We start from the raw sequence: 572,138 nt of genomic DNA on the forward strand, positions 1-572,138 counted from the left end.
AGAGTAAGTATATTGAAAGTAGATGGGTAGCGAGAGAAACAGCTGGCAGAGTGTGGTTAATAAACAAGTCCAAAAGTAACAAAATGAAAAGAAACAATAAACCACTCATTTTAATAACTAAAGAACAACAACAACTTATTAAGTAGCAAAAAATATGAATGATGCTGATTAAAAAACAACAATAGTATAACTATTAACTAATATGACTGTTAATACTGCTATTGGAGTATGAAACAGAATTAACTCAGATTAACATAAACTAGGCAATAACTGAAAATACACGACAGCAACAATAAATAAATAATTATAAGATAATAACCAAGAAACTATACCAAAATATAACTATAAAATAATATAAAGAGCTAACAATATAGTAAGGGGGAAGAAGACTCATTAATTCATAATGGGTCAGCAGCAAAACGCTTGACGAATCGCAGGTTGGAAGAGGAATCTTTTTGAGGAATTTCTTGGTTTGAGCTGTCCTGCCGACTATATTCTTCTTGCTTCTCCTTTACGCACATGCTGCAATGAAAAATAACTACTGATTGCCAAAACTAATGATTAATAGATACTGATTTGATCGCTCGTGTAAGGAGCGCTGCTAAGACCTCACAATCGACCAATCCATATTATATTAACTATCTAAGTATGTCCTGCAAAATAACGGCTATTTCAATCTGCTATCTATTGGCTGAGCTTTGACCTATTTTTCTTCTAAATTCTCTTTTTCCCTCAAACTCAATACCCATAATGATTTCCGTTTCTATTTTCTTAACTCATGGTCCTATCGATTCCCGGTGATGAGAAGGTGACTTGTTCCTTGAGTGATTGATCTTCAACACATGATCTGAGGGAATCACTACCTTTCCTTCATATCAAAATCTCCTCCTTTTTCCCCTCTAATTTCCATTTTTTCCTTTGGGTTTGCTTCAAGAGAAGGATTTACCCATTACTGTTTTAGCAAATACAGCGGTAATTATAAGTTCCCACCAGTGGTATAACTAAGTATCAATAAAAATTAATTAATGTAACCTGGAAACATCGTACTTTTTACACACATGAATAAAATTCTTTATCGCTTATTTTGAAATTCAAGCTTATTAAATCATAGCACTTAACTAACGGACACAATAACTTCCTCATTTTTATCCCATTGATCCAATTCTGATTATTGATGAAGTTGACCAAAACTTTGTAACTCTTGATTTTTTGTTGGAGTTTAGGCAAAAGTTTATTTTGTGTGAGATAGACAATTATTTATATGTAGATCATTCTAACTTCCGGGTTTTCTGCCGCCTTGATTATCAGAGGTTGACGACAGTTTCGCAGGGATTCAACCAGGCGTCTTCAGGTCGAAGTGCCGATATCGACATTTTGGCTGCGTTTGCGTAGGCCTCGTCAAGGTATGAAGTGATACTACTTTGCGCTTTTCCACAGAAAACTGCATTTCAACGGAGTTGACACGTTTTAACATCGCTGCAGCATTATCAAGACTTCTTATTAAGAGTGATTATGAAACATGTCGACTCTATTGAAATGAAGTTTTACGTGGAAAAGTGCAAAGTACTATTACATCATATCTTATGGCGGATCTCCCTAAAGTTTATGCCACTTCAATTCAATTTATAGGCCTCGTCATATTGCTGCTGCGCTGTGAAAACTGGTTTCCGGAACACGGTGGTGTCCGTCTTCCATGTAGAAGTTTCTTGGCTTTCTGGCGATGCCAATTGAGTCCCTTACTTGCATGGGATAATACCTTCTTTCCTTGGCGATGATTTTGGCTTCGTTAAATTTTTAGTGTTCGTCGTGTCCGGGATCCCTCCAGAACACGACATAAAATTTGAACTACGGAAAATGACCAGATCCACGGAACATGAAAATATATTTTTTGTTGGAGTGGCGTTTATTTGAATTATTTTAAATCTGCTGTTTTTTTTTCAAAAAAGGTGATTTGTTTTGTGTATTTTGAAAAAGAATAGATTTAAAATATTCTAACCACATTTTATTACTTACGTTTGCTTCAATTGAGGCATCTATATATTTATAATTTTCTACGGTTTATCTATACTAGAAGTGGTAACTCTGAAATTATATCAGTGTCTGCCTTCTCCCTTTACCCTGCGTTAAAAAGTATACCCTTGCCAAAACGAAATTAGACATTGTGTAGTAAATGATGTTTTTTGTGGGACCAAAGATATACAACAGTGGCGTAACTATGGAGGGGTAGGGGGATAGATCCCCCCCAAGCCTCAGAGAAATAAAAAAAAGTAAACCATTGCCCAGTTTGGACATATAATAATAGCATCTGCTTAAAGTTAAATTTTTAGTGCCAAAACGATGTAAAATGTATTCCCAGGCATGTCATATATTTTAATTTTCCGTTGTCTGGGGGGGTCACAAGCTGAGGCCATCTTATCCCCCCAAAGCATATTCCTAAATATGCCACTGGTATACAATGTACCCAGTCATGTAGTTACTATTTCTAAGTCTGTGAAAACTTTTAGGAAAATGCACGTTCTTAGCCTCTCATCAAAGAGAGCGCAGAGACAATATTTATTTATTTATTTATTTCCATCGCCCCGAAAACAGCTCACAAGGCCTTTAACATCGGAGGGTATAACATGAAACAATAACTATCACACACAACCATGCCCTGGATAGGGGCAACCTACCCAGGCGGGACTCGAACCCGCAACCTTCGGTTTGGCAGGCGAGGACTTTACCCCGCCGCCAACGAGGCCGGCAATATGTTGTAAAAAATATATTTAAATTAGTTATAAATAATCTGTTGGTAAGTAGCTTCAAGGTACGCACTATACAAGCTTACGCTTTAAAGACATAGTCATGTATCACTACACGAGCTATATGTAGCCAGTAAAAGCATAATGAATTATTATTATTTTAATGGTAGCATTAAACAGATTCTCCTTCAAGGCTACCTAAAATTTCATTATATTTGTTATAGAAATTTAATTTGTTGTATGGAGTAATAAAACTTATTATATTAATGTCTTATTATAGATCTTATACGGAAGACGGAGAGATCCTAAGAAACCAGAGGGCCACGTACAGCGACGAGTCATAAGAAAATTATTTATTCTAAACCTGACTAATAATCAACCAGAAAAACTCTGATTGCAGCCAAAATATATCAATTCGCATTGACGCAGTGAAGCAAACTGCACCCTTGCGATTTGAAACTCGCGCCTCTGGTCAATCACGTCGCCATTTCGTGCGAAACACGGTGAAGCATGCAACGCCTCCGCCGCTGAACTTCTCCCTGTGCTCGAGCGCTCGAGGCGGCCTTTGGCTGAACTACGTTCTCTCGTGACTCTGTCACGGTTGGGCGCGAAGCCTTTTCACGACTGATTCAAACGCTCTAAAGCTTTACAGTTACGGACAGAAACTGTTTGCCTTATCTGCCGAAAACAATGACATTATTCCTTATTTACTACAAAATGATTGAATAAAGGTTCAAATAGTACTTGCAACAGATTTCTAAAAACCTGACTCAAAATGCATATCCAATACGAACTGAAAATAAATACATACTTTCTTACAATCACGATTGAATAGTTTCGACGGAATAAACATATTCTGGTGATAAAATTATCTATTATTATCAAGCGTATGGAATTTTATTAAGAGTCCTCAAAAATCAATTTTCATCGTAATCTAAAAATTAGATTTTGATGATTTTATATTATGTTTCATACTTGTTTGTCTTCATATTGCTTGCGATAACGATTTCTATGGTCAACTATTTGCAGAAAGATTGCTGGCTACTACCCTAAGCATTTTCAATATTGCCCTGAACATCTTCTGTGCTTTTTGACCAACGTTTCCGTGGAGGGAATAGAAATTTAAATAAATGAGCTTCGGACTTCTGATCGAAAGAACATGGCTTCATATCTTGATGAACCTTTTCCATGTACAGAACGAAGCATTCTTATTATATACGTTCTTGTTAGCCGAAGTTTATATTGAATCACATGAAATCTTGAAAAGGGAATTTTCAAAACTCTTCCTTCGGTCATTCTATTTCCTGACAGCTGAAATTCCCTCCAAAGAATCGGAAATGTGCTGTAGATTGGGAAGGATGTTGGCTTCTCCGGGTAGAAATTAATGCCTCAAAAGAAGTTTTAAAGTTTTTAGTTTAGTTTAAATAAATATATTTTGGCAAAAGCTTTTCTATTTAATAGATTTTGACAAATAATCCTCAATCTTTTCATAATCTGAGATTTTTTTGATTTTACAATATAACCATATTATTTTCTCCACATTGTTTGTGATGGCGATTGCTGCGAACGACTACTTGCAAAATACTTAAAGTAAATGTCTAAGGTGCACGACATAATAGACATACGTGCGTTTTGGAGCGCGTATACCAGAATACTTCGTCCGTTGGACGAACGTTAAGCTTACTCCCATGGGAGCCCACAGCTAAGAGCATGCAGCTTATGCAGAAGTCGCGTTTTCTTACTTATCTCCTTCCTTTGCCTTCTCTTATATAGCAAATTACCCTAATTCAAAATAATACGCCGTAAATCACCTAAATAGGTATGGCGGGCTGTGTTGGTTTAACAGCTGTTAACATGCACAAGAATACAAAAATATTTAGGAGCGCTCAATGCTAAACTAAAGGTGCGTTTACACTGTGTAACATGTTATATAAACAAGTTGCATATAACATGTTTTACGAAAAAGTTACAAATCCGTGTAACAAGTTACATGTAAAATTTTGTTACAAAACAAAAATTCGTGTCACGTAACAAGTTTTTGGTTTTACTCACGAAGTGAGAAAATGCGTAACATGTTACAGAGAAGAGGTGAGGCGCATGGTGGGGATAGGCAGTAGACGGGTGAATCTGTAACATGTCATTTGCATATTTTTGTATCCGCTAGACTCTTGTTATACAACAAATGCTATATGAAACAAATTTTACGTGTAACTTGTTGCATATAACATGTTACACAGTGTAAACGCACCTTTAGACTGCCTGCATTCGACCAAGCATTAATTTTAAGTCTTCATTGTTCGAGAGAAAAACGAATACCACACCCATCCGTCCGGCAAAATACCTCTTTTAAATTTACCGCTTCTATCAAGCATGGAGATTTAGTGTGGTTCTAAGATGGTGTTCTTCATGCTGCTCTTAAATATATCCGTACTTAATTGCTCAAACAATCTGAACCTATCGAGTAGCTTTCGAGCCTTTAGGGAGCGCAACTTACTTCGTGCAAAAGCCGTGTAAAGCTTTGTGTTAATTCGTAGCATTGTTTTACTTATCGCGACGTATTACTTTCTCTTTATTTAGTTCACGGTGTAAATATTTCTGCGACGGATCGCTTGTATCTGCCGCGTGTTCGAGGTATGGCCTGAGAAGTACAAAGTTGCACCAGCATTTCTTTTTTCATCCGAGAACCTTACCGCAACAAGATTTACAAATCTGAGCTTCAGTTAAGCCGCATTATTTACTCTGTCGATCCATTTATTCTTCGCCATGCTTCGGTTGCACCACATTTCGAATGCTTCTACTCTTGAATTATCTGCTCCTTCCAGCGTCCAAGCCTTGCTACCATAAAGGGGCATACTACATATTCAACATCTGATGAATAATTTCCCCACATTTGTGCTAGTATTTTCAGCTATAAGTAGATTCTTCTATTTATAGAATGTCCTTTCCACCTGTGCCCATAGAGCGACTGTTGTTTTTTTTTGTCCTTCGATCATCGCCGTTCAGTCGACTTCCAAAGTAGCAAAGCTCTTTCAACTCTTCAAGAACTTGTTTTCTCCGTGGAATATTAGGTCAAGTCTTCTCTCTATTGGTGCACACAAATATCTTAGTTTTATGGGCGATTTTTAGATGATATCTCCCCATTGTCCTTTCCATATTTATCACAGTCTTCTTCAAATCATTCTCTATTACTACTATGACTGCTATATCGTCAGAAAATCACAGTATACGAATTCTTTCTTCGTAGATGTTGACACCTGAAGCCATCTCATTGACTTCAATGACAACTTTATTCATGGAAGCATTAAAATTCGATTTAACGATTCGAAAGTCAAATATCAGCATTTGCTGTGAGAGGCATTAAATCATACAGTCGCACTCCGCCACGCGAATATAGAGGGGCCTATGTGTGGGGGTGTATGCAGATATAATTAAGTACGAGAAAATACTTCCATAGCACCACACTGCACAGTGGTCCCAGATCAAAAAAATCGTTGACTAGTGGTTAACGTTTCGACTTTCTACTCTGAGGTCTAACATGTACATTCGTATTCAATATATATTATATTCAATATGTTGGATCCTATTAGCAACTTTGAACCTTCTCAATGTAGCATCTAGCCAGGGTTAGTGCACGATGCATATCCTAAGAAGCAAATTTGAACCTTCTTATCGCACGATCGGGCCATAGGTAATGCAAATGAATAACCAAAGAACATCCTTTGCACTACTGAAGGAGAATGTTCTTTGAACTCGGATAGTGCGCCATTTGTTGATTCTTTGGACGTTCATGAAGAACATTCACTAAAGTTGCTTCGCTTGAGAATATTCTTTGCATATCTTTTGAACAAACTTTCACCACTGGGATGGGTGTTAGCGTTGTAGCTAATCGATTTTCAACATAGAAGTTAATTACTACTGAATAAGAGACATACTTAATTCGCCATCACTTTTATTTCCCGTCCATTTAAATAATTCTTTGAACGATTCATAATTTCGGGTCTAAGTCAACGACCCCATTTGGGAAGTAGGGGTTGAAGTCCCAGTCAAAGTAATTTATGTCCACTGAGAATTGGCGCACATGTTTTGAAGACTCCACCATTGCTTGAATTATCTTGCAGACCATTTTGGATCAATAATAGCCGTTGACATCCTGCAGAAAAGTAATCAAGTTTAGGTAATGTGTAGGATTTTTAAAAACGATTTGCATTTACTGCTATATAATATTGCGGAAAAGAAGAAAGCATGCAAAGTAAAAAACAAAAGATTTTTTTTATAAACATTCAATATGAAGACATAAAATTGACTAGAGATTCCTCCAACAAAAAAGTGTCTAGCAGAGGTTATGGATGCGTGATAAAAACTATCAATGTTAATCTCCACAGTTAAATTTAAAAAACTCAACTACCGACCATGGTTGCAATATTTTACATCGTTTTCAAGGTTATTTTACATAATTTTCAATAATATGTTGACACCATGGTCAGTTAGCTGAGTTTTGAATTAAAGTGTGGAAAGTTACCATTTATAGTTTTTGTCATGGTTAAATCGAACTTCCACCAATTCAAGTCTGAAACGATTTTAGAGATAATGTGGTTTACATGCTTGAAAGTTTCTGGGACGGCCCACGGCGAAAAACCATCCAGGTACCACAGTTCCAGTGAGCGCGCTTTCGAATGTGGCTGCCACGGTGCCCTCAAGGAAAGACTTCCAGAAAGTTTTGACTTGTACGATAACTACAGCGGTCGCTTGGCGCTAAAATAAGTTCGTCATCTCACTATCGAGTTTTGGCTTGGCCCTAGCTGAGCAACTTCTGCTCGGGCTGTCCGCGGTAGCAATACATCCGTCGTGAAGGGCGTTGGTTCGTTTTTCTAATCCATGATATTACTTCGTGCAGTGCTCTCTACGCGTGCAGTCCGGATTCGACTCGCCTCACTTAAAGTGCAGGTAATTACCCTTAAAACGTCCGAGTAACTGAGAATACTACCGTATTATCTCTGCCACATATGCTCTAGGAGGACACTCCTGGTCTAGTCTTCATATTACTTGTTTGTGAAACATTCTCCTATTTTTTCATAATTTGTTCTTTTCCATAAAAGTATGTTTACGATCAGTCAGAATAATTTTTAAAAATCCTACTCTTCTTCTAAACTCGATTACTTTTCAGCAGGGTATCAGAGGATATCATTCATCCAAAAAGGTCTACAAGATAATTCAAGCTATGGTGAAGTCTTCTAATCTAGTGAGACTGGCGTGGAGGAAGATTGAAGTAACTGGTACACGGTGTAAATAAATCTGTTGGAGAGAGAAAACTTCTTAAAACTGTGAGTATATATTCCCTTATTCGTAATTGGCAGCAAATTTTCCGATGGACTGTATTGGATTGCAATTAAATCCAGAGAAAGTAGTACTTTATATTGCTCGGCCGGTCCTGGTTCTTGTATTAATCTTCGTTTACACTTAAGCTTTCCTCTTTAAATTTTCGGTGAGTTAAAAGGAGACCTACGTTAACATTTGCGTGTCTGTTAAATATGAAAATTTTCCCTCAGTGTTTTGGGGATAGAACTTTATTCTGTGAGAAACATAGAAGTTTTGACAGTGTCTAATGCATGTAGCATTTGGATTTCAAGACGATAGCCCAAGTTTTAAGCAATTAATACGCTACGAAAAAAGACAAAATACAACTTTTCTTGAGGGAATTATACGTCTTCTTAATCTCAAGTCGCTAAAGTGCATGCTTGGGAAGTATATTTCGACTTAATGTGGTATTTAGGTAGCATGTTGAGTTGGTTAGGGTTTTTTAGAAGGGGAAAGCAACTATCTTTGAAATACCCAATCCTAACTGCAATTTATATTCAGGGAAAGAAACTCATCGAATCTAGCATGACAGATGTCCTGTTCCTCTGTATCTTTGTGCTATTTCGCACTTGCGAAATCAAGAAACTATGTAAGACATGGCTGGTTCAGAAACGCAACACCAAATTCAAATATCCATTTTTCTCTTTTGATTCCTCCTTCTCGCTCGAAGTCACTCGAGTTTATCTCCTCTATCTTGGCCCCATTGTGAGTGAGACATACAAACATTCAAACTGCGAGTTTAGTGATCACAGTCGAGGCCTGCCGATGCGTGTACGTACGATTAGATCTATAGCAATCGAAGTGTAGCACGCAGGCTCAAAATCTCTCGCTGCTCTGAGCCTATATCCCGTTTAACATGGGATATGTATGTACTTGCACAATCTGACGTGCGAACGAACCGCATTTCAAACCGTGTCGTGCAAAGCGGTGAATTGCTAGAACGCATGTTATAATGCGTGAACGGCACTTGACAAAAAAGCCCTTGATCTAATTTCGTTCATGCATTCGCGCAATTACGCGCCAGATTGAGAAAACTTGCAGTTCTGAATTCTGCCATTTCATATCAAACAGTCATAATTCATGTAAAAATCTTTGTAACCCTCTTTGTTCGCTCGTAGCAGTTTTTAAGGAATCGGGCAGCTTTTCCTTTCATCTTACTTATTCCTCAAATAAAATATTTCTATCTCTCAGATAAAAATTTTCTTCCAACCATATAATGGAATTCTACAAAGTAAAGGCCTCAACAATTCAGTGCACAAAATATTTCTGCCCTAATAATCTGCGTCCACATAACGCCCTGCAAGCCACCACTATCGTGTTCGGCAGGGAGTGTCTAATGAAGAGCATATCGCAGGTATCCCACAATCACGCTTTATGGCAAAAAAAATAATTAATGTAACACGTATTCATATATGCTGGTGGTTTTAGCTACGTCACGTATGAATTTCTCCAAGCCACAGAATAATATAGCAAAGTGTTAAGTAGTAGTTATAAAAATGCAGGAAGGACAAACTTATGTAATTTAAAAAAAAGGTGCGGTACGTCGCCCTGGCTAGCGAATGTCGCGATTAATTACATGAATGTGGCACTGGTGTAATCCATTTCAGTACGAGGAAAGAATAACATCTTAAATCTCAGAGTAAGTATCAGAGTAAGTCGGCAAGAGTAGGATATTTTTCGCATCACATGTGTGTAATCCTTTCCGTATTGGCTAAAAAGGTTCACCCGAATTGGCTTTACGCTCCTTTAAGATTTCCTCCCTATTGCCTCTAATAGATTTTAAATAATAATAATTTCTATTATTTTCGTGGGCACTGAGGCTCATGAGAAAATAAATGTACAACTTTTTACATTTTCAGCATTGGTAGATAAATAGGAAAAAAGAAGTAAATTAATAGAATTAAAGTCAAATACAACCAGTGCAGATCGCCAAGAGCATAAACAATTCAGAAAAACAATTTTTTCAGCAAAAGAAAAAAAATCGCACTTAGATATAACAGAATAATTACAAGAAACTAAGGTCATTCGTCATGACAGTAGTATCAAACAAGCAATGTTTTTTTTCAAAAAGAAACCAAAACACTATGATTTAGCACAATTATAAACTTAGTTAACCATTGATTCACACGTCTATCATCAAATATAACAATAATTATAATAAATATAATTAGGCTAAACATGAATACAAACAAGAGGAATTCAACTTGAAGTTAAGAAGGCATTTCTCAGAAACCCATATATGCTATGTTTAAATTTATTTTTAAATAATGAAACGTTTATCATCAAAATTTATCACGATTCTGACCAATCCGCGCTCTTCTGTACAAATGAAACTTTTATTGGTTCCTCTTTATTAGAGTCCCACATACCAGCTCCATTCTCAACGTGTGGCCCTACCTGAGTCAGCTAGGTCCTCTTTTTAAAGTTTCAATTTTATTCGCCAAGAATACGCTTCACAAAAATTTGGCTTACGGTTCATAGTACCATATGCCTCAGTGAAAAAATTGAAATCCGTGGTCTGGAGGAGAAGAGACAAGTGGTGCATTTTATGACGCCCTGTGTCCCACAATGAGAGGGGAGCGAAATGTGGTTTCATTTACCGCACCCCATTGCGTCCAGCCACGCTACGTGAGCGGGACGGTAATGACCGTTCAATGCCCATGTGCTGTTTGCGGGATCTGATGCATCAGACCCTGATGTCTAGTCCAATCCCAATATTTATCCCACCCGGGAAACTCTGCGCGAGCGAGTCAAAATGTCGGGTCGTTGGCGGGACGTCAGTCACACTAAGAGCGTGATTACTGTATGGTCCACTCTCATTGAGCTGCTTTGAATGAGAGATGGGTGAGAGTGTCAAATGATGACGCTTTCGGAAAAGGGATGCATGAATTGATTTTCTTGAGGACTCGGCAGTATGCCCATTACAACGAGTACTGCAGTAGACCTCATTGTCAGACTGCGTAGAGGAGGCATAATTCCATCCCTTAGAAGGCTGATTTCTGTTACCACTTCGGTCGCATTTTAATCGGTTTTCAAAAATGTCCCCGGCGCGGTGATGAGTGCAATGCGATCCAAGTTTTTCCAATATTTTCCATTATAAAGATTGTAATTGCGAGGAACAGCTTTGAAAAGTTATGAATTTGATAAATCACATTATCATGAATCTAAATTTCGTTATACACCCCTAAATATACCTTTCGTATTTCCCCGTGAAACTCGGATCATTTTGCTCGTGAGCAACGCGAGTGGAGAGTTTTAGAGGCCGAGTTCAGGATCCTCTTTCATAATATTCGTAGTCAGAGAATTTCGTTTGGAATTCATTACTAGTTGTGTGATAGTTTCTTTCCCAGAGGCGTAGGTAATATTGTGGGAGAGAGAGGTAAGGAAATATTTGCATCGGCGACTGAAATGCTGATGAACGTAACAACATGAAACTCAGTATAACTATTCTAAAATGCTTCTACTTTAGGTACAGAAAGGTAATTTTCATATCTCAGTAAATCGTGTTCCTACGAGGCCGCAAATGCGATGCGTCCATGAGCTTTCCAGAAAAATATGCTGAAAATCCATTTTTCAACTAACAAATAAATTATTATTAAAATTAATATTGATTAAAATATCAACATTATTGTAATATTTATTGAATTGATAACTTGATAAAATTTTATTGAAAGATTGTGTGCTATAGTTAAATGAAGGAACTAACGAGCTGTAAAGGCTGGATAACCAAGAAATACCGTTTCCATGGTAACTGCAAAGAGTAACCAAAATATATTAACGTTGCCACAGCTCACGTGACTAAGGTGTTGCGACCCCATGTTTATGGAAATAAATCCTTAAAATTGTCTCCCCTTCCACCTCCTGGAGCATTGCAGATTGAAGAATGGTCAGTAGTATTTACAATTGGATCCGCCATCTAATTTTCCACGGTGACGACGAAACCCCTTTTCAAGGATTTTTACAACTTTCCTTCGCCTGCATCATAGTGTTCACTGAATTCTCTGTTTTATTAAACTTGATTGCTATTAGCGGCGAATATGCTATTGTAGGTGTGCCTGAAATATTTTTTATATAAAGCAGTGTTCTAAGCAGACATTTAATCTAGGAGAATATCCTTTTCATCACCGCGCTGCCCTTAAATGTTTGCGTATCACGAGGACCCTGCGCCATTTTGTCGTTTTTGTTCATTTCACGTTCAAAAAACTTACGCTAAATTTTTTCACTACTTTTTGATTACCTAAAATCTTATTCCAAATACTTACGTCGCAACGAGGAACGTGATTTTCTTACTTCCGTCAAAATGTATCGAAGAGACATGTTAGACAGTATTTTATAATATTTAATTTTTCATTACTCGCTTAGTTTTCTCGGTTATTGTTGGAAAAAACTTACCCCAAGCTCTGATACTTTTTCTTACAAGTTAAAATTTAATGTGGTCACTTTTATTCATGAGAAACCCAAATTTTATCTTCTATGTCGAAAACCTCGACCGCGCAATCGTTGACATGGGAAGAAACGCTCGGGGCATGACAAGACCCAACCAATATCCAGAACGTCCGGAAGAGTGTTCACTGTAAACACGTACGGACGTCGCGGATATCGTTCGAGCCCAAGCCTTTTCCGAAGGGTTTTGAAGGATACCCAGCCTTATATTTACCCATTCAAGATGTCCTCGGAGCGAAGGGAGACCATCTCACAGTGTCCCAATACCCACCTCGTCACTCGGAAAAAAAAAAGATTTTCGAAAAAAAATTCATCTGTCATCAACCTCCCTGTAGCCAAGAGATGACCGCCTAACCGCTACAACTCATTTTCTTTTTTTTTCAACTGCCTCACTGCTCAACTCCTTTCCCCGATGCCCCAGAGCGGCAAAGCCGTTCCGAAAAAAGGAGGTTTTCAAAGGCTTTTTAGCGCCCGCGCTCCGAGATGCATTATTAGACTGCAGAACAATACGATGCACACACCACCACGGCTTGGAGTATGACGTTTTCAAGTGTGAGCGCATGGAAGTCCATTCTCCGCTGTGAGAGCAAGTGTGGAGAGAGATATGTGTGCGAGGAGGAGAGATGGGGTGGAAGAATAAGGAGGGGTGCAGGGGCCCTTGTGCCGGGGCCGGCCACTCGATCCAGCCCGTGCCGCCCCCGCCAGCACGCAGCTTACTGATGCGAGACCCTTGCAGCTCCCTGGCACATCAATCCACGGGGGGAGATTTGGAAGGGGAGGGCGAAAAGCATTTCTTTGTCCATAACCCATCTCACATCAGGGCTAGTTTAAACTTGAATCCCGCGTTCATTTTTCACGTGCACGTCCAGTGATCATTTCAGATATGATTTTAAATTTTAGAACGAGCTGCGACTGATGATAATGATATGAAAAGCGTAACGGCAACATCGGATTGAATATATGTATAGAATACCGTGGGACGTTTTAATACTTTATAATTAGAGATAACTGAAACATGATACTGTAGTAACCTTGAGCATATTTGACTGCTAAATAAAACCAAAGTAGAGTAGAATAACGTTCAGTGTAGTGGCGCAGCGAGGGGGCGGGGTTGGGGGACCAAACCCCCCCCCCCCCTCTCCCTCAGGGCTCGGAGAAATTTTCAAGTTAAATCCATTTTACTTAACTGGATTAATATTACTTGTAGAATATTGTAAGCATTAACAAAACATCCCTCAGAAAGCCGTAAAACTCACTATTTTGAACCATTTATCTTGAAAATTTCTAGGGGAGGGCGCCTGCACCTACCTCTTACCCTGGCGGGTATTCCAAACCTCCTAGACACCCCAGTATTAGTTGCGCTTAAAACACCTCTTACCCTTAATTCATAGCTGCGCCCCTGGTTCAGTGAACCATACGACCTTAAATGGAAAACTGGGGGAACAAAGATAAAACTAAATACTTATAAATAGATTTTATTAAAATTCTATTCACCCATTTCGCCCAGAAAACTTTCTGATCGCCAATGTGAAGATATTTAGCTACGTTGCTACGTCTTCAGTAATGCGGTGAAATATTTTGGCGATTCATCAACTTGTTTCCTCAGAATAACCCGTAGCAATATCGCTACAAAGTTTGCTAAGGAGGCCAGAATCTAATGATGGATGAAAGCTCCTCAGGTTTCCAACCGGGTCAGGGTCTGAGTGGTGTAGGCCAACGTTTACTTGAGAGACTATTCCAACATCCTTAGGGCTGATGATGATTTTAGAGACTTTCCCAACATCTTCAGTATCCAACCGGGAAAAGCTCAGATTCTTCATAACCTAATGATGTTCGATTTATACGTGACACCTTGATGGAAAGGATGACTCCTCTGGGAAAGCATATGTATTGGGTGTAAAAAGTTAAAATAATCTGTACAATTCCATTTCCGACGCCGGATTTCTCTCCACACTTCCTTCCTTACCCTGCCCTCATGGCGCAAATGACCACAGCTGTCGGTCGCCTCCTAAAAGTAACGAGGGATAGATAAAATTTTCAATCGAAATAACAACTATGAAAACAAATTCAATAATTACTATTCAGACTCAATAGGCGTTTGTCGTTGGCTACACGTACTATCGTTTCGATTAATATGTAGACACCCACGAGCCCCACTTTACTGATGTGGTCGGGTCGGCAAAAACTTGAAACGTTGGCACATGAGGTAGCCTGCATCCCTCAACCTTACGCCACCAAGAGCCGACGAGGATACTATAGGCCAGGGGTCTCCTAAATGCGGCCCGCGGGCCGGATTCGGCCCGCAGAGAGCTTTTATCCGGCCTGCGCACTCGTTTCAAGTAGAGCGCGATTCTCGCTCGTTTAACTCTGTGAGACGCCGCCAGGAGCATTGCAGCGATGTACTGCACGTCAAAGTCGCCTTCAACTGTACGTAAAGAAGAAATACGCCACCGGATATTTCAGTCGACGTTGGTATCGAATACTTCAGTCATCGGAAGATTTGCTATCCGGCCCGCGGGGCGATTCGGAACTTGGAATGTGGCCCTCGTGGCCTAGTAAATTGGAGACCCCTGCGCTATGCGAAAAAGCACAAGTGGATGAAATGCACTGAAGGAACCTCTCGTTCACGCACAGCTTGGGCCTTCTGAATGTTTTCTATCGGGCTCCGTGGCGAGATTTTCCTCTCTTTAGACTCATATTTGGGCTCAACGTTTAGGATGTGTGAGGATGTGACTAAATAGTTAAGTAGGTTTGTTACATGCGCATTTATTGCGCTGAAGTTACGGGAGGAGGGGTATACAAAACACTCAGACGGCCCAAGCTGTGCGTGAACGGGAGGTTCCTTGGTGCTTTCCATCCACTTGGGCTTTTTCGCCTAGAGTTTGACTCCTGTCTCGCTATCCCGATCGCCCCCGCGTCCGTTTTCGTCGGCTCTTGGTATCCTTCAGTTGAGGGATGCAGGCTTCCTTATGTGCCAATCTTTCAAGTTTATACCAACCCGACCATATCAGTAAAGTGGGGCTCGTGGGTGTCTACATATTAATGGAGACGATAGTGCGTATCAAGTGATGAGAATCGCGACGGCTACTTATGATGGATATAGGGACAGTAATCCCTATCATTGCTCCCATCCCTAATAATGATGACGTCCGATAATCATCATTTCAGCTGTCATTACCGCCATCCATAAACTATTTCTGGCTACATCACGTGTATCGAACAACGCAGAGAGAGAGAAAAATGGCCGAAATATTCAAGATATGTACTAATAGCCTGTTTTATGATACAAACTTCCGTTCGTCAACAACCTTAAGTGGGAATATATGAAAGTTAAGTAAATCATAGTTGTTCAGCATACTGTTTCGCTGAACGTGAGACTTTAAGTGTTACGCATCGTTTACTCTGACTTTCATGCTCCGATGAAACATAACTAGTCATTGAAAAATGCTCGCAGGCTTTCCTGGCGTATAGAATCGTGGAAGGTTACTCGGGAATTCCAACGGGTCAGGTTCTCCAACTTCATCTCGGTCGACGTTTCGACGATGAACAAGAGACTTTGTCATTCGTCTAAACTGGGATTTCTTAAACCAAATAATTTGTATATTATGAATACACTAATGGTGGGTAACGAATCGCAATCAATGCCTTTCGTTTTCTTTGATGAAGGAAACTACTTACCCTATTCTCTTATCAGCTAATCTTTTCACACCTACGTATTTCTTCTCATTCCTATCTTTCTTCCAAATATTTTCTTTGAGTTCTTCCTTTACGAGAAAGAGTGCTTACAATATCTTTTTTCTTCACCGAAACATCTTCATTCGTGTACATATATTCATTCGAAATCCGAGTGCTTCACCCAGGATCTGAACCCGAAACTCTTCGAATAACACCTAAATGCTCTACCCACTAAGGCTAACCTACTCCCTAAAAGTGTTTATTAACCGTAAAGTGCTTATCGTCATCATCTCTAGTCATCAATCCTGAGATTGGTTTGACCCAGCTCTCCACTAAATATCTCGCCTGCATGCTACACCTGCGCGCCAAACCCCTTCAATCTTAATCCGTAAATGGTACTTTGGTCCCCGCTGCAGTTATGTTTTGTTTGTTTGAATGATTGTGAAATATATTTAAGTTTGATCGATATTGTTTTTTCACTGTAAAATTTTCGTTCGAGATTACGCCACACACACTTTACGATGCTTCTTTGCACGTCTTTTTGAAACACTTCATTTTACTTTTTGTATTTATATTATAATGCTCCTGGGTAAACAACACTTGCCAACTAATGTTTTCACACGTACGTCTAGATTTTATTAACTATAAAGCGCTCACCATCATCACCACTGGTATCTTGCATGATAAAATTAGTGGTTTGAGGCGTTACTTTGTGAAAGCGATTCATTTTGAAAAATGAAAAAGAAGAAACTTTGTGCTTTCACATGAATATTTATTCACACATTTACACGACCATGGTTTCAACATAAGACGTCATCATCTTGTATGATGTTAGGAACGATGTGGTGGATTTCCACTTAGTTTTAGTTTGACGCTACGCGTTTCGTTGCTACAAGCAACATTATCAAGTATTATTAACACGCTGTGTTAAACATATTTAATGGGTAGCCAACCTCTCATCCCTGGAGTGTGTCAGCAATTTCTTTGCCAATATAGTAAAAAATAGAATACCGCATTTACGCAACATGTCCACTAATGCTATTCTCTCCTCCCTCTTCATCCCTAATCTCACTACCCATAGGCTCACAGCTGATTTAAAACTTATTTATAAGATTCTCAATTCCACCATCGACTGCCCTGCATTGCTCTCTTTTATCAATTTTAAAGTTCCACCCCGCCCTACCCTTTCTCATCCCCTAATCCACATGCCCATTCCGAGGCTTTCACTCACTAAACGTTCATTTTTCTACCGCATTACTTCTGTGTTGAACTCACTCCCTCCACACATCGACCCCTTTGCACACCCATTGAAATCCTTCATAAGCCTTTCCCTATCCTATCTGTCACCGAAGTAGTCTGTCACTGCAGTTTCTTGTTGTCCTTTTGTTTTTGTAAATGTAATTATTGTTTTCTACATGTTATATTGCGTCTTCGTCCTCTAATTTATGTATTGTTACCTGGCCACTATAAAATGGCAAGTATATGCTGTATGTGGTTATATTTCTTTAAAATAAAAAATAAAAATAAAAAAATAAAATAGTGTTAAAATAAAACTCAGTGGAAATATTGCTATTTTCAATTTTACTTATATCAACATTGGTCATCAATCTTAAGGTTAATGTGACTCAGTTCTCCACAAAAATCTCTAGTCAACTAATCTTTTCACACTTGCGCATTATTTTTCTCTCTCATTCTTTATCTGTTCCATACATTTTATTTGGGGTCTTTCTTCTGCGTTCTTACCATCCACGTCTCTCCCGACGATGGTCTTCATTAAATCACTCAGTAGCATGAAATTCACGGGTTAAAATTTCTTCTCTGACTCGGAAAAAAACCAACCCCCTTAACGCCGAGCTCATTTGCGGTCAGCTGTTCCCCTTATGCCTTTCCCACCAAGTCTACGCGAGTTGTGCATCGCTCCAGCATGCATCACGACGCTCAGGGCAGGATACCGAGCGTGTAGAAGGGAATGAGGAGATCATCCTTTCCCGAGCAAAGCTCATGAGCAGTCGGAAGGCGAAACATCTGACGATCTACAAGGCGAAATTAAAGGTGTACGAGTTTCGCTGCGAATCTGTGAAGAGCTTCTCAGCCTTCGGGGGCGAGTTGAGCTTATATTCCGGCTCTCCCTCCCTTCCGTCGGGAACAAAGAGCTTTGGCGTAAATGGTTTCGCGGGGGAAGTTTATAATTTTTTTCTCTTCTGCATGCCCCACGCTTCGGCGGGGGGCCGGCTGTTTGAAGCGAGGGGTATTCCGCGAAGGGCTGGCGGAACGGATGGTTAACGTATTCGAGGAGATTGAAGGACACAGAGGGAGTATGGAGAGATAGCATCAAGCTTCGGCAGGGGGTAGAAGGGTGAATGGAAGAGTTATGGGAGTAAGGGTCAGTCGGATTCCTTTATTGCGTTGCATGTGCCATGGGCGAGGGGTAACGTGTGGACTGGATGTGGACTGTACGGAGCTCAGCGGGGAAAATTGACCACTGCAGAAGCTGGCCATCGAGTCGAAAATTAAGCATGCAATGATTTCAATATTTTCGGGCGTAACCTAGTGGGAGATAAATCTTCTATATTATTTCTACTGTATAGATACCTTTTTCTCAACTTATACGCAACTAAACTCTACAAATGAGGTACCAAAATCCCCAGAATTTATCAGAGAACATTCGACGGCATATCTTACTTCCTAAATATTGCTATTGTTTCCTAAAATTGGTTTTCAAATAATTTAAAAAAACCGGTAAATATGCCTGACGTTAACGGCAAACAAACTGATACATTTGTTCATTTGCAACAATATCTCGAATTATTTAAATAACTTATATTAAAATGCGGCTGATTCCACATTCAAGTCTCCTGTTGATACGTAATTATGAGTCATCATGCGCGTTTAACAGAGGATAGTGTAATTACTTTAAATTTTGTGCTTAAAGAGGTCCTCTGACCTCAATTTGTACATGAACATTCCAATTAAATTTGTACATAAGACCCTGCCTTTTTTTTCTACATTTTAAAATTAGAAACGCGCCTATCCCTCTGTTGACCTGCATTGAAAAGAGGGGGGGAAGCCCGCTGGGAGCGGGCGCATCACGCTCGTCAATATTTATTGTAACAACATAAGGGAGTCATATTTTTTACCCACCATAAGTAGGCTACAACGTACGAGTGGCTGAAACTGAACAAGTAAATTATGTTGCTCAGGGATGCGAAATCGGTTAAGTAACTGTCGATTACAGGCGATTAACGATTGCAAAGAAAGTAACGATTCCTCTTTCACCATTAGGAGAAAATTACAAATAAAAATTACGCTTCGTAAAAAATAATCGTCTCAAGTAAAAGTCACCGCAAACGTAATCGTTACAAACATTCAGATTACTTTTACTCGATTACGTGCTAACTCTGATTTTAATTTACAAAGTATTCTTTTCTACAACTAATGTTGACTACTGCTTCGTCATCACGTACGAATGAAAAAAAAAATGGCTCCTCATTACTGGTCGCGCCGAAAGCGCCTACAGATCCTGTATCGGTAAACCAATGCTCACACAAATAGTCAGTTTACAATAAAATAATAACTCTCCGCATTTGTCAGCGTTAAGCTTGCAGTGTGTTGTTCGCGTTAGCCGAAGCTTAAATTAAACAAATTTTATTTAGAACATTTCCCTTTTTAAAACATTGGATACAGAATATTATTCCGCTGTTAAGTCATTTATTATTTTTATTAATTTTTAATCATTTACTATGTTACAACGTTTTATTATACTCGCTTTCTTGTTTTTCCTTCCGGGGAAAATCTTGCAACTCAAATTTCGACCACTTCCTGATTACCTAGGGCGCTGAAATTTTCGGGATAGCTTAGAAATGGAAGACAATTCAATGTCCTTATACTTTTTCCCGAGATCAGAGCAGTATCTCAAGTAAAATTCAGAAATAAAAATTAAATATGGAGTTCCTAATGTGGCAACTACAATCCAATGGAGGCGCTGTAGTCACTAAGGCTGTTTTAAATGAGGCACGGAATTGCGCAGGTTAGAACTGAATTAATTTAAAAAATGGCGTCAAATTGCGCGAATGTATGAACGAAATTAGAACAGGTGCTATTTTGCCATCTCACGTCCAGGCATTCTCGCTTGTGCTCTAGCTATTCACCGCTTTACACGACGAAATTTTGACTACACCTTCGTACGCACGTCAGAATGTGCAAATACATGTACCGTGTAATAAAGCTTTAATAGGTGCAATAAAATATCTGCTTGTAATGCGTAAAATATCTGTGTATTTTGTTTTTGCTGTTAATCTTCAAAAGAGGACGGTGATTCACCATTCCTTTTATGACTTACCCTGAAAATTGCATATACGTAGAATTTTCGACTTCGCAAATAACTTCTGCCGTCTTCCATTCAACAATTGAATTGACAAAATTTGCCATAAAACTATTTCAAGCTGAAGGAAAAAGTTAAACAAATTGAATTTAGAGGTGGAAAGATAATAAAGAAAAGAGAAAGTGAAGAACGACATAATACACCTACTTACATCAATAGGGTAGTTTCCTTCATCAAAGAAAACGAAAGGCATTGATTATGATTCGTAACCCACCATTAGTGTATTCATAATATACAAATTATTTGGTTTTATAAATCCCAGTTTAGACGAATGGCAATGGTCAATTTTAACTGCATTTGAAAAAGGTCAGATTGGCGCTCATGCGATGCCACTCCACGTGACGTCACAGGGACCTAGTTTCTACACGAGAGGATAGGAGTTATGCATCGTCTGAGGTTACCAATGCATGCATGAGGCACAGAGCTCAGGGAAACATGTCTTAATAATCACCTATTAAAACTGGCTAAGGTCGGAAAGTTTTCTTCGTTTGATAAGGTATTAATAAACCTTTTTTAAGCCAAGCGCTACCAGCCAGCAAGGTACTCAGCTACCCGCTAGCATCCAGCGTCCTATCAGCGCTCAGAGCCTCGATCAAGGTCACCTCACAAGGCGGGAGGGGGAATCAGAAATGCGTCGCACGGACTTTTTCCCATCATTCCTACTTACGCGTCGCGTTTTCGCGCGCTTGAAATTTTTCACTTTTCATTTAATCGCGAAAAATAGGTATTGTCATTTAAAAATCTAAAAGCGTGAAATACGTACTCCAGGAGTTTCTTCTTTCGATTCAGGCAATAAAAAAAATAACAGGAAACCACCCTATTGCAGAATATCAACAAGGTAGGATGGCAAGATACACAGTTAAATAAGAATCTATTACAAAACTATTGACGGCTCTTGATGACACTTTTGCAATATTTTTTTTGGCCTCTTTTCGATTTAGAATAATGGAAATTTAAAAAAATGCTGTTAATTTTAGAGTGAAGGAAGGAGTAGGCAAAATAATTGCAGTTACAGAAAAGATGTGAAACGAAAGAAAGTAAAGAGGAAGTGAGGAACTGAATAATATTTCAGTGTGATAAGACATTAATGTCAGGACATAAGGAAAAGATGGGTTGTCTAGATGAACACTTAGATTTGAATATCTTAAGAGATTGGCGCACTTTGGTTAAATTGTTTAGTTAATTTTAACTCAATAAATAAAGTGCATTAAGAGTTTTCAGATAATATCCATCTATCCATCACGATACTCTGGACAGCTCTTAATAAAACTGTGGTATTAGTTAATGTAATGTGCAATGTAGTAATCTTGTCGGTTTTAAATAATAAAAATTATAAAATATAATGTCAATTTTATATCCCACTGTCCCTCTCATTGGGATTTTTCTTCCTCATAGAAAAATCTCCCCGGGATGGTGGTAGAGAAATTGCGTATGCGAGTTGCGTATTGCGGTTTCGCTAGGTAGGGCCTCCTTCACTTCTATAGCGCTGGAGTGTTTCATCCCTATTTCCCTCCCTTCCATTCCTTTCCTTTCCCTGGAGGCGTCGGCGGGCTCCGATCGCGACGGCGCCTCTTTCCCTTTTTCCTTCCTCTCCAACCCCTCCCCGGGTGTCCTGGCGTATAAGCCTCGGGCTTGGTTCCGGGCCCCGGTGCGTTGTACCCCTAGCAGGGTTCACCTTGAACCCTGAGAATTCTTGTCAATTTTTTAATCAGATAAATAGTGAAAGGAAGTGAGTGGGAATCCATCTATTTTTGTAGCTGATGAAAGCAAATGTTCTTTCACTTGATTCAAAATGCAAAGTACATCGAAAAAATTTGATTATAATAATTATCCTACTTGATACAAAGTACTTTTATCATTTATTTAATATTTACTTAATATTATTCTGTAATGCCAACCAAGAAAGCTCTGGCATTTTTTAAATAGATTTTCTTATAGCTTGAAATTTTAATAATCACTATCGCTGAAAGTTAGAAGTTGGGTATAAAAGGCCCTTCTTGATTATACTTAAAATTTAAATCGATTGAAAAATTCCTCTCTTACAAAACTAAAAAAAGTGTTAAATAATATAAAAGTATAAAAATAGGGGTTTTATAGGAAAAACAGGTTTTACTAAAAAGAAGAAAACGACGGCTTTTCTTTCGCTGAGAGACAAGTCTGATATGCATTGACCTTAAATATATAATCTTACTGTAAACTATAGTATTTATTTCGTGTAAATATATTTATCTTCCTTTAAAGGCTATTTTTTACCTAAGAGTAGTCATTTCTAAATTTTCTCATGGAAGATCGCCAAAAATTTGTTTGATAAAACTTTCTTCTTTTTCTTTCGCTCGTGGCGAATAAATAATCTCGATCTGTGAGCAGATCGTTATATACCTTGTCGATATAATGCAGATGTAATATAGATACCTTCAGTTTCGAATTCCTGTAGTATTCAGTCCTTTGAAGTGGGATGGAATTGCTGATCTAACGAAAAAAATCTAACCTTCGGGCTAAAAAAATAAGCCTGGTTCTACCGGACCATAAGCAGGATGTACAAATAGGGCAGGATGGCAAAGCGATGGAGGATTAGCATACCGGTTTTGCTTTCAGCTTTCATGGGATAAGACTAAATGTCTCGCATTTAAGATGCATTTATCAGGTTTGGTACGATGATGAGTCGACTGTGTGTCTCGAGGAAAGTCTCGCGGTAAGTCAACTTGGGCCGCAAGAACCACTTGCGATGACCACTGAGATTTGCTGTTCCTTGAAAAAGTGACCCGCCCTACACCGCCAAAATATTTAGTTAGAAGTATCAAATTCTGATGAAATTTATCAAACTTGCTGGTTCTTATGGAACATTGAATACATGGGTAAAAGTAATTTTGAAAAATTCTAATTATCCTACGTATTCTAGTATTCAGTGTCTCTGATGCTTCAACTTGCGGATAACATTGCAAATTAAAACAGAAATAAACAGATAATGAACGTTAACAAAATTAAAACGTTCTCGCCCTTACAAATAATAAAAATAAAATCATTTCTACCAAGCTATCTTTTAAGTCAGATCTGTTGAGCATTCTTTCATGTGCAATTGTGTGATGATTTAAACAAAACAGGAATGACAGTCCTTCTGTAGATTGCGCAAAACGGTTAGTAAATTCGTCTACTACGTCTAGGCTACCCGATAAGCTACAAAACAATAACTGGGCCATTACCTCATATTTACGAGAAAATAAGATTTGATAAAAAATACCAAACTGGTGTAATAGGGAGTAGTTTTGTTGAACATACTAAAACTTTGATACACATAATTAAGCATTTGATTTATTTTATCAAACATTCTTGTTAAACATTATCGAACATTTCGGCATTTGGCACTTGGTAAATGTAACTGCATGCTAAAGATTTAAGCTACAAGGAAGAATGCTTTGGCTGTCTTAGGAGCTGTATTTCTATGTAATTATCTAAAACCAAGTTTATTACTTCCTGTTTTAAGCTCCCTGTGTAGGCAGATCTCGAACAACGAGTGAGTTATTTGAGTTCCACATTGACCCAAGCGTCGAAAATCATGACCAGGGACCCTCGAATGTTGCAAGCCTCACAGTGAGGCAATAAAAAGCTGATGATTTCTTCTTGGTAGACCATTTTAGCGAATATTTTGTGGATTGAATAACATCAATGCGTGATTCATATTGAATCTTAGCGACGAATATACTGCATTGCTCGTTAACGTACAACATTGTTACTAGCTGAACTGCTATTTAGGCCTTCTTTCAAATTAGTCCTTTTTATTTTTCCTCAAAAACACGTTATCCACATATTTAAAGTAACTATATTCCGAGAACTAAATATATATATTATAATACATTCCGAGAATTAAATTTTTCTCTATTTTAATAAATTGATCCGCGGAAAAATTAATGACTATGGGAAAATAGGCAGCCAGTTCCCATTCTTTTGCTTATAAACTTTGATTTCTATTTTTTATGAAACAATGATCACTAGCCTCACTAATACCGTTGATAGTTGTTAATTCATGGAGTTTTTAAAGAATGATATTTTACACATGCTTACATTGAAAACAATTGTTAGCGAATATGTTGTAGGCCAAGCAAAATTAGTTAAACCCCCTAAGCTACGGCAGGATGGAATCATGATTGATAATATTGTTAAATGTACGTAAATGGTTGCCTGCAGCATTTGCAATTTTCGGAAACAACAGTGAGAATCATAAAAAGAACGCAGAATATGAATTCATATTTCTTTTGAAGGCATAGATCTTAATTTTTAATTTTTTTCCATATGTTTTGGCTGAGGAAAATTACCATTTTCAAAGTGTGTAGGTTATTTTGTAAGTTTTTTTCTTTTATTTTATTGTTATTAAATTTTATGCAATGTCACACTTTCGCAGCGACAACTAGTAATTCACCTCACCACAGGAATGCTATACACGGAAGAAGAAAATCAAAAACATCCAGAATGCTTGAATTTTGTTTGCACACTTTTTCTTCCGTGTCGTGGCGGCTCCTGACGGCCGAAGCGAGAACCAGCAGGCCAGACACTCGATCAACGTTCACACACACCATGCCTCGATCTATAGCGACAGCTGAGTGTCACTGTCTGGCATCGCTATAATGCCCTTCAGCCTCTCCCTCCCCTACGATTCCTTTTTAGACTTCAGTTCCTCGCTTGCAACGCCCAAGAACGGGTGTGCATCAACGAAAGGACTTTGATCTCATTCATGGATCGAGGTTGCTATCTAGATTGTTGCATTGGGAAGATAGTGAGTTCGTTTCATTGTCAAGGTTATTGATGAATGTTTTGTAAAAGACATGGCTCAGTCATTGGACATGATAGCCTGGGCGGAGTTTTGGGGGACCAGGAGGAACCCACCCCCTAACTAAAATGGTAATTTGTCTGAAAAAAGTACGAAAATGTGCATTCAAGCACCATGAAAACAAAAACATGAAAAGTTTAAATATATTTTATCCTTAAATAGTACTTGAACATCTGTCTTCCCCTATCTTATCCTAATCCCCTCAGCCTTTGGGCATCCTCTGTCCTCCTCCTCAATATCTCCTTGTCTCCTTCCCGACGAAGACCCTAAGAGGTCGAAAATTTGAAAGAAACTAACGTGTGAGTTCTCTTTTATGTGTGTGTATGTTTTTGTGGCCTATCATGGCATTTATTTATATTCATATCACCTGTGGTGTCTTTCATAAGTAACATATAAAAAGAACCATAATACCTTACTAAAATTTTTAAGTTGTGAAATTATCACTTCTCACAGTATTATTTATTGCGAAATCGCTATTTCTTAATCAACTTTTATCTAGCTTTTAAGCGTGAGAATAGCGTCAAAATCCATTTCCGGGCATGCAATTTAGTAAATTTTCCAGGGGAGGACCCCTGAATCCATCTTGAACCTCAGCCGAGGGCCCTCAATCGCCCCTGACCGCCCCAGTGTTTATTTAACTCTTTGCGGCTACGAAATACCCTCATTTTGACTGAAATGTGTTCCATAGCTCCTAAAACCCCAGCAGGATTACTGCCCCTCCCCTCAACGTAAAAATCAAAACTTAACCTATGCACGTTAGCTACCATGAGGGGCTAACTATGAGCCACTTATAGTCTGTATACCGTAGGGTGGCGCACGGGCCCGCCTGGCCCCGCGAGCTGCGAGCGTCGGGGGAGTAAAGAACCGATGATAAAAACAACATGGGACCGACTCAAGTAGCTGGCGGGACCGTGAGGGTCCGCAAGCGCCGGGGGAGGGGGGGAAAGACCGACCATAAAAACTGTTTGGGACCGACTCAGGTAGCTGGCGCACGGACCCGACACCTACCTGATTCGGTCCGCGAACGGCGAGCCCCCTCAAAAATTCATTATGGGTGTGAAGAAAAAATGTGTCAGGCTTGTCGATTTTCCCCGGAGTGTCCAGATATCGAGATTCGAGTTATCAGGGTTCTAATGTTGATCATACGACTCTTCTAAAATGCTTAAAAAACTTAAAACTCATAACTTATAAAATTTCCCGGGGCATGAGCCCCGATTTGGCCCCCCTCAATATTTTTTGTAAGTTGGCATCCCTGGTTCGTTTTGTATTACGAGGTATCCTTGTGCCCCCCCAGAACAAAATCTTGGATACGGCCTTGCTTGTGACCCTCCCAGAAAGAAATCCTGGATCCGCCCCTGGACTGTAGTATATGTGATTCAGAATTCTACTGTACGTAACCGAGTGGTAGCTAAACTACTGTTAACCTAAGTAGTTTCTACCTTGTGCGTTTCGAGAAAGTTTTCACTCTCTCATTCGCTTTACTGTTTGTTCCCTGGTTGGCCATGTAGGTACATAATTACGTGTAACGTGGGCAATAATCTGGAGTCAAATTTACACAAAGTGCTGTGCCGAGTTATGCTGGCCTGAGGTTAAGATGAAATGACTGCCTGACCATAAGGTAAAAGGAAATTGTAATTATAATACCTCAATAGTTGAGTACTAGGAGTCATTGATCCCTAAAAGCTTCTCCATCTCCAGCCCTAAGAGGAACCTTTGCTCACTAAGCGAGGATTCTTAAGTATAGATCACATGTTAAAATATTTAGCTGGTTAACTTTTGAGGTCAGGATATTGGTACACGCTTTATGGTAGCAAAGAAGGAAAACTTGCTCTCAGAAGAGGCAGCGGGGGTCCACTCTCTTCCCCGAAATATAAAAACCACAATACTTTGCTTCGTAAAAGAATACTAAATATTGAAAAATCAAGAATTTACGGAAGATTTCTTGGAAAAATGAATATATTTGAGGGATTGCACGCCATTTTTCTGTTAACCCGGGGACATACAACTCATTTTAAGAGGCATAAAATCAGGAAATTATGCTTATTTTTTCATCGCAAGGCCATTCGTGTGGTCATAGAAAAACTGAGAAACAGAAGTAAAATGATAATTCCCGCACAAAGAATTCAATCGTGAGAACGATCAAATTCTAAAGCTATGATGTAAATACTTTCAATAAACGAATGCAGTTTTTAGACTCGATATAATAAGCCAAATGAGTTAGCAAAATCAAATCAAATTAGCAATAAAACTAAGAAGTGATAGATTCATAGGACCATTGGGAATAAGCATTGTGTGACGATGAAGTTCGTATTTGCATTTAATAAAATTGTTTTTTAACTGAATCTAGGTGAACTTCTCCTGATACTACACGAACACAGTTTTCAAACCAGAATTAAAGTAAGTAATAAAACGAAATCAAATTAAATGAGCAATAAAACTAAAACGTGATTGATAGACCCAAAGGACCATTGGAAAGTCTCAATGTGTTACTAAGAAGATCGTATTAACAATAAAAAATCGTTTTATAACTCAACCTTGGTTGGACTTCCCAATTCAAACACGAATACAGTCAGTGGCGTAGCCAGGAGGAAGGTCCGGGAGGTCCAGACCTCCCCGAAATTAAAACATAGTTACTTTGCTTTGGAAAATATAACAAAATATTGAAAATTCATGAGTTTACAAAATATTTCTTTGATTTTTCTTTGAATAAGTTTTTCGATTATGAAAAGTGTTGAAATTAGTTTTAAACCCTGTATTTAGTACCCTGTTTTTCAAAAATGTCCCCTCTTGGTTTTGGACACCCCCTCAACAAAATTTCCGGCTACCCCACTGGTCCTCCATATCTCCTATGGCCATCATTCAGGAATAATTGGATTCCTGAATTCCCGAGGTCGATGGACGAGTTGCACATCGAAACGTCGGAAGAAGATTTAAAGGATCTTACCCGATGTGACTTCCGAGATATCTTCTGTGCCATTGTAAGCCGGGAAAAAACAAACATTGCTCTCAGATTTCTGAACGCTTAAACTAGTTCCGCTTCTCAGCCAGTTAGAAACAGAATAAAGATTTGGTACACTTTTTGTTACATCGCAGTCACCTGTCTTCCAAGAATGCAAAGGACAGGCACGTCTGTTGCTTTCATATGCCCATCGAGGGAATAGTCATTCCTCCCACGACTCTGATTCCCCCTCCACTTGCCACCAACGTCGACAACGCCCTACATTGGCGACTGTAGTAACTACATAGGTACGAAGCCGAGCATTATCCTCGGTATTTCTGAATTGGAGCTGTCACATCGCGTCGTATACTCGCACTACGATGGGGGTGTGAGGCCCATGGCACGTGAGTTTGGGGCACGATTTAGATTCTGAGGGCTCCTAGGTTCAACCTTTGATAAGGGTACAAGGCTGTAGAGAACGCGGGAGGGGTCAAGGTTGTGGCGTATTGAAGTTGTTTTTTGGGGACGGGGTAAAAGGATAGGTGCATTAATTTCCGCAGCGCCTCGGTGGTGTAATTTACCTTTCAGCGACGATACATTTGACGTCTGTTATGCTTAGGTCGGTTAACCGGCTTTTATATATCCATCAATTATTATTATTCAGGTGTTCTACCGATTAAGGTAGGTTTACATGGAGTACTTAAAAAGCGTTCTGGTAGCCTCCCAATCCTTCATGCACTTCCCTCTTCACTTCATAGCTAGGCATACTCAGGGATGCCGACTTACAAAAAATATTGGGGGGGCCCAAACCGGGGATCTTGCCCCGGGAAATTTTATAAGTAGTTAGTTTAAGTTTTTACGCATTTTATATGAGTCATATGACCAAAATTAATACCCTGATAACTCGAATCTCGATATCTGGACACTCCGAGGAAAATCAACAAGCCTGACACATTTTTCCTCACACCCATAATGAATTATTGAGGGGGCTCGGGCCCCCTCAGGCCCCATTGAGTCGGCGCCTGGGCATACTCCCTTTTATTCTAAAAATCCTATTGTCTTTCTTCCTCTCCCTCCTTTACACAATATTCTACTCTTTAAAGCTGTTTTCAACATCCCCTCCCCGCTCAGTATTCGCTCCATCCACACCTTCTGTCTCTTTCGTATCTCACCTAGAAGCTCTCTTCACTCACCATGTCCAGCACTTAGTCTCTACTCCTTCTCTCCGTCCACTTGACCTACACCATTCTTCTCCACACCCACATTTCGAACCCCTCCGAGTGGTATAAGGTACCTCTCGTCCTACTTCCTTTGTGTCCACGTTTCCGCACCGTAAAGAGCTGACATAGCTGGCCGATGACATAGCTGTTATGGCAGAAACAGAGAATGAATTGAAAAATATTCTGGTTTAATATGGGTGGGGTAATGGGTAAATATCAACTGAAAATAAGCACGAAGAAAACCAAGATATTAGTATGCAGCAGAAGAGAAGAAGTCAACACTAACATTAAAATAGGGAAGCAAAAACTGATAGAGGTGGATGAATTCGGGAAGCAAGATAACTAGTAACGGGAGAAGTAAGAAAGAAATTAACAGCATAATAGCTCAGGCGAAGAGAGCATTCCACCAAAAGAGAGACCTGCTTACAGCGGGAAACTTAAATATTGAAGTAAAGAAACAGCTTATAAGAACCTACATCTGGAGTATGCTCCTATACGGAAGTGAGGCATGGACAATGACGGAAGCGGAGAAAGAAAGGATAGAGGCCTTCGAAATGTGGTGCTACGGAAGAATGATGAAGATCAAATGGATCGACCGAGTTAGTAACGAGGAAGTTCTGAAAAGTGTAGGAGAGAAGAAAAGCCTAGCTGGTGAAAGCGTAGTGAAAAGATTAGCTGATAGGAGAACTGAGTGGAGAGCTGCGTCAAACCAATCCTAGGATTGTTGAGCAGTGATGATGATGATACTTATTCGCCGCGTTAGATAGCTATATTAAAATTATATAATACATGGGGCGATAATCGTCTGTTTCGTTACATCATCTCGCATTCAGATTCGCACGGAATGGCCGCGCCGAAGGCACGAATGATCTCTCTCTATCGGTGAGCCTCGGATCACCTCAACCAGCCAGTTAACAATAATGCATTTAAAAAATAGCGCATTCATACTGTTGTTGGGGTAAAGTGGTGTTTGTGAGAAATAAAAACTTAAATCTAAAATTTAATACAGAGTACCAAAGCGATTCTTCAATAAGAATCCAATACAATAGATAATTGACGTATGATTTTATTATTTTTTTCTTGTCTTTAATTGGATAACTTTCATTTTAATTTTTTTGGTGATAACATTCTGGTTACTTTCTTTATTTTTTCAATTACATGAGAACTTTCGGAGCAAATATCACTAATTTGTATTTATTTTTTTTATTCGTCATGCTCGCACTATCTGTAGTGTATGCGGAACTGTAGAGAAGATAAATACCGTAAGGAGGGGAAGAATTGAAAGAAAAAATTGAGTGCGATTTTTTGAAAGCTTAGACCTTAAATATCTATAATTAGTTATTTTTATTTTTATTAAAATGGATCGTTTTCTAACGTTAAAGTTATTACAATTAATAAGTTTCAAATTATTAACGTAAATCTTTTTGAAAACGACATTTCATTGCAATTAATAAAATCGGGAAAAATCCTTACGCGAAATAAGTCTTCCAAAATTTACGTCAAAGAAGTATTTTCCATCGGTCAGTCCTAAAGTTTTCACTTCACCAGCTTACAAAAAAATATTTTTTGGTAAGCTGGTGAAGTAAAAAATTTCGTTGGAAAGCCAAGTGATCTTAGCCATTTACCATGAATTATGAAATTTCCAATCCGCCCAAATATTCAGCACCAAACAAATTTCCTTTGCTGTAGTGGCTAGTTACATCGATATGCAAAGCCTTACCTCTGCTTATTTCTTCCTCTAGTTCCTAGTTGTCCTTGACACCTTGCAGCAACTGTATACTCACTAACTGATATGCTGCCAACACTTATGTTCAAATAAAAAAAGTCGTTTATGATGCTTGACACTTCGCACTTTGAATTTTTATACAATCCGCTTAATGCTGCACATGGTTGCAGCTGGGAATTAAGGCTATGGGTTTTTTAGGCACAACTAATCCTGGAGAGTCTGGGAGTTATGGAGTGAGGGTAAGCGGGAGGTGCGAGGGCCCTCCCAAAAAAAAGTTTTAAGATAAATGGTTACAAATGGTGAGTTTCTGAGGAATATCATTTTAATCCTTACACTATTCCATAAGTAATATTAATCTAATTAAGTTCAATGGATGAAACTTAAAATTTTCTCTAAGCTGTTGGGGGGGTTCTATCTCCCAAAAATCCCCCCTTTCGCGGCGCCACTGATGCTGCAACAACTGACTCCCCACCAATCTGTCAATCGGTAAGGTATTAGGAAGAGACGACCGACTGCTTTGGTCATTTGCGCTATGCATGAGGGTAGTCCCCCTTCCAACGCCATCTAAAGTAAGTTGGTAGATTATTAGAATTTTTTACTTCGGGTAGCATTGCCCCTTCCCCCAAAGGTTTGGGAATTAAAGTACCTATTAATTATGGTATGGTATCTGGTGGAGGTGAACGAAAAGTAAGGTCATTTCCATCATAAGGAGAGGGTAAGGACGGAAGGGTGGAGAGAAACTCGGCGTCATAATTTGCCTGATCTTAAAGAAAGGCGCCAAGGGGACCACGGCTTAACGTCCCTTCCGACGGGCGATGTGTTGCGCTTGAATTGCCCTCCGCCAGCAGGGATGTATAATAATATGACAATTCGAATTCATTAGGCGAGATTGGAACTAGAAGCTCCCATTTTCCATCTAACCCCTCGTCATACATTAAATATTTGCAGTTTAATTTAAATTGCAGTGCAGTTTCCAGTTATTCTTGAAATTACATGCAGTCAATTAGGGAAAAAGAGGCATAGAAGCATGCTTTTAGAATATTTAAAAAAACAAAATTCAGAGTGAAAAAGTTACATTTGCCAAGTGTAAAAATATGCGAATAAACGTGAGAAAAACCTAAGGATATTGACTTCCGTCCTTATTGGAAAAAAAAAACATTGCAGGAAAACACCTACACATGAAGGGGAGCGTGAAAAACCTGCGAAGACCTACCGAGAAAGACCCAATGTAAACATGGATGGACATAAATATAAGAAATCACAAGAAAATATCACCCAGGAATCGGGCAGCCTCTGAAAAATCTCAGCCACTCGCCGGGATTTGAACCCGGTTGGACTAAGTGAGAAGCCACCACACCCACCCGATCCCCCGGTATTGATTTTTATCGCTCAAATGAATTTCCATCCCCAAATGTACCCCCTCTCAAATTCAAAGTCAAAATCTCTACAACGCCGAAAATTTATTCTCCCAAGGCATTGATTTCTAGGTCTCAACAAAGCCAATGCCTCATTCAGGCTATGGCCGTAAAAAAATATTTGATAGACGTAAAATTAGTAGAAATGCTACGCAGATTTACCGTGAAAATAAATTTATAGTGAAGGGAAAGAATATTTTTTGATGGCACCCAAACTTATAATGGTATCGTACGTTTTTGAAAATTATATCGAACGCAGAATTGAAGATTTCTTCAAGGTCAACAACTGTATTCCTCCTCATTTCTCCTGTATTCAAACTGGTAAGCCCATTTTCTACGGGTCGTAAAATTTAATCCACCATGTTTGCCTGTCATAAAAATGCTGATTTCAACGAAAACACAGCAATGCAGTCGTAACCGGTTTGAAATATGCAATTTCGGCGTCAAAATCCTTTTTTATATTTTCTCTCTCAAGATTAATAGCGTTTTGCTTTCCAATGCGTTCCCATGCAAGCTGAGATTTTAAAAAACCGTGAATTATTTATCCCTTCCGCTAGTTGCTGGCCGGAAATAATTTACTCACCATAATGGATAATGACTACAGCTTCCTTGTATTAAATTACCAGTCTCCGCTCAATTACTCCCTCAGTGCATGTGCAGTTCGACGACAGTGTTGCAGTGTTGAGCGAATTAATTAGGGGGTATTGACTAGCTCACGTTTCAGATGCGCTCAAATATTAACTAGCCTCAGGGACCATCGGTAATGAGAGGCTAACACGCAAGGTTCTCAGCCAGAGCTTCGAAAGAACCTTTTAGATAAATTCAAGAGCAGTGTCTTTTCCGACGAAGTTAACCATATCTTGCGGACGCCAACATGCTACGGAAGATCAGATCATATAAATAAAATAAGAGAGATAGATTGTAGAACAGACAGATTCCGAATGTCATTTTTTCCACGATCAATAAGAGATTATAACGGCAGCAATAGAACTCGTAAATAGATTGCATGACTTGTAGTGTAGCCTACTAACCTATGTAAAAATTAATGCATGCTTCTTAATTCAATTATTATTTCTAACAGCATATAGTAGTATAGTTTGTAGTTATACGGGACGTTTTTTGGACGGTGTGGTGTGCATGTGGGAGTCCAAATGCATGCTGCATGCTGGTGATTGATCACCCCCTGCCAAACACCCTAGAGGTGGCTCGCAGGGTATTATGTAGATGTAGATGTGGAGGGCTGTTCTGCCCCTTAACGGTTCTTATGTGCTGCAAGTATACATTGAAATGTGGAAGGAGAATTGATGTATAGGTGAAGAAAACTGTTTTCAACGCGAGGATGAGCAGGGATTTCAGATTCTTAAACCAATCCAGTGGAGTAGCGAAGGCGAAAAAACCCACTGCAGGAAAACGCCCACACAAGAAGAGGGGCGTGGAAAACCTGCGAAAACCTACTGAGTGAAAGCTAAAGTCGTGTTATTTGCAGTGGCGCCGACTCCATGGGGCTTGAGGGGGCCCGAGCCCCCTCAAAAATTCGTTATGGGTGCGAGGAAAAAATTTGTCAGGCTTGTTGATTTTCCCCGGAGTGTCCAGATATCGAGATTCGTATTATCAGGGTTCTAATGTTGATCATATAACTCTTCTAAAATGCTTAAAAAACTTAAAACTCACTACCTATAAAATTTCCCGGGCCAAGATCCCCGGTTGGGCCCCCCCAATATTTTTCGTAAGTCGGCGTCCCTGGTTATTTGTAAAATACAACATAGTCAATGAGGTACAAAGTGTACAAAAATATTACACATGCAATTAAAATATAAAATATAACATATATATACAAACATTCAGTGATACATATCACTTTGTCGTAGACGCTGCTCAGTGTCATGTATATTTACCAGCTAATAGTTGTGAAGTGAAAAGTGCTTTTTGTAGCCTCCCCTTAAAAGATGCCAATGATGATGAGTTCCTAGTTACAAGGCTAAGATTATTCCATTCCCTACATGCAGTAACGGTAAATGATATGTTGTAAATAACAGTTCGGTGATGAGGTATAACAAGATTGTGATTCGCTCTTGTGTTTGTCATATGGACAATGCCAAGACTCCTGAATTCGCATGATGGGTAAGGAGGTGTTTTTGTGTTTAGAATTTGATATAGGAGAGAGAGAGAGAGAGAGAGTATGCAGCCGGCGTCGAGAGTCGAGTTTCAGCCATGACAGTTTATTAATATAATCGGTTATATGGTCCGATAATTGTAAGTTAAATATGAATCTCGGTTTTTTTGTGTGAAGGATGTGCTGTCAACTACGATATCAGAGAGTATTGGAAATAGATTAACCTGTTATTGTTCATCGTCTGCAGCCATGTTGGTTTAGTTAATAGAGTGCTTAAATGTGAATTGTGAGAATTTTAGCTGTTGTTTTCCAATTCCGGAACATTTTGTAGCGATGGTAAGTCATATTAAATTGTTAAAATTATTGTAAAACTGGTATGTGTTTGAAGTACGTCTACTTATCGTTAGTTTCGTATAATAGGGTAGTTTCCTTCATCAAAGGAAACGAGAGGCATTGATTGTGATTCGTTACCCAACATTAGTGTATTCATAATATACAAATTATTTGGTTTTAGAACAATGGTCAATTAGATGGTCAATTTTAACCTCATTAGAAAAAGGCCAGATTGGCGCCCATGCAATGCCACTACACGTGACGTCACAAGGACCTAGATGCTATACGAGTAGTCAGGAGTTTTACATCGCCTGAGATTACCAATGAATGCATGTGACACATAGCTCAGGGAATTGGCACTTATAAAGGCCTGGTTACACGGTGCATTAACCCGGACGGGTTAATGTCTAAATGTATGAACGCGAGAATGAACGGAAAAATTCACTGTGTAACCACCCCAAAATGTACAAATGCATGAACGCGTGAATGGAAAAGAGAAACTGTTCTAATTTCGTTCATGCATTCGCACAAGTTGATAACAAAGCCACCTCGTGGGAAACGACACATTTAGTTGTCATTTGCAGGGCTATTCCACGGCCGTCTTGGCTATTCAGTAACTCTTTACGCGTATTTGTTCATTTGTACTGTATCGTATACGATATAGTACAAATGAACAAATACGCGTAAAGTGTGGTAGGATTCAAGCACTTATAAGTGCTTGAATCCTACCACAAACTCACCATTTGCATCTACACTAATATTCGTATAGATTATCCCTGTATGTAAGCCGGACATACCAAGTTTCTGCCTATGGTATCTTATTGGCTGTATTATGCCGGAACAAAACAATCGATGAGGTTGTCACAGAGTTTTCAACACGACATTTGTGAAATACAACGGCTATCATGCGACTTATAGAACACATTTAAACATAATTTATATCATACGAATTAACGACAATTCTACCTTTTATACGTCCGAGGTGGGAATGCGCTGGCCCACCACAAAAATACGACTCACATTACGCAAGTTCATAAATCGACAAGACCTCTAAACCAACATCTTTTCCATCAACAGAAAATATCTTCTTAACTTTATAACCGACCCGGACAAAAGTAGAACAAAGTATTAAAAATATCTACTCTCGTACATCATCTACACTCAGTGAAACAGATGACAGAAAAATGTCTAGTAAACACGGCTTAAAAACAAGATGCGTCTACAAATTTTCAGCCTAAGTATTAACTTTGATAACGGTTTGAAATAAATAGAGTACTATTGAGATATAGCATTAAGCGAGCGATAACGATAAATGTTAAATATAAATAAATATTACTGGCACGAAATGAAACAACTTCGGCAACTACAATGAAAACCACTGTTTACACGGCAGCGCAAATATATTACCAGTATGTGAAATTTCCTGGTCCTACAGGAAACAACGAAAAGGGAATTATTTTCTGGTAGGTATCGTCTGCTTCGTACCTAATGATACTGTTTTCACATTTAAATTTTGCGCACTGTAAAGGGAATAAACAAAAACTAAACGCCTCGCGTTACGAGAAAATGTGTGAAAACTTGGGCGAACGCATTTACCGTGTAACCGCTCATTCATGCTCCTCGTTCACGCAAACGTCCATGAATTCAGACATGCAAACAGACACGCATTCATACATTAACCCGTACGGGTTAATGCACCGTGTAACCAGGCCTTAAGACACATTATGGTAGGATTTTATGGAATTAATACCTGAATCTCATATTCACAGTGTGCACTGTATCAACTCTATTTGTATAACATCGTTTCGGGCTTTCGTTGGTGGAATATATCCATGATAAAAAAACACAAATGGTAAACATATTGTGTGTTGTGAGGAATACTTCAAACGCAACTTGGAAAATTACACAATGTGTTGAAACCATAGTCGGTTGTTGGGTTTTGAATTAAAAGCGTGGAAATTACCATTTGTGTTCTGCTATCATGGAAACTCTATTTGTCTTTAGCAATGTGGATGCTCGGAAGTATTAACAATTTCACCAAATCATATGAGTGAAGGAGGTTGTAAATATTTTGAGGCACTGTATTCGAGTTTTAAGCGTGGTCATAATTCCGCCGTCTTGGTTTGACAATTTTCGGACTTATTCTCAAACAGTGCACTTATATAACCAAGTATTCTATTCCTTTTATCGCCTCAGATATAAAAAATGAAAATGTGACAATATCGTTCGTCATACTACTGTGCATATGAAACTGTCCATATAATCATATCGTGGTGATAATATATCGTCGTGAACAGACTTTCGTACTATTATTGCGACCGGTCCGGTATCGCAAGATTTCAATTGGCTGTAATCTTATTAATTACCAGTAGAAGTGCAGGGGAATGGATATTTTACACTTGTAAAATGTTATTTTCGGCTAAGCTAGTTGCACATCGGAACGGTGGTGATTGACAATAATAATTTTTCCTTGGGAAAAGATGTTCAAGGCATATTTTCACGAAGTCTTCCCATAATGATAGAAAATAGGTTTACTGTTTTCGTTTGCAATAGTTTATATTAACGTAACAGCGATCATGACCGAATATTTCACCAAATTGTTAGCATTGACTCTTATAGGATTATCAATGTTTTGGTCAAAGAAGGGGTGGCTATCCTACCCAAGCACCCCTATTCCTGCCACACTGCGCTAAACGCTCGGAACCAGTAGTGCCCCCTCCAGTATTTTAACAACCTCCTTGATATGAGTAGAAACTTATAGGCCATAGCATATGAAATATAAGACAAGATTTAATAGATGTTAAACTTGATTCGAGGGAATGCTAATGATGAGCGGTGTGGTTACTAGGAGCGAAGCTAACGTTAGTTGTCTTCTGGGAGATGAGTGTATCGATGAGCCATCAGAGAAAAACCTGTATTGTAGTTGGGCCGGTACGGGGTACCCCGTAAAATCCAAACTCTTTATAAGCGTACCGGTTAAAATACCTTCGCGGCTGGATGTATAATACATGTTCAGTTGTTGGAAATTTTAGGGAGTTCCGCCTAATTTTTTTTCCAAGTACAGCACTGAGAAAAACTAACTTCTCGGTCAAGTGTCGAGCACAAGACAGTAGACACGTAATAATAACTAGACTCCACAATAGGGAAGTGCACTAATTTTTTTTTATTGCTGAATTTGAAAGTTTAGCCTAAAAAAGAAACATTAGTATAGTCACTTTTATTTTCTGCATCTGGGGTATGCACTTTTAAACGTTTTGAAAGTCGGAAAATTTCATGTTACGCTGAAACACAGTGCCTCCATCTTGATTGAGATGTGACGTCACAAGGCAGTAGTCACCAGTGGAGTATCGCTGAATTCCGTCGCCTTCTTTAGCGCGGCGAGAGTTTCCGGGAATCGGTGGAGTTTGCTTCCTAAAAATGTCGTCTAGTACCGAAAACATGAATGCAAAATAGAATTATAAATGATTTTTTGTTCCAAATTTCATCTCGACGTCGAAACAAAAGCCTGGAGAAGATATTCATTCCCGTGCCTTAAGCACAAGCTATACGGAATAAATGGTTCAAGGCTGCTCCTGACTCTTACCTATCGATGATATTCTGTTTTGAAGATCATTTGAAGGTATTGTAAGATCAAATTGATATTTATATTATAATAATTTACTTAATAGGTACCTCAGTCACATCAGAAAGTGTGTTGAGTCAAAATATAGCATCTTCCGCGTAGACCTACGTAATTTATAAACTGAAAGTAGTTTGGTTAAAGAATTATGGCAAAATGCGTACTTTGCCCATGATATGTGCATATATGATAACAAACGATTTTTGTTAAAGTTAATCTTTATTTGTTGAAATTAGTACATTTATAGGTGATACAGATATAAAGGTACACGGCAGGTCGCGCGGCGTAATTTGTACTCCACTGGTGACGGGTTCATCTTGCTGATCCAAAACATTAGCTACAATACCTCGAACTTTGAAAACTCGCAATATAGGCAGTCTAAGTACATTGTAAGAATACACGAGACCATTATAGCCCAGAATGTACGTACAATGTCGAAATCCTTGGTTTTCAAAGATTGACGTATTTTATACGCCAGCGCGCCCGGTCCAGGGTTATCAACTTTTATTTCATCCTATTTGTTAGTTGAAATTATATTTCAGAATGGTTCTTTTAGCACTGCTACTGAGGTAAACTGGTAGGTACTGAGGTATGTACTGAGTAAGTAAACTCCCTTTGGAGTAATGTGAATTACAAGTGTTCGAGATATATGGCATTTTATATTCGCTTTGTGTTCTTATTAATTATGTCTGTACGCATATTATTGCTTGCCGCGAGCCTTTAATGGTATGTGCTCTTGAAAGAGTGGTTTTCATTTTTAATGTGGAAGTTGGTCAGTATAAGCAAAGAAAAAATTAACATTTTAGCGCACACCAATCCTTGTAGTCATCGTATCTCTGCGTTTGTAATGACACTGCTAAAATACCTAAACGCCATAATGATGATAAAAAAATTGTTTCCTGTCAATGATTGCTGCAATTATAATTAATGATAAACTTGATGCCGTATGATCACAATGAAGACAACAAAAAAGAATGCCATGACGCAGTCTTGAACCACGGTCCTTCGGGTGAGATATATTCTTTGAATCGCGCACGCTACCACTACCCCAACCGACCTATTACGATATGTAGATCATTTTGTATTTATATATATAACTTGTAAAAAGTAACGCATGAAAATTAATTAATTACAGCCTAACTAACGCCCTAATTGAAAAAGATGCAGCAAGGTACGCGGTCTCCCCTTGTTAGCCTTAACGTCTCGCTTTTCTATGGAGCGTTGAACCTGTCCTCCTCATTCAAAAATTCAGTAACCATAGCTACATCAAAGTTTGGTATACCAATTATAAATCGTTGGAATTTTCCTTCTCCCAACCAAGATTATCTTTTCTTGAACCCATCCTGGACAGCGAACCATTGCAACAACCAGCCAGCTCGGAAATAAGGCTAACATCCCATGATTCTAGTTGCGAAGGGCGAACGTTCCGGCCGGCGTGAATACATACGCAACGAATAAGTCTTGCAGCAAACGTCTGAAATAGGTTTATTAGTTTGACTCAGTTCTTACAAAAAACGTTTTGGCATGATAAACGGCATTGTGTCAAAATATACCCAGCGAAAAATAAATGCCATCATGCATTTATTAAAGATTCAATGTGCTATTCGTACTACTCTTTCCAAACTTGAAGTTGACACGTAAATGAATATTAATATATTACGCAATGATGAAGTCGTTTACTCAAAAGAGAAGCATCCACATATATATTCTGAAGATATTTTATGACAGCAAAAAACGGATACCCTCAAATTCTGTAATTTTTCTATGCAATAATAGTGGTATAACTAAACGGTGTAGAAGCTGCCTTCTGCTACTGCCTTGTGACGTCACGGCCAATATTCAACATGGACACCCGTTTTCGCGGCCTTTGAATTTTTCCATATTTCAGACGGTCATCTCGAATAAAGTATTCACTATTAGGATTTAAACTGTGGTTTTACGACATTATGTTATTCTGAACTCTAATTTAAAAAATGTGTTTGGTGCATTTGAAACACTAGTGCACTTCCCTATTCTAATAATTGAATGCTGAACGAATATAATACAGTAACACTCGTTTATAACGATCGTGCGTGTAACGAAATCCCGAGGTGAGTTCCTTGGACTTTCCTAGGATCGCCAATGTTAATTTCCCCGCCTGTAACTAGTTCGGATAATACGAAATCCCCGCAATTACGAACTATTCTGTGGTCCCTCGGGGAATTACTTCATCTTTGAAACTACGGCTGTTGCTCTTAAAATCCTTCCTTTTACAGTCGTTTGATGGAATGGGTGGGAAGTTGGTAAAATGTTACGGATCTGTTGCTTAAATAAAGACGATTTACGGAATATTAGCCGGAAATCCTGTGATGTATAGATCAAAAACATTTAAAATGGATATTAGGAAATCCCGTTTATAACAAAATTGAACGGTGGTCGCCTGTAATTCGTTATAAGCGAGTGTTATTATAGTTCCAACTGAGCAGCCACTTCCGCAACTCTTCGAACTCTTCCTCTGAGCTATCATTGCCATGTGTTGTTATCTTCCTTTCTCTAGTAGCTTCCAAGCATTCTCACTGGACTCCTTGCTTCCCGTTCCCGATGAGAGTCACACCATGTGGACGATGCTGCATCGGATTTATAGGACGGCAACCTTTTCAGAACGAGATACCTTCGATGGCTTTCCACATTTTTGCATTCCTCCCATCGACTACAAAATGTTCACGCCGACCATTTGCCCTTCCTTCCTCAAATTTGAATCTAAATTGATGCACTCTTGCTATCCGAGCGGAGGGGTTAAAAATACTTGGATGACCGTAAAAAAAATAATAATAAAAAAAATTCTCCCCTTCCTCTCTTCGGCCCCAGCTTGTGTTTACCGTACAAATGTACGTATTATTGGAGTGTTTTTCCCTTCGCATGTTATATCGGTGGATGTTCTTTTTTTTCCCTCAACCCTCTTACTCTAAAGGGGTAATGGGAGATGAGACGATATGTTCGGACGTCCGTGTGTACAAGCGTGATTCCCCCTTCACTCTACGCCGGGGAAGAATTTTTACAGCTTCCCGCGCAATAAGGACGTATCAAACTTTTCACTGAAATCGGTTACGATAGTGCAATTCTTTGTTGCCCTTCCCTCAATCACGCAAGTCGAGTTGAGACTTTGTGGAAAACCACTCGATCTCAAGGCCAAGTGTAAAGTTTCATGGTATTATTGCATCTCAACCTCTCGGCTCTATCTTATGGAGAGTCGTAAAAAAACTGCAATTTTGCTTATATTATTACAAAGTGTCTCCAGCCAACTTGAAAGGAGAGCGTTCATTGGAATTCCAAGCCTATCTAAACTGTTCAAATGACGTCCCTGTTGGTAACTCTTGAGGCAGTAAAAGTAATAGTACCAGGTCGATATTGGTTGATGACCTTGTTGGGATAGTTTCTTTGAATGCATCCTTGAGATAAAGCAGGTTATTTTTATTTTTTCTAAATATTTTTTCCTGCATAGGGAATCGAAACTTAAGAAAATGTTTCAAACTCAATATATTTCTTTCTGTGAGCGTGTTCGATTTGAATGACATTTTCTCCATATCTGCGTGCTTGAGGTTGAGATCTAATGTTAAATTTCTCATCGCTTCTCATTTCCTAGTCTTTCCGAGTTTATTGCGTAATATTTCATGTTTCTGTATTTCTACGAGAAGCTGATCCTCAAGCAACGCCACCGTCCAGAATAGAAATAAAGTAACCACGATTTATAAGCGTCATAGATAACCTACAGAAACATTTACAGAGGGGTGCAGACTTATAAAAAATATTGGGGGATCCATGCTGGGGGTCTTGCCCCGGGGAATTTTATAAATAGTGAGTTTTAAAGTTTTTTTTTAGCATTTTAGAAGGTTCATATGATCAACATTAGAAACCTGAAAACTCGACTCTCGATAACTCGATACTCGGAGGGAAATCGACGAGCCTGACACTTCTTTTCCTCCCCCCGTAACGAAATTTTGAGGGGGCTCGGGCCACATCAGGCCCCATTGAGTCGGCGCTACTGAATTCACATAGATAACAGTCAAACCAAAAGTTGGCGCATTTCACTATGTGATAATACCAATAAGTAACAACAGGGTAATTTCCTTCACACTTTTAGATTTTTACGCATTTCACACTTTTAGATTTTTAAAAGACGATATAAATTTTTCTCGAGTAAATGTAAAGTGAACATTTTCAAGCACGCGAAAACGCGACGGCTAAGTATGAATGCTGGGAAAAGCCCGTGTGACGTCATTCTGGTTCCCGCTGCCGCAAAGTGAGGTGACCTTGGGGCGAGGACATGGTCGCCGTTGCGATGCAGCGTTTGGCTTAAATAAGGATATACCTTATCAAACTAAGGAAACTTTCCGACCATAGGCAGTTTTAAAAGGTGATAATTAAGATATGTTTCCCTGAGCTCTGTGCCTCATGTATGCATTAGGAATCTCAGACGAAGTAAAACTCCTATCTACTCGTATAGAAACTAGGTACATGTGACGTCACGTGGAGTGGCATCGCATGGGCGCCAATCTGGCCTTTTACAAATGCAGTTAAAATTGAACATTGCCATTCGTCTAAACTGGGATTTCTAAAACAAAATAATTTGTATATTATGAATACACTAATGGTGGGTTACGAATCATAATCCATACCTTTCGTTTTCTTTGATGAAGGAAACTACCCTATTATCTTTAAACCAATTATTCATTCCTTAGTAACTGTAACGTCTAGAAAAAAATACATTTTAATTCAGCTAATGTCGTATTTTTCTTAAACTTCTAATTATTTTTTTGTTAATCTTCAGTTTTCTAAATCTTAACCTTCATTGTTCTCGTCTGGAATTCGTTGGAGGCGACCTATCTGATAAGAATAAATTACGCCTCGAGGGATTGAAGAGTAAAACGCTGGAATCAGCCTGGAAAGACACCAAGGGCAGTGACGGATCCATGAAAAGGGGGGGGCCTATGGATACGATTTTATCTAGAGTAAATTGAATACCCAAAAGCCCTTCTTTGGATCTACCACTGGATTGTAACGAACCAAAAGCGTGTAAAATTTAGAACCGGAAGTTTAGAACTAATTTATGTTTCAATTCGTTAAAGAGCGCTAATATGTAGGAAAATACAACTAAACACTTTTGTACATACAAAGTGGTAACCCCCAAATACCAGGGATGGCAATGAAACGTAAATGTTTCGTTTCGACCTGGAGGGAAACGAAAATACGAGGCATAGGTTAAGTTACGTTCCCAAAAGTTGAGTGGAGGGGCATTAGAGGGAATAGTTTCTACCCATTACGTTTGACATACGTGTAGAGAGGTTCAAACCTTGAGCTTAAAAATCGAGTGGCCAGTTTGCGTTCACCGTTCTCCTGTTAGTGGTAAAAATATGAGTGCTCCATGAATGTAATAGCGAAAGACCGAACCACTACTTTATTCAACCATACTTCCTACTCGGTGTGTGGGTTGAAACTAAACTTTTCGTGAAGCACGTGGTCCCTGCGGTGCGAAACATTATCTGCGTTTCGTTTCGTCCCAGAGTTTTAGTTTAGTTTCGACCCGAAGTAGTTTTGACTCCGATTTCGTTTCGACCCTGAGTTAAGCTCCCCGGGTTTAAATCCATTTCGTTTCGTTTCTACATTTCGCTATCTGGAACGAAACTATTGAAATTTTACTGGTTCTGACTTTCGTTTAGTTACGATTGCCATCCCTGACAAATACTTTGATTTTACCTGGTGTGTATATCGACCCAATGGAGGAGCTTTAGTCCCCTTAGCCCCCTGCCCCATATAGATCCGCCACAGACCAGGGGGACCGCGTCTTATCGTCCCATTCGACGGATGAAGATAGCAGAAGTTGCGCTTGAAGTCCTCCACACAGCACACAAATTAGGATCGGATGACCTCTGAAAATTCTCTTCCTCCCCCGCGATTTGAACCCGGGCCCACGGGGTGTGAAGCCAACGCTTCAGTTACCATACCCACCCCTCCTTATTCCTGCGTAAGTAATGACATAATTAACTTCTATAATACACTGAATATGAGTACACTGTGTCATAATGCTGGGTTATACAATATGCCTACCTATTTAAGTATAATAGATATAATTCTACATATTCCAGATGATTTTATAATAATGCGACGCTGCTTTTGTATCCACAATTATCATCTAATACGTGTAAATATTACCCAAATCTTATGTTCTGTTTAGGATATGTTATATTTCAATCATACCGAATTAATGGTGGTAATATTCTCAGGATTTGCTACAGGTAAAATTCCCCTGGACCGGGCATCAAACCACTGATCTTAAGCAGTGGTGTAGCCAGGGGAGAGTTCCGGGAGGTCCGTATTATTCTTAATTTTTTTAATCCTCTACTTAGTACCCTGTTTTTCAAAAATTTTTCCCTTTAGTTTCGACCCCCCCCCCCCCCCCCCCCCCGAACGAAATTCTTGACTTCCCGATTGATCTTAGACTTCCCGGGCCATTGCGCTGTCCTGTGCACAACCAAGGTTACTGATTTCCTTTGGCAATTGCACCGAGGATCATGGCAATAGATGTCAGGCCCTTGCGGTACAAGAACCACTGGAAACTCCTCAATTGCTGAGGGTAAAATATACACTGACAGAATCTCCTATTTACCTAACTCCTCTTCTTTACTGGGCTCCGCTGAATATCATTTAGAACGCTACTGGAGTAGTGAGCTTAATGCGACAGGCTTCCTTGGTTATCTACGAGGAATTTCATGGAAACGTGGTAGAAATGTGAGCTGCCGTGACTTCTGGAGGGTCGCATGTGCGTGCACCGTGCATCGTGCCGAGCCCTGCATGCGAATTACGTCATATCCGCGGTCGTCGACGCGCGCGGTTCGAGATCAATTTGGCATGCAAGTCTTTTGGAAGTTCATCAGCTCCCATCGCGACCACAGGGAAGGAATTCTTGCGGGGACGATATTTCCACTAGCCTGGCAAGCGGACAATGTACCTTTCACCCCGTAGACGATGTGTAGAGGGCATGATCCGAAGCAACGCCACTCCTACGCTTCCACCGTAATTGAATTCAAGTCGTCAGAAGGAAGGTTCCCTACTGTGCGAACGGAAACATTTTTTCTAGCATAGGAGTTACGCTAGAATATTTATGAATGGAAAAATTGATGGAAAATCCTTCAGAGGATTACCAATGGAAGTACCTTGGATAGATCTTGATCAGCGGTCTCCAACCGGTGGTACCCGACGAACTTGTCGGGGATACGCCGAAAACAATCGGTAATGGCGGACGCTGCGTTCCCTGATAGTAGCCTGGGGACCAAGGCAAGTCTATTGATAGGAACTATTTATACATATTATATGCGTTATTAAAAACAAGGTATCTATTTATACAATTATTTATAGGAAAAAGTGCCACTTACCCGTAGTGAAATTATGTATAGTAAAATGTGCTCGTCACATTTTTTTGTTATATGGTATCGATCAATCCGTTGTAAATCATCAATAGTGGCAATCCCAAGTACGGGTAGCATCAAATCAACCGAGTTGATACATTTTATTGGTGCAGGAAGTGCAAAGAGTGGTGGAAATTGAAAGTGGTGTGTAAAGGACAGAAAAGCGAAAATCTGATTGAAAAGAGACCGCTGAAGGACCGTGGGATTTAGAGAATGTTAGGTCGAGGAGTTACTATAAACGCTATCGCTGGTGCTAACATACAGACGATCGGAAAAATGATGGTGTGATTCAGGCTTCAGATGGGCGAAGGGATGGCTCAAAAATGGCTGAACATGTACTCACGTAGTACTTGAAAATTCCCTTTGAGAGCCATTTTAGACGAACGTAGCGCCTTTTTTCTGTAATTATCGCATTTTGCCTGTAATTTACGCATTAATTTGCTAATATCTAAAAATATAGTGCGTGTAATACTTTAAAATTCCCTTACAGAGCTGTTTTAGCCAAACGTAGGCCCAATTTTTCTATTACCATCGCGTATTGTATGTGATTCATGTATTAATTTGCTAATATCTAAAAAAGAATTGCGTGTAATACTTGAAAATTCCCTTACAGAGCTATTTTAGCCGAACGTAGGCCCATTTTTTCTATAACCATCGCGTTTCACCTGTGATTCATTTGCTAACATCTAAAAAGGTTGTGCGTGTTGTACTTGCAAATAGGGTGGTTTCCTATTATTTTTTTATTGCCTTAATCGAAAGATTATTACTCCTGGAGTACGTACTTCATACTTTTAGATTTTTAAATGACAATATCTATTTTTCGCGATTAAATGAAAAGTGAAAATTTTCAAGCGCGCGAAAACGCGACGCTCAAGTATGAATGCCGGGAAATATCTCCGTACGTCGTATTTCTGGTTCCCCCTCCCGCCCGGTGAGGTGACCTTGAGGCGAGGCTTAGCGCTGATACGTCGCAGGCTGCCAGCGGGTAGCTGAGTACCTTGCTGAATGGTAGCGCTTGGCTTAAAAAAGGTTTATTAATACCTTATCAAACGAAGAAAACTTTCCGACCTTAGCCAGTTTTAGTAGGTGATTATTAAGACATGTTTCCCTGAGCTCTGTGCCTCATGCATGCATTGGTAACCTCAGACGATGTATAACTCCTATCCTCTCGTGTAGAAACTAGGTCCCTGTGACGTCACGTGGAGTGGAATCGCATGGGCGCCAATCTGGCCTTTTTCAAATGAGGATAAAATTTGACCCTTGCCATTCGTCTAAACCGGTATTTCAAAAACCAAATAATTTGTGTATTATGAATACACTAATGGTGGGTAAAGAATCGCAATCAATGCCTTTCGTTTTCTTTGATGAAGGAAACTACTCTATTCTTTTACAGCGCCATTTTAGTCAAACAGCGAATTTTTCATATAACCATCGCGTTTTGACTGTGAGTCATGTATTAATTAGCTTGTATCTCAAAAGTTAGTGCGGTGATGTACCCACGTTTTATCGTGATTATCGCGGTATGGAGAATTAATATTATATTTTCGTCAGAATGGCTTTATACTTTCCAATAATTATCCACATTTTTCCTATTCTTAAAGCACTGCCCTTAACGACTGTGTTAAAATGCAAACTTTTAAATGCAGTTTCAACAAATATCGCGGGAAGTATAACATTTTTTAGAAAACGAATCTATGAAGTACCAGTCTAAGAAATAACTTTTCTTGATTCTAATCAAAATGACTAAGAAACTTGTTATGAAATAAAATGAAATTGGCGCCTCACCGAAAAGAAATAACAGCGTTTCCAATGTATGAAAAACATTCTATTAGTTTTTCAATTTTATATAACTCCCTTTGCTTCGGCCAACAAGATTAACCAATAGATGGCACTGGGTCAGCTCTTCACTCACCAGCAGAAGAAATGGACGAGGACACAAGAATGAAGGGAAAGATACACACTCACACGATAGCAGGAAAGAGACAGGAACAAGCGTTCCGGGGCACGCAGAGCCCAAGTGAAATAAGCCAATATGGCTGATACACTACTTCATTCATTGACACGGCACATTAAGTGCAAACATACAAATAAATTGACAGGTAAAGAAAGAAAGGGGTAGGAACATATATGGAAAAAGGATGAGGACAACGGTACTGTGGTAGATGGAAAAAAGCCAGAAATCAGAGGATAAAAATGCGGACTGACTGGGACAGGACGGGACAATTTTAGTGATATTTAGCAACTCCGTACAGAAAGACTTAAATGATGATAAACATGTATCCTCTGTCAGTTCAAGTATTTGCGATTTACTATAATATCATGATTTCTAATACCATATCCCCAGGGAAGGCTATTAATTTCCTAAGAACATTACCGGCTTAGTAGAGAGTCACTATGACTAACGGGATAAAAATTTACTAACCATTTCGCATGCCCACGCATCTGCAGCCGAGCGAGAGTATCGGTATATCTTTCGGTATCTCTGACAACACATATGCCCCTTAGTATGAATACGAGGAAGATTACAGAAACCATTTGGTATCCAAGTTTATATTTTTTTATTTGTATGAAATGTTAGTTTTATTCATTTTCGCGATTTTCTAACCACCCATGATCCAAATCAAGTTCAACTTTTTACGTATTTTATATTTTGATGGAGGAAATAAAGGCTTTTAATCATACGGAATCGTGAAAAGTTAACGTTTGCATTTGTAAGAATTCATTAATTCCGTCTGTCAAGCACTCCCAATGTTATAAATGGAATATTTCGAAGCCTGCCACGTGCGCGGCGGTGAAATATACTTGAATGCCTAGATAAAAAATTCAACTCGACCGGGAATAGAGTCACGAACCATTGGCTTTTAGGGCCACTAAGCAAACTACTTCACTATTCAGGTTTCCGAATTCCTAAGACAATAGGGTATTTCCTTCATCAAGGAAAACGAAAGGCATTGATTGCGATCCGTTACCCAACTTTATTCACATTCATTATATACAAATTATTTGGTTTTAGAAATCCCAGTTAAGACGAATGTTAATGGTCAATTTTAACCTCATTTGAAAAAGGCCAAATTGGCGCCCATGCGATACCACTCAACGTGACGTCACAAGGACCTAGATGCTATACTAGTAGTCAGGAGTTTTACGTCGCCTGAGATTACCAATGAATACATGTGACACAGAGCTAAGGGAAACATCTATTAGTAATGCCTATGATCGGAAGGTTTCCTTGCTTTCATAAGGTATTAATAATCCTTATTTAAGCCAAACGCTACCTGCTAGCAGGGTACTCTGCTACCTGCTAGCAGCCTGAATCGTATCGGCGATCATAGCCTCGCCCCAAGGTGGCCTCTCACGGCGGCAGCCGGAACCAGAATGAGGTCACACGGGCTTTTCCCGGCATTCACACTTAGCCGTCGCGTTTTCGCGCGCTTGAAAATTTTCGCTTTTTATTTAATCGCAAAAAATAAATATCGTCTAACTAAAAGTGTGAAATACGTACTCCAGAAGGAATAATCTTTCGATTCAGGCAATAAAAAAATAGGAAACCACCCTATTGTACTCCGACGATTTTTAAATTCACATGTATTTCACACGGCAGGATCGAAATATTACACATTACCTCGCCAAGTTATCGTTTGAGAGTCTCAACCGGTTCTGGTTTCCCTGAATTCTTTTCTCCCTCGCGTTGCCATCCTCGATGGACCGAGAGGACCTAGAATCTGGTACAATGAGACTTGTTACAATAGGGTAGTTTCCTTCATCATAGAAAACGAAAGTCATTGATTGCGATTCGTTACCCACCATTACTGTATTCATATTAAACAAATTATTTCGTTTTAGAAATACCAGTTTAGACGAATGGCAATGGTCCATTTTTATCCTCATTTGAAAAGGGCCAGATTGGCGCCCATGCGATGCCACTCCACCTGACGTCACAGGGACCTAGTTTCTATACGAGTAGATAGGAGTTATACATCGTCTGAGATTACAAATGCATGCATGAGGCGCAGAGCTCAGGGAAACATGTCTTAATAATCACTTATTAAAACCAGGGATGTGATCCGGTACGAAACTTTACGTTTAGTGCCCGGTCCGAAAAGGCACGAAACGATTTCGTGCCTTTTCGGACCGGGCACTAAACGATCCGATTCATTTCGGACCAGGCTGGCACGAAACTTTTCACTTTTAAAATTTTAGGATCCCATACACTTTATTTTCCGCCTCGTATAGTTTCGTGCCGGGTGGCACGAAATTATCCGAAAAAGTGGTTAAAGTGCCAGACCGCGTATATGTGCCGCGCGGGGTTTAAGGAAGGGACCGATGCGGACACAAAAGACCAGCTTAGTGGATGTCCTTCTCGCCCAGGCCCATCCTCGAACTGAACGACCCTTTTCTATCCCCTCTGCGCGGTCATCCACTGCTATTTGCGTTGTTTGTTCCAAAAATATATTCGTAGCTTACCTTATATTTCTGAAGTTAGAAATGAATTCTTCATTTTTCGCTCATCACATGGAAATTTCAATCGGAGTTCTAGCGTTAATTTCAACGGAGTTCATTTCAGTTGCAAATCGTCCTATATGGAATAGAAATATTCTAAATCCGTCAATATGATCGTTAGAACTTCGCTTAAAATTTCTTCACGCTCAGAAAAACCCAGGGAATTCATCTTACATTAAATAATCGATGGGAACAGCAAATACATGATTCTATAAAACACGACTATTTCAGTCAGTTGACCTTGGACTAGCACTGTGAAGCAGTCTTTTAATCCTTCGAGGGTCTGGGACTGGGGCAGAGGAGAAGGATCGGCGCGGCGCCCCGCTGAGTTGCGTCCCTGTCTTAGGGCAGTTGAGAAGCTTTGCTTTCCTTCGACGCGAGAGTGCTCGTTACAGAGGAGTACAAAAGATTTTCAAGGAACTCATAATGCCGGAACCTCCATGGGGCTCCGGCGCGAAAGTGTTAACAAATAATCCCAAATTTTAATTTGTTCTGAAAACATTATTATAATAAATATCAATATAATTTAATCTTCTTTTATAATATACATGCTATATTTCAACCATGGATGTCTACTACCGTGTGAGACGATTCAGTCCATTAATTTTTTTTATTTAAAGAAAATAAAAAATGCTTTTATCGCAGATAGAATCCATAAACGTTAATTTTTTCCCGTTAATTTACCCGATTTCCGAGCTAATTTTCTATGAGCGCTCACTATGTCACTAAGGCACTGTAATATCAGGATTGATTTTTCATTATGTAAACTATTAATTAGTGCTCTGTCAAACGGTTAGAAGAACTTTCATTAAAGGTGTCAACAATAATGACATCACGCTTTTTGATAGTTCACGATCCGCTTTCGTACGACACAACAGCATCCCAGTTTAAGTTTTCGTCACCTCATAATATTTAACTGGGAAAGCAAAATAATAACTTTTTGCATATAATTTTTTGATGTAACTATTATGAGAGATGACATCAAGAACGGGATACTTTCTTCAAGAAAGGGTGAAAGAGAAGAGTTATTTTTCGTCATCAATTTGTTGGCAACTTGTCTACAACAATAAAACTGTTTGCAATTTCCACAGTATTTATTTACCATACAATGCATTTCAACTCCGAGAACAACTCTCGGAAATTTACTGTACAAAAATACAGACATATTCCCACCTTCTCCGATGGGGTATTTACTAAGTGAAATGCTCAAATTTATGATCTACTTAGGACAGGTAAGAAGAAAGGTCGCCACCTGAATAAAATAATTAGAGTAGGTATAACAGCTGCTGGCAATCACAAAATGATTCATTTCTCCCTGCGAAATACCTGATAAACTCGTAGCATACATGTGAATTTGCAAAGGAGTGCAATGCAAAGTCACATTCAGAGTTTGCATTAGAGGTAATTCAAAAATTGTCCATTTTCAATTCTCATACTTGGTTTATTTTTCGCCTTCTCCTATCTGTAGCCGCTCACTTCTCGCGTTGGAAACCCCAACCCCTTTCCACCTTATTTTATCCTTCCCTTGCGCTTCTCGTCTCCCCTTGGATATTCCGTCTCATTATCCCCAGACGCCACAGAACCCTGACCACTTCAATTACCTCTTTAACTATGTCTTCACCCGATGCCCAAACCTTCTCAAACAATGCAAAATGCAAAAAAAATGCCAAACCTTCTAAAACAACTCCTTGAACCTTTCTTTATGAGTGGACAACCCCAGCATATGCCGTATAATCCCTCAATAGAGTCCCGAAAACGGACGTTCTCCCGCCCCGTCCCTTTTTCTCCCGCGGGGAATTCCCCAGATTGCCACCTCATTTGAGTGGCCAATGACCTTTCCTTCTCTTTCCCTCCATTCCGTCTTTCCTAAAATTTTTATAGGCAAATGTTCTTCCTCTCCAGCCCCTCTCCGCCTTTGAGTGAGTGAGATGTAAGATCCGAAACTATATTGCACTATATGGCACGAAACTATGGTGCCTTTTCGGATCGGCACTTTTTTCCGTAAAGTGCCATTTCGGACTTGAGGAGGTTTCGTGCCATCGCATTTCGTGCAATTTCGGTTTAGTGCCTTTTCGGTTTCGTGCCTTTTCGGTTTAGTGCCTTAAAGTGGCAGCGGTCCGAAACTATTGAAATTTCGTGCTTTAAAGTGCTTTTTCGTATCGGATCACATCCCTGAATTTAAAACTGGCTAACGTCGGAAAGTTTTCTTCATTTGATAAGGTATTAATAATCCTTATTTAAGCCAAGCGCTACCAGCCAGCAGGGTGCTCAGCTACCCGCTAGCAGCCTGCGTCGTATCAGCGCTCAACTCGCCTCAAGGTCGCCTCACAAGGCGGCAGCGGGAACCAGAAATACGTCACTCGGAGAGATTTCCCGAAATTCATACTTACGCGTCGTGTTTTCGCGCGCTTGAAAATTTTCACTTTTCATTTAATCGCGAAAAATAGATATCGTCATTTAAAAATCTAAAAGCGTGAAATACGTAGGTACTCCAGGAGTAATTATCTTTCGATTTAGGCAATAAAAAAATAATAGGAAACCACCCCATTGGCATTGTAAATCACAGGCGTAATGATTAGCGCGGTGGAGAGAAGCCAAGGGTCCATCTTTCACTGCCAGGACCATTATAATTTTTCTAATGGCAGTTAATGTTAAAAGGAGGAGCACTAAAAATACAAGGCGAACAAAATATGCAAAGTAAATTGATAGCGCTGTGGTCTTCACAGTGGTCCGGAAAACAAAGAGTCCGTGGTTCGATTCCCGCTTCAGTGGACTTTTCTTATCATACCAATTTATGCATGAAATGAGGCTACATCTATGATAATATTTCAGGCTTAAAACCACATACCTATTTCAACTGCATCATAATGAAATTAATTTCGAATTAACTGTAGTCAAAAAAATTTTCTATTCCCAAATGAAGTTTCTTCCAGGCAAAACTTAGACGCAAGTTGACAGTTTAGTTCATCTGCTATTTAATAGTCACTCTCCACATCCGGGCTGGTGTAGAAGTAAGTAAACCGATAAAAATGCCGTTGAAAGGCGAGATATCGATTTGAATTTCATGAGCAACTTAAACCAGTCTTACTTCTTCTTGGTATAAGTCCAACCAGCTTCCGATTTTTATATTACCGTCTGAAAAGTTATCTTTAGTGAAATCAAATTCATTATGGAGCGAGTAGTAAGGAAATGAAGAAATTACGTAAGTTATGAAGCCGACGTCTAATTTTTCGTTTTGCTGGCCAACTGTAGTTTCATCTCGGTCAATATGTTAGAAAGGCACTTCATAATGAAATATCAAACGAACATCAATCTTTCCATTTTATTCATCCGCAGCTAGAGTGCAAATTTTTAGGTTTTTATATTTTCCTATGTCTTCTCTCTTGGCTGGATCTAATATATTCTTCAGCGGTCTCTTAACTGTCGCATCTGAAATTACCAATATGGTGAAAGATTGATGTAAGATTCACGAAAGTCCACATGTTTGCCATTGATTTTCAAATGTACTATGGAGGAGCTGACGAAATTTTTCTCTATATTAATCCTTGATCATATACGTCAGCAAAAATACCCCTGGCACATTCTGTCAGACGTTTTTCCTTTTTGCATTTGTTTCCAAAACACCAACCCCCTAAGACCTCGTTCTATTCAAACTTTATCTCCTCTGCATCTCTTTCAAAAGCTTCCTCTTGAAAAGAAATGTAGTTGTTATTCCAATTTGTATTATCCCCCACGTTGTGGATAAACATGTAACACGAAAATCTATTTATTTTTTCTTGGAAAGAAATCACGATTCCGATATCTTCTTTTACCTTATATTTTAATTACTCTGCCCCAGCTTGCTGGTCTGAAAAGAAAATACATGAAACATTGCAGTTTTAGAGATACGTTTGCAATTTACTTGACAAAATGAAATATTCAATTTACAGACAATTTCAATAATGAAAATAATTCCTTTTACCCTTAGGTCATGATCAACTGTATATTCTAATTTAGAGTCAATTTTGGTATATGAATAATTATTCCTTCTTTTAAGTATATTGTCAAATAATTTGCCACACTTCATCACCTAAACTTTTCACAAACTCCAATTACTTGATACAACTGGATACCATCACAAACTTAATTCTTGGCCAACTAAAACCTCTTGCCTTATTATGGCTTTTTGTATCTTATATGAAAATAAAAGTTTATAGTTACAACACAATTATTCGACGACACAAGTTGGTTCGTCCCTCTGTGGTCTGGAAAATCCTCTCAGCCTGCGTGCTGTTCGTCCTTGGCGGGCCCTCATCTTTTTTGGGTCTCGTCCTGTTGTAAAATCTCCCGTTCCCCTCCTTAATTCTAGCTCCTATTACAATTCTCGTTTTTTACGTGGGCTATGTCTCGCATGATGCCACACTCTGGAACTTCCCTTTACCAAAAACTCGCGTGCTCTCTCTTTGAACGTCCGTATACTCCGACGGTTTTGATCTACAATGCACCACACGCTTGGCTTCCACTCCTTAAGGCCGTATCACACTAGCGACTGCGGCCGGCGCTGCGGCTGCGACCGCGACTGCGACTGGCCCGTCGACCAATCAGAGCGAGGCAGTCGACGCTGCGACTGCGACTCCGAAGAATAGCCGACCGGTTTAGCTAGCCGGTACGGACTTTAAAGGCCGTATCACACTAGCGACTGCGACCGCCGCTGCGACCGCGATTTCGGCTGCGGCTGCGACTGCACCCCATCACACATTGCGACCGACGCCACGGTCGCGCATGCGCACGTATGAACGTTTCTGCTTGTGGATTGTTTGTTTACGAAAGCCCAAAGAATGGATGGAGAGCAGCAATTATTGAAATTGTTCCTAAAATATGTTAAAACGTACTTCATTATTAGTCAACTGTGTACTCGGGTCCAATATCTAATATGCCGGGCTTCCATCATCACTTTAAAAATCCGAAATTATCTCAGCGTTATCTCACAACCTTCTTCAACTTCCCTCGCTACGGTTACCAAAACAAACACGTCTGCCGCAAGCATGCGAGATTGAAATAGAGCTCTCTGATTGGCTGCGACAACGACTGCGACTCAGGGGAATAGCCGGTCGGCTATTCTTCTGAGTCGCAGTCGCAGCATCGACTGCCTCGCTCTGATTGGTCGACGGGCCAGCCGCAGTCGCGGTCGCAGCGGCGGTCGCAGTCGCTAGTGTGATACGGCCTTTAGATCTATTGTTTATTCTCAAAATCCACAATATGGTGGTTCCCTCATTGTTACTATAAACCATGAGGTGGTGAAAGAAAAATGACCAGGCCAGCGTTATGTTACACTCTCCGCCCACTTTATTTTCTCCATTCTTCTCCAGAGCCACATTAAGAACGCCTCCAGTATTTTCTTGTTCTCCTTCGTAAATTTCCATGTTTCCGCATCGTAAAGGAATGCGCTATTGATGAGGCCCCTAACTAGTCTAACCTTAGACTTTTACGCAACGATTTTCTCATCAACTCTTTCCTGTTCATGAATATCTCCTTTGATGAAGGAATTTTCTTCCTTAACCCATTATAACCCAATGTTGCTTCTTACTAACATCAAAAATGTATACATTTTAGCTCTTTTAGGAAAGTTTTATGCTACGTGCTCTTTTGTGGTGTAAAGTTTAATGGTGAAATATGTAGCTGCCACAATAATTGTGATCGAGTAGATATTTTTGCATTTTTAAAAGGAGAACCCTTGAAATTTAATGTCTCCCAGAAGTAGCTATGGGTTAGAAGGGGTTAAGTCCTTACTCCGGTATCCGTTTTCCAGAGTTTTTTGCTGCCCAAATACTATAATTGCTCCTCCTGCTCAAGTAGGTGATGTTCTATTTTTATCTTCAGCCTCATATTTCTAGCACGCGATGCTTTGCAATACAGCAACAGCAACAACTCAACAGTCTTTATGTGTTTGATCCTCCTACCACATTCATGCAGCCCTCTCGCTAACAGGCCTACGAACACCACATCGTCCGCAAACCTCTAGAGCGATACACTTTTTTGGCGAAAACTTCATACCTTGTTAAAAACAGATAATATTTTATTTTGCGGGTTTTTAATGGTATTGTATCATTGAAATAACTTATAGGGATGATTGGAAAAATGTTCTCTTTGATTAATATAGCAAAAAATACTCTAAATTCCATAAAAATACTCTATTAAAACTTTTTCATATCTGGTGAGTACTAATGGGCACATTTAAGCCTAGAATTATTTTTTAGCGGCAATCATAAATTATGCATCAGCCTCCGGGAAATCGAACGGCATTATTTTTCCTCGCTATCTCATTTATAGGGCGTTTCCTTCCAGTTGAAGGAATTTGTCTCGGTTTATCCAGTGGTTGAGATAAGGCGACCATGGAGAAATTAAATCGGTGGAGAACCCGAGAAAAATTCCTTCAACTTTTTTCCGGGAAAGTAAAGTCTGAAACACACGATAATTTTATCCGTCCTCAGAGCGATAGCACTAGCTGTTAGTTTTCAGGGACTAAATGAGTGATCACTAGACCCAATATTTTCTAAATCACACGATCATTCCCACCGTCTCTTATTTCATCGCTTACTCCGTCACTTTCCGTACTTACAACCTGGCTGAATTTGGACACAAACACATATGAAAAATAAAGCATTGCAACTAAGCTCATTTTGATGACAAGCAATAATAAATATATTGTATTCCAGATTATATTGACGTAGTTTAAAGTATACGGCTTTACAATGGGTTTGAATGGACAACAAATTTCGATTGTATGCAACGCGCGTACTTCTCTAAATGTATGCGTATGGCATAACTTCATATTTTCCTTTTTGGAAGCCGAATTTGCAGTAAATTATACTAAATACTTTTATCCTTTTTTAAATGTCTCATGGGACCTTTAGAGGTAAATATTATAATGATGGAGCGTAACCTTAGCTTATTTGATTTGGTTAAGAGTAAATTATTTTGAAATATTTTTATTATCATATTTAAATATATTTTTATTTATTAAGGTTTTATGGGTCATATAAATTCCCTCAGCTACCTCACGCCATGAGAATTTCCCTTGGAGTGTTCATAATTTTCAGAAGGATCTAATTATTTGCTCTTTATGTCTCGGTGAGTAAAATATTTGCCATATCACTGCGGACTTTTAGTGTTATTATTTTTACGATTTCTTGGCTGTCAACTTTTACTTATACCACTTATTTCTTAAATAAAGCGACCCGGGTTTTGATGAGTAATCATCTTCATCAGGCATAAATTATTGTTCACTTGTCTTATTTATGTAACCTAGTTACCGAACGGAGGAAGAGATGAATTTTGACACGGGTGCCAGAAGAGGAGAGAAGGATGGGTAAAGATATTCGTTTATGAGAGTCCAGATTTTCAGTAGTTTTTAAAATTTATAACTGCTCTCTAGAATCTAATTCGGTATTAATAGTAGTCAAATCCTAAGAAACCTGATAATGGAACAGTGGCGAGGGGGGATTTTGGGGATAAATCCCCCCACGAGAGCACAGAGAAGTTTTTAAATTTAATCCATTTTACGTAATCGGATTAATATTACTTATTATTACTTATAGAATAGTGTAATGATTAATGAAATATCCCTCAGAAACTCACCATTTTGAACCATTTATCTTAAATATTACCTGTGGAAGAGCCCCCGCAACTCCTGCTTAACTTGGCAGGTACTCCATACCTCCCCATCCCCCATAATTAGTTGCGCCTAAAATCCCAGCTAGCCTCAATAGGGTAGTTTTCTTCAAAGAAAATGAAAGGCATTGATTGCGATTCGTTACCCACCATTAGTTTATTCATAATATACAAATTCTTTGGCTTTAGAAATCTCAGTTTAGACGGATGTTAATGCTCAATTTGAAAAAGGCCAGATTGGCGGCCACGCGATGCCACTCCACGTCACGTCACAGGGACCTCGTTTCTATCTTGGTCAGGAGTTTTACATCGTCTGAGATCACCAATGCATGCGTGTGGAACACAGCTCGGGGAAACTTCTTTTAATAATCACCTATTAAAATTCCCTATGGTCGGAAAGTTTCCTTCGTTTGATAGGGTATAATAATACTTATTGAAGCCAAGCTCTATCTGCTAGCAGGGTACTCTGCTACCTGCTAGTAGCCTGCATTGTGGCGGCGCTCTTAGCCTCAGACCAAGGCGGCCTCACACGGCTTTTCCCAGCATTCATACTTATCAGTCGCGTTTTCGCGCGCTTGAAAATTTTCACTTTTCATTTAATCGCAAAAATACATATCGTAAATTAAAAATCTAAAAACGTGGAATGGGTAATCCAGGATTAATAATCTTTCGATTTAGTCAATAACAAAGAGTAAACCACCCTGTTCCTAGCACCGCCCCAGAACTATCACGAAGTTTAGAATGACTTAGTGAATTAATTTTTTTACATTTTTATTAATGGCCTACTTATGGTAGTGATGCATGAACGGTGACAGCAGCGGATACATCAAGGCTGGAGGCTTTCGAAATGTGGTTCATAGAAGAATGATAGAGGACAAATGAATAGATCATGCGAGTAATGCGGAAGTTCTATCGATAGTGGCAGAAAAGAGAAGTCTTTTGAAAAACCTTGGATAGAAAATGGGATTATTCAATCGGCCGCATCTTGAGACACGGAAGCCGCGGACAAAATATATAAAGCTTATGATGAAGGATTTCAAGCGATAGAATTAAATAGATGTTAAAAGTTTATCCGTATCCGTCTTTCGATGAAAAGAAATTGCAAAAATTTCGAGGAAATTAAATCAATCGGCTCGATCCTTCGATAGAAACACGATTACTGATAGTCAGCAATTTCTGGGAGATTTGTTTACACACACAGTGGTGACGAGTTTGTTGACGACTCAACTCATGCTGGGCTTAGCTCAAATCAAATGATTTGGATATTATTTTGATATTTCTTACATGTTTTGATAGTTAAAAAGGTTTTGTCTTCAAATTGGTAAAAACAAAACAAATTATCTAGTTTTGACTGACTTGACAGAGTTTGCAGCGTAACCAACTCCTAAAAAATACTCATAACACCGAGAGTAATTTTTTTGTGAACTTATACTATTTTTTAATATTTATTCTGTAATCCGGGGCCGAGACGAATAAAAAAAATATATATCATTAAAATTGGTACAGCTGTTCTCGAGTTATAAGTGGTGTAACTAACTCGACTTAAGACATAGCTTTGTGTAAATAGATAATTAAAATACGTCTTTTTTGTGCAAGATTGGGGCTATTAATTGTCATGTTTCATAAGTATAATTCCTCGTCATACATTACAGATTTGCAGAAAAATGCATCGTCAAGTTCCCCTTGAATTTTTTTGAAAGTCACTTTAGTGCAAAAGAGACACACAAGTATGCTACGAAGTAAATGACAAAAAATTGGAAAAGTGAAGTAATTTACATTTGCCAAGCATAAAGAGATGTGAAAAAACGTGGTGCAACACCGAAGAATATTGACTTTCGCCCTAATTGGAGAATGAAACCCACTGCAGGAAAACGCCCTCAAAACAAAACTGAAAGTTAAAGACGTATCATTTAACGTATGCAGCAAGAGTTATTACAATGCGTCCGGGGAACAAAAAAGTCACGGAGCTGAGTTGACGCCGCTATTTTTCGGTCTCAGAAACTGAATACGGTATTAATTCCTCCCAAGAATACTCATCCGCTGATATGTTTGTTACATCTGGCACATTTAAGCGTACAATATAATGGCTTCCCACTCTACTTAAGTCGAGTTCCGTCGGCTTATACACCAAGTGAACCTTACTTAGTTGCAAAGTGATGTTGGTGAGTGTATTAATGATACGAGAATATTATAACTCCTCTGTTATTCTGGATAAGGCCCTGTGCCTTTATTCGTCGAGAGGCATCAATCATTTTTATTGCGGGGCTTAAAAACCGGTTTAGAAGATGAAGTGGATGCTGAAAAGAAAATATTACCGGGAGAAATTTTTCTTTCTTGTAAGCCTCTAGACTTCTTATTATAATCCTCATGAATTCATTACTAAATTTGTCGTCTTCATGGGGATCTGTCGGGAAATAATTATATTTGCTCACCCGTTTTGCTCAAGGTGTTATCCTAAAGATAAGTTGACGCATGCGTGATTCGCAAGGGAGTAATATGAGGCATTGGTAATTGGCAAGAGGTAATATGAGGTCCAATGAGGCATCTCAGTTTTTCTCAGACTGTAAAGAGAGTCGTACTTTTATCACTGTTGAAGTCGTAGAATTTTAGATCTGAAACCACCCAATTTTGTTATTCCTACAAACGAATTCTATGTTTCGCAGTCGTTATGTGTTAATATGAATTAGATGTATTAACCAATTTTAGTAATAAATTAGCGAGGATTATGAAAATAACCCTAGAGAAATACAAGACACGTTTCTCCCTACAATTTTTGAAAGATGTTTGATGCTTGAAAAGTTTGATTATGGAAATGATAGGTAAAGTTGAACTTCGATACAAACGAAAAGATCAAAGCCACTATTTTGCCTGAAAATTCATAATAGCATATTAATATTTCGTGTTCCGTAACCGTTTTGCTATTTTATACTTTTTATGAGGGTTTTAATTGCTTTTTACAGAGATTTTAATTCGTTTCAATGTAGTTCTTTTTATTTATGTCAAATTTGAACCAGAAAATCTTGAATCATGGTAAGTAATTACTCTTATGATCTGAAACTAGGTAACTTATTCAACCTTTTTAGTAGTGAACATAACGTAAAGTTATGCACCATAATCTGCTCAAGTCAAGGGTATAAAAGTTTATTGTGGTGACTTCTTGTTGAACCATTTTAACTGGAAGATTGCCTCTAGTGTCAAATAGTAAGCTCAAGGTACCACTTCCCCTCAGAACTAGAGAAATACCTCTAGTGTTAAATAGTAAGGTTAAGGAACCACTTCCCCTCAGAACTGGAGAAATACCTCACAGTTTTCATTCCAAATCTAACAATTATTCTACTTTAAAACCTTTAAATACTTTTTTAGGGTATCACAGCTTGGATCGGGCCGCTTTAAAAGCGTTGCGGTACCATCTCGAAGACGCCGTGTTTTATTTGGCCCGTTAAAAAGTAGCTGTTTTACGTGGCGCCATTCCTCAGTGTCATTTGCCTCCCAGGGCACCATATAAAATTGTAAAGAGTTTTAGCTGGCAACTTAAAAGCAGACCATTTGCATGTACCTCATTTTAATGTCGTTCGTCTCCCAGATCGAGCTCTATCCTCACCATCTTCCCACCTTCGGGGCGAATGATGCACTCTTGTCATTTATCTTAGCACACACACTGCCGATCGTAAACAGTTTGACGCGCTAAGTGCATTCTGGAACTGCACGGTAATTCCGGAGGGGAAAGGGGGTGCAATAAAATTCCTACGATTCGATGATATCACTCCGATGCACAAAACAGTCTGGCAGAAATTTTTACCGCAAGACGCCATAAAGTTGAAATCTGAGGGTATATTTAAGTGAAAAATCAATCTGTTCGCAGTTAACTAGCATCTTTAAACACCAAATACCCACTTTTCGGTGGATATATGCATCGGATGACTAGATTTACTGTCTTTCCTAGCAGTGTATATCGTTTTGGACGTACGAATCTCTCTCTAGTGATAGGAAAATATTTATTTTTCACTCTAGCGGTACTATAATATTCTTAACTGTTGGAAAACTAACAGTCCAGCTAGAAATAAATCTTATTGGATTGGTTCTTAGACTAATAAACTGTGCTTCACTACCAGAATATACAGACTTAAAGTCAAGCCGATGAAAATTCCACCTGTTCAATCTATTAGGAGAAACGGTAACTTAATTAAATACCTCTTCCGCTCAACATGGTAGAAGTGTAACCACAACTGGGTTCAGTATCATGATCACAAGTCATCTAACCCTCTATTTAATGTGGCGTAGCTCTTTACTCATACTCTACTCAGCTTCATACAAGTATAACATTCCATTAAAACGTATGAAGCATTCTTACTCGCGCTTGGAAGAATAGGTTTTTGTATACTTATGCAGTATTTAAACTGAAGGGATTATTTTGAAAAGACATCAGCCATTAGACGTGTTAAAGGATAAATAGAATTGGAAGTCCGGATGAGACAATTAATGATATAATATTAAGAGTGTCATACATGCGAATAGATATAAAAAAGACTATCGTTGCATAAAAATTGAAAATCCTACCACCAATGGAAAAGAAGAAATAAAAAGTTCATTGGAAATACAGAAATAAAAACTTTGTAAGGTTCACTGTTATTTAATTATGGGCGCGACTCGGGTTTCGTAACTTGGTTACGTCAAGGGTCGGGTCAAGTTACGGGTCGTGCCCATAATTAAATAACAGTGAACAATACAAAGTTTTTATTTCTTCATTTCCAATATGGAGAGGTTTCACAAAGTAAAGTCAGAAGTTATCAGTTATAAAAAGTTCATTGTTGTGATAATTAGTTACTGAAATATTAACGCGTGACTGCTCCATATTTGTTTCTCATTTGGTACTAAAACAGCTTAATCTTCTTCCCTGAGATGTCATATACATTTGAGTCTAAAGCAAGCGAAAAATGACATAGTACTAGGAATATGAATAATAATTTGCTATAATCTCGATTACGACTTTAGATGTCAGAATATTCCTTTTAATTTCTTCTGCGCTGCTCTTTTGCTTGACTCATGTTTTAAAGTTTGTATCCATTTATTCTCGTGCCTTATAATGGGCCCAAAACTGAATAACTACATCATATTTTGTGGTTTATAGGAGAATTATTAGTTCCAGCAGTTCTCTGAAGCATCATTTTGCAGACATTACACCAATTCAGTATATCCTTGCCGGAATTAGGGCATTATTAGAAGTGTCAACTAAATTTAGTGTTTTCTCATCCAAGTTGTCATAGATATATTGAAAGTTCTGTTGCCATTTGTTCACATAGTAAAATGTCTTAGTATTTGTATGGACTCATTGGATTTGAGTGTATTATATTGGCTTCATATTATCATTGCAATAAGTTTGGCCTATTTTTAAATATATTCCTGGCAAACATCTCATGTTCATCACTAAACATTCATTTTATTTGAATTGGAATTTTTAATAAAATTAACTGAAAACGTGATTATTGTGAAGATTTTCGGTAAACCCTTGATAAAAATTATCATTTATCAAATCTTAAACAATAAAAATCGTAAATGGTTAACCAGATAAATCTAACTTTTCGAGATATAAAAATCCGCCATTTCAAGATGAGGGTTAAGAGTTGATCCTCTTTACGCAGCGTCTCTGAGTTATATTACATGCTCCATTAGCCCATTAACACGGTCGGGTGAGGCAGTTGGATGTTCTCTTCGCTTCCATTGAGATACTGACGGCGCAACGGTCTACAATGAAGAAAATTGTTGGGGTTCTGTTGCATGCCTCTGATACTGCCTTTGTTATCACTTTAACCATTGGTACCGAGACATTTAGCCTAATATAGCTCTGATAGCTCTCCTTTCATATTTAGTGATGTTATCTCCCCTCAAGTGAAGTACAGACGAGGAGAACCCGATACTAATATGCCGGAGAAGCCAATAAAGACTCGCAGTTAATTTGAGAAGATACCAATCGCTAGTTGAACACGATCTTTGCGGTAGAGAAAGAAAGGTACCGGGGATATCCGACCTTAAAGTAATATAAAGGACTCGGGAAAAATTCCCACATTAACATATTGCTAATGTGAGACTGGAAGGTTTCATCTCATTTTAGAATCAGTGCTATAGTAGCGATAAATGCCCTTGACTGCTATAGCTCACCTTATTCAGTTTGAAGGCAATGAAACTGCGCTAGCTAAGTAAAAGGCATTGATTGTTGGTGAATGCGAATCTAGCTTTTATTCAGGTTGTCCAATCTATTAAAATTGCGAGGAGTCGGTAAAAAAAGTTTTATTCAATGTTAATGAATCACTTATGATCGAGGACACGCATTTCAAATCTAACGTATTCTCTGGCTGCTAGAAAAATTTCAAGCAATTTCCATTCCCTACATTATAGGTAATAATGGTCAAAATATTTTCCAACAAATACTATAACCGATTTTGCTCTTGAACTAAATTTGAGCTTCTCTATTATTTTCCGATACACATATTATATTCCGTGATGCCGGGTGATATGGCAAAAAATGGTTTTTCTTCTATTTGAATCAAAAGTTAGTATCAAGGAAAATAGGCAAGCCATTTTCAATACCGTTCTTCATCACCCAGTGGTAAAAATAATAGCTATGTAAACATTCCTTCTCCTTGTCTTTTCTTGAATTCTATGAAAAACTTCGACGAGGATTACAACATTCTAGAAGATAGGATTTTCAAATTGTTTCGTTGCTCAAAACACGGCATGTAAAATTACATACGGCATTAGATATTGTAAAATTTTGCACAAGAGAATGAGTGTCGTCAATTAATATGCAGCAAATGTTTTTCATTCAAAGCACCTAATAGCGAAGCGTTAGATACGTCATGCTTATGCATAGTTCTTTGCTCATGTCGAAAAGATGTAATCGAAAGAGGAAGAGTATTCATTTTAACCTTCCAGCCTTCAGCGCAATTCTATTTGAAATGGTATTACCTCTCACTTCAAATTCACTCAATTATTACTTATGCAGCAAAGTTCACCGACTCGTGTTTAGCTATGTGGCATTACATTTTAAGGTTTCTCAGATAAATATACAATAATTACACCACTTTTTTAATGAATGGGTTTCGATAAATAATCATTATCATCAGGCGTTAATTATTATCTATTTATCTTATTATAGTAGCCTTAGTCATGTAACGGAAGATGAGATGAATTTTGAAACGGACGCCAAAATAGGGGGAAAAAATGTAATCGTTTTATGACTTTTGTCATGGTTATTAAGCAATTGAAAAATTTCTAACTGCTCCCTAGAATCTAAATCGCGGCGGTCATTACATAATTTTATAATATACTAGCTGACCCGACAGACTTCGTCCTGTCAAAAAAATTTGTAATGTGGCAGTGTTTTGTTCCTACCTTTTTTATATTATTTGCAAAAAATTATCCTGAACAGAACCGTCACCCTGGTAATAATTCGGTGTGAATTATTGGGATTATGCCTGAACGCCTCTAAAGCAGAATCCCCTCTAGCCGATGAGGCAACGGTGATTTGAGGAGACGCGAGAGCCGGCAGGCTCGAGACACTTTTCTTGCTCTTAGTCGACGCGCCTCGCTTAGGGGTGCGTCGGCATCCGAGCCCACTTGCCGATCGGGGAAACCTGGCGGCGTATCCAGCGCCGACGGGATGCCTCCCCCAAGCGGTCGAACATGGGTGACCGACTGAGGACGGCGTCGGGTCTCGGAATTGTCTGTAGACGACTTTGGTACCGAGCGGGGTGTTGGACTCGGTAGAGCAGCTGCCACGCTGCGATCTCTTGAGACTCAGCCCTAGCTTGGGGGATTCGTCTTGCTTTACTCAGCGAGACCCCCGCTTTCGAAAATTTTTCAAAGTCCCTCCGTCGTCTCGGGTCCGGCTTCGGACTTTGAAAAATTTCGTCCGAATTCCGTCGTCCCAGGTCCGGACTCTGGACTTTGAAATTTTTCGGCACTTAGATTTTTTTCGAAAATCGTCAAAAAAATTTTCTTCCCTTCGAGCGCCTGCAGATTCGTAGGTCTATTCCGTAGTATGATCGTACTGGTGCCGTAGTCTGATCCCGCCGTGGGTTGATCTTTTTTCGAGATCCGAAATTCCGTCGTCCCAGGTCCCAGGTGTGAAAAAGAAAAGGGCTGTTTTTAGGGTTTTCCCGGCAATTATTCGATTTTTTTCTCGCCGTAAGAACCATCCTTGGACTTCAACGAACATTTTAAAAAAAGAATTGGCCAAATTGGTCCAGGCGTTGTTGAGTTATGCGCTTACCAACACATTTTGCGATTCATTTTTATATATAAGAAGATAAGATATTCATTTTAATATCGCCCCTATGGCAGTTACTTATAAAATGCTAAGCAAAACTACTTTAATCATCTCTGCTGTTTCTGCAGGCACATAAATGATCCTTCCTCCTCACACAGAAGCTTCTCATTGTTTGCCTCGAACAGACACCATTGCAATCGCTGCATTTTAACTAATATACTCCACATATGCCTATTAGATATATCGAATCCTTACAAGCAACCTTCGGAGAGTGGTATATGGTCTAAAAGCCTTGCGAAATTTGTCTCTTGGTAAATGATAGGCCATTCTCAGAGGAACTGTATCCAAGCACATCACCTTACACCACTGCTTCTTTTTAATCTCGTCCACTGAAAGCATTTGGTCGATAGCCAGTCTTCTCTGTTTTGAGTCTGATGCAGAGCAGTGACGTCATGGCAAAATTATTAGTGCCGACACGCACTTTTATAAACTTTTTACGAGTGAAATACTACTCTGCGTGTTTAAATTATTTCAGCAAATACAGAATGAACAAATTGAAAAATATTTTTATAGTGGTTAAGAATAATATTAGAAATTTTGAGGCACCGAAATTGATGAAGTGTTATTTGATTATTGTGTCTTTTCTTAACCAGTGCCGGAACGGCGTTCCGGCGCATTCCGTCACCATGATACCCCTGATGCAGAGGAGGAAGAAAGAAGTGGTATAAATAATAGATATTCATTCAAGAAACCTTGTTTATGCAGCCACTGTGTATTATTAGCTGGGGCGGTCTGGCCAGGTCGGTTGGTCGGCGATCGCCGAGGGCCCCGGGCTGAGGGAGTCCCCAAAACGCTCGCGTCTATCGTGAAATGTGTCTATATGAAAGGTGTTGCTAAAAAAGATTAAGATACCTATGACCAAAGTTTTTTCTAAGTTCTACGTTTTCATTGCCGCTTTACTTACATCATACTAAGTTAGAAAATATTATATAAAAAATAAATAAAATATAGGTGTTAGAAGATCAAAAAGAACCTGTCGCTTATTTGAAAGGGCTATTCGAAAAGGTCACTTAGAGATTTTTTAATTGTAGTGCAACTGCATGGAGAAAATCACTGAATAGTTAATAGAACCATAATACATTATTACAGTTTGTAAGGTGGTAAATAGTATTTTTTCATAACTTATATCTAGTATTTAACCCTTTCTAACCCAAAGATACTTTTGGGAGAATTCAAATTTCAAGATTTTTCATTGTGAAAACTTGAAAATGTTGCAATCAATCATAATTATCGTAGCAGCTGAAAATTTCGTCATTATAATTAACACCACAAAATAATGTGTAGTTTTGATATTTCCTAAACAGAGCATATAATGTACCTATACATTTTTGATGTCGCTTGGAAGCAACATTGGGTTATAATGGGTTAAGCCTGAATCACACGATCATTTTTTTTCGTCGCGAAAGTGATCACTATCGCGATTACTGCGCAAAATGATCGTCGGCAATTGTTTTTCGCGATCGCGATCGCGATGAGGATTCCCATCGCTATTTTTCATCACTCGTACGGTCGCTTTTTCCGTCGCTAAAACCGTCACTAAAACCCCATATCAGGCAATCGGAACGCATTCCCCTATGGAGCGATTGCAGCGCAACGTTTGACAATTGTGGGAACGACATAAATAAACAAACACGCTATATAATTTCGTGATGTGGGTCCTATGACAACGAGCTGTGATATTGGAAATGATGCGAAAAGCGACGGCGGGAGTGACCGTGTGATTCAGAAAAATGATCACAAGAGCGATTGCTTTTCGCGACGGGAAAAGCGATCTTGATAGTGATTACTTTCGCGACGAAAAAAAATGATCGTGTGATTCAGGCTTTAAGAGCCAGAATGGCGTCCAAATCCATTTTCGGGCATGACATTTCCTAAAATTTTTCGGCGGCGGGGGCAGGATGAGGAGGATAGTCCGCCTCATCCTGCGTAATGAGTTCCAGCCGAGGGACCCCAATCACCCCAGACCACCCCTGATTATTAGTTTCACTGGTTGTAGAGAAAAATATTCTCTGGTTGATGTTAACATTTTTCGTCGGAATACGAAAATATTTTTATTTCTGGCAAGAACGGGAAAAATTAAGCTAATGCGTGCATATCAGTCAACATCAATCTCGATGTTTTAAAAGTGAGGTAAATGATTTTCAGGCGGTGAAGGTACTTTTGCGACGCTACTTTCGTCACTCAATGGTGTTAATAACTGGAACGTTAATGCCTACAGATAGCTTCATACCCATTCATTACACTCTCTGAGTTCCAGTTACAAAAAGTGCGAACCTTGAGAGCATTCGTGCGAGTAACTGATGGGTAAAAAAAATCGAAACTTGCATACGAGAGTTCGTGACTGGTGACGAGAATCATGGTGAGTGCCATGCCGTGATGAAAAAGCTTGGCTTGCAGTGAAGACTTCGTCGGACTCAATTTTCTACTCTGTCTCCCTGGATGCAATGTGGGTAAATATTCGGCAGGTGCTAAGGTGGGAGAAAGTACCCCGGCAAAGTCTGCTCAGCCTAAGAGGAAACAGTTTTATGCCCGATGGCATATTAATATTGATCTAATGGCCTCTTTACAGAAATAATTGGCTGTAAATCGTTCTTATAGATGTACCAATTTGCCGTTAAAAAAATTTGGCTCTTCCCCGTATCCCTCTTGGTGTACCCTATACACTTTTCCCTTCTCTCCGGGGATCTTTCCACCAATTTTATCTTTCATTATACTTCCCATGAAACTGCTCCACCTCATTACGCGGCTAATCTACCGAGTTCTGATTAGGCATACAATGATAAATGGTTTTTTTTATGTGGCAAAAAAATCTGGCTGTATTCAGGGTTTGTACTGTAAAAACATTATATATTTCCGATGAAAGCTTCTCGGGTTTACAACCGGGTCAGGGACTGCATGGTATCTCATCATCAGCCCTGAGGCTGTTGGGTGAAGTCTCCCAATGAAACGTCCTGCAGACCCTGACCCGGTTGGAAACCCGAGAAGCTTTCATCCATGCTATTCACCGGGAAAAGCTTAGATTCTTTATTACACATCCTCTTCCTCCTCTATGTATTTCCCTTGATTTAAACGTAACTTCAAACCATATCTCTGGGACTTGGTCATATATTTCAGTTCTCGCTGTAACGTGGACAGCTAGTCTTGCATCTCGAGCATTACCGCGTCCTTCCCTTTCCTGTCATCGTCTCCTCTCCAGAGCATGCATATTCAAACAGCCAGTACAGGAAGACATCCCAGGCAGGTGTATTGGTGCCTCACGCGTGCAATCCCCTCCCATGGAATGGGACGCGACGAACGAGTTCTGCAAGTTCCATCGCCCGAGCGATGGCAAACGGGGCCAAGCAAGTTATCACGCGGTCAAAAAGCTCTGCCACTTTTCCCCACCCCTCCATTGCCAGGTCTCCCTGCACACTCGGATAGATTTAACATCGCTATCCCTCAAGTTTTCCGAACGACAGCCCGTCCGTCTTCTCCAATCTCAGAGGTGGGCTCGCATAGTTTACGTACAATGTAGCGATTGAAAAATTAAAACCGGAAATCGAGTTTTAAATGACTAAGATGGATGAAATCGAGATGGAGCCTTGATATTCGAGTTTCGATCAAAATTCGATTCTTCGATTCCGATGTTGACCATTTCGTTTGATCTCAGTAGCGTCTCTACTGGCCTATGATAACGTTATCCGTCCCATTCGTAAGATTAATTGATTGAATCGACCTTTCGGTTCAAATGTCGATTTTGAAAGTTGAAAAGTCGTGATTAGAGCCTACGCATCATACAAGGGCCAGGGAAGCAGAATGTCTAGCGATGGAAGAAGCAAGAAAGAAATGCCTCAACTTTTTAATTTAACAACAATTTTCAACGTTAATTTCGAGAAAGTCATCAATAATATCAAATAATAGGTCTCAGGAGTAAATAATAATGGAGAAAAAATAGCATTCTTAGATTTGCCGATGACATAGCTATCATAGCAGAGACAGAGAAGGACTAGGAGAACACTGATAAGTATGAGTAGGGTAATGGGTAGATATCAGTTGAAAAAAAATAAAGGAAACCAAGATATTCGTATGCAGCATAGGAGATGATGTTAAGATTAACTGTTCGAAAAATCCATAAAGAAAAAATCATTCACTTTGACCGGGATTCGAACCCGGATCCCTCGATTTCCGTCAGAGTGCTTTAGCCAGTAAAGCTACTGAGGCATTATTCTCCCCCATGGAAATATTTCCCCCGAGGTCGAGGCGAATGATTTTTCCTCTGTGGATTTTTCACACAATTTGTGCATTGCGGGTGACTCCGTAATGTTATCATCGTGGCTAGCCCCAGTACACTTAAATTAGACAAGACTAACATTACACTTAAGTAGGGAGACAGACATGAAAGTGACGATTGTATTCAATTATTTTGGATGCAGAATAACTCGTGATGGCAGAAGCAAGAAAGGAAATATCAGTAGAGTAGCAATGGTGGAGAGAGAATGCAGTTGTTTTTCATTGGTTTTACACATTTTAAACCGCAAATAACTATATTACATACTAAAACTAAAAATTGCTTTTGTGTTGTGTAGTATTATATTATTATTTGTACGTATATTTTGAGCATTACTGTGCTAATTTTGTAGGCAACAGCAAGTTTGACTTAATCAAGGTATAGCTTAAATTAACTACCTCAATTGATTTTTCAGTTTATATTTTGGAATTTTAAAAAACTCCTAAATTAATTCTCTGTTAACTGAAATTCTTTGAATCAACTTTTATTATTCAATAAAAATTGGATAAATATAGGCCATATTAGTTGCATTTATTGGTTTTTACATGTGCATATTTATAATATAATGACATAAACATAGGTATAGTTTTAAAACCTTCATTTCTGTTGCATCAAAATCGTAGACATTTACAATTAATTAGATAATTACTAAAAATATATCAAGAGTATTGGCATATTTTATTTTCCTCAAAACTTCAACTATGCGACATTTTCTCTTCTTTAATGGAGCTGCATAACACAGAAATCAGTTTTAGCCAGTTTTAATAACACGCGGCGTATCACCCTCATAGGAGCATACATGGCCGGATCCAGGATTTTTTCTAGGGGTCCACAAGGGTCTGAGAGGCAAATGATCTTCTCATACTTGAGATTAAATCCAAGATACAACAATTATTGTGCGAAATAATCATTAGAAGTCTAATAATTCTTTATTTTATTATGAACGTTTATAATATGAAATTAAGTGATACACAAAAACAAAACACAAAACAAAACGAATGTAATAATAACTGCAAAAAACATTTTGTCCATTTTTTAAGCGTCTGGGGGGAGGGGGCACGTGCCCCCTTGCCCCTCCTAAATCCGCCTATGGGTGCGTACCAAGTTATATGTACGGCGTGTCACCCGAAAAATGCGGGATAGACGCCGCGAGCTAATGTTTTACAAAAATATTTCTCACAGCTGAGAGAAGAATAATACAAGTATACGTCTTTGAGTGAGCGTCAGAAACAATACTAGTCACCATATTTACTACTTAGTTAAATCGGAATAGCGAAATAGGACAAAATATAGTTATTTTACAAAATTGTGCGGCATCTCTCCCTGAATTACCCTGTGTTTAACAAAGAAGCAAGAGAAATTTACACAATTTTCAATTTAAAAAAAATGTGGAAATTGCTCCTGCTTCTTTGTCATGTTCCGTTTCCACTTCATGTCGTCTGAAACCTCAGATTATACCCTATGCTTCTCTACCGAAGTGAGGCATGGACAATAACAGCAGCTGAGATATGATGGGTGAAGGCATTCGAAACGTGGTTCAAAGAAGTATGATAAAAATCAAATAGATTGACCAAGAGTGCAATGAGACAGTCCTAAGAAGATCAGGAGAAAAGCTAAACCTTAAATAAACCTTAATAAGAAGGATTATATGCTTAATCAACCATATCTTGAGGCAAGTTGGCCTAATGAGTACCATCGTCGGGGGACAAATGGGTCGCAGGAAGGGAAAAGAGAGACCTCGAATGAAATGTATGAAACAGGTTAAGAAGGATTTGAAAGAGAAGAAAGACGTAGGTGTGAAAACATTAGCTGAGAGCAGAATTGAGCGGAGAACTGCGTCAAACTGATCTTAGCTTTGATGACCGGTGATATTAATGATGATAATGATGATGATGAGAGTTTTATTGACGAAAAAAAGTGCAAAATGGAAAGCGAGGCACATAGGTACCGCTTTAGTTTTTTCATTTTTTGTATTTTTTTCTCAAATCACTTAAAAAAACAAAGAGTGCGTCTGTGTACAGAGTTATGTCTTGCTTATATTTTGGTGCATATAATTTTTTTCATAGCTAGTTGTGATCCCTAAAAAATATAAGCCCAAGTCGATCGACTTAAATTGCCATATTTAATGGGCTAGTTTGCGCAGAAACTGGGGCCAGTTTACAAATTCAAAAAATTAAATTTTATATAATCAATGGATTAGAAGCCTAATACATCAGTTGTAGCTCTGAGAAAAATGAATAAATGGCTAGATATCTTCCAGCGTTGATAAGTGATCAAACTCTCATACAATGCATAAAACTAATGTAAAAGTTTACAGATTACCTATGTTTCTGCAAATTTTCGCAAAAGAATAGAATACGATATAATTGTACGCAATATAATGCAATTGAAGCAGGGTCGGTGGATGGAGGAATTCAAGTCTTGCATAGTTATTAGGAGTGCTATGGTTTCACACTGTAGAAAGTGCCCCTTGGGCAGAGTGTAAAAATGCCATTTATTTCTCAGCTCATACGAACATGATTTTAAATTATTCTGTTTGTTTAATTAAGAAAAATTGTAAAGAGTGAATCACTCTCTCCTTAGAAATCCTGATTTAGTATTATTCTCACTTATAACTAATTATCTCCGATATATGCCAGACAATACTAATGAGCTGTTTTTGGCTGAAAAATAGAAATCTACTCAAGCTGATTATGAATTCTTGTCGTTAGAAATAGCGTCGTTAGATCGTAATCTTCCTTCTAATATAATATTCTGTTGCTTCAAAATCCAACACTATAAATCTCATGAAGTCTAATTACAATTGCACACTTTCATGCGCTTCAACAACTACTCAAAGCCGTCAGTCTGAAACGGATACTTAATCACCTCTTGCTTCCTTTCAAACCAGTGTATCAAACAAACTCGCTGTTTTAATTGGTGCAGAAGTCCAGTCGGTATGTTTATCTAGGAGCATTGCCTCACGTAACAGCGCTTTTCTATTAACCCAATCAGTCTCCCTTACAATAACTTCGGTGATATCAAAAATATTCTAAAATTATGAGCATTTATTTTGCTCTTAATTGTGCATGAGTATATGTAAACAGTACTGGGTGGAAAGAATGTGTGCTGTAAAAATTGCCCTTAGATATATCGCCTCTAGCAACGCGCCGATTCCATGGAGCCTGAGGGGGCCCCAGCCCCCTCAAAAATTCGTTATGGGCGTGAGGAAAAAATGTGTCAGGCTTTTCGATTTTCCCCGGAGTGTCCAGATATCGAGATTCGAGTTATCAGGGTTCTAATGTTGATCAAATGACTCTTCCAAAATGCTTAAAAAACTTTAAACTCACTACTTATAAAATTTTCTGGGGGCAAGATCCCCGGTTTGGGCCCCCCCTATATTTTTTGTAAGTCGGCATCCCTGGCCTCTAGTATTATGTCCGGTGAATAATCGTAACAATGCTTAGACGTAGCTCTCCACTCTAGTCAGGTAATCTTTTTACTTCAAATTATTCTTCTCATTGTTCAGGATTATCTTTTTAATTATAAACTTAATTCAATATTTATGAATTATATAGTATAGATGGAGCTGCTACTAATTTATTTTCATAGTAAATAAGTAAGACCACGATGTTACTATAGCATGATTAGTGAGTACGTTTTGCAATACCTGTCGTGCTGTATACTGATAACGCTTTAGCTTGAAATATTTGTCATCTAGTGTTCTTAGTTACTCACGAAAGAATTTTAGACCTGAATAGTGGTATTTATAGGTCATTACTAATACATACGAGTAATAGCAGTGTTCATGTAACTCATAAATATTTCAGATTTTAGTAAAATATTTGATAGAGAGTAATATTTTTTGCCGGATAAACCTGATGCACGTAAAAATTTTGCTCGTTAGTTTTATTTTAAAAAAACAAATTTTTTTCGGACTTAATATAACATCCTTGCTCACTTGCGTTGTTGATTTTGACCGACAATTTAACGTAGATGCTTACAAAGGTTTGATAGAAAAAAGCAAAATGAATTAGAATTAATTGTACAGTTTTATTGCACTTAACCTCAGCTATGTCCATGCATTTTCTAAATAAAAATTAAGCGATTTACTTGAGCCAATATTTTATTGTGAAATGCAATTTATAACGATTTCTTTAAATTTCATACACACTTCACATAACATTATATGTAACATATTGCGCATGTCATAAGGTTCTTTCAACCTTTACTCCACGTATTAGTTTTCTGGTTATTTTTTGTCAACTTGGTTATCCCAGTAAAAGTCAAATATAATTTTATAATATAGTACTTGTACATTGAAATGGGAAGTGACGCAAAGATAAATTATATCCACATAATAGGTCTAGAATTTCATTGATCCCACAGTGACAGGTGATATGAAAATTTTACAGCTGCTACCCAGTTTTGTATGATCTTACGGCCATCCATGTAATCTAACTATGACTAATCTAAAGTAACTATGATTATCAAATAAAATTTAATTGGTGCTCTAACTCCACAAATTTTCTGACGGATTGCGATAATTTCTTTTTTCTTAGCTTTAAATTTTTCTTTTCGGCTTCGTGGCTGCTGTTGCGTGCCATAAAAAATAGGCATGCTTGCAGGGACATTAATGAAATCACAATATAAAAACATATTTCAAAATGTAAAAACGTGTTTTGAAATCTGATATTCAACCGAGATTTAGTTATTCAACTATTTTTTTAAATTTTAAAGTGAAATTCACAATAATGCCTGACGAATATCCAATGGCCCTATGAAACAATTAATCCTGTTTTAGTTTGATTGCTACTTTTATTTGATTTTGCTATCTAAGTTCGCTTAATATATATGTCTTGATTGGATACTGTATTCGTGTATTGAAATGGGAAGACCTACCAAGGTTCAGTTATAAAATCAATATTTTTAAGTTAATACGAACTTCTTAGTAACACATTGCGAATTACCGGTGGTCCTTTGAATCCATCAATTACGTTTTAGTCTTATTGAAAATTTTATTTGATTAAGTTTTCTTACTTACTTTAGAGTAATTCTTGTTTGAAAACTGTGTCCGTGTAGTGTAAGAGGAAGTTCAACATAGATTCAGTTAAAAAACGATTTTTTGAAATGCTAATACGAACTTCATCGTAACACATTACTTATTCCTAATGGTCCTATGAGCCTATCCTTTTTTAGTTTTATTGTAAATTTTATTTGATTTTGCTGACTCATTTGGCTTAATAAATTTCGCGTATAAAACTGTTTTCATGCATTGAAATGTTAAAACTCCAACAAAGAATATGAGTATCTACATCATAGCTTTAGAATTTGTTCGTTCTCACGATTGAGTTATTGTGCAAGAAAATATCATTTTACTACTGTTTCTCAGTTTTTCTATGCCCACACGAATGGCCTTGCAATGAAAAACTAAGCATAATTTCATGATTTTATGCCTCTTAATTGCGTTGTATATCCCCGAGTTTACCGAAAAATGGCGTGCAATCCTTTTTTCTTTGGCTGATAATTATTCTTTCGGCTTCGTTCTTGCTGTTGCGTGCCGTAACACGTCGGCATGCAGGTAAGGAGCTGTAAAACTCTACCAGTGACCTCCCAGTTCCTTACTTGAGGTTCATTAGTGGAGAAAGCAATATGAAACATAAAAAGTCCGTTTGGTTGATTACTCGGCGGAAAATGAAATTTATAACACGCGGCTCAATAAAAATTTATCTCTTCTCAGAAGTAGGAGCTCATATGTGCTTCATTATAAGATGGCTCGGTTTATTTGCGGTATCGTTGAAGGAAACTACGGAACGACTAAGTATTCAAAGATGGTGGTGGGATGTGTTAGCAACCTTTTAGTGTGCATTTTCAGTTTTTTTTAGCATAGAAATGAAAGTAATCTAAAACAAAGGTATATATCGAGCGCTAATGAAGAAGTTAGCAAAGAATGAGTGTTATATTGAATGAAATTTAAACTATTTTCTTCCACATAAAATATTAATAGAGCACTGCCATGGTTTCGACGCTCTGCGTCATCCTCAGGAAACCATTGTAGTGATCTAATAAATATTTTATGTGGAAAAACATAGTTTAATTTTCATGAATAAAGTTTACAAAGTAACGCCTCAAACCGTCACTTTGAATAAGTGCTACTCGTACATCTACCTTGAAAAACCGAAACCTATCTGAACATAAGCGGATTGGCGGGGGGCACTTCCCCCCCCCCCCCCCCAGACGCTTAAATTATAGACGATATTTGAAATTCAAATACTTAAAATATATATATTTTAATATAAAAGCTATAAATATTTTCATATAAAAAGCTCTAATATAAAAATTAAAAGTATTTTCCTGAGAACTATTGTTGCATGCAGTTTTTAATCCCATGGGTGAGAAGACATTTTGCCTTTCGGAAATTGCCTTTGCCACAGAAAAAAAATCCTGGGTCCGCCCTTGCATATGTATGTATCTTCCTCAAAAAATAATACGCAAATTAAAATTACATCATGCATGTTAGTCAATCCATGGTAAAATGAAGTAGCTGTAGGATTTTGATATGGTGTGCTTTTTGGTTAACTTTCCGCATATTCATGATTAATTTTACTTGGTACTTTTTTAGTGAGAAGTATTTAATTTTTGCCTAAATTTACTTTGAATGAAGCAACATTTGGACTTCCCAGGCATGAAATGTACAAATATTGGTATAAAAGTACCGAAATAATTGCATATCACAAGAATTATAGTATCAAAATTGTTATTATACATTTTCTTATTTCAATCAAAATTTGGCAAAAATACGGAGGAGAAATTGCGATCACAGGTCATATAAAATCATAAAACACGAACTCACAAAACTTAATTATGTATACTAATGTACACACATGTTATAGGAATTTCTTTTTATCCAATAGAGTGGCTTTTCTTTATAAACTCACTCACCTTTTTTTTGCATCCATAGTTATTGACACCGCATGCTTCCTTTGTAACTTTTAAAATATTTTTTACCCCATTCACAAATATTGGTTTTTTCCCGCTCGTAGTGCATTTCCCATTAAAATAAAACTTATTTCAGTTTCTTAGGATTCATACTTAGGATTTAAACTTTTTGGATTAAATAGCAACCAGGTAGGATCTAGTTTCTACAAGAGCGATGCAAACATATCTAACGAATTAGCAAGTTATATAATACTTAGTAAAGTGATTAATTTCCTGGAGTCTTTTAAAACGATCGTTTTCCTGGCAGATCTGAACTCTTATTACTTTACCAGTGAGTTACCTAATAGATTGAAATCTCTTTTCTCTGGGTGAGTTGCAGATTTTTTGCACTCGCGGTAACTAACTGTGACGAAGCGATACTTTCTCTAGGCTTGATCATCGTTTTCCCCTGTTGCACTGAGGCCTTATCATTCTTAGATAAACATAATAACCTTCTCCAGTGATCAAAATTGCCTTGTTTGTAAATTTTGATCTTACCGTAATTAGTCTGCCTTCATGCACTTTGTTGCGTAAATGCGACGTAATCAGAGAGTAGTTAATTGATCATACTTATATTTATCTCGTTGGTAACAGCCATAAATCTACATAGTAAATTGGATGAACATTGACGTCCCAGTGATCTTTGGTTAATTAGTACATTGTAATTACTGATATAAATGATTCTTAAAAATGGATATTACTTGGCCAGAGCTAAGGAACCTCAATGCAATAAAAGCTTTAACGAGGTAGGGCATTTCCTTTGATACTGTTTAATATGGACAATGTCACACAAACTGTATTTAAAAATATTTTGAAAATTTTCCTACTTGCAGCTTTTTTTAATTCCATCAATTTTTTGAGCATGATTTCTCCTTGGGTTAGTATTGAAAACGTAGGAAAATGTAATAACAGTACAAAATGTATTTTTTTTCTGAGTGATAGGCACTAATATCTAAGTGCTACTTTTGCATCTAATAGCCTTTCCAAGAAAGGATTGCTATTGTGAAATACGACAGAAAGTGAATGTGAGGGTGTTTTTCTTAATTTTATAATTTTGTCTATTTCTTGTGTGTGAGTGGGTCACTGTCATAAGCAACAGCTTCACTAAGATGTGTGAGTGAGTGCGTGTGTCCTTCGCGGACATTTGTTCCTTCTGATTGGATATTCGAGACTTCTGATTGGAGATTCGAGAAAATAGAACCTGTTCTAAATTCCAAATTAGGCATGAAATTGTGTCTTATACAGTGAAAAGGATACTGGACTAGAAATTGGTGTGTGTCAGTTGGATCACAATCCAATGTCCAATAGATTGGCCAATAAATTGGGAAGTGTCATACGGGCTGAAGGAAGGCAAAAGGATTGTTAGATAGAATGGAAGGGAGAAGGCCTAACTGTTATTTCAAGAGGGGATTCGATGAAGGTTGAGCAGGCTGCCAGAATACTTCTTAAATACTCAATGGAAACCAACCTTAATCAGTGCAATACTTTATTTATAATAATAATGTAGTTTTTTTGCAAAATAAACACAATGCCTCCACAGCCGCCCGCCCACCAAAATACGGCCTAATATTAAGTTTTTATATTCACAATGTATCCTCTTCATTCTTCCCATTATTTTTGATTTCGCACCATTGGGTAACAAAATGCATGCTTTTATTTTATTTATTTATTAACTTATCCCCATACTACCTAAAACAGCACATCGGCCTTTTTAAAGCAGGTTGCAATTACACGTGCACCGAAGACTATCCCCTTGTGAGGGGCAACCTATCCAGGCGGGACTCGAACCCGCGATCTCTCGTTTTGGCTGATGAGGACTTTACCCCGCCGGTTTTATACGCACTCATATTGTCTTCTATTTGGTCAATCGCGCTCTTTGGCACGTCGCTATCGCATGAATGTAGCCCGATGCGTCAGCCGGCCTTGCCCGAGACGCTCCCCTCTGCGGTCCAGCCGCCTTTTTAGACCCCTTCCATGTCATTTAGGACTCGCCACATAATCTTGGTCCCAACAGGTCTGCTTCCCACCTCCAGTCATCACCTCCCCTCACTTCCCCTGCCTCCCCCCTCCACTCCCGGTCACTCCCCTCGTCTCCAACCGCCCTTGCCAATCAACCCACTCCCCTCCACGAAGGTTGGATACGCAGCTATAAAAGAGAAGAGAAAAAATTGAGCAAAACGTCGCACACTGCGTCCCTTCCTCCCCTCATAAGACGGACCTGCCCTCGTCTTTACGACTTCACTCGGTGCCAAAACGCGTCGGAGGTGCACCTCCGACGGTGGTGGAAGGAAATCATGAAGGAGGGGGGGGGGGGAAGGCGTCGGACGAGTAGGCGGGTCGGAGTAAAGAAGGTATTCGGAGAAGGACGCGGATGGACCGGAGGAAGTTGCGTGCGGGGCGATACGAGACTAGATGTGCGAGACGGGCGGTGGGAAGCAGTCACGTGACAGTTTCAGATTCGAGTAAATTTCGAGTTGCTGATCCGAAATTTTCTCAAAAGCTAATTATATGAACAAGGGCGTACCCAGGATCATAACTAGGGGGGCCAAGCCATGGTCTAGGGGGGGGGGGGGTAGACAAGCCAAGTTGTGACATTATAGCATGGAAAAGGAGAATGAAACCAATATTTTAAGAAAATTATAACTCCGCTTCATTAGTTTATGAGATTATTTCCTCGAAAAAATCGTTTTATTTTAGTCACATGGCTTAATGACATAATGCATATCATTTTTCCTGAGCTTAAAGAAAATTTGTTGAATACTTTTATTTCAATTCAGTAATGATTTTGCTTAGAGACTTTTGCGATTTTTGCTTCCAGGGGGGGGGGCAGCTGCCCCTCGCTGGGTAGGCCCATGAATATTAAACGTTTAAAGACCAAACTAACTTACCTACTGATTTTATTGTTTTTTTGCATACCCAAATTATTTTACAACTAATTCAGAGATATTATGAAATAAAATCCTAACAAAATTTTTTGAATGCGTTTTTAAGCATGTTTCCTAATGGGACAAACTAAAACGCCTCAAAATTTTGCTATTGATTGAAAAATAAATATACAATTGACCAAAAAACTAAGTTTAGCATTGTAATATATATTGATCTTTTGAATTAATGAGCATTTATTACTGGAGAGCGGCTGTAGGGCAAAATATCGAATAAACCGTATCCTAAATACAGTGGTGATAAAAATAACCAATTTTGAAAAGGTGTAATTAACGACCAATGTATACCAAAGTCATGTGATTCGCTTAAAAAAAATACTTCCACACTTTATTCACATTAAAAAAGCTATAAAATTAATCACTCATACGAAATATAATTTTCATATATTTTTATAATTCTGCTCCCAAATGGAAACATAGGACTCTAAACCAGGGGTTCCCAAACTTTTTTGTACCACGCCCCCCCGCTACACATATCAGCTTTCCATTTTGCAATACCCTATTTCCACGGTGCCGTACATACCAACTCCTACTTGCACAAGTACTTGTACTCGTACAAGTATGTGCCTACTTGATACGGTGAGTAGGTAGATTTCTTTGTTCACTGTTGAATGCGGGAAACGCAGAATGGAAAGATTACTGTTATGAAAACTTAGAAAGAATTTATTTCAAAGATCTGAGGAAATTATTTTTGTAACTTTTTTAATTATTTCATTTGGGTGTCACGCCCCCCCAGGGGGAGGCGCCCCCCAGTTTGGGAACCCCTGCTCTAAACGGTTACCATCTTCCGTCTGCAACCTAAAGTTTAAGATACATCACTGCTCCATTGCTCATTTTATTCTCCTGCTCCTCAGTACACTTCCTCGCTACTCTCCCCATCGGTCCACGGGATAGTGATATGGCATGGTTTCGCCAAAATTAAAAGTGCTCACAGAGGACTGAAAATTGGATTCTCGACGTATCGCGTGGTCTAGATTTTAAAAATTTCGGCTGTTAACCGAAAGGCTGGTGGTTCGAGCCCACCCGGGGGCGTAAACTTTTGCCGGCCTCGGTGGCCGTGGGGTAAAGTCCTCGCCTGTCTATAACCAAAGATCGCGGGATCGAGTCCCGCCTGAGTAAGTTACTCTTATCCAGGGCATGGATGTTTGTGAACGTTTGATTGTAAAATGTAATAAAAAACGATGTAAAGGGTGAATAGTGCTGTTTTCGGAGGTGTGGAAACAAATAAAAAGTAAATCAATTAAAAAATGGCATTTTTGAAAATGGGACAGTGCGGGTGTTTTGCACAATATTCTGTAATAGCCTAAAACCACCGTTAACTACGTACTATAAAACCCGCTGCTGACCACTCACTGATTTATTCATAAAAATGTTTAGGTTGAATGAGGCGAGATACGACTAAATGTCATGAATCTCCTGAAAAACTCTAAAATAGTTTGAAACTATAGGAAAATTTATTTGCAAACTAAATTTTACATCTATTTCAGTGTTGCCCACTGCCTCTATGTCTCTATCTTTTGAGTGCAATTGGGTGTCAAAAAAACGATTTTTCAAAAGTGTCATCTTCGAATCTAAACAAATATTAAGACCAATCGGAGCACTTTTAACTTTTTTTAAATTGTACAATTGCATAGTTTCGTACATTATTACTTCAACAACGGAGGGTGATGCAGTGTTGCGTCCCAGGGTTCAGCAAAAATTGTAATAAATGACAGATTGACCATAAAAGGCCGTCTGGGGGTTTGACCATCCCCAGTGAGCGGAAAGTATGTAGAATCTTTTATTATTCATTATATGCAGGTTTATAGCGTGAGAAATAATAATGGCTAACTTAAGAGGAGAATATATTAGAATATATTACTTTGAATCGTTTAGTTCAGCGAAATTCTTAGTAATATTTATGTAGCAAAATTTCAATTTGTTGCTGTTGTTTTGTTTCGTTGCTGGAAAATAAGTCAGACAGACTTATGTATCATCTAAAACTGTACTAATAAAATGTGAACTTTTAATTATTATCACAAGAAATTACAAGTTCGTCCTCGTCTATCAGAGGGAGTTACATCTAGCAGGCCGTTTATCCAGCGTTCATTTGAGGAGAAAATATCATGCTATTTCCCTCTTGCATACACATGTAATATATATAAGGGATACAAAATAGCTAATCCTAGAAGAGGTCGTGAAAATGCCGTAGATAAATGGTTGTTTTCAGCTCCTCCACCCTTATTCACCGCTTCCTCGCGAATTTTGAGCACGTTTACACTCGCTACAGATGCCGCCTATCGTTGTTCATGAGGCAAGGCCCCTCGGCTCCATGGCAAGCAGCGTATAAAATCCATATTTTACTATCGCTCCCCCCGCTTACTGCGGTCTTAATTAGACTTGGGAGAACGCGGTCCGCCTGGCAGTGTGATACAATAAAGCGTGCAGAATCTCGAGCACACGAGATGGAGCTGCAACGTAGGTTACCATGGAAGATAAGATGTTGGAGATCTAAGTGAAAAAATATTGCCACGGCATAATTCATAGCGAGTGTCCCGTGATTAGCACACAATTTCTGCACTTTATGATGGCTCATTTTGTCTCAACCTTGTGCGTTTAACCTATACATGTTTGTTATTACAAAAGCTAACGATAGTGCAGCAGAATAATCCCAGTTGAAAGTGCTGAATAAAAGGTATCTATTGGAGATTGCGTGGAATATTCATAGAATAAAGTTTCCTTAGGACTCTTGTGGTTATACTTCCTTTTGGATTTTGAATGTTTGCCTCGTTTTGCATTATTCTCCAGTACTAAAAAATGTTCGTGGATATGCTATAGTAATTTCTTGACGTTCCGTTATATCTATTGACCAAAAGATTTTTTACACTGGGTGCGTTCATGCTATATGCGATAGCCCAGGTCACACATATATATAATTATTTGCTTATGCTGTGTTTCCATAAACAATTTTTCTTTCAGCTTATTGCTTGTTGTTTGAAGCCCAACCCATCCTATAGGCCTGTTATGTACCTAGTATGCTAATGCATTAATGTATAAGAATCTGGGTATTAAAATTCATTATTCCTCTGAGCAATAAAGTCCTTGGGTAAGTTTAAGGAGCGATTCTGTTCACATATATAAGAACAGAATAGAATACACAAAAAATTTTGACATACCTCTTAACTTTGTGCATATTTATTGATGTTGTGTTACTAAGGTATTGCCACACCTAGTTACCATTAATTTTGATTGATTAAATAAAAATTAATTTTACTGAGGTTATCAATGCCTGTTTTTTTTATTACAACTGTTTTTTGTTTTTGATATGTAAACCATTTCTTTGAAAAGTCTTTTTTTCAATATGATATCATGATCTAAAATTTCGGGAACTAGATTACATCACCTAGTGATTGGTCTGCTACATTCATCGTAATTTATTACCCACTTTGAAAGTGATCCGGAATACAAACTACATAGGGTCATGGTCAATGAACGGATCAGAAACATGGACGATTGGAAAAAGCTGACCCGAAAAAAAAACAGAATCCTTCACATATCTGGTGCTGCAGGCTGATGCTGAATGTCAAATGAGTGGATTTTGGAAGAAACTAGGAGTAGTAGCGAAGAAGGAAATGAACTGTGTTGCTCTATATGCCAAAGAAGAATCCAAAACTGTCGTGGGAGTTATAACGTGAGAAATTTACCAAAGAAAAAATTGAGGGAAAATTCTCCTCAATCCTTAAAAAATGTTGTCATTTTTCTCTTAATATGCTGCGCAATAGAAAACATGGCCTCAAAATTGAGGATATCAGGAGGAGAAAACCTCTTGCCAAGAAGGTACTTATGAACATTAAAGGGTAGACTTGTTGAATGTAGAAAAAATACCCCGATTACTCTTACCATCATATAGCCTTCTGTCTCCTTCGAATCTCGTCTAAAAATTTCTTCAACCATATACATATCACTGATTTGAGAATGAACAACTTTGCTGTTTCTACAATTTGGAACTTTATTTTCCTGACTAGTTTCGATACACTGTATCATATTCATAGGACTAGCAGTACAAGTAGCGTTGCTGTGGGTTATATACCAAAAAAGGGGGGGCAAAGAGTGGAAGGGGAGGGGAGGGGAAAGGGGTGGAGAGGAGATGTCTGTAGAGCGCTACATTGTTGCACTTCGCGTAGGAGGGGGGGGGGAGAGGAGGAGGAGGAGGAGGATAAAGTTCCAAATTGTAGAAACAGCAAAGTTTTTCATTCGTAAATCAGTAAGATGGATTTCTACAACGTGAAGGCCTCTACTATTCAGTGCATCATATACATATCAATTTGACACTCTATTTACAACCAATAAAATTAGCATGATACGTTGGTTTTCCAATATATTTATGGGCGCGTCCATAAAACCCGTCCATTAGATCCCTTCATCCACCATGTCTGAAACTTCGTCGTTCCTTTTCTTCTCTGTTCTCCTCCATACACAATTCTTTCATATAAAGTCGTTTCAGGCTTGATTCTCTGGAAGTTGATTTTTCATTTCCAAGGAGAAATGACACAAAGTGTTGAAACCATGGCCGGAAATTGAGTGTTAAATTAAATAGTGTGGAAATAACCATTAGTGTTTATATCATGGATACAATTCTTTCACCTTATTTCATAGACTTCACAGTTCACAAACCTTTTACTCACATCACCACGTTACAATTCTCTCATGAGCTCTTTCCTACTCATGAACCTCTTCTGTGCTGATATTTTACTTCTCTTGATGGCCTTGCTGATATTTTAACTGTTCTCTAGCATGCCGGCCAAGTAGAGAAATCGTCCAATTTGTTCCAGTTTGCGAGCAGCTACTTTTACTTTTCAATTACTTACCATATCTTTTTACTTCCGTTAAGAACCCGGATGACTTCGGACTTGTAGTGATCAATCATAATGTCGTATTTCTCGCTCTGTTTGCTAAGCGCATCCGCGAGCCCGCAAGCACTTTTGCCAACTGGCTTATCAATTTCTAATCATCCGCAAACATCACTGACTTAAAGTTCGATCTCTTAAAATACCTATATTAAACATAGATCCCTCCCAACTTACAACCTGAGCTCCTATAGCTACTCCCACGCCTTCATTGCCATCTATTTCGTATTGAAGGAAAAGCATGAACGAGACGATAATTTTTTCCATCCCTTTTGAGGGACATCTCCAGCGGTCGCACGAATGATGGCGGAGAAAATGATTGTTTCACACGGTCATTTTCCACGATGGCTCAAGGGATGGAAATCCTATCCCTTTTTCCGCCGCTGAAACCATAGCTGGTCCGTCCTGACAACGATTGTAACGCCACTATTGGATTTTAATTTAACGACAGATCTAAATACGGAAAATGACCGAAATAAGCGATAGAAAAAGGGACGGTGGGAATAACGTGTGGTTTAGAAAATGATGGCTCGAGATATCACTTTTATCGTTCCTGAAAACCTATTGCTTGCGCTATCATTCTGAGGGACAGAAAAAAATATTCCAATATAAATGTCAAGAACGACACACACCACAGAATGTAAATGTCAAGGGCGACGTGGGACATATGGATAGGAGTAAAAAGAGAGGCGGATTTTGAATTAATGGCACAACCTGGACCTAAAGAGACCAGGTTCAATTTTACAAGCACCAAAATTAGTGCGATGCGGTGGTTTTTCAATATGATTAAGTGTGTACAAAACCCGGCGATAAAACCATTTAACGCCAAACGATATTTCCATACACTATAGCATAATCGATTGAGTAATTATGTAAAAGGTAATTTGTTTGTTTGATTGTAACCAATCAAAAGCTAAGGCAGAGTTACCGTAATTAATTGAGGAAAGTTGTAGTTTGCACGTAATATATACGCAATACTTTCCTTGTTTTTAACCCGGCGTGGATATTTTTAGAATTTGGATTTATGTAAAAGGTAATTATTTTGTTTGATTGTAACCAATCAAAAGCTAAGGCAGAGTTACCGTAATTAATTGAGGGAAATTGATGTTTGCGCGTAATATATATGCAATACTCCCTTGTTTTTAACCCGACGTGGATATTTGGCTCATCCTTTGCCATTTAAATTCCCAAGACAAATAGTTCATGATCGTCTCACATAGCACAATTTTAAGGGGGGCAATTCAGCTTGGTATTTAACCTGCTCCAAACTTTGGCCCCTGTTTTGCGTTTCCCCAAATCCGAATTATGATATCCTAGGAAATAAACATGGTCTAGCCAATGGCGTATTTTTACGGTATCACCCACAGAGACTAATTAATGGCAAATCGATAGCGCACATGTTTAACTGCGGTGCGTTTTCACGTTATTATTTATTTTAGTAATTTTTTATTTAAAAATTTAATTTAAACATTTTTTCGCATATAACCATGGTGCTATTTTGAATTAAAAGTTTAAAAAAATTAAATGAGGCAAAACACTATAGCGATATATAATATAACAAAGAATAAACCAGAGGATAGATGGTAACATTCCATTAGCTGATAAAATTTCTTCATTTCCGGATACTACCGTGGCTGTGGCCGTGGCTGTGGCATTGACAACATATGCCTGGACTCTGGGGAATGATGTCAAATTTGAAGAAGCTAAGATAAATTTCAAAGAGAACAGATATTACTCCAGATTAATACGAGAATCCATTGAAATTTCCCGAACAGACAATTTCAATTGCGACGATGGATACCATCTAGACGTCCATTGGAGTAGATTTCTTAAGCGGTCAAACGAGAGTGTAACCGCAAGAACTTACGGCTAAGGGGGCCCTATATAATGAGCGGCCACATGCCGGCGCCATGTAAAAATAGCTCTCTTTAATCCAATCACCCGCATTTGCACTTAAAACGTCACACAGGAAAAATGTAATTTAGAACCCGGTCTAGGGAAATAATATCTCCTCTCTAGATTTCTCAAGCGTGTTTTTTCACTCGATCAATGCCTCCCTCCCATCTGCGTAGCTTCATTTTCTTGAGACCTTGGCCTCGGCACCTGTTGATTCCTTGCCCAAAATGCGCTTCCTCTTGAATCTTCGCTGGACCGGCTCGTCAGTAAAACGGAAATTTCAAGTAAGATAGGTAATCAACGCCTGAGAGCAGTTGAGTGCCATGCCTGGTTTACTGGGGACACAGGATTTATTACGCCCTTATACTAGTAATCCGACTATTCTTCCAGACGTGGCACTTAATTGGGGATTTGCGAATCCGATTATAGTTTAATAACATGGTGAGCCCTATACTATACAATACTACGGCCAAATATGAATTAATGCAGTATTTTTCAAAGTGAAAGCAATGAAATTAACGTCTGACAAGGGAGTGTCACAAAAATTGTTCTCAGATTTCAATTAAACTTTGTAGTGTTGTAGTCGATTGGGAGATGTCCACGAATTATTCCCCATATGGGATTATATAACCAATAATTTAAACAAAAAACGCAGTTAAACATTTACAGGTTCACTATATTCGCTTAGAAATTTGATATTGTCAACTAGAAGCGGTAGCCCCCTGGTTACGGTATTTGGCTCCGACCTGGAGGCCCTACGTTTGATTCTTGGACGCGAAAACGTTTTTCGTTATTTTTTCTACTTTTCATTTTACAAAAACCATCTGTTCATCATTATTTCCATGATTTACGGTGAAATTTTTTTTCTACCTGGAAATATTTTCCTGCAATGTGGAAGCGTCAGTTGTTTTCCCATTTTTTCACACATGTTTTTTGTACGCCATTGAATCCCAATGTGCTGAATGCTATGAGAGGTATCCCTCAGCCTCTACTACCGAATTCGGCCACTAGACAGCGTCTATCTTGTCTGGAATCACGAATATTGCTATACTTAGGGAGATACAATGTTAGGGGAAGAAAGAATACACCAGGGATGAAAATTCGCAAGGAGGTATCATTTGGCTTAGCCGGGATTCAAACGCGGATTACCAATAAGGCACGCTATCAGTTCCACTACCAACCCATCTACTTTCAAGGCGAGTTTCAGACTGGGTTTACCGAACAAGGCATTAGCGTCTCAAGTGCGTACTGTGGCACAGGAGATGGAGGACGTGCTTACAAAGCCATTATCGGAGAGAAAAATCCCATTTTGTCACAGTTCATTGACAGACGTGCTCCAAAACCGGCGGCAACTTGTACTGTTCATGAATCCAAACGAAGAGTTCGACACTTTGCGGCCATAAATCGAAGCTTTGGAAAGTTGATCGAACATATGAAGCTGTATGATCGCATACAGTCAGCGTGATTTTTGAACGAGAGCGGGAAGATTGCCATTATTTTTACCAATACGTTACACAATGTCTTCGAATAAATATGCGCTCATTAATTAATGGATAATCGATGGTACTAAGGTCTAGCTACGGTGCGTTTTCACATCATTGTTTATTTTAGATATTTTTGATGAAAAAATTTCGTTTATAGCCATAGTATAGTACATTTTTTCGCATATAGCCGTGGTGCTAATTTAATTTAAAGGTTTAAAGAAGAGATTAAATGAGACAGAATATTATAACGGTATAAAAACTAACAAAGAATAAAATAGAGGAGAGACATTCAATTAGCTGACAAAAGTTCATTTCCGGTTACTACCGCTTCCCGTTGCAGTGGCGATAACAACAGACGCCTGGACTCTGGGGAACGATGTCAAATGTGATGAAGCTAAGATAAATTTGAAAGAGAGCTGATATTACCTCAGAGTAATACGAGAATCCATTGAAATTTTCCGGGCATACAATTTTAATTGCGATGATGGATATCATCTAGACGTCCATTGAAGGGGATTATTCAAGCGGGCAAACGAGAGAACTGACTGCTAAGGGTCCCTGTATAATGAGGACGAAAGTTTTGGACACATGCCTGCGCCATGTAAAGGCGGTTAGTTCGTAAGTTTTAGAATTAGTTTGAACTGCTTATGGAAAATTCTTCTGCGTAATTTTAGTATTATTCTTCTTTGCTTAAGTTTGCAATGCACACGCTCACTAGCAGCCTTTAATTCAATTTCTCCTTCACTTACACTGGAAAGGCATGCACTGGCCCTTTACACTCTTGAACAGTCAATTATTCTCAGTGCTTGGAACTAATAGATTTATTCTGCAATGCAAATTTCGTGCCATGGGCTCATCCATACATGCTGAAGTGGTGGTACAGATACGCACCGAAGTAGCAACACCAATAGGGTGGTTTCCTATTATTTTTTTACTTATTGCCTAAATCGAAAGGTTATTACTCCTGGAGTACACATTTCACGCTTTTAAATTTTTAAATGACTATATCTATTTTTCGCGATTAAACGAAAAGTGAAAAATTTCAAGCGCACGAAAACGCGACGGCTAAGTAGGAATGATGGGAAAAGTCCGTGTGACGTATTTCTGGTTCCAGCTGTTGGCTTGTGAGGTGACCTTGGGGCGAGGCTCTGACCGCTGATACGACGCAGGCTGATAGCAGGTAGCGCTTGGGTTAAATAAGGATTATTATTCCCCTATCAAACGAAGGAAACTTTCCGAACTTAGGTAATTTTAATGTGTGATTATTAAGAGATGTTTCCCTGAGCTCTGAGCCTCATGCATGCATTAGTAATCTCAGACAATGTAAAACTCCTGACTACTCGTATAGAAACTAGGTCCCTGTGACGTCACGTGGAGTGGAATCGCATGGGCGCCAATCTGGCCTTTTTCAAATGCGGTTAAAATTAACCGTTGCCATTCGTCTAAACTGGGATTTCTAAAACCAAATAATTTTTATATTATGAATACACTAATGATGGGTAAGGAATCGCAATCAATGCATTTCGTTTTCTTTGATGAAGGAAACAACCCTATTCAGACCTGAAAAGCCCAGTTATAGGCGGGGCGAGCGAGCGAGAGCTTTCATCTACATCTACATCTACATAATACCCCGCAAGCCGCCTAAAAGGCGTGTGGCAGGGGGTGTTAGGACACCAGCCGTTTACAGCTAAAATAAAAAATTAAGTGCTCAAACGAAGTTGGGACTAGCGTTTATTAAAGTCCTTTATGGTTCGGGGGAAAAACGAATTCGCATATCTATCCGTTCGGCAAAACATCTCTCTTAATTTATCACTTCTATCGGACCTGGAAATATAGTGTGGCTCTAATATTATGTTCTCTGTGTCGCTCTTAAAGATATCCATTCTCAATTGTTCAAGCAATCTAAGCCTAGCGCGCAGCCTCCGAGTCTCCAACGGCTCCCAGCCTAATTCGCTTAACATCTGGGTAACACTGTCTGTACGCCCGTAGCAGTTTTTGACGAAACGCGCAGCTTTTAACCACATATTCGACCTGAAGACGTTGGCAGTAGTGCCAGTGAAACTGTTATCATCGCCACAGCAACCCACGCAGGTTGTAAATCGGAAATGAAGAACTTCGACGCACACCGCGGAAATCTCCGTTCTTTAAATTTAATTCACCTAAGGGTGAAGTTGGCTATGAAAAATATTTGACTTGGCCGGGATTCGAACCCGGATCTCCCGATTGCCGGTCAGGTGTTTTAGGGTTCTCGCATAGTGAGGAGGTAAGAGGTGGAATTAGAGATAGAGGTAGAGGTCGCTGTACCTCTAGGTAACACAAATGCATTGTATGTTACGGGCGCGCGCATAGTGAGCAGGTCGAGGTAGGGGTGTACCTCGCGGTTCACCAGGAGGTCGCGCTGGACCGCTTTCAAACACAAACGAGTTTGTCTTTCGGGCGGTTTGTCGCGAGGTATATCGGTAGGCTTCTCCGTGATTGGTGCGTTCAATATGCTGGTGCATATTCAGGTGCGTGCTGATGATATGTCGTCACCATCACCACTACTGTCGCTTAACATTGTTAAAATGTTACAACTAACCAAATAATCATTATACTTGATGCCACACGGTGAAAGACTGGCTCGTTGTCGAGGCTATGGGAAAGCTGCGAGCGTAAACCTCTTTACTATGCGATACTACCTCTAATTCCACCTTAATCTACATCTCTACCTCTATATCCACCTCTATCTCCACCTCCATCTTTACCTCCTCACGTCAGTAACACCTCCAAGCCATTTTCTGAGAGCGAACTTCGGGATTGGTTTTACTGAACAAGATGTTGACGTCACAAGTTCACACTGTGGCACATGTGGCGAGGGTCGTGCTTACTAAGCCGCGCGTGACTGCGTACTAAGTCACTCATAGTCACGTAATAACCCCGCCGAAGGCGCGAATAAATGCTGTACCGGTGAGCCTTGGCTCACCCCTACCAGCCAGTTTACAATAATTATTTACAATGGCGCACCTGTTCTGTTGTAGGAGAGATGAGGAGTTCAGGGCAGTCAGAGGCCGTATTTAATGCATTATGAAGTGAAATCCTCTCGTGGTTTCCACTGGGTAAGTTTATTGTAGGGCTAAAAGTAACTCAATAGGTGGAAAACCCGAAATATCTGCAGTATCATGCTCCGGAAAAATCATACTATGAAGTAAATTTAAATCAATTTTAGGTCTAAGGTTCTATAGGTTACATAAGGTGAGAGAAGACAGCAGCGTCAGAGGATGTATTGCGTAGATATGTGACTCAATGCCCGACTATTTTGGCAGAGAAGTGAGGGTTGCAATCAAGGGATTTTAGATTTGTCGGGGCTGACATAGATAAAATTGGGAAGCAATATGAAATTATGGGAGGAGCACAAGTAGAAAAGGAGGAATGGAGTCAGTGTTTGATCTCGCTTCTACTATTTGCCGATCATGTAAGCTACTAGTTGTAAAGCTTGGTTTTAAGATAGGATAACTGTATGTGTATTAAACATTTTTGTTTGGAAAACCTCTGAAAAATTGACAACTCTCACACACTCAAAATATTTTATTTCTCCATTGTCTGGCTGAATCTCTTTCTTAAAATCAGCAGCTAGTCTTACACCCCTCTTCCAATGTAACATGCCTAGTATAGGTGTTATTATAAATTTGCCGTCTACCGAAGATTAATTCTAGTTACTCATCCAAGTACAGTAGCAAGGACTCTTTTCAATGAACCACGCCGATACCCACCAATCTAATAGTCTTTCACCGATTTTATTGATATAAATTATTCTAAATTAAACAAATGGTAAATATTCACTGATTTAAAGCTTATTGACGACACATATTTGAAACGGTTTACGATGCTGAATAGGAGTTATGCAAATCCTAACATACGATTAACATTGTGTCTGCATTAGGATTACCACTATATTCATGAAGCCTTCCGCACTTTTTTGAAAATCAAACTAAGTATCTACTGGTAACAAATGCATGAATTTTATTTACATTCGGACATAGTCCACTCTATTGCGTGGTATTTTTTTACATTTCATACGATTTGTATTTTTTTCTACTCGCACTGGGATCTTTAGTCATATTTGGGTGATTGTTCGATAATTTTTCCTCCGCGGAATTTCCGATTTGTGGTTTAATTGGGAAATATTATTTGGTATGATATTTCCATAATCAGAAAAAAATGATATATCATAATTATTAGATTTCGTCGCATTGATCGGAGTTTCTCTGAAATATTGAGTAATGCACACATCAGAGTGTATGAAATTTCACTCTCTAACTCAGTGATTCAACCTTGAGATGGGTATGTTAAGGTGAGGTTAGAGCTCAACCTAGGCACATGCGTGTGAATATCACACATACAGTCCAGTTCCTTTCTCTGGCCTACCTCTCACTTCGAGGATTTTGTTAAGGTTACCAGAACGCTTCACTCGAGGTATGAATCAGGACCCTCTGATCAATAGCACTTTACTTAAATGAAAAATTATAAAAAAATTTGAATGAAATAAGGAATCTATTATGATTAGATTAAAAACTATATTTTAAAAAAATACCAAATATTTGAATAATCATGCTTTACTTAGTTAATAATGTATTGATTGAAACAACTATAATTTTGATAATTCAGATATTTTTTATTAATTTTTTTAGTACAATAGAAGGTTCAGGTCCTTTATACAATTTGGATTAATTCAGGAAACTTTCTTGGATTCTCCATGACTTGATGGACTTCCAGCGCTAGAGGCGACTATTCTTTCTTCAAAAGTTGATCTGGAACAAAAAAATGAATTTTTAATTAGGAAACCATTTCATGACGCCATTAGTACGATTATTATAATTTATTATTCAATGCAGTTGCATTAAGATATTGTTTTCGGCTGAGATGTGAAGAAAAGTTTGAACTCAGTTAAAGTTAACTGCTGATTGTTAATTCAATATTACGATCCAGCGGTATGTGCTGCTTCTTAATTGGCTTCTATTCTCTCTTCCAATTCTCACAGTTTTTGCCTAGAACGGGGTCGATTCTAAGACTTTTTTGTCGTATCCGGTCTCGTTCACACCAAGAATTTGTATTAGTGAGTCACTAAGTGAGTGGTCGGAAGAGGGTCTTACAGAATATAAACATATCTAGTCACAACATGACTCTGATCGTAGAAAATGGCGCTGAGTTGACGAATCCTGATTTGGTTTAAGTAATAAGTATGGAGTGTGGCCATTTTTTGTTTCATCGTGGTTCCTTCTCGCCTATCCCTATCGCCAGAAACTATATTCCACACTAGATGACACGGTGTACTTCGTATCACCTTTGTTTATCTACTTACGTACCTATTCATTAATCAATAGGCGTTGAGCGCTTTCTAAAATTCACCTAAATCACGTGGAAAACGAAAATCAATTGCAATAATAAAAATCCGTACTTATTTTTCTTTCGGTATATGCTCCAACTATATGTGACCATCATCACTTATTCTTAAGTGAAAGAAAATAGGTCTGCAGGCAATGATAATGATCTTTACATGCATTTTTAGTGGATATGATTCATGGCACATTGCAAGGTCTTATGGGCCCTGTGGAATATTAATCTAACCTTTTAAACTTGTCCTAGACTTTTGAAAATATTTGAAATCCAAAATAGCCAATTCGGTCCAGTCCTTCTCGAGAATTAGCGATACTAACAAACAGAAATTGATTTATAAATAGATTACCTGCAGCTTAGAATCTTCCTGGTAGTCCATAGCTGGTCGAAGGGACCGCTGGTGGTGGGGCAAAAGCTGGGGGCGGTGGGGCGAAGGCCGGTGGCGGTGGGGCGAAAGCTGGGGGCGGTGGAGCGAAGGCTGGGGGCGGTGGGGCAAAGGCTGGAGGCGGTGGGGCGAAGGCTGGGGGCGGTGGGGCAAATGCTACTGGGGCGGACGGGGCAAATCCAACGGTGACGGAGGCGGGGGCTGGGGCAAAGCTGAAGCTGCTTGGGGCCGCGGGGGCGAAGGTGATCGAGGGGGCAGCGGCTGCTGGGGCAAAGACTCCTCCGGCGGGTGGGGCGAATCCGCCCACGGATGGTCGCGAAGCGCCACCAGCGGGCGGGGCAAATCCAGGGGCGGGTGGTCCGTATGATGTGGACGGGGCTCGAATCTGGGCTTCTGCCAGTGAGGCCAGTGCCAAAAGTGCTGCGACAAACTGCGGGAAAAGGGAGGTATTAAGATCTGGGTTCAAAAATCGTGCGGAGAAATGGAAAAGAAAACAATTAATATTACTCAGTAAAATTCGAGACGAAGTTTGGTGTGTTAGTTGATTTACCAAACGTTATTATCGTGTCTTGAGTTATTACAATGAATTTTTCGGGAGATTTCGGGGTTCTTAGCCCCAAAAAAATCCTCTGCTATATTTACCCGAAGTATCATGTGTGTATTGCATAAATTTACACAGACATGTCTGAAAGGAGAGCAATTGAAGCTTGGAACATAATATTGTTTCATTTTTTACCTGTTAAACAACCAACTGGTGGGTCTAATAGCGAAAAAAATTGATACTGTAGGCAACGAATAATTCATTGAAAGAGGTTTTTATACCTTTTAATAAAATATCAGTTGGTGAACAATTGAAAAAGGTAGATTGTAATATTGAGGATAAGTTCGAATGGTAAGGGGAAATGAGAAAAATCGTCTCATGTGCGTAAACGATTGGGTTTATAGGTAGATGTGTTGGGAAATTGCCAACTGTGTGTTAACTATCATTGTTATGAAATCGTGAAAAGGCATTTCAAGGTGGTTGTGGATCATTAAATGGTATGAGTTTATCCCAGAATAAGCCATAGGAGTATAATGTTACATATGCCGAATGAGACAGTCTTTTTGCTTGGTCACTTCGTCCTCTCCTCTGGGTTACTTCCAGGTTGTTCATATAGGGTGACCGAAGACTTCGCTTGATATTCGAACGCGTGAGTTGAAAGCCCATTGAGTCAAAGTCAAGTTGAAGTTAATGGTACGTCAAAGCCCTAACCGCGACCACGATCACCCGTTTTTTTTATCTCAATTGAACTTATTTATCTGTTAAGTGAACTACTTATTACGTATTCAAAATTATGTTCCAGCAGCATTACCTGCTTTTTAAGTGGTTCTGTAAGAGGTCTAAGGTGCAAAAACTGTTACGCTAAACGAAGGCACTGACTTTTTGGTGTCACAATAAGGTCAATATGACGTAGGAAATAAATACCAATTTTTATATATATCCGAGTATCCACTATATTAATACCATGGCATTTAAACTGTGTTAATGAAACTCTAGTTTAATAAAATATTACACTGAGGCCTTTGCGTCGGAGATTACAAAAACTAACAATGGACGATCACGCACAACCATATTCTGAATAGAGCCAACCCGTTCAGGCGGGACTCGAACCCGCGACCCTCGGTACGGTAAGTGAGGGCTTATCCCAGCCACAACCATTTGGAAATTATGCATCGCAAATCTAGTGAAAAAATTTCATGTTTCATACTTACAGCCTTCATTCTGCCGGGGTTGAGATTTGGGTTTATTTTGGACCTGTTGCCTGTTCGGATCCTCCGCTTGATGTGATTTTACCAGTGAACTGGTGCACTTTATATACCTCCACGCTCAGCGACTGCGATGGCTTTGCTCGCGTAGAAAAACATCCCCACCGATGCCGGATATCACCCATCCTCCTGTTTTATTATTTCCATTTCTGCCTCCCAATTTGATTCTCGTATTTCTAAGGTGTCTTGTGGATTTTTCCGATTTCCAATAGGACGCAAGAAGGCGCCTCCAACTTTCTCCGTCTGAAAACAGGTGTCTACACGCAATTCTCTCGTATCCATGTGTATGATATGGGCGTCCGAGGTTCGTCACCTTGACCGTTAGAGGTTCTGGAAAGAAGAATTCAAAATTAACTATGATTCGCAGAATGCAAAATAATATGGATCAATTATTTTTAAAAAGGTGTAATTTTCTTCTAAGTATGGGTGAAATTCTTTGTGCCAGTAAATCGGGATGATATTGAAAGAATTCTTGAAACATTTTTACTTTTTAGAGGATATTTTAAGCTAAACTGCTACATCAACTACGACCTTTTTCTGGAGACTCCGAGATAAAATCTCTTATTAAATTGATAAACGGTCATTTCAGTTTTCATCTTCTTTGATTAAAGCATGGTTTTGTTGCTTAGATTAAATCACCTCCTCAAAAATTACAGAGAAATAGCATATATAATAGGAATTATTAATCGCACAGTTTGATTCGTTGTTTTTTTTATTTCAACGAAACGAAAAGAAATTAGGATGCTCAATAATTTTCCAAAACTGACCCAAGTTTATACACGAACAAGAATTTCAAGATCCACGGTAAATTTCACTGAAAATTTACGTATTACAAACTTTGATCCGGGATTTTTCATTAAGATTTTTAAGTTTTGTCAATGATTTACTTTCCTCCACTGTAGCTGAGTACTGATGGCTATTTTATTTAGCGACCTGAAAAAAGATAATCTATTGCATTCGATAAAAGATTTTCCTCGTGTGCTAAAATGAAATGTTGAAGAAACATGAGAAATTGCATTCATAATATTTAAAAGTACTCGTAGTAATTACTCTCAGAGGATTGAAAAGATGAGTATGAATGCAGAAGCTAGAAAGTTATACTTTTTAAGGTCATCTTCTAGGAGCTGCCACATTCATATTTTTTCGATGCCTTGTTGTGTGTGTGTATTTCAGTTTAATTCTGTTTTCGTAGTGAAAAAAATTAAATAGCATAAAATAAAATTGTGAAAGTAGTTATAAAAACCTGATTTCCAGATTGAAACATTCAAAGGAAATTTGGATTCAAAAATTCATAGGAAAAACGAAAATTTGCGAAACAAACTTTCTTGTCAGACAATTTTAGATGCGATTTTGACAACAGTAATGTGTATGTGCAAGGGCCGTTGTTTTCAAACACCGATCGCTTAGCAAAAACACAAAACAAGCGACAGGCGGGTACTGCACGGATAGGGCGACTGCGCCTCCTCCGCGTCACACGCTCAATTAATTTCCGACCGTAGTATGTTAGTTTAAGATTAGTGGCAATCTCATTAGCAACACTGCCTCAATTGATCCACCCCCCAAGTGTGCACTGTAGAACGACAGCCAGTAAAGTGGCCCAATGGCTTCAGAATTGATATGTCTTGACCTTTTTGTCAATAAAAAGATTTTTTTAATGCACTATAGCTAGAGATGTGAAAAATTGCACCGATTCCCATTCAAAACCAAAGAGGAGACATGCTGACTTCTGGAAGTGTTCTGATCCATGACAACGCCCGTCATCTCAGCGCGGATGCAGCCCAACTGCTCTGCAATTGCAATGGGATATTTTAGATCACGCGCCGTACAGTGTCGACCTTGTGCCGGGGGACTTCCATATTTACGCTAAAATGAAGATGTGGCTAGGAGGGAAGCGTTTTCAAACAGACAGTGAGCTTCAGGACAAAGGGAAAATTCATTGCAATTCATTGGCGGCAACATCCTATGACGAAGGTACAGTAAAGCTTGACCACAGGCGCGACCAATTCCTCGACGCATTGGCGATTATGTCAAAGGGACGTCACCAGTGAGCTCAATATTTTATACCTATGAAATAATTTTTGATCAATTATTTCGTCTTCTGCTCATGGTCCATTAGAGCTTGAGAAAAAAATGGCCCTCGTAAATTGGTAACTTAGTTTGAGGCATGAGATCTCATTTAAGAAAAAATAAAACAATTAGATCAAAGTATTCACATTCTTCCCTTTATATTTGCCTCCATGGTTCATTCATAAAATTTCGAAAACGAGACTTTATTCCTCAATTAATGAAAAAAAATATATTTTCAGCAGGTATGCACAATCTGACACTTGTTTTCCTATTCCACACATGTTTAAAGAAAATATTCACTTTGTTAATCTATTTCAATCTCGTATATGAATTTAATAAGGAGAATTATCTTTTCGTCATGTTTTTGGGCGATTTGACGCCATCCTCTACTGGCTGCCGTTTCTCTTGGCTTTGTTGTATGTTTATACTTTCCACAAACTTCGCAATCCGTTTGCTGTTTCTCGATGGGTCATTTCGCAAGACACGCATAAATGATTTGTATAAGCAGGTGTCCCCGCGTTTATATGTTAATCTTATTTGATACGATTATCCATCACTTCCAAGCTATATATTCAGTTGTTGAAACTCAGATGGAGGCAGATAGTTCCTGGCTAGTGAACGATAAACAGCCTGTCTCACAGCGGGATCAGGAACACCCAATCGATATATTTTGACATGCATCTGTGATTATTTGACCAAATTTTCTTAACCTTATCATATTCACGATTATATTGAAATTCGATTGCCCTCAAGTGGAACTCTTCCTTCAGTTTCCCTTAACTAAATTCATAGGGGGATATAAAAATAAAAAAAAGATCCATCATGTAATGGAAATTTCTGGAGCTTTCGTAAGGCCCAAATTATTTTTTTTCCATTTAAAACTTTTAAGTTTCCTGTACACAAGGATAAACATGCATTAAAATCGCTCAAGAAATATTATAAAGAATATGTAAGAATGGCAATCAAAATTAGGAAACAAGAAATCAAAACTGCACCAAAGTATTGCGCTTGTATTCACGCATTTGTTCTTAACGATAATTTTTCAAAGTGACCGTAAGATAGTACTAAGCAATCTCTTAATATTTTTTGGCGTTTTTGCCATCCTGTTGTGGATTACATAGAGTCACAAGTGAGAATTCGTAAATTATTATGCACAAATACGTCTACTAGTAGGCTCGGAGGAATATATAAAAATGCTGAAAATTTCCCTTTAAAATGAATTTAATTGACTTGTATGAAACTGAATTATAGCTTGGCATGGTAATTCTTAGAAAGCTGAAGTAGACTCTAACGAGCTGTTACAGCTTGAGAACCTTGAGAAAAAGAAGAAGTCAGGCAAGCGCTAACCAATTTCCCCTTCGTTATTACGAGATATTTGATTGAGTTACTACTCAATTTTAATGCTCTCTTGAATACTTGTAGCTGGACTATTTTAGGTATCACATTGTTCAGTATTATTTAGTGAATTTAATGTTTTCATAAGTGTGATCACATTAAATTTCATTGGACTAGCTTTGATAAACCCTCACGTGTAAAGGAGATAAACATCCACTTCAATGTGTAAAGTTAAAATAATTCTTTCTATGTCATTACTTTTTTACCGAAGCTGCTTAAAAGCACCTTTTTTTAAACATCGAAGTGTCGTAATTCTGCTGTGAATTGCGTCTGAGTCATCATGCTGCTTTTTTTCGAGCTTTGAGTGGCCTTAACACATTTAATGTATTTATCTCAGGTTTACATGTTGGTTGGTTGAAACCCAAGTTTTAACTATAATTATGGCTTCACTTCAATGTGTATCGTTGAAATAGTTCTTTCTATATCATTACCTCTTTATCGAAGCTTCTGAAAAGCACATAAATAAAAACAAGTGTCGTAATTCTTCTGTGATTTGCGACTGAGTCGTCATGCTGTTTTTTTTCTGAGCTTTGACTTGCCTTAATACATTAAATATATTTATTTCGGGTTTCCATGTAGTTATTGCTTGGTTATAACCCAAGTTTCTTGGTCGATTTTTTTAAAGTATTAAATATATTAATAATATCAATAATTGAAATATTTTTAAAATTTTACCTTTCATTACGATAGAGGTTACTTATTTTAGCTTTTGGGGAAACCTGTTAACAAAAGTGAATCAAAAGATCAATGAAGCGATGTTATAAAAAATATTTAATTCATATTGTTTTGGTAAGGAATAAGTGTTTATCGGAATTTTATTTCTTCTACCATTTAATGATCCACTGCTGAAAGCGATTGTGATGACGGGATAAAATTACCATAAATCAACCATATCATACTACATTCTAAGCCCTTGGGATTAGCGAAGGATCGCGGCGCTGAGGATCAATGTATCATGGGTATTAGTCAGCTTACTGTTTATTCCGTGACTCCAATGCAACCTTTTACTTCTCAGCTAATTTACATTCACTCAATGGATATAGTTTTGGCTTTCTTCTTAAGAGGTTATTTGATATCCCGAGATGCAGCGCTGAACGTCATCCTAACAGTGTTATAAATGGGGTCTCATTTTCCGCTTTACAATATGGGCACGTGAACATAAATTAGTCGAATGATCACCCTGCCTTTGTTTTGAAACTGTGAAATGAATATCAGTGGCTATCAATCAATGTGACATTTCAATTTCCAGAGTATTTGACAGTCGTCCATGCAAGTTAAGAACGAAATTGATTTAATATGTCAACCATTTACCGTCAAAACTCTTATTTATTTGTTGCTATTTCGCATCGTCGTCGGTAGCGGTGTTCAAATCCATAACAAAACTCAAGCATTGTGCATGAGTTTGAGTACAAGTTTTTACGTAGATTAGATTCGACCCATGAATGCATTGACACTCCTATTGAAATCATTTTTTTAATGTTGCATACATATATTTTTAGTATATAATACAGTTTCCATGACAGGTAACTATTCTCGTAATATTCAAAAAGGTCTACCTTCACGATCAACGTCATCAATTTCAATTATGATTTTACAGTTATGAAATAAATGACATTCTCGTTATTTCACTGAGTAATACTCTTTATCCGATCACCATATTATACTCCACGCCATCATCCATCATTTATCCGTGACACGGAACGCCAAACGTGCATGTCTGTTCTTAGGGGGAACCCGATGACAATCCCAGATATTACAAGAGCTTATTCGCGCGCTTTCCAACGGGATTCTGCACATGTGAGAAGGTTAGACATATTGAAAATATTTTCTCCTTTTCCTGCTATTAAATTCACTGCCACGAATATTACAAAATAGGATTCTCAAATCGGGCTCTAAATGTGTTGTCTCCCATCGCGCATATAAATGAGTTTACAAAAGTCGCCACTCGTGTCGCCGACGGTAAAATTGATCCGAGTTGCACGGGGAGATAACGTATAATTTTGGGGTATTAACTGAAATGTAAAGGTACACATGATTATGTGATATAACACATTTATTACTTATCCATGCTATTCGTCCCGATTAAAAACATTATTCTGTGGAAAAAAGTAGATGGCATTGCACTCGTCACCGCGCTGCAGACATTTGAGAAAAAACCTTTTAAATAATAACTAATAATGTTCCAATAATGTTCGGAGAACGCAACAATATAGTCAAGCATATTACGGAGAGTACAGCTCCAACCTACATTCGAAAGGCTTTTTCTCAGAAACGGTAAATCTTCGAGAAAAAATAGAAATAACAATTTTGTAGATAATTTTTTGATCTACAATTTTCATCTGAGCAATTTTATCATAAAACTAACCGTTTGGCCAAAAAATGCAAAAAACTCATTTTTGTGACCTTTGACCTTGAATAAAATTTTTTGCACACACGGGATCGATGGGGACTTTTCAGGATTTCATTAGAGTGGTATCCTTGAGGTTCATGCAAATTTTCAGCTTGTTGGCAATTTATGCAAGGTTCAATGTCTATTTTGACCGGGCTAATGGTCGAAAGTTATTTTTAGACTTTATACTGTATTTTTTGTTTTGGCTTCACTCCTCCACTGTCAATAACATTGACCAATGGAATAGCTGAACCTTTAATTTAAAATATTTATAAATTGTGGAGCTTTAGTACTCCAAAAGAAGGAATCGTACGGCAATTTCAACGAACAGCATCTGCGTGATGCATCAAATACTCAGCAGTATCACCAGACATGATACAGTTCTGTAAACTCAATGTGTTTATTTCTTCACACTTCTTAAAATAGTTAGATTTCTTTAAATCATAAAAGACACCAATAAACGTGGGTTGCCTCCGGAAGAATGTTCCCTTCCTTGTCCTTGTGAATCACCTTAGTCACGATTTCCGAGTCAAGAAAATGCTTTGCGCATACTCGGTGGCTGTCCTCTAGATTAACATTTTCCCTATCAATCGCTCGTTGCCAAGCGATTCGCTTCTCACGATCCTTGGGCATTTTCCTTTTTTCAATAAATCTATAATATATATCCACGAAAAGTTGATGTAGACAAATAAGGAAATGATGCAGAAAACTAGCATACGAAAATAAATGAAAACTAATTCGAAATCAATTACAAAAATCACCAATTCCACTCTCCTGTAGCACGCGCTCAAAGATAAGGAAATGAACTTACCCGCTAATGCTTTCCCTCCGGAATACGTGGCGCCGCCCTGCAAACTTGCGGCAGGTTGAGGAAACGACTTCAATAAAAGACCATGGGCTACAATGGAATGGGATAGGAAGTGTCATTGGGATGCGGTTTACACACTATAGTACCCGGTTTTTCAAAAATTTTCCACCCTGGTCTTGGAGCCCCCCCCCCACCTCGAACTAAATACCTGGCTACCTTTCCTCTACGCAGCCGCGTAGCCCATTGCTTTCAATCTTGCGTGGGAACCTAATCATGAGGATTTGTCTCAATTCATATTTCCTCATTGCTTCTATATACTTTGCGGATCTTGTGCCAACTCGGCTGTCCACATTTAAATACAATGACTACACAGGAGTGCTCTTGCTCCATTCGCAGTAGGTACATCCCGTTCTATTTACGGCCCACGCCTCAAACCGTATACTCTTTATGACGACGAAGCGTTCGACGAACAAATTTGCACAGAGAGCAAGTGGAGGTCTTTTTTACGATTTCACGTGACTTACATCCTCTGGTCTCAGGTTGTAAATTTGTAAGCTGGGATATTTGCCATTCAAATCGCGGAGATTTGACGTCGTTGTGGGTTTATCTCTTGACGATGTCTCTCATGATGTGGGAAATGATCTAACCGAATGCTGGCACACCTCAGGTGTTTGTTCAGATTATAATGCCTACCCTGCAATTGGACTACGAAATACTAACCTTGGACATTACTTCACGAGTGTGGGCTTTAAGAAACCAACTACTTATGCCGGTACGCATGGAGGAAAACGCACCTAATGGATTTTTTTCATTCTACATAAGATGAAAGTCATTTAAACATTATGCTATGGCATTTTTATCCTGGACTGATTTACTCTATTATTTTAATATTTCTCTCGTAAGAAGCAATTGCTATCCAACCTTGGCAAAGATTACCATAATTCTTTATTTTAGTCGAAAAAATATATTTTTATGCTGAGTAAATATTCTTATACTGATTTTTCGTAATTTGGCGTTAGGTGAAGGTAAAAAAATCACTTAGGTACCTACTCAAACTTAAATCACAAACAGATGCAAGATTTTGTGTTTTTATACCTTCGCAAAATATTATGTTTAGTATTTGAATTGGTTTGATCGAGCGAGTGTTCTTTAATAAGATGACCTTTATCGTTGCTAACTCCACCAGGTTAAATAAAAAACAAGTCAAGTCACCATATTATTATATTTTTATTAAATTGACTTTAGTTGTACCTACTCTCAAAATGCATTATCTTCCGTTCTTCAGTCGAAATGGTCAGTGAGATACGCTTCGTGAATATTCCAAGTTATTAGTGGGTAAAAACTCAAAATTACGTAATTGATAATAATGTCCGTAGGTTAACATTAACAACGAGAGTTTAAATCACGCCAAATTTGCACATGGACTGTGACTCAAGTTAATCAAATTACGTGGTCACTTTTTCGTACTTATATCGCAGGCTGATTCAGGATTTAGTGTTTTCATACCTACACAATATATTACGCGTACTATTAAAAGAGCTTGATAGATGTTAAGCAGTGACTAGATTGTATTTACTGCTGTATCCGATTTCCTCGAAAGCACCTTTATGCCTCAACAGTTGAACTGAATCATCTGAGAACCATTCAATCTATAATACATCATAATGTACTACCATTAAATTATAATATTTTGGTTGATAGTATTTAAGAATCAATCGACAACTACGGTTGGGAACTTTTTCACCAAATTATTCTTGTATTTTTCCAGGGATAATCTCGCCTACACCTGGATTTCTATTATTACAATGCAAAATATTGGAAAATAAGTGGCTCGCATTGCACTCATCACCGCGCCGCGGACATTTTTGAAAACCGATTAAAATGCGACCAAAGTGGCAACAGAAAACAACCTTCTTAGGGATGGAATTGGGCCTCCTTTATGCGGTCCCCTTGGTTACACACATTATAGCCGACACCACCATGGCTACCATTCCCATCTCTCTTAGATTGATAATTTAAAATATTTGGTGCTTCACAAACATAATAGGTATTACAATGGATGCATCACTTTTTTTTGACCGGTTGTATTTTGTCTTATTTTACGCTACGTTATCTATTTAAAACAACGTTATGTTCTTGTATTTTTCAGGGTATAAAGGATATAATTTTGTCAACATTTGCCTGTGCCTTAGATTTAAAAATCTTGCATCTCAGAATACACATTGACAGTGGAGTAACTATGGGGGGGAAGAGGGGTATAGATACTCCCCAAAGCCTCAGAGAAATAAAAATAATATGCAAAACTATTGCCTAGTTTTGACTTATAGTAAATTTTAACGTAACCTTTTATTAAAACCCAAATTTGAATTATGTAAACTGTAGTTGCAGGCATGCCATTTTCCAAAATTTTCCTAAAAGGTGGCGGGTTGGAAGGTCGCCCTTCCCCAACCCTCTTATGCCCCCTAAAGCATATTTCTAGTTGCGTCACTGCACTGTGATAAAATTTTCTAATTTCTGATACGTGCAAGTGTTATTGACACAGTCCACTTGATATACCATGAAAATATAAAGTTGAAGCATTAGATTAAAACGATTAATAATTCGCGAAAGAAGGCAGGTCAAATGGGAACATGCATTCTCTTAATACCTGATAATGGATTTTAAATGCGGAATGAAGGCATATCTTTTTCATCCCAATCCCGACAATTTTTTTTAACAATGAGGCTATTCTTTGCTCACAATGTAAGACACAGTGCTATCAAACTTCCTGATATCTCCTAAGTGCAGTTGTACCCAGATAATAGTTGATGAGGCATTTGACATACTTTAAGATAAATGCATTAAGCATATTTTATTAATAAATTAAATGACTATGCCATTCATTAATGGAATGAAAACTCTCCCCCGCTTACGCTTTTAAATACTCCGACTTTTTCATGAAAAATCTATCGCAAAAGAAAAATTCCAGTCATACATATTTTTCAATTCCACGAAAATAAATTGGACGAAAAAGCAACAACCTAAACTTTGCAGCTGTATCACAAGTACGGGCTAACTATGGAAATATATCATATTAGGTAAATATAAATGCGTGAAAAATGGCTTAGACATACTCATAGGCGGATTGAGGTGGGAGGGGGCACGACTAAAAGTGCCCCCCACCCAGACGCTTAAAAAATAGACGAAATTTTTATTACAAATATATTTAAAAATATATAGGTAATTTAATAGAAAAGTTATAAATATTTTCATAATAATAACTTTCATATTAAAATTAAGTGTACATTTCGTAGAGTAATTATTCAATGTAAATTTTAATCCCAAAGATGAGAAGACCGTTTGTCAGACCCTTGTGCACCCCCCAGAAAAAATCCTGGATCCGCCTTTGTATGTACTTATCACTGTTTTGATCAGAGTTTTTATGTGAGCGTGATTTTGTTCTTTCTCGGCGTATTCCAGGTGAAATCTTCTCGGGTTTTCCGCCGGATGAGTGAGCTTGTAGGACGATGTTTCGAAGGCGGCCTCTTGATCGCGGTTATTATTCGAGCGTGATTTTATTCTTTCCCGGAGTATGTTCCTGGTGAAATCTTCTCGGATTTTCCAACGAGTGAGTGAGCTTGTAGGTCGACGTTTCGATGGCCCCCACTGCAAGCCAGTTTTATGAAAGTGTATTTCATACCCAAGCGGCATGAACTGCATCTTGATTTGGGAAACTTTCCCGTGAAGTTAGCATAGATGAAGTGGATATTATTCCATTTGACTATTTTTTATGTGCATACACACAAGGGCATTGCCAGAAATGTTTTTTGGGAAGGAATTTCATTATTATTTAAATAATAATAAGAATAATTATGAAAACCAACCAGATGTTCTTCAATGCTAGAATATACTTCGATCACTTTTGATTGATTCCTAGCATCTATTATGTAAAACCCTACAAATCTTCCGTGGCACTAGTTTGTGTGTAGTTCTACATTGTATATGTAGTCATTCCACTCCTAAATTTGAGTTGCAATGGGTAATTAACCCACCGAAAGAGTAATTTGATAGTCCGAGCTAACTTTCCATGAACAGATGTTTCTTGGCATTCTCAAATTACACAGAATATCTGTTTTCCAATCGGGTTTGAAATCTAAAACTGCGGTGTTTTCGAGCCCCGTTCTGATTAAGAGAATCCAAAGCGGGCAAAAAAATACTTTGAAGTTATATTCATTGTATGCCACGTATTATGTTGAAATCATTCCAGTGCATTTATTTCGTAACTCCTATTTAGTTCGGCTACAATGTTGCAGTTTGGCTTTTAAGATACATAACATTGTCAATAAGCTTTCATTTTAACACAGGTCACGCAATCTCTTCGGATGTGGTTCGCCGATCATGGTTTTCGCAGATAGTCGTCCTGTGAATATTTTGGTCGGACGCTAGATGAAGATTGTCTGAAATGGATTTGCAGGGCATGATAGTATAGCAAGTGTCCAAGATATATTTTACCCAAGTAAAAGTGCTTTTCATTATTTGTTTAAAATTTAAATTAAATTTAAGTTTAAATTAAGGACCTTAAGAACCATGATGGACAAATTCAATACATTTTGTAGATAATTGCAGGTAATTGTTAGTAGGGGAAACAATATTGTTGTAAGTAACAACTAAATACATGTCAATCACTGAATATATATTTACATGCTCATCAGTGATTCACTTGTATCCCTTTGACACAACAGTACTGTTTACCCCATTGACCATTATGTGTTCTTATCTCCAAAAATAAAAAATGCACTTATCCACTTTGGCTTCTAAGGTACTTAATTATAACCTATTCATTCCTCTAGGTAAAAAGCATTTTGTTCGTTATTTATTCACTCCATCCCAAAATATTTAGAAACTCGTACGATCGTAGAATTTTCTAGTCAAGTGCATTAGTTTCTTGGTGGCGTTTTGCGTGTTATGTTTGTTGACTAAAAAAGTAGGTACTTATGTTCGAAATGCCCTGTTGTACTTGGAATTCTTCATGAAAAATGCAAATTAGCTGAATAAGATATACGAGGAATACCTTTAATCATAGGCGGATTTAGGGGGGCACGTGCCCCCATACTGTTAAAAATTAGACAAAATTTTTAATGCGGTTAACATTACGTTCGTTTTAATTTGTGTGTTACGGAGCCTCAATCATTTAATTTCTTTCAATTTATTTCTATATTAATAGGTTTAATATTAAAATTCATAGTATATTTCGTAAAGTAATTTTTGTCTCTTTTTTAAATCTCAAGTACGAGATGATCGTTTGATTGTCAGACCCTTGTCCCCCAGAAAAAATCCTGGATCCACTCCTGCTTTTAATCGGAATTATATAATATTTTAGTCTTATAATATTACACAAAGTAAATGTTTACCTGTCATGTCATCTAGCATTTCGAAATTCCCATTTTTTGTGAGCCATAGTCGAACGACATGATATCCATGACATCTGTTTATCTCAAGACGCAGTCAAATGCCGTGCTTTATTTTTTTAATGAGATTGGCTCCGATATAGGTATCCTATTACTCGGAACACCCTGAAACTCAATCCTACACTGCCTTCATGGCTATCAAGAGTTGGTCTCGGGTTACGGAGTCGGGCTAGGGTAAGAAAAAGGCGTATCATATTCGTCATAATATACCTCGGCACGCGCCTTCGCATTAGGTGGTGTTACGTTAACACTTAGAACACTCCACAAGAGTTAGGGACCATCCTAATTTGTGAGAAGCAAGTTAAATTGTGTAAGTTAAATTGTTAACATTTTAATAAACCCGATGTGAAAGGCCCTATTGAGCTGTTTTCGGTGGTATGGAAAAAAAAGAAATAAACAAATCAATCTATCAAGTTTTTGACCGCCTTCGCAAAAATTTTGTTTCTCAACGATCAAGAACACGCATTGGCTGCTGGTATCTTTACAATATAAAGTACTAATCCATGGACATAATGAAATAAAAAGGAAAGATGCGCAATTCGTGTAAAACTACTAGAAGCTAAAACATAGGGTAATTGGTGACCAAGGGAAAGGAACCGCCTATCTTACCTTAGTGTCATCCAAACGCTCGTGGCCTGGTAAGAGGGGCACGATTTTATGCTTACAGAAACGAAATTTCATTTATCTAATTGCACACTTGTGTCACCGATCTAATCTCAGATATGCATTTTGCTAACTAAGTCAGGGGGACGTTTTCTCGCCCAATGCGTTTATCAACGGTGATAAATTTGGCATTTGCCATCGCCGAAAATTGAAAAATCCTTCAGTATAATAATCATCATGTTTAATTCTGCTGCACCTCATCCTGCAACAGATTTCATTTATTTAATACTTCGAATCGCTCTCGTGTGTGTTATGCTTATTACATTCTACTGGTCACGGTTAATTAACATGGAATATGGCCTTTAGACTGTCTCCCCTCCCAACCAGGAGTTCCCTCTTCAATTCAAAATATAGCACACCCCCTTTCATCCTTTATGATAATTCTATTCTCTCCCTTCCCCTCCGAAACTCACCCACTATTACTCCCTCTAACGTTTTTTCAAACTCCCTTACCCGCTCAAAACTCGCTCAATCAAACCCTTCTGTCTATTCCGCATCTCATCTAGAAGCTGCCCCTCCTCACCCACCATGTCTAGCACTTCGTCGTTCTTCCTTCCCTCCGTCCCTTTCACCCTCTGCATGCCCAAAGACCTTCAGTCTTTTCTCGTATCTATTCCTTCCACGACGTCCTCAAATCGTGAAGCGTTACGCTTCATGTCAGATTCTTCTCAAGCCTTTCATTCAAATCCGTATACAATGATCCTGTCATTAGCACCTTTCTACTCATTTACGCAATTCTCTTCCTTATGTCCTCATTGTTGTATACCTTTTCCTCTTGTGTGCTGCGTGAGTACTTGAATTGCTCCACCGGCTCAAGTTTTTGCCCTCATATTTTTACCATGAGCCTCAAATTCCTTCCTCGCGATCCTTTACACAACCACTTAACTTAGGTCTTCTGGTGACTAATCCTCATGCCATAAGCTTCGCATTGCTTACCTAATGCATCCATTAGAGCAGGGGTCTTCAAACTTTTTTAATGCAAGGGCCAAAAAACAATTTCACATCGTCCGGAGAGCCGCAATGCTCCACGTCACTGTGCCACCACATCAATGAAATATAAAGAAAACATGTATCTAATTTCAAAGTACAATTATATTTATTTCTTAAAAAGTTCAACCAATCAATGCAATTTTTGGCATTGTTTAATTTTTGCCGGGTGTATTGTTATTTGGTTTCTGTATTTTCTTTATCCCCTACGGGCTGCAAGAAATTAGCCGGCAGGTGGCGGGTTGAAGAACCTTGCTCCAGAGCAGGGGTCTCCAAAATACGGCCCGCGGAGGGCTTTCATCCGGCCCGCGCACTCGTTTCAAGTATCGCGCTATTCTCTCTCGTTTAACTCTGTGAGACGCCGCTAGGAGCATTGCAGCGCTGTACTGCACGTCAAAGTAGCCATCAACTGTTCGTAAACAAGAAATACGCCACCGGATACTTCAATAGACGTTGGTATCGAATACTTCAGTCATCGGTAAATTTGCTATCCGGCCCGCGGGGCGATTCGGAACTTGGAATGTGGGCCCTCGTGGTCTAGTAAATTGGAGACCCTGCTCTAGAGCATACAGCATCAACGTCTGCAGGGGCGGATCCTGGATTTTTCTCGGGGAGGGGGGTACAAGGGTCTGACAGGCAAACTATCTTCTCATACTTGATATTACAAAACAAGATCCAACAATTAATGTACGAAATATTTTCATTATTTTATTATGAAAGTTATTCATATGAAATTAAATGATTGAGTAACCGCAATAAACAAAACAAAACATTCGTAATGATAACCGTATAAAAAATGTTGTATATTTTTTAAGCTTCTGGAGGGGGGACATGTGACCCTGCGCCCTCCCCCCCTATATCCGCCAATGTACGTCATCATCATCATCATCACTGGTCAACAATCCTAGGATTGGTTTGACGCAGCTCTCCACTCAGTTCTCCTATCAGCTAATCTTTTCACACCTACGTATTTCTTCTCTTTCACATCTCTCTTTACTTGTTCCATATATTTTGTTCGGGGTCTTCCTTTTCCATTCTTGCCTTCCACTTGTCCCTCGATGATTGTCTTCATCAGGCCATCATGTCTCAAGATGTGGCCTATAAGGTTGTTCCGTCTTCTTATTAAGGTTTTCATGAGGCTTCTCTTCTCTCCTACCCTTCTAAGGACTTTCTCGTTACTAACTCGGTCGATCCATTTGATTTTCATCATTCTTCTGTAGCACCACATTTCAAAGGCCTCTATCCTTGCTTTCTCCGCTGCGGTCATTGTCCATGCCTTACCTCCGTATAGGAGCATACTCCAGATGTAGGTTCTTACCAATGTACGTGTGTGTGCTATTTTGAGTATTATTAGTAAAAGAATTTATGCAGCTCATAAGATACATAAATAACTGTGTAATATTTTGACAATGCCGATACATAATCCAAATAGCTGCATAGTTGCAATATCCACAAATTCTCATCGATATTTAATATTGTTATAACACACAACAATCGATTATATTAATTTATCAAACACATTCAATGCTAAAGCATTGTTCCAAAATATTTATTTCAATTATTCGATCAAATATTCTAGAAACCCGCTACGTGCAAAACAAAAAACTCACGCGCGGAGTCGTCATCAATTCTACATTTTATCGGAGACTGCAGCTTTACGAGGAGTCAGCGTAGTAAGACGCGAAAAGTTGGTCGTGGAATATCACGTCCCACCTCAGTCTTGATACTTTTGACTGCTTGCATACCCGAGATATATATTTTCCGGCGATACTTTTCATGGGTGCACACTCATCGATTCCATCATTAAAACTTATTTTTTGTCGTAGCCTAGGCGGCGTCGAGGCATAGGCAAGCTCAAAGCCGAGAGGAGTTTTATGTATCCAAGTTCCGCTTGGGGAGAGATACAGAAAAAAAAAATATATATATTGCAGAATCCACGATAGCGGCAATAATTTTCCCGTGGTTAGCAACGTCTATGAAACAAGTCATGGGTAGACGAGTGGGGAGAGAAGATCGTGAAGAAAAGCCGTCTGAAAAATCATCATAAAAAATATTATAATGAAAAAAAATATATATACGTAGCACTGGGAGGAATGGTTGTGGAGCAGTCGTGAAATCCTTTGCACGGAATAGAAGCCGGTGAAGAGAGCATAGGAAGGGAGAAAATGCCAGGATCGTAAAACTTGGCGAAAGGAATATAAAAAGGGGGGTAGCTAAAGCAGCCAGCCGTGCAGTTACAAAACCCCTTTTTGGATAGGTCCTGCGGGCCGACGTGGAAACCACCCCCCCTTGTCAGAATGCAGAGCCACCCCTTGTCCACGAGAGAAAAAAATAAGTGTTTTGCTCATCCTTAAACATCCCTCAAGTCTCTCCTGCACAGTTATGTCGACTCGTCGTCTATCTCTCAACCCTCTGCTATTCTCTCCCGTTTCGTACCATTTTTTATGTGCACATCCTCAAACTCCTCTTGTTGACAAGCACCTCAACCTCGCAATATAATACGTTGCCATCCTATTTGATGTTCTAGTTGTCGAAATTCACGGGTCGAAGCTGCTGCTACCCTCCTTTGGGTCAAAACCACCCCTACTTTCCCAATAATGTTAACCCATATATATTTGTCCCTGCCAAAGTCTCCCCTACTCTACAGTGTGCCGGCACGGCTCGTGCGGAGAAAACCACACCAGAGTGGAATGATATTTGCGTTTCCAGGCATGGGAAATGTTCTGTCAACACTTACGACGCTCGATATTGCTTCTAATCGATCTTGCCTTGCGATTAACAGGCTAAAATATTTCGATAGCCTCGAGGAGGGTAGTTTTTGACCGCCATCTGACTAATTTCTAAAGCACAGTGATTAAGAATGCGCATATTTCTTAGTCTTTGGTATTTTAATTAGTAAAACGGGTTTTAGTCCATCTTGCTTTGCGAGAAACTGACTAAAATATTTCGATCACCTTGAGGAGGAAAGTTTTTGACCGCCTTTGGACTAATTTCTGTTACAAAGTGATAAAAACACCCGTATTCCCTAGCTTTTGATACTTATTGTTAGTAAAAACTTTTAAGAATGATAAGAAGACTAAGGTAAGTAATGCGATTTTGTAAAATATCGCGAGCGAGGTATGTGAGACTCAAGATAAAAGTAGGTGGGAAAAACTTTGAGCAGGTAGAGCTATTCAACTATTTGGGCAGCACATTAGAGGAACACCAACAAAGTAGCAAGAAAATCAGGAAGCGAAGTGCACCAGCAAAGGAGGCGTTCGTGAACAGGAAGGAGCTTCTGAGAGGATCGTTATGTAAGAGTTTAAAGAAAAGGTTAGTGAAAAGTTTGATCTTGAGTGTGTAGCTCTCTACGGTGCGGAAACGTTGACACTGAGGAAAGAAGACGAGAGAAGATTGGAGGCATTCGAGATGTGGGTATGGAGAAGAATGGAGAGGGTGAAATGGACGGAGAGGAAAAGGAACGCCGAAGTGGTTGGTTGGCGAGGAGAGGCAGCTTTTAGATGAGATACGGAGGGGACAGATGGTATGGATGGGAGGAGTACTTAGCGGGGAGGGGATGTTGAAAATGGTGTTAGAGGGTAGAATGTTAGGGAAACGAGGAAGGGGAAGGAAAAGTATAGGATTTTTAGATAGATTTAAAGGGAGTAGGGCTAGTACAGTGAATTAAAGAAGGCAGTGCTGGAAGGAAAGGTATGCCACCAGATCACTTCTTTAGTACTCCATGGAAACCTACCTTAATCGGTAGAATACTATAATAAATAATTTATATGACCAGGGAGGGTGTGAGTGGCCGCAGATAGACCTAATTCATGAACTTAATTAAATAAATAGGAAAGCCATACGAATCGTTCAAAAGTGCTTCAGAGAGCTAACAGAGCCCATAGCATAACTTTCTCACGAATTGCGCTAGGAGCCGCAAGAAACTCGGAGACTAAATGCTAACATTAGATTTATTGTGCAATTAAGAATAGATTTTTATCAGAGCGAAAGGGAGAACAATAACCTAGATTGCCACCGTAGGTATTTATAGTTTAGAAACAAAAAGACAAACATTTTAAGAGAGATATTTTCCGAGTAGATAGGTTTAGGAACTTGTTTTTCCTCAGAAAAATAAAGGACGTTAATAAATACTATAATATTCTAGGTGGTACATAATACGCACATATCTTTTTTTAATTAGATAATCTATATTGTTAGTGGCTGCAGGTGTCGAACGTCCCAGACTCTAAATTTTGGTGTGACCGTCGATAACAAGTTCATAGTAATCATGGGAAAGGAGCTGATTCCCCTCCCCGAATCTTTATTTGTGAAATCCACATGTCTGTGGCTTAAAATTAATTAGGAATGAGCTCTACCCTCACCTATTCAAGCAAACCGATGGGTTCAATCACTGAGGGACTGAAATTATTAAAAAAAAACGGAAAAGATCCTCCACCATGAAATAGAGAATATCAATGGAATAGCTAAAAATATACAAAATTTCAATTGTGTCTTGCTTCCTTTGCTATTTTTAGTGACTGTGCCTTCGGTCATAGTATTTCTGATTTCATTATTTAGTTTTCAATAAGCGCAGTATGAATAGATTTTGAAGTCATTCTCTGGTTGTTTTTATAGCTGCGCAGGGATAGATACGGACTATTTTCGTTCGTTCTAAGGGCATGGATATTTGTGTTGTGCGTTGTTAATGTTGAAAAACCCGTGGTAAAGGCCGCAATGTGTTGTTTACGGGGAAGTGGGAAATAAATAAATAAAAAGATAATTAATATAAAAAACATTTCCTCGGTGGTAGTCATTCTGAGCATTCGCCTGTGGCGAATCCTAGACCAATAGCCGTGGGGTTGGTTGAGAGCATAGAAATAAATTCATTTTTCTACGCCGGTGTAGGTTTGATTATGGAAGCGGTACTGATCCTCTTCAGCTACCCTTTTTATAATGCCGAAAATAATAATTGAACGTCGCCTTCCGCCAGCTAAGCCGACGGAATTTCTTGTGAAAATTATTGCATTAAGTAGTACAATGTTGTCAAATGAATATGGATAAGGAATAAAAATAATTAGGATAGGATTAGGATATATATATGTATATACTTTTTCATTGATATTGAACTGTGGGCAGGGTGATTGACTCCAGACAACTGTAACCTATTCTTACCTTATCATTAATCATGCTAAGAAGTTGAGCAACAGGTAGATGTGCTGATAATTTATCATTTGGGTCCTCCTGTAATCAGTCTTTTACCGTATTTACCGTTTTAGTATTTTTTACACCCTATACACCGTTCTCAGAGTTTCATTATTTATTCTTCATCTTCTTTTTAACGCACTTATTCTAATTATTTTATCACCCCAGCATTTATGATTCTTTATTGATATTTTATACAAATTTGTTCAGTTATCAGTTTTTAATTTCTTCAAAACTCACATAGTTCCTTTATTCACTGTTTTATCATGCCTTTTTACCTGGTTTGTGTTAACTTCTAATGCCTTAAATTCAATTTATAATTTATTCCTACCATGTATCATGACTTTCTGAGCGGTGACAGCTACAGGAGGCCTCTCAAAGACTTGACCGGCTCAACAAGATGTCAGGAAGGAGAAATTCTATCAAATATCAATGGACAACTAGACGAAAGAATGTACTAGTGCCAGTTCCTGTATTTAAGTTCAATACCAAAACAAATACCATGTAAAAGAGCCCGCCCTGGGGAAGAGGTGGCCTCACCTGGGCCTGGTAAAATAAACAGCAAAGTCAAATCAAGTCTCAGCACAGTAACTATTCGAACCTCAGCACCGTAACGGTTTTGTTTAAAACTGGATATTAGTCTCAAATTTCATTTGTGAAATAGATTGCCCCTCCTCAATGAATATAACATCAATAATTTGTACTGCCGGGAGAGTCTACAGGGCAGAACATACTAGAAACAAGTGCACCTGTATGGTTAAGAATATTTAATAATTCATATTTTTGATCTACCATACATTCTATTTCATCCTTTCCCCCCTGAATGGTGAATTGATTCCTTGGATAGTTTTTCATTAAAATTCTGTATTTGAATTTTGCTTGTCCCGAAAAATGTGCATTCTTTTTGTACGTAATGATATTTGAGAATTTCTATCGACTTTCAATTTTAATACGAATGCATTTTACCCATTTGGTTACTAAGCCTTGTTTTCTTACAATAGTTACTAGATGGGTTCAATGTATTTTTCATGTTTTATCGAAGAAAAAAAACCATTTTGAAAATGAAATCTCAAACGTACATCGTATTTGGACTTCGTTGTAAGTTATATTTTTTCATCTCTGCCTCTTGATATGAATTCTGAACACATCAAATATACCGAATTTATATCATACATTTTGAAAAACCTTTTCCTCACCTGCATTGTAAGAATTTGTAATAATTGTAATTTTTTAAAATAATCGTTTGGGCTCTATCAATATAAGCCCAGATAAGGTCTTAATTATGTCATTGACAGAATTTTTCTGATTAATAACGATTGGTTAAGTAACGCCCCAGTGAGAATATAGAAGATATTACCCGCTCTGACAGTTTGCTTTTTTGCTATTATTTTCGCGTGGTCCTTGTAAACAATCGTGGTGGTTTGTGCTTTCCGATATTCTTAATGTTTAGCCCTGATTAAGGATGCATTAAAATATGTTTACGCCAGGGGAGAATATTATATTCGTTACGTACGATTAACTCGATATGTTGGCCGAGTTATTAATCTCAAACGTAAAGAGGAAAAATGATCAAATATTGTGCATTGAAGTCCAATGTACGTATTGGAGGAGGATATGCTTTCAATCAGAGGTGCCGATTTACAAAAAAATATTGGGGGGCCCAAACCGAGGACCTTGCCCCGGTAAATTTTATTAGTAGTAAATTTTAAGTTTTTAAGCATTTTAGAAGAGTCATATGATCAACATTAGAACCCTGATCACTCGAATCTCGATATCTGGACACTCCGGGGAAAATTGACTAGCCTGACACATTTTTTCCTCACATCCGTAACGAATTTTGGGGGGGGGCTCGGGCCCCCTCAGGCCCCATGGAGTCGGCGCCACTGCTTTCAATTACTTATGAACAAAACTCTTTAGATTGACTGAGTTACTAATAGAAAAAGGTTGAGAAGAAAAATGATCTAATATTGTGTACCGAAGTCGAATTCTACTGGTTAATTATTTATTAGTTCTTATATTTTTATTGTATTGTGTCTGATTCATGCTATTGTTAAAAAATTCACTGTAAATTGGCGTCACGGCTGCATGTGAAAAATTACTGACATACTTACTTAATTATGGTTTAGGCACGTTCAACATGGAGTGTCAATGCGTATGGCCAATGCTCGAAATTTCAAACTCAATTTTTTTAATATTTGTAAAGGATTGAGTAATATTGAAAATATTTTTTCTAACTAGCCCAATTCATTTCGATGATTTCAACAGGTAACCAATGGGTTTAAAGTTGTTTCCATTCGATTCAATTGGAAATGAAATGGTTTCCTGAAGCATTATTACTAGTTTGATCTTTCTAAGAATGAAGTAACGTTGAAAATATTATACCCAAATAACAGGTTTTAAATTTCATTAATCGTAGCGGGCGTAACTTGGTGGAAATCCTTAATCGCAGGAATAGAAGGATGAACAACTTTGCTATTTATAATTAATCTGATACCTTGATAATGTTACTCTGTAACGTTACCATGGTCGGTGTCAATAAGTTACTGTGTGGAAATAGCAGAGTTGTTGATCCTTCTATTCCTGAGGTTAAATTTCAACGATTTTAATAGTTAACGAATAGATCATTAGTCAATTCCATTCCGTTGAATTGGATTCTTGCTGCATTGTCAATGGAATGCGTTTCAAATAAGCAAACCCCATGCCCATGGTCCTTGGACCATGCCCATGCAAATTTTTGCCTTGCCGCGATTTCGCGCCCACCCGACAAGATGACAATCTTCGGGAAAACCGCTGCATGGGAGTGCATTTTGAAATTGCACCCGTACTATCTGGTTGAGTCGGAAGTCTGGTTCTTCGCGGGCAGCACGTTTCTTTCCAACCTCCCTCCCACTCCTATATCTTTCCTCCTCTCCACCAAGAGCACTTCTTTCCCCTAACTTACCCCCTCTTACGCTGACCCCCCTCCCCCTCCTAGTCTGCCCCACCCTTACTCCTCCCTCCCCAAGACTTTACCCCCACCTCATCCTCCTACCGCCCCTCCCTCGAGCAGGCCTGGCTCCTTCTCCTCCGCCGACGAAGAAGACGAAAGCCTTCATTCTTTTCCCCCTCCACACGTCTCGCAGAGAGAGCCACGCGTTCGTACGCCGCGCGCCACAGACCCTAGTAGAGGGGTAAAAGATAGTGCAAGCAAGACGGTCGAGGCGGCTGGCTTCGCGAAGTGAGTGAGTTTTGCAAGGAGAGTTTTATCCGGCCGCCAGAGTGCACATGTTCGCGACTGCATTAGCTCTGTTTGACTCGAGTGGAAAAGTTCTCTCTCTTCCCTGGAAAGGAGTGTTTTCGCTGCGTTTTGTGGTTTTGATTTGGTGATCCGCGACGCGCTCCTCTTTTGTTCCCGAGGGGGCGTGTTGACAGTGAAAAGTTGTTGCCATAGAGACTAATTCTCTTTCGCTCTGCGAGTTCCCGACGAGTTAATTCGTTTCGGCTCCCGGGGAAAAAGTGTTGTTGACTTCCTCACCAAGTTTCGTACGCGTTTATACATACGCGTGGGATTGTTTTGACGGCGAGAAGCCGGCTGTAGTGTCGGAGAATTCTTCAGTCACCGTTTCAGTTCTGTGATTCGCTCGTGTTTTTTTTGTTTTGTTTTCACCGTGTATTGTACTGTTTCTCATCTCCAACCGCCGAAAACACACGCAAGTCTCCATACGTTCATGTGGTAGGTTATTTAATCGTGTGTATTGCTGGTGAACTGACTTGGCATTAGTCTGGAGTCGTGCAGACTTGGTGGCTCCACACCTTTTGCCGATATATCCCCTGATGCCTCCTAGCAGTGCGGTTCTTAACTTCGCCGCCAACATGTCATAAATTTCCCTCTGGTGACCATAAGGTCAACAAGGGTGGTCGCTAGTGAAACTTGGGCTTGGTGACCCCCCTAGACGACCGTGCGAGGACTGGGAGCATATTTTATTTGTGTCAACGAAGTTTTCTGTGCTCTGTAGGAGGTTTATTGAGTGTACTTGTGACTTAACACCCATCTCAGCTCCCGCTACGACCGAAACTACAGCGTGAATCAATGGTATCGGAGACTTCAGTGATGCCGGGCATCGGTCTAGCGTCGGCACAGGTCGACACGCCGCACGCCGCCAACGAGAGTTATGGCAACGGATACGACCCCTCGAGCACCGCCGCGACCGGTGCCGGAGGGCCGTCTGCAGCGTCCAGCACACCAGGTGACCAGGAGTCGACCTGCTCCCAGACCCCACAGGCCTCTTCTTCGGGAAGTGGTGGCATGTCCACCCCCGGCGGGGGCGGAGACAAGTGCTCCCAGTCGGCTGGACAGGGTGCCAGGACCCCCCCGAAGTGCGCCCGGTGTCGCAACCACCTCCTGAAGATAGCTCTGAAAGGACACAAGCGCTACTGTAAGTACAGGTACTGCAAGTGCGACAAGTGTCGGCTCACGGCCGAGCGCCAGAGGGTGATGGCCATGCAGACTGCACTGAGAAGGGCCCAGGCTCAGGACGAAGCGAACAGGGGCATGGTCCCTATTGATGGTCAGGAGGGAATCGTGGGGGAGGCTTCGTCGTCGACTCCCATGTGGGGCGAGGGCCCGAAAGGGGAAAAGGCCCACAGTGGAGGGCCCCAGCAGAGGCACGAGGACCATCAGAGTCCTGTGATGGCGAGGAGCGCGTATTCTCCGCCTGTCCACGGTGTCTCCAGAGCCGAAAGCAACGGTTCGTCGGCGACTCCATCGCCGCCTTCCTCGTCCGGTCTAGGGGCTTCGCAGGGTGGCCTTGCGGTGGCGCCAATGATGATGCCGGTCGGGAGACTTCCAGCGCACGGTCCCTCGATGGTGGCGGCCACAGCGATGGCACATGCGGGGGTCTCCTCTAGCGTCGCCCCCGCTATCTGCGGCCAACATTCTATGAGCACGGCGGCATCAGCAAACGGTGAGTACCGACTTATTCCTTCACTTAAAATTTCTCTTCCACAAAGATATCCGTTTACTTACATGAAAGCTGATTATGAGGAAGTGCTTCTAATAAAAGTAAAAACATTCAGCGGCGTTTTGATTGGTTGGTGTGCTTGAAACTGAATGAACTAACGCGATCGGTATTTGGTGTGATAGAAATTTTTCTTTCCGATGACGGGATGAGCCGTTCTAGTGAGACGCCGCTATAAAAAAACCTGAAACTCGACAAATTTCTATCCCATTGCTATTCACTCAGAATCAATCACGCATAATGAAAACGATCGCATTAATTTTGGTCAGTGCCAATAACATCCCACTCATCCTCGGATCGCATTATCAATGTTGTATGCCCTCTGGAAACACAAACGCGTGTACATATGTATATTTTTAAACTAAATCAGTAACCAATGTATCTTGTAAATTTTCTCAATTAAATCATGTCATAAGTATTTTCAGTACTCTCTTAATATTCCAAATAATTAGTTGTAAATAGATGTGAGGGCCGTAGGAGATTATTTCTGGGTTGCGAGCGGCCCAATTCGAACATTGATATAAACGAGAAACTTCCGCTTAAATTATTTTTTATTTATATATGCTCTTGAAACCACATGAGTATCGTACTAGTGTTTTCGATCGGAAATTAAGAGATCGCAACTTAAGCATTCAATTGGATTTCTATTTGAACTCTTACCATAGCCTTCTTCCAAACGTCGCACCATTCCTCTTTTTACTGTTTGGCTCTGTTGATGAATCAAATTAGTCTTTAGATACATGTGCGCAATAATTTGCTTGAGATCCAGTGATGAGATGTAGGTTATACATGTAGCCATCACCGAAATCTCATAATGCTAATACTATAACTATTGCGAATACTTGAGCAAGAAAATTTTTTGTCCCTATCTAATCTTAGTGCATTTTATCTACCATAAAATTCTGCCTCTGCCGATGCATTTGAATGCATTTTGTAGACATCCAGAAATAGATACGGCAAAGGTATTTACTGTACCAGCAAAGTTACGAATAAAATTTTGATTAGTAGCAACAAAACTAGTTGTTAATTATTCCGGCTTATGAAGGAAAATCGAAAATGTTTCATCTGATAACCACAACTTGGAAATTTGGGTTGGATTTTAACTTACCATTTATCTTAATATTCTGCGAATTAAGTACGCCCTCATTTGGTGGATATAATTAATTTGATTGTTCTAACAAATACCAATGCTCTCTGGAATACAGAACTCAAACGTCCTGCATATGTTGTAATCCAATGTTTGCTGCCAACTTTTTTTTCTTCCTCTGCATTTTGCTTGAGTTAGTCACTAGAAGTTTTTCTTAGTTGAAATAGTTGTCGCTAGTGCGTTTCCACCTATTTAAATCTGGTATGCAATGAGTCAAGTATTGGGTAGAAGTATGGGTTAACCTAGTGTTTATTGCGTACGAAAATTATTCTTTAAAGTAATGTCACGTGTGATAAGTGTAACTGAATGTAACTGTCATTACTGGAATGGGAAGTGAAAATAAAATTGAAGGGTAGAAATTTTCTGATATTGATGGGAAACATCAGAAGAAATAAATCTGTACCAAGATGACACAGTATCATATAAGTAAAAATGGCTAAAATAATGTAGTGGAAAATCAAATTATAAAACAATCAAATATTACTGTCATGCAAATTGCAAGCATTAACTACATTTACTGCTTTTCCCCAATTAATGCCTAAAATTATTTGGAGCATGTATCGCTATCGTAACTATAATTTTACAAATAAAATTTAAAACTTGGTTAATTTATGATCAAAAGTATATCTCTTTGGAGATCATTGCAGTTTGCTGAATTGATTCACTGCTTTTCGTCCAATAAATGCCAAAGGTTTTTTTTCGCATTTAACGCTTTTCTAACTAAATTTCTATAAATGATATTTGAATCTTGAAAAAATTATATGAAAAAAGTATCACTATTGTAGTTTTCACTTCTAAATAATAAGCAATTCTAAAAAATTTTAAAGCAAAATCAAATCTAAAGCAAAAGCAAAAGCAAATCTAAAAAAAGTTCAACTAACTACCAAATGCTACGTTTTCTGAAAATATTTTTTGCTGCGTGTCATGCCAAGAATATTTGTTTTTAAACAACAATGATTGTTATGGCGATTCAATTTTTCCTAACAATTGAACATCATGGGTTCGATAGTTTTTGCGCCGAACTGAATTACGTATTTCTACCGTTTTCTTATCCGTCCCATTGCAAAATCAGGATACGGATATATATACCATTTCTAACATATTATATCAATTAGATAATACGTAAACAATTTTTTAGAAACATTGTGTGAGTGATGTCGTTGATATAGGATAATTATCATACACTTGGTCATCGAATTTATTTTGTTATCTGCTAAATTAATGATCCAAGCCTCTCCGTAATTGTTATTGGTAAATTATCATTAAAATTTTAGATACCACCTTGCGCTTCTCCAAGAAAGGCATTCAATTACGATTTGAATTTGTTTTTTTTTTTAACATTTTGTAATGTTTAATATGAGATAAATTTGAGAGTAGGTATTCAATAAGCATAAAAATATTTTTCTTCTAGTGTGTTGTCCGAGGTTATTACCAGAAAACCACTAAGTATCGTACTGCAACATTTGATATTCCATATAGTATATAATAGATGATATTTTTTGCCACTAATCCCAGTGGTGACCAGAGAATTTGGAACTAAGTTGCAATTTTGTCTTTGAAAACACGCGGCACGTCGCTGCCGTAATATGATATAGCTGCCCCAGTCATGTAAGTTCCGTCTGCAAGGCAGTCTCAAATTCCTTACACCCGTGCCTGTCCCTTGTCTGAGCCCGTGGAGCAAGAGAAAAAAATCTAAAGATGAACGACCGAAGACATCAGGGCTGCCAGCTTTTGCGGGATAAATTTCGTTAATGACTACGTGGTGACAGGAGTCAAAACTTCAACACGCACCTTGTTGGCACGCACTAATTCTCGGAAGTATGACGAGTTCGTCTCGGATATTTGGTTACTTTAAATAATTATTTTTTGTAAATTTTGCTGAAATATTATGCCCCAAGGTCGTAGTTAAGTGGGTTTGTACCCTAAGGACTACAGGTTTATTTGATCACACATTTTTAGCTATCTTTCCGTTTCATTTTTTGACCTTACCACAATTTTAGAATTGGTTGAAGTGGCGTAGTCAGGAAAGTCGGGTCCAAAACCAGGGGGGTTAAATTTTTGAAAAACAGGGTACTAAGTAATGGGTTTTTAACTAATTTTAACACTTTTCATAATCGAAAAACTTGATTTTTAAAAAATATTTTGTAAATTCATGATTTTTCAATATTTCGTTTTCTGTTATGATGGAAAATAATTGTGTTTCTATATTTCGCGGGGGAGGGGGGGTCCGGACCCTCTCCCTGGCTAAGCCACTGATTGGTTGTATAAGGAGATCGCACTTAGAGTAAATTAATATTTTCCATGGGCACGACGTAATACTTTAACCATTTGAAGATCATAGGTTCGATCACTTTTGTTCCGAACGGATTTATGTATTTATGCCGTCTTCTTACCCTTCTGATTCCATAATCCGGTTACTGCTTTAGACCTGTTAACATCGTATTTTATTTATTTGATAGCTAAGTAAACCATTCTTCGGGTTGAAGCACTTAGAGACTGATTTCGTTAATATAACTGAAGGATATGCATACCTATTATCATAGATGGATATAAGAAGATAAGCAGAGTTGTCCCCCTTATTACTAATTATCGCATACAATTGCTGATAGGTCAGTGGTAAATCGTACTGAGCCAAATTATTGCAAGTAGTTGCCTAGAACTCTGATACTTAAAACGATCAATTTTTTGGAAATGCTCCATATGTAGCATCTGATGAATTATTCCCTAACTTCTATGCGTGTATTCTCAGCTGTATTCTTTTTGGAGAAAGCCCTCTTTGACTGCGCCATTCTACCGACTATTTCTTTCTTGCTTCGTCCATCGTTGGTAATTCCGCTTCTTAGGTAACAAAACCCTTTCACCTATTCAAGCTTTTGTTTACCTAGTTTATTATTTGTCCTAACCACCTCTCTTTTACTGCATAATAATGGTTTAGTCTTGTTTTTGTTGAAAAGTACGTTACCACTTAGAAATTATTAGGCTATAAAGAGTAGATCTTTTACCACATCTCAAAAATTAAAAGCTTGGATCGAAAATAATACCTAAGTTAAATTAAGGTACAGTAAAAGTCATGACACATAATTGGGAGCGCCGTAGTTGCGTTTAGAAGCCGTTCCTCTGTTGTACCATTGTTCACCTTAAACAGCTGACAGAAGATTTAATTTTAGGGGGCATTTGTTTGTGCTATGCGTGTAGTGTGCTGTTTGCGTTCGTAGGAAATTTAAAGAAAAACACAGTTGAATCTATGCATATTTTACTCAAATTAGCCACTACAATTTATTTCATGATTTACTTTTTATTTAATAACGGCTTTTTCCGTTATAAGGAGTCGTTTAAACCTTTTTTTTTTTACTGCGTAAGGAAATTTTCTGACGTTTCTTTTCTATTTCCTTTTCTTTTTTCTAATTTGATTGAAATCATGTAACAATAGGAAATAAATAACGAAGATCTACTTTATGTATCTACCCAGTGGCGGATCCAGAGATGGGAAAGGTGGGGAGGGTGGCGGCCTCCAACTGGATATGCAATGTACACTAGATAAAATGGTAATTTTGTTAAATTTTCGAATAAATGCTGGAGAGGAGAGCCTCCTAGCATCCACCTTTGCTCCTCTCCTGTATCCACAACTGTACCTACTCAGCGTCAAAATTCCCGCACGACAGATTTGGTTTTAAACGTGTGATCATCAATAACATGAGTCAGCAATTCGAACTTTGCTTTGACGTAGCTCTTCATCCCAATCTCTCATGTCACAAAAACAGATCGGTCGAACGGGATTGATACGTCCTCTTAATCATGAGGTATCTGGTTCTAATCCAGGTTGAAGCCTAAAAGCACACGCAAAAAAACTCCCGCTAAGTATACGATTTAGCCCAGGGAGAGAGCCGGCTGGCTCTGAATGTGTGGCTATAAAGATTTAAATTTTAATAATAAAAAGTATGCTGCTGCTTGACTGAATAATGTCAAAACTGAAGTGATTTGAAGACGAATAATTATTACAATCAGTTCAGGCGAGGTGAAACAATTGAATAACTGCAAAATTTGTCCATTCGAATGACGTTTGAGTGGGTGAGAAGTCAAGAGGTTCAAGTGATTTTTTTTCTAAACAGAATTAGTTACAGAAATTAGGTATACATAAAAAATGAGATCAATTAGATATTTAGAGGTGCATTTGATTATCCACTCGATGTCAGCACAGAACAGAGTCTCACTTGTATCCCTGGGTAACCAAGTTTTTGTGTATTTCTTCTAACAATTAAGATAACCTAACTATGATGATAAAAATAGCATAGAATTGATAGAATATCTAAAAGAATTGTTTTCTCATCCCCTCATTCTTAAAAAATGCACCTATTGATGCCTAAAAATATTTGTTTTATGTAATCACATTTTAGGTCCAATTCCGTTAAATTAACCTGAGAAGTTCTCTCTAATAGCCGTGGAAATTAAGCAGATGAGATGTCTGATGCCACGGTCCAGGGTGGCAAATGTATCATCAGGGAATTTGTTTTTAGTGTTTCACCACAAAATTTTATTTAGATGAATGTCGGCTAATGCGTTTTTTATCCGTACCACCATTAGATTTTGATTGGAAGTGGAGAAATAAGACGTCATACACGGGACATGCTTACTTCTTCTTGTCCACATAGGCAGTGGTGTAACTAGGATTATGCTGTGGGGGGATGGAGGGGCACGGGAATGGTGCCCCCCAGGCAACGGCGGTTTGGGAAAATATTTAAAAATGAAATGCCTGCAAACACATTTGACGCCATTTTGGCAATAAAAATTTAACTTTAAGCAGATGCAGTTATTATTTGTCAAAACTAAACAATAGTTTTAAATGATTATTTAGTTTTTTAGTATTTTTTTTTTACTTGCCTGTTTAGTTTGTAGCTAGTTTTTTTACTTGCCTGGGGCTTTTGGGGGGCATCTATTTATTGATTTGAAGGTTTACGGAATATTTTGAAGTTTTATTAACATTCAAATTAAACCTCTAATTGGAGAGATTTTCACGTTTTGCTATGCTAGAAAACCCGCTCCCTACCACAGATTGACTGATACATGCACATTTTTAGGGTGAGTGAGACGAGATACGGCAAAAAGTCAGAATCGAAGCCCTTTAAAATTGTCTGGAACCCTTGGAACAATTGTCGAATCACTAAATTCTGTAGATGTATTACACGTTGGCAACTGTTACGATGTCTCTAATTTTTGGGGGCATTTTGGAGTAAAAGCATCGATGTTGGAGAGGAATTTGAACAAGGGCTCTGCATATAGGAGGCCCAATTCCATCCCATAGAAGGCTGATTTCTATTGCCACTTCGGTGGCATTTAATCGACTTTCAAAAATGCCCGCAGCGCTGTCATGAGTGCAATGCGATCCACATTTTCACAAAATTTTGATGTAAGGTCTTTGCAAATGCGAGGAATAGCATTGAAGAATTATGAATTTGATAAATCACATCGTCTTGAATGAAAATTTCGGTGGACAACCCTAATTATACCTTATTTCACCGTGAAACTCGGATCAATTTGCTCGTCAGCGACGCGAGTGGCAGTTTTGTAAACCTATTTTAATGCTCTGTGGGTGACAACACATTTAGAGGCCGACTTGTGGATACCCTATTGTAATATTCGTGAATTTGAATATCGTGGAGAATCTTGCTAATGGCACCAACACATTGCAGACACGTGGGAGCCATTCGCCACACCTTGTAACATTCAGGAAGCCTGAAACGATAACGAATAGATAAGTTTAGAAACTAGATGATGATGATAGAATTAATCCTAAGGGAATTGCACACAGGAGTTAAATGACTCAGAAACATTTTAATGGTCAGTAATTTCTACTCCATTGTCAATAGTTTGCGTAAAACGCTTAAAATTATAACAGAATCCCCGAAAAACATAGCAATTCCAGTGGAAAAGTTGGAAATCTCAGCGAATTAAATTGCTACGCTATAGACACTACGTCAGTTGCGGCTAAAGGAAGGAATGAATGCGGCAGACATAGAAATGCCAGCGCAGCAGTGGATTACTTGTCATTAAAGCGACTGGTGCAGGCGATATCTCATTCATACGAGGCGTAGCTGATTAGCGGAAGCACTGTGGGTGGCGAGAGCCATTCTCTCTCTCGCGATAGAGATTTGACGGCCTGACCCATCGCATTTCCTCCGGCGAATAAGTCGTTAGCCGATGACCACCGGGGTCAAACTCCATACGCGAAATACATTGCGGATGCAGTCTGGCTTCGAAAGAATCGAGACTCCGTGTATGTCAGCTGCGTACTCACAACGAAGCCTTTTCAGGAAAGGAGAAAGCGTGTGTCTGATAAAAAGTGTCTCGAATTATTTTTTTAATAAAAATCGACTCCGGAGAATATTGATTTGCTGGACCGGAAGTATTCGCACTTTCTGTTTCAATAATGGAATCGCGGAAGAGAGAATCGTTAAAATATATACGCAAATATTTGCGGAGTAAATGAAATAAATTGAAAAAAATGAGGTCAACTTTAATTTTGTCACCTCAGACTTACGGAAATATTTTCGGGGATCATTAGTGTCCGTAAATTAGAGGTTAGAGGTTTCAGTGCACATGTATATTTTTTGCTCGATAACTGATTGGAATAGTAGGTAGTGGTATCAGGGCAGTAGCGTAGCCACAGGAGGAGGGGGGTGTCCGGGTTACGACCCCTCCCCCCCTTGAGCCTTTGAAGATTTTACTTTGTCCAATTTACATACTTTTATTTTTAAATACTCGTGCAAAATTACTTTTTTATGAGTCCTAAAAATCACGTTTTCAGCTTCGAGAATGGCAAAATTTTCGGGAGAGGACCCCCGGACCCATTTACCGTGGGGTGTTTTGCATGAAACCAGGAACGGCCGCAAAATCTTCGGTGAAACCCCCCATCCGCTCTTCAAAATCCTGACTACACCCCTGTATCGGATGGTTTATTAAATACCAACTTTACGTTTGGCTAAAATGAATTCGGTCTATGGCAAGTAGGTGATGAAATTTAAATTATTTCAGCTGAACTTCGCAGGATGAAGACGCTTGAAAAAATGAAAATGGCCGATCCCTTTGATCCCTTGGCGAAAAAACTGTTAAAAACTGTTAAAAAAACTGTTGAAAATTTCAAAAGTTAATTGGGACAACTGTTGAATCCAACAGTAACTGTTAAAATCCAACAGTACTGTTAAAATCCAACAGTAACTGTGGAAGATCCAACAGTAAGTGTTAAAATCCAACAGTAACTGTTAAAATCCAACTGTAACTGATGAAACCCAACAGTAACTGTTGAAATCCAACAGTAACAGTAGAAAATTCAACAGTAACAGATGAAACCCAACAGTAATTGATGAAATCCAACAGTAACTGTAGAAGATCCAACAGTAACTGTAGAAAATCCTACAGTAACTGTAGAAAATTCAACAGTAACTGATGAAACCCAACAGTAACTGTTGAAATCCAGCAGTAACTGTAGAAAATTCAACAGTAACTGATGAAACCCAACAGTAACTGTTGAAATCCAACAGTAACTGTAGAAAATTCAACAGTAACTGATGAAACCCAACAGTAATTGTTGAAATCCAACAGTAACTGTAGAAGATCCAACAGTAGCAGTTAAAATCCAACAGTAACTGTTAAAATCCAACAGTAACTGATGAAACCCAACAGTAACTGTTAAAATCCAACAGTTTTTTTGCTTAGGGATGGCTCGCCATGTTCGCAACTTCGAGGTTGTTTATCTTTTTTATTAAGCTAAGGACGAGGCTTTATCCTCATAAGTATGTGCATTTAAAAATTACTTGAATTGGTAATGAGTTATTTTTACCATGAATACTCAGAATTTCCTCCAATTAAACTCAGGAAAGATAACTTACGCGCATAAAATGTGCTCTTGTTAATTATTTTGATTTAGTTATTACAATAGATTTTTATTTAGGTGCTTTTTAATTTGTGGCTTTCAAATCTTATATCTATATACTGAGGATAATTTTAAAAATTATTCGACAGGATTTACGACTCGATAATGACTGTTATGAATGATAACGAGTGTTTAAAATCGAGTATTGAATCGAATAATGAGTGTTTAAAATCGTTTGAGGAGTGCTTGCTGGAAGCGGAGACCTTCATCCCTCCGACGTTGCAAGTTTTCATTCACTATTTTAAGAACATTGGCTATGGGATACGTTTAAATCTTCCTAAGGTGGGATCAAGTCAATTAGGGGTTAAACAGTCCCTCATAGCCGTACCCTGAAAATGTATATTTGCCGTTTTTAGTCAATAAATAGAATATATTGCGACCGGTATTTAAATAACGCTAAAAATAGTAGCGACCTACTTTTAAATTAGAGATTTCAAGTTACATAACTGATTGTATCGTATGGTTACTGGTAATTGAAAATTCCACTTTCGTTGCCGCAGTTATTCACTTGTAATAAATAAGTATTTGTCTTGAGTCGTTGGACAGAGTGGAAAAATCCATAAATCTTCAATCTCGTGAAGTGACTAGTGCATCATCTTCCACTTATTCTGATCATTTCATGCGCGTAATTTCCATTTCGCTTGGTTGAGCAAGATGTTGATTGGGGTTAATGATTTCTTAACTCAAGACTTATCCATCTCCTTCCTATCACTGAACTACGAAACAGAAAAGAGATAGGAGAAAAATATTGAAATCCAATCTTTGTTGCGACTGAGGAACGCTGCATCAATGTCGATGATTCTCACATGCTTCAGTGAAAGTTTCACGAGTGGTATTATCCGGTTGCGATCAGCGGACTTCGACATCACCTCAATCGCCTAAATGCACGCGTCTCTCGCGGCGGGATAAGAACTTCATCTTCGTACATTTCATGCGCCTCTCAATCCACCCTCATCTCCATCCCAACAGTTAATCCCATCCCAACGGACGTCCTCGCAACAATGTTTTCCGCTGTCTTGACTGCGCTGCGCCAAGAGATTACGGTGATATGAGGGATTAACCGCTAGACGGCTTGCATCGGCCTTGCACCGATCGGCCTCCGTAACTTGGTGACCATATGTATGTGACCTTTTCAGTCTTGGAGTGTCTCTCTGTGTTTAGACCGTCTTGCAGCTAGATGCGTTGCTAAGGCAAAATACTTGTACCAGCTAGACGATTTCTGTTTCACGCACCAAATCGCATTATAGCCAGTGACGTCGTGGCAACATTAGCATTGCCAGAACGCTCTTTCCTTAACTTTTTTGAGAAGTGAAATGTTACTCTGTGAGTTTTTTATAGCAAGTTATTATTTAAATTTTATTAATTTTTTTAATATATTCTGTATGATGCAGTCATCTGTAAGAAAGCACTGAACAAGTTGCAATAACGACATATCCCTTAGCCAAGCGGTGAAAAAGTTCAAACATCGATATATTGCACATAATTCGCCTGGACCGACGAGGATACGGAATCTTAAAAATATATTTATTGGTACTTTTTGAAATGTGGTGCTAGAGAAGAATGATGAGGATGAAATGGATCTACCGAGTAAGTAATTAAAAAGTCCTGAGAAGAGTAGAAAAGAAGAGAAGCCTCATGAAAGCCTTGATAAGAAGACAGAACAACCTCATAGGCCATATCTTGAATCATGATGACCCGATGAAGACAATCGTTGAGGGTCAAGTAGTTACTGGATGAATTTTAACTAGGTAACAATAAGATAAACAAATCATAATTAGCGCCTGATGATGATGATTATTCTATTCATTGAAACCCGGGTCGCGCTCTTATATAAAAGAGTGGTATAAGTAATTGTGTATATCCAGGAAAAACTTATAATGGAATGCCACAAGTTTAACCAAGAGTTAGTGAATTTTGGATGTGAAAGAAAAGAAATACGTGGGTGTGTAAGGATTAGCTTATCGAAGAATTGAGTGGGGAGCTGCGTCAAAGCAATCTAAGGATTGTTGGTAAGTGATGATAATGATGATGTATTTTTTACTTAGTTAATTGATTCAATTGAATTGACGGCACTCATATTAACCGACTCATTAAATACTTAGTGTATTAATTGTTAAAACTTATTCGGTCGGTGATAAGAAAGTGGCTTAAATAAGGTTTAAATGGCATAAGCTAAAATTCGCAGGAAGAAGAAAACTCGCACCTATCTTCCACCATAAATTTGGTTAAGTATGTTGGCTTTTCGGTCTTGAACGCGGTCATGTTCCTCTAAATTCGATGATATAAACGTCAGATGCGTTGCTAAGGTAAAATACTAATCGCAACTAGAGGCATTTTTCTGTATATCCGATTAGAAATGACCAAATTTGGAGAGCTGTTCCTCTAGTCCCATATCTAGAAGCATTTTCATGATGAAAGAGACCCAGACACTCAAAGAGTAAATGCAAACAAGAACGCCCTTTGTGGCTGTACAGTGTACAGCAGGATATTGCCACGGGAAAACTTGAAACACCTTTCTTAAATGATATAATGGAAAATGGAATAATCTGTTAAGTTAGGTATTTATCAATTGTTTTTCTTCAAGTTTTGAAACAGTTCCTTCTTCTTGAATACACCATTTGAGGCTAGTGATATTTTCAATCGAACTGAACTAAATTTGAGTTATCCTTATCGTCGGAATCAGCCGATTATAGCCATGAGGGATCATTGGATTACGGAATTTGCGTACTCAATCTTGACATCTTCCGTTAGATTCCGAAAACCATTCTTGTTTACATTTTTTCTTGACGATGACTCAACATTTTCCTTTCAAAAACTAAGTAAAATGGTGACTAAAAAAATCACCTAATTAGCGTGAAAATGAGAATAGCGGCTGTAATTAGAAGCTACAAATATTAGCATAATTTTCGTTGGTGAATTGATTGCAATTTTTATTTTTAAGTTATTTGGAAGTGTCCTTCCAAGTATAAATACGTAACTCAGAGGTAGGTACCACCGAAAATTTAATTAAGTTATTTTTTATCTTTAATTTTGTCTTTTACTGTGTGTGCCCAACCTGGGATATTTTCGTGTTACATATATACCAGTATACATATTAAATGCCAAGTATATATATCTTGTTTTTCTTACACTTGCCATTTTACTTGTTATGTTAAGAGCACTTAAACCTAGTAGTGTAGAGAAGTGCAATATGCTAAAGTGTGATAGAGGCACTCCTAGCCAAGGAATCCTAGCCAACTCCCATAAGTGTGTCCCCAACTGAGTTGAAAACTGGCTTAACTTTTATTTGGACAGCTCATTCTGAAAGTATCTTGAGTATCTTTCCTGCGCAACTTTTCTGCACCGCGAGTCTTGCTGGACATTATGTTCTTTTTTTTCTTCCTGCGTCTAATAATGTAGTCAACTGAGTCACAAGCTAATATGCTAATAATTTGTCCGGTATTCCCCACTACTACGTTCTTTCTGAAGTACGACCCCGTTACAAGATGGGGCGTATGATTTCAAGAAGTGCACTTCGCAGCAACATGATCTAATATCAATATTTTTCAGGCAAGAAACCTATAATCTGTTCTGTAAACTTTATGTTTGCGAGTGAGCTTTCGTGAGATCCCGGGCATTTACGGCAGGCTTCGCTAATGGGGAAGGGGTAGTAGCCGAGCAGGCGCTGGGTTTTTTCAGCTAGGAATTAAGGCTAGCGGGGGTTTTTGGAGCAAATAATACTGAGGGGTATGGAATATGGGAGGTGCGAATTCCCTACCCCAGAAAATTTTTAAGATAAATGGTTTAAAATGGTGAGTTTTAAGACTTTCTGATGGATATTTTATTGGTCCTTAATCAATTCTATAAGAAATATTTATCCAATTAAGTAAAATGAATTAATCTTAAAAGTTTCTCTGAGCTTAGGGGGTTTATCCCTGAGTTTATCCCCTAGAACCCCCCTTCGCTGCGCCACTGGTTACGACAGTAATACGCGTAGTGTTAAAATAAATCCTGTGGAAATATTGCAATGCCTCATTTAACTATTATTTAGAACTTCCACCATAACGAGCCGCATTTCATACAAGATGATCAAAAAATTGATGCGGATTACGTGCTTTGATTGAAGAAATACGTCTTTAATAGATCTGGTTTGCAATTAGTGAAGTTCAGTCTTGACTCTGGATAGCGAGGCGGTCTGCTCTTAGGTTCCCGACTGAGGTTTTTGGTGTAATTTCTTCTGTGATTTTTTTTCCATTTGCGATTCGTGTGAACGTCCCGGGACGTTTTTGAATGAATGACCCGAATGGGCGCTGACGGGTCCAGAGAAGACCGAAAACAGTTCTCCATGCTGGGTGATCGCCGCCACTCCTTTTCGGGTATCCTCATTTTGAGGAACGGGATGGTACTTGCGGCACATTTCTTTGCTTTTACGGCCCTGATGGGGTCCTCCTCTCGCTTCCCAAAGGCTAGGTCTACTGGTTGGTGGCGGGGGAGGGGGCTTAAGGGCAGGGAATAGGCGGAAAGGAGGGGGGAATAAGCTAGGGGTGCTGGTGAAGTGAAGGACCAGAAAGATTTTCATTCCGGAGATAAAATATGCGACAGTTTTCGTTTTTACGACCAGACCGCAAAAGAGCCGCGATTCCCGAGGTGGTCTAAAAATGTCACACCAGGCTGCCAAGTTATACCTCACCCTGGGCATTGGCGTGGCGAGGGCTTTACAAACATTATCGCCGTTGAAGACCTCTCTTTCTGTCTCACTCTCTCTCGAGAAAACGACGATATTTCCGTCACGGGAATCGCCAGTCAAATTTTTCCTACACTCTCGAACCAAATATTTTTTACGAGTTTTAAATTCGACCGTTTGCATCAAAGGGTGCTCCACGGTCGTTCCCTCTTCAGGGAAATAGCGCATTAATTAAAGTAACTGCTCGTTGGAATCGTATGCCATCGAAGAGATGAGATTATCGGTCATAAAATGGTGTGTATCGCTCGAGCTCTTGAAATTTTACACGCGTGTGATCCTAAGGTTAGGGTGGTGTAATACCAGAGCTCTGATGCGACTGAATTAGTTTGGGCACGGGTTCCAGCCCAAGGATCAAGGCTCAAAGGATCATCTTCCTTCCAGTCGTATACAAAACGGTTTACAAAGATTCATTCGTCCTACCATCTGCTTTTCGGTGACATTTGCGTCGATTACCGTGGACCTCTAAAAAATTTCCATTTGAGTGGAAATCGCACCACTGGAATTCGCCATGCTAGATCTCTGCGCAGATTCCTACTCTACTCATGGTGGAAATAAATGTATATTTGCGTCCGAGCGCGGCTTGAGAGCAGATTTTTCATGAAAACCTGTGCTCAAATTGCACAATAACACGTTTTAATGTTTGAATATCTGTTGCCTAATTCAACCTAGACTTTTGGTTTCTCAGCGGATTGTGGATCCTTTGTTAGTCTTTTCTCCCCTAAATGGCAATGGCGTGGCTCTAAAATCTAGCACTACCAGAATCAATAAAATTGATCCGGAAACTATGGAATCTGTATAATACATTGGTATCCGCAGTGACTCGGAAAACCAAGGGTTCTTGATCCTATGTACGGCCAGGGAAATGTTTTTTTTTTTAATTTTAAACGACTGAAATAAATTCAGCAAGTAATCTCTCCACTGCAAGTTAACCGTTGATAGCACTTATCCCAAATTTCTCCGCCATCGCCGGGTATAGAACCCTAGTATTCGGAGTAGGAATCCAAAGCGCTAGGCACTCCAGCTTCTCCTGCCTCTATTTAATTGTAATTTACAATTTACATTAGGAACTTCTACCTCACACCGAGGAAAATTTTTTTCCGTTGCACATTATTATTGTTACTTCACACACAAATTACATGACAACAGCAAAATTGAGTAGTTTTAGGTAGCCGCGAAGGATAACCTGTTTGAGGCTACCATACAAAATAATAATACATTATGCTTTACATATAGTGTAGCTTATTTTGTGTTATCTTGATTATCTATACTAACAAAGCTTAAGTGCGTACATGAAAAAACAACTTAAGTAGTATTTATAATTCATTTACATCAATATTTTACAACAATATTTGTTCTACACTTTCTTTAGTGAGAAGCCAAGAATGTGCATTTTGCAAAAACTTTTTCAAAGACTTTGAAATACAGCATGACTGGGGCAACAAATGAAAAACCTTTGGTCCTACGTACAAAAAACATCTTTTAAACAAAGTCAAATTTGGTTGTGGTAAGGGCACACTTACTTTACTTACATTATCTTCCCCTTCCATCCTCCTTACTCAGTTAATACAATGAAATTCGGGCATTGCCACCACCTGATATTGAAGCCGGACTCTCGGGGCAAGAACCCGAAGCACTAGTCACACTAGCCTCTCCTGCCGCTGTGCTTTGTTTAATTTGTAATTATTAATTAATTTAAGTTCTTCTATCTCATATAGATGAAAATATATTTCGTCGCAACTTCGCTTTCCCTACCATTTACCGAAATTATGCAATGAATTACGATTTTGATTAGCTCTGACAATCAGCGGAATACGGGTTGTGGACGAGAAACTTGGGAAACTTGTATCTCCACTCAATAGACATCCTGACTCTAGCATTTGTGCTTTCATTGCCGAAAATAATCATCCGTGCTTAATTTCGGCCGGAACGCCGAAAATTAGTTATTTTAATTCTCTCTTTTAGGGAATACTAGTTATTGTAAATCGGCGCTGCGTCGGCACCTACAATGAATTGAACTCAAACAACGCATCACGTCTAGTGTGAAGTGGATGTCCGGAAACTCTCACATTCTTGAATTCTTGTCCTAATACAAGTCCGACTCAACAATTTTATTTGTTGAGTCGAACTATTTGAGAGAATGGATGGAGTAAATTTGATGCGATTTGTCTTCCTTTGGTGGTACCGCATATAAATTAAGTTTTTAAAATGTCCTTTTTGTAATATTCCGTAAAACATGATTCATCATTGTAACTTTTATGCAAGTTTTAAAAAATTGAAAGTATTAGGGACGGTTGTGTTTGAAAATCATGTGTACATTAAATATGTAGGTATGCGTTCCCGTACCTAAAATTTTAGAAAATTAGCACTGTTGTCATCCTACAAAGTTTGACCAGAATCTGCGGGGTAAAGCTATTGAGTGTGTCCGTAATTGAACGACACCGTTACGGAATGGAGTTTGGCAAAGATGTACACTGTAGTGGCCCTAGAAATCGTCCATGACCCCTTCATTTTAGGGCAAGTGGATAGCTCCAATGTATTTTCACTTTTTAAATTTGTATTTTTGATTAAAACTTGTGTCCAAATGACATAATGACACGTTTTAATTTTAGCTGCATAATTTGGTCTAATCTGTCACGTCTTCATCTTCCTTTTACGCCGTTTTTCATACGCCGTCCATTTCGCCTCTTCAACAACTACATCTCGAACGTCTGAAATCTCTGGAGAAGGAGATGTGGAGAGAAGGGATGGGAAAAGAGTAGTATCAACTCCAAGGCCTCATAAAAGATCTGCGTACATGGAAGGACCCGGGTGGGCGAATTTCTTCGTCCGTGTCTCAGAAAATTCCCGATTCCTCTTCGCCAATTTATGCTCCGGTCCAGACGACTGTCTTTAGGCTTGCGGGCGGACCTCGGATCGCCTCTCTATCCAGACATCGGGTCCATAAACGTCAGCCCACCTCAAGAGTGCGATAAGAACCTTGTGGATTCAAAGTGAAGGAAAGGAAACAATGTTGCCTTTATTTTTATTTTTTTAAAGACTGAACGCCATGGAGTCAGTCGACGACGGAGAAAACTGGTATTCTTTGCGAGGGAGGGAAATCTCCATTTGAATGGGAGGGAGTGATTCTTTTAATTTTATTTCTCCTTGTGGCTTAATTAGAGTCCTGTAATTAAGTGACCACGGTTGCCATTAAGACCTAAATGGATTCCTGTGACGCATTGTAGCCTGCTTTTTTTTCTAGAATAAGTATACATGTTCCTAGCGTTAAGTGTTTGCTTAGGAAAGGTGCTCAATCAAAAATGTGTTTAATTGCATGGGGTACATTTGCGGCTATGTTAAACTTTTCATCCTTCCTAATTGGTATTTCAACCACACCATAAGTCTGGTGTAAAGTTTAAATTTAACAGTTTAGATTAATTATATGTTTTGATTAAGTATATGCTTACTATACGGCTTAAATGCTTGGGAAACTTAAAATTCCATGGGAATTTATTTAATTGATGCGCAATAGACGCCCAGTATTTCCCAATGACGATTTAATCTTTTTCCAGCCTTTATATCAACTCACCAACCTGTCTGTTTGTTTGTCTGGTACAAATCTTGTAACTCAAATTTGACTCACTTCCTGTGAAGCAAAAACGCTGAAATTTTGCACACTTCTTCATTTCCGATGACAATAAATGAAAATATAACTTTTTCTCTCCAACCCCCCTTTAACCACCCCCCAGTCAACCTATAGCCCCCCAAAACATGTTTTTAATCTAAGAAGTTCCAAATGGTCGATTTTCGTGTTTTGCGACCACAGTAAAAGTTATCCACTTTAGGCATATCCACATAGTAGGCATTTAAAAGCATAGGGGTGGCATTTTGAAACATAGGGGGCTTACCATTCACTGAAAATTTAATAAATATAGTGACTTTTTTAATACGTCACTTTTGGTTTTTCGGGGTCACTGAGTTTTTTTGCTTTGTGTCATATATAAACGTTGCTCATCCCCTGTAATCTAAATATAAAGGCTGGTTTAAAAAAAAAATTTTTTTATAAGAGCTTATTCAATTGTTTTAAATGTAAATTCATCGCCATATTCGGTGCGAGAATTTACATACTTTATTTTCTAACCTAGTTCCTTCCTAATTACGTAATAAATTAATGTATCTCTTTATGCCTGAAAACATCTTTAACGACTATCATCTTTTCACATTACGTTGTAGTAATTTCCGCGTTGATTTTAGTGCATGCATGGATATTTGTGAATCCAGACCCTCATCTCTTGCTGGTACTTGAATGCTACAATGGTAAATCTAATCATCAATCCATTTTATATTGTCATAACCTGTATTTTTCTCTTGTATTAATTAATGGTTCAGTGAATCGTGGTCTTTTCAGATAGAAACCCTACGTAAGATTTGTGATGGCATATGATATTACCTAAAATTTGTTAAATAACATTCGTGTGCCCTGAAAAAAATATTTACCCTGCCATTTCCGAAGAATTTCCTGGCAAAAACATGTTGACAAAAAACTTTCGATATTTTTACTATCCGCAGTTCAAATCTCCAAAAATATAGTCCAACAGCGGCAAATACTTTATGATATTGTAAAATGAAAGGTTAAAAGTGGACAAGATTATTATTCCGAATATTCATGTAGAAGATTCATCCATCAAGTTTTCCTTCAGTGGTGCGTTGGAGACAATTAGATCTCTTTACTACGTATTAATTGTCCCTATATTGACTGTTTTTTTTTAAGTAAAAGGGGTATTTTGTCTTCTTCTTCTGTATAGTGCGACTTCTCATTTTTTGCACCCTTCTTTCAGAAGCTTGGCTGGAAAAGGTTGACAAATTGTAAAAAAATTGACCGTGTGGTTTCTTCTCATTGGCTTCAGCGTGAATGGATGGAGATTTTATTTCTCCTATGCAATGGCTCTCAAGGTTTTTGAGGTCCTTAGAAATTAATATTTGTCTTGGTCCGGTCTTGAGAGGTAAAAATATGGGTAAGCCGTTCCCATGTTTTATTCCCTGATCATAACCCTATGGATCGAATTTCCTACCTTCGTAACGACTTCCCAAATGGCTTCTAAAGGCTGTAATGATGAATAAGCCGAGGTAGGTAACAATGCTTGAGGGAAATCTCGTATCTCGAAAATGACGGCAGCCGAATGAGCTGTCTGCGCATGCGCAAACGGGAACGTCAGACCACGTGTGTTCGTCCTCTTGCAGTTTTTAAGACCCACCGTCCGTGGCGGAACCCCTTGGAAGATTTATTTGCTCGTAAAAACGGAGCGAAAGAGTTCTTACAGCGTGTTTTCGGTTGAGGTATAGTCGTCGACCGGGACTAGTGGGAATGGGAGTAGGTAATCCGAATAGGTTGAGACTCATTCTGACCTTCCTAGATTTTTCGAGTTGTGTTTTGAGGCTTTTGGTTGGATAGCAACGCACGTGTAGCCCGTGTGTCCTGTGAGAACGTAAGTCACGGAGATATACGGTAGTCGCGTTAAATCTGAGCCTTCCATGGCGTTTTTAGCACCTCTTAAACCTGGAGACGAGTCTTTAAAATGGAGGAAAAAAAAGTCCCGTGTTACGCTTCGGGAATGCAGTCGTGCATGATGATTCCAGATTGGAGCACTTCCTTTCTTCCATGGAGATCTTATTTCACATCGCTTTTGTCTGCATTTCTTTGAGAAATTGTATTGTACCGGACGGAATAAGTCATTTTTCGCCTTTTCATGAGCTTAAATTTGGACTTACTGTCGCAAAAAAGCTTTATTTAGTCGCTCCTTTATGAAAGCAGTCTTTTTCTAGGCCTCTTTGTAATAATAATCTATTTCACCAATTGAATGATTTCTCTCTCGAATTTGTAAAAATTCAGTACTGACTCTAAAATAAACTTTATGAAATTTTAGATAAATTTTTATTTGAAAGACCTAAAACGAATTTTTTTCCATCCAGTAGAGGAGATTATCAGGTACTGTTGATAAAACTGGTCGACTATTAAGTGCTATTAAGTTTTGGTGAAAATGTGTTCGGGGTATATTTTAAAAACTGTTTCGGGCACTTTGAATTCCATTGCTTAGCAACCGTGAAGCGGATTTTATATTCTACTATTGCTGGCATAGTTTTTATACACATATCCACACAATTTTCGTAATATTACTCACTTATAACTCATCGCTTTTAAATATTGTAAGTAAATGTGTTACGTTGAATTTTTACTGTAAATGTCTCACTGTTATCCCACGGTGGTAACGGGGATAATTCTTAGCGACATCGTCAGATGCAAATACATGAAAAGCATTTTTTTTGCATTACAAAGCATTGTGAACTTTAAAAGGTTTTTTGATCCAACATGAAGTGATAGTAGGTAATCAAGAAGCAACACGCGTGGATATCTTCCAGGAGAAATTTAAGCAAATATAATTTGTTTTTACTGTCAGCTTTTTTAATGCCATGTATTTATACTTAAATGTATAATTGACCTAATTTTGCCACAATACATCGAAACTCGTGGTGACTAACACATTTTTGCGATCTAGAGGTTATTTTTATTCAAAGTGAAGCAATATCACGGAGTCACATCTCAAAATATCTATTTTATCATTCGCACAATTTGTGCATTTCGGGTGACTCCGTAAAGATATCACCATGGCTAGTCACGGTATACTTAAATTAATCTATTTTACTTTTTTCCCTTGGGTCCATGTTGCATTCACTTTTCAGGAAAACGTCGTCTTTTTGTTTCCGATGTTCACTTTTTATCGCTGGGAATAAAATAATTTTAGCAAAACTAAGGTATGAATGGACGCTTGTGGTCTTAAGAAAGCATCATGAAAGTCGTTAAATTTAACGTCATCCGCGCTTTAAATTTTCTGGTTCCCTTTGAAGAGTTTGCCAAAAACATCCGCCGACGTCTCGCATTTAGCCTTCGCCACCATTATGTCTAGTATCAAATAATTTTAATTTACGTCAGTTTACAGATTTCAGTCTTGATGAGCTCCTTGTGTGCTTTCGTAATGATTTCGCATATTCCTGGTTATTCGCGCATACTCACGTCCACCAGGTTGAAAAAGGATATATTTTTTATGAGATTCTTAGATTATTCGTGGGAAAAAGGAATTGCGCTAAAATTGTTCGAAGACTCAAAAATACATAGTTAGGTTTTGATTGCTCTTCAACACATCTAATTCTTCGATTGGTTACCTCAATAGATGTAGTAGCGAATTTTGACTTTCTTCACGTCAAACTTTATTTGACAGCTTCAGGCCTAATGGCGTTAAAAATACGTGACACAAATCGTTTAATTAGCAAGGTTAGCATTTTTTTGTAAGTTTCAATTTTCTAGTCTCACGGTGGAATTAATTTTATTCCATATGTTTTTATTATTCTTATGACAATAGTAATTTTAATAAATAGTAATAGTAATAAATATTTACTTGTGGTAATACGCCACTTCCAACGGGCAGCGTTGAGGTCTTTGCGTATATGAGAGAGGGTGATATCGCGATGGAGACGGAAAACGGCTTGCCCAAACGGTATGATGCGAGAAAATAGGGTGGTTTCCTATTATTTTTTTATTGCCTAAATCGAAAGATTATTACTACAGGAGTACGAATTTCACACTTTTAGATTTTAAATGACATTATCTATTTTTCGCGATTAAATGAAAAGTGAAAATTTTCAAGCGCGCGAAAACGCGACGGCTATGTAGGAATGATGGGAAAAGTCCGTGTGACGTATTTCTGATTCCAGCTGTCGGCGTGTGAGGTGAACTTGGGGCGAGGCTCTGAACGCTGATACGACGCAGGTTGCTAGCAGGTAGCGCTAGCAGAGTACCATGCTAGCTGGTAGCGCTTGGCTTAAATAAGGATTATTAGTACCTTATCAAACGAGGAAAACTTTCCGACCTTAGCCAGTTTTAATAGGTGATTATTAAGACATATTTCCCTGAGCTCTGTGCCTCATGCATGCGTTGGTAACCTCAGACGATGTAAAACTCCTATCTACTCGTATGTAAACTAGGTCCCTGTGACGTCACGTGGAGTGGCATTGCATGGGCGCCAATCTGGCCTTTTTCAAATGAGGATAAAATTGACCGTTCCCATTCGTCTAAACCGGTATTTCTAAAACCAAATAATTTGTATATTATGAATACACTGATGGTGGGTAACGAATCGCAATCAATGCCTTTCGTTTTCTTTGATGAAGGAAACTACCGTTTTGGAGGGGTAGTTGAGTCTGTAATGAGTGATAAGTTGGCAATTACTGATGATCATGGGCAATAATTATATTTCTGAGGGACTGTTTACTATGCTGCTTGCGCAGAAAAACGCGGTCTAATTTTGCTCAACCCTCGCGCTGCTGTGAAAAAGGCCATAGCATGTCCGCGGCGCTGTTATATTTGGAACGCGATCCACTTTTTTCCAATGTTTTGCCGTATAATGTTTGTAATTGCGAGGAAGAGCAGTGAAAAAAATGACTTTTCTAGATCACGTCATCATGTGTATAAATTTTCGGTTAATTCCCTAATTATACCTTATTTTTCCGTGATACTCGGATCAATTTTCCACCATCAACGCGAGTGGCGACTTCTGCAAACCCATTTTAATGCGCGGTGGTTGACAACACATTTATAGGCCAACTTGAGGATCCTCATACGTACTATTCCTGCTTCACATATGCAATAGTACGTATTCGCTACGTTTGTAGTACTATAAATGTCAAACAAGAAAAATCTAAGGTATAAAATTTCATTCCTCGAACGAATTTAAAGATTATTTTCCTCTGATTATGAATGTTAGCCGAAGCGATATCGAAAGAGTGCGATTTTTTATTTATTTTGTATTAGATAGATCTATATTATTAAAGTTCCAATACGGAGAAGTTAGTGGTGAGAAGTGATGGCTTGATGAAGAGAACCTTATCATTATACAAAACTTCCCCAGAGGGATGTCCCCCAGTGAGCTAGAAAAGACAGATTATTGAGGGTGTAAAAGAGAATAACGCCACAATTAAAAGGTTAGGATCTATGAGAGCGGAATGGAGAGATGCATCAAACCAATAGCTGGTGAGCTGCAGTAAACCAGTCCTAGGATTGTTGAGTCAATACCGTATATACCCGTAGAAGACGCGCATCTTTTACCCGGAAATGCAGTGAAAAAGAAATGGAGTGCGCGCCTTACACGAATCCTCCAAATAGGGTAGTTTCCTTCATCAAAGAAAACGAAAGGCATTGATTGCGATTCGTTACCCACCAATAGAGTATTCATAGTATACAAATTATTTCGTTTTAGAAATACCGGTTTAGACGAAAGGCAATGGTCCATTTTTATCCTTATTTGAAAAGGGCCAGATTGGCGCCCATGCGATGCCACTCCACGTGACGTCACAGGGGCCTAGTTTCTATACGAGAAGATAGGAGTTATACATCGTCTGAGGTTACCATTGCATGCATGAGGCGCAGAGCTCAGGGAAACATGTCTTAATAATCACTTATTAAAACTGGCTAAGGTCGGAAAGTTTTCTTCATTTGATAAGGTATTAATAATCCTTGTTTAAGCCAAGCGCTACCAGCCAGCGGGGTACTCAGCTACCCGCTAGCAGCCTGCGTCGTATCAGCGCTAAGCCTTGCCTTAAGGTCACCTCACAGGGCGGCAGCGGGACCAGAAATACGTCACACGGAGAGATTTCCCGGCATTCATACTTACGCGTCGCGTTTTCGCGCGCTTGAAAATTTTCACTTTTCATTTAATCGCGAAAAATAGATATCGTCATTTAAAAATCTAAAAGTGTGAAATACGTACTCCAGGAGTAATAATCTTTCGATTTAGGCAATAAAAAAATAATAGGAAACCACCCTATTGTAATGTAAGCCGCGTACCATTTTCCATCAAATTCTTTTCGTTTATTTCTTCAGAGTTTAGCATTGAACTAGGAAACCTTCACAGGAATAACATTTCTAACAGAATTTAATCTTATTAGGCACGGTAACGTAAATTTATCGATTTTATAACGAATCACGAGTACCTATATTAAACCGCATCCAAAAAGCGCTAGGATGTTTTCAGCAGCGGGTTGCCCATAAGGACTCTCGGACGCCGCCCCTCCCAAAGATTTGAAAAAGGAAAAAAAATAAATACCCATTCAACTATAATTATGCATCTACAAAATTAACTAAAGTGTTTTCTTTTCAATCGCATAGATCGAAAATGTAGGAAAAACATGCAAAAATAGCGCGAGAAATTCGCATTTGTAGCCGCGGGGCGCTGGCCAGAACGTCCCAATCCATCGCCATGCAGTTATATGAAAAAGTGGTAGTGGTGGGGGCTGCTGGTGCTATGACGCGTCTAAGCTTGTGCTTTACGGAAGTCTTGGGACGCCGTCCGAGCATGCGCAGAGCGACGGATCTAGTGAGTTGACGTCGCCGCTACAGCTGGCGGCATTATAATCTGCCGTTTACTTGGTGCTGCAGTGTTGCAGAATACCTTGTTTTGGTTTAAATTTTATTGTTATAAATATTTAAATTATATTATTTTAAAATAAACAAATTTAATGACTTGATAGCCTTAAAAACTCACTAAAATACACAACATATTAAAAAATTTTGACCCCCCCGGTGAAGTGTGCCCCCCCCCCCCCCCCCCCCCAAGCATTTGACTCACGAGCCGTCACTGGATGTTTTTTTCCTCACGAGCCGGCCCAAAAATGGGGTGCGCGGGATACACGGGGGCGTGGCTTACACTAGTAAATACGGTTTGATAGATCATTATAATGAGTCAATAATCCTAAGATTGGTCCGATGGAGCTCACCATATAGCTCTCCTATAGCCTAGCCCAGCGGTTCCCAAACTTTTTCTTTCTGCGACCCATTTTAGCCCATGCGTTTTAGCCGCGACCCCCTAAAAATGGTTGTCTAAGTTTAAGTACATAGTTCACATTATTCGTATACATCTCGCGACCCCTTTCCGAACGGCTCGCGACTCCCCTGGGGGTCGCGACCCCCAGTTTGGGAACCGCTGGCCTAGCCTTTTCATTGTGGCATATTTATTCCTGTTATTTTTTATTATATGTATCCCTATTTATAAATCTGATCAACCTATCACTACCTAATAATTGTTAAGTATTTTCCTTTTATGACGAGCTGCGCTGCAATTTTTGCCACGATGTTGGGGAGCTATATCAAAATGGCGAGGATAATGGCTTACCTACGCGGTGCGAAGGAGGGACCGCACTTGGGGGTTGGGGTGAGGGTAATTTAAGCGGTAATGGGTGAAAGGTAGGCGGTCTCTCTTTAGACCGAGAACAGAAGGGGGAGGGCCAGGTGGGATGGGCAGGGAAGTCTGGGAGAGGAGGGGGGTTAGAAGTTTCTCGCGTTCGGCCAACCTCGTTAACTTCTTCGTCTAAAAAAGTTTCCCATTCCACCTACCCTCCCCTCTTCCCATTCCACCGCCTCGAAAAACCCCGCCCACTCCTCTTCTCCCCCTTCCTTCCCCCCCTCCTAGTCCTCCCAGCGTCTGACAACCATCTTAAACCGTCAGTCACGCATTTTTATATGCACCCGCAGCATTTTTCCTTCCACGCAGGGTACTTCTTCTGGTCGCCGCCCCTAGAGGCCTTCCAATTTCCCTTTTTTTTCTCTTCTCTCTCTCTTTATTTTCCTCTGCGCTGCACCCCCCTCCACTCACCGCTCCCTTCTGGTCGGTACTCGGAACGCACTCCTGCATCGTCCGAACGTGACTCCCGGCTCCTTGCTCTGGGTTTGTTTGTAGGCACCGTGTTGCCTTCTCGGGCGAGTCTTACTCTCATGGAGGTCTCCTGCTAGCCCCAACGCCAGATAGGGCATTGCTCCCTCATTCCGGACACTGTTTCCTCGCCTATGATGGTGAGAAAGTGACTCTTGTCTTGTTTGCAAAACGTGCAGATCAGGGACTTCCTAACGAATGAGTAAAATCCGAAGATTCAAGCGTCAAGGAGTGGAATTTTTCCGTACTGAAATGAATATCAGCAATTTACCACGATTAAAAAAACTATTACGACCTAGGTTTCAATGTCACTACATTATCTTACGCCTTGAATCGAAACATGAAGCACGTACGTGGTGGAAAGGCTCCATATTAGTAATGAAAGACACTTTGTTTCTTCCACAAGTTTATAAAAATTTATATTTTATTACCGGTTTCGGATATTACACCATTATCAAATTCTTTATTTATATAAATTTTTATAAATAAAAAATAGAAAATATAAATTTTTATAAACTTGTGGAAGAAACAAAGTATTTTTCATTGGTAATTTAGCCGTGAAAATGACGTACTAACTTTGAAACCTCGAGCCGAAGCAGAGAAAATAATTTAATTAATCCTAATACTAGCTATGTGTATGATTGCCTTTACCCCTCGAACTTTTGGAGACTAATGCTCTTCCCCAAATATAAAGTATAGGACATTCTCTACTCCCTTTTCTCCAAGGCATCTGCTGCCGAGAAAGTTTTTTTCTGACACATCTTTGGGACATTTTCCTGAAAATTTTTATCAGGGTCTTGCCATGAGCCTTATTGAACCGTGTGGATTATCATGAGCCGTGTGGATCCTTATTTTCAATTGTCCAAGAAAATATTTTAGCAATGAAAAGTACTTTTCGAGCTTCCCATCTCACAATACCACCACCTAATCCGACGTCATGGAACTATGCATCCGCATTTCCAAAATGAACTTGCGAATCAATTTTGTAAGTTAATTATCATATTGTTGCATTGAGCCTCAACAGTTTATCACCTTTTACACCTCAGCACTGTTCTCGATGAAAAGTTACCTTCCCTCTTCGTCAATTAACACCATGCATATTGTCGTTACTAGGTTCCCGATCCCTGTGATAGATTTGTTTGGCGGAACAGGTGATACTTTCTCGGCCACCATTATTCTACTTCCACGTAATGCCCTGCGAGCCATCTCTTGGGTGTTCGGCTGAGGGTGACCAAACACCAGCGCAGTGGACTATGGGGGGGGGGGGATGAAGGGATAGATCCCAACCCCCAAAGCCTCAGAAAATATCATAGTATACTTACGTTTTCCCAGCTGTGATTATTTCCCGCAGAGTTACGAGTGAAATCAAAATTTTAGTGCCAAAATGGTGTACAACGTATTTCCAGGCATATCATTTTTCAAAAATTTTCCCGTTGCCTGGGGTGGAGTAGGGGTGGGGTCGTCCCCAGACCGCTCCATCCCTCCCCAAAACATATTCCTAGTTACCTACGCCACAGCAACAGCGTATAGCATGTAACAGGATTTCTACGTCCACACCACGTGTTCCTGAACAATACATAATAACAAAAAAGGTCCCAAATTCATGCAGATGGTGTTAGCTCCCATTAAGCATAACGGAGCACAAATTTGATAAATTCTTTGAAAAAACTGAAAACAACCTTCTCACACGTCTCTGGGACTACGAAACCGTACCTAACCTAAAGCATAAATCTCCAAAAATTGCCCTTAACCCAACCCAAAATCCCTTCCCCTTAATTTTCCAATCTGAAATTGTCCCATGACTTAGCACTATTCTTTTAATAGAATCGAAGTTTGCAGAAATACCCAGGAGACAGCTGACAAGCCGGGAATTGGATATCAACAAATAAAAATAAATTCTGCAACGAGAAGTCGAAAGTTATCAACGTTTAGTATTTAATATAGTACGTTTATACATGGATGGTGAGAAAAATACAAAGTGCTTACCGCGAAGAAAAACAGGTACAAATATGCTCAAAAATGATAAGACGAAAGAGAAAAATACTGACAAAAATTCAGCAAGAACAAAAATATGACTGCGGAAAAAGAAAGAACATACAATGATTCGTCGTAGCGAATGTCGCCATTTGTGTGTTGGTGCTTAGCTTAGCTTAGCTGCTTAGCCCTCACAAATGATGAACAACTGGTCGCTAATTCTTTACTCTGGGTTCTCTTTAATGTAACAGAGCAATTCTGAGATCCGGTTGAGTGTAATTCGTGATTTTTTCTGAAAAATGCAGTGCCGGTGAGTCACGGTTAAGTGCTAAATGTGACCACACACCAAGAAGGTAATTAGTCACGCGGACAGCTCGGCTCTGCTAAGCACGTTCCCACGTGAGAAGCTACGGATACTGAGCTTTTTAAAAATATGGCTGTATGTTTGGAGACACTCAGTGGGTTATGTCGCTGAAGATTTTTTTCTCCGAATACAAGCTTTGTAAGTAGTTCATCTGTCGACTCCACTCCGGCATTTCGATTGGTATCTTTGCCTTAGTTATCGAGGAAATGATAAGTGCGATTCAAATACTCCCGGTATCTGGTTCTGAATCATCGATGCTTTTTTTTGCAATGCTTCCTAATTAAGAATAGCTGCAATTTCTCCGGCATTACCGGTAATCGATTTTATGCTCTAAACATATCTTTCAAATTGGTGGTATTCATCAGTCCCATCTGCTTTTAAAATTAGCTATTTATTCGAGATAGTTCGCTCTACCGTCTCTTTGGTAAACATTAATATTTCTATTCATATTGCAAACACAATTTATACACAATCCCAAGGTTTGCTCGACAAGTTCGATAGGTTTTTCTATCCACAGAAGATTCTAAAAATTGTATATTAAGGAAACACTCGCTTTCAAGTTTCTTCAATTTTTAAAAGATGTTTTAATCGTTGAAAAATTGTGCATTGTAGATCTCTCGCGATATTATAAATTTCTGAGCCCCTTAGGCATTGTACTACATTTATTGTGGGATGTATGAAATCATTGAGGAGGTCGATGGGTGAAATTTGCTGTTAAAATTAAAAAATGTAAGTGATAAAAATATCTATTGACAAGTCATTAGTTAATTTTATTATTTGTGAATGGTAATTTTTATTCCTGGTATTTTCCATCTAATTTTTTGTCGTTCAAATCAATGTTGAGAAAATGTCCACGAAAACCATTATTTTAAAGTCGAAATAATTTTTCTCGAGAAACATGCATTATGGGTTCCGACTTCAGGAGTATCTAACGGTTTAGACTATACTTAATGATATTTGTGGTTGGAAAAACTTTTAGAACCGAGGAATGAGCGAAATGTCGGCGAACGAAATTTGAATTGCCACTTGTTGCCTGTAGACGCCTCTAATCCTGGCGACCTTGTGTGTGCCCGTATTGGCATAAGATTGGTATTGAAGTGGTGGAAATTTATTGGCATATCATTTAAATCCATTCCATGCTAGGTTACGGTCATATATATTTGGAAATGAAATGTTTTTCGGCGTTCTCATTAATTTTTGGGCAGCGTTAATGTCCAGCGGCCCTTCCACATGTGTCGCCCTCTGCGGAAGACTTTCGTGGGAGCTCGGGAATGTCGCCAGTATTTTGTTTCGCCAAAACACATCGTTTTTTTTTTTCTCTTCTCTCATCCTTGAGTGGAAAAGCGCTCGGTGGTTTTTTTTCTGCCGCTCTCCATTCGAGTGAATAAAAAACATCGCATAGGCATGCCTTCTTTCATTATTTCCCATTCTTTTTTTTCGCCTTCCGACGACTTGGAACTTGTTTCAACTTAGTGCTCACTTTGTATCGGCCGTCGACTTCCCTTTTTGTATTTCGCCCTTGATATAAAAACTCTTTCTTTTTAATGGTGTGATGGTCCGTATCATTTCGCTTTAATTGAGCTTGACTCTCGTACGATATCTGGACGCGAATGTCTGAGCGGTGATTTTTCGGCCGATGGTCTTCCCCGGTTTTCGATTCCATTGAATTGGGCTAGAGGTTGAGTGAATCGAAAATCTCTCAAAAATTTCTTCTCGCTTCGTCCTGCTTTGGTAGTGCTTTTTATCCTTTGGGTTGGCTCGATGCGAGGATATGATTGGGTTGAGACACTGGTTTCTCGAACGCATCCGAGTCTCCGCGGATGAGGCTGGGATGACGGTATTGGGCGGAGAAATTAATACAACCTTATTCCAGACTTATGAAAATGTATGAAACGATTAAGGGGACCTTATAGTTTGTATACGATAGGGTGGCGCATGGGCCCGCCAGCTACCGGAGCGGCGAGCGCCGTGGGAAAGACCGACTCAGGTAGATGGCGGGCCCGTGCGCCACCGTATGACATTATACAGGCTATAAGTCATATGATTGTACTTCTGATTTTGTTATTATAATAAGTCCCCATGAGGTAAATGCAATATGTTTGAATGAATGAGGAAAATGTTCTGGTGGTTTGGTTCATTTAAAAAATTTCTAACCACCAATGTTTTTGGTAGTGTTTAAGCCAACTATAGGAGCATCCTTAGGGCTAGTTACAACGTATGAAACAGCACTTGTTAATAGAATGTTTTTGTAAATATATATGAATTTATGCTCAGAAATTTTTTAAATGGACTTTGAGTTTCTGTTCAGATTGTTTGCTATCCAAGTAACGTAATAACAATGGAGAAATGGAAAACTTTAATTTTGTAATTTTAGTTTTCCATCAATAAATAGGTATAATGAGGAAATTAAACTGTTTAAGTATGAAAAATAAAATAAATATGTAACATATTTCATATTTTAGTAATTGGTACGCATGACTTATTTGCATTGAAATTTTGGAGGATTTAGAAATGAGATAACCCAGAAGAAAGATGAGATTTGAAATCTGTGATTATGATAAATTTTTATCAGTATTTTTACGTCTGCTCTTCTATTATAAGCTGATTCAGATTTCGGTGTGTGAAGAATTTCGTTGAAAAGTCACTTTAGTTCATGATCCAATGTTTTGGACTGTAGCATCTCCAGAATCTCCTACACCAATTACGAGTAAGAAGAAAACCGTCGGGGACAATAGCATAGTTAATATTTTAAAGGAGAAATTGAGGTATACTATTTTATTTGGTTTATTTAGCTGCACCAATTGATTTATTCTTTTGTTCTTCAGCTTTGAGCGAATCGAGAGGAAAAGAAGAAGATAGAATTTTGCAATTCATAGATCCTTACAATCCTACCTCCTCTCAAAGACGTTCTTTAGGGATTTTCGTGATATCTCACGACTGCCATTTGGCATCAGTAACGCCAACTCAACTGTCAGAGGGATACGGGGTGCTGTCGCAAGCGATTTGGTGCGTTGGGTTGTCAATACCTGCCGCACGACTTGGATTCGGGCTTCTCAAAATGGTGGTACCTGCTCGGAAATTCATCATTGCTTTTTGCGTGCGTGACTTACGTAAGAACACTGAAGGGATAGTTTACATACATCGTTTCCGACGAGAGGAAATCAGTAGGGGAAGCATCGCTTCCTCTTGACCGATATTCTATGTAGCTTATTACACGTTTAAAACTACTTTCGTCGTCTGAAAAATCTCGGCTAGTATAAAACAGACTGGTAAAACTTTTTGTGTTATAGATTTGAAAATTTCTCCTCGGCATTTTCTAAAACGTATTTTTTTTTACAAAGCACTGCATTAAAGGTATAACTTTGTGTGCAACCGCGTGCACCGGTGCAAAGAGGGAAAGGATAGGGAATGGAGTAGGATTGATACGATGAAAGTTTGGGAAGAGGGGGCAGGCAGATTGCTTCGCTCCATTGCAGCTATATCTCCTTGAACAGTAGATTGCTTTCATAATTAAAGTTATTAATTCACATTACGTTCAATGTAGACAATGATTCTTTTCAAATATCATTGCGACAGGCCCTGTCGTGCAAGCTCACAATGTTTTGGGCGGCGTAGCGGCAGGAGGTGGGACCTGCGACACTATAGAGATGTGGTTTGGGGAGAAATAGATGCAGGCGTTGCCATGTTTCCTCAAAAGACGTCGTAAGTCCATGCCAAGGAGACTGCATATAGAAGGTCCAATTCCATTCCGCTGAAGGCTGATTTCTGTTGCCACTTCGGTTGACATTTTAATCGGTTTTAAAAAATTTCCGCGGAGAGATGACGAGTGCAATGCGATTCACTTTTTACCAACATTTTGCAGTATAATGTTTGTAAATGCGCGTAATAGCATCGAAGAGTTATGAAAATAATAGAACGCAATCATCATAAATGTATAACTGATAACTTCAGGCTTGACTTTGTGAAACCTCTCCATAATCGAAATAAAGGAATAAAACTTCCTCGCCATTAGAAACACAACATTTCAAAATATGTGATCGCATTGCACTCATCACCGCGCCGCGGACATATTTGAAAACCGATTAGAATGCGACCGAAGTGGCTACAGAAAACAGCCTTCTATGGGATAGAATTGGGCCTCCTCTATGCAGTTCCCATGCGAAGGACTGTCACGAACCGTCTTCCCACTTGGCAACACAGCTAACTTACTCACGAAGCGTGCACCAGTGCAGTGGCGGCGGGTGAACATACGCATGTTAGGAAGTGCACTCACAAAGGCGAATGAATTATAAAAGAAACTATGTATTCCTTTACAACGAGAAAGATAAAAATCCTGTCAACATATAGATAGGATATGAATATCCAAACGCTACAGCTATCTCCTTGGCGGATTCACCGCTCTACAAGTGTGCGGTCTCATGGACGCATATTCGGTCTACGCGATCGCTTGTAGCTGCTTTGGCGGGACGAAGTAAGCGGTAGGGCATGCCATGTTCAAATGGGTTCTGGGAGCAGACTCAATGCGACGCGAGTGCGCAAGCGCATAGTTCGTGAGCAGGTACTGTAGCTGCCACCTACGCTTGCTGCTCTCAGGATCCTAGTCCGTCAATGCATTCAGTGCCATTTAGCACCCTTAATTTGAACTTCATGCTCTTTTTCATCATGGTATATCTTCTCTAATGCACACCCTGAATATATTACCGCCAGCCGCCACTGCACCAGTGCACCACGGAGTTGTGAATGCGACATAATTTCGCGGAGGCTCGGCTCCGCATATCGCATTTTGGTTGGTTTTCAGAAAGTCACGTGCTCTCCTCCCTCAACCCACAGAAAACTTTAGCTTGTCTTTCAGTCGCAAAGATATTTGAAATGAACTATATGCCAGTAAAAACTAGCAATATGACGGAGAATCGGAAAAGCCGGTATGAAATGCTTGCCAGGTGCTCTCTAATGTAAGCAAAAGACATGCTACTATCCAGATGACTGGTTGCATCGCTGCTGACGTTACGGGGCGCGAACACATCGGGACCGATAGACGCAGTCGCGTGGCTGGAAACATTCTGTCGAAGGACATGGTCGGGAATAAAGGTTTTAATTATCTGGAGAAAGATAGAAAATGTAAAAAAAAAATCAAATTTTTACTAGGATTTTGCTTGCGGGTGATAAGATTGAACAGCACACCACAACGGGTAATGACACCCGAAATTTTGTTTGAAGCATGAATAAATTTATAAAAGCCTAACTAAATGTTAATCTTCTAGCTTTTCACTTGAATGAAGGCGAAATATCACAATATATAGACAGCTCTTGATTTCTGGGGGTTTTTGTGTCCCCCTTATATCCCTCTCATTTACGCCAGTGGTTATATTTGTATGCTGCGTAAATAACAGGTTTTCCTCCAAGTTAGTAACATCATAGATTGAATGAATGTATCAAAGGGATGAAACATTTGCACAAATACGCGATACTTTAAATCTTTCCATACTTGAACTGCCCTGCGGATGATTAAACACAGGCCAGACAATCTGCCATCTAGCATGGTAGAAAGGCCTGTTTTCAGCGTCTTTAAAATACTTGTTTTACTCTAGCAGGTAACTGGGTAGGGAATCATCCGCTGGACAGTAGAAATCTTGCATTGATGGCAAATTTGGTTGCATGAAGTCGGGCACCGTGGAATAAAAATTAAACGTGGGATGTAAATTTAAGGTTTGCCATCATTCTGGTGACATCAACGCCAAACTATAAATACTGTAAGGGAACAAGTTATTTGCATGAATGCGCAATATTTGAAGTCATCCGACACTAGCTCATTGTCAAATAGTTGAGCTAAGGCCAACCAGTATACCGTCTTGTGCAGTATCTGTGATGGGTATACTTTGCAAAAAACTAATTTCTCTCTAATAGATAGCCAGGCAAGGAATCATATCATAACGGCAGATAATTCGCATCAACGGAAAATTTGTTAGCATGAAACCTGGCACCGAAGGTTACAATTGAGCTCTTTGCAATAACTTCAAGGTTTGTCGTCATATTGGTGACATAAGCTCCAAGCTTAAGAATGCTTCAGGGGAATAAGTTATTTGCGTGGGTATGCAATATTTGAGATCGTTCTACTCAAGTTTATCGTCGAATGGCTGAACGAAGGTCAGGCGATCTACCGTCTTGTACATTTTCGGGATACAGCCCTGCTTACGCGTCCGGGAAAATTTATTTTTATTAATTCTTTTTTTCTGTTGAGCAGATGATGGCGGACTCCCCTTCTCTTCATGACTGCCTCCGCGTGAGACCCATAATCGCAGACTCAAATTGAAGTACCGCTTTCCTTATACCATTTCGACGCTCGAGCGTCAAGTCTGGTCGGCAGCGCAAATGGGGAGGGAAGGCCACTTCTGAAGGAGACTTTATTTTGCTCCTTCTCCGCTCTCGCATAAATTTCCGCCGGAAGATCTTTCTGTCAAACGAGATCCTGAGCGTTGGCGAAGCATTTTGCTGAAATTTACGACGCGGCCGGGGTGGTAGAATGAGTCGGACGACGAGAAATCCCCACGAGATCATATTTGAAGGCTCGGTGTGACTTCTTGCAAAAATCGCGGGACGATGTTCGGCTGTTTTCTGTTATAAGCCGCCATTACCATGGGAACGGTCTATAAAAGTAGCAAGCGGAGAGGGACCCCCAAACGAAAATGGCGTCGTGTGGTAATTGCCCAACAGCTTTGCTATAACTTTTTATCGTCCTCTATACATATTTTTTTCATAAACACTTATTCCAACATTGTTGTGGGAGCACTTCAAGATATGATATTCGCTGGGCTCTCATTTTGGGGGCAATCAGCACACCATACAAACTTCCGTTACGACCACATTTTTGAAAAAATCATTTTCCCTTACAAAATTGAAGACATTGTTCAATCAGTGATACTTTTTCGGGCCCATCACCTGTCACATTGGTTGGATACCACTCCTGTCCCTCACATTTGTGGGTTTGTGTTGCGTGAGAATGACCAAGTTTTACGTTCTTCAAATTGGTCATTGAATTTTGATGACGATATTCGTGGCGATTTTCATAAAAACTTTACAGGCGTCTTGAAATATTTCGGTAGCCATCTTTTACTCAAAAATGTCTTCCTGCGCTGCCGGGTTGTCTCTCGTGCGAAGCTTACTGCTTCTCGCATTGGACGAAATGAAGGTGTGCTGAAAACGCTCAAAGCTAATAGCACGTCGTGTTTGATTCCTTTGAGATTTCAGAATGATGAATTAGTAGAAAAATAAATTATCCAAGTATATTCCAGGCTTTCTGATGTATTAAAAAAAATAAATACTCCTGAATTACATCTTTTTAATTTTTTTTTCATCAGAAAGTAGTCTTTTCGTGGAGGAAACAACATCTTTTGAAGTATTTTTTACGTTTATTTTATCAATACTGGATTCGTCGTATAAGAGCATAATGTTGGCTCTGACAATGGCTTCTTATCTAGTAATTATGAATGAAAATTTTGATGAATAAACTAAGCAAAGGAATTTTCTTTCGTAGTAGCCATGGTCCACAATTTAAGGCCTGGAACTAAATAATCTATGGCACCACAGTTAACGTCTGCGTTAAAACATGTATGAAGACCTTTTGCACCGAGTAAGTCGACGGCAGCGTTGGTAATTGTAATACGGCTCGAAGTATAAAGGCCGCTATGCACGGCGAGTCATTCAGCATGATCATGCGCAAGATCATTCACCGTGTATGATGGAACAATTCGCGAATGAACCTTGATGCGCATTATCATTCAGTAAAAATTAGAACATGTTCTATTTTGCTTGCATGATCCTGTGAATGGTCACGTGATCATTCAGCATGATCAATCGCATGGTCATTCGCCGTGCGTAGCGGTCTTAAGAGAATTTCCTCATAAATGCATTCTTGATGGGAGAGTTTACCATACATTCTAGGCATTCAGAATATTTTACAGCCTGGCGTAGCATAACACGTTGGTGATTAGTTTGTCCCTATTAAATTATACCACAATGATATCATTAGGAATAGCATTCACAGCAAACATAGTGTCCACTGCTGGTTTGTTTGCCATCTAGGAACGCCAGAGCTATTACTTTTGGATCTATTTTTTATCATAAAGACGAGAAAAAGTGATCCATCAGGTACATATGCAAATATTTCATCGTGAATAATAATTTTGAATCCAAAGTTGTTCTTAATCTTGGCATTTGTTATTTAATTATATTAGTTTATTGAATTTTCCAAAATACTATTGGCGACATATCTGCAAAGTTCGTTGGAGAGATTATTCGTAGATTGAATTTCTGCCACTTTTTTCTGGTTTGGCAGTGTTTTTGTAACAAGGATGCGCCTCGTTGCATCATGGAATCTTAATATGGCCATATAAATGTACTGTAGCATTGTGATTTAAGAATTCATTTACTGAAAGATATTTGGTAAAATTTTAGGCTAGGTTGCTGGGTATTTAACCTCCAAAATCCAAATCTAATTTTTTACTTTTTTTTATTTTTTAGAATTTTAAACCGAGACTATTTTATTTTAAGCTTGGATTACAAGGAATACTGAATATGACCAGCGTAACAATATAAATAGGAGTTATCAAAAGGAAAGGCGACTTAAATATTTAATTTGCCTTAGAAATTCTCTCAAAAATATTTTAATGACAAAAGTATCTTATTATGTTTTCAAAAACCAAACTGGAAAAATATAATCTTTTATTCCCTATTCAAAAGATGGATTATGGAGGTAAAATTTACTGTAAGGAACATGAGCTGCAGCTTATTCTCTAATATGGCTGTTATAGTTTTAGGCCAGAATGTATCAAAATCTCAAGGTCAAATGACGTCAATACCGCCAAAACTTTTCCGAAAAATTAGCCTTTCTTTCCTTTCTACTTATCTCTCCGACGTCAAAATGGCTTAATCTATCCGTTCACTTCTCCAGATATTCTATAACATATTTTGAATCAGAGCATGAAAAAAATGCCGGCATTTACCTCAGATCTAAAGCTAAAGTATATTGATTAAAACTCAGAAATCTGAGAATACCAAGAAGAATCGTAGTCAGTTTGTATAAATAATGCGTATTCTTGAAGCCGTTACCACTTCCATCCGATTAAAATTTTCCATCACGCTGGAAATTATTATATTCCTCCGCATACGTCTTATGCCTTGAGCAACAGTGTGTCCTCAATTGCTTCCTTGTTCCATTCATTTCCGCTGTTGATTTTAATCAAGAGTTGGCGAACTTCTCTGGCATTGGTGCCATACTCTACAATTAGTTCTATTTTAGTTCGTTTCTGCGTACGATATATTCATCAACTTTCCATTATTATTTAAGGTAGAGGGTTAAATGTGTGTAAGAAACATTTCCTTGTTTTTAATTGGCATAAATTTGAGTGAAATGTCCATTTAATTAGTGAAGATTGCTTTTATCTTTGCCGGGTTCTGCAATAACTCATTATTGATGGCAGATTAGTCATAAAAAGACATGGATAGCATTAGGGAAAGAAGTTGATGTTCATTTTCCAACTGAACTAAATAAATTACATTTTATGTATTAATTGGCTCGTATATAAACACTCGTCCTATTTTATTATGTTATTACATTTAAAAGGTAAAATCCTCACCACTCTACAGCATTCGCCACTTCAAATTTGAAATTACATCGAGTTCCCAGTTTAAAAAAATTAGATACTGTTCCGTGAGGACCCAAAGTGTATTTTACAGTGCGTACTTTAGTAATCCAATATGCGATAAGAAATATTAAAAAAAAAATTAACTGGAAAATTTAACTTGTCTTCTTAATTCTTTAAAGATTTAACTTATACTTACAGCAAGAATCTTCCTTGAAAGTTAGGAGCTCATTTTCCTTCTCTGAAAGTTATAAACAAAAGTTATAAAAAAGAATTCTGAGCGTATCTCTCACCTCCTCCACATCCATTCCTCCACTGCAAAAGAGTGCACTGCTATCAACGCGTGTGGCGGAAGAAGAAAATATATTCAGTTCCGAATGCCACTATGTCTTCCGGGAGTTCTTAATGGGGCTCCATGACGCCTCCTTTCCTTTTTCCCTTCTTTGTGAGAGCTGCTTCTAGCTCAGCTATGAGAAAAATAAAGTAATAAAAATTAACGAGCTGAATAATCCGAGCTGAAAAATAATAATTAAAAGCTGCATATTTGAAATACGTTCGTTTGACTTTATTACATTTTCCATCTATGAATGCTGTTCCGTTTTGAAAGCAAAAATTAATAAATAATGCTTGTTTATTAGTAAATTTATTTTTCTTGTCTAGGGTAAAATTGGTTGAATACGATGCTGCCTTTGGTGAAGTCCCACAAAGGCATCGAAATCTCCATCAACTGTTAAGCGTGAATTGAAGTAGGTACTGTGTGGAAAGTTTCTGATTGAGGCAATGGCTTACGCACAGATAAGTTGAGGATCGAGTAACTTTGTGACTTAAATCATTAAAAAGGGAATATAAAAATCACATGATCAAAAATAAAAAATACTCGTTGACATTCGAATGCAATTTTTAAATAAATGCACTCTCCAAGATTTCGGTAGATGTCAAATAGTCGTTATTGAGGTGAACTAAATGAAATATATGTTGCGCTGTAGATCAGCACAATCGCACAGTGGTAGCAAAAAAACCTCATCACAATTGCATGAAATCGAATATCAATTACTAGAGGAGGAGCTTAATGCTAACTGAGATGTTCAATTGATTTCTACTTGGTTACTAAGATAAAATATCTTTCATCAAAGCTGTCCAGGGTACTGACTCAAACACTGCTACTGATTTCGTACAGAAATAAAAACATATTCGTCTAAAATTTGCTGTAGTGGGCTTTTTGTGCCATTAGAAGATGATGAACAATATTGATGGTGTTCAAGGCCGTAGCCAGGGGAGGGATCAAGGGGGATTGACCCCCCCCCCCCGAAATGAAAAAAAAATAGATACTTTATGCTCGCTTGGTGCTCACACGACGATGTTATATAGCGGTGCAGAGACATCTAGTAGTCCAATGCGACTCAAGTCAATAATTATCTAAGAGAATCTGTAGGTGCAGTGTGTGAAATAATAGTGCTGTGAATTATTAGAGAGGTGAGTGACTTATGAGCCTCCTGAGAGACCGCAGAATTGACATCGACACCGAGGAGTTAATTAATTTGTTCGCTGCAAAGTAAGCCAGAAGGCTAAATTCAATTTTATAATTATATTTTTATATTTTCCTTTAAGAGTTTATAATAAATATTTATATTTAACCGTATACGCTATTTTATTTATCCTATAAAAATAATTGTATGTTTGTCTTCTATTCCAAAACCCCCCCCCCCCCCCCTCTCGAAAATATTTTCTGGCTACGGCCTTGATGGTGTTGGACGTAAATTTCTTCTAATATTTGCACATTATTACGTATTGATAGCTTGAGCGAGCCCTTCATCTATTGAACTCGGATCAGTTCAATCACTAACTTAGACGCAATATCTTACTTTGACTACGTCCAGGTTTCTGAGTCACGCGCCACAGCATCGCATCAGCATGTACGTCTGAGAGAGAGAGAAAAAAAGAAAAACAATTGGCACGTGCACTGCGAAACTAGATAACGTAATAGCACCGAGATAATCGTTTAGGAAGAGAGGGAGATAATCGCTCATTAAGAGTCACCACACTCATCCTCTACTTGTTTTATTCACATTTTTCCCTCAAATTTCGCGAGAGTGGTATATTCTTGAAATCATCTCGCGAGCTGAGACGAATTTCGGAGAGAAGTGGATCTTCAATCCTCCCGGTCGAAGTGTGCGACCAGAATACCCTACTCTACCCGGGGAGAGATCGTTAAGCTGTCTGATCCGATGTGCTCACGGAGCAATGCCGTGCTACGCACGTAGCCTTGCCTCGTGTCACGCCTTATCCTTTTTGACCCCCGCGGTCGTCATCTTTCCACGTGGAGACTCTCTCCGGCGTTGCATCAACAGCGAGCGCCATGCATCGCCTTCCGCGCCTCGCGATAAAGTGCACCACGGCATCCGTCATCTCCAAGTATTCCGAACGGCGCGAAATTTCGAGACGCGTTTATAGCAGGGATGGCAAGTGAAACGAGACGAAATTCAAAACCAGTAAATTTTCAATAGTTCCGTTCCTGGGATCGAAATGCGATCGAAACGAAATGCCGGTCTCGGTGGCGGCGGGGTAACGCTCTCGCCTGCCAAACAAGAGGTCGCGGGTTCGAGTCCCGCCTGGGTATGTTTCCCCGGTCCTGGACATGGTTGTTTGTGTACGTTTACTTGTTACATTTGTTGAACACCCCGGTGTAAAATGGCCTATGAGAGCTGTATCCGGTGGTTTGAGAATAAAATAAAATAAAATGGATTTAAACCGCAGGAGCTAAACTCTGGGACGAAACGAAACACAGATTATGTTTCGCATCAGGGGGACCACGTGCTTCACCTTCGAACAGTTTAGTTTCGACCCACACACCGAGTACGAAGTATGGTTGAATGAATTTGAGGTTCGGCCTACCGCCACTAGATGCATGGGGAACTCATATTTTTACCACTAACAGGAGAACGGTGAAAGAAAACTCGCCATTTGATATTTTAAGCTCATTGTTTTAAGTTCTCTTCACGCATATCAAATGTAATGGGTCGAAAAGATTCCTTCTTATCCCCCTCCACTCAACTTCTGGGTTCGAAACTTCACTATGAGCCAGGGGCGCAGCCAGGAATTAAGGCTGGGGGGGGGGAGGGGTTAGGTGCAACTAATACCGGGGTGTGTGGGGGTATGGAATATACGCCAGGATAAGCGGTAGTTGCGGAATTTTAAGATAAATTGTTCAAAATAGTGAGTTTTACGGCTTTCTGAGGGATATTTTATTAATCCGCACACTATTCTATTTGTAATATAAATCCAATTAAGTAAAACGGATTAAACTTAAATATTTCTCTGAGCTCTGGCGGGGGGGGAATTAACCCCCAAACCTCCCCCCTCGCTGCGCCACTAATATGAGCAGCGGAGTTTCGATTAATTTAGTTTCGTTCCATGGAGTAAAGTTTCGCCCCGGGTCGAAACTAAAGTCCTTGGTGATTTTACTGACGTGCGGGAACGAAAATAAACCCAGGCCTCGTATTTTTGTTTCGCTTTGGGTCGAAACAAAAACATTTTCGTTTCGTTTCACTTGCCATCCTTGGTTTATAGACATTGCATTTTCGACCGCGGGAGTATTTGCTCTAAAAAATTGTTCGCTAATCTAAATACTCAAGTCAAGTGAAGAACATCAGAAAGAACGAAATTAACCCCACTTCTCAGTATTTTAAAATCTTTTCCCCCGCGATTCATAAAATCATTTCTCATCATCATCATCACTGGTCAACAATCCTAGAATTGGTTTGACGCAGCTCTCCACTCAGTTCTCCTATCAGCTAATCTTTTCACACCTGCGTATTTCTTCTCCTTCACATCTCTCTTTACTTTTTCCATATATTTTGTTCGGGGTCTTCCTTTTCCATTCTTGCCTTTCACTTGTCCTTCGACGATTGTCTTCATCAGGCCATCATGTCTCAAGAAGTGGCCTATAAGGTTGTTCCGTCTCCTTATTAAGGTTTTCAGAAGACGGAACAACCTTATTCTATCAACGTAAAATGAACTGCTGACTTCCCATCAGTACATCATCCCTTCACCCTCAGCCAAACTCAAAGTTCCTAAAGCCTTCATTAAATCTTCCCAACATTATTGTTACTGGTACTATGCCATGACTTCACCTTAATTTTTAAATATTTGTGATACCAACTATTTTTACAATACTCAGTAGATAGCTGCAAAGCTGGGAACTTGAGTTCCATTGAAATCTGTGATATTCAGCATAGCGTAGCGTCCTGTCAAACGAATTTACCAGTAAGGCTCGCTATTGTTACCAGTGGAAAAATTCCGCTGGAGCAGAAATCGAGCTATGGACATTCGTCTTTCCAAAATTTGAAAATGCCTTGGAAATCAAGGAGCCCGGGGTAGCGAAGTGGTCTGGGCACTATCCCGGTAAGCCAGAAGTCCGCGGTTCAAATCCCAGTCCAGAACCTTTTGCAATCGTAATTAATGTGAATTTCATCTTCGATAAGTCGGCAGGTTAGAAATATATCACACAAACATAAAGGCTTGTATGAGAAACCAAATGGTAATTACTTAATGTGAATTTCATCTTCGTAAAGGCTGCAGATTAGAAATATATCAACTTGTATTAAAACGTTGTTCCACTTGTATTAAAAAGTGCATTAATTGCTGCTGACGTGGGCGCCGACAATTTGGACACATTCCGGCATCATTTGGACGTTTAGTTTTTAGTACTTCCTTAATTTAATATGCCTTTTGTCATGCGCTCAGTAGTTGCGTCGTCAACCTATCCTCACTAACAATGGAAGCCCATCTATTTGCAACCAAAGCAATGCCATTCGCCGCCACCTTTTGTAACACAATTGGATCGAACTCCTTACGGATCCTTTGGGGATCCATTCTTGAGGCCGCGCGCGTAAGTTGGAGACCTCGACGCCAAGAGGAAGAGAAAATTAGCGATTAGGAAGGAGGCACCTCGTCGTGATTCAGGAGCCACGTTCAGTCGGAGCGAAGGTATTTTTGGATATGCATTTCATGTTACTGCGTTCTCGTGGATGATGCTTATCGCCTTATCGCTTGATGCGTCGGTTCTTACTTAGGTGACCCTGAAGCCTCCACATTATCTGTTTGTATTTCACTGCTTTTACTAGCGCTCCGTCATGATTTCCCAGTGGTTCATCATGCAGTAAAGCAGGGCTGATTTTCCAACGGGCTAACTAGACTTCAGCCTATGGCTTCAAGATCAAGAGAAGCCTACATTCAAATTGTTGGAAAAATAATTATTATTACATATACGCTACTATAAAAACAGTGATCATTATAACGCTGAAACGAAAACAAGGAGAAACTCTACGTTTATGACTACAAAATAATTTAAAAATTTAACTATTTTAGTATTAATATCAACGCGTTTGACTCATTGCGTCTCTTTGTTAGAATATTAGATTGCACTAAAGTATAGCTCATAGGTTCCCTGATTACTATAGAATTTTTATAACGTTTTTGGAGTTAATTAATCGTAGAGGGCGTAACTTGGTGGAAATCCATAATAGCACGAATACAAGGATCAAATAGCAAAGTTCTTGATCCTTGTATTCGTTTTTGGAGTTTTTATTTTGCATGAATTGTTGTTTAATTTAATAAATGATATATATCAATGACATATACGCATGGCAATGGTGTAATATATAATCTCTCATGGAATAAAAAAAATAAAAAATGGGAGATGAAATGGCCTCTTTTCATTTAAATCCAGCCCTGCAGTCAAGGATACTTATCGTAGGATTAAAACCACCTTAAAATGGCAAATTACTTGATTGGGTCTGTAACTGGGATCTCCCAATTGCAGATCGAGTATCCTGCAAATCACGAAACCAATTTATATTCCTTCATCGCCAGTTTCAGCGGGAGAATGTTGAACAAGTCGTTCATGTGTTGGCAAACTTGCCTAGAAAATGGGAAATCCGGTTTAGAATCACAGTTAAATAGTTTATTTATTATAAATATTTTCTTCATAATTTTGTATCTGCATGGTAAAAGTAGATTTCATCATGAATTTCTCAGAAGCTGCTGACGTTTCGATCAGAAGGTTGAAAAGAAATATGTAATTTTATTTCGCTCGATGCCTGGATTATTATTATTCACTGCGGATAAGTTCAATGTCTTGCAAATCGGTTAAATCACTCTTGTTTAAATATGTGCCTCAAACTTAGATGTCCATGAGACGTATGGCTTACTCAATGAGCAATAAACGATGAAAAATAGATTTTTATTGGCTAAATCTTTTCTATGGGAATGATGTAGTCTCTAGCGGCAGTAGGATTGAGTTGATGATCGCTTAACTGAGTTCCTTTCAGAATATCCTAAATTAGTAATTTGGTTCGACGCATGAACGCCTATCATATTTATTATATGCGTATTTATTTAGTAGTTAACCCACTTTTTAATGCGCAGTGCTATTATTAGCCAAAACCTCGTTTGCATTCGATCCGTAGGTAATATATTTTTGTAATAAAAATATTCAGCAATCAGCAATAATCGACGATCGATGGCAATGGATTCGCCTCGATAGTCGATGGCTATGGATGACCATTAACTATCAAAATATTTCGTCTAGAGACGAGCTTCGACATTATACATTCCCTCGAAAATTAGTAGCCCCCCCAAAAATCTGTGACCAACACCACCGTGTTTATCTGCGTTGAGTACTTTGACCTACCTATGTAATGGAAACCAATTGGATAATGGGCTGCCGAATGTGTCTAAAACGGGATCTAGAAAAATGAGGCTTGATGAAGATGAATATTTTAAGATCAAGATGGTCAATTCGAGTCATCAAGAAAGTCCTTTGAGTCTCTTACGATGGAGACTGGGGCCTACCGTAGCAGAATGACTTTTTCTCATTTTAGAACTGTGTTATCCACGTAATTTAATGGCACAGTCTATCAAGTAGAGTGAAACCAAGGCCATGAATACTTACGACGTCTGCAATTCCATTAATTTTTGAGCATTATGGAGTGACTATATTCGAAGCAACACCCAAGCCCATGTCGTGACTTGGCTGCTTAAGCATGCCATTTTTAATAGCCCGTAGAATTCGCTAAGATGGTGAGTGCCTTTACTAAATATTTCCATCTTTGGATGGTTAATGATCTAATTTTAGTCCCATAGGTTTAAAACTCTTCTGTATTTTATGACCGTAAACTCCTTCACGATTTACTCAGGCTCCCGTTGCATAAAAAAGTTCCGCAGAGTCGCGTTAAAAGCCCAAACTTAGGTGTAATTAATATTTTTTTCCTAGCCCTTTTATTTCAACCCTTATCTCCGTGCCGGTTCGATTCGCTGCCACTACTAGTCTTTCTTCAACCTTCTGTGGTATCCCCGCTTCCTACCGGTCAGCTCAGCAAAGCGGAATGCCTCATCTGCTCCCGCGAGTAATCATGAGCCATTCTTCAGTTATATGGCCCTCATTTGCCATTTCGAGGAAGCATTCCCCGCGGGGCCGGTGAGAAATAGTTTAGCGGCAAAACTCGCTACGCTTTCGGCTTCGCTCCTTGACCACGGTAATCTCCAATTGGCGGCATCCGTATTCTTCCGTGACTCTTATCATTCTCATTTATTGTCCCTGCATGCGATGTTTTCGCCGTGTTAAATGCTTAAACTGATATAGTTTCCCCCACACAGCAGCATAGAGTAGTTGCATTGAGTTTATCTAGAGAATGTGCGGTATTTTTATGTTTACTTCCAAATGCGGCGTAGATTATGTCATTAATTTATCAAAGTAATTTACTGTTTATGGTGGACTTTCATGGAAGCAAAACAGATTGAATTATTTATGCGACAGCCCATTATTTTTGTTTCCAGGTCAGCATGCCTCCTCGTAAAGTGGCCATTAGTGATAGTAAAGGGGCTTAGCAATTTCATTTTATATTTTCTCTCTGCTTGCAGCACTTAAGGGATGCTTCTTATAGTATTAATGAGCTAAAAAATTTTTACCTTCGTGGAATGCGGGTTTCAAATTTCATTGTAGGTATGTTGTCTACCAAAAGATCGAGTAATGTCTACGCAGGAAAAGAACTGCAAATCTGCTTTTTTGTCGTAGTTGTGAAAGTATTTATTTTAATTCAATCTAGGATGATACTACGGAATATATATAAAGCTATGGAGTTTAGTGTACTATTTGTCGTGTAAACTACTTAGCAGCCCCAGAATTAACCGACTGCTTTCAATTTTGCACAGATAATTTATTGAGTCAAGATTAATTATGTCTAATAGAAAAGGGCAAAGGGAGGGCCCCTTTGTTTCAGAAATATCGTAAATATTTTGACAAAAATATGTGTAAGAATAATCCGTCTAAATTTTTTTGAAACGCTAAGATTCGTCCCCCATGATGGCGTTTCCACCACGATAACGCGCCGGCTCACACGCTGATCATGGCCGAGTATTTCGACAAAACAAAAACTTCCGTGATCCCGCAGCCACCCTAGATTCCAGACGTGGCTCCATCAGACTTTATTTTTGTTTCAAAAGTTAAAATCAACCTTGAAAGGGCACCGATTCAACTTTATTGTAGACATTACAACTAATTGTACAGCGAACCTGAAGAGGGTCCCCAAGGCGGCTTACCAGGCAGGGTTCGAGAGCTGGAATATGCTTTGGGAAAGGTGTGCCTGCAGCCAAGGCAGCTACTTTGAAGGTTACAAGTTCGATTAAGCTCTATCCGTCGATATAAAAAAAGTTATAGAAACAGTCTGGTCTTTTTTCGATCACACCTTTTATATGAATTTTTAATATTTTTCTCTTTGCACTGCCCCGTCACCTATACCTCATATTTGCTACTGCTACCAATACAAATTTTCATTGTCGCCTTTGATGCCCAACCTTTAATTAAATGAGATACACGAAAATACTGATCATTCTTAAGCCGTTTGTGAACAAAACTATCTCATTTACCCTTGTCGTTGAGGCGCAGGGTGATCCGAATTAAATGGAAAATAAGCTATAATTATCGTTATATAGCAAGGCTAATATTCATGATTATTAGAAATATGAAAAACGTAGCTTTTCAGAGCTATTCCTGGCGATTGTAAGTGTTATGTAGTAAATATTGAGCTCGTCAAACTAATCTCAGGATTAAATCTTTGGCCAGTGATCTACATCTGCATTGTATCCCGCAAGCCGCCTAAAAAGCCGTGTGGCAGGGGGTGTTAGGACACAAGCCGTTAACGTATAAAAATGAAATGCTTAAACATAATTACGACTAGCATTTATTAAAGTCCTTTATGGTACGGAGGAAAAACGAATTCCCATATCTATCCGTTCGGCAAAATATATCTCTTAATTTATTGCTTCTAACGGATCTGGAAATATCGTGGGGCTCTTAGATGATGCTCTTCGCGTCGCTCTCTTAAAGATGTCTATTCTAAATTGCTATAGCAGTTTAAGCTTATCGTGCAGTCTCCGGTATCTAGCGGCTCCCAACCTGATTCGCTTAACATTTGATTAACGCTGCCTTAAATTAAATTAAAGCGAAAGCGCATCTTTCCATTGTATTTTGTTCAGTTCATGGATTAACCGGTTCTTCACCAGTTCCCATATGCTCGCTGGATATTTCAGGTATGGTCGGACGAGGGCGAAATGCCTTTCTTTTACTTCATCATCTGAAAATCTTCTCACAATACGCTTGATGAATCCTAACTTCTTCAGGGCTATGCCGCAAATATTCAATATATTATGTATTCCCCACGAGAAGTTCGACTTAATCTTAATTCCCACGTACTTCTCTTCGTCTGTTGCCTTCATTTTATTACCATGAACAACATAGACATGGTTATAGGTGGAGAAACTCCGCAAAAATTGTACCGACGTGCATTTTTTCAGTTTAAATTCGATTCACCACTCTTCACAAATGAACATTTTCAACGTATACACATTCCTCAAACGAAGGACGACATTTCAGAAGAATGGGTTGTAAATGAGAGTTATATTTCATTTTGAGAATAGTAAACGAGTCAGCATGACCCATCCCATCCTAAGTCGTAATTTCTTAATGGCTCTGCCGCAAATATTCCTGATGATGATGACCGAAAGAGGCCACAATTATAGTGGAGTAATTAGCGCACTTCTGGTCAACTAAGGCTGGACCTTGATGCTGGAAAGATCTTGCTGTGATTTTTGAGTGATCCTGGACTGTGGTAAATGGTCTCTAATTCCCTTAACTGTATCCAACGCTTTGCTTCAATCCGCAAAGGAGGGATTCAGGTCGGTCGAAAACGGTCTCTTCTCCATTCATCGCGCCCCGTCTCTGCAAATGGAACACATGGCCCCCAGAAGAAACCGACGAGGAGACTCATCAAGGAGGATCATTTGTCGATGGCGTTTGCTAGGAGACTTTCGCTCAAAATGACCATCGGCCAGATACGGTCCTGTTTTTGTCGCCACTCTGTCTTGGAACCCTCATCAATGGGTGATAGTTTGTAAATCTTCAATCACAATCGATTCATTGTCGTCTATATCTGCTGAGCTATTTCTATTCACGTAGAAGGCGTCTATATTCTGGAACTCTCTTTCGCCAAATATAAAGACGTCACAATCACTTCAGTCGTTTAAAAGAAGGCTGTAGGTACTCCTATTTGAAGTCTGGGGCTTAATTCAGTCTCCTCAACTCAATGGAGTTATTATCTTAAAGTTGTGATGTTATCAAAACTCTCTACATAAATGTGTATATATAATGTGTGTGTTCATTACTGTCTAAGTTAAAACTTATATTTTTGTGTTATTAGTATTGAATATTTTACATTTTTTGTATAAATATCTACTACTTGTTAGCCTAGCAACAATCTCCATAATGCCTTATTTTTTTCAAAATGCCTTTTATTAAGAGTATAAAATTTACTGTATTTTCTATTTTTTGCTCTCATCGGTTTTACCTAGAGCATAATAAAAATATTCTATTCTATTCTAAGTCCCATTTACAAACACGAAATTTGGCGTAGCTTGACTAATCGTAAACCAGATCAATTAAAGACGCATTTCTTCAATCAAAGCACTTACTCTACATCAATGTTGAGATCATCTTGTATGAAATGTGGCTCAGTGAGGTGGAAGTTCCTTATATTAGTTAAAGGCTTGGTTACACGATACATTAACACGTACGGGTTAATGTCTAAATGTATGAACGCGAGAATGAACGCCAAAATGCACCATGTAACCACCCAATTTGTGCGAATGCATGCACAGAAAATAGAACCTGTTCTAAGTTGGTTCATGCATTCGTGCATATTCCGTTCCGGTCCACCAAAATCATTCACGCAAACGTACATTAACTTGTTCGCGTTAATGTACCGTGTAACCATGCCTTAAGAGGCATTGCAATATTTCCACAGGATTCATTTGATTAGGACGCGTCAAGTTTTTGTACAAAAATATTGAGGGGATGAGAAAACAAGGGGTACGAGTAATTATTTTCTCAAAAGAGTTAGGTAAAGTTAATAATCAGAAGAAACACAGAAAAACTTGGTTGCCAAGGGATGCGAGTGTCTCTCTGCTCCGTGCTGACATTGAGTGGAGAAGCTAATGCACCATCTAGTTCATCTCGTTTGTTTTCATTACCTTATTTCTTAACCTAACTCTCTTTAGACAAAAGAAATCACTTGTGCCCCTTGGCTTCTCACCCGTTCAATTCACTTGGTGATGTCGTTGTAAAATCGAAACGCGACGTGTTCAAATAAACCCTGTGGAAATATTGCAATGTCTCATTTAACTAAAATTTTGTGATTGATTTAAGACGACCTGTAGTAATTTTTATGTCTCCCGATGGAATAAACTATCTCCCTTGCTATTGGCGTATTACAAGACGATTTTGAGATTTTCTCTACGCATCACCATAACTGATGATTTTATTCAGTTTTCGACACCCTAGTCACGCCAAGGATAATCAATTGAAGTTGTTGTGAGCAAGAAGTTATCCATACCATGAGTAAGTTTCTCCACCACCTCGACCACTGTACCACGTTACGATATCAGAATAATTCCCAATTTTTACTTATTTTTTAAAATTTTACTTTACAAATTTTATATTTTTTCGCAAATAATTCCTGAAAAATTCTCTTCAACACCGATGTTATTTAATTTTCCCTTATTTTCAATAAATTTTGAGCGAACGATTCTACCCTTTAATTATTATCGTGATGACTTATGCCTTCAGTAATTCGGTGAGTCAAGAGTAAAATTAATTTGATACTGGAATCTATCAGTACCTTCCTCACTCCTCTAGTGAAATGTTTTATTAAAACTTTTTGTATTCAAGTCACGCGCCAAGTATCCTCCCTGATTACATCTTGAATTTGTCTTTTTTCGGTAAAAATATTTCTTGCCTTTAAAGATACTTCAACTGCACATGGTTCTTCTTTGCTGTGCGTCGGATTCCTCTTCAATTCTTTTGTCCACACGCAATCCCATAATCTCGCGCAAAACATCAGTATTTATCGATTTGAGTGAACCATTCTTCGTTCGAAAAATTGTTTTTCATTAGTTCTTAATATACATCTTTTTATTTCATTCCAATGATGGCTTTTTTGTTTAATTCCAACGACTCGTTTAGTCATTTATTTTTGTAATTTTTTTTGAAAGCATTGTTTTTTTGGTCTCGTTCTTTATTATTTAGATGGCCAATGACACTAATAAAAGATTTTTTAATCGAAATGTCGGCGCGATGCGAAGGTATTTCATTCTGCGAATGTTCTTCTTCCATATCCTTCCTTTTTCTTGTCTTCGAAATTCACACAGGCAGTTTTCAGTTTTTTTAATTTAGTATTTCATATAGCCTTTATTCTTTTGTATATTCCAGTCCAAGTGATACCAATCTGCATACCTACCTTTTATTTGTGAGACTATTCTTTCAGATTTCCGGCCCATTTTCTTCCCTTCTCGTTACCCTTTGCGATCTCATACATTCTTCGCCAATGTTTAATTTTATGCGCACCGATGTGTTTTTCAACTGGCTTAACCGTAAGCGAGTCTAATTACCGTGCACTCCGTCCCTCGATTTTGTCATTTTGCTCCAAGTGTCCAACCCTCTGCGAAATACTCTCAAAAGTCTGGCAAAACTCTTTTTTGACCGCCGTTGCTCGAACAAAATGTTACTATGGCTACCGGTTCTTCCTCCTCCCCTCTGCTTTCCACCTTTCCCCGCCGGAGGGGAGGGAGGTTTTATCCAATCACCCCAACCAGCCCTACACACCGAGGACCTCAACCCACCTCTCCGCGTCCTAGAGAAGAGTCGTAAAAATCGCACTTTATGTCAAATTTCCTTGCCTCTCCCTGGACAACGGAGACCGCTGACGGGAGAAAAAGCAACCCCAGACTCTTCGGACAAGAAGATATCCTTCCCCACCCCTCCTCTCACATATTCTTCCTTTTTTTATTTTAATCTCCCGTAACGTACGTTTTTAAGCTGAGCCCCGAACCCCCTTTTACCCACACGCCGCCTCTCCCGAAGCCCGTAGTGGAACCGGTGGGACTGTAAACTATAACCCTTTGACGTTTGAATTAAGATACGAAGCGTTGACGCGACTTTGGAGTGGAGGTGGTCGCGTCGTTTAAGCAAAGCGGAGTTGGTCTTTTGTGTTTTTTGCATTCGTTTTTTGCTTCATCTCCCTCCACTTTCTCTTCCTATACCAGTTATCTTCAGTTCTCCATCGTCATCCTCTTTCTGCCTCAGTTATTTTTGCAGATAGCATCCAAGACCACTGCAGCAAATCCTAATAGACATTCCTATTTCGTTGCTATCTTTGTAGATTCCCACCATATATTTCTCCTCAGAAGTCTATTTTGATCTCTTCGAAGTACAGAAAACGTCCGGACCTCCCAAGATTAGGGCTCTGTTGCTGAAAAATAGACAAAGTTGCCGTTACATGTCTTGAAACTTTATGTTTCAGTTATCCTCAGTTTTTCCTTGATATTATTCTCTTTCTACCCCATTTATTTTTGCAGATACTACTCAAGATCATAGAAAAACAGTCCTGAGATTACTTCGTAATTAATACCTATTTCTTTGCTCTCCTTGTGATTTTCCGGTACATTTTTCCTTCAAGGTCTATTTTGATATGTTCAAAGTGCAGCCAAATGTTCCGACCTCCCATGATTAGGGTTCTGCTATTGAATACTAGACAAAATTTTAGGACCTTTTAGATTTAAACGTGGCAATTTCCGTATTTCTATTTTTTTCTGTTTGACACATCGCGGCATAATTTTTATTTTTTCCTCTGTTTATTGATCACCATTTTCCAGGGAAACATCCCGACGGTTTAAAAATCTTTTCTTTTATTATTTATTTGTACCGCTCTAACCACGCATCCTGTCAGTGTTTTATATCCCGCACAACTAATTTTCCAAAATTTTTAAAGCTTAAACTCAGGAGGCTCAATGCTTGGTCTTTTGATATTAAATCATAATTTTAGTGCCATAAATTCAAAAATCATTTTTATAAAAGCATGCCCGCAAAATTTATATTGTACGTCTACGCTGTTCATTTCATTAACGTAAATACTATACGAATTTAGTGACTTCCACGTGTAAAATTGTGATTATCTGTTGAATTTTTACTATGTTTATTTCATAATCTGGTATTTAAATAAATTCCTCTTTCGGTGGAGTGTGGAACTAATTGTGTTAATGCTGCCTTCCTCATTCATTTACAGCACATACCAAAGTCGTATGTTCTCTGATTACATTTACAATTTTAAAGTGTTTCTACCTTTACCAAAATTTGAAATTTACTATGTAATTTTAATTCGCTATAATAATATATTTTTTTAATTTATTTTTATTTATACGACTACTTATTTATTTTCTGCTCTAATAGTTGACCTCACGTACCTTCTTCGTCACAAACGTTTCTCTGCCCTTACACTTGATCCAATTTTCTGATTTTGTCTCCCACGAAGTATCTTATGGCCAATTTGATTTTGTTGCACCTTCATTCCTTGGCACTTTTCTAGAGTAATCGTACCTCTATAAAACCAGGGATTGGTAATTTTATTTTGCTGCTCCAAAAGTTCCCCTCGAATACCTTCTTCGTGGCAATCGCTTCTCTTCTTAAACCCTTCTATTCAATTTCTTGTCCTCATTTCGCCGAATATTATCTAAATAATTCATCTGGATATAAATAGTGGGAAATTCTCTAGATATTTACAAATTTAGAGCGTTTCTAATATTACCAAAATTTGAAATTTACGATGTAATTTTAATTCGCTCTAATATTCTTGTTTTTCAAAATTCATTTTCATTTATACCACCAATTATTTATTTTGCTGCTCTAATAGTGCATCTCACGTGCCTTCTTCGTCACAAACGTTTCTCTTCTTCACTACAGCTTCTTACGCTTGCTACCCTTTCGTAAGAAGTCGCACCCAGCGTGAAGACATTACTTATGACGATCGCCCCATCAGTTCCCTGTATCATACCTTTCCTTAGCTCGGGAGCAGTTTTTATAAAAAAAATTATGTATATCCCTCGAGTTTTCCACCCTCCTATTTCCTAAGCCCCCTTCATTCTAAGGGAAGAAAGGTATGTTTTACTGTTGAGTTTATCCTGTTGCGAGGAGGTAAATCCCCCTCCTCCATGTATTCATGCCTATATGCATGACTGTACGTGTGGCGAAATGGGTGAGGAGTGGAGTTTTTTATTTTTTCATTTTTTTTTGCTCAGCACCCCAGCGTCTACTAACTCACGTCCCATACACTACCTCTCCTTCTCCCCTCTTTGACAGTATGGTTCTCTGACCGAGGTTCGTGATCAGGCAAGCGCAGTATTTTTAACTTCCATTAGCACCGACGCCTGTGTGCGAGAAAGACGGGGGCCGGGTTTTCCCGTAGCTTTTTATTATTATTTTTTTTGTCCGCCCGCTTGTATCACAATATCATTTCATTTTGGACCACTTAATGCCCACAGTGTGTGTGAATCAGCAGTATGCAGATTCGTGTCTCTCACAGAAAAAACATCCTTTTTACTCCTTTCTCCTCCCTCCCCTTGTCCGTGATCATCGTATAAAAAAGGCGATAACGTTGTCTGTCGCCGGTTTTAAAGGTCTCGCGCTAGGAACAACTTCATTAAATACTTATTAATTCGCCAAAATGGGCTCCTGGCAGGGTGAGTTATTCGGGAAAAAATATTAAACCCCCTTTTCTTGCGAATTAATACTTTAAGGCGTTCGTTGTCGTCGAAGATATGGGGTGATATGTGTAATTTAGAATAAGATCTTACTCATTAAAATCTTGCGCAGATGAGTGATTTTCATCATTAAGGGCGAATTGCACAATTATTAATTCACCTCCCTTGTAATGATCTTGTAATAATTGTTCCGTTTGGAATATAGCTTTATGCTTTTAAATCAAATGGTCAATTAATTATAAAATAGCAAAATGATGCGTGAAAAATTCTACGCAGATGTGAGTTTTCTTGTTAGTAGAGTAAATTACTTCTTTGGAAATTGAAATTTTGCAATTTTACTGTTGAATATGTGTGGAAATCGTTACTTTTACAGTAAAACTGTTATCAATTCATTCATCATGAGAGTATAAAGTCTTCAAAGCAATTTTGATTCTCATGCCATGCAAATACGACAAAAAGCGTCATTTAGGCCTTAAGAGTATGAAAATATTGGGATACTAAGTATTGAAATTTTAGAAAAAGTATATTTTGCATAAAAAATACTTAAAGGCGTTCGTTGCCTTCGAAGAAAAATGGTGATATGTGCAATTTAGATTAAAATCTAACTCATTGAAATCTTGTGCATATGAATGATTTTCAACGGAAAGGATAAGTCACACAAGTATTTATTCACCTCTCTTGTAATAATGTTGAAATATTTTCGTTGAGAATAGAACTTTTTAATTTTAACTCAAGCGGTAAATTATAAAGTTTCTGAATGATACGCATAAATTTCAGCTCTGATGAGTGTTTCCTGGTTGGTAGAGTAAATTACCCGCTTAGAAATTGAAATCTTGCAGCTGTAATTTTGAAGATGTGACTGAATCGTTACTTTGACTTTCACTCTATCACCAATTCTCTTACTGTGAGAGTATGAAGTCATTTCAGCTATATTATTTTCACCAAAGATATTATTTTCATGCTCTGAATATACGAAAACGTGGGTAATTTTGGCACTAAGGAGTATGAAAATATTTTGATGCTAAGTATTATTATTCCTAAAGAGTATATTTTGTTTAAGTACTTCCAAGGCAAATAGAGTCGTGCGTAATTAGGATTTATGAATATTTTGAACGAAAGTAAAGGTAAATCTGAATTTGCAATAAAAATATACTTAAAACTTATGGAAAGTAAGTCAGCTGTGATAAAAATTAATCAAAAGATTTTATAATCAATTCAATTTTTCTGTGATCAAGGATACCTTTAAAGCAAAATAAAATTCAATGGAAATTGAAGATTGAATTTAATTACTTATGGAGTTCTAGCCCTTGAATTCAGCATTTATCATGTGCACCTAACGGCGTATATGTTTCCATGATAAACATTTTCGCACCTCTTCTATTCGCGGGTAACTTCATGATGAGAACTGCCATGATTTAAAAAAAATTCTTTCGTTTGAGCTATTAAAATTGATCGTTTAAATTCTTCAACTGAACTCGAATTTAGGAATGAATGCGAAGTTCTCTGTGCAAACATCCGGCCAAATGTTATAAAATCGGTACTGTATCACTAATTATTTAAATTTAGGCGAATACACTCGAACGGAGTTTACTGAAAATGGAATTTGAATGAAATAGCATATTCAAGATAATTTTCATATCCTTGTCAGTTGAGTGCAACTAATTTTCCCATTCTTATTCTGCACTTTAGACTATTCAGGGAAGCGTATGAACTGCTCCGTGCCTCTGGTGCCTTTTGAATGGCTGAATATCGAAGGGAATCGCTTCGTGCGGCCAAAAGGACGTTGTAAACTCCTGAAAATTAGTGCGAAAACCGTCCCAATGGCTATTTGCGATGCTTGCGTCAAGGGTGTAGGGAATCTTGGGCAAGGCAATTCTCGCCCTCCACGCAAAAGAAACCATGTAAAATCAAATTCAGCTTTCGATAGCTTCACGAAGGCTTTTCTCCAAAAAGGAAGGCTCTGATAGGTGGGGAAGCAGGATTAAAATTGCCGATGCATTTTGGATTTGAAATTTTTCGAAGTAAAAAAATCCGTTGGTGATATCGGTAAAGATGGGGTTTATATATTCAGGGAGTAGGTACAACCTCGTGATGGCCATATGTGCGACAAAGGTCTGCACCGCTGTCGTTCAGCAAGACTTTTCCCGATATCTCGGACCGGGTAAGACATGATCTCCTTGTCAACCTCCATAAAACGCATAAATTCGCCCATGCCAGGCGGGTATTATGCTTATATATGTGCACGCACGCATAATTATCCACATTTTACCGCGAACACCTCTTCTCCGTACCACATTCGCCACTCGCATTACTTCAGATTCGTTCGTGCCATTGAAATCTCCAATCGCCAGTCCAGAAGTTTCTTCCTCTTTTTTTTGTTGTTGTTGGCTTATCATTTTTTCTTCCATCATCTTGCAACCAATACGGAATGCGAGGATAAATATTCTCCCCTCTCCCACCACAGCATAACTCCACGGTTTTATGCACGCGTGGTTTTTTTCCACCTCGACTCCCTTCGAGATTATAATAAGCACATATCCAGTGAAATACGGACTGGATATGTAATTTACGAAATCTTTGGTTGCTTTTTCAGCGGACTCAGTGGGAAAAAATGACGCGCAATTTGAGCTGACCGGGACGGAGCTACGTAGCTGAAATATTTATTTTTCCCTTTTTTTCAAAATTTCAATTGGGTATTCTTCATAGATGCAAACATAGATAAATGGATACCTACTGGTAAGTATTTTCTTACTTTTTCTGCTAGACGGCTCTAAACACTGAAGAAGTGGCTCCAAAGGGATAATGAAAATGAAGTAACAGTGCCTTTTGTTTCACGAGAGACTTGAAGTGCAGCTTCCCCTATCCAGTAGATGAAAGGGTACATATAGTAGCCAGTATAGTATCTTTTTTAAATAGTTACTATCAGGGGACTTCTGAAATTGTAATCATTTAGTAAATAAGGTTTAGAGGATAATGACAAAATGTGCACGAACGCTTGTAATTTATTTCAACGGGAAGGTTAGAAATTATAACAAAATAAATATTTCAGCAACGTAGCTCCGTCCTGGTCAGCTCAAAGTGCGCGTCATAGAGCATATGGGCTTAAAATACCTTTGAAGATTGTTTAGTAAGAGTTAAAGGGTGTAAACATTGCCTCCTTGTCTACAAAAACCAATTTGAATTCGAAAAATGGGAAAGAATCTTCGTCATTTTCATGTGTTTTAGTAGATTAGAAAAATCTAGCTGGTGACTGGCGTAACATCTGACCGGGTTATTTCCCATAAGACGCAAATAAATACGCGCGCTAGAAATAGTAGACCTCGAGGAAATGGTTCTGTCATTATTTTCATGTTTGTAGGCAATTGTTAGTCGCAAGAACGAGAAAATAAAGAAGTGATTAAATTTGAACTCCTGACTGTTTTGTAACTCATCACTTTTTGCGTTTTATAGGTTACTTTCCCTGACAATTTAAAGTAGACAAAACGAGTTGGATAGTATCCTGCTGCATAGCTTTTCTAGGCTCTCTAAGACGCAGCAAGGAGCTGACTCAGGTTGAACGATGAAATTCAAATACCCAAGCGGATTGTATCAAACGAGTTTTCGCGTGTAACTCTTACGTCCTAATATGAGGAGCTCCTGCCTTCATGTTGGCCGCTGCTAATAAAGTCAGTAGTTGATGCGTCCATTCTTGGCTGTGTCAGAAAGGGGACAGAGCGTATTTTCAAGCTCGGAGAAGCCTCATTAGGTGTATCTTAACATTGATGCTCTGCATTGCTCCTCAGACCGCGCCCGAAGTGATATTTTGTCCTGCATCCCAACAAATGTGCCCGATAAATTGGCGCAGCACAGAAATTATTGACCCCCTGCTCCTTCTTACCCAGGCAGAACCGCTTTCAAAGCTATCTTTGGGTGTGGGGGACTCACTTGAAACTTTTGCTGAGGCGTATAATGAGAATACATGCTTTAGAATGAATTTTTGAACTCGGGTCTTCGAAAAAAAATTGTAGTTCTTTACTAGTATATAATTTCCAAATTGCCGGGATATAAGTTGGATCTCATATGAGGGGTTGAGAAGCCAAGGGGTACAAGTGATTTTTTTCTCAACAGAGTTAGGTAAAGTTAATTATTAGTAGAAATACACAAAAACTTGGTTGCCATGGGATGCGAGTGAGTCTCTGTTCTGTGCTGACATCGAGTGGAAAATCAAATGCACTACTACACTCCTAATTTATCTCGTTTGTTTTCTATATTACCTAATTTATCTACCTTAACTCTGTTTAGAAAAAAGAAATCACTCTTACCCCTTGGCTTCTAACCCACACTCATATCTCCTGTCCTGCAGTGTAGAATGGCACTTGCATTTTTGACTCAGACTAAGAAATAACTAAAAACAAACAGTAACAACTCTCAGGCATATCTGAGCATGCTTGGAGTGAACCTGGACCCAACATACTCTTTGAAGACGCCAAAATAATAGCAAAAGAAAATAAATACTTCCCTCGCCTAATCAGAGAAACTATTGAGGTAGCAAAAACGCCGGCGAATTTCAACAGGGATCAAGGCTACCGCCTGCATATCGCATGGAAAAGGATTCTCCGACCACCTACCAATGGGAGACCAACAATCAGAGATGGACAACCACCGACCAATGAGAGAGCAGCAGTGGGATGAAGAGGCTTATATAAGGCGGAAAACTTTCCGAGTTACCTCACAACAGTCATTTAGATTTTAAGTTTCCCCTTCTCACAAACACTACATTACACAAGCCACGCAAACATCCGTCATTTTTATTTTAATTATTTTTGACAACATTGCTAGTGGTGGCAATTAGCTACCGGGACAATTTTTCATGCGCCTTCGGCGCCTCAGATCGTCTGCTCGAGTTACCTCACCTTCGACCTGAAGACGCTGACTGCAATGTCAGCGAAACTGTTGTCGCGCAAACCCAACGGACGCGGTGAAAACCCGAAGAGAATGCAGAGATCATCTAATCAACGCCGCGAAAGTCTTCGAAACTAAGAAATAACTAGATTATTCTGAGTAAAATTCCTGTCTACTAGTTTTTCAGCCAAGCTACGTAATCTAGCCTACCAAATATTTGGTGCAGGAGCATTTTAGTGCTACAATTATCTGCAGAAAAGTAGGTTTACACGAACCCTTTTGCCGATCACCCCGGCATGTCTACCATCCCAACTGTGAGTTCCATCTTCAACTCACTATAAAGTCCACCCATTTCATCTTATCTAAAAGCTCCCATTGTCTTACCTCCCCTCCCACGCTTACTCGACGATTTTTCCTCTAGCACTGCTTTGAACATCCCCTCCACGCTCAGTACTTGCTTCATCCAAACGTCTGTCTCCTACTCATCTCATTTAGTGAATTCTTTTTTTTTTACCTTTTTAATCAAACCGATAGTTATGTTTGATTTTACCTTTTATTTTTTCATATTTTTTAAAAATAAGGTATTCTTTGAAGTGAATTTAGTTGTTCTTATCTTGTATTGCGTTTTCTTTTTTTTGGAATTAGAAACAAAGCATTTATAAAGGAAAACGTATTATTAGAAGGAGAAAAGAGTTATAGCAAAGTAATTTGTTGAGGCAGTGTGTATGTAGTTGGGATACTTGGAACGTATTTCAAAATGTCTGTAAGGAGTGTAATATTGATGTTGTTTCGCACTATCAATTTATTCTAACCATCAATTTGTCGGCGATCTAATATGAAGCGAGCCTTATCCAGACCCTCCCATCAAATACAATACCTTTGATCCACTGGATATTGCAATTAAATATTTCTTTTTGTTCATCCGTCATTGTTATTTCACACAATCAATTTATTTTTGCCCCGAATTTGGTGGTGACCACTTATGAATCAAGCCTTAATTTCAAGCCCTGACATCAAAAACAATATCTTTATTTCGCTAGAAATTTCGATTCAAATATTTCTATGTGTTATACTTCATTTTTATTTCACATCATCGATTTGTCATAGCCATTAATATAGTGGCAATCTACTATGAATCTAGTCGTAATATGCAGACCCTCCAGTAAAAAACCATATCTTTATTCCGCTGGAAAGTGCAATTTAAATATTTCTGTGTGTTCCTCCATCATTGTCACTTCAAACTATCAATTTATTTTTGTCATGAATTTGTAGGTGATCTCTTATGAATTTGAATGGTGGTGAATCCCTTTTAATTTAAGATCCTGCCATTCAAAACAATATCTCAATTCCACTGGAAATTGCGATTTAATAATTTCATTCTGCAGCCCTAATTGTTAATTTAACACTATCAATTCCTTTTAACCATTAATTTGGCGGAAACTTTTATGACACGCGCCTTATTAATATTTTCATTTCACAGCAAATTGCGGTCTGAGATGTTCATTCTTCATCGTTATTTCACACTAGTAACTAGACCTAAATTGATATTAAACTTTTTTTGATAGTTGTTAAAGTTTTTTTGACCTTATAATTGATAGTTATCAATTTATTTATCCATTAATTTGGCGATAATCTTATATGAAGCGAGCCTTAAAATTATTTTTATTCCTCTGCAAATTATGGTTCAAATATTTCTTAATTCATCCATCATTGTTATGTCACTCTATCGAATCATTTTAGCCACTAATCTGGCGGCAATCTCTTACGAAGCGAGCTTTAATATCCAGACCATGCCATAAGATCAATGTCCTTAGAGTGCTTCCCTTGCGGACGACGCCTTTCTTTTCGGACCCGTGACTCGTCGTCCGCCCGTCCGCCCACATTCTTCCGCACGTCCTCACTTTCGAGAAACACAGGGGGGGTTGGGGGTCGCATGCTTGGGATGGCTCCTATACCCCCCTCACAACCCCGTTCAACTCCTGCCGATCCGTCTCGAGCATCGCGCTGGTCAGTTAGGTAGGAGGGGGCATTATTCACCGCTCACTCTCTATCCGATCCATAGGCTGAGATGAAGACTGTCCCCTCACAAAGAGCCAGCCTCCTCCCCACTCATACACCTGGACCGGCCAGTCGCTTGTCGTGAGGTCGAAGACTGTCTCCGCCAGCTGCCGATGGCGGCCTCGAGCCGTTCCGTGCTGGTATGTATCGACCGCGATATTTGCTCACCGCACTCGAGAAAATTGAATGATAATAATCATCTTTACAGTTTTGATTAAATCTTATTTAGTAATTTTTCCGGGTATTCTTCCGCGTTTATCCATTTTGTAGGACAATATTTCGCCAACGTTCCAATTAGCTTCCTCAGGTCCACTGAAGTGTCGATGCAGAAAGTTGTTCATCTTATATGCACCCCGTTTGCCGCCTTTTTTTTTGGAGGTGTGCCCTGATTGGTCAGGATCTTTGAAACCTCATTGGTCAGGATCTTTCAGTGGACCTGAGGAAGCCAACTGGAATGTTGGCGAAATATTGTCCTACAAAATGGATAAACGCGGAAGAATACCCGGAAAATCGCTACATATCATCATAATCTCCGCGGAAGCCTTCTTGGAAACTTGATTATATCTTCTCGGGTTTCCAACCGGGTCAGGGTCTGCATGGCATAGGCCGGCTGGTTAGGTAGGTCATGACGATGATCAGTCGTGAGTATGTTGGGAAAGTCTCCCAACGAAACGTCGGCCTACGCCATGCAGACCCTGACCCGGTTGGAAACCCGAGAAGCCTTCATCTATGCTATTCACCGGGTAAAGCTCAGATTCTTCATATTAACAGACTTGTCAAAATGTCAGATCCGTCACAAACTCCCCACCATGAATGATTTCATTTCACATTTGGTAGGTAATTTTAAGTCCAGGTTAAAGGGCACTATTAATGCACTAATTCCGGATATTTAGGATTACGATCCACGCACCTCAATTACAAATACGCTGCCTCGACAAGAAACTCGTCTTTGAGTATGTCCTGCATCTTTACCTCTTTCTACTCATAGGTTATTTTTTAACACATATTGTCATAAAAAAGATCTAACTTGGATTTTAATAAAATAATTTGTGCACAATACTCACATTCATATTGTGCACATTTTCCCATTATATGTGAAGGTCTTCCAGGTGTAGAGATATCGGACTAGCTTCTGCCTGGTTTAAAATGGTCTCTTTTGTGACGTAATGCGATCATAATTCCATACTTTTTGAGCTCTGAATCCCGCGTGGAGCCAGCGAAGACCCTGTCCAGTGTCCATGAATATAGCCCTCGATGTGTGAGTAGGTCCCAAATCAGAATATCATTGGCTAAGTACTAACAATACCTATCTCAAAAATATAAACGTTTCAGGAGAGCAAAAGAACGTTTTATTTTTTTTAACTGTACACAACTTTAATTGAAATTAAAAACCAAAAATACATACATTATACATTATATAAACCATAAATACAAACTGAAAAATATATAAATTTGAAAACAAAGTTGTTTTTGCTCGAATTTTATTTTTCATTAGCAGTATTAGCAATATTAACTCAGACCGGCCAAATTTTGAGGTGCGTGTTGTTAGAACTTAGGCCATCGATATGCTGTTTAACATCAACGAAAATTAAAGACGAGGTAAATTTTTTTCAGCTCCGAGACAACGGTTGATGAAACATAATGTATCTGATGTGTTACTTCTTTGCACGAAAATGAGCTATCGTGATAACTACTTCAGGAAGTTTACGGGTATCACAATAGGGTGGTTTCCTATTATTGTTTTGTTGCCTAAATCGAAAGATTATATCTCCTGGAGTACGTATTTCACGATTTTAAATTTTTTAATGACGATATCTATTTTTCGCGATTAAATGAAAAGTGAAAATTTTCAAGCGTGCGAAAATGCGACGGATAAGTATGAAAGCCGGGAAAACTCCGTGTGACGTCGTTCTTGTTCCCGCTGCCGCAAGTGAGGTGACCTTGCGGCAAGGCTTTGAGCGCTGATACGATGCAGGATGCTTGCAGGTAGCAGAGTACCCTGCTAGCTGGTAGCACCTGGCTTAAATAAGGATTATTAATACCTTATCAAAAAGGAAACTTTCCGACCTTAGGAAGTTTTAATAAGTGATTATTAAGACGTTTCCCTGAGCTCTGTGACTCATGCATGCATTGGTAATCTCAAGCGATGTTAAACTCCTATCTACTCGTATAGAAACTAGGTCCCTGTGACGTCACGGGGAGTGGAATCGCATGGGCGCCAATCTGGCCTTTTTCAAATGAGGATAAAAATTGTCCATTGCCATTCGTCCAAACCGGTATTTCTAAAACCAAATAATTTGTATGTTATGAATGCACCAATGGTGGGTAACGAATCAATGCCTTTCGTTTTCATTGATGAAGGAAACCACCCTATTATGTAATGCACTAGATCATCAACTGTAGAAAGGTCGCGCATAGCCCAAAATGTTTGCGCATTCTGAAGTCACATTTTCAGCTAAGGCTATTGCTTCAATCCTCATTCTACATTTGGAACTAAAGGTGCGTTACACTGTGTAACATGCTTTATAAAACAAATTACATACAGCATGTTTTACGAAAAAGTTACAAATCCGTGTTGCAGACGAGCATGGGACATTGTGTTATGAAACAAAATATCGTTTTTTTGGTTTCCTACGCGAGGCTGGACCGACCAAAAACTTTGTTTTATAACACAATGTTACATGAAATATTTTACATGGATTTGAAACTATTTCGTAAAACATGTTCTACGTAACTTGTTTTATATAAAATATCACACAGTGTAAACGCACCTTAGGTGGCTTTTTAAGTCAATCCACTTATTAAGAAGCCAATCAGTGGATTGGAATTTGTATCGACCAGAGGTTTAAATTAATGACCGTCGTGCCTATTAGAGAGGTGTAAGTATATGTTGAATTACTCATCGGTGATTAAAAACCAAATCGATTTCGGCGATAGAAGAACAAATCGTGTTCTAGAATATGAACCTCCTACTGCCCAGGTGGTAATAAGGTCCTATCCTAACCACCGCACTAATTTGACCTCAATACCGTGCAGGCAACACTGTTGTTCTATAATTGAGACTCTCACTTCTATTATGTAAGCGCTTTACTCTCGACAAAAAAAAAAGCAGACCGACCGCAGCTGGGCTTAGTGTGTGAGGAAAATGAGTTCCCCGCTACAATGTAGCGCTTCGTAGCAGACAGAGGTGGCAGAGAGAGGCTTGATTTTTTTTCCGATTGACTGCGAGCGAGAATTTCGTACCTCAGAGGGAGAGTGTGGAATTGACTCTTCTCCGACGGAACTGTAGTATTAACGTGATCGGAAGTTGAGCGGTGAAGATTTTGTCGCGCAGTGAAAAATCCATTTTGTGAAACCTTTTTGTGTTCAATATTACCGAGGAAGCTACTTTTAACTTCGCATCCTAGCCATGGATGAGTGGACTAATTTCGATATCTGTGCTTGGCTAGCCTCAACAGAAACCGGCGCAACTTTTTCCGGCTCCAACCTCGGTCGGAATGTAATTTCCGGCACAACAGCAGGTATTCTTTTTCTTCTTCCTTTATTTATGAAGCAGGTCTGATTTCTTTATGTGCTGATCCGTGGCGTCTTAGGACTGGGTTCTTCAAAATTATTTTCATACAAGGGCCAGAAATCGATTTCACATCTTCCGTAAGGCCACAATGGTCCACGTCACTTTACCACCACATCAGTAAAATATATTTAAAAAAATACATAATTTCAGAGTGCATAAATCTGTGTTAATAAAAAGATCAATCAATCAATGCGATTTTTGACATTTTTTTACTTTTCATGAGTGTGTCGATATTTAGTCCGTGATACAATATTTTTTTAGCCTCCAAGGGCCACAAGAAATTAGCTGGTGGGCTGCATGCGGTCCAGGGGCCATGCGGGTTGAAGACTTTGTCTTATAATTAGGAAGAGGAAATGCGTCATGTTTGTTTAGCAACCTTCATATTTTACTAAGCGTCATATTTTGTCTGTTGTTGCACTTCCTAGATAATGATCACTATGTACTTCCTTGGACACCTATTTTACCTACTTGTTTGGTTTCTTCTGCAATTTTTTTTCATAATTTATTACTCCTTTATTGCTAGCTTCGATAATATCTTCCCTTTCTATAACAAACTAACATCAATTCGCTTATAATGACATCTATCGAGAAAAAATCAACGATAACCAAATTCTATATTTATACCATCGTTTTTATTTTTTTGTGTCTCTATATTCATTGACTATTTATTGGATATCCGTCTTTGTACGGCTAACGCCGATTAAAATAATCAGGTTGCTGGTAAATACAAAAATTACGATATATATGCATCAGCAAGGTACATTCTGCTGAGGAATGCTTGCAGTTTTGTACCTTTAGGATAGGCGCAACTGCTAATTGAGAATGATCGTTAAGGACGCTAAATATTTTTTCGTAATTCAGAGAATGCAAAATATCCACGATCATTAGTTTATGACGCTTTTAAGTTGATGGGGAAGGTAGGGAGGTTCATTGCGATTTATTCTGTGCCAACGGATAGGGATAAGATATTTTTCTCTTTACCATAAGACTTACCGTCAAGGAGTAAATTTATTATTTATTGGTAGCTGGCATTTTCTTACGGCTTTTACTAATATTCGTACCATACTTCGGAAAAATAAACCACAAAAAATATCTCGATTACTCGTTCTGTAGAAAAGACTTCAGTGTGCTAGAAACTCAAAATCAAAATGAAGGTGTTCCGATATTCTAGCTTAAATATTTTTGCATCTGCATTCAAAGACAAATGCTTCTTTCTGTGACCTAAGTGAAATAATTTTTTGTACGTTTTGTTAAGTGGTTGCCAGTTGCTATTGATTCACTTTAATCGTATTAGGTCTCGGAGCTCTATTAGTTTTTATTATTAATTTTAGTTTTTTAATTAATTTTATCAATGCAAAATCTTACTCATATAAGCTCCTACACAGGTTTTAATCATCGTCCTCCCTCGTCGAAGGGGAACGTTCTGGCTTATCATCCTACGAGTCGTGGGTTTGAGTCTCCCATTCTCCCATGAACAGATATTTCGGCTATTGGGGCAGTGGCGGATCTATATCTAAGGGAGCTGCCCTTAGATATAGATCCACCAGGACCCTTGGATAACTAATTTACTCTAGATAGAATGGTAATTTTTTACGGACTCAACCTACTCATGGGAGGTTATTTAGCCCCTACTTAGCACCCCCACTCGTCCCTATCTTGCATACGCCACTGTGTGAGGGCATGAATTTTTGTGAATTTGCTATTTTGTTAATGATAGATTCATAAATACACCTAAATACTTTTTCCAAAGGTTAATTTATTTGTAGAAAATTTTTAAAATGGGAGGAGCATGGAAAAATCTCAACGGAGACAGATTTTAATCTAGGATAATGAGCAAAAGTTTGCTGTCGAATAAAACGTCTATTTAAATAAAAGATGGTAGCACTTTTATTTAAATAGACGTTTTGATGGCACCACTGTATTTTAATGCGTTAAAATGCTGTGGAAAAGTGCTACCATCTTTTTTTGTTAAACGTGTCAAACTTCCAACGTATAACGCCTGAATCTGTTAAATTTAAACGTCTATTATCTCTAGCAAATTGTATGCTCGGCGGTCTCCCCTCTGCTAAGGGTCAACACATTATTCTTGTCTCTTACCCTTAGGACACCAGACTCCACTGTGTCTTCCCTCACAATTGACCCTTCTTACAAAGCTGCCTTGCCTCTTTGGAATGGCAACCTGCCCAGTATCTTTCCTCAACTCATTTACGTCACTCGCCCATAGTGGAGGGAAGTTTTTTTTTTCTCTCTCGAAGATGCAAGACCATCGAAAAAAGTGTTTGTTTTTTTTTCTTCTCAAAGGTGTCATCGTGACCCCATAGACTTATACCGGGGTGAGATGTTATCTTTTCAAAGCATTCCTCCCCTTTCAAAAACCCCTCAGCGAGAATAATACAAATTATGCACCGAGTTTGACGAGAAATACATCCATGGAAAAGCTTCCGCAGGAAAAGCTGCTCTCCGAACTTGTATGTTTAGCCCCATGACGTCGTTCGTTGCTGCAAAACGCGTAACTCACTGACAATAAGTATGGGTGCGACTATTTAAGTTACATCCGTTCATTTATCTAAACTCAATTGCACTTCCACCTTGGATGCGAGTATAATTTATTTCCACCACTTGATTTCTATATTATGTATTTAATTCGCCTCTTTTTGGCATGAGAAAATAATATAATGGTAAAATAAATGTTTTTACTACTATTTTTGATAAATTAATTATTGAGTCAATCTCTGTAGCCATATTAACATTCATCATATGCGCGTAGACAGAAAATGAAATATTCTACTGCATTTTTGTCACACTCTTGGTTTTTAGTTTATTTTTTCCATGAGTAGGACTTATTTTATACTTATCCAATCTGCTTTTTTAACTCGGATTATGGATTATTATATCGGCTGGTGGATTCGGCTTATGGATTACAGTTTAGGAAGATGGAACTGCAATTCTATTCGATAATAGACCAATTCCTACAGTTGTACGTGCTACCTAGGTGAAAACCAATTTAATTGTCTGGGAAATGTTTTGGCTATCAGTACTCAAAAATGATTATCCCTTTATACATTCTTGCGAATGAAAATTATTTCAGTGGCTGAGAATGCAATTCTGAATGGATTTACCAAAATAAATATTCAATGAAGTTCATTTTTACTGCGTGATCAATTACAAGAATTAAATATATATTCAACACATTAAATGGATGCAATAAATTTTAGAATGACTATGAATATTGTGTGGAAGAGCAGCCACGTGATTTGAATCTGAGGTTCGACCTTGATAAGTTATGTCTCTCTCCGAGGTTGAGCACCAGGGCCGTTCCGACGTGGGTGACTAAGTCATCCGTTTATCTACCTCTGGGAACGATTTCAAAACCATTTACAAAGGCAATTGAGGATCTTCTACTTAATTTTACACCACTCTGGAGGAGAGAAGCTCTAATAGCCCTTAGAGCACTTAACTTTACGTGAATCCTGGCAAGTGTTCCGTTGCTTTGGAAACTATTGCAGCGCGTGGAACGTTTCGAGGTACAAAAACACAAATCTCTTTGCTAGTTAGATTGAGCGGAGGTTGTGTTATGAGACTTATATTTAGATCGGTTTGGTTCTTTTTTTTCACAGCAATTATCTTGTTTGAGGTGCACTTGTTGGCTGAGAAAATTAAATTTAAACGTAAATGGAAAGGTGTAACTCACAAATAGAATGCGTAATTGATGATAAGTTTAATTTTGGCTTACAAATCAATTAGCCTCATCATTGAGGTTAAAATGCATAGTTATTTTATACATATTTAGGTTGGAATGGAAAGGTATACCTTAACCAGTAATTTTACGTAGGCACCTGATGAATATTATCTTCCATTATGATTTTTGTCTTCCTCTGTAATGTTAGAGCCTTATTTACTTCACATTTTTCTAAACAAGAAAAGACTCTAGCCGCCGCCTTTGTGGCGAGGGCTGTTCGCCAGTCGTTTTCATATAAAAAGAAAATGCTCCAACGAAATTACGACTAGAAGTCCGTTATGGTTCGAGAAAAAAACGAATTCTCATACCTATGTGTTCGGCAATATATCTCGCTTGATTTATCACTACTGTCGTACCGGGTGATATAGTGGGGCTCTAATATGATGTTCACTGGTGTCACTCTTAATGATATCAATTCGCCATTGCTCAAGCAATCTAAGCCAAGCGCTCAACCTAAAAGTCTCCAGCGTATCTCAGCCTAATTCGCTTAACATCTGTGTTGCGCTTTCTGTAAGCCCTCAGCTTTTGCAAAGTCTTGTTACTCCATTTTATGTTTTTGTGAATCGTATCAGATGCCCTTTTCTAGTTGTTAACTACATAGTTTCGTCAAGTCAACCCAAGTTGAGTTGGAGCGAATGAAACGTTTGAATTTCATTGCGCCTTGCGATGCTCAATACATCGACCGCGCTGGGTGGTCGGCACTCCAGCTGAATATCGTCGAGAGATTGCATCACTTAAGAAGGAGAGGGTGGGATGGTAATTTTGGAGTGGTAATGCGCTTGGCCGTGAGTGAAGCTCAACAGTTGGTCTTCGGGACGCTTGTCCTTCGTCTCTTGTTTCATACTTTTCACGTCTATCATTTAAGGCCCGATGTATTACATTGGGGAAAATGTTTACCCGAAACCATACAGACAATGTACAAAATAGATGAATATAAAAATGAGGCACTTTTTAAGAGCTACGTGTGCGTTACCATTTATATAGTTCGTTGGCTTGTAAACATATATGCAAACTCTAGGACTTATGCATAAGATAAAGTGACCATACGTCCCAGTTTACCCGGGACAGTCCCGTTTTCAGAACGCTTGTCCCGGTGTCCCCGCGATGCTCCCCGGGACAGGCAAATGTCCTGGTTTTTGACTTGCATCTGTGTGAAATACTGAAACTTTTATTTTGCGTCCTTTTAGAAATTTGTTGCCCTGACAAAAAAAAACAATAAATAATAAACAATTATGCCACTAATGGTGCTAGTGAGCTATTTTACTGTCTCTATCCTGATACTGAATCGAAAGAATATGGAGGGGGGAAAAACTGGTATCCGACATTTGCGACGTTAGTGTCTTTTTATAATTTCTAAATGTACTTAACCGTAAACAACACAATAATATGAATGTTTGAAAGTCTCCCATAGTTAAATCACCTGACCATTTTAAAGGGCAATGTTTAAAATTTAAATACCCTACCCTAAAACTTTCGCTCGCGAAAATGTTTAGGTACGCTATGTGTCCCGCTTTGTCCCTTCCAAGATATGGTCAATTTGCATAAGATAGCTCGCTGCCGCTTGCGGGCTTTTCTGGTCTCTCCGCCAGTTCTTACAATTTTTGCCTGCCGTTTGTTACTCAAGGGTCATTTTTTTTCGGTGACATCTAACGTACTTAAGTTGAACCCTAGGAATACCAAATAGTTCTTGGCTTACGGGATTTCTGAATGTTACAAGGTGTTTATAATGGCTTTTAAATGGCTTAACAGAAATTCAGTGTTCCGACAATATTTCCTTGGCAAAAGTGTAAACTCTATGACTTTTTTTCGAATCTCGTCTCGTTGACCAAAATCATTTATACGGTTCAGTTAGTCTATCAGTCAGTGGTCGGACGTGGGTTTATAGGATAGTGATAAACTGTGGCTGTTACCATATTGCTGTTGGTGCAAATCTTATTCTTTCCTCACTGGTGCTTCTATTTCCTTACGGATGCTTGTTGTGCCTTGGCTATGAGGAAGATTTTTTTCGCCTTTTCTAACTTCAACGAGTCTGGATAATTCCAAGTTCAGTTAAACTAGATTTATGAAACTGAATCTTCACTTTTAATTATAATTTCAGCCAAAATTCTTACTCTGTGAGGTCATATTTTTTGTTATCATTTATAAAATCCGAGATAAGCGTGAAAAAAGAATTACCATTGCTGCTGTAAACATTGGGCATGGTCGAGTTTATAATTTTATCTCTAAATTTGCTAGTTTAGCCAAGCTGTCAGAACCTTTTTGTGCGTAAAGCAAACTTCATTGCTTCTTGGTCCTGAGATTTCAAAACTATAATGAACCCACAGATAGGGTTGTTTATTACACTTCTTTGCATGCATTAATCTTTTAACGGATCGACAGTAAGAATAACCTATGTCCAATATTATCGTAAGGAATGCTACAATCGCGGATTTTTCCCGCCTGTTTTTGCATGGATATAGCATATTGTTTTATTTTCTGTGGATTGCATAGTAGGTCAGAGGACTGCATAGAGAAGTTGCTAGTTCTATCAGTAGAAATTTAAATTTTGTTACCACTTGGGGCACATTGCTATCGGTTTTCGAAAATGTCCACAGCGAGGTAATGAGTTCGTAGCGATCTATACAATAAAAAGTTATGGGACTTTTTCGCACAATTTATTTAAGACGACTGGTTTTGTCGCAGAGGCGACATCTTCAGGTACAGAAATCGTTATTTTTCTAATCGTTCTGTACCTGAAGATGTCGCCTCTGCGACGAAACCGGTCGTCTTAGATAAATTGAGTGCAAAAGTACCATAACTTTTTATTGTTTACTATGGATTTTCACAAAGTTAAGCCTGAAAAAAAATCTAGTTTATCGTAGCGATATTATTATTCTCTAGATTTGTCATTCGTATTTGCAATGGCGAGAAATAGTATGGAATAGTTATGAATTTTATTTATCACACAATCACGAGAATAAATTTCTGTTAGTAGCCATGGTAATAACTTGTTTCTCCATGAAAGTCGGTTGGCTCTGTCTCCTCAGCGTCGCAAGCGGCGATTTTTGCAAACGCTTATAAATGCGTAGCGGGTTACAACGCATTTAGTGGCCGACTGGGAGAATCTTCCATTGTAATATTCGTCCCTTTGGCCATCGCTGTTTGGGATGCCATCTTCCGGAAGTTCTTCGCATCTTTAGGTTGGGCACGATCAAATCGTTTTATCGGGCGTCCTCACGCGGATAGTTCTTGCCCCATTCGAATCGATTTTACGACCCAGTAAAATGGGAGGGATGAATGAAAGAGATACGGCTCACGCATGTCAATCTTCGTCTTCGTTTTGATTGCTCACGCTCGCTGACTGGCGACGAGCTCAGACGACCATTCATCAATTTGTTTTCAGCGGTGGCGTCCGGCTGAAGTGTGAATGATAACTATCTCCTGCAACGTTGTTGGCTGACTGAGTGCCTACCTTCATTGTCAATGCAAATCCATCATGTATACATATATTTATTCATTCTCCCGCCTAAATATATTTCGTAATACATTAATTTCATTCTCTTTCATTACACTTTTGAACGTGTGATAAATAATTAGACTTCCGCCGAGGTTCCAACGCTCCAAGATCGACTTATCATTTCACAGGGCATAAAATTACCTGATATCATTTCACTGGCGTATTTTATTTATAAACTTGATCTTAAAGAAATAGAGTATGTGTCGTTTTAATGGAAATTTATTTAGTATCCAGCAGCCATTGCTACGCGTGAGCCGGCGCGTAGGTATGCTAGTCCAAAGTGCAAGTCTACGAGAGGACCCGCTCGTGATCGGCGGATGTCGGTCCAGGGGTAGATAAGAGGGTTTTTTTGGACCTTCTCTTGGGGAAGATTAAAAGGGTATGCCTAGCTTGGCTCGTGGCTGAGTTGTGGCGTGGCGACTGGCTGAGCTGGAACGGCCAGGAGGCTGGGGACATATTTGTTCATTCGTAAAGGGAATAAAGTCACTGCTTTCAGAGTGACTCCTTTTATTTCCGGCACCTGATCCTTCCATTCGAGAGACGTTCGTATTGTCGCTAATATCTCGTTCGAAGACGAGCGGGATACGACATTTATAAATAGGTACACTTCTAATTGCACCTAATTACCGAGCGCCAACAAAATAATAGTTGATGTATTTTTTAGGGATTTTTAAAAGACTGTGTTTTTCACCGGATAAATAAACCTTGGCAAAACTAATGTAAGCATACGAAAAATTGCTATGAAAATATTAAAAAATCGACGTTTTGAATAAAAACTGATGTAATTTACGTAATAACTTAAGGATAAAGTTAGCATGGAAACTAAGACTGGTCATAGAGATAAAGTTAGCAAGGAAACTAAGACTGGTCATAGAGATTTTACAAAATTTGTTGTAATTTTGTCGTAAAACTCTTCGCTGTAATGGGAGTCAGATTACATTTGTTGTGTGAAATTGGCTGCAGAGCCGGCTAAATAGCTGGAAAAACTGTTCTAACCAATAAATTATAATATTGAAAAATCGGCGTTCAATGAATTTTATCCTTTCTAACTCAATCATCAGTAAAGAATTCATTTTGAAATACGTCTTGGTAAAACTACCTACAGGTTTATTTAGATAAGGTCTATTAGCCAGCCAAGGTTTATTTATCCAAGGAAACGTGTTGTTGGTTCATCTGACCAACATAATTCATCGAAAAATGATTTTATTTGAAATGTTTTTCATCGTATTGTCTATTTTATTTGAAAATTAATCGATACTTGGTAATAAACCATAGCCAGGATTATGAAAAATGCCGTGGAAATTAGCGAGCAACTGCATTGCGTTTTATTTCCTATCATCTTCGACATAGGTGTATCTACTAAATCAACGCTTATGTGATTTTTTTTGTATGCTGTTAAATCCAGATTATTTACTTGCTAATAAATTATTTAACAGTATTTATTTATTGGTAAAAAATATAAAACCAATAATTTTTTACTACTATAATTTATGAATTTTCTTACAGAGCTGTTAATTATTTGAGCCTTTTAAAATTGATTTGTACCCATTGACTACAGATATTATTTTAATTCTAAAGGTAGTAACTTAAATGAATTACAGCAGCATGTAACTTTTCCCAAATATTAAAGATTAAAATGCACTGACAATTAGGTAATGATTAATTAATACTGACAATTTTCTTTCATTTCCAGGTAAGCTATGGAGTGTACCTGCTTGAGTTTCTTCTTTTGGTGTGTTTGGGTGAGCTCCGTTTGTTATTTCTATTTCTGTTCTATGTTGAAAGTAGCGTTTCTTCACTAATGCTCACTATGCACCTTAGTACTGACAGTGAGTCGTCGTTATTAGTTGGGTTTGCAAATTTGTCTTTTGTTAATTAGTACTAAAACATCTTAAAGGGGTTTCCAGGTTGGATTTATGATTTGTTCGCGATCTTTATAAATTAAGAGAGAAATCTCGCAGCCATATCAAGTATCGGAACTGAAATAAAGTACTAATTTTTACATATTAGCACTTTATTTTCTCTTAATTTTTTGAGGAAATAATTTGGTTTTCCCAACACCTCTTATATCCTTGATACAGTAAGAATTTATTTTTAAACCCATGATGTTAGGTCGCTGTATTTTTCCACCTCTACTCGGGAAATCTTATTATGTTTTTTTTGCTGTTTTGGTTAACACATGCAATTAATACCACTCACGAGCCCATGACCGAGCTGAAGGAACGTTTGAATTTGCCGTTCAAGTGAGCTGAGTGACTCATCGCAACCAGCCAGTTAACATGATCAATGATATTTCGCACATTTGTTTATCGGGATTGAGTTCGGGTTGTGTGAAAATGGAAAATTAAAACCTCAAAACTTTACAGTTAAACATATATGTACATTTGCATTTAATGTAGAAACAATAATCAATTGCAGTTTATTCAATGTTTATAAAATAACACTTAGTTATTGTTATTTGATTGTTTCTTTTTGATATATTTTACTTTTTAACATATAAAATTGGTATTTTTTTCTTTTCATTTGCGGAATTAATGATATTGCCGTATATCTATATATTTTTTCCTCTTTAATTCTATATTAAAAATTAATTACATGACTTAGAAGAAGATTTAGAGAAAGGAAAGACTCATAGAAGAGTGATTTGTTTTGGCAGATTATGCGTAGTTTGGATAAGTTATTAATTTCATTCCCGTTGACCTTTTTGTAGCTCGCAAAATATTTTCTGCAAACGTAAATTATAAAATTTTTATCCCTCCTTAGAGAGGCAAGATAACTAGCTTTTACTCCTCCACTAAGGTGTTCGGGTAAAATTATTTTGATCTTAATGCTGGCAGCCGTTAGAGATTAATCTGGTAGGGAATGTAGACCCTTTTTCCGTTGTTCTGAATGTCATTAACCCTCATACCTATCTATTTTCACGGAAAATCAAATTTCAGCCAATTTATTTTCGAGTCCTTGCTCTTCAGTGATGAAAATAGTACCCTCTATTTTCATCATCATCCTGAGTTTGTTTCCGCAGTCATTTATCGTGCGTGTAATTACGGTTATTTTGCCAGATGAAACAGCAATTTTAAGTTTTATCATCCGTGCCACTTTTACGCTGTGAATGTCACTCTCTATGAAGGGACGTGAGCAATATTTTACTCCTCTTTATCCTTTATTCGCTACGAAGTCTACCAGAGATTTGAGGTGTAGGTACTCATAAAATAACGCGAACTTTTTTTTTTAAAGAATTTATATTTATTTATGCATTTACATTAATGTCATCGCTATCTAAATAGTTCACGTTAGACCATTTGATATTGTACCAGCGCTTCTTTCAATCTTCTAAACCAGGGTTCTCAAATTTTTCAATGTGAGGGCCACATTATATATGTTTTTAAGGCCAAAACATAGGGATTTGCTTGGCGGACCAAATGAAATTGTGTGTCGGCCGGATGTAGCCCGTGCACCATAATTTGGAAACCCCTGCTCTGAACATTTCGCAAACTCGATCTTTGGCCTTTAGCTCTTCCAGTGACTCGCTTTTAATGTCACCTGTGCTCGTAAAACGACGGCCCTTTAAGTTTACCTTTATTAAAGGAGAAAGAAAAAAATCACAGGGAGCTTTGTTTGGCGAATATGAAGGCTGGGGAATCGTTGAAGCATTGTTTTTTGGCCAAAAATTCGTGAAAAACAACTATAATATGAGAACCGAAAATCGCCGAGCTTATAAAAACACGTCTAACCTCATCGGCTGCCACAGACATACTAAATAATGAATGCAGCTGAAACTTTACTCATACCTCAGGAGCATTTACACCGACATAACTTTAAAAGTTGATAGTCGAACTCTTCAAAATCGTGAGAAATTAAAAAATTTAGTTGTCGTTATTTTTTGGACACCCCTCTTATCTTTTTTTTTTTTTTTTTGAGCTTTCCCACCAGCACGGATTGCCTAAAGTGGCCCATGGGAACGACAAGGACGGACAGCCGTCGAGAAGAATGAGGCAACTTATGATCGCTACAGGTTGCGTCTTCGTTTGGCCCTTCTATTTTAGGTGTTGCACCAGAACATGTGGAGACATCTGCAGAATTCTAATGTGGTCCGTTCCTCCACTCCCAGAAAAATCTCGGGCCAAGTTTGCGGTTTTTTTATTATACTTTCGCGGGCAAAAAAGGTAGAAAGAGACTTTATTTTTCGGACGCAGGCCGTTGGCTTCACATAAGGCGAAACTTAATTGATAGCCTGGACACTAATCCTAGCGAGTAAACGAGGGAAAAAAGGATCGCAGAAGATAAAAAGATCGTATTTAGACCAAGTTGTAGCAGTTTTAGAATTGAGGAATGCGTCAGAAACTAAGATCGTAAACATCTCGCAGAATTTATACACGGCCCAGTTTTTTCTTAGGGAAAACTTTTTTTCTCGAATCCTCTTTCGATGGTACATATTAGGAAACCCTAGCGATAAAAAATTGTGGTCGCTACCAAAAGTTTTGATTAAAACTTAGTTTTTCATTGAAAGACTACTTGATGAAAATACAAATGAGGTTGTGGACTATTTAGGTTCAGGCACAACAACACTATACAACAGCACTTGTATTGCAATTTCTTACAGGAATTCATTTAATAATTCATTCCTTGAATTGTTCAAAATTTGCTGTTTCTGTTAATATCTAAATTCAATTATACTGATTGTATCACCAAAATTTTGCGCTAAGTATTTTCCTACAACATTTATACGTTTCATTGTTATTGATGAAAGCTGAGATAAGCTTTTGCTTAGCGTTATTAGTGATACTATGCTCGAAATGATTATTTATTTGCATCAGTGACTATCCTCTCATAACATTAAGTCCACGTCTGAAACCTATTTTATTGTGTGCTTGAAAGTGCTTTCTTAAAGTGGCTTAGTATTTTACTTAAAGTGCCGTAGATGTAAAGTTATCTATACTTACTGCCTTAATTAACTTAAGTATAGAACTACGATTTATCTACGGTATTAATTATGTACCTTAGCCATGGTGATTACCTTGGCAAACAACAGCATGAATTAAACTTTTATGCACACGGTTTTCATGATATGTAAAAAGGTCCTCCTAGACCTTTCATTTGTTTCATCATAACGTTTCATTTATCCCATATGCATTTGTTTAAATATTTGCTCCTGTCTCATATGCATACAAATTCATATTCATTTCCCATAAAGTATGTAGCAATAATTACATGCCCCAAGTATGATATTATTACCGTTAAAACGTTAGCAAGGAATCTGAATTACATTGCACGAGAACTCTTTTATTGAGCGCTCCTCGAGATAAATTAAACAAGCTCTGACTAACCCTGATGATTTTCGCATATTTATGTATTTTTTTCCAATCTCAATTATTCAAATCCCCATCCATTGCTCATAAATTATATTGCAATAGTTATATTCCCTGCGTATGATAATAATTGTACTGTTGAAACTTTAGCAAGGAACTTGACTTACATTGTAGGTACTAGAACTCTTTCATTGAGAAGCCCCCTCAGGAGAAATTAAAATATATCCTGAAGATGTTTGCACCTTTGTTCAAGTATTTTTTCCATGCGTAAGCATTCAAATCTGCATTCATCGCATTAAAAAGTCTTCTTTCTATCTCTGCACTCCTAGTGATTTAATAGTGGCTTCTGAACAGCTGCATTTGCATCTACTCAGAAGAGGAAACTGCATTGTCTCATATGGTGCGCCAAACGAAAAGTTAAGAGACTAGGGTTAACCCGCACGTTTTCGGGCCGTTTCCTTTGCAGCAGGCGGAGCTGGGCAAAATACAGGCTTAGGAGCCTTCGAAAAATAAGCTACAAAATAGTATTTTGAATACCTTTGAAAATACAAAATGCATTTGTATGTACTCTGAGATCTTAAAAAAATATAACCATCCTTGGCACGTTATGTGTAGTTGCAAACATGAATAAAACGATTTTAAGTTAAACGAAGTAATCTCTGAGTCATAATGTTACAGAAGTGTTATAAGAGCTACTATCAAAGTATTTCACAAATGTATTCTTTATTTTAGAATGTGGAAATACCAAAAATCTTATTTTGAAATACAAATTAAAAGACGTTTTTCAAATACGCGTATAAAATACTATTATTCGAAATGCTGCCCAGCCCTGTGTACTCTGGTGATTTGATGGTGATAACTAGATGCGAATGCAGCTGTTCAGAATTTGAAACTGCATTATCTCTTTTAGTGCGCCAAGCGAAACGTTAAAAGACCAGGCTAAACGCGTGATTTCGTCGGGTCGTCTCCTTTGCAATGGACGGACGCGGGGTGGGAGATATCATTGGAGAAAGTGCTAATGGGCAGGAGTTAAGCTCTCCTCCTTCGTTAGCTATTCTTGTTTTCCTCCCCGACAGGAAGAGATAGCGACAGATGCAGACGAAACAATGCATCCGTACAGAGTGATGATAGTCAGAGGTCCAAACGCCTGGGCAGCGAAAAATCTTTTGCCCTACTTCGCACTGTTGGAACACCCGGTCGTGACAACGCGGTCCTTTCAAAATGCCCCCTTCATCCTTCGCTATCTTCACCTCATCCCGACACTGCGATAAGGAAGGCCTCGAGTCCGAAGTAAGGGTTTTCACTCTCCAGGAAGATATCTCTCCGTTAAAGAGTCGCGCGTTTGTGGTTTAATTCGAGCTTTGGTTCCTTGTTTTCCCTCACGGAACGCTTGTCGATTTTTATTACTGTGTCCCAAATGTGCCGAAAAAAAAACAGACCAGACAGAGATTCAATAGAGCATCTGATGAGACCATTCCTCTCTAAACACATCAATTGAGTGAATGGCCGCTTTGATTTCTTTGTTGCCATGGCTACGTTTCAGATATTGTTTTGCCTTCGTTCTGTTTGACTTAATGAGGTTGACCCGCGACTGCTTGAGACGAATTGTCCATGCTAGCTCACTATTTAAAAACGGGTAAATGCCTGTTATATGATTCTTACTTAGTACGTAATATTACCAAAACTGTTCAAAGCCATAAACATAGCAATAAAAGCGACGATAATTTGGAATTTTATGTTTCAATTGTAATTTTATTTATCTCGACAATGGAGTCAATTTACCTTATTTATATTTCAGTGATATCTTCTTATAATCTCGTGAATTCATTTAATTCATTCATTCGCAAGTCGACTTGTGTCGACGTTAGTCGATTAATGGAAAGCACCCAATGCAAAGATAATTCAGGCACTGAACACTAAGAGCAACAACTTGGAGGCTATATTTCTTTTACAAAAATATATTAATATACTACTTTTTCGGGCGTGTGTGAACGATCTCAAAGCAAAGCTTACCATGCTAACTATTGCGGCAGGGCATAATGTACCAGAGGTCACGAAGAAGAAGAATTTCGTCGAAACGGCGTTTTGGGTCTGCGCGGGTCAAAACGCGACTCTTTTAGAGGAATTAAACCTCGAAAAAGATCCTTTCTCTCCCTCCAAGCTCAGGAGTGGGAGAAATCACCCAATGTACTAAGGCCGTTGTCAAAATAATAGGAAATGCTGTGAATAGGTTCCGCCTAGCATTTATTTAAGCCCATTTTTGATCTGGAGAAAAACGAATTCCCATATCTACCCGTTCGGCAAAATATCTCTCTAATTTATCGGACCTGAAAATATTGTGGGGCTATAATATGATGTTCTCCGTGTCCCTCCGAAATATATTCATTCTCAATTGCTCACGAAATCTAAGCCTAGCGCGCAGCCGCCGTGTCTCTGGCGGCTTCCAGCCTAATTTGTTTAATATTTGCGCATTAAATCCGTGGGAGTTTTTCACGAGCTTTTACAGCTTTCCTTTGTGTTTTATTAAGTTCACGGATTACTTCTTTCTGCACCTGATTCCGTATGGTCACTGCATATTGAAGATGTGGTCGGAGAAGTGCGAAATAGAACCTTTACTTTTCCATCCGAAAATCTTCCCCCACAATACGCTTGGCAAATTCTAGCTTCTTCAGGGTTTAATTGCTGGCTTCCAATCTCGTAATTCCGGGTTCACATTCCGGCGATGGCGGAGGTTTTTCACCCGATCCCTGCTTGAGGTGTTTGCGGCAGACACTTCTAGCGCAGCAATCCGTCCGTCGAATGGGACGTTAAGCCGTGGTCCCCGTGGCACCTATCGTCAAGGGCAGGCCGACGCCGAGTTTTTCTCCTCTCTTCCTTCCTGACCCTTCCTCAAGGCAGTTTTACATGGTTCACGGAGTTGCGCAATCTAACGTACGTGCGAAGGCGCAATCAAAATTGCGTCGTGTGAAGCGGTGAATTGCTAGAACACATGCGAGAATGCGTGGATGCGAGACGGCAAAATAGCCCCTGTTCTAATTTCGTTCATGCATTCGCGCAATTCCACGCCATTTTAGAAATTAATGCAGCTCTAACCTGCGCAATTCCGTGCCCCGTGTAAAACGGCCTTTATGCTGCAAAAAATTTAGCTGTCAGTCGCCCCCTCCAAATTCCTTACCAAGGCTTTAAGATCGAAAACGTGCGGTCTATTTAAACCGGCAAGGACTTCATAATATGAATGTGTTACATCACACATAGTCTTAAATTTATGCTTAAATTATGTTCAGTAAATAATTAACAGTTTCGTTGTCCGACTCGGACATCGTCCTCAGGGATTTCCGAGAACATTTCATGAAAATTAGCTGTCCGTCGCCTCCTTCAAATACCTTACCATGACTTTGACAGCAAAAACGTACTGTTTATTTTAATCTACAAGGGAATGCTCTCGACTTCATAATATGAATTAGTTCCATAAGACATAGTGTGAATGTGTTAAATTTATGTTCAAATTATGTTCAGTTAATAATTTTCATGGTGGTTGCCATGAAACCCTTGTGGTCACGATTTAGCATGTGAGGTCATCTGAGCCCATTCCATCCTATTCCATCCTAGCCAGATCATTCTCCACGGCCGTTAGTTACTCCGCCCGGCCGCCGCGAGACTGTGTATAATATAGCTCCTCGCGTAATAAATAACCTCAAAAAGCCCTCCGTACGTGATCTTCTGGCCTCTCTTTATTTTTTTAGGATGAAAACTCGCCGCTAATGGAATTGCGCAATTCAAGGAGTTTTCCCCTTTTTTTCTGAGCACGGCGGTCTGAGAATGCCCCTCTTGGAACACTTGGGTATGGATGACGGTTGCAATGGGGCGCGGGGTTGAATGTTTACGTTGCCCGGGGCGACGAACTGGCTGGACCAATGGGTGCGCCCGGTCGAGTTATCTTCTGCGTTTCCACATGCACAATGATCGGCCACAGTGGAGCTTCCCAGAGCCGTGGTTCTCAACACCCTTGGGTTCCAAAATAAAGATTAGCCATTTTCTGCCCTCAAATACAGTGAAAGCTCTCAATTAGGGTCTCTGACTGTCTTCGATAATGTGCCTGTAAGTGAGAGGTGTCCGTAAGCTGGAGGTGACCTAAAGAATACATTATTTAGAATTTAGTTCTCTTTAGGTCGCCTCTGGAGATTTTAAAACTTAATTTTATTAAAAAAACTTTAACTTTTTACACGGTAAATATTACCACGGAAGCATTATAGTTTGTAAGGATTTAAGCCAGCTGGATTTTTTTCAAAACTTTCAATTTTTGAAAGAACGGTCAGAAAACCCATGGCGATTGTGTCAGTGAAAGAATAAAATTCTGCTTAAAAAGTGCCCGTGTCCATAACTGGGAGAATACGTACAAAATATGTTCTATCCTTATACAAATGCGTATATTTCTTGCGAGGAATTGAACATCAGTCTTTAAGTCAGAGGTGACCATGAACAGAGGTTTCGCTGTAATTTTCACTTTTAAGGAGAATGAAAGGTTATTTTGTGTTTTCTTTTCTCGCTTTTACTTGGTAGGATCACGCATACGCCTATTATTTCTATCATACGTGTGACGTCATCCGCATAGGAGCAAACATTATCACTAATCTGGGATGCCGAGATTTTTTATAACTGAAATGCCTAAATAGACTGAAATATTAGCCTTGACTTGTGTAATTACCAGGTTTACCTTTACTTAATATTTCTCTCTCAGAGGTGTTAGACGTTTTTACAGGAAAATTTGAAATATTTGAAATGGTATTCTGATCAATTTTTAAAAGCATATTTTCAATTAATTTTTTGTGGGCTATCAAGCGTATTGGTTGAGCTAACTGGCGGACTATATTTTAAGATTCTATTTTCTTCTTGTAGCCGTTTTAAAATGGGTAAGGAAGCATTTGAGGAATTTTGTGACCCCTTTATTAACCTTGGGTAATTGCGTATCATTCTCATAATCTGTGGTTAATAATTATGAAAAATATTATAACAGTATGCTAGGTTTAAGCTACTCACTAAATTAACTTCAAATTTACAAATATGATTGAATAATCAAGCCTGACACGACAGTGTACGTTTAAGCTAGGTATTTGTTTTCTGCAAAGGCTAATATAGTTGTTTTTAATATACTATTTATATGTATGACTATTTAATAAATTTTCAATACTTACTTCAATAATCGGAGGTAAAAAGTTTTCTATTTTGCTCGAGCAAATATTAGTTTTGGAAAATATTTGCGTCTAAACAAAGTTCTTGTGTCATTGATATTGATTGATCAGTGTTTTCTTCCATTCGTGGAAAAAGTGATGTTCTCAACATGTTCCGGCCCTTTTAGCTCTAAAGTGCATTCCTCAGCTCAAGTGTTGGTTTTCGTCTCTTTGCTTGCCTTTTGAAACTGAGTTGCCGTTTCTCAGAAGGCAAGATTTTGCCGATGTCACCTTTTGGAAACCATTTCTTTTATCTTACCGCAAGACTTTTGCTCGTAACTGACTTCAATTTGTTGATGAAGGACGGCATTCTAGGCCAAATTTTTACCTTTTTTACCTAACACCTCTCCTTACATTAAGTTTTGATGAACCCATTACGACGTTAAGTGTATTTTACCGTAATTATCGTTGAAAATTTTTAAAATAACCACATTTTCTATCTAGATCAGGAAGCCGACTTTGGTTGCAGCATTCCTAAAGCTTTTTATGTTGCTATATTTAATGTTTCGAAGGTCACACCACTTAGAGCAATGAGCCTGTGATAAATTACTGAGGGATTTAAAGGACTTGAACAGTGCATTAGTCTATAAATTTACCCTGAAATGTGATAGCGTTGATGTTCAGTCACCGTCCTAAGTTTTCTTTTCCCCCTGATAATTAATTACCATTCACGCAGAGGTTTGAATTCATATAAGCCTTTCATGAGGTCTCGTCAGTTGACCAATGAAGTTTATTTTTTGGTTGAGAAATATATTCCGTGTGTCTGCTGCGTACAATGAATATCCCTTCGAAAAGACTCTCTTCCTCCTAAAAAATGCTTCAACAATCAACCAAATTGTGTCGTTCTCCTCTGTAAGCGCATTTCTGCTGCCTGGGGGCAAAATTTTCCTTTTCTTTCTAATAATCATGATTTTAAACCAGAAATGAGCAGGCTATATACAAAATTCTTTGAGGAGTCCTTCTCTGTTGCAGATTGAGAGGCAATCATTAACGCAGAGATTTCCAGACATTCATAGTGAACCTGTAATTACAAGTATCTTGTGGCCATTTCAGAGATTTATCGTATTCAAAACGGACATTAGGACAAGATTAACATTTTCTCTTATGTATTGTGGATCAAACTTCTGCTACATTCAGAAAACTCCAATACCGTTACAAAGGAGTTACTGTATCACGTGAATTAGGTGAAACTCATTCGTTTAAGAATAAGGTTTCAGCTGTCAGCTGAAAAGAGAAACTATTTTGTCAATGGAAAATATTTAGATTGATAAGCAATTATTTATAATTATCAATATCAAAATCGATTTTTGCATTGAATAGATGATAGTCTTTTTTTGAAATTGAGATCGAGGATGGAGGGACCCGCTTCCAGAATTATCCGTTATTTTATTGTGACATCGTTAGGACTGTGGTTTGATGTCCTGTTCTGCAGACAGAGTTGAGTGTAGTAAGTTCCTTCCTGGCTGCACTCTGAGGTGACCACGATTTTCCTAGTAATTTATTGATTTCCTGATTCAATCACGAGACTCCAGAATTCGGAATACGTGATTCTAACCAACCTCTTACAAAGTGTAATCTTTAGTTAGAGTTCCAAGATAGCAAGTTCTTTTTTCTATCAGGGTGACCTTTTCAGAAAGAAAATAGGTATCAGAATTGATGTACGAGAAAATAATATCGTATCTCGAATCAAAACAACTGAAGGAGTACCTCGTATTCAAAAAGGTTTGTATTCCGATTGCCAGACAGTCTCCCGTAAATAAAACAGTATTTCAAACAAATCGGACTCTCTGCTCCGGGCATGTTTTTTGGCCATTTTCAAGGGACAAAAAGTGTCATGGACGAGTGGTTATGACTTTAAAAATCACGGAGAAAGGGTAACAAATCGCCTCGAGTCACTAGACAAAATATTAAGCAAGCGTAGGCCTTTTATGGTTAAGTTTCGAAACCTGATTACATGGCACTGTTTCATGCAGTAAAATACAAAGAATCGAATTAAAAGTTTGACATTGGAAAGAGAAAACACTCAATTTTTATCATTTTAAGATTTAAAAAGTAAGAAATCGATAGAATGGTATTCCAAGGTGTTTTTTTCTGGCGTACATGGATAGAATTTCATCGGCACTGGCTTTATTATGCATAATGAGGTTATAAAGATTGCCTTGCGAATAAATTAGATTATTCAATTTGTGCCACGGTACATTTTTGATGCATATGTCAACCTCTTGATGAAATATATTCTGTATTTTTTTCCCCTTTTAAGGAAATACCCTAAGCCATTAATTTATTAAATAATGACCTAAGTAGACTCGAAAATATGAAAATTATTCCAAGATAAATTTTTTTAAAAATTCAGTCATTCACTCCACTTATTTCTTTATTTCTGAAAAGTAGTACATTTATGTTATGATAATTAATAACGTCTAGGAGTATGGGTCTGGGAATGAAATGCAAAAATGTTCGCCGACGTTCCGATACATTTCTTATATTTTTTCTTCAGGGCTATGAATAATGGTTAAAATTAATTAATACGCTAATAAAAATCGATATTAAAAATAGATTTTCATTATTATAAAAATATTTTTGTGAAAAACGATTTTTACAATAATTATTGTATTTAAAAATATATTGACATTGACAATCTCAGTAAAATTTATTTTTATTTTATAAAAACAAATTGATGGTAATCATGATATTTTTACTAGCCTGGTTACAATCGATAAACGAAGTGCAAATTAGGCATGTCATAATTCTTGTCTCTTCCTTTTCATTTACGTGCTTTTAAATTCTTTTTATATTTTTACTTTATTATTTTAAAAAACATTGTAAAAAATTTTCATGCCTTTATGTATTAATTTATTGTAATCATTATTCTTAGCCCTGAAGAAGATATAAGAGATACATCGAAACGTCGGTAAACATTTTTGAATTTTATTGTCAGGTCTTTACTCCAAGATGTTATTAATAATTATAACATTGAGTTCATGAAAAAGAAATCCATTAATGATAAGATTAATACATTAATTCTCTCAAGCCCAATTAAAAAACTTCTAAGGTTAGAAAATGTTAACAAACTCATAGATTTCATTTTATAATCCACGACATTAGGATTTTTACGTATTCATTTACTAAAAAAGCAATCAAAGTTTTAGTTTCCCACTATACTACCTTTCAATCAGGCACTGAAGTGCTAATTGAACCAATTTTTATTCCAAACTTTCATCTGAATCTATGCAGCAGCAATGCTAGGCATATACTGATCGAAATTAATAATGATGAAATGACTTTTTTCCGGAATTTCAATAAAGAACTCAATTTGAAACTTGTCGAGAGGTTTGATTACGAGCTCGGGATACGCCATTGAGGCATTTTTGTCATAGTCCATAGTAGTGCTCTTGTCCAGTAGTTTAAATTCAATTATCTCCAGTCCGAATGCACCCATAAATTTGAAGTCTTAAGAAAATCTCAACCCAAGTCCAGATGCTATTATCTCTTGGCGCCGCACGTTGTGAGCATTGTAGATCACTAGTTCTATTTGCATACTCTCTCTGTAATTGATTTTCTCGCGCAAGCAAACATCTCCTTCAGGCATTCATTGTTACTTCCTCGAGTCCGGCTTCTTATAGGACTATTTCGCTTATTCCTTGTTAGTTTGCAATGGATTATAAAACACTTTATCGACTACGGCTGTCATCTTTTTCCTGCAGATGATAATTCTGGTATTTCTCGGAAAGTTTCTTTATATATGCATTCAATTATGGCCAGTTTCTCCTGAGTGTTTTATTGTGATTTTTTCCTTGAGAGATTATTATGTGCTCAAGGCGAAAACTTATTTTATTGTTTCAATGGTGGACATTCTTGTGGAAGGCCAGTGAAGTCATGGAAAATCATGTATTTTTTTAAATGGAGAGTTCTGTAATACGGAAATTTCTAAGTCTGGAGCAATTATATTTGATCTCGGGGTCATGAGGTAATTTTTATGATTTTCCAATCATTTATATACCGTTGACCATGGTGCGCTTCATCAGTGTACTTAAAGATTAGAGTGACTTTGAGTAAAAAGTGCGGGGCATTGTTAATTTTAGCGTTTAATCAGGAAAAATAGACTTAACGAATAGCATTTTTTCAGATCCACAGCTTATATTTATGCACCTACGGCAGTCAAAAATGGCTTTATCGGTTTTATTTTAATTCGATAGTGAATATATCATCAGCAATTAATGGTCCTTTATTGTCGAAACCAAATAGCACATGCATTATTTCGTTTATGGTGAAAATACCAAGCGATTTTTCAGTGACTCGACGCTTTTGTAAAAATGTAAAATATGCGTTAGTATAAACTAAGTATTTTGTTCGTTTCAACGGCTTTAACCGACCACCATCGTTAGCCGAAGAGATAAGACTTCATTAGGCTCGCTTGGGGGGTGCCTACTCCCTGTACCCCCCGATAACGGCCTACGGCTTATTTTGGTCACTCTGCCAGTTCTTACAATTTTGGTAAACCCTGTGACGCAACTACGTATCTGCCTCCGTTGTTGAGGGAATAATTCACGAAATAGTGTAATTGCACGATTGAAAATTGGTTCCTCGACGAACCACGGGTGTATATTCGAAAAATTACAGTCTTGGAAAAACTATTTTTTTACCCTCTCTTGCCATCAAAAAGTAGAGGCAGTTGGCAACACTATGATGGATAAAAAAGTTTTGTTTCGAAATATTTTACTGCGGTTTCTTAAGATTTAGAGGGGTTCGTTTGTATGACTTTTTGTCGCGTCTCGTCTCTCTCACCCCAAGCATTTACATTAGTCAATCGGTTTGTCATCGGTGAAAATGTTTTATTGCCTATAGTATATAGATGAAGTGTAACACATATGCATGTAGCAATGTATCTAATGTCAATGATCAATACCCCGCAAGCCGCCTAAAAGGCTTGTGGCATGCTTGCATAAAATCACTCTTTATAGATCTCACTGGAGGCCATAACCATAGACAGCACTACATACAATCGTTAAGTGCCTTGCTCCAACAATATATGTAAACCTGGTGCCTTATGTGGAGAATTATTTGCTCCTTTCGCTTGCAAAAAGAACTCATTGGTATTAGGTTCATTTTAACACGAATGGAGTACAACTATTTCAACTTTAATCCCTAAACTATGTTGATCTAAAAAATCATTAACAAAATTTCGTTTGCTTTACATGTGAAGGCACATGTGGTAAATATTCCCCTAACTTGATAGATAATTTATTGTTGATCACGGTGCATTTCATTTCATGGTGCATGGTGCAGTTTCAATACTAGAGTACTAATCCCTGCTGTTACTTCTTGAGCGTTTCGTGTCTCCAATTCGAGCTAGTGTTTCCCCTGAATCGTTAACGATTCAACCGTGGGATATAGACGGGCGTGCGATTTAGTGAGGATGACGGAAACATCGCCCTTCACCCTTCACCCTGCTTAATTTCGAAAGATTTCCCGGGCGCGTTATGTATTTCGCCAACGCGAGGCCTCGCGATCCGACTTTTTTCTCTTTCAAACTCTCCTCGCGCCTGTTTTAATCTTTCCCCCTAGATGGGAGTGCGGGAAGGGAAGTTGCGAGACGCGCGAGAAAAGTGCAGTCGGATGTTTTCTTAGCGGGGGAGCGATGAACGACAGGCCCCGGAAGATATTGTGGGCGAAGATAGCTGGGAGTAAGAGTGGGGAGGAATGAGCTAAGCTAGCTTTAGGAGTAGGAAAAAAAGAGGTCTATACATCACTGAGGTCTGAGGGTGATAAAATGAAAAGGGATTTTCATCATGCTTTGAGGACTGCACTGATTTCCTGCCTACGTCTTAACTTGGTCTAAAAATAGGAATCCTTTGTTGACTTCAAGGGTTTAATAAATTTTAGTAGATATCTACTATGTATGTTTTTATAGATGATACATTAAGTTAATTTAAGGGGTGGGAAGCCAAGGGATACAAATGATTTCTTTTTCTAAACAGATTTAGGAACTGCATTTAGGTAAAGAAAACAAATCACATCAACTTGATATTAAGTAGTGCATATTATTTTCCGCTCGACGTCAGCACAGAACGTAAACTCACTCGTTTCCCTTGGCAACCAAGTTTTGCATATTTCCTTTATCAATTTCTGTGCCTAACTCTTTTCACAAATATAATTACTTGCACTCCATGGATTTTTACTTCCTAAATTGTGAAGGCATTGTAATTTATTTTCGTATGTTTCGGAAGTTTTTGGCCAAGTTGTTATCGGCAGATGTAATTATATTTAATCGTATGCCTTTTTCAGTAATGCATTTGCATATAATTTTATCAACCACTCTTAGAATTAAGTGACTCAGAATAACTCAAGAGTGGTAGCTCTGGCCAGTGGCGCAGGGAGGGAGAGGTTTTTGGAGATAAAATCCCCCCACAGAGCTCAGAGAAATTTTTAAGTATGATCTATTTTACTTAATTGGATTAATATTGCCTTTAGACTAGTGTAAGGATCAATAAAATATCCCTCAGAAAGCCGCAAAACTCACCATTTTGAACCATTTATCTTAAATTTATTTTTGGGGGAGGGGCCCCCGCACCTTTCGCTTACCCTGGCGGGTATTCCAAACCCCCTAACCCCCCAGTATTAGTGGCGCCAACCCCCCCTCCCAATCCTTAATTCCTAGTTGTGCCCCTAGCTCTGGCAGTAGCTTTCTTGGGACCAAAAAAGGGATATCTCTTTCCATCATTTTCTGAATCATGCGGTCATTCCGCCGTCTAATTCTTCATCGCTTTTTCCGCTGCGTTTCGTATTTAAAATTGAAATACCATAAAAAAACCAAACGTGGCGTTGCAGTCACTGTTAAATGTGCTACACACGTTCCAACCAAACCACCCAATCCGTTCCACCCAACTGTCGGGACCAACTACGTTAACTACGACGCGTCGCGACGGTTGGAAGATGTCGCCCGAGGAAAACAGTCGGTCCCGATGGTCGGGCGGTTGGTCCTGTCAGTAATGTGGCCATACGTCCGGATTTAGCCGGGACAGTCCCGGTTTAGACCTTTTTTGAGCGCGTTCCGTTGGTTTACGAAAATTCTCTGCAATGTTTCTTGCTACAATTATGACATCTATGTTTTTATAGTAACATTTCATAACAGAAGGCGAAACACAATATGGCATTATGTGATTAGAGCTTAGTTCGTCAAAAAATGAAAAAAACTAAAAAAAACTAAAAATAGTACATATCTAATTATAATGTTTGTTTTGATTTTACAAAACTTTTTCCATGGAGTGAGGCTATAGGTTTCTGGACTTCACTAGGGACCCCTACCCTGGTACTAATGTGAGATCCTGTCCCGGTCTACGCTAAAATATTCATGGCCATCCTATGTCAGACCATCTAACCACCGACCGCCCTACCCCGATTTCTGTGGCTTCGCAACGTCTATACCGTTATCGGCTATTTTTTCTATCAATTTGAGGTTTGAGGCTTGCTAAGCATCTCCATGAAACACTTCGCCCATCCTTATAATAGTAATGAAAAAAATATAATAAAAATAATGTAGGAATTCATTTCCATCCAATTCTCGGAGCACGACGTTGCAGTAACGTTTTTCCTTTTTACATTTGTCAACAGCGTTTTTTATTTAATCATTAAAACCGAAAGTTGGTTGGGATATTCAAGGGTAGACCTCAGCTCCGACCAATCCATAAATGTAATAATTTGACTCATTCGGAGTATGGGGCCAGTTCTTTTGCCTGTGCCACATGTTATTTTTGGACATTCGAAAGATTCAACCAACTTTTTATTTATGTATCTTATTACTAGGATAATACCACGCTTCGCGCTTTTTTCATTCGAAAGAACTTTTTTTATTGAAACTATCTTTCATTTTTTTATTTCAAACTCCAGTGTGCGAATTTTTAAGCAAATTTTAAACCTCTCCTGCTCTCAAAATTTCACTCCTTTCACTGAACAACTTATTCCCGCGTCAGTCTATAAATCTGCGAATATTCAAGTGCGTGTGGTCCTTCGTCGTCGTCGGTCAGACTTGCCTTCAGACGTCGTCGAGGTGGGAGTGGTGCGTGTCTTAAATGTCCGGCGATTGGAGTGAGGAGCGTGGGCGAGGAAGGAGGAGGTTCCGGCGGCCAAAATAGCTCGCGCTCGGGATGCGCCGCTATCTCAGCGCCGCGCGAAATTACCAACCCCACTCGCCAAAGTGAGCCGAGGAAAATTAAGGTCCCGAGCTTAAGAGGACGCGCGCCTCCTTCTCGAACCGCCGTATTGTGTTTTTCTTGGTGGCGTAGTTCTCGCTTAAATTCCATGATATCGCCTTGAAATAATCGACGTATGCCATTCAGACCTTTGTCAAAATATGACTGATCTGCCTGACCTTAGAAAATCATAATTTTTTTAAAAATATTCTAGTGGTTAAGGTAGGATTAAATAGAGCAGTTAGCAGAGCACCCCGGCCTGTCTCCCTCGTTTATTTCCCCCTTTATTAATTTTATTTATTTGATTAATTGTTCATGTACAGCATTTATACCAATTTACAGTGAAACAGCAAAAACCTCCATTCTTCTCAATACCGAAGGATCCTGACTTTTCCTCTCCTCCTTCTTAAGTGTTCACGTTTCATATAGGAATATAACGAGTAAAATTTTATGATATGAATTATAGAATGGTTTTATCAAGATTTACTCATTGTATTCTCAAAATCTGAAGATGAACGCATAAGTTTTAAGGAAATAATCCATCACCAGTCGAGCTGGAAGCATGGATCGAGTATTCAAATGTTTAAGTGGTTCAGGTCTTTGTAATGGGATCAGTCTCCACTCCTAAAGTCGGGGTTCGGAATCCTTATAATCATTGCTTAAAAACCTGAAAATCTCTGGTGCTAAGCGAAACATTTTATATCACGCCTAAAATTTCCTACAACTGTGAAAGTTAATGATTAAAAGCAACCGATGTTTAGACTTCTTTTATTAGGCTTCATTTTATGGAGTACCTCATTCAACTGTAATTAACTTGACGGCGATACATGTAAACGCTAACGCCAATTGGTTTTGGCTCTAAACATGCCGAAGTTGATGAATAGATATAATTTATTTCTTAGTTTTAATTAATTAATTTCTTAGTTTAAAACAGTATTTTTAATCACTCGCTGAAATGTGTATCAACATCTAAGGACCTAGGCATTATCACTGACGATAAATTAATTTTTTCTCCGCACATACAATCCATCAAGTCTAAAGCTATGTCCCTCTTAGGACTCCTGTTCCGTTTCACTGAAATTAAAGACCCGCAAGCTCTTCGAACATTTTTTTCGTCTATCATTCTTCCAATTCTTACCTTCTCTTGTCCCATCTGGTCTATCTCTTCACAAACCAACCTCTCATCCCTGGACTGTGTCAGCAATTTCTTTGCCAATATAGTAAAAAATAGAATACAGCATTTACGCAACATGTCCACTAATGCTATTCTCTCCTCCCTCTTCATCCCTAATCTCACCCATAGGCTCACAGCTGATTTAAAACTTATTTATAAGATTCTCAATTCCACCATCGACTGCCCTGCATTGCTCTCTTTTATCAATTTTAAAGTTCCACCCCGCCCTACCCGTTCTCATCCCCTAATCCACATGCCCATTCCGAGACTTTCACTCACTAAACGTTCGTTTTTCTACCGCATTACTTCTGTGTTGAACTCATTCCCTCCACACATCGACCCCTTTGCACTTCCATTGAAATCCTTCATAAGCCTTTCCCTATCCTATCTGTCACCGAAGTAGTCTGTCACTGCAGTTTCTTGTTGTCCTTTTGTTTTTGTAAATGTAATTATTTTTTTCTACATGTTATATTGCGTCTTCGTCCTCTAATTTATGTATTGTTACCTGGCCACTATAAAATGGCAAGTATATGCTGTATGTGGTTATATTTCTTTAAAACAAAAAAATTAAAAAAAAATAGTTGATAGTTTGGAAATTTGTAAATTGCAGGTTAAGAATGTAGAGTCGAGGGTTTGAAGTACTTTAGTGAAACTTCTATCTATTATTCGTATCTAATAAGATGCATACAATGCTTTGCAGAAAAAATGACGGGATGACCTGTATTTATTTTAATTATTCCTTTCGAAGTAAAAACTGGTGCACTTCAATGCTTCAGAATGTGTGTTTTTCATCTAAAAACGTATTGCATCGTATATCAAATATTAAATATTATAATATATCAAATATTTTGCTTATGATAATTAATGCGGATATGAGGAGTTTCTATCTAAAGTTTAAAAAATATTATTTCAAGGAGCAATTTGCATGCTAAATATTCCTTAAATGGAAAGAATATTTTTTTAGATTCCTAAGTCGGAACGTGTATCATATCTCGGATCTGCATCTCGAGTGAATCAGAGTAGAAGCTCCACACTCTTTTGAGTCCTCCCTATGTTTGTAGAGAAGGCGATAATTGAACGTGGATTAGGCTTAAGACACACTTTAAACCCTTTGATGGCGACTTTAGGGGGATAAATACCATTAAGAAGAAAGCCTTTTCTTTGACTCCCGACTCAGTGGAATTCAAAACAGGCGGGAACGGTTGAAATGAGAGTAAGGGGGGGAAGTCAATTTAGGGGAGAGCAGTTATTTTTTTTTTCGTTTTAAAATGCGCGTGGGTTGTTAGTGGGCTCTTTGACCGCATGATGGCTCTGGGGCGTGATTCAGTGCTCGTGAAAATAAGGCCTTCTCTTAACGATGCCGTAAATGTTTCTTCTCGCGGGAAGGGGATCAGTAGTGCGTATCCTTCGTTGACTCGAAACTGTGGCTTTATTATATTTACTAGAAAAATGATGAAATTTCTGGTGGAATAGCTTGTCGCGTTAGTTTCTGAATGGTTTCATTTAATTTTTGAGCTTTTTTAAAAACATTTCCCTCACAAAAAATGCGTCTCACACGTGCCTGTTGTCTGTTGAAAGGTTGGAATGTTTCGTAATCAGCAATAACTTAACTTGGCGTTAGAGAAAAGAACTTTTTGATGGCTTGCGAAATGTTTTCCTGCAATGTAATTCAAATGTAAGATTAATATTTTGACAAATGATAATTTTCCCCTCTGTAATCCAACAAATTACAATGAGTGTTTTTGACTATATATCGTTTTCTCCACTTACCTAACGTTTGTGTTCTTTTAAGAAATGCATGCTAAAATGGTTGTTCATGTGGAATGAATCATGCAAAGGGTTTATGTCGGTGGTATTTGAATATCCCATTGGCTCTTGATTGCGGCGATGGAGCATTTTGCTTATCTTGCATTTGTGATTTCTTATAAACTATTATAATTACCCAAGTTTAACTATAATTTGAAATTGAAAACCATGTATTTACATTACTTCTTCATTTTCTCAAAATATTTCTTCTTTTATGTATTTTCTGTGCTGCCAAAATTATATCATACGCGAAGAAAATATGTTACACACTTTATAAAATGTATTTGATACTAATTTTCGAAAATAGAGACCGATTATAATTACTATGTTAAATTAATGAAAGGGAGGCTTCTAATCCTTGAAAAGGTCCTGTGAATGGCTGCTAATTCGCTGGCATTGTGTTAGCTCTTCATCTACCCCAATCTCTAATGACAGTTTTTTCTCACACTGGGCTCAGTCGAAATTACAATTTTAACCACGTAAACTCTATCATTTGGTATAAATAAATATATGAAAATGTCTCCTGTTTTAAACATCTGATTCGTTTAATAAATGCTATAGATTAGTATTTTCGGCCAAGCTTACAGCTACATTTAAGAAAAATTCTACTTGTGGTTAAGTGGTGACAGAGGATATTAAGTTTAAAATCGGTTTGTTATGAAATGAAAAGACACATCTTATCTGAATGGCAGAGTAAGTTAGCATTTATGGTCAGGGAAGGATTCCCGCATCTCCTACCTCTTAAGTTCTTTTTTTTTTTAGATAGAACCTCTGCTTCACACCTCGTCCGTCCTAACCTCTTTGCCGTTTCTAAGTGTCTCATTTTGAGAAAATTTCCTCGTGACTTAGCGAGTTGCACTTGTGAAACTTTCTTATCCTCTAATCCTTCTACATCATATTGTTGTTCCGTTTCTCACTTCAAGTCGGATACTCAACTACTATCGCCGCAAAAAAGGTAGAACACTGTACTTTAAGCACTTGTACGAAATTCTGCCGAGGCTCCATAAGGTTGTGTCATATATCGTTTAACTCATTGTTTGTTCGACTACAGCAATGCGTCATTAAAAATTGTTTAAACGTAAATGTTTAGCTTCTACGGTCGAAATAGTGAAGAAGAACACGCGAAAAACAATGAAAACGGTGAAACGGTCGTCTTCTTCATCTTGTTACGGGCAAAATATTTGATTTGTGCATTTCATTCTATTTTTTATAGATAGAACTACATCTAAGCATAATAAAGAGCTTTTTAAAATTACATTTTATCCATTCCTTGATTTTTCAAATGGTCGAAAGGAGATTTCAATTTCCGAAGTTTAGAATAGTGCATGAATATCGATGGTATGTATTCTATATGCAAAAAATATTTATAAACTTTTCATTTAAGGAAATGTTTATTTTGTTCCTCTTACTTAAAAATATACCACAAAGACGAAAATCGCCCCGCGGAAATGCACGCTATGAAAATGGCGATTTTCTTTGTGGGCGTATTTCGTCTTTTATTTTAAGGAATAAGACTCATTCCAAGCAGTAGTAAGTAATAATAAGTAGTAAGAATATCGAAAAAGATTATAAAAAACACGACTGCCAAATTTTCGAATTTGAGGATTGGAGGATCATGAATAATGTGTATCAATCGAAGCAAAGGTGAACAAAAAAAACCTGAATGCGAATAAATAGCATACGGCCCTCCTCATCCGGTCAGAACTGGAGGAAGCATCCAATATGTAGTTTTTCGATTTAAGCTCTCGCTTAAATGTACCATGCACAATGATGATTTTTCTATCATATTTGGAGAATATTTAATAATTTTGCTTTCACGTGCATAGCGAAGTTAAAATTTGTAAAGATTTTTATATTAAAGCTACATGCAATGAATTTTAGGCCACATGAATAAATATAGTAGGCATGTTACGTAGACTTCCAGATGCATGTGTGTATGAGTGGTCAGATGAGGAGTAATTGAAAAAAAACCTTCCATATCCTAATCTCTTTTGAGTGCCTAGATTATAATCATCATGGTGTAATATTTGAAGAAGGCTTTCATTAATCATCTTTTATGGCATCACTTAGAATTGAACACGAAATTTTGCTGATAACTAGTGACCGAGAGGATATTTTTTGTGCCTTCAATTTTCATTTAAATTTGTAAGGGTGTGATATACTTGTATCATGTCTGTTCAGATTATTTCGATCGTATACCAGTTTGCATATTTTATCTCCTCTTAGCCATATGCTTCTCACGTGCCAAGTGTATCATTCATGCCTTTTTTGTGCTCTAGGATATAACAGAAAGAGTATACGTTATAACCGCTTTGTTTTCTCTTCGAAATTCCTTTCTGTTAAATTTTTAACTCTGCATTATGCGCAGAAACTATTCAGTCATGTACTTTGTGATAAAAAGAGCTTCTTGAATTCGTGTGAGGAGTAAAAGTAGTGGAGGAAGTGATCTGATAACAGTTGTTCTTTTGGGCGCATTTTGTAAATGGTATCCGTTAATGGATGAAGCTATTGAAACGAGATTGAAGCAGCAATTCAATTGCAGTTTCATTAAAAATGAAATGGAGTTGCATTTGGTGCATTTTAGTTTTTCTCCTCGAGAATTTGGTCGAAAAATCGCAGCTCATTGGAAGAGCTTGTTAATTCACTGGTTTCTGTGCGGCTGTTTATTTGGAGCTCATTTTTATAGATTTGTCATTATTATCACATTCTAGTAGACGGGTTGCTCTTAGTGGAATATTACTGGGATATGACTTTTTCTGCTGGCAGTAAACTGATCTACATGTAAGGTGGCATGTCAGCTATGTGTAACCTTCAAATTCTCACAATCCCTGTCCCTTTGAAGTGAGAAATGAGATTACATACTTTGAAAACATGAGATAAGATAGTATACAATGGTATATGGTATAATTAGCAAAAATTAGTTTTGATAATTCAATTTTGAGTGGTATATGAAATTCGTAGTATTTCCGTTCCATCAATCCGCAATATACGTTTCAATGTGCTTCTAGGTATTTGTTGCAGTTATTTTTATTAATTTTGTGCTGGAATAACTGTAAAAGTGAGCCTAAGAAGAAAAGAAAGTGGAGAATATACATCGGACTGTAAAGTGGAGGACATATTAATTTAGGCCTCATCTATTGGTGTTTGATATATGGTGTCGATTCTTTCCCAAAGGTGATTACATATTATGCTATGGTACTGGATACTAACAAATTCCACTGCGTCTTTGATTACTTAACATGTGAAAATTAAGATTCTGTTTTGGTATTTTAGGGGAGGATGTCAAGTTATTGATGCTATTGCACCGTCGCAATGGTTAGAAAAGGAGAAACGTTTGAACGAGATTTGACAGGAATTTATTTGCCTCCTTTCATTTTTTTTCGTGGCTGCAGCTCATATCAGATGAAGACGTCAACACAGCAAATTTTATCGCAATTTTTAATCGCCCCGGCTTACTCCTACGCTGTGGATGCGACGATAGGCCGTTAGTCAACTTCCAGCACACTCATGTCAGCTTTTTCAGTTGGCCAAAAATTTTGCTGAGCCCACAAAGAGATAGGAGTCAGCGAGATGCATCAATGGTCTATTCTTGACCAAGGGGCTGATAAAAACGAAGATCATGGTCGCACGTGCGAATTACGCTGAGCGTACAACGACTACTGAGCTATGAGCATTGAACGCAGATAAGGTAAAGAAAAGGGAGATCGGGTTGGTGTGGTGGCTAGAGTGTTGGCTTCCCACCTCGTTGGCTTGGGTTCAAATCCCGGTGATAGCAGAGAATTTTCAGAGACTACCCCATCCCTGCTTGAATGCTATGTGGAGGACATATCAAGCGAAACACTCCGGCCGTCGGATGGGACGTTAAGCCGTGGTCCTATTGGCGCCTTTCGTTAAGAGCAGCCTAATGCCGATGCCGGGTTTCTCTCCACCCTTCCTTTCATACCCTTCCCGCATAGTGCAAATGACCTAACCTGTCGGTCGCCTCCTCCAAATACCATACCACCGTACCAGGCATAAAAATGACTGCAACGAAACGCTTGCAAAATGGTTATGAATTTAATAAATACATTTTGGATGAGAAGATGGTGAATTAATATAAAATGAACTGCATGTATTATAATTTTTTTTAACAATCCTGAGATTTATGATCTTAGGTTTTCCCGGCGTATCATGTGCAGAAAAGTGTATCGGGTTTTCCGCCGATTAATGTTCTCCATGTCTCCCGACAATTCGAACAGCGACTTGCTGTTCATCTCCAGGGAATTTTCAGTAGACCCCCTGAGGATTAATAGCAAGTCGCTGCTCAAAACGTTTCTGCTATCCTGAGATTGGTTTGAGGCGGCTCTCTACTTAAGAATTATTTCGGGAAAGCTGTCATTTCGAAGTTTATTAATGAAATAAATAAGACAATGGCTAAATATTGTTGCACTTATTGCATTGAGTCATCATATTTCGTATTAATTACGATTGGATCATTGTTTATCATCTGTTTAATGAAAATAGTCTCAAATCATGTCTCAAGTATGACGCAAGTATCTTACATTAAGATTAGGTATATGAATAAATGTCCTTATTTTTCTCCCAAAAATGCTCTTCTGCATAGGCTATGTCTGGTTTTCTTTCTTCTCTTAAATGTGTGGTTTTTGTAGTTCAAGTTATAGATTACGCGTTTCCCTCAAGGGTTCTTCCATTGGGATCGTAGCGATGTCGGGTAATTTTAATCGCAAAATAATTCATATCTCTATGGAGTTCAGGCATTATTTCTTCGACAAAAAGGAGGAACGTAAAAATGATACTTACCGAGGGCAGTCCAAAAATTTCATGACGCCAGCGTTGAGGTTTAGGCAAATGGTTTAGGAGTCAGTCAGTCGCCCTTGATATCGAATCAATCAATGTCTCCGGTTATTAGTTGTACATGCACATAATGAATGTATATCGCTTGACCTTTCAATTGTCTTCAAGTCGTTGTAGATAGGTCGACAGCTATAGTTTTTTATTATCAACCAAATTTCGTTCTCAGCGTTTTGCAATTGTATTTTTTAATCATCATGCTATAGAATATTTATTAGCTAATACATGGCCAAAAATGCATTATCCTCCTCCAAACATTGGCCTCTAATCATGGATAAGTGTTTGTTGTCATTATTAGATTAGTTTTCAATAGTGAGAGGCTAAGTTTACTGGATATGTGTAACTGTCTGACAGCTACTTCGTTCCTTGTACTTGATATTGGTGTTCCGTTCCTCGCGTCGAATAGGGTAATTAACTAGTGGGGAAATCCAAAAGGAGAAAATACCGGCATTCCAATCGTTCATAGCTATTATAACTCCTGATCATGCATAGTGTTTATAAATCGAAACAATAGTGAATTAAAAACCCTCAATAAAAATGATTTTCGCAATGCGGCTATGTTCTCTTCCGGCTATGCATTTGCTCATTTAAAATTATCAAACTCTGTTGATGTCAAAATGCTACGCGAAACGCTGTTAAAAAATTGGTAAGTTTTAAGTAGTGTAGAAAAAGACTAATCTTCAATAAATTCAAGATAAACTGAAATGTATAGCTGTTTATTTCCTTCCTGCATTTGAAAAATTTACATCTGCTAGGATAGGTAGGCACGTAGCAAACGGTCTGTGCCGTTTCTCTCGTGCGCGAGTCTATTTTCACTCTTTCCTATCTCTCTATTCCCTCTCTTTTGTCTAGTTTTATCTCTATGCGCTTCCAACCCCTTGTTCCCGCCTCTCACGGTCCCATTCGCGAGCACACGACTGCGATGTATCGACGGTAATCCGAATCCTTTTCGCGTTCGGCGACGTATGCACACAACGGTCCACGGACTTGATTAGGATATGCCTAGGGTGGAAAAAGAGGCGCTTATGGATTTCATGCCGTATTATGGGATGGTATGGATCTCAAAACAAAAAAAATTGGGCAGAGGTTCGAAGCTGTGGGGTTGGCAGAAAAAAGTATTTAAAAAAGTTTTTTTCAGCAGATGAAGGGGAATCGACGCATTGAGGGGGTGGGGGAAGGTTAGAACTAGGATACTATGAGGGAAGGGGAGGTTGAGGGAATTAAAAAAAAAGTTAAATCCTCGGAAACGAAAGTCATTCTTCCTTTCCCGTTCAATTTTTTTTCAGCTCGTTGCTACGGGGATGGACGTAGGAGAGAGCATTGGGGTCTGATGGAATAATTAGACTATGAGTGCGTAGTAGAGGGGGTATTTTTTTAGAGAGAGAGAGAGGAGGGAAATGGCAGGGGTCATCACAGAGAAGAGGACTTTATAAAACCAATCCCGGATGCCGTGCCCGTGCACTATGATGTGCTCGGGTTGAGGTGCAGGAGGAAGAGCCAGGGGGCGAATCCTAGTAGCGTTTTCTCCACCCTCTTCTCCAGGGGCCGAGGGCAAACATCATACCAGCACCATTTCCGTGTCTCTATTTTTCCTTCCCCCAACTCCCCCCATCGTCCACTCCCATGTCTATCTCTAGCATCCGTGAGGATGTATAGCGTAGGGTATGGAAAACTCATTTTGTTCCCTCTAGCTGAGGGCACTGTCGGAAGATGGCGTAGCACCCATGAACCCTTCCGTTAAAAAATGGGATTGTTTGCTCATGTTGGTTCTAAAGGTTTCAGATTGAACGATAGGGTTACGGTTTTTAGGTACCGAGATGATCAATCAGATGTATACGTATGGGTTTTAAGCTCTAAACCCCGTTCACTACGACCTAACGTGTAGTAACTTCACTTAAAACGATCCGGATGAATTGATGACATTTTCCTTCAATCACGGCCCAGAGTGCGCATCAATCAAGAAATTGAGTTTGTTGGACTTGCTACAGTTTTCATCATCTCTGTACAACAATCCAAAGATTAGTTTGACACAGCTCTCTTCTCCCTGTTCAATTTATTTTTTTCGGTGTCTTCCATTTTCGCCATCTACTTGTCTTTCAACTACTGCCCTTAACAATGGTTTGTATATCTCTCATTTAGCCTGGTTCACACGTGGAAGTTGACTGCAATAGCATTTGCTCAAACATGACATTTCGCTGCCATTATCGGTAAAGAAGTGGCTCAATGAGGTAAATATGCTGGGTTGTACGGGTAGAAAAACGGTAGGAATGACTGCTGAAAATGAAATATTTTCATTAACTCTTCATTGTAAGAAAATAGTATAAAATCTTAGCTTATAAATATTTTTCTCATGAGTAAGCAATTTAAAAAATTAAATATTATCAACTGTATTTTCAGTTCACGTAATTAAATCATTGCTGCGATAAAGTCATGACGATAGATTCCAAATGCGTGAAAATTTGAACTGCTTCAACTTCTTAAATAGGTCGAATCATGACTGACCGTATTCTCCATCATTACGTAATATCTTCGTAGTGATATGCAGTCACTGTCCTCGCGCATTAGTAGCTGTTGATTTCTCTAACAGTACACTTCGATAAACTAGGCTTTAGACAAAATTAACTTCAATGTCGTTTTTTATCATTTCCAGAGAAATTTAATCGTTGCTTAAGTAATGCCAACGCCAATTAAAGTTGTTGTGAGCAAACAGACGTTCTTTTCGAGTTTTCAACTTCGTAGTAAAGATATATATTTTTTTGGAGATGGCTTCTACATAATTTCAATCAACAAGCATATATTATCATTAAAAACTAATCCCTTTGCAAATATGAGGCACGAAAAATGATTCAGGTCGTTTCATTGCAACTGGAGTGATTTTTGCTCATACATCATGGAAGGGATCATCAAAAAATATGACATAATGTCCTTTTGAAGGGTAGTGATGAATGACCATGCCGTCTATTGTACGTTGTAGGTGGTTTATTAAACTTCAGCTTACTGGGGAAAATTGGTGGTGTAGATAATTTTCTATCATCTCAAGATGTTACACTCAGTGATTACTATACCTTGAGCAATGCACTCCCAAAATCCTCATCTTTAAAGTAGGATATCACTCAAGAATACATAACAATTATCCTGGAAAATTTTGAAATCTAGGTAAACTGAATAGTGGACTCACAGGAGGGGCTCAGCTCCCTACCACCAAAAAGGAGAAAATAGACTGCAGTAGATCATTTTCACTTTATTCATGAAGATAGTGTGTAAGAGAAATTATCAGACCTTATCTTGGTTTTAAAAAAAATCAGTACCTCCTCAGTTAACATAGCAAACGTTCAACATTGAGAAAAAACAAGGGAAAATGATGAATCTGTTAAAAAAAGAAATGTAGTTGATGGATCGATCAATCAGTAATATCATGTGCGCTTTGTTACGCAGTAATTTCATGTTATTGGGTAACGCTAACGCTACGTTTGTCTCTGAAATAAAGATAGGTTAACCTCCATTTTGTGGGGCCTAGCAGAGCAGCTAATTTTATGCTGCAAAGTAATATTTACAGAGAGCAATGAAGCTTTCTGAATCTCTCATAAGCATGTAATTGGTTGTGTGCGTTACGTAGTGGATGGTAGTAAATTGGTCTCCAATTTTTTGAAATTGGTTTAGTCTTTGCGTACCTTAATTCATATTTTCCATTGCCTTAAATTAACAGAAAATTGATGCAAGTGAGAATAGATCAGTGTCAGTGAAAATTAATTGAGATTCCAAGGTCATGATCATGAAGTTACCGTTATTGGTTCATATGCTACCCAGTAATCTGTCAATACGTTTAAATAAATGCGAATAAGCGTACTTTAGCCAGCAAAAATACTATCCGTTTATTTTTCCACTCTGCAAACACCCATTTCGATTTATATATCACAGTTTTGAAATGTGTATGAAAAGTATGCATTGAATAAGAAGTTTAATTTTTCATATCTCACTCACATTTGCCATGTTCGTTGCGTAATCGCATTTCCAAGCACCCTCCGTCTCAACGCGGATAAATCATCACAGCTAATATGGCACATTGTATCCATATACTGGAATCAATGGACTTGTTCAACAATTTTTAATTTTATCGATTGTGATCGAGTTTTTCAGATTAAGAAATCGTTGTTTTTCCGATTTTTCGATCGATTTCATACTTCACGAGTTATACGAAAAATCAACGGCCTTCATAGCCATTTTGAAGGGATGTTGATGACGTCACGAGCTCCAACCTACCCGATCCCAAAATATTTTTTTTTTAATTTCCTCGGTCTTTTGCATAGACCTCACCTAGTGCTTGCTTGCTTACATTCTTGTGAGCTTGCTTGCTTGCTGAGAAAAATATTCTCTCTGGATGAGTGAATGAACCAGATCTCTGTTTTTTACGATCTCATCTCAAGAAAAGAGGGCTGCAACTTTATCGTTTCCTTAATTACAATTTTCGAGGGAATGACGAATGTGGAGGAATCTTTTTTGGCGTAACTTTTCTTTCTCATCCATCTGTCGCATTATTTTGATTCCATTTGCTTTGAAGAAGGCGCCGCGGAACATCCATCGTTAAAACCAAAACATGTCATAACATACATACATCATGTATGAATCGCTAACTGCAGAAAGACATCATGTCTAAGTTGGACGATTCACGATCGCAGGCTCTCCCGGAGTATAGAATTGTAGAAAGTTACTCGGGATTTCCACCTGGTCAGATTCGTCATCGTCATCCAGTTCTACTGGTTCATCGAAACGTCGGCCGAGATGGAGTTGGAGAACCTGAACAGGTGGAAATCCCGAGTAACTTTTCACAATTGGACGATTTACCTTTTTATCAGGGTTTTGCTAGGTGTAAGACTAAACGTTTCTTACTAAAAGGAAACATGTCATCCTAATAATACCGAGCATATGTTTCCATAGTATGTTTCCTTTCAGTCGGGAATGTTGAGTCTTGCACCTAGCAACAACTAAAAGAAGAAAAAAGAAAAATCGTCATACTTGGACATGATGTCTTTCTAGCTAGTGATTCATATACGGCAGTAATATTTCTGACTCGCTCGTTAGCCGCTCATGTGACCCGTCCGGGGTTCGCCTTCAGTGAACTTTCAGTTTCCTTGTGGGGTGTGGTATTGGAGATAAGAAATAGACAAGTTCAGAATTGGTAGCGAAACATGTTAGCACTATTTTAAACGCGCTTTGTTTTATTTCGTGGCAACTAAGTTTTTCATGCTCCGAAATCGGGTGATACTCATTCCCGTAACCATTCACGGGGACAATACGAATGATATTAAGGGAAAGCAGAATATATAGTGACGACACGGCATTTCCACTGATCAAAGATAAGGAATGCCAAAATGTATACGCTCTCAATCTGCAGGAAGATCTGCACGAATAAAAACCTTCGCAAATGTTCGTTGCCTTTTTTTACTCCTTTTACTGGAGGTTAGTATAGAGAATTGAAATTTATCGGGATTCATCTTGTATAACGCATCTTGCCTCCATTATTTCGGTCAAACAACATTTATATTTTAGTTTTACTATCCATTTAGTACACGAATTGCGACGGTTTTATGACCTTGTTGAAATATCAGAATTTTCGAACGCAATTTTCATAAAACAAATAGTTCGGAATCGTATTTACATTTTTATAACTTGCTTGAATACAATAGAGAAGGTGCCTATGTTTTGGAATTTCCCTGTATTCATCAATTTTGCGACAGAATCTGAATTTTGTTCATTTCTGCGTGTCATTTCTAGGGTGTGCATAGTTGGGTAAGGATAATACCGTACGGTAACGGCTGCATACCCACCAATACCCTCGGCGACGGGCCGCGATGACCCGGGCTCGAACCCCGACACGCGATCATCATTTCCTCATAGTGACAGCGCGTCGCGGGAATGCTAACGGTGTTTGGGGTTGACGGAGCTAACAATAAGTAGCAGTAGGCCTGGGTTGTTTGCGCAGAGGTTTATGGCGAGGATATTGATAGGGCATAGGATTAAGAGTGGGAAGGGGAGAGGTAGGTTTGAATATGAATGAGGGGCCAGTCGAACGGATATACTGGGAGAAAGAGGGGTTTAAAGGTTGGCATTGACCGACACTAGATCTAACTAACCCATCCCTAATCCGATGCAGCCTATCCATTCTCCACGCGTTCTTGAGTGGAAAACGCGAAATTGTAAAAAAAATAAATCTCCCTTGCTCAACCCTCTTTATATCCATCCACCTTCCTCACCAGCCATCCTCTCCCCATTTAACAAAAAAAGAAGAGTTTTCTATCGAGCCCCGTCCCATTCAATCCCTTGCTATTGGATCGAATAGAACAGAACGAGCTTGTAGTACTCGCGAGTCCGTATATTTCTCTGCGAGAGCGTTGTGGGAGGGGTCGGCACCTATGGTTCCCTTCATTTATTTTTTCCGCCGATATCCTATTCCTGTGAGCCTCATCCCATTCCGCGGCCGTGCCTTCAAATCCTCCGCTCTTCACCTCCCATGTACCCGGTACCCTCACCCAGACCCACCCTTTCCCTACGGGGATCTGAAGGGTTTGTTATACCGGCCGGCGTTGTACCCTTCCTCTAACTCCTATAGATGGACCCCTCCCTCTCTTTGCTTCGCGGTCAGTCCGCTAGATGGCGGAGTGCGCGTCCCGCGCTTTTTCCCTACGCCACGTGGGCGGAGGTTGGGGTAGGTCTGGGATGGATGGGTGTATAAAATAAAGAAAAAAAAAAAGAGGATAGCACGATGATAGAGGAAAATAAGAGGGGGCAGAATGGGATACAAATGCTTGGCGTACCCTTGGCGAACCCTCACACTCCAAGTCTCCCATAGCCAAAGCACCCTGTCTCTCATCCCCCTCTGATTTTTTCAAGTCCCCACCTCTCTCCAGAAGGGTACAAGGATATTATACGGACAAACCCTATGAGATGAGCGGCCTCCTAGCCAGTAGCAGTACCAGGTATAGTTCCTCCTCCCGGGGGTTGCAGGGCCTCGTTTTGATATACGTCCAGGATTTTTTTTTATTTTCGCGTTGGGGGCGGTAATGAAGAGGTAAGGGACGTAGGATGGTGTTGGTACGTTCCATAGGACGAGCGTAGATGCAGAGGAAACGCGGGAAACGTAGGAAAATGAGAAGAAAAATAGATTTTTTTATAAATAAAGGGTACCTCGTCCTCCGTAGGGATTTATATCCCTGACCCTCGATGCATTTGAGCAGGAAAGTGAGGTGAAGTTATATATACAGAGAGAGAGAGAAAGAGCCGGACTTGGAGAACAGGGAGCAGCTCTCTCTCGTTAGCTATAAAACGTGAGCATTTCGCTCGTCATTTTTTTCCCGCGCACTCGCCGTTTCCCTACCTTTTCCTCATCCGACCCTTCTATCTCGTTTTCCTATTTTTAAAAAATAAGAGGGCATCCCTCTCTCTCTTTCCTATACATTTCTACGCACGCTGCTTCCTAACCTTTGTTCTCTATAAGGGAAGCAAAAATGGCCGCTACTCCGTAAATTGAAAAAAAAAGAAAAAACAAACCATTGCAACCTGGATTGCATTTCTTTTCTTTATGCGATAACTCGTTCCAGAACGGGATTAGCATAAGGGTTTTTTAAGAGAGAGTGAGAGAGAGAGGTTGGGGTGGGGCGGTTGGAAAGGTAGTTATTTAATTAACTCTCCCCCCCACATCTTTTTTTTCATCCATAATTTCTCGCAACAAGCGTGAAACGGATGCACTCGGCATATTTAGCGTGTGCTTCGTTGATATTTGGATTCATTGAAAGCGAAAAAAAAAAGACTTAAAATCTGAGGAAACATAGTTTTTGTGAGGCACCTCTTCCTGTATTCCTTATTATTTCCTAATTATATCTTACCGTTGTGTGCCTGTACTCATGTTTCTCGTCCCCATATCTATACGCGCACGTCACGCTATTTTAGCATTACAACGGCAGATGTAATGAGGATATTACTTGTATTAGGTGCGGGGGAAATTTTTCCATTATCTCGCGTCGTCAGACGTGCCACGCCACTGAACTTCCCGCACCATTAAAAGAAATCTGAACTCGCAAGCCTTTGTTTCCCAGCTTTTCGTTAACAATGCCACCATGCAAGAAATGACGCCCATGGTTGAATCGAGGTGGTGATGAAAAATTGACTCGTTCGTGTTTTTGTTAAATGCTTCGGTGCAAAAACATTTCCTGTAACGGCAAACAAGAGGTTAGAGGAAGTCATTTTTTTAAGAAATTTTTCCTACTTTTTAAGTGATTTTTTTTTCAACGGGTGAGCACAGATAATATTCCTCATGCGATTGATACCACAAATTGATATTCTGAACCTTTAAACACATGAATTTATTGGGCCCTTTTCAATATTCAATAGTTTTAATAGTCTTTTGTAATTAGGCGACGACTTACTTTCAGCATAGAATCTCCATTAATATGGCACCGTATTTGTATACCTTATAATTTACATCATAGTTCCTTAATGTCTTTTTAATATGTTATCAATTTGGATGCGTGGTCCCTGGAGAAGTATTGCGAGAATTTAAGGCAGGAACACTTTAAACTGTAAAATATAGACTTAGCCGGAAAATAATATTCCATTCCCCTACTGTTATAACTTCCTTCCATTTAGGGTATCGATTGGACGTTTATTTTTGCGGGGTCAATGTTCGTGGTGAATAAAATAAGTTGTGCGCACTGAAGTAAAATTTCTTGGTATATGTTTTTTGCACCTATAGTGATCACTATTGCGCGCTCCTCTTTGTAGAGCTCTGTTGGTGCTCTTCACACTCTAATGAATCGTTACTTACCCGCTCATCATAACAATCCGCATCCTTTGCTGATTATTCATCATTGACTTTGGCTTCTCGTCAAAGAAAACAATGTCTTCCACGCGCTCCGAATGGCGACCGGCCATGTCGTATTACGGGAGGAGCGAAGTAGGAAAAGCGGATATGGAAGTCTCCATCCTATGATTTTGGGGGTTCCCCGATTACATACCTTACCTTTACGAGCAAATAGGCTTAAATCTATTTATTTCATTGTTTATTGAAAGCGCGATTACCGAGATTTTAAGTTTTTGTGCGTCCTTCAGCGATGCATATGTTCAGGGGCGCGGTTAGGAATTAAGGCTAGGGGGGGGGGGGGGGGGTTTAGGTGCAACTAATACCGGGGTGTGGGGGGGTACCAAACACCCCGGTATTAGTTGTGGAATACCCACCAGGATAAGCGGTATGTGCGAGATTAGTAAATTGCGGAATTTCAAGATAAAATGGTTCAAAATGGTGAGTTTTACGGCTTTCTGAGGGATATTTTATTAATACTTACACTATTCTATTAGTAATATAAATCCTGATAAGTAAAATGGTATAAACTTAAAAATTTCACTGCGTTCTGGGGGGATTTTATCCCCCAAACCTCCCCCTCCCCACCCCTCGCTGCACCACTGCATGGGTTATTGTGTGTTTTCAGGCTCAATGTGGTGGAATTTTATCACACAAAAAACATCAGAGAGGCATTTTTTTACAAAAAAAGGTTAAATATCTACAGTAATGTTGTCGTAGTTCCCGCGTTTCCACCGCATTGCTTGATTTCACTTATGACATGAAGATGCTGGCGGTGTTGTTCGAGAAACTTCGTCATCAGGCATAAAAACAAGGATGGCAACAGAAACTAAACAAAAGTCAAAACAAGTAAAATTTGGTTTCGTTCCCGGGAGTGAAATGTTGAAACGAAACGAAATAGGTTTAAACCCGGGGAGCTATACTTAAAATGCGAAACAACGAAACAAAACAAAACAAAACAAAACTGGAGAAACTGGTCGAAACAAAATTGGAGTCTAAACTACTTCGGGTCGAAACTAGACTAAAACTCTGGGACAAAACGAAACGAAGGCAATATTTCGCACCGCAGGGACCACGTGCTTCACTTTCGAACAGTTTAGACCCACACACCGAGTACGAAGTATGGTTAAGTAATGGAGAGGTTCGGCATACCGCCACTAGATGAATGGGGCACTCATATTTTAACACTCACAGGAGAACGGTGAATGCAAAGTGGCCAATCGATTTTTAAGCTCAATATTTTAACCTCTCTACACGCATGTGAAACATAATGGGTCGAAATTATTCCCTCTAATCCCCCCACTCAACTTTTGGATTCGAAACTTAACTATGAGCGCCAGAGTTTCGATTAATTTCATTTCGTTCCTGGGAGTTTTGTCCCGGGTCGAAACTAATCTCCTTGGTGATGTTTATTTCATGCAGGAACGAAACTAAACCAGAACTCGTATTTTCGTTTCCCTCCAGGTCGAAACGAAACATTTTCGTTTTGTTTTACCCGCCATCCTTTTATAAAGGCCGTTTTACACGGTACACGGAATTGCGCAGTCTGACGTACGTGTGAAGGCGCAATCAAAATAGGGTAGTTTACTTCATCAAAGAAAACGATAGGCATTGATGGCGATTCGTTACCCACCATTAGTGTATTCATAATACACAAATTATTTGGTTTTAGAAATACCGGTTTAGACGAATGGCAAGGGTCAAATTTTATCCTCATTTGAAAAAGGCCAGATTGGCGCCCATGCGATTCCACTCCGCGTAACGTCACAGGGACCTAGTTTCTACACGAGAGGATAGGAGTTATACATCGTCTGAGGTTACCAATGCATGCATGAGGCACAGAGCTCAGGGAAACATGTCTTAATAATCACCTATTAAAACTGGCTAAGGTCGGAAAGTTTTCTTCGTTTGATAAGGTATTAATAAACCTTTTTTAAGCCAAGCGCTACCATTCAGCAAGGTACTCAGCTATCCGCTAGCATCCTGCGTCCTATCAGCGCTCAGAGCCTCGATCAAGGTCACTTCACATGGAGAGAGGGGGAACCAGAAATGCGTCGCACGGACTTTCCTACTTACGCGTCGCGTTTTTGCGCGCTTGAAATTTTTCACTTTTCATTTAATCGCGAAAAATAGATATCGTCATTTAAAAATCTAAAAGCGCGAAATACGTACTCCAGGAGTAATAATCTTTCTATTTAGGCAATAAAAAAATAATAGGAAACCACCCTATTGCGTCGTGTAAAGCGGTGAATTGCTAAAACACATGCGAGAATGCGTGGATGCTAGACGGCAAAATAGCCCCTGTTCTAATTTCGTTCATGCATTCGCGCAATTCCACGCCATTTTAGAAATTAATGCAGCTCTAACGTGCGCAATTCCGTGTACCGTGTAAAACGGCCTTAAAACAATGCGGTGGAAATCCGGTACCCATGACAGCGTCATCGTAGAAGCCCTGTTTATATATCACACTTTCTTTACTTGATATACTTATGGTATTTAAGCAATTTTTTGAGGTAATCTTCACCTGACTCATAAAGGAACTGTAACGAAACCGGTGATAGAACTTAATTTCATTTTTAAAATTTTCTTGTGAAAGATTACAAGTCTTTTTGTATTAAGTTGTGCTGAGATTTTTTCCATTCTACTTATCCATTTACCTTTACCGATACATTTACCAGTAGGTGGCAGAGCAAAATGTTTGTTTATTATGTTCACATGCATACTTATAACTTTTCATCTGCATATAATCTCGAAAGTTTAAAAAAAACGTTCAGTATCGTAAAAAATAAGCAATCATTACAATGCGCAAAATTCCACTGCGGAAAAATCATTCTTCTTGACGGGAATTCGGGTTTTCTCTAAAGGGGATTGATGCTACGTTAGCTTAACTGGCTAAAGAACTTGCCTGGAAATCGAGGCATCTAGGTTCGAATCCCGGTATGGGCGAATGATTTGTCCTCCTTGGAAAAACGCACATTTGTACATTTCGGGTGACTCTGAAAAGTTATCTTCGTGGCTAGTCCCGGTATACTAGAATAAATTAATCATTAAAATTAGGAAATATTAAAATTTTATAGAATGAAAAGGTGACTTTGTAACTTACCGGTATTAAAATAAATATTCGATGGAAATTGAATTTAATGTGATAGTTGTAGACCTTTGGATGATCTATTGGGAAAATAAATCGTCGGCGCTTCTGGCAATAGAAGTAGATTTCAGTCTGAGTAATTCCTTGAGCACCACCTACTGAGGGCTCGTTTGCAACTGCCTGACCTCTCTAATACCTACCCAGCTAAATTTAACCGCAACTCACTAATCTGATCCGTGTTTCTTCAGTGTTTTAGCCTAACTTTTATGCGTCTCTTTGGGATTTCTTGAATACCGTGCCCCGGGGGACTTGGGGATCCTGCGATTTGGCAGAGATCTGATCGTTCGTATCACGCAGCTTCTTCGACAATTTTTTCAAAACCCGTTTTTTGCTTACCTTGATGGGTTGTAGGACATTGCTTCTTTGTTGCGATCCTCAGAATTCCACACCGTTTGGCTTCTTGTCCCGACTTGGCCCGACAGGAATTTTGGCTCATTGCCCTCTTGGGAGGGAGAGCGGTTGGTATGCCACTAAGCTACCCCCAAGCCTACCCATTCGAAGAGCCACATTGGGAGTCTATGCATTTAATTCGAAAAAACTTGAATCCAATTACCTTTCCCGACTAAAATGTGTAATTTTGTAAATAAAAGAATAAATATTTGCAAGATTCACTTCACCCGGCTTTTGTAGCGTATTTATATCTTCTGGCACCTGAAGATGTAATTACGTGAAGAAACCCGGATAGTGCCTATTTAAGTACACAAGTGAACCCTACAAAGTTATATCATTTTATTTCCAATATGGAGAAGTTTCACATAGTCAAGCCTGAAGTTATCAGTTATAATGTGTAGTGTTGTGGAATTTCAACTCAATGGAGAAAAAGTAATTTTGTAATTTACTCTGGTTTGCCTTTGCAATTATCAGTGTTTTAGCAATTAATGACGGCTTAACCCTTTTTGCGTAGGATAACATGAATTAGCAATGTCGGGTCAAAATGCGAAATTATGATACGTAATGCGTATATCTGGACGCAAAAATTGGCATGGAAAGAAAGAGAAAATTTCGTTATGAGATTACATGCTACACAGATTTGATAAGATATCTGACTGAATATCAGTTCAGTGCAGTTTTATTCGTTAGAAAAAAACTCGGGTCATATAAACCCGACGTGACCACTTAAGGGTTAATAAATAAATGATGTATGTAAATAAATCTGTATAAGGAAAGAATATTTGAACTTTGGATGCAAGTCTTACCTTGTCAGTAGATATTTCTCACGCCTCGCCCTCGGTACGGATCGGTTGAAGGCGGCTATTCCGCCCCCAGGCATGACGGGAAGCCTTCAGTCATGTTTTGTCTACACGTTTTATCCCGCTTGCTTATTTTCGACTTGGGAACGCAAGCTCCTTTTTGCTATTGCATCCTCGGCGCGATTTTTTTTAGACATCTCTGTTGCATCTCCATGCCAGACTGCTTCGTTTTCCTTCGATCCACACGACTAGACATATCGGAAGACAAATCCCTAGTATCTGAGCTTCTGGGAGGGAACTTAGAACAGGAAGGTACGATCAATCGGCAATTTGCAGCTTTTTCTCGGTCGAATGGAAATGCAAAGTATTTTTGCGGGTGGTACCTTGGCTTATCTAACAATGTAATCGTTTATGATTTCTTCTTGATGCTTCAAGGATATACAAATAGCATAAAATCTCCTGGACCACAGAGTTGTGACTGAAGGTTACAACCATCTCAGAGCGAATTCACCATGCGCTACATGAATTACTTGTGATACCTCAGCCGGAAGAAATCGTATGTTTTATCACGTCTATCAAGTAGCAGAAATTTCTTTTCACAATAAAGGGTTTATCTTTGTTTGAAAAAGCAGTTTATGCGAAGTTGAATTAGGTAAAATTAGTTTAGAAATGGTAGTATGAAGCTGTTGGAGTGAACTCTTGAATTAGCTGAAATTTTAAGGTACAAAATCGGTTTATTCGATAATAATTAATCGTTTTCGATTATGCCATTTTGCCATGATCCAAAGCTCAATATTACGTAATACTGTACCAATTTTTCTTCACTCAACTTTCCAAGAATGGCACGATTTTTCCATATTCAAAACTGTTGCCTTTTTAGCGTTTGCAGTATAGCTCCGAAGTCTTTTTTGTGATCTATATTCTATTTATATTTCGGTAAGGGAACTTATTCATATTCGTCTCCTTTCTCAAAACTGTGCTCATTTGGGGAATCGAATAAACTATTATTCAGTGCTTTAATTTTTTTTTGTCTTTTTAGTCTTCTCTAGCTCTTATGTACGCATGTAGCCCTATTAATTCTGCAGAGCGAAAATAGTTTTTGCCTTCCAAAATTTTTTGTTCACCCTGTTATATATTTTCCATTTTCTGCGGTTGAAAGACGCAATATTTTAAACACCTCTTGTACCCAGTCTCGCCATTTAAAGTTGAGAATCCTCCTCTTTCCTTGAACCAATTTATTCGTGGTTAAATACAGTGGAACTTGGTTATAACGTCATCAAAGGGACGAGAAGATTTTTAACGTTATATCCGAGTGACGTTATAAAAAAAGCAGCCTTAAATCTGAGTGACACCACAACTTGACATTGCACAAACAAAACACAACTAACGACGTATAAAACAACTGTCAACATACGCGATGCTCACACGGAGGTAGGTAGTGATGTGACTGATGATCTACCGTAACTAACGAAACAAACAATACAATACAGAGTGCCTGTGTGAGTGACCTTATAGAATGTAGGGGTGGGAAGGGATAAGACCCAGGTATGCGGGACAGCCCCCGCTCCCTCCAGGCACCAATTAAACAAAAGAGTTGCATCCCGTCACCTGCTCAACGTCCAGCTTGTGACCTGTTTTTGCTTTTGATGTTTCTACACATTGTTTCTATGAACTTTGGGACATAATACAATCACACTACCACTTTTGCAACCTAAGAACAGCAACATTTTTGACGCTATACCCGAGCGTCGCAATCTTTGTTGACGATATAAACGGGTTTTCGTACAACATAAAATGTTCAATTTTGGCTGGTTGATAAAAAATGTGACGTTAAACCCGAGTTGACGTTACAGCCGATGCCGTTATAACCAAGTTCCACTGTATATACATTAAATATTGTCTGTCCTTAGCTATGATATTTTTGAGTCGCTTTTAATTTCTGTAGCCGCTTATCTTTGTAATTTCTATTGATTTTCAGTCAACATCTGGGTCATTATTAATTACTTCCACGGATAATGCGTCAGAAAATAACTTTTCCGGGTAAATTATTAGTACTTAATGCAACTTTAATGCTCACATTGAACTTAGATGGCGAATAGCCCGCGCGAAACATTATGTGCACTCATTGATTCCGTGGACTTACTTTTCTCCTCTCCCGATAAACCTCAGCCTCCCTTTCTCCTAATCAAGGCCCCCCACCCCTCACTTCCCTCTCCCCATTCCCATAATTCACCCTGCCCACTCACTTCGATCACCCGAACCCCACCAATAGACCAGGCCGTAATTAGGAAATCCTGAGTTGCTCGCTCTCGCTGACCAATGAAGCGAAATGGAAGTCGAGAAGCGGGAAGATGGGTTAGCGGAGAACGCAGGAGTATATAGTGAGCATAGCGGGAAGGGGTAAAACCCCCGTTCACAATAGCGTAACTTAAGCCTAAATTATACGATTTTTCCCTCGTCTCCCAGAATGATAGCTCCAGCGATAGCTTTTCAAGGACCAAAGAAATGAGATCGCCCGACCCATCGTTTTCTATTTCACATGGTCATTCCCATCGTTCCTTTTCCATCGCTCATTTCGTCCATATTTATAACTATAATTCATTTAAAATCCCATCAAGATATTACATGAGAATTTAGAGGTTAATACTTAGTAAAACATTTCTTTTAGTATTAAATTATTATAGCAGTGATATAATGGTATCGCTTGCAGCTTTATTAATGCCGAAAAAATAAGTTTTTCTGTAGTCAAAGTTCTGTTGGTGTCTTGCACCACGTATGTGAGTGGGAAGATTGTCCTGGGCGTTATGGAAAAGTACATATGGACGTCTTTGACATCTAATGTTTTCTCGTCAATTCCGCTGAAGAAATGAAAGAGATTTTTGAACGCGATTGCTTGAAAGAAGACTATTATGGTTTTCATTAAATTAAACTGAATTCAGTCGTACATCAAGAGGTTCAGTATTTGACTAACAGCCAAATTTAGTTGCTAACGCAGATTATTGGCAATTAATGCGATTATAAACAGCTTCAGGCGTGGTAAGAACACTATTTCTAGCTGAGTTGCATGAAAAAGATATGAATGTAGCCCTAAAGCAAGGTTATTGCTTCATGAAAAATTCCGTAAGTATTCAATCATTGAATCAGTGAAATGATCGCTTGCAACTTTCATGATTCTGAGAATATAAATGTTATTAATTAAGTTTCTGAGGATGTCCTGCTCCAAACAGACGGATGCGTGTTTTACCTGAAATTTCAGAGACATTCGAACAAAAGCCAAAATTTGATCCGCGCGTTAAGAAAGAGTTCACGTTAAACTTTAGAATTTAGGGTATATTGTCTTATCGGAATTTTAGCTGAAGAAATTGTACTTAAGCGACCACTTGCCTAAAAGAGGAGTATACTTAATGGTTTTCATTCAATTTATCTGCATTGTGAATATAGTCTAAAATCGAGTGGCCCAGTATTCGATTAAAAAAAAATTTAGATTCAAGCGCAGATATTTGTCAAGTAATGGATTTATGAACGGCTTCAGGCGTGGCAAGAACTCTACTTCTTGCCGCATAGCATAAAAAAGTTGTTTATGCACGTCGAAAGAAAGCGTATTCATAATTAATTCTTTCTTCGTGAACGCTGAAAACATAAAATTGAGTTATTGTTATGAGAAAAGTTATATCTATCAATCAATGAATTGTTGCTGTTAATTTACGGAGGTAATTATAAGTACTATTCCATTTTAGCCACCCTTAGCGGAGTGGACGCCGAGGTAGACAGAAATGGTGCTATGACGCCGCATAAAAAAATGGACGCCGTCACTGGCTCACGAGGGTAATCAGCGCATAACCGATGGTTTTATGGTATTCCAAAGAGAAACGAAGAGGATGAAATTTCAATAAATATTACAAAATAGCCCGGTCAAATTATCTCAAAAAATTGGGGTACTCTTACATAAATTCCCGAAAAGCTGAAAATTTGCAGGAATGTTAGGAATACAACTCTTATGAAATCCTGAAAAGTCGCCATCGATCCCGTACGTGCAAAAAAATTTATTCAAAGTCAAAGGTCAAAAAATTGAATTTTTCGCAATTTTTGGCCGAACGGTTAGTTTTACGATAAAAATTACTCAGAACGAAATTGTTGATCAGGAAATTATCTACGAAACTGTCGTCGAGCCTTAAGTTCTCTAAGATTTACCACTTCTGAGAAAAAGCCATTCGAAAGTTAGCTGAACTGTGCAAATAATTCTCGTGGAGCGTAACGATATGGCTATGCGCATTACGAAGAATACAGTTGCAGCTAACTTTCGAGTGGCTTTTGCACAGAAATGGTAAATATAAGAGAAAAAGGCGAAGACAGTTTTGTAGATAATTTCCTGGTCTACAATTTCGTTTTGAGTTATTTTTATCGTAGAATTAACCGTTTGGCCAAAAAAATGCGAAAAATCCATTTTTTGTTACCTTTAACCTTGAATAAAACTTTTTGCACCCACCGTATCGATGGGGACTTTTCAGGATTTAGTATAAGTGGTATTCCTAACGTTTCTGTTAATTTTCAGCTTGTTGGGAATTCATGCAAGGGTCAACGTCTATTTTGATCGGGATAAAATATGCCCTCGTAATCTTAGTTTATCGACTTTCAAAAGAAAACGTGTTCTCTATGCTATGCAATCTAGAAAATGCAAGTGAAAATTAGAATTTTTACATTGTATCCTATGAGGATACAGGCATACTTATACGAGAGATGAAAAGGATGCATCAAAATTCGAAAATATGCTCTTTAAAAAGTACTAAATCTAAGTACCTACTAAAAGGACTCGTGATATAAATTGCGTGCCTATGCTATATTTTCTGAAAAAGAATATAATAAAAAATGAAAATATTTATGGGAACTACAATCCTTGATACGAGAAATATTCCATGAGAAATATCCATCATACATCAATTTTAAATAATGAGCATCAAATTTTTACATATTTTCTAAACTTTTTCAGATCAAAATAATTAAAAATTCACCACATTCAAAAATGGGTGCGAAAATATGAAAATTCAATAAAAATAGGGAATTAATCTGAAAATCATTTAACATAGACCATTCTGCGCCTAATTTTAGAGAGGCAGCAAGATTTTTTCGGATCAGAAAAAACCCAAGCATTCTTGCTGGCCAAGAATGATCGCGCGATGGTCCAGGCTCAATCGCCGGTTAATGGGGTGGTAGATTGGAGCACCCCATGGCCTCGGCTTTGGCTTCGCCGTAGAGGGAGCGAAAGGGTCCTAAGATTAGGTCGGTCAGCAAAGTGAGATTCTTCCTCGCATGGCTGACGAGGAACTATTCTAATTCAGGGAGCCTTGAGGGTATTTACGACATTTATGGGCTGGGCGAGGAAGGAGCGGGAACCTGAATTACGAGTCAAAGTTTTCGCGCATAGGGGTAATGGGAACACCTTATTGGTTCATTTTTTTCTCATTGGGCTTCTTTTTGTGCATTCCTATCTCAAACTTCTTGAGAGAAAATCTGGGAATAATCATTTAGCATGTTTCCATTTGCGACGCTTGGATTACTGTAGCTTGGAATATCTTAGCTCTATTTTACTACCTAGATTTAAACGATTACACATTATAGCTCAGCTGGTGGACTACATCCATCTATTTTTACTAAAAATTAATTGTTATTATCATAAAACAAAATTAATATTTTATTCTTTAAATATTGTATTTCTCTCGCGATTTTATCTTATAGTGACATATTGAGCAGTTTTCGGTAACTAGGAAGTATATGTAACTATGTACAATTTTGTGCATTATGAAAATATTGTTTACAACCTGGCACGTTTGTGAAATGTTAAGTAGAGGTATTACATATAAATTTGCGACGGTTTTGCTTCACCGGTATTCAAACTTCTATACATTCTCGATTACGTTAAACCACTAGTATTTTGTAATTTGGTGAATCAGTCTTCTGGAGAATACTATTGGCTGATGATGCAACTTACTGAAAATCAAATATTTATTGCCACCTGAAGTGTAATGTTTCAAATATTTAAGGAATGCATGACGTCAAAATTGTTTTGTTGAATAATTGTTAAAAGTTAAATTGCATGACACCTGAAAAACGTGAATTAACTCTTGTAATAGTGAATAACAAGGTTGCGTAAACTAACTCTTGTGATAATTAATGCCAAGGTTGGTTTATTTTGGACCAGTGCCGAAAAAGTCGAAAAATATTTTGCAATAGGACGGTAACTGTCTGTTTGTTTGTTGTTTTATCGTGATTTCAAATAGTTCCCCAGCACAATTTGGTTATTTTTTGGAGATCTGGAGCGAGCTGACTTTTGTTTCGTGGAATGCCGCAGTTAATTTTTAAGTTATGCTCCGGCCCTGTCGCCTTTTTAGTTTACTGCCCTGCTCCTTATGGCTCGCGGGTCTTCGTAGCACCATCGCGTCGTCGCGACATCCATCCTTAAGGATCTATTTCGGGCCCGGGCCCTCAAAAGCCGTCTGCACGGCATCCCCATGCAATGAGACCATTCTTCCCCTTTTTATGTGGCGACGTCAATTATCATTCGTGCAAGCGTCATAAAAATGTTTTCGCGCCAGCACCAATGCCATCTTTTTCATCCCCTGCCCGGCGACTCGAAACCCCACAAACCCTTGCCTTTATTCTGCAAGCGAGTTTAGATGTTGAGGGCGGGAGACTATGCTGAACTGTGATTAGCCACTGCAGGAACAGTCCGTGAATGTGTCTGGAATCATTGCGAGGAGAAGCGACCGCGGCACATATTGTCTCATTTTGTTGTCGACGCGGAAAGGATTCGTCTTCCGAGCCGTTGGTCTTGAGTTCCAATTCCACTTGGGTAAGGTAACCATTTGTCAGAGTATGGATGCTCACGTTCATTTATCAAGAGTTACTCTCAGGTGAAACTGTAGACATCAGCTCACGTAATATTGTAGACAAAAAATAATTATTTTTAATTGTTTGTTTAGCGTGAATTACTTACTTCTTGGTAAAACTGTATACTTCAGTTTACATAATAGTGAAGACTGCAAGGTAATAATTTTTTAATGGACTCTGATTTGTTCAAGTCTCGTCGATATTCATTCAAGCCTGAATATCAAAAAAGCCTTCATTTAAGAAGCTGTAAAAGTTTTCCTTTATTATTGAAAAAAAAACATGGTATGATACATTTTTAGTAAGAGAAACTTCTGTAGTAGAGAACATCTTCGTCAAGGTTTTACCAGGTGTCGCATGCGGTCTTAGGAAATATAAGTAGAGAGTCGCACTTCTTGCTTTGGTCTGAATTTGTAATTTTGGACAGTTAAGCAAAACTTAGTTTAGTAAAATTTTCTTTATATTCAAAAGATTCAGCCGGTAATGGAGGGTAAAACTGTTATGAATACAATTCTTTTCTAAATCACATCATTTGAAACTTAAATGCACCCGCATTGCTATTTCATTTTTATTTAGGTTTTCTTATCTTTTATGAATTGATTTATTATGAGTTTCAAGAATTAACGCAAATTCCTTTCTTTTGCCTCGCAAACGAAAAGAATAGAACAAAATCCACCGGAAAAAAACATACTCGGTAAGCTTTGATTGCAGGAAGAACTAATTTGAAAGCAATAGTTTCTGATCATCTCTAGATCATTTCGCAGTGTTTTTAACACCGTTTCTATGAAGCATATATTAAAATACTATCTGTTTCAAATGGGATTACCAAAAAACTTATGTCTTTAATTCAAACACCTGCGCGGAAAAGGGCGAAAATCGTCGCAAATTTTAATTTTAAATAATGTTTTCCGTGAATACTGAATTAAATTGGAAGATTTAACGTCAGGAACGTTATAATTCAGGTTTTCTAACCGTTTCATTCACACGTCATAAAGAAAAACTAATGTCATATTTTCCTCTTTTGTCGGACATAAAGGCAGATGCTAACCCTTTCAAAACTTGGGATTCCGCGGCATCACGTGCTATATGACATTTTTTTCGCGCGATCAAAGTTGTCGAGAGAAATGTGTGAAAATGCCCCAATAACTATGATCGCTGATCGCCATCTCTTTGAGATGCTGACGCAGGAAGCGTCGCCATCTCATCTGGTAGCAATCCACGTAGAGCCGTTGAAATTAAATTTAACGATTATGGTACAGCTGATGATTATTTCCCTCACGTCTTTATTTAAGCCTGTCTCCTAATTCGCGGTATTCTCGCAATCTTTGCCTTAAAGTTATTTAAACTCCGCTTCCAAGGCCTTAATGCGTCTTTTTATTATCCCATTACGATGCCTTGGTATTTCTTTTAGTCGCTCCACATAGTTTTTAAATGTGTCTTTTGGCGCGAGCGCCGACCAGGCTTTACTTTTAATGAATTGGAATGGGGAAATTGTTTTCAAATACGACTTCTTTAACAGCGTTTTTTTTCTTTGTGCGCACTTAACTTAGAGTTATTAGGTGTGCAAGAAAATAAAAAGAAATAAAAAAATATGACAAACAGTAATTACTCATAGCATTTTTTCTTGGTCAAGTCCAATTAAAGCTTGCTTTCTTGTATTTTTATTGTAGTATCAAGGTATATAATTATTAAAAGATATTCTATCTTCTGCATTTGTTCGCTATTCCATGCCTTACCCATGTCTTGATTCATATCATGATTGTTGCATATTGGGCTTTTTTTGTGTGAAAAACATTCCAGAAACGGCCACGTTGGCGAATTGATGTATTTTATTTCATTTTTAGGATTTAATAAATCATGCATGTAATAATTTCAATTTCGCCAGCCAGAAGGTTATTAAATTTCTATTTCAGTGCATAAAACGTCTTAATATACCAATAACTAGGTACCTAAAAAGCTTCAGTTTGGAAAACGAATTGGCGTAAGGCAATTCGGTGTAATAGTTTTTTTGTGAGCTCGTGCGGACTCAAATATTCAATTCTAAGAAATAAATTGTGAAGTGACGTGAAGAAAGTGAAGAAGAAATTAAATTTAAAAATATCACAAAGAAAATTATGCAATCACAAATAGGATCTCCACGGGCTACATTTATGCTAGTCTTAAAATTCAATACAAATTTGAGGAGCTTAGAGTAACAATTTGTTGCATTGTATACTACTCATTCGAATAAAGTCTTTTAACTTAACTGTAAGCGTAATGAAACGACGTTACGCCTTTTGCGAAATACTTATAAACCTTATGATTACGCATGGTTTAGGTCGATCTGAGTTCGATGAATTTGAGTTCTACTACATGTTGTTAGAAATAAGTTTCTTGTATCTAATCAATCACGGAATTTAAGCAGTAAACACATAGCTACGAAAAATATTCGTCTTGATATCAAAAACTTTTTTAGGAGGAGTCATGAAGAGCTGTCTCTGGAATACTAGTATAACCCAATGTGCTTCTAAGTAGCATAAAAAATGCTCACATTTTCAGCTCAATTCAAGAAAGATTTTAACTACGATTTCTTTTTTTCTGGAAAATTTAATGGCGAAATATGTAGCTGCCAGAGTAATTATGTCACGTACAAAATTTTCACATTTGTAGAATGAGAAGTCTTGAAATTTGATTTCTCCCAGAAATCAAATTTCTTGGTTAGATAGGGTTAAATGAATAAAAAAAATACTCCTTAATTAGCTTATGATGAGACGCAGGTTACCTCAGTGAAGGTTAAGCTGGTTTCGAAATTATGCGAATGTTGAACGGAGGAAAAATCTTAAGTTTTCGTGACGAATATGAAATGGTAATTTAGTGTTTTTGGGTTCATTTTCACGTTTCAAAAATGAAAAGTCTTGAAATTTAATTTCTACTGGAAGTAGCTCTGGGTTAGAGACGGTAAGCGACGTCGCACACCTTGGAGTCGCTCTGAGTTCGCGCAATCCCAGACGTCTAGCCTAAATTCATATCATGGATGGGCTCCTCAGAAAATATGTGATGTGCAATGACGGTTTACCTTGAGACAAACTTCCTGGTGTGTATAAAGCTGCATACCTGTTTACGTATATGACCGGAGATTCAATCATGTTTCACCATTCCCGCTCGTATTAGCACATATATTAAAAAAATAAAGCGTCTAGAGATTTTACGAACCCTTTTGAACTCTTCTTTTGAGAGCCGCATCCAAGTACCGCTGTTATTCATTCGTCATTTCCGGCTCCTTCCTTTTCTTCCCTTCTAGTCCGTGATCATTGTGACAGCGTTCCGGTCATTTTGACCAGGGTAGTTAAAAAAATTTATATTATGTGCTTGTGTGTTTGCAGTGGTGGCGAGGAGGTAATTTTCCTTTGCTTTGCCTCAGCCAATCCAAATCTTCGCAGCCATACGTGCGTGATCTCATTTAACAGTTTCCGGCCGTGAGTCGCAAGCCCCTTTTTTTCCTGCCCCCCCTTCCCCACCCTTTTGGTTTCAAAGGAGACAGTATTCCTCTCCATTTTCGGTACGGCTAGGGAGGTGGCCGGATTCTCCGTGCGTAGATAGGCCTTCCTCCTTCCCTGAGACGTGGTTTTACTGCCTTGTCTCCAGTAACTCTTCTCAAAATTCCACTGAGCCATGCTCCTGTCTTTCCCCCCTTTGCTCAGTCGACTGAATTTTACGCGCTAACGTGACATCTCCCCTCTCTGGTGGCGATGCTGTTCACGAAACGTTCACTCGGGCTCGAAATAGGGCAGCTTGTCGCCTAGTCAGCGGTGCCCGAAGTGTGTTTTTACCGTAAAATGGCACATTCGCCTTTTATAGCTAGTTTTTTTCAGGCTTAATCTGTTGATATTCTAAAATATTACTTAACTGAAAGGCAGTGGCAATTTTCCACAAATATTTACATTTCACCATCCGACTTGTTCCAATATAATTTTATTATCTTCAAGTGTGATTCAAGTGATCCAATTTTTATACCTTATTTTTTCGTAATCTACCCAAGACTTACAATTAGTGCATTTACGGGTTTAATAAACACTTTGGTACGGTATTAGGAGGAAGGGAATGACAGCTAAGGTCATTTGCACCTTAGGAAAGTAGGGGGAGAGAAACCCAGCGTCGGCTTTAGCATGCTCTTAACGAAAAGCGCCAAGAGCACTACGGCTTAACGTCCCATCCGACGGACGGAAGGCTGAACTTGAAGTGATCCCATCAAGTAACCAAGCATGGATGGGACAGTCTCTGAAAAGTCTGCCACCGCTGGGGTTTGAATCCGAGCCCTCTGGGTGAGAGGCCAACACTCTAAACACCATACCGACCCGATCCCCATAAAAGTTTGGTATTTCATCCTCAGATGAAAATAATTCAAAATGTACTGAATGTGGTCGTGAGGTGAAATAAAAGTATTTGTTGAAAACTGCGAGGAACTTTTAATTAAAGAGGTTGATAGAAAGACCTATTATATTTCCTTGTCAGTGTATACTTTTATCATAGCATATGCGTACTAGACCTTGAAATTAAGTAGATGAGGACAGAAAGTAGCCTTTTCGGCATATTTTTAGTGCCTAATTTCTCTACAAAAGTTCTGGAACATTTATTGTTTAATAACTCTGTTCTTCAGTTGGTAATTAGTTACATTTGAGGTAAACCTGGAGAAAAAAGCGCTTTCCTGGCATTTATTTGCTTATTAACGTCGTCTTTATCTGAATTGGGCCGGATTATTTGTCGTATACAAATAAGTTTGCTGTATAAAACGACATATTCATGTATTAATGAAATATGCATGCATTAAATCTGCGGTACACATGCTTATACTTAGAATCTCTTATTTTATATCAGTTTGTAAATGTTTGGTAGGAATTGAAAAAAAATTTCTTTGCTCTAGTATTCTGTCACTCTTTGGAATTAGGAATTACAGCAACCGATCACCTGAAAAACCTCCATTAATTAAGCCTAGATTTAGTGACACATTTTGTCGAACCTTGTAAGAAAAATTTAATGCTTGTTTTAAGGATCAGAGGGTAGACGTAGATAAACGACACTTATAGTAGCAGCTCTGTAATTCTTATAGGTCATATGAAACTATAGTTGTTTGTGCTCTTGGCTTTTTTATACCATGTGCTGACATTTCGGAATGGACACAGACGAAAAGCCGTAGAAGATTGTTTTTTTTTTTTAATTTGAGAGTGGTCGTATTTCCCGCCGTGATTTGGTCTCTTCTAAGAATGCGAAATCCTGAATGTAATTTTTTTCCTTACGGAAATTCTCACGCTCGTCCATAACCTTAGGGAGAATGTATTTCTTCGCGAAGTTAGAGGATCGGCTGGCCCCAAAAGAATTATGAATTAGAATCCCTTCGGATTTCACCGGGTTACGCCGTATTGAACTCAGCGGAAGATTTTTCACACATCGTCCAAGCCGGTCCAGTTGAAAGACGGATCCGTTGGTGGTCCGCAGATCGTAAAAGGATTTTTACGCCGTTCTAGTCGTAAACCTCAAGAACCCTGAATCCTTGCTGCTACGCACCTATAAGGATCGATTCATTTGATCCAAAAAAGAACCTCGTGATGGTTCAGCCAGGGTTTTTCCACGCCTGAAGAAAGGCGCTGCGCTGCTGTTTAAATTTATTAGCTTCAGGGTTTTCGGTCTTTTTTGAAAGGACGGCTCGGATCAATTTCTCGGGTCATTTTTTTTCTCACATTCTCGTCTTTAGTTACCTATCCCCGACATTTTGGTTTCGCGTGACATAGATGTATGCTTTTGAGATGCTAATAGCATGTGTACCTACTCTTATAATTTTCTTCAAGTGACGCTAAAATTGGATTGACTATTTAGAAGTGACTGTGAGCGTTTGATGTAAGAAATAAGTCATATCAGTGGAATTTTATTTACACTGCTAAAGGTTGATTTGGAAGACTTTGGTTCTTTCTATTCCCTACAACAATGTAAGATTCTATTTCTTTTTGAGAATGACTGAAATTAATTTTTCCCAACGTGTAAGATTCATTTCATCAAGGTTTAATGTTTCTTTATTCATTAAAATAGCAACCTTTTTAAAGATTATTTATACCTCAGCGTCTTTACTGTCTCTTAAAACACAAGTATAGGTTAAAAAATTGAGATCTATTCGAAACTGCTCTTGTAAAATTTTTTTTTGCTCGAATTGCTTTTGTAAAAATATATCAAAAAACCTTCCCAGGTTTTCAAATATTTCCACTGTTTCTGGAAATTCTCATTTGCAGAATCCTATACTTTATTTTTCCTTTTTGTACTTACCATTGGTAGTGCTTTGTTGGTTTTTCACGACGTTGGTGATACACAACTATTTATACCGGTGGATATTCTGAGAAGACTTGACATAAATAATTGCATCATATTTTCAAGATAACATTTTTCGAATCAGGTCTTTAAACTGTGGAATGTTTTTGTGACTTGACCAGAATAAACTATATATTAGCCTAAATAACGGGTTTATGGCTTGAGAAAAACTCCACGTATATTTTATTTTAGGGTAAAGACGATGAGACATTCGGAAAAAAGCACACAGTATTGGAAAAATGGTCCTCCATAATAGAGTTTTATATACTCCAGAAAAATCGCTAATTGGTACATATTTTGTTCGCATACTACAGGGAGCAGCAAGTGAAATAAATATTTGCAGCCATTGTCTTTGAAAAATATTTTTCCGTTTTTTAAATTCTTTTAATTTAAGCCTTAAATTGACCGCAATGGATAAGCTGCTATTGCCTAGAAAAAACAGCAATGATTCCACAATTCCAGCATCGTAACAATTAATTCGTAGGAAACATCAATCAAAACAACTTTTGGCCAATTGAACATAATTGTTTTGTGAATCCGGGTATTATCGTTTTTTTTTTCCTGAAACTGTAATTTTCATAATAAAGTTGACAGCTAAAATATTTCTCTTTTATCTCCCAATTTTTTCACAGGTCAATGGAATAGCTTAGGCGAACATCATGCTTCGGAAAATTGCCGAAGTAGATCTTACCATGGTCAATTTCCAACTCGACAGAATGAAATTCAAAATTGGCTGAAAGTGAACGATGGTAAGATCTTGTTAAAAAATTGTTCCTTCGAGTATTTTTTCAAGTATGAGTTTTTACTCATGTTGGAAAGCTCACTCAATATGTCTATGAGGCAAATTTCATGATTGGAAGTGATTTTTCTAGATTCAATGCCGTTTCCTCATGCTGATACGTGAGAGTGAAGATTCCCCTGTTGATGGAGGCTTCCGCGCAGTGGTTCAGTTGCCGCAGCTTGGCTTCCTGGTTGTCCTTCGCGTCGATTCATCTTCCTGCGACAGTTTCGCCGCCGTTGCCACAGGCGACTTCAGGCTTGATTGCTGCCTGATTCAAGCCTGAAGATGCCTGCTGAAACGCTGGCGAAACTATCGCAGGAAGATGAATCGACGAGGATAAACCTGAAGCCAAGCTGCGTCTACCGAAGATTGTCTTGTTCGGAAAGTAAAATTTATTCCTTTGAGAACCTGTTGATAGAATCGTATATCAGTGGTGGTAAAAATAAAGCTTTCTTTCCGTGTCAGTTATCAATACCGCAAAAGTAATTTTCGTGGTTTTTCTTATGCATATATTATTCTTTCATGCATTACTATTTATCCATATTTGCGGAAAGTGCAGACGAAGTTAAGTGGTCCACGTCTTTGCAGCAAATGCATGCCTTTAGCATAGTATTTAAACAGGGCTATTTCGTACTATAAGAAGTTTTGTAGCTTTACTCCTTTGGTGACAATGTCGTTGCTAGTTGCATTGTCGTCGAGCCATAAATATCTCTCTTTCTCATAACGTTCGTTTGTTTTTCTTTTCCGCATTCTGATTTTCTTCGTCTTCCTAAATTTGTGTCTGCATGTTTTCAATGATTTAGATTGCTATATGTTCACCAAGGATATTCAATTTCAGGAATCCAATATCATAATGTTTATTTACATCCAAAACTCGATGCGATATCAATTTGCTGCCAGTTTTGTTGCTAACCTTGGTCTTCCATAGTTCGAGAAAAGGAAATGCTAATCGAAAGAATTAGGGCCAAAGGTATGGTAACTATAAAATAGGATACTAAGGAGTTAAACTATTCTCCTTTTCCTTCTACATTATTTAAGGGAATGAACCAGTGTTATAAGCCAAACCCAGTGATGAAATTACGATCGGGGAATGTAGAATCATGTCGAAAGCGTGTAATTATGAGCCTTTTTGTCATCAGAATCTACTTTCTCTATTATTTTCGCTTTTCTATAGTATTTTTTATTCTTTTCTGGATGGGGCATATCATTTTTTTTCCATAATTTTTAATTTTGGAATCGCAAATAATATGATGGAACTAATTTTTTGTTGCTAACTTTAACTTGGTTGAGCTTGGGAAAATACGAGTCGATGCATGTTCTGATAGTAAAACTTGCAGCAAGCTAGTATCCCGCGGTCACCAATTCTGCTACATTCTTATAGTCTCCAACAGCACGATACCCTCGCTTTCCGTGGTAGCGCGCTGAGACCGCAGGGCAAGGGCGTTCACCCTGGAGCATGTTAGGATGCCTTGTCCTTGGTATTTCGTTGCAAACATGCCGTATCACGTTCAAGGAATTGCTGGGAGCCTCTCCCAAGCTCAGTCGTCCACACGCCTGGCACCGTCCCTGTCCTAGCAACTTTCTCCTTTCCTCAGCACCCGTTTCTATTGCCTGCGGGAATTTGAATAATCTCTAAAGAGGTCGTAAGTTTACGAAGTTATATTTTAACCGTTTAAAGAGATTAAATATTTTTGCCTTGCCGAGGTATACGATTAAGCATACCAGGTGTACCACGCCTGCACCGCTCAAAATAAAGACTTGCATGCGTGTAAGTTTTCTTAAACAGCATTCCGTTCTTATCGGTATTGGAATCATTTAGTATTAAAAATAAAAGTATCCAGCTCCATTGATGATATTCTTCCGTAAAAGAACACAGTTTCATTTTCCTGGGGCTAACTCCCTATGAACGCAAAAATGCAAGCACAAGCCATTATGGGAATATAATACGAATACATTATGTAACACCTAAGATACAAATACAATGAATAAAACTGCTCTTTGATGAAAAAATACGGGTCATGTCACTAAATGTTAATAAAAATATACATGTCACTAAATGTTAATAAAAATGTATATTTTTATTAACATTTAGTGACATGAGCCGTTAGGAGCTCCATTTTTAAATCAGATACCAATCTAAATCTTATTTTTTTCTTTTCTTAGTTACAGTTATTCCGCTAAGGGTATCGCTTCTTTCTCTATTGTATACATTTGGGTCAGATTCACCTCGGCCACTCAAGTTAGCAGCAGTAGTTGTCAATCCACTTTTTAGATTCGGGACCGTAAAGGTGTAACCGCATCCAGGTAGCGTGCTTCACATGAAGAGATTAAGTGAAAATAAAAATATTGAATGTCAATGACGGGCATCATCCTTGCAGGTGTGTCGCGGCCGAAGTAAAGCCTGCGGTTTTCTATGCACCTATTTTTTTCGTTTGAATGAACGCTATCCTCTTCATCCGCTGAAATTCTACCATCACCTTTTTGCAGTTTCTCACCTCCCTCCCCATACTTTTACGTGTCATCAGCTCTTGTGAATTTTGAACGTACCAATTTATTATTTGCAGGCACGATATTTTCCACAGATGGGTAAGCATTGTTAAGGAAGCGTGGAGATAGTAAACTGAAATACCGTTTCTAAAAGATGACATTAAGGAATATTAATTCATCGTCTTCTTTAATCGACGTATGGGTAATAAACTTAGCGATTCTTGGAAGCACATTTGGAAGGAAAAAAACGTTAGGGCTCATCTTATACATCAAAATTTTAAAGGCTCTTCCGGCCAATCAGGAGTAAAAGGAGTTTTTATAGGGATACGTCTTAAGATCTTTAATTGACTTACACGATGTCGATTAACTCACCCTGAAGACGATGGGCGAGTCTTCTCTGGAAGCGATGGCACAGAGTGCATATTTTAACGCATTGGATATCCTGAGAAGACGTGGTTTGACGTTTCTCTTACGCAATAACGTCTTCAAAAGATAAAAAAAACAACCGTAGCTTTGTCTAACGATGTCGAATGTGTAAGCTTTGATTGTTTTATTTCTTCTCATTTACTCTTATTCTGTAAGTATACTGTACTTTTAATTTTTTACTCATGCACATATTTGTTTTTGTTTTGTGTACGCATACCAAAGTCCTGCTCAGTTTAATTTTTGCCATCGGGTAGTAATTATCTTCACTCATACTCATTTCAATTTTATTTTTACACTTAGAATGTTATCAATTTCATCAATCAATGGGATATTGCACGTCAAGGTTTAGTATCCGTTATAAGAGGCGCACCCAGAAAGTATGTACTGTTTTGCTCTATTACCTCTGTTGTTCTACTTTCGGTGATCTACCTGTGAGCACTACTCTAGTAGTTGTTTCTGTTAGCTGAATCGTTGGCTATAATTTACGCCTTTTTCATTGATATCTCTGGTTTCTTTTCTTTTGTGTGTGCATTTCAAATGGTTAATACGATTCCTTAACCCGTTGACTGTGAGCTCGTTATGCGGGTCGGTTTTTAAACGTAAGGAACATGAATCTGCACGAAATTCATGGACGCATTCAAGAATTCACAGTGAAATGCAAAGAGTAATGGAATAGTGAGAAGGTGGTTAAGAATTTTAATTAAGAGCGAATGAATCTCCATGATGAGGCTCTGAGCGGTCGGTCTTCTGTTGTCATTTATGATATCGTAAGGAGAGTCGTAAGTTCTCAAGGATGAACGTCTCGCGAAAATAGCGCTTTCTGACGAAAAAGCTGGAATTTCAAGATATTTTTCGTATGACACCGTCTCAAGCCGTCGTAGTTACTGCACACTTTGTCCCCAACAGGTTCCCAAAACGCTTACTTATGTCCAAAAAACCAAAACATTCAAAACTTTATGTAGCAGTTCAATCAATCAACGTATTCGCAGACCGAAATCTAGTCATGACAGCATCCCGCTATCACAATGTTTTGCACATGAAGTATGTGCCAGCAGGTTAACACTAGGAGGACGGGAGATCCGCGCTACCTAGAAGGACGGCTAGGGGTCATTTGACCCCTAAAATGTATTTTGGAATAAAACGCCTCATATTCATCCAATATTCAGTTTTATCGTATAAATTGTTAAATCTGTTCATTTAAATGACTTTTTTAACATTATTAAATATTATTTACAATCTAAAAAGTCAATAACAATTATTTAAAAATATCATTAATTCGATCATATTTAGTAGTCCATCTAAATGATGATGATGAAAAACACGGCGTATACAGAAAGTATGTTCTGGTTTGCTCAAGCACCTATGAAATTTTGCTTTCTGTGATCTACCTACGTGCACCACACCTATGTTGAATCGTTGGCTAAAATTTACGCCTTTTTTATTAATTTCTCTGATTTCTTTTCTTGTGTGAGTTCATTTTAAATGTTAATACGATTCCTGAACCCAACGACTGTGAGCTTCGTTATGTGATTCGGTTTTTAAACGTGTGGAACATCGTTTTCATCGGTCAAGGTCGCGCGTCTGCACTGTTGCTGGATGCACTGAACAACTCATGACTTTGCTAGCCGGAGATCGCGATCTATCCAATGCATTCGGTAACAGGACAAACTCGCTTTCAATCGGAGCGCTTTGCTCAAAGTTTCTGTCATCTAAAAATGGTGCGATTTCGACCAAAACATCACCAGTAATTTTCGTTCCTACTGAAATTTGTTATCTAGGGCTAACATTTCGTGGCAGAAATTTTCTCCTCCCTGCATAATTGATAATTTGGCTAAAAATGAGAAGTGTGCGTGATTTGGATAATATTTTAATTTATGAAGTATAATTAAATTTTTTATCAAGATTTTGCGTAGTTTTGAAGCATTGGTTTCGGCTTCATAAATTTTTGAGTTATTGTTTTTTTTTTAATTTTCAGGGTATATTATTTTGAGGTCGATAAAAGACTGTAATTTTATTCAGGGGAAATAAAATATTCCAGTACTAGTTGATATTTTGGTGGCAGGCCAACGAAAATGGTAAATTATCCGAGGAAAGTCAAGGATTAAAAAATAATTGGTACTCACCTACCACACCGATCTAGAGGACCCTTAGAGAATTTCCTCCGTTGTAGTATTCGTGACTACGCTCTTCGCCACTTCTGATGTCTTGCCATTTTTTAAAGTGTCGATTCTAAGTTTAATACGTTTTGGTGGACCCTTTTCATATATCTTGAGGTGATTCAATTGTTATTTTTAATAAAAGATACTATTTATGATACAGTAGCATCTATTAATTGTGTATATTCAAGATGCCTTATCATGGTTTGTAATTTATAGCGAAGCACAACATAAATGAGGGTAAAAATGAGAAATGGGCGTGATTTGGTGGATTATTTAAGTTTATGAGAGTCTATGACATTTATTCCATTTAGATGTTCTTTTGTTTTTGATTTATTGGTTTCAACTTGTAATATAAATTTTTTTTATAATTTTGTCCCGGAGGAATGAAATATTCCAGTAATAGTTGATATTTTGGTGATTGGTCTCCGAAATTGGTAAATTACCGGGAAAAAGTCTGTGAATGAAAAATTTGATGAATTGGTAATCACCTTTTACTTAAGTATAACGACACTTTTACTCGGAAGAAATAAAATAATCCAATAATGGTTTATATTTTGGTGATTGGTCTCCAAAATTGGGAAATTGCCGGGGTACAGTCAGTGAATTTAAGAAATTGGTTATCACTTTGAATTTAATTTCACCACACTTTTATTCAGAAGAAATAAAATAATTCAATAATAGATAATAATTTGGTGATTGGTCTGCGGAATCGGTAAATTGCTTGGGTAAATTCAGGGAATTTAAAAATTGGTAATCACCTGCAACCCTGATCTAGAGGACGATTTGAGAAGTACCTCCATTGTAGTATTCGTGACTACGCTTTTCAACACAGGGTTGATGCTCTCATTTCTTCTGGTATGAGTTGTGAGGGGAGACCGCAACGAAGGCACCTGCCCCATTTTTCTTTGAGCGAAGCCGACACGGACTTAATTCAACGGGGTTTGGTTTACGATTACGGAAGCGACCGGAGGGTAGGTAGAGGAGTACTTATACACGCTTTCTTTAGCGCATCCGCACTGTCTTCTTTTAAACCAGCCCCCTTCCCTTAGTTTCCTTTTTTCCCCATCCCTATCGCACCTTCTTTCCGCCGGTGCCGAATTCGACCTGTTTTTTTCTGCTTTTTTCTTTCCAAGGGGACTGCATAGAGGATGCCCAATTTCACCCCGTAGAAGGCTGATTTCTGTCGCCACTTCGGTCGCATTTCAATCGGCTTTCAAAAATATTCGCGGTGGGGTGATGAGTGCAATGCGATTCACTTTAAAAAAAATATTTTGCAGGATTGTTATTGTAAATTCGAGGAATAGCATTGAAGAGCTATGAAATTTTATCATCATCATTAACGTAAATTTCCGTTGATACCCCTAACTATCCCTTATTTCTCCGTGAAAATCGGGTCAATTTGTCCGTCAGCGACGCGAGTGGCGACTTTTGTAAACCCATTTAAATGCGCGTTGGGTGACAACACTTTTAGGGGCGGACTTAAGGTTCCTCTATTGTAACATTCGCGCAGTCTTCCTCTAACCACACCCTCCCCTTACGAGGAAAATATAATGTTAAAACATGTTAATTAATTAACAACAAATTATGCGTTTTTAAATACGCCAGAGCCATTTTATATACCTAAATTATTATTTGCAACGTATTGTGGAAGATGAATGCTTCGGACGAAGTATTTCTCCCTATTCTGGGTCACTAAGCTCATGAAATTTACCAAACTGCTAATTTTACGGTGCGCGGAGTCATTTGCTGCACTGGAGTGTGTACATTTTGGAATTAGTTATAAAAATATAAATCAGAAGTTAGAATAAAATTTTATTTAAAATTACGTATTATTCATTATTTTAGCATGCGCACAAGCCCAGATACAAAGCTCAGCTGCACATCATCTTGTAGCCGACAGTATTTTCCTTTCTTTTCCCCCACACCATACCAAACACACCATCTTCCCGTCGGTGCCGAATTCGACCTGTTTTTATTTTTCTCGCTTTTCTTTTCCGTTCCGACTTATTAAGTTGGCTAATTAAGGAAGGAAGGAAGGACTTGTTGGTGGCGTTGGCATGATACTGGGGGTTGGGGAAAGGTTTCTGAGGGGTGTGGGAGGGAAAAAAATGTGAAAACAAATACGAATCGCTCGGAGGGAAATGGGTGCGGTGGTTTTGACTGTAATCCCTTCTTTCGGTGCGACTTGGAAATGTTTTTAAGACCGAAAGGCAGAAAGGGGGTGTGTGTAAAGGGTTGTGCTGTTTTGGATAGGGGTGGTTGCTTGTAAAAGAAACTTCCCCCCTCCCTAGGGACATCAGTGGTGTGGGGTTTTTAGGGAAGCGATTGCTTTGGTGGCGAACGGGGAAGACAAAAGGGTCTAGAGATCCCCTCTTTCCCCCCTTAAATACCCCTCTCCCCATCTTTTACTCCCTGTTGCTCTCCATAAAAAAGGGTCCTAACTCACTCCTGGCTCAAATTTACCCCAACCGGTTTTTACGGTCGAAGAAACTTTTCCGTAAAAGGTAACTTGTTTTTGTCAACTTCTTTCATTATAATGTTCACCAAATGTAGCCTAAAATGTAAAAAAGTTAAGTGTAGAATCCCGTTCATAAATGTTCAGTATTTCCTCCATCATACATAAATGGATCGAAATCGGATAATTGTTAAGCTCAAATACAATACAGTCCCTTTTGTAAACATATCCATGTCCTCAATAATTCATTAATGGACCCTAATTGGATAATTACACAATAATCGAACCCCAAATGGATCATCTAATGTGTGGGTAATTGTTAAGCTCAAATTAAGAGGTCTCATTTAAGGAAAGTTTGTTTTTACCCAGCTTGGTCTTCTTATATGCACTTTTTCGTTCGTTTATTACAAGTTATGAGTAGTGGCATTTTTTGCCAAATAAATCACCAACATTTATTTTTTATCTCAACGAGTTCTCAAGTTTTTTTTATATCAACGGCTTTTTTCTACGGTCGAAAGAAAGTGGTAATTAGAATTATTTCCCTCAAATATAACGGGTCGGTCATCTGAAATCCTACACCCTATTGGGAACCTCGAAGTATGGTCCTGCGGAGCCCTTGAAATAAATATCTTTAACAAGAATGTGCTTGTTACCCCCTTGGATTAAAGAAATTAACCAGCTAAAATAAGTTGCGTTTGTTCCGAGTAATATTTTTTTCGATGATCTAAGTTGTCATATGGCTCTATTTAAGAGATTTCACGCCTTTATATCTTTGAAATACAGTTTATATAAATTTCTTGGAAGATTCCCGATGCGTTTCATGGTGGAAGATATAACATAATTTTATATATTTGTAAGGTTTTTAATTATTAATAAGTTTTTGCTGAAGCAAAGGATTTCTTTAAGGAAAAATTGTAAAGATTAAGTGTTTATTTTACTCTGTAGTAGTTGGATAAGCAAGATAACTATAAGGTGTACATTTTAGTACTTCCAAGTATTTATAGACATTTTTCATGTGTTATCCTCAATTTATTTTTTACAATTTTACTGTTTTTATGCAATTATATTATTCCTTTATAAAATATCATAAAATACCTTCACCAATTTCTTCTTTCTTTCGGATTCTATTGCGTCGGTTGCTTACAAATAGCAACATTATTGATGGCCTTACTGCCTGCGTGTTCAGGTCGAAGACGTTTGTACTGAGGGTGGGCATAGTTAGTTACTGCTGTCATTACAACAGCAAATATTTTTTCTCAATTTGTTATATACTTTTTTTCACTTTCATGCTCTTTCTGACGAATGAGAAGTTGCAGAAAGCCTTTTTTTTACCTGTCCACGTTTCACAAGGTTCTTTTTGCAGAGCTAGTGCTTTACTCGTGTACCAAGCATCTAAAGTTTCAACAATATGATACATAATTTGACATGCCTCATTTTTTGCCAAAAAGTCTTGTTAGGATGTTTTACGTTAGGGGAATATTGCATAACATTTTTAAATATTATTTTTAAGACGCGTTATTAGGATATTTTAGACTTCGCCTTCATCCCTATTTTTTTTGAGTCCTAAAAAGAAAGCTTAAACGTTATTCGATTTTCCGTAGGTCCTTGGGAAGACAATCACTCCTAAAATTAAATTTTTCTGGTAATTTGGAAGAGGGATTTTGCTTCTGAAGCTCCTACCGCTTCCTTTTCTTTCTCTTTCCTTTACGAACGTGAAATTTATGTGCTCTCCCGTTTTTTGTTTTACGGACAGGCTGCCTTCGTCCCCCAAGGGAATTTCTTCTGTAATTGTCTTTTTACGCCAGCGGATATCTCTTAGGATGAGAACAGTGGTGTTGAGCATTGATTTGGAGATGCTTCTAGAGCTAATCATTCCTGCCCAGATATTCTTGGAATTTTGTTTTTTCTTAAGCTCGAGGACTCCAAGATTCTTATTCAATTCCCACATTACTTTATGTTTTCCATTAAATTTGGATAAATGCTCGGACAACATGCTGATCATTCATTTTAGTGTGTATCTATAGTGTCTTATTCACCCTTCACCAGGTATTCTGGGAAAATTTTAACGTAAGCACGAAGATTCCAAGTTTCTTATTTCATTCTCCTACTTATTATATTTGGTTATATTTACGGGAAGAAAATGTAATCCATATAAATTGGCTGTATAAATTTGGTACTGTTTAAATTTAGTCATTTTATTAATTTCCGTATAATTATTTTATTAATATTTTCTTCTTTTTTGCTTGCGGTTTAGTATGTGGATGCAAATCAAATTGTTTTTATTTTGATCTTTTGCACGATACATAATTCACTCAAAATTAAGGAAAAAATAAATTCCAAGAATATCTGGGCAGAGATGATTAGCTCTAGAAGCATCTCCAAACCAATGCGCAGCACCACTGTTCTTATCCTAAGAGATATCCGCTGGCGTAAAAAGACAATTACAGAAGAAGTTCCCTTGGGGGACGAAGGCAGCCTGTCCGTAAAACAAGTCTCACGATTTAGGCGGGTGCTGTTAATCTTTGTGCATTCGTGAACCTTACGTACATTCTATTGTTTTATTTTCAAACTGCAAAGAGTTTGGTGCGGATAATGGAGATACGAAAGTAATGAATAATCTCCTTGATGCGTAAAGATAATACTAATTGGTTGATCGCGTCTTGACCTTTTAAGGCCAAGGGACAAACATGTCCCAAATTTTCGAAATGCTCTCAAAATTAAATGAGAAGTTGAATGATTGTAGGAGTTGGTTTTATTGAATAATTGGCTATTGGCTTCTAGTTTTAAATTCTTTTAGTGAAATCCTTTTGGTATCGTTGTTTCCACATGGTTAAGAACTTTTACTTGAAATGCTGTTTACGAAGTGGAAATTTGATAGTTAACACTAGGAACACCGGACTTGACACCCCTCCTAGAACTACCGAATGGAGTCATTTTGACTCCTGCCTTATACTTGTTTATTTTTAAAGTTTATATCCGCTCAATTGTATTAGGCTCAACTATGTGGAAATTAATACACGAAAATGAAATGGAGACTTCGTTCATTTCCACAGATTTATTTTGGCGGTACGACATGTTTCGACAAAAGAGTACTTGATAATGACCTCGTTGGTCGAAACATGTCGTACCGCCAAAATAAATCTGTGGAAATGAACAAAGTCTCCTTTTCATTTTCGTTTATATCCGCTGTTATTGATACATTGCTTTAGTTTATCATTTTTGTTTAAAATTGAAATATTTCAGTCGTGGTTTTTAACAGAATATGATTTTTTAATGCGAGGTTCGACAGTATTGCTTTGAAATTCTTTTTTCTGACGTGTTATATTGTTTTAATGGGATTATCACTGAGGAATTGGATAAAAAATCAAAACATTAACCCTTCACCATATTTATTATCATGTTTAAACAAAAAATATTACGTAAGGTACATGGAAGGTGGGAAGATTATTTAATAAAATAAAAAGGATTTTTATTGCAATTGGTACCTCCTCTCTCTGGTAGCCAAAGGTAAATTTTGATAAATAAGTTCTATTTTTTCTAAAGCTATTTTTATCGCAAAGCGTTATTTTATGTCAAAATCACGGAATTTCAGGTCAGATCAGAGAATTATAAATTTCAAGGAGTCGAAATGACTCCATAGGTAGTTCTAGTGTTAATGACAAATCAATGAGATGGTCAATAATAACAGGACTTTCGGTTCATATTTTATGTGTACTTGGCCTGTGGAATTAGTGCGCAAAACTCAGAACTTGTGCTTTAGTTTTCACAAAATTAGTGTTTTTATGTCATGTGACACATATGTCCCTATAAGGGAGCGAGAATTGGTATTATTTCACCTCCCAAACTGTATCTTAGAAACAATTAGAGATTCATATAAATGGTTTTGAAATCTACACATTAATATTAGGCTATAAACGTATGTTGCTACATAATCTTAAGGCTGCAATCTTTATGGACCTTAACAGTTTGCGTGCCATGGACGTAATGTTACGTCCTGTTAATCTTTTTGAAGATTGCCATGGACGTAATATTACGTCTTTCTATTCCAATGACTTTGTTTGCGAGAAGGCGTAATATTTCGCCCGTGGTACTTTTCCAGTTTACTGCTTAGTGGCTTTATAATTTCAAAATTTAACTGCTTGATGGAGAAAGAGTTCTTTTAATGTCTTGAGGAAGAAAAGTTCTCTGTAGCTACCGGCACCCTTATCTCAGCCTACTTAGTGTGAAAATTCTTTGGAGGAAAGAACTGTTCGTTGCGGGTGCAGTGACCTTTTTTGCCATCCAGGATTTATAATGCTTTGCTTGGAACAATGCTTTTTAATGACCTCCACGCTTTAAATAGTTAAAATTTAGCGTAATAAAAAATTATTATGCATGTTATGGCGGTGCATCATGTGTTGTGACTTTTTTTATTAAAAAAAAACAGTAGGTTTTCATTGTTAAATTATATATTTAAAAATTAGCAATAAATGTTATTCAACTCATTCATAAAGACGAGCAAAGTCCATTTTTTCTGAAATACACATCGATATAAATATATTTTTGATGCTAATGTTAAAAAAATTGCGAATTAAGTAAAAATTACCGGATTTTTCAGTATGGCTTTAAAATTAGCGGCCAGCTCTCAAAGTGTTAAAGGGCTAATAATAACTGAAGTGCGGTCTATATAGATGTATTTTTTTCTATTGAAATGCCTCAGAAAGTTTTATTGAAAAATTGATTTTATGAAACATGTTTTCACTGCACAGTATTGACTAGTGTGTTCCTTCTTTTCAGGTGAAAACATGAATTTCGTCAAAGATGCCATAGTGGCATTGCTCCAAATGTTCCGATTACCTGTGGAAACCCTTCCTCTCATCTACGCAATTCTGCAAAATGCAAGGTGTGACGTGAAGGAAGCTACACACCAAATACAAGATGGTGGGTATCGAATTTCACGACTGCCTTTGGTGGCCGTGAAGTAATAGTTCAGTGTGAAATTTGGTGATGGAATGAAAATGATGAAATTGGTGTAGCTCCGTTTTTTGGAGTCAATTTTCTTGTGATGAAAGCCATTCAAGACCTGGAAAGTCTTGAGTAAGTTTCATTTGATTATGAAAGGCTAAAGCGATTCAATTATTTTGGTGATTTTTAAGTGAAAAAAATCGCTATAAGTATTTAAATGCCATCCCGGTATCGGGAATTCAATATCCATTGCACTTATCGCAAAAATGCGTGAAGCATTATATGAATAAGAGGAGGTATTTTCCTATGCATGAAGGAGGGCATAATTACGTGATTTTTTGTGATATAAGTGATATATTGAAACTGAATTTGAACCAAGACTGAAATTTGACTGTGCAAAGCTTAAGAAAAATACCAATTCTCACGATAATTCTGGAAATGGAAATCTTAATTGGCAGATACATGACGGAAAGTGTCTCTCTGAAGAAGATCACATCTTTCTATCGGCAAGCAGAAACTGGATTGCTCATTTGCAAATCTGAATACGAAATGGTAAGGTTAATATTCACTAGCAAGAAAAAATAAAAAGTGTATCGTCATCTTAAGATGAAAACAATGACAGAAATCTGCATGAGTAAAAAAGGATCACTTGGAAGGTAAATAAGAAAAGAAATACGCAAGAGTAATAATAATCGCTGGAAGTGAAGGCAAAAATACAAGTGAAGAAAATGAAGAAGAGAGAGCAAAATATATTGACAAAGCTGTGGAAATTATAATGAAATGACTTATTTCGATGCCAAAAGTCATTCAAATGATCGTTTTACCGTTGGTTGTGGAACTTGTAAAACTGGAAATGTCATTTATGCTATAGAGGAGTGATTAAAATAGTACCCAGGTGTTTCATTATTTAGTGGTTTCGTTTTAGTATTCAGTGGGGATTCCTAAAATGTGTTCTTAATGAAATTCGTGTGATAATAACCTAATGTGTGTGTGATAAGAACCTAATGTGACGTGAATCTCGTCTAATTTTTTAAAGTTTGGAACTGTCGGAACAAGAATTGATAAATTCTTCAAGAAGTGATTAATTAGTGTTAAAGGAAATCCTATGTGTACGTAAATACTGGATGCAATTGATAAAATTCATAATATAAAAGGGACTATAAATTAAATGCCTTGGGGGAGAAATGAAAGCAATGAATAATGAAAACAAGAACAACCCAAAGTATATGATTACAGAGAATGGATGTTATTACAGTGATTGAAGCAATTAACATTGGGTGGCTTCAGTAAGTACTACGGATCAACATTATACAGAGTGACAAAAGTATCCTGCAGATTAAAAGGGACCATGTAGCCACGTTCTAAACGTTTGGTACTTGGTATTACTGAACAGTGGAATTTTCACCAAAAATTTGAACCAAGTGGACAAATTAAGATACGAAATGTTTGAAGAATTTCTCCCATCACTGGCCTTATGTATCCGCTGCAAATAATAATTTTTCCTTTGGAACAAATACCGTGACTGGAAACCCAGTATCAAGTAATTTAGTGATAATTCTAAGGTATTTCTATGGTCGTGGCGAAGAATATTGAATGGCTCATTTCATAATGACTTTGAAAAATTATGAAAAAAGCAGCATCCTGGTGCGGTACATGGTGCAACCAAGGAATATATAAATAATGATGCAACGGTAATGGTGACGACGACTGTGACTTGGCTTCACTAAAGTGGCCAGGAATCAAGCAAGATCTTACGAGAATCTGCCATTTTTCAGTTGTGTTATATGTGCCTCGACCGCTAAGAAAATATTACATCCAGTAATCAAGGAATTTTTGGACTTTTTTTGTTATTTAATTTGAAGCTGAGGGGGTTAAAATTATCCCTTTTGTGAATTTATAACGGTGAATTTCTGTTGCGGAGGAAAAAGTCTACTGATGATATTTATCACCGTGTTGCCACATCTTTGCTGCGTCTGGAGAGAAATAAGAGCAATTGTGAGATTGACCGCCGTTATGAACTTAATTTCTTTGATCGGAGTCATTTTTATATTTTGGAAATGCAATGTGCATCAAGATAACCTCGGAAATCAGTGTGTGGTATTCTATGATTTCATGAGAAGAATTATTCTTGACAGTAGTCAAATGTCTTTTCGTTTTTTATTCTTTTGAATGGATGGATATTCTGGATAATTCTCCTGTTTCGCCAAGTAAACAGACTTCCTTTTTCATTTTCATAGATATGTTTGGACAGTGATAAATTTCTATCCAGTTAAAAAAAAGTGGTGATAGCATTTAAAAATCAGTCCCTCATCATTAGTTTTGTTAAATGAGAGGACATTACAGCGAGTGCAAAATGACAGAAAACTGTGAAAATAATGCAAAATAAAAATGTGATTTCCATTCTGCTCGCGTGAGATGACGAGCTTGATCTCTCCTCTTCATGGAAGTGGCAGTGTACTCGGCAGTGCTTTGAAATTCATAAGAATTAAATAAATTAAAATAATGGCCAAGTTACCATAACAGCGCCCATTTTGAATACATATAATGGCATGAAGTGAGTGAAAAAGTGTATGATATGTAATTCTCAACGTGCATAAAACTAATGATAACGACTAATCGATAATTTCATCAGTTATTGAAATGAGAAAACGTCTGCTGTGGATAACAATATATAAATGCATTGATATATCTATGTGATGAAATGCCACATTCACCCTACCATACCGCCAGTTGTCTGATCAAAATATATTCCACTAGTCTTAAAAACTAGTCTTGACAAAAAAGTGTGATAAATCCATCATGTGCTGTCATTCCTGGAATGAAAACCTTCAATTGATGGAATCGTAAAAAACTGAGAGGAATATAAATATGTTAGGGTAGTTTTTTCTTTATTATCCTTGATTTTGAATGTGAAGTTTGAAATATGAAAAATGCTTTCCCAGCAAAAATGAATACTCTTTATCGTAACATTGACAGACGAGAATTGCAGTCAGCTCATCTCGGAAATGGGATTATTTGTATTGTGGATAAAAAAGTGTTTTTTTGGTGTACCAGGAAGGTAAACTTGGAACAACAGTGGATCAACATAACCATCGGATGTGTGCAAAAATTGTGCCTGGATCAACATTGTGAAATTTGCATTGAACTTCATGCTGAGTTCAACCTTTTACAGTTTATCTAACCTATCTTGGAAAAGCATTCCACCAAAAGAGAGACCTGCTTACAGCGGGAAACTTAAATATGGAAGTAAAGAAACAATTTATAAGAACCTACATCTGGAGTATGCTCCTATACGGAAGTGAGGCATGGACAATGACCGCAGCGGAGAAAGCAAGGATAGAGGCCTTTGAAATGTGGTGCTACAGAAGAATGATGAAAATCAAATGGACGGACCGAGTTAGTAACGAGGAAGTCCTAAGAAGGGTAGGAGAGAAGAGAAGCCTCGTGAAAACCTTAATAAGAAGACGGAACAACCTTATAGGCCACATCTTGAGACATGATGGCCTGATGAAGACAATCGTCGAAGGACAAGTGGAAGGCAAGAATGGAAAAGGAAGACCCCGAACAAAATATATGGAACAAGTAAAGAGAGATGTGAAGGAGAAGAAATACGTAGGTGTGAAAAGATTAGCTGATAGGAGAACTGAGCGGAGAGCTGCGTCAAACCAATCCTAGGATTGTTGACCAGTGATGATGATGATGATCTTGGAAAAGCCACACTGCGAAAGGAAATGAAATTGAAAGCAACTGTGCAATCCCATGTGACCAACTATGAGCAAACCTTATCTAGGTAAAGTGATAATGCGACGTATATTGGGCCTCTAATAAGGAAAAAATATAACCAAGGATTAAGAGGAAGCTTTTACAATAACATATAGAAATAATTGAAAACTTCGGTCATGGCTGTGGTTATTATTTATTTTTATATTATTCCATTGTTTTTTCTTAGTGTATTACAAAATATCTGATGCCAAAAATCTTTGAATTTTCTGGCATAAATTGTGAGGTAAGTGAAAAGTGCTATCTTGAAGCGAACCAAAGTGTACCTTCATATTTCTCATATTTGGAATTGTATACTCAAATATTTTTTGTGAGTATGGTGGCATTGAAATAATATTTCTTTCGAGTGGTAATGTTTGACACGATATATGAGCGACAAAAGGTGAAATGAAAATTGGTATCGATATCATGATGAAAGAATAGAATAATAATCAAATTTTTGGAGACCTAACTACGCAAAGATTGATATGGCACATTGCAATAAATCTTTGAAGATCGCAGCGGAATATTTATGTAAATAGAGTGAAAAAATCTTACAAAAAATATTTTTTCTGTGGGTGAGTTACGTGTTTGCTGCATAATGAGTTTTATAGTCAGCAAAGTTTACCCTCAGTAAGGGCAATAGTATTATTCCTGTATCAGTCACGTAATGGCTAAATTGATCTGGAAAGATCCATGAGGAATCAACGTAATGAGCTTTAAAAATGTGCTGGTTGGATAAATACCATTCTAACGTTGAGGTTATATTAATTTACTTACCATCGGTATCATTTGAAAATATCCAATTGATTCTCGCGAAGAGGAGACCTTATCTCTTTGGTGGTGGTTCTAGTTCGTGACAGTTATACAGAATTTTAAATGGATGCAGTTGCTTACACTGAAATAATGAATTGTGAAAGAGTATCAAAGGTTGGGAAAGCCATAAAAGTTATGCCATGTATGAACGCTCCATATGGAGCTATGGAAAATTTAAGATATCTGATCGTTTTGCTCATCAATGAAAACGGATACCGCATTCGCTATGGGATGTGATTGAACTGGCGCAGATCCGGATCAGCTTCACTCAATTCACCTCCCGCTGAAACGGTAAGCTCATCTTTTCAAGTCACTCTTTCAATGGGTGATAATCATGATAACCTTTTAGTCGTTCAAATGGGAGAAGATTTTAATGTTACATTTTATTAAAAATATAATTGTTTTCATTTAATTTTGAATATAAATTGGGTACTAATATTTTTCTTTCCTAATTGTCTTTCACAAATTTATAACATAATGTTAACCATTTCTATTCGTAAGTGATTGATTTATTGGTAGAATATGCTTTTATATCGTTAACCGTGATTTGAATTATCGTTTCAAAGTGTTTTATTGTCTACATTTAACATGGTTATATATATATGTGTGTGTTGTCACTGGGGTATTATTATTTTGGGCATGTATTTTTCAGAAAGAATCGTTTTGGATTTAAAAATTATGGATCCAGCTTTATAGAATTAAAACTGTTCGCCTTAGTTTTCTTTATTTAGAGTAATGAGACTGACTGGGAAAACTTACATATCAGTATAACCGCAAACATTATGTTATAAATTTTTTCGTTTTGGCCATTATTTTCTGCTGGGGCCATTTTAAGAGTGAAATTTCTCTCTTTTCACCATTTACAACGTATCGATATTTTTCTCTAGATATCGTGCGGATCAATGCGTTAAAAATTCATTATATCTAGTATATAACCTACATTTGCTTACATTGCTAATTTTACTTTCATGATTCGTATGTCACATTTCATCTATACAACATGCATAACATTTTACCTCATACTTTGGGTAGAGAAGTTACCCTTCCGAGCTTCAATGAAGACCAGTATAGCTAAATATATTTGGCGTTTATTGCTCCTAATCGTACTTATTAGCGCGATGAAATTATAGCACCCTTTGGATAAGGATAGATAAATAATGCGTATTTAATATACAATCAAATTTTAGCCTACGTTCCACTAAAGTTGGCGAGATATTGCAGAACGGCATTCCGGGTAGAGTAAAGTGAAAGCTATTGGTTTTTTACTATCCACAATTTATTAATGCCTTGACTAGACTAGACCTGATGATGAAGTAAAAGTTTTGAAACTTATGTAGTGGAGACATTATTTATCTGTGGGCAATACAAAAAAACTATTAATTTTAAACTAGGATATCATGTTCTACCTCTCTCAGATGGATACAATTACGACAGGCTAACCATTGGTTAACAGTCAGGATTGTAGTATCATAACTGACACAGTAGACCATATTTTAAACTATTTTAACTTTCTAGATTTTCGCTCCTTTTTATATTGATCTCACATTTATGTATAAAAGGAGGGTCGGCCAACATTTTCTCACGAAAGGTGTGTTCAATTCAGGTACCAAAATAATTTCATCGGTAGCCACCGGCATTTTCAAGTTTTATTGCCAGTATTATTAAGCCCCAGTAGTTCGTCGGGGTCTCAGGAAAGTGTAAAGGGACCGCGAGGAGATAGCTGTTGCTAAATTTGTGTTCCAGAGGTTTTAAACAGTATGCGTGGAAGGTAATGATTACTCGTTCGCTCTGGTGATCTTCCGTGAGATAACTTGCTGGAGGACTTATTTTTTGGAGCAGTAAAATTATACCGCGTTGGAATAGAAGCCTTTGCAATGAAGAGAAAGTTTACATAATGCTCGCGTGTGTGCCATCTCATAATAATTAGCTTTTGTGTTTCCGATTCAGACAGCAATAGCTTCACCTGCGCGTCAACCCTTTCTGGCCTCAAAATTATTTCGATCCGCCCAATAGGGTGGTTTCCTATTATTTTTTTATTGCCTAAATCGAAAGATTATTACTCCTGGAGTACGTATTTCACGCTTTCAGATTTTTAAATGACGATATCTATTTTTCGCGATTAAATGAAAAGTGAAAAAATTTCAAGCGCGCGAAAACGCGACGCGTAAGTAGGAATGATGGGAAAAATTCCGTGCGACGCATTTCTGGTTCCCCCTCCCGCCTTGTGAGGTGACCTTGATCGAGGCTCTGAGCGCTGATAGGACGCAGGATGCTAGCGGGTAGCTGAGTACCTCGCTGGCTGGTAGCGCTTGGCTTAAAAAAGGTTTATTAATACCTTATCAAACGAAGAAACCTTTCCGACCTTAGCCAGTTTTAATAGGTGATTATTAAGACATGTTTCCCTGAGCTCTGTGCCTCATGCATGCATTGGTAACCTCAGACGATGTATAACTCCTATCCTCTCGTGTAGAAACTAGGTCCCTGTGACGTCACGTGGAGTGGAATCGCATGGGCTCCAATCTGGCCTTTTTCAAATGAGGATAAAATTTGACCCTTGCCATTCGTCTAAACCAGTATTTCAAAAACCAAATAATTTGTGTATTATGAATACACTAATGGTGGGTAACGAATCGCAATCAATGCCTTTCGTTTTCTTTGATGAAGGAAACTACCCTATTGAGACACCTTTATACCATTCGCGGCGTTTGGTCGTTATCTCTTTATATCAGGGATGGCAAGTGAAACTAAACAAAAATGTTTCTTTTTGACCCAGGGCAAAATGAAAGTACAAGGCATGGGTTTAGTTTTGTTCCCGCACGAAATGAAAATTACCAAGCAGTTCAGTTTTGACCAAGGACGAAACTGTACTCCCGGGAACGAAACTAAATTAATCGAAACTCCTCAATTCATAAGTTTCGATCCCAGAAGTTGAGTGTAGGTGATTAGAGAGAACAGTTACTACCCCTTACGCTTTACATTGTGTAGAGAGGTTAAAAATCGAATTGACATTTTGCGTTCACCGTTCTCCTGTTTGTGGTAAAAATATGAGTGGCCCATGCATTTAATGGCCAAACCTCTATTTCATTCAACCATATTTCATACTCGGTGTGTGAATCGAAACTAAACTGTTCGAAGGTAAAGTACGTGGTCCCTCCGGTGCGAAAAATTATGTTTCATTTCGTCGTAGAGTTTTAGTTTAGTTTCGATTCGAATTAGTTTTGACTCCAATATTGTTTCGACCCCGAGTTAAACTCCCCAGTTTTTAATTCATTTCGTTTCGTTTCTAGTTTTCGCTCCCGGAAACCAAGCTAATGAAATTTTAGTGGTTTTGACTTTCGTTTCCATTCATTTGCCATCCTTGCTTTGCACGAGTGTGTCCAATACTCAGGAAAACTGGGAAAAACTGGAATATTCAGGGAATTTCGGTGTTCTGGAGAAACTTGGGAAAATTCGTTGAATTCGCAACTTTTTCATAAAAATCTGTTTTTGACATATGTAATTTCCGGCTATTGTGCCCATTGTGTTATATTCTTGCCACGCACCCAATACTAATTGACGTAAATTATGGTTTATATTCTTACGTTACGCTCCCAGAAATTTAAATTCCTTTTAAATAATGCGTATCCTCCAACGACTTGCCTTCCAAGAATTTTGCAATAGAGGTATCCTTTTGTAACCAATATATTTATAGTTAACATTTGGAAAAAATAAGGAGCGCATTGTTTTTTGCCACTATTTACACTTATATGGTGGTTAATTAAAAGAAAAAATACCACTCATTTTGTGGTATTTCGAATGTATTATGAGAGTATTTTGAGATTCAAAAGTGATCTTATGGGCACCAGTATACTTCCACTTCGAATCTTCCTTCCCAATTGTGCGAGTTAAGAAAAAAGTTGCGTGATTTCCTATGCATTGAAACGATCGCAGTTTTTGAGGTTCTTCTCAAGATAGCTGAGTGCGCAATCATCTTGGCCATGATGACTAGCTACAGGAGGCGACAGTTCGTCTCTTGTAGGCTTCATTTTTGTTGACACTTCGGGCGTATTTTAATCGTTTTTCAAAAATGTCCGCAGCACAGAAATGAGGTGAGAGGGATGGATTTATTTTCAATTTCGACTGCAGGGTATTTAGAATAGAGAGGAATAGCATTGAAAAGTTACGGTTTAGAATTGTTCAAATCATCGATTATGGCCATCAAAATCAAGAAGAATGAATATTAATTTCATCACAAGAATTTTCATTTGGCATAATGTACTAACTCATTATTAACTTTGTGGTATTCCATTATAATTTTTATGGACACTTTCCTATTACTGATACCACTACTTTTTTACATGTCGCGACCCGGGTTTAAATGAGTTATCATCAAATTACGCCTGGAGGTGATGATGACTCATCGAAAAACGGGTTGCGTTGTGTAAAAAAAAGTAGAGGTGTAAGCAGTGGCGCCGACTCCATGGGGCTTGAGGGGGCCCGTGCCCCCTCAAAAATTCGTTGTGGGTGTGAGGAAAAAATGTGTAAGGCTTTTCGATTTTCCCCTGAGTGTCCAGATATCGAGATTGTAGTTATAAGGGTTCTAATGTTGATCATACGAGTCTTCTAAAATGCTTAAAAAACTTAAAACACACTACTTATAAAATTTCCCGGGGAAAGATCCCCGGTTTGGGCCCCCCCAATATTTTTTGTAAGTCGGCGTCCCTGGGTGTAAGTAATTGTTAAATATCCAAGAAAGCTTAAAAAAATGATATGCCTAGAAATACATTTCACATCATTTTGTCATTAAAAGTTTAGCTCTAAGCAGAAGCAGTCATTGTACGTCGAAACTAAGCAATATTTTAAAGTTATTAATTTATTTCTGCGAGGCTTTGGGGGATCTATCCTCTCGTCCCATCCCCATATTTAAGCCACTGGCATGTAGCATATAACGTTTTTTTTATTTTCTCTTCAATGCACTTACAAATATTGGTTATTACTCTTTAAAAATAAACTCGGGAGCAAAGAGACAACCGTACGCCACAACTATTACAATCCAACTCCCCTACACACTAGTGATGGGTCGATCATGAACGATTCGTTCAAAAAGATTGAATCACTAGGTGAATCAAATGACTCATGATTCATTTCGTTAAACAAGTCGATCATCAATCACTCCGACTTCCGGTTTCATATCAATCATTCCGGTTTCCGGTTTATTTCAAAATTTGGAACGATTGGTGCTTGATCTCTTTTCGACAGGGAAGAAATAGTTGAGAGAAAATTAAATACTATGTTATAAAGAACTGAATACTTGTGTAATCTTTTTCTTACATGTTTTCCAGCAGTTACCAGTATTAATAATACAAATACACGCAAAAGGAAAATATTAAGATGACTCTTGTGGGAGAACGTTAAGAAGTAGAAGTTAATGCTGTTAACATTTTATTGTGCCGTTCATAAAATTATCCTGCAGATCAGATTCATGCATAGTGTGTGGTGTATTTTGTGTTATATTTTGAGGTATATAGTAAGAAATTATTCTATTAGTGTTGATAAACTGGCAGTTTTGCCTTCTCAAATATTTTCATGACTCTACTTCCTTCATTTTTGCAATCTAATTTAACTATCTAGGAATTCACAATCAAAATAGTATATGAATGATAATATGGATAGTAATCAGCGTTACCAATGCTCTTCGCAGATGAGGCAGTATTTATTCGATTATTCAAAGCGATTTATTACATCCATTGATTGAGTCTTTTCGATCTTGATTCCTTTTGAGTCTTTTCGATCATGATTCCTTTGAGTCTTTTCGATCTTGATTCATTTGAGCCTTTTCGATCTTGATTCCTTTGAGTCTTTTCGATCATAATGATTGAATCAATTGATTGAATCATTTATGTGACTCAAGTCAAGATGATTGAATCACTAAAATGATCGACTTTGCCCATCACTACTACACACCATCCCGCGCCGTCAAAAACAATCTCCCCACTCCCCTCTGCTGCTCATTATTGTCCGCTTCATTGTCCTCCTCCCATCAATCGTCACATCCAATCCAAAACAACTCAAAATTAAGTGTTACAAGCACATTAAATTTATACAATCTTTAACTGGAGTGGGTGGTAGGGTGAGTGGAGGAGGAGAAGATGGGAAAACCTGAAATAGAAAGTGAAGGGAATAGGGAGGAGAGAGGAAGGCGATGCCTGGAAAAACTGGAAAAGAGGTCGTTGGGGCTAGTAAGTATCCATTATTACGAGAGGCGTTTTGTGGGGGAAGGGAGTCAAGCCGATTCTTACACAATCTCACATGGGGGTGTCACATATCAAATAAAAAGACCGCATTTCTTAAAAGATTTTGTTTAACCCTATGACTCAACACCGCACATAACTACGATGTTGAGTCATAGGGTTAAACAAAAAGTTTTGAAATTGCGTGATTTCGCCAAAATTAAAAGTGCTACGATCGGTCTGAAATATTTTGACGTATCAAGTGGTCTCAATTAAAAAAATGACAATTTTGTAAAAAAATCGATTATTTTGACTCCCAAACGCTCCATAGAAGTATAGGCACACAGGCTGTTATAAAAACTGTAATAGATAGAAAATTTAGTGTTCCGACAATTTTTATCAGGGTTTTCGGACTATTTTTTCGGAGGGAGGATATTTTATGACTTTTTTTCGTATCTCGTCTCGTTCATTTGTTTTGAATCAGTCGGTCAGTCAGTTAGTGGGGATAGGGGGGGTCCTGGCAAGCATCACGTCCTTTTTTTAAGCAAGAAGCAGTGTAAAATGTGATTCCATCTTAACTAATCTTAAATAAAAATAATTTAATTTTTTTTGTAATTCCAACGCAATGAAGTATAATTTAACGTAATCCAACGCAATGAAGTATAATTTAACGTATTTACACTGAAAATACGCATTTTGAACAATCTCAGGTGGGATAATAAGGTGGAGTCAAGTTATATCTCACGATATCTCACTAAGGGGGGGTCCAATAATCGCCAAAATCATGTCTCATAATTAATTCCCTAAGCATATGCTTAATTTAATGATACCGGAACTAGCCACGGTGATAACTTCACGGTGTCATCCTCAATGTACAAATTGTACGAAAATTCCTCAGAGAAAAAAAATCATTCGCCTTGACCGAGGATCGAATCTGGGCCCTCAGATTTCCGGTGGAGAGCTTTTTTCACTGTGAGGAATGACGCCTCGGTAACTTATCTGGCAAACACTCGACCAGAAATCGGAATATGTGGGGTCGTATCCCGGTCAAGTCAAATGGTTTTTTATTTTAGAAGGACGATTTTTTACAGTACCAAAAGATAACGGGTCATCCTTTTATTACATGAGGCGTTTTAGGGGGGTTTCAAGCCGATTCTCCCCCTTTCTCACGTGGGAGGCAGAGGGGGGGGGGGGGGCTGCCTAGAATCGCGTATTGTTTTCCGCTAGAAACATTGTAAAATGTGATTCATGACGATACATGACGATCCATACGGTCATAGTAAATCTTAAATCCTAGTCTTATCTTAAATGAAAATGATTAAACAATTTTAAAAAATAAATTCAACGCAATGAAGTATTATTTTACTTATTTACACTGAAAATACGCATTTTGAACAATCTCACGTGAGATGAGAGGGAGGGGGCGGGGATCGAGCCCAACCTCACGACATTTCGCAAAGGGGGGAGGGTGGGTCCAAAAATCGGCAATAGCACCTTACGTGATTAATGGACACCAAGGTAGGAAGCACGAGAAAAGGAGGGGTTTTTGGTGCTAACAAATTCTCCACAGAAAAATTCAAACACCCGCTTAGCGGTCTTCCTAGATCGAGTTTTACGCGCTCGGAAAAATATCTTCGGTTTTTCACACCCTTATCTCGTAACAAGTGTGAATAAGGATTGAGAGACGTAGTTAATCGCGTTCACATTCATATTTGTTGTTGCTACGATCTTACCTTCGACCAATGTCATATCTTATATCTCCCATCTTACTTCTCCCCAACCGATTCTTTCCGATGCATCGGAGACCTTCGCTCGTGGAGGTACGTACCAAGCCAACCCTTTCATGCACAGCTGCATCCGTCTCCGTCATTACTGCCAATTTTATTGCACCCCCACGGTTTTTGTTCGTTGCGAGGAGTACATGAGTTCTGGGAACGGTCGTAAAAATTCACTGCAAGTACGTAGCAGTCGAAGTTGGGGGTTCTGTGGCCTTTCAAGATGGTGGGTGGCTAAGGTGAAGGTGAAAAGGGATAGGAAGATTTTGATGGAATGAGGTTGGATAAAAGTAGAGTTGTGTGCTAGCTGCATCAACTGTCGGGGGCGGCGTCTACGTGGTTTTTTTCCGCGGCGTGATGTAAATTTACGCGCTAATTTTATATATTTTATATAAAATCCCTTTGTTATTTGTCATCTCGGTCGAGTCAAATTTTGCACTTCGATTTTAACCCCCTTTCCGAATAGCCATCGAGCAGAAATCTTATGGGTAACTCAAAACCACATGACAATGCAATATTCTAACGTTATTATGATTATTTTTATGATTTTAACTGTATTTCGATTGTCATTCAGAATTTGAAATTAAATATGGAGTTTTATTTAAAAAAATGGCCACCAGAATCCGATGGCGGCGCTTCCATCATGCAAAGGAACTATATTGAATGAGGTATGACAACAATTTTTTTACATCCAATTTCATCGAGAAATTGATCGAACCAATATTTGCTACGCTTTAAAGGAGCTAATACAAAAAGTGGATAAAAGGGGGACATATACCATGTATATTTTTGAAAAGTCAAATTCTTCATGACTCGTGTACATACGAACAATTTCACGCTGAAAATTTGTTGCAATAGTCACTTTAAACTCTATATTCCCTTTTGTGTTGCAAGTAATACTTACTAAAACTATACACGTGTAAAAATTTCACTGACTACTGTCTAAATTAAGCAGATGGATGGATAAATAATATGTATTTCTCTAGATCAGGGGTTCCCAAACTGGGGGGCGCGCTCCCCTGGGGGGGCGTGAAGAAAGTCCAGGGGGGGCGTGACACCCAAATGAAATAGGTAAATAAAAAAATTACAAAAATAATTTTTCCTCAGATCTTTGTAATAAATTCTTTCTAAGTTTTCATAATTGTATTCTTTCTATTCTGCGTTACCACATTCAACAGTGAACAAAAAAATCTACCTACTCACCGTATCAAGTAGGCACATACTTGTACGAGTAGTACCAGTACTTGTGAAAGTAGGAGTTGGTATGTACGGCACCGTGGAAATAGGGTATTGCAAAATGGAAAGCTGATATGTGTAGCGGGGGGGGAGGGGGGCGTGGTACAAAAAAGTTTGGGAACCCCTGCTCTAGATACAGGGTGCGTTCCGAAATTAATGCAATTGAATTTCTTGCACCACACCTATTAGTCAAAAGTGAGATCAAAATACTTGGAGATGGTGGGGTCAACGTCATGCTTTGCATCAAAATATATTTCACTGCTCTCCAACCTGTGAAAGCGGTAGCACTTCAGTTAATGTAAACCTCTGCACGTCACCTGTGTCACGAAAAAATGGAATCCACAATCAAGCTAAGCTTAAATATCGTGCAAAACTGACGAAATCTCTTGAGGAGTCATAAATAATGACTTTTGAGGCTTGCGTGGACTCTGTGCTGTCCTACGTACAAGTTTTGAGGTGGTTATAGGCCTTGAAGAAGAGCCTGGAAGAGGTAAATCCCCAGAATGGCAAGAATGAGCAAATCAAAAATTAATCAGTCCTCATTGTCTTTTTAGACAGCAAAGGAATGGTCTATAAGGAATTTATTTCTCAAGGATAGACAGTTAATTCCGCCGACTACATGTACGTGCTGGAAAGATTACGAAAAGTGTCAACAGAAATAGAGAAGATATCTCCGCTGCCCGGCAAATCCATTTCGACAAAGCGCCTTGCCACAATGCCCTTTAAGTCCGCGAGTTCTTTGGAAAACAAGGTTCAATCGCTACCCCAACTCTCCATAGTTCTGAAGTCGCCCCAGCAGACTTCTTTTTGTTACCTCAGATTAAGGCAGCCCTGATTTGCCCATTTTTCGCAAGGAGTTTGTAAATATTTGGAGGCGCTGTATTCGAGTTTTATGCGTGGTCAGAATTCCGCCATCTTGGTTTGGCAATTTTCGGACTTATTCTCCAACAGTGTACGTATACAATCAAGTATTCCATTCCATATATCGCCCCTGATGTATAAAATGAAAATGCGACAATTACCTCTTGATTGTCGTCGGAGTTTTCCGATCGTTCGTCATACTACTTTGCATATTAAACTGTCCATGTAGTCATATCGTGGTGTTAATATATCATCGTGAACATACTTTCGCACTACTTTTATTATTGCGACCGGTCCGATATCGTAAGATTTCCATTGGCTGTAATCTTATTAATTACCAGTAGAAGTGCAGGGGAATGGATATTTTACACTTTTAAAATGTTATTTTCGGCTAAGCTAGTTGCAAAGCGGAACCGTGGTGAATGAAAATAATTTTTCCTCGGGAAAAGATATTCGAGGCATGTTTCCATGAAGCCTTCCCGTAATGACAGTAAAAAAGGTGTACTGTGTTCGTTTGCGATGGTTTATTTTAACGTGACAACGGTCATGACCGAATATTTCACCACATAGCTAGCATTGACTCTTATGGGATGATCAATGTTTTGGTCAAAGTAGGCGTGGCTGTCCTACTCAAGCACCCCCATTCTTGTCACACTGCGCTCAACGCTCGGAACCGGTGGTGCCCCCTCCAGTATTTGTACAGCCTCCTTGATTTTTCGCCCTTAGAAGAGAGACATCAGTCGTGACGAGGACCTTGAGAGAGATCCCCGAAGAGGCCTTTCTCGGTGCGTACCGGTCATGTCAGAGTCGCTGGAAAAGTATATAGAAGCCCAAGAGAAGTACTTTGAAGAATTTAAAATGAATATGTAAATATATTCTATTTATTTCTTTTCTTAAATAATTACATTTCTTTCGCAACGCGCCATGTATTTATAGTTCAAGATAAAAACGTTAATCTTTTATTAATATTTACTGTGATGTAAATTGACAGAAAAATGTTTTTCACCTTGAGCCCGTTTATCATGGGATGCAAAGTCAATTTACCGCGACTTCTTCTAAATTTTGACTGTAATTAAATACCCGAACTAAGACTCAACAGCGCAGCAAAATTGCCTAACCCGGCAAAATGGCGGCACACAGGTATATAGTAAATTACTGAAGGCTAAGTTATACACAGGAAGTCTTTGGGGGCTTCAATTCCACCTCTGATTTTTTTTCTTGCGGTGACTAACCACGATACATCTACCGTTGAGACCATCATCAATGGTGACCGAGGGGCACTATATGTTTCGATATAGTTACATTTCATAAAGTCTGCCAAATATCTAGGATGAATTTAGCCTTCAGCATCAAGCAAACTTAATGTGTAGCTGATTTAAAACTTTTGATTCTCCAATGCTTGTGAATTAACAATTAAATATAACCTGCATACCACCCAAGCTCCCCCCGGCGCTAACGGACTACCTACCTGCGTGGTACTACCTGGTAAGGAGTAGTCTTTCTTCAGCCATCTCCTCTGGATCATGGACACGAAAGGCGGATCTAACAAGCGTTGAGTCTCCATTGTCGGCAATGTTATTACCGGCGCGGTTAAAGAACCATTTCAGCCAAGTTAAAATCATTCCCGACCTTGTTTGGGCCCTGCGCTTCCCGTCTCCATAAAATAGCTCTAAAGATGAGTTACGCGTTACCCTGTTGATTACCGTATCTCTCTCTTTCTCTCCGCTTGAAGATGATTGCTAAGGCCATAATTATTTTCTTTTCTGATTGGATCGTTTCGGGCCACATGAATGAGTTTTCCCCGAATTGTTTTTTTTAATAATTTATTTTCATTCCTAATAGTTCAATCCGTCGCCTGTCTAGGAAGCGATGATTTTCTCGCTTTGAGGCGTGGAAGAATCATTTTTCCGGGAAACCGTCGCCCTTCAACGCTCCAGGATTGTGTGGTCGACCGCACATTTTATTTCCTGAGACCCTCCCGAGGGGAACAACGTGGTCACGGCGGAAATAGAGCTGACCTTCTGTTACGAACCCAATAAGTGCGTCTTATTCCTTCCATCTTGGATGGGCCGCTGGAAATACGTTTGCTTATCCTTGCTGTGGAAAGTGCATGCTAATAACATAGGCTGAGATACGCAATTTAAACTTAATTTTTTTCGAAAATATATGTATAAACATTGTTTCTTTTTTTTCCCTTTTTTACTTAATTTTTAGTATTCGCGGCGTTTTATGCGATTTCTTCCACAGCTTAGGATGGTATTCGCTATGGAAAGCGCATTCTAACAAGGCACCGTGCGTTGGGATACTCAATTGCAAGGGCACTTTAATTTTCGCGTATGTAAATAATCGTGGTTTCTTTTTTTTGCTTTTTTAAGTAATTTCTAGTATCCACGACGACATTTAAGGTATCCACTATTTTGGATGGTGTTTGGAACTTACCACCTAATTTAAGTACTTCAAGTACCGAAAAATGAAGTGAATATTTGCATGCACGAAACTCGTGGAGCCCAAACGATTACTGGTTAGTAATCGACTCTGTAGGGTGGAGAAAATTTAGCAAGGAGTTTACTTTCGACCCGGGACGAAGCTTTACTTCCAGGAACGATACGAAATCAATCGAAACTCCGCTGCTCATAGTTAAGTTTCGGTCCCAAACGTTGAGTTGAGGGGTATAAGAGAGAATAGTTTCGACCCATTGCGTTTGATATACGTGTAGAAAGGTTAAAAAATTGAGCTTAAAAATCGAATGGCCATTTTGTGTACACCGTTCTCCTGTTTGTGGTAAAAATATGAGTGCCTCATGTATCAAATGGCGGTAGGCCTAAGACGGTAGGCGGTAGACCTCTGCCCAATTCAACAATACTTCGTACTCGGTGTGTGGGTCAAAACTAAACTGTTCGGAGGTGAAGCACGTGGTCCCTCCGGTACGAAGCATTAGCTACGTTTCGTTTCGTCCCAGAGTTTTACTTTAGTTTCGACCCGAAGTAGTTTTGACTCCGATTTCGTTGCGACCCTGAGCTCCCCAGGTTTAAATCCATTTCGTTTCGCGTCTACCTTTCGCTCCTGGGAACGAAACCATTGAAAGTTTACTAGTTTTGACTTTCGTTTAGTTTCCCTTGCCATCCCTACGTTGAATGCTTTGCCTGCCGTAGATTGCGATGTAACCAAGGCACCCGTCAATAGGGCAAGCTCGTGGCCAAACAGAGCGCTTGCTTCATAATTTCTGTAGTTTAAAAATGGTGCGCTTTCAACTAAAATATCTTTAATAATTTTGTTTCCTACTGGCATCATCTATCCAGGGCTAAAATTTTAGAGACACAATTCATTGGAGATTGGTGACCCTTTGTGCATAGCGTTAGGGTACGGAACGAGGGAACCCGGGTTCAAAGCCCGGGGGAAGCCTTCGGATTTGCTTAACAAAACTCCTCGAGGTATGAGATGGTCCAGAGAATAGAACGAATTCCCATATCCGCATTTAGTGGTATCACGCGACTCTCTCTTATTCTAGGGTGAGCTCTATCCTCACAAATCCCAACCAATTTTCTGAATGGGTACTAAGTTAGTGAGTGATGTAGGCAACCCGGCACAAGGATAAGGGAATCGGGATTGAATTAAATTCTTTCAATTACAACCTAATCTCCGAGCCGTGCTGGGTATTGTAATCATAGCTCGCGTTATTCTATTGGCGATTTTGGCTACCAAGTTTCGATGAGAAAAGATTAACGATACTGTCCGACGTCGATATTGAATATACCTACAGTGGATTCCGGTTAATTGGGACATCGGGACTTGTCCACTTTGACCCAATTAAGCGGCTGCCCCAGTTAGGCGAACTCTCTTGTATATGGGCATAAAAAACTTGTAAATGATAGAAAGAAGACTAAAGAATGTTTATAATTCAACAAAAGTTTATCAAACTGTTAATTTAATCAATAAATCAGCGAGTTTAGTTAATTTACTATCATTTTTAAGAATTATAACATTTTTGTTAAAAATATTTTTCACAGCTTCGGGCGACGCTGAATGAATGTATTTTACTAAGTCCTATTATACAAAAGTCCTATCCTCTTGCGGATAGTATAACAACAAGAACTTTCAAAATAGGGCAAGAATAGGAAATTTTGTGAAAAATAAGAGTAAATCAAAGGAGGGGAAAAAATAGTATTCTGAAAACTAAAAATTTTAATTTCGTCGCAAGTATAGAGTCAATGTCACCAACTCAATAAAGTGGCATGCTGTCTCAATTAAACAGAGAATACTCTGGGACTATTGGGTTCTGTTCTTCAAGATCTGCCCCAATTAAGCGGCTGCCCCAAGTAACCGGTGGACCCATTAAACGGAATCTACTGTATTTCAGCTACGCTGAGAATTCAATTTCTTTCAGAATACCTGCTGACATTCCCTCCCTCGAGTAAATCCTAGATATTGTCCATCTGGTCATCTCGAAGAATAACTCACATATTTCGCTCCCATTTGAATACATATGAAATTGTGCTACTTTGATTTTTTTTCCTAGTTCTTATATTTCGGATGAGATTTGAGCCTTGGAACATTAATTACTGGGGTCACTTAAAACAGTTTTTGCTTCTCATTATGCAATAATTCATCATCATCACTGGTAAACAATCTTAAGATTAGTTTGATGCAGCTTTCCTCTCAATTCTCCTATCAGCTAATAAGATTCAAACAGTTGTGGTAATTTTCCACTCCGTTGCATTCACTCAACCGGTTCCAACGTTTAATCGGTATAAACTGGTTGATTGCATCAAATAGCGCGGAAAATTACTACAGCTGTTTGTTTCTTATTACAAAGAATTTCCACGAAGAGAACTTGTCAACAACCGTTCTGATCCTATCAGTTAATCTAGTCACACCTACAAATTTCTTCTCTTTCGCATACTCATTTATCTGTGACATATATTTCGTTCAAGATCTTATATATCCCTTCTCGTCATCTACTTGTCCCTCAACGATTGTCTTCGTCAGGCCGTCATCAGTGACGTAGCCAGGAATTTCGTTGAAGGGAGTGTCCAAAACGAGGGGGAATTTTTTTTGAAGAACAGGGTACTAAGTAATGGGTTTTAAACTAATTTTAACACTTTTCATAATAAAAAAATCTTCATTTGTAAAAAAATGTAAATTCATGAATTTTCAATATTTTGTTTTCTTTAAGGAGGGAAAATAATCGTGTTTTTATATTTCGCGGGGGTCCGGACCCCCGGGCTTCCCCCTGACTACGCCACTGGTCATCTTGACTCAAGATGTGTCCTTTAAGATTATTCCGTCTCCTTGTTAAGGTTTTCATGAGGACTCTTCATAGGACCAGTAGCAGTCAAGGGGGGGTGCAAGAGGTATCTTGACCTGCCTTTACTTTTGTAATAATGGCAAATAATTTAGTCTTATGCAAGGTTTAAGAAATTTTTATTTAAACTGTTAATACGCATTATACTATATTATTAAACTGTTAATACGTTGTTGCCAACTTATACATGGAGCATTTTGAAGAAGACGCCTTGGCCTCGAGCAAGCTTCGACCATCTTGCTGGATTAGATATGTCGACGACACTTTTGTCATATGGCCACATGGAAAAGACACGCTAAAAGAATTCGCCGATCATCTAAACAGCATCCACCCATCCATCCAATTCACCATGGAGATAGAGATGAATGGAGAACTACCCTTTTTAGACGTACTGGTGCAGAGAGGCATGAACGGATCGCTGAGACACGCGGTGTACAGAAAAGCAACACACACGGACCGTTACCTCCACGCGCACTCCCACCATCATCCTCAACAGAAAGCATCGGTCATGAAAACACTCCTTCATAGGGCCAGAGTGGTTTCTGACGATGTCGCTCTGAAGAAAGAAGAGGATCGCGTGAAAGAAACCTTCAGACAGAATGGATATTCGGAAGCCTTCATCCATCGCCAGGCAAGAATTCCGAATAAACGCCTACCTGAAGATTGCGCGGAGAGAAAAGAGAAAAACAAGCCAGTGGCCTATGCCACCATCCCATACGTCGCTGGAACGTCTGAGAGAATTTCGCGTGTGCTGAGAAAAGCCGGCATCGTGACGCGCCACAGAGCATTAAAGAAGATGAGCGACTTGTTTCCATCTGCCAAGGACCGACTACATCCCCTCAACGTGGAAGGCGTTTATAAAATCCCTTGCTCATGCGGGAAATCTTACGTCGGGCAGACAGGGCGCTCCGTGACTTCTCGTCTCAAAGAACACAGCCGGGCGATATTACATCGTGACACGGAGAAATCGGCGATAGCGGAACATGCCTACTCAGAAGATGGACATCGAATTTTAATCGACGAGACGCAGGTATTAGCCCAAGAAAAATTTTATCATCGACGACTAATTCGGGAGGCTATTGAAATTGAAAAATGCCCCCAAAATTTCAACAGAGTGGACGGCGTTAAACTCAGCCAGACGTGGAAAACGATTTTCCGAAAGAGAAGACGACAAATATGTTACCAGCAAGGTTATTCGCTAGACAAGAAGAGTCCGCTCGTCGCTCAAGGACAGGGGTGAGAGTTCTGCTGACGTCAACTCCGCCCCCCTCCCCCCACTACTCCGGTGGATGGGGGAGGTGGACGAGTATATTAATTGACCACCGAATTCCGTAATTTCATTCATCGCCCGATGATGCGTCCTGCAACGGTCGCGAAAGCTCGCACGACAAAGCGCAACACGCAGCTGCACCCGGAAGCCATTATCAACGATGCCCCTCGCTGCGAAAACCTACGTTCAAAACTGTTAATACGCATGTACAAGACAATGTAATCTTATGATACGAAAAAGTTACAATTGTGGTTCTACAATGTTAGACAATGCGGGCGGCCCCGCAAGAGAACCCGTTTTGTATCCGCCACTGCTTAGGACTTCGTCATCAATAACTCGGTCGAATGGATTCAATCCTTATCATCGAATTTTGCCTGCTATCTTATTTAGAATGTATGGGAGACGGACAATTTTGAGATCCAGTTTTGAGTTCAGTTATGTACATCGATTGTCAACACCCTGTTTTGAACTCATTGCCATTGACTGTTGGTTGCCGAACGCTGCGCAAAGATTTGCCTGCAGCCAGCCTGAAAGCAGACCGGAACATGGGGGACTTAGGTTTTTGTGGGAAAAACAATTTGTTATATGGAGTGGGGCTGATGCTAACTTTGTGGACGCAACATTCATAACCAGTCCATCTTAGAACACTGGAGCACTTGGAGGATTACAATTTCAAATTTTCCACGGTCACAGCACGTTATTTTATCGTAAAAGGCACGTTTCAGCTTTTTTGACCCGTGTATGGATATATGCCTGTGGAATCAATATGGTTTCATGGGACAGAAGGGTCCTATTAACACATTATGGTCCGCTCACGTAAAAGTACGTGTTTCCACATCCAGCGGTAGCGGTCTGATCACGTATTTTTACGTTTTTTGCATGGCGATAAGTGATTACCCTCTATGTAATTATTTTAGACTATTTGTACCCAGTTTTTGTTCCTGAAAAAAAAATAAAAAATATGTTAATAACAAAAATGTGAATTTAAAAATTTGCATAAGTGCTTGAGTTGTGTGAGTTTATTAGCATACTCGCAGCTTCCCCGCAGACATTTTAAAAGCGATAGGTCTCTAGGGCTAGCTGAATGTGAAGGGCGCCGGACCAAGAAGTGTTAAGATGATTCCAGTTTTATTTACAGAGAAATTTGAAAATCGGTGAAAATTTGAGGCGACTCAAAGACTAAAGAGAAAAAAATATTGTTTTGGTGTGGCACATTCATGCTTCTGAGCTTTCAAGGCTCGGGTAGTTCGGATTGGGTGAGAGACTATTGTGAGAAAAAAGTTATTTCCTTTGCGGTGCGGAAAAATGGTCATTTGGGAAGGAGGACGACATAATACTGGAGGCATTCGAGATGTGGGTGTGGAAAAGAGTGGAGTAGTTAAAATGGACAAGCAGTAGGAGGAACGGCGAAGTGCCGGACATAGTGGATGAAGAGAGAGGGCTTCTAGATAAGATACGGAGGACAAGGAAGCGAGTATTGGTCGGTGAGAGGATGTTGAAAACGATGTTAGGGGGTAGAATGTTGGGTAAACGAGGGAGAGGAAGGAAGAGAATAGGATTCATGGATAGAAAGAGAGGAATTCGGCCATATTGTGAATAGGGTAGTTTACTTCATCAAAGAAAACGAAATGCATTGATTGCAATTCCTTACCCACCATTACTGTATTCATAATATACAAATTATTTGGTTTTGGCAACGCTAAATTTTAACCTCATTTGAAAAAGGCCAGATTGGCGCCCATGTGATTCCACTCCACTTGACGTCACAGGGACCTAGTTTCTATACGAGTAGATATGAGTTTTACATCGTCTGAGATTACCAATGCATGTATGAGGCACAGAGCTCAGGGAAACATGTCTTAATAATCTACTATTAAAAATACCTAAGTTCGGAAAGTTTCCTTCGTTTGATAGGGTATTATTAATCCTTATTTAAGCCAAGCGCTACCTGCTAGCATGGTACTCAGCTACCTGCTAGCAGCCTGCGTCGTATCAGCGCTCAAGCCTCGCCCCAAGGTCACCTCACAAGGCGGCAGCGGGAACCAGAATGACGTCACACGTCGTTTTTCCCATCATTCCTACTTAGCCGTCGCGTTTTCGCGCGCTTAAAAATTTTCACTTTTTATTTAATCGCGAAAAATATATATCGTCATTTAAAAATCTAAGAGCGTGAAATGCGCACTCCAGGAGTAGTAATCATTCGATTTAGGCAATAAAAAAATAATAGGAAACCACCTTATTGAAGAGGGAAGTCCATGAAGGGAGGGGATACTACCAGAATACTTCTCAAATACACCATGAAAGCCTACTTTAATAGGTAGAATACTTTAATAATAAATTGAGCCGGCTTCCCATCCTGAGGTTTCGGGTTCAAATCCTGAAGGTGGTAGAGATATTTCAGACCTCCCGATTTCATGCTTGTGTGTTTCCTTGTGGGCTATCCAATCACAACGCTTAGTTCATCGGATCGGACGTTTGGGTCGTTGTCCCCTTGGTGCTTTTCGTTGAGATGAAGCTAATCTCTAAGCCGGATTTCTTTCCACCCTTCTTTCTTTATAGCGCAAATAACCTTAGCTGTCGGTCACCTCCACCAATTACCTTACCATAGTTTCAAAATTCAGCACATTAAGGCATGAAAATGGAACTTCTATCGATAATCGGCGGAAAAAATTGAGAGTGGAAATCAAATATTAATTTTTAACTCAGGCGATGTATATTACTTTAGCTTGAACAAAATCAGGCTTGATTGGGAGTATGAAATATTGTATCCGTTTACATTTGTTAGAATAAATATTAGATTGCTATACAGTATAACTTGGTTATGACGTGATATAACGTCGAAATTGTTGACGCTATAGTTGAGTGACATTATAAAAGGGTTATTTCACTAATTGATTGATACCCTTTTAACACAGGAGAAATAAAAAGTTTGGATTTTTTATGAAATGCATACATAAGTGCTTTTATGCAACGAATGCAGTATAATTTTTAAGCAAAGGAAAAGTACTTTATGTTACCTATTAAAAATTCAAAACTTTACCCAGTTTAGTGATTTTTACGAATGTTACTTTGTGGCTTGGAGTAGGATTTCGTTGTCATTATAAACGAGTTTTTGGAATCTATTGGCAATAAATCCGAGGTTTTATCTATGTTTAACTTTAAGTTTCACTTTAAGTTTGGCCGGACTTAGGAACGAATGTCGTTATATCCGTGTTGACGTTACCGAGGCCGTAAAAACCAAGTTACTATACATACACTTTTAAATGAAATATTATGATAAAACCTTTCGATATTACGTCGTGTTAATTTCAATCATTTATACCATTTTTTTCTTTCGTTTATCTCTATATTTAGAGGGTATACAAATGATTAATCTTATGTAGTTACGATCCCAAACTTCTGTTACTTCTGCTTTACAGTCATATTTTTTAAAATTTGGAAGTCCATCCTACTATTTATTATGCTACTTATATGATACATAGCCTAAAAACTTATGGTCACGCTGCATTTGATATGACTAGGTCATTAATATACGATCGGAAACAACAGCAGAAATTCAATCTGAGTATTTGACTTTTTACCGTTTACCGTAGTGATTAAATTATTATTTAATTTGATTTATAGGTGATTGATCTGTGATGTCGACCTAACATTGGAGACTAATGTTAATTCCATATTCCTTTTCTTTCCAGATGAATCAAATTTAAGAAGGCTTATTGTACATTTTCTTAATATAATATTTGGTATTTATTTCCAATTCACAGATAAAATCTATTTGCCAAATTATTTTAATATACATTCTTTTGGCGCGATGAAAATGCTGAAATACTTCTTACAATTTATCAAATAGCTTAAAATATTTTCACGCTCTCATTACTGTGGGCTTCAAATCGTTGAATTAAGTGTGGATCATAATTAGTTGATGAATAAAAAGTAACTATATCCGTCTTTAAACGCAGAGATTGACGTTCGCTTTTGAAGAGGCTTTTGCTTCATTTTCTGTGGTAATTAAGACGGCCGGTATCGTTTTACGAGCTCTCAAAAATGAGCCGCGTTTCAAAAGAAGGACCGAACGTGGTTGAAGATGGCGGGAAGACGTCCAAATGCCAAGCCCATATTTGACCTTGCAGATGCTCGTCGTAATAAGTACCGTTGAAAAAAAAACATGTATCCGATTTTTACGACCGTTCCTCTAATTTTTAACTGCTTATTACGAATCCTACTAAGGCTCTTTGAATAAAAAAAATCTCCCCAGTCCTTTTACGGGATTCGGTCCTCGGAAGAAACCCTTGAAAATGTCCTTCTCGTTGTCGTTTTACAGCCATTAAAACCCTCATACCATCTTCTAAAACCCCTATGGTCTACGCCCCCGCATTCAATTCGTGGTTTTAGTCACGCATAAGCCCAGTTCACCCTCGGAGAACCGCTGGCGAAGACGTTTTTCACAGTAGTTTTTTATTCTACTCCTCTAGGGGCCCCAAAGTCCCTCCTTCACGGAGATGACGGTTCACATAAATATATGTTACGATTTCAGCGTCGCGGAGTCGTAAATATAATTTTTAAGACCGGTCAAATCTTCGTCCTGCGAGAGGAAATGGCGTCTGAGCTTCGGTGGACGCTGTGGTTAAGCCTCTACATGATGAGCAGAAATGACCAATAGAAGGTGGCTCTATCCTTAGTGCCAACAGCCCCGTGTTCGAAAAGCGTGGGTATGATTCGCTTTTGTCTACATCTATATACTACCCCGCTAGCCGTCTCAATAGGAAAGTGGCGGGAGGTATTAAGGCCGTTTTACACGGGGCACGTCATTGCGTAATCTGTAAAATTCTCTCTATTCATTTGTTGCAGTTTTTCGTGAATCGCTCTACTTGTAATCCTCATCTACATGCTACCCCGCAAGCCACCTTAAAGGCGTGTGGCAGGGGGTGTTAGTACACCAGCCATTTACACATTAAAAGGAAATGCTCTCACGAAATTACGGCTAGCATTTATTAAGTCCTTTTGGTTCCGGAAAAAAACGAATTGCCATATCTATCCGTTCGGCAAAACATCTCTCTTAATTTATCGCTTCTGTCGGACCTGGAAATATAGTGGGGCTCTAATATTTTGTTCTCCGTGTTGCTCTTAAACATATCTATTCTCAATTGTTCAAGCAATCTAAGCCTATCGCGCAGCGTTCGAGTCTCCAGCGGCTCCCAGCCTAATTCGCTTAACAGCTGGGTAACGCTGTCTGTACGCCCGTTACAGTTTTGGACGAACTGTGCAGCCTTCCTCTATATTTTATATAGTTCAGGGATTAAGACTCTCTGCACCAGCTCCCATACACTCACTGCATATTCAACCTTTCTTTCACTTTCTCACCCGTAAATTTTCCCACAATACGCTTAACGAATACTAATTTCTTCAGGGCGATGCCGCAAATATTCCTTACGTGTGTTCCCCACGAAAGTTTTAAAGTGATCGTAACTCTTAGGTACTTTACTTCGTCTGTTGCCTTTATGTTATTAACATCCAACGCATAAACATGGTTATAGTTGGACGAACTCTGCAAAGAATGCACGAACATTGCATTTGCTCAGACTAAGTTCGAGTCCCCATTCTTGGCCCAACAAAGGAACGTTGTTTACATCCGATGATAGAATTTCATAGCCAGAGTCATCACTGATTTTGCGATAGATGACAGCATCGTCAGCAAGTAATCGTATTTTAATGCTAATTTGGGAGAATAGGTCATTAATGTATACATAGAACAAAAGGGGCGGATTACGCTTCCTTGTGGAACATTTGATGTCACTTAAACCTCATCAGAGCTAATTCCGTCAAGAACTACTTTTTGTTTACGATCATTCAGAAATTCGTGCATCCAGTTTATCACTGTTTCATTTAATCCGCATGACTGCAGTTTGTATAAAAGTTTGCTGTGAGGTACCGTGTCGAAAGTTTTCTTAAAATTCATAAATAATGCGTCCACTTGCTTTTTAGATTCACCAGATTTGAGAGCGTCGTGAAGAAAGAGCGCGAGCTTTGATCCACTTATTCGGAATCCCTGCTGACTGCCATGGAGGAAGTTGCAACTAAAAATAACTCACATTCGGGTGTGTGCCGCGTGTCGTAGTGGAGATTGGCCCGACGTTTCGCGACCGACTGCTGGTCACTTTTTCAAGGGAATAATGTTGGGATTGGTTTTTGCTGCCTTTTTATATATTTCAGGTGGGAGGGATGGGCGGAGGGTGTGAGGAATTAGGACTGGAGGGGGAAGATAACGAAATGCTGCGGATGACTGGGTTCCAAGTTTGCTGATTCTTAATCCGGTATCTCCATTGTAGTTGTTCTTGTTTTTCTTTATTTCTATGGCCTCGCGGATGAGTCGGGTTTTAAAATATTTTATCCTCGCGATGACTCTTGATGTTTCGAAGTCGATCGCATGTCCGGTGGCTTCGTGCTCCGCTACGGCTGACTTTGAAGGGTAACCCAGTCGAATGGCTCGCTTGTGTTCTTCTATCCGAGTTTTGACTGTTCGTCCAGTTTCTCCGATGTATTTCTTCTCGCACGATCGGCAGGGGATTTCGTATACTCCTTCCATTTGAAGTGGAGTCCTATCCTTGGCATTTCCTAGGAGGTGTCGTACTTGGGCGTTTGGTTTAAAAATGGCTTTAATGTCAAATTTCCGGAGGATGTTACCGATCTTATCCATCGTTCCTTTCACGTAGGGGAGGAAGGCTTTCTTTTGGTTGATGATGTCTTCTGCGTCTTGGGAATCGTTCCTGTTGTCCTTGTTGATAATATTTTTAAAATTGCGGGACATAGCTCCGTTGTCGTAGCCATTAAGACGTAGGATGGATTTCAGCTTAATAATTTCTGAAGATAGATTCTTCGGGTCACTCAGCCGGATCGAACGTTCAATTAGAGAGGTCATCACAGCGTTTAATTGAGCAGGGTGGTGATGAGACGATAGTTGCCTGGGTCATGTCTGTTTCCCTTTTTGAATATCGGTGTAACGCTAGCAATTTTCCAGTCTAGCGGAAACTTTCCCTCGGATGGTGACTTATTGAATATTATCTCTAAGGAAGTTATCTAATAGGTCTCGGCCTTCCTATGTACTCCATTTAGTTGACGGATTTATTCTTTCTGCTCCGGATACCATACGTATGAACTTACGCGTATTCATGGTGAGGCCTGACGAGTGCAACGTATAACCTATCTTTCACTCATTCATCCGAAAACCTAATTACAACATGCTTGACGAATCCTATCTTCTTCAATGCTCTGCCTCAAATATTTTTCACACACGTTTCTCACCACAGGATGGATCTCAACTCCCGAATATTTGGCTTCATCTATCGCAGTCATGTTAACTCATTTCCTAAAATATAAATTGGGATGATTGGGACATGCCCCATGCATTTGGTGAGATTTGGTTTCAGTCCCCACTTTTGGCTCCACGCGTGAACGTTTTTAGGTCCGATGACATCATTTCAAAGTCAGAGTCTTCACTAATTTTGCGATGAATCACGGCGTCGTATGTAATAAAAGCATTATCCTCGCGGTTTATTTGCGCGTCCACAAATTACGTCTAAAGGACACCAAAAATATGCTCAATATTTGGCAATGAAATTATTTTTAAAATCTTTTTTGCTTATGACCCATCGGAGGTTGAAAAAAAAACTGCCCTCGTGCTTAGCAAATTTCATATGGATGGTTTAAATAAGATTGTAAAACCATTATTTTAACTCGCCCGTTATTTTTAACAGGCATACTGACGAAAAAAACGCATCAAATTTAGATTACCGTGCCTTTATGACGAATTATTATTAAATATTTCTTTTAATATACGACCATGATAGTAAACCAAATGTTGCTAGCCTGGTAAGGTTTTTGTCACATTTAATACCCGTAAAATATATATATTTTCATTTTTTAGCGAATCATATTTTTTTAAGACCTAACACTTGATTTTTGATTTGGATACATGGTGATAATTTTCATCGTAAAAAATATAATGTGATTTATAACTCGTTTATTTCGCTACTAGTCAGGTTTTCAAACCAGTCAACCCGTCTTTCGCTGCGGATAAATTTTGCTTGAAGGTGGGCATGAATTTTAGTGCTTTTATTTCACTTCAAAGTCGTAAACATAACTCTTCGTCGTCAGGAAGTGTTTTACCTTTATCGTCATCTGTATCGTGGGACATATATTTTAATTTTATTTGATCCCTCATAGGACTTATATTATACGATAACTTTTACGACGATCCACGGATGATACTTTTTGCTCAAAAATTACGTCCATCGGAAATAAATTTATTCTCACATGCATCAGAAAAGTGATCTACTAACAAATCATGTTTTAAGCATTGTAATTTACCTTTTATCGCAAATGCTATATATTTTTACTTCTACTTAATATTCCCTCTATTAAGAATAGGAAATACTTGCCTGTGTGTTATGGAATTCTTTGAAAGTGAAGCATTCTTGAACGTCTGTTCCTAGAATTAATGTTTTATTTCGCATTGTGGTGATCGTGTTAATTTTTACGTAGTTTTCTTGTTTATCCAATCTCAGTGAAATCCAGTTACATTTAGTTTAGTTTTCTCTGGACAGCAACGCTACTTCATGATAGGAAAGTCATGCTATTCCATTGATATCTTTGTTCTCAGTGTCTTTTAGGTTTTACAATATTTTTTTACAGTCAGTTTCTTTAATGAATTTTTCTTTTCAATATTGTTTACCGTGAATTAATGACATTGATTCCATGCTAGTAATTAGTTAGGCTCGATATTAACTTGGGAACTTGATGAAAAGTCATGCTACTAACTTCCTACGCCGTTTTAATTTTAAGATTCTATAATGTTTATTATGCCTTTTAAATTTAGGCTTAGACACCTACTTACATATAGGCGTAATTTTCGTGCAATTCGCAAAAATAGATAGATATTTAAGGTAACATAAGGGATCTCTAATTTACATCCTGATATATTGGAATCAGTTCGCTCATTGATAATTTACTTTTTAATTGCCTTTAATTGAAATTTCATTATTTATTGAGGCATCCAATGATATATGTACCCTGTCTTGTGGTGACTTTGTTTTATTTACTAAATCGTTTCATTGCTTAATTGCATAATAATTCACTAAGCTGGCTGACTGCCTCGTGTTATTTTAGAGAATTTCTTTCGTTTCGATATTATATAATGATACATATGTAATGAAACATTAATGCATATTTATATAATTTTAGTAATGAGAAAGTTATAACTATGGTATAAATTATAATTTATGGATTCCAGCTTGTTTTCCAGAGATGTAATGATTAGGCAGGGGACTCTTGAGGATTTCCACACTATACTTGTGATAGCATTTCAATTTTTAAGCTCAAATACTTACTTGTAACTTGTTGAGCATTGTCTCTTGATATAAGAGCTAATTATATTCGCTAGAACTTTTTAAAAGACTCATTCATTCCTAAGCTTCAGCATTCGGGATGACTACATGCTTCACAACAGTCTGATAGTTAATCTGTTGATTGTCACCCTTTTCAGATTGATCAAAATACAGAGATATCTGTCCTTTTTATAGACGAAGTAACACTGTTCCTTCAACTAGTAAATTTAAATGATCTTGGTATCCCTCCTTGCTATGTTTACCCTACGATATTTTTTTGTGTTCGATAGCCATACCTGATTGAAATTTATAACAGCATAGAGTTTATTGTAATTGTATCTCAGAAGTAATTAATTAATAAATGGAAATATAGCTGTTACTGGAAAGTAATACAAAAACCTTTTAAAGTCGTTTAAATCAGTTGAAGTTTAAAAAAAAAGTTTTATTTTTTTTCTCCTTGTCGTTGAAAAGTTGGAATACTAATAATTTCCAAATATGTTGATGTTTTATCTTAAAGTTTGGTATATTCAGGAGAAAAACGGTTTTTAGAAAGAATAAAAATACTGGGATTTCGTCGCAAGTGGATGCTGTTTATACTAACTTATTTTTCAATCTTCTTTAAATCTCCAAATTTCTGCTCTGCTACTTCCTAGCTTCAAGCCATTTGTAAATATAAGCAGTGACGAGCGTGCTGCGCACGCACCCAGCGGGCTTCCCCCGCTCTTTTCAATGCAGGTCCACAGAGGGATAGGCGCGTTTCTAATTTTAAAATGTAGAAAAAAAGGCAGGGTCTTATGTACAAATTTAATTGGAATGTTCATGTACAAATTGAGGTCAGAGGACTTTGGACACAACATTGGAAGTAATTACACTATCCTCTTTTAAACGCACATGATGACTCATACTTACGTATCAACAGGAGACTTGAATGTGGAATCAGCAGCATTTTGATAAAAGTTATTTAAAGAATGCGAGATATTGTTGCAGATGAACAAATGTATAAGTTTGTGCGCCGTTAATGTCAGGAATATTTACCGTTTTTTTAAACTTATTTAAAAAGCCAATTTTAGGAAACAATAGCAATATTTAGGAAGTAAGATATGCCGTCGCATATTCTCTGATATATTCTGTGCATTTTGGTACCTCATTTGTAGAGTTTGGTTGCGTATAAGTTGAGAAAAAGGTATCTATACAGTAGAAATAATATAGAAGATTGATGCAGTAATGGAAAAGGAGATGTCACCAATGAGATAATAAAGTATATATGGTGGTTTTTGTGTTAAATATTGGTTTTTAAGGAAGCACAAACGTCAACGGATGACATTTTTAGTATCATATTCACATAATAGGTTAACTATAGCCAGGCTCGATGATGTATTTTTTTGCCTAATTAGCCTAATTTTGTAATGCCTGTATTCGTGGATTATAACATCCGCTACTTTGATTCGGCATTTATCGAGCAGCAGTGCTAATGAGCCCAAAGTCTCATTTCGTATCGGGTCAAATTCGATAGTCGTATCATTTGCACATCTATTCCGAGTCGGATTTCGGATTACTTGTATTTGAAGCCTTAAAGGCATATCAATTGTGGGTATATCATTCAACTTCGGACATGTAGGTGTTAAATATTTTTCCGCGTTTAGTCTTTGAAGATCCCTTTTAATAATTCATAGCACTGTCATGCACCTATGGAAAGTGATAGACCGACCCGCCGATCATGTGTGAAAATCATGTGCCTGTCGCTTAGTTTTGGCTGACCTTGACCCACATGTGTCTATGCTAAATTCCAAATTTAATAGCCGGGGCTTGATCTTGGGTGAGCTTTCTCCTTAAGTGATTTAGCAATCCTTGAGTATTCATCCTATTCGTGTACGAAGGAATTCTGTATTCCTGTGCAAGATTTTATATTTTCCTACAGATTTGCCGGGACAAGACGCAATGATAGTTTTTGTTTTCATGCTAGTCATTGTGAGTGCAAATTTTATTTCCATTTTATTTAATACCCGCGTAGTAGGAGAACCATTAGGGTTGAATAAAATCCATTATAAGAATCTAATTACCTATTTTTTCTATCATCATCATCATCATCATAAGTCAACACCTTTCATTGCTGGTTAATTATTTGTTCGTTTTTACATTGTTATTTTATATTGTCTAATTTATGTTATCGTAAAAATTTTCACTATAAATTGGCGTCACGGCTGTATGTGAAAAATTACCTAAATAGATAAATAAATTAGGATACTGGTCTGCTTCACTATCAGCTAACAATTCTATTATTACGTAAGTCTTTACGTAGACATACTCAATGACCTTCCCTATGCAATTAATTCTCGGTCTTCCTATTCCTTCTTTTCCATTTAATTGCCCTTCGACTAATATCTTCATCAAGTCACCATGTCTTTGCAGCCGATTAACAGTTAGGGTTATTAAAATACTTCACTTTTCTCGCATTCTTCTGAAGGTCATGCCGTAACTAAATGTACCAATCCACTTCATCTAAAACATTTCCCATTTATTATGCCAACAATAAGTTTTGATTGTTGGCTTTTATTTATCTTATAGTTACTGCGTACCCGCCTTGAGCAACCTCCTCTATATTTACTCCGAGGTTAAAAGTATGTGAGTGACAAGGAAATTCGTTAACGCATTTCCGCCCGGAAAACGTTTTGCTTGCGATTGCCAAGATATTTAGGTACTTGCTCTTTTATTCGTCATTTGTGTTCCAGTGAAATATCTGAATGGTGCATCAACTTGTTTCTTCAGAATGACCCGTTCCATATAGGAATAGAAAATTAAATTTATTATTCGGGGACAAGGTTGTCCCTTAGGAACATACATGATTATAAATATGATAGAGTCAAAAATATTACATAGAATATGAAGATATACATTAAACATCGATGTCATAGAATGAGACTGAACCCTTAGAGTGGCAACAGATCTTCTAGGTATATTACTAAAAATGACGAGGCATATTTGCTGATTTTGTATTAGGTAGAAAAAAAATTAGGTCTCAAAAACAATTAATGGCATATATTTTTAAAAATTTAGGAAATATAAATTATATGAGTGGATTGGAAGCCAAGGGGTACAAATGATTTCTTTTCTCTATACGGAGTTAGGTACAGAAATTAGGTATAGAAAGCAAACAAGATTAATTAGATACTTAGTAGTGTATTTGATTTTCCACTTGATGTCAGCACAGATCAGACTCACTCGTTTCCCTCGGCAACCAATTCTTGTGTATTTCCTCTAACAATTAACCTTACCTAACTCTGCTGAGAAAAAAATAACTTGGCTTCCAACCCATTCATATGTGGTTTCACCTTTGTAATGTATTATTTGACAAATTTTTGATGAAATCAGTTACCTATTTTTTTATAATTTAAAGGAAAATGTTTAATGTCAAAATAAAATTAATATTGACTATTGACTATAGTATTGCCTTGAATGATAAGTGAACTATTAGCATCTAATAGTGACATTCCAGAACACTTTTTGCGAAAGACAGGAGAAGCGCGATAGCGCTCCCCGGCACTATAAAGGTTAATATATGACAAAGAAATAACAAAAAATATATAATTACTAGCCAGACAAACGTATGAAAACACATGAAAAACATCTGATTTCGTTAACCGTGGCACAATATTCAGTTAACTTACAATATTTAATTCACCTGTAGCAATATTTCATTGTATTTCTTGTTTAATTGACTTTCATTTTTAGATTTTTTTACAGCCACTTTGGCAGCCACACACATATACAGCCATGCTCGGTGGTAACTAGGTTGGATCCTAATATTATTTAATTTCTACGAACGACCTTGATAGAAGAGACGAATTTTTGAGCAAGCATATTTTTGGATGAATGAAAGATAAAATAATGCCACTTCCTCCTTACTGTTATGATACTTGCATGTAATTTTCAGATGGTTGGCATCCATGTTAAAATTTCCGTTTCGCGCCCGTCTTCATCCATCAATACGCCTATTTTGACCGGTTTCATAAATAAGCTAATTGCCGGCTTAAGTTTTTGCGAGCTTCAAAAACATATTTGCTGCGATTCGATAGCAAAAAAGACTGCTGGTTTTCTTCAGGACCCTCATAAGTATGCTCTAAAATGGCAGAACGTAGCCATACGGCTACGGTGGTAGGAATTGGGTTTAAATATGAACAAACAGAACTCCTACTAAGTGATCTCGCGTTATTTGAAGCTCGCCAAGCTCGTTTCAGCCTTCCCGGTGAACCAAGTCCTCCACAAGCAGCCAGTTAACAATAGAATAAATACTGTGCGCATCTGTTCGCGTTGTGTGGTGGATGTTTGTATTAACAGAAACTTAAGTACTACGTCGAAAATATTGGTAGATTCACATTAATATCAGAAAGAATATACTTTTAACATATTTTATGATATTAGGTACGTTCTTTTTTCTTTTTCTTAAATAACTTTATTTGTTTTTACATTGCACGCAGCAATTATTTGTATTTTCATTTATTTTGGTCTTTTCTTTTGATTCTTTTTTTTTATTGTATGCACGATTTTTTAACGATTATTTAAAAATTGGATTTAATCATGAAAAAAATAATCAATGAAATAAATTCGACATGAAAACTTTGAAATTAGAATAAGGAAAGGCATAGGAATGACTCATAGAAGAGTTGGTCAGAGGCCGTGTATACGTAATAGGAATTGAAGGATCATTATTTCAAATGCCTGTTAATTATGTGTTCTAGTCACCCAGAGCCTGGACTTAAAACTGAGTCATTATTATTAATTCCCAAGGATAACTAACTAATAATTATTAATTAGTTATCCTTGGGAAAGAAGCACTGTGCGACTGGGTACCACATCGATAAACACGAGATAAATCCTTCATTTTGGGGGTCATTATTAATATATGCCGATTGGCATAACCGGTTTTAATCTCTCTATATCTCTCTTCGTATCCACCCCTGAACTTCTTGAATGGGATGAACAGCTCAGGAGAATATCCGCGCCATGGCCTTCCGGATGATGTACCCCGGCCACTCGTACTACGGCGAGTCGTATAGCGGGCCCACCTACATACCGGAGCCGGCGATGGACATGCCGGCGGGGGCCTCATACCCGCCGCCCCCTCCCATCGGCTCCCACCTGGCGCCATCCTCCGCGGGAGCTATCACGCCTCACCCGCAGCCGCCTCACCATCACCACCTGGGACACCTACCGCACCTCTTCCCGCACCCGCCATCGCTCGCGATGTCCCTGAACCCAGGATCTCCCAAGGGGAACGCGACAACGGGTGTCGGATCCTAGTGGTGAGTACCTCCTATCGATTTCAAAATGCATTTACGTAGACGATTTATCATATCTGGATATGCGGAAAGGATGCTTTCCGCAGGGCCTATCGTAAATCGCATGTAATCCGATTTCGAATCGATTCGAAACGAATGTAAATCGAATCTAATCCGATTTCGAAGAGATCGTAAACTGAATGGATTCCGATTTCGAATCGATTTGAAACAATCGTAAATCTAATTCCATTAATTCGCTTCACTTGGGCTAATGGTCCTCCAAAGGGAATGGGGCCTCGGTAGCTTAACTAGCTCAAGCACTTGACCCGAAACCGTAGGATCCGCCTTCGTATCCCGGTCAAGGAGATTGATGTTCGTTCTCTGGGTAGTTTTCCCACATTTTTTCCCTTGTGGGTCACTCCGTTAAGTTATCACCGTGGCTAGTTCCGATGTACTTAAATTACCATCATTCAATTCCAAAATACAGTTTCTGCTCCCTTTATCTTATCAACCCATTCCGTAGGACCGAACGTAAATCGAATTCCATTGTATGTTGAATACGCATTATTTCCAGACAACGAGCCAATGGAAGGAGCATCAGTGTATGTAATTTTTGCTGTTTAATTAGTGTTTTTCGTTAAAAATAATTACATTCCTGCGTAATTGATGGCAAATTGTGAGTGTGGGAACAAAATCGGCCAAATTCTATATTTTTTTAATTCACGCGTAAAACCAACTCATCGAACTACACTGAAAACTCATGCTGAGTCCCGAATCGACCTAATGAAGGCATTAGAGTGGACTGCATGATTACCAAACCAATGGAAACCGAATATAATCTTAAATAACAACTCATTACCTCTTCATTCAGTACATTTCACCGTTATTAATCCTATTTAACAATTTTTACTTTTGCCCTGCCATATCTGATTTTACGGTCACTGTACGGCGGCTTTACGAATATACTGCAGCCCTAGTTTGACTGAATGGCCGATATACATATTAATAGTAATAAAATATTAAATATAGATATTTTAAAAATCACCTCCGATCGTATGACGAATCCATCGCAATTGAAATATTTCGTGTGTTTATTACTTAAGCAATAATATGTTAATCAAGTAGCAATTACGCCACCTATAATTAAGCTTGCGCCCCTAAGGGTTATACTGGGAATTTCTTTGTAGGAGAGAGGTATCGGCCCATCAGTCAACCTAGGGCTGCAGTAAATCAACGAATTTGTCATTTAATTTTGGTAACATTGCACAACTAAGCATGAAAAAAATCAAACTACAGCATGCACTAGGCTAGAGACACTATTGCAGACCTTTTAAGTGCTAATTACGCTCTAGGAACTAAAAATCATGACGTGACATAGTCGACGAATATACTTGAGTCACTGTGAAACACATTTACGCATAGCTTTATTGGATTCTCTCTGTGGTTTTAATTTCACCGCCGATTGAACCTCGAAAAAAAAGGTTGCCCTTGTATCATTACACTATAGGAGTTGACTTGTGTCGAACAACACGAGGCCCCACATCGTACGAGGAAGGAAAGCACTGTGCGATAAGATTAACTCGACCCTTCCATGAGAATACTCTGATATATATCCGTCCACTCTCGACCGAGACACGGCCGCTCGGATGAGGGTGCCGTGCCAGTTCAAGGCGGCAGTCATTCTCACGGGCCACAAGCCGCAATAAAACGGATTGCGCGGGTCGGGTCTCACGCGATTGCAAATAAGATTCGTGACTTATGCGTACCAGCGTCCGGATTCTCTTTATTTTTTCCCTTTTATAAATAAATATCAAACGGGACTTGGAGGAGCAGGTCCCTGATGGTCAAGTAGAAGTTTTTAACATCAGAGAGATCTAATCAGTGGTGGGCCCAGGATAGGGATCTAAGTTTACGATGCTACCACCACCACTTGTCAACAATCCTAGGATTGGTTTCACGCAGCTCTCCACTCAGTTCTCCTATCAGCTAATATTTTCACACCTACGTATTTCTTCTCTTACACATCCTTCTTTACTTGTTCCATATATTTTTTCGAGGTCTTCCTTTTCCGTTCTTGCCTTCCACTTGTACCTCGACGATTGTATTCATCAAGTCATCAAGTCTCAAAATGTGGCCTATAAGGTTGCTCCGTCTTCTTGTTAAGATTTTCATTAGATGATCTCTGAATTCTCTTCGGGTTTTCACAACGTCCGTTGTGTTTTGGCGACAGCAATTTCGCTGACATTGCAGTCAGCGTCTTCAGGTCAAAGGTGAGGTAACTCGGAAAAATGTTCCGCCTTTTATAGGCAGAAAATTTTCCGCCTTATACCTATAGGTGGCGGCGGTTCTAACAATGTGTCTAAAAAATAGCAACTTTTCAGGAGAGGAAAAAAATATTTTTTTAATTGTATGTTATTTTAATTGAAAATGAAAACCAAAAATACATAAAACTGAAAAAGAAGCAAACATTTGCAAACAAAGAGGTGTTTTTTGCTTGAATTTTATTTTATAATATCAGTGTTAGTAATATTAACTCAGACTAACCAAATTTTGAGATACTTGTTGTTAGAACTTAGCCATCGATATCTTGCATTTTTTTGCTGCATAAATTCAATTATTTTCTGAATATTATTTTTTTTCATACCACAGAAGACAGCGCTTATTTGCCTTTTTAATCGATGTTTATTGAACATGTCAGCAATTACAAATGGACGTTCAACCATTCATTGGATGGGGCAACTTACCCAGGTGGGACTCGAACACGCGACCTCTAGTTTGGCAGGAGGGGGCTTTGCCTCGCCGCCATCGAGGTTGATATTACTTCACAAAATTTATAATTTTCAGCAATATGAAAATTATTATCACCTGTATTTAAATATTCATATTATCATTATATACTTAATATACATTTTACTATAACTTGAAAATGGCACTGCGTAATTTTAAACTTTTAGCGTAAAAGTATATCCTTATATATTGTATATCTACCATTAATGAATGATAAAAGAGTAATATTTCTTGAATTTGCGAATACTAAAGTTATAAAATTTTCGTTAAGGAAAATAGCAGCCATTAAAGTGACGGGTTCTGGTTCTTTTAGGTATGTGACCTACGCTGGCTAGGTAGCTAATCAGTTCTCTAAATTGTCTGCAGTACGGTGATGAGCGGAGAGCCATTTATTTATTCTCAATATTTGTATTAGGATATTTGATAAAAAAGGAACATTATTTAAAATGTATGAATTAGATAGATTATGTCGTAATTCCCCGGGCATTATTATCGCCGTGGTAACTTTCTCATCTTTTTTCAATCCCGAAATACCCATACATGCTATCTCACGAGGAAATAATCTCGTTTTAGTGCTAATAATTTTGGTGACAATATTTTTTGAACCACATTTATCGTCTTGACCCTCCGACACATCTTCTTCTAAATTGGGTTTGAAGGGTGCTGCTTAGTGCTCAGCTATTTTTCTAATTTCTTCGGTGCTGGAAAATGAACTCGAACTGTCAGTCGTACTTCCCCTTTCGAATGCCAGCAGTGGAAAATTAATCGAAAAAAATAGGAATATCGAAAGCTTTATTGAGGCATATTATTGTAATAGGAGCAGCGGTTTTCCTTGATTCAAATTAATGGAACCTTCGAGAGTAATTGCATTGAAAAGTCATGAGATCTATTTATTACATCATTAATTCAGGCTTTAATTATACCGAGGTAGTTTCCGCATAATTTTTCAGTATCGGAATACGTCCAAGCGCTATCTCACACGGCAACAATCTCGTTTTAGTGCAAATTATATCCGCGATAGTAAAATGCTTATCACTTAAGTCGACTTGATCATGGGGTACGTCTTCACCAAAGCTTAGTTGGTGGTTTCCGGAGATAATTTGTGGAATTTGCTGAAAATTTTTTATGATTAAATTTAAAGTTAAATCTAAGGTTTCCGCGGCGTTACTCCATGTGAGTCTCGGCTTTCGGGCGTTCGTCCGCGTCGATTTGTTCATAGGTGACGACAGTTTGAAACTGTCGTCACCAATGGCAACTCAACGCGTTTCAAATTGTCGTCACCTATGGGAAACTCAACGCGGAGGATCGCCCAAAAGCCCAGATTCCCATGATTAAATTTAAACTTTGTTTACCAAAAAATGTTTTCTTACAAAACATAGTTTAATAACGCTTTTTGTGGAAAAACAAAATCTAAATTTATGCATCCAAAATGTTCGCAAAGTTGGTTTTTGGGCGTGCTGTTCAGTATTCAGTTGTTCTGAGAAATTTGATGCTGGTAAAAAATATTTTTTTTAAATGTTAGTCTCACTTATCTTGCCGAATGCTAGCAGTAGAATATTAATATGCAGAAATAGGAATGCCGAATGTTCTATAGGGGGGAAAGATTAATGAAGTAGTATGGAGGGAATAGTGGTTTTCCTAGATACAAAACTAGGACGCTTCCTACGCATTAGTGAGAAGTTGTTGAGGCACTTGTCTCTGTCATTGAAGTTTATAATGCCTGTCCCAGCTCATGTAGTGTCGTACTGCAAACCGGTGGGTTACCTGAGGGCACCTCGATGATGCATTTACCGTGTTTACTGAAACTTATAGATGCTGTGAAACTAGAGGAAAAAAAGTGCATGGTATTTTTTCTTAAGTTGTTCGATGAGAACCGGTATAGATGAGGGAGTTTGATATAAAATTCCCATGAGAGCTTGAAAAATGCTTCCCGCAAAATCCTGTTTTTCCACTTTTTCCTCTACTGAGTTAGCTTGAGTTATTTCAGCTACTCACGTGCAAGTGAGAACACCGCGTCGTATGACTACAATGTATTCAGATTGTGGCAATAGGCCAATGCACGGTCGGATTCAGTCAATACGGAGTTTTTGAAGCATAAGGAACACTCCCGGTGAATTAACCGGCTAAAGTTCTCTCGGGTTTACAATAACCGGGTGGGAGAGTACAATATGTCCGTTGGCGCCAAAGAGGTTGTAAACAACAGGGGCATCACTGGTTTCGAGCGTCGGGCAAAGTGTAGCCGGAATGGCCACGCCCACTTTAACCAAAACATTGACAATCCCACATGGGTCAATGCTTTCTATTCGGTGGAATTTTTGGCCATAACTCAGTAACACATTAAAATAAACTATGGAACGCACAATGAAAAACTTTTTTTTTCTTACTCCATAGTTAGACTTCGTGAATCCATGAGAATAAAATAAAATGGTAAATTTCCACACAATTTTATTTACAAAATACCGACCCGGTTTCGACACGTAGTGTCATTATCAAGGTACTAATTTTGGCTTTCCAACACCTATATATACCGTCCAGCAAGAGAAAGGTGGGGGTGGAAAGGCTAGCAAGGGAAGGGGGAGACAGTTTGACCAAAAAGAAGCGTAATAGGGAAGGTCTTTGAAGGAGGGGGTGGGACTAGGGATTACGCAAATCAGTGAATCGGTGAGGAAGGAAGAGAAGTCATGACAACCAGAAGAGGAGCGGGTGTTGGCGAAGGTATAAAAAATTTCCACCAGATATCACCGGACACTGTGAGACTTCGTGAAGTTATAACTCAAAGATCTTTTCCCAGGGAAAAATTTTATAAATCACCACGGTTACGTTCGTCAACTAACTCACCCGAAAATTTACGAGAGCAAAAAAGTCTTTAACCTGCCCTTATACTGGTATTTAATTTTATCAAAGCCAACGGAAATCTAACAATTACAGTAATAAAGTAGGTATATTTTCATGGATATTCCCACTAGTAAACTGGCTAACAGACACAGTGTTTATACATTAATAGAAGTATCACGAATGATGGAAAAAAAATCCAATAACAATTGCGGGAGAAATACTAGTGATATTGGTAGCATTTGTCACTCATTTTAGTGCATTTTCAGGACACAACTTAAACAAATCAAGATATCAGTCGGAGACGAAGTCCAAAAATTGGCAAACCAAGATGGCGGAGCTTTGACCACGATAAAAACTCGGAAACAGCGCCTCCTGACACTTACAACGCCCTTGGTTGGTACTAAATTATTATCAGAATTTCATCCGGTTAATCTTCTCGATTCCCATCGCTGCCGACATTTCGATGAAATCCTTTTCCATCGTCATCATTTTACGACCGATGTTTTGAGGAACGTGGCGTAGATCGAAGCGTTTGACGTATTAAACTCTCCCACCCGCTTTGAAACGAGAGAGAGAATATGATGAGTTATGTGTTTATGACGATTAGTCGTTATAAATTAAAAAGTAATTTAATGCATCAAGGATACTAAAAATAATGGCTTTAGGTAAAATACTTCTGTGGGAGTTTTTTAAAACCTTTCCACGGTTCCACATTGTTTGTTGCTACATGGAATTCACTGCAAGGTCATATATGTATGGTTTACTGAACTATTAATCGGATAATTTAGAGTATTGTTTAAAAATAATGCCATGCGATCCTACAGTAACTGATGTGCCAAATTTAGATTCTTTGCCCTGAAAATTTCGGTTGGGGTTCTCTGGGAGATTTGGATATAAAGGTCAATCAATGAAAATTCTCAGAGAAATGTGTTACAGAATTTAGTAATTTCTTTGTGTGATGCAAAGCACTGCTATGTTGGTCGTATACTTTGTCTCGATTTCTGAGAATCCTCCGATGTATGTATTACTTCTTATATTATGGAACACTTAATTGAAAGCTGATATCTGAGACTACTTCTTCGAAAATATTGTCTAAAAATAAATGGGGAAACGTAGTTCTAATTAAATGCTTTAAAAAAATATTTATTCTCTGTAATTTTATATTTATCCATTTATCCATCAACAAGTATTGTTTTTGGCTCTGAAAATAAACAAATGTGCTCACTATTTGTTTTCACGTGAACCAAGTGAAGGGCTGAGATGTTAGTAGATGTACTTTGGTGCCTATTATGGCTATATTTTCAGAATTTTTTTTACACTTGGTTGCATTGTTTTATAAGCATCCATTCTTCTGCCGAGGTCTGAACTCAAACCTATTGGCGATGCAAAGATTCTCCCCAGCGCCCCTGGCGGCCGCGCCTGGAAGTACTCTAACTCAGACACATTCGTTGCTCGTATATCTTTGTTTACGTTGCGGAAATCATGGACCACAATTATTTGTCGGTGCCGCACTCCCAGAAAAACTCTAGAAACACCACGTACTGCAATGTTCCACAGTGTTCAAGTTTTAATGCCCCCGAAGTAAGCTTCCATTTTTTCCCAAGGAGGAAATTTTACGGCAAAAGTGGGTTATAGTAAAACGAGTGTCCAACCATAAATTGTTTTAAGCACACATGTCCTTTACTAGCACGCGTGTTGAAGTCAGTGATACCCTGGCCTGATCAAGCTATGATCCGAGCCAACCTATCATCATCATTTTCAAAATACAAGTTCACCAGGATTGTACTGTTTTGCATAGAAATTCCTATAAAAAATGCAAGTGTCTCAAATGTAGAATTTTAACGTATTCTCAGTACAAGAGAGGACACACTGCGAAGGTTAATCTTGGCATTGCCCCATCTGGACTAATAACTGAGATAAGTTCTTTATATGGTGGACGAGCCTCGGACAAGTATATTGTCACTGATAGCTGCGAGTTGGATAGATTAGACTACCAAGATGGAGTGATGTTGGACAAAGAATACAAAATTGAAAATGAGTGTCGTCCGGTAAGATATTTTTGAATTTATTTTCTTGAAGTAATGTAATTTTGCAGGTGCATAAGTAAGATTGTCCTCTCTTGCAGAGAAATTTAAGACTCATCCGCCCTCGATTTCTTCAGAAGAAAGTCAGTTATCTAAGGAAGATGCTCTTGAAACAGCTGGTATTGCCAGAGCTAGAGGTCATGTTGAGAGAGTAATTCAACGCCTGCGGGCATATGAAATGATACTGGGTCCAATATAATGGACGCCACTTCCATATGCTGATGAAATTCTTTTTATTGTGTGTGGATTAACTAATTTTGGACCTCCAATCATGAATATTGACAAGTTCATGTAATGCTATTACACACAAGTACTGTGTTTGTGACTAGAGAGACTGAACTGTGAATAAGAACTAAGAACTTTTTATCTGAGAACTGTTCATCAACATTTGTCTTTTCTCCTTTTTTTGTGTTATATTAACTTACATGTGAAGTTGTCAACCACGTACTTCACCACAGACACTGCAAACATAAATGAAGCAGTTACAAAAGAAATCCTAGTTTATTTTCTGATCAGATACCTAAAATAAAGTTACTTTGGCATTACGGATCAAAAACATTGGTAAAATGCAATATATTATAGTAAAACATTGTGAAAAATAAAATTCACACTGGTAACTTAATACTGGCACATCAAAATACATAGGCTAAAACATTACAGTTGAGCAAGAGAAAAAAAACTGGGTGAAGACAATATTTCTGGACAAACCCAATAGTTCAAGAATACCAAAAAAAACACAATCACAAACACTAAAACTGAAAAACAAACATGTAAACATAAGTTGACTTAGTTTGCATTTAAAAAATCAGTTCTATGACAAATGTCAGGAGAAAAAAAAGTGAAGGAAAAAGCACCTCAAGAGAGGCTTAAGAGATAGCATAATGATCCTCCATCATTAGAGGAAGAAAATGATCAAAATAAACATCACACAATCTACTTAAGAGATTGAACACATAATCCTAATGAAAAGGAACACGTACTTTAAGGTAATCATTACCAGCCTGAGAATACACAATGTAATCACATTCTGGGATGCCACTCAAAGCCATACCTCTTTGAACTTGGGCAAAATAGTCAGTATTCTTCTTCAAATTAACAATGTTGTCCAAGGTCTTCACTGCTCTTTGATCCAAAAACTCAGCTGCCGTCAAAGTCTCACCATCCTTAATTGTCTTAATTTCAACATTTCTTACTAACCTGCCATCAACCAAAGCTGTTCCATCCAGACTTGCTCTCACCCAAGGAATTTCTGGGCGGACTAGAAGTCCTGATTCCACTACCTGACAACCCTCAAGCTCCTCATACCTCTTTCTCGCTACAGTTTCAAGTTTGTTACCTCTGTCTGTGTACTTGTTACCAGTAAACTTGCTGTAGTACAAGTCTGCTTAACGTTTTTTCCAGTTAGCATTAGGATTTACCACATAAGTGAACTGGCTGTATGCCTTAGATGCTGGGATAGACATATTTCTGCCTTTGAACCAAGCATCAGTCCTCTGCGGGGTTGCCAAGAGCGAAGCCACTTGGTTTTAGGTCACGGTAAAATTTGGCTCATAAAATTCCAGCAGAACTGCATTTTATCTGGGTGAGTGCTTCCACATTCGAAATCACCTCGAAAGGGGGGTTGCTCAAGAGACTGCTAATGATATGGAAGTTCTGAGACGCAGAGGAGGAGGACTGGGAAGTACAGAACGACAGTCCTTCACCCACTCTAATCCCCGAGTAAAATATAGATATAGATATTTCACTACCAGGGGCACCTGAAGTGTATAAACAAGGTCAATGATGCACCAGTACTAAAACGTTACACAACAATACAGCCACACTCTAAACTCTGATCCCTCGATAACCGATCGCCGTAATTCTGAGATAAATCAATCCACAAATCCACGGAATACGGATACTCAGAAGTCAGGCCCGAGGTGCGAAGGACCAAAGCCTGCAAATGAACCACCGAATCTTTTTCCTCCCTCTTCCTCACCGAAATCACAATTTAAAACTTCTTCTCCCTCACGCATGGGCCTCACAAACCCTGAGGTTGGTTTCATGGCGTCCACAACCGATAGCATCTTCAACAAATTGCCGTCTCATCTCACGCTTTTCACGTTGAAACACATGCAGTAAATACGACAAAGGATGGAGTGTGTCTGAGTTAGAGTGATTCCAGGCGCGGCCGCTAGGGGCGCTGCGGTAATCTTTGCATCGCCAATAGGATAGGGATCCTTCCAACGTACCTTTAGTTTTGCTGTTAAAATACGTTGTCATTGCATGTACGAAATTTGTTACTGTGCATCTGTGTAGTCGATTTGCTACCGTAGACGGTTTGGATGTGCAATAATATTAATGTATACATGCAGGTACGCCACTTCCTACCGTTCAGAAAACTTTCGCGAGAATTCGACTCACCGTAACGTTGATGTTGATATAGTTGCATGAAACTATGAAAATAAGTTCGCAGAAACATTGAGTACACTTTAGATAGTGTCAGCAGCAGCCGGATACTGTGAAGCTGCCTTGTTGAGTTCCGGTTTGGAAAGCAGGAAAATCAAGTTCTTTCCATTTTAAATTCTTAAATATCTTTAGTAGGTAGGTATTTCTTATCGTAATTTTCATACACCATGTATAAGCATTTGCTGCTTAGAGGAAGTCGTTTTAAAGTCTGCGACAGCAGGTGCAACCATGAAGCTTTTACCGTTTTCACTGGATTCACTCCACGTAATAAATGAAAAGCAGTGCTAAACGCCATCTGGAAGCCATTACACCTTTTTAAGCTTAATCACATGGAAAAGCCTCATCCGCTTTACGGAATTATGCCCCTTGATTCTGCTCCTTTTACTGACTCGCCAACCTTGTAGCAATCTACCTATCGGACGTATTCCTGATGATATCACCATTTCATGAATAAAAGCATGGAGTCGTGAAAGTCTGTTGCATTATTTCATCATTATGTGTGTCTTATGCTGCGTGACTGCTACCGCTTGGACTAGTCTCTCATCTAAGATAAACTCGGATGGGAATATCTGTCGGACCGTAGATTGAAAAGTAGACTAAACCTTTTAGATAAATTCCAGAGCAGTGTCTTTTCTAACGAAGTTAACCATATCATACGGACGCCAACATACTACGGAAGATCAGATCATATAAAAAAATAAGAGAGATATATTGTAGAACAGACAGATTCAGAATGCCATTTTTTCCACGATCGATAAGAGATTATAACGCCAGCGATAGAACTCACAAACAGGATAGATGACTTTGTAGTGTAGCCTACTAACTTAAGTATACTTTAATGCATTTTTCCGAATTTTATTATAATTTCTAATAGCATATGGTAGTATAATTTTTAAGTATGCGTAACGTTTTTTGGACCGTGTGGTGTGCATGTGGGAGTCCAATTGCATGCTGCATGCTGGTGATTGATTACCCCCTGCCAAACACCCTAGAGGTGGCTCGCAGGGTATTATGTAGATGTAGTCGATTTTTACACTTATCCATGAATATAGCAAACTTGAAAATTTGATTACGTTGGGCGGTTTATCTATCTGTATCATGAAAATGCATTGCTGTGCGTTAGGTTCGCTAAAACTCGAGAATGGCCGTACCGACTTTGCGAATGTTGGTTTTGAAATGTTATATCTGCGTATAATCTGTGTTTTGTCATGTTATTTGATCAAATAAATTCAGAGGCAAGGAAAAAAAGGGATAGGAACATATAATAGAAAAAGGACGAGGACAACGGTGCTGTGGTAGATGGAAAAAGCCAGAAATCAGAGGGTAAAAATGCTACCTGACTAGGACTCGAACCACCGAACCTTACGGTTGCCGGGCGGACGCTCTAACTAGTTGCTCTACCAGGAAGCTTATGTTTATCATTATTTCGGCGGGACTTTATACACAGAAAACTCCCTTTGCTTTGGCCCACAAAAGTAACCAATAGATGGCACTGGGGCAGCTCACCACTCACCAACAGAAGAAATGGACGAGGACACAAGGATGAAAGGAAAGACACACACTCACACGATAGCAGGAAAGAGACAGACATCTACTGGATTATGTTGTGCTGGTGGAAAAGTAAAATTGTAGCAATTGGTGCCACTCAAAACCTCACCTTCATTGTTTTCCGTCTTTCAGCAGCTAATAAATTTTTAACTTTTTCTTTACTAATTCGAATGCAATTTATCGTAAAACTGGGTCACTACGATGCTTGTTGTCTTTTGCAGATTTTAAATAAGAATATAATTGATTTATCAGGAACATATGGATTAGATTTATCAAGAATCCATAGATCTGTTAGTTTAATAGGATAATACTAAATGCTGTTCTATAAACACTGTATTAAATTCTATTCTTTTAGTATCTCCGGTGATATTTTTTTTTTTGATTTCAAGGGGTATAATTACAGAATAGCAAGAAATTACTGGTAATTATATCTGTTCGAAAAAAGGTTATATTTTTTATGGATTCTTTCTTTTATAGCATCATTCTTCGATAATTTGCGGTAGTAGCAAAAGGGTAACTATTAAAACTCTATGGAATTTTAAGAATTTATCGTATTAAGACTGGTTCCATGGATTGATCAACCTGCAAAACCGGTCTCTTCAGAATTCATTGCACTGTATCTCAACCCGTAGACCGCTCATAACATACTAGACAATGTTGCAGTCTACGTGACGTGATGGTTTTGCTAGCTGATAAATTTTTAACTTTTTACTGTCTAATTCGAATGTAATTTATCGCGGGAAATATTTGCCTCCAACATTATCATGAGAAATACCGGAATTCCGTATCCATGAATTCGATGAAATCAAGGAGGTTGTAAATATCAGGAGGCGCTTTTTCAGAGTTTTTATCGTGATCAAAGTTCCGCCATCTTGGTTTGACAATTTTTGGACTTAGTCTCCGACTGGCAGTGGCGCAGCGAGAGGGGGGGGTGGGTTGGGCGATAACCCCCCCCCCCCCCCCCCCCCCTGAGCTCAAAGAAACTTTTAGGTGTTATCACTTTGACTTCATTTGATTAACATACTTATAGAAGAGTGTAAGGATTAATAAAATATCCCTCAGAAAGCCATAAAACCCACCATTTTGGACCATTTATCTGAAAAAATTTCTGGGGGAGTGCCCCCGCACCTCCCGCTTATCCAGGCGGGTATACCACACACCCCAGGTCTAGTTGCGCCTAAACCCCCCCCCCCCTAGCCTTAATTCTTAGCTGCGCCCCTGCCTACTGGTATTTTGATTTGGCTAAGTTGTGTTCTGAAAATACGCTACAATGTGTGAAAAATCCTACTACAATCAATAGCAAATTGCCCGTGATTGTTATTGGATTTTTTCCATCATTCGCGATACTTCTATTAATGTATAAACACTGTGTCTGTTAGCCAGTTTACTAGTGGGAATATCCATGAAAATATACCTACTTTATTACTGTAATTGTTAGATTTCCGTTGGCTATGATAAAATTTAATACCAGTGTAAGTGCAGGTGAAAGACTATTTTACTCTCGTAAATTTTATTTTCTGCTGAGGCGGTTGAAGAACGTAACCGTGGTGATTTATAAAATTTTTCCCTGGGCAAAGATGCTTGAACCATAACTTTGCGAAGTCTACCAATAGAATAGGAAAAAAAAGTTTTTCATTGTGCGTTCCATAGTTTATTTTAATGTGTTACCGAGTTGTGACCAAAAATTTCACCAAATAGGAAGCATTGACCCATATGGGATTGTCAATGTTTTGGTCAAAGTGGCCGTGGCTTGCCCTACCCAAGCGACCCCTTTCCGGCCACACTTCGCTCCTTCGAAACCAGTGTTTCCCCCTCCAGATATTTGCAACCTCCTTGGCTGAAATATAATCATGACTATGAGAAGGACCAGGGGGTAGAACCCCCTCAAGAACCCTCGTCCATCTATTACTAGCCCCGGCGTGGCACGGGAAGGATAGTACCCAGAGGATTGGGGACTTAGGAACTTAGAATTCATGTTCGCATGGCAGGATTTTAGGTAAATAACAAAGTGCGCGATGATGGAATACATATATAACAGCAAACAATGGAAAAAATGATTCATTCCATTTCCATATACCGCGCACAGGATCTGCTTATACCCCGCTCCACAGCATTGATTATTCAATTTCAATTACACTGAGATGACATCAAATTTCATTATGTGTGAATAATGTGTGTGCGTAGACCAAAAATAAAATTCATGCCAATGTTTAGTGTGAACGAGGGGAGATGCAACAACCAGTCATAGAATCGACCCCTCTAAAATCGTTGAAAACCATAGGAAAAATTGTAGGAACACTAAATTTTCTATCTAATACAGTTTTTCTACTGCCTCTGTGGTTCTACTATTTGAGAGCACTTGGGGGCGAAAAAATCGATGTTAGTGAGAAATTCGAACATCGCGGTGAAGCTTTTTTGTGGCACCGAAGTCATTGTGGTAGCTATTAGTCCACACCTTGTAACATTCAGGAAACGTGGATGCCAAGAAATATTTTTTATTCCCAGGATTCAATTTAGGTAGGTTACATAGCATCGAAAAAACGATCATAATGGAGCAAATGGCGGACAAAAATGATCCGGGGGATTTGGGGCGATAGATCCCCCCTCCGAGCATTAGTGCGTAAATGTATGAATATCATCAAATCTCTTAAAAAAAACATTTGATTTGACCACCATTTCGGCCTGGGAGTCCAATTATTATTAATTTGGGGAGGAAGTGTGGTGTCCAAGTGGTAATATCATTTAATTTTTAATCAAATTCCTCTGATATTCACCACATGTAGGACAATGTTGCATGTAGTGATGGTTCTACATGTACCCCGTAAATCTGTCTGATTCTTTTTTACTTTGGGAAATATTTGATTCTCAACCTATACGCGGAGAAAAATAGATTACTGATAAATTGATGACGTCACGCACTTCTGCCCTGTGGGTCACCGCTCCTCAGCAACTCTTCAGCCTTGTACATCGACCTCATGTGATTAGTTGGTGTTTACACTTTCGTGAGCGATTCCTTCTCGCAATGAGCGGTTCTCCCTGAACGTAGTAATAGTTCTGACCCCCTGATGACGTCACCAACTCAAGTTAACTGGACGGTAACCTTCACTTTTTTTCAAGCACGCCAGAGGATGGCTGAAGAGGAAGATTTTTTTTCGTCGTTACTCATTTCTCCTAATTCTTTTAACGAATTGCGATATCGGGTCTGTGGGAACGACTCTTTCCTTCGGGCTACAGAAATGTTTAGAAGTATACCTCATCCACAAATGCGGTCCACGTTTTTCTGGTAAGTAAGGTAAAGTCGGGTGAAGGCGTTGTGGGTGGGTTATGAGGGACTTGGACAAGGGTTTGAGCTGTGTGAGAAACGCATTAAAAGGCGAGAACGATCTGAAGTTATTCCGCCGGAGGTTTGCCAGGGTCTAGAAGCCGTAAAACATTCAAGTTATGACCGACTGTCGTCCACCTGAGTATATTTCTTTGGCCCGAGGTCAAAGGAGGTTGGGACGGTGAAAGAGTTTGGGAGGGAAAAAGAGATTCATGCGGTTAGAGTAGTTCATAAAAGTTAGGCGGGGTCGGGGATTTTCAAAAGCAGATTTCTCGGAACGAGCCCTTCGTGAATGATGCGAAATGTTTTATTTTCTTCCACACCGGCGCCTTTATTGTGTCCTTGCCATTTATTTTTCGCTTTTCCTACATTTGCTATAACGCCTGCACTCCTCCGCAAGTGTCCTCCCTCGTTATTATTTCTTCTTTGAAATATGCCTTGGCGCTTTTTCCGGATAATTATATTCTGAAACTGCTCTCGGGTTCTCAGCCGGGTTGACCCTAATCTGCCAAGAAAACTTTCTGCTTGCGATTGTGAAGATATTTTTAGTAGCAGATGTATGCGTTAGTCCACACGATTTGTTGTAGGTTGTGATAGAGTTTATATCATAGTATTATTATTATCATAGTATTCTACCGATTAAGGTAGGTTTCCGTGGAGTACTAAAGAAGTGATCTGGGAGCCTCCCGTTCCTTCCAGTGTTATAGTGTCCCACTGCCTTCTTCGATTCACTGCCAGGCTTACTCTCTTCCAATCTATCTAATAATCCTATTATCCTCGTTCCCCTCCCTCGCTCACTTTACATTCTACCCTATAACACCGTTTTTAACATCCCCTCCCCGCCAAGTACTCTCTTCATCCAAACCTTCTGTCTCCCCCGTATCTCATCTAAAAGCTGCCTCTCCTCACCCACCATGTCCAGCACTTCGTCGTTTCTTCTCCTCTCTGTCTATTTCACCTTCTCCATTCTTCTCCATACCCACATCTGGAATGCCTGTAATCTTCTCTCGTCCTTCTTCCTTAGTGTTAACGCTTCCACCCGTAGAGAGCCACACTCCAGATCAAGCTATTCTCTAACCTTTTCTTAAAACTTTTACGTAAAGATCCTCTCAGAAGTTCCTTCCTGTTAAAAAACGCTCCTTTGCTAATGCAATTCGCCTCCTGATGTCGTTACTCCTGTAACCGTTTTCTTCTAATGTTCTGCCTGAACGGTTGTATTGCTCTACTTGCTCATATCTTGAGTCTCGAATTCCTCGCTCACGATGTTTTGCAAAGCCGCATTACCTTGGTCTTATTTTGATTTATAGTTTACAAATAAAGATAAAATAAAAAAATATCTAAAAAACACGCTTTTTCCAAAAGAGTTTCTTTTTACAATATGCACTTAAAAGTAAAAAAATAAGCTTTTCATCACTCGAAAAATATATTGTTGGAACTGATTAGGTTTAGGAGAGGTTGATTGAGAATCTTTGAGGTTACATCCAAATTTTAGCGAAGAAAACACTTTAAAACTCGTCTGGCCAGGGAAGCTATTTAAATCCAACAGATCCGGAAAAATCTAATCCGAGACCAGGAGATGATGCACTGAGAAACGTGGAGACCCTTGATTTCTAAATGTAAACCCCGACAGAACCATCCCTGTCACATAACCGTTTCGCTCTAAAGAAATCTCGAGCACGCGGGGCGAAACGTCAGTGGAAGTCATGGAAAATTACGCGGAAAACATTGCATAACATTATGCGCATACAACCGACGCATACATTATGTTGATAATTTCTTTAGGCACGTTGCTCCTTATTTCGGCTTTTGTAATCTAATGAAAAATTTTGGTGATACACCCACTTGTTTCTTCAGAAAGACCGGGAACCTTAGAGCTACACTGGGTGGTAACGAGCTCAGAATGTAATGTTGTTCAACTTCTATTAGTGACCTCGGCAGAAAGGATAAATCCTCAGGGCAAGCATATTTTGGGGTTAGGGAAAGTTAAAACAATGTAAAAATAACATTTCCTGTATATTTTTTTTGATATTTTCATGGAATTTACAGACAGTAGATGAAAAATAGAATTTCCGTTTTTCAACCGTAATGTTTCGTCAGTGGACTTATTTCGACCGTCTTTAAATATGAATTAATGAGTGGATGAAGTAATTGCAATAATATATTTTCGACAATTCAGCAACAACAGAGAGCGCGAGTTTGTTTCAAGAGCTTCTTATGCTCAGAATGATAGGATGTTGCTGTAAGACTACGGTGCACAGTGGGGCGAAACACCAAAATCGTGGTCAAAAGTAAAAAAATAAACATTAAAATTTATGTTTTTTCTATATAGGGCTTGGTAGTTAAATAGTTTTGCCACTTTAATGCGTATGCTAGGAGTCTGTAAGTATTCACCTGCGGTTTTCAATGAATGTTCAAATGAAAGTTTCTCGGTTACCTTCTGCCACGGCAGGGGACCGCTCCACGATAGCGGTGTTTAAAAATATGTAGTGCAGCTAATTTGATACCAATTTTAAATATCAAAAATGATTTATCTCCCCTGATACCAGTGTATTTTAGTATATATTGTTTAAATATGACAGAAATCAATCTATCCAAGTTATTATTGATCAAAAATAAGGAAATATATTGAATTTTCAAAAGAAAAATCGACAAAAAAACATTGAAAAGTTACTCTGAACGGCTTTGCATGAAAATAATATCTATGCCATCTTATAGCTGAAGACCTTAGATATAGACTGCAATAATAAAATTTTGCTTATAGCTGCTTATGGGTTTCTTGATGAAAATAATAAGTAGAAGTCATTAAATTTACGGTGGTTAGTCTTTTCGAGGATTGCCGATTCTCAATTTATATTTTTGAAAATAAAATAAAATATATAATGTCAATAACCAGAACGTTAAATAAAGCCACATGGTAACCAATGGGGATTGTTGAGTTGTTTAGAAAAGTCCAACATGATGGAAGCAAGACGCTTTTCTGGTGAGTGCATAGCCTGATACTACTTCATTGCGGATTATTGGTACTTCAAACATGCCTGCATAGTGAGATGCAGTTTTGATACAATACTACGCGTTTTTTTAATATTGTAGGTAAAACATACGGCCTTACGCGTGAGGAAATATTTGAATTGAGTCGGCCACTTTGGAAGGAGACATCTTCAGCTGTATATGTAGCTGTGGAGGAGGCAATTTGTAGCAAATACGGCTGCATTTTTACGCTGTCTGAGGGAGATAGAGCACGGTTAAGATCGTTAATATCAGATATGAAAAGCAGATGGAATAAAGCCAACCGTTTTGTGGAGCGATTTAACGGTATGTACAAGGACTGGCTCACAACTACCATCTACTTCGAAGATATTCACCAGAAATTCGAAAGCGCTCCAGGAAAAGATGGCCGGCCAACGGCGGACTTTTCAGCAGCTAGTGATCGCACAAAAAGGAGACGCACTGAGCAGATGCGTTCTGAATCCACACCCGAAGAGTTGGCGTATGCAGCACAAATGTCTCTCCGTGCTCAAGGAAAAACTGACGCAGCAGTGGTTGTTATGAATGCAGCCCTAGGGTCGCCAACCAAAGCACGGAAATACCGCTCGTCGTTTGAGGAGAGCCACGAAGAACCTTCAACTCCTGAGCGTGCTCTTGCCTGGTTAGTGCAAACACACCAAACAAAAAGTTCGTACCAGGCATTACGAAACTGGTCGATTATGCAAAACAGTAGAATGGTACCTCCTTATAAGTTAGTTGCAGATGCTAAAATAGAATGTTACCCGAAAAATATCTTGTGCCGCGACTGGAGTGCGGAAACCGAGCTCCAGGCCCTTCTTGATCACACCACAAAGCGCATCTTGTTACTCCAACAAGAAGTAATTCATGCCTTACCAGAGCAAGTAGTAGGCGACCTTCAGCTCATAGTGAAGTGGGGTTGCGATGGAAGTTCTGGGAAGAAGAACTACAAACAAATAATGATGGATAGTGATGGCGTGGAAAAAGACGATTCCAACTTGTTTTTGACGTCACTGGTCCCACTGCAGCTTACATCGTCTGACAGGGTAGGGGAAATTGTTGTATGGAAAAACCCGCGACCGTCTTCACCTCAGTTTTGCCGTCCTTTAAAAGTTGAGTTCGTAAAAGAGACGAAAGAGCACACAATTGGAGCTATCCATGATGTGGAACAGCAGGCATGTAATCTCGTCCCATTAACAACAGAAATCGATGGAAGAATTCTGGAGGTGAAGTACAAGCTGGGATTAACCATGATTGATGGTAAGGTTGCAAACGCAATAACAAATACATCATCAACCCAGAGGTGCTACCTGTGTGGAGCCACCACTACGGTGTTCAACAACATCGACGATATTCTGCAGCTGCCAATAAATGAGGACTACTGTCAGCTAGGTCTATCCACTCTTCACGCATGGATAAGAATGTTGGAGTGTTGTCTGCATGTGTCATACAGGTTGGACGTTAAAGTATGGCAAGTTCGCGATCCCCTGCAGAAATACATCGTTGAAAAGCGTAAGACTCTTGTGCAGAATGGTTTGCGAGAACAGCTAAATTTGATCGTTGATCGGCCGAAACAAGTCTATGGCAGCACAAATGACGGCAATACTGCTCGCCATTTCTTTCAAAATACAAATGTATCGGCTGCTATCACTGGCCTGGACATAAAGTTACTTGAAAGGTTCTACAATATTTTACAAGTACTCGCTTGCGAGTATCAAATTGATTTGGATATTTTCGAGGAATATTCCCTGAGGACCGCTAGAATGTTTGTAGATTTATACCCATGGTATAATATGCCCACAACCGTGCATAAAATTTTACTGCATGGAAAACATATAATAGCCCATGCTTTGCTACCCATTGGGCAGATGTCAGAGGAAGCCCAGGAAGCAACAAATAAATATTTGAAGCGCTTCCGCCTCGAAAATTCGCGGAAATGCTCCAGAATCCTGACGATGAGCGATATGTTTCACCGGCTAATGGTTTACTCGGACCCGGTCATTTCATCTCAAAAAGACCTTGTTCCTAAAGTGATGAAGCCTCTTAGTGATGAAGTGAGGCAAATGCTTGTTGCTCCCGATATCTCAGAACGCCAATTCACTTCAGATAATGAAGATTCAGAAGAAGAATGAGCTGTGTGCGAGCACATATGTTTATCTGCTTCCTTCATATACTATTATTATTTTTATTTGTTGTTGAATTTGCATATTGTTGATTTTTTAATTTGTTATTATAATTAATAAATCCCATTAAATTTTATTATTTCGTGAATAGGCGTATCCATAAAAAAATCGAGTAAACGTATTTTCACTATAGAACTTAAAATCCGATCAAACGACAGTTACGCAATGATTGTCAACTTTTACACCGGTTTTACAAAAATAACAACTTTTGCAAAATTATAAGAGCAGGTTCATAGTCAGCGACCTCAAAAACCTTAAAGCACAAAATTTTGAATAGATTCAATAACGTTTTTTAGTTTTGACCAGCTTTCAGGCACTTCGCCCCACTGTGCGGTGGACGGAAATGGGTTTATGGCGCGTGATTGTCAACGATTTCATTAACCTTGGAGACATTTTTATGCTCACGATTTTTCATGGAGTGGTCAATGCGGGTTTCCTATGGCCATTTATTCTGACACCTGAATCCCCGTAGGTATTGTTTTTCTCCAGGCTAAATTATTTGTGTTGCATCACCAAGCGATCACAGAGAACGGAGAGCGGGCGAGTATTTTGGTTTAGCCAGAAAGCATACTGTGGTCAAACTCAAGGTAATGTTCAACAATGGCTGATTTCCCATTTTTGTTCTATTACAGCACGCCGCATATGTCCTTTGAGTCGCGTATGATTGTAAAAAAAATCAACCAAAATCGGAACTCTTATTGGCTCCCGGAAACCCGCCTTCACCGTTTGACGAAAATATACCCGAGCATTAAAATTTCTCTGCGCCCAATAAAATCGTGCAGCAGGTGATTGAGACGAGTAGTAACTATGAAGTAAATACCAGCTGGTAATTCACTTCTGGATGTTATTCTGGTCAAAACTTGGGACCGTATTCTGGAACCTGACTAAAGTCCTTTTAACGAGGACTACTTCGGCGATGCAGATCTCAGACTCAAGTTGAGCTTGAGTTAGCGTTCTAAAAAAACTAGCTTCGACTGAACGCGATTATGCTTGAGTATTTGTTGCGACATTCATTAATAAAATTTAAACAAAAATATCTTTACCTAACCTCGTGTCATTCATGGTCTTTATTTCATAAAATATTAGCATTAGATACTGGAGTACATTATCACACCTGAAAGTATTTCTACGCGAGATATTTCATTTCACAAACGTGAGGTGACGGCGGGGACATATTGGAATTTGGTGACTCCATTTCAGTTACGTCACAACGTCTAACTAAGCTAACAGAATTAAGGAGTCTATATTAAGGGAGATTTGGAACTTGATGGAGGTCTAGTAATACCAACGAGACCACCGATTCTAGTTTGAGTCAAGATCAAGACTTGAGTAACATTCTAGAATACGGGCCTCAGTACCCGTTCTCAGCAACTTGACCTTTTGGAACAGAATATATTAATGATATATTCCTTTAATCAAAGCATTTAAGGCCTATAAATCGTTTAATCGACTTTACAGGTCGTAAATAGCTTTTATTTCACCTAATAGACAAAACTATCTTCCTTGCTACTGATTAATTTCACGATAAATACATTGTTTCACGATACATTATGCAATTTTTTCAGAGTAAAGAGAAATATCGCAATGTTGTAACTAGATTATCAGCTGATTTTTTAATTGTTCCTCAACATCGTACCACTGCATTTGATAAGTAATTCATTTTCAGTTGCTGGGACAAGGCTATGGAATGGTACTCCAGAACCAATCAAAACCGCAAAATCGCTGATGTCTTTTAAAAATCTAATGTTCACTAAAATGCTATTACAAGAAAAAATGTAATTGTACCAATATGCCACTATATTCTGTTACAATTTATTTTTTATTTTTTTGCATGTTTCTTATTCTACTGTGCATTGAGCTCTAATATGAATGTCAGCCCTTGTATGTTCTTAGTGGACCACAAAGGTCCAAGAACAATAAATATTTCTTTATCTTATCTTTATCTTTATAAATTTGGTCTTTCCTCAACTAATTACTACATATCCTGAGTTTATTTGCGTCATATAAAGTTATTGTGAACCAATAGACGCTCAATGTGAGCTTTAAACACTGTTATTACGGCAAATTATGTCATGTTTTTCTGAACGAGGGCTTGATAGCTTTTATTGCTCTCCTTAGACAAAACTATTTTCCTTACAACTGGTTAATTTTACGATAAATTTGATCTTTTTCGTACTGATGACTATTTAACCTGAGTCAATTTACGTCATATTAATTTATTGTGAACCGATAGACGCTCTACGTTAGTTTTGAACTATGTCTTTATGGCAAATTAAGTCAAATTTTCTTGAACCAGGACTTAATAGCTTTTCCCGGTCAAGGCGAATGATTTTTTCTCTGTGGATTTTTCGCACAATTGTGCATTGCGGGTGACTCCCGTAAAAGTTATCACCGTGGCTAGTCCCGGTATACTTAAATTCGGCAAATTAAATCATGAAGGAAGAGTCCTCGGGTTTCCAACCGTGTCCAAGGGTTTTTCAGCACCGACGTTTCGAGGGTGGAGTCTGCCATCGGGGTGAATCTCCTCCAGTCTATTCGCCGGGAAAACCTTAGATCCTTCATATTAAGTCATGTTTTTGTGAACGAGGCTTTTATCAAGCCGTTTGAGCCTACTGTGGCTCAATTTCCGTGTAATTAACGTGATTTCGTTCCAATTACAGAATGTTTTTGCAAATAACTAAAAAATATCCCGTAACGAGTTAAAGTTGCTTATTTTTTCGTGAATTTTAGGGTATAACGAACATTTTATCAGTTTTTTTTGCGGTGGCCGACGGTAATAGTAGTGGAAGAGATGGTCGAATGCCCATGGTGGTCTTGTTCACACGAGTTGGGTTCATGGATAACCCTTTAGGAAAGCATCGTCTCATTAGAGGCACCTTCACTCTTTCCTCAATGTCCGCACGTAGGTTTTTATCGCCACTCGTCAAGATATCCCGTCCTCAATCAAGAGAAAATTTTCCTCGTGTTGGCCGAAGGAACAAGCCGCATTTAAGCGCACCGACTCCAATCATGGCCTTCTGCAAATGCTCTGCAGACTTAATGGCGACGGTCTCTCGTGTTATTCCTTGATTTCACGGGCGAAAATTCTTTTCTTTTTTTCTTTTGCCCTTCATCCGATAAGCGCGGTGTTTCTCTATACTCTTTATCTTATCTCTCAGTGTTTGTATCTACACTGCGGTTCAGGCAAAATTTGAACTTACAACCAGGAGATGAATTATTATGGCTATTTTGCAACAGGCTCTGCTATTTCAATGTATGAAAATACGTTCATTATTAGTATGGAATAATTGATTTAATCCTACTTTTTGTTTTTTTCCGCATATTTTTGTATCACTTCCATTGACGTTTCGCCTGTTTGAGGCTTCTTCAGAGCGAAACAATTACGTGGCTGTTGTGGTTACGGGGATGGCTCTGCAGAGGTATACATTTTTAAATCAAATATCTTCACATTTCTCTGAGCATCAGCCACTGATCTCGGTTAAGATTATCCCGGTGTTGTCGGATTTCAATGGCTTCCTTGATCAGACGAGTTTTAACGTTTTTTCCTTCGGTAAATTTGGTTGTAACGTCAACAATTCTCAATCAACCACTCCTAAATCCATTAGTAATAAACCTAAACAGCTCCCGCGCTTTATTCTCCGAGTGATGGAAAGCTTATTTTATCACTTTTTAGTGCATTTTACGCTTGAATATTTGAATATTTTTATTATGCTCTAGGTAAAACCTATGAGAGCAAAAAATAGAAAATACAGGAAATATTCTACTCTTAATAAAAGGCATTTTGACAAAATAAGGCATTATAGGGATTATTGCTAGGCTAACAAGTAGTAGATATTTATACAAAAAATGTAAAATATTCAATACTAATAGCACAAAAATATAAGTTTTAACTTAAGCAGTAATGAGCACACACATACATATACTCATTTATGTAGAGAATTTTGATAACATCACAACTTTAAGATGATAACTCTAATGAGTTGAGGAGACTGAATTAAGCCCCAGACTTCATATAGGAGTACATTCTTTTAAACGACTGAAGTGATTGTGACGTCTTTATATTTGGCGGAAGAGAGTCCCAGAATCTAGACGCAGTTTGATGAAAAGATTTGAAATATATATTGGTGCGGGCTTGAGGAATTTGAATGTCAGAAACACGGCGGGTGGAAATTCCAGTATTAAATTATACTCTTTTGGTAAAAGCGTGTATGCGCATGATACGATAGAATCCCCTGATAACCCTTTATAGTTGACTGTATTTTGTAGGATATACGCCGGGAGTCCCTCACTATCCAAACACCACTCACCTGAATATCGGGCTCCCGTCGATAGCTTCCTCAGTCAGCGTTGGCTCGTGGCCCGTCCCACACGACAAAACATCCACAAATTCCACGTTCACGGCCAACGACCACGAAAACAATAACTTTAAACGATTACACTCTCTCCCAACGGGCGCACAAAAAATAACAAAACAAGCGAGTGGCGAATAAATTATAGGATTCCCTATGGCGCAAACAGGGTGTGTGTTTATTTTATTTTAAAACTCTATCACAGCCTACAATGAATTTTGTGGACTAACGCATTATTAGTAAATTTGAAGCAGTGGCAATGTGTTTTTAAAATGATACTCTCTCATGTGACTCCAAACGGGTCGCTCAGTAGGATTAGAACTAGTTTCGCTGCGCGTGCAAATGCACTGAAAGTAAAACCGATACCTTCTGCAATCTGGCATTAAAATCAATATATTAGTTGTATTTGCGATAGCTTTTTTAGAAGACCTTTTTACTATTCATTATTTTCCTTGCTGTTGTGGCACACAGGACTGGTGCATTATATGGTTGCTCTCGCCAGTTAATAATGCTTATCATAGATTTCATTCGCTAAAACAGTTCCTTGACTTGCTGGTCTGGGTTATTTACGAGCGACTAACATAATGCCTGTACTTTTTCCCTTGTTGTACGCGTATATTCTCCCTCGTGCACGTATCCTTAATCCTGGAGTATTAATGTCCTACGCAAAGACCAGCCCCTCAGTATGCTGACACTTTTTACGTTCTCGCTGGGAATTCTTAAGAGGTATTGGATCTCTCTATGGTATCTTTGATTGCAAAGGTTGGCAAGGAAGGATATCATAAGGGCTGAAGTGAAGTTGAGTGATATACGGTTGCGTTCCAAAGTCTTGCAATGACGACGATTTACCGTCGGTTCGTTAAAACTATCAAGTTTTTCTCCTTTTTTGAATGCGATGTTTTTAACGGCCGCAAGAAGGAAATAGGGTTTTGACCATGAAACGCGCCTCCAACAATAAACATTGCGGCAATGATTTGTGTCGGCAGCGCGTAAAATTGCGCAAATGATTGCGTTTTTGTCTGACTGATGTTCTTTTTTTCCCTTCCCTGCGGAGGTCACCACTACAGGGGTGATGGACGTTTACTGCAGATTTTTCTGCATCGACGTTTTCCAAGCTGCATTGATGATCACGCAGACTTTAATTGCACATGAGGGAAAGGGTACAAAAGCCATTAACTTCTTTTTAAGGGTGGTGGCGACTTCGAAAACTAGACATTTTTAGCTTGAAACAAGCTTAGCGAAGGCCTGGAGAGAATGTCTCGCTAAGATTTATTTCATTCTGCGTACACATCTGAATCAGCAATGTAACTGGAAAAACTCAATCTAAAAACGCTAATGATGAATTTAATTATGCATAACTTGCTTGCTGCTCTCACGCTTTTGAGTCGTTTAAATTATATTACCTTGGAAAAGCTTGAGAAGTTAATTCACGTATGGTTAGAAAATAGCGCTATTATATTCACATATTTCTCCCCTGCGTTCCTTCCGCATGTAATTGGATGACATGATGAAGTTTCCTCAAGGTCGTAATTGGTGTGGGCACATCCAAATGTGGGACTTGTAGCCAACAAGACCAACAAGATCCTCCGAAGACAAAATATAGAAACAACTCACATACCTCCCATCCCATACCTACCTTCCCATGTGAATGCGGTCACGTTTACATTGGGTAAACTGGCCGCACAATCGAAAAACGTCTGACGGAACATGGAAGATCAAGGAGGTTTTAAATATACTTGAGGAGGCTCCATTTGTTCCGAGCGTTGAACGCAGTGTGGCAGGAATTATGTACAATGTATCTGGTACAAAATGTCAAGCGGAGGTTGGCGGAATTGCAGTAAATAATAACCTATAATAATAATATTAATTATGCTTGGGTATGTTAACCTCGCCTACTTTGACCAAAACATTGATAATCCCATAAGGATCAATGCTTACTATTTGGTGAAATTTTTTATCATAACTCGGTAACACATTAAAATAAACTATGGAAAGTGCAATGAAAAACTTTTTTTCTTACTTCATTGGTAGCCTTCGCGAAGTTATGACTCAAACATCCATTCCCAGGGAAAAATTATTGTCAATCACCATGGTTCAGCTGTGCACCTAGCATGAACCTGTAGCATTGATTTGATCGCATAGTGCTGTGTAAATAATTGGTAATTTCGATTGAGTGATAATAAATTTACGTATGCGTCCTCGTGCAAATTATTTTTAAAATATATAATCCATCATCATCTTTGCAACCTCCGCTTGACATTTTGTACTAGATATCAGGAAGCATAATTTATAAATGATGACGAAGCGTGCATATAATTGATTCTGGTTTCACGTCTTGTTAAAATAATAACCTATGATAATAATTGTAGGTTCAGGAAGATCAACAGTTTCTGCTCTGCAAGGATCGTATCAGGGTCAAGGTTAGCTTGCTCAATGTGACGTAGGATTCGCACGACTGAGATCGCCGATAAATATCGCCAGTTGCCCCACGTGTAGCTTTTCTTGGCTGGATGAAAGCGTTAAGTCACCTCTCCTATAATTTTCACACAGCACGTGCCACTGCATACGCACTCTACCTCTGGGATAACAACGGTTTCCGTGTGACATATCGTCACGATTTGAATACACTGGAATGCTATAAATGAGAAAGAATATCCAAATGGAGCATTGTCTATTTCCTTTTCATTTCAAGGCCTTCACGACCCTACCGTTTTAAGAACAGTTTTTTTTTCGGATGTATTCTCCCCATGCTGGGATACTGCTCACCAGCTTGGTACTCTAAACTTGCTCAACCGTCCTGTCAACTTCTTTCTTGCTGAAGCCCGCCATCGAATCCCCACACTCAGATATTATACCCGTGACGCTATCCTTTCCCCCCTCAGGATCTCTAACATAACTAGCCGCCGTGTCTTATGTGATCTCATATTTCTGCGGTTATCTCCGGACAAATGATATTCTCCCTCTTTTCCGTTTTCATGTTCCTCCTCGCCCCTTACGAAATAACTCTCTGCTTCACATTCCGCGGTTCCGTCTTTCCATCTCTCAACGCTCTCTGTTCTACCGAATCCCATCCTTATTTAACTCCATGGCTTCAAAACTCCTTTCCCTCGACGTCTTATCCTCTGCCACTAGTTACAAATCCTCCTTAAAATACCATCTGAATAATTCACCATTGTCTAATCCATAGCGCCCTTTCCTCGGTTTAAAACTTTGTTTTCTGTTTGTTTTTATTTACTGTGCTATTTTTTGTTATCTTTTAGCTATTATTTATTTAATTAACAGCCAATGTAAAAGCCTTTATGCCGTTTTTGGTGGTGAAATAAATAAATCCTTAAGAACTTAAGGAAGTGCAAAGATACAATATTTAAAGAATTCTAGGACCGATTCTTGGCTACTTTATCTCTCTTTAATTCGTGATGGTGATATTGTGAATATTGTGAATGGGATTTGTGTCATATGATTGGTACACAGAAACCTTCCATTTCTCTCTTTCCTGAGCAGTTTCTTCCAGTTACCTGATTATCTCCTTCAACGCATCCTTATCTGTCACAAGTACCCTCTTATCTTCACGTATTCTTTAGGTGGACTTTCCTTTAGTTTTTCAAACCGTTTGATTCCTCGTGTATGACATGACCTATCCATCGAGTCCTTCTCTTGCGCTAAGTGCCCCACAGTTCCCTTTCTTGTCCCATTCTTCGGTAACCTCTTCGTTTCAGTACCAGCCGCCAGCACCAGGTGTCCCTTGTCAGCTTTTCCAACTGCCTAAGAGTCTGATCCATACAGTGCTACTGTTCTCACGAATTTTACTCGTATACTGTTTCCTTGTTTCTATCCTAATGCTCTTGAAGCGGCCTTTTGAAATAAATGGCAGTTGCAATTTTTTTACCATTAATTTTAATTCGTGCGACGCGTTTCAGCCCATAGAGCCATCGTCTGGTAGAAGGCTTGTTTAGAAATGTGTTGATAGTTTTGCCAAGACATGTCAAGATAAGTGTTGTAATACATGATGGATTTGTGAGCCGAAACGCGTCGAAAACATCAAAATAATTATGGAAAGTGCCACAACCTTTTACTTCAAATGTCGAACTTACATACATTATATCGTGTCTGAATCGGTTGAATTTATAAGAAGCGGACTTCATACCACGAATTCCGTCTTATTTAGTGCTATAGGAGAGTTTGTATCATCATCTTTAAAGTTTTTAGCTCTTTTCTTGTATTTAGCATCTCAGCAAATGGTTTCACATGACGATTTTAAGTTTCAATTATTGAACCTCATTTATCATCCTCTTAGAATTATTTTGTGTTAAGGATGGATGGTTACTCTAATGCCTCTAAAGCAAAGAACATTACGGGTATTCTTTGCTCTTTCTTCCACGACAAAGCCTGCTGCTAACACTCGGTGGTAGGTATGTTAATCAGACTATAAAGGCTCTCTAGAATAGGGTATTGCGTGCTGCTTGTCCCTTGTTTAGTGCTTTTCCTAAGGCTGTTTTCCATCCGTGAAGTTTTCTGTTTTATGCCCACGAATCTGTGCGAGACCTCTTTTATGAGTCCGGTTCCTTTACTGGTGTTTATGAATTTTTTATGAGCACTTGTACTGAGTTTAATTGCTGGATATAAAGAGGTATTGTCCCAATGGTCATACATTCTAGGTCATTAAATGTCTTTGGTTTTGCGATAGCATCTCATTTCTTCGCGTATTATATGCACTAAGTCAGAGAAGTATGTAGAGGAACCCGGGGCAGAATGGGATGTCAATTTCAAAACATTAAAAACAATTACAGAACGGTTAAAAAAATACCTCGCATTGTTAATAGACCTTTAAAAATTTATTGAATTCAAATATACAATAATGCAGTGGATAAATTTTAATTATATATTTTTTCCCAGAATCAAAAAAATTATGTCATTTACCCCGTTCTACCTCTGGTATGGGGCGGAATAGGTTGGTGTAAAAATAAAATTGCAAAAAAATTAAATATGTGACACAAATGAAAAATTTAACTTGTATAATCTTTTATTTTAAATTGAATGAATATTTAGGTGCAGTACACTTTTACTTAGTCTCTTTGGAGCCTTATCACAGCATTCACTCACAAGTACGGAATCATCTGATTCGCAATCCACTCCTGAACACGAGTTGTGAGCCAATTTCTTACAAATTGAACAAGCGATCCAGCCTTCAACTGATTTTTAGTTAAAAGCGCTCCAGTATCAACATCAGTTGTCTTTCCTCATCCCATCATAATTTTTTTCCATATTTTCTTTCTTCCCCGTACTGCCCCAAAAACACGTTTACGCATACCTAGGAACTGACGCCCGAAAATAATCCTGAGCCAGATGTTCAATGATAGAAAGGAAGGAAAGGTACCTTCAGTAGTACGTCTCCTTTCCAGCTTGCGTTCGTCCTTCAACTTCCGCTGACATTGGCTTCTGGTCTTGGAGTGTTCATCAAGCCTTCTCCGAATGGTGGTGGTACTAAGAGGATGTTGATTAGAAGAAACAAGTGAGAGGTCACCGAGCAACGCTGCCCTTCACGTGAATTATTGGAATGATGGAAAAACGACATTTTCTTGGGCCATGTTATTTAAGTTCCGCAGATAAATAGATGGCGAGGTCATGACTGAAGCTGTAAATTCCTTGATTATGCTAAGATTCATTGTCTCTGCTTGCATTTGAGCGTGAAATCTGATGGTGAATGTATGTTTATTAATGCTTCAGAATAACCTGTTAGAGCTAAGAAAAGAAATAACGTACTATGTTCGGCTCAGAAACAAATATCATTTTAGCAAAATATTCGATATCGGAGATGCAAAAAATATTTTTTAAGCTTCAAATAAATCATAACGAGCACATATTAGAAACATTTTTGACGACAAAACAACAATATATTTAATATCAATTATGCAAAAATGGTAAACAAACTTAAAAGTGGCTCTTCAAAGAGCAGTATAATCTCTCTTTAAAGTGTTGAATGGATTGTGATGATTTGATATTTAGCGGTAGCTTATTCTCCAGAAGCTAGAATTCTTCTGAATCTAGAAGCGGTAATTTAGTAATAGTTGAAATATACATATCGATGACATAGTTCTAATAACATCTATCTCAAAATTTGGCCTTTCGGAGTTAATATGCTAATACTGTTAATATAAAATAAAATTCTAGCAAAAAACAAATTTCAATTAAAATTATATACATTTAAAAAATAAATCGTTTTTATCTCTCCTGAAAAGCTGCTATTTTTGAGATTCGTGTTGTTAGGACTTAGCCATTGATATACATAACCGTTTCACGTAATAATTTAAAGTTTATAATGTTACATGTTTACAGTGTTAATAGTTTTTTTTTGACACCACTTACGTTGATAAACTTCAGCATGTGCCCCCTTGGTAGCTCGGAGAATTTCGAAGCGGTATTCCAGTTCACTCCTGGTGTTTTGTAACCTGTGTTCTGTCACAGTACCCACAGCACCTTCTATCCTAGCCGTCAGTTCGTCGACGTCAGCAACTGGTAAGGTCGAGACTCTGTCCTAGATGTAGCCCCAGAAAAAAGGTCAAGGGGAGTATTGTCTATTCTGTAATAAATTTTTATAGTCAGGGCAAGACTATATGCTCACCCTGTATATTGGTGTGGGCTTGAGGAATTTTAAGGTCAGAATTAGAACGGTTGGACATCGTTTGATCAGGTATGGACGGTGGCGGATCCAGGATGGGGACAAGGGGGGGGGGTCTAAGTGGAGGTTAACCTACCAGCAGTAGTGGGGGTCTGAAAAAAATTGAAATTCTTTCTAGTTTAAATTGAATGCCCAAGGGGGAGGACCCAATGACCCCCTATAGATCCGCCATTGGGTATGGACAGGTATGAGAAGATGATTGAAATTAAAAGGGTAAATTGAAAGGGTTTCCTTCACGAAGTGCGACTTTCTTCAGTATATGCTCTGATGGTTTCCAGGTCACCACCGCGTTGGTTCATTGTTAGATGGCGACAGTTTTACAGCCGAATCTGTCGTCACCAGACATGAAAAAACGCGGAAGCCATGAGAGCATCCACCATTCATCGCGTTTTCCCAGCGTGTGATTCTCACGAATTTTTCTCGGGTAAAGACCCAGGTTAATAGGTACAGTTTTCTGACGTTTCGGCTCCTGACTTAAGTATCGTTCTCAGAGAATGTCGAAGTCGAGATATGATGTTCTTGTAAGCCACTTCCTTCACATCTTAGAGCCACTTGATTTGCTAGTGTATGTGGGGAGTTTCTGAATTTTCTCTCCTTTGATAGTGCTCCCGTTGTTTACGTAAAGTGGTCAAGTTAAGGTTTGGTAAATGGTCCTCCACGTTTTTACCAGTGTTGAGGATTTCCTGTCTAATCTAAATTAGCGGACATGAATATAGCTTAGGTAGCTTTTACCCATCCTGAGTGCGAATTTTTGTGATCTTCCTATACTATATTTTTTGACCCTTGATGTAAAAGGTTTCTTTCATCGAAGTCGATGGAATAATAGAGCGAGAAAAAGCCTGAGTTAATTTATTTTGTCATTATGAAACTTTGAATTTAAAATATGAGAAGAAATAGTAAATTTAGGTAGGTATATGTTTTTTGCTACTCGATTTGATGGGTGTACTAACTATTATTAAACTAGACATTAGCAAATTTGTGCATGGGAGTTATTTATTAGTGTCGTGTTGGTTGTTGCTTCAAAATTATGAGAAGTTTTTGTCCATGAAATCATAGGTACTGCTCGAATGCTCATTTATATATGCATGCTTAATGAAAAGGAATTTAATTGAATCCATTAATTTATTTTGATTTATCAGACAAATTTTGTAGCTATAAATGGCCTGCAAACATGATCTCTGATTAATCTGACCAGATTAGCGACTTGTGCCAAGGGTTACAAAGCTTTTTATGATCCCTTTTAGACCTAAATGGAAGCGTGGAGTGAATCGATGGAATTCAGTGGAAAGATGCAGTGTATTATTTCTGCAAAAATAAATGTTCTCATTTTGGATATTTAACTAGGCCAGTTACCCACTTTTAAATTCCCTGCTTTGAGTCATTACGGCGAAAAGCACGATTTTCTCAACCACACTCGCATTCACTCTGCGTCAGTAACTAACGTGTTCCGACCCCACATTTATGAAAAAAAAGCTTTGAATCGTTTCCTCTACCACCTCTTGAAGTATTCCAGATTCCTTCTGAAACACCTAGTAGGTTTAAAAGGAATCATAAAAACTTTCATAATCCTTAGCGTAAATCACTCATGTGATAAGATAAACCAGAGATTATGTTTGCAGACAAAAAATTAAAAGAAACTGAACAGTTTATAGCTGCAAAAATTTGTCTAATAAAGCAAAAGAAATTAATAGATTAAATAAAATTCCTTTCCATTTAACACCATAACTCTCCTGACACACACTTTACATTGAAGCGTGGAGTGAAGCGATGGAATTGAAATAAAGCAGATTATTATTTCAAGAAAAATAAATGCTCTCATTTTGAAATATTAACTAGGCAAATTACCCACTTTTAAATTCCCTATTTTATTTGTATTCTACTTTACTCTCTGGTAACGGCTCATGCATTTTGTCATTGTGACGAGAAGCACGAACTTCTTAACCACACTCGCATGGATACATTCTGCGTCAATTAAGCCCGGTTGCGAGTGACAGATAGATATATCTCCGATCGCACCGACCGTTAGCGCCTCTTGACCAGCCTCCCACCGCAAGCTTTGAAAGACATTTGCCACTCCTTGGAAAGCGACCTCCGGCAACATTTTATCCCTGACGATAGGACTAGCGGTCTCGGTGAAATGCAGAAGCCGGGCGCCTCAAAAGAAAACCATGAGAAGCGCGCCCTCGTGTGCTTCTGAGCGATAGTTGATACATTCATGTTGCTATGGGAGACCATCACTACGTCCCCATCAGGAGAAGGAATGTGTAGTTTACTGTTATATTTGGCATGCAGAGGAAACTAGTTTTTTATCCTATACAGTGTGCTGAGTGTCCATTTAAGGTTGCGATTATGGGTGCCTCGTATTTATGTTGTGATTGGTGTGCGCACAGTTGGCCGTTAGTTTCTTTTTCCCCATTACCTATTTTACTTGGGGCAACACGTCCGTCGCTTCATATGGCGGTGTCTGCCATAGAATTCGATTAGTCGCTTAATTGATCGTTTCTAGCATAATTTTATAGTGTACTTTAAAATTCCCTAATGGTCGAAATGTGTCGTAAATTAGTCAATAAATTGGTCAAAAGTGCCATTTCCGATTTCCATTGGCTCAGAATTGGTTCTTGGTAAAAAAAACATAGTTCCAGATAAAATGTGATGTCATCCCAATCAGTCATCCATTACTCATTCCCGTCTCCACTCCACGATAAACGAAGCACTAAAAGGCTAGAGAAATTCTCGGTGAATAGCGTGGATGAATATGCCTAGAGATTCCAACCGTGTCGGATTTAGGCTCCATGGCAACGTTAGAACTAGTAATGAACTAGAAAAATAACGGTTCATGTTATAAAATCGTTAAATGCATGAAAAATACCTAGATAAGGACCATTCCATTTATTTCGTTGTTTATACCAACATGTCCAATCTTCACTGACGGCATACCTGTTTTTTGACGTTGGCTTGGAACGAAAAAAAATAATTTTTGCTCGGAAATATAGTTCTCTCTGTCAAATCTTGGTTTTCTTTTATCCACAATAATTTGTTCCGTCGGTTCTCGTGTCGTCTGTTTGACGATAATCTTATCGCAAAATCTTTTTACATACATTGCTCTGGATGAAAATTTGCGAATGTGCTCATTGCTGCGAATATACTGTTGGTTTGAAGGGCTAAAACCGTGGGCACTGGACATGATACACGGTTGTGTAAGGGCCATAAATTCCCCGCACAGTCTTCGCACCCAACCGCGAAATTTGTTTTTCTCATTTTCTCGTATCTGTGACACGCATCCTCCGTAGCGTAGAGATGGGCAATAAACAAATTGGGAGGACGACACATGATGTATGCACAAACATCGCGAACAACAAGTACAATATTAAATGTTAATTGCGGATTCACTGTTATGTCTTGATAAGGAACTTCAGTTTTAAAGCGAAGAGATAGACCTCAACTCAACAATGCGGTGTTAAGTCGTGAAATAGTTAAGAATAATTTTATCGTCCTACTTTGGATTGGTTCCAATTCTCCTGGCTAGTTTCAGCTATGCGTGTACTGTGTCATACGTATTTTATTCTGGAAGTAGGAGTGAAACAATTAAATTCTCCAGAAAGACACACCGAAGTAGGCAAAATTTGTCATAATTTAGTGCATCTAATGACTTAATGTATATTATTTAGAGCTGATAACACCATTTTTTTGCACAAAATTTTCATATGTACTTGCTTCTTTTTTTTGACATTTCAAAAATAGTGTATATTGTATATCTTCTGTATTGTAAACGTTTATCTACCGTTCTTAAACATACTTACATTGACGCTATCGAGGGTATAGGTGGAAGAGGGGACTTCTTAGTCTCAACCTCGCCCGAATAAAGACATCTTATTATTATCATTATTATTAATATACCACTCTTTCATAATCCAGTCGCAAGTCCTACAACATCGGTCAGAATTTCCATTGAATTAAAGTTAAGAGATGACTTAGAAGATGTACAGAAACTATGTCGTTTTATTCTGTACACTTGGTTGAGTGTAATTGTTCTTCTATAAAATGTATGGCTACAATACTATGGAATGAGCGTTTCTATACTGGGCCTTCTACACTTATTTTTTCCAGAAACACCCAAAATGCTTATTTTGAGTCGTAGGAAAAAATCTGCTTAGAATACATGCTTGAATTATTAGTAAGTAGTATTAATTTTCCAATGCTCATAGATGAAAGTTTTGGGATCACCGCTTGGGACTATTTGGCTCTTTTTAAGATAAAATAACTGATTGAGATGTTTTCTTGACGATAGGGTGCAAGCCTATCCACTTTTAACCGACCTTACCCGAGGTAACAACATGCCCGGAAATGGATTTTGACGCTCTTAAGGAATTTAAAAACCAGATAAAAGTTAATAAAAATATTAATTTCATTAGAAAAAATACTATGAAAAGTGAGAATATCGCAGCTCATAAAAATTATGCATTATGGTCCCATGATCTATTAATTGGTGAATTTGTTCCTTGAATCTGCGCTGAAAGTAAAAAAAAAACTCAAAAATAAACTTTCACAAAACTATCAAGTTCTCTTTTATCTTCTGACTATTATTTTTATTATTTTTTATATAATCTTTTTACACTGAGTATGCATACTATGTAAAGCAACTAGTGAACGCATAGAATTGCATAATTGCAAAATACTTTGGTTCAAGCGATCTGAGTGTTTTGTTTGCACCTTTCACATACTCTTCACGATAACACGAGCGTTGTGGGGTGGCCATGGGCGTACCCAGCGGGGGAAGGAGGGGGCAGCTGCCCCCCACCCTAAGCAAAAATCGTAAAACTTTTTGAAGAAAATCATGACTGGAGCGAAACGGAAGTTGTCCACAAATTTAATTTGAACGCACCAAAAATGATATTAGTAGGTTTGAAAGATGTAACTAAAATAAAATATTTTTAAGCAAATAATTTTAAAAACTAATAAAGCGTTGTTATATTTTTCGTAAAATATTGCTTTCATTCACATTTTACCTGCAAAAATGTTAGAACTTGAACGACCATGGTTTGCCCCTAGTTTTAATCCCGGGTACGCCCTTGCGGGGGACGAAGGAATTGCCACCTATTTTCACAACTCAATATCGTTCATTTTGCAATTATACAATTCTATGCTTTCACTAGTTACTTTACATTGTATGCACACTCAGTGGAAAAATATAATATAAAAAATAAATTAAATAAAAGTGTCAAATCCAGGGCTCGCCCTAACCTCAGGGCCCTCGACGATTGCCGGTCAGCCGACCTAGCAAGACCGCATTGACGTAGGTATCACCTTCACTGTTCTTTCGTTATGGCCAGTGGCGGATACATATGGGGGGCGCGCGCCCCCCAATGCGGGGCCGCCCGTGTAGCCTAACATTGCAAAGAACTGTTTTAACTTTTTTATATCATAAGATGGCACTGTCTTTTATATGTGTACAATCACTTTAATGAAAACTTTCTTAGACTTTGCATGTGACTTTATTCTTTTTCATTGCGATAAAAGTAAAGGTAACTCAAGATATCTTTTGCGCCCCCCCCCCCCTTTGAGTTTTTTTCTGTATCCGCTACTGGATATGGCTATCTAGTAATTTAATTCACTCAACATAAAATCTCCTCAATCGGTTAATCTAAATCGATTTTTCAATCGCTGTAAGACAACCTCCGAGATGAAAGTGCGCTTGTCTCAGTTCGCCTGAACTTTCTGGCTCCACGTGGCGGCAAGAGTCTATCGGAGAGGCATCTCCTTCCTCCCCACCACTTCCCCTCCATTCCCCTCCCAACAGAGATTACTGACCTTCGTCAAGCCCGGGAGACTTGAGGCTGGGCATCCTTGAGACGCTCTCCCTCCCCTCCTTGCCTTGTGCCGAACCTCTTGCTGGAAACCACCGCTGCCGCCGACACGCCTTACCGCACATGACGTGAGAACAGCCGCGAAGGAAGTAGGTTTTGGTTGAATTGTGCGACATATCGATGCGTCGTGAAATACCACGATATTTGAATCAATCTGGGATACGATATTGAGTTTTGAAAATTGGTGGGAAACGATTGCTCAGTATGTCGCCTTTTCTATTCACTTCGTCCTAGATGTCGATGGATAAATTCCAACAACACGCATCTCAAAAATAGACATTTTTCAGAAGAGCAAAAGAAAGTATTTATATTTTGAATTGTACACTGAAATTAAAAACTAAAAATTGATGAAACTGAAAAAGAAGCATACAATTGCAAACAAAGCGTTGTTTTTTGCTTGATTTATTTTTTTTGATGTCATTACACTTTGTTTAAGATACCTGTCTGAGACCAGCCAAATTTTGAGATACGTGTAGCTAGAATTTAGCCATCGATATGCGTTTGCTTGCCTCGGTGGAGGCGGGGTAATATCCTCGCCTTCCGTCATGAAGGTCGCGGTTTTCCCGCCTGGGTATAAGCTTAAATTGTAACATGCTGTATCCCCTATATAAAGGTCATAGAAGGGCTCTCATCGATGGATTGTTAATAAATAAAAAATTTATAAATTATATGAAGCAAAATTTATGACAAAATAGTTTTTCGCGAGACAATTTTCAATAAATTTTGTCCTAAACATATTGGTTGTTTTGATTTTATATCATTCTCCTTCCTTTTAATGATCGCAGCGCCGTGATCGGATTTTTGGAATTCCATTTTTTAAATTAATAACCATATTTACTTTTAAATTCTGAATAAAATCGAGATTTAGATCCAATTCTAATGATAGTGTTAGAATATTGCATTGTCATCTGGTTCTGAGTTATCCTGAAAATTTCAGGTTGATAGCTCATCAGAAGGTGTGGTGAAATTAAGAGGAAAGATTTGAACCGGACAAACAAAAAGTGAGGTTATATAAACGTAAAAATAATTAATAATAGTTCTCACGGGCACGCCTTTGGTTTCTTTCACTTCGCTCAATACTTCGGGTCAGATAAAAAATATATCGGGTACGATATAGTTTACCTATCCCGATATTTTTATTGGCCCCGATACTTACTATCGTGATATTAGTTATATTAATCGCCAAGGATTTATACCTTGGTATTCCGAAAGTTTTTGTTCTCAAAACCTGCAATTTTAGAATTTGGAAACAAAACCTGTAAAACAGAAAAATAAACTCCAATAACCGTGGGGTAAACTTTACGTCCTTGCGTGAACACTTTCCTGATTCACTTTTGAGGCCTTAGATCTCACCTTCCCTGTTCTATCATTATGGCTTTCCAGTCATTTAATTCACTCAACATAAAACTAAAATCTCCCTAATCGGTGAAGACAACTGATATCTTTAAAATTGAAAGCAAAAATCTTTTCCAAATTCATCAGTTCACACCCTCTACATAAAGGCACGTTGATATTAAAGTCAGACGGGAAAGAAAGAAAATGTTGTGGACTGAGGGGTTTTGTTTTTTCGTTTTGCTATTGAGGCGGAAGAGGTTATCTTCCCTGTGTCTATAGCTATACGCGTTCCCAGATTTCTTCAGAAAACTGATAATACCTTAATGAATTGGATGGACCGGTACTAGGGAAAAATCATAAGTAATTTCCAATGTAGTCAATCTGTGAAAGAATGATGAATAGGAAAGGGTGACGAATTGGTGATAGGGTTTGGGTCCCCTATGCCTTGCGTAGTGTTTTTCCAGCGACGTTAAGGCCGACAATAGAAGGTCAATGCGATACTCTAAGTGTAAACGACTATTTCCAGTGTGCACGTTTCCATGCGCGTGAGAAATTCACTGAAAAATTATGCAACCAAGAATGATTGCCAGGAGAAATCATTCTATTTAAATGAGGATATTACAATTCACAATGTGAGGTAATCATAAAACATCAAATCAGTATGTGTGGCTTCATGTCTTACACCAACCTTCCTGGAGGTACGTATTGTTTGAATACAATATAATAATATCTATCTCTAACCCAAAGAAGCAATCTCTTTCAGTATGTTAATAAGAATCATTCAAGTTATTAATCTCTTAGGCAAGTGAATGATAAACCAGCCCTGCCTCTTGCCTAGGTATTTACAGATGTTCGTACTTAAAAGTATAATTGAATTTATTATTGTTAAAAAGCACCTTATTGAGATTTTTTTATACTGGACTTCTTATGAAAATCATCATTACTTACGGTTAGTTTATATAGAATTGACTTTGATTATCACGATGGCTATGTAACTAAATCAAATCAGCCTACCTGAACTTTTTTCCCCGTTTTTTAGCGTTATAAAATATTATTTTACAACATTTATTGCTCTATGAAACATATGGAATCATTAAATGTAGAAATATGTATTTAACCGTGTGGAAATCTGATGCCCACATTTTTTTAACAGACAAGTATTATTTAATGAAATTGTTCCTCTAAGATACCAAAGGGTTGAAAATAATGAACTAATTTTTTAGATCTCCCGAGATATCAGATGAGAGTAGGGTGGGACTCGAGTAGATTTGAGGTCATGAAATGGGTTAATGAATAGAATGCATTTCTTCAATTTTGGAAAATGTTATTTATTTAGACATTCTTGTTCAATATCAGATTCCAAAAAAGTAACATTTGATCAGTACCCATTCACTGTACATATATTTTATGAGATAGTACGCCAGAATTAGGTAGACTATCGGTATGACTTCAAAGTGAGTATAAAATAAAACAAAAAAAAAAAATCCCTTGCGTCTCTTTGAGGATGAAGTCTTCATCACATCGGGTATATAGCCGTAAAGAATGATACAAAACTGTGAAGGAGTATTACATAGGTCGAGCAGTAGGTATACATAATACATATATGTTTTTTTCGGGTAATGTCACTGACGAGACTAAAACTCGTGATGATCCCATATAAATATGGCGCCGACCCACCCATTTCAAGCACCCGCGAATTTTATTATTCCCATCCATGCATTCATATATATATATTTTCGCGCTTTTCTCCCAAAAGTCGTTTTCTTCCGTCGTCAACGAGTCGTACGAGAATAAACTTTATGTCCGTGCATTTTTATGGCCTTCGCAGTTGGTGACGTCACAACGTCATCACGGATCATACCCTTTCCTGAATGCCGCCCATCGTGTTTTTTTTTCTTTCCAAACCCCCGCCCCTATTCTCACCACCTACAATTCCACATACCCCTTCCCTCCAACTTCCCAATTTTCTTTCCATCTCGAGCTCGTAAAAAAGTTTTGTAATTCAACGATTTTTTTTCCTCAAAGCAGATATTGTACTTAAACGTGGGAGGTTGGATTGTAACCACCCTAGATTTTGTACCAGGAGCGGTAGTTAAACCGGTTTTCAATGTTTTTCTTGAATTTTCGTCTCACGGCTGTAGGTGCTATGTTTATTAGTCACATAGGTACATAAACGTTATCTGCATGGACATTTCCTTTCGTATAGGCTTACCTTGGGCAAAAAGAGTTGTTTTTCACGAGGGGTAAAAACTTTCTTATTGATAAATGTCGTATATTGGTAAAATAATTTTTTTACTGGAATGTAAAATATCATTCCATTTCCTTTGTGTCTGGGTCATTTCATTCAAAGACTGTACTTACGAGCACGAAAAAACACTTTCTTTTTACTATCATCGTTTATTCATCATTTCCCTTCTTGTAATCATATATTTTCTCATTAAAAAAAATATTTTCCTATTTTACTCATTTATAGGCCAAGATATTGTTATCTCTCCTGAACAATTCAAACCGCTAAAAATGCTTCCTATATAAGCACGTTTTCTTCTTTACCCCTAGTTCAGTGAGTTTTTAGCTCAAAAAATTTATTTTTGCTTGAAATATATTAAAGCCAAAGGAGTAGAAGCTGAGCAAGCTTAAGTAATTTTTTATTATTGTCTTTTAAGGGATAGATTCCTTGTGAAGTTGGCGAGAAATATGGAGAGGTTTTCTTAGTTTGCCTTTTAGTTCAAATTTCCTGCTTCTTTTTTTACCCTTATCGGAGTGTGGTTTTTTACGATTAATAGCATCGACATTGTTTAATCAGAGTGCCAAAAATGAAATAAATGCTCCCTAAAAAGGTTTCATCAATGTGTATTGTACTACCACACTAATAGTAAGAGTACTCGAGTAATATTGACATTTTTAGTAATTTATTTTGTTAAAATTTCAAACCGTACACACATTTCAAACTAATTTTTCATTTATTATCTTAGTTATCATTTTTTCCACCGGCGAGAAGGTCCAACTTTATTATTTAATTCAAACTATATACAGCTTTCTCATAACAAATGTTTTTTTTTACTATCTGCATGAATATAAATTCAAAATGTATGAAGAAGACTTTAGACTTTTGACCGACACTTTAGACTTTAAGACTCGCCCAACCTTTAAGGTTGAATTTAGACTATTTAGATACGGAAGTCGTAAATTATTAATTCGGCAATTTTTTTATCACCGGACTAATTCCATATCAGTTTCGGACAAGCGGAAACCAGATACGCGGTGTATCGAATACCTTTATGTTAGATTGATTGCTGAGGGAAGTTGGTAAGGCTTATTTTTGTAAAACCCTCTAAATGGTATCGTCCGTGAAATTTCATACTTTCCATGCATAACGAAGGGTATAAATGCACTCAAACCGTTAATCAAAGGCCGTTTTTGTTGTTGATACATTTTTATACCGGATTTCACCGTTCATCTCCGTCTTCACGCGTCATAAACTTGTTAAGTTGTTACCAGTTCTCTGTCCCTCGCACCAGTGATTCAGTCTGGAGAGTCTGTACTCCTAGCTTGCATCCCTTGCAAATTCTGAAAAGACGCGTTGCTTGTGAAACGTTACGTGTGAAAAATAGCAATATTTCAACGTCGGAAAATATTTCTATCGCGAAAGAATATAATCATGGAGAAAAATGGGCATTGCTATTCTGAAAGTTAACTTAAAGGACACTGAAACTAGTAGCAGATCGAAAAAAGCCAATCGAAATTCGAACTTTTTGCTTCAATTTATCGCCTATTTTAATGATTACCAGTCGTCTCCTTACTCCATGACTATGACTGGTATTACAGCAGCTTCGTGTGCAAGTTATTTACGCTACTCAAATATTTTATCATCTCTGTAATTGATTTTTGAGTTCTCGTGCTCAATTTGAACGTTTTACTTCACTTTATCGCCTATTTTTATTAAGAGGGTGTGAAGCCAAAAATATACAAGTGATTTCTAGTAACATAGTTAGGAACAGAAATTAGTCGAAAAAAACAAATGAGATCAACTAGATATCTAGTAGTACATAGGACAAAGATCCACTCGATGACAGCACAGAACAGAAGCTCACTCGTATCCCTTGGCAACCGAGTTTTTGTACATTTCTTTTATCAAATTCTGTACCTAGCTCCAGTGTTGTATTGTAACTATAGGGGGGGGGGGGATTAGGGGATGTATTCTACCCCCAAAGCCTCCTCTTCCTCCTCCCCCCCCCCAATTTCCCTACCTGTGCAATACCCGTCTGCGATTCATCAAAACTGCTAATGGCGTACAGAGAGCGTTACACAGGTGTTTAACGAATAGCATATTCCTGGTTGCGCCACTACCTAGCTCTATATAGACAGAAAATCACCTGACGCCTTTGCTTCTCACCCGCTCAGTTATTACCAGTCGCCTCCTTATTCCATGCATGAATATTTGTCAAACACAGAGCATTCCAAAAAATAATACCTATCTTAAATCGCATTCAATTTTCGAATGAGTCCTCAGGTTTTTCCACCGGATCCATGGTTTGATTGGATTCGACGACGTTTCCAAGGCGTAGACCACCCTCAAAGTCGGGGTGATGGAGTTGCTAGAAAATTCTTCGGTTTAGACAGAGAAAGTCCATGGTCAGGTGGGCAATTATTGTCATTGGATATGGAGTACCCTTCGTTTTGCTTCGTCTCTTTCGTGCCTCCCTCTTTGTCTTACCCCCCCCCCCCCCCTACACTGCTGATCAAAGAACCGCGCTAGTCTTGTGATATACCCTGACAACTCTTTCGCAACCGTCTTCGTTTACCGCGCAATTCAGTGTTTGTTTACAGCCATCAAGAATCATTCTGGCTTGCAAACCGTTCCTCTGGGTAGAATTCTATGACCAACTAATTCTTTAAAAAATTATTTTAAAATAAGTTTGAAATAACGTATGATCGCCCTTTCTAAACTTAATCTACCTTTTTAAATGTTTTTTGACCATATAGAGATCCTAAATTCAACTATTTGGGCAGAAACCGTTCCTCTGGGTAGAATTGTATGACCAACTAAGTTTTAAAAAATAAGTTTAAATTAACGTATGAATGCCCTTTCTAAACTTATTCTAGCTTTTCAAATTTTTTAGGGCATATATAGATCCTAAATTCAACTACTTGGGCAGCACATTAGAAGAATACGGATACAGGAGCATGGATGTATGGATTCAGGAAGAGAATTGCGTTAGCGAAGGACGCATTCATGAACAGGAAGCAGCTTATGAGAGGATCGTTACGTAATAGTTTTAATAAATGGTTAAGGAAGAGTTTGATCTGGAGTGTAGCGATTTGTGAAAGCGTGGACACTTAGGAAGGAGGACGAGAGATGACGGGATGCGTTCGAAATGTGGGGGTAGGGAAGAATGGAGAGGGTGAAGTGGACGGAGAGGAGGAGGAACGAAGAAGTGCTGGATATGGTGCGTGAGGAAAGGAGGCTTCTAGATGTGATGCGGAGGGGACGGAAGGTATGGATGGAGGGGGTACTTAGAGGTGAGGGGATGTTGAAGTCAGTGTTAGAGGGTAGAATTTTAGAAGGAGAGGAAAGAAAAGAATAGGATTTTTATATAGAATGAAGGGGAGTTGGCCTTATTGTGAATGGAAGAGGGAAGAAAATGAAAGAGGGAGAGGCCCTCATAATGCTTCTTAAGTACTCCATGGATATTGGATACCTGCCTCGATCGGTAGAATACTTAAAAAAAAAATGAAGAATGAATCTGATGGATCACTTCATCGTAAATATGAAGTTTCAATTGAAAGCCCTAATTATGGCTTATTTCTATGTGAAAGGCAGATCCCTTTACCCGTCAGCGACGCAAATTCTATTTTCTGAACCGCTTCACTGGGCTACTTTTAGTATGTGTGCGGTGGTTGAAGGCACATCTAGAAACCGACTTGAGAAACCTCTATCGTACGTGCTATTCACGGTCGTTGCTAATGGATCGCCAACTGGTCTAATCCCACTCGCCAGCAAACCTGCCTACCTTGCTCAGCCAGAAACTTCCTTATCTTACGTGGATTATTTGTAATGCCTTTTATGAGCGAATGTATTCCTCCGGTGAAGAATTTTAGCGAAGTCATTTTGGCGTGAAATTACTTATAAAGTCAAATTGGTGGAAGAAATCTGCGCCATTTAACCCACTCGGTAGAATGTTTAAGAAATAAATTGAAAGAATATATGAACGAGAATTTTCCCCCTTGAGAATTTTTAGAGTACTCTAAAATTATGGTTTTATTTCAGTTGCATTTAGCCTAATTTCAATAAATTATCAGCTTTTCCAGGATGAAGAGAATGATACATGTGCGAAAGTAGCACTTAACTTGGCAATATTGTGGGACAAACCGACATTCGTTCGGCATTTTATTGACGGGTTCGGAATTGCCCGCTTACAACTACCTAGAATAAACCTGAGGATAGAAGTTGGAAGGTTTCCAACAGATCTAGTATCGCCGCTAGCGGAGTTGGTGCTGAATTGGATACAATGTATTATCATGTAAATGACTCCAATGCCGGTTTAGAGAGGTGGTTAGATGCTATGCGTTTGGCATAGAAAAATTTTATTCTGAAAAAGGTCGTATATCCTAAGTTAGTTACCCGTTCATCTTAGTCACATAATGAAGGCAAGGAAAAAGTTGAAGGCCTTGGTGTGAGGTACGACTTGTGGCTTCTCATGGCTTCCCTTAAGAAGGAGTCTTCTGAGTAATACGCAGTCATCAGCATTGGTCGGTAACTACATGCGTACCGTGAAGGTATTTCCTTTTTGCTCTTAATATTAGTACAGTAATACTGCTGAATATCTGTTAGTTCCTTCGGAATAGATGCTTACGGTTTCATTGCATAGAACTCAAGTAGAAATCCTTGACTAATTATATTTTGCCTCCCTTATTTATGGTGCCAATATTTTTGCCCTTTGACGGATCAAATGGGAAAATTAGGTGTTAAAGGTGAATTTACAATACAATTATTTATCTTCGTTCATCGGTCTTGTTATTTATTTTGTTTTCTCTTCCTACTGTCTTTTTTTAATTCGGGCAGTCGATAGCAAAGTGGAGAGAAGAGAATCTCTTTTAAAAACACTACCAGGTGAACTTCAGGACAACAAGTGGACTTATGCAGCTTAATCATGAGGCTTGATGAAGAGAATTGTCGAAGTATAATTGGAAAGTAGGAAAGGCCAATGGATTACTTACGACAATTTATTAAAGATTAAAAGATGAAAAAACATAAAAAATTTAAAGAATTAGCTGATAGATATAGGACAAGTTATTAAAGATTAAATGATGTAAAAACATAAAAATATAAAAATTCAAAGAATTAGCTGATAGATAAGCTTAGAGCAGCGTTAAATTATTTTAATATTGCTGGTTTATGATGATGTGAAACAAATCCTGGTTTTCCTTTGTTATTGAACTCCATCGCAAATACTTTCAATAGGGATGGTGGATAGTGACGTGATAGGGATGAATAACTGTGACACATATCCAGGCTTTTCTTTTTCCTTCATCCCTATCGAAAATATTTGCAATATTTTCAATATTTACAATAGAATATTTGCTCTTGCATACGTTGTCAACGAAAAGTCATGGATTCCATAGATTATATCATCATGAATATATACATTCGATATAATACATTTCGACTAAATACCCTAACTGTAGTTTACTTTTCCCTGGATTTTGGATCGCTATTACCATCAGCGCTGCGATTTGCGGCATTCATAAATTCATTTTAATGCGCGGTGCACGACAATTCATTTAGTGCTAACCTGCAGAATTCTCTTTCGTAATATTCTTGGCGTTTCGTATCCAAGGGGACTGTATAGAGGAGACCCAATCCCTTCCCAAACAAGGCTGAATTCTGTTGCCCCTTCTGTCGCATTTTAATCGCTATATTTTATAATATTTCTCGGAGTTTAGGTCAATGTAAAACAAGTTATAGCCAACGTTTCGATTTATTTAAAATCATCCTCAGGGCTATGAAAGAGAAAACATAGGCACTTGCTATATAGGACAAACATCACGATATTTAAAAAATAGGATTTCACAACACAAATTATCAGTAAAAGGTGTTATAACACTGTTTGCTCTTCCTAGCTACAGTATAAGCAATGGCCATGTTTTTGATTTTGACAACGCTGAAATTTTAGATCATGAGATTATATTGAAAAAAAAAGACTTCAAAGAATTGGTCTACATATCAAAAACAAAAAACAGTTGTAATAAAAAATCAGACATTGATAACCTCAGTAAAATTTATTTTTATCTAATCAATCAAAATTAATGGTAACTAGGTTTGGCAATACCTTAGTAACACAACATCAATAAATATGTACAAAGTTAAGAGGTATGTCAAAATTTTTTGTGTATTCTATTCTGTTCTTATATATATATATATATGTGTGTATATATATGTGTATACTTAAATTATATTACTGTATAAAAATGCGATCGTAACATTTTTATGTAAAAATATTGTGTATCGTTGTCATCTTTGTATTTTATATTGTTCATGTTTTCTCTTTCATAGCCCTGAGGATGATTTTAAATAAATCGAAACGTTGGCTATAACTTGTTTTACATTGCCTTTAACTCCAAGAGATATTTTAAAATGTATTAAACGAGGTCAAGAATAGAAGAGGAAAAAAATAATAATAATAATAATTATTTATTCGCTATTCAAAAATGTCCGCAGCGCGGTGATGAGTGCAGTGCGATCCACTTTATTCCAATATTTTGCAGTGCCATATTTTTAATTGCGAGGGATAGCATTGAAAAGTTATGAATTTGGTAGATTACATAATTATATATGTATATAGATTTCGGTTCATAATCATCATCATTAGTCAATAATCCTAAGATTGTTACGGAGGCTCCCGCGGTGAGTCCGAAAAATATGAGTCAACGCGGAATGAATCCGAAAAACAATCACCAGTCCTAAGATTAGTTTAAAGTATACCGGGACTAGCCACGGTGCTAACTATTACGGGAGTCACCCGCAATGTACAATCGTGCGAAAGATCCACAGAAGAAAAAATCATCCGCCTTGACCGGGATTCGAACCCCTCCCCTCATCCTCCCCCCATAGTTACGCCACTGCCCAAGCAGCGTAGTGTGTCTTTTCGCCAGAGAGCAAGTATACGGAATAGAGGAGGCCCAATTCTATCCCATAGAAGGCTGATTTCTGTGGCAACATCGCATCGGTTGCATTTTAATCGGTTTTCAAAAATGTCCGCGGCGCGGTGATGAGTGCAATGCGATTCACTATTTTTCCAATATTTTGCTCTAAAATGTTTGTAAATGCGATGGATAGCATTGAAAAGTAATGGATCTGTCAGATCACGTCATCATGTATATGAATTTCGGTTAATACCCCTAATTATTCCTTATTTCACCGTGAAACCCGTATCATTTTTCCGTCAGCGACGCGAGTGGCGAGTGGTGTAAACACATTTTAAGGCGAAGTGGGCGAGAACACATTCAGACGCAGTCTTGAGGATCCTCTTTTGTAATAGTCGTGTTTGTATTAGTCCTACTGCTACCACGTGATGATTTTCGAGTTAAAGTACTGTATGGGAATGCTCTTATATACTATTCCCTCTCCGAGGTGTCTGGTTGGATATGGAGTACCCATCGTTGTGCTTCGTCTATTTCGCGCCTCCTCACCAAATTAAGTTTTTTTTAAATGTAATCATAAAAAAACTATATTCACCTTCCAAGTAGTCATTCCAATCTGATTTTATAGTTTAAAATCCGGCAGAAATGTTTCCGACCCCTGAATTTAAATCGAGAACATACTACTACGTTTCCGTCTTTGTCTTACCCTCCATACACTGGTGTCCAAATAACCGCGCTAATCTTGTGATATACCCTGACACCTCATACGCAACCATCTTCGTTTACCGCGCAATACAGTGCTTATTTTCAACCGAAAAGAATTATTCTGGCTTGCAAACCGTTCCTCTGGGTAGCATTGTATGAAAAATTAAGTTTAAAATAACGCTTGATCGCCCTTTCTAAACTTATTCTATCTTTTTAAATTTTTAGAGTATATAAAGGTCCTAAATTCAACTACTTGGGCAGCACATTAGAGGAATACGCGTACAGGAGTATGGATGTATGGATTCAGGAATAGAATTGCGTTAGCGAAGGACGCATTCATGAACAGGAAGCAGCTTATGAGAGGATCGCCATGTAATGGTTTTAATAAATGGTTAGGAAAGAGTTTGATCTGGAGTGTAGTGCTTTGTGAAAACGCAGACACTTAAGAAGGAGGACGAGAGATGACGGGATAAGTTCGAAAAGCGGGGGTAGAGAAGAATGGAGAAGGTGAAGTGGACGGAGAGGAGGAACGGTTAATAGTCTTATTCTGTTGGTGTGTTTAAAATGCTATCGCATAAGGTTAGCACTCGAGCATCTACATGAGAAATTAACCCTCGAACGCAGAAACCATTATTTTCAACTTTTGATGTCCGATGAGAGTTTTTCCCTGACATCCAAGGGGATTGTAGAGAGGATTTCCCATTCTATTACGTTGAAAGTTGATTCCTGCTGCCACTTCTGTGGCTTTTCAACCCATTTCCCTCAGAAAAGGTTTTGCTTTCGGTTGATAAGATATTTATGCACGTTTGTATCTCCTATAGTCATCTTTATTAATCTAGTGAAATATTTTGGTGATACACCAACTTGTTTCTTCGGAATGACCTAGAGACGTATATCTATCCTGGGTGGTAACGAGGTCTGAATCTAATGATGTTCAATTTTTATGAGTAACCCTGACAGAAAGATGAATCTTTAGGGCAAGCATATTTTTGGATGAGGGAAAGTTAAAATAAATCTAAGCAATCCAAGTTCCGTTTTACTTTTACGATCATTTCATGTAATTTATCGACTGGAATGGTTCATATTGAATCTCTTTTATACTCCCATCTCTTTCTGCTTGTGGAATTTTTTTTAAACTGGCTCAAAAAATAAACTATTTAGTGAATTAAATTATGGAATGCTTCAATAACCTATTTTCGACAATTCGACAGCCAATAAAGAGTGCGGGTTTTCTTCAAGAGACTTTTAATGCTCTGAATGGTAGGATGTAGTCACATGACAACGGTGCGCGGAAATGGATTAATCACTTTTTTTATTAAAAATGACAGATTTTTTCTTTCGTCAGGGAAAATGTTACGATATTTCAGCCCTGAATTATTAGTGTGCATAAGGAAAGGAGTATTTGGCGTCAGGAGTGTCAAGCAGTAAATAAACTGCCCTTTTCCAAGAAACGAGGAAAATATATACCCACTTGCCCCGTACGTGGCAAATCCTTTGGCTGTCCTTTCATCCTATGCTTGACGAACTCCACGTTGACTCAGCGCCTTGTCCTAGCCGCACGTAACCGACTCAAGGCAGGTCAAGTCGCTAGACAGAGGAGAGGAAATATGTACGGAAACTAAAGTATCGGGGCGAAGTGTTAAGGATTTTACGACTGGTAGTGGTGGAGGAGAGAAGGCTGGAAAAAAGGCCCGTGGATTCACGACTATCCCCGCCGGGAACTGGGCAAGGTTGTAAAGGATAAGTAACAGTTGAAGGCGCGCTAGCCGTGATTGTCGGCGAAACGTGAGCTCCGTGACCTTAGGTTGTTACACAGTCCTCCGCCTTCTCTTCCATTTGGGTCTATCCCTCCAATATTTTTTTTTCGCGTTCGTATTTATCCTAGAACTTTCCTTACTTCCCTTCCTTCTTGATACCAGATCTCTTTCCATAGCGTCGCGGGGAATTTCATTCTCGCTTGTCTCATTAAATTATACCATTTTCACCTCCGTGGACCCACGATTTATGCCTCCTGCCGTGAGCGAGCGTGTGTAGCTGGTGATAAGGGAGAAATTTAAGCCCTCAGTCGCCGCTTGCCGTTTGATTTAGGAATGCCTTGGAGGTGTTGGTATGAGTGCACATTCCTATTCTTTTTGTGCTCATTAAAAGAATTTTCATCAAGTTTTTCTAACGAAGAAATAAGTGGTTGTAATTCATCTATCCTAGTGAAAGATAACTTTTGGAAGCCGATGAAGTATAACAATAAGTATAAAATTATAATAATATATTTATTTACAGGATTAAGCCCGTTCACCATGTTACAATTGGAATGTATTGCATAATTAATCATCTAAATATAGAACAATTATATAACTTACATGCATCATTATAAATACATCATTTACATAGAATACATATTATGAGAATTGATACATATTATGAAGGAAGATACAAATATGCATAGTTATTTAAAACATAGATAGTCAAGTAAATGGGAGAAAAAATAAATACAATTAATTGTTAAAATAATTGCAGCATCTATGCATATACTATTAAAATATCTACCTATCCTGTGGAATCCATTGAAAGAAACGTGTCATAGGAAGAAGAGTGTTTTTTACAATCAGAATCCTGTCATCGATTAAACAAGAGCTGTTCAATAAATCATATATTGAGCAATTTTAAAACTATTTTTCAATTTGGAAATTTAGTTTATTGATGGGACCACAATGGAAAATTTTAAAAATTTCCCAGTATTGATTATTTTATTGTCATCTGAAGAGGCAAGTATGTAAAATTTCAAGCCGATGCGACAGTGGGAAGTGGGTTGCGAATCAATTGCAAAATCTCATCAATGAAACAGGCAAATAGACGAAGGAAGGTGAGAAAAAGCGTGTAAATAGTGGATAGCGTTCCGTAAGTCGTTTACTGCCCAGAGTAGCCAGTAAAAATGTTAAAATTGAGAATTTTCCCTTCAGCCGCTATATCGGCTGTCAACCACCGCACATTTAAATGTGTTTAAAATTGTGGCCACTTGCGTCGCTGACGGCAGAGTATGACGGGGAAATAAGCTATAAATAGAGGCGTTAACCGAAATTTATATTCTTAATTATATCATGTATCAAACCCCAAGCTGTTCTAAATCTAGCTGTTACTCGCGACATACTTATAGTAATGGACTGCGAATATATAAAAGACTACTACTACCTTTCAATCTATTTAAATGAATCAACCGCTATGCGTTCATCGCCGAGCCGCGAGCATTTTTGAAAATTTATTATAATACGCTTTAAGTAGCAACAAAAAATCAAGCCACAACAGCACAGAGTTGGGATTCCTGTGAGTAGTCTCCTGGTTAAAAATAACTCTAAGAACAAATAGATATTGATTTTGATTTTTTGGTGATTATTATAGAATTTTTCCTATTAAGGTAGGTATCCATGGAGTACTAAAGAAATCTGGGGGCCTCCCTTTCCTTCCCGCACTGCCTTTTTCAATTCACTGTATGGCCTACTCCCTTTCAATCCATCTAAAAATCCTATTCTTTTCCATCCCCTCCCACGTTTCCCCAACATTCTACCCTCTAACATCATTTTCAACATCCCCTCCCCGCTAAGTAGGTACTCCTCCCATCCATACCGTGTGTCTCCTCCGTATCTCATCTAAAAGCTGCCTCTCCTCACCCACCATGTCCAGTACTTCGTCGATTCTCCTCTCTGTTCTTGGGTTATACGCTTAGGCATAAATATAGCGTTGTTATTTTAGTTTCGAATTCATCATATCATTACTTATCCATAGATTTTTGTGACCATTCTGGCTTAAGGTTGCAACCCAAAATATGAGCGAAAATTTAAGCTACTACAGAATGTAGTAGGACCTCCTCTGAGGGGGGACTTATTACTCAACGCCCACAACGTGGTCAAAGGGCTCCAAGTGGTGAATCCCCTTTCTTAAAAAAGTAAGAGTAAGACCTATTTAGGTGACATGTCATGGGCGTACCCAGCGAGGGGCAGGCATGGGGGGGGGTGGCAGCTGCCCCCTCTAGAGGCAAAAATCGCAGAAGTATTAAAGCAAAATCAGTATTGATTTGAAACGAAAGTGTTCAACAAGTTTTCTTTAAACCTACGAAAAATGATATATATATTAGTGTAAGATATTTAAGTAAAATAAAATATTTTTTCTAGGAAATAATCTCATAAATCCCATGGCTTCCACCTGGCCTTCCTTCCCCCCCAGTAATGATCCTGGGTACGCCCTTGTGACGTATGTCTATGATAAACGAAAAGGTTTATCTAAAATGCTCAATTTACAATCCAAAGACAAACAGTATTTTAAGTTCTGATTTCTTGAGAGCAAGCATGGAAATTATTGTTTTCCTACCGTACAAGCTTCAGTACAATACTCACGCACGTTGGTTAAAATGTGGAAGCTAAGCCAAAAAATGTAGCGGGATGGTCAATCCATCCCCGAAGAATGATGGTAGTTAAAATGATTGGGCGTTGACGAGTGTGTAAACACTGCTAGGGTCTCACTTGTTCTTCGGTGGATATTTCCGCCCGTCTGCCCTGGCCAGTCCGACCCTGACTCCTCTTTGTTAAAGGGTTCGTACGTGTTTTAAAAACCTGAGAAACTCAAAAATTCCAATATTTATATAATTCCAAATGCATATTTATGTTCCGTAAAAAAGTCAGGGAAATGTCAATGAAACACTCCAGAAAGGGTTCAGAATAGGTTTTCGGATTCTCCACGGAGTAACGGACTTCATGTCTTCCTACGCTTCTAAGAATGACTTGTTCTTCTGATTGAAGATCCACTGAGGATTAAGAACAAGTCGTTCTTCGAAACGTCGCTAAAACTGCAGCCGGATATCCGGTGAATAACCCGAAAAACCTTTCTACACCTGATATGCCGGGAAAATCTAAGATCTTACATCACTGAAAGGGTCAGTATGATTTTTAACTATCCCTACTACGCTAGAATTCTCGCCCAAAGTATTCGGATTATCCTTATGAATTGATTTCTTGTGGTGGAGCTTCCTACTCTGAGGAGTCTTGTCTCGTTGCCTTCAGAGATCATGTCGTCTGCTATGTAGCAGCGTTGTTGTCTGCCGCCAAATGACGTACGAGAAGTGTGAGCAACGTAGCGTGGATACGCTAGTGGCTTAGCTATTTTATTTCGTTTCTATGAAAATATAACCGTAGAAATTCGCTAAAATTTCTGAAAATTTCACTGAAAAATCCGGGAAAGTCAGTAAATTAAAAAGTCAGTCAATTTTAAAGCTCAAATTGTTTACGAAGACTAATGAATTCCACGTGGCTATAAGCCTCTGCCAGGGTCGTAGTGTATGCACTACCTCACGGCAGTGGCGGACACACATGGGGTCGCGAGGGGCTCGGGGCCTCCCGCATGGCCGAACATTGCAGAACAAGAATTTTAATTTTTTGTACCGTAAGATAGCATTGTCTTGTATATATGTATAACAGGTTTAAACAAATCTTTCTGGAACTTTGCATGTGACTTGATTATTTTTTATTGATTACTTTGTCGATCGCGGTAGCGGCGGGGAAGTCCTCGCCTACCATACTGAAGGTCGCGAGTTCGAGTCCCGCCTGGATAGGTTGCCCCTTCCAGGACGTGTGTGTGATTTTCTGGTGTTGATTGTTTAAACACCTGATGTAAAGGCCTTATTGTGCTTTTTTCGGGGGTAATTGAGATAAATAAATAGAGATAAAAGTAAATGTAGCTCAAGATATTTTTTTGTGTCCATTCTTGAGTTTTTTTCTGTATCCGCTACCGCCCAATTATTATGTGCATTATTTTATTGTGAGGGATTTGGATTTCCATGATCCTCTGTCTATGCTCTTTTTATCAAGCTGTGGGATAGATATAAAGCAGCTCGCCGGTTAATTTCAGCGCTTTATCGAGCTCATTGATTCCTGCCCCCCTCAGCATTCGAGGGCGCATTTGAGAGAGTTATGTCCCGTAAATTTATTAGTGGGTCGCTGTGGCTGCTTGCGTTTTCAGCGGCGATTGACTAATCGCGTGGGGAAGCGGTGCGGGTAAGCGATTTGCCAAGGACGAGCTACTGAGAGGGAAACATCAATTTCAATCGATTTGCGTCCAAGCGGACAAGCTTGCTGCTGCCCCCGCCAGGGTCAAACTATCCCATCAGCGGACATGGGAATATCTCATGTCACGAGCTAACCGCGTAGATACCGCGATAGATCCGTTTTCTTGGAGGAGGAGGGTATTAAAAGGGCATATTGACAATCTAGACTAGTATTTTGACATATTTCTCGGTTACAAGTAATAATATCTCAAAATTCACAAGCTCATTTTTAACTGTGTGTATTCCATTTGTAACGTTTTTTGTTTGGATAAATTTTACTATTTCCACTTATTTTTTTTAACAAAGTGACCCGGATTTCGTTGAATAATCATCGTTATCAACCGCTAATTATCGCAATATAAACTATTCAAATATTATTCATCGAAACCCGGGTCATCATCAGGCGTTTTGATAGTACAAAATTAGTATAGTATAAATTATTATGATAATTAACGCCTTGCGTTGATGAATATTCATCAAAACCCTGGCAGGTCTATTTGTAAATAAAAGAAGTGGTATAAGTTAAAGTTATCCAACCAAGAAACCTTATAATGCTATCATCCTTACATTTCCCGGTGGTTTTTAACTGATCCTTCTTCTAAGAGGTAGGTTTTCCACGGTTAAAATTAATCTATGCTCTATCTAGGTCTACGGTGTAATGCCACGTAGAGTTGTCTCTGTTCACATACCTGACCGACATTTCGGAAGCGATGCAGCACTCCATCTTGCTGCTGCCCCGCCCAGTGTCAAACTCTGCCACCGGCGTACATAATAATGTCTCATGTCATGAGCTAACCACGTAGATACCACGCTGGATCCATTTTCTAGGAGGAGAAGGTAATTAGAAGGACATATTACTTCCTCAAGACCAATATTTTGACGTATTTATTGCTTATAAACAGCGATCACCCTTAAATTTCCCAGTCGTGTTAAATATACCGTTGTCAACAGATTCGTTCCCAAATGTAAAATTTTTTTGCATCGGGTTTTCATAATATTAGCAAAACTAAACATTTTCAAACTAAACGTACACAATCATCCATACCCTGCATAGAGACAATCTACCTAGGCGGGACTCGAACCCGCGACCTTCGGTTTGGCAAGCGAGGCCGGCAACTGCAATTTAACAGTTACTAGCAAATTCAGGAAGCAGTTACTGGCAATCGAGAGGTCCGGTTTCGAATCTCGGCTGTCCCAGGTGATTTTTTCATGGCGAATTTCATCTTTCGTGCTGGTTGGAAATGTTTACCCCGGGATTTTCACAGATGCAAACGCTAAATGCGAGGGATACTCTGAACTCTGGGGAACTCTGAACATTTCAATGTAATAACTCAAAGGCGGGCGCATAGAAAAAATTAGTTATAACGTTATATTAAGACTCGACGAAAAATTAGTTGTCTTCTCTGGATTTAACATCTTCATTTACTTTTATACGTGGTGTTTCAGGAGGAATCTGCAATATTTACGGAGGTTTTATGGGAAATAATTTAAGCATATATTGTTCATGGGATCGCAACCCCTTAGTTACCGGGCTATGGAAACGCAAACATTTTTTCGTATGCACTTCGCAGTTACCATGAAAACGGTTTTTCTTAGACATCCGGCCTTTTCCACATTTTATTTAATGATGTGGATTTTTTAGGACATTGTATAATTAAGGTAGGACGAATATGTGCGATTATTATTATTGTCTGAAGCAATTAATCTTTGACCATTATAAACGAGACCTTTAGGTGGCTATCAACTATATGAGTGCAAAACCTCACCCAATTTGAGATTAATATTCCTTTCTTCATCTTGGGTTATTCTGAGGATTTTTATTTTCTACCTTCTTGTAAATTATTTTATTCGGGCGTATGCATCAGAATATTCCTGATTTTAATGGAATATGAAATTTTGCACTCTATATTTGGAAGTGCATACAATATCATGAAAGCTTATCTCACTCACTTTAAAAAGCTGTTCCTCGTCTTTTGCCCTGTGCATAAAAAAAACGACTTTGTAGTCAGAGAGCATTGATGCATTGAGCTATACAAAGTTATAAAATGAGGACGGTCTTATCAGAATGTACTGACTGGAGAATCGTATGATACCGAGTCGTTAAGATTGATAAAGTGCACTCACTTCGCCTCTTGAGTTCTTCACTTGAACTTGGGACTGAAGATAATTCCGTCGTTGATTTTGCAATATATCACTGGCACAAAAAACTCGTGCATCCAAATTCCACGCCTTGATTCATTCAATTTATTGCAAGGAAACAATTCTACTGCGGTAGGCGAGTTTATTATTTATTGATGGTATTCACTACCAAGATCTTTTGGTAAGTATTTTCTTTGAATACGTCTAGAAAATGGTCTAGAATACGTCTAGAAATTAAATAAGGTTCTAGCTACAGCAAAAGAAGATGTTTCTGCGATTATTGCTGATCAGTGACTTGCAGCCTTGCTCTTTCTCTACTTAGAACCATGGTAGAGTATCCAGCGGGGGGCAGGAGGGGGTAGCTGCCCCCCCCCCAATAGAAGCAAAGGTTAATTCAGTTCAAAGCGAAGTTTTTGAGCAAATTTTCTTTGCATCCAAGAAAAATGATAATAATATAAAAACATGTACTTAAAATAAAAATTTTCCGAGCAAATAATTTTTAAAATTAATTAGGCGCTGTTACAATTTCCTTGAAAGTTTGGTTTCATAACCTTTTCTTAGTTACAACTTGATCGACCACGGCTTGCCCCCCTCTAGTTTTGATCCTTAGTACGACCTTGCTATTTGCTAGCTATGAGTTTGAGCAGTGGAATAGATACGCACATATCGTAGTCCGACCTTACGTAACAGTCGGTTTATTTTATGGTGTTTCTGAAAAGTTCCTGCTATCTTTTTTTCTACAGTCCTATATAATTAAATTTGACTCTGTTAAGTAGTTATTGCTTACATGTAGATATTTAGGTGTTGAAGGGACAACATAACTAGTAGCACTATCGCCACATTAATGGATATTTTTGTTCGACGGTAGTGGTATTTAGTGGTATTATTAATTCCTTTTCATGGTTGTTTTTTTCCTGAGACCGTCTCCCGTACACTACCTCTATTTAGTTCGATAACTAACTCTATTTAGTTTGTTGCACCGTAAATGGAATTTTATTATCGTGAAGAAATTATCAAATGTTCCCGACTCCATTGACGCATACCAACGACGTTGGGAAAATATATGTATATTTATAAGGGAAATAAAATGGCAAAGAACTGGTACTATGTTTGATATTCCTATGGTCAAGCGGATAGAATTCCGTTCCTGTCGCAAAAAAGTGTAATATTTAAAGTATAATTTTTGCTCGCGGAGACTTCGTAATATTATTACGATGTGCCGATAAACTTGCTAAAGGTGAAGGCTGGTAGGAGGAGCACCTACATTTTACTGGAAACTTTTTCATGATCACGGCTCGCTGCTAAGCAAGCACAAAGAACACTGAAACGGGATCACACATACATATGCGTACTTTTAAGTTCTTTTACCCACATGCGCCCTGTGCTTGACAACTCCCCCCCCCTCATTTTTATATTTTTTTCACTATCGTCTCAGCAAATGCAAATCGCCACGATTCAAATCATGGGAAACTTTTTAACGGCCAGTTAACTCTTTCAGACGTCGGAAAGGAGAAAAAAACTCCGTCGTCAAACTGAAAGAGATAAAAAATAAACTTGCATTCTTAATCTTTTTTTATTTCGTTTTTTTTTTAATTCTTCTCCATCACTGTCGCGAATACCCGGTCGTTCGCATTGCAGGAATAATTCTAGAAGCAACTCGGCCTCCGAAAGAGATTTCATTGCCTTCACGAATCGTTCTGTCTCGCAAACAACGTCGTGATTCATAAGTTACGAGTTGTTGAAATATCTACGATCGGACTCAACCTAATCTTCACCGCAAGGGATTGGGTTAGGTCAGTGTTTTATATTTGTATCGCATCGACCAAAACCAGCTTTTCTAACCGACCGGTGTTAGCAAGCTCCGTATCTACGAGTTCTGGTTTTGTCGCGAAAGACAGCTGGGAGTTGCACTTCTTCGAGGATTTTTTAAAAATTTCCGACATCTTTTTGAAAAACTCTCAACACACGATTTTCTCGCCGCACCGCTTTGAGAAACAGAATTTCTTTCAGATTGGATGTCACTTCTAGTCAGGGAATCGGAAGGTGCGAAGAAGAAAAGTCACCAACGATTTGAAATTGCGGCTTTGGTCAAAGTAACGGCTCCCATGAATGTTTCGCATTCCTTGCTACCGTCTGGTTGCCTTTTCCGGCATCGAATAAAAACGTGTGATTTCAAGCTGCGCTGATGGAATTTACTGAGTGCTGTCCGTGCTCTGCGATGTATTGCTATGGGATTTGTGATGCGTGATGATAGTTTATTGCTTGGCTTGGTGAGAAATGAGTTGATGTGCTTTTCCTCTAAGGCTCGCGAGAATCTATGATTATAAGAAATTCGATTTTCCGAGATTTAATAAATGAATCACCACTTGCCTGGTCACGAATGTAGTCGCTGAACCCTAATCACTGACTGATGGATAGTTCCTATTTCTTTTAACTCAAACAGCAAAAAAAATTTACGATCATATTAAAGCGTTTCAAGTTCAACTTAACGTAGAATACTTCTCCCAAAAAATGTAAAAACACAATTTTTAACCCACTATAATAATTATTGAGGCGCTTTCATCCATATGCACCTATTTTCCCCCGTTGCAATGAAGTCTATTGTGAGTCTTCAAATATTTATTTTAGGCCAATAGCTTTTATTTATTAGTAAATGCTGCAAATTGGTAATTTTAGTTTTTTATATTTTATAATTTGATATGGATTAGGCTATACTTTCGCCTCTATGCGGAAATGATGCTGGTCAAAACAAAACTATGCTGCTCGGCAATAAATTACTACTAGATGGTTGGAAAACACTGAGTATAAAAGAGTAGATCAAAGTTTTTTTAGGTTCAAATAACTGCGCTACTGCTGCTTTGTAAAAAAAATGCAAGACTTCTAAAAATTGCTTAGTTTTTTAGGTGAAGCTCCGTGATCCTCACGCGATGACTGAATGGTTAATATATTGTTTTGAAAATATGATTTCAAGGTAGAGTGGTATTTTGCCAAAGTATTTTTTTATGTTCTATTCATTGGTGATAACGCATGTGACAAAACGGTTGCGTTTTCTACTGCCATGAATTGGGAATTTGATCTTGATGGCGACAGTTTTCATCAACGGCCTTTTCGCATCAACTTTCACTTCTAACCCGAAGATGCTGCGGCGGGATACCCAGTGGAACTGTCATCATCCGGCATATAATAACGCGTAGGAAGCCTGGGAGCAAAGAGAGTAGGTACGGTTCTGTATAAATTTCTCATTTTGGAGACTATAAGCCACTTTACTGAATTAGCACAATTGAAAAACGTTGATGTAGGCTTAAGCGGAGTGGTGAAGTAGGCGCAGCTTGGCCTACGACGCGTAGACGCTGGCTTCATAGCCGGCGAAACTGTCATACGGAGATGAATCGACGCGGAGGACACTTCGAAAGCCAAGCTGCGCAAACTGAAAAATGTTTCATAAGGCAAATACCATGGAGTTTACCTATTGTATAAACCCATTTAAATACGCGATGGGTAACAGCAGATATATTGGCCTTAGGGAAAATTATGTTTTAATATTCGTGGTTCAATGACTGAGATATATATTTTACTAATTGGATGGATGAGGTAGATACTTTGTGGAGTTCAATTTTGAGATATGGAAACACTTTGCACTTTCCACATAAAAATGTATTTAACTACAGTCAACATGTTTCGCTGCACTGCAGCATTATCAAGACTAAGCCAAGAAATTAACCATACCAATATAAATAAAAAAATGCACACACGCAAACATTTGAGAAATTGGGGGTGGAAGGTGGGGTGGAAAGGAGGGTTGGGAATTTTAAACCCTCCTTTCCACTCCACCTTCCGCCCCCAATTTCTCAAATGTTTGCGATTGTGCAATTTGTGTGTATATATTGGTATGGTTAATTTCTTGGTTTAGTTTTGATAATGCTGCAGTGCAGCGAAACATGTCGACTGTAGTTTAGTAAATTTTTATGTGGAGAGTGCAAAGTGTTTCGCTTCATATCTATATTTTACTACCTACGAAGTGGATTCTAATAATCTATTTCTGATCAGCACATCATATTAATGTTGTCTTTATCTTGAGTTTATTTCGTAGAAATTAAGTATGGGCCAAGATGATAGGACAGCGTTTTTCTGGAATCTCTCTAGAATGGCTTCGAGCGTTTCTCTGACGCTGCTTTCAAAGCTTCAATCTGATCAAAGAGTTGAAATTTGAAAGGCACATTACGTCGCATTTCTCCACAATTTATACACAAATGCATGAATAAATTTTCCGTCGCGGCTTCGGGACTTCTCGCGTAGATGCAATTCCCATTCATAGCATCCCGCTTCATTGGCCTTCGAGGAAGGTAGTGAAGGAAATATAAAAAAAAATCGTGGCACATTGGCCGCGCCGTAAAAGCGCTGCTCCTGGAACTCACAAGACGTGGTCGTGTTCCGCGGGCAAGAGTTCTTTATTCTCTAGGATTCTCTTCAATTTTATTTTCGCGTAAAAAAATTGCGCTTCCCCATGTCCAGTTTTCCGTGGACCCCTTTTGCACTGTGCATTAGCGCGTTATCTGCCTTCGGCGCGTTTATTTCTCCCCCTTTCCACTCTCTTCCACTTTTATGCTCTTCGGCCAGAGGGCTGTTTAAGGTCTAGGCGAGCCCCTTCGCGCCGCGTTCCTCATTTCTTCGCCGCACCATTTTACTCCGCGTCCTTACCCATTATCTTAACAAAAACCCCCATAAAACTAAAGCTATTATTATTGGCACTATAATGTATGTCAGGAAACTCAACTATATATACCAAAAATAAAAGTTGAAGGCGTTGATATTGGCTATTTAAGCATGGTGAAAAACTTAGGGGCCATTATGAACAATACGTTAACGTGGAACGAACATGTATCCACTATTTCTAACTAGGTACATTAAACAGTGGCACAGATCGAACAATTCAAATGCCTAATCCCAATTGAAGAACGAAAAAAATGGACAAATACCTTGCTGGTTCCAAATATGGACTATTGTTCCCTTATTTTTTGTGACCTAACGGGTGAAATATATATCAGAAGTACAAATATTGTTAAATTTTGTAAGGTTTGGCCATATTTAATTTGGAAGTTAAAGAATAACCAATTGTGAATGGTCAAATCATGCCCAATTGTAGCTCTATTCCATCATCGCTCTATTGGTCCATCATCACGATTACGTGCTTCTTTTCGGCCCCTTAATTGTTCACGGTCACTCATATGGTGTTTAAAAGCCGGGGCAAGGGTGTTGTTCTCCTACCCAGTCGGTCCATGTTAAAATTCCAGCGGTGGCAGAGATTTTTCAGAGGCTGCCCGTTTTCCGAGTACCTTGAGGGAGGCGCCTCAACTGCAGAACTTCGTCCGTCGGATGGGACGTTCAGCCGTGGTCCCTTTGGCGCTTATCGCTAAGAGCAGGCTAATTCCGACGCCGGGTTTCTCTCCACTTTTCTCTCACCTACCCTTCCCTTATTGCGCAAATGACTTCGTTTCGTCGGTCGCCTCCTCATTTACCACACCACGTTTCGCTTAAGTCATTCGCGCCATTAGGGAAGGCTGGGGTAGGAAAGGAGGAGAGGAACCCGATGTCAGCATTGGCAAAAGCGTGAAAGAGAGCGCTGCTTAACGTCCCATCCGATGCTCGAGTTCCTTCACTTGAATTTTCCTCCACAAAGCGCTCAATCAGGGATCGGGCTCATCCTGAAAAATTTCAGCCCCCTACCGGTATTTGAACCAGTTCCCACGGGCAAGTACGGAAGAGGAGGACCTCGAACAAAATATAAGTAACAGGTAAAGAGGCTTGTGAAAGAGAAGAAAGACGTAGGTGTGAAAAGATTAGCTGATTACCAATCTTGGGATTGCTGACCAGTGATGATGACTACGACAAATATGCAACTAAAATAAGACAGAGAAAATAAAATTATTCGATATTTGTCGTATATTTTACCAACTACGAGGAGGATTTAAGGAATCAATTCCTGATCAGCAGATCATATGATTGCAGTCTTTAACTTAAATTATTTCGTAAAAATTAAGCATAGGTCAAGATAAAAGGATCGCGTTTTTTCTGCTGATAAAATAAAACTGTGAGATTGCTAGTAATTAAATAATCAGCTAGTCGCACAATTATTTGTTTCGGAGAATGTAAGTAAGTTAAGAAGGAAGAGGAAGAAGGAGTAAAACGTGCACGAAAAAGGGAAAGAAACTCGGTGCGACTCCCATTTAAGCTTCAAAAGTGCGTGCGTACGACCGCCTCGGCTCTCCCATTTGTGCAGTTTTACTGCGGCTCGGTGAAGAAAAAAGAAAACTTGACTCCATTCCCTCCTGCTAAAGGGGAAGACTTTTAAAAACCGCTTTTTACGATCGCCGGCGCTGAAGACGCCAAGTGGAAAAGTCACCGGCCAAGAACTCCAGTTATATTGTTTTCTATGCGTCCCCCAACCCTAGTACGGGTACTATCCGCTGGCTTCTCTTTCCCTCTCGGCGCCCGTTACGGGAGCGAGAAATAACATTTATATCCTGGTGTATTTCCACGTGTTATTCCCCTATATCTCTGCTGGGGAATAAGCATAATAGAAGTCACGTCACGGCATGAGCCTGTTTGAAGTTCCGAGGTTCTTTTTACGCGACCGTATCCATAGCTAATATTGCATGAAAATATCTTTCTACTTCAGTGTTGTATGCATAATATTTCCTCATTTCGGTCGTGTATTTTTTAAAATTTCTATGTTGTAAAGGCGTAAATTAAAACGTGCACCATAGAAATATTGATAGTCTTTAATAATATTCCTCGAAAATATCTACTTCAGCCATGCTTAATATATTTTCTCGTTATGATCTTATATTTTTTAGTTGGGAAGAAAAGAAAATTTTCCCTCTTATTTATGTTGTAAAGGACAAAATTAAATTTTATTGGCAATAAATTTATAATTTCCTATCATAACTTTTGAAAATATCTACTCCACTTTTTAATACAATGTACTTACTTATTTTTATTTGCGTCATTATGATTTACCTTGTCATATATTTCCGACAGTTTCTAACACGTATACCATAGAAATTATTACATACTATAGTGATTTTGTCTTCAATCCCTCTCATATCAGCAATATTCTTTTGTATTAATTTCTTGATATTACCCAGAATGCCACTGATTCCTAATGATATAGTTTAAGAGCGAAAAAGGTTGTGGCAAAAACGATTTAAAAACCCGTTGCAATGGTAAAAGTTACAGAAAAGGCAACTTCCTATAATCGAGTTATCATGTTTAAAAGGCTATCTGGCGAAAAAGATGGAAATATCAAACAATTACGCACATAAAAATTATCTGCTTTGTCTCTTTTATCCGGCCTAAAAACAAAGAAATTGCGTGTGATGGATAAAAACGTGGGTCTCTGTCTTTTTATTTGAACAGGGCATTGTAATACATACAAGGAAAAAAGAATAGAGAAAGCTACTGCATTTCTGCAGGTGCATTTTCTTCAACTTTCCTTATCGAGGTCTCTTCGTGTTAAAAAGTAGTTTTGACGCAAGAATTTGTACAATATAAGCTCTTTGACGTGATTTGCTCTCTCTTTTTTGTTTCTTGCGACCTTGCTACCTGTCCTTGCGGTTCTTGAGGTAATGATAATTGTTTTGTAGATAAAGATAGGTATTACTTTGATGTTGACTGACTAGACCGATATTCAAAAGTCTTTATTCTGATGAAAATATTGCTCTGTTAAACATTTTTACCGCATTGGATCTTTTAATTTTAAATGAATGACATAGGATTACTTACGTAAGCTAATTATTGAAAGGTGTGTTAACTAGGACCTCAGTTCAAATAATTTAAATCCGCCGTTGAATTTTTATGCTAAATGGATTGCTCTTTATATTTCCAGAAGTAGGTACTAAGCCGGGATAAAGTACTTTTATGTCAAACCACGGCGCTTATTTTACCTACTGCCTCATATAATTATCTTAAGTGTCTTTGATTTATTTTAGTTTAATAACTGGGATAATTATAGATATAGTACTGCCAAATTCAGTCAACCCATCCTTATTTAATGGGCAACTCTAGAAAAAAAAATATTTATAACGGGCTATATGTGAGCATTCCATTAAAAGGAATAACTGCTTACGGCGGAAATTCAAACATAGGATTTAGGAAGCACTTTATCAGAAGTATTTCAGTGTCTCGGACATTTGGTGCATGCTTCTGTACGGCATTGAAGCATGGACAATGTCAGCAGCCGAGAAATCAATGGTAGAGGCCTTCGAAATATGGTTCTGCAGAAGAATCATGAGGATCAAATGAATCGACCGAGTTAGCAATGAGGATTTCTTAAGAAGAGAAGGAGAGAAGGGAAAACATTGATAAGAAGACGAAATAACCTTGTAGGCGATATCTAGAGACATGATTGCCTGAAAATCGACGAGAGACAAGTGAAGGGCAAGAACGGGAAAGGAAAACCTCGGACAAAATATATGTAAGAGGTAAAGAAGGATATGAAAGAAAAGAAATACGTAGGTGTGAAAAAATTTGCTCACAGAGGTATTGAATGGAGAACTGCGTCAAACCAATCTTGGTATTGTTGACCAGCTATGATGATTAAAATGTGTGACTAAAGTAGTGGATAATAAGTAGGTACGAAATAATTAGTTTTTTTTTCTGGATATTTGTTCCACGTACGCTTGTGGAAGTAGTTAATTTTGCTGTTTTATGACACTATCCCTTGTTTTTCCTAACGTTTGAGTTGGCTTTTGGTGGGACAATGGGGTCAACTTTTATTTGCTCTCTGGTGGAGGCACTAATCCTCGTTCACCTGACGTTAAATTGCTGTGCACAAATGAGCTTCATTATAGTGTGGAAGTGAATAGTACCTCAGAGATCGATAGGAAAAAATTACGGCTGAGGTTTTTCAAGATGTGAGATTTGTCATTGAAGAGATTGCTGTACTCGATTACCTTAGAAATTATTAAGTCATAAAAGTGCCATTATAGAACTTTTTATACTATAGGTACGTACTAAGTTTATGTATAACTATAATACTCCGCTATCTCCTATATTTGCTACTAAATCTTCGCCTTCATCTCCACCGCAATACGATTCCATTAAGTTGTAGCCTAAAGCTATTGAGACTTCCGTTATTCCTCCTAAAAGTCATTACGATGTATCATAGGGAATTATTTATTTAATTAGTATAATTTCAATTACTTAGTTACTTCATTATTTATTTACTATTATTTAAGATATTACTTTATAATTAATGAAGATATGTTGAAATTTTATGTATCAGAATTAGGGACTATTACTCTGATTTAGTGATGAAAAATCTTCATATAGTCATAAATTTATTTTATCTCGTAAATAATTGCTTATAATTGGCATTACTACATAATTAATAAATGAACTAATAGTCATTTCCCGTTTTCATTATGCGTGTTAGTTTAGTGATGAACCTAGGGTTGTCTTATTTAACTATCCTCTATAGACTAAATTGTTATAAAAATATTAATATTTAGGGCAAAAATGGGTAGCGTAATAAAAGTTTTAACTATAAACGTTGATATCATTTGCCCAAAAAAATGATTTTTTTAAACCCTCTTCATCCAACGCTTCTTGCATCGAATGCATTTTACCCAAAGTTGTATAGACGCTTGATCGATAATGACAAGTTGAATTACCCTCAGTAATCGTAACCGCATAACGACGGTGAAATTCACGATTCTCATCGGCACCTTGTTGTTATATTGCTAGCAGATAGTTTTTTTTTCATTCCACCTCAACAGTGTTCTCTCCGCCGCAAAGAAATACTTCTTATTGCGACCCCGTGCTGTGAACGTTTTCGCCCTCATAGTTTATTAGTTTATATTCTAAGTAAACATTTCCCCGCGCGAGATGAGGAATTTAGTGCAGTGTGGGAAGTCGTTCGAAATGGCCTCGTGTGGAAAATCATCGCCACTTTGCAAAGGGAGGAATGCTTTTATGCATGAGAGTTGATGTGATGGTGGATACAAGCCTTTTGCATGGGACGTATTACCCCGTTTTATTGCAGAATCATGGCCAGAGGGCGTTTAATGACAGCGAAAACGTGAAGACGGGGTCGCGTAGAATTTTTCTAGCGTTCCTAATCCCGGTCTGCTAAGAGCCCCCCACAGCATTAAAACCGTATTCACTCGCGAGACTGAGGAGAACGTTGATCTTGATGCGCATACTTCTGATGATAAACCAGAGTGTGTGTGCTTGTATTTGTGCCGTAAAAAATCCTTTTTGTTGCTTTTCCTCGGGTCTCTGAGAATTCGTCCATCTCTAATGGTGATTAAGGCACTATCCAGTTCTTTCGCGTTGGTAACACATTGTCGCCGTGGATAGGATTCGTATCAGAAGAATAAGGGGTGGCTCTATATCACGCTCATGCATAAAAAGTGCGTGATAGATACATCAGGAAGATAACATCGACGTCAATACTAAAATGCTTCACTTATTATTGTCCTTGACCATAGTAGATTAACCATTTCAGTATCGCCCTATTTTAACTGGTATACGCGAAGAATGCTTGGGTTTTTTAAACTTCTTTGTGTGGATTTGATCAGAATTTCATTAAAAAATTAATGCGTTGGAGATATTTTTTATTTCGGCTTCGTGTACTTAATGTATCCGTAAAAATATGTTGTTATCTTATCACCTATGTCGTCTTATTGTTGTTGTCACCTATGTTGTTATCTCATCGGCACAAATTGGGAATCATATTTAATTTCAAATATTTATGAATAAACATCCGGCCGTTAGATAGCCATTGGCAAGCTTTGCACATTCCCCTCGGGCCGATAGATCGCCCGGGTTTCACATAGAGAGTTAAGCATGTATTATACAGCTATCACGGTAGCAAGTAAATGCTTAGTATAGGAACACTAATTTAAGAAAATCAGATTTTTTCCTCCTATCTTGACCTCATTTAATTAATGATAAAAATATCAATGAATATGTGCAAAACTAAGCCCTGATGAATTTTTTAAATAAACTGAAACGTTGGCTAACAACTTTTTTGCATTATACATATATGACCTATACGCCAAGAATTATTTTTTTTAATCCTGAGCATCCATTTCTAATTTACCCAAATTCTAAGATTTTTCACAATCTCGCTACTTAACCAGTTTATTCAGTATCCCGTATGGAGTAATTGATAGAAGATAATGGTCAACTCATGGTCGAAGATTTTTGTGCTAATGGTCTAGAAAGTTTCAGTTTTCCTTGCTGCCTCCTCGTAGAAACTCGATTGGAATCGTATCAAAGAAAATATAAAAAGTGATGTTTCCAGTTGCAAATTTTTATTTGGTTTTTCTTCAAATTAACTCACCAGGATTTTACGCCTCTAGCCATATCAATCCGCAATCGAAAATAGTGCGTAGCTATATGTGATCAACCCATGACAGTGGTTAATAGTTTTCCGTGCTCTACATGTTCACCATTCGGATGTTATGTCCCGTTCAAATTTTGGGGGGAGTAAATAATCAAATGTAATGGTTAAAGTCTCGCATGCTCTCGAATCACAAAGTCTGTTTATATGGGGTACTATTTTAGCGCTAAAGGCTGTTTTTTTTTGTTTGATTCCAACAATACTCGTCATGCACTTGTCTTATCTTAATTAAAAAGTGACATGCTTGTTTTATCTTATTTAAAAAATTTAAAATCATTATAAAATAATGGACTATTTTAATCACAGTTTCTGATAATTTATCAGCGTAAAATAGCAGTAGGAACATATATTTTAGCCTTCAATGGCTCTGCATAAAATCTTTATACGAGAATAAACGTTCGAAAATAATGAATTTACTTAAAGATATTGACCCCCCTAGTATTTCTCTTTATAAAATCTAGTAGTTACAACAACACAAATATTTTCTAACTTTCTCCGTCGTTTAATGCTCTGTGATCCTAGTAAGGGATTCTGTTGCTGATTCATCAATCCACTAATCCTCATGCTGCATAGTTATTTTACTCCTTTTTGTGATTTTCAAATAATTAATTTTTTATTACGAGGACATTAAAAAGATTTACGAACACTCATTTCCGCTGGGAGATACATTTTCCTGCAGTTATTCATTTGTTCGAACGCTTTGGCAATTAGGAATTGTTGATCAAGGCGCAGGTTTTGTTGTGACAACGGTACTTTGAAGTAGGTATAAGGTATTAGCCGTCGGCACGAGTACAATGAGTAATTATCATTCCCTCCATATTAGCTCTGGCAAAAAAGAAGGAAATAGGTTCTTTCGTGCTGGCTTCTTCTACGATTTTACTCCCCAGGATTTTACTGGCTATAAAGCTGGCCAGAAGTACCTCTAGAGATTATCGTGGTTGAAAAGATCAGCTATCTTATTGCACCATTTTACAGTTATCTGCGCCTTTAACCCCTGTTACGACCATTGCGTTTCTTGTAGATTTGCTCGTGGAATGGATTGACTGTTGGGAGTTAAATAATAATTTAGTTCCTCCTTTCCATGATTTAGTACGATTTGCTAAAAGGAATTTTTCCTCGTTATTCATTGGCTCGGAGCCATTGCAAAAACGGAACTTGGGTTATTTTTAGCACAAAATGAAATGTCTCTACAGCCTCGTTCAGGTTACGACTCTTCCAGCAATCGTTGGAACTATCATGCATTAACACAACGATGGTTAAAATCTGTGCTGCCCTCTAGTGCTGACATCTAAAGTGAACGAGAAATTGACGGTTAGCAAAGCTGTCGAGTTATGCAGGGTTAATATATTACTGTGTTCAACGTGTATTTAACGAATAATTTTTCTTCCGCCCATATTCTTCCTTGCTTGGACAAATCCATGAAAAAGATGGAAGGAAGGGAGCTTCACGAGCTTTTCGTCTTTCTCTTGTCGCTTTCTCTTCCCGTTTCCCAGCGATTAACCATCGTAAAGTGGCAACGTTCGGAACTGCAAGAACTATTGTTGGGACATGCATTCACGCTGCTAGTTCGGCCAACTATCGTTAGGACGATCGCTCGCACAGTCGTAATCTGAACGAGGCATACCTGACTTTAAACCCGACTCGGTTTTCAGTATATCCGACGAAGGAAATTCTATAATAGCACGCTCCTTATTCTGTTTTTATCTCATATTTTAGGAGTGGAAGAATGTTTTATTCCAAGGGAATGAGTTTCCCTCCGTTTTTCACTATTAATAAGTTGAGGACATTACTCACTTATTGTAAATAAATTTAAATTTTTTTTAATGCATTGTTTCAGATTCACCGTAATTTACGCCCCTTACAGCAAGTGGTACAACTCCGCTTTTTCTATCAGTGGTAGGTGTTTTTTTATCAGAAAAAATTATTTGCACTATAAAGAGTAAAAAAACGTTAAGATCCTTAAAACACGAGTTCAATAATTATAGATGTAGTATGTTTTAACTGTCGAACGATTGTTTTATTATATAAAAATCGTTTGACAGTGGAATACTTGGTATATGTTAACCAAATATTATATCAGTCACATAGCTTGTGCTGTAAGGTCACTGTGCGAATATTACGGGACATCCGCTTTCATCGTCTAAAAAGGGAGTCATCTGCGTAATATGCTGCTGTCGAAGCTTCCTGCATCTTTGATGAGAGGTTATTTCCTGCAAAAGGGTATTATCATTCCCCACGTATAAGATGATATCATCGTTGTAGTAGTGAAAGTTCATTAAAAAATCTTCGATAGTTAAGAATACATATTATGTAACTGTTGATTATTTAAGTTTCATCGGAAATGTTTGCATATCATTTTATCGGGGATTGCAATTCAATGGAGGAGAACCGACGTAAAGGAAGTATAAGCAATTTGTAGCGGAAATAATTGATATTGGACGAGCAATAATAGGTGAAATAAGGGAGACACTTGCTGATATGCAAGCTTAAATGCTACACTACGCAGGCGATTATACATTACAGCTCTCTAGCGGCCATATAAAAGCGACTTAAGTTGATTATCAATAAAATTAGAAATATAAAACTTCTATATTATGACGAAAAATAAATTTTTTCACAATATGGTAAGGGACGGCTAGGTAAAGTTGGCACTATCACCTGATGTAAACTATAGCTGCCGTATTTGCTTCACACAGTAACTCGTCCCACCTAATCCAACCGTCACCACAGTCTTTCACTGATTGGCAAACTATTTACTGGCCATTTTTCCACAAATGACAGGTAGAAAATTATAAAGAATAGGGGCCAGCATAGATATTTAACAGTTTAAATTCCACAATATAACCAATTTATACAAATTGTGAACAATGCTCATTCGGATGTGTAGTTAAACATACAAGCAGTTATTTTGAAGAAGTTAAAAGCTGTACAACAAAATTTTAATGAAAATACGAGCTGTAGAGCCAATATACCACTCTCAAAATTAGTGATAATTACATCGGCATATTGATATTCCTATCCCAAACTCATGCATTTATTTCAAACTTCAAGAGAGATTTTTTCAAGATGAGGACTCGCCAAAATTCCCTTCAATTTTGCCCGGCGGGATGTCATCCAATTCGAGTGAGATACACAGCAAAAACTACACTCCGTTGGTATTTTTCGATTTTTCTTTGAATCCTGACAATCTTTCAACAACGCCGAGCGAGATCATCAGGCAGCATGTTGCCAACGATTGTGGATGTTGCGTGGGAATTAACACAATCATAGCACAACGGCAAGAGCGATAACCCGAAGTAAACCTTAAAAAAGGATGAAAAATCCTCAATTGCGATTATCTCTCTCTCTAAATTTGACAAATTCACACTGGAACTTAAGGAAGTAGAAAATGGAGAGCTTTTTTGAATCCTACTATCGAAACTTAACTTTCGCATGGAAACAGAGAGAGGGAGATAGATTTTAATCCATTCCATTTTATATGTAACCACACTTAAAGGTGTGTCTACACTAGAGTTCATTTCAAATATCTTTGCGACTTGGATGCAGGCCCAAGGCTTTTTGGGGGGTGAGGAGGGGGATTTTAATCCATTCCATTTTATATGTAACCACACTTAAAGGTGTGTCTACACTAGAGTTCATTTCAAATATCTTTGCGACTTGGATGCAGGCCCAAGGCTTTTTGGGGGGTGAGGACGGAGGGGACGTGACTTCCTGGAAATCAACCAAAATGCGATAGGCAAATTGAGTTGTTTTAAAACCTCTGTAGTGTACGGCTTCGTAAGTTAGCTGTGTTGCCCACTGGGAAGAGGGTTTTTGACACGGTATTTCCTTTCGATGGCATGACAAAGACTTTGGAGAAAACATGGTACCGCCTGCCTCCCTCTCTCTACCAAGGAGGTTGTAAATATCAGGAGGCGCTGCTTCGGTGTTTTTAGCGTGGTTAAAGTTCCGCCATCTTGGTTTGACAATTTTTAGACTTAGTCTCCGACTGATTTTTTGAGGTGGCTAAATTTTGTTCTGAAAATGAACTACAGTAAGTGTAAAATGCTACCATAATCATTAGTATTTCGCCGGTGATTGCCATCGGATTTTTCCCATCATTCGCGATACTTCTATTATATCTTCTATGATACTGTATAAATTCTGTGCCTGTTAGCTACATCATTGGTGGGGATATCCTTGAAAATATACTTTATTACCATAATTGTTAGATTTCCGTTGGCTATAATAAAATTAAATGCCAGTGTTAGTGCAGGTAAATGACTAGTTTACTCTCGTAAAATTTTATTTTCAGCTGAGCCGGTTGTATTACGTAACCGTGGTGATCGGTAATAATTTATCCCTGGGAAAAGGTGTTTAAGTCATAACTTCGCGAAGCTTACACATGAAGTAAGAGAAAAAGGTTTACATTGTGCGTTCCAAAGTTTATTTTAATGTATAAACGAGTTATGACCAAAAATTTCACCAAATAGTATGCATTGACCCTTATGGGATTGTCAATGTTTTGGTCAAAGTGGGCGTGGCTTGTCCTACCCAAGCACCCCCATTCCGGCCACACTTCCCTCCACGCTAGAAACCAGTGGTCCCCCCTACAGATATTTACAACCTCCTTGCTCTCTCCCCATTCCTCATCCTTAGTGTCGCACGACCCAACTCCTTCCGCGACTCCGCGCCGCTCGAAACATTGCGAGCCTTCACGAATGCACGACTGGGCCAGAAGGAAAGATATTTGAAAAGGATCACAGCACCGACTTGGTCCCGGGACAGGTCCAGGAACTTTCCTTAGATATTCACTAAACTCTCCCACGGGCGTTTTGTGCCCACCTAGACAGAGATCACTGTCCTCCACATGTATAGATGGATTCATCGTAAAAACTTGCGACAAGGTGTACTTATCTGCGTACGATTACAGAAAGTTCTCGAGTCAATTGATAATTAGTCTTCGTAGCTGTAATGTGAAGATGCATTATTTCTTTGCCACAAAGTCGTGCTCAATTCTTAGCTGTGCTATTCTTGCAACTGTCTGAAATCACTGTGGAAACTCTATTTACAGCCAAAAGGCATGTTTCATCGATATCACGTCTGAATAAACTGACAAAATATCCCGAAATGACGGTAATGTGAACGAAGATCATATTTTTCTCTTTTGTGGACAAAATACCGCAGGACTTTGTTCTGAACCAGTGGCGTAGCAAGGAATATCCTTTGGGGGTAATGGGATTGCCTGGGGTTGTAACCTCCCCCCCTCCCACCCCCCAGGGAACGTGGGGTACGGGAATTTATTGTAAAATGACATGCCTAGAAAAACATTTTACATCATTTAGGCACTAAAAATTTAAATTTAATCTGATGCAGTTATTCAATGTCAAAACTAGACAATAGTTTTAAATACTTTTTTAAAATTTTTGATGCTTTTGGGGAGGGGGGAACTATCCCCTCATCCCTCCTATAGTTGAGCCACTGTTCTTAACTAAGTCCCTTGTGAAAAGGATCCCAGTTAAATAAACATAATGGGGATTAAGAAGAATCTCTAGCCGACGAATCTCTTTGGTACCCTTTTTTCATATGATTTCCTTTAATGTTATGAAGAATAATCGTCCACCGTCTATTTCAAAGGAATAGAGTGCGAAATTGTAATATTATGATCTGCGCTCAGAGAGGAAAATTTATCTCGGCATCCTGTAAAGAATGTTGTGTAACTTCTTGGCAATGAATTCTCAATCGCTGAACATTGTTACGACTGAGTAATTCGCGTGAAGTTGCGTGACTTGAGTGCTTGCATTTCTCTCATGAGATTACCTCCATCTTTATGTCATGGGTTTCAATCAAGCGGTTGGAAAGGAAGTGGTATTGATTCCAGCTACAGAAGTGAGTTACACGTGGAGTTAATTAGAGGCATATTATTCTTATTTATTTCCACCCTTGTAATTCAATTGGTTGAACATGAATATATGTTAGAAGCAGCTGCTTATAAATGATTTTAAAGACGGAATTTGTTAATATGGTCTCGATGAAGCCAATTGTGCATACTTATCTATACATTCGGATGCTATTCCGTTAGCTACCTTAGTAGTTGCCTCGTTCAGGTTACGATTGTTCCAGAGATCGTTGGAAGTATTGTGCATTTACACTGCAATGGTTGAAACCTGTGCTGTCCTCTAGTGCTGATAGCTAAAGTGAACGATAAATTGACGGTTAGCAAAGCTGTTGAGTTATGCAGGGTCAAGATATTACTGTGTTCAACTTGTGTTTAACGCATTATTTTTTCCTCCGCCCATATTATTCCTTGCTTGGACAAATCCATGAAAAAAATAAAGCGATGGAAGCTTCACAAACTTTTCGTCCTTCTATTGTCGGTTCCTCTTCCGGTTTCGCAGCGCCAAACCATCGTAATGTGGCAACGGTCGGAACTACGTGAACTATTGTCCAGACACGCATTCACACGACTATACTCTGTTCATTTTATCTTTGCGGGTGAACTGGTGTGGCCAAAGCAAGTGGGGATGAGAGTTTCTCGACATGTGACTTTGCCTTTGCCAATCAGCAAACAGTAGGCGTGGCCTCAGTGAGTCGCTCTCAGACCTCCGCCGAGTGAACATCGCGAATCTGCTCGTGGGGCAGTGTTGCCAAACCTCACGCGTTCTCCTTCTATGTGACTAAGTATGCCTAACTAAGCGGTAGCTGATAATGTAATGAGCTTCTATGAAAGGATTATCCCCAATGTCTTCCAAATGAGTATGAGGCACTTATATTGTCTCGGCGCCGGGCCCAAAATACCTGTGGCCACCTATGACTCACACGTTTTCAGCGACAAATTTGGGTGGCCATGTACATTTGGCAACGTTATGTTCGCTCCTCCTCTCTTTCGGTACTACCCCTCCCCTATCAGCGAAGCCATCCGAGAGTGTCCGGGCTCTCACGCAAGCTCATTCGCAGGCATAAAGTGAACAGACTATAGTTCCACCAACTGTGGTTAGGACAGTCGTAATCTGAACGGTGCTTAAGAGTGTGACGGGATGTCAGGGCACCAACCATTGGCTTGTAATAGAAAACAAAAGAATTCTGGTCCGCGATGTGAGATATCCGCCTCTCCAAGATATTTACGAATATTACAAAAGAGGATTCTCAAGTCGGCCTCTAAATATGTTGTCACTCACCGCACATTTAAATGGGTTAACAGAAGTCACCTCTCGCCTCACTAACTGACAAATTGATCCGGTAAATAAAGTATAAGTCGGGGTGTTAACTGAAATCTATAAATATATGATGATATAATGTATCAAACTCATTACTTTTCAATGCTATTCCTCGTAGAGAAAACATTAGATTGAAAATATTAGAAAAAGTGGATCGCATTGCACTCATCACCGCGCCGCGGACATTTTTGAAAGCCGATTAAAATGCGACCGAAGTGGCAACAGAAATCAGCCTTCTATGAGATGGAATTGGGACTCCTCTATGCAGTCTCCTTAATGATATTCTTCATTCCTTTGTTTGGATAATTTCATTTCAGCATGCATAGGTTTTTATCATATTTCGTCACAGTAATATCCTAACAGTACTCGATAACCTATGAACCATATATTCAGATTATATTGTTGGAAGTACTACTTTTTGGTGAAGGCCGCAGGCTGTAGTTGGTGACTGAAATGTTTCAAACGAGTCCCTTACAAAGCAATTTTTTTGGTGAAAATAGTGGAATTTGGGGAAAAGAGCGGAATAGCGGAATTACGTGTAGCAAAATTTCGGCTCCGGAAAAGAATTTACTTTCACGTTTTTCTTCGAGATAGAGATTTTTCAGCCTCAAAATATCCAATTTGGGGAACTTTTAGGCTTAGGTCCTTTGGGGCTCTTATTCCCGTTATTATAAAATTTCAGAAGTTTGGCGCATGAATACAAACTTCATTTATGCCATTTTGAGACTTTTAAAATATAAACGTTTTCAAAAGGTGAAAAATAAAGATCAGCTATTTGGCATCCTATTCCATACATTCCATTTATGTGATATCCCGTAACTGATAAATTTCAAATTTGAATCATAATTATTCTTGAATTTTCAAATTGAAATGCACTTAATCACATAATTCTTTCCTTGCAAAGTAAATTATATACAATCCGTCCGGGAAATTCTTAAAAATCAATGGCATTGCTGTTTATATTAGATTGTTCCCCTCGCTTGTATTCAAATGCTCTTCATGACATTCGAATTCCCAGTTAAAATATATTTTTGAAGCTTACATATATTCTAGCAATTATCAGCAATTTACTCTATGCTTGGACAGATTCTGTCGTAGGTGTCTGTATAAAATGTGATTACCAGAAAATGTAACTCGGAAAATGCTTGTTTGGTCATCGGTCTATTAGTTATAGTGAGTATAATTATCTTTTGCAAATTTTAGGACAAGGTTTCATGCTTTTTTTTTCGCACTATATATAAATACCTTAAGTATTATATCTGAGAAGTAGTGACATTGTTTGACCGTGCGACGATTTCTTTCTATAATTACATAATTTTAACCGATATCAGTAACCCCGTAACTTTCACTTGGTTACTCTATGGATGTATATCGCAAGTGTGGACCAGCATATTACTCCCGAAGACTATTCTGGACGAATTGGTCGTTGCTGCAAAAAGCTATTAATTTTCTTATTTATTTAATTAGTTTTCATTCGTCTCAAGGTTCTTGTGATACCGTAAAATGGTTTTACTTGGAACAGTGTAATTACTCGTGACAGCAGAGTTACTTGGGGGAAAATTAGTAGTTTTAATGTGTAAAGCTATTTAAACCAACTATTTTGGGTTGATTGTCCTGTAGCTTTAGAAACATCACACTGGATTGTAAAATTTTACAAAGCATAGGCCGCAGTGTATTTATGAAGCTTCATAGATTTTGACATTTTTTTTATTATTTTAAAAATATTTAGTCACATATTTATCCAATATTAACTTTTTCTGCTCTTCTGAAGAAAATTTTGTCTCTGTACCTCATTAGTATATATTAAGCATAAATTGCTGCTGCTAGTTCATAACTAATACATGTTGATAACTTAAAAGCGTTTGGTTAAGACTTGTTGCCTGCTATTTGGGCATAAAAATATTATTCCCTATTTATTGTAATGTTGGTGCTACTTGGGACAAGTATTTTTATGTATATTTTAATTCCCTATTTTAATTCATAATAATTTTTAATTTGATTCGTACTTTATTGCTGCAGCAGAATAATAACAATGAAATAGATTGAATGAGTAAGTAATGAGAAACTCCTAAGAAGAGTAGGAGAGAAGATAAGCCTCATGAAAACTTTGATAAGGAGACGTAACGACCATATAGGTCATATCTAGAGACTTGATGGCCTGATTAACACAATCGTCGAGTGACAAGTAGGTGGCAAGAGCGGAATAGTGACCTCGAATAAACTATCTGAAACAAGTACCAAAGGAGAAAGGCGAAAGTTAAGAAATGTGTAGCTGTAAAAAGATTAGCTGATAAGAGAATTTGAGTGGAGAGCTGCGTCAAACCAATCTTAGGATTTTTGGCCAGTAATGGTGATGATTTTAATTCCTAGTTATGTAAATGTCAAAGATATATATTCAGGGGCAATTTTTATACAGAGACTCATGATGTTTCAAATTATGTTAAAAACTTTTTATTGGCCCTTCATTAGTTCAAAGATGGAAATTGTCCCGTGTAATCCCGTTATGCGGCGCTTTATAATTTTTTTTTCCTTTATTAATTCTTCGATATTTTTAAACCCGGCCTTGTTGCGGAAAGATTCATTAGCTAGTCCGCACAGTTGCCGCTCACCGTCTTGTGTGTTGGCCTAGGTGATGGCGAGGACGTATCTTTGAGGGAGGTGGCGATCGCAGCGCCTCTACAATCTTCGCAGCGAAAAAATCGTACACGTGCCGTCGCGGGAGGCTCTCCCCACTCCTAGGCTGCTCCTTCACCCCCACCGCGCCCTACCCCCCCCCCCCCCTATCTCTCTCTCTCTGTCTTACCACATTCTCATCCCTCCATTTTTCCCCTTCGAGGTGATTTCGCAACCCTCAGCTTTTGCTCGTGGGGATCGCAGTTTTCCGATCGCATTGAGTTTGAGATAGATACGAGAACCGCATTCAGTTGGTGATGCTCAATTGTTTGTTTTCTTTTCTATATAAACTGTCTATCTTCAGGAATAGTGTAAATATGTTTTGTCTTTCAGTTCCTGAAGCGAATAAATAGGAGTCAATTGTACTCGAATGAATTGCGAATTTATGATTCCGTAAATCAAAAGTGAAAATCGCTCGATGGTCGATTGTTTGTTTGCTTTCATCTATAAAGTGAATTTCTTCAGGAATAGTGTAAATATGTTTTGTCATTCATTTCCTGAAGCGAATAAATGGGAGTCCTTTGGAGTGAGTGGTGAATTTATGATGCCGAAAATTAAAAGTAATAATCGCTCGATTCTCGATTGTTCTTTTTACTTTATCTATAAAGTGACTTTCTAGAGGAATAGTGTAAATATATTTTGTCTGTTCCGGTATGGAGTAAATTGGAGTCAATGGTACTCAGGAATGTGTAGTGAATTTATAATGCCGCTAATTAAATGTAACAATCGGTCGATACTCGATTGTTTGTTTTCTTTTTTCTATAATGTGTCTGTCTTCAGGGACATTGTAAATATGCTTTTTCAGCCAGTTTCTGAAGCGAATAAATGGAAGCCAATAGCCCTCTGGGATGAATGGTGAATTTAAGATGCGGCAAATTAATAGTAAGAATCGTGGAATCCATCTTTGATTTGCCACCTATACTTGGAGAGCAAAACACCTCATAAGTCATCATCTCGCCTGACAAGAATTTTACGGTAAAAATGTTATTATACGTTATTATCAGCATGCGGTTATGTTTTTTGGAAATTACGTCATTTCTCCATTCGAAGACAATCAGCGCCTAACATTTTCAGTTGCTCAAATATGTTTCTAAAATGAAATATTCCTATTAATCCCGCATGTGACTTTTTTATATCCGTTCTATTATTGGAAAACACGTCATTATATGGTAGGATCTTCAGCTTATCATACAAAAATGTTGCATTTCCATGGATAGGCCAAAAATAAACAAAATGGCTTTATACATATTTAACGTTAATGGAAACGTTATTCATTGTCAATCATTGTCTTTCCGGGCGCTGAGGTATACACTTTTAACCGTGGTTATTCTGGTTCACATTGGAGCACTAAGTGTTAGTTCCTCTCTTCCTCTCAAGACAAACAACTTCGAGAAACAGAAATGCCGGGGACCTTAAATTTTCCTGACATCCTCCGTTGCATTTTCGTTTTCCACGCCAAGTCATTTGCCCTAGAATATCACGGAAGACTCTTTAGAATCCTCTTTAGGCCTTCTTGTTGTTTTTTTTTTTTGCCCTAAGAGTTTCTCCTGAGGGGCATGCTTAAAATACTCCTTATTCGTACACTAAGCCTCCATTATTTGATTCCAAAATCGTCATTTCATCATATCCTAATACTTCTTTAAAGGTTACTACTTTCGTATCTCACAAGTTTTTAAGTTAAAACCGTAACTTTGGCCGCATAGCTACAATATTGTTTCTCCTTTTCAGAACTGTCCCAAGACTATTTTCAACTGGCTTTCTAGCTCTTTTACCCTCCACATGCCTTTACATTAATAAAAATCCTATTTGTAAATTATTGATATAGGTATATTACGTTTATAAAAAAACTCGGCTCGGAAATCGGAATTATCGGCTGGTAAATGTAATGAGTGGTGTGCAAAATTTTCGCATTGCATTTAAAAAAGGTGAATATGGGGTCTAATTAGATGGGGAATTAATTTTTTTAAATAATATCGAGACAAAATATTTTAATCATACTTAGATGATTTAAATACTTGTGTTACACCACAGGGACCCACTATAATCGTTATTTACCAATTTATGCCCGGCTAAAATTTGCTATACTCGTCGTCGAAGTTGTCAGATGTCTTTAGTAGATTTGTATTATTTATAGTGGGAGCCTCAAATTCATGCCACCTAACGTGAATTAATAATTTTACCAACATCGTTTTAGACAATACAGAATTTTCAAGAAGTTTTACAGCTCACTCTCCAAAGCCTGGAGAGCACAGCAACATTGACAGTAATAGAAGTTGTTCAAAAGAGGATATCCCGCTACTTTCATGAACGAGAAATTGCCTCAAGAGTGTCAATTAGACTCAGGATGGAAGAGGTAGGAAAAAAAGAAATTGCGGTTGCGATAGGGAAACATTACCAACTTCTCCTCTTCGTGATGAAATTAAAGTTTGGTGGATAACTGATCCCCCATTGCTAATATATATTAGGTTATAGCAAATTTTAATTTTTTTCTTCCTCTGCGTGATAGAGGAAAGGCTGCCGTTTGGATTTTATTCATAATTATCAATTCCCACCGAGTGCATAGTTGAACTGATTCGAATTTTGAACCGCAGTTTGATTAGATCGATTCGAGATTCGTAATTGAACAATTAAAGGACATCTTTGTTAATTTTATACATCTTTAGCACTCAACTTTGATCAGGCTCTGAACTTTTTTTTCATCCGAATAGGTAAACTGAGTATGACTCTATGCTGTCCATCCTAACTTCCAGCCACCTTCTTCCACTTAGGTTCATCTCATCACATAATCCGTGGACGTCACCCATCCGTCAGTTTCCTTGCACTTTGTGGCTCTTCGTGGAATGCACGAATCACAATGACCCCTCCGTAAACTCTTTCCTGCCTTCTCGGAAAAATACGCACCCCGGTAGCCATTCTGTTCCCTGCATTGCCTACGAATTATCACTTATCACTTCCCTATCCTCAAGTACCTTTGCTTTTGCCTGCTCAGAAAGCACACTGACAACTTCTGCGACTAATTTTTACCGTTTTCTCCCTTTGGTGTTGGTCCAGGTTTGTGGATTCATGTGGCACCACTTACCATATTTTCTCCGGAAAGAATTCAACTTCACCCCTTTATTGCACTTTTGACTTTAATTTTTGCCTATATTATTGCATCTATTTCCTCACAACAGTCTACTATCTACGGCGAGAGAGGAGTGCATTTGTGTGTCTCGTTTTTTCTAGAGGATTTTTTCCATACGCAATTTTGGCCTCGGTGACGCGTCGCGCACGTAGTCACGAGACCGTGAGTAATACACTGTGCTCTCCGTTATTAAGCACTCGAGGCTAAGGTCTACATTACCTCCGCGAGTGTTTACGACTACCCAGGAGCTGAGTAATAATCCCCGTGCACTCTAAGAGGTGATACACTCTGCGAAATCTTAAAAATTTCAAGGGTGCACGGGTTTTAACTCTTTGCCAACTGGTTTAAACACACTTTTGCCGTTATAAACAGACTGTAGTTGCCGCCCGCCCTGGGCTGGTTTCAAGCCAGCTAATTTCTTCCCCTGCAGCCGAAAAATATTTTTAGATCCTCCTTGCCGCGAGGATCTGCTGTGGATTAGGATTAGTGGTTGGTCTTGAGGTTGCGATAAAAGGACGTCGACGAGATTGGATCTAAAAATAACGCCGGAACCGTATCCTCCCTTCCCCTGAGTTCTATCGCTCTCGTTTGCAACACTGTTTTCCTCTGTCAGACAATGCGCTATCATGAACTCAGGGCGCAATCTCGACTAATTAATTACCGAGACCTCTACCACTTGAGGGTGGCCTGTTTTAAAGATGTGCTTCCGCCTCAGGTGGGCAATTTTTCAGCGAAAATCTATCTGTTACATTATATTAATGTTATTGGGTTGATTTTTATGTAATATTCATTTTAAACACTTAAAAGACTGCAAAGGAGGTAATATTATGGCCATACGTATTCCCACTTTCAAAACTAAAAGTACTTACTAAATTATCAAAATCAAAGCCTTTTTCGTCAAAATAAAAAAGATAATTTTATATCAACCCACCCAACATAAAATAAGATGAATTAAATTGAAGATCACATAAAATTTAACTCTGTTGAGCGCGATCTCAGATAATTAATTGCCGAGACCATTTACGCGTAGAGGGTGGCCTGTTTTAAAGATGTGCTTTCGCTTCTTCTCAGCGAAAGCCTGCCTCTTATATTTTACTTATCTTATTCGGTTAATCTGTACATGCAGTCTAACCTTGGCTAGTGAGAGTTCGTGGGATCGGCATTTTTTTCTCGCTCGTAGAGATTTTTCACTTACCAAGGTTTCGCAATGACCTCTTTCACTTATAGAGGTACAAGGAGATGAGTGGAGTGCAAGGAATCCACACTTATATACTTATTATGCATATAATTATCTCTTGCTTTAAATCATTTACATTGTTTACATAAAGAAATAAGTTCATATCTTTTGAGGTTCTCTTGTGGTATTATTAGTGTTTTTTGATCTCATTTCTCTTATTAAAAATATTAAACTCTAAAATATAGCATTTTTATAAAAAACAACCACGTTTTATTAAAAAGCATAAAACAACGGGCTACGGCTCCTTAAATGATTGAAAATCTCAAATATGATTAATGAGAACGTTAAAATAAGTTTTACAAGAACAATTCAGATATCAAAAACGAAAAACGTGGTACACATTTTAGATTATTTACCGCTTTCACTAAGAGACAAGTCTTATATGTATTGACCGGAAAGTATTAAATTTACAATCTTACATGCGCACCAACACTTCGTGTGTGTTAGGAATTGATAGAGCCATAAATAATGTGTTCCAAATCAAGTCAGCGTAAACTAAAATGTATGCAGACCTAAAGTTTGAGTGCGACATTGATTTCCCGTCATTCCATATTGAGTCGGACAGCGTGAACATATTTCCTCATCTGAAGTCGGAAAATCTCTAACTTATTGTGGTTTCTAGATTTTCAATTATGGAGGCTTTCAAGAGAACAAATGACGGGACCTGACATTGAGTCTTACTCAACTTATCCAGTTCTCACTTACAGGGGTTTGACTGTCTTATATAATTCATCATCATCACTGGTCAAAATTCCAAAGATTGGTTTGACGCAGCTCTCCACTCAATTCTCGTATCAGATAATCTTTTCACACCAACGTATTTCTTCTCTTTCACATCTTTCTTTACTTATTCCATATATTTTGTTCGAGGTCTTCCTTTTCCGTTCTTGCCATCCACTTGTCCCCCAACGATTGTCCTCATCAGGCCATCATTTGTCTAGATGTGGCCTTTGAGGTTGTTCCATCTTCTTATTGAGGTTTTCATGAGGCTTCTCTTCCCTCCTACTCTTCTTAGGACTCCCTAATTACTAACTCATTCGATCCATTTGATCCTCATCATTCTTCTGCAGGCACCACATTTCGAAGGCCTCTTTCCTTGCTTTCTCCGCTGCTGTCATTGTCCATGCCTCACTTCCATATAGGAAAATACTCCAATTGTAGGTTCTTATAAATTGTTTTCTTACTTCAATTATTTAAGTTTCCCGCAGCAAGTAGGTCTCTCTTTTGGTGGAATGCTCTCTTCGCTTGGGCAATTCTGCTGATAATTTCTCTCTTGCTTCTCCCGTCACTAGTGATCCTCCTGTACTTAAAATTTAAAAAACTTTGTAATTACACTTAAATTTAATACTGTACGATCAATATTTCGACGTGGTATCTCATCATCTGGTGATGGCTCGTCATGATATCATGATGACGACATGCTACGTCAAAACCTAGGTCGTAGAATATCAAATGTATGTGGAATTTCAAAGTTTTTACAATGAATACTTTTTATATTATCTTAATTTTATAATTCTTCTTATATCAAGGTAGGTGGGATGGTATGAAACTATTTTTTTTATTTTTGTCAAAAAATTTTTTGAATTTTTTAAACTTAAATAATTTGAATTTTGTAAGTGGAAACACGCTTTTACGTAATATCACTCGTAATAATAATAATGATACTCTATTCGTTATATAAAAATCAGCAGTTCCCAATTTGAGGTGGAAATATTTTTATGTTGAGCCTAAATCTATTGGTGTGTGACGTTTTCTTTTGCTCTTGGCTTTTTAAATACCGATACTTCCACTGCACAAACGCTCAACGTTCGCGCACCGAATCAAATCCGCTCATCTAGTGGTTCTGGTAGTACTAGGTGAGCGGCTTTGATTCGGTGGGCGATTGTTGAGCGTTTGTGCCGTGGAGGTATCGATAGAACGATGAAAGTTTTAAAGAAGCAAGCTACATATTTTTGAGCAATAATCCTGTGCGATGTGATGTGATTGGATTTCATTTCTATGAAATCGAAATATTAATAAAAAACAACTTTGGAGATCAAGAAAATTTAGAGATGTACTAGCATAATGTCAACATATTGAAAGGCAAGGGATATAATCGTCTTTTTTTGCTCTAAGGAGTTATTTTTTATCATCTATAAGTATACGGCCGGTAAAATTGGAAGGGCATGCCCTAGATTATCAAGAAATTATATCAATCAGTTTGCCTTTCTTAGAAAATTTAGTGAAGCCGAATGTTTCCAAACCCTGATTTCAAAACCTAAATGTGCGGGCATTTGTAAATTTTTACTTCCTATCATTGAAGCACGTATTCTAAGTAGATTTTTTCTACAACTCAATTCGTATTTTGAGTGTTTTCCGAATGACAAATAAACATTATTGTACGAACTGCATATTTTACAAAAAATAACAGTGGATTTTTTTCGATTGATCGATCTTTTGGTTTAAGTTTCGATATTTTTTGAAAAGCTGGACTCTTCATATCGATTTTTCGAAAAATACGTTTTCACCAACATTTTTCCATTACCACGGCAATGGTGGAAACCATATATCTTCGTTTCGAATGATAGCCAATCATCAAATGCTCTCGATACTTATTAACAGAAATTCTGCGTACTTTCTAGTTATTAATAGTGCAATTTTTCCCCTCGAGGTTGACATTCAGTTGGTTTCACGTATCTGCAGGCCTAGTGTGGAAAAAGTCTGTCAAGTGACCGAGAAATATGAGAAACCACTACAAGATAAGGCTTGAATCTTACAGTCGTACCCTGGTGTTAACCAATCATCCTGACTTTACTGCGGGAGTAGGAGAAAAACAAAGATAGTGAAACCGCTAGATGAAACTGGTTTTTAATAGCAAACTAGTGCGCAGTGGAAATGAGAGGCTTCCAGCGACTTAATGTAGGCTGTGGAAGTGAAACAGACCACTGAGCTCGTCTATTTGATGTATAATGGTCAATTAATGAGATGGGATGGCGGGCTCAAGACCTTTTACAGAGACTAAAAACTCCGAGATGAAACCAGTTTTTTTGCCAAAGTGGAATAATAACGCCAGGCTTTGACAGTAAAAGAATTGCGTCTAATTTCTGTAATCTGGCTCAAAACAAGAAATATTGACCCGTAAATGTCGTCTTTGATAACCAGAGTATTTGCGTTAAATTTAGATATTTCATGAGAGTTATTTCACGCAGTTGTCAATTAAAATTGTTTCGTTGTAATGTTTCATCAGTAGCAATTTCCTTCAAGGAGATTAATTCATGGCGTATTTGTCAGTTTCTCATGGTCATTTCAGACTATTTTGTGAATTGTTGCACTACAATTATTTAGTTGGGGTACTCTGCAGTTGCTAGAGGAGTTGATGTTAAAATATTCAAACGGTACAAAATCTAGTCTCATGGAAAGTGTTTCGCCTCCAAACTCCATCGGAAACGATACTAAGGCAAAGAAGAAACTCCGAAATCATTATAAAAATCATCGTTACTAGGAAAGATTTGATAAACTCCTTTTTTCTTCTTCATTATTTCCCTAGCTCCCATTTTCGGAAATCATTGCTGCATCATACTCATTTATCATTGTCATTATATTCATTTTAGGATAATTTGTTAAATTATTGAAAAAAATTAAGGACCTCTTAAATTGTCACAGGAAATCTCCGTAATCGAATTATTATGTTTTTCTGGACTGCTGTCACAGGATTATGTAAAAGAAAAAATTTAAATGAAAATTCTTATTAGGTACGAATAAAGTTTTCCAGTTTCATACACATCGAAAAACCGCAATCATGAAAATTAAGGAAAACTATGATCGTGTTCGAGTTTTTATCCTTAGCGGAAAGATGTTAACATTTCCATCTTCAAACTCGTATTTTTCCTAGCTCCTCTCTTTAGGATGGATTTATTTATCATCCCCTTTTATATTTCTGCATTTCCCTGAATTTTTATGATCCTTCCGTGCATTCATGCTCAATATTAGTCGGCCTTGATCCATTTCGTGCCCTCATTACCATCTTCCTGGGTTGTGACACATGCACGTTCTCGCAGGGAAGCCGACAAGTGCCACAAAGTCGCTACTGCCCGTTGGGCCCGTGCCAAAATCACGCGGAGAGATTTTAACTCCGACAATGCACCCTCTCCTCCAAGCCGTGTAAATTCGTCTTGTTCTATTTCGGCAAGTCTTCGAGGAATGCCCCGCCCCCTTCATTGCAACTCGTGTCCTCTTCCACTCACGCAATTGGAGGTACTTTATTCAACCCAGCTACTTAAGTTCGGGTGAGCTTAGTCAAATGGAGAGCATCTAATTTAAAAGTTAGGCCCTATTGTGCGACTTGTATGTTAGAGGATATTCGTTTACTTGATAATTTTATCGACGTAATGAGTCGCAAAGAGATTCAAAAATATGAAATAAAAATTTTTCGGCAGCTTTTTTCGAGACTTTTTAAGCTGAAGCTAAATTTTTAAATTGGTTCACCGATTAAGTGAATAAAAACCTTGCATAACAATTTGTGTTAATGCCACAAGATAAAACGGTTAATTAGACTCAGGTTTTGGAAAGCAGTGAATTTTTAAGGTGGTATTATAGGATTTATGAAAACAGTTGCGGAGGAGGAGAACTCCAGGGACAAGTCCAATTGAGGCCAGAGATGGTAAAGGAGGGGATTTTGCAAAGGGGGGATTGGATACAAATTAAGGCTATGAAATAACTCAAAGTGCAAAATATATCATCAATGAATAAAAGAATGAAAAAGTACTCTGATTAAACTTTTTTGTGTTCTGAAAATGTATAAACCTTGCCTTTCTTTCACCTAAATCCCCTCATTAAACCAGCCCCTTAACTTGCCCACTATAAAGTGCAGACAGACAGTCAATTTCACCAGTTATTTTTTCCACAATTCCCAGAATAATATCTGTCTCTTAGGGTTTTCTTTTGAGGTTGATTTTTGCATGTCATCGTTCATTTTTTAACTTGACATAGTATTACATGTAGATGACCTTATTAGAGATTTTTTCTGTGATGAGATTGATCTGGAGTGTAGCTCTCTACGGTGCGGAAACGTGGACACTGAGGAAGAAGGACGAGAGAAGATTGGAGGTATTCGAGATGTGGGTAAGGAGAAGGTGAAATGGAGAGAGAGGAGGAGGAACGACGTAGTGCTGGACATCGTGGGTGAGGAGAGGAAGCTTTTAGATGAGATACGGAGGAGACAAGATATGGATGGAGGGAGTACTTAGCGGGGAAGGGATGTTGAAAACAGTGTTTGAGGGTAGAATGTTAGGTAAACGATTGAGGGGAAGGAAGAGAATAGGAGTTTTAGATAGATTGAAAGGGAGTAGGCCTTACAGTGAATTGAAGAAGGCAGTGCTGGAAGGAAAGAGAGGCTTCCAGATTACTTCTGTAGTACTCCATGGAAACCTACCATAATCGGTAGAATACTATAATAATAATTGAGGTTTGGGAAGTGGCAAGTTCTTAAGACAAATTTAGGCTGTCAATCTTTGAATTTTAAGGGGTATCGCAGTCCCATAAATGTGTCGATAGTTCGTTAATGCGGATATGCGAGACATAGCTCATGCGAATGCGCGGTGTCCACTAAACTGGAAAACCTAGAATGCTCAGGGCACTTTGTCCTTCTTGAAAACTAAAAGGAAACTGAGAATTCAACCAATTTACTGGAAAAATAGTTTGACGCATGCAGAGGAATCTAGACCATTGCGATGATTCCTCGCGATGCAATTGTTTTGTGCACTCGAATTCATTTCTAGATCACTGCATTTTTTATGTTTAGTACTTAATGATGTGAAATTCACTGTGCTGTTGAGAAAATTTAATTTTGAAATATTTTCGAAGAGAAGATGAAGATTGCCCGCAATGGTATTAGGCGTGTAGGTCACGATAGAGCGATGGTTTTCTTCCGTCTGACACCATGGGTAATATTCAGTCAAAAATGCGTATTTTTGGGATTCGATTTTTCCTGGAGATAGAAAAATTCCCTAGGAAAATCTAAAAATATCAAATAATTTTTTTAATAGCTAAACTGTGGTCAGCCTGGAATTATTTTTGAAATTCAGCAGGAGTATTATTTAGGTCAGTAAGTGTGTACCAAGGATCATTACGAACCAAGGATCCGCCTAAGATCAGAAGACCATTAGGCATGATTGCTGGCCAACACTCGAATCAAATGAAAGGACCAGACAGCTTTACCTAATCTAAAATGTTTGCACCTAAATATGCGAAATAGCATACAGAATTCGCCTAACATCAGGTTAATCAATGGCTGATATTGAAAGTGCTTGATATTTTTGCGTAAGTGTGTGTGGGAGTGAATCTTAAATCAGTTTCTTTCACCTGTTGCTGACAAACCAGGGAGTATGGCCTTGCGGAATTTGTTTTTCAATCACTACTCTTTGAAGAGCGTTTACCATTTTAACTCAGGAACTTTGAATGTTTATTTCGACTAGGGGTTAATGGAATTTGATCAACAAACAATATGGTTATACCTACAACATTGCTTTAGCAGCTAATTAAAAAGTGGTTCTAATAACTTAACGGAATCATTGCGGGGACATAGCCAAGAGGGAGTTTTGGGTGGCCTTCATCCATCCCCCCAGTGGCGTAACCAAGGGAGGGTGCGGGGGGTCCGGACTCCCCCGAAATGTAAAAAACACAATTATTTTCCTTCATAAAAGAAAAGAAAATATTGGAAAATCATGAATTTTCGAAACATTTCGTTAACAAATGATCAAAAAATGAAGTTTTTTCGATCATGAAAAATGTTTAAATTATTTTAAAACCCTTTACTTGATACTAGAGTACTAAGATACTAGTAGATAATAAAACTTAGTACCCTGTTTTTTTTTATCTTCCCCCCTGGTTTTGGACCCCCCCCCACGAAATTCCTGGCTACGCCACTGTCAAGGATCAGCCCTGTGATATTTTCCACTTTTTCACTCAGCGACTACCCGTGATACATTTGTGTAGGATACCCTAGCCAAGCGGAAGCTATCCCTTGACTTTCCGTTTTTCGACATTGTTACATTTCATAATGCTTGCTAGTAGGCAATAATGAATTTAACTTCCAGCTTCATGCAAAAGAATTATATATAGCAGATTTAATAAAATGCGTGCCTTTCCGATTCCCGCGAATCGACAACAAAATATCAGTGTAGGCAAACCGCACATTTCCCAAGCAGCATTTCTGGCAACCTGCCTGAATAATAATGTGCATTTTTCACTAGGAATATTTATTTAGCTAGAAACACGGCCTTGAGTCTAAAATATTTCTGTACTTGGTCACATTCAACCCCGCCTCTTTGCTAATTTCATAAGCCACGTGTCGCCACGTAATTATGTCGACCAGTTTATGGGAGAAATGTGGAGCTAATTACTGCCGACGCCATTATACCATGTAAATTTGAGGTCATTCGAAGGATATGTTCGGTTGCAATAAATATGCGAACCGATACTTCCTCCAATCCTGCTCAGTATTTTCTGATGCTACGTGAATCAATCGATGATGTAACTATTGAGTGGTCTTATATAAATGAGTAATTAAGTATATTTTAGATCCTGATTATCGAAGCATCAATCCCTCTGACAATATCTTCAGATCGTAAACTTCGTTAATTTGTGTTGCGGAGGATAATGATCACGTAGCAACCTTTATTGATGCATAGGACAACTTTAAGACATACGGCAGATAAGTGGTTATCGTAAATTATGACTGTTAATTTGGCCTGCCCTCACTCATTGCAAAACTAATGCTTTTTCGAAATCACCTCTCTATACTTGTTTCAGCTCCATCTTAGAGCCTCATCGGTTTCCACTTCTCGACCTTTTAACGCATTAATTGTAAGTATGGAGGCTGCAAAAAGGCCTTCCAGATATAAGAAAGCTATTTACGTGCTGTATTAAAGTTCTAAGGCCTCCGGTTTTTTTTCCTCCGGAATCGAAACTAGTAGGAACATGTCTATTATTTTAAAATACGCACCCACTCTTCGTGAATACGTGACAGAGATGGTTGAACTTTACGGCTGAAGGAACACCTCTAAACGTCTGCAGCATTGAGAATGAGAACTGATTGAGATACTTGGGGGGCCGACGTTTTCCTTACTCTAAATTTGTGAAATCGTTTATTTTCTGCATTTTCATGGCGTGAAACCATTTATAATTCATCGACAGTCGAAGGAGACATGTGTTGATAGGGTCAAGGATGTGTCGAAAGTGCGTTCCTGGGTGCGACAGTTTAATGGAGTCAAAACATCAAGGGACTACAGACCAAAACAATCCAGGTAATTTTCTAGAGGTCAAAACAGAGTCCTAAATAAGCCTTCACCGCCAGTGGCGTAGCCAAGGGAGTCTGGAAGGTCCAGAACGCCCCCGAAAAATTAAGACATAATTACACTGCTTCAGCAAATATAACAAAATATTGAAAAATCATTAATTTGCACAAATATTTCTTGAAAAATTAAGTTTTTTCGATTATGAAAAGCGTTAAAATAAGTTAAAAACCCTCTACTTAATACCCTTTTTTTTTTCAAAAATTTTCCCCCTGGTTTTGGATCCCCTCGAACGAAATTCCTGGCTACTCCACTGTTCGCCGCGGCCATGTAAATATGGCGTTTCATAGTTTTCGGGTGATTACTCAGTCAGAAACAAATTGGAGGCCTTAGAACATGTGTGCACCTCGTTTCTCATAAAGGATTTTCTTTAAATTTACATTGCATATTGTTAACAAATATTGAATAAAATCTGGGATAATACTCCCAGCTTTCGAATAAATGATCATAAAGTACATGCCAATATTTATAATTACAATTTGTAAGACGACATTTCATCTAGAATATAAGTACCTATCCCTTTGGAGAAACAACATTCTTTGGCTACATACTCGTTCTTACATGTAAAACCCTGTTAAGAGTGATACTATAAAAAGAAACGTGAATTTGTGTTGGTAGAATTCTAAATGAAATTTACATTGTTTAGAGACATTAAATAATTTAAATGCTCCTCTTCGTAAAAGGGAAATGAAAAATGAATGTAATTGGTAAAGCGCAATGCCACATTATTTCACACAATTCTAAAATAAAGTTGAAATAGAATCAATAGCAATGAAGCAAATTTTGCTGATTTTTTTGGCTAAAACTCACTTCGGTTTTTGGCTATTACAGAAGGATTTCCAGAGGAAATCATTTCATTGAGGCAATTGCATGCATTGGGTGAATATTAATCACTGTCAGTATGAAAGAAAGCACTCATGTCAGTTCGATTCTAAGCATCGAAACTTTATTTTATTGGACTTATATCTCACAATAGATTAGCAAATTGCTGTGGCTGCAAGACCTCCCATATTTGTGTAGGTACTCTAACGGATAAGGGTCAACGTCAGTTTCATTGCTATAACAGATAAAAAATGAGTTTATTTGTCGCATTTGCGGTAGTTTTAAATTTGTTTATTTTTTATAGTTACTTAGCTATCACTTCTTATTCTTTCATAGCGTAGTTTTTAAAATTGGTTTTCATTCTCGTAAGAGCGATTTTGTTGGTTGTATCAGTATCTGGGGCTAATCAGAGGTATCTGTCGTAATTAGTAGTTGGCTCCTATCAAGACTTGATCCGGATCAACTAATAGGGCTTGGTACCAAATACAATAAATAGACGTGTCTTTGGTGTATCACACATACGTGAAAATTTTAGGTGTTTCAAACTTACCTTATTTATAACTTGTTAATGGATTAGCATGTGTTTGATTTTTGCTATGATGTACCTGAGAAATTATCCTATTCCATGACTGACTGAAATGTATGCCATTAATAAAAAATGTAAAATGTAACTTAAGATGTACTCAGTTCTCTATTTATTTGTTGTTCGATATTCTGAGTAAAATAGCAGTCGTAAATTAAAAAAAATGTTAAAAACCAAATCTAAGTGGAGGGAGTCAGAATAGTTTCTTTCAGATGTAGGCAATTCGTTTTTATTGACATTGTAACGAAGCATTTTCTTCTTCTGGTCTTATCGTACGCGGTCCATACACTACGCCGAGCAGTCTCGTAGAATAGCTCGTAAAGAGTTGGTGACGTCATCAACTAAACTGCGAGAGGTTTAAGGCTTCCTCTTTTTCGTCACCAATAGCCGAAAAGTAGGCGACGGGTCGGAAAACGGGAAAATACGTGTCTATTTATTTTTTCAACTATTTCATAATCGACAATAAAATCTGGACGAGGTCAATACTGAAAATTCTTTGATTTTAATGTCGTTCACTATCCGAGACTTCGTGCTTTTCTTCACGCCTTAAGGCCCTTATTAGACGAGGTAGCCAGGCGACGTCGCCAGAGACGGTAGCTGGCGACGCACTGGCTACCGAACCTAGTAGCCAGTTGTGTAGCCAATTCAGTAGCCAGAATTTTTCAGAAACAGCTACAACACCAAGAAAAACATCTACACAGCTCAGGGACAAGTTCTGCGATTACTTCGTCAGTGAAGCAGGAGCTGTATCATGGCAAATGGGGAATATTTAAACAAAGGCACTAGTGCGTAACAGTTGGTAAATAGTAACAGTACGTGAATGTTGAGAAATGGTTTGAATTTCTTGATTTTGTATTTTTTTTCATTTGAATATACGGGTAGGTACTTCTAAAAATTTCAATGATATTTTGTCAACTTAACATTTGGGAATATTTTTAAAGTTGTCATGATTAGAATCACCGAAGAAATATTTAGCTTAGTGCGATATAAAACATAAAGAAATAAAATTAAATCATTTCAAGATTGTAAATTTATAACTGTAAATTATTTAGGCAATAACCAAACCTATTTTATCCTTACTTTTCAATTGTTGTTTTGCAAAAAATAAGTTTATTAACCAGAAAATAATACTTTTAAAAATATTTATCCACATTTTCAGCTGTTGTACGATTTTTAATGTGTGCCCTGAAATATATTTTTTCCGTCAACATACTATGGTGCTCCTTATTTATTCTGTTTAATAACTGTGTCTTTAATTTACCATACTTGAAACTGAGCTATTTAATATTACCTAAAGTGCCATATTTTCATTTAAAATTAAATTGCTTTCAGTGGACATATACAATGATCAGCTATTTTTATAAGTTAGGCCTACAAGTTGTAACCTCACAATACCTACTGAGGGTGATTTTTTCAGCTCCCGTTCTCAAAATCATGTATGAAGGTGTATAAAATTTCATTCCACGCACACAATTTAACGTGTTTGTTACTGTACTCCTCTACACCACAGTTCCAAATACAAGGGTGTTTTTCGATTTCATTAATCAATTCTTCAGGGTTTAATTTTGTGTCGGCCTACTTCTGGCACTTTTTCATGAGCTCTTCATGCTTTTTCTTTTGATCGTATTTCTGCGGCTCTTCTTTTTTCTTCTTCACTCCGCGTATCCCTTCGATTGAATCAGAAGATGTAGACATTTTCTCAACTGGCGTGGACAAAGTGAACAACTCACCCACTCACAACAGAACACAACACAACCTTGAGCAGTACCTACCAAACGAGGTGTACTGACCGAGTAGCCTGGCGACCTCGTGTAATAAGCTCCGTATGCTACAACACAGCGTCGCCAGTACGGGTAGCCAGTGGCGACCGGAGTGGCGACGGGGCTCGGTAGCCAGTCAGTCGCCAAAGTGTGGCTACGTCGCTGGCTACCCTCGTGTAATAAGGCCCATAAGAATCAATGACCCGCGACAAGCTGAGTAGCCAGTTTCGTCGCTGGCGACGTCGCCTGGCTACCTCGTCTAATAAGGGCCAAAGCCTCTCTAATATCGGACCTTTCCCCGCCTAGATAAAAACCCCTCCTAGGTTTTCCCTCCTCCCACCGTCTACACGCGAATGCGTTTGCCCTTGGTCGCAGCTCTCTTTCCCGGGGAAGGTCGTCCGCTACAACAAAGTGAAACAAAGTCCTCAAATGCAGCTTTCGCGCGCTCGAGGCTGAGATAAATTCCCGCCCCTCCGAACGTCTATCTCTCCTCCCTTCACCAACACTGTTGGAAACTTGCCGCTTACTCCCCGGTCTACGTTGCCAGGTCGGGCGTATGTGGTCGCACATCGCTCTTGTGGTTCCGATAGATTTGGCAGCACCGTTCCCATCGCTTTCATTGCACTTAAATGGTGTTGATCGGGTCCAGTGGAATTTCTCTTAGCGAAAACAGATGTTTACAGTAAATTATAACGTGAGATACGTTTCATGCTAAGGTTGCAAAATACGAATTAAAGTCATAAAGACTAGAGGCGAGATCAAACCCCATTATAACGATATAGATTGGTTAGGAAATTTATAATAGGTATCTTTCGGAGCGACCCTGAGATCATTATCTGGGAACCTCACTGTGTCTCTAGGCGACAATTATATAGGGCTATCGTAAAAGAAGTGAACGGTCTCAGTCATTCATACGAAAATAGTAGGCATAAGGTGACAGGGATTTTTCAAAGCATTCCTAATCCCTGCTTGAGAGCCTTGAGGTGGGCACTTAAAGTGCACCACTCCGTCCGTCGAATGGGACGCTAAGCGTGGTCTCTTTGACACCTTTTGTTTCGAGAAGGCTAATGTCTACGCCGGGTGCCTCTCTTGTCGAGCGATTAAGGGTATAATTAATCATGTAAAAAAGCTTTTTGAGTAGAAAAATTCGATAAATAAAAAAACATAAACTGTGACTTTTAAGCCACAGTTTATTACTTTTATTATTTACTTTCTGTTTTCGTTCAAGCCACGCTCAAAAGCGTGTAAACTAGGTCCTAAGGTTAGAGCTCATATATATGTGTTTGAATTCGTTAAAGTGGGTTGATATATCGGAAAGCATAATAAATGTTTTTGCACAAAGTGGCAGCCTCCAAAAATTTGGATTTTATGTAGCATGTGTTTCGACCCAATTGGGGAGGGAAAGTCCCCTTATAGTCCCCCCCTCCCCCCAAATGATCCGCCACTGATATAACTCTGTATAAGTGAGATATGTCGCCGAACAGATAGGTAAGGTATTTCGTTTACTTTCCCCGTACAATTTTGGACTTCAGTAAATCTTAGGTGGGGCTCGGTGAGCACATATCTTCAAATCGCATCTACTCAGGCTAGCGAGGTATAATCTAGGTGGCCAAAAAAATAGCAGTTGTCATACGTGTGCGTATTTGGCGATTTCAATTAGTTTATCGTTACATTCGAACAATTCATGTTTACTCTGTGGTCCCCTCCATATTCTTGCCTACGATTGGAATCGAAGCAGCGTGTTATTCATAAGTTCAGTATTTGGCAAGCGCTGCGCAGAGAATTGGGTTATATAGAGGGGTTAGATAGTAGGGGGAAAGATTGGGAGGGGTAACACGTGTGATGTTGACTAGGTCGGAGTGCTGTTGGACCTTTTCAAGGTGAAAAAGGATGGAGGGAGGAGAACTTAAGATTCGTGAAGATAACAAAGTTGCTCGTGACATCAATAGTTACGTAAAAACACTCTAAACACGTGTGGAAAGTTCATTGACAGTAACGGTGAATGCGATAAAAAATAAAATCGAGGGGGTTAGCCAAGATGACTATATATAGGAGGTACTAGTCTGTCCGGTTGAAGATTGATTTCTGCTGCTGCCCCTAGGCGCTCTTTTTTACCAGTTTTCAAATATGTCCGCATCACGGCGATGGGGTGAGAGTTATCCGTTTATTCTAAATTTTACACTATGAGATGTCGAGTTATGAGAGTTTTTATGAAAGTTATTAGAGTAAATGATGGCGGAAATGTGAATGGTATGATCAATGGGGAAAAGATTGAGCAAATTGGAAGGTATAGATATTGAGGAAGCGTTCTAACTGTAGACTGGAGGAGTAAGGCAGAGATCAAGACAAGGTTAGCTATGAGAGACAGGGGCGCAGCTAGGAATTGAGGCTGGGGGGGGGGGGGGCACATTAAGCACAACTAATACTGGGGAGTTAGGGGGGAGCAGGAGGTGCGGGGGCCCTCCCCCTGAAAACTTTAAGATAAATGGTTCAAAATGGTAAGTTTTACGGTCTTATGAGGGATATTTTTATAATCCTTACATTATTATATAAGTAATATTAGTCCAATTAAGTAAAATGGATTAAATTTTAAAAATTCACTTAGATCTGGGGGGGGGGGGTTATCCCCCAAACCCCCCCCCTCGCTGCGCCACTGATGAGAGAGGTAGCTTTTAAAAAGAATAGAAAGGTTTTGTGTAGCAGCATGGGCCTAGAGCTGAGGGAGATGCTGGTGAAATACTGTTGTGTCGTATGAATGCGAAACGTGGACCTTGTGAAGAAGAGATAGGGGTAGGATCAACGGTTTTTAGATGTGGGTGTGTAGAAGGGTAAAGAGAGTGAAGTGGGTGGATTAAGCAAGGAATGAGGATGTGCCGGAAAGAGTCGGGGAGGAAAGAACATTATTGAGAATTATACAGAAGAGAAATTTGAGTGAAATCGGGCGTATTTTAGGAAGGATAGGGATCTTAAATACAGCAGTCGAGGGAGCAGTCGAAGGAGGCAGAAAGAAGGCAGAAGAAGTGAGGTTAAAATGAAGGCATACGGAAATCAAAGAGGAGGTGGATACAAATTTTGCGTATGGGACCAGCCAGTGGGCAGAAAACCTATTGATTATGAAATTTGCAATTCTAAGGAATGAATTTGATTATATCACAAAATCACTATATTTTGTATAAAGTTTATGCATACTAATAACTAGTGCCAGCGGGTTGATCCAACATCCCGGGGGGTATGAGCGAAGCAGGGGCGCAGATAAGAATTAAGGCTGGGGGGAGGGAAGTTTAGGCGCAACTAATACTTAGGGGTGTGGGGGTAGTATATACCCGCCAGGGTAAGCGGGATTTGCGGGGGCCCTCCTCCAGAAAAAATTTGAAGATTAATGGTTCAAAATGGCGAGTTTGACGGCTTTCTGAGGGATATATGATTGATCCTAACACTATTCTGTAAGTAATCCTAATCCAATAACGTAAAATGGATCGAATATTTCTTTGAGCTTTATTCCCCAAAACCCCCCCTCGCTGCGCTACTGGAGCGAAGAGTGCCAAATGCCGATCTATCGGCCGGGTTTTTTTACACTCACGCCTTTCATTTGTTTGTATTTCATGTCCCTTTGGTAACTGTTTTTAGTTTCTGCCATGTTTTAGTATGCCCGTAAGTTCTGGGAGCAAATTAAAAAAAATAGTTTCTGAAAATGCATATTAGGCTTAATGTAAATTTTAATGCGCAAACCTACAAAATTCCCCAAAACAGCCCTGGTATTCTTAAGCATACCGGGCGAAATAGGTTTGCACCAAAAGGGATAAACTGTATATTATTTGACTGCGTATACTATATTATTTGAAAAGATGTCATTTTTTTAAACAGTAGGTAAGCACAAATAATTCGCGTATCTCTTTTTCGTAATAAGTATATAAAATTTCGAAATCCTTAGTTAAGAGAAAAATCTACCAGCACACCATTTAGAAGTGAATCATACAAAATATGATGAGTATTTCATAATGCTCCACATAATTTCAATCGAAGGACACGCTGACAATAAGAAGCCTACGTATCGCATTCAATCGCATTACTTTACCTTTAACTTCGATTTAACGGTTAACTTGATTAAAAATCCTGTATTATGTAAATATTATTTCAAACTCACTCGTGTCCGTGACTGCACTCTGTAGCAAGGTCGGTGCCTTTTACTAACGGATCTTGTGCTGTGGAATATGCACTTATAAATAGACTTTTCAGAGATAAATTCACCTTGGTAATGATACAAACTTTCACTTGCGAGGGCTCTCTAACAGTTTTGTTTGTGCATAGTATTTGCTGGAAAGCAAACATTGGAATTTTTGGAGAGATATGTGTTATCGAGTTTCGCTTGAGTGTTTGCAATTCAGCTCATAGAGCTCCATCCAAAAATAGCGGAATATGAAGTGTTACGCATTCATTATTTTCAGTCCAGAATTAAATTCTACAATTATTCCTCCATTGCTACCAGGAAGGACTATGAAGGACTCTCCTTTCTTAGATTCACTGACTCTAAGTAAAAAAATATTCGATTCAATGGTTGAAGAAGTAATTGATATAATAATTAATTTACGAATTTAAAGGTAGACGACGATATTTTGTTGAGCCTTTTACCATGGAACCTAATCACAGAAAAAACATTTGTATGGTCTACAGAATTTTATGAAAATTTTATTGATTCCTCAGCATTTAATCTTGTTTTTTTTTAAGCATGCAATAACAGTGGTATTCTCTTAATCTGCCTCCATCCCGTTTTTTAGATGCTTTTTCTTTATGTCCTTCGTCTGTTTGTTTATCCGTTACGTCGATGGAATCTTGTAATTGATTTTTAACGCACGTCCTACTGTCGGAAAGGCTTGAAAGTTTGCTCACTTGCTTTTGATGAAAATACTGTATTAAAAAACGGATATCAAAATTTTTGTTACATTTTTCTCCAAATAATTAGCTAAATTTCCAAATGGAGAAATAGTTTTAAATATGCACAACAGATTTCGTTAGGTATTTTTTGTCTGAAATTTATTCGAAAGCTTTGGTTTAGTCGATTACATAATTCACCACTAGATAGTAGAAAATAAAAAAAAAGATTAAAAAAACTTTTTCACGAAAGGGAGTAAAATTCAGTGATAAGTGAAACAGTAAGCTTTTCATCACTCGGATAATTAAGCTTGGGTGCTACTTAGGTTTAGATATCAATACTAAGAGCCAATCCATACTCACCTTACTGGCTCTTCTGAACTCATTCTTAATGAACCTAATGAGCATCCACAGTGGCGTATATATAGGGGGGGTTGAGGGGATAGATTCCCCCTCCCAGAGCCTCATAGAAATAAAAAAATAATAATGCTATTGCCTAGTTTTGACATGTAATAACTGCATCTGCTAAGAGTTAAACATTTAGTGCCACAATGATGTATATCCAGGCAGGTCATTTTTCAAAAAAATTTCCTGACCCCCCGATATCTGGAGGGGGTGGCCATCCCATCCCCCCCACCAAAGCATATTCCCACTTGCGCCACCGAGCACCAACTTAATGCTTTACTATCCTAGTGGCGTAAAGCTTATTTTTTACTTTTCAGTACATTTTGTACTCTTTTGGAAAAAGCTTTTTTTATATTTTTTGTCATTTTTTTCATGGATTCTCTGAGATTGATCATTCTAATAACAGCTGAATTAGTATAAAAAAATTAAATCCTTAGGGAAATTTACCTTGATTTTCTACACTGCAGTCCTTTTTAATTCTATCGAAACATTATAAATGTCTCAAACTACTCCATATGCTGAATGGATGATTCTTAGCTCTTGTCTCTTGATAAAAAATACTCCTATTATAATAATGGACACTTTGTTTCTTCCACAAGTTTATAAAAATTTATTTTGACCGGTTTCGGCTATTACACCACTATCCAATATAAAGTATATTATATAAATTATGATATACTTTGTATATTATATATAATATTATAAAAAATATGAATTTTTATAAACTTGTGGAAGAAACTAAGTGTCCTTCATTATTATTTATGGAGTCGTTCCACCACGTACGTGCTTCAAGTTTCGATTTAAATACTCCTATGTTTTGTACGCTTCATAAAGTGCTTTCACAATCATTAATTATTGATCCATCATTCTAAGATAGTGATGTCTATTAAAAAGTAATTCAGGTGTGTGAGTGAAAGGCACCTTGAGTGACTTGTGTGAAAGACTGCGAGAAAAGATGTGTGTCTTGTCGATCATGCTTTTCAGTTTTTTCATATGAAAGAGTGAGAAATATGTCGGTAGTAATGAGGGTGAAGTGATAATGGATTGTTTTAATGTCAAGGGTCGTTTCGAAATCTTAATAAGTTGCGAAAAATGATTTGTTAAAAGCTATCTCTTCAAGGCCTCAATGAAAGAAATAAAACTTTTTTCCATGGTTAGATATTTTTTTTCTTCTTGTCTTAGCCTCCATTATATAATGATCAAAATTTCTTAGAGTTTACGTCAAGTAATGCATAAGAGATTTGCCTACGTTTCGGTTTATTTTAATTTTTACCATCCTCAGGGCTTTAAATGAAAAATGATTGTACAATATTGATACATAAATAAAAGGTTACCAGCAATATATTTTTACGATAATATGATAATAATAAATGAAAAAGAAAAGGCACCAGAATTTTGACATACCTTATTTTCACAGGATTGTTTATGTAAAGTTACTTAGTTACTACCTAACTTAGTTACCATCAATTTCCATTAATGAAATAGGAATAAATTTTACTTAGATTTTCAATGCGTGATCTTTTATTTCACCTGTTATTGGTTTTAGATATATGTAAGTGATCATGATAACTTATTGAGAAGCAGTGGAGATTTTTGGCGATACACTGAAGACTGCAATATGCCAATACCACGTTGGAAAAAAATAATACTCTAAGCTAGAAAAATGGGATGCAAAGGAAATTAAAAGGAAGATAGATTTTTAATTGAGCAAATATTTAATTCATGAGTGATAAATAAACTTTTTTCAAATTATTTGGCCTAAACTGCAAGAACTTTGATCATTATTTTCCATAGTGAAAATGAAAGAATAAACTTTAGTAGGTTCACTGATATATTTGAAAATGGAATATCCTTGTTTCATAGCATAGTTATATCGTCAGCTGACTATGCTATAGAAACCGGGTCGCGCTTTTCCAAATTCATTATCGAAGCTAACATATCAGTTACATTCTCCTTAAATTTGAAACGAGCGAGGATCGTCTCAAATACTCATAAATTAAACATTTGCTCAATCAAAAATCCATCTTTCTTTTCTTTGAATCCCATTTTTCTATTTCGGAGTATTATTTTTAATTTTTTTTTCAAATGTGGTGTAGGCATATTGCAGTCTTCTGTTTATCGCCAAAAATCTCCATTGTTTCGCAATAAATTATCATGATCACTTTCACGTTTAAATGACACACTTATTGTACATGACGTGGAGCTGCAATGAATTCCATGAAACTAGGATTGCTCAATTATTTGTTGAAGTAGTATTTTAGAGATGAGTCAAAACTTTTGAACACTCGGAGATAGAAAATTGACAAAATTTATGAGTGTAAATAACATATAGAAGCATAATAAATTCCCTATTTCCTGGAAAAGGTAATTTAATGCAGTTCAAGGTGGTAGTTTGGAAACCTAAATTATTCAAACTATGTTCTTCACATCATGCGTTTTTCTACCTCAGTCTCGTTATGGTATGCCGAGAAAAATGTGTGTAAAAAACTCTTGCCAGGAATCTGTTGGTGGCATTTCATCGATAACTTTTGGCTTGTAAGCTCATAAAAGTTACATGATTGCGAGTAGTGAATTGTGGTTTCGAACCACAGGTGATTCGATATCACATCCGGCGTGTCTTCAACAGCAAAAAAAAGCATTGGATGTTGTATTTTGTCTTGCGTGTCTCTGAAAATCATTAAATATACCCTCAGTTTCTCTGCTATCTCGAAAATAGACGGTCTTTTTTGTTGCCAAGTAAATGGAGTTGGGTTTATCCAAGTGCCTCCTTTTCTGTACTGATAAATTGATTTGCTTTTGTCCCTGTTTTAACGAGGGCGAAACACCTACTTCGATTGGCAAAATATTTCAGTGCCCCGGAGGTACTTCTGTTTTCATAAACTCTTCGAGGAATAGGTGGTGTATCACGACACTTAGGTAATATTAAGGCGTTAATCATGATGAGACTGAAGTATAGGATATATAATAATCCCTAATTGCTTTTTATATGTGCAATTTTCTTTCTATTCGTAGAAGTTATTTGTACCCATAATTACTGACTAGGATAGCCCGAACCAAGAATTAAGCAGGTTATTTATGAAGTACAAACGTAGATATGTTAGCTAAAGCATGGCAATACATTTATTCAAATAAATAACATTTTAATCAATCTTGCACTTTTTTAGCTAATCTGCTCATTTTTGAGTATTTACTGTTTTGATTATCCTACGGAAGTGTAAATCAAACACCACGCATGGCTGACAATATATATTAGAATCATATCAAGTGACCGCCTTTAAGCTATTTCAAACATGGCATTATATGTATTCAAGTAAATTTTATTTTGATCAAATAACTGAGTGAAATTCATAATATTGCATATTTTATTTAGCTAATCAGTTCATTGTTTAAGTATTTATAGATTTCATTATACTACGGAGGTGAAAATCAAACAGAATGCATGGCTGACAATCATTTATTACAATCATATCGAGTAACCGCCATCGGCTTCTGCATGAGAGAAGCGGGTGACATTGAGATACAATGAAGTTCCTCGCCCTTTCACGAGGTGCACTTAAAGTTCCGCGCATGGCTGATGTTATGCAATGCGCTCTGCGTTAGAAACACTCCCCCTCAATTACCAACGCTGCGGGAAAGCGGTTAACTAGCCCCCCGTGTCGGTGTCGTGAGGTTTGCGAAGACAGCGCCACGGTGGGAGTTCGCAAGCTGTTGCTACCTCGCGGAGGCGTCTGGAGAAAATGATAGATTCCGGTCATCATTACGTCTCGCCACAAAAGAATCAAGATTTCAAGACTGGGCTCGTTTATATTCCCCTAACACGTCTTTAGCGAGCAGCACCTGGTTTTGAAATGACAGAGGCTCGCATCATCTTCATCTACATTAGCATACTGACTCGAAAGCCGCTTTACTGGGGTAGTTAAGTTTATAATTTCAGACCCGCAATCGTAATTCATTGAAAGAATTCGGTAGAAAATTAAAAAAAATATCAGGTACGGCGAAAAAATAATTTCTTCCATATAAATCCATGTTCTTTCAGGTTTGAAATGAGAATACTCGAAAGTCGCTGCCCAATTTTCTTGAGTTGATTACGTCATTAGATCTCTGGCTTATTTACTCGTTCATGGTAATATTTTCATTGAGGTCGTGAATCGCTCACAAAAGTGTAAAAAGCAAGGAACCTCGCGAGACCCGTGAGCAAGGCCGAGTAGTAGCGTGAAAGTGGCAACACACTAGTGATGAGTTCGTGACGTCATCCACTAATCTGCTAAAGGGCCGCAATTTGTATTCACGAATGGTTCGAGGGGTATTTGACGAATAGGAATAGGGAAAAGTATCGTTCTATTCATTGTTCTAACTGTCACAGACATCAATGAAATGAAATTTGCGATCGAACTTATTAGAGTCTGGTTGGAGGTGCTGAAACGAAAGCTTTCAGCACCTCCAACCTCAGTGAGAACGAAAAAAGTTTACACTTTGCTTGCCACGGACGTTATATTACGTCTTATAATTAGTAATATCTCTGAATATTGCCCAGTACGTAATATTGCATGTGAAACAACATGTTTTATAGTTTCCTTGAGCAAAATAGTTCATATTGAGCTTGTTAAAAAATCATAATGCATTTAATGGCCATAGGTCAATTGTTTCAACTTCTTATAGTTTTCAAAAACTGCATGTTTTCATATTTATATGATGCCTATATTTAAAAATCACCAAATAATTTTATTCATAACTCATTCATAAATTAAAACCAACATTTATTGAAATACTCTTCTTAGTAAATATAAAATTTCTGCTGATGTCTGAAAAAATTATATGAATTTAGTCATAATGGCCGGTTTTTTTCAGAAGGGCTTTTAAATTAGCGACTGGCACTAAGTGTTATTTTTCGCTGAGAAAGATTGGACTGTATGAGTTTGACCTGACATTTAACACCTTCATTTTATCAGGGGACATTCTAGTTGCTATACCAACCCGTTTGGCAAAATTATTTCTCTTGTTCTATCTATTTGACTGGAAAAATAAAGTGCAGGTTCAACCGATTAAGACGTCGTATAGAGGAAGTCGACGCATTAAAATAAAAGTCAATTGAACTATTCCACAGTTATTAAATGCATACGTCGCTTTTCGACTAACAGATTCATCATGCTTTTGCACCTGATGATGTCTTTATGAGCTAAGTGATCGAAGTCCGAAGAGAAGAATAACAGTCCGAAAGTGCTACTACCTTTCATTACAACTATGCAGATCTATGATGATAGCCTGCATGTCGCTCTGAAAGCTGCTCAAATTGCTTAAGAACATTTAAGCTTGCGCATGACCCCTCTCAAATGGCTCCCAAACTACTTAATGTAAAACTGTGTAAACACAGCTCTTCGCCCGTAGTGTATTATGATGTATCGCGGGTGAAATTTTAAATAATGAAATGATCTTAACCCAAATAGCGATTACGTAATAAAAATCCCTTAAATATCTATAGCAGTATCAATTCGTGGATCATAATTGAAGAAATCTATTTATTAGATACCTATTTTCCGCATAAACGCAACCATTGTTTTCAATTACTAATCTCATAACAGAATATCGTAATCTACCGGCAGTCATAAATTTTTACCTTATTACACCTGCCATTTCCCATCAATTCACGTATTTTTTTAAGGGTTATTTTTATACTACTACTGGTTAAGTCAATTCTAACAGCAAATAAAAAGTTATGTAACCACAGGTTCAATCTTTCTCTTCACTCCTATAATTAATCTTTTCCTATGCAAGACCTCCCAGGGCGCGCGTTCAACCATCCTGTTGACTGCTTAAAATGCTGAATTCATAATTAACTTCCGAGACAATTGCCGCCGGCTATCAAATGTTGCTCAACAAAGGTTTCCACCGAGAGATATATTATGTGACGTGGAAATATCTGCTTAAAGCATCGCCACTGGATGTCAATTTGAAGTTTTTCAGAGCTATCTCGGTGAGATTGAAATGATTAGTCACGGGTAAAAGGGTCAATTGACACGCTAGTCGCCAGAAACAATAGTTGCAGGCACAAAGATTGATTCGAGCTATAAATATGAAAGAATTAACTGCTGCAATGTAATTAACGGGGCATCTATTAATTACGTTATGCGTTTAGGGAAGAAGGTGAAGCCGATTGTCACCTATTCTCACGTGGGAGAGAAAGGGGTCCTGGCTAGTATAGCGTATATTTTTCCGCAACAAACAGTGTAAAATGTGATTCTACAATAGAAACTTCGTAATCTTAAATACTAGCCTTAACTAATAATAAATAAAAATAGTTTTAAAAATTAAATTTTCGTGGATATTTCACTATTACATAGACCACTACCTTTTTACATAACGCGACCCGATTTTCGATTAGTTATCATCATGTTCAGGCGTAAATTATGATGTATTTATCTTATTAAAGTTACTTTGTTACCTAACGGAGGAAGAGATGAGTTTTAAAACAGAGGCCAGAATAGGGGAAAAGGATGGGTAAAGATATTCGTTTATCAGAGGGGTATCCTGACTTTCAATAATTTTTAAAATTTCCAACTGCTATCCAGTATCCAATTCACGCCGGTCGTTGCATAATTTTAAAATATTTTAAAATCGCTCCTATGGCAACTGCATATTAAGTGTTTAGCAAAATTACTTTAATTATCATCCTTGTTATTTTTGTAAGCACTTCAATGTTCGTTCTTCCTGACTTATAGTGGAATACCACAAAGTTAATAATGAGTTAGTGAATTAAAAAAAATGTTTTTAAAATAATTACAATGCTTTGAAGCATACATTTACGTGGTTACACTGAAAATGCGCATTTTGTACAATATCACGAGAGATTTGAGGGTGGGGATCGAGTAAAATCTCATGACATCTCATATGAGGGAGAGGGGGTAGTCTGTGTAATTAATTCTAGGATCGGAATGGTGTGATAACTGGAATGCAGAGCCGGGTTCAAATCCCAGCGGTGGGAGAGTTATATGTGATATACAATGTTTGATTTATAGTTTTAACGAGGGCCATTTTTTTTCAACCTCCGGTGGCTAATGAACAGAGGACGAAGTGATTGATGAAAAATTATTTCATTGCTAAATGTTGAGCACACTTTTGGAGTCCTTTCGACATAATCGCGCGTGTGGACAAGCTTTACTATACCTTCGTCTTACGATGTTGCCACCAATGACTTCAATGAATTTTGCCTTTCTCCTGTATCACATCGCCTGTTTGAAAAGGCTTCCCTCCTAGCCACATCTTCATTTTAGCGTAAAGATGGAAGTAACATGGCACTAGGTCGGCACGGCACGGCGGGTGATAGAAAATGTCCCATTGAAATTGCTCAAGGGCTGCATCAGCGCTGAGATGACGGGCGTTGTCATGGATCAGAACACTTCCAGAAGCCAGCATGTGTCTTCTTTTGTTTTAGATGGGAATGGGCATAATGTTTTACACTATTTCACACTCTAGCCACAGTGCATTAAAAAAATTCTCCTGTATCATCTTAAAGGTCTTCTAAACACATGTCAATGCTGAAGCCATTCGGCGAGTTTTCTGGCTGTCGCGGGATAATCTATTGAGGCAGTGTAGTGAATGAGATTGCTACTGACGTTAAACTAACATCTTTTGGCCAGAAACTTGAGTGTGTGGTGCGAAGGACGCGCGGTTTCACTACCTGCGCAGTCTGTTCCTTGTATGCTTCTTTGCTGAGCGATCGGAGGTTGAAACAGTCCTCATTATTTCAATTTAGTAAATTCCGAGCTATCCAGTGAATTAATAAATTTTTGCATATTTTTTGTTTCGAGATCCAAATTGAATATTTCCTGTTCTATTCCGCGAATAACCGAGACTAATATGAGTTTTACCGCGATAGATATAACCAATATACTAAGATTTCAAGATATCAAATTGATTTCACGCAATCGCGAACATAAAAAAATGCAAATGCAAAAATTTCCATTACATCAGTGCAGCCATTGTTCGAGTATCTACGCGTGCATGTATGACGAGAATGTCAGAAGAAACTCAGAAGCCCCGTCATTACGGAAGGCATCGGCTAAAAATCTGCAATGCTAAACAAAGTACCTACCCCCTAGGAATCTCAACGTGCATCGCTTCCGAATGCCCATATCGATTTTAACCGCCCTCTCATGATTCACCCGCATAGCTCCGTGAGTCGGTAGCGCGCGGTCTGGAAGGTAGCGTAGTGAGAGGGTGGATGGATGCACTACGCTACGTCCAGCTCGCCCACGCCTCATACCTTTTATTTTCTCTCCTTCCGCGCGAATAGAGGAACTTCTTACCGAATTCAAAATCTTCTCCCGCCGTTCGCACTGCCGTTGAGCAATTCGTTTCATCAGGCGCGCGCGCGCACGTGTGCCTTCTATCATCCTCCATCCCAACCCCACCTCTCCTCCCGCTTTATTGATGCTATTTAAAAGACGAGTCCACGTGCGTTCGCGGCGCCGCGTTATGACTCGTGGCAACGCGAAGAAGAGACGAGGTGTACCTAGGCGTGCTCATTTGCGACACTTAGCTCCCTCTCGACCGGTCGTGTTTTGTCCTCTTTTGGTCACATGCAGCGCGATCTCAGTAATACCATACGTATGCTGCCGGATTATCGAAAACGCCGGATTATTGGAAACATTTTATGGCATGGTATTTGGAAGAGGCCACCCTGGGCCGGATTTACCCAAAGTTACGCTATAGTTAACTCTCCATTGAGCGCCCCTCCTCACTTGAGCCCCCTCCCCTCCATGATTTACATGATAAGGCATAGCCACTCGAATGAGGTAAGGTTCGGAAAAAAGGAATAAACAGATATAAGGCTGATAGCATAAGTTTATGCTTGAATTTTTACGCGGGGAAAACATTGACAATTCAATTATAGAAAAAGTTCGGCGTAAAACTACATGAAACTGTTTAACTCTTAAGCAACTAAAACACCTTATGAATACCCTTTCCATAAATAATGTCTGGCCTTATTTCATGCCACAAATAAGAAGAGTAACTTCAAAAAAAAAAAAAATTACGCACTGCTGTAACTGAACGAACTGCCGCCCTTGAAGGCACCCCTATGCACATGCCAATTTTGCCTTACGGTAAATCCGGCCCTGAGGCCACCAAGAGCTAAGGTTATTTGCGCCATGTGGGAAAGGTATGGAAGGAAGGGCGGAGAGAAAACCGGCGTCGGCATTAGCATGCTCATAACGAAGGGCGCCAAGGGGACCACGGCTTAACGTCCCATCCGACGGACGGAGTGTTGCACTTGAAATGTCCTCCGGACACAATATTCTAGCAGGAATCGAGCAGTCCCTGAAAATTCTATTCGCCAAATCAACCCGATCCCCGGAGACTTTTTATTCCGATGCAATTTTTATCTTTTAACAAATATAAAACTTGCATTTCATAGAATACTGAGGTAAAATATTCAAGTTTTAAATTCGGCCATATGTTTTTCAGGGTATGCCCTACATATACTGAGATTATCAAGATCCATTCATTAGGCCGGCCTCGGTGGCGGCGGGGTAAAGTCCTCGCCTGCCAAACCGAAGATCGCGCGTTCGAGTCCCGTCTGGGAAAGTTACCCTTATCCACGGCATGGATGTTTGTGATTGTTAAATGTTATCAACCCCGATGTAAAGGCCGAACAGTGCTGTTTTCGGTGGTGTGTGAAATAAATAAATAAAATAAATAACTAAATTAGTTTTAAAGAGACTCTCATGTATCACCAAAACAGACCAATAAAAACGGAGGTTATGCATTCTCTTAAGGAGGAAGGTTTGCAAATAGTCCCAATATTTTCAAGTAAAGAGAACACTCTGACGCAAGAAAAATCATTGTATCCGAAAAGCAGTATCAGCGATTGAGTCTCTATTGTTATAGGCAGTGGCGCAACTAGGAATATGCTTTGGAGGGTGAGGGGAGAGGGTGAGATGGCCTGGGGTGGGGACCACCCAGGCAATGGGGGTTCGGAAAATTTTTTGAAAGATGACATGCCTGGAAATACATTCTACATCATTTTGGCACTAAAAATGTAACTGAAAGCAGATGCTGTTAAAACCTGTCAAAATTAGACGATAGTTTTAAATATTTTTTTTATCTTTGAGTCTTGGGGGGGGGGAGATCTATCCCCTTATCCCCCCCTTAGTTACGCCACTGGTCCTGGGCATTTTTCACTGAATTTATGGTATGGATCAGTGGCGTGACTGCTTTGGGGGGGCCTCGGCCTTCCCCCTCATGCAACGGGACAATTTTTGAGAAATTACATGCCTGAAAATACATTTTACATCATTTTGGCATTTGAAACTTGGCTTTCACTCGAAATTCCGCGTAAATCATCACAACAGGGAAAACGTTGGTGTACTATTTAATTCTCAGAGGCTTGGGTGGGAGAATCTATCCATCTCATGCGCCGATAGTCACGCCACTGGTATGGATGAACAAAATATGAGTGGGTGAGATGCCAAGGGGTACTAGTTAGTGATGATCGATATATCGTTAACTGTGATTGAATCACCGTTACTGAAAAGTAGCAGTCACTGTCGGTGATTCAATATTCGAAATCACTGTGATCGGTGATTCAATCACTGGATTCGGTGAAGATAGCTCTTGCTGCTACCAAGTGATATGCGATATATCGCCACCTGTGATTGAAGAGAAGTAGCCGATCACTGCCGGTAACTAAATCACCAAATACTCGAAATCACTGCCACTGTGAATACGGTGAAGTTAGCTTCGGCAGCTACCATGATGCTACCAACAGTAAAATAAGGATGAATAAGACATTCTGTGCGAAATATACAGCTAAAGCTTTGAATTATGATGGTTTGATTATAAATATGTATAAAAAATGATTGCCCCTTATCAATTCTTTTACCACATCAAATTTACTTAATTATTGTAATATAAACTCGGAATCAGAACTATTCCCTCAAAAAAAAATAATTTGCCTAATTTTACAATTTTCTATAAGTTTATTTGTTCCTATTGAGGAGAGCTCATTCCTTGGAATTGGACAAAGTAGCAGGAATAGCAGGGCCACAAATCGCCGATGACTTTTAAGAGTGATTCACCTCGGTGATCGCAATCACAGTTAAGAATCACCGTTACTGATGAGTAGCAGTCACAGGTAACGAAGTGATCCGAAAATCACAGTTCCGCTCATCACTAGTACTAGTGATTTCTTTTTTCTACACAGAGTTAGGTACCTAAATTAGCTATTGAAAACAAACGAAATCAATTAAATACTTAGTGGTGCATTTGATTTTCCACTCGATGTCATCGCAGAACAGAGACTCCTTCGTATCCCTTGGCAACCAAGTTTTTGTGTATTTCTTATAAGAAGTTAGCTTAACCTACCTCTGTTGAGAAAATAATCACTCTTACCCCTTGGCTTCTCAACTCCTCATGTGTCATAATGATTGCCAAAAGTCATCAATCCTAAGATTGATTTGGCATAGTTCTCACTCACTTCTCCAATCTGCTTTTATTTTAACTTCTACATAATTCTTCTGCTTTATATTCATCATTTCCTGGCTCTTGTATCTCATTGGTCGTCGTAATCTTCCGTCCTTTCCTTCGACCAGTCCTTCAACGATAATTTTATCAGGCTGTCGTTTCTCATGATAAAATTAAATCTATTACTTAGAACACCTTTAACCCAAGGTTTTCAAATGCCGTATCTCGTCCCCTGCTCTTATTGGAACTGCTGCATTTCTCACACGATCTATAACCATTTATCTTCGTCGTGTCTCTTTGACCTATCGCATTTTTTAAGTATTTTTTATATAATACATACAGGCAAATTTTGTTATGTGTGTGATCTTAACTTCCGCCAAGCTTTGAAAGCTGGCTTTTATCTTCGATTTTTTTCTTACATTCTTTGTCAAACTGTCACGTGGCTTTATGCATTTTCATGTACGCTTATTCTTTATGATAGTATATGCCTAATTTTATAAGAAGGTTTTCTTTTATATGGAGAAATATTTCCTACATTATCACATTCGAATGTCACCCATTTACAAAAGGAAGAAAATTAAAACAACTGGGAACAACAGATGAGAAATTAATAAATATTTGCAGAAAGGTTTCTCGGGTTTTCCACCGGTTGATGTCGTCCATGTCTCCCGACGTTTCGATCTGCGACTTGCTGATCATCCTCAGGGGATCTTCCGAATGCCGTTCTTCAAAAATTTTCAGTATATATACACTCCATCCGAGTTCAGGTGTAACCTGATTGGTTCACGCTTGTTGAGGTTTTCCCGCCATTTTTGTCGTATATAATAGACTTCATTATTGGTCTCCAAGCATTGCTGATTTGGAAACCAGTGTCCCTGTTGAAGTTGTTGCGGTTGACGCGGATCTGAATGGCTTCCTTGACAAGGCGGTCCCAGTAGCCATGTGCTCGGCATAGCAGTTTCGTCTCCTTCCATTGTATGGCATGATCTTCATTGATGCTATGCTCCGCCACTGCAGACTTTTCCGGTTGGGCCAGCCGTAAGTACCTCTGATGTTCCTTCGTTCTGGTTTCAATAGTTCGACTGGTCTCTCCAATGTATTTCTTTCCGCACTCGCATGGAATTTCGTAGACTCCTGGTGTCTTCAGTCCGAGGGGATCCTTTACTCTCACCAGTTGATCCCTGAGCTTTGGAGGTGGTAAATGAATTGTCTTAATATTGTATCTGCCTAGAATGCGTTGTATCTTTCCGGATATTGTGGAGACATAGGGAAGAAAGGCTTTCGCGGTCGGCTCTTCTTGCGGCTCTCTTATGCCGCCAACGGGCTTGTTAAAGGTCCTTTTTAGGGCCTCAGATTTCTGAGGCCCTAAAAAGGACCTTTAACAAGCCCGTTGGCGGCATAAGAGAGCCGCAAGAAGAGCCGACCGCGAAAGCCTTTCTTCCCTATGTCTCCACAATATCCGGAAAGATACAACGCATTCTAGGCAGATACAATATTAAGACAATTCATTTACCACCTCCAAAGCTCAGGGATCAACTGGTGAGAGTAAAGGATCCCCTCGGACTGAAGACACCAGGAGTCTACGAAATTCCATGCGAGTGCGGAAAGAAATACATTGGAGAGACCAGTCGAACTATTGAAACCAGAACGAAGGAACATCAGAGGTACTTACGGCTGGCCCAACCGGAAAAGTCTGCAGTGGCGGAGCATAGCATCAATGAAGATCATGCCATACAATGGAAGGAGACGAAACTGCTATGCCGAGCACATGGCTACTGGGACCGCCTTGTCAAGGAAGCCATTCAGATCCGCGTCAACCGCAACAACTTCAACAGGGACACTGGTTTCCAAATCAGCAATGCTTGGAGACCAATAATGAAGTCTATTATATACGACAAAAATGGCGGGAAAACCTCAACAAGCGTGAACCAATCAGGTTACACCTGAACTCGGATGGAGTGTATATATACTGAAAATTTTTGAAGAACGGCATTCGGAAGATCCCCTGAGGATGATCAGCAAGTCGCAGATCGAAACGTCGGGAGACATGGACGACATCAACCGGTGGAAAACCCGAGAAACCTTTCTGCAACTGATACGCCGGGAAAATCTAAGATCATAATAAATATTTTATTGCGAAACCAGTTTATTGCGACAAGCAGACTATTTCACGCTCATTATTAAATTGTGGCATGATGTGAGGGTGGGGTGCCCGCAACTCCTGTAACTTCATATTGCAAAAAAGTAGTCATTTTATCGACTAGATATCTTGAACTGATATTAAAGGTGCTTGGAAATATGCCAAGCAGGTGAAGAATGTGATCTTATTTCAAGCAAGCTTAGAAAGCTGGCTTTTGACGTTGATTTTTCTCCCGCAGTCATTGAAATATGGTCATTCGAATTTTCATAAACACTGACACGCCTTTCGTTTTAATTATGTAATATTCATTTTTTTATCTGTCCTTATTTGTTCGAAACCTGATCAAGGCGAATGATTTTTTTTTCTGTGGATTTTTCGCACAATTTGTGCATTGCGGGTGACTCCTTAAAGTTATCTCCGTGGCTAGTCCCGGTATACTTAAAATTACATAAGTGGGTGTTTGACTATGTTGCAGGCACTGAAAAATTGTGCACGTTGGTAAATATAGTTATTACAACAGCAATATATTACGCCTGAAATAAATTTTCAAAATTAATCCGTAATCTCCCGTGGGATATATTTACTTACCGTTCGTGATGTCAAAAACTCCGTTTAAGCCTTGAGCATGTGGGTGTTTTCATTCTCAGCCATCAGTGGAAGCCTACGAGAAAGAGTACTCGTCTTTCATATGAAAATATAGTTTTATGTCCGGTAAATTATCTTTAATGACTTTTTTCCTTATATTTAAAGAAAATGTGGGCAGAATCAAAATTTTATGTCTAACAATCACGTCGTAATCGTATAAAATGTTTGCGATAAATATTATATTATCCATGGTCAAAGAAATTGTATTGAAAAAAATAGATAGATTTAGATAATATTTTGTACGTAGTATCAAGCATAGACTAGTTACACGGAAAAAAATCGTGGTTTATATCACTGAATCACATTTTCGGGTGCTCAATGGAGGGGGTATAGTTAAGACCGTATTTACCAAACATCTTGAGGACAATTTTGAATTTCCTTAATCTCTCTACTCGCTGAAGCCTTTTTATATTGCACATATATTCGACTTCAAATTATGTGAGCTTTCTGTTTCATTGCGTCGGATTTAGTTTCTATCTTTTTTACAACTAAGTACTTCCTTATGTAAGCATAGGCTTAAAATCTAGGCATTATTCAATAATATATATCTGTCAGTGCGACACGGAGATAACAATCATAGAATGGAAAACGAAAGAAGAAATTTATATGAATAAACTTATAAATAAGTTCACCTCAGTGACGTCATGGCAAAAAAATGCACTTTCCTCAATTTTCTTTAGAAGTGATTTATTACTCTGTGTGTGTTTTTTATTACAAGTCATTATTTACATTTCATTACTAAATTTTTTGCTTCGGTTACGAATGTATAAATTAGTAATTTTGAGGCAAAAAAAAATGTTAAAAGTGTTATCTGACTATTATGTCTTTTGTTAACCAGTGCCGGAACGGCGTTCCAGCCGGTTCCGGCACCATGACGCCACTGGTTCACTTATATATTTTTGAATAAGCACGATCCGTGTTTCGTGGCATAGCTGCAACCTCAGGTCAACCCATCGTATGTGACGATGTAACTATATTCTTCCCATCCTACCTGACGACGTAACAATGTTATGAAAGCCGGGTCATGCTTTTTCAAAGTTATATTGGTAAACTTAACAAATTTTATCCTTTCATTTCCCATAATGAAAAGGTTTTACACACTTAAGCCTGAAATCATCAGTTAAACAATCGTAGATCCTCATTGTATTTTTTACGTCCGCCAGAAACGATGTAATAAGTGAAATATGATGCCCATCTGAAAGATATGAAAAATTTGATTTTCCCCCTAACAAGAAAGGACTTTTATAACTGCTAGATTGAACTCTTGCATTGAAATCACTGAAACGTCGGATATTTTCACTTATAGCTAACGTCTGTTGTCCTAACAACATCCACCAGGCGGCTTGCGGGGTAGGATAAAGGTGTACTTTGGACTTATATCGTACTTTAAAATTGTAACCAAATGTCGTTTCGATCTCTGGAAATGTCAAGGAATATTGCTGGCTTAATCTTTACCTATTAGAGCTGGTATTACACGACGACTTTTACGGCTATAGCAGTCGAGTCGGAGTATATAACTTGACTCTTAGGCGTGGACACTGGACGGCGTTTGCGAAGCATTGCGGAAAGAGCACGAATCGATTGTTCTCTCGATCTGTTACCGAAGTTGAATCGGTTCCACGTTGAACGATATCGCAAGAGGCTATTGTTGATTTAACTACGTAGGCAAAGAATGTTATTACAAATTGTTTATTTTAATTTTCTCGCAAAGAAGAGAAGATGAATTAATTTCTCCTTCTCATATGTCACTTATTTTGTTTTGTTTTTACTTCTGCCATCACGAAGCGCATTGTCACTCAAGAAACACTTAATTTTTAATGGTAATATTGGGATATCGCTTCGGAGTTACTCCCGTTGCAATCAAAGTAAGCGTGTTAATCTGGCGATACGCAAAGATATCGTAATTTCCACTTATATATCGATTTGCTTGCAATCATCATCAGCCGCTGCTGATGATTGCAAGGCACTTTAATATTCGTTTTACACGGGACTCGTAATTGCTCAATCTGAAATGTATATGAAGGCGCAGTCAAAATTGCACCGTGTAAAGCGGTAAATGGCCAGAACGCATGCGAGAATGCGTGGATGTGAGATGGCAAAATAGCCCCTGTTCTAATTTCGTTCGTGCGTTCGCGTAATGGCTCGCCATGATGAGAAATCAATGCAGTTATAACCTGCGCCATTACGCGTCACGAGTAAAACGGCCTTAAAAGCGCGGTAGGATATAGATGTAATTTTTTAAGTCATCAAAACCTTTCAAAGTTTATTATTTTGAATAGCTAACGATGATTGCAAGCCAATTGAGTCACGTGTTTTAGAGTTTGTTAATTCAAAATTAAGTGGACAGCTTGATACCCTCGTGTATCATTTAGTAATAAAATCCGAATATTCAAGCGTGATGTAGGCAATGGATTTTTTCCGCATTGAAATAAAGACTTGCAATTTTCATCTATTATTAAAACGAGTATTTTGGCGCTTGAATTCATCAAGTGGGTAATTAGGGGTAAGGAAACAAATTTGTATCACGTGTGTTCGAGTATTGTATCCATAAGTGGTTTGAAAAGCGAAAAAAAAGCACTCACCATGTCGTTTAAATGGAAGGAAGAGACGGAGGGTACGCTCTTTCGCTCTTGACAATACTTTAGTCGTCTTAGTAACCACGATGACAAAAGCGTCGAGAGATAGTTAAATTAAATGATTTACGTAATATAGAGAAATATAGAGTTTATGGCAGAACTTGTAAAATATAGCCGATTTTCGTAGTTCAGTCTTTATCCGATGATTGTAGCTTCTGCATTTCTGACTATAAGCGTTTGAACGGAGCAAACTGAAACAATTTAAAAACAGAATTTAGGGAAAATAATCGGACAAGGGCTAATTAATTTGAAAATCGGAATGAATATGTCTCGGATATTGAAGTTTTCGGATTTCACCGACGACCTCTCAATGTTGTCATGGTGTTGTTTCGAGGAAAGGTTTAAACCGAACAAAACGAATTGATAACAATAAATACGGCCTTGTATTGCATTCAGTTTACACACAAATTTGCACTACTCACATAGTCGTTTAAATGGAAGGAAGAGACGGAGGGTACTCTCTTCCGCTCTTAACAATTCTTTAGTCGTCTTAGTAACCACGATGATAAAAGCGTCGAGAGATAGTTAAATTAAATGATATATAGAGAAATATACAGTTATAGCATAGAGTTAAATATATATATAGCTCACCATTTCGATACCTCCACTGCAAAAACGCTCAACAATCTTGGAAAATTTCAAGTGTTTATAACAATATCACGTAATATGATTTTCCCACGATCTCTCCCCGGAAAAAGTTGACTTCGGGTCAACCTTTCTTTGCGTTAAGATTCCCACGGACAGGAAGGGAAGCGAGGGGTAAGGTCGCAAGGGTGGGGATTGAGGGGAGAGAAGGGGTGTTCACCCCCCACCCACCGCCGTGGCGATTCACCGAGAATGCGCGCAGGGCGATTCCCGGAGTCTGCAATGAGAGGAAAGGGCGGTGGGCGGAGCCTTATGCAGAGTAGAAGAGCTACCTCACTCGTCTAAGGAGACGCCCACATTAACCTCACCCACCCCTACCTCCCCCTTGTACAGTGGCGGATTATAGGGGGGAGGGTTTATGCGACCGCCCCGTAATTTCAGGAAGAATTGAAAAGGTAGTAGGATATCATTGAGAGTGCTCTGTAACTCAAGTTGTTTCTTCATCAGTTTATCAGGCAATGTTCATATTATAATTGAATGGAAAATTTAGAAAATATGTATGATAATATTTCAGGCGGCTCTCCAATGAAAGTTCTCATTTCATCAATACAGTTTAATAAATAATAATTCACAAAATGCTTAATGTAAGCCCAACTTAACCAGTAGAAGATATTTATTTTAACATGATGCTCAATAACTGAATTAAGTCTGGTACGTACTTATGTAGGCATTTGCGATGGATTTCGAGTAACTGAATTAAGAGTGTAAAATGCGATAGTGGTTGGCGTAACATGGTGAAACTCCTTCATGATGCACAAAGGTTAAGAAAAGACTTAGCTGTTTCACAAAATATTTTTATTCACAAAGTATTTTGTGAAACAGCTAAGTATTTTCTTAACCTTTGTGCAAGAGTGTAAAAAATTATTCAATTGAATAATTGAAAATTTTGAAAGCATGGTAATCTTTGAGGTGGCTCTCCATTGAAAGTGCTATTTCATCAGTATAGCATACAATTATTAAAAAATAATTGCATTGAATCATTGAAAATATGGCATTCTTTGAGGTGACTCTCCTATGAAAGTTTTCATCGGTTAATAATTTATGATTACCTACATCCCGCTGGTCTGGGTATGTTAGATCTTATATACATAAATCGGTTATGGGGGCTACATGCGTCAAGGAATATTATTATCAATCATGAAATATCCCACAACACAATACGGGTCACTGAAATTCAACATCCTTGTCAACCGTAGACAGTTCACAATCGATAAAAATGCCGCTGGCCTTTCAGTCCATATCTCCCACCAGTATAATAACCTACAGCAATCCTGTCCCAGTAGGCGTTCAAGAATGGGAAAGAGTTGATTAAATGATCGTTGTTGATTAAATGACCGTTATATAACTGGAGGTGTTCGATGTGTGGGTCTGAAGGAGATTGGAGAAGGTGGAGTGGACGGAGAGGATAAGTAGTGAAGAATTGTTAGGCATGATGGGCGAGGAAAGAAAGTTCTACGGGAAATACGGAGGGGAAAGAAGGCCAAGATAAAACTAGTTCTTAGAGTGGGGGAAGTATTAAACCCGGTTTAGACTGAAGAGTGTTATGAAAGTGGGGTAGAGAATTGGATATGTTGGTAGAATGAAAGGAACTAGGACTTTGACAATGAGAAATAATGATGGATGTACAATGTGGGATGGACGGCGGGCAGGAGTAATTTACAAAATGTTTAATGTAAATCCAATTTAAGCTGTGAAAAACATTTATTTTACATGATGCTCAGTTACTGATAAATGTGCTGATGAACACACGTCTTCTTTTGGTATTTGCGATAGAATTCTAGTACCTGAAAGAGTTCTATATACCTTAATCCAGACATAGCTTTTTATTCTGATTGAGGTACCTACTTCATCGTATAAAAACTGGCATGAATGCCTAATTTCGACTCTGTGCTTAGTTACCGTTGATAGCTTCCAGTTTTATTCTTTACCTTGTAGGTGACTTCTTAAATAGCTAAGTATATAGTTAGTCAATTATTTATAGTTATATTTCTCCAAGTTGTTCCCTACTGCATCAATTTTTGGGATATTTTTAACGCTCTGATACAAAATATGATTTATAAGCTGACCTTGTGTACGGTTAATTTCTATCTTACATTCACGAAGGTGTGGAACGAGGTTAAGCCATTAAATTGACCATACTCGTACGGCAAGTACTGGAAGTAACGAACACGTGATGTCACATGTTCATTTTTCTCGTTTTCGCGGATAATCATAACGTATTTTTTACGCAACCAGAGTTGGCCGAAATTCGCATCAGTTTAAATGTAAATAACATTTACATTCCTAAGATGAAGTGAAGTTTCAGCATATATCGCTAAAAGAAAAACATGCAAACACCATATTGATGTAATGCCTAGGTATATTTTATTCGCAATTGACTCAGCCAATGACTAATATATGCATATCTGTTTCTTTCTCTTTTCAGTGAGTGCATCGAATGAACGCAGAAGTGCTCCCCTTTCAGCATGCTCACCAGCGCCCTTTGGCAGTGGACAGTTCCGGAAATGTGACATTCGCCTTCAGTTGGCATTTCAGTACGAAGACTTTCCCGAAGGCATGCTGCATTTCTCCTAGAATTCAAATACAAACGTTGATCTTCATTCGTTATTATGACAGGTTTTTTAAAAGTTCAACCGATCTATGAGGCTCTAAAAACTTTTTTCGTGCTAAGCTACCCAGCTACATCTTCTTTTGCACGTAGCAGCAATTCAAATACGGTGTGACGAAACTTATCTGAAGACCTCAACTAATTTACCGATAAGTGTATTTTACCTTAAGTAAACGTTTTTTATTTTATTTTTTAATTTGGTCCATACAATAATGTTTCATAGGAGAAGAATGATTCGAGTTGTGGCTATGTGGAGTGTACTTTATTTATTTCATTTCCGGTAGTTTGTGTGTGCCGAAGTTGGACAAAAGCCTATCACTAATGTGACGATAAGCCGTTATGTACTTACAACGATACTTGATGTGTTAGTTTTCAATTGTCGGGGTGTGACCTCGATGGTTGCTTAGGTAAAAACAATTGGCATGCAAGAGTGAGCTCCTAGACTGGAAATCTTCGAAGTTTGGAAGCAGATAGCATTTTTATAGGGGAATGAAGAGATTTATTCCCTCATTATGTAGGTCAATGGATGCCATTTCATTCGAAGAGTATTGCTGCCATATTAATAATAAAATTCTTCTCTCGAATTGCAGTTGTGCCGTTTACTGCTGCAATATGTGAATGTTATGGGCGTTCAAGCAAGGAAGTATCACGCTTATGTTCAAGATAACAAGCCTGGTGTGTTAACCAGTGGAAGTTTTACCTTGTGTTAGTAAGTGGTGCCTTTCGTTCTGGTGCTAAAAAATAGTTGGCTCTACCTGATGCATCGCTGAATTTTATACTCTCAAAACAATTTTTGGTTGCAATAGTTGTTTTAGGAATGTATAAAAGAAGTTGAAGAGGAGCTGTGTCACTAACATTTTCAGCGTACCTGCTTTCATCGCTAATATTTTAAAAGAAACTTGGTGCTGAACAGTAATCCAAAGGATCAGTGTTTAAAACCGTGAAGTGTCAACTGTGTTACTTCTGAAGTTAGAAGTGGACCAAACAGTTTTTTTTTCATATTTTCCCTTATTTGTTGTCGTCTGTAGTTGAAATACATGCGCCAAAAAAGCATTTAGAATGCTCAAATTTAGATTAACCAATGCCTAAAGTTTGCTGAACTATTAAGTCCTTCTGAGGCTGCCCAGAACTTGGAGACGTGTTCCCTGCACAAGAATTTACCTGCATTCAACAGACGCTCTCCTGAAGTACTTACCATTAATGCCGATTTTCGCTGCTGAAAAACAAAACGCACAAGAGCTAAAATAAAACTATTCGAGCAACTGTCAGGAGCGAAAGCTTCGTGACTAAAATGTGTGCTTTTCATAGGCCTTTATATTGTTATTTTCTCAATGAATGGTTTCAAATTACTACGCGATTTGTTTATAGTATTCACCCATCCGTGATTTAGAAGCATTCGCATTTCAACTGGAGGAATTTCATCGGAATACGTGTTCGTATTCTTTACCTCTTAACATTTATAAATGATCAAGGCTATTTACTTGATTTGTGTAAATAAACAATTCAGTGACATATTTTTTCGTACATTGTCTTTATGTTAGTCAGACATTTTCTTTGTCTTTTTGATGGCAACACCGATAACCTCAAAGCAGCTCAATTGGTTTCCTCATGGCTTAATTTAAAGTGCCTATTTTTAAAATTGAAAATGGTATTATATTTTGCATAAAAATGCGAGCAGAAAGCCAAATTCTTTTTAAGCGCCTCATGAAGGGCGTTTTAGGAGTATTTTAATACAAATTGTCGTTAGTAAAACTTATTGTAGTGTCTTAAAATTAAAAAAGTACTTTATCTCGTTACATTGGTTTATGTTTTGACTAAATTTCATTCATTTAACCTCCTACCAGAGTGCTAAAAAATGTATATGTTTTTCTGTAAATACTAACCTGTATAAACATTCGTGTTAGTTCCCATTTCTGTGCAAAGTCTGGCTCGTGTGGTGTCTGTTTTAAATTGTAACCATTGCTTTCTTAAAAAAATTGCCATTATTATCCTCAGTTAACATACGCCGTACCATACCTCGTAAATAAGGATATGTGTGGGAAAATTTAAGTGCCAGGCTTATAATTTACTTTTTAATTGTACCCCAATGGCAATGTATGGATGGATATGGATATCGTAGAGTCTTTCTGAATACCATACCGTAGTCACTCCCATATTTTCGTCTCACAATTTTACATTATAATTGACTCTATCATCCTTGGATGTTTAGCTAGACGTACCACGCCACTCAATTACCCTATCATCAAATGTTTTCCTGTTAACTCTGCTTTGTCATTTACATTTGCTATGCTGCTACTTTTCAACAGCATCTTGATTTATTCAAAATCCCTAAATATTATAATTTTCAAAAAGGGTTCGCTCCATAAAGCTCTACCCGAATTTTCCTAATGTCGTAAAGACAAACAACAAGCATGTACTCTTCTGGTATATAACCGTTTTGGTACTAATTTTCCGCCCAAAATCGTTCGCAAAACATTATATTTTTTCAAAGTATAGATTCTTTTTTTTTCAATTTAAGCTTCAACGCAGAATGAAAGCTGGTTCTTATATATATATATATATCAATTCTTTCTTTTCGTGTAATCATAGTTGTGGTTTGAAAATGCCCTAAAGATTACCTTCCTTCGTGGGTTCTTCGAGTTAATGTGGTAATGAAGTCATCAAAAATCAACCTGCAAAGATGGTGAGAATGTGCTGAGAGGAATCATTTAGCCACCACGAAGGTAAGAGTAACGCATTAACATTCCGTGATGTCGCTATGGTAACTAAACAACCAACCTCCCACATTTAATCACCTATAGTCACTTTGAAGCCTCTCATATAGATGTCGAAGTATTCAAGACAGTATTCCCAATATTTTGTTCGGAGAGGAGGGGTCCAAAACCAGGGGGGGAGTGTTTGAAAAACAGGGTACTAAGTAAATGGTTTGAAACTAATTTTAACAGTTTTCATAATCGAAAAAATGTCCATTTGTCCAAAAAATGTTTCGTAAACTTATGGCTTTTTAATATTTGGTTTTCTTTTGTGATCCAAAGTAAAAGTAAATTAGATTAAAAGCCTCTACTTAGTACCCTGTTTTTCAAAAAATAATTGACAGCATTGATTACTGACCTTTTAATGAATGCCCTTATTGTATAGGTTAAACAAAAAATCCACTGATTTTATATTATATTTTTTAATTTAGAGAGTTTATTCATTGATATTTTTCAATGCGTAATTTCTCTTGAAACAATGCTATTGTGATGTCGAGCTCAACTCGACGTTGGAACTGATGCTTAGCACTATGCCTGTTGAGCCAACCTCGGCGTTGGACTTCAAAGGATTAAAATATCATCCAATCACATAACTAACTCCGAGGATATGTTTTAGAGAGCGTGGTATTACCCTTGGTTATTAACCAAAGGGTCCCTGGTACAACTCCCTGGGAAAGCCTTCGGATAACCTCAAGAAAAATCCTCGAAGTGCGTGGTGACTCAGGGAAAGGAACTTGCTCCCTTGCCTGCATGTGGAAAATTAAAACGCGCGTGGATTAGTGAGACAAGGACTTGTCTCGGGCGAGCTCTACCCTCACTTTTACCCATCAACCTCCGAGCTGAATCACTAAGCGAGTAAGGATAGTTTTACTGCAGCTCTTCATACCCCACTACCTTATGCCATTTTCTTCGCGTCCCCATGGCATTTTCCCTTATATCCCTCTGGGCTTTCCGCAGTCACAGTCCATGATTTTCCTCAGGGGTCGCTTCCTCATATATTCTGATATCTCATCACCATAATTCAACAATAATGTGGTGAGAACTGAGTTACAAACACAAGCAAACATCCTGCAATCACTTTGGTGAGGATGAGCAGCACTCTAGAGCATTCACCATTAGAGGGTCAATCCATCATTGCACCTTCCGCTATCCAGCAAACTGTACGCGAGATAGTTTTCATTCGTAGTCGGCGTGTAAATTATATTCCTCAAAGGAGCAACCAGAAAGCAAGAAATCGTTTGCATGGTTCGTTTACCTTGATAATTTCGCAGAATTTTAAAAGCCCTTTCAGATCATCATTATTAGTCAACAATCGTAAGATTGATTTGACGCGGCTCTCCATTCCTCTCCCCTATAAGTTAGTCTTTTCATAGTAGTCAATGCTACTTTTATCTTAATCGTTCTTCAGAAGCACCACATTACGAATACTTCCTTTTCTTGACTTCTCTGCTGTGCTGAGGTCTATTACCCATATTGGAAGGCTATTGATAGCTTTATTGCTTTGCTCACGTTTATTATTTCATTGATTACAGCGCACCTTCTCTAATCAGTCCTTGCAGTAATCTGATACACTCAGAAATTTGGGGTGTAGATCTGGTGGCCACCCTATAGCTAATATAATTTCGTCAGTTTTAAATTAAATTAAAGGTTTTTCAATACATAACCAGTATTTATTTTATTATTATGTGTTACGGAGTTCGTCAGTTCATAATTTCGATGAAGTTTTCGTTACTTGACCTTTATTGACCATAATCATTATTATTGATTTGGTTAAAGACCTTTACTCAAACCCTAAGCAATAGGGAGTGTTGGCTTCACTATATGTATTTAATTGCAAAATTATGCCTTAAATTGTTTTTTGCTCGTTGTGTTTGTTTCCTGTACGTTTCCATTAGTCCGGCTATTTCGATCATACGACTATTCCACGGCTGAGTATGTGTAGGATTACCGAGATGCTATTGCACTTAACCTTTACGATCGTCCAGGAATACCTACGCCATCTCCCTCTTATCGTTGAAATTTCTGATAGATATTTAGAATGATGGAATAAAAATCTTGTAAATTTCATGTAAATGATTTTTATAACGACCAGTTTCGTCGCTTTGCGACATCCTCAGGTACTGCAGGTAATACATGCATGATACAGGTGTGACCTTAAATATATTGAGTTAGTAGTGGTGGTAAGCTGGCCGAGGTTGGGTGGGTAGGGTGGGTTTAGAAGGAGGGTATGGTGGTCCTTAAGTCATACAAAGTTGCCAGATGGAAGGCACACAAGTTACAAAATACTGCTCAATTTATTTAAGGTCATGCTATTCCTATATTTATTTTCACCTGACGATGTCTCACAGCGATTTATTAAAACAGGTTATTATTAAAATCATTATGTGACATTTACAAAGTTTTTTAAATTCAACATGAAGAAATTTCACCAAGTCAATCCTCATACAATCATTTTATTAATAATAATAACGTTATCCCATGGCCGTGAGCCTGGTCCTGACCGCACAATTCTATATAACATGCGCCCGTTCCCCCACTTGTACGTCAGGGTCTCTCGCCCGTCCCTAGAGCCTTATCCAGCGATATGTCATCGCCCTGCCCCCAAGCACAGTCGCAATGCGCGGTGAAAGGGTTAAAATTCGATGGGGGGGAGAGATTGGGGGTTTGGCGAACATCAAAAGAGTTGCGAACGGACCCTTCAGATTCCCGCGTATTGAATAGGGGCACGTAGGGGGGATATAGGCTGGCAGGAATGGGAGGCATCGCCCCGGGACACACGAGCGTAAAAACTAAGTCACTCAGCCAACTCCGGACCGCATCCTATGAATACTCTTGAGTTAAAAAATCTGTGTGGTGTTCCTTACTTGTCGACCCCTTAACGTACATAATCAACCCCCTTGACTGTAACCCTTTCGTTCCAAATTTTTCACGTTCACCGTGCCCTTGCTTGTCCTCTAGTTCAGTCTTTCTCAATGCCAGATGACACGGTTATACAACCAGAGATCGGGATGAAATTTCAACGTTGACATAACCCTTCCGGTGACGAAATAATGATCGTGGTATCTCCCTTTTATGTGTTACAAAAACGTAAAAATCATGGAACTGGGTTTAATGACTCATTATTTGATTTATTTAGCGACAACATGAATTCCTTTGTGGTTCGGAGAGTCAATTTCATGACGAAGTCATTAATGCCGTTAAAATTATGGCATTGAGTCAGTGACAACTGCGCCAGCTTGAAAGATCGGCTCAAGTGTACCATATAACCTGAAATTCATTATTAATTCCCGAAGCCTTTTTGTTGTACAGAAGTCAAAGCTGACATAGAAATCACCTCATTTCATCAGATTATAATTTTTTTATGGCCGTGGAAGTTGTTTGTAGGGAAATTTAGAGGGTCAAGTGGCTACCGGAGAACTGAATAACTCAAGTTCAGCTACGTAAATGTAAATTATGTACGATTCTCCCATTAAGATTTTCTTGTTTTAAATGGGAGACTTAGAGTTTTCACCAGGGCATATTTAAAAGTATTTTCTTAAGAAGAAAAAAATGAAATGCGAAAATCAGTACAAAGTTTTCACTACCAAGCATCTATTTTCAGGAATTGAGATCCCTAAAAATCTATACCAGCTTTGTGAAAATTACAAGTCAGGCGTTAAGAACTGAAAAGTGAAACTGGAGTCGTATTGGAGCTTGCGCTGCTAGTCTTGTTTCTTGAGTTACTCTCTCAGCAATAGTTTTCTTGTGAAGTTGTGTTCTTTTATGCATAATTGTTGCAAAGTTATGACGTTATCGTGTAATTTTATGGTCAGTCAGTCAGAGCGAAAAAATGTACTTTTCGGGAATATTTGTAATGAAATTTTGACAAAAAATGGTAAATGCTGATTAAAAAAGAATTTTCTCGTAATATTTTGGGGTTATTATGTGTTAAAGCGCTGAGTATTTACATGAAGTAGATTTCACTAAGATGAAATAGATTTTACTAAATTGATTTCATACCACAGCATTAAGTTTTATGTGAAGTTTTATATTTTAATAGGACCTCAAATTCCAAAGCTATAAATTTAATAAAAAAATATGCTCCGTTGATTGAATCACATTATTTCTAATTACAATTAAATGAACAGATCAATGAATTTTTCACCGCCAGTTTCACGCATTAGCAAACAAAATTTTTCATAAGCTAATACGGAAAGATTTGAAGCACTATACCCTCGGGAAATGAAAACCTCAAAACATCAAAAGAGATGCATTTGAAGCGTTCCTTGTCCAAATACTAATGAGGAAACTTGCCAGGTATCAGAATACATTCTTAGAATGGCCGTATCACTTAAATAACTGCCCACCCTCCTAATTGAAGCAATTTTGTATCATAAACGTGATACCTTAAGGCCTCTGCTCTTATCTTCGCTATACATATTATCACCACTCCCTTAGTAAAATAGAGGTAAGCTTTACGCATAGTTAAAATCCACGTGACTTCTTTTTACCGAGATCGATTCTATCAAATTTTTCGATATCATGAAATATAGTCATTATTGCGACAGTAACTCCGAACATAAAGTTTTCCGCGATAGCTTACGTAAACATAAAATTTATCTTTCCAAAATCATATTTCTAGGTCGATCTCTTCGGAGGGCTCTTACGATGAAGTCACTTGCACGCTCATATATGCAGGAACAGCACTTCACGTCACATTCGTCAGTTCATGCACACCAGAGGAAAGTGAGAGATGAATCGGCGTCAATTAATTTTATTAACATTGGCCTATGTTAAAATATAGTTAAATTTTAACTATGCACGGCTTGGAATTAAAAAACGTATAAAGTTTTTATGTCCTATCCGTATGATTTCGTAAAATAAATCTTTACGTTATATAATAAGTAGGAGGCATTCGACAGGGAGAATTTTGCCATGAGGGAAGGGTAGGGATGGAAGGTTGGATATATACCCGACATCAGCATTACCTTGCTCGCAATTCAATACCCAAGGGGACAACGGCTTAGCGTACCATCCTACGGACGGACTGCTGTGCTTGAGGTACCTATTACATGTCACTCAAGCAGGAATGGGCAACTTACGAAAATTTTCGGACTCCGCTGGACTTTGAACCCGGGGTCACGATGTGTGAAGCACCACCCCTACCTAATCCCTTTATTTTTTCCGTACCTCACGTTGGAAGATTGCTTAGTGTGTCGTATGATGAGTGAAGCTTAAAAGCTGATTTCTGCTTTTTTTCTTTGACGTCTAAAAAGAAAAGCTTGCAGTGCTACCCTCATGAATATAATGCATTCATTGGTACGGTAAGAACGCACCTTTCCATTTTTTTCTCCAACATCGTGGACAGCTGACGTCTTTGACAGCTGATATATTTCCCTAAGGGGTTGAATCAGCAAAAATGCACGCAAAAAAACGAAAGTACATGTTAGTTTGATTTTAGCGCCCGCTATGCCATCCTAAGGATTCATTCGAAATTTAAAGTGCTCCAGCCCCCAGTATTTAGCCACGATAAGGCATTTTTGACGACCTGCATCGGAACTTTGGTAGTGAGGCAATACCGTGCCACTAAAATTTAGCTTCGAGTTCGTTTAACGAGCGCAAATTAGGGCATAATAACTCCTCTGAATTCCCTAGCCGTTGTTGAGCATTGGTGAAAAAACAGCAAAGATAAGACGACCTTACGGAACTAGAGTTCCTAAAGCCACCATATTCTCTAATGGATAGAGTTCCTGGAGTGACAACGAAAGCTCTGTTTGAAAGGGAACGAGTGAGTCAACCCACCACTTTCATTTAATATTGGTATGAACACAGGGATTTCCGCTGTTTTCTTCTGCCGTCAGACATTTCAGTTCTACGTTAGCTCGCGTGGTGTCCGTACGAGTGGTGAAGCCGTGTTTACTCGATTTATTTACCCGTGCAAGTACGTGGCTGTGCAAATGCTTTGATAGATACATGAAATTAGAAGATGGGAGATATTTCCAGGAATTTGCGCAATTTGGGTGTTAATACGGTGCATTTTTGATGGTGAATTTTTTAAGCATGTTAAACTCAAGCTGCTTCATTTACTCGCGCATACCTCGAGATTTTTCGGGCAAGGCATATCTCCAAGTCGTGCCAACCTGCGGTCCAGCGATAGACAAAGCCATAGCCCTGCACTAAGATACCTCAGATGGCCCATTGCTAAGGACATGTAAGTACTTACTACAGCTATCTCAAATTAATTATCTTATGGAAATGTTTACTTCATGTTTATCCCAAATATTTTCATTTTTCGTGGTGTGTATGAGCAAATATGGCTAGTGGTTATGTATGGATTGCTTGAAAAACTTTGCATTATTCTACTCGCCATAAGCAAGTTATGGTGGTTCATGATCAAATGCGTGTAGTTAATTAGGAAAATCGTTAGCAGATTAAGAGCTACGGAAATTATCTTCCTATTTCCGTGCAGGTATCGCAAAATTTATTGATGGCTATATTTGAAGAGGCCTCGACATTTTATCGAGCATCACTTTTTTTCTTGAACAATTCCCAATATATTTCACATTATCTATGAAAATGTTGATGCACAGACCGTTCAAAACTTGGTGGTCCCTGCGCGGACGTTTTTTTTTTGGTGTGGGTGAGTATATTTCGGAAAATTATAATCATAAGTGATAATTTAGATATTTTAGGGGATTAAGGGTAAAATAGCGTTACTTCAGCCAGGACAACAGTATTATAACACTCGCATAACTAAGTTAAAAGGTGAAAATGAAACGCCATGATTGCTTTTTTATTAACTCATTGGAATTCAATGTCAAAATAAGATTATATATTTGGTTTTTCGTTTCCGCTGGAACATGCCTGTGCTAGAAAACCCATAGTTGGCAGATCACTCTTACGCTCGGAATCTACATCAGCATAACACTCTACGAGCCACCAATAGGGTGTTTGGCAGGGGGTGATCAATCACCAACATGCAGCATGCAAGAGGACCACCACATGTACACCGCACGGTCATTGAAATATTACGCATACTAGCTAAATATGCATGTATATTCATAAGACAAAACGTTCCAATGGTTAGTCATTCCTATAGCAAATACATGCAAAGTTATAACTTATGCGCAAAAAAATCACATGCAATGAGTCCTCCTAGCGAGGACGCCATTAATCCCATTAATTAAGAAATCGTTGCTATCCTTAATAGTGAGAAGGAAGGATGATATTTTAAATCTCTCTTTTTTGCTGTCTATTTCTTTTGTTTTCTTCTCATGATCACGTCTACCATATTACGACGGTAAACGAAGGATATGTTTCACAAGGAATGACATAACCGGCCTAGTAAATGAGTGATACACCACTTAAACATAGCATGAGGTTTCTATAAATACGGTAGGGAAGCCTTTTATGCCTTGGATTATGGATCCAATAGGTTAAATTGCGGGTTCTGCTAGGGATTCGACTCTATTCAAGGTTTATGCTTGGCTCATTGTCAGTCCGAAGCGCTTTGCCTCCCCTGCGAAGTTCCCCCACCACTTTCCCCTCCACTCCCTGAAGTTTTGCGCATTCAGGGGCCACCTAATCTTAATCGGGCGACAGTAACCACAAAATTTTAATTTAACCTAATGTTTAATGTAATTTCCGTTCATTTAACGCCATTTTCTTGACTTAAGCATTACTGGCTTTGATGATTAGGATTGCATGTGACGGATTATTAGCCTTAAGAGGTGGTGAGAGAGTTTGTAAACAGGGTTGGCATTGGAATAACTGAAAGGGCAAGGTATGAGTGATGTTTGCACTCTTTTTTTGGTCAAATGGAAAAGGTTATGAAGGAAGGCCATTGAAAACCGGTAACGAGCAACGAAAAACTCGAATGTTATAGTGAAAGTTTCTCCAGTTGGCCACTGAGGGTTCTGTCAACCACCGCGCATTAAAAGGGTTTATGGAGGTCGCCACTGGGTTCAGTGGCGCAGCGAGGGGGCGTTTTGGGGGATTAACCCCCCCAGAGCTCAAGAGTACTATTTAAGTTTGATCCATTTTACGTAATTGGATTAGGATTACTTATAAAATAGCGTTAGGATTAATCAAATATCCCTCAGAAAGCCGTAAAACTTGCCAATTTGAACCATTAATCATATTTTTTTTCTGGAGGAGGGCCCCCGTAAATCCCGCTTACCCTGGTAGGTATGCAATACCCCCACACCCGTAGGTATTAGTTGCGCCTAAAAACCCCCCCTAGCTTTAATTCCTAGCTGCGCCCCTGACTGGGGTCACTGACGGTAGAACGATCCAGATTCCACTTACTTACTTGTTAGACATAGGCTATAATGAGAGTTGTATAGTTAACCGTATTTTATTTTCATTATCGTATAACATATTGAATTCATAACTTTTTAATGTTATTTTTCGCGAATGACAAAGCTATGCAGAAAAAATGCGAATGAATGGATCCACGATTATTACAGAAGAGGATCATTAAGCCTGCTTGTAATTGTGTTGCCACCCACCTTGGATTTAAATTGGTTTACAAAAGTCTCCACTCGTGTCGCTGATAGACATAGTGTTAACTTAAATTTATGTCCTTTATGTGTAAACATGATGATGTATGTGATCATTAAAATTCGTAACTTCCATACTTTCTCAATAGTCTCAAGGGGCTCACTTCATAAAGGGATCTTTAGCTGGTGAAGTCTCGATATCCCATTGAAAAGCTGCACTTTGGAAATGAAAATTGCGAAAAAGTAAACAAACTTGTAGCGCAGGATATCACTTGCGAAGTTTTTTACAGCCAGTTTTATCTCGCGACTAGGTTGCTGTTTTGCACTAAGATTTATTCACTAGTATTATCTCTTTTTCTCTTATGTTTGCGAATTTAAATGATTAAATCTAAATTGGAAGCGTAATGCGTGGTGCAAGGGCTCCATATTAGCTATTAAGAAACTTTGTGAGTTCTACGGTTTATGTAACGTAACGACCGGTTTCGGCTTTCGAGCCATTTAAGTGCACGCTTGAAAATGGCTTAGCACGCGAAACCGGTCATTCCATGTTAAATTAACTGTGGAAGTCACAAAGTCTCTTGATTGCTATAATGTAATTTATGATTAAAACATAGCTTTAAGTTTATTCCTACTGACCTGGTTATGCAATAAATTACTGAGTTGTGTAACCCCTAATAGGGTGGTTTCCTATTACTTTTTTATTGCCTGAATCGAAAGATTATTACTCTTGGGGTGCGCGAAAATTTTCAAGCGCGCGAAAACGCGACGGCTAAGTAGGAATGATGGAAAAAGTCCGTGTGACGTATTTCTGGTTCCAGCTGGCGGCGTGTGAGGTGACCTTGGGGCGAGGCTTGAGCGCTGTTACGACTCAGGCTGCTAGCAGGTAGCCCTTGGCTTAAGTAAGGTTTATTATTCCCCTATCAAACGAAGGAAACTTTCCGAACTTAGGTATTTTTGATGTGTGATTATTAAGAGATGTTTCCCTGAGCTCTGTACCTCATGCATTGATTGGTAATCTCAGACGATGTAAAACTCCAATCTACTCGTATAGAAACTAGGTCCCTGTGACGTCACGCGGAGTGGAATCGCATGGGCGCCAATCTGGCCTTTTTCAAATGAGGTTAAAATTGGCCGTTGCCATTTGTCTACTGGGATTTCTATAACCAAATGAGGTTAAAATTGACCGTTGCCATTTGTCTAAACTGGGTTTTCTACTACCAAATAATTTGTATATTATGAATACACTAATGGTGGGTAACGAATCGCAATCAATGCCTTTCGTTTTCTGTGATGAAGGAAACTACCCTATTGCCGCACAAAATTTATTTTGAAACATTTTGGCCTAGCATGCTTGGTTCCCTTTATCAAGAGAAGTGATTCATTCCTGTGGCAGAGAATGAAAGTTGAAATTGCCAACGCTCGATATTCCTCCTCTTTTCATTACTTTCGTCCGATGGAGAGAGGAAAAGGCATTTGCGATCACGGCGCACGGAGCACGTTTTGCAAAAACAATATTTTTTCCTTTCTCCATGGGAATTCGTGCCAGGGGAATATGGTAGGAATGGAAGTCCCGCCGCTGGGCCACGGCCGATTGCACTCTTGCGGCTCGCCCGCGTCCACTGATTGCTTCGCATCCCGGCGCCTAACTCGATTCGACCGCCGACAGCCCGATCGCCGGGAACCCCCTCAGGGCAAGAACGCCCGCAATGACCCGCGACGCGGCCGGCGAGTCCGGATCGCGTGCCGCCCGTCAGAATTGGTCTGTGGAGATTAGTTTTTTTGGACTAGGGAAGCCAGCGATGAGATTTGAAGAAGCACGGACTGAAATTCGTTTCGGCGAGTCCGCAAATTAGATACCGAGTGATATTTTTTTACTTGATTTCGTGATGTGTTTCATTTCCGCTTTGACCTTATTACAACTTATCCTGAGATTGATTCTTCATCTTTTCCTCATCAACGTTAAGGTAAACGGACATTCAAATTTATTATTTCCTGAGTCATTCTCTTTACATTATTGTATCTGCTTCCATAAGGGGATTTAGGAGACAGCATGGGGGTACGTGCCCCCCACCCAGATGCTTAAAAAATTGACAAGATTTTTAATGCGGTTATCATTACCTTCGTTTTGTATTGTGTTAGGAAGCCTCAATTATTTGAGCCTTGACCTCAAGTCAAGAAGACAGATTTGCCGGTCCTTGGTCTTTCGCGAGTCAACACTCGAAAAAAAGCATCGCCCAAGTCGGAAAGGGGCTATCGTTTTGTGCATGTAAATAATTAATATTTTTGCATAAATAACTTTAATATTAAAATAAAGAGAATATTTCTTATAGAAATGTTTACATGTAGTTTTTAGTCTCAAATATAATAAGAGCATTTTCCTGTCAGACCCCACCCAGAAACAAATCCTGGATCCGCCCTTGCCTGCTTCTTTCTCAGATCACCCCCAGGAATGATCTTCTTGGACTACCTCTTCCAACACGGCCCTGTACCAGGACGGGCTGGATCGCCAGGACACCGGGACCTATCCCGGCTTGCCCTCTGACCTGGAAATCTTTGGCGCCCTCCTGTTCTGAAACTGACAAATTTTACAGTCAGAATACCAACATTGAGCAGTTAAATTGATTTCAACGACGTCTCATTTAACAGCAGTATTAAAAACGCCTAGAGTACACAAAATTAATGTATTTGGATCTGGTAAGACTCAATTCAATCTCCATAGGGTAAGGATTAACAATTTATTTATTATATTCCACACCCCTAGATCTGGTAGTCCTACCCCTCCATACTGCTGGCTCCCTCTAGCCATGACCGTCCACCGACGTAAGAAGGGGTCCAGCAGGGCTGACCTGGCCTGTACCACTCTTTCCATTAAGGTTTTCGTCCACTTGGAGTGTCGTAGATAATTACGTTTCTTCTTCTTTTACAAAGTGAATTTTTTTACAGTTTTTGTCCTTCTCAATTCGCTCGTCTTATTATGGCCACGTTGGTAGCCCTTTTTGTCCAAGATATTTTTAATCATAGAGAACGATTTACTTGATAATATCTTTTTTCTTATATCGATTATGTCAATTCTCCGCACTTCCGATCTTAGTTAACAGCCTAAATTCCAAACGAATTTCGCTAATTATATACATTGCGAACGTTACATTTGGATTTTTGAATTGGGATAGAACAGCCTTAAGGTTTTCGTTCACTCGGAGTGTCGTAGATCATTGCGTTTCTTCTTTCAGTGACAATGAGTGATTTTTTGCAGTTTTCGTCCTTCTCAATTCGTCGTAGTACGACCACGTTGGTAGCCCTTTTTGTCCAAGATATTTTTAATCATCGAGAACGATTTACTTGATAATATCTTATTTATTATATCGATTTTGTCAATTCTCCGTACTTCCGATCTTAGGTAACAGCTTAAATGCCAAACAAACTTCGCTAATTATATATATTGCGAACGTTTTCCCATTGCTTTTGCGATTTTAATTTCATTTCAAATTTGACCATGATCCAGCTTTTCCCTCGGGCCTTACACAATCGCGCTGTGGATCCCGGATAAGGGAAGGCCTGTGACAAGATTGGGAGAAGCTGAAATGAAATTCACTTTTTTGCGGATTTCGCAAGTTATAAATACAGCGATCGTTTTTCACTGGATCTCGAGGTTTATTTTTTATTTCCAATTTCAAAACCTCAAACTCATCCTTGAGAAAATTAACGCGATCAATGTTCCGTTCTTATTCCCTAAATACTAGCTCATGAAGTAACGCATCGTTCGTAAGTTAAGTAGAATTTTTATCTGGGCAATGTTTCAGTGCACAATGATGTGAATTTTATGACAGTTAAAATACTCGGGTATATTGTATGATATGTGGTACGATATGGTGGGAGTTATTAACATTACTTACATGAAACATTACAGTATTTCCACGGAATTTATTTGATTACTACGCGTTTCGTTGTTACAACAATATTCTCAAGTTCATCATGTGGAGCCAAGGTATTCCTAATATATATATATATTGATGCTGAAGGAGGGAGGGGAAAGTAAGGGGAAGATGGGGTATGGGTGAGGGAAGGTGGGGAAATGGGTTGTATATGATGCACTTGAGAATGTTGTTGTAGCAACGATTGTCGCGTCGTGCTATAATCTGTTCACTCTATGTTTACGGGTGAGCTTTTTTGAGAGCCCGGTCACTTTCAGGGGGCTTCGCAGATTAGCGGTAGTACCGAGAGAGAGGGAGAGAGAGAGAGAGAGAGTATGAGCCCTAGTTTGTCACTAAAAACATGTTGGTCGAGGTTGGCCACAGGTATTTTGTGCACAGTGCCAAGACAGTATACTTACCCATTTGGGATGTATTGAGGATAATTCCTTAACAAAAGCCCATGCAATTGTCAGCTACCACGCTGAACGCGGAGTAAAGGTATACTTAGGGGCATAAAAGCTACTCCTTACTCCTTACGAACTTCTTACTTTGACTTTACTTTTACTTTTCCTTACTTTTACTCTTTATCCTAGGATAAGGAGTGAGGATAGGCAACACTGCTCAACGAGAATATCCACGATTTTAACACGACGGAGGTCTGAAAGCGCTAGACCACGAAGTGCTAGAGGTGCCAGATCTCGCTATCTGCTGATTGGCACAAGGAAAGTCACGCGTCGAGAAACTTTCAACTCCCCTCACCCCCACTTGCTTTAGCCACACTAGCTCACCCACAAAGATAAAATGAACATAGTCTAAAATAAACTCAGAGGCACTACTACAATGTTTCTTTTAATTAGAAAACAGTTCAGTGTTTTTCCGGGAAAAATAGGAGAGGTAGAGGAATGGAGGAATGGCCAGAAAAACAAATAACGTAATGATCGGGAAAATTTTCAAGAGGCATAGTAAAAAAATGAAGATTATTGTATTAAAGCGTTCGAGCAGTAACGTGGACCTTTTGTTCCCGCCCTAGCTGGGTGGTACGAAGTAGCGCTGACTTATCGCTGCTTGATTTATTTACACTCATAATCATCATTAATCAACAACCCTAAGATTGATTTGACGCAGCTCTCCATTCCTATTTCCTATTTGCTTGCCTTTTCACTGTGACGTATTTCTCCTCCTTAACATTCTTTATAACCTGTCCTATGTAACTCATTTGGGGTCGTTCCTTGCCCTACTTCCCTTCCACCTATCCTTTTACGATTGTTTTCATCAGGCTATTATGACTCATAATGTGGCTAACTAACAAGTAAGTTGTCCGGTCTTCTCCAAAAGGTTTTTAGTAGACTTTATTTTCTTCCACACTTCTTAGCATTTCCTCATTACTTACTCTGTTTATCCATTTTATCTTCATCATTCTTTGGTGGCGCAACATTGCGAATGCTTCCACTCATGACTTCCCTGCTGCTTTCAACGTCTAAGCCCCGCTCACATACAGAAACTAAAAATATTAAAACGATGGTCATTGCAACTTAAATTTTGAAAAACGATATTTATAAATATCTTGTATTTACATCAGATAGACTTCGATCAAGCCTTCGATTTGTTTGTACTAGAATATGCTATGATTATTTATTTCTACTACCGGATTTTATTTCACAACCTACCTTTTTTGAATTTTTCCTCAAACAAATATAAACGAATGCTTTTCCATTGAAATTGTAAAGTTGGCATGAGCCCTTGTATATTATTATTCCCCTTTCAAAGTTGGCACCAATCCTAACTGATAGAAACGATATGAGATGCGAAATTATGTTTACCGAAAAAAATTCTAATCTATCGGAGGATTTGTGTTAAAAATGTTGCAATTATCTTCCTCCATTATTTGCGCTCATTGTTGATGTTGTGAATTTATTTACAGAATTATAGCCTGTATGATTGAACTTTTGAATAAGCGATAGTTGGGGTTTAACAAATTACTCCTTTGACTTTTTTTAAAGATTTTCTGGTCGTCATGTATAAAAAAGTGGATGTTGATACACTTTTTATGTCAAAATGCATGATATTAGGCCTATCATTTTCCGGTTACGTAAGAAGTTCCATATGGGACGGAAGACTGTCCGGGTAATATATAAAATTTACCTGTTAAACCTACCTTTATTGGTAGATTACCATTAATATCCTCTTTACTGACATTAGCCAATTGAATCACTCATGCACGAGTCAAGAATTTCTCTCTTGAGTATTCATTTCTTCGCCAAGAGAGAAATGTTCCCATTGCAGTTGCACCGTATGCTTTGTTTTAGTACGAGTGCTAATAAGGGCGATTATAATTATTCTCTTGCTGAGCCAGGATGTTATAAAACATCTCTTGTAATAATCAGTCGGAAAAAAGCAGCATGAGTCCGACAGAAACCTTATCAAGCCAAGAAAACGTAGAATGTTTGTAAGGTGTTATAGTTCCTTTCAAATATCTTTGCGACTGAGAGGCAGGCCCAAGTTTTTTTGTGGGGAGAGGGCGGACACGTGACTCCCTGATAACCAATCGAAATGCGATAAGCGGTGCCCGCCTTCCGGGAAATTCAGTCGTTTTCATAACTCCGTAGTGTGCGCTTCGTAGGTTGGCTATGTTGCCAAGTGGGAAAAGTGCCTTTGACGCAGCCTTTCGTTTCCATACAATGACGCAATATTTGGAGTAAAATTGGCAACGCCCATCCCTCTCTTCCACATCCCTAGTGTCGCAGGTCACACCTCCCGCTGCGATGCCGTTCGAAGTATTCCGAGCATGAACGACTGGGTCAGTCACAAAGATATTTGAAAAGGACCATAAATATCAGTTAAGTTCACTACCATCCTTTACAAAATCGCACCTAAAATTCAAATTGGCAGCAATGCGAGACTTAAAATCACCGAAGGCGGCACTGAAGGCGCTCACTTAATTTGCCAATATGGCCGACTCATCGAGGATAATGTTGTCATAATACCATTGGTGTAATAGGATGAAATGTCGAGTCAATGCGAAAAAAATATAAAATGTCAATACATTTTTTTTTTTAGTTTTTGAGGAGGTATTTCGGTACATTGCAGCAATAAAATATTGCAATAAAGATGCAGAAAGTAATAGATCATAATTTAAATATCCAAAACTAGTTCACGGCCATTACATTATGTTGCCATTTACTAGGGTTTCGAATGACATAAATTCACTCCGATACAAATACTATTTTTAGCAGGGTAGAAATGAAAGAGCCAAACACGTCGGTTACCTTAAACGCTTGAAACCTACAAATCACCGTTACAGTAAGTGATGAATTGTAGCAATAAATGGCAGATAAAAAGCATTATACATAAATATGAATGTATAAAATATATTACTTACGACTTAATGATATCTTAATACCTACAAACTAACTAGAGAAAAACCAACAACGCCAATGATTTTGTTTAAAAGTGGTTTCCTAATATCCACCGAGTTCTACTTCCGAATCCGACAGATAGTTGGCGTCTCACTTTTATGGATTCCCGAATAAGGAAGAAATACGCCTTTGCATACTGATAATAGTGCACTACAAGATGCATACGTTTCGCGAAATACATATAACATAAAATTGATTCAATATGTGAAACGGGGAAAAGTAGGTGTTTATAACCACCGATTCCCTACTTAGGACTGTGATTGCATCAAGACTTCATTATGCAAACACCGCAGTCGTTTCTCTAAACGAAATTGCGATATTTTATGAGTCATAACTTTTTATAGTTTCACGGAGCTATTTTGACTACTTTTACTGGCAGTTAATATACTGCTCGCCACTTCTGCTGCATAAGGGAATGGCGTAATGTTTGACGCATGATCGTGAATTTTTTATGAATTCTATGTGCGCAACACCCTTGATGTTTCAATTATTATATCTCAACGATTCATTCGAGAATATTTATCAATTCATAAATTTCAGTAATGCTTTCTTAATGGAATATGATTTTTTAACGTAATTTCATGGCTGAAAATCTTAAAATCTTTACCCCACACGATCTAAGAAGACTTCATAATTTTAAACTTGCTAGATTGCGAATCTCCACTGTTGAAAAATTGGGCTGTAGAAATAACTTTTGGAGGCCCAGTTCTCTGACGTAAAGGCCTTTAATAAATACCCCATCAAATAGTATTTTTCATTACTCCGCGTGGGATTTTTAAAAACTCATTTTTATTATTAAAACTCGTTTCAATTATTAGATTCTGATGATTCATTAAATAATATATAATTGGATTCATAAATAGCAGCATAGTGTAACGATTTCATTACTGAACATGAATTATTACTAAACGTCATTTCATACCTGAAAATTTCAAGATATTCGTTCCGCACGGTAGAGAAAGATTTTCATACTATTATAAATTGCCTGAATTTTTGTGTCACTACCATTGAAACGTTGATATATTTGAAGAATTCTTACAGTGTTTGGCCCTGAGTTTCAAATAGCCCCCAGTAAATAGTATTTTTTGTAACACTCCGCGCGGAAAAAAGAAGTAAACCCATCGTTGAATGTGAGGCTTATTAGTTATTACTTATCGATGTTTGAAGGTATCAAATGAAACCAGTTTACTTTGAGAAATGTAGCAAATTTCTTGAAAAGTAAGCTACGGATCAAAACACGAAAAAATTCGTGTCAAACTCTCACAATCTAGTGGAAATAAATTGGTAAACTGTCTTTAAAGTTAGAGAATTTCAGCTTAATATGTACGATGCTACCCTGGTATTACGATTAACATCTCTTTGATCGTTTAGCATATTTTCCTTTACTACTAGAATGATATTGGAGTCAATATATCGAATTGTCCCTTAGCAACCCTAAGCCACGTACTCCCAGCATTATTTCCATGTACTCCAATGTACGCTCCCCAGGGTAACAGAAAATCCGATTCTTCTAATAGGAATCGGAGCCCCCTTTTTTCGAATTCTCCCCGGTCTGTACTTTTTCATCACCCCACTCACGGCTGCACCCTTGTTTCCTTCCTATGGCAAACTCTCGCCGCTGTTTCCCGTTCCACCGGTTACGACCCCTCCCTGACCACCTTTCTGAGTATCTCACCTTTTCCATCTGACCCCTGGTCCGACGGCTCAAGCTCTCCACCACCCTACGCTAATATTCCCCAAGCCAACCATTTCCTGCGGCGAGACGCGCTGCTCGCACTTTTTGCGTGCGATAACGAGGGTGACTCTACGTCAAATGAGTGATAGGAATTTACAACAGCGTATTCTGCGAAATCAGCCCTCTACTATCTCTCGGGGATTCAATAGAATGTAACTCGCTTTTTCTGCATTCAATTACATGCTTCTTATTCCTTACTTTTTTCGCGTATTTTTATATCCTTTCGTTTCTCCCCCGAACAATGAAGTACTTCATAAATGTAATTTCATTAGCGTTATTTTGTTTGAGCATCTCCTTTTTACTTGTCAACGGCTGATATACATTCCCCGCCACACGCCTATTGAGGCAGCTTGAGGGGTAGTATGAAGATTTGGATGTATTATTTTAAGCCAAGGAATTTTTGCGTGCAATAGAAAAGAATAGATTGAAAGAATTATTAGGAACCTAAAACTTTATTCCTTGAATTGAAACTAAGCTGCAAAAAGGTTTTTCAGGATAGTAAACTTAGACATGTAGCGATTGCTACACTGAATGAAATTCTTGTGGAGCTGCTGTGGAGGACGTTTTATTACCACTTCACAATACAGACTTTGTTACACAGCCGAGATGGCTTGTTTTTATCAGGGTTGGCAAGTGAGACGAAACGAAAGTCAAAACCAGTAAAATTTCAATCGTTTCGTTCCAGGGAGCGGATTCGATTCGATTTTTAAGCTCAAGGTTTTAACCTCTCCACACGTTTGTCAAACGTAATGGGTCGAAACTATTCCCTCTTATCCCCCTCGACTCAACTTTTGGGATAGAAACTTACCTATGAGCAGCGGAGTTTCGATTAATTAAGTTACGTTCCATGGAGTAAAGTTACGTCCCGAGTTGAAACTAAACTCCTTGGTGATTTTAATTTCGTGCGGGAACGAAACTAAACCCAGGCGTCTTATTTTTGTTTCTCTCCGGGTCGAAACGAAACATTTTCGTTTAATTTGCCAACCCTGGTTTTTATATTGGCGGCGAACTCTTTCGAACGCCGCGCCGTAACCTCCTCGAACATTCTGGAATTTCTCTGGAACGAACCGAAAAAATACCAGCCGGCGCTGAGAATTGAACGCCGGCCGTCAGGTTGGTAGTCAAAAGCGTCCAACGGCTTGGTGTGGCATAAGATGCACCACAGGCATATTTAATTACTCATGCCCTATTGATAGATTACTGTGCCATATAGTAATTTGACCCTGAACTTTAATTAAATAGAGATGAATAGAATGGAAGGGTATAGGGGACCTAATCCTCAGTAAAATTCATTCGCTATAAGAAAAAGGATTATAGTGGGATCCGCAGTATCTCTGATGCAGATTGATTTGAGGGAATGTGACGACGGGAATGGGTATTAGAGCAAAGGAAATGTGTCATATTAATATAATTTAGGTGCTGTATGTAATATACATCTGATACTTCAATCCACCTTCGGTTAATTGCTCAATATTTTACCATTCGAACAGTCTCTTTCCCCCTGGTTCAATGTAATATTTTTATTCCATTTAAAATATACCGTTGAAAATATTTGACCAATTCAAAGAGCATACGCTGTGAAAGAAGATTACATAAATGTATTTGGTTATTAGTAGCTGACGTGGATTACGTCTTCGAGGGAGGCCGAGATAAAGGTAAGGTCAATTAAAGTAACTTCAAATAAGAACCCCGTATGATATTCTATTTATAATTAAAGTGGAGTAAAAATATGGAGAAAGTTCGATTTAGCTAACAGATGTATAGGAAGCACTGAGATATCTTTAAGCAGCAGCTGCTAGACAGTGCTAATAATTGTTACAAAAAATGATATTATTATCAAATGGAGCCGCCTATCCCCTTCATATACCCCCATGGTTGATATTGTTCGTCTTGTTGACAGTTTTGTTTGAATGTCTAGGTTACATTTCCAAGAGAAGCAAACGGGTTCACCAGTAGTTTCAAGTAAGGAGAATGAATAATCATGTTTAGGAAAGATGTTTATTAGGTGGGCAAGTTAATGGGGTAGTGTTAGTTCGTTGCAGTGATGAACGGGTAAATATTTGCCACGTAGAATCACACGTGGCAGGAACTTGATCAAGGCGATAAAATACTAGATGACCCCAAAATAATTTAAAGTAATTATTCTTTGATTAATCAATTTAATTTTTCGGAGGGAGAATATATTAGTCAACATTCCATTTCTACATAAACATCCTATCCTACTATCTGCCTGCAAAGCGTGTGGCGAAAGTGTTAAAGAGTCAGCCGTTAATTTTTACGGAAATAATACTTTTAAATTAATAACAATTTTTAAGTAAATATCAATTAAATAAATTTAAAGTTCTTTTACCGTATTTACCCGTAAAAGCCACGCACCTTTTCTACAGAAATGCCGGTGAAAAAAGGGGATCCGTGACTTACACGAATCCTCCAAATTTTAATGTTAGCCACGTACCATTTTCCCTCTAACTCTTTTCATTTATTTCGTCAGAGTTTTGCATTGAAACTAAGAAATCGTCGCTGGAATTACATTTCTAACATTATTTAACCTAATTGATCATTATGTAAGAGTTTAAAGGAAATGTCTGTGAAGAGTTTGTTATGGAGTGTAGCTCTCTACGGTGCGGAAACGTGGATATTGAGGAAAAAAGACGAGAGAGAAGATAAGAGGCATTCGAGATGTGGGTATGGATAGGAATGGAGAGGTTGAAATGGACGGAGAGGAAAAGAAACGACGAAGTGCTGGATATGGTTGGCGAGGAGAGGCAGCTTTTAGATGAGATACGGAGGAGACAAAATGTATGGATGGAGCGAATACTTAGCGGGGAGGGGATGTTGAAAATGGTGTTAGAGGGTAGAATGTTGGGGAAACGAGGGAGAGGAAGGAAAAGAATAGGATTCTTAGGTAGATTGAAAGTGAGTAGACCTTACACTGAATTGAAGAAGGAGGTTCTGGAAAGAAAGGGAGGCTCCCAGATCACTTCTTGAATACTCTATGGAAACTTACCTTAATCGGTAGAATACTATAATAATAATTTAACCTAATAGGGTGGTTTCCTTGATCAAAGAAAACGAAAAGCAGTGATTACGATTCGTTACCAACCATAAGTGTATTCATAATATAGAAATTATTTGGTTTTAGAAATCCCAGTTTAGGCGAATGGCAATGGTCAATTTTAACCGCATTTGAAAAAGGCCAGATTGGCGCCCATGCGATGCCACTCCACGTGACGTCCCAGGGACCTAGTTTCTATAAGAGTAGATAGGAGTTTTACATCGTCTGAGATTACCAATCCATGCATGAGGTACAGAGCTCAGGGAAACATCTCTTAATGATCACTTATTAAAACTGGCTAAGGTCGGAAAGTTTTTCTCGTTTGATAAGGTATTAACAATCCTTATTTAAGCCAAGCGCTACCAGCTAGCAGGGAACTCTGCTACCTGCTAGCATCCTGCGTCGTATCAGCGCTCAAAGCCTTGTCCCATGGTCACCTCAATTGCGGGAGCGGGAACCAGAACGACCTCACACGAAGTTTTCCCAGCATTCATACTTAGCCGTCGCGTTTTCGCTTTTCATTTTTCACTTTTCATTTAATCGCGAAAAATATATATCGTCATTTAAAAATCTAAAAGCGTGAAATGCGTACTCCAGGAGTAATAATCTTTCGATTTAGGCAATAAAACAATATTAATAGGAAACCTTCCTATTAGTATAAATAATTGAATGGATTCTTACACACTAGCTGCAACTTACCCTTAGAAATGGCAGAGCAATCAATCCCCAATATTACAGAGATAAACCTTTGTAATAATTCCTCGATGGCCTGACCCACAATTCAGAGAGAAGATAATTATAATTCAAAAGATATATATATAATTTTAGAGCGCGGTAAAATAGTGGGTAGGGGCCTTGAATGCTTATCGAAGGATTGACGTTCAAACTTGGTTGAAACCTTTGGACACTCATGAAATATTAAATTCTATCTGGTCCAGAGAAACGATCTTCTGTGGATCTTTAAAACTTGCACACTTTTTGCCCACTTTTTCTCAATCATTCCTTACTATTGCTTTTTCCTGATCGTTTTTCAAGCGCCTAGAATATAATCTTTACTCGAATATTTATCTTCTATTTACGGATTCTTATTTATTGCTCTTTTAATTTTGCTTCGTCCTGCGAGCAATCATTACACTAGTTTATCATGGCCGTAGGCGGAGTTTCCTGGCTCACCAATTGCTGGGAACCCATTAGAATATTGATGTTTACATATTTATTGATCCAACCGAAAACTTGCCTGCAGTCCTCGGGGCTGATTTAACTAGTATATCCACTTATTTTGTGTCGACATCGCTTCGTAGATTACCATTGGTCTGGTGTCGATTTCCAATCCGCTGGGTTAGATTTTTAGAGAAAGTTGTTTCTTATTTAAGTTAATTTAATATTTATTGCATTGAGGATTAATGCGGCTGGTCTATCTACTCTCCCAACTTGTATTACCCATTTTAATTTATAAAAATGCCTACTACCTTTCATTCCACCTATAAATCTCCTCTCTTCAACCCCCCTCCTGGTTTACCTAGCATTTTTTCCCACGAACACAGTTTTTAACATCCCCTCCCCGCTCATTTTTCGCTTAATCTGAAACTTATGACTAAATTTTGAAATTTCCTATGCTTCATTCAGTTTCAAGGTGTAAGAGTCATTTTAAACGCTGAAAAAGAAAAAGGAGCAATAAATTCATTCATTTGGAGCAAGCAAATTAACCGTTTCATTTGGTAATAGTAATTAACGTAATATGCTAGTTTAAAATTTTCATTGTTGAGGGAAAGGAGGGTAAGAGTACGCAGTGAATTTTCTAGCAGTTGGGAGCATTGCAGATGCTTTACGCTAAGATTGTACCTATAGTGCGTCCTTAGCAGCAGACTAACACTCCGCATTGCCCTTGCGTCTTTGCGTTTTGTCTGGATATTATCAGGTAAAATATATTTTGCTACTTTCCAGTGTAATAAATTGACTCTATAAAATAAAAAAATTAAGTGTAGATGCGCAGATTGAATAATTTTTGCTTGATACCATAGTGAAGTACAGTTCATTAGCTACCTGATGAAATGAGATTGAGAGCTGTGTGTGCATGTTGGTAGTATCTAGCTGTAATTTCGTAAAGCATGTCCCGTGAGTCTAAAAGTACGCAGCCCTGGGTACTTTTACCGGTAGTGCGTACTTTTAACCTAACATCAGTCATATTTGTTTATATTAATGGGTATTCAATTTTTTATTTCATAATTTATTTTATTAATGTTTACTATTTGAAGTAAGTACTACTAACAAGAAAGCGAAAAAATGCTCAAATAAAAATAAATGGAAACACAGGAATAAGAGATAGCAGAGGCAGAAAAGATGGCAGTAAAGAAAAAAAAAACGCCGAAAGAAAATCTAAAGGACAAAAAAAGTAAAAACTAAAAATATGAAGGCAAAATCAAAACTGACATTCGATACTAAAAATCCTCAGCCATCTGAATGCTCTGACAAAACATCTAGCACACCACTTGAAATACATATATGAGGAAGAAAAAAAAACAGTATGCCCAGGATGTGGAAAATCCTTTCATGACAACTGGATTCAGTGTAGACTTTGTAACGAATGGTAGCATGAAGCCTGCTCCGCATATGAATGAAACGGACCTTTCCTTTGTAATCATTGTTCAGTAATTCTGGTGCGTACTCTTAGCCTACTGATGTGTGTACTCTTAGACGCCATGGAGTCTAAGAGTATGAAAAGGACACATTTTATTATTTTTTGCGTAAAAAGAAAACTATTTCATGTTAACTTAACAAACCGGGTGTAGCTAGTATATAATATTTAAAGAGTGCAGTAACGAAATTCTGGGTTGATATCTTTATTGAATCACAAGATATAACCGATAATCCACTAGGTGTGTACTCTTTCCCTTCTTTACCATACAGATTGCTCTCCACCTTGTCCTGTCTATGGTAAATGTTTACCCCGCATCAGAGTTGCATTATTTTTTTACACAAAGCTGGTATCAATTAATTCCGCTCATTAATACCTGTATATAATGAAAACCTTTCAGATTTAATTTATCAATTTCAAATCAAAAAAGAGATATTAAAAAAATTAAGTTATTTTTAGGTCATGAATGCATTTAATCATGTGACTGACAAGTGAATAGGAATAAATTGCCGTGTCAAAATAGGGAGCATGTTGGATATGACCGAGAATGGTATGGTTGAAAGCACCTGTGTTGCGCAGTGAAAGAATAGTAACTTGTCGGCCTCTTAAGCGAAGGCGTAATTTGCTCACCCGACAGCTCTTCGGTAGTGATTTGACGTTTCGTTTTAAGAGAGAATCTGATAGCCCTAAATACTCCCAGAAAATTATCATGATGTGAAAAACCTTGTTCTATTCCAACAATTTGTTTTAAGGCACGACTAGTTTCGACGCAGCGCCGTTATCCTCGGATGCAACAAATACTCCTAAACTAACTATTCTTGTACCCGAGGATGACGCCTCTGCGGCGAAACTAGTCGTCCCTTAACATAAATTGGTAGAATACGGCAAAGTTTTTCGTTTCATTAACCTTGTAAAATGAACTTGCACAAATTGAGCCTGAGAAAATACCTACATATGATAAATATGATATGATTATTTCTGAAAAGTTGTCCTTTAGATGACTGCCCTCGAGAATTCTAACAAAATAGGAAATAATGATAACTGTAAATATTTGTGCGTGTATGTTTGAATATTATTATACATACGATTTAATTATTAGAGAAGATCTTATGGTTCTAAATGCTCTTATGAAATACAGATGACATTATTCTTGATGAAAATTTGTCATTTTCATGACTGCTCTCGAGAATTTTAACAAATAAGGAAATAATAATATTAAGAATAAATATATGACCAGGGGAAACTGGACAAGATGACATAAATATACGTTGTCATTTTCGTGCCGGAAGCCCTCGGGGAAACGGTGGAAAATTAGCCTACAAGCGGTGATCGTCCTTTCCTCCCAATAGGTTGGGATATACATACATCCCACACTTGTCGCTTCGTAACTTTTCCCTTTGGTCCCAGTTTTTTATTGCGTGCCCTTTCTCTTCCTTTTCCCGCTTTCGTATAACAACTCAAAAGGCTCGGACGGGATTGGCCGCAGGTCAGCGGGACGGTTAACACGATTCGGTGTGTACGACGAGTGAATGGGGTGAGGCGGGTGACGTGTTCTAATGGGGCAGGGGAGAAAGGTTCGGGGTGTATATGAGAGGGTCGAATGGGGCGACGCAAAAAATATGATATCGTATTGGGAGGACAACTCGTTTTGATGGAACAGAGGCCCACGGTTGACATCGTGTGGCTGGGTCAAATTGTGAAAGGGAAAGGACAACCCCGTAATATACATATTCTTCAAAATATCCTGTTTTTTTTATTTTTTTGGTTCACCCTACCGGTGAAAGTGTTTCTGCGAGGCAAACTTTTCAAAACGATATTTTTCTTCTGAATACACATTCATAACGCTACCATTTACTTCCGCATCAACTAACATTATCCCCTACTTCACGGTTCTTTCATTAATTTTTACTTAATACAGCGGCTATGTTTGGAAAATTGATTGTAAACAAGTGCATCAATTTCGCGCTTCATTTACTCAGTGAAACTGAAGGGGTTTGAAGGAAAAGTCATCGTAACACTTACTCATAACTGTTAATGATAACATTTGCATGTGTTAATATGCATAAATCATCAATGGGGAAAGGGAGGTACACGTTTGAAGATGCACATGTTATTTCCATTAGGATTTTAAAGAACTAAGCATAGACATATCCATCATAGTATTAGGTAAATATAATTGCTTTGGGACTGGGTTGTCTTTTTTTCTATATGAATTTTTACGAATTAATCGTAAATAAATCGTTTAGATAAGGTAAGAATTAAAATCAGCAGGCAATACTATTTGAGTAATTTAAATAGATTATTTATTACAAATCTATTGGTGGACATAGATTTGCAATAATGGTGGACACATGGCGGATCCAATGGCATAATTTCGCGCCTTGAATTATGAATACATATTGAGGTGTCTTACATAATAGGTTGCGGTTCTCAGACCATTCTATTAGGTGCTGCTACGATTATCATCCTTCAAGATCTGTTTGTCAACAGTGTTGAAGGGGGTGCTTATTGTTTGAACACGAAGATAATTTTTCCACCACAAAAGCAAGGGTGTTTTTCTGAAAGATGGGTAGGAAGGAAAAGTTTATTGCAGGGGTTGGCTGGATAAAGCGTGTGTTGAGATGCGAGATATGTAATATTGCTGCGAAGGACTAAATACATCTAGAAATTTCCATTCACTGATTCAACCCGATAGCTGGTTTGGATGGAAAGGTTGGGGCTCACCTATCTAAACCAAGGGGTTTTAATGGAAAATCATCAAAAAACATACTCATTGCGTTGAAGGATAACGTGTGCGTATGTGAGTACGTAGAAGTCATCATTAGGGTAGTTTCCTTCATCAAAGAAAACGAAATGCATTGATTGCTATTCGTTACCCACCATTAGTATATTCATAATATACAAATTATTTGGTTTTAGAAATCCCAGTTTAGACGATTGGCAATGGTCAATTTTAACCTCATTTGAAAAAGGCCAGATTGGCGCCCATGCGACTCCACTCCACGTGACGTCACAGGAACCTAGTTTCTATACGAGTTGATAGGAGTTTTACATTGTCTGAGATTACGAATTCAATGTATGAGGCACAGAGCTCAGGGATACATGTCTTAATAATCACCCAATAAAATTGCCTAAGTTCGGAAAGTTTCCTTCATTTGATAGGGTATTAATAATCCTTATTGAAGCCAAGCGCTACCTGCTAGCAGCCTGCGTCGTATCAGCGCTCAAGCCTCGCCTCACGATCACCTCACAGGGCGGCAGCGGGAACCAGAACGACGTCACACGGAGTTTTCCCATCATTCATACTTAGCCGTCGCGTTTTCGCGCGCTTGAAAATTTTCACTTTTCGTTTAATCGCGAAAAATAGATATCGTCATACGAAAATCTAAGAGCGTGAAATGCTTACTCCGGGAGTAATAATCTTTCCATGTAGGCAATAAAAAAATAATAGAAAACCACCCTATTAGGAAAGGAAATGCCTCAGATGGCCTCAGTATTAGTGTTGCCGCGAGACTCGAGACTTTCTCGTCTCGTCTCGAGTCTCGTCTCGAAAACGAGACGAGACTCGAGACGAGACCGTAGGGTAGAATTCGAGACGAGACTCGAGACGAGACCACCTTTTGACGAGACGAGACGATACTACCTCCACGAGACTCTCGAAAGTCTCGAAATTTAGATACACGTCCTTAATTGATTTTTGGTATAGTTTTATGCCTAAAACTATATCCTTCAGTTAGGACGAAATACATTTTACGTTTTTCTTAAGCATTATATTTTAAATACAGCTGAATAATAACTTTTCGATAGATGATCAAATTATAAACTAGAATATTTGTTGAAAAACCAATTTCTGAATGCATGAGCGACACTTATGGAGCCAAGTAAGGGAGAGTTAATGGCTGACTACTTTTCCTTGTTTCCCGGGATAATTAATTTGGAAAATTGGAGCCTTATTTTAATGTAAAAAAAGTTCTGGCTAAACTTTCGAGAGCCACAGCATTGTGTTACAAAAATGTGTTACGTTGGGTGGTCAGCCCCTCGCTCGGTATCTTTTGCTTTGGGTATTTCCTGCATTTCTTGATTTCTTCAGAGTTCCAAGGTCTTTCTTCATTCTGCACTTGTGAAAGCATCGAAGTATCGTAAACATTGACTGCATAGACTGCATTATACAAATATAAAATTAGGACGCATGACGAGACTTATTCCGCGTCGGTAAGAAATACTGCACAACATAATAGATCGTTACGAGAACGCCAGAAATCGTGTATGACTTTCGTAAATTGCTGTTTCCTTTTTCTTTCTACCGTTTTTTTAGCAATCCATCACAAAATTCACGTTTATATTACTTCAGTAATACATATTACTGCGCCCTTCATTTTTAAATTTTCCCTAAGATGGCAACGACAGTATAATTTTTATTACAGCTGAGAGGAATCCTAAATTACCTCTATTTCGATTGCTTCAATTCCATTAGTGAAAGGTTTTCACACGCCGTGCTAACTCCAAGTTATACATTAAGTAAGAAAAATATATTAAAATTCAAAAAAATTTACAATTAGTGAATTTCATGAGAGACATAAACGTGTTTATAATTATATTCATTAAAATTCATGTATAGTTATTCAAGCTGAACTCCTCTGAGATCCTGCCAACTTAATTTTTTTTTTAACTATGAAGTCTGTGGTGCTGTCATCGGCACTAAAATCTCAGTAAGCTGAAGAGTCATGGTATCCTCAATTTTTTATCTCACTCATTTGAAGATATTCGGAGAAAATGAAACGTGCTACAGAATTTTAACTTTTCTGAAAGAAAAAATTCGAATCGGTTCATAATTGGTAGAGGATATTTCGAGGTGGTATTAGTATCTTCGTGTATTGCTATCTCATTACCCTATTGGAGTCCCATCTCTAAGGCCATGTCCGGAAACATTTGATCCGCATGTAATTGCAAAACAATGTGGCTCGCGCGGCTGTTAGCTAATAATTATTTCAATGTATTGCATATTGTAAGAACTGATGGAGAGAAAGTCGTACTTAATTTTTTTACAATTTTAATAAATTTTTAAAATTGGCGGTGAAAAAATGTGTCGTACACAGTTATGCCACACTTGCCGAGAAAAGCCTGTGGAGGGGGGCAGGAGGATGCTGTTGGCCGCACCGCGATGTACAGGGATAAATATAGTATCAATTATAAATGAAAATATTCGAATTAAATATGACTTGCAAATTAATTTTACGAGAATTTCAGCCAAATATCCTGTTCAAAATTATTACGTGTTTTGACTATGGCTACATGCTTGACTGTTTTGACTGTTTATCATAATGGCCATAAAAGATTTTTTTAGCCACAGAAGGCAAGAAAATCCATGTTATTGAACCGTACAATGTATATATTTTTCTAAACTAAATAGAAATGTGACCTACACATCTAATTTTATTCGATCGCAGTATTTTAGGCATAACTAATTCCGGTTCTAGAAATGTAAAAACTACTATGTCTTTACATGAGACAAGTGTAAAAATATTTTTACACACATAAATACAGCAGAAATTAAAATGACAAAAGCTTTCTCGGGCACCAAGTGAGTGGTTGTTGTATAAGTAGCCAAATTTTGTGTTGGATTGCCACCGTCGCACAGTGGTCCCAAATCGAAAAAAGCTGGCCAAAAGTCGTTTTTTCGAAATTTTTCATGGAATTTTTGGACCTTATATTCGGATTATACAGGATATGGTCTACAAAGTACAATACTAAGTTAGTATTTTTGTTCATCAGAGCGGCTGCAGTGATCCGTCAAACATGGAGCATTCACCGTAAAAATCACAGTTGCGTGAAATCGGTCGAATTTGAGGAAGTTCAGCGTCATGCAGGACAACCTTTACGCGATATATTTGGCCAAAAACATTTTTAATTACAAATGTAAACATTATTACATAGTGGAACATAAATTTTATTCGGAATTTACTATGTTTACTATTTTATATATATTTTGGAACTTTTAGTGTTTTTTACCCGAATTTTCAAATAAAATGTACAATATCGTTTAGAAAGGCACGTGAATGCACGGTGTCTTTTGCACCAATATAAAGGGAAAAGTATATGCAACGCAGTAGTGAAGAAAATTTTTGCTACTAGTTGCTACTCCGACCTCAGCATTGATTTAACTATAATGATGCAATGCGCTGACGCGGGCGGCGGCCTGGCTGGTGCGTGGTAGGGCTCGAGGAAATCCAGTATTTATGGGTGTTATTCAACATTTCTAGATATTTTATTTCTACAAAAATATTTACCCTATGAATAAACATCTCTTGTCATACGTAGAACGTTTTATCATTAATAGTTTCCACTTGACCTTACCTTTTATTTACGCGTGCCCATGCTCTCATAAAAATTGCTTAAGGACTCGAGCGGAAGGATATATTTATGGAACGAAAGTTCGCAGCTGTGCTTACAGTAATCCTCAAAAACTTGAATGCATTCAAAACAAAAAAGAATCCCTCAAATGCTACTCCACCCTTTCCTTCCGTTAGACGGATTAGTTTTCGCCCTCACGCGGCACATTGTCCCTCTGTTGCCTCCTTAGCGGCCTCCTCAACTGCATGCAGGGCAAACGACTGCCGAAAAGGCCTAGGCTATTGATTGCGCCCATCGGGAAAACACCGCTCTCTGTACACTTGTTATGAATCGCACTTTGGCCACCGGGGATGAACGGAGTAAGCCTTTTCACCTTTCTAATGTGATAATTCCTATAAAATGGAGATAATAGCATCGCGAACCTCACACTGTGGAACCCCCAAATTACTTTTATACATCGCTTGCCCGAAATTTTCTCGCCAAAACTCAGTTTTACTCAGATTTTGCCAAACGAAAGACGTGAAAGTTAGTTTCCTCAAGCGTGAAGATCGACTCATGAAAAAGTCGAGTATCCTCGAACTTTTTAAAGAAGACTTATGGGGTTGAAGAAGAGTACCCATAGTGTTTTAGTTCGATAACTCTGAAAATTTTCACGCGTCTTGAGATGCATGAAAAATTTCTTGAAAGTGGAAAAGGGTCCGTATCGTTTAAAAACCAATACTTATTGGATTGCTGCAGCAACAAGTTAGAGTTAGATGAGGACGTTAATTCAAAATTTATCCTAAAAAAATTGCGGAGAAGTGTTTTTTCTCTCAAATTATCTTCGCCGGTGGAAGGAAAAAAAAAGAAATGACAGGCTTTTTAGAAGAAATTTCGCTGACTGCCTAAATGAGAAGTTGAAATTTCCTCCGCCTTTATTTAAACGTCAGCCCATTACATCCAGTAAGTATTTAATGCGGAATTTATAATGAATTTAGAGTGATATTCATTCTACTTAATTCAATATGTTAGTCAAAATTGCTACTTTTGAAGGTTCATCAGGTTTATTGAAATTGGTCGACCAAAAAAACAAAATTTGAGAAGTCCAGTGAAAGGGCCTAGAGAAGGAAAACGGAGGATCTTAGAGCTAGCACATCGCCAGTAGAGCATCCCTGAGTTATTGAAGCAAAGGTGATGAGTTCGTGGCGAAAATAATAAATGAGGTGACAACAACCACTCCCTCAAGAGCGCGGCGAGTGTTATCAAAATGGAGAGCCAAGGGTGTGAGGCAAAGTAAAATCTCCCACGAAGAAGCCCTTTCCATGATCGTTTCTGGTAATTTCACGAAACATCAGTACCTGCTCCTTCGACGGACATCTAAAGAAGCTGCCCTTCCTATTGTCCACCTGTCCGGGGAGGCAATGGAGGCGAGGAGTAAGGACATAAGAAGATTCAGGGAGCACCATGCAAGGAAATTTTCCTGGATAGCAACGAATGAAGACCTGTTTAAAAGACTACTCCTAACTTCAGATGCAATGATATCAAGTATTTCTAAGGCTCAAAGAAGGAAATCACTTCAATTGCCAGTCGAGGTAAAGAGTTTATTAATCCTGGAAGAATTGAGTGGATGACGACTTTGATGAGGATTTGTCGGATAGTGATCATGAATGTATTTAAATTTTTTTCGTAGCAATGACTGAGAAAGATAAGGAGATAATGTTAACTTATTTTTTTGATAGTTAAAAAAGCCCAAATTAATGGAAAATCTCATTTAATTTTTCGTACCAAATCATGTGCTCGTTAAATTGATGCCTCACTGCGTAAAGAGCTTATTGCAAGCGTATCAATAAATTTGGCGTTTAACTTGAGTTATAGGAGTTATAAAATATTGTTTATAATATTTCAATGATTGTAATAATGCCTCCGTTGAAACTTGTGAAATAAGGAACCCCGTTTAAAATTGCTTCCATATACATAGGCACGTTACAAGGAACTATAAAATTGTCTACTTAATTAGAATTAGATATTATAATTTTTAAACAAATAATGCAGTACAAATAATATTAATAATATACTTATAATATAAATTTCCAAATAATATTAACTTATTTTTCGTATCAAATACGATCAAACATATGAGTAAGTAGAAAATATTCTCTTGGTTCATTCAAAATCAGTTGTTCAAAATTTGTCCAAAAATAAACAATGCAGTCATTTTATATGTATTTATGTATGTTTTAAATAAATAATTCAGTTTTAAGATATGTATAATTTTAATTTACTATCACCAGTATAATCTCAAATTCCAGTGTTAAAAAAATTAATTGTTTAAACAAAATGTGAAATAACAATAAAATTGTTGCAAATACATAAAAATAGTTATACATTCAGAATAAGCGGGTCAAAAACAATAAGAATAGACCTTAAGGTCAAATATATACATAATAACAACGGCGTAATTAATTTTGGCCAGCTTTTTTCTATTTGGGACCACTGTGCGTTGTGTGTTTGAATCAGAATACGTTCTGCTGAAAGTGTCTTTTTCTTGCCTGAAAGATCTTCAAATTTATCATTCGCTAGGAAAACACCAAAAATTAAAACGTATGCCCCGAAATCGTTTGTATAACGTTGCCTTTGACAACTACATCGCTATCACCGTTCAACAATTCGATAATCGAGCCTCTGATGAAGTTTTCCGATGGATTTTCGTATAAATGCCTGTGAATGACTTTTTCAGTGTAATCGTCCTGTATAATAATCTAATTTTCGGAAACACCGGATAATTATAATAGATTAATATGAACGTTTATTTTCAACTTATTAACAAATTTTATAAATTATGAATGTACCAGTATACCGGTATTTTTTCGCCGGTATAAACGAGGGAGTACTATTATTGCTATTTAACCCCTCAATCGTGACTTTAAATTCCCATGGTCGTTCCCTTAGCGTGCGTCTGCGTCTTCTGAATGCCATGCCTTAAGCGTGAAAGACACACTGTATGAGTTTGAAAGTTTCATTAGGTATTCCTATCTCTTAATCTTCCATATATGTACTTTCAGTGAGTATATATGTGAGACATATCTGCCTGATTTCGTTCTGTGCCTCTTAATTGCCTCTATGTGTGTGGTCGACTCTTTTAGAATATTTTTTCCAGCTGATGCCAGGATGCTTCCTCTAGGAGCGGCGACTGGTGGACGCCCATGGAAGATAGTCTACCACTTACGCTCCGATTTATGTGCTTTCTTAGCGATTGTATGTTCAATGTGGGGACGCTGAATGCCTTCCTCTGTGGCTCATTATCATCTCATCTTCTGTCTCATCTTTTCCTTTCTCTTTCTTCGTGGCAATGATAGTGAAGGCTTGGACCGTCCAGGCATTGTCACTCAATAGTTCTCGGAACCTCGAAGACCTGCCAGCATCTGGTATCTTATTTATGACGTCGGAAGCTGAGGGTTGGAGTTTTTTTCGCGCTTGCGTTTGCTTTGGTGGTTTTATTTTTTTCGGTCTTGGGCCCCTTCCGTATCTGAATCCCTTCTTAGTTGACCATGCCTTCTAGCTCTCGTGAGTGGTCCGATCAGAGTGTGCTTGACTTTCTGGAATAAAAGAGTGCAGAATGTTCTGATACGATTTCGTAAGTTACAGTTGGATACTCCCTTGACTCCAGGTTCGAAGATTTATGGCATCTCATTTTTCTGTGAATTTTCAAGAAAATAATTGGGAAAAGAGGGGCTGTGAAGACGCGCCTCTAACCTTTGCGTGTGATTTAGTTGAAAAGAAATATCGCCTATTCGTGTAAAAAGGATCCTTGGAATTGGAGTTTTTTTCGATGATGAAATAATTACAATTATAGTGACTGAGACAAACCGCTACGTGGCATAGTTTCTTTAAAATTTACAAAGAAAATTCCAAAGCAAAAAAATGCGCTTTCACTATAACCTTTCGCCCATTAGTGAATATTTTAATCTTAGTGAACAAAATTATAGCAGGACAGAATTTAGAACAGCACAAAGGACGGCTCTCGGATACCGATACGGAATGTGCTCGATCGACCGGACGGCATATTTTGTTCAACAAAACCCATAAATTGAAACATATAGGGTTGAAAGAAGAAAGTGTGCAGTGAGTGAGATAAACATAAAGAGATACGAGACAAGATACAGATGTAAAACTGCCAAGGAACCTGTGTTTTGAGAAACCCCACAGACTTTTGAACTACTAGACACGGCATACAGGGAGCAGGCAAAAGTAAACGGCGCTGAAAATTGTAAGTACGTATTAATAATAATCAAGTTCAAACAATGTTTAAGATAATATAATTTTTTGAATTTTTTTCGGTGATCGATTAGGATTATGTCTACATTCCATTTTTAGACATTTTTCGTTTTATGTTATTATTTTATTCATTGATTATCAATAAAATCAATGATTTTAGCACCAGTTTGATGCAATTGGTGTCCAGATAAATATGTGCTTGCAATTTATATTAATGGCTCTCCTATTTTTAAGACTATCGATTAAGCGATTCAGCACGCTAACGTATGGAAACGACCCTAAATTTACTGTGGGGAAAACGAGACGAGACGAGAGTCTCGTCCGAGACTCGAGACCGAGACGAGACTGGGGATCACGAGACGAGACTCGAGACGATACCAGAGGTCAGGAAACGAGACTGAGACGAGCCTGGCGAAAGTCTCGTCTCGTCTCGTCTCGCGGCAACACTACTCAGTATAGTATTATGTCAAGATGTTTTTCGCGGTCATTTGTGGCTACTATCGCCGCAAAACAGTTAGAACGCTGTACTTGAGGCACTTGTATGAAATCCTACCATAGCTCCACTGGGTCGTGTCATATATCGTTCTACTTATTTATCGTTTTATTCGACTACAACAATAAATCATTGCGATACTTCCACTGCACAAACGTTCAGCAATCGCCTACCGAATCAAATCCGCTCATCTAGTAGCCCTAGTAGTACTAGATGAGCGGATGTGATTCGGTGGGCGATTGTTGAGCGTTTGTGCAGTGGAGGTATCGATTATACACATATTGTTTAACCTAAAATATTAGCTTCTACGATCGAAAGAGTGGAAAGAACACGCGAAAAACTATGGAAATAGCGAAACGGTCTTCCTTATCTCGTCACGAGCAAAATATTTCTAAATTAAGAGTAAAATCGCCATTTTGCCGCGGGGTGATTTTCGTATTTGTGGTTTATTTTAAGTAGAGGAACAAGATAAAAATTTCCTATCATGGAAAGTTTTGAAATTTTTTTCATATAGCATACGTAACTTCGATATTCATGACCCTTTCTACACCTATCGAATTGAAATCTACCTTTCGGCCATTTTAAAAATGAAGAAATAAGTAAAATTAAATTTTAAAAAGCTCTTTGTAATGCGACTGATATCTTTTGATGCGGATATATTATTTGAGCTGCCATATTTGTCATTTCCACATTTGATTATTAAATTATAGTGATAAAGTTACCACTAACGGACGATGAAAGCGTTTTTCTGTGTTAAAAAGGTGTTTTTTTTCGAAAATGGGGTAAATAAAGACTTATAGCAGGGGTTCGTCAGATCAAGCGAGTGGAATTTTATGAATTACAAGCTACACGTACAACGTCATATGCTACGAAACATGGGACTATGCGATATGCTTTTAGAACATTGTGAGCGATAATTACCACTGTTTTCATAAACAAATAGAACCTGCACTGCTATAATTTCCACTGCATTTGTAAACTGACTGGATCTGAATGAGAAGTTTTTGGAATTTTACTGTACATAAATACGATTTATAGGATTTACTTATATGGCTGTTTATTAAAAAATGTTAATTTACTGCCATATTTGTTATTTCCACATTTCGTTATTTCATTTGCGTTATAACTTTACCACTACCGGGCAAGGTAAAGGTTTCTGTGTTATAAAGGTATTTTTGCGAAAATGGGGTAGGTCGCAAGGAGCAGAGGATAGCCTTGCGGAGGAGATAAAGGCTTATGGCAGGGGTTGTTCGGATCAAGCGAGTGTTATTTGAGGGCCGATGAAGTGTTTTTGGGGTCCGATCCTTGGGCAAGGGGTGGCTGACAGCAGGCATTTCCCATTGAGGCGGGAGGGTTAATTCCAGTTCCAGCATCCCCAGCTCAAAAACCTTTTCGCAACTCACCCTCCGCTAGCAAAAAAAAATAAAATAAAGCTTCGGACGCTGGGAAATATGGAGAAGGGGTTCCATGTTTGTATGCCTGGATATAAGGGTGAGGCAGTTAATAAGGGTTGCTTGGAGCGATCGAGCGTTCTACTAGAACCAAAAGCCGAGCCTGTATTTAAAAAAAGTTCGATATTTTTACGTTTTTATTTCCCTTTTCGTATTTTCCGGGGGTGTGGGGGGCTAAGACCTCATCCTTCCCAACCTACCTCTCACCCCTTTTACCATCACCCCCAAATTCACCCCTTAAAATCCTCCACGCTCCCCAAAAATTTAACCAACCCCGGTCCGGGTGATCCGTAATTTTATTCATTTTTTTGGGTTAACCCACGAAAAAAAGAACGATTAAAAAAAATTTCCGACCCTCTCAAAGATTTTTTTTCTGCCCTGCCCAAAACGTTTGTAGTGTTTATTTATATTTTTTTTCGTTTTTGCCATTCAGGGTTTTGAGAATGGGGTTAAAAAGGTCCTCCGAGATGAACTTTTGGGGTGTTTATGAAGGGTTTTTTTTCTCTCCTGAGGACTGCGAGGGCGAGAGGAAAAAATGACCCATAAATAAGAGGGATTTCTCCCGCGTGAAGGCGTTGAGGAGGACACAAGTCCATCTGCGATTCATTTTTGGGGGAATCGAATGTGATGAAGATTTGAGAGAAGGTTATGGATTATCTCGCAAGTGGTTGCCTCGAGGGGGAAGTCTACGGTCTACCGGGACGTTTAATCGCAATTGGACTCTTTTATGGCGCCTTTATTCTTACGTCAATCACCAAAACCTGTTCGATGATCGCCTAAAAACTTCCGTACACCATTATTCGGTTCAACGATGGGATCTTTGGTATTTCAATTTCTTTGATAGTCGGTGAAAATTTGATTGAACATCGAAGTGAAAAATTGGTTCGACATTATTGAATATTAGCTATCGCATATTAACCTTCGAGCGGGCGCGCCTGATATTTTTACACGACCGGGCGCGTGGCGTACTTTGTCCACGATGCATCAATTTATATGATAACACTCGATTTTTGTTCAAATTCATCTTAATTTGTAGATATTAGTTCAAGCTTGTGCATTTGTAGGTGATACAGATGTAAATGTACATAGGTGGTACACGGCCGATCGCGCGGCGTAATTTACACGCCACAGGTGTCGGGTTCCTCTTACCGATCTAAAGAAATTGCAACAGTACTTACAATAGTGCATTTAGACAGGCAAAATGACATTGTAAGAATACACGAGGCCATTCTAGACCAGAATGTACGTACCATGTCAGTTTCGTATCCAGGGGTAGAGTCCGGGGGGTCTGGACCCCCCTCTCCCGGAAATTTAAATACACAATTATTTCTCCTTCATAAAAGAAAAGAAAATATTGATAAATTATAAATTTACATAATATTTATTTAGCAAATGATGTTTTTTTTCGATTATGAAAAGTGTTAAATTCCATGTATTAGCTATCGAACAAATCCGTCGATCATATTTCGTCCATTTCGACGGAACCTATTGGTTGTTCAAAATGAAATTGACCATGAACATACGTCTAAACTGGGATTTCTAAAACCAAATAATTTGTATATTTTGAATACACTAACGGTAGGTAAGGAATTGCAATCAATTCCTTTCGTTTTCTTTGATGAAGGAGACTCCCCTATTGTGATGAGATAAAATTTTTAAGATTATTATGGCGCGAAGGCAAATTTTGTGTATACCCATTTGCGTTACTTCTTGGTGCGATTCTTTTTGCACCAACTAGACTGATATAGAATTAAAAGTAAGCATGAGGGAGCATTAAAAAATCCCGAATTTAAGGTAACAAGTCAGTTTTCGCAAGCCATTAAAATGAAGGACGTCCATTAAGTTTTTCCCTTAGATTTTTCTCGCACGTGGAAAGGTAGCTAAGATGTGATACAACAATGTCTTACTTCTTTTCTTCCCAAGTACTTAATCAACTTTTGTTTGAAATTACATCATTTAAATTTCTGCATTCTTACTTCACTTAATAAATGCACGAATGCAAACTTAAGAGATATGAAATATTACGGAAAATGGTATTTTTGAGTCTATTTAATTTTTTCGGAGTCACCCTCAACTCCATTAGAATTGCGGAAATTACTTATTTTCTGAAAAATAAATTATTTTCCTTGACGTGTACCTAGTCTAACTGACACCATAGCAGAGGGAGGCTGTCCCAACATGAGAAATTTTGTGACGCTCTCCGATGCAAATATGATTTTTTTTCTTTACATGACCGATCACACGACCAAAAAATGAGGATCCACCATTTTTGTCATACATTTAATAAGCGATTACAAAAATGCAAGTAAGCTCAACCCTAAAAAAATATAACACCCTGTTTTTATGAAATCATAGCAGTTTATTACGATCGTATACCTTTATAGATTAATTAAGGGCTTGATTTTGAAATGTTTGTGAAGAAATATAATGAAATCTTTCTGCGAAGTTTGCGCAACTTTTACCCCTTGAATATTGTTCATGAATGACCACCACTACACCAGAGAAAAAGGATTGGATAGGCGCGTGTTTTGATCGTTTGAGAATGATTATGTGAAGTTTCATCTGTTTTTCTCGTTATAGCAACTTTTTGAAATTTGGAAACCTTTTTCCGATTTCGTCTCAATGTTTAATCTAGTCTTAAGGCCGTTTTACACGGTACACGGAATTGCGCAGGTTAGAGCTGCATTAATTTCTAAAATGGCGTGGAATTGCGCGAATGCATGAACGAAATTAGAACAGGGGCTATTTTGCCGTCTCGCATCCACGCATTCTCGCATGTGTTCTAGCAATTCACCGCTTTACACGACGCAATTTTGATTGCGCCTTCACACGTACGTCAGACTGCGCAATTCCGTGTACCGTGTAAAACGGCCTTTAGTCATCGTAGTAGTGTAGGGTGAACCTGATATGAGTCCAGGATAAAGATTATGATATTTCCTCCTTGTTAACTGTGAGAAATAATGGTTAAGGCAAGTCTAATGATTGTTTTTCTCTTGTAAAAATGGTACCTTACATGCAAAACCTATTTATAAGTACGTGCAGCCTCTCAATCTACTGTTTTTCAAAAGTCCTTGTTAGTTCCCTTATCTACGTATATATGAAGAGAATTTGTTCAAACCGTAAAACACTCAGGGGAAACGTAAAAAGATTGAGTGATATAGTTTCCTCTTTGAAACAACTCAAATAATTTTCTTCGTATCTTTTATGTTTTCTTTAATTTAAATTTTGGTTACTTTGCGCGTTGTGGTACTTACATCTATAATATGTGTATCGCTATTCAAAGCATTTCTTCCTCCCGACTTAAACATCAACCGATAATCCCTTAATTGCCTCAGCTCACTCTTCCCCCCCCCTCTTTGGATCCTACCTCCCCTCTATTTCACCTTCCCTCAGCTATCCTTTACCCTTTACCTACAGTCTTTTACCTAACTCCGAGGAAGGTGGTAATGCCACCGAAAATTCAGTTATTAATGTGAGTTTTTATTCTTTATCTTGTGTGTTCTGTGATACTGCCCACCCTAGGGTTTTTTGCCTTATTGATTTTTTTAATACCTGATTATGATTGTACAAATAAAATATGAAGATTCGCTATGTAGATGCTCATTTGAGGAGTATTTGTGTTAAAATCATATGGTTGACCATCCTATATCTACCAAAGCAGAAATACGTACACTGTATAAACATCAATATTAGGTTTCAATCCCAAAATTCTGATAATATGTTTAAAAATGTGAGCATGTGGTTACAATCCATAGCTATAGTAGCTATAATTAGCGATAAAAGTAATAGTCTTTAAAGTTTCCCTCTTTCTAAAGTATTTATTTTTCCTATTAATACACGCCGCTTACCGTAGTTGTTAACAGTATCATTTCCGCCCATGTCATAGGTTCAGCAGTAATAACTAGAATATATCGTGCGTATTTTAAGAGAAAATTCATTTACAAACTTCGAATACATTGCGAATGACCTTTGAGGAGGAGTATATAGGAGTTGCTGTTTTCTAACGCTATTGGCAAGACAGTTGGGGAAGCGATTTATTGTTCTTTTCGAAACAAAGATATAAAATACGCCTTTTTTGTTGGAATTCTATAATTTAAACTGACGGACTTAATTAATATCACGTGTTAGTGAAAGTAGGTGAATTTTATGCTTATATAGGAAATTTCTAAGAGAACAATAGTCCCGATGTCTACTGACTAGCGAGTAAATTTCTTAATGAAATGGTACTAATTTTAACATTGATATGATAAATTGAAGATGATTAGCAGCCAAGCAATACTTAATATAGCTGTATTTCATGAAACTTTCAATTAAATATTTTGGTGCTAAAAGTTGAGGTCACCCTATGCAGTGGTTTTTTTGATGAAATGTAAAGGTCATGTAAAGTAAATGCGTTTTTCGTCAATTTTAACCGTTTATTATTTATTTATTTTTTTAAGAGCAAGGTTTTTCGCAAATCGTAGTCTCTTGTAGGCGTATTAGCTCGTCAATGTTTGGTGAAAAGGATTGTGTGCAATCTTTTTATTCTACTTCCCAGTCACTCGTTGCACGCCTCTACAATTTCAATCCACCCGTTCAGTCGGGACTCGAACCCTGAATAATCCACTCGTGTGAGCGAAGACATCGATGTCATCACGGTTGCGGGCACCCTAGTCACAAGTGCTGTTGAAAGCACGAAGAGGGCAAGCGTACTCTAAAAAACAAAATTCTGAGGAGGATGAAAAATAGTTCTAAACTTCTCTTGGACGAACCCTTCAGGGTTCCGGATAAGGGTAATATCCCTCTTAAACACGCTCAGAGAAGATACGAGAGATACCAGTCACTAGCATGCCGGGCTAGGAAAAATACCGAAACGAAACAACAAAAAAAAGAACAAGGAACTTTCGGAGAGCGAAAAACCGCGATCTATCCCATTCCCTTTTGCTAGGTGTATCTCGTTGTGTACAGGGAGAAGTTGGACTCGAACGTTCGAGAGTACGATGATCAAATAGCAGCGCGCGTCAATTGAGAGGGACTGACTGAGAGAAAAGTGCACGAGGTTCAGGCATCCAACCTACCGCCGCGCCGTTCCGCGGGAGGATTATAAAAGAGCCCGCGCGTTGTCATGCGGCCGCGTTGAAAGGGGCCCGGTCAAATGGGCCCCTCGTAGCATCGTCCCCCTCCCAAGCACTGGCATAAACGCTGCGCGCTTGTTTTTTTTATCCTCCATGCCTACCTACCTCCTCGTACCTTCTCTCTCTCATCTGAGCACGGCGCGCAATGTGCCAACGATACTACGCACGTGGTCGCTCTTTGTAGATCTGCGGGAAAGATAGAGGAAGAAAAGACTGGTCGAGAGAAGTCGAGTGGTGCAATTTTTTGCTGTGCACTTTTTTCAAAAAAGACCCGAACGCCGGACAACCCTTAGTTTTTAAAAATACATACGCGCCCTCTCCAGTGCAGGGATGGACCCTTCACTTGCTCGAGGGGCAAAAGAAACGTAAAAATAAATAAAATCAGAGGAAGTAAAACATAATATTTTTAACCATAAACCTCTGGGAGCTGAACTGCCTCTACCTTTCCTTCCTGCAGTGGTGGAAGAATGTGATCATCGGGGTATGCAAAAGTACTTTTGTTTTCGAAAGCTGCCGGTAATCCGGTGTGGATAAGGCCCGTTAAGGAGAAACTCGTATGGTCATATTCCCAGTGCGTCATGGAGAGCCGTAATAACGCTTGAAGGGATATTGGAAGGATTTCATTCTTCATTTTATTATCTCGGAGGAAAACAAGGCTTTAGGGCAAGCAGAAAAAAAGACACAACAACCCCTTCGCCTCACGAGTGGCGGATAGGTGCTTTTTCCGATCGTGTTTTTTTTCGTGAATTTTCGCATGCGAGCCAAGGGTGCTCGGATATCCACGTTACGTACGTAAGGGCTTGCCATTCGACCCGTATAATATCGAAGGCATTTCCTCTGTCTTTACAGCACCCTCTCGTGACCTTCTCGTGGCCTCACCCTTTTCTACCATCATTCACCCACAGGCGTCTTTTCACCCAAACCGATGAGAAAGAAACCCCTGGTATTAATCACTTTTCAAAATTTCATTTTTTTCTCAGCGCTGTTCCTCCGTTTTCTTGTCTACTTTTTCGTTTCCAAAGCTATTCAACCATTCAAATCTTACTTTTTCAATTACCCTACGTATGAGCTTTTCTCCACGTACATACACTCGGAATTTCTCTGTTGCGTGGAAGTGAAAGGACGGGAGAAATGATTTCCCGTCGAGTAGTTTATTGGAATAGTGGCTTATCTTCTGGTAACGCAATTAAAAAAAGCGAGGAACTTAGTTTCATATCTTATCTTAGTGGTCATTCAATCTCATTAGATCTAATTACGACTCTGCAATCTGTATTTTAATAATATTCCAGTTAGAATGGAGTATATCTCACGAGGTTTCTCCTAAATGTATTTTTTATCACTCATTTTTATCGATCTCCTCCGTCATCATCACCCGGATTGTAAAGATGCCATTGTCGTACGACATCCTTTTGTGGAACTTACGCATGATTATTTTTACAGTTATATCTTATACTCTTTGAGTACATAATTTAAGGAATGATATTGATCACTGTCGGAAAGCGATATCTAAAAGGAGAAACTTTTGCGAAGGATGTTTAGCCTCAAACATTTCTGTATTTACCATATACCGTTGAATCGAGAGAAGGATATTTACCAGCAGTAGGGCATTACTACAGCCAATGTTTGCTGCTGGAGCATACCAAGGAGAGCATGTTTTTGAAAAAAATTCTGATTTGCCTTCCCTATTTTCAGGTTTGACGCACTCGATGAAATGCTAGCGATATTTTTCCGAACGGATCGATGTGGGAATTGTTTTCTCCCTGAATAGTAAAGGACTTTTAATTCTGCCAACGAATTAGATCATCTTGGCGTTTAAAAGTGTGACCAAAGTTTACACAACGTTCACCAAGTCCCTTAAACTGATCCAGACTGGGATGAGTGACTCCAAAGAGAGTTTCACTTTGAATACGTACAATCTATTAATTATTTTAAATTTTCATCAAAACCTCTGTTCAAATGAAATAATAGCACATTAAGATGCATTCGTTTGTAGCTGTATAGCCAAGGCAGAATCCGTTTCTGCATCACATTGAAAACAAATGGCATCCGATATACGGTTATGGGCCACGTTCATGGGGATGTTTATGTTCAGCCACGAGTAAATAAAGGGAGGAGCTTAATTATCTAAAGACCAATCTTAATTCTCCATTAACTACAATAATTTCAGTGGAATAGTGCGCATTTCCTGAGGAACTTCTCAAATTCATCGACCACCCACAGTTTTATCGTTCTTTTATCCCCTTATCCCTCTAAATCCAACCGCCATATAAGGTCTTCATCGATTGGCTGTTCCTTTAACTGCCGATTGATTAAAACCCCTAGCTGCACCGTTGTTAATTCATAGGTGGAACTTGGGCACTCAAACCTTTCACATCGCGCTCCTTAAAGTTAAATCATTCCCTTATAGATTAACGACTAACACCTCGCACCAAATGCGTGCTGACGTAAATTTTGGGGGTAGTTTGAAAATGTACAATCTTGAAAATCTCTGCGCTCTTCAGTGCAGGTATTTTATCTAAGGTACGGAAGACGCCATAAGTCGTCACATTCCACATTTTCTTACCCGGAACAAAATTTAATTCTGGTGGTGTACGGGAACGATTCACACCTTTGGATATTTGTAACTAAACTCAAGTGCCCATTTGTGCTGCTGTAGTATATCTTGCGGGATACACGCTCAAAGGTCTCTGAAAGTTATTTATTTTAGACCTTGAGGTGAGAACTGAAGTATAAACACAAGCAAACATCCTGCAATCTCTTCGGTGAGGAAGAGCAGCACTTTAGAGCATACCTTTAGAGGGTCAATCCATCATTGCACCTTCCGCTGTCTAGCGAGCTGTACGAGAGAGATCGTTTTCATTCGTAGCCGGCGTGTAAATTATATTCCTCGAAGGAGCAACGAGCGAGTAAGAAATCGTTTGCATGGTTCGTTTACCTTGATAATTTCGCAGAATTTTAAAATTCCTTCCATATAATCATCATCATTAGTTAACAATCCCAAGATTGGGTTTTCTCAGCTATCCATTCCTCTCTTCTATCCGCTAGGCTATTCATAGCGACGTATTTCTTCTCTTTTACATCCTCTATAACCTGTTCCATGCAACTCATTCGGGGCCGTCCCTTGCTCTCCTTCCCTTCCACCTGCCCTCCTACGATTGTTTTCATCAGGCTATTATGTCTGATAATGTAGCCAACTAAGTTTTCCCGTATTCTCCTCAAATGTTTTAGAAGACTTCTCTTTCCTCCCACTCTTCTTAGTACCTCCTCGGTCGATCCATTTTATCTTCATCATTCTTTGGTTGCACCACATTCCCAATGCTTCCTTTTCTTGACTTCTCTGCTGTTTTGAGGTCTATTACTTGAAAATTGGATGACTTTTGATAGCCTTAGTGGTTTTCTCACGTGGATTATAGTGCCTTTTCTGTAATCAGTCCTTGCGGTGATCCGACACGTAAAGTAATCCGGCGTGCAGATCTGATGACCACCCTCCGCCTAATATAATTTCGCCAGTTTTAAATAAAAGGTCTTTCAATGCATAGTCAACATTTGTTTTATTGTTATGCATTAAGGAGTTCGTCAGCTCATAGTTTCGATGAAGTTTTAGTTACCTGACCATAATTATTATATGGGCAGATTAAGGGGGGGGGGGCCCATGCCCCCGTACGCCCCCAGACGCTTAAAAAATAGACGAGATTTTTATACAAGTATTAATAAATGTTGTGTTAACAAGTGTTAAAAAATATTAATAAATTAATCATTCTTCGGTATCATCACATTTGGAATTCTTCTACTCTTGACTTCTCCGCTGTTTCCAACGTCCAAGCCTCGCTTCCATAGAGGAACATGCTCCATATTTAGCATCTGATGAATTGTCTCCTTATTTCCACGCTTTCTTTCTCAGCTGTAAGAATATTGTTCTTTGTTTAGAAAGCCCTCTTCACCTGCGCTGTTACACTGCCTATTTCAAATTTCTCTCTCATTATTTTCTGCTCCAGTGCATACCTTTTATAAATTAAGTACCGGAACGCATACCCACACATTAAATGAACACATGATTTTCAACCACCTCCCCCTAAGACTTACAAATGTTTCAACTTGTAATTAAAGTTACAATGAGGAATCATGTTTTACCAGGTATAAAAAAGATTACTTTTTTTGACGTAACACAACTTTCCGGAGAGGCATAGAATTTCCGAATTTAGGGGGTGGTAGGGACAGGGGCATATTCATAAATAACAAACATGTATACAATATTAATAAATTGTATATTTTATTATAAAAGTTATAAATATTTACACATAAATAACTTTTATATTAAAAATTAAGAGTATGTTTCGTAAAGAAATTGTTGCTTTTAGTTTATAATCCCAAATATGGGATAACCGTTTGCCTGTCAGACCCTGGAGCCCCCATCCCTCGCAGGAAAAAATCCTGGATCCGCCCTTGCCGAAAGGTGCTGGAACTCCGTTGCTGGAGTTCCGGTTGAAATTGGGCACCGCTATACTCCAAAATTAAAATTTCTTTCGCACTGCGTAAGGACATCAGGAAGAGAATTGCATTAGCAAAGGAGGCGTTCATGAACAGGAAGGAGCTTCTGAGAGGTTCGCTATGAAATAATTTGAAGAAAAGATTGGTGAAGGGCCTGATCTGGAGTGTAGCGCTTTAAGGTGTAGAAACGCGGACAGGAAGGTGGACGAGAGAAGACTGGAGACATTCGAGATGTGTGTGTGGCGAAGAATGGAAAAGATGAAGTGGACGCAGAGGAGGAGGAAACGAAGAAGTGCTGGACATGGTGGGTGAGGAATGGCAGCTTTTTGATGAGGTACGGTGGAGATAGAAGGTTTGGATGGAGCGAGTACTTAGCGGGGAGGGGATATTGAAAACAGTATTAGAGGGTTGAATGTTAGATAAACGAGGGAGGGGGAGGAAAAGAATAGGATTTTTTAATAGAATGAATGGGAGTAGGCCTTATTGTGAATTTAAAAAGGAAGTGCTTGAAGGAAGGGGAGGGTCCCAGAATTCTTCTTTAGTACTTAATGGAAAACTACCTTAATCGGTAAAATACTTTAATGATAATAATATAAATAATAATAATTAACATGGTTTAAAATCAATTAAGAAGTTATTCCTTTCCGACAGAGGCTTTGTAAGCACGACCTCCGTCTTCTGCACCACAATATGAACTTGATACAAAAACACCTTCTTCCATTCAAATAAATCAAACTCACTTTATATTCTTTATTATTTTACATCATTTTCCGATTGAGGAAATATTATAGCAATCATGTTCTAAAAGAAAGACACATAATCATAAAAGTATGAAAACAAATTCTTCCGGTAATAATCACACTGCAAAGATTTGGTAGCGTAATAATATTCTTCGTGGGCTCTCCTCTTTTTCCAATTTTAAGTGTCAAAACGCTGTTTTTATGTTTCAGCGTATAAATATACCTTAAAAATTAAAATCAATAATGATAATCCGTCTATTGGTGTGGAATAAGGTCGATTTTTTCATTGAGTGCATTCGAGTTTCATTTGTAGTAAAACGCATTGCTTTCAACCAACTTCAATTTTGCGTGCATTTAAGCATGCATTTTTCTCTGACTCATTTCTTAGGATAACGAATGAAAATCAAGTGAAATTAGCTCATGTTAAAAACATTAATTTTGTAAAATACCGATCATACAGTGAAATAATAGGTGATGAGGACTTAAGAGCAATGAACCAAAGTTGAGTCGTAGAAAAGTTTGAAAATAATGTATAATGTTTCCTCATTCGAGAATCGACCTTGGACTTAAGAATATGAATCCACTACCGTGACTACCATTGCGATATTGGTTATAGTACTGGTTTAACAGCATGATAAGAGTGAGCGTGAAACTAGAATGAAACTGATTTTACCACGTTTTAATTCGCTTTCTTGTTTGTCCTTCCGGGAAAAATCTTGCAACTCAAATGTCGACGACTTCCGATTTACCTATGATCATATTCCCTTTCACTAAGAAACGAGTCAGATATACATTGACCAGTAAGTATTAAATTTATAACCTTAAATGGGCACCGCTTTATCGTTCTTGATATCTGAATTTCTCTTCTAAAACTTATTTTAACTTTCTCATCAATCATATTTGAAAGTTTCAGTTATTAAGATGCCGTGGCCGTAATTTTCTTCTTTTTAATCAAACGTGTTTTTTATAAAAGAATCTATTTTATACTTTAATATTATTTTATAGTATTGTACACGTTCCAATCTTTGGTTTCCGCAACGATTCATGTCTCTAAAAGTTTTCTGGTTCTGCTTCATCTTGAGTTTATCACCTCTAGTGTATACGGTAGAAGCATTCCATTTATTTACCTCTGAATATTTGGCTTATTAAATTTTTTCAGTTGGAGTGATAGGGCGCTTATTTTTTAACTCCTGATTTTTTTAATAGTGAAAAAATATTTAAGGAATTGAAATAAATGAAGATTAACGTGGCGATCAAGAAACGTTTCTACAGAGATATAGTAGATGTCATTAAGTTTGTAAACGTCTGATTTCTATGCAAAAGCTTTTCATATAATAATTTAACCGCATCTTGTATAATTGAAGGCTATTTTCCCTATTAAGATTGCTGGTGGATCATGTAATGCAAGCATGTTTTGAAGAGAGAAAAGAAGATAACACGCAAATCCCTTAGAGCGTATGCAAAAAATAAAATACTCTTGCAAAAAAAGGTTTCCATTTAATTTGTGAGAGGTTGATCGACGGATATGGTGAAATATGTCCCAATTCCCCCCTCCACGTGCCTCCGTTCCCTTCCACCTAAATCCGTTTATGCCTAGGTCCGTGAACGAATATGTGAACATCTTTCAAGTAAAATAATTCATGCTGCTGATGATTCGAGTTATAAAGCATCTCCCATGGTCGCAGTACCGTACAAGGTGAGATAAAACTAAACGTTTTAGTATAAAAACCAGGTTGTTATCGTTTGATGGTAATCTATGTGGGCATATTTTTGCTCTTCAACCATCTGTCTCATTCATCTCTGCTCCATTAAATCATTGATGTCATGGGCGGTCTGGCCAGGTCGGCAGGTCGGCGATCGCCGAGGGCCCCGAACTTGGGCCGTTTTCCAATAGGGTAGTTTCCTTCATCAAAGAAAACGAAAGGCATTGATTGCGATTCGTTACCCACCATTATTGTATTTATAATATACAAATTATTTGGTTTTAGAAATCCCAGTGTAGACGAATGTTAACGATAAATTTTTACTGCATTTGAAAAAGGCCAGATTGGCGCCCATGCGATTCCACACCACGTGACGTCACATGGACCTGGATGCTATACGAGTAGATAGGAGTTTTACATCGTCTGAAATTACCAATGCATGCATGAGGCACAGAGCTCAGGGAAACATCTCTTAATAATCACCTATTAAAACTGGCTATAATGGGAAAGTTTTCTTCGTTTGATAAGGTATAAATAATCCTTATTTAAGCCAAGCGCTACCTGCTAGCATGGTACTCTGCTACCTGCTAGCATCAGCGCTCAAAATCTCGCCCCAAGGTCACTTCACTTGCGGCAGCGGGAACCAGAACGACGTCACACGGAGTTTTCCCGGGATTCATACTTAGCCGTCGCGTTTTCGCGCGCTTGAAAATTTTTACTTTTCATTTAATCGCGAAAAATATATATCGTCATTTAAAAATCTAAAAGCGTGAAATACCTACTCCAGGAGTTCGATTTTGGCAAAAAAATAATAGGAAACCACCCTATTCGCAATCATTCACCCTTCGTGCACTTTTCAAACGCCAACTTACGGATGTGACGACAGCAAGGGTGGATCCAATCACGAGGGCGCAAGGGAACGAAGGGTAAGTGAACACGGATGCTCCCTCGTTAATATACCCTCGTAGGAAGTGGACGTGAAAATGGCGGCAATGGAAAACTCAGAAATCTTTAAAATGGAGTTGTAAGTAATTTTGAGTTTATTATGTGCAGAGAGAGCGTCCAATCGGTGCCATAAAAGTCAAAATACTAAGCAGTCTAAATTACAAACGTAAACAAACTGAGAAGCAGGGTGAAAGTTATTCTTAAATCAACCACCAAATGTCCTAACACTACCCTGCGCTTCACATTTCATTATTGTCAAGAGCTCGCATTATTTCCGTTCACAATTTATGGGGCCAGTAGAGCATTCGTAAGGGAGCAGGGTGCAAGGTAGAAAGGGAACGAGGGAATGAGTGCATACTACCTGGATTGGAAAACGGCCTTAGGGCGCTCCCACAACGCTCGTGTCTATCGTGGAGCTTATATGAATGAAGCAATACAAAAAAGAGACATTACTTGAACCAAAGTCTTTTTTGCAATCATAAAATTCGACGCTTTCATTAGTTGCTTTATTTACAACAAATTGTAAAATTATTGCATTAAAACTTATTTTTAGATATAACGGATAACTTCAGGCTTGACTTTATGAAACCTCTCCATATTGGAAATAAAGGAGTAAAACTTTGTCAGGGTCACAATTATTTGCGTCAAAAGATAAAAGAGAACCTGACGATCTTTTGAAATGGTTATTCGGAACGGTTATGTTTTAGAGTTTTTTTAGATATCCAAAAAGCTTTAAGGAAAAAAGTCTCTAAATACATAAATGAACCGTAATGATTTTTTTTTTCATTTCTTTTAAGCGGTGAAATTCTCACTTTTCATAGCATGTTTCTTACGAAATTGCTATTTTTAAATAACCTTTTTCCAAGAGCCGGAATAGCGTCAAATTCCATTTCCGGGAATGCAATTTCCTAAATATTTTCTGGACGGCCCCATCATGGCCCCCCTGCCGAGGGCCCCCAATCGCCCCAGACCGCCCCGGATTGAAGTTATTCCATTCCGACGATGCATATATCTCCCGGAATATAGAGAAGATAAACATCCCCCATCCTTATTTCCTGCTCCTTTACACACTTCTCGCGCAGAGGCGAATTCTGTATGTTCCTTATCTCTATGCTCTTGCTTTGCGATGGCAAAAGTACCAAACTGTCGTGTTTCCTTCAGCGGAAGAAAAACGCTCGTGCCCTCTGGGATTTTCTATCCGTCGCACTACGCGGTGCGAATACTTGCTGACTCTACTAGAATTTGAGTTTCTCAAAGCTTATCCTCTATCAACTTTCTCAGGCTAGTGCATTTCCAATATGCATTGAGTAACTTTAGACTGTAGGTAAACTTATGGACCAATTGCATACGAATGCAGGAATTAGTGACGTGTCCCATTTTGTGCACCAAGGTTTAAGCTGAAAAATACGTATTGTTCTCAGACTATAAAATTTCTGATCTTTGCGCTTTGAGATTGAGCATTTTGAATATTTTTTGGTCTCCTTGTTTTGTAAGGAAATGGGAATTCAAAAGAAAACTTTAATGTAAAAAAAGTGTGTACAGCCTACATGAAGGTGATGTCATGGCCACGTAGGCAAGTATTCCAATGAACAAATTAATTAATGCATAGTTACAAAATAAGAATTATGATTATATGATGTGCAGCAGTATTATTTGCACTTTACTGATGCGTAGCTAAATCTAGTTTTTTACTCTAATTTGAGCTAATGCGTATCTCTTAGTCTTGAATTAATAACTGCTACCGCATTATGATTTTAAGGGCATTAAATAAATCCTATCTTTCACGAAAATAACAAATATTACAGTCTTTAAACAAAGCTATATCAATTATCTTCTTTTGCATTATAATTTCATTATATATCATCCTAACAACACGATATTAAAGCCAGCAATTTATTGCAGAAATGAAAGTGGGCATAGTGGGGAAATATTCAAATGAGTATTCAGAGAAATGAGAAAACTGTATTCATAGTGACAAAATAAGATTTATGATTTCATTACATACTACAGTATTATTTTCACTTTTCTGATGCGTACCAAAGTCAATTTATTTACTTTAATTTGAGCATCTAATGAGTATCTCTCAGTCTATATTAAATAATTGCAATCGCATTATTATTTTTCGGGTATTAAATAAATTTTATCTATTAATATACCAACTTAAGAAACTTCGCATTCCAATGACAAAGGTTCTATATTATTATTACCCTATACACTTCTTGGTCTTTATATATATAGAGATGTCTTTATTATAAAGAGATCGAGAGGACGTGACTATTTATTCAAAATTATCTGCATGTGTGACGCAAAACATGGAATAATGATCAGAAGCCATCACGCAACTCAGCAACTATGGCGTATAGTTTAAGAATGTAATTAGTCTGAAGCACTTTGCTACAAAAATACGAACCTGTCAACCCATCAAATATGGATTTTTAATGAAAATGCATTTGGATACACTGACTTAAGGTGCAAAATTAAATTTTCAATCTCACTTTTACGAAAAGACCAGTCAAGCGTGAATAATGCACATTAAATTTTTCAAGATGAACCATGCCGGAAATAGCTAACATTGTAGTCCTTAAACAAAGATATATCAATTATCTTCTTTTGCATTATATTTCGATTATTTATCATCCCACGAACAGGATATTAAAACCAACAATTTACTACAGAAATGAAAGTGGGCATAGCGAGGAGATAATGAAATGAGTTAGCAAGTGATTTTCATCAAATTTTCTCCTTCGCTAATCCTTGGAGAACAGTTAAAATGCTCCCTTCCCTCTCTTAAATCTCATTCCTTTCTTAGAAGCCGCTTGAAAAATGTCTCAGCCTTCCAACGCCCCTTCCCCAGCCCACATTCTTCATTCTTAATCCTCCCTACCAACGTCGCCTACGCCAGCCCCGCGTTCAAAGCTTTCCGAGTCTTTATTGGAAACCGAGAATCTTAATGAAAAGCAAGAGGGTTGCGCGACAACCACCCTCCTATCTGCTTCACCCCCCGCAAGCGCCCTTGATGGGCGAAAGATATTTTGCCAGAATCTTTGCTGTCCTAGCTGGTTCCAGTTCAGTTCAACAATGTTCCACGAGAATGTACAACAATATATAGAATACACAGCAATTTCAACAAAATAAAAATAATATAATTTCTCGTTGAGCTGTTTAGGCTGGTGCCTCTTTAGCATTTTTGTGTGTACACACTTGGTGCGGGAGTGGTATTGGCCCGGTATTTTCCCTCGGGACGGTGGGAAACCCGTAAACCACTGTCACGACATCTATACAGTATATAAAATATTAACATTACAAATATAAACTACGTTGATACAATGACAGAAAAATAAATAAATAGATTAATAAATAGGTACATATATAAATTAATAGTCTCTCTTCTACTTCACTTCACTGGTATCACTGATGAGGTCGGGGTGATCACTTTGGACGTCTTAGTCCTCACTGCGTTGGGGGAGGGGCGTTCACAGAATTTTTCCTTTTGATCTTGTTCTTTTTGCTCCTCCACCTTAGAGGGAGTCCTGGGGTGATTCCATGCTTTTATGAAAGTCTATCGCCCTCTCATAGTATTCAGTTAGTGCTCGAAGCACTTTGAAAATATGCATTTCAATTAAACTTATTATGCCTGCATGATTTTTCCATGAAAAGGGAGTTCAAAAGAAAACTTAATAGAAAAAAGTTCAACTTGCATGAAGGTGATGTCATGGCTACGTCGAAGGGTAAGAAAGGTTTCCAGTGAACAAATTTCTGTTTGTATAGTTTCAAAATAATATTTATGACTATATGACGAGCATTGAGGCTGCGCGCTAGGCTTAGATTGTTTGAACAATGGAGAATAGATGTATTTACGTTTTTCCCCCAAACTATAAAGGACTTTAGTAAACGCCAATCCTAATTTCGCATTTCCTTTTTTACGTAAACGTCTGGTGTCCTATGCCCTAACACCCCCTGCCTCACACCTTTTTAGGCAACTTATGGAGTAGTATGAACAAGTAGTATTATTTTTACTTCGCTGATGCACACTATAGCCTATTTTGAGTATATTTGAAGCTGATACTAGGTATCTCTGTCTATAACTAAGAATTGCTATGGCATTATGATTTTGGGAGCTTGGTAAATTGTATTTATTAACAGACAAGGTCAAGATATCTCGTATTCCAAGGATGAAGATTAGATCTTATTAATGAAAAGCAGAGGATTGTGCGGCGGCCATCCTCCTACTATCTGCTCAACCCCACAAGCGCCATTGATGGGCGAAAAAGATATTGCCAGAATCTTTCCTCTCATAGCTAGCTTCTTGCTCCTTTCCTTTTTATGAAAATCCATCGCCCTTTCACGGGAAAGCCAGGAGGCCTTCTCCAAAGGAGCTCGATTTACGCCTCGTTGATTGGTCTAATCGACTTAATCGTGCTCTTCGCTACAGCGCGATAAAGGGCAAGGGAATTCTGGGAGGAGGGATTATAATGAAAGGGCGAAAGGAAAAGTGAAGGGAATGGTGGAGAGGTTGCTGAAGAGCTGAAGAGTGGACGGAGAAGAAGGAAGGTGTTTGTTGCACGGATAATCTTACGAGTCTTTATTTCGCGAGAAGATTTCCTTTACCAAAGGATTTTCCAATGCTAAAACAAAGGAGTTTATAGAGAAATATACTGTTTATATTAGAGAAATATAGAGAAATATACTGTTTAGATTATAGAGAAGTATACTGTGCGGAAAATTTGGAAGGTTATAATAGATTTGAGATTTCTCTGCAGTAGTGTTTATAGGTAAAGCGTATATATTATTATTTTAGCGTTTTATATACGCATAGCGTATATTTTAGCGTACCTAGATATTTATTAGAGTGAGGGGGCAAGATCTGTAAAAGTTAAAGAAATATTACTTCCATCAACTTAGACACTTTGTCACCCAAAATATATAATATCAAATTTGAATCTTAGCGTATAGGTCATAATATTTTAATAGATGTTTAATTTATAAAACAACATCGGGGCTTGTAATTAAAATGAGCATATAATTTTTATACACATAATAAACGGTTACAAATTTTTTTTTTTTACAAAAATACGATAATAAAACATACATTCAGTTTTAAATTAACGAAAAGGAGGGGCATAAATTTTGATATACCTTATTGTAATGTTATTTAACGTAATTAAGCTAATACAATTAATCGTCACCTATCAATTTTTATTAGTTAAATAATAATAATAAATTTGCCACAATTTATCTTTTCCTAGGTCGTCCTTATAATCTACCACCTGTATCCCCTTGGCATATCCTCATAACTAATCTGCTCTCCGGCATTACCTCTACATTACCTGACTTCTTCAAACGGCTACGCTTTATTTCTGTCACTCAGGTGTTTGGGTGATTGTAGAAGTCTTCGTCTCTCAATTATTTATTGTTCTCCACAGCCCCTCTTCATTTCTTGAGCAAAATCCATTTAAAACTCTCCTTTCCCATTCTGTTAAGCAATTTTTCTCCTTCAGAGGCTATGACTCATATTTCGGAATCGTACGTAAACACAGAACTAGTCACAGTTCGATAGGCTTTTGTTTTCGAGTCGCAACAAAGGTTACTTTGAAAAGTGCCTTTAGTAGCACACAAATTTATGTGTAATTTACAATGCGGTGATGGGAGTGTTAATCTATAGATGGCAAGTACTGCGATAGATCTGTGCGGCGGATATTAGAAAGGTTAAACGCTAAAATTTGTGTCACTTTGGAAAAGTGTGAATGGTTCCCCTGTGTGTCCCAGTATTCACGCTACTGTTGCTTGAAATTAAGGCTACCCACGCGTAATTTACTGTTAATATTATTGTCATGCAATAATTTAACCGAAAGATACTAGCCCTTAAGTTTCTACTTGGTGCTAGCTGTCTTGCTACTCTGGTGAATGAAGCATTGAGTGAGAATTACGGTTGATAAAGTCATAAATATAAATCATCGTTTAGAAATACATATTCCACGAAGGTGTGGATATGTGGTATTTTTTTGCAAGACTTAAGGGGAAGATTCTTAGAGATCTGTGACTTGGAGGAGGTATATTTTGGCTAAATAGCTGCTGGATAGTGAAGTCGTGGACAGCGTCTCCTCATTGATCTTGTGAAATTACCAGTCCTTTATAACGACCAAGCATTTATGGAGTTAAGCATATTTACTTGCCTATCTTTAAATTCTATTTCATTTTTTTGTAACAGGACTGATTATACTGGGTGTTTCAGGACGAATCTTCAATACATCAGATGGTGGTAAGGGAGACAATTTTAAGCATTTTTTATCATTTACGTAGAGTCGCAATTCCTTTGCTACTGAGCTATGGAAACGCAGATATCTTTTAGTACACTTTGCAGTTACCATGGAAACGATTTTCTAGAATATCTAGCCTTTTCGAAATTTTATTTTATACTCTGGATTTTTAAAGATATTAAATAATTCAGATTGGATGAAAATGTGCGCACATTGCAGATGCCTCCTGTAACCCCCTGTTGGTGGCTTCTAATTTCTTCTACATCTACATGTTTATTTATTTTCAACTTCCCCGTAAACAACACATGGAGGCCTTTTACAACGGAAGAATTAATAAAGAACGACACAAACATCCATGCTCTGAATATGGACCACCGACCCGGGCGGAATTCGAACCCTTGACCTATTATTAGGCAGACTTTACCCCCACCGCCACCGTACTCCGTAAGCAGTCTCAAAAGGTGTGAGGTGGGTAGCCCTAGGACACCAACCGTTTATGTGTGAGAGAATGCATATAAATTTATAGTGCAATATAACTCACTTTGTATTGTTCCACAATATTTTTTTATTTCGACCCCAAGTTTCAAATGATGGATAGCCATTATCAAGGGATGATAATGACTTTGATTATGATAATATAGTTCTTGAAATCCAGGGTCGGAATAAAAAAGTTTTGTGGACGGTTACAGAGAGTTATTTCGCATTATAGATATGTGATTCCTCCAAGAGAATCCTCAACACTCGTTATACATTAAAAAAAATTAGCTCACGTTGCATGAGAATTGCGCGAGAATTCGACCTAGCAACTATTTGAGTGATTTATTGTTCGGGGGAAAATAAATATGAATACCTTTCCTTCAGTGGCGTACCAAGATTTTGAAATGGGGAGGGGGGTTTACCGGAGATTTCGGAACCCTTCCGGAGTGTATGGAAAACACCCGAGAGCAAAGGGGATTTTTGATGTTGAAAACGTTTTTATGGCTCAAAAGCACTAATTTTGTACAAATGCTTACAAGAATAAAGTATTATTTTTTATTTATTGAGGCCATATTACTCTTTTTTGATGCCTTTCTCAAAGGCTCGAGGGGGGAGGGGTTGTAACCAGGAAACATCCCACCGCGGCGAATATAATGGGGACTAATACCCATTTCCGTTATGTCTTATTCAAAGATGGAAAGAAATTTAAACTAATGAAAATGGAAGATGCTAAAGTATTTGACAATTTAAGCATTCATTCGCACGGAGAAATAAAAACTTCACCCTGTGATTATTTTCAGGCAATTCCCAAAAATAGCGAAAACCAGGGAAATCCCCTTCTTATTTTAGCCTCAGGTCACGATAAAATTATTTTTAATCATTTAATAAAGTACAGTCATCGATATTGAAGACATTTTGAAGAAATTAGGCGCTTCTGCGTGCAATGTAGGCACCTAACAGGCTTTTATCCAGCCAGGCTGGCCTTCCCGACCACTGTGCTACGCCATAGCTTACCCTTATTTAAGTTCTCATTGGCAAATTGTTCCAAAAATCTACAGAGAAAAAACCTTGATTCGAACTCCGGTGCTTTGAATTCGTCAGCTTTAGCCAGTTAAGCTACCGAGGTGTGATTCTCCTCCGCGGAATTTTGAGGACTATACCGGACAAGGTGGCCAGAAATCAGGAGATCCGGGTTCGAATCCTGGTCAAGGTGAATTGTTTTTTTCCTCTCTGTGGATTTTTCGCACAATTTGTCCATTTTGGGTGACTCCTTAAAGTCACCTCCGTGGTAAAGTTATCACTCCGGTAAAATTAATTTTTTCCTAATGGACATTTAGCCGCACCAACTATTTCCCTCCATCTATTTCTGTCCGTTTCTTCCTGTTATGAAGCTCCAATATTCTTCAAATCAGATTTCATTCGGTCCCTTCGTCTCTTTCTTGGACTTCCCCTCGGTCTTCGTCCAACCGGGTTTTCTTTCAGAACCTCCTTCACCTTATTTCCGTCTTCTTTTCTCAGCACATGGCCAAACCATCTTATTCTTCTGCCCTTATTTCAGCAATGATATCGCAACTCCTCAGGAGTTCTCTGATCTCCTTATTGAATTTTCTTCTCCACCTCCCTTGTTCATAAGTGGGTCCATATTGTAAAACCTTATTTTCGAATGCTATCAATGATTATTCCCCTTTCTTTTTTAGTATCCAAGACTATCACCCACAGATCAGTATTGTATTTTATTTATTTATTTCACCACCGAAAATGGCACAAAGGGTTTTAAATTGGTTGCTCTTCATAAATAAATAACAGCTTAAAGATGACACAACAAATAAAAAACAAATAGAAGACAAAATGCTAGAACATAAGAGGAGGCATATGGAATAAAGAGTGGTGAATTGTTCAGGTGGCATTTTAGGGAGGATCTGCAAGTATATGTAGAGGAAAAGAGGTCCAGGTAGGAATGTTAGAAGCCATGGAGTTAAACAAGGAGGGGATTCGGTAGAAAAGAAAGCGCTGAGAGATGAAAAGACGGAATCGCGATGTGAAGCAGAATGTCGTTACGTAACAAGCGAGGAAGATCATGAAAACGGAAAAGAGGAGAATTTCGTTGGTCAGGAGAGAACCGTTAAGGATTCTATGCAGAAACATCAGATCAGATGACACACGGCGGTCAGTTATGTTAGAAATTCTGAGGAAGGAAAGGATAGTTACGGACAAATTATCTGAGTGTGGGGATCCGATGTCGAGCTATAGCAAAAAAGAAGTTCTAATCTTATGTATCTATATGTAAAGTCTATACCTATGTATATACATATAATTATTCTTTCGAAAAACATCACTCTTACCTAATGGCTCCAGTCGGACGTAGAAATGTTGCGCACTTCTGAGTCGATTTTCTTCGTGTCACTTTGCAAGATATATACCTATCTCTTCTTAATTGCTCAAGCAGTCTAAGCGTAGTACGTAGCCTCTGAGCCGCAAGTGGTTCCCAGCCTCATTAACATAAAAGTTATGTAACACAATCTTTCCGCTCGTTGCAGTTAATGTGGAATCGTGCCGCTTTCATCGGTGTTTTTTTAGCTCTTGAATCAACTCTTTCCGCGCCCGATCCCGTACGCTTGACACGAATCAGAGGTGCAACATGATTAGTGCGTAGTGGCACTTCTCATTCATGTTTTTTATCCAAGAACAGTTTTAGAACACGCCTGACGAATCGTATCATGTTTAGGGCACTGCCACAAGTTGTTCGCCACGATTTTTAGAGGTAATTTTGACTCCCAGATATTTACCTTTGTCAGACGTCTTATTATCGTATCATGTTAGCTCTATCCAAAACATTTACATGGGGATAGACGTCATCACCAAGAAATGTACTGCCGTGCATTTGCTGTAGTATAGCCCGAGTACCCTCTCTTGGTTCAATGCATGGACGTTACTTTGGTCTAATAAGAGGAAAATGTCTCCCACTACCGATTCCGTCTATCGCAAGAGTTGCTTTTCAAAGCGCACCACGCGGCGACTATGTTTTCTAGTGGAGAATCAGAGGGAATGAATTTTCTTTGCCGCTTAGGAATGCCTCCTATATGTAAGAGTTTCGAATTATCTGGTGGAGGAGCCAGTTGAACGTATATATAAACGTTTGGAGTCGTGGAGAAATTTAACAGGTGAAAAACCCGAGAAATTTTTCTGCACCTTATACGCCGGCAAAACCTAAGATCATGCATCACTCACCTCTACATTGCTGAACTCGCTTTCTTTTTTGTTATCTTTTCCGGGTTAATACTTGCAACTCCACTTCAACCCTCGTTCCGATCAGCTATCAAGTTGAAATTTTTGAGGATATCTCAGTACCAGATGACAGATTGACAATACAATATTCTAGCACTTTTACTATGATTTAACTGTATCTCTATTGTACTGTGGCGGGATTCAAGGGTCAAAACTTTATTTTTATCTCCATCGTTTCCGTGAAGACATTCGAGATAATCCCCACATCTAAGCGTCACAGTTAAGTAATTATTAATTATTTAATGCAAAGTGTTAAGTAATTAAGTACTAAGTATGCGAAATGTGTAGTATTAATCGTCATACTTGATTTATTTGTTACTAATCGAATTATTCAAATATTTTTCTCGATAAAGATAATTTTAAAATTTTCAATAAATCAATAGTAGATATTTAATAATTTTCATACAGAACACAAGATGCAGTAATAAACAATGAAAGAAAATAATGAGGTTAGAGTGTCGTAATTTTTCATTTTGAAATAAAAAAATGATCACATCGGGGCCTAAATTTCACTGCCACTGAATTTTCACGAGGAAAAACTCATAATGCAAGAATTTATCCATACATTCTTCATAAAATAAAATTTCAATTAGCTCATTACCGAATCTGAAAGACATTTGTATCTTTTTACCTAGTAAAACTCAACAAGCATGGCGCATCGTACAATCCACAGACGATGGCTTATTGACCACCGTGGCGAGATTTGAACGTCAAAAGTTATTTTTTTATTCCCATCCCGTTTCGGTAAAGGCATTCGAGATAATCCCCACATCTTAGCATCACGGTGCGGCGGACTTAGACGAGTCCTCGGTCTCTGTCGAAGCGGCTGCGGTTCCCGGGGTTACATAGTGGTTGCGCAGACCGACTCCCCCGGGCATTGAACACCGACCCTCCTCCGAGCGGGTCGGCGGCACTGAAAGCCCTCCACGTACCTATCTTCCTCCTGAACCGCCAACGTGGGATACGAGTCGTTGAAAAGGACATGAGTAAAAACGAAAAAACAAAAACAAAAAAGAATCTTTATATCTACAACCATGCGTCGTCTCTCTCTCTCTCTCCCTTCCTGGACAAAACACTGACGTACAAGGATTGAGGCCTGTTCCGGGCTATTTCCTGATCAAAAGCGTTCACCGAAGCTCTTAACCCCATTTGCTGTCCCTTATCCCATCCCTGTTGCCTTGATTCCTACCACTCCGCCTACCTCCCCCAGTGGCGGGGCTCGATAATCAACCCCTTAAGGGACAAGTCGTCGTGAAAAAGGGGGACTTCTACCACTGCCGCTGTAGGAGGAGGTCCTCTGAGGATGCAGAGGGTGGGGTCGCGGACGATGGGGAAGGGGAGACTAGGGGTCGGAGGGTCTAAGGGTGGGTAACATCGGGGAATAGGGAGGGGATAAAATTGACTGATTGCCGTAGGGTGCCCACAGTCGAGACTTCGGCTTCACTGCCGCGGAATGGCTATGGCTTATGCTTTCCCTCATGCCTTATTCTGCCACAAGACTGGCGGACAGGACTTGAGTGCGCTGATTATAGTATGCATATTTAAAGTTATTGGTTTTATTTTACAAAATTTAATACATAAATTTGAAACAGGGCTGGGCAAAATATGCCGAGGAGTATTTCAAATATAAAATACCTCTTCAAATGTATTTGAAATACGAAATATCTTTGAGTTGGTATTTGAAAAACAAACTACATAATAGTATTTTAAATACATTTTCAAATACAAAATACATTTGTATGGAAACTATGATATCTTAAAAAAATATATCTGCCTGGGCACGTTATAGATAGTTGCAAACATGAAGAAAAAGATTTTAACGTAAACGAAATAAGCTTTGAAGCATAGTATGTTCAGAGCTACTTTTTAGAAATGTTTTTTTATTTATTTTAGAATGGGAAAATCACCAAAAACATGTATTTAAAATACAAGATTCATTCAGTTAGTGTATTTTTAATACCAAATGAAAATTAAAAATATATTTCGAATAAGCATTTTATTATAATTGTTTTTGAAATACTGCCCAGCCCTGCTTTGAAATGAGGAAAAAACATATGCATGGAGAAACACATAAACAAGTAATACAATATAAACTTTATCCTAAACATAGTAAATACACATAATTAAAATATACTTACAATTCAATATTATCTAACCATCTCAAAATGGTTTTCAGGTTTTGCGGGAAGGGCCCAATAACTACCTTCGTAAGACCTTTCCAAAGGAAAGAATATTTCGCCGCATTTGAAATAACTTTGGAGAACAGTCAATTTGTTGTCTTAGACCTGTGACTTGTTATTGACTAACTTTTGGCCTCTACATAAGTAAATGACCTCAGTTTTTGTCCTTTACGTCAACATAGTAAGCTACAGTATACCCTCTTTTTGCCTCATACGTGATAATAAATTTGCAAATGAAGGAATTTATATATGTCGCTGATCTCCTATAGATTCAGCCACCTTTCCTTATCAAACGGACGCCGCGGCGTCCGTTTGATAAGGCCAGTAATTTCAGCCAATTGGAGAGAAATAATGCCTTCAATGATCGACGCTTATTCTAGAAGAGAGTGGTTATAATCACACAAATTGTAGTGAAAAAAACTTGTCACGGTGAATGAATACTAACTATAGTTTTGGATTCAGCATTCCTATTTTAGCATAAAACAGCTCAAAAATTGAAGTCAGCAGAAAATATGTTAAAAATTGTCCCCCAGTGTAGATTTAATCTTTTGATGTTGAGCATTTTTTCACAAAAGAGTTTTTTATTGCGAAGAAGTGCAATGTCTTATTCATTTTTTTGTCTATTTAAGCTTTATATTACTATTTAAAGCTATTTCCCGTCAAATAATTATTTTGGGATTGGTTAAACTTCATGCCAGTCGTCAGCCATGGACACCATCACTGGGACGGAGGCCTGAGGACTCTTTCACGTTACAAATCACCGGGAATAAGTCTCATTATACATTTTCTCATCGGAAAAATAAAATGGATATTAAGGCTGACAAACGTATTTAGTGTAATAATCAATTGCATATTCTGAAGACTCACAGATTATACTTAAGGACCCCGTTAAGGACGCTGCTCAGTATTGCCGCCTGACCTTTCACCTCTTTCAGCACGTCTTCTTCACTGCAAAAACAGTCACCGAGTCTCCACTCATCCTTTTACCTGTCTCCAGTATATACATGAATCCCCTTCTTTCCCCCATATGTTTCTTGTCGAATCTCTTCGCTCGCTCAACTTCCTTTATCTCCCGAGAAGCAGAGAACCAGTCTCTCGGAATTAATTACATTTTCAACCCCGTCGGGCGCGAATATTTTGCGACACTGAGGAAAAAAGATTCGGGCGTTTAACAGGCAGAGAGGCCTGGATAAAGAAGCGGTAGGATGAGGATATAATGGCCTTGTTTGGAGATGTTTTTGGGAGAATTTTAATGTTGGCATATATTTTCTCTTCGTAAAGCGCATCCCTAACTCACTAACTCAGTGATTTTACCCAATGTGATTATAGGTGAGGTTAGAGCTCACCTCGAACTAAGCCGAAGGCGTATGAATTTCGCACATCCAAGAACCCAGATACGTAGATACCCATATTCTAAAGAATATCAATTCTACATGCCTTCGTGGTGACCTTATTAGCAAGTTATTGAGGGAATTGCAAGTTAAAATGTTGTATTAAGAAAATTGTAAAATTAATTACAAACAGAAATTAAAAATTACATGAATAGAAGCATAAAAGTTAAAAATCAATGATATTTCGAAGACAAAATAAAAAAGAACAGATTAAAAACATTGATTTGCAGAATTTTCATGATCTAAAGTGAACTGGAACGTAAAGAGCAATATTTATTACTAAAAATACCAAATCGCAATAGTGAGTAAACCGATATGCGTCCATGCGAATTTTTTTAAAAACGGAATCAGGGATTTTTTTTAAGGGGAGGATGAGGAAATATTGAATTTTTAAGAAAGTGACTGCCTATTGTTACTCTACTGGCTGGTGGTCCTTGGCAAGGGAATTCCGCTATTTGATGACTTCGACCAGGAAGGAATAGATTTCGACTGATTGAAGAGAATAAGATTTCGGAATCCGAAATAGAAAAGATCTCGGAACAAATATTAATCCCGATATCCTTGGACAGGACCAGAAATTTAAGTTATTTCAATCGGTTCTTTTGCCGAAACCATTTTTATTGCGGGTAAAGAACGTTTTATGATAACTAAATTTGATAATAACTTTGAAACGGAAAAATCGAAAATGAATTATTAGGAAGGGTCATAGCTATGAGAATTATCAATATTTTAGAAAACTGTTTCTCATGCATAATAAGTTACGACTTGGCACCATATGTACCAAGCTTTATCCAAATTTGAAGAGTTTTGGGCAGGCATTTTTTAAGGTGAAATTACCATAAAATTTGACGTCCCAACTAGTGGGGTAAGAATAATCCACTTTCCAGCCAGTTCCCCAATATACCAACCGTTAGATTGAAGCAGGGAAGATTTTTCTTAGAGTGTCAAGAAAGACGAGATGAGGGTAAAACAAGACCTCCGCATGTATTTTACCTAATTTTTTTCTTCATTTTCATAATCTGAAGCGGCAGTAGCGACACAAGGTAAAGGAAACGGCTCCGTGGATTTTTTTTTACTTTTTAGGGAGACGTAGACCCCGATACGCCCTGAAATCCCGGCCTTTTATTTACGAATTTTCTCTATTGCATTCGGTTTACCTTTGCAAAATATTATTTATAGTTTTATTTACTATCAGCAGTATAATGCACAGATTGTGGCAAAAAAATACGGAGTTAGAGTTTCCTTCGCAATTCAGTTTTTTCGGTTAATTTTGGCATTATACCTATCGAAGCGTAATAAACTAATCGCATATTAATATATTATTCTATTTAGGTATTCTACCGATTAAGGTAGGTTTCCATGGAGTGCTTAAGAAGAATTCCGGGAGCCTGCCCTTACATCATGCACTTCCCTCTTCAATGCACAATAAGACCTACTCCCTTTCATTCATTCTAAATTTACTATTCTTTTCCTTCCTCTCCCACGTTTACCTAACATTCTACCCTCTAACACTGTTTTCAACATCCCCTTCCCGCTAAGTACTGCTCCCATCCATACCTTCCGTCTCCTCCGCATCTCATCTAGAAGCTGCCTCTCCTCGCCAACCATATCCAGCACTTCGTCGTTCCTTTTCCTCTCCGTCCATTTCACCCTCTCCATTCTTCTCCATACCCACATCTCGAATGCCTCCAATCTTCTCTCGTCCTCCTTCGTAAGTGTCCACGTTTCTGCACCGTAAAGCGCAACACTCCAGATCAGACTCTTCACTAACCTTTTCTTTAAATTCTTACATAGCGAACCTCTCAGATGCTCCTTCCTGTTCATAAACGCTACCTTTGCTCAGGCAATTCTCTTCCTAATGTCCTTACAACTGTATCCGTTTTCCTCTAGCGTACTTTCTAAATAGTTGAACTTAAAAATATACGAATATCAATGAAAAAGCTGATCTCTTCAAGAGAAAATACGTTTTATGTCACTCACTGCAGTGAGTACTGATCTATTTTTTTAATTCACTTTCGTACTATGAGGCAACATCGCACGTATATTACAAAAGAGTATCCTCAAATCGTCCTCTAAATGTGTTCCAACCCATCCAGCATTTAAATGGGTTTACATAAGCCGACACTCGCGTCGCTGACAGACAGATTGATCCGGGTTTCAAGGGGAAATAAGGTGTAATTAAGGGTGTCAATTGAAATTTACAACCATGATGATATTGTCTACCAAATTCAAAGCCTTTCAATGTTATTTCTCGCAATTACAAACATGATACTGCAAAATATTGAAATTAAAGTGGATCGCATTGCACTCATTACCACGCCGAGGACATTTTTGAAACCCGATTAAAATACGACCAAAGTGGTACCAGAAATCCGCCTTTTATGGGATGGAATTATGCCTCCTATAAGCAGTCCCCTTGCAATAGCGACAAAAGGCAAAGGAAGACGATCAGTGAGTTTCTTGTCTTTGTAGCGAGACGTAGACCCCGCTACGACCTGAAATCCAGGCCTTTTTTTCGCTGTCTTTAGCTCGAGTGAGGTAAAGGAGTATGTTCAAGGGAAAGGAGCAGAAGTCCCCCTTCCCCCAGGGTTTTCCACCCCCTTATAGCGTCGCAGCAAAGGAAAGGAGGGTAAAAAGGGGAATGAGAAGCAGGGAAGGGTTCAGGGTGTCGGCAGGGAAAGGGAAAGCAGCAAGGCGTGTAACGTGAGAAGGGCAGATTAAGGATCCGTAAGGAAAAGACGTCGCCCGTGATATTAATTATAAAATTAACGGATTCTGAGATCCCTTTCTCTTCTTCACTGGGGCTTACCTTCAAAGGACGGTGTATTTTGTTAAAGGCTAAGGAGACTCCTATTCACGGGTGGTCTGGGGCAGGCGTGCAGCTAGGAATTAAGGCTAGGGGGGGGGGGGGGGTTGGTTGCAACTAATACTGTGGGGTAAGGAATAGGGGAGGTGCGGGTGCCATCCCCCATAAATTTGTTAAAGTAAATGGTTCAAAAATGGTGAGTTTTACGGCTTTATGAAGGATATTTCATTAAGCCTTACACTATTATAGAAGTAATATTTATCCAATTAAGTGAAATGGATTAAATTTTAAAATCTCTGAGTTGTGGTGGGTTTTATCGCCCAAAACCCCCCTTGCTGCGCCACTGGTCTGGGGTGATATTGGGGGCCCTCGGATGGAGCTCTTTACTGAGGCCGTTCCCGCAAAATTTTAGGATATTGCATTCCCGGGATTGGATTTTGACGCCCTTCTGGCTCTTGAAAACTAGGTAAAAGTTGATAAAAATAATTTCGTGAGAAAAAATACTAATAAAAATGAGAGTTGCACAGCTAATATAATCAAATCGTGTTGGATCTAAGGTTTCGGCGCCGTTACTCCATATGAGTCACGGTTTTCGGGCGTTCCTCCGCGTAGTGTTGTCTAATGGGGACGACTGTTTCTCCAGCCGTCCTGATGGCGTCTTCAGGTCAGAAGTAGCGATGCATAAATTTGGCCGTCTTATGTAAGTGCTTCCCCCAAAGATCCCTATATATGACAGCCAATTTTATGCATCTCTCTTTCCGACCTGTAGACTCCAGCCGGATGGCTGAAAAAACTGTCGTCACTCATGGACAACACAACGCGGAGGAACGCCCGGAAGCCGTGACTCATACAAAATGTAACCGTGTGTAATGTTTCTATTACCTGTTAGTAGTAATTAATTTGTTCCGTGAAACTGCTTTGAAATCTTTATCTGCGTTGAAATACAATAACAACCTTTTCTAAAGCCCTTTCAAAAATCATCAGGTTCTCTTTTATCCTCTGAAAATTTTATTAAATTTTTTCTAGTGTAATATTTTACACTGACAATGAGTATATTACACAATATGAAAAATCCACATGTATCCCCCCCCAAAAAAGCCTGAGAGAAATCAAAAAATAATTTAAATTTCTTGTCTGGATTTGGTATATACTAACTGCGTCTGCTAAAGTTAAATTTTAAGTGCCAAAATGATGTATAATGCATTTTTAGGCATGTTATTTTTCAAAATTTTTCCTTAAATCCCCGTTTCTAAGGCGTTGCCCCCACTAACCATCCTCATCCCCCCCAAAGCCCCACATCCCCCCCAAAGCACCCTCATACCCACCTAAGCATATTCCCAGTTACGCCACTGTAGTGTGTTACATAGTGTGTAGCAGATGCAGTTAGACATATTCAGGCATATATTTTCCAAAGAAATCCGTTATACAGGCTGTCAAACAGGCTATAGGCAATCGCGACCCTTAATTTTGGCAATTTAATTCTCTTTCTTCTAAAATTGTCGTTTTTCATTCTGCATTTATTGAAATCAGCTTGCGTTTTGGCCTCTGCAAAATAAATTTTTATTTTTACGCCGCTAAAGGTCACTTGTTATGGCCATAAATACAAGGATGTAGAGGCTAATTATCGTCCCGAAATTTCGCGGTGACATGAAATAATTCCCCCGTTCTCCCCCGCTTTTCATTCGACCACGCCGCCGAACTTTCTCAGGAATGCTAATTCTTTCATTTCCACCGTCAAAATTTTCCCCAACTTGCTTGAGGCGGTTTTTGAGATTTTCCATTCGAAAGTCTTGTACCCTTCCAAATGACATGGGTATTAATTAAGTCCTTATAATTACCCAAAGATGGAAGTGTTTTGGGCGTATTAAAAAATATATATATTTCAGAGAGAGAAAATTTACCCTAACGAGCTCTGAAAAAAGGCTTTTGAGGATTATTTAAGAAAAAAATTTGATATCTGGTCAAGTAGCTCAAAATAAATTGAAATTCTGTTACAATTTCTTTTAAGTAATATTTTTTTCAAACTTTCCAGTTCGACAAGTGGCCTCGTAGTCCGTTAAGATCTTTTGTGAGACAATGACGAGAGATCATAAGATTAAATTTTGAATAGAAATACTTCTTCTTTGAAATATTTACAATGTTACCCATGAAGCATTATTAATGTTCTCGTTATTAATGCTGGTAAAAAAATACCACATTATAGGACAGAGATCATTTTCCTCGTTGATAGGTACATTACTGACAGTACTTCTCTTTGGGCCGCAACCTTGTCACGGTGGATAAGCAAGTGCGTTCCAGTGACCAGTACAGGTACAAAGAAGGAGTTAATTTTCAATATCCCTATACAGCTACCCATACTAGATAGTTCTGATGATTTTGGCCTCACAAAAGTTCACCTAAGTAATGATGATACGTGAAAATTCCTCTTGAAATGATTGTGCTTGCAAAAATATGAGTATATTATTACTCTTTAGTATTTATTTAAGTTCCTACCTCCGCAGCTACCAACTGTCTCTTCCCTTTAAACATGATATAGAAAAAAGGAACCTCGGAAATTCATCGAATGGGTCTCTGTTCACAACAGTGGGTATCGTTGGAGGCAACGAAGTCGGCAGGGTCCTTGAAGTCTCCACATCTATGATACGATACTCTGACGAAAGCATACTAGCAGCAGCTAAGAAGGGCAAAAACACGATCAGGAAGATGGAGACAGAAGACATTTTGGTGCAAGTAATGTCAGGACAATGATGAGAGCAGGTAAGATATAAAATATCAAAATGGTAATGCGGAAAGGGAAATGGATATGATGGGACTATGTGAGTTGATACGTAATAATAGGAGAGACTACTGGAGTTACGGGTCAATATAGAGGTGGGGATGTAATTCAACGAGGGGTGGCTTTGGTATTGCATAGGAAACTGGTTAAGAGAGTGGTATATATTGGATAGTAAGTGACAGGATCCTGGTGGTTTACATTGAGGCACGTCCCACCAGCCTTGTGGTGGTTCAGGTGTGGTACATGTAGATTAGATACTGTAGAGAGGAGGAAGGAAATTAATTGTATTAGCAGCTCAAGTAAATAAATAGGGAAATCTTTACTTCGCAAACATTTAATAATGGTAGGAAATAGTTAACTTGATTCATTGAATAGTGTTGATAGTTAAATTCATAATATTTAAAATATATTTATCATAAAATGAGTTTAAATCACGATTTTACGACAATGGGAGCTGAGATATTAGGAATTCAAGATTTTTTTATTATTTATTTTATTTTTTATTATTCAAGATTTTTTTGCAAGAATGCGGACAAATTATAATCCTAATAAATCGCACAAACTCTTTTTGCAAAACTATCCAGGAGATTTTATCTTGTGGTAAATATACACACATACGGCAATAAATATACAAAATCCGAGCCCCTTAGCAGGGAGGGATCCAGGATTTTTTTCTGGGGGGTACTATGGTTTGACAGGCAAACCATCTTCTCATACTTGAGATTAAAAACAAGATAAAACAATTACTCTATGTAATATTCTCTTTATTTTAATGTGAAAGTTATTAATATGAAATTAAATGATAGAGGTTCCGTAATACACTAAAAAAACGAACGTTATTATAACCGTATAAAATGTTTGTGTATTTTTAAGCGTCTGGGGGGACACGTGCCCCCCCTAAATCCGCCTATGCCCTTTAGGGTCTTTCGTTACCCTATTTCGATACTCAGAGAAACTGACTGAAATAAGAACAGCTTTGAAAATGATATCAAAACTATTCACGGCTCCATCTATTTACCAATTCTGTGCTAGAGGTTAATTTGTTGGTCCCCTTGCAGGAAAATATGATCCTTATGAACTTCCCAGGGCTCTCCACACAAAATCCAAGAGACAGCTAGCGATGGGAATCAGCTCTCGTTCAACATTCGGGGCGAGACTTCGCTGAAATTCGTTGGGGAAGTAAACAGGAAGCCGGATGGAGTCAATCAGACCAGCTTCGGCACGGAATTTCACCTTCATTTTTTTTAACAAACCAATAGCGAATCGCCGTCCACCTCGCAATCCCCTCAACCTTGCGCGCTTTAGCCCTCGCCATGTGCGTAACAGGCGTCCGATTCATGGGTCGCCCGTGCGGTCAGCGTGCCAATGTCGATCTCAGAGTAGGGAAAAAGGATGAAGAGCGAAAGCTATTTGCGCGTTTGAGTTTGTCGTTGAGTTTATATAAGCCTTCTCTGATCGAGTGATGCTGCTAGTATTCATCGGGTGCGTCCCGTATTTGGTCCTGGGTTCCTCCATAACGGTAGTACAGTTAAAGCTCGCTGGCCAGCACTAACTAAAGCGGCCAATCTGTTTCTATACATTCAGCGGAGTAGTTCCCATTTCACTCCGGCAAACCATCGCTGATGCGTTTCGCACACTGACTGAGTTAGTGCAAAACCCCATCTGCTCCACAGAGATTCTCGGAGTATTTAAGTGTTGCAGTAGTGAAGCGGCCAGTCTGCTCTTACAAATTCAGCAGATAAGTTCGCACTTCACTCCGGCAAACCATCGCTGGTGTTATTCACACATTGCCTGAGTTAGTGCAAACTACCATCTGATCCGCAGAGATTCTCGGATCATTTAAGTGCTGCAGTTTTCTGGAATTCCCACGTGCTTGGTCGCAATTACGGCACGAATCGGAACCCGCAGCAGTTACGACGCATGAGGAACGCTGGGTGGAATTTGCAGTGTTGAGTTGGAGGGCGCGGGAACCGGCTGGGCAAAAATGGCCGAACCAGGCAGCCACGTGGCGGATTCCGGCGAATGGTACGAGAGTCAGCCGATCGAAGCGAGACACGGGGTTTTCCTGCGGCTGATCACGGATCTGCTTCTAAACGACGCGGTGTTCGAGGGCACCAAGCCGCAGAATGGTGCAGGAGGGTGCCCTGTGCTCAGGTGGTGCGATCCGGAGAATTTGGCCGCCCGACTGGCTGAGCACAGACCCTCCGCCGATGGCCGACCCGCGACTCAGGAGCAACTTTTGGCCTTCGTCCGCTTCGTGGTGGATTATAGCGTGAAGACGGGACACCCGCACTTCTTCAACCAGCTATTCTCAAGGTGATGTGATTTTGATCTGTGACACATGCTCAATAGTTTCATCATCATCGTCATCATTAGTTAACAATCCTAAGATTGGTTTGATGCAGCTCTCCATTTCTCTCTCCTATCCGCTAATCTTTTCATAGCTACATATTTCTTCTCTTTTACATCCTTTATAACCTGTCCTATATAACTCATTCGGGGCCGTCCCTTGGCCTTTTTCCCTTCCACTAGTCCTTCAACGATTGTCTTCATCAGACCATCGTGCCTCAAAATGTGGCCAACTAAGTTGTCCCTTCTTCTGCATAAGGTTTTTAGGAGGTTTCTCTTTTCTCCCACTCTTCTTAGCACTTCCTCGTTACTCACACGGTCAATCCATTTTATCTTCATCATTCTTCGGTAGCACCACATTTGGAATGCTTCCACTCTTGACTTCTCTGCTGCTGTCAACGTCCAAGCCTCGCTTTTTACCCGCGAAAAATAAATCTCGTAGGCCGGTTATTGTGTGTACGAGAGCCATTTTCTTTCAATCTCCGATGGGTCATGATCAGAAGACGAAGTGATTGATTAAAAATTATTTCATTGCTAAATGTTGTGCACACTTGTGGCATCCTTTCGACATAACAGCCTCGGCGATTGAGGAATTGGTCATGCCTGTGGACAAGCTTTATTATGCTATCTTCATAGGATGTTGCCGCCAATGACTAAATGATTTTTGCCTTTGTCCTGAAGTTCATCGCCCGTTTGAAAACGCTTCCTTACTAGCCACCTCTTCATTTCAGCTTAAAGATGGAAGTCACACGGTACTATGCTGGCATTGCACGGTGGGTGATCGAAAATGTCCCATTGAAATATCTCAAGGAGCAGTTGGGCTGTATCATCGCTGAGATGACGGTCGTTGTCATGGATCAAAGCACTTGTAGAAGTCAGCATGTCTCTTCTTTTGTTTTGAATGGAAATGGGCGTAATGTTTCACACTATTTCACACTCTAGCCGCATTTCAATAACGAAAGATTCTCTTCTATCGGCATAAAGGTCAAGATCGCGGTGCACACTTGGCGGAAGAATAAATTGAGGCAGTGTATTTCATGAGTTTGCTACTGACCTTAAACTAACAATTAACGGTAAGAAATTACTTGAGCGTGTGGTGCGGAGGATGTGCAGTTGTCTTATGTGCGCAGTACCCGCCGGTCGCTTGTATGGTGTTTTTGCTGAGCTACCGGAGGTTGAAAAAAAGCCTCCCTCGTATATATACATTATACCCCGAAAGCCACTGCGATATCTTGGTAGAGTGAGGACAATAGCTGTTAGAATACAAATTTTTAAAAAATGAAAAAAATATTTTTAAAAAATTTCCAAAAAAGTATAAAATGCACTAAAAAGTTAGTTTTTCATCACTTGGAGAATAAAGCATTGATACCCACTAATTAGGATTATTTATCAGAGATGAGTGTGGAAGATTATGCATTGAAGAGTGCGGTTAGTTATCTAATTGCTTAAACAAATTTGCGAATAGCTACATTCGCAACTATCTTGACCCGCTCCTCTTTAGCTTATTCTCTTGGCATTGTTAGCCTGTCTCTCTCTATGTGTACGTGTGCGTGAGTGAGTGATTGTCGAGGCTTGCCGGTTGAGCGGCTGTTTTTGGTCACTGCCGTCTTCAGTCCATCTCCGCAAACCAATACAGTAATACCCGGGTCGGTGCAAAATGGGCAAGAAGAATACGTTACGGCTGTTTGAGAATTTCATCTTACAATTCCTAACCATGTACGAATTTCTCACGTCAATCTTTCCCTCAGAGAACTGGTGTGGTTCCTGGTAAGGCTTTGCTCCTCAAAACTCGCCAAAATTTTTGCCTACTTAGTTCCGCCGTGCCATAAGCCTGGATCACTCGAGCATTTTTCCGTCCCATAGAATGATACCTCCAGCAATACCTTTTCAGGGACCAAATAAATTATCGCGCGACCCATCATTTTCTAAATCACACGGTCATTCCCATCGTCCCTTTTTCCGTAGCTTTTTCCGGGCACTTTCCATATTTGCAACTGCCATTCAATTAAAAGCCTAGCGTGTTGTTACGATCGCTGAAAGCAGCCGTGTGTTATGATTGGCTCAAGAACGACGAAAGAATCGACGAGGCATCGCGGAAAATGAATCCGTGAAAGTCGTTTTTTTTCTGCCATCATTGGAGCGATGGCTTGAGCTGTTCCTTGAAAGGGCTGGGAAAAATTATGTGTGAATCAGACTTTAGCTTAGAGAAGTTGAATAAAGGGGAGCTTGGAGGCCGAGAAAGTAGAGCTTTGGGCTGCATAAGTATCCCGAGTTCATAAAACCCATGCATACCTCTCGACCGATCGTATTTTGTCTTTTTCATTGACGTGTCAAGCCTTCTGCACAACATTTTATGTTGGAGTAAAAATAGAGTGAAAAGGTTAAAAGAGAGTCCGCAGGTTCACAAAAACTTGAAATAACGTAACTTAGCATATTAATTGTTGGAGAAAGCTAAAATATCTCTATCATTTACGCAAGTAACGAAAACTATATTTTTGATCATCGAGAGTCTTATAAACAAACATAATCCCTCAAAAATCTATTTCACGATAAATGCGCAGTGTAAGCTGAGATTAGTGGAAGCTTTCTGGTGCCATTCTGAGTCTTAATTAGTCCAGTTACGCTAAGTTAAGTTTTTCTTAACGGTGAAATATTCATTTAAAGATTAATTATCATCATTCGGTCCTGCAGACCATGGAGATATAACGGATACTTCCTAATCTCACATTACCCATCCGTCTCCTAAAAGTGCTGTGGAAAATGTTTTAAGTAAAGTTTGAATATGAAGTAACTCTGCCTTAAAAGAATCTGAATTAAGGAAATACTGCTATAAGAAATAAGGAAATAAGGGTATATATGGTCCCTCCTATGGCAAAAGGTCTTAGGTTACTAGCCGAAAGTCAATGAAAAATAACTCCTTACGTTTTTAGCTACTGGTTTCATTTTGAGCTACTGCTATAACAGTCTTCTTCTACGTTCAAACCAGGATCTAGTTCTGTGGGATGATATATCGGCTCGTATTATTTACTATATTGTAAACATTTGTGAATTTTATAATATTGCAATAATAGCATTTATTTTTCAAGCAGTCTTTAATTTATTTATCATTAATTGTTTTTCATTAAAGTCTTATTACTATTATCATTATTATTTATCATTAAAGTCCCTAATTAATTTACCATTAACCATTTCAATGTCAATAATTTTAAAAAGTCGCATAATAATGCTTAAAAAATATAGCTTCATATGCCAGGAAAATCTCCCAACCAAACGTCGATCTACAATGTGATCCTAACCCGGTTGAAACCCGAGAAGAGTTTAGAGCTACTGCTATAATAGTCTGCTTCTACGTGCAAAACCGGATTTTGTGAAGCGGCTCGTCTTATTTTCGATACAATTAAATTTTATGAGATATAATAACATTTATTTTTCAAACAGTCTTAAATTTATTTATCTTAATTGGCTTGTTCAATGTGAATTTTTAAAAAGCCGTTTGCGGATATTTAAAAGTATGCCTTCATAATGTTTCTTTAACCTAAGTTTCTATATTTCATTAACTTTCGCTCAGTTCTTTTCGCTAGTACCACAGAAAGACGGCTAGCGCTACTTAGGAAAAATGAAAAACTTTGCTTTCTACAAGTTCACTTTTAATTGCTGACTAGTTTCGATTCACTTTAAAAATTTTAATAGTTTCCAATTTTCACTGCATCACTTGTGACTAGTCTTGAAAATCGAGTCAGGAAAAATTAAAAAAATAATTTTTTTTTCATTCTACAAGGTAAGGGACTTAACCGTTCAGTGCATAATATTAATTAATTATTATTTAGCATTATTTTTCAGAGACGTATCAATCGATTCATTTTTTTTCTTTTCCAAATATGCTTTCTATATAGTCTGGACCCCTACGGCCTCGCGGGGCAATGGCTGACAGACGCCCTCAATCCCAGCGTGTACACGTACGAGGTGGCTCCGGTGTTCACGCTGATGGAGACTGAAATCTTGCTCAGCATGCGTAAACTGGTTTACGGCGACAACCACCCTTCGGCCATCAACGGAGACGGCATCTTTTGCCCGGGCGGCTCCATGGCCAACGGGTGTGCCATCAACTTGGCGAGGTTCAAATTCGCCCCAGAAGTTAAGGTATGCCGTGGCGAAAAAAGAGTTTGTTAATACATCAAATAATGGGAATGATGATGGAATAAATCCACTTCTTAAATAATTCGGCGTTTGAAGTACGGTTGTAGGGGTTGAAACAATTTTTTTTGTAATAAATTCACTTCTTAAATAATTAGGCGTTTGAGGCATGGTTTTACATGATAATACCACTTTAAAAAAAATGAATTCACCGCTTAAATAATGAGGCGTTTTAAGTATGATTTAACATGTACATACCACTTTTTTAAAAATTAGTTCACTTCTTAAATAATTCGGCGTTTGAAGTACGGTTTTACACGATGAAACCATTTTTTATAATTAATTCACTTCTTAAATATTTTGGCGTTGGAAGTGTGATCTTGCTGGATAATATGGTTTTACACGATAAAAATATTTTTTATAATTAATTCGCTTCTTAAATAATTTGGCGTTTGAATTGTGATCTTGAAGGGTACCTAATTCTATTTTTTTATGAATAGATTCACTTCTTAAATAATTCGGCGTTTGAAGTACAGTTTTACGGGATAAAACCATTTTTTATAATAAATTCACTTTTTAAATAATTAGGCGTTTTAAGTAATCATTTACAGGATAATAAGACTTTCTAAAAATAAATTCACTTCTTTAATCATTTGGCGTTTGAGGTATGGTTTACAGGACAATACCGAAAATACCCAGAGTAATCATATCACGAACAATGAGGTGTTTGAAAAGATAGGGGAAAGACGGAATCAGATGAAAATATCGAATAAGTTATGAATAACTTACATTGGCTATATTATCCGACATGAAATTTTGGTTAAAACCATACTGGAAGGTACAGTTGAGAGAAAAAACCGTATGTCAATTTCTAGACTGGACTACATTGGAAAGGTGGTGAAGGAACTTCTTGCCAGTCGTTCAAAGAAGTAAAAGTATTGGCCCAAGACTGGATGAAGTAGAGTCAGCATCAAATTTATGGAAGGGGTGTAATGACCTGGGTTCGAGGAGAATGGAAGGTCCCCCGGGAGAGGGGAGAGTTTTCCTGATACTTTCTTCGATAGATGGGGCGTTGTCCCTCTTTCTCCCTTTACATTAAGCACAGCTCAAACCCCTCTCACGTTTGGGACTTGTAGCCATGTATTGGCATGTACACTTCCATTACAACTTTTCAAGGACACAAAAGCTGTTAAAATAATAAAAATTTTAAATTTTCGGGGGTCAATGACCCTGTGTGGGTGTGTGGGGGTATGGTATACCCACCAGGATAGCTGTAGGTGCGAGATTAATAAATTGCGGAATTCTAAAGATAAATGGTTCAAAACGGTGAGTTTTACGGCTTTCTGAGGGATGTTTTATTCATCCTTGCACTATTGTATTAGTAATATCAAAATAATTACGTAAAATGGATGAAACTTAAAAATTTCTCTGAACTCTGGGGGGGGGGGGGGGGGTTATCCCCCAAAACCCCCCTCGCTGCGCCACTGCCTGTGATCACCCTCTACATCCGGCACTGGATACATCCATCAACTCAAGGGACGTACGAATTTTTCAAGGCGAATTTTCCAAAAATCCTGGCTCAAACCTATAGATGAAAAGTGTTTTTTTTTTATTTCCACCTGAAGCTGGGTAAAATGAGTTGCTATTAGCGAAGTTTCCTTATCAAATTTGAGTTGAATTCATCGTAGAGGGAGGGTTTTACTGAGTGAAGATAGCAATCTCTTCCGAAGAGATTTTGACGGCAAATAGTGTTTTGGGAAAACAGAAAAGAAAGTTCAAGTCTCTCATGGGAAAATAGGCACTAAGTGGATAAAATCACTATGGATTCAAAAGAGAAGTCCATAATGGTATCAAGTAAAAGCCTAGTAAGAGTAAAATTTATCCATGAGAATGCTAGCTTCTACACCCTCCAGTATTGGTCGCAAATTAATTCGTTGTTAAGTATGCTCATCTCATTTCCCGAGAGTATTCCCAGGTAGTTGAACGCGATGGGTACATCTACATCTAGATCTATCTATATCTAGATCACGGTGAACCGTCGGGGTACAGAAACCTGGGTCAGCTGCAATTTTGATTGGACTGAAACCGTTTTCTTCTTTATCCGTTCGTAGCATAAATGGTCTTTCTCCCTCTCCGATGAATTCGAATCAAATTTGGTATGGAATCCTTGCTAATAACATCTCAGTTTACCCAGCTTCAGGTGGAAATTACTATAAAAATCCTGAAAAACACTTTTCATCAATGTGGTTTTGGCCAGGTTTTTTGAGAAAATTCGCCACTGTGCGTCCCCTGGGTCGGTGAATGTATCCAGTGCCGGATTTAGGAGGGTTCATAGGGTCATTGACCCCCAAATAATTTTATTAAATTTTAAATTTTTATTTGATTTACAGTTTTCGTGTCCTTGTAAAGGTGTAATAGAAGTGTACATAACTTTCTTAAGATGTATGAAAAACTGAGGTACCGATTGTACTTTAAATTCGTTACTGGCTTAAACGCATCAGTCATGATCTCGAATAATATTTTGCGATGACCACTGTTTTTTACTTTCATTTTAAAATGTACTTGTCTACCATGGCTTTTCATTGATATTTTATTGAGAAAAAGGCGGGGGAAAAACAAAATAAAAGTTGTGAGTGGGGCTCGATCCGGTGACCTCCGTATTGACAAAGTCTTAATTTGTTTTCTATGATAAGACATGAAAATGAAATAAGAAATGAAAAAGGTGAGGACGACGTGGTTCCACAAGTTGTGAATTCCCTGGAGCGCGTCCCCGTGGGGGCCGGAAGAACTTCAGGGAACTCCCACCTGCCTGAATTCCTCCGACATCCACTGGGCCGCAGAACCAAGACCACGCCGCCCCCAAAGAATAAAGGCGAAAAATAAGGGTATATAAACACCGATCCTATCGGTAACCATGGTAATACTTCTAAAGTAAAAGGCCCAGTCACGAGGCTCGGCTTTTTCGCGCAAAATTTACTTCACCAATCGATAATGTGGACGAGACTGTCCCGAAAGAGATTAACAAATTGAGATAATCTAATTTAGATATTTACCTCACATATTTGGCGTGTATCTCACGTTCGTATAAAATTTCGTATCGCCGAAGCAAGTCAATGTATGGCTCCATAGTGATGGACTATTGTTGTCCACTTGAGGTCCAGTATTTAGAGTAATTTCATTATGGAGCTTCAGTTCTTAATTACGGTGTGGTTACTTCTGGATAATGAAATGCAATGCAAAAATAAACGCGGAAAAACTAGGACATACGTAAGCAAATCGGACCGACTGCCCATTATTTTCCTTTTATCGTGACGTATTTCTAGTTAAAAACTGCCGTCATCCTTGAGTTCACCTATCACATTTTTCAGCTTTTTGCCTGTGCTTCGAATTTAGAAGTACGATGAGGAAAAAAGCAGTAAAAAATGTTCAAATTTGAGATATAGGAAAATGTTGACGAGGGTAAAATTTATACAACAGGAAAATTTCAAGACTATAGCATATGTTTGAAACAAGTGATAGGCCAGAAAAAGAGACGGTCCGAGCGCGAATGATGCATCCTCGCATATATTCGCATATAAATTGGCCGAATATGGGGGGGAGGAGGCACGGGGGTACGTGTCCCCCCCAAAACGCTTAAAAATAGACAAGATATTTTATACGGCTATCGTTACGGTCGTTTTGTTTTGTGTATTACCATAGAGTAAGTGTACTTACTCTATGGTATTACGGAGCCTCGATCATTTTATTTTATATAAATAATTTTCATATTAAAATAAAGAGAACATTTCGTATGGTAATTATTGTATGTTGTTTTTAATCTCAATTATGAGAAGACAGATTGCTTGTCTGACCCATGTTCCCCCCCCCCCCCCCCCCCAGAAAAAAATTCTGAATCCACCCCTGGTTATAACCTCAATAGGGTGGTTTCCTATTATTTTTTTATTGCCTAAATCGAAAGATTATTACTCCTGGAGTACGTATTTCACGCTTTTAGATTTTTAAATGACAATATCTATCTTTCGCGATTAAATGAAAAGTGAAAACTTTCAAGCGAGCGAATACGCGACGCTTAAGTATGAATGTCGGGAAGTCTCTCCGCGTGACGTATTTTTGGTTCCCGTTTCCGCCCTGCGAGGTGACCTTGAGGCGAGGCTTAGCGCTGATACGTCGCAGGCTGCTAGCGGGTAGCTGAGTACCTTGCTGGATGGTAGCGCTTGGCTTAAAAAAGGTTTATTAATACCTTATCAAACGAAGAAAACTTTCCGACCTTAGCCAGTTTTAATAGGTGATTATTAAGACATGTTTCCCTGAGCTCTGTGCCTCATGCATGCATTGGTAACCTCAGACGATGTATAACTCCTATCCTCTCGTGTAGAAACTAGGTCCCTGTGACGTCACCTGGAGTGGACTCGCATGGGCGCCAATCTTGCCTTTTTCAAATGAGGATAAAATTTGACCCTTGCCATTCGTCTAAACCGGTATTTCAAAAACCAAATCATTTTTGTATTATGAATACACTAATGGTGGGTAACGAATCGCAATCAATGCCTTTCGTTTTCTTTGATGAAGGAAACTACCCTATTATCCTATTATACCTCCATATGTGAGTCTCGGCATGGGTGATGGTAAAGTTTTGAAAAAGAAATAGATAAAAACCAGCGACAGCTATACCCGACGTCAAGTGCTCAGTCAAGTACTTTGAAAATTCCCGTCGGCTCCACACGACGTCCGGTGTGAAAGGCTTAAAGGAGGATGTGAAAGAAAAGATATACGTAGGTTTGAAAAGATTAGCTGAAAGGAGAATCGAGTGGAGAGCTGCATCAAACCAATCTTAGGATTGCTGACCAGTGATAATGGTGATGATCAAATCAAGACCCCATCACTTATTTTAAAAGATTGAAACCGAAAATGGGAGCAAATTAAAAATAAAATCACAGCCTACCAAGGTCGAATTAAGGTCGTTGTTTTGGGGGAGGAGCTCACTACATTCTGCTGCACCTTGGTTGTATAGAATGCCTCTCAGTGTTAATGTGTCTACTTATAAGCCTCTACTTATATATAATGGCTTTTGGATATTCTCCAATTACAGTGCGCTCTCGGTAATCCTACACATATGCAGCTGTGGCATAGTTAGATTATCAAAAAGGCCAGATTATTGGAATCTTACAGGAAACAAGCCCAGCTTTTAGAGTATGATTTTGCAATTAAATACATATAGTGATACTAACTCTCTCTATTGCTTAGGTTATGAATCAAGGTAGATAACTGAGTAAATAATAACAATTATGGTTGATAAAGGCAGATTAAACCCAGGACACTGCTATGACTCCGGAAATAACATTCTTTTCCTAATTCGGTGGATCACATAACCAAAACTTAATGCAAATTATGAACTGGTGAACTCCTACATGCATGGTTATAAAACAAATGCTAATTATATATTGAAAAATCTTTTATTTAAAACTGACAAAATTATTTTAGCCAAAGAGAGGTTGCGAGCCCTGCATCCTGGGTTACAGGATGTGTCAGATTCCTGCAAGGCTGCATTACAAAGATTGTACCGGATCTTTAAACATTGTTTGTTGAGCCAGTGGAATAAAGCCTTGCATATGAGAGCCACCTAAATGATATCCATCTTCACTATTTTTCCAGAAATTTCAGAGGGGTCGCCTGCCCCGCCCCGTAATCCACCACTGAACCCTACCCACCTCTTAACCCGCACAATATATTTGAAAATAACACTGGCCAACCAAAAAAATTTTGTATGAAAACTTTTTTTATTTTAATAGCTGATATTTATAGATTTTCATGTGCTGAATCCAAACCTGGCCTTAGTTTTTTGTATCACCCATAGTTTCCAAGCAATATGTATTTAATATTTAGTCTAATACCCCTATACGGTATGCAGGGAAATCAATGAAACACTGTGTAATATCATAAAATTGTTTGTATTTACTGTTCACTACATCGTGATAAAATTGTTTGTATTTACTGTTCACTACATCGTGATAAAATTGTTTGTATTTACTACAGCATGATAATACAGGGTTCACTTGCCAACTGGGATTGGTCTACATTTTCTTTCCCTTTTTTCCTTGAAGCTTCTTGTGTAGCTTTTTCTGCAATGAATCACTTGCTGAACTTCTCGGTGAAGTACCAACAGTAATCCCCCATTATCTTTGTTCATTGGACCTACTTTTTCAATTTTATTAAACTATGAAAAAGCTGTTAAATTCTAAAAACATTGCTTGATTTCATAAATTTAACTATAAAATGTGAAAAATGGTGGGTGGTACAACTTTAAAACCATCATATTTGGATAAAGCAACTTTAAAAACATAAGAATAAGGTATTTTCAGTAAAAATTTTGTCGCTGTTGGCCTGTGTAATCACAAGCCTTAATTATATCTCTTTCATCTTCACTCTTGTTAGGCAAATGGTCTCCACGGTATGCCTCGGCTCGTCCTCTTCACATCAGAGGATGCTCACTACTCTGTTTACAAGATGGCTGCTCTTCAGGGACTGGGTGAAGATGGCGTGATCGTCGTGAAGACTGATTCTGAAGGACGGATGGACGTCGGACACCTTGAGACTCAAATTGAGTGGGCCATTGGGAAAGGATATGCACCGTTCATGGTCTCTGCCACAGCAGGTTAGTCAACTTATCCCACCACTCAGTAGCATAGCCATGGGGGACCTGGGGGGTCTGGAACCCCCCCCCCAAAATATATAAACACAGTTATTTTCCTTCATAAAAGAAAACAAAATATTAAAAAATCATGAATTTACAAATATTTTTTAATAAATCAAGTTTTTTTGATTTAGAAAATGGTTAAAATTAGTTTAAAACCCATTACTTACTACCCTCTTTTTCAAAAATTTTCCCCCCTGGTTTTGAACCCCCCCCGAATGAAACTCCTGGCTATGCCACTGCCACCACTGTCCCATCGGGTTTGTTGACCAACATTGTTTTACCTTCAATGGTTTCCGGCTCAACTTTGTGGAAGTTGAAGTTCACAAATGACAAAACCACTTTGTTTTCTTCCACAGATTTATTTTTTCGATACAGCATGTTTCGACCTCAAGAGATGTTTTTGTTTTCATGCCAGAATTTAAGGGGAAAAAACCACCGTACATTATTACTGACGTTGAATTCAAATTAAGAATATATGTAAGCAATTGGGAGATATGTGCATTTTGATAGTCAATTAATTACGGTAGCATGGCCCACTTTCTTTCTTAAGCGGTCATTTTCAAGTACTTTCATTTACAACCTCACTTTGCCACTTTCAAGGACTTGAAAATGACCTCATGAGGTTGAAACATGTTGTACCACAAAAATCAATCCCTGGAGAAAATGAAGTCTTTTTCTCATTTGTGAATATTGTTTTACTTTCAAATCTAATGGTATTTGAGGTATTCTACAGGCAAAGTTAGTGGTATAAGGAAATGCTCCAAAAAACAGTAACATGTTGCCTGTTTTGCACTGACCTGGGTTTTACTGTATTGGTTTGTGGGGATGGACCAAATGGCTGCGAGGACTAAACCTCTCAACCGACAAGCATTGATGCTCACACAGGCTAAAAATAGAAAGCTATAAAATATGTAAGCTCAGAGGAGCAGGTCAAGTTGTAAATTGGGACAATTGATGTCTGATTAGTGGTATTTCGGCCTCCAAGAGGTCCTTTTCAATGCAGGAAGTATAATGTCTTTGCAATAGCACAGGGTTGAAGTGATGGATAGGTGAGGACATAGATAAAATTAAAGGCTTCAGAGTTCAGATCCTCATATTTGTAGGTGAAGTGAGTGATAGAGTACTTAGCTAATTAATCAGTCCAGTCCCTGTCTCACATTGAACTAGCCTTTTCAATTCACAATAACACTCTGTGGAGGAGCTATGGGGGATGAGGGAGATAGAACTCCTTCCAAGAACAAAAATTTCAGTTTGTGAAGTAACATTTTGTGTATAATTGTAGCCCCCCTTAAGGGCAAGTCCTAGTTACACCCCTGACAGGGCTAATTCCCTTCCATCTTATTCTATAGCACATCCTTCTCTTCCTACCTCTTCCTTGCTTACCAAACATTGTCCCAATTGGGAACGTTCTCATCATCAGTGGTTAAGTTTAAATGTAGCCTGAGAGACTGTGATAGTACCCTAAATAATTTCAGCAAAGAATTTATTACACATGTGAGCTTAATTATTAATTTTTGGTTTCCGAGAAAGCAAGGAGAAGTAACATGTCAACTAAATTTCTACGCAGGGCTTTGTGTTGAAGTGTTTTTGAGGCTTGTGAAACACATGAGAACTTGGTATTCTGTCAGCTAGTGGACCTCCAAATAGCCAATGGCTAATATACAAATGCCTATACACCTTAACGTGTTTTCATCTGACTCGTCGCATTCTAGAGTAACGTAAGAAATCTCTGTAATTATACAGCTATTATTTTATGCTCCTCCTCTTCATTTATGTGGATTTTATTTTTAGGGCCAATGTTCAAAATTTTTCCCTCAGCTTTTTTACTGTTTAGTATCCACTTCTTGCTTTCTACTTGTTCTATCCAAACCCTCTGTCCCCTCTGTATCTCCTTAAGAAATTTCATTTCCTCACTCACCATGTACAACACTTCCTCATTCTATTTTCTATATGTTCATTTCACCTTTCTCATTCTTCACCACTCCCAAATCTCAAATGGCTATAGTATTTTCTGGACCTTTTCCTCAGAAATCTATGTTTCCACACTGCGAAGTGCTGAACTCCAAGTCAGGCTCTTCAATAGCCATTTTTTCTGAAATTTATGCAATGATCCTCTTATCAACTCTTTCCCATTCTGAAACAGCTCTTTGATATTCTGGAATATGTTATATCTCACCTAATGGAAATGTGTTCCGGTATTTTCACTTTTATAATGCATGTCCCACTCTTAGAGAAATAGCCTACCTACTAGAAATAGAGGTTCTCATTTGTTTCATGGAAAGGGTTTGAAAAATTTCTGGCATCTCTGGTTGCTCATGTCAATTTGTTTTGTCTAGTGGCATTGCAAGGAATATCATTCAGGGGGAGGGGGGGTTCAAAAGCAGGGGGGAATTAAAAAAAACAGGGTACTAAATAATAGGTTTTAAACTAATTTTAACACTTTTCATAATCGAAAAACTTCATTTGTTAAAGAAGTATTTTGTAAATTCATGAATTTTCAATGTTTTGTTTTCTTTTATGAAGGAAAATAATAGGGTAGTTTCCTTCATCAAAGATAACGAAAGGCATTGATTGCGATTCGTTACCCACCATTAGTGTATTCACAATATACAAACTATTTGGTTTTAGTAATCCCAGTTTAGACGAATGACAATGGTCAATTTTAACTGCATTTGAAAAAAGCCAGATTGGCGCCCATGCAATGCCACTCCACATGACGTCACAGGGACCTAGGTACTATACGAGTAGATAGTAGTTTTACATCGTCTGAGATTACCAATGCATGCATGAGGCACAGAGCTCAGGGAAACTTGTCTTAATAATCACCTATTAAAACTGCCTAAGGTGGGAAACTTTCCTTCATTTGATAAGGTATTAATAATCCTTATTTAAGCCAAGTGCTACCAGCTAGCATGTTACTCTGCTACCTACTAGCATCCTGCATTGTATCAGTGCTCAAAGCCTCGCCCCAAGGTCACCTCACTTGCGGCAGCGGGAACCAGAACGACGTCACACGGGGTTTTTCCCAGCATTCATACTTAGCCATCGCGTTTTGGCGCGCTTGAAAATTTTCACTTTACATTTAATAGCGAAAAATAGATATCATCATTTAAAAATCTAAAAGCGTGAAATACGTACTCCAGGAGTAATAATCTTTCGATTTAGGCAATAAAAAAATAATAGGAAACCACCCTATTGTGTTTTTATATTTTGGGGGGGTCTGGACATGGAATTCCCTCTTTAATTCACAAGAAGGCCTACTCCCTTTCTTTCTATCTAAGAATCCTCTCCTCTCCCTTCCTCTCCCTTTTTACCCAACATTCTACACTAACAGTTTTCAATATTCCCTCCCCACTAAGTACTCCCTGCACACCTTCTGTCTCCACCGTATATCATCTAAAAGCTGCCTCTCCTCACTCACCATGTCCAGCACTTCGTTGTTCCTCCTTTCTATATCCACTTTACTTCCTCCATTCGCCTCCAGAACCACATCTTGAACACTTCCAATCTTTTCTCATCATCCTTCATTGTCCATGTTTCCACATCTCAAAGTTCTACACTCCAGATCAAGCTCTTCATTAGCCTTTTCTTTAAACTCTTTCATAACGATCCTCTCATGAGCTACTTACTGTTCATGAACAGCTCCTTTGTTAACACAATTCTCTTCTTGTTATCCTTCCTGTTGTATCCATTTTCGATTTTCCATTAATGTGCTGCCAAAATAGTTGCTCTACCTGCTCCAGCTCTTGCCCACCTATTTTTATCTTAAGTCTCACATCTTGAGTTAATGAGATTTATGTGCATTATTTATTCCTAAGGGGCCTATTATGAAAGAGAGGGTGGTGCGCCTCTGCCAGGTGGAGTTTTTGTTTGGTATACGGCAATGGTGGCTCGTGAGATAAATGCTGGGGGAGAACACTCCACCGGGTGCTAACATTTTTGAGTATTTTGTGTATGTTAGAGAGTTTTTCAAGCAATCTGGAGACCACTAGTAACATAACATAGTATACATTAGTATAGGAGAATACCTGCATATTTTTTCCATCTTGATATTGCCCATAAAATATTCATACATATTGCCAATGGTGAAATAATTTTTTTTATAATAGATAATAGGGCATTCGATGTAAGAGAGAAGTAGTCTTAACGGAAGAGAATATGCATATGCATATAATGGAAGGATTTCATTAAGACTTGACTTCATGGCAAGCTTTGTGGTAAAGTGGAAGCTTAAAAAAAGTGGAAGCTTAAAAAGTGGTAAAAGAAGGCAGCACTCATAGTAGATATGAGCATAAGAACTAGGAATCCAGGAAGATATTTTGCATGGCATGTAGGGAGGTTTCCCTGAGAAAAACTTAGGTGGAGGTGATTCTTACACTTCACAAAGGGTAGCTCTACTCTTCCTCTACTTTCCATGGATGGTAGCCAAAATAAATGAAAGAGATTTTGCAGGTTCCACTGAAAGCCCTTCCCTCACTGCACTACGCAATGCTTGTTGATGCTTTCATTTTTGAGAGTGTCCAGGCTTTCCTTTTGGTCCATTTATACCATTGCGTCATTCCTCAATGCCTTGGTGGAGTATGGTAGTGAGGTACAGGGGCGCAGCTAGGAATTAAGGCTGGGGAGGGTTTGGGTGCAACTAACAGCGTGGTGTGTGGGGGTATGGTATACCCACCAGGATAATCGGTAGGTGCGAGATTAAGGGCAGGCGCACACTAGCGCGACCACGGCTACGGCCACGACCTGTGACACACGACCAGTTTTAGCATTGCAACAAATGGAGCGACGTGCACTAGGCCAAATGCGACTCATTGGTTGGACCCGAGTCGTCCGACCAAAATATTTGCATTTGGCCATCCCCGACTCAGCAGTCGTTGTGGCCAGAAATTACACACATTGTTATGGTGTGCCACGCACTGACTCAGACTTCACTCCGACCCGACCATACGAACTGAGCCAGTGGACGGTGAATGTGTTTTGCTATCGTGGGTGTGGTCGTGGTCGTGCTCTGGTCGGAAGGTGTGCGACAGAGAACTGTCGTGGTCGTGGCCGTGGTCGCGCTAGTGCACTAGTAGTAGGCATTTTAAAGATAAATGGTTCAAAATGGTGAGTTTTATGGCTTTATGAGGGATATTTTATTCATCCTTCCGCTATTCTATTAGTAAAATCAATCCAATTATGTAAAATGGGTTAAACTTAAAGATTTCTTTGAGCTCTGGGGGGGTTATCCCCCAAAACCCCCCCTCGCTGCGCCACTGGTGAGGTGAGGTGTTAACAGTAGTGGAGTAATAAATGCTGGAAGCTTTTAGAAATGTGTTGCAACAGAAGAATGATAAAGAGCAAAATGGAAGAATCATGTGAGTTATGTGGATGCTCAAAGATTACTAGGAGAGAAGCCTTTTGAAAAACTAGGAAAGAAGCTGGGACATCTTAATACACCACATTAAGAGACACAGTGGTCTAATGAAAATATTCATTGATGGACAAGTTGAATGGAAGAATGGCAGAGATAGAATGTTTATACAAGATGGCAAGTGTTACAAGATTAGCTGCTAGGAGAATTGAGTGGAGAGTTGCATCAAACAAACCTTCTGATTGCTGACAGATGATGATGTCATAGCTTTGGGTATTTACATTCTTTACCAATATATCTGTCCATTTGACCCTCTTCCAAATACATATAGGTATCTTGGATGAGATGAGCAGGTGATGGAAGATGTTAAGCAGAAAAATCATGTAAGTGTTACAAAATTAGCTGATAGGAGAATTGAGTGGAGAGTTGCATCAAAGCAATCTTCTGATTGCTGACAGATGATGATGGCATAGCTTTGGGTATTTACAGTCTTTACCAATATGCTTCATAATTGGGCGGTTTACTGTTCTCCCTGCCAGTGATAGATCCAATGAAGGGATAAAGGATAGCCGCTCCTCTTCAACAATTGCACACAAACAAATGCACTCATTGTGGTACTTGAGTTTGTACAGGAACATTGGGATGGTATCATTGGTACTAGTTTTTCCAAAACAAGCAATTTATGTTAGCTTCCACTTAATGATGTACTAACATGAATTATTGTCAACAGAAGCTGGAACTTAGCAACTAAATTTTTATAACAAGTTGGCCACAATTGAGTCTTTAGTGTCCTTAGGAGGGTCTTGGAATAGCCAGGAGATTTCATGATTTCAGATTAGGTAAACTGAAAATGTATGCTTTCAGATTTCATCAAAACTTGCTCAGTAGATGTACCATATGAAACAAGACAATTCCTGGCTCTTAAGAAAAATAATAATAATAATAATAAATTTTATTGGTCCTGAGACTGGTATGTTACAAGTATAGGACAAGTCAAATACAAATCTTCAATCATTTGTTACAATACACATACATTTGTATGTGTATTGTAACAAATAATGATATGAAATATGAAATGAATGAAATATGGTGATGTCTTTTAGACATTTAACAAAAAACATTTTTTGCCATGTGGATGGCAAGAAAATATTTTCTTTCCTCATAAAGCCAAATGGCATGACTAAATTAACTCATTCCTTTCATTAGGTACCACTGTCTTGGGGGCATTTGACCCTCTTCCAGAAATATCCAGAGTTTGTGAGAAATATGGTCTCTGGATGCACGTTGATGCAGCCTGGGGAGGAGGCCTATTGTTCTCAAGGAGTCATCGTGGTCTTCTGGCTGGAATTGAAAGGTATCTGCTCAAAACCCTTGTCAAAATGTTTACTTGTGTAATTTGCTTCTACAATAACTAGGCATGTCATGGGGTGGGATGTATGGAGACAGTGTTTTTGCACTCATTTCCCCATAGTTTTCTATCTATGCTCATGCTTCAACACTTACAACTAAAACTTAAAAAAGAAGAAGGCAGGTTCAGTGTGCTCCAGTATATGCTCAGGCTCTAGGGTACCGAAGGAAATCATAGAAAAGCCATTAAACAAAATTATGCTTTTGTACAAATCGAGAAAGAAATTGCATAACAAGGGAAATTGAATTTGGATTGCAAAGGAAAAAATAATATATATGCATTATTTTTTTCTTTGCAATCCAAACATATTATATGTAAGTAAATAAACCATTAAAAAGTGGCTAAAAAGGTAATACTCATGGGAGATATGAGCATATGACTTAGAAAGCCGGGAAGATATTTTGCAAGGCATGTAGGAAGGTTTTCTTGAAAAAACAGTACAAACCTGTGTGGAGGTGATTCTTACCCTCTACAAAGGGTAGCTCTACTATTCCTCTACTGTCCATTAGGCCGGCCCTTATTTTTCAGAATTGCGAAAAGTTATGTTTTCCTGGTCTCAAAATGGTCCAAATGGTGTTCATATTCACGTGTTAAAATTTGGTTACTTTAAAATAACGGCAACCCGTGCCCCAAGGGCCCTAAGTACTAAGGACCCTCAATTGAGTTTTTTGGGGCCTAAAAAGCACTATTTCTATGTAAAACGTAAAAGTAAAGCCCTTTAGGGCCGATTTTCTGTTTGTTTTAACCTATCTCTAAGCGTTTAGGAGATATCGTCCGCCGTAATGCAATCTCCACCCTAGGGCGCCACCCCGCACCGCGGCACCGCTGAGGTATGTCCCGCACCACTTACTGGAGACTTCCCCTCAACCCCCTCCCCTCCCTCGGCAAAGACTTTGCTCCTGATGTCAAGATCTAGCCTCTGAAGAAATGTGCTTACCTTAGAAAGAATTTAATTGCCATAACAATACTTCCAATCCAAGAGATCAATTTATTTTCACTCTGTCCATGAATTTCGGTACATTAACCAAAATAAAATAGATTTTTACTGTATTTCTAATTTTTCACTGACATCCTACATTTGTCAATGAAAGTGCCTTTCCGCACGTTAGGATTATATTGCGATGAAAAGTCACTCTTAGTAATAAATTTTGAAAGCTCTCTTCCTTCAACGTGACTGCCCAAAAATCTTGGATTAGTTTCGCTCCTCTCGCTGCACAATCATTTCCCACTTGATGACCCCGAATAATTTGCAAATCGTTCTTGTATGTTCATCCCATTCTCGTATGCTCACATCAAAGAATGCAATGCATATTTACAATACATTAAATAGCTTTCTCGAATTAGTGGTCACAAAATTTGGTATAGATACCTTAGTCATGTCCCTTACGTTTATAGAATGCCTTCTTCGGTGGATCATATTTTCCTACACAAGACCACATACGGCGTATCACGTTTTTTTTCACACCTAGAAATGGATCCGTCAAAGAATGACAGGCCTACCAACTCCTCACTCATGTACCACAAGTGGTTTGAAAACCTCTTTTGTGCTGCTTTCGCTATGTCTAGGTTAACACTTTCGTAATTAACAAGTCTTTGTAGGAACTACGGGTCACTGATGGGAGCTAGTGCAACAAAAGGAGCGGAGAACCACATCTTTTCATTTCTTCTTGAATATATTGAAATCTATTCAACCAATAACTGCATTTCGTTCTCCTCTTTATTTGCGTAAGAACTTTATTTCTTCAGACCAAGCACATTTATCCGAAAGATTAACTGCACTTTCCTCCTCGTGCGTCAAAAATGCAATGGTACCTCTCCTTGCAATGTCAAGCAAATCATCAAGTTTTGTTACGAAAGATTCTCTTCTCTTCATATCCACTGTAATTCGCGCTCTCTTTATGCCGTTGCACGTTCATCCATTCTTTGCGTCATTTTTATAACTTTTCAATCGCCTTATTTTCCGTAACAACAGGAATTCTAGTTTTATACTATGGATGAGACTCATTTCTCACGGTTTTTCTCGCACAAAGTCTTACAAATTTCGAACCCATTAGGTGATAGAGAAAACACACAGTATTTCTCTCACTGTCGGTAAATTTGAGCCAAGTATTTCTTCACTTTCTTTTCCAACCAATTCAATGCCTGGATTTAGTCTTGATGACATGCCTTTCCTTGCTGGTCTATTCTTAAAATGAACGTCACGTTCATGATAAAGTATTTATTTCACCACTTTTCTCCTTACATCCTAAAAAACTTAGCTCTTCCTATCCTTTGCACACTATACACAAGAACTATCTCTATCTATCCACAGTGATCTACATCCGTGAACTGACTGCCTTGTTTCTTCTTCCTTGAATATTTCTATCTAATGTTGGAGCCCTGGAAGCCCTGCTCAATCCCTTCATTCCTTTATTATTCATAGACACATTTCTATCACATGCTTATAATATTTTGTACATAAAAATCACTTTGGAACAAAGCCTGCTGGAATGGTTCGCGGCCGTTTGGCGGCAAAAAATCAAGGTTTGAGGGGTCGGTACCCAGTACATAGGACGGCGTTGAAGGGTTAATTGACATTATAGGCTTTAACGACATTAATCATGACACAAGAGGAACAACCTATTCAATACTGTAACACTAGCATGTAAATCTTGTCAACAGGAGCAAAGTCTTTGCCGAGGGAGGGGAGGGGGTTGAGGGGAAGTCTCCAGTAAGTGGTGCGGGACATACCTCAGCGGTGCCGCGGTGCGGGGTGGCGCCCTAGGGGGGAGATTGCATTACGGCGGACGATATCTCCTAAACGCTTAGAGATAGGTTAAAACAAACAGAAAATCGGCCCTAAAGGGCTTTACTTTTACGTTTTACATAGAAATAGTGCTTTTTAGGCCCCAAAAAACTCAATTGAGGGTCCTTAGTACTTAGGGCCCTTGGGGCACGGGTTGCCGTTATTTTAAAGTAACCAAATTTTAACACGTGAATATGAACACCATTTGGACCATTTTGAGACCAGGAAAACATAACTTTTCGCAATTCTGAAAAATAAGGGCCGGCCTACTGTCCATGGATGGTAGCCAAAGTAAATGAAAGAGATTTTGCTGGTTCCTCAACCATTTCCTGCTGGTGCCTTCAATGGGAAAACATTTTCCGTGCAACGAGTACCATGAGAATATTTTCAATATCTCTGTACGGAGTTCTTTCTTGGGGTGGAGTTACCATGGTATATTTGTCCCTCGGCTTTGGGACCCAGCTAAACTGGGTGCACATCCGTTACCCAGGCCACAGTACTACACCCTCTTACCCTATCATGGTCAACTTATTGTGTTAACAGTGTTTTTTTCAACCAAACATTGTATTTGATTTTCCATAGTTTACTCCTCTAAAAGAATTATTAGCATTTTTTTAAGCATTGTGGAATTGTAAGAGTAATTTAGCGTTAATGACAATAAAGTTAGGAAATAAAAGGTAATAAGGCTGAAAGTCTGGAAGTCCATTGTTTTTAACTCTAAAATTTTGTTTAAAAAACTTATGCACAAAAAAAATGAAGAATTCATTTCATAGTAAAAAAAATTGTAGTATGCAACAAAATATATCATTGAAAACACTATTGACAATATAATCTCTTTGTAACAGATTCCTGTGGTGAGGATGATCATAAATGAGTGGGAGGGATGGGATTTGTTGCATGGGGAGTGGCCCTAAGGACTCGCTAAGCTGGGTCCCAGGCCGGGCCTGAATGCTTCAGACAATTGCTACCTCAGGGGTCACTTCTCTTTCCTCGCATCAGCCAGAGCCAACGTCCACTTGTTTGCTTTGAAAAATCCACGATAGCTATACCCGACGTCAGGTGGTATATGTTTGAAAATTCCTGTCGCCTCCACCCGACGTCCGGTGTGAAACGGTTTAAGCCCTTTCCTCCACTGTACTAGGCAATGATTGTTGATGCTTTCAGATCATTTACGAGAGTGTCCAAGCTATCCTATTGGTCATTTTATACCAATGGAACTTGGATGATACACAAGGGTTAGGGTAGGTGGAAGCTGGGGGAGTTCAGGAGGGTAATGGTTCCTTCCCTGTGGTAGTTTTCAAGTGGCCTGCAGATGAGGTCCTAGTACCATTCTCCCAAAGTCCTCTGTCTTCTGCATGTACAGGGAAGGTCAGAGGAAAGTAGAATTGCTCTAGGGGTTGAGGAGAGGTATGGGTTGATGTTCTCTGGACAAGGTTTGAAGGGGAGTACTCCAAGTTGATATTTCCGCTAGACCAAAAAACTATTGTTGGGGACGGTGTGAGCCAGAAAAAAGTTCAACCACATGGTTCAACCACAAAACGATGGTTCAGTCACATCTTCCACAGATGGTGAAGATTATTCTTACCCCCTGTGAATGGTAGCTCTACCCTTCCTCTATACTCCACAGATGGAAGTAATTCCCTTCATGAGCAGCCTACAGAGGTCATTCTTAGCCTGCTTTCAGACAAGAGGACTTTCCGTTCACGGCATACAGCATTGCAGAAAGTCTTCTCGTCTGAAAGCCCCCTGATCATCACAATGCAGTGCCGTATATGGTGGCCAGCAAAAAATCGCTTCGTCTGAAAGCAGCTTCAATGTAGCCCTGTGTGTATTTTAGTCTGTAGCCAGTACACCACTGGGCTGGAATGTAATGGGTGCCATGGTGACCACAGCGGTCGTTGACGGCACCATGCCGTTAACAATGCAGTTCGACTTGTTTGAAGACATTTATGAGATGACATAGAGACCTATAGTTATTTGAAAGCACAGAGCTGTGCTGTGGATGGCAGCCAGTGGAAAGTCAGCTCATCTGAAAGAGGCGTCAACCTCCACGGAGTGTGGCACTTCATTTCCTCTTCAATCATTGGACGCCAGAGCTTACTCTACAATGCTCTAAAATACGGTGTCATAACTCAAAATGGACTGCAGTCTGAGGATATGGCTACCACCCAACTGCCATGACAATAGAGCAATACTCCAATGTTCAATATGGAAGACCCTCATCATTCTTTCCTTACAGCCTCATATGTGGTACTTATCATCAATTCCTTACTCTTGCAAAACATTGCATTCATTTAGCTGATTTACTTTATCACCTCTCCAAAACTTTGTCAGTTACCTCCAACATACTAGCCCTGCACATAGGTTGCCTTTTAGACCCTATTTCATACCAGTCCCACATTACAATCAGATAAAAGATTAGCCAAGTCACGTTTGGAACTGAAGTTTCAAATCTGGTACAGATGTGGAACTGAAGTTCCTGATCAGACCTCGAGCAGAAGAAAAATCTGGTACCTTATGATTTCCATTATTTCTATATCACTTATGTAGGTATGTACTCATTCTTAATGGGTTATGTAGAAACAACATTCCAGACTCTGCAATAACAGATCTGGACTTTATTTTGAGTTGGATATACAATAGAAAAGAGGAATTGCATTTCATGAAATGCCTGTTACCTACATTGAGGCCCACTGATTAGTTTTAGCTAATAAAACTGCATTGGAATTTTGCTTGGATGAAAGATGAAGAATGGGAAATCAAGATAACAAATATTGATTTAGGAACCCTTGTTAAGTGAATTTAATGTTGTGTAAAATTTTAATTTAAAATTTCAGTATGCCTAAATTCTCTTAGATTTCATGAGAAAACTTTTATTTTTGCTTATATTTAGTGTTGTAGGAAAAATTAAAATTGGCGCAGGACACTATGGATTTAAATATGAAGGAGTCATGGATTCCAAGACTTGATTTGATTAATGGATTTTAGGATTTCATAAATTCATAACTTAGGATCCACGTCGGATATAGCCGTCATGGATTTTTCAACTCAACAACCGGATGTCAGCTAAAGCCGACATGAGTCGACAAGGGAAGTGACTGCTGAGGTAGCAATTGTCAGATGCATTCATGCCTGGGCTGAGACCCAGCTTAGCGAGACCTTAGGGCCAATTCTCTGCCATTTAACCCGACCCTCCCACTCATTTATGATCTTCCTTGCTGCAGGAATCCATAGTGAAGTGATTAAACTGTCAATGGTTTTTGCAATGATACATTTTGTTGCATATTAAAAATTTTTTATACTTAGAAATGAATTCTATGTTTTGTTCTGCAGGTAAGCAATTTTTAAATGAAATTTTAGCAGTACAAATAATGCTAACTACTAACTTTTTTGTTATCAATGCTTGAAATCCGTTTAAAACTCCACATTGCTTAAAAAATGTTAGTAATTCTTAGAGATGAGTGAATTATTGAAAATAGAATGCAATATTTTAGAAAAGAAAACACTGGTAACACAAAATCACTTGTAAGTTGACCGTGGACTCGTGCTAAGATAGGGTTAGAGGTTCTAGTCCATTGGCCAGGGTAAGGGCCAGGCAGGGTAAGGGTCAGGGTTGAGTTGGGCCTCAAATTAGAGGGACGAGAATACCAGGGTAATTCCACCCCAAAAAATAGCTTCGTACAGTGAAGGTTAAATTATTCTTATACATACTACTCGTGGCACGTTTTACATGCCACGAGTAGTATAAGAATAATTTAATTTTGTATAAGAATAATTTAACCTAAAGAATGTAAAAATTTCTTGTAGGTGCCTGCACGAAAGGGTTAATTATCACTAAATATGAAAATATTTGCCTTCCATTGCCTAAATTAATGCCCTCGGGCATTCTATCTACCATACTGTGACAATATGCAATGATGATGTATTTTATTATTTATTTTATGATAATATTGCATGAAAACATCTTATTCCTCAGGGCAGACTCAATAACCTGGAACCCACATAAGCTGCTTGCAGTACCTCAGCAATGCTCCACCCTACTTCTGAAGCACAAAGGGATCCTGTCCGCATGCCATTCAAGAAGTGCCTCTTATTTATTTCAAAAAGACAAGTTTTATGACACCAGTTATGATATTGGTGACAAGTATCTACAATGTGGTAGGCGAGTGGATGCTCTAAAGTTCTGGATGATGTGGAAAGCGAAGGTAGGTGATATTTCTTGGCTCAATTTTTTAGAGAAAGTTGGTTTGGATATGCAGTACGCTACAAGGAATATGCTGAACTTCTACTGTCAGAATGTGTTCAAATATTCCATAATGATTGAAAATGAAATTTTGAAAGACAAAGATATTTTTACCTAAGACTTCAATGGAGCCTAGTTTTCAAGATATTTGGGTTGGAAAGTAATAGTAATTTTCCCAGAATTGTCAGTTGAAAATCATTCATTCAGTCATCATAGAATTTAGTTTAAAAATTTTAAAAGCTGCTGGAAGGACAAATAATTCAATTCTTAGTTTATATTTTTTGAGAAAGGAACAACTATTTATATCCCAAAATGACTGGATAAACACTTGTATGACTGCGGTCCCTTACTGCTAAGAGGAGTAATATAAGGCAAGGGGTCTGGGTACCTGCTCCCGGAGTTCGAGGGTAAAGCCTAAGCCCCGCAGTGTTGGGTCCTGAAACAAAGACATCGCACATCTGTGACCATCATTAAAGGGGGAGAGCTAGGAAACGTATATATTCGGCATTATTTCAACTGCATAGGAAAATCTCCGACGAAAATTTGCAGCTTTCATCTCCTGGGACAAGAAACGTCCAGACGCATATTTTCATATTTAGTAGGGAAAAGGTTAAATGTGTATAAGAAAAAAAAATAAGCGTGAAACATTTATCACTGAAAATGTCATTTCATGTATGTAATTGCGGCTGCATTAATGGTCTTTAGTTGCCTCGGTACGATTTGTGGAGGCAGTTTGGTCATCTTGGGAGGGTCTCCTTGGTATGATAAGTGGAGATTTTATGAGATAAAGAGGTTCACTACATAGAGGTTTCCCTATAAATTTACATGTAAATCAGATGGGATCATAGCGGTGGTATGAAGTATGGAGGTTTACAATGTAAAGAGGTTCGCAACATAGAGGTTTTACTGTATTGTTTTTCCATCGGAAGAATCTGCTGTGCCGACGGAGAAACTCCCATCTCTCAAATGGTGGCGAATATTTACATGAAACACCTGGAAACATTGGCACTTAAAAATGTAAAGTACAAACCCAAAATTTGGCTACGACAAGTAGATGACATTTTCATCATTCGGGAGCATAGTCAACAGAAGGTAAAAGAATTTTTCGAACATTTGGATAACCTATGACGTCTAACGTTGAAACCATGGTCGTGACTCAATAGCCATATTAAATTCACCATGTATATAGAAAAAGCAGGAAAACAGCCATTCTTGAATGCCTTGGTGGAGAAAAAAATGAATACAGAAACCTTGGACACTCCGTGTATAGAAAACCAACATCAACAAATCAGTATCTCCATGCACATTCATATCATCATCCTGCCCAAATAGGGTGGTTTCCTATAATTTTTTTATTGCCTAAATCGAAAGATTATTACTCCTGGACTACGTATTTCACGCTTTTAGATTTTTAAATGATGATATCTATTTTTCGCGATTAAATGAATAGTGAAAATTTTCAAGCGCGCGAAAATGCGACGCGTAAGTAGGAATGATGGGAAAAAGTCCGTGTGACGCATTTCTAGTTCCCCCTCCCGCCTTGTGAGGTGACCTTGGGCGAGGCTCCGAGCGCTGATACGGCGCAGGATGCTAGCGGGTAGCTGAGTACCATGCTATCTGGTAGTGCTTGGCTTAAAAAAGGTTTATTAATACCTTATCAAACGAAGAAAACTTTCCGACCTTAGCCAGTTTTAATAGGTTATTATTAAGACATGTTTCCCTGAGCTCTGTGCCTCATGCATGCATTGGTGACCTCAGACGATGTAAAACTCCTATCCTCTCGTGTAGAAACTAGGTCCCTGTGAAGTCACGTGGAGTGGCATCGCATGGGCGCCAATCTGGCCTTTTTCAAATGAGGATAAAATTTGGCCCTTGCCATTCGTCTGAACCGGTATTTCTAAAACCAAATAATTTGTGTATTATGAATACACTAATGGTGGGTAACGAATCGCAATCAATGCCTTTCGTTTTCTTCGATGAAGGAAACTACCCTATTAACGTGGTCATGATCTCACCAATTGAATGATCAATTCAGGTGAGTGACCAGCAGAATCTATCTTCAGAAACTGTTCATCAAAGTTGAAGTCCATCCTATGTCTTAAAGGCTATGCCAATGGAGCTATTGGCCATCTTGGTATCCCGTAATATTAAAAAGATTGCCAACATGGACAACAGGAACTCATCTAAAGGTACAGACATCATCAGCCAAAAGAAAGCCTTCCTCCCTTATGATAGGAAAAGGAACAACAGATAAGATTGGCAGCATCCTTCAGAAATTTGATGTGAAGGCCATTTTCAAGCCCCACATCTGAGTACAACACCTCTTGAGAAGTGTCAAGAACAGAACACCTCTTCAAATTGAAGGAATGTGTGAAATCCCCTGCGGAACTTGCGACAAGAAATACATCAGGGAAAATAACTTGACAAGAAGATGGACCATTCCACTAGGGTACTCAATGAAGACGGCCATAGCAGAACGCAAAGCCATAGGACAAGTGATCAATTTTGAAAAATCTAGAGTCGTCACAAAGGTGACTCATTCCGAATCTAGACTCATCCGTGAAGCCATGGAGATAAAGAAAAATGAAAAAGTTTTCAGCCAAGACATCGCATTGAGAATCAGCAATGCATATGGAACTATATACAAGCTGAATAAAATAAAACACAATCAAACAAATGCCTAACAGCAACTACCCAAATAAATGCAGTCAGATAAATACCAACAACACCTCATTCCACAAGGAGGCCTATTTTTAAGGCCTGGTACTAAGCTGGCTACAATATGCTGGCCAACCATAAATATTAAATGTTAATTGAAGATGTACAACAGCTGAGGCAAATGATTTTTCCTGGTGAAATTTTTGAGTATAGTTTTTCCCTATAAAAATTCTCTTTCAAATTTTTTTGATAGTACGCTGAAGTTATTCATACAATATCTTTCTCAATAAACTTTTCTCAGTTTTAAAAAAAACATTCTATTTTCACAGGGAACAATTGGACTTGAAAGGCACGTTGATAAAATCATGGACAATATCAAATATTTTGTTCAGCAACTTCAGAAGAGAAAGAGTTTCAAGTTGGTTCTTGAGAAGCCTGCATTTGCAAACATTTGCTTCTGGTTTGTGCCTCCCAGATTACAAGGAACAGAAAACAGCCCTGATTATTGGTCCCAGATTCATAAGGTAAGCAGTGTATGTTGCAAGGAAAGCCATCTTATTTCTTTAATCTTTCAGCTGTGGTAGCTAGATCGGAAGCCTTTCATTCTGTGCGGTAAATCTTTCCAAGGAGACCAGAGTCTTTTATCTGCAGCCAGGGCTAGAGTGGACCAAAAGGCCTTGTAATTCTCTCCTGATTCTTTGGAGATGGATGCCCCTTCTTCTTCCATTGCCTCTCCCTCGCTCCGAGGTTATACCTATGTATTGAAGTTTGTCCAATAGAACATGAGAATGATGCCTCAGCATCGAAACGAGTTGTGCTATTAAATAATTTCTGTGAAAATTACCTTGGTTGTTTTTATTCATGCAGCATGAATTTTCATAAATTGAAGGCCGAATCAATCGATTTCATCTAACTGTTCATTTGATTGGGAGGCCACACTTCAGTTACTGATTGAATTTAGTTTCAAATCACCTTCTTTATGAGTAAATGTATTTATAAACATGAAGACAGATTTTTTTCAATGCCTTTTTCCTGTTAGAAAACCCTACAGAAATAATTGCATCTTATTTTTTTTAAGAAAATTTTAATAGATATTTAGCATCTGCCTCTTTGCAGGTTTTGCTAAAAATTTTTCAGCACATATGTCCTTCATATTCTAACCATGTCTATTTGATCAACCAATACTTCTGAAATAATCTTCCCTTACTAGATTGTCCAGGTTTCGGCTGCGAGCAGTTCTCGTCTGGAGATGATGAAGCAATTGACGACACAATCACTGTCGGAGGTTGATTAGAAGTATCATCAACTTACAAATGCTCCTTTTCAGAAACAAATTTATCCATTGCAAACATAATTCATAATACGGTGGTTTCCTGTTATTTTTTTATTGCCTAAATCGAAAGATTAACACTCCTGGAGTACGTATTTCACGCTTTTAGATTTTTAAATGACGATATCTATTTTTTGCGATTAAATGAAAAGTGAAAATTTTCAAGCGCGCGAAAACGCGACGGGTAAGTATGAATGCCGGGAAATCTCTCCGTGTGACGTATTTCTCGTTCCCGCTGCCACCCTGTGAGGTGACCTTAAGGGAGGCTTGAGTGCTGATACGACGCAGGCTGTTAGAGGGTAGCCGAGTACCCTGCTAGCTGGTAGCACTTGGCTTAAATAAGGATTATTAATACCTTATCAAACGAAGAAAACTTTCCGACCTTAGCCAGTTTTAATAAGTGATTATTAAGACATGTTTCCCTGAGCTCTGCGCCTCATGCATGCATTGGTAATCTCAGACGATGTAAAACTCCTATCTACTCGTATAGAAACTAGGTCCCTGTGACGTCACGTTAAGTGGCATCGCGTGGGTGCCAATCTGGCCGTTTTCAAATGAAGATAAAAATGTACCATTGCCATTCGTCTAAACCGGTATTTCTAAAACGAAATAATTTGTATATTATGAATACACTAATGGTGGGTAACGAATCGCAATCAATGACTTTCGTTTTCTTTGATGAAGGAAACTACCCTATACTCAAAGAGACTAAAGTAAACGAATGAAATATAGTCATATGGAAGAGTCCACTAAATACTAAAGTCCGAACACTAAATATGTCAGCACTGAACAAAACTATCTACACTGAATGACAGCATTAGCAGATTAGGTTTATATAATTGCAGCATCGTAATTTCTCAAAGAGTCAAGGCGACGCAATTCAGAGGGTTCCTGGCACTTCTGATTTCTGCTCCAGTCCTTTTGATGTTGCGGCAGCCACAGCGCTGGCCTGCTAGACCATGGGCGTACCCAGCGATGGGGCAGCTGCCCCCCCCCTAGAAGCAAAAATACAAAAGTCTTTAAGCAAAATCAGTACTGAAATTAAATAAAAGTATTTAACAAATTTTCTTTAAACCCACGAAAAATGATATGTATTAGTATAAGATATGTGACTAAAATAAAACCATTTTTTCAAATGTCACAACATGGCTTGCCCCCCCTAGTTATGATCCTGGGTACGCCCCTGCTTTAGACCCCAAGGTTCGCGCACCAGGACAAATTCTAAGTGTGCCCACAGCACAGTAACTCTATCATGATTCACACTATTGGTTTTCAGTTAACCTGCTTGCTACCGTAATATTATTTGTTTTAAATCAATTCCTGAATGTATTTTAAAAGCTAACTGTCGTCAAACAAGGAAAGTAAAAATACCAACATAATTTTGTGATTTTACAAAGCATAACTAATAACTTTCTTAAATTATTGGGGGATATCTGCCCCCCAAACAAACTTTTGAGGGGGCTCAGGCCCTCCCCCCCTTACCCTCCGGGCTCCACTCATCACCACTGAGTTTGTTCCATAAAGATAAGAAGGGAATGGGAGAGAAAGGAAGAATAGATGGTGAATGGTTCTTCTAGGTTTGTCCTAAAGTCACCAGTAAACTCTCACATGAACGTTTCTCACACCTGGAAGGTGATAGGGGCATGGGCGTACCCAGCAAAGGGCAGGAGGGGGCAACTGCCCCCCCTAGAAGAAAAAATAATTAGTTCAAAACAAAAGTTAAGAACAAATTTTCCATTTGAAGAAAAATGATATTAGTATACTAAGTAAAACATGGAACTAAAATAAAAATCATTATTTTTTCAAGCAAATAATTATAAAAACTAATAAATTTCTGTCATAATTTCCATAAAATTTTGGTTTCATTAACCTATTCTGTGCAAAAAAAGCTACAACTTGAATGATCACAGCTGGCTTTGCCCCACCCCCTCCCCCCTCCCAAGTTTTGATTCTGGGAACGCTCATGGATAGGAGGATGATTTTCATGTTCTCAGATCACCCAAAACCATTGAATAATGAATAATATCTCATTAATTTCAGGTTGCTCCCAAGATTAAGGAGCGGATGATGAAGAAAGGTAGTCTGATGGTCAACTACCAGCCATTAAGAGACTGGCCCAACTTCTTCAGGTTTGTGCTCCAGAGCTCAGGAACTAATCAAAAAGATATGGACTTTGTACTGAATGAAATAGAGCAGTTGGGAAAGGATTTATGAACTATAGATATAGATATGAAAAACTACTACCTCCTTTAATAATGTTAATATGTAATGAGAAAGTTGGATGAAGAAGGAAATTACTACTACTAGACTACTCAGCATCAGAAGTTAAATAGGTATGTAAATCTTATCATCAAATTGATAAGAATAAAATTACATATGATTTGTTCAAACAAAATTGCTGTCATTGATAGGGAATCAGATTATGACATCAGCACATTTTTTTTGCCAATTCTGAATCAAAGAATTCCAGAACATGCCAAGTTGAAGAATTATTGAGTTAATTAATTTTTATTTTTTACTCATATATGCATTGTCATTATAATGATGAAAATAATGCCCTACACCAAGTTACCAGGGAGCATTTGATAACTATGCTGGCATTTTTTTTGGCTATACCACTCCTAACCCCCTGTGAAACTTACATTGAGTTATATATCCTTGTTCTCCTTTGAAAATTTGTGGGTGTTGGCTTATGCATAACTAGATGTGCTTCTAAAATGATTCTTAAGAAGTGGTGAGATATTTGTATGATCCCCTTTGTTGTGTAAGTTAATGTTCTGATGCAGTGGTGTAGCCAGGAATTTTGTTTGGGGGGGGTCCAAAACCAAGGTGAAAATTTATTTTTAAACAGCACAATAAATAGAGGGTACTAAACTAATTTTAACCTTTTCATAATCGAAAAAACTTCATTTGTCAAAGAAATATTTCCTAAATTCATAATTTTTTCCATTTTTTTTTCTTTTATGAAGTAAAGAAATTGTGTTTTTATATTTTGGGGGGTCCAGACCCCCCAGATATCCCCCCTCACTACACCACTGTTCTGATGAGGGTTCTATCACAGAGGGACTCTGCCACAGTTGAAGTTCGAACTGCTTGGTCTTGATTGCTCTACTATGATCTTGTATACTGCACTTTATATAGCGTTTCCAGTCAGGGCTATGAATCACATACCTGAGTTACTTCATATAGTGATCCTTTTTATGATACTCTATGAAGATATGGTTTAAGTCATCTCTATCTCAAAATTGCTTGTTAAAATAATTCGTAGGAAGGAATGAGGCCTTGATATGGCTTGGCCAAATTGATTGAAATGAATTGTTCATTGGCCACAATGGCCATATTTCTGGCAAAATACGTTTGAAAATTTGGCTGTTTCATCACCTAGGGTGACCTGCATTTTTTTTAGTAATAGCATTATATATTATGGCCAGAAATGAAAATTATACTTTTCTATTTCATTATTGGATTGTTCTGTGGTCGCTCTTAGCTCTTTGACCCCCATACGAGGGTTTCTCCAAGCAAGACCTTGGTCAGAAAACTTTTTTAGGGGGTTCACCTAGGGAGGAGATAATTAAGGTCTGTTCACTTTATCTTTGCGGGTGAGCTGGTGTGGCTTAACCGAGTTGGGGTGAGAGGAGGGAAAGTTTATCTACACGTGACTTTCCCTCTCCCAATCAGCAGACAGTAGGCGTGGCCTAGCACTTCGGAATTTCAGTCACTCTCAGACCTCCGTCGTGTCAACTTGGTGAATCTGCTAGCTGTGTTGCCAAATCTCGCGCGTTCTCTTGGTGCTCTTCGATTCTTCCATTTAAATCCAACTTATAACTTAGGTACTGCTCCTTATTCTTCCACTTCAATCCTTCTCCATCTCCTTTCCAGAAAATTTTTATTCACCTTTTGCGTTCCCATCAGCACCGACTCCCTCCCTCCACCTATTCCCTCTCAGTACTTTTCCGATCCCTTTATTAACAAACCCTAACTCTTTTCCTCAACTCCGTATTTACTTTTGGGTATTACAACCTATATAGTTTTGTATGCCTCTGATTTAAAAGAGTAACATCCGAGCGTGTTTATTGAAGGCTCCGAAAGTGACTCCGAAAATATGGACACTGACGGGAGGGAAGACGAGGAGGTTGATTTATTAGCCACGCCACTCAAGCAATAAGTTACAAAATAAATTATTTAATAAAATACCCGTCGTGCTACTTTTCTCCATTCTTTTTGCATCCTCATCCTCACGAATTCCCTTGCAATCCCCGTTTATCAGAATGTTACACTAATGTATGCCTTTCACCAGCGGTCTCGCATTTAGCGGACAATATCCTGGCTTCTGAGATGGGATTATCCTCAATCCCCTCTAAATAAGTAGCTATACATTGTATGCATTGTTTTGCCGCCGGGCCCAAAATATCTGTGACCACGTATGAGTCACACCTTTTCAGTGGGACACTAGGGCGCCTGTGTACATTTGGCAGCGTTAAGGTCACTCCTGCTCTCTCTCTCTCGATACTACCCCTTCCCCTTCAGCGAGGCCCCTCCCCCTTCAGCGAGGCCCTCCGATAGTGTCCGGGATCTCACGAAAGCTGACCCGCAGAGATAAAATGAACAGATAATAGGGGGATGGGAGGAATTGAACCCCACACACCCTTCCATCCATTGTGACCTTGGCTGTAAGGGTATATTTTAAACCTCATTTTATCTCAATTTTTAGCAGAAATAAATACAAATAAAGCTTTCCGTAAATTTTTGGTATTCCTAATTATCCCAAGGAAAAAACTATGGATCTAATTTGAGCAGCGAGGCTACTGATCTGGTCATGTAGATGCAGGTGTGTCTACTGTGGATCCTATAGCACCTGTGTGTGATCTCTGATGTGGAGACATGTAGTCAGTAATAGAAGCAGCTTTGGAGTAAAATTTGGAGTTTACTTCATAAACATTTGAGGCTAAATTCATAGAGGAAGGCAGTTATAGGCACTTTTAGAACCCATGCAAATAGCTCCACCTAAAGTACGTCTTGACACAAAGAGTGACCATTATTCTTACATACAGCTCAGCCAATTTCTTTGTTCTTTGAGTAATCCATATGAACAGAAGTGCACGTGAGGGAATCAGTTTTAGTAGAGGAAACTGGAGGGCATTTGAGGCTCATAGATTAGACTATATGGGTGAAGAGCCATGTCTAATCAGTAAGGAAGAAGGAACTTGAATTACAGTTAGTTAAGCGAGTGCAATGATTGTAAACATGCTCCTTGCACCATTATGAGGTGGCTCACATGACTTTAAATGGTGTTTAGTGAGCCACCTTATGGGGTCTTGCTATGCTATATTGCTATATGGCTGGATAGAAATACTGAGTGCATGTTTCAGTTAAACCCAGCTGGGAATATGTATGAACTTGGAAAATGATGAAGTATCTAAAATTGGTGTAATTGACCAGAAGATGATCTTTTGTTTCATCCCATGCATTTCCCTCAGTATCATGGATCTCAATCATTATGCCACCAATTACGCCCCAGTGGTGAAGTGAGGGGGATATTTTGGGGGATAAACCCTTCCCCCCCAGAGCTCAGAGAAATTTTTTAGTTAAATCCATTTTACTGAATTGGATTAATATACTTACTATTGAATAGTGTAAGGATTAATAAAATATGTCCCTAAATTGAAAAGGTAGCAGACAATTTCAATACAAATGATGGGCATAGACTAAATACCACTTGGAAAAGTATCATTTGCAAAAGCATACCAAAATTGGGGTCCTCAATGCTGATTGGTCATGCCACTGGTAGGCCATCCTGATATGTGGGAGTACACCCATGTCTCGTATAGCGCAATTTCGATTAGCGCAATTTTGATATAGCGCAAATTCGTTCCTCGGGGAAACATTGCAACGCAGTGTAGCCTAATCAAAAATCTTAAACGCTCTCGTGATAAAACGTGAACTTGCGCTAAGTACACACGAAATTTCTATCAATATACGCATATTAATATTATTTCTTGCCTCAAATCTTCTTTTTTGTTTATATATTGATCGAAATTCATTGCTGCGCAATTGCCAAAAGTATTACTCGTCATTGGGTCTAGATAGCCGGCCTACCGAAGATTTATCTCGTCTCCTTAACAGAATGATAATAAATAATTTAGATCGTTAATTAAGCGTGGGGCTAGTGGAAATGAGTTTTTTTTTCAGCAATACGGTTTGAGACGTATTTTTGCCGTCGTAGGTTACCGGGCGATTGACTTCCAGGTAGAGAGTCTACGCTGAAGCCTTCAAGGTCATCGGTATTCACGGGGGAGAAATGAAGCGGTGACCGAGTTGCGCATGAATAGCATCAACACATAAAAGGGTCCGCTATAGAGTCTTAAACACAATGGCTTCGTTCCCTCCCCGCAGTCATAGCCCTTCTGCGTCTCAGGAATACAGTTCAGCAGAAGAAGATGATTTAGATAGAGCCATACAGAGTAAAAACCAAGAGAATATGGCAAAAAATAGGGATGCGTGTAGAAAAGTCAAGAGTTTATCAAGAAAAACCATTAACCTAGAAGAGGACTTGAGAGAGGTTAATTGCTTTGAAAATGGAGAGCGTCAAAGCGATATTACGCGGAAGTTTAAACTCACGATGCCTTATTCTGAATAAAGACGAAGCTAAAATATCAGTGACCTCAGCCGCACCAACTTCAACCAAGCGGTCTACACATACGGAAAGTTCATGGTGAATCAGTACAAAAAGACGAGAGTGGTAATCGCTCCGAGACATTAAGTGAAAGCTCCGGTTGGTTCCAGAATTTAAACGGCAAGCAGGTATTTTCAGTGCGGCGATATCAGGTGAATCTGCAAGTGTTGATAGCGCAGCCACCACAACATTTTCTGATGAACTCCAAGCTGTTATTGAAAGTGGCTCCTTTCCCCCTCAACTAGTTTTTAGTGTTGATGAGACGATATTCTTTTGGAAAAGAATGCATTCTTCATTCATTTTCAGGGAAGGAAAACCTGGGTCAGGTTTCAAGGCATTTAAAGACTGTTTCACGTAGCTGCTAATGACTCGGAGGACTTCAAATTAAAATGATTTATCATTCATAAACTCCGCTAGCTATGAAATGGCATTTAAAGTAGTATTTTCCTGTCATTTCGATGAGCGACAAAAGGGCCTGGGTGACACATAGTTGTTTTTAGACTAGTTTGAAAAATCATCAACTGCCGGCAACGCATTACGATCCCCTGAGATAGCAGATGTTAGCCCACCCGCACGACAGGATGGAATTTCGAAAGCACGTAAGAATTTTTTTTAACGTGAATAAAAGTCTTTGAATGCGTGAATACTATCTTTAAAGATGTTTTAAACTATAAATATTTATAGAAATAATGTTTTCTAAGGCTTTTTATGGGAATATAGATGTTTTAGAGGAAATTCAATACCCAAGACCTATGCTACCAGGAACGCATCCCTATCTTCCCTATGTTAAAACGCTCTCGTATAACGCAAATTCGTATAGCGCAAAGACCCCAAGGAACGCATCCCTTGCGCTATACGAGACATGGGTGTATACTTATATAGAGGGCCATTTATATCTATCAGCACTCAGACCTAATCGGAAGATTTGGACAGTGTAGACCATGAAACATCATTTGGAAAACAACTCTGATGCAGCTACCCATGTAAAACCATGGAGAGAATTGCAATCCAGCAATGCAAAAGCTTAAAGCAGAAACATCCTGCCTGTTTGATATTCTAAATAATTTTGGGAAGGTTTCACAAACTCATCGGTAGGATGTATGAAAAATAATATAAGCCTCTGAGTTTTACAAAGAGAGTAATATTTCCAAAAACAAGAGGCAAGAAATTTGCACCGAGGATGGAATATGTCAAAGAAAAAGCCTTTGTCTCAGCCAGAATTTGAGCCAGGAATTCCAAATCATCCGTCATGTATGCAACCAATAACATACAAGAATGTTTTTCCTCGCAGTCACTAGTACACTCATATACCTTTCCCACAGCACCCTTTGGATGGTATATATTGTGCCGGTCCCGCCTCCTTTCCTCTGCTACCCGTTAGGACGAGTGGGAAGCAAAAACGGGACAACACGTAAGAAATTTTTAGGGTTCTGAGATTTCGGGCGACCAGCGCCGTTGGCTTTGCTATTAAGACAGTAAAATTGGTGGGGGGCAGAAGAATCGCTACCTTAAATAAATTTCTTTCCGGTTCTTTTTCTTTTAACATAAATGATTTTTAATGAACCGACTACTATACAATGAAATGAAATAACCCCATCGACATTTGAATTACCCCTCCAAAAGAAACACACAAAAAAAATTATGCCCTTCAACACAACTAAATTGAAACCCTTAATAAACCATCGAACATACAATAAATCATACAATGAATTTGTGCATATTTCAGTAACGCCTTTGTAGCACCAAAAGCCATGTTTTAGTCTTAGAGGCGATTTAAATATTTTACAATGATGAAATCAACACTCGTGAACCAATGAGAAAACAATGAGAAATTGACACTAATCACTTATCGTTCCTCTTCTTCAGACGAGAGATGGGGAGAGAGAGCACGAAACACTCACTGGTTTCTTTTAAGGGACACACTACTTTGGCAAATATCAGTTGCACTAGAAGGGAAATAGGGGCGTATAAGCTTACTCGTTCACTCGGTGGCGGGTATCGAGACCAGAAGCCTTTTGGGCCAGCAGCTGGCTGCTTGTGTCTGCTACACGTGGCCGGTGCTTCTTCCAAAATTCGACCCCTCAGCGATCCGGAACCTTCTTTCCGCTTAATCACAGCCCTCAGCCTTCTCGGGTGCGTTTTAGCCGTAGCGTGCGTCACCTGGTTCTCTCCGTTCTGTTCTCTGCTGACTTGTTCGTTGTTTTTCTGAGACCTGTGCTCTCCCGTGCACGGCCTTTTATTCATTCTTCCCCTACCCAGCATTCACCGCACTAACGTCGTCTGCAACGCACATGTACACTGACGACGTTAGCGGGGACTGAGCGAACTAAATTCTTTTTTTTTTATCACTCACTTGTTCAACGAGGCACAAATTTTGAATTGTAAGACAATACCCTTGATACCACATTTATCTTACATAGAAAAATATAAATAACATTTAAACCACTTAACAAAACAAAAATACAAATAAGGCGTTTCGCCACAATATAGAGGGCCATTTCCATCTGTCAGCACTAAGACCTGATAGATCGTTCCAGCATAGGCCACGAAACGTCATCTGGAAAACAACTTAATGAATCTAACCCAAAAATCATTGAGAGAACTGCAGCAGTATGTTAACACATTCAGCACGGAGCACGTCAATTAACATGGTCCAGTCCTAGCCATTTATTTCCTATAGGAAAAATATTTTCCTATAGGAAATAAATTCCTATATGAAAGCAAAAATGTTGAACTATTAAGGATTAAGAGTGTCACCCTTGAGCAGAGAGATTGCGCAGCAACTCAATAATGTACTAATAACAGTATTCCAACTTCAGTTCCAGTACCACCTAGGCTAATACAATATCTCATGCTATAGCACCAATATTTATAATTGCAAAACCGGGATTTAAGTGTCATCGAGAGCTAACTTTGGTCGATTGGTTGGAGAGAAAATAAATATTTTATACTATATATTATGTAGCCATTTCAAGGATAAAATTAATAATTACTTATGGCATTTATTATAAACACTTCTTTCTCTTATTTTGGTGATTACCTGAGGTTTTGCATTATTAGTTGTATTCAAGACGCGATACTATAGTTAGTCGAAAGCCATCCGACTAGAAAGTTACCTGCAAATGCGAGTATATAGTTTCTAAAGGAATACTGCCTCACATGTACATATAATGAATTCCCACACCTCTAGATCTCATGTATATGATCTTATCTGATCCCATTTCCTATAAACAGTGAATGGAGTCACTTTTTCGTATCACTTGGTCGTTTGTCCCATACTGCTCGAGTTGAAATGCCAAATGATTTCGCTCCCTATGAGACATGCGGTGCGCCCATTCGACCTCGAGCAAATAATTACTTCCGCTCTGATACTCACTGCCTGCATTTCGTATTTGTCCACCATCAATGACAGCGAGCGGGAACGCTCCCTCCGAGGTCCCTAGGAGAATAGGGAATATTTCTCATTCCTATTGTAAACTTTCTTAGGACATACCTATAGGAAATTTATTATTCGTATAGGATCAATATAGGTTCCTATAGGCTCAATATAGGTTCCTATAGGCCCAATATAGGTTCCTATAGGGACCTTAATTGTTCCTATAGGAACCGTTGTGATTCCTATAGGAAATTCTATTTCCTATACGTATTTACATAATTCCTATAGTATTTCTTAAAGCCCTATAGGAAATAGAATTTCCTATAGGAATCGCAACGGTTCCTATAGGAACAATCAAGGTTCCTATAGAAACAATCAAGGTTCCTATAGGACCAATACAGGTTCCTATAGGAACCATTGTGATTCCTATAGGAAATTCTATTTCCTATAGGAATTTACGTAGTTCCTATAGTATTTCTTAAATCCCTATAGGAAATCAATGGGACATTTTCAATAGGGACGACATTCATGAAAATCGGGCCCGCATTGAATGTGTCAATCACACCCACCAATATCCTTGCCTTACTCAATAATCCAGGATCTAAGAATATCTTGGTACATTGCACATTTTTTCCTTTATTTAAGTCTTTTTAGGCTACTCCTGGTAAAGTTACAGACCCATCACCTATTCTGAACCTCCTCTTGGTCAGTTTACATCCTGCACTTCTGATTGATTACTATCTTTTGCTGTTCAGAAATGACTATACCTTGATGCACAGCAAGTGCACCTCTCCCTCATCTTGAAACATTTGCAATTTTGTCACTTTTGCTTTCCCACCAATTTTGTCTTGCCTTCTTCACTTCCCTCAGTAAGAGGGGCAGATCCAAGATTTCTTTCTAGGGGGGGCACAAGCAGGGCCGTATCCAGGATTTTGTTCTGGGGGGGCACAAGGATACCTCGCAATACAAAACGAAAGCAATGATTATGGGACCGCATCAAAAATCTTGCATATTTTTTAAGGGTCTGGGTAGGGCACATGCCCCCGTGCCGCACCCTAGATCCACCTATGCTCAGTAATCTGTTTTTATCTTATTCATTCCTCTAATCTACAAAGTCTATATTTTTACTCTTTCTTCTCTACTCTGTTTTCCTGATTATTTCCTCTGTTATACATGAAAATACTGCACCAGTAGCTCCACATACCTGTTGGAGGCCACCTGTGCGAGTCATTTCTCCCCCATGGTTTTTGTTTGTTTCTTTCTTCAGTTGACTCTTCATGGAGATACTGGATGGTTGTTCTATCCTATGTAACAACACCTGTTCGCAAGATTGTATTTTAGACGTTTCTGTCTGACACATAGATAGCTAATTAGTGCCCACCCTTGAGTTTTTTCTGTATCCGCCACTGTTCTGCACTCTATACACCCAGTTGATTCATCTGACACTTTTACTATAAATGATTTAACCTCATCCAGTGGCGCCGACTCCATGGGGCCTGAGGGGGCCAAAGCCCCCTCAATAATTCAAGAAAATAATTAAGTTATATTATGCTTTGTGAAATCACAAAAATATATTGGTAATTTTTATTTCCCATGTTTGACGATAGTTACCTTTTAAATAAATTCAACAATGTGCATTGAAACTTATAATTATAAGGTTAAGCAGGTTAACTGAATCAAGTGGTGTGAATCATGGTAGTGTTTTGGTGCTGCGACACACTTTGAATTTAACCTCTTTCCGGGGCAAGACCTCCGATATGGGCCCCCCCAATATTTTTTATAAGTCGGCGCCCCTGACCTCATCCAACAGATCCTAGCATCAACATATCCTTTCTCTCCCACCCATTACTCTCCTCTAGTTCATGGTATTCCATTATTGTAGTCCAAAGCTAAGTTTCAATATTCCGCTTGCTGAACTTTTTGCCATTAACAACTTGGTTGAGTTTAATATTGCACCTCATTTTTACTTAGCTAGGGTGATGGAAAGCTGTACCAGTAGTTCAAATTGTTCTGAGACATTTGTCATAAAAATCATCTATTCTTTTGTGCATCTCCATAGTTTATCCTTGTTTATTTGTAATGTACAGTCATGTACATATCCCAGTGAGAAATGGGTGGTGGAATCCACGTGGAACCCACGTGGAGAATTATCGTGGATACCACGTGTTTTTGGTCGTGGAATCAACGTGGAACCCACGTGGAAATTTGGTGGAAAAATTAAAACAGTAGTTGGTGCTGTCCTAAAACCATTAAAACCTCAACCACTCTATATCTAAACCTTCTATATATGTGTCTACGATTTTTCATGTGCTCTCATGGCTGCCTTTCCACGAATTATATAAAAATAGAATGTGCGATACATTTTCACATAACTAGCGAGGTTTCAGGATGATAAATGACGCAATGTCACCAGAGAGTTAAGTTCCACAAATTAGAAATTCTGTTTAACATTTTATGATAATCACCACAAATCCACTTGAAATCAACATGGATTCCATGTGGGTCCAACCATTCAATATCCACCACCACCAAATATCCACCACTCAACGTGGATTCCACGTGGGTTCCACGTGGATTCCACCACCCATTTCTCACTGGGAAGTATTTGTGGGTTGAAAGTGGTGCAGCTTCGAAGTAAGTCAAGCTCTTTATTTGTATAGTAGTTAATGCCTGTAAATAGCATCTGCTGATGACTATTGTGTATGCGGCAGTGAGGCAAGATTTACTGTTAATAATTCATTAGGCTGCAGCATTTTCAGTGATGTTGAATTTGTGTGTGGAGATTAATTCCATCTACTGATACAGAGGGTAAAGGCTGTGAGGCGTCCTATCTGTCATAACTTTATGAAGTGATTAATTCCTGTGTATATCTACGGATTGAATAAAATAATTTGGTCAGTATCCACTTGTGAGTATGTCACAAAGTCCCAGCTCTAAAATCATGCCTCCTTCAATAAATTTCCTTAGACATCAAGTAACTTTACAAGTAATAGGTACCCTTCTAATAAATACTAGGCATCTTTTTCCCTGCAAAGCACCAGATAAAAATAGTGGCTCAGAAATATAGTCTATAAACTAGATGACAAGGATTTTCCATCCTGTTTCACATCAAAGTTATAACTTTTAAAAGAAAGAGTGTACTTTTAAACAGCAAAAGCTTTAGCAACCAAGGATTAGTATGGTTATTACAATCATATTATTATGTGAAAATATTAATTTTCACACATTCACATAATAATAATTTTTAATAATATCACGACTACATGCTGTGCACCTTCATTACATCATCAAAAATTAAGTATCGGCTTCATCACAATTTTATTAAGTTTTGCATCATCAGTATATGATCAGTAATTTTTGTCTTTCTTTGTCGTATTTTGTTCATTTGAAATTTTTAAATTACAGAGAGGAAACCTTGGTCAATATTTTACTGTGTTTAAAAAAGTTTGAAAAAAGTCATATTTAACTAACAAAGACTGGTTGAGTGAGGGTGATGAAGTCTCTTCAGTAGAGGTTGAGCTTTGGCAAAGCTTCTTCAAAGGGAGATCTTGCACCACAAATGTCACATAAATGGAGCAAAACCTCCTTTAATGCTCATATTCTGAAATTTAAAAAAAACCGTAGACATCAAGTAAGTGTGAAATATTTTAGTTGAAGCACCTAACATCCACTTTGGAAAACATCTTCACCAGATTTCTGCATAGCCACAAACAAAAAATCACGTTTATGTTACGTCATGCCATCATCTAACTGGCTCTTTAATTACTTTTGCTTGTTGAATTTTTTCAATTGAATATTTATTCACCAGTACTATTAGATTAAATATTTTAATTAATGTGTTATGGATGATCATCACAAACTATTTTTCAAAAGTAAAGCAAAACTCAAATTTGATCCTAGAAATATTTCTCATAGTGTGGTGATTTGTATGGTGGTTATAACTTAATACATAGTTTCATGAGCACAATATGAGTTAACCCTTCAGAAGCATTTGTTAGATTGAAAGTCTTCCTATGAGGAAAATTTGGCCAAGGAGGCCAGTCTTTTTCTTACTGGGAGGGGCTGAGCAGGTGAAATATCCTTGGAAAAATCCTTTCCCGACTCTTTCCCTGAGGGCCAGAAAGGGTGGATCCAGGATGTTTTTCTGGGGGCACAAGGGTGTGACAGGCAAGCAGGATATTTGAGACTAAAAAGCAATGTACAGTTGAGGACCACAAATCTGGGAAGCTTGGGACCAAAGGGTTTCTGGATTACTGGCCTTTCTGAATTTCTGGTCTTCAGCACACGGAAAAAGTGGCTCACTTTTTTATGAGAATTTTAATGCAATAAAATCATAAACCATGGTCTATCGAACAACCCCTAGAAGATAATCAATCATATTCGATGGATTCAAGTACACTACATTGAAAGAGGCATAAAACTTGCTAAATAAGCCATCAAATCACAACCGTAGTTACCGCAGCGTAAACTTTACGTGCTTAATACTGGATGCAGTAGCGGATACAGAAAAATCTCAAGGGGGAGCACAAAAGATACCTTGAGTTACCTTAACTGTTATTGTAATAAAAAATGATCAAGTCACATGGAAAGTTGAAGAAGGTTTTAATTAAAGTGATAATGCAAAAATACAAGACAATGCCATCTGATGATATAAAAAAGTTAAATAAAATCAACAGATTTAGGCGTTACTTGGTGGAACGATGAGATATTCATGGTGAAATAAAAACACAGTACTATTCCACAAACTTATATTTTTGCAGTCTACTAGTTTCGACGTTTACTCCGTCATTATCAAGACTAACTGAGAAAAGCATACAACATCCAGCCTTATTTATCCAACAATAGTGTGAGGGAAGGAGGAGGGGGGGGGGAACTAAATGGGGAGGAGCATTGAGCATTGTTGGTTGGGCATTGCTGGTTGGATTGGAGGTTCAAAACAAAAAGTATAAAAGCTACTTTTTGTTTTGAACCTCCAATCCAACCAACAATGCTCAATGCTCCTCCCCATTTAGTTCCCCCCCCCCTCCTCCTTCCCTCACACTATTGTTGGATAAATAAGGCTGGATGTTGTATGCTTTTCTCAGTTAGTCTTGATAATGACGGAGTAAACGTCGAAACTAGTAGACTGCAAAAATATAAGTTTGTGGAATAGTACTGTGTTTTTATTTCACCATGAATAAAAAAGTTAAAATTGTGGTTCTGCAATGTTTGGCAATACGAGCAGCCCCACAAAGAGGGGGGGGGAGCGCGCACCCCTGCCCCCCATCTGTAGCCACCACTGACTGGATGAGAATGAGCAGTAAATACATCTTTTTCTTCTTGCTCAATAGCTTTCGTTGATAGCATTCGCTACCAGACGTTGCAATATCTATCGATACCTTCCTTAGTCGGCCAGTAAATCTGTGCATGTGCTTAAAATATTTTGTTAGTTAATTAATTTATAAATGTGTTCGGGCTCTTGTACTCAATATTTGAGATCCCTATATGTCCCTGCCTAGGTTGTTAGAGTATGTTTATAGCATATGTTCATAGTGTGCGCTAGTAGTTCACTTGTCCCAGAACAAGGATTGGAGAGTGGGGCCATGAGATGGCAAGTCGAAACACAACGCAGAGGAATTTTCAAATGTTCTGGATTTCCGGTTTTCCGAGTTTCTGGATTTGAGGTCCTCCGCTACAGCAATTACGGTATGAAATGTTCTTTTTATTTAAATGTGAAAGTTATTTATATGAAATTAAATGATTGAGGCTCCGTAATCCACAAAATAAAAGGAATGTAATGATGACTGTATTGAAAATGTTGTCTATCTTGGTCTAGAGCCTGGGGGCCCCCTCCTAAATTGGTCTATACCCATAGGGAGGATCCTTCCTACTAAGGGATGAATTGGTGGCATGTCAGATTATTTGGTGACATTATTTCATTGGCCACAATCTAAAAAACAAATAGGTACATATATCATGAAGTTTTTCCATAATTGTTTGGGCAATTTGGTACCAAGCACTAAGACAATACTGGACGGCATGAAAATTGGCCCTGACACCATTCCTGCTGATTCCTCAGTAAAATGACCTCCTAAATCCGAATATGAACTCCGTTTTTCCCCATCACCCACCATTTTCAGGGGAGCTCCCCCCCTCCAATTTTTATGACTTTTCGGTCATTTGGATGAATTAAAAGGATTATTTTATCATTTAAAATTCTAGGGGTTTTGAGGGTTGGAAAATTCTAAAAAAATTAATATTTATGGTAAAGACGTAGTTTTGGGGGGAATTAGTCCCCATAAATTGTGTAAAAACGCATAAAAAATGACCATTTTTTCATTTTTTCTCGAATTTTCACGTATTTTTAAAAACTTCCAGCTTCCATTTCACATCATCCTCCCCTGAATGATAAAAATATTCTACAACAAGAAACAGCAGTATGTAGCAATAAAAATATTTTTTTGCATAGCATAGCAACAATAATTAAAATATTTCGCAACATCTCGGAAGATTCACTTTGCTACGCTGGCCCTCGCAGTGCCTCTCCCGCTCCGGCTTGGACGGCAATTCTCTTGCTTTTGCAGCTAAAAAAGTGTAGCATTCTCTTAATTATAAAAACACCAACTCCGGGTTTAACAATTTATTGTCTCTGAGTTACATCGAGGGAAGACGTTGAGTTGTAGACTGCCCCGTCATGCCGGGCCACGGCCTTTTATATGAACGGCAGGCGATGACACAGAGGTTCTGCGGTAGTCAGCCGCCTCAGTAGACTGTCTCGGCCGGCACCTGGATCCCAACAAAAAGGAAAATTAATACTTTCTAATTCCATGAAAAATATAAGATTGAGGTTTTTATATTATCATTGGAGTTAAAAAGTATTCTTTCTCATTTAAAGTATACCGGGACTAGTCGCGGTGATAACTTTTACGGGAGTCACCCGCAAAGCACAATCGTGCGAAAGATCCACAGAGAAAAAATCATTCGCCTTGACCGGGATTCGAACCCGGATCCCCCGATTTCCGGTCGAGTGCTTTAGCCAGTTAAGCTACCAAGGCGTCATTCCTCCCTGTGGATATTTTCGGACACTACCGGACAAGGTGTTGCTGGACCGCAGAGCATATGATGCCACTGGCTAAAGCACTCGACCGGAAATCGGGGGATCCGGGTTCGAATCCCGGTCAAGGCGAATGATTTTTTCTCTGTGGATCTTTCGCACGATTATTCTTTCTCCTTAATCATGGAATTCCACAAAGTATCAGCCTCTCAAAGCAATTATGTATATTGAAGTTGTCGTCATCTTCCCTCAGTATACCTCTAGCGAACCCAGAGTCAACTCTTTCGGTGTCCTGTTGGCCAATGGAAATGAGTTACCTTCTATCCTATCTACATACTCTATCGATATGAAGGATACGTACAGAAATATCAGCCGAATCCTCGAAAATATTAATTATCGTGATTATGGTTGGTAAGTTTGCGCTGATCTGAACGTTGTTGCTCTACTCACGGGACTGCAATCAGGCTTCTCGAAATACTGCTGCTTCCTTTGTGAATACAGCAGCCGCGCCCTAGAAAAACATTAAATCTTACGGAACTGGCCTCTGCGCGAAAGCTTCACTCATGGTCATAAAAATTTCTCTCATGTTTCCCTGGTTCCGAAAGAAAATATTCACTTGCCACCATTGCACATCAAACTAGGACAGATGAAATATTTTGTGAAAGCAATTGGCAAGACAGGAGCTGAATTTCAATTTTTAACTTAAAGTCCTCGTCTTAGTGAGTCTAAAACAAAGGAAGAAATTCGTGGTCCCCCAGATTAGGAAACTTTTCCAAGATTCAACGTTTATGAAACACCTGAATCATAAAGAAAATCGAGCTTGGCTTGGATTCTGAAACGTGTGTTAGAACTTCTTGGGTGACAAAGAAGTGATGATTATTTCGCCCATGTCGAGGAATTTCTGTCAGCGTATTAGGCCATTGGGTGTAACGTATCACTAAAATGCATTTCTTTCATTCACACCTAGACCTTTTCATAGAATATTTTGAAGCAGTTTCAGATTAACATTGGGGACAGTTTCATGAAGATAACACCAACTTTGAGAGGAGATTTTCAGATAAGTTGAATGCAGGCAATTTGGTGTGTATATTAGGCATGCTGCTGGTTTTTGTATGAGAAACTTCTACCTCAGTGTATAAAGGGAAATCGAATACCAAATTACTAATGTTATTCATCGTCTTCACAATAGTTTTTTTTCTCTTTCTTGATGTGGGGATGGTATTGAGAGCACCAGCGTGGTACAGCTACCTACCACCCTACAACTACAAATATAACAATTGACAAGATTTATATAATGAATTTTATGGTGAAAGAGCATTTTTTCATTATTTAACCCTTTCATGCCAGACGTAAGGTGGAGTCGATGGGCATTTTCATATGAAGAACACCTGACGTTGGGTATCGCTGTTGCGGAGTTTTTGATGCAAACGACTGGGCGTTGGCTCCGGCCAATGCGAGGGAAGGGAAAGGTCCGCTGAGATAGCGATTGTCTGATGCATTCAGGCCCAGCCTGAGACCCAACTTAGTGAGTCCTTAGGGCCACTCCCCTTGCAATTAAGCCCGACCCTCCCACTCATTTATGATCATCCTCACTGCAGGAATACATAAGATACAAAGTGGTTATACAGTCAATAGTTTTTTCAATGATATATTTTGTTGCATACTACAATTTTTTAATACTCTCAAATGAATTCTTCATTTTCTTCTGTGCGTAAGCAATTTAAAACAAAATTTTAGTGTTAAAAATAACAGACTTCCGGACTTATAGCCTTCTTACCTTGTATTTACTAATATGTACTAACAAAAAAATTTTAGAAGTTAGTAATTCTTTCGGAAGATAAAATTATTGAAAATCAAATACAATGTTTGGTTGAAAAATACACTGGTAACGCAATAAGTTGACCATGGTTTTGTGGTATAGAGGGTGTTAGAGGGTGTAGTCCAGTGGCAGGGGTAAAGGATGGGTGCCCCGTTGACCTGGGTCCCAAATCTGAGGGTCATCACAAGGATAACTCCACCCCCAAAAAGAGCTCCGTACAGATAGGTTTAAAATATTCTCATGCTAATCCTAGAACGGAAAACATTTTCCAACTGTGGCCGACAGCAGGAGAGGGTTAAAAAATCTTTCTGCTAAGCTTAAAGCCACTGAGTGTAGCCACCAGGTTACAAAGGGATTGAGATGGTTAGCTGTGATATAAGTGAGTTGACTCATCAAATCAGGTCAGAAACAAAAAGTGATGGCATTCTTAGATGGAATGGTACTCTCCCTGGGTATGACAGTCCACCTAAATGATTCTCCAAGCCTATGAAGATGACTTAGTGGCAGAAGACTACCAAAAATTAATTATGCTGTCCAACATGCAGAGGAGTGGGTGGCAGTTCTATTTCATGTAAGTGAAGGTGGAGACTGTAGTGGTACATATGTTCAAAGCACTGAAGGTATGGTAACTTTTACTCTAATTGCTGTAGTATGTGGAAGGCAAGAGGAAATCACCACATTACTACCCTGAGAAGTGACAGCTATTCCACCCGGCTTTTAATGCTATACATAAGAGTATATTAAGTTTATTATATTAATATTAAGTAAAATACTGGGTGTTTCAATATGAATATCAGGGTTTTAACGTTTTATAACATTTACTATACTTAACTTACCACAATAAGTGAAACATCAAATGAATGAGCAACTAAAATAAATTTGTTTGTTGGCAATAACATGCATGTGAACCAAATTTTTTCATCCCCATGCATTAGAGAGCTCTAATAGCAAATATGGTGACTTGTGAACAGAAAACTTTGTGTTTTACTGTTTGAAAAGATGGAATCTGTAGTTATTGTGCGACATGCATTCTGTATTAAATCGGGTTGTGAACTTCTAGGTGATAATAATATCCTTTCCTACACTAGCAGCTGATTTTTATAAATTTAGAAACAGGATTGAAACAGCTGTTGCAACAATTTTTGAGAGACACTAATCAACGTTTGGGAAGAACTCACATATCATCATTACGTGTGTTGTGTGACGAATGGTGCACACATTGAATATTTGCACATTTATATGCAAAACTGTTTGAGTTGCTCTTTTGGTTGATGCATTACTTGTAGCTCTAAGTTTAGCGTAATAACTGTTAGAAAGCCTTAAAAACCCTACTATCCATTTTGAAACACCCTGTATTCTGGGAGTAAACTGGCCTTCCACTTGGATATCTGGGTGAGGACTACTCAAGAGGGTCGTTGGTAAGACACAATAAAGTTCTCAGAATAGGGATATGGAGTGTGGGGGAGCTCTTAGTTTCAAGCGCCGTCACCAAGGCCAGCCACCTGGCTGAGGTTGTTGCCCTGGGACCCTGAGTTCTCTACTGCCGCCACCAGGGTACGCAGAACCTACCGCCAGGAAGGCGCGGCGAGAGAGAGACGCTGACGAAAAGGCAAGGGAGAAGGACTTCCAATCACGAGAGACATAGAGCATCTGTATCAGGGATGCTGACTTACAAAAAATATCGGGGGGGCCCGAACTGGGGATCTTGCCCTGGGAAATTTTATAAGTAGTGAGTTTTAAGTTTTTTAAGCATTTTAGAAGAGTCGTATGATCAATATTAGAACCCTGATAACTCGATATCTGGACATTCCGGGGAAAATCAACAAGCCTGACACATTTTTTCCTCACACCCATAACAAATTTTTGAGGGGGCACGGGCCCCCTCAGGCCCCATGGAGTCGGCGCCACTAATCTGTATCGCTTACCATCATAATAAACAGGGTAAAATTTACTTTCGTGTAATTTATTGAAGTGAGGTTAATTACGGGATTACCCCCATTCCCCTTCATGGACCATGAGATCATGTAGATCACCTGAGAGAAGACCAGAAAGCCAGAAAGTGGAAATAAGAATACTGAAGATCTTGGAATCAGCAAAATAAAGTGGTCTGAAAAGGGAAAATTTTGGAGTAGAAGCTAAAGGATGATACACACAGGTTTTTTGCCATTTCACTGGATTTTAAAAGTCGGGTTAATTAACCCTTTACCGTTGAACAGCAGACCTACGAACTTACCTATGAACATCAGTAGGTTTCCTGACCAAGTGGATAAACCATGCATATATCCATTGAAGATTGAAGATTTTCCTTTGCAAGCAAATGAACTACGGACATACCCATTGCTTTGTTTTCCCCTCCCAAGTGTAGCGGTCCCTGCATAGATACTATAGCAAGAAGGTTCAGAGTTGCTTCACAGGATGTACTTACATGGTGGTGGGACTTTATCAGACATGTAATGGCATATTTTGGATGTTCTTTGGTTATGCATTGGTGGTGTAACTAGGAATATGCTTTGGGGGATAGGGAGGATGGAATGCCCTGGGGTGGCGATCGGTGTGGGGTCAACGGAAAATTCTAAAAAAATAACATTTTGCATCATTTTGGAACTAAATATGTATTTAACTTTAAGCAGATGCAGTTATTACATGTCAAAACTAGACATTATCATTAAATATTTTTTTATTTCTCTGAGGCTTTGGGGGGGATGGCCATATCCCCTTTTCTCTCCCTATAATTACACCACTGATATACATCATGCACTACCTCCAGCCAGATCATACAGTGAGAAGGTTAATAGTTTATTCATAGGATGTGCATGGTGGTGGACATTTATCAGACATGCTATTTTGGATAATCTTTGGATATGTGTCATGGATATACAATGTAGAACCAGATTAATTTACTCAATGATTTTTAATTCTCCCCCCCCAGATGCTAAAAAAATAGGCAAGATTTTTAATATGGTTATGATTACATTCGTTTTGTTTCGTGTATTTCGTAGCCTTAATCATTTAATTTCATATTTATAACTTTCAAATTAAAATAAAGAAAATATTTCATTCAGGAATAGTTGTATGCTATTTTTAATCTCAACTATGAGAAGATCATTTGTCATTGAGACCTTTGTGACACCCCAGATATAAATCCTGGATCCGCCCTTGTTTGTGTCAGTGGACAAGTTTTATGTTACCATCTTCATAGAACATTGACTAACACTTATGTCTTTCCACTGATTTTATCATTCGCATAATGTGCATAGTCTGGTTGAGAATGCTTAGCCAAAATGTGATGCCAGCAAAAGATGAAGTCCCATCGTACTAGCTTGGGATTGCTCTATGGGTGATTGAAAATGTTCCATTGAATTTGCTCAAGGTGTAATTGGGCTGCTCATAAGCTGATGGAATGAGTGTTTTTAAAGATTAAAACACTTCCAGTAATCAGCAAGTCTCTTCTTTTGATTCAAATGGCTCTCCACAATTGGCTTAATGTTTCTCTTTGAGCAACTGCATTTATTGTTGCCACCAGCTGCATAAAATCCATAAACAACACAAAGTTTCAATCCCAAAAAGCAGTGGCATAACCTTTCGATTCATGAAGGATCACTTAATATATCAGATAAAAAAATATTATTGCGGCAGTCCGTACACATTGCCTTTGCGCAACTGAACAAGCTTCAGCAGTTAAAGTTAAAAATCAGGTTCCATTATCTTACTTCGGTTTTATTCTCAATCATTATAGTAAAGTAATTTTCAACAAAGTAAATTAACAAACCCTTAATGACCAACATACACAGTAACTTTTTATGTTGATAAAAAATGGCATTATCCGCTAAGATACGAAACTACACATTAAATATAAATCTTAACAGGATCTTGGTTTGCTCATTGATTTATCATTCATCCATAGTTGTGATCATTGCTTTTTTGTACTGTGTCAGTTTGAATCCATATCACCTTTCTCTTCTTTCAAAACATTTTTCCATTTATCAGCATAAAGTTCAAGACAAACCTAAAACTTACAACTTATGCTCAAAAATGACTGAGCAAGAAGCACAGAGGATGCACAGTAGCCGTATGCAGTACCTGCCTATCATTTGTATGGCAATTGGTTGGAAAAAAACAACCCTCATAATTCACTTCTATTATGCAATATACCTATTTTTAAGGGAATGATTCCAAATATTGCCATGATGCTTTCTACTGATTTTGGACCATGTCTGGGTCAAAACTCATTTAGCATTCCAAAATTGAAAAAATAGGTTTTATGGTGGAAATTACCCTCAACATGTAAATAATTTATGGAAAAATTAAATTACAGAAAATTAAAAATGTGGTTCGGAAATGAAAATCCTTGTTACAAACGTGAATTCACTGCGAAGAATGAAAAATTAAACATTTGACTTAGATATAAAAATCCGTGTTATAAATGCGAATTCACTGCTAAGAGTAAAAATTAAAAATGTGACTTGGAAATGAAAATCACATTTATAAACGCGAAATCACTGCTAAGAGTAAAAAATTAAAAATGTCTCTTGGTAATAAAAAACCTTGTTATTAATGCAAATTCACTTCTATGAGTTAAAAATAAAAAAATGTGACTTGGGTATGAAAATCCGAGTTGGAAATGAAAACCCCATTCATAAACACGAATTTACTGCGAAGAGTGAAAAAATATATAAAATGTCACTTGAAAAAAAATCCTTGTTATAAATGTGAATTCACTGCGAAGAGTAAGAAAATAAAAAATTTGACTTGGAAATGAGAATCCTCGTTATAAACGCGAATTGACTACGAAGGTGAAAAAATTTAAAATTTGACTTCGAAATAAAAATACCTGTTAGAAACGGTAATTCCCTGCGGAGTGATAATAAATTAAAAAAGTGACTTGGAAATGAAAAAGCGAGTTAAAAACTGTTTTCACTGCTGAGTGATAAAAAATTATTGATGTGATTTGGAAATGAAAATACTAGTTATAATCGCGAATTTACTGTGAGAGTTAAAAAATTAAATATTTCACTTGGAAAAATAAGATCCTTGTTATAAACGCGAATTCACTGCTAAGAGTAAAAAATTTAAAATGTGGATTGGAAAATAAAATCTTTGTTATAAACGCGAATTTACTGCGGAAATTAATAGTATGATATGAAAATCCAAGTGATAAACTAGATTCACTGCTATGAGTGGAAAAATTTACAATGTGACTTGGAAATGAAAATCACATTTATAAACGCGAATTCACTGCTAAGAGTAAAAAATTAAAAAAGTCACTTGGTAATAAAAAACCTTGCTATTAATGCAAATTTAAATATGAGTTAAATATAAAAAATGTGACTTGGATATGAAAATCCGAGGTAACAAACGCGAATTCACTGCAAGTGATTAAAAATTAAATTTGTGGCTTTGAAATAAAAATCCGAGTTATAAATGAAGAGAGAGAAAAAAATAAAAATTTTACTTGGGAATCTTAGTTAAAAAGGCGAATTTACTGCAGATAATGAAATAATGTATAATGCTACTTGGAAATGAAAATCCTTGTAAAAACACGAATTCATTGCGATGAATGGAAAAATTAAAAATGTGAATTCGAAATAAAAATCCTTATTATAAATGCGTCTTTACTGCGGAGAGTGAAAAAATTAAAAAAGTGACATGGAAATGAAAATCCTTGTTAAAAATGCGAAATTACTGCGGTAAGAGAAAAAATTCAAAATGTCACTTGGAAATAAAAATCCTTGTTATAAATGAGAATTCATTGCTAAGAGTAAAAAATCAAAAATATGTTTTGGAAATGAAAATCCTTGTTGTAAACAAAATTTTAATGCGGACATTGAAATTATTAAAAATGTGACTTGGAAATGAAAATCCTTGTAATAAACGTGAATTTACTGCGAAGATTTAGAAAATAAAAATATGACTGCGTAAGGTAGATCAAAGTTAAGAACGCGAATTTACTGCGGAGATATAAAAAATAAAAAATGGGACTTCGATATGAAAATCCGAGTTATAAAACGCGAATGCAGCAGATTCCAGCAAATCTTTCCACTCAAAGCAGATTCACTGCTATGAGTCGAAAAATTTAAAATGTGACTTGGAAATGAAAATCACATTTATAAACGCGAATTCACTGCTAAGAGTAAAAAATTGAAAATGTCACTTGGTAATAAAAAACCTTGCTATTAATGCAAATTCACTTCTATGAGTTAAATATAAAAAAATGTGACTTGAATATGAAAATTCGAGGTAAAAAACTCGAATTCACTGCAGGTGATTAAAAATTAAATTTGTGGCTTTGAAATAAAAATCCGAGTTATAAATGCGGTTATGCGGAGAGAGAAAAAAATAAAAATTTTACTTGAGAATCTTAGTTACAAAGGCGAATTTACTGCGGATAATGAAATAATGTATGATGTTACTTGGAAATGAAAATCCTTGTATAAACACGAATTAATTGCGATGAATGGAAAAATTAAAAATGTGAATTCGAGATAAAAATCCTTATTATAAATGCATCTTTACTGCGGAGAGTGAAAAAATTAAAAAAGTGACATGGAAATGAAAATCCTTGTTAAAAATGCGAATTTACTGCGGTTAGAGAAAAAATTAAAAATGTCACTTGGAAATAAAAATCCTTGTTATAAATGAGAATTCATTGCTAAGAGTAAAAAATCAAAAATATGTTTTGGAAATGAAAATCCATGTTATAAACAAAATTTTAATGCGGACATTGAAATTATTAAAAATGTGACTTGGAAATGAAAATCCTTGTTATAAACGTGAATTTACTGCGAAGACGTAGAAAATAAAAATATGACTGCGAAAGGTAGATCAAAGTTAAAAACGCGAATTCACTGCGGAGTGTAAAAAATTAAAAATGGGACTTGGATATGAAAATCCGAGTTATAAGACGCGAATTTAGCAGATTCCAGCAAATCTTTCCACTCAATGAAGATTCACTGATATGAGTGGAAAAATTTAAAATGTGACTTGGAAATGAAAATCTTATATATAAACGCGAATTCACTGCTAAGAGTAAAAAATTAAAAATGTCTCTTGGTGATAAGAAACCTTGCTATTAGCGCAAATTCACTTCTATGAGTTAAAAATAAAAAATGTGACTTGGATATAAAATCCGAGTTGGAAATGAAAACCCCATTTATAAACGCGAATTTACTGCGAAGAGTGAAAAAATATATAAAATGTCACTTGAAAAAAAATCCTTGTTATAAATGTGAATTCACTGCGAAGAGTAAGAAATAAAAAAATTTGACTTGGAAATGAGAATCCTCGTTATAAACGCGAATTGACTACGAAGAGTGAAAAAATTAAAAATTTGACTTCGAAATAAAAATACCTGTTAGAAACGGTAAAAAAAAATTCACTTGTGATTTGGAAATGAAAATCCGAGTTATAACCGCGAATGCTTTACTAAGAGAGGAATAATGAAAAATGTGACTTCAAAATGAAAATACTAGTTATAATCGCGAATTTATTGTGAGAGTGAAAAAATTAAATATTTCACTTGGAAAAATAAAATCCTTGTTATAAACGCGAATTCTCTGCTAAGAGTAAAACATTTAAAATGTGGATTGGAAAAGAGAATCTTTGTTATAAACGCGAATTTACAGCGGAAATTAAAAATATGATATGAAAAACCAAGTGATAAACTAGATTCACTGCTATGAGTGGAAAAATTTACAATGTGACTTGGAAATGATAATCACATTTATAAACGCGAATTCACTGCTAAGAGTAAGAAATTAAAAATGTCACTTGGTAATAAAAAACTTTGCTATTAATGCAAATTCATTTCTATGAGTTAAAAATAAAAAATGAGGCTTGGATATGCAAATCCGAGGTGAAAAACGCGAATTGACTGCAGGTGTTTAAAAATTCAATTTGTGGCTTTGAAATAAAAATCCGAGTTATAAATGCGACTATGCGGAGAGAGAAAAAAATAAAAATTTTACTTGGGAATCTTAGTTACAAAGGCGAATTTTACTGCAGATAATGAAATAATGTATAATGCTACTTGGAAATGAAAATCCTTGTATAAACACGAATTCATTGCGATGAATGGAAAAATTAAAAATGTGACTTGGAAATGAAAATCACATTTATAAACGCGAATTCACTGCTAAGAGTAAAAAATTAAAAATGTCTCTTGGTAATAAGAAACCTTGTTATTAAAGCAAATTCACTTCTATGAGTTAAAAATAAAAAATGTGACTTGGATATGACAATCCGAATTGGAAATGAAAATCCATTTATAAACGCGAATTTACTGCGAGGAGTGAAAATATATATAAAATGTCACTTGAAAAAAAATCCTTGTTAAAAATGCGATTTCACTGCGAAGAGTAAGAAAATAAATCATTTGACTTGGAAATGAGAATCCTCGTTAAAAACGCGAATTGACTACGAAAGGTGAAAAAATTAAAAATTTTGACTTTGAAATAAAAATACCTGTTTGGAACGGTAATTCACTGCGGAGTGATAATAAATTAAAGATGTGACTTGGAAATGAAAATCCGACTTTTAAACAAGAAATAACTGCAGAGTGATAAAAAATTAAAAAAGTGAGTTGGAAATGAAAAAGCGAGTTAAAAACGGTTTTCACTGCGGAGTGATAAAAAATTATTGATGTGATTTGGAAATAAAAATCCGAGTTATAAACGCGTATCCACTACTAAGAGAGGAAAAATGAAAAAATGTGACTTCAAAATGAAAATACTAGTTATAATCGCGAATATTCTGTGATAGTGAAAAAATTAAATATTTCACTTTGAAAAATAAAATCCTTGTTATAAACGCGAATTCACTGCTAAGAGTAAAAAATTTAAAATGTGGATTGGAAAAGAAGATCTTTGTTATAAACGCGAATTTACAGCGGAAATTGAAAATATGATATGAAAATCCAAGTGATAAACTAGATTCACTGCTATGAGAGGAAAAATTTACAATGTGACTTGGAAATGAAAATCACATTTATAAACGTGAATTTACTGCGAAGACGTAAAAAATATAAATATGACTACGAAAGGTAGATCAAAGTTAAAAACGCGAATTCACTGCGGAGTGATAAAAAATTAAAAATGGGACTTGGATATGAAAATCCGAGTTAAAAAACGCGAATTTAGCAGATTCCTGCAAATCTTTCCACTCAAATCAGATTCACTGCTATGAGTGGAAAAATTTAAAATGTGACTTGGAAATGAAAATCACATTTATAAACGCGAATTCACTGCTAAGATTAAAAAATTAAAAATGTCACTTGGTAATAAAAAACCTTGTTATTAATGCAAATTCATTTCTATGAGTTAAAAATAAAAAATGTGACTTGGATATGAAAATCCGAGTTGGAAATGAAAACCCCATTTATAAACGCGAATTTACTGCGAAGAGTGAAAAAATATATAAAATGTCACTTGAAAAAAAATCCTTGTTATAAATGTGAATTCACTGCGAAGAGTAAGAAAATAAAAAATTTGACTTGGAAATGAGAATCCTCGTTATAAACGCGAATTGACTACGACGAGTCAAAAAATTAAAAATTTGACTTCGAAATAAAAATACTTGTTAGAAACGGTAATTCACTGCTGAGTGATTATAATTTAAAGATGTGACTTGGAAATGAAAATCCGAGTTATAAACAAGAAATAACTGCAGAGTGATAAAAAATTAAAAAAGTAACTTGGAAATGAAAAAGTGAGTTAAAAACGGTTTTCACTGCGGAGTGATAAAAAATTATTGATGTGATTTGGGAATGAAAATCCGAATTATAAACGCGAGTCCACTACTAAAAGAGGAAAAATGATTAAATGTGATACCAAAATGAAAATACTAGTTATAATCGCGAATTTACTATGAGAGTGAAAAAATTAAATATTTCACTTGGAAAAATAAAATCCTTATTATAAACGCGAATTCACTGCTAAGAGTAAAAAATTTTAAATGTGGATTGGAAAAGAAAATCTTTGTTATAAACGCGAATTTACAGCGGAAATTGAAAATATGATATGAAAATCCAAGTGATACACTAAATTCACTGCTATGAGTGGAAAAATATACAAAGTGACTTGAAAATGAAAATCACATTTATAAACGCGAAATAACTGCTAAGGGTAAAAAATTAAAAATGTCACTTTGTAATAAAAAACCTTGCTATTAATGCAAATTCACTTCTATGAGATAAAAATAAAAAATGTGACTTGGATATGAAATTCCGAGGTAAAAGACGAGAATTCACTGCAGTAGATTATAAATTAACTTGTGGCTTTGAAATAAAAATCCGAGTTATAAATGCGACTATGCGGAGAGTGAAAAAATTAAAATTTTACTTGGGTTTCTTAGTTAGAAAGGCGAATTTTACTGCAGATAATGAAATAATGTATAATGCTACTTGGAAATGAAAATCCTTGTATAAACACGAATTCATTGCGATGAATGGAAAAATTATAAATGTGAATTCGAGATAAAAATCCTTATTCTAAATGCGTCTTTACTGCGGAGAGTGAAAAAATTAAAAAAGTGACATGAGAAAGAAAAACCTTGTTAAAAATGCGAATTTACTGCGGTTAGAGAAAAAATTCAAAATGTCACCTTGAAATAAAAATCCTTGTTATAAATGAGAATTTATTGCTTAGAGTAAAAATTCAAAAACATGTTTTGGAAATGAAAATCCCTGTTATAAACAAAACTTTAATGCGGACATTGAAACTATTAAAAATGTGAATTGGAAATGAAAATCCTTGTTATAGACGTGAATTTACTGCGAAGACGTAGAAAATAAAAATATGACTGCGAAAGGTAGATCAAAATTAAAAACGCGAATTCACTGCGGAGTGATAAAAAATTAAAAATGGGACTTGGATATAAAAATCCGAGTTAAAAAACGCGAATTCAGCAGATTCCAGCAAATCTCTCCACTCAAAGCTGATTCACTGCTATGAGTGGAAAAATTTAAAATGTGACTTGGAAATGAAAATCACATTTATAAACGCGAATTCAATGCTAAGGATAAAAAATTAATAATGTCACTTGGTAATAAAAAACCTTGCTATTAATACAAATTCACTTCTATGAGTTAATAATAAAAAATGTGACTTGGATATGAAAATCCGAGGTAAAAAACGCGAATTCACTGCTGGTGATTAAAAATTTAATTTGTGGCTTTGAAATAAAAATCCGAGTTATAAATGCGACTATACGCAGAGAGAAAAAAATAAAAATTTTACTTGGGAATCTTAGTTATAAAGGCGAATTTCTACTGCAGATAATGAATCAATGTATAATGCTACTTGGAAATGAATATCCTTGTATAAACACGAATTCATTGCGATGAATTGAAAAATTAAAAACGTGAATTCGTGATAAAAATCCTTATTATAAATGTGTCTTTACTGCGGAGAGTGAAAAAATTAAAAAAGTGTCGTGGAAATGAAAATCCTTGTTAAAAATGCGAATTTACTGCGGTTAGAGTAAAAATTAAAAATGTCACTTGGAAATAAAAATCCTTGTTATAAATGAGAATTTATTGCTTAGAGTAAAAATTCAAAAACATGTTTTGGAAATGAAAATCCCTGTTATAAACAAAACTTTAATGCGGACATTGAAACTATTAAAAATGTGAATTGGAAATGAAAATCCTTGTTATAGACGTGAATTTACTGCGAAGACGTAGAAAATAAAAATATGACTGCGAAAGGTAGATCAAAATTAAAAACGCGAATTCACTGCGGAGTGATAAAAAATTAAAAATGGGACTTGGATATGAAAATCCGAGTTAAAAAACGCGAATTCAGCAGATTCCAGCAAATCTCTCCACTCAAAGCTGATTCACTGCTATGAGTGGAAAAATTTAAAATGTGACTTGGAATTGAAAATCACATTTATAAACGCGAATTCAATGCTAAGGATAAAAAATTAATAATGTCACTTGGTAATAAAAAACCTTGCTATTAATACAAATTCACTTCTATGAGTTAATAATAAAAAATGTGACTTGGATATGAAAATCCGAGGTAAAAAACGCGAATTCACTGCTGGTGATTAAAAATTTAATTTGTGGCTTTGAAATAAAAATCCGAGTTATAAATGCGACTATGCGCAGAGAGAAAAAAATAAAAATTTTACTTGGGAATCTTAGTTATAAAGGCGAATTTTACTGCATATAATGAAATAATGTATGATGTTACTTGGAAATGAAAATCCTTGTATAAACACGAATTCATTGCGATGAATGGAAAAATTAAAAATGTGAATTCGAGATAAAAATCCTTATTATAAATGCGTCTTTACTGCGGAGAGTGAAAAAATTAAAAAAGTGACATGGAAATGAAAATCCTTTTTAAAAATGCGAATTTACTGCGGTTAGAGAAAAAATTCAAAATGTCACCTGGAAATAAAAATCCTTTTTATAAATGAGACTTCATTGCTAAGAGTAAAAAATCAAAAATATGTTTTGGAAATGAAAATCCTTGTTATAAACAACATTTTAATGCGGACATTGAAATTATTAAAAATTTGACTTGGAAAATGAAAATCCTCGTTATAAACGTGAATTTACTGCGAAGACGTAGAAAATAAAAATATGACTGCGAAAGGTAGATCAAAGTTAAAAACGCGAATTCACTGCGGAGTTATAAAAAATTAAAAAGGGGACTTGGATATGAAAATCCGAGTTATAAAACGCGAATTCAGCAGATTCCAGCAAATCTTTCCACTCAAAGAAGATTCACTGCTATGAGTGGATAATATTTTAAAATGTGACTTGGAAATGAAAATCACATTTATAAACGCGAATTCACTGCTAAGAGTAAAAAATTAAAAATGTCACTTGGTAATAAAAAACCTTGCTATTAATGCAAACTCACTTCTATGAGTTAAAAATAAAAAATGTGACTTGGATATGAAAATCCGAGGTAAAAAACTCGAATTCACTGCAGGTGATTAAAAATTAAATTTGTGGCTTTGAAATTTAAATCCGAGTTATAAATGCGACTATGCGGAGAGAGAAAAAAATAAACATTTTACTTGGGAATCTTTGTTAAAAAGGCGAATTTTACTGCAGATAATGAAATAATGTATAATGCTACGTGGAAATGAAAATCCTTGTATAAACACGAATTCATTGCGATGAATCGAAGAATTAAAAATGTGAATTCGAGATAAAAATCCTTATTTTAAATGCGTCTATACTGCGGAGAGTGAAAAAAAAAAAAAAGTGACTTGGGAATGAAAATCCTTGTTACAAACGCGAATTTACTGCAAAGAGTAAAAAATTAATAAATTGGACTTGGAAATAAATTTCCTTGTTATAAACTAGATTCACTGCGATAAGTGAAAACATTAAAAACGGGACTTGGAAATATAAATCCAATTTATAAACGTGAATTAACTAGGGAGAGTAAATAATGAAAAATGTGGCTTTGAAATGAAAATCGGAGTTTTAAATGGGATTTCACAGCGGAGAGACAAAAAATTAAATTTGTTACTTGGAAATGAAATTCCGAGTTAAAGGCAAATTCACCTTGGAGAGATAAAAAATAAAATTGTGACTTGAAATGAATATCGTTGTTATAAATGCGAAATCAATGCTAACACAGAAAAAAATTAAAAATGCACCTTGGAAATGAAAATCTTATTATAAAAGCGAAATCTCTGCAATGTGTGCAAAATTTAAAAATGTGACTTGAAAATGAAAATTCTTCTTATAAACACGAATTCATGGCGATGAATGGAAAAATGAAAAATGTGACTTGGAAATTTAAATCCTGATTTTAAAAGCGAATTCACTGCTACGAGTATGAAATATAAAATTTGACTTTGAAATGAAAATACGTGTTAAAAAACGCTAATTCACTGCAGTTGATAACAAATAAAAATTTTACTTGGAAGTAAATAACTAAGTTATAAATGCAACTTCTCTGCGGAGTGATAAAGAATTAAAAATTTGACTTGAAAATGAAAATCCTTGCTATACATACGAATTCACTGCGATGAGTGGAAAAATTAAAAATATAACTTTGAAATGAAAATTTGAGTTTTAAATGCGAATTCACAACGGAGTGATAAAAAATTGTATTTGTTTAAGCTAAACTTAAACTTGGAAATGAATATCCTTGTTATAAATGCGAAATCACTGCCGAGAGAGAAAAAATTTAAAAAGTGCCTTGGCAATGAAAATCCTTATTATAAAAGCAAACTCTCTGCAATGTGTGGAAAATTTAAAAATTTGACTTGGAAATGTAAATGCTTCTTATAAACACGTATTCATGGCGATGAATGGAAAAATAAAAAATGTGACTTGGAAATAAAAATCCTTATTTTAGAAGAGAATTCACTGCTAAGGGTAAAAAAATAAAAATGTTTTTCGGAAATAAAAATCCTTTTAATAAACAAAATTTCAATGCGGACAGTGAAATTATTAAAAATACGACTTGGAAATGAAAATCGTTGTTATAAACGCGAATTCACTGCAGAGATTAAAAAATTAAAAATGTGACTGCGAAAGGTAGATCCGAGTTAAAAACGCAAATTCACTGCGGAGTGACGAAAATTTTAAAAAGTAACTTAGAAATGAAAATCCGAGTTAAAAACGCGAATTCCCCGCTAAGAATAAAATTAAAAAATGAGTTTTGGGAATGAAAATCCTTGTTATAAACGTAATTTTACTGCGGACAGTGTAATAATTAAAAATGTGACTTGGAAATGAAAATCCTTGTTAGAAAAACGAATTATCTGCGAATAGTGAAAAAATTAAATATGTCACTGCGAAATAAAAATACCTGTCATGAATGCGAAATAACTGCTAAGAGAAAAAAATTAAAACTATGACTTGAAAATCAAAATCCTTGTTCTGCACACGATTTAACTGCGAAGAGTGAAAAAATTAAAAAGTCACATGGAAATAAATATACCTGTTAAGAATGCGAATAAACTGCTAAGAGTAAAAAATTAAAAAAATTGACTTGGAAATAAAAATCCTTGTTATAAACTAGATTCACTGCGATGAGTGGAAAAATTAAAAATGTTACATGAACATGAAAATCCCTGTTATAAACTCGAATTTACTGCTAAGAGAGAAAACATTAAAATTGTGACTTGGAAATAAAAATCCATTTTTTAAACGCGAATTAACTGCGGAGTGTAAAAAATTAAAAATTAGTTTTGGAGATGAATATCCCTAGTATAACAGAAATTATACTGCGGACAGTGAAATAATTACAAATGTGACTTTGAAATGGAAATTCTTGTTATAAAACGAATTTAATGCTAAGAGTTAACATTAAAAAACATTAAAAATGTGACATGGAATTAAAAATCCATTATATAAACGTGAATTCACTGCGGAAAGGTTAAAAAATAAAAATGTGACTTTGAAATGAAAAACCGAGTTTTAAATGCGATTTCACACCGGAGTGAAAAAAAATTAAAATTGTTATTTGAAAATGACATCCCGAGTACCAGGCAAATTCAGACTGGAGAGATAAAAAATAAAAATTGTGACTTGGAAATAAAAATCTTAGATATAAACGCGAATTCACATAGTAGTGGTAAAAAATTAAAATTGTGACTTGGGAATGAAAATCCGAGTTAAAAAACGCGAATTCACTGCAGGTGATGAAAAATTAAAATTTTACTTACGAATGAATATCTTAGTTATAAATACAAATTTACTGTGGTGAGAGAAAATATTAGAAATGTTACTTGGATATAAAAATCCCTGTTATAAAAGCGTAGTCACTTCTAAAAGTAAAAAATTAAAAATTTGACTTGGAAATAAAAATCCTAGTTATAAACTAGCTTCACTGCGATGAGTTGAAAAATTTAAAATGTAACTTGGAAATGAAAATACCTGTAATAAACGCGAATTTAACTCGAAGAGTGAAAACATTAAAAATGTGACGTGGAATTAAAAATCCATTATATAAACGCGAATTCACTGCGGAGAGTTAAAAAATATAAATATGACTGCGAAAGGAAAATCCGAGTGAAAAACGGGATTTTTCAGAGCGCCGAGATGAAAAATTAAAATTGAAATTTTGAAATGATATTCCAAGTTATAAGTCTAATTAAATGCGGGGATATAAAAAATTAAATTTTTTGAAAGTAAATGAAAATCTTAGTTATGAACGCGAATTCACTGCGGAGACTGAAAAAAAAATATGGCTTCATAATGAGAATCCTTGTTATAAACGCGAATTTACTTTGATGATGGAAATAATTAAAAATTTCACTTGAAAAATAAAATTCTTGTTATAAAGGCAAATTCACTGCAAATAGTAAAAAATTAAAAATGTTACTTTGAAGTGAAAATCCGAGTTAAAAAACGCGAATTCACTGCAGATGATAAAAAATTAAAAATGTGACTTTGTAATGAAAATCCGAGTTATAAACGCGAAATTACTGCGAGAGAGGAAAAATTAAAAAATTCACTTGGATAAAGAAAATCCTTGTTAGAAAACGCGAATTTAATGCGGAAATTGAAAAAAGGAGACGAGGTAATAAAAATGCTTGTTATAGATGCTAATTCTCTGCTAAGAGTAAAAAATAAAAAAATTACTTGGAAATAAAAATCCTTGTTGTAAACTGGATTCACTGCGATGAGTGAAAACAGTTAAAATGTGGCATGGGAATAAGAATCCCTTTTATAAACGCGAATTTACTGCGGATAGTTTAAAAAATAAAAATATGACTGCGTAAGGAAAATCCGAGTGAAAAACGCGAATTCACTTCGAAGAGATAAAGAATCAAAAATGTGACTTGAAAATGAAAATCCCTGTTATACACACGAATTCACTGCGATGAGTGGAAATTTAAAAATATGACTTTGAAATTAAAATCCTTGGTATAAAAGCGAATTTACTGCGAAGAGTGAAAAAATTAATAGTGTCTCTTGGAAAAGCAAATCCTTGTTATAAACGCAAATTCACTGCTAAGAGTAAAAAATTAAAAATGTGACTCTGAAATGATTATCTTTGTTATAAATTCAAATTCACTGCAATGTGTGAAAATATATAATATGCGTGTTTGAAATGAATATCCCACTTATAAGTGCTAAGTGATTAAAATTTAAAAATGTGACTTGTAAATGAAAATCTAAGTATATTAGATAATCTAAGATATTCATTTCCAAGTCATGAATTCCAAATTTATAACTCAGATATTCATTCCCATGAAAATTTTAATTTTTTATTACCTGCAGTGAATTCGCGTTTTTAAATTCCAAAAATAAAAATTCCAAAATGTAAATTCACAGCGGAGGCAGAAAAAATTAAAAATGTGCCTTTGAATTGAATATCCTTATTATAAAAGCAAATTCTCTGCAATATGTGGAAAATTTAAAAATATGACTTGGAAATGAAAATGCATGCTATTAACGCGAGTTCATTGCAATGAAAGGATAAATTAAAATGTGACTTGGAAATAAAAATCCTAATTATAAATGCGAATTCACTGCCTAGGGTAAAAAATTAAAAATGCGACTTGGAAATGAAAATCCGAGTTAAAAAAACGAATTCAGTACTAAGAGAGGAAAAATAAAAAATGTGACTTCAAAATGAAGAGTAAAAAATAAAAAATGTTACTTGGATATAAAAATCCGAGTTAAAAAACGGGAATTCACTGCAGGTGATTAAAAAATTAATATTGTGACTTTGAAATGATAATCCGAGTTATAAACACGAATTCACTTTGAAGCGTGGAAAAATTAAATATATGATTCGGAAATGAAATTCCTTGCTATAAACGCGAATTTACTGCGAAGACGTAAAAAAATAAAAATATGACTGCGTAAGGAAAATCCGAGTTATAAACGCGAATTCACTTCAGGTGATAAAAAATTAAAATTTTACTTGGGAATGAATATCTGAGTTATAAATGAATATTTACTGCGGAAAAATAAAGAATTAAATATTTGACTTGAGAATGAAAATCCCTGATATAAACGCGAATTTACTGCTGAGAAAGAAAAAATTAAAAATGTCACTTGGAAATAAAAATCCTTGTTCTAAATGCGAATTTACTACGGAGTGTGAAAAAATAAAAACTGTGACTTGGAAATGAAAATCCGAGTTAAAAAAACGAATTCAGTACTAAAAGAGGAAAAATATAAAATGGGACTTCAAAATGAAAATCCTTGTAATAATCGCGAACTTACTGTGAGAGTGAAAAAATTAATAATTTCACTTGGAAAAATAAAATCATTGTTATAAACGCCATTTAACTGTTATGAGTAATAAATTAAAAATGTGGATTGAAAAAAAAAATCCTTCTTTTAAACGAAAATTTATTTTGAAAATTGAAAAAATAAAAAATGTGACGTGGTCCTGAAAATCCTTGTTACAACTTCGAATTTACTGCGGAGAGAGAAGAAAAAAAATGGAGTTGGAAAGTAAAATCCTTGTTTTAGTAATCTAAGAGTAAAAAATTAAAAATGTGGATTGAAAAAGAAAATCCTTCTTATAAACGCGAATTTATTGCGGCAATTGAAAAAATAAAAAATGTGACGTGGTCCTGAAAATCCTTGTTACAAATGCGAATTCACTGCGGAGAGAGAAGTAATTAAAAAATTGGACTAAAATCCTTGTTATAAACTAGATTCACTGCGGCGAGTGGAAAATTTTAAATGTGACTTGGAAATAAAAATCCCATTTATAAACGCATATTCACTGCTTAGAGTAAAAATTAAAATTGTCACTTTGAAATAAATATCCATTTTATAAATGCGAATTCAATGCTAAAAGTAAAAAAATAAAAATCACTTGGAAATGAATATCTTAGTTATAAACTAGATTCACTGCGATGAGTGAATACATTAAAAATGTGACGTGGAAATAAAAATCAGTTTTATAAACGTGAATTCACCACGGAGAGTTAAAAAATATTAATATGACTGCGAAATGAAAATCCGAGTTAAGAACGTGAATTCACTGCGGAGTAAAAAAAAAAATTACAAAAATGTGAGTTTGAAATGATAGTCCGAGTTTTAAATGCGATTTCTCAGCAGAAAGATAAAATATTTAAATTGCTACTTGCAAATGAAATTCCGAGTTGTATAGGCAAATCATACACAGAGTATAGGCAAAGTCACAGCGGAGAGATAAAAAAATTAAAATCATTGCTTGAAAATGATAAATCTTAGTTATAAGCGCAAATTTACTGCGGAGAGTAAAAAATAAAAAATGTCACTTGGTAATAAAAATACTTGTAATAAATGAAAATTCACTGCTAGTAGTAAAAAAATTAAAAATGTTACTGGGAAATAAAAATCCGACTTAAAAAATGCGGATTCACTGCAGGCGATAAAATATTAAAATTGTGACTTTGAAATGGGAATCCGAGTAATAAATGCGATTTCACAGCGGAGTGAAAAAAAATTAAAAATGTGACTTGGGAATGAAAATCCGAGTTATAAACGCGAATTTGCTGTGAGAGAGAAAAAATTAAAAATTTCACTTGGAAAAATAAAATCCTTGTTATAAACGCAAATTCCCTGCTAAGAGTAAAAATATAAAAATGTGGATTGAAAAAGATAATCCTTGTTATTAGCGCGACTTTACTGCGGAAATTGAAAAAATAAAAAAATGTGACGTTGTAATGAAAATCCTTGTTACAAAAGCGAATTCACTGCGGAGAGAGAAGAGATTAAAAATATGATTTGGGAATGAAAATCCAAGTTATAAACTCGAATCACTACTATATGTGGAAAAATTAAAAATATGACTTGGAAATGAAAATCCCATTTATAAACGTGAATGAACTGCGAAGATTGAAAAAATTAATAATGTCACTTGGTAATAAAAATACTTGTATTAAATGCAAATTCACTGCTAATAGTAAAAAAATTAAAATTATGACTAGGAAATACAAATCCGACTAAAAAAAGGTGAATTCACTGCTGGCGATAAGAAATTAAAATTGTGACCTTGAAATGAAAATCCGAGTTATAAATGCAAATTCACTGCGGAAGGATGAAAATTAAAAAAATGAAAATTCTTGTTTTAAACACGAAATCACTGCGATGCGTGGAAAAATTAAAAAAATGTCTTGGAAATGAAGTTTACTTGTTATAAACGCGAATTTACTGGGTACAGTTAAATAATTAAAACGGTGACTTGGAAATGAAAATCCTTGTTACAAATGCGGACTCGATGCGGAGAGAGTAGAAATCAAAAATTTTATTTGGGAATGAAAATCCGAATTATAAATTAAATTCACTACTATGAGTGGAAAACTTAAAAATGTTACTTGGAAATGAAAATCCCATTTATAAACGCGAATTAATTGCGTAGAGTAAAAAAATTAAAAATTAAATAAGGTTATAAAAATACTTTTAATAAATGCAAATGCATTGCTAAGAGTAAAAAAATTAAAAATGTGACTACGATATGAAAATCTTTGTATATAACGCGAATTCACTGCGATTCGTGGAAAAATTGAAAATAAGATTTAGAAATTACATCCTTCTTAGAAACGCGAATCCACTGAAAGTTAATTCCACGGAGAGTTAAGAAATAAAAATATGACTGCGAAAGGAAAATCCGAGTTAAAAACGGGACTTCACTGCGGAGTGAGAAAAAATTAAAAATGTGACTTTGAATTTAAAATCCGAGTTTTCAATGTGATTTCACTGAGGAGAGATAAAATATTAAAATTGTTACTTGGAAATGAATATCTTAGTTATAAACGCGAATTCACTGCGGAGAGTTAAAAAATAAAAATATGGCTTCGAAATAAAAATCCTTGTTATAAACATGAATTTTCTGTAAAGAGTGAAAAAATTAAAAATTTCACTTGGAATAATAATATCCTTGTTATAAAGTCGAATTCACTGCTAAGAGTCAAAACTAATAATGTGATTTGAAAAAGAAAATCCTTCTTGTAATTGCGAATTTACTGCGAAAATGAAAAAAATTAAAAGTGTGACTTGGAAATGAAAATCCTTGTTTTAAATGCGAATTCACTGCGGAGAGAATAGAAATTGAAACGTTGATTAGGGAATGAAAATCCGATTTATAAACGCGAATTAACTGCGAAGAGTGAAAAAATTAAAAATGTCACTTGGTAATAAAAATACTTATAATAAATGCAAGTTCACTGCTAAGAGTAAAAAAATTAAAAATGTTACTAGGAAATAAAAATCCGACTTAAAAAACGCGGATTCACTGCAGGTGATAAAAAATTAAAATTGTATCTTTGAAATGGAAATCCGAGTTATAAATGTGATTTCACTGCGGAGAGAGAAAAAATTAAAACTGTGAATTTACTGCGGAGTGAAAACTAATTGAAAATGTGACTTGGAAAACTAAAATCCTTGTTATTAACGCGAATTCACTGCTTAGAGTAAAAAATAAAAAATGTGATTTGGATATGAAATTCCGAGGTTAAAAACGCGAAATCGCTGCAGGTGATACATAATTAAAATTGTGCCTTTGAATTGAAAATACGAGTTATAAATGCGATTTCACTTCGGAGAGAGAAAAAATTAAAAATGTTACTTGGGATTGAATATCTGTGTTATAAATGCAAATTCTCTGCGGATAGATAAAAAATTAAAAAAATGACTTGGAAATGAAATTACTTGTTATAAACACGAATTCATTGCGATGCGTGGAAAAATTAAAAAAATGACTTGGAAATGAAAACCCTTGTTATAAACGCGAATTTACTGGGAAGAGTAATAATATTAAAAATTCACTTGGGGAGTAATATTTGAGTGATAAATGCATATTCACTGCGGAGAGATAAAGAATAAAAATCTTGACTTGAAAATGATAATGCTTGTTATAAACACATGTATTCACTGCGAAGAGTGGAAAAACAAAAAATATGACTTGGAAATGAAATATTAAATATATGTATATATATAATATGTATAATTATGTTATAAACGCGTTTTACTGCGGAGAGTGAAAAAATTAAAATGTGACTTGGAAATGATAATCCTTGTGATGAACACGTATTCACCGCGATGCGTGGAAAAGTTGAAAAAGTGATCAAGAAATTACATCCTTGTTATAATGGCGAATGCACTGCGAAGAAATAAAATATTAAAAATGTGACTTGGAAATGAAAATCCTAGTTATAAACGCTAATTTACTGTGAAGAGTGATAAAATTTAAAATGTCACTTAAATAGGAGTTATAAACGGTAATTCACTGCGGAGTGATAAAAAATTAAAACTGTGACTTGGAAATGAAAATCTTAGTTATAAAGGCGAATTTATGCAGATAATGAAAAAGTTTCATTATGACGAATTCATTGCAATGCATGGAAAAATTAAAAATGTGACTTGGAAATAAAAATCCTAATTACTATTGCGAATTCATTGCTATGAGTAAAAAATTATAAATGTTACTTGAAAATGAAAGTCCGAGTTAAAAAACGCTGGTACACTGCTAAGTGTAAAATATTAAAATTTTGTTTTAAAATTGAAATCCTTGTTATAAACGAAATTTTACTGCGGACAGTGAAAAAATATAAATGCGACTTGGAAATGAAAACCCTTGTTATAAACGCGAATTTACTGCGAAGAGTGATAAAATTAAAATGGAAATGAAATTTCTTCTAATAAATGCGAATTTACTGTGGTGAGTGAAAAAATGAAAAATATGACTTGGAAATGAAAATCCTTGTTATAAATGCGAATTTACTATGAAGAGTAAAAAAATTTAAAATGTCACTTAGAAATAAAAATCCTTGTTATAAACTCAATTTCACTGCAATATGTGAAAAAAATTTTTGTGTTACTTACTTTGAAAACAAAATCCGAGTTCTAAGTGCTAATTAACACGGAGAGTTAAAAAATAAAAAATGTGACTTTGAGATGAAAATCCGAGTTTTAAATGCGATTTCAAAGTGGAGAGATAAAAGCTTAAAGACATAACTTGGAAATGAAAATCTTAGTAATAAAGGCGAATTCACAGCGAAGAGTGAAAACATATAAATGAAAAAATATAAATGCGACTTGGAAATGAAAACCCTTGTTATAAACGCGAATTTACTGCGAAGAGTGATAAAATTAAAATGGAAATGAAATTTCTTCTAATGAATGCGAATTTACTGCGGTGAGTGAAAAAATGAAATATATGACTTGGAAATGATAATCCTTGTTAGAAACGCCAATTTACTGTGGAGAGTGATAAAATTAAAAATTCACTGGGGGAGTAATATTTGAGTTATAAATGTACTTAGAAATGAAAATCCGTGTTATAAAAGCATATTCACTACTATGAGTGGAAAACTTAAAAATGTTACTTGTTATAAACGCGAATTTACTATGAAGAATAAACAAATTTAAAATGTCACTTAGAAATAAAAATCCTTGCGTGAAAAAATTTTATGTGTTACTTTGAAATAAAAATCCGAGTTCTAAATGCTAAATAACTGCGGAAAGTGAAAAAATTAAAAATGTGACGTGGTAATGAAAATCCTTATTACAAATGCGAATTCATTGCGGAGAGAGAAAAAATTAAAAATATGACTTGGAAATGAAAATCCGAGTTATAAACGCAAATTCACTGATAAGAGTAAAAAATTCAAAATGTCACCTAGTAATAAAAATCCTTGTTATAAATGCTAATTCACTTCTAAGAGTAAAAAATAACAAATGTGATTTGGATATGAAAATCCGAGTTAAAAAACGCTGGTACACTGCTAAGTCTATAATATTAAAATTTTGTTTTAAAATTAAAATCCTTGTTATAAACGAAATTTTACTGCGGACAGTGAAAACATTAAAAATGTGACGTTGAATTAAAAATCCATTTTAAAAACGTTAATTCACTGCGGAGTGATAAAAAATTAAAATTATTACTTGGAAATGAAGTTCCCAGTTATAAAGGCAAATTCACAGCGGAGAGGTAAAAACTTGAAAATACAAATTGAAAATGTGACTTGGAAAACTAAAATCCTTGTTATTACGCGAATTCACTGCTTAGAGTAAAAAATTAAATATGAGACTTGTAAATGAAAACCCCAGTTATAAACGCGAATTTACTACGAAGAGTGATAAATTTAAAAATTCACTTGGGGAGTAATATTTGAGTTATAAATGCATATTCACTGCGGAGAGATAAAGAATTAAAAATTTGAGCTGAAAATGTAAATCCCTGTTATAAACGCGAAATTACTGCGAAGAAAGAAAAAATTAAAAATATCACTTGGAAATAAAAATGCTTGTTATAAATGCGAATTCACTGCTAAGAGTAAAAAATTAAAAAGTTTGACTTGGAAATAAAAATTTTAGTTATAAACAAGATTCACTGCGATAAGTTGAAAAATTAAAAATGTGACTTGGAAATGAATATACCTGTAATAAACGCCAATTTACTGCGAAGAGTGAAAACATTAAAAATGTGACGTGGAATTAAAAATCCATTTTAAAAACGTTAATTCACTGCGGAGTGATAAAAAATTAAAATTTTACTTCGAAATTAAATTCCGAGTTTTCAATGCGATTTCACAGCGGAGAGATAATAATTTAAAATTATAACTTGGAAATGAAGTTCCCAGTTATAAAGGCAAATTCACAGCGGAGAGGTAAAAAGTTACATTTTTTGACCTGGAAATAAAAATTTACTTATAAAAGCGAATTGACTGCGGAGTGTTAAAAAAACAATATATGGCTTCGATATGAAATTCCTTGTTATAAACGCGAATTCACTGCCAAGAGTGAAAAAATTAAAAATTTTACTTAAAATGAAATAAAATAATTGTTGTATACTCGAAATCACTGTTTAGAGTAAAAAATATGAGTTGAATAAGAAAATTTTCTCATAAACGCGAATTTACTGAGGAAATTAAAAAACATAAAAATGTGACTTGGAAATGAAAATCCTTGTTAAAATGCGAATTCACTGCGGAGAGAATAGAAATTGAAAATATGACTTCGCAATGAAATTCCTTTTTATAAACTCGAATTTACTGCGATGCGTGGAAAAATTGAAATTTTATTTAGAAATTACATCCTTTTTATAAAGGCGAATTTACTGCGAAGAGTTAAATAATTAAAAACGTGACTTGGAAGTTACAAATGCGAATTCACTGCGGAGAGAATTAAATTAAAAAATTTGTTTTGGGAATTAAAATCCGAGTTAAAAAACTAAATTCACTACTATGAGTGGAAAAACTAAAAATGTGACTTTGAAATGAAAATCACATTTAAATTACGCGAAATAACTGCGAAGAGTGAAAAAATAAAAATTTAACTTGGTAATAAAAATACTTGTAATAAATGCCAATTCACTGCTAAGAGTAAAAAAAATTAAAAAATGTGACTAGGAAATTAAAATCCGACTTAAAAAACACGGATTCACTGCAGGTGATAAATAATTAAAATTGTATCTTTGAAATGGAAATCCGAGTTATAAATGCGATTTCACTGCGGAGAGAGAAAAAATTAAAACTGTGACTTGGAAATGAAAATCCTTGTTACAAAATGCGAATTCACTGCGGAGTGAATACAAATTGAAAATGTGACTTGGAAAACTAAAATCCTTGTTATTAACGCGAATTCACTGCTTAGAGTAAAAAATTAAAAATGTGGATTGAAAAAGAAAATCCTTGTTATAAACGCGAATTTACTGCGGAAATTGAAAAAATTCAAAATGTGACGTGGTAATGAAAATCCTTGTTACAAATGCGAATTCACTGCGGAGAGAGAAAAAATTGAAAATATGACTTTGAAATGAAAATCCGAGTTATAAACTAGATTCACTACTATGAGTGGAAAAATGAAAAATGTACTTGGAAATGAAAATCAAATTTATAAACGCGAATTCACTGCTAAGAGTAAAAAATAAAAAATGTGATTTGGACATGAACGTCCGAGTTAAAAAACGCTGGTACACTGCTAAGTGTAAAATATTAAAATTTGTTTTAAAATTAAAATCCTTGTTATAAACGAAATTTTACTGCGGACAGTGAAAAAATAAAAATGTGACTTGGAAATGAAAAACCTTGTTATAAACGCGAATTTATTGCGTAGAGTGATAAAATTAAAAATTCACTTGGGGAGTAATATTTGAGTTATAAATGCATATTCACAGCGGAGAGATAAAGAATTAAATATTTGAGCTGAAAATGTAAATCCCTTTTATAAACGCGAAATTACTGCGGAGAAAGAAAAAATTAAAAATATCTATATTTATCACTTAGGAATAAAAATGCTTGTTATAAATGCGAATTCACTGCTGAGAGTAAAAAATTAAAAAGTTTAACTTGGAAATAAAAATTTTAGTTATAAACAAGATTCACTGCGATAAGTTGAAAAATTAAAAATCTGACTTGAAAATGAATATACCTGTATTAAACGCGAATTTACTGCGACGAGTGAAAACATTAAAAATGTGGCGTTGAATTAAAAATCCATTTTATAAACGTTAATTCACTGCGGAGTGATAAAAAATTAAAATTATAACTTGGAAATGAAGTTCCCAGTTATAAAGGCAAATTCACAGCGGAGAGGTAAAAACTTAAATTTTTGACCTGGAAATGAAAATTTTACTTATAAACGCGAATTGACTGCGGAGTGTTAAAAAAAACAATATATGGCTTCGAAATGTAATTACTTGTTATAAACGCGCATTTACTGCGAAGAGTGAAAAAAACAAAAATTTACTTGGAAAAATAAAATAATTGTTGTATACTCGAAATCACTGCTTAGAGTAAAAAATGTGAGTTGAAAACGAAATATTTCTTATAAACGCGAATTTACTGAGGAAATAAAAAAACTTAAAAATGTGACTTGGAAATGAAAATCCTTGTTACAAAATGCGAATTCACTGCGGAGTGAATACAAATTGAAAATGTGACTTGGAAAACTAAAATCCTTGTTATTAACGCGAATTCACTGCTTAGAGTAAAAAATTAAAAATGTGGATTGAAAAAGAAAATCCTTGTTATAAACGCGAATTTACTGCGGAAATTGAAAAAATTCAAAATGTGACGTGGTAATGAAAATCCTTGTTACAAATGCGAATTCACTGCGGAGAGAGAAAAAATTGAAAATATGACTTTGAAATGAAAATCCGAGTTATAAACTAGATTCACTACTATGAGTGGAAAAATGAAAAATGTACTTGGAAATGAAAATCAAATTTATAAACGCGAATTCACTGCTAAGAGTAAAAAATAAAAAATGTGATTTGGACATGAACGTCCGAGTTAAAAAACGCTGGTACACTGCTAAGTGTAAAATATTAAAATTTGTTTTAAAATTAAAACCCTTGTTATAAACGAAATTTTACTGCGGACAGTGAAAAAATAAAAATGTGACTGGGAAATGGAAACCCTTGTTATAAACGCGAATTTATTGCGAAGAGTGATAAAATTAAAAATTCACTTGAGGAGTAATATTTGAGTTATAAATGCATATTCACTGCGGAGAGATAAAGAATTAAATATTTGAGCTGAAAATGTAAATACCTGTTATAAACGCGAAATTACTGCGGAGAAAGAAAAAATTAAAAATATCATTTGGAAATAAAAATCCTTGTTATAAATTCGAATTCACTGCTAAGAGTAAAAAATTAAAAAGTTTGACTCGGAAATAAAAATTTTAGTTATAAACTAGATTCACTGCGATAAGTTGAAAAATTAAAAATGTAACTTGGAAATGAATATACCTGTAATAAACGCGAATTTTTTGCGAAGAGTGAAAACATTAAAAATGTGACGTTGAATTAAAAAATCCATTTTAAAAACGTTAATTCACTGCGGGGTGATAAAAAATTAAAATTTTACTTCGAAATTAAATTCCGAGTTTTCAATGCGATTTCACAGCGGAGAGATAATAAATTAAAATTATAACTTGGAAATGAAGTTCCCAGTTATAAAGGCAAATTCACAGCGGAGAGGTAAAAAGTTACATTTTTTGACCTGGAAATAAAAATTTTACTTATAAACGAGAATTGACTGCGGAGTGTTAAAAAAACAATATATGGCTTCGAAATGAAATTCCTTGTTATAAACGCGAATTCACTGTGAAGAGTGAAAAATTTAATATTTTACTTAAAATAAAATAATTGTTGTATACTCGAAATCACTGTTTAGAGTAAAAAATATGAGTTGAATAAGAAAATTTTCTCATAAACGCGAATTTACTGAGGAAATTAAAAAACATAAAAATGTGACTTGGAAATGAAAATCCTTGTTATAAATGCGAATTCACTGTGGAGAGAATAGAAATTGAAAATATGACTTGGCAATGAAATTCCTTTTTATAAACTCGAATTTACTGCGATGCGTGGAAAAATTGAAATTTTATTTAGAAATTACATCCTTTTTATAAAGGCGAATTTACTGCGAAGAGTTTAATAATTAAAACGTGACTTGGAAGTTACAAATGCGAATTCACTGCGGAGAGAATTAAATTAAAAATTTGAATTGGGAATGAAAATCCGAGTTAAAAAACTAAATTCACTACTATGAGTGGAAAAACTAAAAATGTGACTTTGAAATGAAAATCACATTTAAATTACGCGAAATAACTGCGAAGAGTGAAAAAATAAAAATGTTACTTGGTAATAAAAATACTTGTAATAAATGCAAATTCACTGCTAAGAGTAAAAAAATTAAAAAATGTGACTAGGAAATTAAAATCCGACTTAAAAAACGCGGATTCACTGCAGGTGATAAATAATTAAAATTGTATCTTTGAAATGGAAATCCGAGTTATAAATGCGATTTCACTGCGGAGTGAATACAAATTGAAAATGTGACTTGGAAAACTAAAATCCTTGTTATTAACGCGAATTCACTGCTTAGAGTAAAAATTGTAAATGTGGATTAAAAAAGAAAATCCTTGTTATAAACGCGAATTTTCTGCGGAAATTGAAAAAATTCAAAATGTGACGTGGTAATGAAAATCCTTGTTACAAATGCGAATTCACTGCGGAGAGAGAGAAAAAATTAAAAATATGACTTTGAAATGAAAATCCGAGTTATAAACTAGATTTACTACTATGAGTGGAAAAATGAAAAATGTACTTGGAAATGAAAATCTCATTTATAAACGCGAATTCACTGCTAAGAGTAAAAAATAAAAAATGTGATTTGGACATGAACGTCCGAGTTAAAAAACGCTGGTACACTGCTAAGTGTAAAATATTAAAATTTTTTTTAAATTAAAATCCTTGTTATAAACGAAATTTTACTGCGGACAGTGAAAAAATAAAAATGTGACTGGGAAATGAAAACCCTTGTTATAAACGCGAATTTATTGCGAAGAGTGATAAAATTAAAAATTCTCTTGGGGAGTAATATTTGAGTTATAAATGCATATTCACAGCGGAGAGATAAAGAATTAAATATTTGAGCTGAAAATGTTAATCCCTTTTATAAACGCGAAATTACTGCGGAGAAAGAAAAAATTAAAAATATCACTTAGAAATAAAAATGCTTGTTATAAATGCGAATTCACTGCTAAGAGTAAAAAATTAAAAAGTTTGACTTGGAAATAAAAATTTTAGTTATAAACTAGATTCACTGCGATAAGTTGAAAAATTAAAAATCTGACTTGAAAATGAATATACCTGTATTAAATGCGAATTTACTGCGAAGAGTGAAAACATTAAAAATGTGACGTTGAATTAAAAATCCATTTTAAAAACGTTAATTCACTGCGGAGTGATAAAAAATTAAAATTATTACTTGGAAATGAAGTTCCCAGTTATAAAGGCAAATTCACAGCGGAGAGGTAAAAACTTGAAAATACAAATTGAAAATGTGACTTGGAAAACTAAAATCCTTGTTATTAATGCGAATTCACTGCTTAGAGTAAAAAATTAAAAATGTGGATTGAAAAAGAAAATCCTTGTTATAAACACGAATTTACTGCGGAAATTGAAAAAAATAAAAAATGTGACGTGGTAATGAAAATTTTTGTTAGAAATGCGAATTCACTAATATGAGTGGAAAATTTGAATATGTACTTGGAAATGAAAATCACATTTATAAACGCGAATTCACTGCTAAGAGTAAAAAATTCAAAATGTCACCTGGTAATAAAAATCCTTTTTATAAATGCAAATTCACTTCTAAGAGTAAGAAATAAAAAATGTGATTTGGATATGAAATTCCGAGTTTAAAAACGCGAAATCGCTGCAGGTGATAAATAATTAAAATTGTGACTTTGAAATGAAAATCCGAGTTATAAATGCGATTTCACTTTTGAGAGAGAAATAATTAAAAATGTTACTTGGGATTGAATATCTGTGTTATAAATGCAAATTCTCTGCGGATAGATAAAAAATTAAAAATGTGACTTAAAAAATGAAAATCCTTGTCATAAACACGAATTCATTGCGATGCATGGAAAAATTTAAAAAATGACTCGGAAATGAAATTCCTTGGTAAAACACGAATTTACTGCGGAGAGTGAAGAATTAAAATTGTCACTTGGAAATGAAAATCCTAGTTATAAACGCTAATTAACTGCGAAGAGTGAAAAAATTAACAATGTCACTTGGAAATAAGATTCCGAGTTATAAAATGTTTCTTAGATAAATCTTAGGTAAAGGTTTCTTAGGAATCAATGGCACTATTGCGAAGTTACTGCCAATAGATAAATATGTAATTGATGATCAAGAAATGAAAATTCTTGTTATAAACTCGATTTCAGTGAGAAGAGTAAAAAAATTCAATTGTTGCTTTAATTTTGTAAATAAATGTCACTATAGCGGTTTTACTGCCCAGAGACAAAAATAGTAATGGATGATTAGGAAATGTAAATCCTTATTATAAACTCGATTTCAGTGAGAAAAAAATACAAAGTGTTTCTTGGGTAATGTTAATCAATGATACATTCGCAATTTTATTGCCCAGAGAAAAAAATAAGAATTGATGATAAAGACATTAAAATTCTTTTGATCAGGAAATGAGACTAATAAAGTAATTTATTATTAGGAAATGTAATCCTTGTTATAAACTCGATTTCAGTGAGAAGTGAAAAAAAATTCATAATGTTACTTTGGAAATGAAAATCATTGAAATAAATGCGTTTTTATTGCCCGGAGATAAATTATTGTAATTGATGATTAATAAATGAAAATCTTTGTTATAAACTCGATTACGGTGAGAAGAGAAAAAAATTCAAATAATTTCTTCTGCAATGAAAATCAATGACGCCGTTGTGATTTTAGTGTCCAGAGACAAAAATAGTTATTAATGATTAAGAAATGAAAAATAATGTCATAATATCGATTTGAGTGAGAAGAGAAAGAAAATTGAAAATGTTGCTTTGAAAATGAAAACAAATGATACAAGTGCGATTTTACTGCTCCGAAACAAAAATTGTTGTTGATGAGTAAGAAATGAAAATCCTTGTTATAAAAACGTTTTCACTAAAAAGGGAAAAAATTAAAAATGTTGCTTCGGAAATGATAATTAATCAATGATGCAATCACGATTTACCTGCCTAGAGACAGAAATAGTAATTGTTGATTAAGAAATGAATACCCTTTTTATAAACTCGATTTCAGTCAGAATGGAGAAAATTTCAGAACGTTTTTTGGAAGTGAAAATCAATTAAATAAATCCGTTAAATGCCCGGAGAGAAATAATTGTAATTGATGATTAACAAATGAAAATCTTTGTTATAAACTCGATTACAGTGAGAAGAGAAAAAAATTCAAATAATTTCTTCTGCAATGAAAATCAATGACGCCGTTGTGATTTTAGTGTCCAGTAATTAATGTTTAAGAAATGAAAAGAATGTTATAATCTCGATTTGAGTGAGAAGAGAAAGAAAATTGAAAATGGTGCTTTGGAAATAAAAATAAATGATACAAGTGCGATTTCACTGCCCCGAAACAAACATTGTAATTGATGATAAAGAAATGAAAATCATTGTTATAAAAACGTTTTAGAAAACAGAAATAGTGATATGAATAAATAATATAAAATAAATGATTTCATCGGGATTATAGTGATGAGAGACAAAATATGTAATTAATGAATAAAAAATAGAATTCTTGTTATAAACTCGATTTTAGCGAGAAGAGAGAAAATTTCAAAATGTAGCTTTGGAAATGAGAATCAATTTTACAATCGCGATTTAAGTGCCCATAGACAAAAATAGTAATTGTTGATTTAGAAATGAAAACCCTTTTTATATGGTGAGAATAAGGAAAAAACTGAAAATGTTTCTTTGGTAATGAAAATCAATGACACCATCGCGATTCCACTCTGCAGAGACAAATATAGTAATTGATGATAAGGAAATGTATTCCTTGTTATAAACTCGATTTCAGTCAGAAGAGAGAAAAAATTCATAATGTTGCTTTGGAAATGAAAATCAATTATTCAATCTCAATTTTAGTGCCGAGAGACAAAAAATGTAATCGATGATTAAGAAATTAAAATCCTTGTTATAAACTCGATTTCAATGAGAAGAGAGAAAAATTTCAAAATGTTACTTTGGAAATGAAAATCAATGATACAATCTCGATTTTACTGCCCAGAGACAAAAATAGTAGTTGATGATTAGTAAATGGAAATCCTTGTTATAAACTCGTTTTCTGTGAGAAAAGAGAACAAATTCATAATGTTGCTTTGGAAATGAAAACCAATGATACAATCGCGATTTTACTGGCCAGTGAGAGAAATAGTTATTGATGATTAAGAAATGAAAATCCATGTTATAAACTTGATTTTAGTGAGAAGCGAGAAAAAAATCAAAATGCTTCTTTGGTAATGAAAGTCAATGAAACAATCGCGATTTTACTGCCCAGAGTCAAAAAATCGTTAATGATGATTAAGAAATGAAAATCCTTGTAATAAAGTCTATTTCAGTGAGAAGAGAGGAAAATGTTTTTCTTACTCTCTTCCACACGAAATTCCTAATATATAACATAATCCTGCAAGAAGTTCAGTTAGCAAAGTACCTTCCCGCTTAGGAGCACGATAATTCCACCTGAGTTGAAACATTTCAAATTAAAATTTAACATTATTTCCATGATTTGCACGGATTATCGTGTAAGTTATATTTCTCTCTTATCGTGAAAGTTCGAAATTTAATTATTTATCTAGTATTAACATGCATCGGCAAAATCAGTTTACAAAGAATCTTCCCGACGTATATGGTAATTCCTACCCAGTTTTAATTCTCAGGGAAATAATTAAATACAACTTTCATTGCTATACAAGGAACACTTCGAATAATATTCACAATCTTCGCAGCAAAGCCGAAATTTTAATAACATCTCATACCAGGAATTTCAATCGTCCCCAAATCTTCCCACTTAGATATACAAAAATTAAACCAAGTAAGAATACCTGGAGTTAAAATCAGACACCAAATTTTAGTCATATGCCGGTCATGCATCAAAATTTTCACACATTCATTTCCCATGCCAATCTGAAATTTTAACAGTACCACCCATCAAAAATGTCAGTTTGTATAGTCATCTTCCAGGTAAGAGAATGAAATTTTTACCCATTTGTGATTATCAGAAAGTATAATTGAACACTAAATCTCTCTGACATGCACGAAATATATCAAACTTTCCGGAATGTGTCAAATGTATCACAATATCCTACCATTTAAATCCGGGTTTTAATAATATCAGGCATGAAAAATTTCAGATAACATAGGACCTTCGCATGTAGACCTTCGCTCTTCACGGAATACCACAAAACTAATTCTCCCCTTATTCTCCATCAACTAGTAATTACAATAATATTACGTATCAAAAATTTCTGTTTACATTGAACCTTCTCGCGTAGAATCACGAAAATTTCACCCACGTTACTATATTACGAGTTAAAAATAAACATCACATTGCAGTGTTGTTGCTTTAATACCTCAAATTTTACTCACACCCTCTTCCAAAGCAAATCAGGGGTTCTATAAATATCACGCATAAAACTTTCTGTTTTACCAGGAACTTCCCAAGCAGAAGATGTAGATTCCAACGTTACTACTTTGTTATAAATGTCGTGCTTCTACGAGTGATGAATCTATGTCAATCGATTGACGCATATATCATACATTATGCATGTTACCATTTAAATTTCGGATTTTCACGTGAAGAGAATTTTAAAGCTATTATCGTATTCAGTGCACATCGGTGAAATATTTTGTTTAATTTTAATTAACGCTGATCCAATTTTGGAAGACATTTATTCTTTTTTTTCTGAATTTTTATTATTACTGAAACTTTCGGTCCCCAGCGGACAAGGAACGCGTAAGCTACGGTCGACTTCGGAGAATAACAGAGACGACTGCGCCAGGCATGCGGACCGACTTTTGAAAGTGACTGTACCTCAGTACCCTTTTCGCTAAATTCCAGTGCACATCCTGATAATTACTATTGTACTCACTAAGAACACTTACTGCAAATGATATCAGGCCTAGTACTACAACTCAAATGCAAACCAATTAGATCTTGGTATGGCACTTTTACTGGTTTACCTTCAAGTTGGCTAACCAGGAACAGAACAATTAATTCAGTTAGGAATCTTTTCGAAGTAATTTATAATTTAAAAAAATATATTTTATCTCAGTATGAATATAATTATGTCCCATTACAATAAGCATTAGGGAACATTAAAAAATAACAATATGTTGAATATCGAAAATATCCTATTGATAGTTAAAAAATTTACTAAAGCTCTCAATTTAAAAAAAATACTTATTTTCTATTTTGATGCTTGTAGTTAAAATAAATTTTACCAATAGGTTTGAACGTAAATGAAGTTTAACTCAGCACGGGCATCATAGTTGTGAGTGACACCTGTACATTTTTATCTATACATTTATGAACTTACCTCTATAGGTATAGCAAACGGAGAATTTTCTTCCATAAGTTGACTGCACTGGTTAGTTGAAGCAGCTGTAGCACACAAGTAGGTATTTCTGAAGCAATTGATGCCACTGAAACGGGCACTTTGCTTTGTATGTGAAGAACACACCACCTCAGATCAATATTGGACTGTTGAGTATGCTCATTTCATGTTGGTATATATACAAATTCTAGTGCATTACGGTGGGAGAGGGAGTGGACACCGGGCATTGAAGGGTGGTTTTGAAGGCAGGAAGAGGGGTTGTGGGAGGAGGAAGGATATGGAAGATTGATTAGCTAATTTAAACATTATTTTCATATTTGGCTAAGTTAGGCCAGTTGGGGTTTTCCTGCGTTTAGGGTATTTGGGCATTGAAGATGTAGTTGAAAAGAGGAATGGGAAGCATTTGCAAGGAACACATCAATTCGGTGTACTTTCTGAGAATTTCTATGCACAATGACCCATTTTTGAACTTCAGGACATGAACTTGATCTACTAAGCATGAAAAAACGTGCAGCAACTAATAGTATTATTGTTACTTCTGCTCCTCTGGCATGTGGAGTAAAAAAGCAAATGCAGAAATGGCCAAATCTGAACCAAGTTACGACAAATCCAAAAGGGGCAGATGCCATATTTGTCCACGAAATATTGACTTTATGGTAAATGTAAGATGCTCTGTGTGTAAAGCGTTTGTTTGTTCAGAACATCACCACAAGACTGTCACATTTGTATGTAATAATGAAGGGTGTAATTGAATTTTCCTCTTTTTTACAAACAAATTTTTGTTCACTCATTAACATTTTGATGAAAACATTGTTGAATTTTCTGTATTACTATGGTGTGTTCTGATATTTAATTTAAAAATAAATAATTGAGTTGAGTGGCTGAATTTCCATATTTTTTGTAAACAATTTTTTGTTTATTTATAAATATTTTCTTCCTAAAATTGTTTAAATTATGGTAATACTATGACCCATTATGATGGCCCAAACCTTCTGAGGTGTCAGTGGCTGTATAGGTAAAGAAGGTAAAAGATACTGATACACGAGGTTGGCATGATTTTTAAGACATTGTATGCGCCGAATTCTTGCTCACGACAATATTTTGTAGCATTTTTTAGCAACGACTTATTCCAATCATTTTTTGTAAATTGTAACACTTCTATGACTAAATGGCGAAAAAATATTCTGAAAGTGTTGTGTGCTATTTAGCGCCACTATTTATGTTAATTATTTGCCAATGATTTTTGAAATTGGAAAGTGCGATTTTCCCCTTCCTTTGAAATGAAAAATGATGCTTCGATGGCGTTTATTGATTACGTGAGGTGATTTCGGCGATTTTTGGATCCTCCTCCGTGAGATATCGTGAGATATGGCTCGACCCCCTCCCTCAAATCTCACGTGAGATTGTTCAAAATGCGTATTTTCAGAGTAAATACATTCATATATGCTTCACTTCGTGGGTTTTATTTTAAATTTTTAAAATTATTTAGATTAAAGATTAGTGAAGACTAGTATTAAAGATGACTAAAATCGTAGTCTAGAATCACAGTTCATACATCACAAAAACAATTACATCATACTTGCCAGGACCCCCCTCTCCTCCACGTGAGATTGGGTGAGAATCGGCTTGACTTCGGCCTTGGCCTCACGTAATTAATGGATGCCCCCAATAGGTCAAGATGTCATAAGATATAAGAGAAACGAGATTGGTGTGAATTTAGAAGTTATTGTATTTGCCAATTTTTTTCTCCCAACATAAATGGCTAAATACGCAACTGATGTTTGCAGTTTGGAAAGTGCAATTTTCCCTTCCTTTAAAAAACAGTCATAGAGAAAGACGCATTAAGCGAAAGATTTGGGGCAACATTCATGGGAGTTCAGAAGAAGGCTTGTGCAGTATATATAAGATTTCTCCTCTACTGCCTTATATGTAGTATAAATGGGATTAAAATTTCCAAGAACGGAGATAAGAGGAGCTTAGATAGCTGAAGGCAACGACTGGAGTGATAACGATGTTTATGAATTCCATCCACTCTTCTGCCTCTATTTGGAGTGGAGATTTTGTTGCTTCAGATTCGTTCGCGGTGAGCGCGCTGAAACATTTGGCGCCAAACGAAATTATTCGAAGGTTCAGTGGCGGGGAATTAAAAAAAGTAGTTTCTTTTACGAGTTGTGGGTAAACATAGACCGGGAATGAATTAAAGTTCTATCGTGAACTAAAATTGGAGTTTTATCCAGCTGGCCGTCTGCGGAGCAAATACGTGGACCAAATACGTGATAAATCTAATTGAAAAAGATTTGTAGCTTTCGTGTTTTGGTGGTGGTAATTTGAGTGGAAGATCAAGAGGACTGAGTAGGTGAGAAACGAGGATGTGTATTGAAGAAATGGAGAAGAAAGTGAAAATTGGAGCAACGTACACCAGGGAAGAACCCAGTGGACCCAGAACTTTTTCCACACGCTTTGGTGCAAGGTTTGACTTTAGATTCACAATATAGAAGCTTCAAAGAACGACATGATATAAGTTACTTAGTGTAAGCCAGTGACAATGTCTACTTTTTTTCTACGTTTATGTAAAAAAATGGGTTGAAAACAGGCTCCGCCATTTTGTTATGTATCTATGGTTATTGATGAAACAAAATCTTTAAAACCCCTTCAAATGAAAGAATAAGAAGTGCCAATTAAGATGGTATAACAGTTTATTCGATAAAACTATTTATAAAACCACTGCACGAGGATAAAGTCGGCAATTTTCAGAAAAAATCGAGGGTGGTCGTTTTTCGCTAAATTTGCTCAACTTTGACCTCACATATATTGTTAAAGTGAAAACACAGGACCAAAATAATCTGGGTAGTAATGCACAATTTATTTAAGAATGTGTATGCGAAGTTTCAACTTCCTAGCTCAAAAAAATCGATTTTGAGGTTTTGGCCAGCTTTTTTCGATTCTAGCCCACTGTGTGACGGCTACATTGTGACTGACCACTGACGAGAGAGGAATAAGTGGTCGACTGATGACTCGGTCAATGGGCGTACCCAGTGAGAGGCAGGAGGGGACAGTTGCCCCTCCCCCCTAGAAGCAAAAATCGCCAACGTCTTTGAGGTAAGTATTATTTTCTCAAGCAAATAATTTTAAAAACTATTTATTTTTAAAACTTAATACAGAGCTGTTACTGTTTCTTTAAAATGCTTATTTCATTCACCTTTTCCATGCTTAAATCTTACCAACAACTTGAATCATGGGTTGCCCCCTCCCTAGTTTTGATCCTGGGTACGCCTTTGACTGAGTCTAAAGTTGACTAACATAAAGCCCGTTTTACACGAGGCACGGATTTGCGCAGGTTAGAGCTGCATTGATTTCTAAAATGGCGTGGAATTGCGCAAATGCATGAACGAAATTAGAACGGGATATTTTGCCGTCTCGCATCCACGCATTCTCGCATGTGTTCTAGCAATTCACCGCTTTACACGACGCAATTTTGATTGCGCCTTCGCAGTCAGATTGCGAATTCCATGTACCGTGTAAAACGGCTTTAAGTCAGTGAGTCAGTAAGTGACCATAGTGTCTCCACCGTGCCATCATATAGGTAAGGTGAAACAAGGATGAAACAAGAGGAATGGGAAGAGGAAGGTT

At 37.9% G+C, this 572,138-nt stretch overlaps 2 protein-coding genes, 1 long non-coding RNA gene and 1 other non-coding gene across 5 annotated transcripts; 2 read left to right on the forward strand and 2 right to left on the reverse strand.

Moving 5' to 3' along the window:
* Positions 1 to 93,761: 93,761 nt before the first annotated feature.
* LOC124168512 lies at positions 93,762 to 94,935 on the reverse strand. Its single transcript, XR_006866955.1, has 2 exons — positions 94,854 to 94,935; positions 93,762 to 93,918 (listed from the first exon to the last, which is right to left on the reverse strand). It is a non-coding gene; the product is annotated as an uncharacterized LOC124168512 (long non-coding RNA).
* A 23,802-nt stretch (positions 94,936 to 118,737) lies between these two features.
* LOC124167746 (protein doublesex-like) lies at positions 118,738 to 414,965 on the forward strand. Of its 2 annotated transcripts, XM_046545757.1 has the most exons (5): positions 118,738 to 120,575; positions 245,619 to 245,735; positions 258,071 to 258,214; positions 293,828 to 294,146; positions 412,987 to 414,965. In XM_046545757.1, exons 1-4 carry the CDS (start codon positions 119,702 to 119,704, stop codon positions 294,142 to 294,144), a joined length of 1,452 nt encoding a protein of 483 aa, XP_046401713.1. In that variant the 5' UTR covers positions 118,738 to 119,701; the 3' UTR covers positions 294,145 to 294,146; positions 412,987 to 414,965. The 2 variants fall into 2 exon arrangements, with proteins under 2 accessions (XP_046401713.1, XP_046401714.1); XM_046545758.1 differs by lacking the exon at positions 245,619 to 245,735.
* Positions 414,966 to 485,258: 70,293 nt separating this feature from the next.
* LOC124168104 (cysteine sulfinic acid decarboxylase-like) lies at positions 485,259 to 517,231 on the forward strand. The gene is made up of 7 exons (XM_046546217.1): positions 485,259 to 486,181; positions 490,108 to 490,354; positions 496,781 to 497,000; positions 503,602 to 503,749; positions 510,565 to 510,793; positions 513,819 to 514,013; positions 516,860 to 517,231. The coding sequence occupies exons 1-7, from the start codon at positions 485,850 to 485,852 to the stop codon at positions 517,031 to 517,033; spliced, it is 1,545 nt and encodes a 514-aa protein (XP_046402173.1). The 5' UTR covers positions 485,259 to 485,849; the 3' UTR covers positions 517,034 to 517,231.
* A 14,598-nt stretch (positions 517,232 to 531,829) lies between these two features.
* Trnas-gga lies at positions 531,830 to 531,902 on the reverse strand. The gene has a single exon. It is a non-coding gene; the product is annotated as a tRNA-Ser (tRNA).
* Between the last annotated feature and the right edge of the window lie 40,236 nt (positions 531,903 to 572,138).

The sequence above is a fragment of the Ischnura elegans genome, chromosome 11 (genome assembly GCF_921293095.1).
Source record: "Ischnura elegans chromosome 11, ioIscEleg1.1, whole genome shotgun sequence".
Classification (NCBI taxonomy): Eukaryota; Metazoa; Arthropoda; class Insecta; order Odonata; family Coenagrionidae; genus Ischnura; species Ischnura elegans.

Bases quoted from the DNA above. Each gene is read 5' to 3' on its own strand.
- LOC124168104 (XM_046546217.1), top strand. From the start codon at position 485,850: ATGGCCGAACCAGGCAGCCACGTGGCGGATTCCGGCGAATGGTACGAG. The intron at 490,355-496,780 runs GTATGCCGTGGC...CACTCTTGTTAG, and splicing joins AATTCGCCCCAGAAGTTAAG to GCAAATGGTCTCCACGGTAT. The intron at 510,794-513,818 runs GTAGGTGATATT...CTATTTTCACAG, and splicing joins GGATGATGTGGAAAGCGAAG to GGAACAATTGGACTTGAAAG.
- LOC124167746 (XM_046545757.1), top strand. From the start codon at position 119,702: ATGGTATCGGAGACTTCAGTGATGCCGGGCATCGGTCTAGCGTCGGCA. The intron at 120,576-245,618 runs GTGAGTACCGAC...ATTTTTTCACAG, and splicing joins CACGGCGGCATCAGCAAACG to GTCAATGGAATAGCTTAGGC. The intron at 258,215-293,827 runs GTGGGTATCGAA...TGGGATGAACAG, and splicing joins TACACACCAAATACAAGATG to CTCAGGAGAATATCCGCGCC.